Raw genomic sequence first — 545,849 nt, 5'->3', positions numbered from 1 at the left:
GGGGTTGACAGAAGCTTAAATGAGATAATGGAGGTAAGCCGCTAGCATGGGACACGGCACTTCCATGGCTCTCAGTACTTGCTACTTCCTTTCTCCTTTCTTCTATCTTCCTTTGCTTCAGGGAGGACTAACTCTGGAAAGTAATATTAAGCTACCTCAAAGAACAGCCTGTATTGGCCAGTGTCTCTCTTGATCCCTGGAACCAGGTAGTCCTTGGCCCAGGACCCAATCCAGCCCCTGGCTCAGCGACCCCAGTGGGCTCTCAGGGAACTCGTCCATCTGAGGGAGCCCTACCCTAGGGCCCAGCTAGGTTTGTGCTTGCTACTCACCCCTGAAACCACAGCAGGTGGGAGTCAGGGGCCTGGCCCAGCCTGAGCCCTGCATTTTGCAGAGGGGGAAACAGACCAGAGAGGGCAGCACAACTGCCCTGGGTTGCTCAGCTTGTCAGCAAGGGTACCCAGGACAGAAGCCACGTAGCTCCACCTTTTCACCACACTGCATCTCCTGCCCAACATCCTTTCCTTTTGGTTATTTCCTTTGAGAAGCTCACTGAGCTCCTAAGACAAGCCAAGTAAACTTCAGAATCTTAGTTAGAAAAGAAAATGCCACACTGGGAAGAAAAGACTGAGGAGGGAGCCTGTTGGTGAGAAAGCCAAGGGGTCCCACGAAGGTGCTGGCAGGGCTTGTCGAGGTGGCCACCAAGCTGGCTGCGTGTGGTGCAGGGCATGGGTGAAACATGCCTTCACCCCACCCACCCATGGGTGCAGGTTCTCTTCCCCACCAAGAAACAGCCAGAGATGTGATTGTTTGGTCATGGTTTTCTACAAAGCTTGAGAGATGGGGAAATGTTCTCTTGCCTCAAAGAGTCCTCAAGGAGATGGATAGAATTTATGCAGGAACCACATCCCGACGTGAGGGTGCTCGGGGCAGGCTGGGCTGCCGTGGTCATGTCTGTGGGCTGCAGGGACAGGTGTCTCCCGTCCTCACACTGGCCACTGGCTGCCACTGCTTTACTACCTCAGCCTTGGGCATCTGGTGTACTTCCCAGGACTCTGGAACGCTTCCCTCCGGTGACCTCCATAGCCAGTGAGGCCGCCACCATTTGGAAGACAACAGCCACCTCCAGGGAGGCTGGAGACAGAGAGAATCACGTGAATTTAGACTCGTGCCAGAGGCCCCCTGACCCGGGGCTGCCCAGTGCGGCATCCCTGGAGCCTGGCGCCCTGCCTGGTACACAGTGGGGCTGTCTCTCTTTGCGTAGCTGGCTGAGCGTGTCGCAGCTGGAAGGCATGTAGGCTTGCTCAGATTTTATGAGGCTAGGAAAGGATTAGTAAATTGCCCAAGGTCACACAGCTAGTTAGGGACGACTGCTCACAGCGGTGCAGGAGAGACCCAGCATTCAGTCAACACCTCTTTACTGAGCATATATTATGTGCCAGGCACTGTGTTGGAGCAAAAGGTACAGTCAAGCATAAAATAGCCATTCCCTTTCCCTTCTAGAGCACAACAATCTATTACTGTTGCAACAAAGATTAAACAAATAAATAGGAATTGAACTATATACATGGGTGAGAGAACAGGTGCCTGGTTCAGGGGAGGGTTCTCCCAGGAGGCGGTGAGGAGTGCTGGCCACTGGGACAGGGAGCAGAGCGGGCCTGGGGAGGGAACAGCTTGCACAAAGGCCCTGAGGGGGGCCACATGATGAAGTGTCACCAGGGTGTCTCTATTGGCTGGGAAGGAGTTTGCATTTTACATGTTGTGTGTCGGGCACCACTGAAGGGTCTGGTGATTGGGGAACATGGTCTGACCTGCATTTTGTGAAGCGCACCCGGGGTTACTGGGCTGGAGGGAGAGAGGGGAAGCTGGCAGTCTCACAGCAGTGGCTTGCGGAGGCCGGCAGGGTGGTGCCTACGGCCCAGCAGCCAAGCAGCGGGCTCCTCCAGCCTCTCAGCCCTCCATGTGACAGTCCCCTCCCAGCACTGCTGTGCGGGAGATACGGTGACAAGGGGCCTGAGGGAGCGCCCGGTTCTTTCCCACGAGACCCGCCTTCTCATTTTTCACAGGAATTACTAACGACCCAGGAAACTCAGACTTTCGACATTGCCTTTCCTCTTTGTATTAAGATAGAAAGCAACCCAGGAAACTTAGACTTTCGACATTTCCTTTCCTCTGGATTAAGATAGAAAGAACTCCTCCGCTTTAATGTGCTCAAGTGTACCCATCTTTTGTCCTTTGGCTTATACTTCTTAAGAAATCCATCCTTCCTCATTATGAGGTCTTAAAGATATTTCTGTTACAGTTGGAAAGTTTCATTTCTTACATTTAGGTCTTTAATTCATGTGGAATGTGCACCTGACTCCGTGTGAAGCCCAGCTCCCTACTGCTTGCCTGTGTGATTCAGAGCAAATTGGGTCCCCAGTGTCCCCCACCTGGCCACTGAGAAGGTTACATTAGGTCATCTCTGAGGCTTCAACCTGTGACCAGCGATACTCCTGTCAGTGTGGTGATGAAATCATTCCACGGAGTTCCATGTGCCCTGCAAAAATGCAGCCATGTCGACGAGTTGTTGACTGCCCTGCCTACTCTGCTTTTCTCTCCTCCAGAAGTAAAACAAAGCACCTCAAGGCAGATTTCCCGACCCACTTTCTGGCCAGAACTTCACTTTAAATCATTCCTCTTTGACGTTTTAATTATATCACACGTACCAGGGCAAGGATTGAAGGAGAAGCCTCCATAACTAGAGTTGTTATCAAAACCGTACATCTAACTACACTGGCATCTCTGGAAACTCCAACCCGCAGGATGGTTAAGTCTGTGAAAATCTTTCAAACCTGCATTGAAGGAGTCTCCGAGAGGTGCCACCACATGGCAGGTCAATTGGCATCAGGTGGAAACGTGTCTCCAGGAGTGAATGGCTGGTTATAAAAACAAACACACACAAAAAATCACCCAGTCTGAAGTTTTCAGATTGTTATAACAATACAGAGGGTGGGAGAGTCTGTGTCAGGCCAGTTTGTTGGGACTGACTCTTTGTTGGGACTGACCCTGTCAGGCCAGTTTGTTGGGACATGGTAACAACATTTAGGAGGAGTACCTGAAGACCCTACAGGGGATGGAGGCTCTGAGAGAGAAGAGGTGATGTTCACAGGGGGTGGTGCATGTAGGATGTGCCCAAGCTCATTTAAGGCAAAAGGTGTGCAGATGGTCATCATACAGGGGTAGGCAGATGTGGTGTCTTACAGGATACAAGAGTGGAAGAAACTGAGAGGATGTCAGAGAAAAAAACCTTCTATCCATTGGGCCCCAAGTCTTGCAAGGCATAACCCAGCTGTCTGTCCCATTGGCAAACTCCTCAGAAGAGAGAATCTGATCGGCTTGAGGTCTGCAATGGTTAGTCTTTTGTCAATTGGACTGGGCCATGGACTGCCCAGATATTTGGTCAAACATTATTCTGTGTAAGGTGTTTCTGTAGGGGCATTTTTGGGTGAGTTTAACATTAACAAGGTGATAGACTGAGTAAGATGCATTGTTCTTCCTAAGGTGGGTGGGCCTCATCCAATCAATTGAAGGCATGGATAGAACAAAAAGGCTGACCTTTTCTTGAATAAGAGGGAATTCTTTTTACTTGATTGCCTTTGAGCTGGGACGTTGGTCTTTTCCTGCCTTCAGACTCTAGCTGAAACATCAACCCTTCTTGGGTCTCGAGGATGCTGGCTTTCACACTGGAACTCATACCATCAACTCTCTTGGTCCTCAGGCTTTCTGACTCGAGATTGGAACAACACCTTTGGCTCTCCTGGGTCTCCAGCTTGCCACCTGCAGTTCTTGGGACTTCCCAGCCTTCATAATTATATGAGCCACTTCATGTGTATGTGGGGTGTGTGTGTATGTGTATCCTATTGGCTCTGTTTTCCTGGAGAACCTGACAAATGCAAGATCCCAGGGAACACATGTGGCTATGGAGGCTTCTCTATGAGAGAAGAGGCAATTCCCAGGCAAGGGGACCCTGTGAAGCCAGTGGACACTCAAATAGGTCTACAATGGCCACTTCACACCACGAGTAGCAGATTTCCCCTGTGTTCCAGGAGCATGCTGCCCACACATCCATGTAACCATGTGTGTGTGTGTGTGTGTGTGTGTGTGTGTGTACAATCTCTACACTCCATAAGACTAGTGGTACATCCCTTGGACAGCCCTTAAGCCTTTGTATGTTGAGGCCTGGCCCAAGGCTTGCCTGTGGACAATGCTCAAGCATGGCTTTTGAATTAGTTGAACTCAAGTGGCAGCCAGCACATGGAGAAAGAAGATCTCAAGCCATTCTGACTAGTAACGCCGGAAAGGGCCTGCACTGCAGATATCCCCCACCTCAGTACACCTGCAGAAGCCACACCATTCCCTCCTGCTTTGAGTTAAAGCATTTCAGTGTCCCCAGGTTCCCGGGCAGCTTGTGTGGCACTGGGAGGGGGCTACCCAACTGGGCGGCACAAGACCCCAAGGCAGGCTTCCTCTGAGCATATGGGCATATGGTTGCCACTTCCAAATGGTTTTAAAACTTGTAGGAACCAAGGGGCCACGGCAGGACTGTGATGTTCCCTTTCATGCAAGATTGACCTGTGGATGAGGAACACCAGCTGAACCCCAGGGCAGCATCCGTCAGCAGTGGGCGTACCCCAGCGAGCCACTGCTCGTCCTGCACGGTCCCTGCCTGGACTGCGGCATTCCCTCTGTTCCCTGATTTCTAGAACTCCTTGTTGAGAGCCCAGCACCATCCTAACTGCAGTAGGATGTGGTATCAGCAGGAAACAAGTTTGTTCCTCAGAAGGCAGTGACAGCTATATGTTGGCAAATTGAACTCCAATAAAAAAAAAAGAAGAAGAAGAAGGCAGTGACAGGTGTCCTCAGCCCAGTGTCCTTCTGCTGTGGGACTTTCCCTCATTCTGCTTCTTCTTATGGAACCCTGCCTCTTTCTCTCATCAGCGTGTCTCCACCTTCAGTGAATTACTGAATGGTGAACAGCTAGGTGTGGACCCTGGGGGTAGCCAGATCATGCATTTGCTGTCTCTGATCTTACAGTTCTGGATAGTTTCGGGCTCCATCCGCTTTAATTGCATTGCCATAGAGTTTTAAAGCCCGGAAGTCATCTGGTGATGTCTGAGCTCCTCCCTTGACAAAGGTAGAAAGTTCTAGAGGAACATGCACAGAGCCAGCAGTGAAGGGCCAGAGACACTTGAAGCATCCCCAGCATCTCGCCTCGGGGTTTCTCCCCCACCGAGCTGTGTCTCATGACCAGGACCCAGTCATCCTCATGTCCCTTCCCAGCACTGCCATGAGTAACACGCTCATGCACAGCCCACATTGTCAGTACAGGGGTGAATAGTGTCCTCCCAAATCCACGTCCCGCAGAACCTCAGAATGCAATCTTTCTTGGAAATAAGGTCTTTCCAGAAGAACTGTGGAACAGATCAACAGAACCAGGAGTTGGTTCTTTGAAAGAATTAATAAGATAGATAAACCATTAGCCAGCCTTATTAAAAAGAAGAGAGAGAAGACTCAAATTAATAAAATCATGAATGAGAAAGGAGAGATCACTACCAACACCAAGGAAATACAAACGATTTTAAAAACATATTATGAACAGCTATACGCCAATAAATTAGGCAAGCTAGAAGAAATGGACGCATTCCTGGAAATAAGGTCTTTGCAGATATAATTAGTCAAGATGAGACCATATTGGAGTAGTGTGAAGCCTAATTCAACGACTGGATTCTCTAGGAGAAAACAGACCTGGAAATACACACACACACACACACACACACACACACACACACACACACAGAGTCACTGAGGACAGAAGCAGAGACTGTGGCAGTGTGGTCATAAGGCAAGGACTGCTGGAGACCACCAAAAACTGGAAGAGGCAAAGGAGGATCCTTCAGAGACAAACCACAGCCACACCAACACCCCGTTTCACACTTCAGGCCTCCAGAATAGTGAGAGAATAAATTTCTGTTGTTCTAGTCACTCGGCTTTTGATTATTTGTGTGATGGCCCTGGTGTGCTCACACACACAGCTTACGCCTTAGCACCGCTTCTGCCTCTCACAGGCCTCCCTTCAGTCTGTACCACCCTGGCCAGGGGACTCTCAGAGCTGCCTCTAGAAACCAGCCTAACATCTGCTTCTGGTCACTCAAGACTAGTGTCAGGACCCATTTCCAGTGTTGCATATGAAATTCTTCTCATATTCATGTCCCAGCTGTGGTGTTTCCCAGAGCATGGTGGGTACAGTACACTGGCAAGATGGCAGCAGGTGGTGTGTGTGTGATTATAATAGTCATACATCATTTTATTTTATTTTTTTTAAAGATTGTATTTATTCATTCATGAGAGACAGAGAGAGAGAGACAGAGAGTGAGAGAGGCAGAGACACAGGCAGAGGGAGAAGCAGGCTCCATGCAGGGAGCCTGATGTGGGACTCAATCCCGGGTCTCCAGGATGATGCCCTGGGCCGAAGGCAGGCACTAAACTGCTGAGCCACCCAGGGATCCCCCAGTCATACATCATGTTAATGAGATTTGGAAAAAGTATAACTTTAACAACAAATTCATTATTTCATGAATATTATTGCTTAGGATAAGGCTAAGGAAAGATGGAGTTAAAGTTGACATATAGAGAATGGTAAGTAAACACGGTACCTGTTGGTATGTGAATTGCTGAAATTTGGGCAATATTGCAGTGGAAGAAACAGCACCGTTTGGGGGACCTGACAATTCTGGGTTCCAATCCTGTTTTTCCTACTGGTGTGGAGATCCCATGGCAATTGTTGAATCTTTGACCTCAGCACATGAGGATACTCAGCGAAGGAGCTATTCCCTCCATGGGTCCTGCCTTAATCCTGTGAGGGCCCTCCTGCAGTGCCCAGCAGGGCTCCCACTCATGGTCCACACCACTCCCATCTTTATCTGCCCAGAACCCTGTCTGGATAGAGGGAAGCAGCAGGCTTGTCCTGGTGGGAATGCAGAGGTCCTGTCGTGTGGCCTGGGAACAAGAGGAAGGCATTTGGGTACCTCGTGATGAAGGACAGCTCTGCTTAGCCCTGGTCACCTTTATTCCTGGAGGCATCACATTAAAACCATCCTTTCACTGTTGAAGCATTGGGATAAATGCATCTTGGGTCACCGCGGCAGAGAGCAGGGCAGAGGGACACCTGTTGCTTTTTTTTTTTTTTTTTTTTTTTTTTTTTTTTTTACACCTGTTGCTTTTATAAGATTGTGCTGGATCATGCTGTCTGGGAAATTCTGGGAAGAAGGCAGGTAGGCCTCTTGTCTAGATAGTGCTAGAAAGGTCCTCCTCCAGACATCTCCCCATGATGAATGTCTTGTCCAGAGGCCCGAGTGCAGCGTCCACAGTGCAGCCTGCTTGCCGTTGGTGCTGCTCCATTCCAGAGCCACGGGGCACTATTGCATCTCACCTGGACACATCTCAGATTCTCAGGCCCACTCCCAAGATCTCTTCCAAATGGAAATGCTAGACTCAGGTACACACTATAGGGACCCCTGCAGGATCCCCCTTGTCCCCATGGTACCTCCTATGCTATCAATTACTAAAGTTTTTTCAACAGATTTTTAAAAATAATTTATTTATTTATTCATGAGAGACACACAGAGAAAAGCAGAGACACAGGCAGAGGGAGAAGTAGGCTCCATGCAGGGAGCCTGATGTGGGACTCAATCCATGGTGCCCGGGATTACACCCTGAGATGAAGGCAGATGCTCAACCGCCGAGCCACCCAGGCATCCCTCTTTAACTGATTTTAAATTAATTCACTTTTTTCCCCAAAACTTTTGCTATCCAAGTAATACCATCATTAAAACAATAGGTTTTGTGGGGCATCCAGGTGGCTTAGTTAAAAGTCTGACTCTTGATCTCAGGGTCACGAGTTTGAGCCCCTCATTGAGCTCCGTGCTGGGGATGGACACTGCTTTAAAAAAAAAAAAAACAACTAAGGGCTTTGTTTGATGTAATATTTGGGTGACAAGTGTCTCATATTAATTTACGTGCTACATATTTTGATACAATATCCAAAAGATATGATTAACCACACTGACCATTTTTAAGTGCACGTTTTATGGTCCACAATTTCTAGTTAATTTTCTTTCATTTTTTAATGTTTATTTATTTACTTTTTTGGTAACCTCTACACCAAACGTGGGGCTCAAACTTGCGACCCCACAATCAAGAGTTGCATGCTCCTCCAGCAGAGCCAGCCAGGTCCCCGGCTAGTTAATTTTAAAATGCTATGGGATGCCTGGGTAGCTCAGCTGTTGAGCATCTGCCTTCGGCTCAGGGCATGACCCCGGAGTCCTGGAATCGAGTCCCACAGTGGGCTCCCTGCATGGAGCCTGCTTCTCCCTCTGCCTGTGTCCTCTGCCTCTCTCTTTCTGCATGTCTCTCATGAATAAATAAATAAAATCTTTTTAAAGATAAAATAAAAGAAAATGCTGATATTGAGTAAGGCTTGGATAGATTGGGAAAATTTACCTCTGCTTACAGGGATTTTAAGGGGATCGACAGAGACTTGAACCCAGGCTGCCTGATTCCAAAGTGGTATTTGTCATAAGGGCAGTAATAACCAGAGGAAGAAGAGCAACGATGATAGTTAATATTTATAGAGCCTTTACTATGTGCCCAGCATTGTTCTACTTGAAACATTATCTGTATTTAACATCTCATGGCCAAATACACACTCGAATAGATAGGATTCATTGACAGTGATACATGTAATGTCATATATGTGGATGTGTATGTATGTCTATGTACACACAGAAAACCTCATTTAATCTTTAGGCCAATCGTGTAAGGCAGCACTGTTTTCATCCCCATTTCGCAGGTGAGGAAACAGGCCCAGAGAGCTAAGCTGCCCAAAGCCAGGCGCCAATTTGAGGAGCTGGGCTTGTAGCTCAGACTCTTTGGCTCAGGGCTGTACTGTGGCCACTCTTCCCACCCTCTGCTGTGGGTTAAGGAGGGTGGACAGCTGGAGGCCTCTCCTGAGGCCCTGCTATGGCACTCACCCCAAACAGAGAGGCAAAAAGAATGGTCTCAGCGTGTCATGCGAATGACTGTAGTCCCTGTCACCTCACGGGAAACTTGGGGCAAATGTATCTCTGCCTGGGCCTGGGCCAGTGGGCCAGGCAGACAGGGGGATGCACATGCCTCTAGAGGTCCTGGCTGCCCCCTGAGCGACAGACAGTGTGAGTCTGCAACACCTGGTATGTATAGAAGGACAACCAGTGACCATGACCTGGAGGAGAAAATGGCCCCTTGAGGACTGACCCTGTGACCCAAGCCCATTGTCACCGAAGTGCTTCCCAAAGATGGGCCCTCATGTAAATTAAGAACAAGTCAAACACTTGGAAGGAGCAGATCTGTGGGTGGCCTGGGAGGGGTGAGAGATGGCCGGATCCCAGGTACTTCCTTTCTCTGAAAGGAGGAAGAAGGCAGTGGGCAGGACCAGGCTGGCCTGCAGCGAGCACTGCACACATGGCCCTCTGTGAGCTAGTGGCCGCTTGTGACTGTGCTTCTGGAGGTGGGGCTGGGAGTAGGGTGCATTTCTGGATGGTTCTGGAGAGCCTCCTTCTCGGTAAGGCCCATATCTGTTACCTTTCAGCCACATCAGCACATGAGGTTTCTGATTTTATGTATTTATTCTCTGGTTCTGGCTCGTGGCCTGCATCTCTCTGCACACAAAAAAAGCTAGGGTGCTGCGTTGCTAGAGCCATGTGCTTGGCAGCATTAAGGAGAATAAAATTAGAGCCTCGTAGCAGGGTACGTGTGCTTGCAGCTTGCTCCTGTGGCATGGAGGGACAGTCTGACATGGTTGGGCAGTCCCACGGCATTGCCTTTCCCCCTGAATACAATGTTGCAACCATTTGGGGGCAATTTGTGCTGCTTTTACAAAAACCTTCTATTTTAGTTGGCCTTTGAAAAAAAAAAAGATCGTATTTATTTACTTGAGAGAGAGCTCGTGAAGGGAGAAGCAGAGAGGGAGGGAGAGGAACAAGCAGACTCTGAGCTGAGCACAGGGCTCGATGCAGGGCTCCATGTGGGGCTCGATCCCAACACCCTGAAATCCCGACCTGAGCTGAAACCAAGAGTCAGATGCTTAGTCGACTGAGCCACCTGGGTGTCCCTGAGTTGGACCTTCTAAGAGAACTGGACATAGTCGACTGTTTTCTTTGTTCTCTGTAATGCCTGGCAAGACACACAAGAGGTAGTGATTGATTCTGCCTTTATTTCTCTGTCGTGTCCATGCTGTCCCCTCACTCCCGACCACCCTGGAGATGCCTTTCATCATTATGTGGCCAACAGGGAAGGAGACGGGCATGAAGATGAAGCAGAAGGCACCCTCTCTGCTCCCCCCGGCGCCAGGCCCCACTCGAAGAGCAGAGCACAAGGGCCCGAAGACTCTTACCCTATCTGCTATAAAGGGGATGCACACATGGAGCCATAGAGAAATGGAAAGGAGGGCACCTGGGTGGCTCAGTGGTTGAGCAATGCCTTTGGCTCAGGTCGTGATCCCAGGGTCCTGGGATGGAGGCCCACATCAAGCTCCCAGCAGGGAGCCTGCTTCTCCCTCTGCCTGTGTCTCTGCCTCTCTCTGTGTGTGTCTCATGAATAAATAAATAAAATCTTTAAAAAGAAAAAAAAGAAAAGAGAAGAGAAGAAACGGGGGATCCTGGGTGGCTCAGTGGTTGAGCAGCTGCCTTTGGCCCAGGGCGTGGTCCTGGAGTCCCGGGATCGAGTCCCACGTTGGGCTCCCTGCATGGAGCCTGCTTCTCCTTCTGCCTGTGTCTCAGCCTTGCTCTCTCTCTCTCTCTGTGTCTCTCATGAATAAATAAAATCTTCGAAAAAGAAAAAAAGAGAGAGAAGAAACGGAGAGGACTCCACATTTCCTAGGTTACAGATGATGAGAAACCATTGGCCCTGCCAACACCAGACATTAGTCCCGTAAGGCTGTGTGCCCAGGGGGCCCCAGCAGGCTAGCATGGGTAGGCATGGAGCAAGTGCAGACCCTGAGGGTCCAAGTCCAGTTCGGACCTGAACTGGGTTGCACACTGTGGGGAATTCAGCCTCATGCTTAGGGGTCCCCATCGCCATGCCTATAAAATGGGCTAATGGTGCCAGCCTCTGCAGGATGGTTGGGGGATTCAGATTCATAATGCACAGTGATGAGGCTCAGCCTGGGGCCACAGCCACCTGGAAGGGAGCTGAATTTCGGCTCCTAAACATGGTCTTTATTCTACCAATTTAACAGCCCCTGAGAGCCCAGAAACAGCCCAACATCCTACAATCTTAGTGGAGAGACACTGGCTGGGCTCCAGCTAGGGACATGGTGTGTGGGGACCCCAGCCCACAACAAGCTCAAGTCTCCTGGAACTGAGCCAGAACTGAACCACCTCTCACCCCAGCCACACACCTACATGTAAACATACACAGAGCCATCCACACACGTATGCACATCCACACACCTATTCACATAGTACACAGAGACACACATGTACACGCACTCATGCACATATACAGAAACTCATAGTTGTGTACAGACACACATATAAAGGCACACACATTCTTTTTTTTTTTTAAGATTTTGTTTATTACTTGAGAGAGAAAGATTAGGAGTGGGGAGGGGCAGAGGAAGAGGGAGAAGCAGACTCCCCGCTGAGCAGGAAGCAGGACTCCGGGCTTGATCCCCCGACCCTGAGATCAATGATCTGAGCTGAAGGCAGATGCTTAACCAACTGAGCCACCCAGGTGCCCTGGCACACACATTCTTATACACATTCACTCATGTACACACAGGAACATACACATGTACACACGGGCACACATTTATACAAACATACATTCATACACATATATGTACACACAAACACTCAGAGATGGACACACATATATAGGCATAAACAGACACTCAGGGGGCACCTGGGTGGCTCAGTTGGCTAAGCATCCAACTCTTGGTTTCAGCTCAGGTCATGATCTCAGGGTCATGAGATGAGGCCCACATCAGGCTCTGCTCAATGAGGAGTCTACTTGAGATTCTCTACCCCTTTCTCTCTCCCTCTTCCCCTCCTTTTGCTCATGCTTGCTCGCTCTCTCTCAAATAAATAAATCTTAAAAAAAAAAAAAGACACTTACACTCACTGCGTGCACACACATACATACATATACTCACACACCAACAGTACTTGGCCAATACCAAGGGTTGGCCTTGCTAAGAGAAACAGATCATTGTCCATCATCCCTTCTTGTTCCCATTTGACACCAAGGGCCATGGCTCAGCACAGCCTTAGAACAACAGAGTCCTAGGCAGGTGATTTTCCCGGGCAGATGCTCAGCCATTGAGGACTGCCTGCTTATACCTGCTGGCATAGGGTCCTTCATTGTGTAGACTCGGCACACTGCAGTGAATGCTCTGGCAAGGCACATCCTTCTGTCCATCTGTGTGGAAGCCACTTGTCCTCCCTGATTTCCCTGACCTGACAACTCTGGCCATAGGAGGACTCTGACTCAGACTGGCATTCTCAGAGCCTCACTCTCCGGGCTCCAGGACCTGGCATGAATTAGGCTGAGGCCCAGAGAAAAGACCTGTGATGAATCTGTGGCCCACAGGAAAGAACAATGAAATACTGAGCACAGGTCACCCACTGGAACTTGTCGTGGGCCATCTTCTCCGGAGCCTCCAGCCACGGGGCTCCAGCTGTGGGAGCCAGTGGACTGTCCCTTTGGAGCCCACAGCAGGTGAGGAGACCAGTGCCCACCCCTGCTGTCCCACAGGCCACTGTGCAAGGCAGATTTCTAGTGAGGAAAGGTCACTAGCCCTTCCCAGGCCCCAGGTTCTCTGTCTTGTCCCCTCCCCAACCCCCAAACACACACCTATGCCAGGTCCTGCCCCAGGAGAAAGAGGCTCTGGGATAGTCCAGCCTCAGGCAGGTCCTCCTGTGTGGCCAGAGGTACTGGGTCAGTTACTGGAAAAGGCGCAAGAAAAACCAGTAACTTCCCCACTCTCCCTGGTTGTCCTCCCTCTGGTGCCAGCCTGCCCCTGTGCTGAGGACCACCTCCCTCGCTCCCTCCCCAGCTCCTAGCCCCCACGCTCAATTCTGACCCATGGAAGGCAGAGCTCCAGGCCTTCCTGTCCATCTCCCCAAATGCACTAAGGTGTTCTGCTGAACAAAGGGAGCCTCCCACCTTAGCTATTATTAAAAAGGGAAAAAGAGACAGATACATGCTTTTTCTTGTTTTGCTTTGTTGTTTTTTTTCTTTAATATTTTTCAGATCAAAGTCTTAAGCAAGACTTCTTCTATCCTTGGCCAGAGAGAATCCCAAGGGTAATTTTTAAGTCTTTAAATGAGGTTAAAACTAGAGGTTACTGGTATTCACTGGAGTTGAGAATGAAAGATACCTGGCAGGGGCGACAGAATGAAGGTCTCAGGTGTGACCACTGGTCAGGTGAGCTCAAATTAAGTGGGTCTGTCTTAAGAATTCTAGAATCGGGGAGCCTGGGTGGCTCAGTCAGTTAGGCATCTGCCTTTGGCTCAGGCCATGATCCTGGGATCCTGGGATTAAGCCCTGCATCAGGCTATCTGCCCAGCGGAGAGCCTGCTTCTCCCTCTGCCTCTGCTGTTCCCCCTGCTTGTGCTCTCTCTCTCTCTCTCTGTCAAATATATAAATATAATATTTTTTTAAAAAAGGAATTATAGAATCAGGAACACCTGGGTGGCTCAGCTGGTTAAGTATCCGATTCCTGACTTCAGCTCGGGTCATGATATCAGGGCAGTGAGATCGAGCAGTGAGTTGGCCTCTGTGCTCAGCGTACAGCCTGCTTAAGATTCTCTCGTCCTTCCCCTCACTCTCAATCTCTTGCTTGCTTGCTCTCAAAAAAAATTAAAAAAAAAAAAAAAAAAAGAACTATCGAATCAAATGACAATTCCTGGTTTTCCTGCTGCTGCTTCTCGAGGAATTGCTTCTGGTTTGGTCTTTGGCAATCCTGCAGCTGAATTGTCAGGGGGAAAATGTCTACATCTGTTGGAAACATTTCTGTTCCTGATGAAAGGGGCCTCTATTGGCCTCTATAATGAACAGGGGCCAGGGGCACTGCCCGGTTCAGACCCCAATCTCTCTACGTTGAGGCCTTCTTCTGGTTCTGTCTGGGAATGAGGCCCTGGCCCCAGCTTCCCAGTTCAGGCTCATCTGGGGGATTAGGAAGATTTCAAAGAGGCAGGGGCATGTATCTGAGACCAGGGCCTTGACAGTTGTTGGCCAGGCCTGACAACGGCACCCACACACCAAGCTACAGCACTCAAACTTGGGAGCCCTTCAAATGCCATGTTATCCATCATAGGTGGGCTACTGCTTCTAAAGGTTCCTATAAAGTTAGGCCCTGGTTAGGAGCTGAACCAAAGAAGAAATAAGGCAAAACAAGGACATTGGGGATGACGAAAGGCAGGCTCATCCAGTGTAGAAGCTTCCTTCCCTACCCTCCCACTAAAGCTGTGCTGAGCCTGCCTCTCTCTTCTTTCCATGGCTCCAACCCAGTCCCCTGTCATCAGTTGGCTTGATGGGGTGGCCTTTACCAAATGGCTGTTTCACTTTTAATCCGATAAAGCCTGTCCATGAAAGTCATTACCTGCTGAAGGACAAAGAGCAACAGGGCAAAATACACATACACTCATGTGCATACACACATGCAAGCACACACAGGAGCAGCAGTGTGTGGTGGGAGGGCATTCATACCAGTGAAGGACATGAGATCCACTAGCTGGAGAGCAAGCCAGTCACTGGCATACCATTCCCATCACAGAAAAAACAGAGACCTGTTCTGAAGTTGAATCACAGGGTGCATTTTATGTTATACAGAAATCATCACGGAGGGCCATTGGTGCCAACTCTGTAGATTCTTTCTAGATGCTATAGAACATGAGAGAATAAAACAACTTTTCTTTAGTTCAGGACCACAACGTGGAAAATAGCCTACCAAGCTGGAAAGGGGAAGAGGGCATTGTCAGGAGCCAAGGAAATCTCTTTAAGAACAACAACAAAAAATAGTAAGCCTCTTTACTTTTCCCCCAAAGTGACAAATTTGACTTGTCAGATGCAAGTTCAACTTGTGGACAATCCACTCACGACTGATAATCTCCATAGCAACTGCTGTGTCACGTGATGACACAGAAGCGGTAGAGACAGAGGCAGAGCTGCTTTCCAGACTGCTTTTCTTCTGGTAGATTCCATGAGGTCAGACTAATTAACAGGACCAGAATTGAGACCTTGGTTTAAGTCATTGGCAGATGTTCTTAAGGAAGAATGAAGATACTTTAGCACCTTCTCTTCCCATTCCTGTGCCAGGATGGGGAGGGGGCTCCAGTGTAGTGTCTCCCTTTCCCCCCTCTCCTAATTTGCTGAGCTACAAACAGCGCTTCTAAATGCTCTCTTTGTAGAGTTATGTCTGGAGGAAAAACTAATTCTTCTGAACCTTTTAAAATATCAGACACTGGTGAGAGAGGGAGCCAGGAATACAAGCCAAGTTCTCTTTTTAATTAGTATTATAAATTTCTACTTCTTTAATTTCCAACTGCCTCTCCCTGCAAAATGCAGGTACAATGTAATTAAAGCCCTCCATCCATGACATTTGTTCTTAGATTAGAAAATTCTGTCCCCTTCCCAAAGTGTATCTCTTTTAGTTGGGCCTAATGTAGGTCTGGTGACTTGTTGAGGGTGGAAAGTTCATTCATTTTCATAGATTCAAAGAATGAGATGCTTGTTGCCTTCCTGACAGATTCTGGTGGTGAAGAGGTGACAGGGCTGCCTGTGTGTGGGTCCCACCCATCTCGTTCAGTGGCCACTGTGGCTCTCTCCACTGACAGCATTGCTGTGGGGACCTGTGCCCAGTCCACTCAAGCAGCTCTGCTTGGCAAAGTCTAGAGCATTTTGCTTTGTCTGCCACAAGACAATTGCTCCATTGTCTCCAGGTTAATGAAGTTTTTGGTCAAAACACAATGATTTCAAACATCCCTTGGACCTCTTTACCCTACATCTGGAGAGACAAGTCCACCAATCCCTTCAGAATTGCTTCCTCCTCCGAGTCTGTTCTGCAGAGGAGTTGGTGTGTATATGGAGATGTATTTTAAGCCACCATGTTGACCATTGGGCCTGACTAGGGGCAACCCCAACTTCCAACCAAACTGTGTGTGTGAATGTGTGTGAGCTCTGGAAAGGAGCAAATCACCCAGTGAGAATGAGCAGAGGCTATTTATTTGGAGCTTGTTCTAGCAAGGGAATCAACCACCATCAGCAGAAATGGGTAGGGTGGGGCATGGGAGAGTGTTGATGGAAAAGAAGGAAGGCTCCAGGTGTGCCCCAGTTGGAGGCTGTTGGCGGGAGAAGCTGTAGTAGGCTAGTGTGTATGAATGGTGACCTATGTCATTGATTAGGGGTGCACATTTGGCTTTCTCTTGTGGATCCTAAGTTGGAAGTAGGGACAAGAATTAGGGAAACTATCAGCTATTAATTTATTAATCAAGTCCTAACGATTTGGAGTCAAGTTGCTATAGGAGCTGTTGTTTGGCTTCCTGTGCTGGTTGCTGCAAATTGTGGGTCTTATATATGGTCTGGCCATTATCCATTTGTATATTCAGTTGCTTAGAGTGTATATGAGACTCTTTTCCCAGAATTGACCTGAAATCAATAAGTTGAACAGGTGGGAGTCGGGGAGGAAAAGTCATTGTTGTACAAAAAGCCACAGATGGAAATTCAGCATGCTTTTAAGAGACCTGAATTTGAGGGGTTCTGCATCAACTGCTCCTTTGAGCCAGCTGAAGTCTCTATCAAGGCTTGCTGATCTTTCTCAGGCATTACAGGGAATTGGGGATCCTGTTTTGGAGGCCAACTTTGGGTACCAGGTAGGCCAGAATGGCATCCATGAAGTAGGCCACATTAGCTTCCGGATGTACCCAACCTCAACTTCCCTATCCTCCCCGCTCCATCCAGGGAGCCATCTTGCCACCGTACCCACTCACTGAACTTATTAAAGGACTTGTCTTCAGGCTTATTGTTTTTTACCAAGCAAAGAATTATTGAGAAGGCAGTCAAGATTAATCTATTTTTAACCAGGAGATAATGCCCAAAGAAGAGCTAAGTCCCTAGGTATGGAATGTCAGATACCTTGCAGCAGGTGGTGGTTCCAAGAGGCCATGGTCCAGATGGCAACTGATTCCACCCACATGTCAGGCGAGTGAGAGCATTTCCAGACGTACTTCGTGTTTCTGCCCCCAGTAACATGCCCCAAGCAATAAAATGATTCTAGATCTTTCCAGAGGTTACAAGCCTGGAGGCTTGTGGGCCACATTCAGTCTGGAGATGTGTTTTGCTTGGCACACATGCATTTTCAGTTTTTTCATTATTTGCCAAGATTTTAAAATCAGGAGCTCGCCTTTCACATAAAAAATCTGTATGTTCCAAGTTCTCTTGAAAATGGGATGATCTGGCAACACTGGGTCATCTTCCCACCTGAGGCGGCTGAGCAGAATAGCAGCTACCCCCACTGAAAGGGGGGGACATGGTCTCTTCTTTGCCATAGTCTCCATTTGGCTAGCCATTTTCTTCTGGATGTCACTATTATGGACTAAATGTTTACTTCCCCAACCCCTAAATTCATATGTCGAAACACTAATCCCAGTGGGATGGTGTCAGGAAGTGGGCCCTCTGGGAGATGATTATGTCAGGCAGGTAGAACCCTCATGAATGGGATTACTGCCCTTAGAAGAGCTCTCTTGCCCTCCCTCTGCCATGAGGACATGATAAGATGGCAGTCTGCAACCCGGAAGAAGGTCCTCCCAGAACCTGACCACACTGACATGCTGATCTTGGACTTACAGCCTCCAGAACTGTGAGAAATAAATTTCTGTTGTTTATAAGCCGCTCAGCCTGTGGAGTGGTGGGTGTTTGAGATGCCAGTTTCAGGGTCAGCTATGTGACTTCCTCTCTCAAGGCATCCGCTTCCTGGTCTGTCAGATGGAATAGGACTCCTAGCCGCCAGGTTTATGAGGCTTCGCGGGACATATGTAAAATGTGGCTGTTAGAAAGTAGGGCTGGCTGTCAACTGTATCCATCAGGATAGACTGGTAATCAATAAACCCAAAACTCAGTGTCTAGCATCAGCCCAGGTTTATCTGTTTGTGGCACGTGCCACTTGCCTGTCTTGGATCAGCGAGGCTTTGCTCAATGTCACCATCATTGGGGAGCAGGATGATGGAAGATCCCCCCAGGAGTGCCAGGGTGTCACAGTGTCTCTGTGACAGGAAGGAGGGAACATGGTGAGTCAAGTTCTGGACTTACAGGCCTCTTCTCAGGAGAGACACTCATGGGACGCTGGGTGGTTCAGTTGGTTAAGCATCTGCCTTCAACTCAGGTCGTGGTCCCAGTGTCCTGGGATTGAGCCCCACAGGGGGCTTCATGCTCAGTGGGAAGCCTGCTTCTCTCTCTCCTTCTGCTGCTCCCCTTGCTTGCACTCTCTTACATGCTCTCTCTCTTTCTCTCAAATAAATAAATACAATCTTAAAAATAATAATAATAATAATAATAATAATAATAATAATAGACACCCATTACCTCAGCTCCCATTTCTTTGGCAACATTAAGTCACATCTCATTTCAAAGAATGGCCCCAAGCCTAATGCCTCCCAGGGCCACACTGTTCCCTCAGAGCACAGCTGGCTCCCCACCTATGGCACCCCATGCCATTGCTCACTCCCAAGAAGATCTTCTGGGGAGGGGGTTGCCCGAAGAGATGGTATATACTTCCTTCCTCAAATTTTAGACCTAACCACAAAATCATAATGACACATTGCAATAAAAACCTCTTAAAGACAAGACACACCTCTTTTGCTTCTGCATATAAATCCATCTTCTTCACACCTGACCAGAACTTCTCATGGGCTTTTCAGTCTGTGAGCATCTGGCTGTATTCACTTTGCTGACACTGTGCCCCCTATTAATAGTTTGGCTCTGACCCAAACAGCAGCCCCATGCTAAGGGCTGAGGCAGGGCCCCATTCAACTCCAGATTCCCCTCAGATTAAAGATAATTCTCACATTGACTTAAGACTATTAAATATACAGAGAATGTTATTGAATACTTCTTCCAGGTCTCACAAGAATGAGTAGTGTAAAGACCTCTTCATTGTAGTGTTGAAGACCTCCCTGCAGGATAATACACAGGGGTTCTTGGGGTGTTACAGAGAACTCTGGAAAAGTGCAACCGCCACCCACAGCCCTCTGTCTGCTCCCCAACGGACAGCAGCTAGTGCTGTCTTTCCCCTGCCCAGAGTCCCTGGGAAGTGTCAGCAGACACGGAAGGCCTCTCAGACATCCATCCCTCGGATCCAACAAAGCTTGGTCCCTTTGTCCCGAGGCCATTCTAGAGGAAGCCAGAGAGCCGGCTAGGAAGGCTGCACTGTGAAAATGGAACAAAAAAGATGCATGCCCCCATTGTGCCTGGTGGCTACTGCAACATTTTTTTTATTTAAAAAAAGAAGAAGAAGAAAGAAAGAAAAGGAAACATAATTTTGAAAATGATTTTGGAAATGCTCCCCCAGCTGGCACGGAGCCCCCGGATGGCTGAGACTCACCCTGTCCTGGGTGCTGGCTCTGTGCTTTATGCGCAGTACTTCATTTCATTTCCACAATAGCCCTCTTAGGTAATTGCTAATATTATTTTATTTCTGTTTTACAGATAGGAATTATTCTTAGCTCAGAGTGGTCTGAATCTTACAAAACACCCCTGAGAATTCCATTGGCTCCCAAAAAGCCCCACTTTGGGCTATATATGCAATGAAACAAAAGCACCCTCTCTCCCCACCTCCAGTCTTCCAGAGGGAAGTGACCACTTCCCCCTCTCCTCCTGGGGGAGCTGGTGTCCTCACCGTCCCCCGCCCACCCCCCCATAGGGATTCAGCAAAGATGCGCACCTCTGCCCCTCCTCCTCTCCTCAAATAAAATCATTTAAAGAGGTCAAACTGCACAGAGCTAGTCACGGCAAAACTGAGATTCAAACTGAGCAGCCCAAGCTTTGCGCCACTAAACTATGCTGCCTTCTATGATTATATTATAACCCAAATTCAAAAGACCACCCACTGCTTTCTTTATTGGATCCTTCCAATAAACTGGTCATGCTGGTAGCACAATTCCCTAAGGAAACAGAAAATGACTATTCTAAAATAAATCTGGTGGACACACCCAGCCACAAAGTGGGAGGTGCTTTATACAAATACAACCACGGCCTTCTCTCCAGCGAGCCTTCCCTCAAGGTTAAGAGTCCAGAACTCAGCCACCAGGGGCGGGGAGCTAGAGGCCGGGAGAGAGAGAGATGCCAGCCAGCTGCAAGAAGCTGTACAGAAAGAAGAGGGATTCGAAAAGCAGATGGGAGAATTCTGACAGTGGGGTGGGAGGCCAGGTCTGCCTTTGGGAAGGGCATTGGGGACGGTGGGCAGGGCTCATTTGCATTACACTTCAGGTAGAGGTGGAGGTAGAGGTACATCAGCTGCCCGGCTTCAAATTGGACCTAAGTCCCCCCAAATCCCTTCCATCATGGGGCACGGTTTCTAAAAGCAGGAAACATGTAGCTTTAGAAATATAGTCACTAAAAATGCTAGAAGAATAACATGCTTCATATACTTTAGGGTACCCCCTGATGATTGAGCTACCCAGAAGTTGGGCCTCCAGGAAACACTTGTTGACTTACTTGCAAGGAAAAATGAGGCATGATCGCTGCATGTGCAGAGACAGGGAAGAGAGGAAGATTAACATTTTATTCACAGTCCTTAGGATTCATTTGGAAAGCACCTTGGGGAATATTTCCAACCTGAGTCTTCTGCCTTTGTGTGGCCAACACAGCCTGGGAGGGAGGTATGGTAACCCCACCCTGCAGGTGAGGTGGTGGAAAGAGCTGTCCTTCCCAGCCTAGGAGAGGGGACTCCCCACCAGCGCCTGTGTCCCCCAGGGCCTCTGCAGCCCCTCCATTCTGGATGCAGTTGCTCTGATTAACATCACTTTTGGGGGGGGGGTGTTGGCAAGGGAGGGAGACAACACACTGCATGTGGCAGGAAAGGGGAAAAATAGAAATGCAAGAGGAGAATCTGAGGGGAAGCTGGGAGGGAAGATGGAGAGAAGTCCCTGCCAAGGCACTGAAGTCAGGGGAGAGCTGAGCCCGCACAGAAGAGGGAAGACCTGGTGTGGCTGGGTCAGAACTGCAACCCTTGCTAACACGGACTTAGCAAAAGAAACCTGCACAGTCCCAGAGGACTTCCAGAAGCTTCCTTCCCCACATCGGGCACAGAGCCCGGCCTCCCCTCCACCCTGCCCCCGTCTCTTTATTTGGCAAGTCTCTCCTGTCATCAGCTCCTCGGTACCTCGGGTCCGTCTTGGCACTAGAAACCGTAAGTGAACCCAGCAGTCACACAGGATTCTAAGAATTACTTCTTTCCAGTTTCCTGAGCTGGCTTTCAAAGTCACCGCACAAGCGTGTTTAAAAACCAGGCTCTCCACAACCAGGGGCTCTGCTCAACACAAACTCAACAAACGGTTTCAGGCCGGAGCCACTTTGGCAAGTTTTGACAGTTTGGAGAGACTACCTGTCAGGCAGGTTTTCTGAGGTGCTTAAGCATCCACAGGAGAAGGCCTTCTCTGCAGGCTTGTGCCCGCGGGCAAGGGGCGCGCACATCCGCGCTCAGGCTTCCAGCTGCTCTTCTAACCCCGGGCTGTGGAACCTCTGCGCCCAAATGCTAATGCCGAGGGGGCCTTTCCCCAGACTTAGTTTTAGAAAACCATAAACCACAAGAGACGTTTCTACCGGCATCTAAATGTGGGGTTTAACCTTCTATCATTTATAAAAGTTTTAAGAACGTACGAAAGTTTGGCAAGTGTCATATCTCAAACCTTTATTATTTTTTTTTAATTTTATTTATTTATGATAGTCACAGAGAGAGAGAGAGAGAGAGAGAGGAGGAGACACAGGCAGAGGGAGAAGCAGGCCCCATGCACAGGGAGCCCGACGTGGGATTCGATCCCCGGTCTCCAGGATCACGCCCTGGGCCAAAGGCAGGCGCTAAACCGCTGCACCACCCAGGGATCCCTCAAACCTTTATTATTTTTTTAAGATTTTATTTATTTATTCATGAGAGACACAGAGAGGCAGAGACACAGGCAGAGGGAGAAGCAGACTCCCTATGGGGAGCCCAGTGCGGGACTCGATCCCAGGACCCCGGGATCACACCCTGAGCTGAAGGGAGATGCTCAACTACTGAGCCACCCATGTGCCCCTCAAATCTTTATTTTAAAAAACAAAAGTAGTATACTTGGTCAATATTATACCAAATGAGGAAGAACATTAAGACTAGGAGGCCAGGAGGGAGTCAGCCCTGAGGCGCTATGTTAATGAGGCAGCAGCAGAGTCCCTGAGGTGAGGACTGTGGCCTGGATCTCAAATAAGAAGTCACACCACGATCCCATGAATCTTTTCATTGGCAGAAGTTTTCACGTTACCTTGTCTAATGTTCTAAGCTCAGGGGTGTAGATGAGATCCTCTCCATTTGCAGACGAGAAAACTGAAGCCCAGAAGAATAAGGGGCAGAGCAAGGGTTCTCACCTTTAGGTCTTCTGACCCTACCTCCTGTTGTTCATTTTGTCACACTGTGCCTTCCAGGAACAATGTTGTCCTCCTGGCGTGTTTACATGGGGAAGAAATGTAACGCCACAACGTAATTTCAGTGGAGCTGGTTTGCACATTCAAGGGTGAAATGACAAGCTCTGCTTTAACCCTAAAGGAAGAGGCATTTATTTCTTCCACTACGTCAGGATCTGTAGGGCATCTCGACATTCCCACATCACACGCTCAGCATGAAGTCCGCTTGGAATCTCTCCCTCCCTGTGGCCCTCCCCCAGCTCCCATGCTCTCGCTCTCTCAAATAAATCTTTAAAAATTAATTAATTAATTAAAATCTTTTTTAAAATTAAAAATCCTCAGAAGAAGGGTTGACCAGAAAAGGTACCAAGAGATTTGGGGGGGAGGAGGAGAGACACCCTGTTGACCTGTCAGAGGTGGGAGTGTATACCCCTAAAAGAGAGAGGTAGATGCATATCCATGTCCCCCTGCAGAATAGCTAAGTAGTCCACATACATGAAACTTCAAAAGTAGTGGCCCAGGAGTACAATGGCCTGTGAATGCCAAGTGGGATTTGAAATCAGAATCTCAAAGGTGGCTGGGTAGAGGAAAAGTGGTAAATTCTCAGATTCTAAGAGCCATGTTCTTAAAGTCACAGCTGTGTTCAGGTTTGCTCTCTGCTATGTATTTCCACTGCAGAAAGGGAGGCAACTTTTTCTGCTGGTGGATGGTTTCCTTTGGGGACCCTGGCCAAGAAAGGTCATGTCTCAAGTGGTCACTCTCAGAAATGCTGGAAAAGCAGGGCATACAAATGCCCTAGTTTTCCAATGAGCAGACTGGGTAAACCATAGGAGGGTACCTCTCTGGCAGATTCTCAAAGGAGTTGGCAAATAATGACTGGGGAGAAGGCAAAACTTTGTTTAAGGATCAACCTCTGGACTGACTCAGGTTACCTGCCACTCCCCACCCAGGCAGGGTAGGGGAGACCCCAAAATAAGCAGCAAACAGTAACCTTTTCCAGGAATTAGAAGAGAAGAAGTTCTGGACTCCCTGCAGCAAAAACAACCTCAAAATTCCCCTGAAGGGAGACCCTTGAGATCTGGGGATGAGGTGGCCTTTCCCATCGTGGAGGAAGGGATGGTCAACAAATGTGCTGGGGCATTTGGCTGCCCACTGAAGAAAGACTGAAGAATCAAAACATAGGACAATGTGTTTATGACCCAGGAGTCAGAGTGTGCAAGGCTTCAACTCAAGCAAGACACAAAACCACAAGGGCACACCGAGGGAGAATGATGTCAGCTTCATCAAAATGTGGAACTTCTGATTCAAAATCAGAAATCACTAGAAGCTGAGATACAACAAAACTGAGAACAAGGCTGAGATGCAGCGCAATGGGAGAAGATATTTGTAACATAATATAAATTGTGTGTGTGTGTGTGTGTGTGTGCATGGACACATACATCTGCATATATACAGAAATATATTCACATATACATAAATTCTGGATTATTATCCTGGCTCTATCAAGTACCCTATCAATCTGTAAAGAAAACAGATGAAGACCAAAGACCTTACGGAAAAGCAGATAAGGAGATGACCCACCAATTCAGAACAAAACCCAAATAGAAAGGGAGATCCAGAGATCTTGCTTTATCTCTATAGTGCAAATTGTTTCCAATGAGAGTTTATTCTTAGATGCATTTCATAAAGAAAAACAAAGACAAAATTACCTGAAGATGAACCCCACGCAATGTGATTTTTTTAAAAAGACTTTATTAATTTATTTGAGAGAGAGAGAGCATGAGCATGGGGCGGGGCAGGGGGACAACAGACTCCCCGCTGAGCAGGAAGCCAGACAGGAGCCAGGACCCTGGGACCATGACCTCAGCCAAAGGCAGATGCTTAATGACTGAGCCACCCAGGTGCCCCAAGCAATGTGATTTATTAGTCTGCCAACACATAGGAAAGGAGCTCTTGGTCTATAAAATATGAGCCTTTTTGTGTGAACCTAAGCAACCACAGGGCAGCAAAGCCAGAGTAACACACAGACGAGGCAGGGAAGCTGTAGACAACAGGGTTCAAGAGGGAGACCAGCTCCTGGTGGGTCTGTGCTTGGGAGCCTGCCCAGGGCTTACCTGTGCCCAGGGTGCTGGGAAAGAGGACTCCAAATGTAAGACCCTCTGATCACCATTCTACCATACATGCCTCAGTAGATGGGAGCAAGCCTTAAAAAAACTGAAAGCATTTTATTCCTCCCTTCCAATGTACAATTTTAAACCCACATTTGAATTATCAGTGTTGAAGTTCCACTTAGAAAGAGGCTAGAATGAGCTGAGTGACCTCAGCTTTCAAACTCAAAAAGCTTCAGCCATAATCCTAGTCTCGCCCCCCTTTTTGCTCTTTGATTTTTTCCATTCATCCATCTTTTCCATCCTTCTCCCCCGCCATTCACCCATTTAACAGTTCTTTTAATAAAGAGTTGTGTGCATCTTCCAAGACTTGTGCTGTGCTGGCTTCCAGGAGACAGTGGCCACCTTGTCCCTGATTTCAGGACTCAACAGAGGGTAGGCTCTGAGCTAGGGATGTAAGGGACACTGGGAGGATGACACCAGCAGATACTGGGGTCTTCTAGGAAAGGGTGCTGAGCTGCCCTAGAAGCCCCAGAGCAACTGCAGAGTCCATATCATGCAGGCTCTGGGATCCTTGCAAAAGCAAACTCTGATCCTTGACCAATTGAGGTAACTTGGAAGGCTCTGGGGCTTCTCTGGAAGGAAACAAACACTCTGAGCCCTGCTCTGAGCTGAGAACTGTCTTACTGTAAATACCACCCCCTCCCCTGCCCCCTCCCCTGCCTCCCATATCAATCCAGTCCCCTCCCCCTCTGTGACATACTCCATCTCCAGGGCTCTATTAAGAGATGCATTTTCTCTTTTACAATAAAGCACATACTATGGGAGGTCTGCAAAGGAGCCCACATGAAAAAACAGTCCTGTCATTCCCCAAAGCTTAGACATGGGACTTGCCAGCAGTGACACAGCATGTGCTATCAAGCAGCAGTGTTCTTTCCAGTGGAGAGGCCACCTTTGGCATGGGTTTCAAGAGTTACTAGGAGTAAGCTCATCTACCATTCCAGAAAAACAAGAATCATATTTAAAATTCAATTTGGGGGATACCAGGGGGGCACAGTCAGTTCAACTCTTGGTTTAGAGCCCTGAACCAAGTGTTCAACTCTTGGTTTCTGCTCAAGTCATGATCATAGGGTCCTGAGATCAAGGCCCACATCAGGCTCTGTGCTTAGGGGGGAGTCTGCTTGGGATTTTCTCTCCCTCTGCCCCTCCCACTCGTGCTCTCATTCTCTCAAATGAATAAATAAATCTTTTTTAAAAATCTGGTTTGGGGGATCCCTGGGTGGCGCAGCGGTTTAGCGCCTGCCTTTGGCCCAGGGCGCGATCCTGGAGATCGGGGATCGAATCCCACGTCGGGCTCCTGGTGCATGGAGCCTGCTTCTCCCTCTGCCTGTGTCTCTGCCTCTCTCTCTCTCTCACTGTGTGCCTATCATAAATAAAATAAAATAAAAAATTAAAAAAAAATCTGGTTTGGGCCTTCTTCCCATATCTGTAAAATGTAGAAATGTGTGGCCCTTAGATCTTAGCTTCTCCTTTTTTTTTTTTTTTTTTTAAATTTTCACTTACTGGAAGTTGGGGTCCTGGGCACCATCCTATCAATAAGGCTCAGTACCTATGCACAGCTGCCTCACCTGTTCTCAGGAGTCCGAGGATCTGGGATGGATCAAGAACAGAGCAGTGTTTTGACTGATCCTCTTGTCTCCATTTCTGCTCCTCCACTTCCTGCCTTAGAGGGTGTCATGTTAGTCTCCCTGTCTTCTCCTGAGATCCCTTTAGCCTCTGAATTCAAAGTGAATATCAGATTCCCCTGCACTCTCTGAGCTGCCCTCACTCTGGGGTCTCTCTCTCTCTCTCTCTCTCCATTTCTCTCTCCATTTCTCTCTCTCTCTCTCTCCTTAATTCTCCAATGCCACCTCTTTGGTTCTCAATAGTCCAAGACTTTCCAATCTGGTAGTAACACCCACACCACGATAAACTCAAACTCGTGGGCCTATTGGCCCACCCACCCGCAGTTCCCAGATCCTGCTCCCCGCCTCCAGCCCATTATCTTCCCAGCAGGGCACCCTTACAAATACAAGTACTCTCTGCTACTTAAATCATTTGGTGCCAAGGGCTCTGCTTGGTGTGTGTGCTGGGGTCAGGAGGAGGGGGGAGGCTTCCGGGGAGAGAAGTCCCAGGAGACTGCAAGCCCACAGAGGCCCTCTCAGAGGAGCAGGGTTGTGTTGGAGCCTGACAGAAGCTAGAGGGCTGAGAGGGTATGTTCTGAGTGGGGCAGACAGAGCGCCAGCTCCCTGGAGCATGGGGACACGAGGCTTGGAGCAGCTAGAAGGCGCAGGCCCCAGCCCGGGCGGTAGTCAGAAAAAGCGTGGAAAAGCACTGGAGGAGCTGCAGGCTGTGGGGCTTCTGGAAAGCTTGCCTGAGGGGCTTGGCTTGGACCTTCCCTAGTGGCCATGTGCGTCTCCGAGGAGGACTTAGAACAGGAATCCTTTTCACTGTAATTTATGATTATTTTTTCTCCCATCTTTGGGAATAAAAATTGCACAGTCAACGACTCCTCTATAAAAAGCTCCATATTCTTTAAGCATACTACCACCCTCCTTTTCCTGGCCTTAATTATGCTCCGGCCTTTCTGTGAAAGCTGCTTCTCACCGCCCCCCCATCCCCCCAGTGTTCTCTGGTGGCCTCTCCTGGCATCCAAGCCACCGGGTCCTGTTCCAGCCCAAACCAGGAGGTGGGATTGGGGCATGCCCACAGGCTTCAGCTGAGGCTCTGGGCGTGCATGCTAACCTAGGGGGGCTCAGGACTTGAATGCAGGATCAGGACCTCCCGGTTCAGGGGTGGGGGGTGGGGGGTGTCGGTGCCTGCGCCCCGGGGTGGGGATGGGGACCTCGCTCTCCCCCACGGCTCTCGATGAGCCACTACAGTATCCAGTATTTGCTTTACACCTCAGAACAAACGAGAATAACTCGTTAAATGTTTATGTCAAACACAGCTCGAATTGTGCCCCATTTTCGGGTTATCCCCGGGACGGTCCCCTGATGCTAAACCTGGAGGGCCAGAGTGAGAGCGCCCCGCCTCTGAGCACCGGCACTTCTATTTTGCAACCCCTGTCTCCGCTCCTGAACGTCTGGTTTGCTGTTTGGGAGTCTCCGGGGTGATGGTGCCACCAGATAAAGGCTGTAATGAGGAGGGGGGGGGGGAGCGGGGGTCCGGGGAGAAGGCGGGGCGCGCAGTAGGTCGGCAGAGGCTCTCCACTCCCCAGCCCCGGCTTTTGTTTGCGGTCGCGGGAGCGCTGGGGGCGGGGGGCGGGGACCCGCCCGACCGGTCCGGGGACCAGGGAGCGCTGAGCGCCTCCCCGCCCGGGCCCCGGGCCGCCTCAGGTGGATGAAGTCATCAATATTTTCGGCGGCCTAATCTGTGATTAACTTTTATCTCTGCTGCAGAAGAACAGCCTCCTTTTCAGCTAACAATTAGGAGCCGGCTCCCCAGGGGGCTGCTGCAGGCGGGGCTCCGACCACGGGGGCGGGGGGGGGGGGGAGCCCGGAATGGGGGCGTGGGGAGGGGTCCCCCCAGCCCAGGCCCTCGGTACTCCAGGATACCCAACCCTCTGACCTCCACCCAGCTTCGCCCAAGCAGACAGGCAACCGCCTCCTGCTTAAGGACCCCCCCCACCCCCCACCCCCAGTTGATGGAGAAACCCTGGTAACACCATCCAGTGATTCCTGAGGGGCCCATCAGCCCGGTGCTGGACCCCTCCGGGAGCCCAGCGACCCCTCAGAAGGCCTGCCATCCGCCCTCACCTTTGCACGAGCCTTCTGATTTCTCAGCCCACATCAGGTGGCCGACCTGGCAAGCCAGGGTTTCCCTGAAAGGCCTATTTGTTCCAATTGCTCTTCAGACTATAGGCCCTGCCCAGTCCGGCTGAGGACTTAGGGTCCCAACATCAAGATGCTGGGGGATGTAAGAGGGAGATCAAGACAGGGGAAGCCCCAGGCTCTTTTGATCTATATTTTGTTTCCTTGATTTTTTATTTATTTTCTTTCTTTCTTTCTTTCTTTCTTTCTTTCTTTCTTTCTTTCTTTCTTTCTTTTCTTTCTTCTTTCTTTCTTTCTTTCTTTCTTTCTTTCTTTCTGGTATTTCAATTACTCTGGTGTCTCTCTTGATTTGCGTGTATTTGCTTTATTTATTCATATTTTAATGCCAGTGCAGTTAGCATACCCGTCATATTAATTTCAGGTGTACAATCCGGTGATTCAACACTTCCATATGTAACTCAGCATTCATCAAGAGAAGTGTAGTTTTTGTTTGCTCAATTTTGACGGCGACAAACATACCAGAAAGTTTACTTTCCCCTTCACTCTAGTGGTAGAACAACACAGCAAGCACAGTGTGACCATTTCCTCATAGCCTCCTTGTTGGGGAGACTGTAGGGACTGGTGAGGACCAGAGCTAGGACTAAGGGCAAGGCCAGCAAGGTGCCCCACCCCAGCATATTTTAAGGAGGAACTCACTCTCAGAGTCCTGTAAGTACAGGGTCGGCTAGTTAAAGTGAATGCCTCCTTAACTTTTACTTCTCCAGCTTCATCTGCCTCACCCTCCTCTGAACCTGTTGGGGACAGTGGTGAATTGGAGCATGGATCCACCCAAAGGGATGGCTGCCAATCAGCTTCAGGCAGTGGTTGTCAAAAGGCAACACAGTGGTCCCACTGCTGCTGGCCGGCACAGCCTAGGTGCTCAGTAATGTCAAGTGACAAAATAGACTTTAGAAATAAAATTATGGATATGGAGCCAGGATGAGTTTTGAATTGACATCATTCTTTATTCAAGGAGTAAGTATTAACAGCAGGCAGCTCAGCTGCTCTCAGCCCAGGGAGAGGTAGGCTGTCCTGGTGTGCCAGGTGTATGATTACAAAACCCCCCAGACATACTCTTCTTCATGGAGCTTCACTCCACTACTCATTAGTCAGCAGAATAATAGAAAGGCAGGAAAGACGAAATAAAAAATGTTTTAAAAAGTACACAAAACACATAATAGTAAAATAATAATACTTTGAAATATATCAGTACAACTGCTATAAATAGACCTAAACTTACCCTACTCCAAGAGAGAAATAATTAAATTGGATTTCTAAACTATCCAGCTATATCCTATTTCTGAGAGAACATGTAGGACAAAACGACACAGAAAGGCTAAAAATAGAGGGATGGAAAAATATACACCATGTAAATGCTAGCAATAATACACAAATTCTAATACAAGGAGAGAACCACATAATAATCAAGACTCCAATTCTCTCAGAAGCCAGCATATTTCTAAATGTGTATGTGTCTAACATGCACAGGAAGCAAACTAACAGAATTCTAAGCCAAAGATTTTGACTCATCTAATTTTATCAGACATTGATAAACCAAGCACCTGAAATAAAATATTAGGATATGAAAGATTTGGGAAAATAAAAATTAACAGGCATTATCAATTGGTTGTGTATGTGTGTGTATGTAAAAGCATTCAACTAAAGATAGTCATCATTTTCTTTGGAGATACATAGATCATTTAAAAATTTGACCGGAGGGCAGCCTGGATGGCTCAGCAGTTTAGCGCTGCCTTCAGTCCAGGGTGTGATCCTGGGGACCTGGGATTGAGGCCAACGTCAGGTTCTCTGCATGGAGCCTGCTTCTCCCTCCGCCTGTGTCTCTGCCTCTCTCTCTCTCTCTGTCTCTCATGAATAAATAAATAAAATCTTAAAAAAAAAAAAAAGAAAATTTGACCAGGAACACTGAGATGGCTCAGTCAGTTAAGTGTCCAACTTTTGTTTTCTCAGTGTCCTGAGTAGGGACCAGAGCCCCTGTGTGAGGCTCTGAGTTCAGTGGGGAGTCTGCTTATCCCTCTCCCTCTGCTCCTGCTCCTGCTCTCTCCCTCTCTCTCTCAAATTATTATTATTATTATTTTTAATATTTTATTTCTTTAGACAGAGAGAGAGCAAGAGGCAGAGACACAGGCAGAGGGAGAAGCAGGCTCCATGCAGGGAGCCCGATGTGGGACTTGATCCTGGGACTCCAGGGTCAGGCCCTGGGCCAAAGGCAGGCGCTAAACCACTGAGCCACCCAGGGATCCCCTCTCTCTCAAATTAACATGAATTACAATCTTTAAAAATATGACCACATAGTAGGTCACAAAGAAAGACTCAACAAATGTCTAGAATTCACCAAAATCATACAGATCAAATTTTCTTTTTCTTTTTTTTTTAATTTTATTTATTTATTTGACAGAGAGAGTGAGCAAGCAAGTAGGGGCAGAGATAGGCAGAGGGAGAGAGAAGCAGGCTCCTCCCAGAGCAGGGAGCCTGATGCAGGGCTCAATCCCAGGACCCAGGGATCATGACCTGAGCCAAAGGCTGACGCTCAAGCAACTGAGCCACCCAGGCACCCCCAGATCATATTTTCTAAGTACAAACTAATTAAATTAGAAATCAATAATTCAATAATCAATAACCACATTCATATGTTTGGGAACTCAAATTATTCATACTTCTTTTTTTTTTAAAGATTTTATTTATTCATCATAGACATAGAGAGAGGCAGAGGCACAGGCAGAGGGAGAAGCAGGCTCCATGCCGGGAGCCAGACGTGGGACTCGATCCCAGGTCTCCAGGACTGTGCCCTGAGCCAAAGGCAGGCGCTAAACCGCTGACCCACCCAGGGATCCCAAATTATTCATACTTTAAAGAGGAAATTACAATTGAAATTTCTTATTTCTTTGAGATAGACGGATAATAAAATTGTTATATATCAAAGTTGTGGATAGCAACTAAAAGGATTTTTAAGGTTAATTTAAAAAATAGATGAATGTGGGCAGCCCAGTTGGCTCAGCGGTTTAGTGCCACCTTCAGCCCAGCATGTGATCCTGGAGACCTGGGATTGAGCCCCATGTCAGGCTTCCTGCGTGGAGCCTGCTTTTCCCCTCTGCCTGTGTCTCTGCCTCTCTTTTTCTCTGTGTGTCTCATGAATAAATAAATAAAATCTTTAAAAACAAAATGAACTTACTTTTAAAATGTAGGCAAATTAAAGTAAATAAGCTTAGTATTCAAAATAAAAAAAATTATAAGGAACATCCTTAATGTGATCAGAAATATCTACCAAAAATGTAAATATTCTAATTAATGTTAAGACTTTGGAAGCATACAGATCAACATCAGGAACAAGACAAGGGTGTGTATTATTGATGTACCAATATCCTGGGAGCTATACTGAAGGTAACAAAACAAAAAGAAATAAGAACTGACCAAAAAAAAAAGCAAAAAAGTCCTTCTTTCCAGAAGTGTGATCACTGCATAGAAAATTCAAGAGAATTTTCAAATAAACTATTCAAATGGAAAGAGATGTGCTGGATGTAATACTTATGCATACAAATTAGTACCATTTACGTTGTTAACTAAACCAGCTAGAAAATATAATAGGAAAAAAGATCTCATGTAGAGTAACAACTAAAGCTATAAGATCCCTCTGCGTACATTTCACAGAAGATGTACAAGTTGTTTTGGTTTTGATTTTGTTTGGGGGGGGGCTTTTTTTGGAGAAAATTTTGAGGTGCTGTTAAGGGCATAAAAGAAAATATGAATAAGTGGAGTGATTTATCATGTTTTTGAATAGCAATCACCCCCTAATTACTCTTTAGCCTCAATACAATTTTATCCAAAATTTCGAAGATTATTTTTTAAAATTCAACAAGCTGATAACCATCAAGACTAATTGTAAAGTCATAATAAATAAGAGAGTAAGATATCAGTACAGAGATAGCAAACAGATCACCAGAAAATAGAGAACTCAGAAAGTGAACTATGTATGTGGGAATTTGCCATACGACAGGAGGGTTACTATAGGTTAGTAAAAAGAAGAGGGAGGGTGGGTCATCCAATATTCACTTGGGAATAATAGGTTACCCAATGAGAGTCATTAAATACTTATATCACAACACATGCAAAAATAAATCTTATGTTTACTAAATGCCTAAGAGGAAAAAGCAACTACTTTAAACAATTTAGAAGAAAATATAGAAGACTATCTTTATGAACTCAAGGTAAGAAATTATTTTCTCAAACCGGATACAAAAGGACAAACCTTAAATTAAAATTTAATAAATTACTTAGTACAATAAATAGGATCACATTACATTTTTAAAAACATTGTTCATAAAAAAGATTAAGCATCAAGCCAGATTCTGATATCTGCAATGCAGTCATATAACTAACAAGGAGTCAGAATTCAGAATATGTGAACACCTACAAATCAATGGAAAACACCCAATAGCCCAATGAAAAAAATGGGCAAAAGACTTGAACAAGCCATGGATGAGGTAATCCAAATGTTAAATGAACATTGGAGTAGGTGGTCAAGCTCATTAGTAATCACAGAAATGCAAACTCAAGCAACAAGGAAATACCATCTCTGTACTAATAACAGTTCTCCTGAATAAAACCAATAGAATGTGTATATATGTGGGAAAAGACAAGGAATTGGCTTATGCAATTATGGAAGTTGGCAATTCCAAAATCTGTAGGGTAGACCAGCAATCTGGAAACCCAAGGAGGCACTACCACTATAGTTCATGTCTGAGGAGCTAATGTTGCAGATGACATCTGATGAGCAGATTACTGGAGAATTCTTTATTGCTTGAGGAAGCCAGCCTATTGTTCCATTTGGGCCTTCAACTGATTGGATGAGGCCCACCCACATTATGGAGTAAACCTCATCTAGAAACACCCTCTCAGAAACATCCAGAATGGGCCCAGCCAAGCTGACACATAAAATTAGCTGTCTAAATCTCTAATGCATCAGATTAGTCAAAATGTTTGTCTGTCAATGCCAAGTATTGGCACTTAGTGAGCACTGGGAACTCACACAGTACCAGTGATATAGAATGGGGCCATCCCTTTGGAGTGTGGGAGTCCACATTGGAGAAACTCACACACGTGTGCCTAAAAATTCACCATGGCCTTGTCTATGAGAAGTTAAAAAGGAGCTAGAGGGGCACCTGGGTGGCTCAGCTGGTTAACCATCTGCCTTCAGCTTGCGTCATGATCCCAGGGTCCTGAGATTGAGCCCTGAGTGGGGCTCCCTGCTCTGTGAGTAGTCTGCTTCTCCCTCTTCCTCTACCCCTCCTCCACCCCATGCTTGCTCTCTTACTCCCTCTTTCAATTAGATAAAATCTTTTTTTTGTAATTCTTTTTTTTTTTTTTTAAGATTTCATTTATTTATTAATGAAAGAGAAAAAGAGACAGAGACACAGGCAGAAAGAGAAGCAGGCTCCCCGCAGGGAGCCCAACGTGGGACTCAATCCCAAGACTCCAGGATCACTCCCTGAGCCAAACACAGATGCCCAACCTCCTGAGCCACCCAGGCGTCCCAATTAGATAAAATTAAAAAAAAAAAAGGAACTAGTAAACCATTAATAGGAAATAAGTAAATTGTGATACTTTGATACAACAGCATCTTATACAATGGTTAAAATAAATTAGTTAGAACAACATGTATCTGTATGGATAAATCTAAAAACAATGGTGGGGGACAAAAACCTAGCTTCAGAAGGATATATAGAATAGGGTAGATTTCTATAAAATTTTAAAACATACAAAACAGTACTGTATTATTTATGGATGAGAACTGTAGGAGAAGAGCAAAAAGCATGCTTGAGATTAAAACACTAAATTCAAGGCTGTGGTGTCTCTGAGAAGTAGGGATGGGGAATGAGAGATCAAGGAAGCCATCAGCAGTGTCTACACTACTTTATGTACTATTTTTTAGAAGGCCTGAAACAAATGTGACAAAATATTCAGACTTTAATGAAACCATGGGAGTGGGTGGATGTTTGGTACATTCTTCTGTACACTTGTTTAAAATATTTACCCCCAAAGGAGTGTTCGGAGAGTGCTATGCATCAGGTGAGGCGTTCCAGGAAAGACATGTGTAGGAACAGAAGATCCTGGTAGAGTAAGTGCCCCCAGTGCCAGGCTGCGACCCTGTGCTGCTACATGCTAAGGACAATGCTCACAGAGCAGTAGCACTGCGGGAGCTCCAGGACGGCAAGGACAAGCAAAACACAGGTGTGACAGATGCCATCAACTCCCTGTGGTACGTTGAGTCTGGTGCTGTGGGAGCCCAGGGCCCAGTGACCTCACATAGATAAGAATGCAAAGGAGGGGCCCCGTGTAGCTGGACACAGTCCGTGAGGGGCACCATTTATGAGGCTTTGGGGCCGTGGGAATTTACTACTATGCACCGTGGCAGTATTTTCTCCAGAGAGGGGTTGGCCCATCGGTTCAAGTGAGTTCATGTTCCCCCTCCCAAGAGTCCTATTGGCAGAAAAGATTTGAGTGACACTTGCAGGTTGACCCATATGACCCCGGCCTGGTAAAACTCTAAAGGGTATGATGGTGTGATTCTGCCAAGAACTGGTCAGCATCTCATTTTCCCAGGTTCCGGTTATTCCCAGCAACCCGGTCTTAGGCCTCATCTGGCATTCTGTGTGGCTCTGGAACCCAGAGATTGTGACAGCAAAGGGGTAGAGAGAAAGGAGGTGTGAGGGGAAATAGGGGTTATCAAAGCAGGTTGGGAGTTGTGCCCTCTCTTGCTCTGAGTTTACTATTGTGCTTTGTTTTGGGGGGGAAAAAGTGCTTTTTAAGAAAAGTATTTATTTGACAGTATGAAATATTTCCAACATGGGTTTGATATTTTAATGGGTTTTAGAAATGAGAAGAGGCCCACGGTGGTAGCAGGAAATAAGCCAGGTTTTCCTGTGGGGCTACAGGTCCCTCAGGATAGCACTGTGGGGGCAGCCCCGGTGGCTCAACAGTTTAGCACCGTCTTCGGCCCAGGGTGTGGTCCTGGAGACCCAGGATCGAGTCCCTCGTCAGGCTCCCTGCATGGAGCCTGCCTCTCCTTCTGCCTGTGTCTGTGCCTCTCTCTCTCTCTCTGTCTCTCATGAATAAATAAATAAAATCTTAAAAAAAAAAAAAAGGATAGCACTGTGGGGTTTTCTTTGTGCAGGTGACTCAGTAGGGACAAAATCAGGGCTGTTTATGTTCATCTCCAACCCTTGCAGATAGCGGAGGCGACAGACACTTCAGAGTATTCAGATGTGTTTTCTTAAAGTGTGTTGTTTTGTCTCAGTTGTGCTATGAAGCCAGCTGTCTCTCTGCCTCCCTCTGGTCCCCTGGGATCCTCATCCTGAGCTGGGGTGACCTATCCTCCATCAGGGCTGGGACGGGCTGGGGAAACAGTTGCTGACCCAAGGTGAGTTTAAAGGTAACAAGCAGCAACTTGTTAACATCTTTATTATAAGGCACACAAGAACAGTGAATTCTGTTTTGTGAGCAATGAGTCTCCTGGATAAAGCCAGTGTCCTACTGCATTCAGATTGACCGTGGGAATGAGAGAAGGAGGGACAACACAAGGACCAGGGACCTTCAGATAAGCTCAGACTCCTGGCCCTAGTTACCCCCCTTTGTCCTTGTCATTATTGATTAAAAGGTGGCATCAGAGGCGACTCGGTGGCTCAGTCGATTAAGCATCTGCCTTTGGCTCAGGTCACGATCCCTGAGTCTGGGGATGGAGTCCTGCATCCAGCCCCCTGCTCCTTGGGGTGTCTGCTTCCCTCCTCCCTCTGTCTCTCCCCCTGACCACTCATTCTCTCTCTCTCTCTCAAATAAATAAATAAATAAATAAATAAATAAATAAATAAAACCTTTAAAAAAAAAAAAAGTGGGCATCAAACAAACCCAAGAGGGACACCCAGCCCATGTCCACACTGTGAGGCCCCACGTTCGGGCCTTGCTGCCGTCAATGCCAGTGCTGGGGAACTTCTCCAAAACCATGAACCCAGAGGTGCAACTCCGCAGAAGTCACAGGAGTATCTGGAGGGTAAACCAGGTGATGTTAATCAATTGCTTTGAGTCTGGAAACCAAGAAACTGGCCAGTAAGGAGTGAATGGAGCCTCTCTAGGTGCTTTCCAATGAATGGGGAGATCTCAAGAAGCAAGGGAAAGCCAGCTAGTGAGACTTTTGCAGGGTGTTACAGGGCCAGAGAGGATGCTGGACCTAAGTGGAAGTGTGCAAAGCACCAAAGACACACACAGAGCTCAGGTCCTGTTTAGGGAAGTCATCTGATGGCCTTCTGGGGTCCATGGGCAGAAACCTAGAGCCTGGGGCTCTGGGACCTTCGCTGAAGTGGGAGCGGGCCGAGGCAGCTCCTCTCCACCCGCTGACATGACCCCTTCTGCTTAGTCCCTACCTCAGAGGCTACCCGTCCCTAGGGAAGCAGACACTTTCAGTATCAATACATCATCACCTTCGTGTGTCGTGTAGTTCCATCTGTAGGTTGGAATTTCTTTTACAGACAAGATTTCAAGCACTTTGTAATCAAAAGACCATGGTAGCAACCACAGGTGCTCTGTACATGGACGGGATACTGAGATGGAGCCCCTGCAAACGTTATCTCCCGGGAGGGCCCCTTACCTGGGTTTTTACAGATAAGGAAACGCCTGAGAGAGGTAACGGTGTCTCATTCAAATCACACAGCACAGTAAATGCAGACAGTAAATGCAAACAAAGCCAAAATTTTAGTCCTAAGCCGTTCTTTTCATGGCTCTTCACAATAGTGGGAGTGAACACCCGCTTTAAGATGAGAACATCAAGGTTAAATATTAAGAATTCTCCTACAAATTCTGTTGTAGAAATGCCCGTTTATATGTCTGGAAAGTGCCTAGTTGGAAAATGATCAAACACAGAAACCAGCAGGGAGGCTGTGAGGTGCTGTCTTGGCTCTGATGGGTGTTTTATAGGAACGAGGACCAGACAACCGCCTCTTTCTCTCCAGCAGTCACACCCCCTCCTCACCCACCAGTGTTTGGGAAGCCCGTGTCTCCCCGTGTGGTTCTCTGACACCAAATGCATTGCTCCAGCACTGCCCTGCAGCTCTCCAACACCAACTGAGGGGCCTGCAATTCGATTCAATTCTGACACGAACCACCCAGAGCCAAACCAGACCGCCAGTGAAGGGCTCAGTCCCCCAAGGCCACCTCCGCTTCAGATGCCAGCTGCAAATGAGGTGTCCAGGCTATCTACACTTCTGCCTGGCTGATGCAAAGTCAGAGGCCGCCACACCCCGTCCTCAGGTTCAGTGATTTGCTAGAAGCACTCACAGAACCAAGGAAACTGCTCTGCTGACATTACCAGTTTATTATAAAGGACACAAACTCAGGAACAAAGAAATGGAAGAGACGTGTAGGGCAAGGTATTGGAGAGGTAGGGGGGACTCAGGGCTTCCATGTTCTCTCTGGGAGCGACAACCTCCCAGCACCTCCATGTGTTCACCAACCAAGAAATTCCCAAACCCCACTGCTGAGGGACTTTTAGAGAGGTTCCATTACACAGAGATGATGGATTCACCCATTGGCCATTGCTGACTGAATTCAGTCTCCAACCACGTCCCCTCCCTGGAAGTCACCAGAGGGTGGAAAATTCTAACCTTCTAATCCGATATTTGGGTTTTCTGGGTGACAAGCCCCACCCTGAAGCAATCTAGGGCCTCCGTGTGGCTCATCTCAGGAACATACAATAGACAGTAAACCCTATTTAGGAACTCTGTGCCAGGAATGAAGGACAAAGAGCTTTCTTTCTTTCTTTCTTTCTTTCTTTCTTTCTTTCTTTCTTTCTTTCTTTCTTCTTTCTTTCTTTCTTTCTTTCTTTCTTTCTTTCTTTCTTCTTTCTTTCTTTCTTTCTTTCTTTCTTTCTTCTTTCTTCTTTCTTTCTTTCTTTCTTTCTTCTTTCTTTCTTTCTTTCTTTCTTTCTTTCTTTCTTTCTTTCTTCTTTCTTTCTTTCTTTCTTTCTTTCTTTCTTTCTTTCTTTCTTTCTTTCTTTTTTTTATCTTTCTCTGTAAATGCAGTTCTTGTTCATCAAGGCATGGGCTTCCCAAACTCATCGGTGCCTAGATTCATAGGGTCACTTTTAACTTAACTATCATAGGTAGACCTGACAGCTTTGCAAGTATTTTTTCATGTCACCAGGAACTATGTCATACTTTGGTTTTGCTTATTGACTTGACCGTCTTTTCTGTAGTGGACCCAAGCTTCATTCCATGGTGGTCAGAGAATCCACAATCTGCTTGCTCTTTGGAGAAATTATTTATGATTTTCTTGGTATTCCAGTATGGCTATGTGTTCTCTGATTTTTAAGAAAAAAGTACATACAGGGACACTTTGTGTCCTGGGTGACACAGGGTGGCTCTGTTGGTTGAGCATCTGACTCTTGATTTTGGCTCAGGTCATGATCTCAGGGTCAGGAGGTCGAATCCCAAATAGAGCTCCTAGCTCAGTGCAAGGAAACTGCTTGAGCATACTCTCTCTCTTTAAATAAATAAATAAAATATTTTTTAAAAATAAAATAAAATAAAGTACATATACATATTTATTTATTCCTTCATTCTCTCATTCACTCATTGATCCATTCATTTATAGTGTTCTTCAAAACCTCTGAATTTTCACAAAACCTGGGCACACTAATTTTCTCGTTGGAGGGTTATTCAATCCATTGCTCTTCAACATACTTTTTAAAATTTATTTTTAAGTAATCTCTACACTCAACGTGGGGCTGAAACTCATAACCCTGAAATCAAGCATCACATGCACTTCCGACTGAGCCAGCCGAGCACCCCTGCTCTTCAACATCTTGAAATGTGAAAAGCTGCTCGCCTCCAACCTTAGCCTCCGGCCCTCATGTTCTCTGTCACTGGATTGTGGCTGTGAAGGCAAGGACACTGCCCAATCCCTTGCCTGATGCTCACCAGGGCGATGAGAGAGGCTGCAGTGTCTCCTGCCATTTCTGTTTTTGGTTTACAGGACTGAAAGACTGCAGAAAGGTGTGGGGAGGGGCACCTGGGTGGCTCAGTGGTGGAGCATCTGCCTTTGGCTCAGGTCGTGATCCCAGGATCCCGGGATCAAGTCCTGCATCAGGTTTCCCGGCAGGGAGCCTGACTCTCTCCTCTGCCTATGTCTCTGCCTCTCTCTCTGTCTCTCCTGAATAAATAAATAAAATCTTTAAAAAAAAAAAGGTGTGGGGAAAACATGCTCAAAATGACAACTGTAAGGTTACTTTAAAATAATAATGAGGAGGAAACCTCTTCATCTTAGAATGAGCCAGAAAGAACTGATTTGAATCATGGTTTCACCCCTTTGTACTTACAGACTTTGAGGTTGTTACTTAGCCTCTTACAGCCTCTGCTTCCTTGTCTGTAAAATGGCAGCAATAATGTCTGTGTCACAGGGGGTTCCTGGGACCCTGCGCCAACACAGGTGGCACATGCACGCATTGCCTGGGCAGGGCGCAGACACCACCGTGGGCGGCCCTGGCCACCCGCTAAAGGCAGGGCTCCATCAATGTCAGCCATCCCTGCTGCTCCCATTCCAACTTCCTGTATGTCCCATCGAGCTCTCCTGTTGTCAGAAAACTGGCAGAGACTAACCAAACTACAGCACCACGAAGCTGCTGTGGACAGACACACAACCACCTGCATCAGAGGTAGGATTTCTTGTCACATAAAATAGAAAACAACTTAGAGCTTATGAGCACTAACAGTTAATATATCGAGTGCTCACTGCTTGCCAGGCATGACTAAGTGCTTTTAAGGATTAACACCTTAAGCATCCCAATGACTCCAGGAGGTAGGTGCTCCCATCATCTCCTTATAGACAAGGAAACAGAGGTGTTGAAAGCCACCAACTCATCGTCAATCACTCAGCAAGCAGATCCACCTACTGTGAAATTGCATTTATATGAAGCTTAAAAACAGGCAAAACTGATCGATGGTGGTAGACATCAGAATAGTGATTTCCTGGACAAGGAGTAGTAGCACTGGGCATATGAATACACATGCACTTGTGTGCACACACAACACACACACACACACACACACACGCACACACACCTTTCGGTGAGCTGTATGCATTTTTTAAAAGAAAGAAATAAGAAAATTAAAATAGCATTTAGATAGGAAAAAACAAAACGAAACTCGCACTGTCTGGTGCAGTCAGAAGACCATGCGACATTGATCTCGGGGTTGTGAGTTCAAGCTGCACGTGTGGTGTAGAGATTACTTAAATAAATAAAACTTAAACAAAACAAAACAAAACACTAATGCCCAGACATCACTGCTTGGAGTTCTGATCTAATCGGGTGGGGCGGTAGTCTGATTTAGAAGTTTCCTCAGTGATGTCACATTGCCACAGGGTGGAAAATATTGCTAACGGAAGCCCCACTACAAAGCTAAGGGGGAAGCAGAGTGGCTCCATGTTGGGATTATCCCGAGTGCTTGGTTCAAACATGTGCCTCCACATGGCCTTCCTTCTCTCTATGCTAACTCTGAGTTGCTCTGGAAATCCTCTTCTGAATCCCTCAGGTGTTAGATGCTTGTCCAAGACATCTGCCCCATTCTCATTTTTATCAGAATCACCCTTTCTGAATTCCTCATCCCCTTCTACTTCTTGCCAGGCTAAGAAGCTGTATTAGTTATCTCGCACCCTGTGACAAATTACCCTAAACCTTGGCAGCTTAAAACAATGAACATTTTGGGCAGCCCGGGTTGCTCAGCAGTTTAGCGCCGCCTTCAGCCCAGGGCGTGATCTTGGAAAGCCGGGATCAAGTCCCACGTCAGGCTCCCTGCATGGAGCCTGCTTCTCCCTCTGCCTGTGTCTCTGCCTCTCTCTCTCTCTCTCTCTCTCTGTGTCTCTCATGAATAAATAAATAAAATCTTTAATAAAAAAAATAAAACAACAAACATTTATTTTGTCACACTTTCTGTGGGTCAACAATGTGGACACAGTTTAGCTGGGTATCTGAAACTCAAGAGCTCTCATGAGGTTGCATTCAGGCTATCAGCTGGGGGCTGTGGGCTCATCTGAAGATTTGATATGAGGGCCTCTTTCAAGCTCACACATGTAACTGTTCCTAGGCCTCCATCCCTCATCACCTGGTCATCTCTAGACTGCCTGGTGACATTGGGATTGGCTTCCCCCAGGCTGTGTGATCCCAGGGAGAGCACCCAAGGTGGAAGGCTTTATTTATTTATTTATTTATTTATTTATTTATTTATTTATTGCCACAGTCTTTTTATGACCTAGTATCTCTGGAAGTGGGGGGTGGGGAGAAAGAAAAAGACACAACATTGTATGTTTCTGTTTCCCTCGGAGTCCTGGCAGCAGGGCTAGTGTTTATTTTCACAGTCTCACTTCACTGTGTGGTTTTCAAATGGTCATATGAAGAGAGGAATTACTTTCAAGGATGCTTTGGTACCTCATTTGGTTGATACCTCATTTGGTTAGACCTCTCCGGAGCTGTTTTGGGGTGGATGGCTCTCCCAAGGGGCCTCTGTTGGAACCCATGGGCTTAAAAACAGAGAGAGGAAGGGTCTCATGAAAAACAGTTTGAGTGCCTGCTGTATACCAGGCTCCAAGCTTGCCTGGCTTTGGGAGTGCTAGATATCCAAGGAAATTGGGTCTGGGCTCCATGGAAAACACAGTGTGATGGTTGAGAGAAGACCAGAGGGGTCAACGTATCAGGGTCTTCTCCCCAGTGCTATCAGCGATTTGGTGGGGAGTTACTTGGCCTTTAGAAAGTCTAACTTAGTCTTTCAGTTAACTGAGAGATTATGTCTGTGATTCCCTTAAAGTCACACTGGAGTCTGAATATTCTAGGTAGGTGTACAATGCACTAGATGGGAGTACTAGAAGGTAGATTACCCTCTAAGACCATGTCTCATCACTGGGCTCAGTGGATCCTGGTGGAGGTTTGAGCACACATTTATCCTAGCCTCTACAGGAGGCTCTCAGAGGTCCTAGTGGCCAGGAACTATGGTCTAAAGAAGAGTTTTTGTTTGTTTGTTTGTTTGTTTGTTTTAGGATTTTATTTATTCATGAAAAACACAGAGAGAGAGGCAGAGACAAAGGCAGGGGAGAAAAAGGCTCCCTGCAGGGACCCCGGGATCACACCCTGAGCCAAACGCAGACACTCAACCACTAAGCCACCCAGGCATCCCTAGAGAGGTGTTGTAATGGGGAGTGATTGTCCCAGGGTTCATGTTCAGGTACAAGTGGGTGCTGGGCCACAGTGGGCCACATCAGGGCTCAGGGCCTGGTCACTCTGTTGGGCAGCTCTCCCAAAGTCTAAAAGGGGAGAGTAGTCCAAACAAGAATGGCCAGGTTCAATCCCAGTCATCTCCATATATTTTCTTGCTTTACTCCCACCTCCTGTAACCCTTCTCAGGGGTGAGTTACCTGGCCACTTCTTCCTAGCTGGAGAAACCCTTAAAGGAGTGGCTAATTCTGGGTAGATCCATGGAATCTAGCCTTTGCCATAGAGTTTCATCAGTTTTCCATCCTTTACCCTCCCCCAAATCTTGCCCCTCACATCACATTTGGGTCCTGTTTCCCAAGTGATGGAATACTAGTGCATCAAGCTCAGTCCCACCCAAGGGGCAGTGGCTTGCTGGGCTAGAGCCGGAGGCTGGTAGGGCCTGAGATGTGGGGCTTCCCCAGGAGGCAGGAGGCACAAGGCCAATGCCAAGTGAGCATCAAGGCGTGTCATTGTAAAGGTTAATGCCATGGTGGGGGCGGGGGGAGATGTGTGGGGTTCTGCACCCCCTTCCTCCTCCTAGCCCATACTATCCTGGATAATTCCTTTAGTCTCTTTTAGATATTCTTCCCAACTATAAATCAGAAAAATATTGAGAATCTGACAAAATGATACATGTAGAAGGACTTGGAAAACAGTGTAATTCACCAACAATAAACATGGAGCATCTGCTAAGTGTCAGGCTGTGTCCTGAGCACAAAGCCAAGACAGAGCTCAGGTTCTAGCAGGAAGGCAGGACAAACAAATGCATGAGTCGCAATCTGCAGGATAACCAAGCAGACAGAGGAGATGGAATGGAGAGGGCAGAGTTTGTGTTCAGTAAGAGGGTCGGGAAGGAAGGCGGCTCAGACCTGGAGGAGATGAGCAGTGAGCCATGCATTTACCTGGGGAAAGAATGTTCCAGCTCAAGGAACAGCCAGGTTCCTGAGGGGGAGGGTATGTGTGGCGATGAGGTCAATGTGGGCATGCTGTCCTGGGGGAGCGGTGTGATCCATGGGACAGCGCAGGGTGTTCGTGGCACTACGGAGACACTTGCCCCTGGCAGCTTTTAAAGGAGTCTTGGCTGATTTATTGAAAATAAAGTATAAAAATCACTCAGCAAGAAGGGGATGCGGATCAACAGGACAAAAGTCAAAGTCCAAGCTCTCTTCATGGCCCAGCCAAGCTCCAGCCCCATGCCCCACTGTCCCCCTTCACCTGTCTCCCAGCGTCCGCAACCCCAGCCTGCATGGTCCAGTAGCAAGCTTCCCTCTGCTCTCCAACTCCCCTCCGGCCCCCCGTTTCTCCATCTAAAGTCTCCCCAGCCCCACCATGGCACTTGTTTTCTAAGAACCTCTTCAACCATCACCACCTCCATAAAGACTCCCACCCTCCTGGGGATTCATCCGGGCAGCTGGTCACTCCACCCAGGCTTTCTCCTGCCCTTGAACAAGCCTTCACCCCAATCCTTCTTGCCCGGGTCCCTGGGAGGTTCTCCAGACCCACTTCCGGTCTGTAGTGTGCCAAAGTGTTTGTGGGAAGTGGGGCAAAGAGGCAGGGGATAGATTCCCCAGATGAGGCAGAGGCAGGTTGCCCTGTGATGTGGAACCACCAGAGGGTTGTCACTGTCAGCTCAGAATTACTACAAAATACTCCTAGCAAAATTTCCATTTTGATTTTATCTTCATGATTAGTGATGATTTTAGTCATTGCAGAAAAAAAGAGGGATGGTCTGGCTCACAGTTCATGGAACTGGCTTCATGTACCTTTGGACAGTCCCACTCTGTTTCTGAGAGTTACAAAACACAGGCACTCAGCACCAACCACCTCTCCTGCTGGTACGTGGTAGGAGACACATCGCCTCTTGGCAGGATTCCATGATTGCATGCGAGTGGGTGAAGACAAGGCATGTTTTACCCCACTGGCCCCCCATTTAGCACAGAGCCTGGCAACAGGGGGGTTCAGTGATTATTGAGATGAGACACCTGCCCAGCACCCCAGTCTTCTTCCTTCTCCCTTAAAGCCTGTATCCCAGCTTCCTCATGAGTGATGAAGAAGGAAGCCAACCCTGACCTGTAGAAATAGTTGATTTCCTCAATTCCGAGGCACACAATTGTTCAGATTTTAATTATTCTGGAATCAGGATATGTCTTACAATTGGTTGGTGTACTACATGTGGTGTTTCTTTTTTCCTTCTCCCTCCCACACACACACAAAATAGCAGTTCTTAAAACAATGGTGTGTCTTACAATTGATGACATCTTAGAATCAAAGAAAATAGTAGTTAAAATCATGGGGTGGCAGCTTATGGTCCACCCATGTCAGACTCCTAGGAGCCATTGTGAAAATCGTGCTTTGTTCTGCTTTAAATATCTGTTGGTGTGAACCCAGAGTGACTGGATTGCTGGAACCCCCCAGGTCCCCTGGCCATGCCAGGAGCTTAGGATGCATGAAGAAGAAAGTCGCCGGGTCCCTGCCCACATGTGGTCAGCCGTGCCAGTCTCGCCACTAGCTTTTGTACTCTCATTCTGGAATTCATAGAGATGGCTGCCAGCGATGAGAGGTAATCTCGGGACACAGGCCTCTGTTAGGCCTTAGAATTGCGGAAGTCAGTGGCCAGAGTTGTATTGAGCCAGACGGGACACATGGGAATACAATTAAAGCGAAGCGAATGTGGCTAGAGGGGGGAGAGGGCAAGTCGCATGAGGAACCATCATTGAGAGCAGGCCCAGGTCTGGGTGCTGGTTGCATGTCCTGCAGAACCACATCTTCCAGAGTATGCTCTTCACCATGTACTCCCTCAAATTTTCCTTAAACAAATGCATTTCAGGTTCTCAAAAAGCACAGAAGTGCTCTATGACCGGTCATTGTCTTGGACAACCATATACATTAAAGGCACTGAGAAGTCCTGCAGTAAAGAAACATGATGAACTTTTGTGTAGTATTTTCCAACCCTATTTGGTCACAGAACCCTGTTGTTTAAGTAACACCTTATAAAATCTTAAGACATGAATTTTCTGCAGATTAGCCACTGCGCAACAGTCCTATCTGATCAGAACCATTGGGAACTGAGAGCCACTTTTATCACTCTCCAGTTGATCATGGAAAGGAGAAAAGAGAGTGAGGCAGTGAAAGGCAACACTAGAAAAGAGATTCTTTCTGGGGCCCCAGTCCATGGCCCTGGGCATAGAAATGCATTGGGGGCCCCATTTGCCCTCTTTTGACCTCCTTCAGGAAGTTGGCTTTGGCTCTCACAAGTGTCCCCAGGGCTGTGGGCTGCCAGCACTGGCCTGACAGGTGTGCAAGCCAGGTGGTTGCACCCTGCATGGTCTTGGCACATGGGCCCAGTGGTTTCTAGAAAGGTTTTGCTTGAACAGGAACTTGCACACACAAAAACAACAGCAAAACACAAGGTCATGCTCACCCACAAGGGTAGTTCTAAGGTTTTTCCTGCACACCCAGGACAGATCTTTAGGGCATGGGGTATGGAGCTGGTGTTCCCTGAATTAGGGAAATCCAGGTGCTGCTTTGGGTTCCCTGGAGATTTGAAAGGAAAAATAGTGGGAAACACTAATTGATAAGTTAGTCTTGAGTGTTAGCTTCTCGAAGAGCCCTTGGTAACCGTCTACTGTGAGCAGGACAAAAAGTACTACTGAGTCCTTTTGGTTGCAAACGTGTCTTCAATGCCCAGCAACCTCCAGTGGGGAAAAGGCTGCAGACTTGGCAAGGTAGGAACTGCAGGTGCAAGAGATCCCTGGTTTCATTCACAGCCTCCTGGAGACGGAGGCAGCAGGGATTCAGGGAAAGAGCAGCTAGGTCTCTCCAGGAGACGTAGTGGAAGAACTGAGACTCATGCTAAGTTTTGAAGGGTTGATAGGCAAGCACAGAAGGGAACTGCCAGCGGTGAGCACAGCAAAAGCCAAAGCATGGAAGCAGGACAGTAGCCTTTGTTCTTAGAGTGGCAGTGGCCTGGTGATTGGGAGTCCTGGGATTCCAGTGGGGCGTTGGGCTGCAGACAGCAGGTGAGGGAGTGTGGGTTTGCTCATAGAGGACTCTCTTTGGTACCAGATGCTATGCTAGGCAGGTGTCTTGAGTTCAGGAAGCCTGTAGTCAGGAGGGAGCCACTGAGTGCTGGGTTGGGGTTAAGGATATCTCGGCAGAAGAGGGGGGATGTGGGCAAAGAGTTTAGTGGGGCAGCCGTTTTTTTAATGGGGGGGAGGGCATGGCTGTGAAAGGAAAGCCCGTGAGCAGAGAGAGCTGGGGTAGGGAGAAGTCTAGGAATCAGCCCATAGGTCTCAGATCAGCAGCAGAAGCCAAGGAGAAGCGGCGGCAGGAGGAGGGGAAGCATACCCCCTCCCTGGTGGTGGGGCTACAGGATGCAGGTCTGCATGGAGCAGGGGGCCCACTGTGGCCTCCACACAGTATTCCAGCACAGATGTGCTTTCCTGGCCTGCACCATGATTATTTAAGACCAGAAAAACTGTACAGATACCTAGATTTCTGGTTTATCTTGAACAACCAAAAGTCTTGGACCTCACAGGCCTGGACCTGGCTGTGCATGCCAGAGCCTGTCACAGTGGCTCCTATGACTCCGAGACTGAGCCCTGCAGTCTCCTCACTCCCTACTCTTCTGACTGCCTCACCCCCAGGCGGCTCTTCTCATGCATTTATACCCTTGCCTTGGCCCACAGACTCTGGGTTGTTGTCTGGATGCAGATCATGTGCACACAGGAGGGACCTGGAGGGGGAAAGTCCAGCTTGCTCCCATGTCCATGCTGCCTGGTGTGTCAGTCCTAGAGGACATCCTTTTTTCTGTTCACACACAGATGCCTGGATGAGAGGTGGCCCTGCTTGTCAGTTCTCCCTGGCATTGTGTTTGAGTTCTCCACTGGCCACAGGGGACTAGGTAGCCCATAAGGAGAACAACTTGGAAAGCTGGGAATGAGGTGGGAACTACATTTTCAGGCACAATTTTCTGGGGACTTTAAAAAATCTGCAGAGAACAGGGGGCACCTGGCTGGCTCAGTTGGTAGAGCATGTAACTCTTGATCTCGCAGTTGTAGGTTCGAGCCCCAGGTTGGGTGAAGAGATTACTTAAAAATAAACTTTTTTTAATCTTTTTTTTATATTTAATGTATTTGTCCATGAGAGACACACAGAAAGAGGCAGGGACATAGACAGAAGGAGAAGCAGGCTCCGTGCAGGGAGCCCAACGCAGGACTCCATCCCCAGACCAGGATCACACCCTGAGCCGAAGGCTGACGCTCAACTGCTAAGCCACCCAGGCGTCCCAGTTTTTTAAAAATCTTAATAAAAAAAATTTGCAGAGAACAGGATACCAATGCACAATAATGCTCAGCTTTGGGAAATGATCAGCAAGCGTCTACCTGGGCCATTTAAAGCACGGAGAAGATTTGAATCAGCGGCCACTGGGGGTCCAACCATCTACAACAGCATACAAAGATTTTCCTTCTGAGGCTCACATCAATCCTGTGGAGTAGCTATTTTTATTTCCCTATTTTGCAAATGAGGAAATGGAAGCTCACAGAGGTTAAGTGATTGGCCCCAGGCCACTGCCTTAATACTGATATTAACAACTATTGTCTCATTCTGGGCTGGGCTGAGTATTTCACACACATTTGCTCTTTGAATCCTCACCCTGTGGGAGAGCTGTGGCTCCTCTGTCCTGTCTCAGAGAGGGACACATAGGTGGGCTGGGCTCAGGTCTGGGGCTTGGCAATCCCTGACAATTCAGAGGGAGTCTCTGCTGACCACAGGCAGGGAGCAAGGCTGGCAATGGGCCCATGGGCAGAGTTAGGCTCCAGGGATAGGATTGAGGGGCAGCTCCTTCAACTCATCTACAGCACAGCTACACACCCCAAAAGAGAGGGCAGGGAACTCCTGGCTGCTTCTGCAGAGAAGCATTGCCCTTTATAAGGGTCCAGCCACCAGGGGAAAAGCCTACACTCTCCCACCCACCCAAGCCACTTAAAAGCTTGACTGTGACCCCTCAGCTCCCAGTCTCAGGATGGTCCCAGGCAGCAGGTAGCTCTTGACCCTGCCTCCCCATGGCCTCCCAGTATGCCATACTTTGAGCCATTCTGCTCTCCCAGAAGCTTCTGTGTCCCAGGCCAAGTTGGTCACATTGTTATTTTTTCTCTGTCCCTAGGATCACTGCTAGGCTTATTACAAAATCCCAGGAGCGGGCAGCCCAGGTGGCTCAACAATTTAGCACTGCCTTCAGCCCAGGGCGTGATCCTGGGGACCTGGATCGAATCCCACATTGGGCTCCCTGCATGGAGCCTGCTTCTCCCTCTGCCTATGTCTCTGCTGCTCTCTTTTTCTCTTTCTCTCTGTCTCTCATTAATAAATAAATAAAATCTTTAAAAAAAAATCCCAGGCGCCCTTTCGATCAGGACTTGGGGAGAATAGGAGTCCTGTGCCCACATCCCAGCTTCCACTTACACACACTGCCCTGCAGGTGTGGGGGCTTAGCCATCCTCCAGAAGCAGCCCCACATTGGAGGGGACCATTAATCCCTAGCTGCTGAACCTTGCTCCAGTGACCTTGAAGATACCGAAAACCTGAATCTTGCGCCAGCATCTTTTTTGAAGATATTGGAAATCTATTTAAAAGAAAAAGAACACCACTTCATGCTGAAACAGACCTGACAAGTGCCAGGTCGGTGAGGCTGGGGTAGGGGGTGGGGGGCGGGAGCAGCCAGGAGATCCCTCTCCAGCCTCCAGCATCCAGGAGGCCTTTGTCATCCTAGATTGTTTGTCCAAGTACACCCTGTGAATATGCAAAGCTCTCTGGCCCCTGCCCATGGCCCAGATCCCATCCTTCACACATTCAAACACTTGAAAGCAGTTACAGTAGTTGGGGCTTCTGGCTGAGCTGTTTCTTCCTAACCAGACATGGTCCGGGCACCCATCTCTGCCACCCCCCCCCCAACACACACAGCAAGGAGGAAAGGCCACTGTGAGGAGCCAGCACTCTTGAGGGAGGAGCCTGAGGCGAGGGACTAGGAGTGGAAAAGCTCTGTCGTTGTAGCAGGGTAGAACAAGAGCATTCCCTCCCTGGGGAGCTGGGGAGAGAAGGCAGCTTGAGGGCCTTGGGGAAGGATGGAAAAAAGGAACAAGAAGAATGAGACAGATGCGTGGGGGGAGTGAATGGGGGGGGGGCGTGGGGGACACACGTCCAGGTCCAGGTGGGCAAAAGCCCCTTAAAGGAAGAGTGTGCAGGATGTGAGAGGAAAGGAAAGATGTGAGGTCTCTAAAGGTCCTCTCAAATTTTCAGGTGCAAATGATCTCTTATTAAAATAGCTGCAACCGGGGCACCTGGGTGGCTCAGTGGTTGAGCATCTGCCTTTGGCTCAGGGCATGATCCTGGGGTCCTGACATCGGGCTCCCTGCATAGAGCCTCCTTCTCCCTCTGCTTGTGTCTCTGCCTCTCTCTCTCTCCCTCTTTGTGTCTTTCATGAATAAATAAATAAAATATTTTTAAAAAAATTTTTAAGGCTTCAACATTAAAAAAAAAGCCACACACACACAAAAAAGCCACAACCTGAGAGGCTGCCACTATCTTACCCATCTGTCGAATGGGCCTGGGAGGTCTCAGGAGGGAAGATGATGTTTCCATGGAGGCTGAGAACAGGCTCAGGGAGCTATTGCTTTCAGAGCCTGAGGCACTTCTCATGAATGAGACAGCTGAGGGGATCCCTGGGTGGCGCAGCGGTTTGGCGCCTGCCTTTGGCCCAGGGCGTGATCCTGGAGACCCGGGATCGAATCCCATATCAGGCTCCCGATGCATGGAGCCTGCTTCTCCCTCTGCCTGTGTCTCTGCCTCTCTCTCTCTCTCTCTGTGACTATCATAAGTAAATAAATAAAAATTAAAAAAAAAAAAAAAGAGACAGCTGAGGCCTGGGGACATCACAGTGACATTAAAAGGATTTGCCCCAAATAATCCAGCCTGAATTCAAACCCTTAGTTCAAACCACTATGTTATAATAAGACAGTTCAAAAATATGATAAAGGTATATTGCATCATTATGTTGTAAACCTGAAACACATATAATCTCAATTATACCTCAAAAAAATATATATGATAAAGATAGAAGGTGGTCTGGCAGCCAGTGGTCTCTCCATGATGAGTCTGCCCACACCATCCTCCTACACTTGCTGGAACCCACCTAGAATGATGGCATTTGGTGGTCTCTGGTCTCTAACATGTTCATTTTACAATCCTGTGTGCACTAAATGGTATACTAATACAGCAGAATTCACACACCCAAACAACAATCTCAAGTACCTTAGAAAGCCGCGCACAAAAAAAAAAAAAAAAAAAAAAAAAGCTGCGCACCTATATCTAGTGATCGAATTCATATTTAGTAATTGCTTTCAGAGTAATCCATCCATCATTCATTGATCTCTAAGTGCCCATGTGAGCCAGACTCTGGTATTGACACTTACAAAATAAATAACACAGAGCTCCCACTGAGTAACTGCTAACCATAATGACAGTTAAAATCAAGGTATTGGGCAGCCCCGGTGGCTCAGTGGTTTAGCACCGACTTCAGCCCAGGGTGTGATCCTGGAGACCCGGGATCGGGTCCCACATCGGGCTTCCTGCATGGAGCCTGCTTCTCCCTCTGCCTCTGTCTGTTCCTCCCTCTCTCTGTGTGTGTGTGTTTCTCTCATGAATAAATAAATAAAATCTTTAAAAATAAATAAATAAAGATAAAATCAAGGTATTGAAAGAGAGTCAGGGATAGTTGAGAAGGCAAGCTTGCAACCATCTGGTGAGCTGGGAGGATTTGAGGCATTTGTTTTACCATATCTGGAGCAGACATCACTAATCAATTACAGCATTCCTTCCCAAGGAAGCTGGAGCAAGCTCAGCATCCTTCTCAGCTTACCTGAGAAGCTCCTATACATCGGCTCTGATTTGCCATCCTGGGATTCCAGCTGAATCTGCTCTCTTTCCAGGGGAAAGTGAGGGCCAGAGTTCAGCGGCAGGGCATAATCTAGAATCCAGATCAGCTACATGGGAGCCTGAGCAGCTCACAGAGACTCTCCCAGGAAGCAGTCAAAAACTGCCTGCCACAGCCTCCCTTTTACTCCCCTATCCACATCCACCACCTGGCCTTGGACCCAGACACAAAACTCACATTCACAAGAACCATGGTTGAATTTGGTTATATAATATATAACCAATATATTGGTTATATATTATATATAGAATATATAGAAATATAGAAAAAAATTTGGTTTTTCTTCTCCTACAATTTTATGTTATGTAATAAATATTCTTTTCAGAAAAATTAGAAAATACAACTACATAAAAAGAAAAATTACAGTCACCTATAATCTAACCATTGTTATTTACATTTACACTGTTGTAAATTGTTGTATCTTTTTTTTTTTAATTTTTATTTATTTATGATAGTCACAGAGAGAGAAAGAGAGAGAGGCAGAGACATAGGCAGAGGGAGAAGCAGGCTCCATGCACATTGGATCCCGGGTCTCCAGGATTGCGCCCTGGGCCAAAGGCAGGCGCCAAACCGCTGCGCCACCCAGGGATCCCATGTTGTATCTTTCTAGAGTCTTCCCAGGCATTTTTTCCCCTCTGCTTATGTATCTGAGTGGTGTGTAATTACAGAGTGATGCATTCATCCCATAGATACAGATGTATATGTACACACATTTATAAAATTCATACACATATATATTCATATAGACACATGCATATAAATACACAAGATCCTATTGTACATTTATTTGTAAGCTTTCTTTTCCACTTACCAATACATTATGAATTCTCAAAGTTTCTCTCTGAATGCCTGCTGTGTCACTGCCAATGCAACCTCTCCCAATATAACCTGCTCCCCTGCCGTTCCCCATACTGAGATTATTTTGGGTATTAAATCCCTGCACTTGGGGCAGGCTTCCTCGGCCATGGGGGCTGGGCCTGGCAAATGCAACCCACATAGAGTGCCATAGGGCTGGAGATGGGATGAGCCAAAGGAATGGAGAGTTCCAGATAATAGAATGCAAAGCAATGCCATGGCCTGTGTCCAGCAACCAGTAGAAACAGAACTGGGAAGCAGGAAATAGGCCAAGGCTGCATCTGCTAACCAGGACCAAGGGTGCCCAGGGAGCCTGCTGTCTGGCCTCTGCTGTCCCGCGCCTCCAGCCAGGACACAGCCCAGCAGAGCAAGCCTACTAAACAGTGAGTCAAAGGGGGGGCAGGAGAAGGCAGGATCTTACGGAAGAGCTGATTCTTAGACTGTCTCCACCCTCTGTAGCAGTCAGCAGGATGGAAATCCCTGGTGAGACCATCCCCTGGGATTTGACTGAGCAACTAGACTTGGTAGAGAAGCCCAATTCAAAAACAAAGAAATCTAGGGCAAGAAAGCATCCTAGTTGAATGTTTGTATCTGTAAAACTGGAAAAAAGGAAGACACATAACTAGATCTTTGAAGTCTCACTATCTAGAAATCCACATGGGTCCTGCCCATTAACCTGATGAAGGAGGAGTGTGTCTTGGCTGGAACAGATGACCCGGGTTTGGAAGACTAGACAGGCACATCTGGCGCACTCTCTCGCCCTCTTCCTTCCCCTGTCCCTCTAAAGTGTGTTAACCCCAACGCTCCTTGCGAACAAAGACTTCATTTCCCTGCCACCCCCACTAGCACCCTGCACACAGCAGGTCCATCATAAATGTTGAGAGGGCAGCTCTTATAGGAAAACAGAAGGAAGAATGGTGATGTAGGAAAAGCCCCTTCTGTGTGACTTACTCAGAGACATCTGAGATTTCAGATGAGCTCCTAGTGAAGAGCACAGAGACTGAGCCATAATCCCTGGCATTGATGGGGTACTGGCCTCAGTGGAAAGTCGGGTGTGAGAGCACCCTTTTCAAAAGAAAGGAGCAGAAACCATCCAAGATGCTGCAAACCCAAGATGGAAAAAGTCTTACCTCTAAGACAGTCTCAAGGATCACACATTGAAAGGCTTTCCAGAAAGACTTTGGGACAGAAAAAGCTAAGGACGTTTGGGTCTGGGGAACCTTTAGAAAGAAATCGCATTCCTGGTTTCCTGCTGCTGGGGGGGAGGGGACAGTAATTATGATTCACATTTTTGGTCTTCCCTGGCTCCTTCCACACTTCTGAGCACAGAAGTGCTCTCACTATTCAGGAAAGCCTGGGCAGGTCCTGGCACTGCAAGAATGGAGGGGCTCGGAAGGAGGAAAAACGGAAGAGGGTCCAGAACATAGGCTTAGCCTGTCTGGAACATTCTGCTCATTATTCTCATTTGCACATGGTTGAACGTGCTAGCACGTGTATATGGGCACACCGCAAGGGAGGCTGCAGCCTGACCTCACCATGCAGGAAATGTCAAATGCAAGGAGTGGGGAATGGGCTGGGGGATTTACCTTTGCACGCAACTGAAAGGATAGGAAGCAACAAGGAGAGAAATCCCTTCTACAAAAATCAAAAAAAAAAAAAAAAAACCAACAATGGGTCAAATTGATCAACTTGTGAAATTAGGAGGAATGGCTGAGAAAAATTCCCCCAGAAATCACCAAGTTCAGGGGAAGATGGTGAGAAAATTTTACATGTTGGAATAATTTAGACTAGAAAGCCAGGCTGAGGCTCCCACCAGACCTGGCGCCCTCCCATCACATTACTCACTGCGGCTACTCCTCTGATTGCCCCATGGACTCCTGGCTGGTTTTATTCCTAGATGGATCCTAGCCCCTGGCACAGTGCCATCCTTTCATACGCCCTGCATTCTCCACCTCAAGGGCTAGCCACTCCAACCCCAGCTAAAAGCCATCTCTTGTCCCCCTGACACTCCGTTTGGTGTCTTCCCCTCTCTTGGGGCACCAGCCTTTTCAGCATGAGCTACGACCCTGTGTGCAGGTCTTACTGCCTCTAATGCAGTGGAAGTGATTCAAGGACAGGACCTGTGTCTAATTAATAGGCTGTCTCCAATAAAACCTAGCAGAGTCTGCCACAGCTTCGGTATTACACGAATGTTTGCTACGTGACCAGAAAAGGCAGTATTACTCAATTAAAGGCAAAGATGTGAACATATGGTGATTTCTGAAGCTTCAGTCAGTTTTCATTCTGGACAGCTATATCTTTCTGTGGACTCTCAAGCCACCAGCACATTACTAATTGAGCATCTGTTATGTGTGCTGCAGATACAATGAATAGTAAGAAGGCAGGGACCTTGCCCTTCAGGGAGCCAGCACTTGAGGTCATAGGGTCAAGTTGACCACAGATACACACAGGGTTGGAGTGTGAGCTCTGTGGGCAGTGGGCTCTGAGGAGATTGTATGAATCTTCTAGGGCTGTCGTAACACAGTAGCACAAACAGGATGGCTTAAACCACAGAAGTATATTGTCTGATGGTTCTGGTGGCAGGAGTCTGAACTCAAGGTGTTGGCAGGGTCGGGTCCTTCTGGGAACTGTGAGGGGAGGCTCTGCTGTAGACTGCTCTCTTTGGCTTGCAGGTGGCCCTCTTTGTGCTCAACAATGTTCTCCTTGTATGTGTGTCTATGTCGAATGTCCTGTTTTTACTAAGGACACCAGTCATGTTGGATTAGGGCCAACCCTAATGACCTCATTTTAACTTGATTAGCTCACTAAGACCTATCTCCAAATGGTGTTACATGTGGAGGGGTTCTGGGGTTCTAGGAGTTAGAACTTCAACATAGGGTTTTTGAGAGGGACAATATTCAACGCACAACAGGGGTTAGCAGGCACATGTTTACCACGGGTCATCGTCAAGATTAATGCCTGTGGAAAGAGGGGGAGGAATCAGAATAGGTGGTGAGAGAATAGAACAAGACTATTTGAGGCCAAGAGCCTCAGCTGACCCCAAAGGGAACTCTCGTGCTAGAATGACCCTTCAGAGTTGTCCCAAACTGGGCCCAAATGTGCTTGCATTTATACTCCTATAGGAAAGGGTCTAACCTTGGCTCTCTATGTCGGAGGCAGTCCCAAGAAGCTATAGCAGGAAGCCGCCAACAACATGAGCCCTTCCTTATGGGGTGGGACATCACAACCTCAAGCACAGAGGCAGACTCAGCAGAGGTGCTGTGAAAATTGAGGGTCTGGCTTCCCTCCCGTGGGGAGATCAGGGAAGACTTCATGCAGCAGGTGTCACTTGCCCCTGAATGCAGGGTGGGAAGGATTGGCTCATGAGAAGCTGGCAGAGGACTCCGGGGATCCTGGGGGCTTCCCGGGTGGAGAAACAGAGGGAAGAAATGTGACATAACTGAAGGGGGGCCCTAGAGGCAACTCCAAACATTTGCTGTGGGCTGCAGCAGAGAGTTCCTCTCCAGGAAATCAGGTGGGGGCCTGAGCTGCCCAACACAGAGGCAGGATCTCGGGTTGGCAAGGGATGGGAGCCACCGCAGTTTCTAAACCAGACAATGACACCGTCAGAACCGCACTTGAAGAGAGCTCCAGAGTGGCGCTATAGGAAATGAGTTTCTGGTGGGAGAAGTGGTGCATTCCCACAGTGCCAGGGGAGGAGGGAAGGCTGCTCTGGAGTGGGAGGGGGGCCCACTGGGGACAGGAGAGAGAGACTGCAGAGGGAGAAACCAGGCATGCCAGGGGGCAGCCAGGGAGAGGAAGGGGAAGACCTGACCCCGGCATGCGAGATTTCAGGACAAGAACAAATTTGAAAGAGAATACAATTTCTCGGGATGCCTGGGTGGCTCAGTGGTTGAGCGTCTGCCTTCGACTCAGGGCATGATCCTGGAGTCGCGGGATCAGGTCCCACATCAGTCTCCTTGCATGGAGCCTGCTTCTCCCTTTGCCTGTGTCTCTACCTCTCTTTCTCTCTGTCATGAATAAATAAATAAATCTTCAAAAAAAAAAAAAAAAGAATACAATTTCTCTGGGGATATTCAATAGGCAGTTGAAAATGTGGGATGAGAATCTGAGAATCAATCAGGGCTGAGATAAGGGGCTCAGAGCCCAGCTACAACTGGAGTCCCAGAGAGAGCCCAGACATGACCAATCTCAGGGGACCTCCATTTGGGAAGGCAAAACCAAAGTAAATGGCCATTTGCCCCTATATCCAATCCTACCTGCAGAAGAGCTGACCTTAGGTATGTGGCTGCAGCTGGGCAGCATGGGTGGGGGTGTGGTGGGGGAGGAGGACACTGGAGTTGCATCTTGAAGAGGGATAGAAACTGGGAACAGCAGATCTTGGGCAGCCCGGGTGGCTCAGCGGTTTAGCGCCGCCTTCAGCCCAGGGTGTGATCCTGGAGACCTGGGATCGAGTCCCATGTCGGTCTCCCTGCATGGAGCCTGCTTCTCCCTCTGCCTGTGTCTCTGCCTCTTTCTCTGTGTGTGTGTGTGTGTGTCTCATGAATAAATAATAAAATCTTTAAAAAAAAAAGGAACAGCAGATCCTGTGGAATAGCTGGGCAGAGGCCCCAAAGACCTAACTGATCCCTGGGGAAAAGAAACAGTTGGAAGTGAGAAGCGGTTTCAAGGTCAGGCCACTAGTTCCTGGTACAGATGGAATATGGGGAATATGGGGGGCAGATGAGCTGGAGAGGGGGCCACAGACTCAACCACAGGCCCTGGCCCTGATCTTCCAAGTAGTCCCCCACTTAAAACCCCTCCCCCAACATCACAGAGGTCTGGAACTCACTTTTCATGCCCATACTTCTCTTCCCCACCACATGCCAGGCACTCTGCTGGTTGCAGGGCAGCTCCTAACCCCAGTATTGTCTGCTGGAGAGCAGGGGCTGCGCTCTGACCAAACAGATTTTGGGCTGTCTTATGGGGGGTGATTCCATTGATGCTGAACCATCTACAGGTGGCCACAATGACTCTCCCTCCACAAAACTCTTCCCTCTTCTATCCACACCAAAACTCGCTCTCAGTGAAGGATCTCGAACTACTTTGGACTAAGAAATAACAACTGATCCCGTTCACTAGGACCTTGTGTGGGAGAGGAACTCAAGGTGGGGGTGGGGGTGGGGGCGATAGGCTGCAATCCCTAGAAAGCATTGCCATCATTTGAGGTCCTTTCTCAGTGGCTCACCAGAAATTCTTACTGACCGGAGAAGTCTGCGACCCTTCTGCCAGCACCAGCTTCCCAGGCCTCTCAGGGATCCTCCTGAACTCCCCGTTCTCCCCCACAACCGCAAGCTTCCGTGCCTCCCACTCGCACCATTCAGAGTAGGTCAGCTCAGTTCCAGCCTCCGCCCTGGAACTGTCTGCCCAGGCCCTCAGCCATGAGTGGGGCCTCTCTCCTATGGTCCGCCCCGAAAAGGTGGGGACCAGGAACGTGGCCTTGGTCAGAGGCACAGGCAGATGAAAAGGGACACTGAGGCTCCCACCATGCCTCTGTTCGGAGGGGAAGAGTAGTTTTCCCTCTATCCTAGGCTGTTAACTAAGACCTCGGTCATAAAAAATTAACCGAAGAAGAACAGAAGTTTAGTAACCTGTATACCTCCGGTACACCTGGGGGACATACAGGAAAACGGAGTCCACTCCCCAGAACGGCCCAAGCAAATCACCGCAGCTACCATTTCCAGCTAAAGACAAAAGAAGACGTGGAGCGGCGGGAGAGCCAGGTCTGGGAGGTTTGCAGGCAAAGCACGGTCCCCACGGGGTTGATTGTCATGCAGATGAAGTACATCCTTCTCCTTTGAGAAGAGTCTTTAGAAATTTAGTCAGCCCCACTTCCTGGTACCGAGAAGCCCTCTTGCAAATGGAGATTTCCCTTATAGATGTAAATGACATTACAGAAAGGATAACTTCGATTTGGTTTTCAGAGCTTCTCCAGAGCCTGCTGGAGGTTTGTTTTTGCGTTTTGCTTTTTGTTTTTTCCTTTGTAAAAGAACCAGCTAAAAAATAATCCTTATGCCAAAGAGGCATATTGGGGGGTGGGGGGAAGATCTTTGCCCCAGACTCAGGGTCCCGGCTACCAGGCACCAGGCGGAACCTACTGGCCGCACCTAAAACAGACCCTGGGCCCCCCTTGCTCAGACATCAGGAAGGCCTAACCTTCAAGGCTCGGGGTTCCTGGGATTCCAGGCTAGGGGCGCCTCCAGCCCGCGGGCCTTCCTTAGGGTTCCCACTGAGCTTTCTCCTGTCGCATTGTCGGAAGGAAATAGCCAGCCGTTCCCTCCTTGTAATAAATGCCTCTGCATATTTGAAGACAGTAGTTAAGTCATTCTCGAGCTTTCTCTTCTCCAAACCAAACAATCTCAGCCTCTGTAACCTTTCTTGGCAAATTCTAAGGCCCATATGTTGCGGAAAAGCAAAACAAAGCCATCTGACGGGGAAGGCCTCCTATCTCCAGCCCAGACTCCGGGCTTTGAATCTCGGCCCGCCCTCGGGTCTTTATCACCGGGAAACGCCGCGGCTTGCAGGGCCCGAGCCCGGGGGCCAGGTGCCCCCTGGAGCCCCGCGTTTGCATTTCTCCCGCGCCCTCGGGCCCGCTGCAGGGGGGGGGCACCCCGGAGCCCGGGCCCGCCACTTGCAGCCCGGCTCCCCTGGGGCCTAGAGCCTCCCCAGAGCCAGGCAGCCTGCCGGGACGACTGCCCTTTGACCCTGCAGAAGCCGGTAAGACCGGTTCCCCAGGTACTGGCCCGGAGGCTGGAAACCTTACCCTTAAGCCGGCGGGGGGCAGGGGGGCACTTCCTGCTGCTTCGGAGGCACAGGAGGCCTGCGGAGTGCCCTCAGCGGGGCCCCCTGGTCACACTCACTTTCCTCTGTCGTGGTTTCCCCTGGGTACCTTTCCCGCGTGTCCACGGGGTGGTCTCCTGAGACCCAAGGACGGTGTCCTCTCTGTCCCTGTCCTCTATTACCTGCCCCGGTCAGCCACCCCCCACCTCCGCCCAGCCTCTGCCACCTCCTCAGCCATTGTCCTTCTTTTGGTCTCCAGGGCGCTTTTCTTCCCTCAAAGGCCCGTCTTTGCAGTTTCTGGCCTGGCTCTTAGGATAGGGAGTCACATTACAGGTTCCTACTGTCACTTAAGCAAATTCGACACACTTTTGCTCTGCTCGCCAGCAGCAGGCGCGTCTTTCAGGAGACCTGGTATTGGCCACTGTAGTTCCCAAGTACCAAATCTGCACCTGCGAGCAAAGAAGAAGCACCTTTCCTACCTGACACTGGAGAAAAGACGGGTGGTGTGGACTTTCCAGCAGCAAGAAAGTTTGTCTCAAATGTGGTTGCCTCCGTTAAGGTTTTCAGAAGTTTGGCTACATGAAAAATGGGCCTTGGATGACTTTAGAACTTAAGGCTTCAGGCAGAGGTGCCTCCATGTGTGGCTCTTAGCTAAATCTCTACCACTGGATGGTAAGCTCCAGGCAGCTCCACCCTGGCTTCCTTCTTCTTGTATCCCCAGCACCCAGGACCGTGCCTGGCACTTCAGTCACCTTCGTAAGTGTTTTTTTTTTTTTTTACTTTGTTGCAATATTTTAATTAAATCATTAGCCCCACTTGGATATTTTTGGAGTGTCTAGTGTGAATACTAGAGGGTGGTATGGGGCAAGGATTCAACAGGACACCAGAAATCACACTTGCCTTCCCTAAAGTGTTTATAAAGCCATGAGAAACACAAGACATAGAAACGTGGAATGTAAATAAAATAGAAAATGATGTACCCCGACCGTGCCAAAGATATTTTCACCAAAGCGAAGATCCTCTTGCCAAACTCCTGTGTATTCTAAAGCAGCTTTTCCTAAAGCATATTCCTCAGGATGCTAGTTACTCTGGGTGTTAATGTGAAAAAAAAATGGTGGTCAGATGAATTCAAGACCAGAATAGGCATATTTCTTCAAAGAAAGAAACTCGATCCTTACGTCACATCATATAAAAGTTCACTCAAAAGTAGATCATAGACATAAATGTAAGAGCTAATGCCATAAAACTCCTAGAAGGAAAGACAAGAGAAAAACTTAGTGACTTTGTTTTTGGTACAAATGTGTTACATTCAACAAATAAAGCACAAATCACAAAAATAATTTATTAACTGGATCTCATCAAAATAAAAAAACTTGTGCTTTTCAAAAGACATTTGTGAAAATGAAAAGGAAAGCCATGGACTGTGAGAAAATATTTTCAAAACATATATATGACAAAGGATTTATATCTAGAATATTAAAAAGAAGTTATTTATAAGAAGGCAAACAAGAAGACATACTTTTTTAAAAGGGCGAAAGAGTTGAACAGATACTTTACCAAAGAATGTATAGGACTGGCAAATAAGCATTTGAAGTCACTATCATTAGTCAGTAGGGAAATGCAAATTACAACCACAATGAGATACCACTGAACACCCACTAGAGTGGATAAAATGAAAAAGACTGACCATACCAAGCGTTTGCAAGGGTGTGAAGCGACTGGAACACTCATTCACTGCTAGTGGGAATGGAAAATAGTATGACCACTTTGAAGAGCGTTTTTGTCAGTTTTTTTAAACAGTTAAAAATATATCTACCATATGACTCAGCCATTCCACCCCAGTTATTTACACTCCACACACACAAAAAAAATGAAAGCATATACTCACAGAAATACTTCATAATAGTTTTATTTGAAATTGTCGGAAACAAGAAACAACCCAAATGAACTCCAGTAGATGAATGGATTGGCAAATTGTGACATATAAATACAAATGAATGATACTCAACAATAAAAAGGAAGAAACTATAGTTGCACATAGAAGCATGATGGAATCTCAAAATAATTATGCTGAATAAAAGAAGACAGGCAAAAAAAGTACACACATACTATGATTCTAGTGGCATAAAATTCTAAAAAATACAAATAATTTATAGTAACAGAAAGCAGATTGGTGATTGCTTGTCCGGGGCAGAGGGTTGTAGAGCTGGAGAGAGGAACTACAAAGTGGCAGAAGGAAACTTTTAGGGGTGATGTATATGTTCATTATCTTAATTGTGATGATAGTCTCAGAGATGTATAAATATGTCAAAACTTCTAAATATACAATTTAATTATGTAAAGTTTATTATATGGCAATTACACTTTGATAAAGCTGTCACAAAAGAAAGAACGCTTATCTTCTGGAGATACACACTGAATGTTTTACAAACAAAATTATCTAAAGACTGAAATTTGCGGGCAGCCTGGATGGCTCAGCGGTTTAGCGCCGCCTTCAGTCCAGGGTGAGATCCTGGAGACCTGGGATCGAGTCCCACGTCGGGCTCCCTGCGTGGAGCCTGCTTCTCCCTCTGCCTGTGTCTCTGCCTCTCTCTCTCTCTGTCTCTATGAATAAATAAATAAACTCTTAAAAAAAAAAAGACTGAAATTTGCTTCAAGATAATACAGGAGTAGGTTGTGAAGTGGGTGGTGACATCAATACAAGGGTGATACAAAAGATGGGCCACCGGTTGACAAATGTTGAGCCTAGGTTCATTTTCATGTAGGTTTGAAATACTACACTGAAGAATACACCTGCTAGAAACTATGACTTGAACCCTAAGAATGTGGTACAGCTTACTGCCACATTTCTTTCTTCAGAGCTAGCGAGGACCTGGTTATCTTTTTTTTTTTTTTTAAGTAAGCCCTTAACATGGGGTTTGAACTCAGGACCCCAAGATACAAGAGTCACATGCTCTACTGACTAAACCAGCCACCTGCCCCAAGACCTGGTTATACTGAATAGAAACCTCAGTAGGTTTTATTTTGTTCCATAAAACTATGTATAGGTGGGATGCCTGGGGTGGGTCAGTGGTTGAACCTCTGCCTTCGGCTCAGGGTGTGATCCCAGGGTCCTGGGATCGAGCTCCACCCCTGGCTCCCCGCAGGGAATCTGCTTCTGTCTCTCTCTCTGTGTCTCTCATGAATAAAAAAATAAAATCTAAAAAAAAAAAAAATACATGTATAGGTGATACAGTTCACATGAATTGATTAAAATTGATATGAAACAGAATTAATTAATAAGCCTTTTGGCAGGCTGAATTTTCTCAAAGAAGGAATGCTTGGCAGGGGTTGAGAAGGCATCCTTAACAAGGAGAGCTTGAGGTTGCCTCAAGGCTGCCCTTGCACAATGCTATATGGATTGATATAGTACATGTGCATCAAAGTAGTGAAATAATTGAGAGATGTGGACTAGGAATTAGAAGGCGAACCCTAAAGGCCTCCTCAGTACCCAGCTCCCTAAGAATGAGCATCATTATCCCACACCACCATAATCCTGCAGCATTAACATTGCAGCCCACAGTGTATGGAAATTTCCAAGCCTGCTAACAATTAGGACAGTTCCCCTCTAAATGAAAAGGGCTCTTTGTGAAATTTTCTTGAATGTCTAGTGTGTGAATGTGTAGTGAACTCTTCTACATTAAATTCTCAGAGGATTTTATTATATGTGAGATTTGATAACTTACAGTTGAGTGGAGGCATCACTCCAGCTTGGTGCTACTCGATGAGCATTCAGACAGGTGAGAGGGGACATAAGCATACTACTGCGGAGGTACTAGAGGTCAAGAGAGTAGCCAAAGATGTTGGTCAGAAAAGGTATATGGGTCACTTGACACTGAAACTCACAGAGTTTGTTCATATGGACCAGGCATCCTGTTTAAGGCCTTTTTAATTTTAAATTTCATTTATAGTGTTTGAAGAGATAATGCAATCTGGTGGCATCAGCAAAAATCCTGCAGTAAGGACCTTTGAAAATTCTATTCTCTTATAAAGCAATAATAAAACTGATTTAAAAAAAAAAAAGTTAGAATCAGCTTTTTCAGAACTCTGGAAATTAACCAAAGGCTTGCAGTCATCCAGAGAATGTTTATTCAAGCAAAGCAGTTGTATTTCACTAAGAACAGTGAGCTTTGTGGCATTTTAACTCTCCCCATGCCCATCACCCTCTCTCTAACTACATAGTAGCATTGAAAACCAACTGCTTCCAATCATGGAAAAAACCAATCTGGTGGTTCTCTGGAAGACCCCACTTGAAAATCTGTCATTTAATCTGACTTGAAGTTTGCTCAGTGTGAAAAGCCATTTCCTCTAGTGCATTTGTTAAAAACATTTAGAGGCAATTGTTTAACTTCACAGATACTTGAGGCCAGGGATAACAGTTGAGGCAAACAATAAACTAATCCAAAAATTTAAAGTAAAAACTGGGAAATGGGATGTGCCTAGGGGGTTCTGAAAAGCTCTGACATATTCTGGGGGAATCTCAAAGGCCATGAGGATGAGTAATACTTTGCATATAAACAGAGCTGTGTGTATACTCAGAAAAAAATCAAGAGGGCACTAACCTCTCACCTCTGGCTATCTTGGTACTCAGCACAAGCAGAGGCCAGAGTAGAATTGTCAACTGTTTGGCTGACTTGCTTACAGAACCCTCAGCAAAGACTGGGAGACTTACTGGTTCTAGACCTTTAAGGAAATCTCTGTCCAATCCTTAGCGGACCATTAAGCTAACGAAGCCAGAAACCTATACAATACTAAGACTACAGACTTTACAGAGTTACATCAGAAAAGTCACTGGAGGGCAGCTGGGGCGCTCAGCGGTTTGCGCTGTCTTCAGCCCAGGGCATGATCCTGGAGACCCGGGATCCAGTCCCATGTCAGGCTCCCTGCATGGAGCCTGCTTCTCTCTCTGCCTGTGTCTCTGCCTCTCTCTCTTTCTCTGTGTCTCTCATGAATAAATAAATAAAATCTTAAAAAAAAAAAAAAAAAGTAAAGTCACTGGACAAAGAGTAACAAATCCTGGGGAGTGGAAGGGAGAAAATGATTTCCAGAATTGTCATCTTGTATTATTTAAAATGTCTCTTGTTTGATTAAAAAAATTGTAGGACATGCAAAGAAATTTAAAAGTATGATCCATACAAAGGAAAACAAAAGTAATCAATGGAAATCAATAGAAACTGTCCCTGAGGAAACTCAGGCGCAGGACTTACTAGACAAAATCTTAAACGTACTTCAAAGAGCTAAAAGGAGCCATGTCTAAAGAACTAAATGAAAACATGAGAATTATGTCTCACTTAACAGAGAATATCAATAAAGAGATGGAAATATAAAAAAGAATAAAAAGATTCTGGTGTTGAAAAGTACAGTTAAGTGAAATGAAAAATTTACTAAAAGGGCTCAGCAGCAGATATGACTTGGTGCAAAAAAGAATCAGAATCAGCAAATTTGAGGGAGGTCAATTGAGATTATCCATGCTAAAAAAACAGAAAGGAAAAACTGAAAAAAAATAAGCAGAGCTTGAGAGACATGTGGGACACCGTTAAGCATATTAAAATACACATAATGGGGAGTCCCAGAAAGATCAGAAAAAGAGAAAGGGGGGAAAAAAGAGTTGAAGAAATAACATTGTAAACTTCTTTTAAAATATTTATTTATTTATTTATTTATTTATTTATTTATTTATTTATGAGAGAGAGGGAAGGAGTGAATGTGTGAATGGGTGTGGGGCAGAAGGAAAGGGAGAGAGAAACTTTAGCAGACTCCATGCTGAGCACAGAGCCCCACATGGGGCTCAGTCCCACAACCATGAGATCATGACCTGAGCTGAAACCAAGAATTGGATACTCAACTGACTGAACCACCCAGGTGCCCCAATGTTGTAAACTTAAGTTTTGTAAAAAACATTACACAACACACCCAAGAAATTCACCCATGAATTCTAAGGATACACTAAAGAAGATAATAATGGAGGCATAAAGGAACAAGATAGACATAAGACATATACAGAACAAATAGCAAAATAGTAGTAGTAAACCCTATAACTTGAGCAAGCATTTCAACTGATAGAGAATGGCAGACCAGATTTAAAAAATAACATGATCCAACTGTATGCTATCTACAAGAGACACAACCTAAGTTGAAAGACACAAAGAAAAAAAAAAAAAAAAGAAAGACACAAAGAGGTTGAAAGTAAAGAATGGAAAAAAGATATCATGCAAACAGTAATCAAAAGAGAGCTGAATGGCTATTTGAATATCAGATAAAATAGGCTCTAGGATAAGAATTATTAATAGAGACAAAAAGGACAGTTTATAATGATAAAAAAGGTCAATCTTTCAAGAAGATATAAATATAATATGCACCTAACAATATAAACATATATGCACCTAACAATATAGCCCCAAAATACTGAGGCAAAAACTGGCAGAAATGGAAAAATAGACAATTCATCAATTACAGTTGGAGTCTTCAATAACTCACTTTTAATAATAGAACAACTAGGCAGTTGACCAGCAAGGAAACAGAATGCTTGAACAACACAATAAACCAACTAGATCTAGCAGACATCTATAGAAAACTCCACCCAACAACAACAACTGAGCATACAGTCTTCTCTAGTACACAGGAAACATTCTCCAGGATGGATCATATGTGAGATCATAAAACATCTCAGTAAATTTACAAGGATTGAAATCACTAAGGTATCTTCACTGCTCATAATAGAATGAAACATGAAATCAATAACAGAAGGAAATCTGGAAACTTCACAAAATAGGAAAATTAAACAAGACACTTGAAAATAACCAATGTGTCAAAAAAAGAAATAATGAGGAGAAATGCAAACTACTTTGAGATAAATGAGAGTCAAAGCATACCAAAACTTACGGGATGCAGCAAAAGCAGTGCCTAGAGGTAAATTAGTACCTGTGACACTTATATTAAAAAACAAAAAACAAAAACAAAAAAAAAAAAACAAAGAAACTTCCAAATCAGTAATCTTCTGTAAGAAGCTTAAAAAAAGAAAATCAAACCCAAAGCAAGCAGAAGGAAGGAAACAATAAAGATTAAAGAAAAAAAAAGAAAAGAGAGAAAAGAAAGAAAGGTTAGGAAATCAATAAAGAAAATCATAGAAACAAAAGTTAGTTCTTTGAAAAGATCATGAAAACTGACAAACCTTATCTGTATCGACCAAGAAAAAAAGAGAGAAAAAAGAAAAAAAAAAAAGAGTACTCAAATTACTACATCAGGAATAAAAGAAGGGACATTACTACCAATCCTAAAGAAACAAAATCAAAAAAAAAAAAAAAAAAAAGAAACAAAATCAAGTGTAAGGAAATACTGTGAACAAATCTACATCATCAAATTAGATAACATAGATGCAATGGGCTAATTCCTAGAAAGACATAAACTACCAAAACTGGTTTTAGAATATCAACTTATATTGTCTATCTCAAGTAGAGAGATTGAATTAGAAATCAAAAAATTTCCCACAAGAAAAAACTCAAGACCAGATGGCTTTACTGGTGAGTTCCACCATATGTTTAAAGAAGAAATGAGGCAAGTCCTTGACAAACTACTCCAAAAGATGAAAGATGTAAGAACACTGCCCAAATCATTCTTACACCAATATTACTTTGATACCAAAATCAGGCAAGACATCTGTAAAAACCTATAGACCAATACCTCTATGAATACCAATGCAAAAGACCTCAATAAAATACTAGCAAACTGAATCCAACAACAAATAAAAAGGATTTATCCAAAGAGGACCAAGTCAGATTTATCCCAGAAATGCAAGATTGGTTAAGTATACATAAGCTTATCACTATAAGACACTATATTAATACAATAAATAAAGGACAAAAACCACACGATCTTCTCAAACACACAGAAAACATTGGTTAATATCCAACTTCCTTTCATGACAAAAACATTCAACAAACTAGGAATAGATGGACATTCTCTAAACTGATAAAAGACACCTACAGATTAAATACAATCCCTACTGAAGTTCAGCTGACTTTTTGGAGAAATGGACAAGCTGACCCTAAAATTCAAATGAAAACATAAGGAACTCAGAATAGCCAAGATAATCTTTAAAAGAACAAGGGTAAAGGATTTGTACTTGCTGATTTGAAAACTTACTACAAAACTACCATAATCAAGACTATGTAGTACCAGCATAAGGTTAGATGTATCAATCAATGAAATTGAATTGATAGTTTAGAAATAAACCCATATATTCATGGTCAGTTGATATTCAAGAAGAAATCAAAAACAATTGGGGAAAAAAAACACAATTGGGAAAAAGAATAGCTTTTTTAACAAATGTTACTGAGACAACTGGATATCCATATGGAGAAAAATGAATTTACACCTCATCCTTGGACCATACACAAAAATTACCTCCAAACGTATCAAAGACCTAATGTAAAGACTAAAACTATAAAATATTTATTTATTTATTTATTTATTATTTATTTATTTATTTATTTATGAGAGACACAGAGAGGCAGAGGGAAGAGAAACAGACTCCATGAAAAGAGCCCGATAGGAAACTTAATCCCAGGAATCTGGGATCATGCCCTGAGCCAAAGGCAGACGCTCAACTGCTGAACCACCCAGGCATCCCACTATAAAACTTTTAGAAGCAAATATAAGTATAAGTCTTTTTGACCTTGAATTAGGCAATGATTTCTTAGATATGACACCAAAAGCACAAGCAACCAAAGAAAAAAATAGATAAATTTAACTTCATAAAAACTAAAGACTTTAGTGCTTCAAAGAACACTATCAAGAGAGTAAAAAGCAAACTCACAGAAAGGGAAAAATATCTGCAAAAATCATTTACAAATTATTTCAATATGTAATGTGTCTAGCATCCAGAATATATAAAGAATTATTGTAACTTAACAATAAAAAGGTAATTATTCCAATTTAAAAAGTGGTGGAGGGATCTGAATAGACATATCTCCCAAGAAGATATACAAAAAACAAATGAAAAGATTCTTAATATCATTATTATTAGATAAATGCAAGTCAAAACCACAATGAAATGTCATGTCATATCCACTAGGACAATTAATAGAGACATAAACACAAGTGTTGTTGAGGTACAGGGAGAGGATTCCTCAGTAAATCAGTGGAAAATGTAAAATGAGCGCAGCCACTTTACAAAAGAGTTTGACAGTTCTTCAAAACTATAGAGTGACAATGTGACCTAGTGTTTTCATTCCTATATATATATCTAAAATAAGTGAAAACATATTTACACCAAAACTTGTACATGAATGTTGATAGCAACAGTATTTATAATAGCCAAAAGGTCAAAACAACCCTAATGTCCATCAACTAACTGATAAAATATATGTGATATATCCATATAATGGATATGTGATATATCCATATAATGGAGTATTACTCAGTCGTAAAGAGGGGTGAAGTTCTAATGTCTATTACTAAAACAAGTTTGAAATTGGGGACGCCTGGGTGGCTCAGTGGTTGAGCATCTATCTTCAGCTCAGGGCATGATCCTGGAGTCCCCGCTTCAAATCCCACACCAGGCTCCCTGCCTGTCTCTCTGTGTCTCTCATGAATAGATAAATCTTAAAAAAAAAAAAAAAAAAAAACAGGGATGAAATTGGAAAAATTTATGCTAAGTGAAAGAAGCCCGTCTCAAGAGGTCACATTTATATGAAATACCTAGAGACAGAAAGTAGATTCCTAGTCGTCAGGGGCTGGAAGAGAGGGAATGGGGAGTGGTTGCTAATAGGTACTGATATTTTTGTGGATTATGTACATGTTCTAGAATTAGGTAGTGGTGATGATTGCGCAACCTTAGGAATTTAAAAGCTATTGAATTGTATATTTTATTTTGTTTTTTTTTTTTAAGATTTTATTTATTTAATTCATGAGAGACACAGAGAGAGGAAGAGGCAGAGACACAGGCAAAGGGAGAAGCAGGCTCAATGCAGGGAGCCCAACGTGGGACTTGATGTTGGGTCTCCAGGATCAAGCCCTGTGCTGAAGGCAGCGCTAAACCGCTGAGCCACCGGGTTGCCCTGAATTGTATATTTTAAAGGGGTGAATGCTATAGTATGTGTATCTTCATCTTCTAAAAAAGATAATGCAGTCTAATGGTTCACAATTCAAAAGACGCAAAAGTCAGCAATGAAAAGTCTTCCTTCTTCCTCTGAGAGAAGCTGCCCATCACCCCTGCAGCCCTTTGGACATGTGTGCTCATCAAGGAGAAAGTTTTTTGTTGTTTGAGATGTAGTTCTATGCACTTATTTTCCCTTTTTTATCCTCTGCACACTGCTTTGAATTTTGCTTTTTTCTTAGGCATGTGTTCTTGACTACAATCTATGAGCCCCTTTTATATTATACATTCTGGAACAATTTACTGCAGATTAACACACCCTACAGATTAACATGAGGTAGCTGTCTATAATAAGTATTAACGTGATGATATTTAATTGTATTATATCATCATCAGTAAGCAGTCTTTATCAAGTCCAATCCAGATCAAGGCACTGGAATTAAATTGAGTCTCATCTGTGCTCGGGGAATCTGGGTCTTGGCCAAAGCGCCCCAGTATCTGCCTGGCATTTTGTTTTTAGAAGAGTTTGTGGTTATATGATTCCTGGTGAAGATATACACATACAGGTGAGCCTTCACTCTTCTGAACATTTTTGTTCCTGAAGACGCTTGAGAGAACTGCTTAAATTGAGTCAGGTAGGTAAAGAGATGGTCTGACCTGCCCTGGGCCACAGTCAACAAAGACCAAATACACAGCCAAGGACCACATTTGGAAACCCCCTCCTGGGGCGCTGCCAAGCCTGGGCTGTGTGTGGTTACCGGTGGCCCTGCACAGAAGCCCACAGACCCCAGAGCTTATGAGTTAAAGCAGCAAGTTCCAGAACAAGCCCCCTGCTGCTCTCATTAAGATTAGATGGCTCGGGATCCCTGGGTGGCGCAGTGGTTTAGTGCCTGCCTTTGGCCCAGGGCGCGATCCTGGAGACCCGGGATCGAATCCCATATCGGGCTCCTGGTGCATGGAGCCTGCTTCTCCCTCTGCCTATGTCTCTGCGCCTCTCTCTCTCTCTGTGTGTGTGACTATCATAAATAATAAAAATTAAAAAAAAAAAACTTCTTTAAAAAAAAAAAAAAGATTAGATGGCTCATTTTGTGCTGGACTCCTTAAAATCTTTTAGAATCGAGGTCTTAGGGTCAGTTTTTGTTCATTTGTTCATCTGTATGATAGAAATTTCTGTATACAAACCACTGACCAGGGAGCTTCAGCTGGTCCATTTCTCTTCTCTGACTCTTGCTGCCCTTGTTGTTCCTGTTGGTGCTTCTAAATGAAGGGCCCCAGAATGTCTCATTCTCTGGTTATGAAGTTAGTAGGACATGTATCCCAAGTGGTGTTCTCATCAGGCTTTCAAGTCATTTCCTGGTGATGGTCCCTCTGCCCTAACACCATGGGTGCCAGCAGCATGCCGTCTTGCTGGCCCCTCTTCCAGGTAGAGTGACTAAGCCCTGCAGGAGTGGAATGCAGGGCTTCCTCCCATGCGTGGATAAGGGGCCATGGAAGGGGGTGGAGTCAAATGTGCTGTGGGGTTTAAAAGCTGGAGAGACAGAATCAAGGGCAGAGGCTCTGGATATGAATAACCCTAGTCCACACGTTGTAGAGAGGATTAATGAAATAATGCAGTCATGCACCAAATGTGCTTAGAACAGCTGCTACTCAAGAAGTGTTGGCCTTGGCAATGAGAACATGGAGCAAAACAGCTGTCTACAGAAGAGAAGGCCCATCGAGGAAACTATTTTGCAGAAACCACAGAGGCCATCTGGCCTCGGATTAAGAGCTTTGTGAGGGTCTGGGGCAACAATTAGAGGGAATGCAATAAGGAATACACTGGGAGGAAATCAATTGCTTGGCAGCTGCAAGAAGGGCCCACCTGTGGGATCCCTGGGTGGCTCAGTGGTTGAGCATCTGCCTTTGGCTCAGGGCATGATCCTGGGGTCCCAAGATCAAGTCCCGCATCAGGCTCCCTACATGGAGCCTGCTTCTCCCTCTGCCTGTGTCTCTGCCTCTGTGTCTCTGTGTCTCTCATGAGTAAATAAATAAAATCTTAAAAAAAAAAAAGAAGAAGAAGAAGGGCCCACCTGAGGTAGAGAATCATGGTGGAGTGAACACTGCCTCTTGTCAAGAGATTCTCAGAACTCAAGTGTTGTATTACCTTTGTTGTACCGTTGTTGTATTGACTGACTCATAATAAGATCACTGGAAAAATATTTGTAAATGCTGAGTTTTCTATCTGACACAAAATAAGCACTCAATAAATGGTGGTGGTGGAGGTGGAGGTGATGTTTCAGGGAAGACTCTAGAGACTCTAGGGCAGACTCACATTTGTTGAGCAGGTGTTATGAGGAGCTCACTTGGGTGTAAACCAGGGCAGGGCACCTCGGCCTCCAAGGGAGAAAAGCTACTCTATATAAGAGAGTAGGAACTTCATTTTCCTGGGTGAAGATAGGGATTCCAGAAGGAGGAGAGTCAGGGATGAGGTCTTAAAAGAGAAACAATTTTGGGAAAAAAGAAATGTATCCAGTAGGCAATTTGTTTTGGCTTTGAAGTGTGAGGTTAACCTTTTTCTTGGGCTCCTCAACATCATCTGTAAAGTCTATGCTTTCCTCCACAGGTTTTGGAAAAGTTATTACCAGAGTCTCAAAGAGAGTTTGAGTCCTGTGCTGAGTTAGGCATATGATTAAAAATAGACTAAGCCCATGGTGGCAGGATCCAGAAGACAGAGAACTGGTGATATCTGGCATATACTGTCACTGCCATGATCACAGTGAATCCAGAAAAGGGACCAGTGTTGGGGACAGGAGAAGCAGATGACAGCTAAGAGCATGATCTGAGGGGAGTGGAAGAACTCTGACTGTACATTCCTTAAACCAGCCCCTGAAGGAATCATAGCAGGAAGAAGAAAGATGGTTTAAACTTCAAAGGAAGCAAAGGGTCATGAGGTACAAGTTAAGCCAGCGTGGAGTGTCTTGAGCCATACAGCAGCAAACGGCACACTCTGCCCACATGGTGGTTTGGTTGATTGTGCCTGAGAGTCTTGGGTCTGGATTGGATGCCCTTAGATCTGGGTCCGGAGGCACTACACGTGTGCAGTTTGCACTTCTTTCTTGTGGGGGTCTCAGAGAAGGCCAGATTCCTTGAGTTCTACTGGCTGACATATTCCTTTTACCCTAATGACATGGGTGAGTTGGCTCTAGTTGTTCCTCAACTAGTTAGTTCCTCTAGCAGAACATAAACAGTTTGGGATCCCTGGGTGGCACAGCGGTTTAGCGCCTGCCTTTGGCCCAGGGCGCCATCCTGGAGACCCGGGATCGAATCCCACATCGGGCTCCCGGTGCATGGAGCCTGCTTCTCCCTCTCTCTCTCTCTCTCTGTGACTATCATAAATAAATAAAAAAAAAAAAAAAAAAGAGAACATAAACAGTTTGGAAAGAGAGGATGGAGCTGGCAAGGCCCACTTATTCAGTGGTTTGACACTATACCTGAATTTCCAAATTGGAAATACATGACCCCGTTCACCAATCGACAAACATAAATGCATAGTTTTTAGTTCCACACACTGAAAACTATCTGAGATGCCTGGGATATGACTGTTCTCTTTCCCTTTACCTCCTTGCAATTGCCCTCAATACTGAGGCCAATTTTAACTTTACTTGCCCTGAACATTAACTTTAATGATTTGGCTTACTCAAAACCCAACATCACACTAAATATACTTCTGTTAGTCTGAGGCTAGGTATATCAGAATGTGACCTTGTAATATGACTTTGTTATATCTCCCCATTCTGACCCTACTGGCCCATGAAGGGGAGAAGCTGGTGGCTATTATTTCTCAACAGGCACCATGACTTCATAACCTGAACCATATCCCATAAATCCGATCAATACATGTTTTTGTTGTTGTTGTTGTTTTAGATTTTTTATTTATTATGAGAGAGAGAGAGAGAGAGATGCAGGCTCCATGGAGGGAGCCCAATGTGGGACTTGATCCTGGGACTCCAGGATCATGCCTTGGGCCAAAGGCAGGCACTAAACTGCTGAGCCACCCAGAGATCCCCAATACATGGTTTTAAATGATATTGTCTTTAACTTTGTTTTATCAAGGAGGCTGTGAAATCTCTGACCCTAATCTTGTCTTTTTATTTGGGAAGTAGAGGCTGTGCTCTTTGTAAAAGGACTTGGGTTAGGGGATCCCTGGGTGGCGCAGCGGTTTGGCGCTTGCCTTTGGCTCAGGGCGCGATCCTGGAGATCCGGGATCGAATCCCACATCGGGCTCCCGGTGCATGGAGCCTGCTTCTCCCTCTGCCTATGTCTCTGCCTCTCTCGCTCGCTCTCTCTCTGTGTGACTATCATAAATAAATAAAAATTAAAAAAAAAAAAAAAAAGAAAAGGACTTGGGTTATTCCTGGAGTAATCCAGATGGGGTTTTTATGTTTAAGCTTATTTAAATGGTGGCAACTTCTCTTCCTGCACAGAGTATTTTTATATACTTTTTAAGATTTAAATTGAGGACTAAAGCTACAAATGCTTTTACTACGATTAATGTTTTAAAGATTAATGTTGGGGACGCCTGGGTGGCTTAGCGGTTGAGTGTCTGCCTTTGGCTCAGGGCCTGATCCTGGGGTCCTGGGGTCGAGTCCCGCATTGAGCTCTCTGCATGGAGTCTGCTTCTCCCTCTGCCTATGTCTCTACTTATGTCTCTCATGAATAAATAAATAAAATCTGTAAAAAAATAAAGATTAATGTTGTGTTTGTATGTATGAATGTACTGTACTCAGGCAGGTCCACTGATAACTTTTTTATTCTCCAGTCGATGTTTCTTGCTTCCAGGGATACAGAATGGCTATGGTGGTTAGTTTTATGTGTCAGCTTACTGGGGCTAAGGGTGCTCACAGAGCTGGTGAAACAGTCTCTCTGGGTGTGTCTGGGAGGCTGTCTCTGGAAGAGATCAGCATTTGAACTGGCAGATTGAGTAAAGACGATCACTCTTACATGGGTTGGGCTTCATCCATCTGTATTGAACAAGATGGTGGATGCAGGATGAATCCATTCTCTCTGCTTGAGCTGGGACATCCATCTTCTGTCTTGGATATCACTGTTCCTGTTTTTCAGGCTTTCAGACTCAGACCAGACTTACACTATCACCCCACCACCCCCATGCCTCCAGACTCAGACAGAACCACACCACCTGCTCTCCTGGTTCTCCAGCTTGCAGATGGCAGACTGTGGGACTTCCCTGCTTCCATCACCGTGTGAACCCATTTCTGTAATCATAAATACATACATAGATATTCATCCTATTGATTCTCTTTCCCTAGAGAACCCTGTCTAATACTGTGGCTCCCTTAGAAAGGGATACTGTCAAAAGTCAGCTTTCTCAGGGGCCTTTCCAGCTTTCAGGACAGCTTGGGGAATGGGAAAGATGGCTCTCACTGGACAATAGAGAAAAGGTCCAGTGCTTAACAAACACATGATCATGTGGGGAACAGGTGCTATGCAATGTGCCTAAGTTTCAGTCTGATTTTTCTTTCTTTTTTTTTTTTTCCAGGTAAAAGGAATGTTTATTTATTTAGCATTTATGGGCCTAATGCCTCCATAAATAAACCTGTACAGAGTTGGGAAGTAGGCCCACAAGAAATACAGGAGCCCAGAGAGCATGTATTAAGGCTCAGGGATCAGTACATGTCATCAGGCTCAGCATCCTCCCATCTCCAAGGGCACTAACAAAGCTGTGGGCCTCTCCATTGGAATGGATACAACAGGATCCCTGCTGCAGGACATCCCAAAATGTGGGGGATCCATTGCAGGCTCAGCCTATGATCCAGGCCCAAAAGTTCCAGCCTTCTCTGCCACCTCCAGGGCTAACTCCAGGTTCTGGTCAAACAGCTCACACCTGATGGGCATTTCGAGGGAGTAGAATGGATTCTTGAGGGCAAAGTCTGAGTAGATCTCATAAATCTTTTGGAGAAGAGAATCTATTCCCGCTTGCCTAGGATTCGCCAGCACCGCAAACTTGATCCCTGTCAGTGTCTGGAAGCAGTGCAGTTTGCACGAGTCGGTCTCCAGCATCTCAGTGCCTGAGCTGCCCTGTTCTGGAGACAGCTGGGAACCGATTGCAAACAGCGAGTGGAACATAGAGGCCAACATAAGCTTCTCATTGGAGGTGAGGCGAGGTCGGCCAGATCGAATAGACACCGGGTAATTGGCAGGATTGCTCAAGTACCCCAGCACCTCTTTCCCATCAGCCGTGAACTTGCCGTTCACGTCCACGCCATTGATGGCCAGCACTGTGGCCCACCCGGATGCTGTCGTGCTGGCCGAAGGCAGCTAGGACACGCTCGTCGTGCAGCTTGAGCAGCAGATCAAGAGGGTGACTGGAAGTTTTCTCAGCCTCGGCCCTTGGTGCGTAGCTGTCCAGCCGGTGGATCAGGCCGCCAGCTTTGCTCACCACATACACACTAAAAATCGCCATTGCGGCGGCCCAGACTGATTTTTCTAGAATCAAGGAGTGGAGGTGTGAGGCCAACTCCATTCTGGCTAGAGCTCCAAATTCTCTCTGTTTCATGGCCACGGGCCCAAGATCAAAAAGGAGGAGCACGTGAGGTTCAGGACAGTCCCTGTACCCCAGCCACCAGGAGCAGGGGCACCATCTGCACCCTCTTTGTCTGCATTGTTTAGCCAGAAAGGACCTCCCCAAGCCTATGCAGGGCCGACAGCACCCACAGGTAGGAAGGACGATGGCATTCAGGAGGCTCCCAAATCCTGTCACTGAAAAAAAACCCGGGGTTCCAGAGAAGAAACTGCAGCTCAGGTCACCACATTCACACCCCCAAGGTCAGCACAAGGCTCTCGAATCATCTTGCTGTGAAACTCCATAGCCAGCTGGTCCTTGTTTGCCCGGCACAGAAAGGTTTTCCAGGGTGCAAGACTTGGGGTTTTAAAGCCAGGAGAAGCAAGTCTGGATGAGTTGGTTGCCCCAGAGAGGAGCTGCAAGTGATAGGCATGAAGGATGTAATTCATTTGAGGGCTCAAGACCCCTTCTGAATCACTGGGTAGAGCCCATGCTCTCCCCAAGAGCACCCCATTAATAAGAACTGGCTCATTCTACTTCTGCCTGTTTCTCTTCCAGATTCCCCAGTCAATACCTCCTTCCTTGTCACCCACTGACTCTGAGCCCGGCATGGGCCTCTGCTACCCTGGTGAGGGCACCAGCCCGCCTGCACTGCATTTTCATTTGAAGCACTGTGTGTGCAAGACACAGAAGAAGGCCCAGAAATGCAGGACTCCACCTCACCCTCAAAGAGAATATAAATCACAGGTGCATTTTTAAAAAGCTACAATCCTAAAAGGATAAAAGATGAGCAAACTGGAATCAAAAAACAATATTTTACCCAGAAAGCAACACACATTCTTTTCTTCAGTTTTGTTGCTTTGTTAAAGCTGCGCAGGCAGCCTCTAAGAGGCACACGGTGGCCACCAGGGGCAAACGCTGAAGCGTGCTTGTGTAATACCTTCCCATGCTGTGCACTTCCAGCAGGATTGTAGTTACGGTGGAAAAACAGCACCCACAGCTGCCAAACCAACAAAAATTATACGATAGGCACTTTTATAATTTCAGCCCCTAACTATACTGGGCCAGCATACTCGAAAATCCGTGGGCCTGAGTGGGCAGCCTAACTCCCTCACGCAGGACACGTCACCTCTGAAGCCTCCTGTAAGATAGCACCCCCGTCCCCGACCGGCAGTTGGCCTGAGACCTGGTATACAGCAAGTGCTCAGCTGCTGTTACTGTTCATCTCTCTGGTGAGATACCTTCTTGAGTCCCACAAACATGCCCCATATGACCGCCAAGACCGCTTTGTAAATCCGGGTGTCTCGAGGGATGCATCTGGGCTAGGGCCTGCCGACCCAGTGATGAGGGATAGGCAGGTGACGTCCCTTATCCCACTGGGCCTGGCCTTTGTAGGTCTGACTTCAGCCTATTCCTCTTCCCTCAACCACAGGACATTGGGAGGAGCTTCCCTCAGGGGCTCCCGCACCCTCCCAAGCCCACGTTCCAGGGAGAGCAGGGAGCCTCCAGTGAAAAGCAGCCTGAGAATCCAAGTACCACGCAGCCTTCTGCATCAGGGTCTCTGGGGAGACACAAGACCAACATCATGTCTTTGAACCTGGATAGTAGGGGAAAACAGCTGTGTGTTTGGAACAAAGCAACACAATCTCTGCCAGGCAATTCCTTCCCATGCAGGCTGCAGGCAGGGTCTGGAAGGCCATAAGCGATGCTGTAGTTTATAGCCTTGCATGTGGACACAGGCCAGAAGTTTCCTCGAGGATGCCAACATGTTTCCAGAGAGGGTTCTGGGCCCACTCAAACATCCACTGAAGAGGAGGCACCCATCCCGCCACATAGGCAGCTCCCCGAATCACGAGAGCAATGAGATTAGTACCCAGCAAAGCTGAGGTAGCGATGGGTAGATGGGTGGGTGGGAAAAAGACAGGAAGGGGATTGTGAGTGAGACCAAGAATGAGGTCTGTTTGGTTTTTTTCTCCAAACAGATGCATATAACACTCTTAAAGCCCATCATTTAAATCGGTGGTTTCAGTTTGCTGGTTCCATCTGCGGTTAAGTTCTCGGAAAGTGGGGACCACTGTGTATGTACGAACTTCACTGCGTCGTATCCATCTTACACAATCAAATGCTTAATAAGTAAACCAAAGACCTGCCTGATCCCCTGAAAATGTCTTACTATTTTCAGGCAGATGATTAGGGCAAAGAGTGTGCATGGTTTATGCATCTGGGAACTGCAACATGTTAACTTTAAAATAAATGATTTTTATAAACGAATAAATGCCCAGTGAATGAGCAGCAGACAAGTGGGAAAATCAAGGCCCTCTCTTCCTCCATTATACTCCCCAGAGGTACCACTGTTAACACTTCAGACTTCATTTTATTTTATTTTTATTTTTTATTATTTATTTTTTTCAGACTTCATTTAAAAATTTTTTTTTAAGTTTTATTTATTTATGATAGTCACACACACAGAGAGAGAGGCAGAGACACAGGCAGAGGGAGAAGCAGGCTCCATGCACCAGGAGCCTGACGTGGGATTCGATCCCGGGTCTCCAGGATCGCACCCTGGGCCAAAGGCAGGCGCTAAACCGCTGCGCCACCCAGGGATCCCCAGACTTCGTTTCAATACAATAAACTTTGACTTACCTTGGTGAAATTGACAGTTACTCATTTTCTAGAATTTATTTTTTCCTCTCTTAAATTGTCATTTCTTCCATGTCTGTTTTTTATATCCTCTTTATTATGTTTTTGTAGTCTCCCAAATACTTGGTCAAGTTGAATTTAGGGTCTTTTTATTTTTTATTTTTTTTTTATTTTTATTTATTTATGATAGTCACAGAGAGAGAAAGAGAGAGAGGCAGAGACACAGGCAGAGGGAGAAGCAGGCTCCATGCACCGGGAGCCCGATATGGGATTCGATCCTGGGTCTCCAGGATCACGCCCTGGGCCAAAGGCAGGCGCCAAACCGCTGCGCCACCCAGGGATCCCGAATTTAGGGTCTTTTTAATACAGAATTTACAAACTCTGATGTACATGCATCTTAGATGTACCTGAGGTGACTTTTGACAAATATCAAAATAAAGAATGTTTGGGGCAGCCCTGGTGGCTCAGTGGTTTAGCACCGCCTTCAGCCCAGGGCATGATCCTGGAGACCCGGGATCAAGTCCCGCATCAGGCTCTCTGCATGGGGCCGGCTTCTCCCTCTGCCTATGTCCCTGCCTCTCTCTCTCTCTCTCTCTCTCTCTCTCTGTGTCTCTCATGAATAAATAAATAAAATCTTTAAAAAAAATACAAAAATAATGTTGCTGCTGCCTGAAAAAATTCTTCTGTACTTCTTTCCAGTTAATCCTTTCTTTCCAAGGAACAACCATGGTTCTGATTTTCTTCCACTGTAGATTAGCTGTGTCTGTTCTAGAGCTTCCTATAAACATAAGCATACTCATTTTTTTAATATTCCGTTTATTTATTCATGAGAGACACACACAGAGAGAATCAGAGACACAGGCAGAGGGAGAAGCAGACTCCCCGAATCCATGGGGAGCCTAATTCAGGACTTGATCCCGGGACCTCAGGATCACGCCCTGAACCTAAGGCTCAACCGCTGAGCACCCAGGCGTCCCTTGTGTATGCCTTAGTTTGCTCAGCATAATGCTTCTGGGATCCATCCTTCCTATGCTCGCAATGCCCATTTCCTTTTTATTGCTATATAGCATTCCATTTTATGAAGATACCACAATTCACTTGTCTATTCTCCTGTTCCTGAACAGCTGATATGTCCCAGTTTTTCCATTCCAATGAACAGAGCTTCTGTGAAGAGTCTTGTGAAGGTGTTTCTATTTCTTTTGGGAAAATACGAGGGAGTGGAATTGCTAAGCCACAGGGTAGATGGTAATACAGCTTTATAAGAAGTTGCCACATCATCACTAATATTTGGTAATGCCAGTCTTTTTTTTTTTTAATTTTAGGTAAGTCTGTAGTGGTATCTTTCATTTCTCTGCTGAGTAACGGCTGAGTGCCCTTCATGTCCCTATTAGCCATTTGTCTGTCTGCTTTCATGATGTGTTCATTCAACTCCTTTGTCGGTTGTATTTTATTTTTATTTTTTACAAAGATGTTATTCATTTATTTGAGAGAGAGCACAAGCAGAGGGAGCAGCAGAGGGAGAGAGAGAAGCGGGGAGCCCAATTCAGGGCTCCATCCTAGGACTCTGAGATCATGACCCGAGCTGAAGGCAGATATTTAACCAACTCAGTCACCCAGGCACCTCTAAACTCTTTTGTCTGTTTTAATTGCATTGTCTTTTCATTATTTAATTAAAAGAGTTATTGTATACCCAGGATGTCAGTCTTTTTTCAGAGGTTTTGCAAATATTTTCTCCTTAAATGCTTGCCTATTTATTTTCTTAATAGAATCTTTTATCAACAGAAGCTTTTAATTTTGATAGAGATTAAAGTATTGATTTTCCTTTTTTTCTTTTTGCTTTCTGTGACCTGCTTATCAAACATTTGCCTATCTCTAGGTTATGAAGATATTCTCATGTTTTTCTTGAAAAGCTTTAGGGCTTAGGATGCCTGGGTGGCTCAGTGGTTGAACACCTATCTTTGGTTCAGGGCATGATCCTGGGGTCCCAGGATCGAGTCCCACATCTGGCTTTCCACAGGGAGCCTGCTTCTGTCTCTGCCTTTGTCTCTGCCTCTCTTTCTGTGTCTCTTATGAATAAATAAATAAATAATTTAAAAAAGCTTTACGGCTTTACTTTTCAGTCCATGATTTATTTCAAATTATTCTTTGTTTATGGTGTGAGAAAGGAGTTGAGGTTTTGTTTGTTGGTTTCCATATGAACATCCAATTAATATAGTACCATTTTTTGAAAAGACTTTTCTTTCCCTGACAGATTGTCGCCTTTGTCAGACACAAAATGACTCTGTAAGTGTGGCCTATTTCCAGGTTCTCTGTTTAGATCTAATGATCTATTTGTCGATCCTTACGTCACTATCACATTATCTTGTACTGTGGTATAAAACCACAAATAGTGGTCAAATAGCTGGGCACTTCCAATTTGTTCTTCTATTTCAAGATCATTTCAGATATTCTAGACTCTTTGCATGTTTATGCAAAGGTAAAATTAGTATGTAAATTTCTACAAAAGATTCCCACTAGTAGAGTAGCAGGATTACAGTGACCCTGTAGATCAATCTGTAGTGAATGGACATGTTGACAACACTGAGTCTTCAAATTTGTGAACATGAATATATCTCTCCATTTCTTTGGGTCTTTTAAAATCTCTCTCTCAATAATGTTCTGTAGTCTTCAATATAAATGTCTTGCCCATCTTTTGCTAAATTTATTCCTGAGTCTTTTATGCTTTTTAAAAAAGATTTATTTATCTACTTTTTAGAGAGAGAGAGTGCATGTAAGCAAGGGGAGGGGGCAGTGGGAGAGGGAGAAAGAGAATCTCAAGTAGATGCCACACTCAGCACAGAGCCAGACACAGAGTTTGATTCAACCACCCTGAGCCAAAATCAAGAGTCAGACGTTAGACCAAGTGGGCCACCCAGATACCCCTCTTTTATGCTTTCTGAAGATATTAATAGAATTATTTTTCTAATTTCATTTTCCAAACTTTTGCTGCTACTATATGAAAATACAGTTGATATTTTAACATTAATCTTGTATCCAGCAATCTTGTTCAATTGGCTTATTAGTTCTAATAGTTGTTTTAGATTTCATAGGATGTTTGACATAAACAATCATGTCATATGGAGTTAAAATTCTTTTCCAGTATTTTTTTTTCTTTTTCTTTTCCAGTCTTTATGCCTTTGTTTCCTTTATTTGCAAAACTGCAGTGGTTGAGGCTTCCAGTTCATTATTGAATGGAATAGGTGGGAATAGGAGTAGATACCTTGTCTTGTTCCTAATATTGTAGGAAGTCATTCAATATCTCACCATTAAATACAATGTTAGCTGTAGGTTTCCATAAATGCCTTTTATCAGATTGAAGGATTCTCTTCTATTCTTCATTTTCCAAGAGTTTTTATTATTTTTTTTTAAGATTTTATTTATTTTTTCATGAGAGACACACACAGAGAGAGAGGCAGAGACATAGGCGGAGGGAGAAGCAGGCTCCATGCAGGGAGCCCGATGTGGGGGACTCGATCCCAGGTCTCCAGGATCATGCCCTGGGCTGAAGGCAGGTGCCAAACTGCTGAGTTTTGGGATCCCTGAGTTTTTATTATAAATGAGTATTGAATGCTTTTTCTGTCTCTGTTGCAATGATCATACAATTTTTTTCCACCATTCAGTTAATATGGTGGGTTTCACTGATTGATTTTTCTAATATTAACCCAACCTAGCATTTCTGGTATGAATTTTATTTAAGCATGTATTATCCTTTCCGTAGATGGCTAGATTCAACTCACTAATGTTTGTTAAAAGTTTTTACACCCAGGGACACCTGGGTGGCTCAGTTGGTTAAACGTTAGACTTTTGATTTCTGCTCAGGTCATGATCTCAGGATCATGAGATAGAGCTCCGCATCAGGCTCCATGTTCAGTGGGAAGTCTCCTGGAGAAGGTCTTTCTCTCTCTCCCTTTGCCCCTTCCCCCACTTGCACATGCTCTGTCTCTAAAGAGTAAATAAATCTTTATAAAAAAACTTTTGCACCTGTGTTTTTACATTTTTTTTCTAGAACCTTTGTCAGGTTTTATATTAGAATCAATGCTGGCCTCATAAAATAAGTTGGGAATGGTTCCTGCCTCCTTTGTTTTCTGAGTTTGCTAAGGATTTGCATTATTTTTCTCTTAAATGTTTGATAGAATTGATGAAACTCTCTTGGGCATAGTTTCCTTTGTGGAATTTTATTTTTTAAAGATTTTATTTATTTATTCATGAGAGACACAAAGAGAGAGAGAGGCAGAGACACAGGCAGAGCGAGAAGCAGGCTCCATGCAGAGAACCTGACCTGGAACTCAATCCCGGGTCTCCAGGATCACACCCTGGGCTGAAGGTGGTGCTAAACCACTGGGCCACCCGGGCTGCCCCAATTTTTTTTTTTAATAATGAATTCAATTTCCTAAATTGGTTTAGGGTTGTTCAGATTTCTGTTTTATCATATGTGAGTTATGGTAAGTTTCATCTTTCAAGGAATTTGTCCATTTCATCTAAGTTGTCAAATTGTTAACAAAGATTTTTATAATATTATTTTATTACCCTTTTAGTGTGTAGCACACTCAATGTTATTCTGATACTGGTGACTTGTGTTCTCTTTTTCTTGATTAGCTAGAGTTGATCTTTTCAGAGAACCGATTGTTTTTATGTCACCTATTTCTGTTCTTAATATTTTTTATTTCTTTTTTTCCCATTTACTTTAGGTTTACTTTTCTTTCTCTCTTCCTGTCCTCATTTTTTTTATACTCTTAAGGTAGAAACTTAAGTCACTGATTTTATTTTTGTTTTTTTTTTATTTTTTATTTTTATTTTTTTTATTTATGATAGTCGCACAGAGAGAGAGAGAGAGAGAGAGAGAGAGGCAGAGACACAGGCAGAGGGAGAAGCAGGCTCCATGCACCAGGAGCTCGACGTGGGATTCGATCCCGGGTCTCCAGGATCGCGCCCTGGGCCAAAGGCAGGCGCTAAACCGCTGCGCCACCCAGGGATCCCAAGTCACTGATTTTAGATCTTTGTTCTTTTTTTTTTTTTAAGATTTTATTTATTTATACATGAGAGACAGAGAGGCAGAGACACAGACAGAGGGAGAAGCAGGCTCCTTGCAGGAAGCCCGATGTGGGACTCGATCCTGGGACTCCCGGATCACACCCTGAGCCAAAGGCAGATGCTCAACCTCTGAGCCACCCAGGCATCCCAGATCTTTGTTCTTTTCTTTTCTTTTCTTTTTAAATCTTTATCTTTGTTCTTTTCTAATGCAAGAATACAAAACTATAAATTTCCCTCTAAATATTAGTCCTTTAACTACAGTTCATGAATGTAATATGTTGTTTTCATTATAATTCTGCTCAAAAATTTTTAAATTTTCCTTATGATTTCTTCTTTAGGCCTTAGGTTATTTAGAAGTATATTGTTTGATTTCCAAATATCTGAGGTCTTCTGAGATATCTCATTGTTACTGATTTCTAATTTAATTCCATTGCAGTCAGAGAAAATACTCTAGGATTTCAATCATTTTCAACTTACCGTGACTTATTTTATGATAAACCTCATATGGTTTACTTTGACAAAAGCTCCATATGCACCTAAAAGGAATGTCTATTCTGCAGTTGTTGGGTATAGTGTTCTATAATTATCAGTAGGTCAAGGTGGTGATGGTTTTGTATGGATCATCTATGTCTTTATTGATTTTAGACTCAGTTTTTCTGTCAGTGACTGGGAAGGGAAGGTGTTAACATTTCTAACTGTGATTATGGAATTGAGCTCTAGTATCTTTGTTTCATGTATTTTGAAGCTCTGTTACTAGGCTTATACAGGTTGATAATTATAACATCATCCATATGACAAGTCTGTTTATCATTAGGACATGTCCCTCTTAGTATCCGTAGCACTCTATCTCAAAGCTAGCTTCATCTGATATGGATATACCCACTGCAGCCTGCTTAACACTTACTGTCTTCATGGTATTTCTCTCTTTTTTTAAAAAAATATTTTATTTATTTATTCATGAGAGACGCAGAGAGAGGCAGAGACACAGGCAGAGGGAGAAGCAGGCTTCACGCAAGGAGCTCAACGCGGAACTCGATCCGGGTCTCAGAATTGGTATTTCTTTATCCATTCATTCTCTCAACGTGTCTGTAGATGTTTTTTTTCTGTTTAAAGTGCATCTCATCGGGATGCCTGGGTAGCTCAGAGGTTCAATGACGTGAGTCCTAGATCAGCTTTATGATATGGTATTTCTTTGGGTGCTAAATAAAGTTCTCATCATTGCTTTTGAAGGCATGATCTCTTCTGAGTTATTTTAACTCTCAAATCTCAAATGAAAAAATCGGGACACCTGCGTGTCTCAGTGGTTGAGTATCTGCCTTTGGCTTATGTTGTGATCCTGGGGTTCTGGGATCGAGTCCTGCATCATGTTCCCCACACGGAACCTGCTTCTTCTTCAACCTAGGTCTTTGCCTCTCTCTGTGTCTCTCATGAATAAATAAATAAAATCTTAAAAAAAAAAAAAAAGAAAAACTCAATCTGAAGAATAAAAGGAAAAAAAATCTGCCACTTAATACAGATTTTTGAGGAAGTTCATGATTTTAAAGTTCTTAGTAAGATTTGTTTATATTATTTTTTTGAATTAAAGATTCACCCTAAATAGAATCCTGAGTATTTTAACCTTTTTAAAAATATATATATTATTCAGAATAAAATCTAACACCACAGCGTGTGTGTGAGTGGATTATTTTCTTTTTTTTTCTTTTTTTTTTAAATATTTTTTTCTTTATTTATTTATGATAGTCACAGAGAGAGAGAGAGAGAGGCAGAGACACAGGCAGAGGGAGAAGCAGGCTCCATGCACCGGGAGCCCGACGTGGGACTCGATCCCGGGTCTCCAGGATCGCGCCCTGGGCCAAAGGCAGGCGCCAAACCGCTGCGCCACCCAGGGATCCCAGTGGATTATTTTCAAACTCTGACATTTCTTGGGAGTCAAATGGTGACTCATCTGAGGGTGAGAGCCTTGAAAAGAGCAAATACAAATTTTCACTCTCCTTTCTTTAACTGGAGCTGCAGGAGCAGGTCTTGTCATTCTCTGTGGAGGGCCTCATGTACATACTTACATGCATTCACATACAGGAAGAGTACAGCCTTTGCTGACAGTGATGGGCAGCATTCAAAATCCCTGGAGTCAGATCCAGTGCCTGAAAGATTCAGACCTAACATTATTTTTGCTCAGTAAAGATTTTAGTCGGGAATTACAGTGAATAGCTCAGGAACTCTTTCTGTAAGATCTTTGAGGCTTACTAGTAGAGGCAACAATGCCAATTACAGTGATTGCAATGACATCGTCACCAATAGCTGCATCCATCTATTGATCCCATCACCTGTGATCACACATTATCTTCATCCTTCCAACAACCTATTCATAGACCACACCTGTGGCCCTGGGGGAAAGGAGAGAAAATATCAGAGTAAGGGATTGGGCCAAGTTTCGAAGTTTTATGTGAGAGGTCCATGTGGCTAGGGTGTGCTAATGAGGCACATCAGTTCACAAGACTCTTCAGAACCCCTGACATGTTGGAAGTGCCCTCAACCTGCCAGCCCCTCCAGATATGACTGAAACAGGAGATCCAGTAAACATGGTCACTAAAGAACTTGTTCATTTCTTGGAAAAGGGATTTCCAGAGAGTTCTCAGAACACATAAATAGCAGGACCATAAAGACAAACGTAACGGTTCAAAGAATGGAGAAGTATATTCTCAAAAATTACACTCTAAGCCAGAGTTGTGGTTCATAAAGGGGTTTTTATGTTGTTGTTTTGTTGTTTCAGTTTTGGCTTCAGAAAGGATGCGCTGCTCTGTTGTAAACAGTCCTTCAGCAGTGTGCAGGGCATGCCTTCACAGTGGTCAGACATCTAGACTTTGGCATAGATAGAAAGACACAGGACCTACCCAGGCTATTTTTGGGGTGCACCCAAAAGAGCTGTGTTTGAGAGAACAGCATGGCTTTTCAGAAGCAAGCATCTAGATGTTTTCAGAAACCTTCTCTCATGATTTGTACTACAGCTTTCCCTGCCTGATTTCTGCAGCTAGGGTTCCCATGCTTCTCTGATGGACAAGAATCTAGGTCTTAGGTTGAACTCTCTCAATGCTGAACACATAGATGCCCAAATCTTTGCAGGTAGCTCTTGTGTGAGCAAGAGCACCTGGAAGGGAATCCTCAGATCCTTTCAGGCCCATGGCTGCTGCCTTGTTGGATTCTGGCTTAACTTCTGCAACTCACCAATGGCCTAACGTATGACACCTTCCACTCCACACCATACTCCTGGCCATGCCTTGTTAACTGCCTGCTTGTTTCCAGTAATTGCTAATGGGAGTCCATCTCAGAGGAACAAAGGATCCTAAGAGTTTCTGGAATGTGTTACAGTAGAACTTCACTTGTCCAACAGGCTGCTTTCTAGATGACCATTCCTTATCTCTAGGAAGCCATATCTTGGAGAACACTGAGATGTGATTCAAGATGACCTCCTGTTCTTCTTGAGCAGCTGCTGAACCAGAAAATGTGCCTACAGAGAAAACCTCATTTGGAGGAAGTGAAGAGGCTAAAGTTCTTTATTTTGAAAATAGAGAACAACCCTTCACACAATCCTATCCCTCTCTTCCACCATTCCATCTAGAATTTTACCTCCCCACTCCCCCAAAATGAAGAATCAGTGACATTTCAAGGGCAGCCAGGCAATGATGAAGAAAAGCTGGAAGGGAAAATTCATTTTATAAGTCATGGGTCTCTGAACTTTGGAGACAGGTACTACTCCCCCAGGGCAGAGACCTGGATTTCCTCACATTGAACACCCTCTATGTATGAGGCCTTGGAGCTTTTTATGGATAGAAGTAGCCAATGAGGAAAGAGAAAGGGAGACCCAAAATGCAGTTTTGGTCTCCACAAAGAACCACATTATGGTTCTTTGTTGCCAGGCACTCCGGGGTAGCCAATCTGCCTTCCTTCTACCACTCCAACCTCACATGCACACATCTGCACTCTGGTCCCATGGCCCTTGTTTGGTATATGACAGTCCACCTCACATCCAGGTGGTCATGAGCCTGCACTGAGTCATCTGAGTATCTGCCTTCAGCAACCTGCACAGTGCCTGCCACAGGGCCTGCAGGGATATGATCCTAAGACCACTTTAAGCCAGCTGATGGCTGGGCAGTGGTCTACACTGAAGTCTGGTACACCAAGGCCTGGGTTAAGAGGCAAGCTGGGCTCAGTCCACCTAATGTGTAGGATCTTCTTCTTGGGTAGTAGCTTATTCAGGTAGAGTCTAGTGAGCTTCACAGGTGGGTCTAATATAATCTTGACCATCTTCTAGACTAAAGAATATGGCATATGCTGATTTGAAGATCAACTCTGTATATGATTTTCTCGGTCAGAGTTGTTTTGTTTTGTTTTTTAAAAAGGTTTTATTTATTTATTTATTCATGGGAGAGAGAGAGAGAGAGACAGAGATACAGACAGAGGGAGAAGCAGGCTCTATGTAGGGAGCCCGATGCAGGACTTGATCCCAGGACCCCAGGATCATGCCCTGGGCCAAAGGCAGGAGCTAAACCGCTGAGCCACCCAGGGATCCCCCGAGCTTTTTTAAGCAATGTTTTTTTTTTTGTTTTTTTAAGCAATGTTTTGATCAATATTTAGGAATGTGGAGAGGAGTCAGTTATCTGTTTAACTGATGATATAGTGACATATACGTATTTAAAATAATACGAGTTTAGAAATGTTGCTTTTTCCATACTCATACCAGCATCTTTGTCATCACTGGGTCCCTCCTTCTAAAAGTTTATTTATTTAAGTAATCTGTATACTCAACATAGGGCTCAAACTCACAATACCGAGATCAAGAGTCACATGCTCTTCCAACTGAGCCAGCCAGGTGCCTAATCAGATCCCTTTTTGATTATTTTTTAAAAAGATTTCATTTATTTATTCATGAGAGATACACACACAGAGAGAGTCAGAGACACAGGCAGAAGGAGAAGCAGGCTCCATGCAGGGAGCCTGACATGGGACTCGATCCCAGGTCTCCAGGATCACACCCTGGGCTGAAGGCGGGGCTAAACTGCTGAGTCACCAGGGTTGCCCTCCATTTTGATTGTGTCACAGTGTGTTCACAAATAGCTCACTTTAGTAGTATCATTTAAAATGCAGAGACTCACAGTCTGAAGGATGTACCCCAAGAAGACCATGTCACATGGCCATTGATGGAGCACTGGGGTGACTGAGTTTTGCCTTTGACCTTTAGGTTTTCAGTGGTTGTCTGCACTGTAACAGTACCTCACAGCATGGCTTTCAAAAGGATCCTCCAGGGGTGCCTGGCTGGCTCAGTCAGAAGAAAGAGCATCTGACTTGATCCTGGGGTTGTGAGTTCAAACCCCATGTTGGGTATACAGATTACTTAAATAAAACTAACTAGCTCACTAACTAACTAACCAACCAACCAAATAAATAAATAAATGGATCCTCAAAGGCTGAATTACCATATTCAACTGCCAGGCTCTGCGTGTGTGTGTGTGTGTGTGTGTGTGCGCGTGTGTGTGTGTGTGTGTGTGTGTGTCTCCCTTCTGTTAGTGCCCCTATCAGCATCTAAAACTAGTCTTGTTAGATGCTGAAGCCAATAGTTCTTTCCCAGACCAGACCTTGTGCTTCTGAATAAATTGTTCAAAATCATCAGGCAAATCAATGCCCTGTTATATGAAAGGTTTTATGAGGATTTGATTCTAAAGTGACTTCCTCTCTTCTGTAGTAAGAGTTTAGAAACCAAAGCCAACCTTGCCAGAGGTTTGGGTATATCTCCAAAGCACTGGGGGTGACTCAGGGTCTTGACAACTGATATTGGCCAGTGCCTTAGCAAGTGTCTGGGCTCGAGAAGCCAGATCTCTTGAGCCCACAAGGCTAACAAAACTTGGCTGGTCCAGCTGCCATTCATAGGCAGACTCTACAAGCCCAAGGGACAGAGAGGGCTGCTCAGGGCGAGAGAGCAGAGGAACACTAGGCTGACACTCAACCCTGGTCTCTTGTCTCAAAGCTTCTCCCCAGGGCTTGCCATTCCTCCTAACTATATGTGCCCCAAATTGTCACCAGATCTCAGGAAAGCACTGGCTTTGTCCAGCATAAACACTAACCCTACAGCACACCCCATCATTACCAGATTGGTAGTTCTTGTCTAGGTCTTGTGGCTTTCTTTGGGTTTTCTCGGGTGTCTCTCCCAAACCCTTCTCCTTTCCTTTGATTATATTCACATAAACATTCAGCTTTGTAGCCCTAAGGCGTTCTCAAACAGAGCTCAGTTTACCCATCTGGATTTCTCTGAACAGTGCCCAGTTGGGCCCCTGTGCTGTTGCCTGTCCACTGTTTGACATCTATCCCCAGCTGTTCCAGCCTGACCTGCCACTCCCCCTTCTCCTCCTCTCTCTTTCCTCTTCTCCTCTCAGGGAAGACTTATCTGAGAGTGTCCCGAAGGAGGAGACTTGAGGTTCTTCCCTGGGGCAAACAAGACTGGAGGGATGACATAATCCCTTTAAGTCTTAGAAAAACAACCTTGTGGCTCTTGGCTCTTTGGGCCTTCATTTTGGTTGCCTCAGGGCACTGGGCAGAAGGCCAGGGAGCCCAAGTCCAGCCGGAGACTTGCAGAGCTTCAGGGAATGCCAGCAATGGGCTGTCTGCTGCTGCTTGCACCCCCTTGGTGCAAGACTCTGGCCTACAGAAACTTAGAGCTCTGGAAGTAGGCCCTGAGACTCGCCATGGAGCCTCCCACAGCCTCCGACTGCTTGATCACACACTGCTTCGTACTTACTTCCACTTCCTCTCCTTGTGTTTTCTGACTGATAACCTGACTTAACCTTCTGATGTCAGAATGTGGATCAGCTACGGCTCTTGCCTCAGGAAAGGGTAGGTTCCCAGGAGGGCTGAATGCCTATTGTTCTGGACCATTTTAAAGAAAAGTGAGCTACCTTGGAGAAAAATGAAGACAAGATACTGAAGGGTTTTACAAAACAAGAGGAAAAAGCTCAAAGGTCTGTCAGAAGAGGAATGAATAAACAAATAATGGTATATTCACCCAGAGCAATACTACCTACCAACAAAAATAAATGAGCTACAGATGGACAAGAAAACATGGATGAATCCACCAGACATCATGTGTGAAAGAAAAATGACACAAAAGAGCGTATATGACATGATTCCATTTGTATAAAGTTCTAGACCTGACTAAGAAATGCCATGCTGATTACTGAGGAGCAGGAAAGGGTGGTAGATTGACAGAGAACACCACGGAGCTACTGGAAATGTTCTAGATCTCCCTCAGGGTGGTGGCCACAAATATATATGTTTGTATAAAAATCCATCAAGCTCTACCCTTAAGAATTATACATTTTACTGTATGCATATTATACCTCAATAAAAACTTAAAAAAAAAAAAAGACAAAGTGAATAGGAATCAACAGAAAAGAGATGGAGAAAGTACGCACAGATTCGTGTGAAGTCGTAATGATAGTGTGTCATGTACTCTTCTCCACGATTTCCCCCAGTGGGTGACATTTTACCTAACTATAGTATAATATGAAAACCAGGAAACCGATATTGGTAAAGTGTGTGTGTGGTGTGTGTGTGTGTGTGTGTAGTTCTACGCCTTTTTTTTATCATAGATGTAGATTACTGTCACCATTGCTGTAATCAAGATACAGTACTATTCCATGACCACAAAAATACTATGATTCACTCTATATAAATTTGGCAACTTACATGAAATAGACAAATTACTTGAAAGGCATAACTCACCAACATAAAATAGACAATGTGAACATCCTTATGACTATTACCAAAGTTCAATTCATTATTTAAAAATTAAATAGAAAGAAATTTCCAGTCTCAGAGGGCTTTACTGGAAAATTCTATCAAATACTGAAAAAATTAACACCAAAATGGTAGAGAAAGGAAGGTATACTTCTTAATTCATTTTATGAAGCTAATAGTATCCTCATACTAAAACCAGACAAAGTGCAAAAAACTATAGTCTAGGGATGCCCAGGTGGCTCAGTGGTTTAATGTCTGCCTTTGCCTCAGGGTGTGATCCCAGAGTCCTAGGATTGAGTCCCATGTCGGGCTCCCTGCATGGAGCCTGCTTCTCCCTCTGCTTATGTCTCTGCCTCTCTCTCTCTCTGTGTGTCTCTCATGAATAAATAAATAAAATAAAAAATAAAAAAACAACTACAGTCTAATATCCCCCATGAATATAGACATAAAGATTGTGGAGGCCGAGAAAAATCAAGGCCATTCCACCTCAAGTTTAGCATTAGCACAAGTATAGCCATCTTAGGCCCCTATGAATAAGAGCTGAACTTTATGGGGAAAACTGCAGAATGTCCTCAATGTCCTCGGCAGGTAATCCCATATCAGAAAGACAATAGAGCTCAGAATAGCCCTCGGCTGAGAATCCCATATTAGAAAGACAACAGAGCCCATAACCATGGTAGAAAGCCCCATATTAGAATGAGAACAGAGCTCAATATCAGAATGTAAGCCCCATATCAGAATGTAAACAGAACTTGAGGAATTCTTCCACCCCTTCTGAAAATCCCCTAGACCAGCCTATAAAAACCCAGCTGTAACCCACTTTGGGGTCCAAGTCCCTGCTCCACTGTGTCAGGTATACTTGGACCCAAGCACGAGCTTGTAAATAAACTCTCGTGTGTTTGCATCAGTGTCGGCTCCTTGGTGGTTTCTCGGATTCGCAATCTTGGGCACAAAAATATTCTTAAGGATATATTAGCAAATAGAATTCATCACCATAAAAAAGAATAACACTCCATGACCAAGTGGGTTTTATTCCACGGATGCAAGCTGTTTCAGTATTCTAAAGACTTATTTATTTATTCATGAGAGACACAGAGAGAGAAGACAGAGACAAAGGCAGAGGGAAAAGCAGGCTCCATGGTGGGAGCCCAATGCCGGACTCGATCCCAGGACCCCTGGATCACGACCTGAGCCAAAGACCGAAGCTCAACCGCTGTGCCGCCCAGGTTCGCCTGGTTCAGTATTCTAGAATCTACCAATGTAATCCACAATATTAACAAAGCTAGAGGAAAATAATATGATCATTTCAATTAATGCAGGTAAGATAAACAAAACTCTTTGTGACAAGCTCTCAAAAAACAGGAATAAAGGGAAACTTCGACTTGATAAAAAACATCCCCCAAAACTTATAGCTAACATCTACTTAGCAATGAAAAACTTAATGCTTTCCACCTAAGACCATGAACAAGTCGAGGCTGATAACACAGTACTGGAAGTTCTAGACAGTGCAACAAAGCAAGAAAGGGAAATACAAGACATGAGAAAGGAAGAAATAAATCTCTCTCTCTTTGTAGATTCCATAAAAGTGTGTGTAGAAAATCCCAAGGAATTTCCCTAAAAACTCTTAGAATAAGTGAGTTCAGCAAGATCGATTAACATTACAAAAATCGATTAGATGTCTATATACTAGCAATGAGCCCATAGAAAGCAAAAATAAAAATATAATGTTATTTTTTTAAAAGATTTTATTTATGGGGCAACTGAGTGAGTGGTTCAGTGGGTTAAGCTTCAGCCTTTGGCTTAGGTCATGATCTCAGGGTTCTGGGATCAAGCCCAGCATCAGGCTCCCTGCTCTGCAGGGAGTCTGTCCCTCTCCCTCCCCTCTGCCTGCTGCTCCCCTGCTTGTGCACTCTGTCAAGTGAATAAATAAAATCTTTTAAAAAATGATTTTATTTATTTAAGAGAGAGAGAGCTCACACACAAGCAGGGGGAAGGGCAGAGGGGAGAGAAGCAGACTCCCCGCAGAGCAGGGACCCCCCAATGGGGACTCCATCCCAGGACCCTGAGATCATGACCTGAGCTGAAGGAACAAGCTTAACAGACTGAGCCACCCAGGAGCCCCATAAAATACAATGCTATTTTTAATCACACACACACAGAGAAAAGAAAAAAAGAAATACTTAGCTGCAAGTCTAGGAACAAAACCTTTAGTAAGAGAAGGGAGAGAAGACATAAATTACCAATCCCAGGAATGAAACAGGTGATATCAACTGCGGACGTCTGCCGAAGCTTTGTTAGAAATCTGTTGGCTTTATTGAGGTTTTCAAGGACCAGCTTTTGTTTCATAGATTGTCTCTCTCCCTTTTTTTTTTTTTTTGTCTTCCATATTCATTGCTTTCTGTTTACATCTTTTAATTTTCTTATTTCTGCTTAGTTTGGAATTATTTTGCTCTTCTTCTAGTTTCTTGAAGAGGTGAGAGTTGATCTCATTGATTTGGAAATTATTGTCTTCTTTTCTCATGAAAGCATTTTCCTCTCAGTGCTCCTTTAGTGCATCCCATGGATTTTGATGTGCTGTGTTTTCATTTTCATTCGGCTAAGATTCTATTTTCCTTGAGACTTCCACTTTGAAACATGGATTATTCGGAAGTGGGCCGCTTTGTTTCTAAGTATTTGAGTTTTTTCCATAATATCTCTGGTATTTTTTTTTTAAGATTTTATTTATTTATTCATGAGAAACAGAGAGAGAGAGAGAGAGAGGCAGAGACACAGGCAGAGGGAGAAGCAGGCTCCATGCAGGGAGCCCGACGTGGGACTCGATCCTGGGTCTCCAGGATCACACCCTGGGCTGAAGGCCGCGCTAAACTGCTGAGCCACCACCAGGGCTGCCCATATCTCTGGTATTAATTCCTATTCTGATTCCATTATAGTCAGAGAACATACTCTATATGATTTCAATTCCTTTATGTTTCCTGAGGTTTGTTTTACAGCTCCAGGTAGGATCCATCTCGCTACGTGACCCCCGGGCACACAAAAAGCATGTGTATTCTGCTGGTTTGGGGTGGAGTATTCAATAAATGTCACCTAGACCCTTTTGGTCAGCTGCTGAGCTGTGTCTCTGCTGATTTTCTGCTTGGTTTTTCCATCAGTCACAGAGAGAGAGGTACTGAAGCACCCAACCATCACAGTGAATTTGTCTGTTTCTCCTTAGTTCTGTTTTGCCTCACAGAATTTGGATGCTCCTTCTCAGCTGAGGATTGGACGTCCAATCTCCCCAATGTGATTTCCACCTGCCCTGCCAGGGAGGAAGGTCAGCACATCTTGTCATACAGCCCTGCCGGGATGAAATTCCTAACTTCTGGTTCCTCACTTGATCTTCTGTGACACCTCCCCAGGTGTGTGTGTGGGGGGGGGAGGGACTTGGGAGTGCAGAGGTCCTAGGCAGTCTGCTTTCTTTTCTAAACCTCTCCAGGTCTTCCTGTTTGTTTTATTTGATGCCCTGGGTTTTCATGTACTTAGTGGGAAGAATAGAGAAAAGTGTATCTGCTTCATCTTTCCAGAAGTAGAAGTCTTGAAGTGTTACACTTTTTTTTTTTAAGATTTATTTATTTATTTATGATAGACAGAGAGAGAGAGAGGCAGAGACACAGGCAGAGGGAGAAGCAGGCTCCATGCAGGGATCCCGACGCGTGACTGGATCTCGGGACTCCAGGATCGCGCCCTGGGCCAAAGGCAGGTGCCAAACCGCTGAGCCACCCAGGGATCCCCTTAAGTGTTGCACTTTTAAAATCACCAACCGAGCCAGTTTCATCAAGCTGGGTGTGAGTGGTAAACGGGACTGGCGTGTCCTCATCTCTCAGAGGCAGCAGACGGGAGAGGAAGTATGCATACCCCCAGGACTGTAGTACGGTGTGATGTACCTCGATAGCAGGCGGGACGCGGGGCCTGGAGTATGAGAAGTAGCAGGACCAGTGGGGGCAGAGGAGTGGGCCACGTGGGGCAAGGGGTGCAGGTTCAAGGTGCTGGAAATCACTGAACTTCCTGCAGTCCTGGAGCTGGCACCACTTGAGACTGTGGCTCTGAGACTGGACAGGGCAGCTGGCAGGGCCCTGCGGCCTGGTGAGAGCGCGAGAACCCACGTTGGGATCATACCGGGTGAAGGACGTTGGAAATGTCACTCTGTGTGTGAAGCACAGCTCAGCTCAGAGCGGAGGAAGCCCCCGGATGGAATGTTCAATGCTCTCTTAACGCTTTCCCCTTCCAGATGCCGTATTAGCATTTTAATAGGGCTTTCCAGTCCCCCACCCCAGGAGTCACTGCTGCGCCACAGGAGAGGGGATGGGAGGTGCTGCGGTCCAAGGCCCCCAGCCGCGCCCAGTCACCTGCAGAGGGCTGATGCCGCCTGGGGGGTGCGGGGGGGGGGGGGGCAGAGGAGCGGACGCTGGGAAGGAATTGAGGTGTGTGGGAGTGGGGGGCTGTCCCCTAGGAGTGGGAGGAAAGACAGAATGGGCGGCACAAAGCCAGGAATAGATTAATTTTATTCTTCTCTCATGGATGAATGGCCGTGTCTGCCCAGAAACAGAGCAGGTTCCAGAGCTGTGGCTGTGTTAATTGCCATCCGGCGGGGACAGGGAAGAAGGACATCGGGATGGGGAGGGGGGAGGTTAGAGTGTTTCAAAGCCATCTCTGTGGGAGAAGGGTTCGCGCTGGCGGTGGCGGCCGGGGACAGGGTGCAGGTGAGGCGGCTACGAGTGTCGTGTGGAGGTGGGGAAGCGCCTGCACGGCACTAAGTAGCCTTCCTCAGCCTTAACGCAGCAAGTTTAGGGTCTGTGGTCCCCCTCCAGTGTCCCCAGACCTCCAGCCCCACCTTGAGCCCCACCCTGCACCCCCGTGAGAGTCTGTCGGAGCCTCTTGCCCAGTTTTCTCACCCTCTCCCTTCCCCGGCCCGGCTCCCAGCAGCCCTGCTCCTGCTCTGCTCCCACCCTGGTCCTGGCCACACTGGTTTTTCCCTCACCGGGTCCCTGCTGTGTTCTTGACCATCCCCGCTCCCGCCCAGGGCCTCTCCTTTCCAGTGCAGCTCTCCATCTTCCTAAAATCTCATTTCTCTCTTGTCTTCCCAAAGCACCTGCTCAGAGAGACCCCAAGCCCCAGAAGCAATCCTGCTGGCTGCCCCCAGGATGGGGAGCTCTGCTGAAGAAAGTCACCCCGGGCTGGGGCTGAGGTTCCAGGCTCCTGCCCTAGATGGACGGCGCCTCAGTACTTCCTCTGTGGCCCCAGGGACCCCCTCTCCCAGGCCCTCTGTCCTTTGCAAAATGCTCAGCTCTCCACTCTCTGGAAAGAATTCCTCTCACGCCCATCTCTGTGCAGAACCCAACTTTCTTCCCTCCTTTCCTTTCCAGCAGAGTCAAAACCTTTGGATCGTATCCCTCCCCCTGCTCAGAACCAGCTAGTCTCTCAACCTCTCACCCTCTTCAGAAACAGAGATGCTTGATGGGGCGCTCAGTCAGTTAAGCAGGCGACCGACTCTTGGTTTCAGTTCAGGGCATGATCTCACAGTTGTGGGATGGAGCCCTGTGTTGGGCTCTATGCAGAGCGTGGAGCTGGCTTGAGATGCTCTCTCTCCCTCTGCCCCTCCCCCTGCTTATGCATCTCGCTCTCTAAAAAAAGAAAAGAAAAAAGAAGAGAAAAGGAAACAAAAGAAAAAAAGACACAGAGCCATTTGCTGAAAGATAGTTTGCCAAATGCCAGATCTCACAGTGACCCACTCCCCAAAGCGATGTGCTAACAATCAACTTGCCAAGTGACCAATTCCACAGATTGCTAAATCCCCCAAAACTTATTTATATATATATATATTTTTTTTAACAAAATGTGTAATAATATGTGTTGCATTGGAAGTTTTGAAAGCTGTTAATGATGTTTCTCAATATTTTGGCCTTTGGTTTTTATTTAGTTCATTAGTTTTACTTTTGGTTCCTCCACCACTGTTTTATACTGGATTTATAGGCATGAGATTCACGTTTCTGAAGCTGCCTACTTTTCAAAAGTTACTGATAAAGGTTTGGGTGATGCATGAGCCCCCTCCCTCTTTTTTGTAAATTTTAACCTTTGGTTTGCAAAAAAAGTGGTTTTGTCCTTCAAGTGTAATTTTACACCAATTTGCATTTTCTCAATTTTGTTAAAGTGGCTTGGCAGCCAGCCAGATAAAAGTTTCTCCTGCATGTTAATTTTCACATATCCATGACAACTCCCGCAGTGGCAAAAATCCCAAAGCGGGAGTTATAGTTCAATTTAGGCACAAGTCTTTAAAATTAGAGTTGACAGTAAATGCGGTTAAGGGAAAGCCCATCTACTGGCACCAAAAACATATTGTGCACTCAAGAAGTGCCCTGCTTCTGAAATATGGAAACCCACATAAAACTGACATTTACCAGAGATGGATTGAAATATCTACAGGAAAACATCTGGTGAAAATATACCTGACAACTTGTAAACCAAAAGAAAGAAACTGCTAGACATACGGGAAATAGGAAAATCAATCTATGGGGAAATCTTCAGTGTTGTGGAAACCATAGCTAGCACACACTTTGCTATAATTTTTAAGTAATTAACTGAAACAACTTTTGGGTGAATTCCAGGGATCATTTATCAGGGAAATTAGTTCTCCAGCAAATTGATTCTCAACAAATTGGTTATTTGGCAAATTGATCCATTTTCTTCCACCTCTCCACCTTTCCTCGGATGGTAGGCATCAAGTATCAAGGGCTCCCACACCTGCCTGTTACAGTCCATGAATTGTGCTGGGCTCTCCTCCCAGGTAGTGGGAAGAGGGACTCAGCCACCCTGTCACTGATGGAGTGCTCAAGGAAGCACTTTTGACCTAGCACCTTCTAACCTCTTCTGCCCAACCAACAACCCCTCATTCATATCCTAATGCTTCTGACTGTTTTTTTTTTTTTTTTTCCCTTTCTCTCCTCCTCACATTAATCTAAGGTCTCCTGTCCTTAACTGAGACCTCTGAATTCTACTCTCAAAAAGTGAGTGGGCATGGCTGGCTCTTACTGAGATTTGAGGTTACCTGGCCAGGCAGGTAACTTCAAGTAGAATCCTAGTCAATCCTGCCATTCCAAGGCCTGGCTTGGCGGCCCCTGGGCTGTTCTCATCCCCCCTTTCTCTCCCCAGCATGCTGCTTGGGCTGTCCCCTTACCAGCTTCTCCTCCTCGCCGCTCACTCTTCCTCCCTCTGGTCCTTCTTCACCCCTTCCATGTTGAGTTTTTTGTAGAAAAAAAAAAAAAAGATTTTTTTGTAGAACACCCCTCACTCTGCCTGCTCTCTATTTCCACACACAGATAGGAGAAAACTCACTTTTTTTTTTTTTTAAAGATTTTATTATTTATTCATGAGAGACACACAGAGAGAGGCAGAGATGCAGGCAGAGAGAGAAGCCGGCTCCATGCAGGGAGCTTGATGTGGGACTCGATCCCGGGACTCCAGGATCATGCCCTGGGCCGAAGGCAAGTGCTAAACTGCTGAGCCACCCAGGCATCTCAGAAAACTCACTTTTGAGAGCCAACCAGGCTTCTGAAGCTGTTGCACCAAGCAAAAGAAATCATGCCACACTCCTACAAGATGGAAAAGGTGGCTGTATTTCTATATATTGCAATTTAAAGAAATCCTCCATCTCTACATGCCCTGAAGTCCCCCATCTCTACACAACCTCTCTCTTGGCCTCATGTTCCCCTCTCATCTTGACTTCTCCCAGCCAGGCTTCCTAGACTAATACTCACTGTTTCTTTTTTGTCCCAACGGAATTGTCACTTCCTGATCTTTTTCTTACCTGACTTCCTTGCAACATTTGAACTAAGTAGACACCTATTTCCAGAAACTTTTTGTCCAACTGCTCTGACCAGGGCTTCTTGATCTCTTCTGTGTTATCCTCTTCTACTGTTACCCTCTTAAAGGTCAAGAACCCTGGCTTCCACCTTAGGACTCACTTCCTACATGAGCAGGCCCTGAGTGTTTCCATCTACCCAGGTACTTAACCACGTCTTACATGCTGCTATGGGGTCTTGGGTTATTGGTCATTCTCCCAGTCTCTGGGCAACTCAGAACAATGCTTGGTTGTCTCCTTGTTGTCTAGAATTCAGCATATACAAAACTGAATTCATCCTCTTTCCCCCAAATATGTGTCCATTGCCTAAACCAAGAAGATACCTTTTCTATCACCACCAAATACAAGCAGGGTGGCAGCTCTCTTCCTTAATGAAAGCAACTCTTATGTTCCCTCCATGTTCCCTACCACTGCTTCTGCTTGGGCATAGGCATTCATCACTTCTTCCTTGGGGTAAGACCATTACCTTTGGCCTTTCCATCTTCTAATCTACACCCAACACAGCTACCAAATGGAACTTTCCTAAATGCAAAGTTAGCCATACCCTCCCTCCCCTGGCTTGCCTGAAATCTTTTATGAGGCTCAGAGATTTTGAGATAACCTTTCAAACACACAGGGCCTTTTGTAAATTAACATCTGTCTTCTCTCTCCAACTCACGATTTAGCCTAGGCTCCATGTCTTCTTGGAAACTCGCCTTTCCTTCAGCCCACACGAAGTCCACGGTCATGGACTTCGTTGTCTGTGAGCTTCTAGAGGGCAGGCCAAGTTTAACTTGGCTTCATCTCCAGAGTCTAGCACATAGTACAAATTTGATAAAGTTTCATAAAGAGAACAGGAAAATCATGAGACTTCTCAGCTCATGATATCCCAGTACAGACTTTGACAATGTGTGGGAGGAAGAGCTAGGATGCCTTACAGGGAATCCCCAAAGTCCAAAGGAGCCACAGTGTGGCTGAGCAACTACTTAAGGCAAAGGCAATCTAAGGATGTACAGCCTTTCCTTCTAATTGGGGAAGATGTAATTTCTTTTACTCTATCTCCTCTGTACTCTGCTCAAAGAGGTGGCTATCCCAGCAAGTGAAGGTGGTTTTACTGGAAGGGTCTGTCCTGCTGTGAAGGTAGTCAGTGAGTGCTTGCACAGCATAAAGGTACCGCAAACATTTGTTGATGGTACACAAAAAGTGCAGTTATCTCTGCCTCAAGCAGCAGACACATTTTGTATGGCAAGCACTTCCCTTCTGCCCCATCATGCTTGAATTAGAGAGACTCTGGTCCCTTCTTGGCTTCTCTTCTCAGCACTTGAGGGTCAAGCATGGGGCTATGGTGGCAGTTGGAAGGTATGAGTGGTTTAGAGTTTTCTTTGGTGAGGACACCAGCTGTTGAGCAGCCTTGCTTCTGGGTCACCCCTTAAATGCCAATGACCAGACATAGTCCAGGTGGATCAAATGTTTTCCCAGGCTAGTGCCCACATGGTAGTCCAGATATAAATGTCACAAAAAGGACAGCCAAGATGGAGGTGGCATCTGGTGTCCAAGTCCAGCCCAACAGGTCAATCCCTAAAGAAAAGGGAAATGGGTACCTAATTCACCATGACAGGATAGAACCCTTGCCAAGTCCTCTCTGAGAGAGGGGGTAACCACTTCAAAACAAAAATAAAGCTGGATCTATAAGACATGGCATTCCTGGCATCGATGAGTAAAAGGGACAAGTCTGTCAAGGCTCTCTGAAGCACGGCAGGCTTGGCATCAATGGCTAGAGGTGATGAACTTGCAGAAATTCTGTAAAAAATGGTTTCCAAAGGTCTAAAAACTGAAGGGAAAGATAGCAAAGCACTCTACTGGCTTAGAGCCATGGTGACTTAACTAGTCTAAGGAAAGTATTCAACATTCACATTAGTAATCAAATTGAAATATCAACAAAGAACCATGTTTGATCTCATACATTAACAAAATTTAACATTTTAATGATAATTTGTATGTTGGCAAGGATATGGTAAAACTCCTATCTTCGCACATTGCTCTTGACAGTGTATATTTGTACAATCTCCCATGGAGGGCAATTTATCATTATGTGTCAAGAACTGCAAGAGTTCATGACCCTCTCTCCAAGAAAATAACCCAAGATATGGAGGAAATCTTCATCAGAGTGTTAACTGTCATTTTGATAGACGTATCAAGCACTCAAGTTCTAGTTCATGACAAATGTTTTAATTCTGTGTTGTATATTGAAATGAGGACTGTGAGAACAATGTAGGAGGGGTGGCTGTGGCCATCAGAAGATATGACGCCATGTGTAGACAAGGATGACAAGTGAGTGAAACAGCCTTCCCAGGAAAGGGAAACCCAAGTAAATCCACCAAAATGATAACTGTGGTTGTGTCTGCGTGTGGGATTATTCTTTCTTTTTCAAATGTAGTATGTGATAATCAAACTTCTATGTTAGAGAGATGCCTGGGAGGCTCAGTGGTTGAGCATTTGCCTTTGGCTCAGGGAGTGATCCCAGGGTCCTGGGATGGAGTCCCACAACAAGCTCCCCTCGAGGAGCCTGCTTCTCCTTTTGCTTGTGTCTCTGCCTCTCTCTGTGTGTCTCTCATAAACAAATAAATAACATCTTAAAAAAAAATTCTACATTAGAGACTTGAGGGTTGCCAAGTGGAGATAAAAAGGGCACCTGAGAACCCTCCCCAGGGAGACAGGAAGGACCATTTCAGGAAAGGCAGGGTGGTTTGACCTTTGAGGGACTGCATTTTGCTTTGGTGTGGACTGGACAGTGTGCAGGCTGGGTACAGAAGAAAGGACAAGGCCCTTGCATTTTCTTGGGGTGTAATGACATGGTCTCAATTGGATCCACCATTGTCCCATCAGAATCCACCTATGTCACTCGCATGTGTCACTGCAACTAGCTCTTAGAAACATCAAATCGTTTTGTTAGATACAGATCTTCCTCAACTTCAGATAGGGTTATGTTCCGATAAACCCGTTGTAAATAGAAAATATCATGTCAAAAATGCATTTAATACACCTAACTTACCAAGCAGAACATTCTGAGCTCAGAATGTGCTCAGAACACTTACATTAGCTTATAGTTGGGCAAAATCATCTAACATGGGGCCTATTTTATAATCAAGTGTTGATTATTTCATATCACTTACTTGCATACTGCACCAAAAGTGAAAAGCCAAATGATTGTTTCCACTGGTTACCCTTATGGCGGGACTAACTGGGAGCAACAGCTCCCTGACACTGTCCCACATCATGAAAGAGCATGTACAGGTACATCGCTAGCCCAGGAAAAGATCAAAATTCCAAATTTCAAGTGTGGTTTCTACTCAGTGCTTATTGCTTTGGTGGCCATCCTAAAGTTGGAAATCGTAAGTCAAATGATCTAAATCAGGAACTGTCCGTAATCCCTACTGAGAAAATATACTGATCATCCAGAAATCACGAATGGAGGGATCCTTGGGTGGCGCAGCGGTCTGGCGCCTGCCTTTGGCCCAGGGCGTGATCCTGGAGATCTGGGATCGAGTCCCACGTCGGGCTCCCGGTGCATGGAGCCTGCTTCTCCCTCTGCCTATGTCTCTGCCTCTCTCTCTCTCTCTCTCTGTGACTATCATAAATAAATAAAAATTAAAAAAAAAAAAAGAAATCATGAATGGAGATAACGTGAGCTCCTTACACTTTGTACACTACAAAAGAAGTCCAACAAAAAGAATTCTGTTATCCCAGGGAGGTCCCATCTACTCCCTACCCCCAACAAAGGTGCTTATTCTTGGGGTCTCATCTGATGTTCTTTTAGGGCGAATGTTACAAAATCAGGGCAACGTAGCTGAAATGGCCAGAACCCATAATCTGTGGGGCAACAGAGAAGGGATACTCCACAAAGTGAGAAACCAACCTGAATGTAAATCAGGCGAAGGCAAGTATCTTTTAGTCAAGTGCAGACAAGAAAATATGCAAAATGAAGGGGAAACCACTTCATCTTCATGATGTGTGTTTTACACTCCCTTTTGCACTGGGAGGGACATTAACTCACCAGTTTATTTGCATATGGACAAAAAGAAACCTAAAACACTTTCATTATCTTAAAAGAGCAATTAGCCAGCTAAAAAGAATGTTCCTCCTGACAGCAATTAATCTTGGCCAGCCTTCTCTATGCTCCCCAGGCCATTGCTTTGCTGAGTCATCCCGCTAACCAAGGCCCCTCAGACCAGGAGCCCAGCAGCCATCTGCTCACCAGAGGCTCGGAGGGCTGGCTGCCCGCAACCACCAAGCTTTAGGGTCTTGCCATTGGTGTTGTTTTCACTGCTGTCAGGGGTTTGTTGTTGCAGTTGACCTTAGAAAAAAAAGCATAATATATATGTAGAATTACACATTTAGGTAAAAATCCATATTTAAGATCACGTCAGGTCTTAGACTATGGATAAAATTGGCATAATTCTTGGAATCCAAAGAGAAAGAAACTTCTGTTTCATCTGCTTTTATCTTTTTTTTTTTTTAAGATTTTATTTATTTATTCATGAGAAACAGAGAGAGAGAGAGAGAGGCAGAGACACAGGCAGAGGGAGAAGCAGGCTCCATGCAGGGAACCTGATGTGGGACTCCATTCAGGGTCTCCAGGATCATGCCCTGGGCTGAAAGGCGGAGCTAAACCACTGAGCCACCGGGGCTGTCCTGATTTTATCTTTTGTTTCTAAAGATTATTTATTTATTTGAGAGAGAGAGAGAGAGATATCACAGAGGGAGAGGAGAGGAAGAAGGAGAAGCAGACTCGTTGCTGAGCAGGGAGCTTGATGTGGAGCTCCATGTGGGGACTCCGGGATTATGACTGGAGCTGAAGGCAGACACTTAACTGACTGAGTCATCTAGGTGCCCCTACCTTCTGTTTCTAAACAGTTTTGTTCTGTTTGATAAGGATTTCGACATAGAATGCCTAAGTGAAAAAGAGGAAGCAGCAGAATAATCCGCATACTATAATGCCGGTTTTGTCAACACACACACACACATACTGAATGGCTCATAGAAGATAGTAATTTTCTGAACCTTGCTTTCCACTAATGTGTGATTACTTTACATTGAATTTATATTACTTTTGCAATTAAAACTAATAAAGATAAATGTTAAAGATGATCAGACACTAAGACACTCTTTGCAGGGGAGGTTTTCCTAGTGATGAAATAAATATCTTCTAGTTAAGTTACACACACTGTCTCTTATCACAATTTACTTTGATTTCCTTTGGTTTTTGTTTTTCCTGGAAATGAAATGGTCATCATCTTCTCTAGATGAGAGGGACTATACATTTATTTTTACTTCGTATTGTGAAAATCTCAAACAAAGTAAGCGAAAGGGTCTACTCAACCCCCATGTCCCCATCAGTTCCCATAATTACTCACTTTCTACCATTCTGATTTCATCTTTACTTTCTTCATCTATCTTCCACTGACACCTCAACCAAATTAATCTATATACAGTTCTTTTTTAGTTTTGAGGTACATTTTATATACCATAAGATGCACAAATCTTAACATTAAAATTTTGATAAAATAGATAGGACTTGTGCAACCTATTCCCTTATCAAAATACGAAACATCCCCATCAGCCAAAAAGTCCCCTCATAACCTTTCACAGTCAGTCTCCACCTTATTTGAATATTTTCCCAAAGAAGTTTTATGAATGGCATAACACGCTCAGTACCATGAGCTATTAGAGAAATGCAAATTAATTAATTAATTAATTAATTAAAAAAGATTTTATTTATTTATTCATGAGAGACAGAGAGAGGCAGACACATGGGCAGAGGGAGAAACAGGCTCCCTGTGGAAAGCCTGATATGGGACTCCTGATATGGGATCACGCCCTGAGCCAAAGGCAGACGCTCAACCACTGAGCCACCCAGGTGCTCCCCAAAATACAAATTTAAATCACAATATGATACCACTACACATGTTTTAAGATGGCTAAAATTAAAAAGACTGACCGTGCCAAGTGTTGGCAAGGATATGGAAGAACTTAGACATTGCTGGTGAGAATGGAAAATGATACAACCACTTTGAAAAAACAGTTTAAAGCTTCTCAAAAGTTCAGCATGCACCTACCATATGTCTCAAACATTTAATTCCAAGAGAAAAGGAAGTAGATGTCCATACAAAGACTTGTACACAAATGTTCATAGCATCTTTATTTGTAATAACCTCAAACAGGACACAACCCAAATGTCCACCCACAGAGGAATGGCGAACAAATTGTGGTGCATCCATATAATGGACTACTACTTGACAAAGAAAAAAAAAGAAAAAGAAAAAAGAAAAATGATTTATTGATAAACACAACATAAATAAATCTCAAAAACAGGGATGCCTGGGTGGCTCAGTCAGTTGAGCATCCAACTTTTGATTTCCACTCAGGTCATGATCTCAGCTTTGTGAATTTGAGCCCTGTGTTGGGCTCTGCACTCAGCAGAAAGTCTGCTTGAAATTCTCCCTCTCCCTCTCCCTCTGTCCCCCATCCCTTGCTGCTCGTGCTTTCTCTGTCTCAAAAATATAAATAAATCTTTTTTTAAAAAACCTCAAAAACAATTATGTAGAGTGAAAGAGGCCAGACCATCCCCCAAAAAGGCTACATATTGCATATTCCATTTATGTAAAATTATAAAAAATGAAAACCTATAGTGAAATGAAACAAAGAAATAGGGATGGAGGGGGAAAGGAAGGGAGGCCTGGGAGAGATTACAAAGGTGCACAAGGAAACTTTTGGGGTGATGGCGAAGTTCACTGTATTAACTGTTGTGATGGTTTCATGGATATACACGTATGTCAAAACTTACATTGTAGGCTTTAAGAATGTGCAGCTTTTTGTATGTCAGTTACACATAAATAAAGCTGCTTCAAGAAAATAAGGCAATGGAGTATCAAGACTTTGCTGTCATAGGACTGCTCTCTCTTTGGCCTGCAAACAGGTGCACACAAAATCTACACAGTGAACTGGAGCTGGCTTGACAACACTTCTGCAGCATTATGCAAATCACTGAGAAAGAGACAATAGTCATGTTCGAAACCACCAGAACATGGTTGTTTCCACACACCTTTTTTTTTTTTTTTTTTTTTTTCGTTTTCAGATCTGGGTTGTCTGTAGCACGTGGCTGCCAGTTAACCCAACGTGGGGCTTTTCTCTTTGGTTTAGAGAATCTGAAATTGAGCTCTGCTGGAGTTAAATCCCTGTGGCGGTTCGTGGGTGTGGAAAGTACCTATGGCTGACCACAAGCTAGTTCCCTAGGACTATATCAGTGTCAAAACGAACTGCTGCATCCTAGCTTGTTTGCTGAGAAAGAAAAAAATCCCATGGTCTTTACTTCAAACATTTCTAAATACTCTATAAGAGATACTTCTTTTCTGTTCTCTTAATTTCCTAACTTTTAAGATTTTGCTTTTTTCACTTTGGGAGATCTTGTCTCACTAGAGAATGATTCTGACATTACACTCAGTCTCTCCTTCCCTCTTCTGCTTCCCTGAACAGCCCTCCTTTATCCAACCACCGTGAAGGGGCCCACATTGAAGAGCTGTTCTTAGCACCCAAATGTGCCAGGTCTTGTCACTAAGGTGGCCCAGTCTGGGCATAGCCATTTGAAGCAGCAGTCTACTTCTTGCTGGAAAATCTGGTGCCTTTGCAAGAGCTTCCTTAGAATTAACCACACTGAGGGGAGGTGGGGGCAGTGAGGCAGAAAGCCAGCTGGCCTGGGTTTATAGAATCCCTCATTAGCGTTGCACCTCATCTCTGCTATAGCATCCTGAGGGAACCACTGGACTTTGTGTGTCTAGGGGAAGGGGAGGAGGGCCCCGACTGCATTTCCTGTCTCTTTCCTGAAAAAGGATGTCATGCCAGAGCACCGTTCCAGTAGACGTCTAAGGTCAGTATCACCCCCATGTTATGGACGAGTCTCAAAGAGTTCAGCAGCTCACATGCCCCAGCTCTCAGAGAGATGGGGCAGACAAAGGATTGAACCCCATGCCAGAAAAAACAAAAACAAAAACAGAAAACAAAAAAACAACAACAACAACAACAACAAAAAAAAACAGGATCCCTGAGTAGCTTAGTGGGTTTAGCACCTGCCTTCGGCCTGGGGCATGATCCTAGAGTTCCAGGATTAAGTCCCACATCAGGCTCGCTGCATGCAGCCTGTTTCTCCCTCTGCCCATGTCTCTGCCTCTCTTGCTCTCTCTCTGTCTCTCATGAATAAATAAATAAAATCAGAAAGAAAGAAAGAGAGAAAGAAAGAAAGAAAGACAAAGAAGAAAGAGAAAGAAAGAAAGAGAAAGAAAGAAAGAAAGAAAGAAAGAAAGAAAGAAAGAAAGAAAGAAAGAAGAAAGAAAGAAAGAAAGAAAGAAAGGAAGGAAGGAAGGAAGGAAGGAAGGAAGGAAGGAAGGAAGGAAGGAAGGAAGAAAGAAAGAAACCCATGCGAGTCTGGCCAGAGGACCCACATGCTTTCTTCAACTCAACATGCCACCTCACCATGACTGCCTGGTCACTACCAATCACCACAACCACTGTGCTATCACCACTTACCAGCACTGCCAGGTGACCATCACTCACCATGTCACCTGGTCATCACCCCCCACTACTGCCAGGTCACTATTCCCCACTACTACCTACTAATCACTGCTGCTTTATAATCATGTTGATAACCACTTGTAGATTTGGATCAACAGTATTTTCTAGGTAACTGATACATTACATGTTCAGTTGCAAGACATGCAGCTTCCACTGGATACTTTCTGGAGGAACTGACAGACCCAGATTCAACTGGATGTCTCTAGAACCTGCCAAGATATGACATAACTAGAGAAGGCTGAGCCTCCTGGATGTCGGGAATGCTGTGTCCTCATTCTCTGGGTTTTCCTACAGATAAATCCATTGGTCTACAAAGTCAAGGAGGCAGGCTGGGGACCTTCACATAGAATCTTTCAGGTTGGGGTAAGGAGTTTGGACTTCAGTCTAAGACAAGGTTTTGCACAGGAGGAGTGATATGATCTGGTCCTCCAAGAAAAGAAGCTTAGCAACAGCAGCCCAGAGTCCATTGCAGTACCTCTGGCAAGAGAAGGTGGGGGCTTGGACTTGGGTGGTCCTGATAAGAAGAAAAGAAGTGGATACACTCAGAAATCATTTTAGAGGTACAGGCAAACTAGACTTAATAAAGAGCTGGATGTGAGGAGTGAGGGTAGAGAGATGAACCAAAGCTGACTCATAGGATTTTATTTGGAAAAACTTGAAAAGTCAAGACAAGAAAATATGAGATAAAATGAGATTTGGGGAAATCTTGTGCTTTGCTTGGGATAAATATGAATTAGAAATGCCCGTTAAAATCAAAGAAGAGAAGAGCATGCATTTGTGAGTATGGAGCTTGAATGGATACAGAAATTCAGGAGTCAGGAGCAGAGAGGTAGCACTTTATTTTTATTTTTTTTTTTTTTTAAATTTATTTATGATAGTCACACAGAGAGAGAGACAGAGGCAGAGACACAAGCAGAGGAAGAAGCAGGCTCCATGCACCGGGAGCCCGACGTGGGATTCGATCCCGGGTCTCCAGGATCGCGCCCTGGGCCAAAGGCAGGCGCCAAACCGCTGCGCCACCCAGGGATCCCAGAGAGGTAGCACTTTAAATGGCGCAAGTGAATGAGATCACCAAGGAGGCAGTGTGCATAGAGAAGAAAAGCAGGGTGGGAAATGAACCCCAGACACTGCAGCACACACTGTCACATAAATGGATATATCTAAGCTATCTAAAAGAATGTTATTTATTTATTTATTTATTTATTTATTTATTTATTTATTTATTTTTGTTCTGAGGATTCTTTATTTTGATACAAAAAATAAACCCTTTAACCTATAGAGTGTCACTTGTTTTCATATCACAGAGCAAACTTACAGAATAGGAATCTGTTACCAGCTCCAAGAATATCACATATACTTTAGAAGTCATTGCTATTTGGAAGAATGTTATTTATTGTCCATACATGTAATAGGTACCTACTTATTACCTACTTAAGTACCTATTGTGCCAGATAGTCTTTCCAGGCACTGGGGTATAGAGATTCCTAAGATATGCTCTCTGCCCTCAAGGAGTTAACAGTGATGAGGAAGAAAGAGGCGATAATCAGTATTTCCATTGCTTTATTATCTCACTGATCCTGCAACAGCTTGGTACATTGGTTATTGCCATTTTGCCATTTTACCAATAAGGAAACTGAGGCAGGGGGAGGTCAAGATATGCCTCGGATTTTCAGTGACAAAGCCAAGGCTTGACTGTAACATCAAACTCCTACACAGAAATTCCCAAACATGACTGGGAAATGGCCAAGGACCAGGCATCTAAACACAAGGAGGACCACTAATCTGAAATATAGATGCACTTAGGACAAGCTTGATGCTTTCTTTCTTTTTTTTTTTTTTTTAAGCCTGATGCTTTCTTATCCAGACAGCGCAGAATCAGACCAAGTGCCCACTGCCACCCACCCAAAGACTCTTAGATAAAAATGGTTATACCTACACTGACAAAGATACCAAAATAATTCAATGGGGGACAGGAAATTCTTTTCAATAGATGTTTCTAAAGCAACTAGATATCATATGGGGGAAAAGTAATTCTGATGCCTACCTCACACCACACACTAAAATTAACTCAAGATGGTAGATAAACCTAAGTGTAAAAACTAAAACTATATGCTTTTGAAGAAAACAGGGGAGAATGTCTTCGTGATGCTGGGGTGGGCAAAGACTTCTCAGGACACACAAAAAAGCAATAACCATGCAATTTTAAAAAGAGGTGAATGTGGGACGCCTCTGTGGCTCAGCAGTTGAGCATCTGCCTTTGGCTCAGGGCATGATCCTGGAGTCCTGGGATAGTGTCTCGCATCGGGGTCCCTGCATGGGGCCTGCTTCTCCCTCTATCTGTGTCTCTGCCTCTCTCTGTCTCTCATGAATAAATAAATAAAATCTTTTTTTTAATAAATAAAATCTTTAAAAAAAAGAGGTAAATCTGATTCTATCAAAATTAAAACTTCAGTTTATTAAAAAGCATCATTACAAGAGAGAAAAGGCCTGCTTTTAGCTGGGAGAATCTCTTCACTACACATATAGCTGGCTGACGACTCAAATCCAGAATGTATAAAGAATTTCTTCACATTAACCACCGATGTTCCCTTAGCCGTGTTGATCTCAAGAAGACGGGGAGCTTAGGAATAAAGAATTTTGAAAAATTAAAACCAGTTCATAGGTTCATTTTTCTTTGCAAGTGGCAGCCAGGAGAAGAACCAGCAGGCTCTGTGGTTCTGGACTCCAGACTTGCCCTGATATTTTTTGCCAGGATTCTCCAGAGACACAGGACTAATAATGTGTATGTGTGTGTGTGTGTGTGTGTATGGTGTGAAAAAGACTTTTTTTTAAAAAAGATTTTATTTATTCATGAGAGACACAGAGAGAGAGAGAGGCAGAGACACAGGCAGAGGGAGAAGCAGGCTCCATGCAGGGAGCTTAATGGGGGACTTGATCCCAGGACCCTAGGATCATGCCCCGAGCCAAAGGCAGACGTTCAACCAATGAGCAACCCAGGCATCCCATGAAGAGACTTATTTTTGAGGAACTGACTCACATGATTATGGAGGCTGGTAGGAGGGGTTGGCATCTCTTGGCTGGAGATCCAGGAAGAAGCAGGGCTGTAGTTCAACTCGGAAGGCAGTCAATCTGCTGGCAAAATTCCATCTTGCTCCAGGCAGGCCAGTCTTTTGTTCTATTCAGACCTTTAACTGATCAAATAGGTGCCAACTACATTATGAAGGGCAATCTGCTCTAGGTCCACCCATTAAAATGTAAATATTATCTTAAAAAGCACCTTTATAGAAACATCCAGAATAAAGTTTGGCCAGGTATCTAGGTGCTGGGGCCCAACCAAGTTGACACAAAACTAACCACTGCACCAAGCCTACACCTGAACTGTACCCACCTAGGGGAGACATGATCAAAGACTGAAGAATTCTCAGAGTCTGGATGGAGCTATGACAAACCGACAACATTTTTGTCAGGCAGCAGATGTCGGGAGTTGAGGCCGGTAAGTAGGAAAGATGCTTTTCAGCTTTGTGAGATGTGCTCCTGTCAGTGGAAGGCTGTGTGCCTCTGGTGGCTTGAGGGAAAGTTCGACTGATTCAGGTACATAAAATCAAGACAACGGGACAGCCTTGTGAGGTTTTCAGAAGAAGGAATATAAAAGCACAAGGGAGACAAAATTAGGTTTGCCTGATGGCCATTGTGTCTGAGTAGAAACTGGTGTATGAATGAAGACAGCATGTAACAAAGGCAGCCTACACAGGAGGAATCCAAGAATGTGTTAAGTGCTGGTCAGCCATAGATTGACCCAAACCAGGTGCTACTGGAGAAAAGCAAAAATTAGCATCATATAAGATTAAAAATGTCAAGGAAACTGCACAATGGTCTGTCTTTCCTCTCAGGATTATAAAGAGTTTTAGCAGAACACCAGCCAGAAATGGCAAAAGTGAGACAAACTGCAAAGAAAACTCAGGAAGCTCCCTGAAGAGGAAACTTCAGCATCTGATGCATGCTTGGTGAAGTGCCTGTTCCTGGACCTTCTGGTGGGCCCCTCATTTCCCCCCATCTGCACGTATGTACATAATGTAGATTAAATAAGTGAGAGCAGGAGTTGTTTGCCCAAATTCCATTATCTTACGTTGCATCTCAGAATTCTTGTTGGTTTTGTTGGAAATATAACTACTGTCATGATCTAAAAAGGGCACAAATCGTATTCTGTATCTGAAAATTGTTCTAATTAACTTTTGATCTTTTGCCCAGTTATAGACTTAATTTTTTTTTTAGACTTAATTTTTAATGTCAGGTCTTGTTTAAACCGTATCTTACTTCCTCTCATCATAATACAAGAAATTTGTCTTTAGTTTTGATACCTAATTGCTTTGAGGATTTTTTTTTTGAGGATTTTTTTAACACCGAATATTTTTTTAAGGGGGGGGGGAGTGGGAGTGGGAGGAAGAGAATCTTTTTTTTTTTATTTTAAAGATTTTATTTATTTATTCATGAGAGACACAGAGAGGTAGAGACATAGGCAGAGGGAGAAGCAGGATCCCTGTGGGGAGCCTGATGTGAGACTCAATCTCAGGACCTCGGGATCAGGACTTGAGCCAAAGGCAGACTCTCAACCACTGAGCCACCCAGGTGCCCCAAGAAAGAGAATCTTAAGCAGACTCCATCCCCAGCACAGAGCCAGATGTGGGACTTGATGCAGGGCTTGATTTCACAACCCTGAGATCATGACCCTGAGATCATGAACTGAGCCTAAACTAAGAGACACTTAACCAACTCAGCCACACAGGTGCTCTGTAGTTTTGTTTTTTACCTTTTGTACCAATTATTTGAAAAATTATAGTTTCAATGCTGATAATCTGGAAGGGACAAAAGTATAAGTGCTAGCAATTTTCTTTCTCTCTCTTTTTTTTTTAAGATTTTATTTATTTATTCATGAGAGAGAGAGAGGCAGAGACACAGGCAGAGGGAGAAGCAGGCTCCATGCGGGAAGCCCGACGCGAGACTCGATCCCGGGTCTCCAGGATCAGGCCCTGGGCTGAAGGCAGGCGCCAAACCGCTCAGTCAGAGTTTCCCCCATGATCCCCGCTACCCAGTTTCATATTGCTGCCAGTAGAATAGTAATAAACCATGCCAGTTTATTTTGGCAAAAACTTTTTTTTTTTTTAATGTACAGGTACCTTACAAATGAGGATATCTAAATAGCAAATAAGCCCATGAAAATGTTCTCAATCCATTATTCATCAGGGAAATGTAAAACCACAAATGAAGTAACACTCACTCAAATGGCTAAAGTTAAGATGACACAATACCAAGTGTTGACAAAGATGTAGAACAAGAGGAATTCACATTGCTGGTTGTAATGCAAAATGGAACAGTAACATTGGAAATGTTTTTGCCATTTTCTAGTGAAATTAAGTATTCATCTTCTGAATCATGCAGCAACCCCACTCCTAGGTGTTTATTAAAGAGAAATGATTGCAAATGTCCACCAAAATGTTTATCGTTTTTTTTTTTTGTGATAGCTAAAAACAATACACAACCTACATATCTATCCAAAGTCTACTGAGACACAATCCAGTTGGCTGCCACTGCAGAAAACTACTCAGTGTTGAAAAACAACAAACTACTAATCGTATGAACTTGGATGAATCTCAAAAATATGATATTGAGTAAAAAAAGCTGGACACAAAAAGTCTGAATACTGCATGATTCCATTTTTATGAAGTTCGAGAACTAGGACGATAGAAATCAGATAGTGGTCACCTTTGATGGTGGGGTGATGGAAATACTCCAGATCTTGATCTTGATCCTGGTAGTTGTGGAAGGGGGGAATACATAAATAAATTTGTGCATTTTACTGCATGTAATTTATATCTCAAGTTTAGTAAATGTAGAATGAAATTAGTGGGGGACAGGGAGATATGCTTTTTCTACTTTTGACTGTGTGTCAGAAGGCTCTCTGCTGGGGGGGTGGATTGAGGCTCTAGCAGCTTGGTGGTCCAGAGCTGGCCTAGAGCCAAAGTCAGGCAGGTCTTCTCTTCAGCCAAGGGAACAGGGCCTCTCTCCACTTGACAGAGCAGCCCAACCCCAGCAAGTGATGACAGGTTCTCTGTACAAGCGCTGTAAGGCTGCCCCTCCCTGTGGTGTGGCCACCTACTTGGCCAGCCTCTGCAGGTCTTAGAAATCATTGATAGCATTAACCAAAGCCCACAGGACTCTCCACGCTTGGCCACAGTGAGATGACAGCAGCGTGACCTCTCAGGGGAGAGGTAGGCTTGCTTTGAGATTCTGTGAATGGAACCAGAACCACCTGCCCCTGCAGGTCTCCCTGGGCAGAACCAGAACCAGGGGTTAGCAGCAATGGAGACAGTTCTTACTTATTGGGCCACACTGGGCTAGCTAGGCTTTAAACCTAGAGCTTTCTTTCTCACATGCTGGTGCTTTCCACCCTCAGGGTAAGTCAGGATTCTTATTCCAGGTAGCAGATAGCTGAGCAAGACAGGCAATGATTGACTCCCAGCTCTGCTGGAACCCCTGAGCTCTGGGTTTCTGGACAGTGCGTGTGTGACACTCAGTCCAGACATGAAGGTAAAAAAGCTATAGCGGAAATCCCAAAGAAGGCAATTAAAATGTGTTAACCAAAACAGGAAACACTGGTGAGGTAAATGAGAGTGTATTTATCTTCAGCTGTGTGATTTTATCAATACTTTTATTGTTTGAAAACTCATATTTTATTTTACTTTATCATTTTTTATTTATTTTTTTATCATTTTTTAAGATAATGTAAGCACTATTTGTTTAAATTGTAAGAATCAACCTCTGAGCGATACTCAGAAGCCTCTTCTTTTACTGAGGTATAGCTGACATATAACACTATGTTAGTTTTAGGTGTATAACATAATGATTTGATATTTGTACACATTATGACATAAATGATCACAAGAATAAAATTTTGTAACTACAGTGTCACAAATTTCTTCCTTCCATCTTTCCTTTCTTTCTTTCTTTCGAGAGAGGGGAAGGGCAAAGTGAAAGGGGAAAGAGAATCTTAAGCAGGTTCCATGTCCAGCAGTGGAGCCTGATGCCAGGCTCAATCTCAGGACTCTAAGATCATGACCTCAGCAGAAATTAAGAGCTGGACACTGAACCAACTGAGCCACCCAGATGCATCAATTTTTTTTTTAAGATTTTATTTATTTATTTATTTATTTATTTATTTATTTATTTATTCTACACAGAAAGAGAGAGAGCAGGGAGGGGTAGAGGTGGATGGAGAGGCAGAGAGAAAGGGAAGTAGAATCTGAAGCAGACTTCCACTGAATGGGGAGCCCAACGCGGGGCTCGATCCCAAGACCACCATGAGATCATGACCTGAGCCAAAACCAAAATTCAGATGCTTAACCAACTGAACCATGCAGGCGCCCACAAATTTTATTTTTCAAAGTTATTTTCAAAATAATGCCCAAACTTCACTTCTCACTTTTTCTAAATTCTTGTGTTCTTTCCTTAGGGGCATTTGGGGCAGGATGGAAACAAAGCACACATATTTTGTAACAACGTTGGAGCATCAGGTTGTTTGCTAGAGGCACTAAAGGATTTTTATGTATAAAAGAGATGTTGTTTCCTGAAGGAAAGAGATCATCAGGCCCTGGCACGGGTTTACTTGAAACGAAGTATGAAGGAATGAATATCCTTTGTCTTTGGTGACAAATCGATCTGCCACATTAGCAAACTCACAGCAGCAGGACCCAGTGTGACAGGTTGTCAAAGCTGGCCCCTTCTCCAGATCTAAGAGGATTTTTGTGCACATACTCGGTGCTTCCATGATGAACTGATGGAACATGAGGATTAGGAACTTGCAAAGAACAAGTATAGTAGCCAGTAATCACCATCATCGTGACCATCTTTTTTTTTTTTTTTCAGTGCCAAGAAATGTGGGTACAAAATTAAAGGCTTTTGATTTAATTCCACCTGTCTCTTGTGGATAAAGTTTGTGTGTGTCTGTTTTCCATTCTGAGTGTCTTATTTCCTTCTTCTCGTTTATTTTCCAGGTTTTGTATTAGAGATGTATGAATTTTTTTTTTAAGATTTTGTTTACTTGAGAGAAAGCATGTACACACGAGGGAGGGGGCAAAGTGAGAGGGAGAAGCAGACTCCCCACTGAGCAGGGAGCCCTATGTGGGGCTTGATTCCAAGACCCTGAGATCATGACCTGAACCAAAGGCAGCGCATAATCGTCTAAGCCACCCAGGCATCCCTAGAGATGTGTGAATTCTTACAAGGTTTTTTTGTTTTTTAAAAAGCTAGCAAGAGACACTGAAAGACCTGAGAACCCCAGGAGAATATGCTACCATGATTTGAAGACCTAGCCTCTCAGGCACGCAGCCCACAGGGAGACCCACTTGCTCCCCTGACTACCCCAAGTACAGACATAAGAGTGACACCCCTCCTACTGGCTCTAATGATCAACCTCAGTTACTGAGAATATTTGCGATATCTTCCCATCCATATTTTCTCATTTCACTTTCTGGAAAGAAAGCATGACTGAGTATTCAGAACCAGACATCAGCACGGGAAGTCTACTTACGCTAGGAGAATCAGGAAACTCCAGCTTACACCCAGGCAGGAAAGACCTTGAACAGGCTAATCCTTGTGGCCCTGCAGAAGGACATCTTTCCCATCACTACACAGCTTTCATTGGCAGGGGTTGTGACTTTCCACTGTTTTGGGGGTGGTACACATGGTGGCCTTCCAGCAAGTGAGCATTGGACACAGCAGGCCTGACATGGCACTCCTCGTTACACAGCCCTTGGGCAGTGGCCAGCTCACCTATCCTCATCCCCTCAGCTCTGCTGGCCTTCCATTTACACAGGAAGGGCGGCCAGTGCCAGAAAGAGAAGGGACTGGAGGTCCAGGGAGCTGGGTGGGGTGCAGGGGGCAGAAGGGATGGCAGGCAAGCAAGCCTTCACTGTATCACCTGTGCACAGGGCTATCAGAGAAGCCTCTGCTGTGCTAGGCTGCACCAATTAAAGGTGTGTATGGAAACTGCCCAAATGTCCAGCCCCTACTGTGAAGTGAGTCACACAATTGCCAGAGTACAGACAAACAGGAAAAAGCTCACTAGAAGACGACTTCCTCAGGGGTGGAGATTTGGGTTTGTTTTGTTCACTGCTGTCTCGCCAATGCCTAGAACACTGCCTGGCACAGAATGGGCGTCCAATACATAAATTCATCATTGGGTGCATGAATGAATGAAACTTGCTAGTAATCAAATAAATGTACATCACAGTAGTAAAGTGGCGTTATTTTCTGTATTAAGCTGCTAGAAAATAATGTGTGAAAAATACACAATACTGGTGAAATCTTATGAGGCCTGCCAAGCGTCTAGTATTAATAGCAAAATGTAGTCTTATAACTCTTGTGGAAAACAATCTGGTAATAGAGTCATTTATTATTTTATTTTATTTTTTAAATATTTTATTTATTTATTCATGAGAGACACACACACACAGAGAGAGAGAGAGAGGGAGGCAGAGACATAGGCAGAGGGAGAAGCAGGCTCCCTGCAGGAACCTGATGTGGGACTAGATCTCAGGACCCAGGATCAATGACCTAAGCCAAAAGCAGATGCTCAACCACTGAGCAACCCAGGTGCTCCTTAATAGAGTCATTTAAAAGTTCCTATTCAAAAATAAAATAAAATAAAATAAAAAATAAAAGTTCCTATTCAGTAATTCTAGTTCTATAATTTATGTGAAACAAATAAACCAAAGGAAAACAGTGCATTTGTAAAAGATTCCTTAAAATGTAGTTTATAATAGCAAAGAGATGGAGGCAATTGAGTAGCTAACAATAGGGATGGTCAAATAATCTGTGGTTATTGAGGCTTGGATTGCAGTGTAGCAAAGTGGTAATTAAAAAAAGCAGGATGTGAAAGTGTCCATATACAATGAGTGCAACCATAAAATATATTTTGGGGAAAAGCCTGGAAGGATGGAAAGTTTATGGATTTTTTTCCCTCTCAATTTTGTCATTTTAACCAAAAAGAGCTTAACCAAATAAGACCTGTTTCCATTACACCATGCGCCAGTAAGCTCATATATATATGGCAACTGGCCCAAGGTACTCACCCACTTTCACTGTTCCCGAGAGTGGTCCATCACTACCACACCCTCTCAGCTCAGGTGTCTCTAGGTGTCATGCCACTGGACAGCAGAGCTGCACAGGTTTTAAGGCACAGTTTGCCATGGGGTCATTCATTGTTAAGTATTAAACAAGTGCTGCTGTGGGAACATTATTTAGTACTGTCTGATCACAGATTGGAGAAGGTTTGCCAGAAATAACCACTTTGGATCTTGGAAAAGCAGGCATCGAGTTACACTTTCTCATAGTGGTTAAATAAGCATTACAGTTGCTTTTTTATGGTAAAACCATGCGTGCATCAAGGCACATTTCCTTTCCTACTGCAGGAGGGCAGTATCCAGTTCATCTACGAGGGGTATCAGGTTATTAAAATCTAAGAAGGGGGTACATCCCGTGGAGAACCCCTGATAATTGCTGATCCAGCATGAGATGGTAGTTCTTAATCTCACTGCACACAGGAATCACTTGGAGAGCTTTAAACATCACTGATCCCTGGCTCCCTCTTCCAGGGATTCTGATTAAATTGGTTTGGTGAACAATACAGGGCATTGTAAATTTTAAAAGCTCACAACTCTAGACACAGGCAGGATTGAGATCCACTGCTTTATGGTATTAGTGGCTGGGATCTATACTGAACACATTTAGATTGAGTTCACAGATGGGTATATGCTCCACGCAAAGATGAGCAAGAATCTGTGTTATGCTTTGCAAAGTTTTGCTGTCCTGCTCTTAGCTTCACAGGAAGCAGAGCAAAGGGTCAGGAGGCCCAAGGGATTACGGCTCACTGAGACCAACAAGCTGGGTGCGAAGTGTCATTCTATCACCTGCTAGCTCTACAAACTTGGGCAAGTTGCTCGCCCCAATAGGCCTCCATTTCCCCATCTGAGAATGGGACGCTGTCACCATGCCAGCCTCACATGGTTAGCTATTCAGGCATGCGACGAGTCAGTGTGAGCAGATGTAGACACCTCAGGAAACAGGAATGCAGCTGTTCTCCGAGATCGTCTGGGCATGTGGAAGGGTACTGTCACCATTTGCATTCCAACAGAGCTGGGCCTACACTCCGACCACCTTTCCCGGATTAGATAGAGAGTCACATACCTGTGGCTTATCCATTAAGTGACTTAGAAACCTAGTGAATTAGTGGGTCTGTAATTTGCAGAATATAGAACATTGAGAAAATGAACATAGGGCAAATGTTGATACGAAACTCTTCGGAGATCTCCACTGTCAGAGTTAATGCAAGTATGCTTCGCAAGACTCACAGCCCATGCTCAGAAGAGAATCTGACCCGTTTAAGAGCAAACAGATAGCTTTCGAGGTGCAGAGGGGCAGAGTTGGTAAGACATCTGCCACCCGTCGGAGGAGAGAGCTCCAGACCCCTCCACACAATGTAGGGATATTGTCAGGGCGCCGGGAAGCTTGGCCTCAAGTATATTCCTGAATCTGCCTGTCTTACTGACGACTTCGATGTTCTTAAATCCTTCTGACATTGAAAAAAAAAAAAAAAAAATCACGAACTGACACCGGGAAGCATGGAGCCAGGGCTGCAGTGAGCTTCTTGCTGTCCCTTGGGGCCCTGACATTCACCTCTCCAGGGAGTCATTCCAGGGCAAAGGAATCACTTGTCCTTTGGTCATTTAAACTGAAGAGTAAAGAGGTAAACATGTTGCATTTTAGGAAATGCAGGATGGTCGCTGGCCACATGGATGCTAACTTCTTCCTCTGTCCAAAACTGGGGGCGGGAGTGGGGAACCACACACCTTTTCATAGCTGATCAAATTAACCGGAGAAGCACATCCTTCTCTCTGGTTCGATCTGGCTTCGGCCATTAGAAGCGTGGCTGAAAGCACTAGAGAGGCTTCTGGCTTCCTGGGTCAGCCGTGGAAGTGGCTGTAGGTCAAGGCCATACCGAGGGGACTGTGGTGGCAGCCACACCTTACCTCGGCTTCCAGCCTCCCTGTCTTCACTGTGGCCAGGACACTGCCGGCAATCACTAGGTTGTGTTGGGCTCTGTCTTGTGTTTTAAAATGAAACAGCACAAAACAAAAAAATCTGTTTTTTTGAAAGTTTTATTTTAAAGTGTGTGCGTAGTAACCATAGAAACCTTCTTTTGCATTCACTAGTGTTTTGGAAAAAATCCCTCCCGTGTGTCTATCTGGCTTCTGTTGTCTCCATAGAATTGTGGGCTCCCAGAGGTAGAGATCCATGTCTTAGAAGGGAGTCTGAGAGAGGCCCCAGACTTGCCTATGCAGGTGAGGCCAAGGCTCTAGATTCATGATTCTGGGGAACTCACAGGAGGTAGCCAAAATGAAGACACCCCATCCCCCCAGCCTGCTTTGGAGGATGTCTCGTAAACTGAGGTTCTGGTGTAGTAACTCATTTCATCTTTGTCATAACACTCTGGTCTCTCTACCATCCTTAGCTCCATTCTACAGATATAGGAACTGAAGCACAAGGTGGCTGATAATTTGCCAAGGTGCCACAGCTACTAAAAGTGTGGGAACCAGGATGTTAACCCAGCTGTGGGGCCCATGGGGACAACCACTCTGCTAGGCTGTGCAGGGGGATCCCCAGGGCTTCCCAAGCCTGGCTGGCCCAGGGATCCCCAGGAGATCTGACACATAGATGTCCATCCCCTCCCCTCCACCTACACACACATCTGATGAATCAGGTTCTTAGGGGAATTTGAATTCCAGAAATCTGCATTTTAATTCTCTAAGTGATTCAATGTGATAGGACCACACGGAAAAACCAGATGATGCACCTGCCTGCTCTCACTTCTGGACACAGACAAGCTCCTGACATGCCCTGGGTATAAAGCAATTGTGGGCCGAGACACAGAGTCTAAAGGTTAGTATCTTCACTCCGTCTGTGGAGCTGGTTCTGAAAAGGAGCCCTCCAGCAGCTGGGTGTAAAGCCAGAGCTCCCCAACTTGACATCCTGGTCTCGAGGGACTTCACTCTTCCTTTCAACACACTTGTATTGAGCCTTTCCCACGGGGGCAAGCCAGCCAGCCTGGTCCCTGCTCAACATGTGGAGGAGGCAGCTCTCTGGCTATGTGAGGAGCTCCTTGGCCCTGAGCCCAGCACGTGGGACCAGGCTGAATAGCCACACTCACCGATGCGAGAGCACTTGGGACAAGTCCGTGACCCAGCCGAGCCTGGCTTCACCATGCACAGAGTGCAGATGATGGCAATAATGAGACCTGCCTAATTCACAAGGTGGGAGGGAGATCCCCTCATTTTTTCATCAACATTAGACACTCGCCATGTGCTGAGTGTTTTGTCAACATTCTTTCATTTCAGCCACTCAGTGGTCCTGAAGGCTAGAGATGATCATGCCCATTTTATGGAGAAGGAGGCTAAGGAGTAAATGCAGACCCGGTATCACACCTGAGTCTGCAGCCCGCAGAGCATCATCACCGTGCTGTTCCAGATGGAAGAGTAAAGATGAGGAACACACCAGTTACAGTCCTGGGACCCAAGGCAGGGACACAGGCCTTGAGGACTCTGGGTTCAACACCCTGAGGCCTGGTGGGAGGGGGAAGTCAGTGCAGGGTGTGTATATTCCTCACTTTTAGTGGTCTTTGCCTTCAATGAATGAGGAAGAGAGAATAAAATGTTAAAAAGACTCTCCCCGCTTGCCACATGCATATGCACTGTTAGTATGTGATCTGCGTGTGATTTGATAATGGGGTCAAGAGGCTCACTTGGCCACAGCCTCTGCCTGCCCATTCTCTCCTCTGTTCCCCTTTCTCCCAAGGCTGGGGATACCCGCTAGGGCATGAGGCTGCTGACTTAGAGCCCCAGAGCTGCCTTGAACCCTTCTCCTCCTCTGCTCATAAGCTAAGGCCTTATCTCATCTGCCCAAACAGCAAAGCCCATTTGGGAGGGTTCTGGATGCTCTGGCAGGCCTGCTTTCTCCCTTTCCTAGTCTCCTCCTGTCTTGATCTCTCTTTTTTTTCCTTCCTTCCTTTTGCCCCGTCTCTCCTTGTGTCTATTTTTTTTTTTTTTTTTTTTAGGATTTTATTTATTTATTCATGAGAGACACAGAGAGAGGCAGAAACACAGGCAGAAGGAGAAGCAGGCTCCCTGTGGGGAACCTGATGCAGGACTCAATCCCAGGACCCCGGGATCATGACCCGAGACAAAGGCAGACACTCACACTGAGCCACCCAGGTGTCCCTTGTGTCTATTTTGGAAGGAATTCTCAGAATACATACCCACATCCTCATTGTCTTGATTTCTCATCCCCACTGTCCTTTTCCCTGCATGCTTTTCATTAGGTTCTTAGCTGCCTATGTCTTCGTCCCCTATGTCTGACATGGAGAGGAGAGGGGAGGACAGGTATATTAGAAAGACTAGGCCATGGGTGACCACTTGTTAAATGGAAGTGACAATGATGACCAACATGGGAGAAAAGAGGACTCAGTCTGAGGTGTCTGGGCCTCAGCTTCCTGCAAAGCTTGTCTGGCTGTGTGGGGCGGGCGGGGGGCGGGGAATCTAAGCTTGACTGCTACCCTGGTTATATGGTCAGTGGGGAGGGAGCACCCCTGGCTGCAGGGGGAGGTCAAGACAATGTCCCTCTCTAGCTGCTTCTGCTCAAGAGATTGGAGTTGAGGGGTTAGGCACATGTTTGTGTATTGGGGAGGGGGGGCGGACTTGCTAAATTATTTTCTGGATTTATCTGAAGACTTGTACAAAAAATACCAGCCTGGTTAATCCCTTATCAGCCCCAGGGCTGGAGGCCATGTAGAAGTCCCTCTCAGTGATTAGCATGAGGGCTTTATGGCCAAAGGGCCTGGACTGCTTGGTCTAGGCCTCTGCACCAATCCATACCCCTGACACACAACACACACACACACACATGCTGGGTGGTGTCCAGCTGCACAGGCCCCCAGTGCTGGTCTCACCTGATATCCCAATGAGGAACGACAACCCTTTTAGGGACAAGGGCATCTCTAAGAGGGACCAATCTCCACCAGGCCAAGAGCAGAACCTTCACAGTAGGCTCTTCCCTTTACAAACTCCACAGGGGACAAATCAGGATGAGCAAAGAGGTTCTCCTCAGCATGACAGAGTCCCAGTATTCCTTTGCTACAACCCGAGATGGCTCATTCTCCCCACCCTCTCTCGGCAGGACACCCAGGAAGGACACCCAGGAAGGCTCAGTGGTCCTCAGTGAAGGAGACAGCTTTTGCCAGGCCTTTGCCTTGAACCTAATCCAGGCCTCAGTGGCCACGGAATCATGGGAAGCCCGGCCTGGGGCTTGCAGAAACTTCCTGTGGCCAGGTGGTTGAATTAGCATGCTCCCCTTCAAGTGCAGGGCCAGGGAGAGCCACAGGTGTGGAGGAGGTGTGAGGGGGCCTGTGAGGGCAGGACACATCACTGATGAGAGGTGACTGGAGGGAGGGGTGAGTGTCCACAACGAGCCAGGATTTCACACAGTGTCATCGATGATCACATTCCACAGCAGTGTAAACCGAAGCTAGGGGAGGCTACTCACCCAATCACACAATTGAGAAAGGATGGTATTGAACTTGTGTCTGACCCACTCATACTCATCCTTTGCACCATACAGGCCTGGCATGTGGCAGGCGCTTAATGCACACTGTTGGCAAATATGAAAGAATAAGCGTGAATAAATGAATGAAAGAACTGCCCAACTGCCGGTTCTTGAAGTGTGCCTTGAGGGATGACTGAGCTCTGCAGGGGCAGAGGGGACAAGCAAGCCCTTCCAGGCTGGGCAGGGGAGATGAGCACGTGGAACTGTGCCAGGGTGGAGGAAGAGAGCTGGCCAGAGCCTCGAGTGGGAGATGCCTCATTGGGTCCTGGGATGCATCTTTCCCAGCCAACCTGGGTGTCTCCCAGGCTGTGGCTTCACTGTGTTCCCTGGGGAGGAAATGGGCCTGCACAAGGAGGATGCTTATGTTCATCTAGTTCCTTTCCCCTGCAAGTAAACCCCTGGCTACATGGCCAAGGGAGCTATGGAAGAAGCTAGAACAGGGTAAGGACTCCTTAGCCAAGTGTTTGGGGGCATCGATTGTCAGTATTGTCCTCACCATTGGCACCACCTTCATCCCTGCCATCACCTCTGGCATTGTGGTCATCACACCACTACAGAGCTTGGTAGTGAAGACTTTGGCCGGGGAAGTTTGCTGGGTCACTATCCCAGTGCTGTTACGCACTAACCATATAAACTTGAGCACATTTTAAAATTTGCCTACGCTAGGGCGCCTGGGTGGCTAAGTCAGTTAAGCATCTGCCTATGGCTCAGGTCATGATCCCAGGGTCCTGGGATTGAGCCCTGAGTCGGGCTTCCCGGCTCAGCAGGGAACCTGCTTCCTCTGTCCCACTCTCCCTGCTTGTGTTCTGTCAAATAAATAAAATCGTAAAAAAAAAAAAATTTGCCTATGCCTCATGTTCGTCATATATAAAATAAGATGATTTTAAAAGGTCATACATACGAAGTTCTCAGCATCCTGTCTGGAACATGGTGTCAGCATAAGTTAGCTACTGTTGTCACGTTATTATTTTTATCATAATGAGCCTTCCAAGCGGAGATGCTGTGGATCATTACCACAGCACCTGGTTTAAAGGGTGGGCATGTGACTGACTCCTCCCTACTTTTCAGATGAGAAAAAGGTAAGATCTAAGAAGCAAACACCCAGCTCTAGAGCCTGGGTAGTGAGTGGGTGGGAAGCCACGTTCCACCCCTTCCCATGTACCTCCCCATGTGCCTCTTTCATTCTTCTCCTCGGGCAGAGCCCCCAAGCATTCCCCCCGGGTGCAGACTCAACTGAAATATACTCCAAACTGTCCATTAAAACTCGCTGCCATTTTATGGTTTGCCCGTTTGCTCCCAAAGATCTAAAATCCAAGCTTATCAAATGAAAGTCACACTTAGCCATGCCATCCTGAGTGGTAAATTCCATCATTATCTGTGCCTTCCGGCCCCCACAAAGAACACTGAGTTCCTCAAGGAGCTGGTAACGTGCTCCAAAGATTGACCTCTGGCACCACTCACCCCTTCAGCCAAGGGCCCGGTCAGGCGAGAGCGGGTAGCCAGACAGGTAGGGAAGACCCCAGAGATCCCATCTGCCAGCTGGGCACCTTGGTTAAGTTTTTAATCTTTTCTGGGTGTTAATATCCTCATCTGCACAATGAACTTGATGATAGGAACCTCCTCACTGCCTTGTGACAGGAAGTAATCAAATGATAGGTTAGAGCACTTAACCCAGGGCCTGGCTTCTGAGAAGAGTTCAACAGACAGCAGCCAATAGAGAGAAGTTGTTGTCTTGTCGTCTGGAGGTTCAAACCGTACCTCTGCTGGACATGGCCTGGGTTCTAGGGAGACCAGGCAAGAGTCTCGGGATGGGTGGGAGTGGAGGTGGGGTGTGAGCACTAGTTGGGAAAGAAATGGCAGTCTGTGACAAACAGCACAGCTCACACAGAGGTCAGCTCCCCAGAATTTCTGGCCTCTCCACCAGAGGCCAGAGAGTGAGAGTGACAGAGAGAGCAGAGCTTCTTTCGGCCCAATTGCCTCAGGCAGCAGAAACCTTCTTAGGGGAAAGGGAGATTCTTTGCTGGGTCTAGAAGTGGCCCTTGCTCCTCCTGCAGCTTTGGCCCAGGCTTAGGCTGGGCATTTGGGGAAGAGAATCTAAGGCAGGATACGGCCTCTGACCTTTGAACTTTATTTAGGATGGTGGCCATGAGGGTTGTTCACTATGTTTCCATTACTTCTGCTTCTGAGCACATTACAGGATCACTTTCTTCCCTCCACCTCTCCCTGCCTCCTGGGTCAGGTGTGGCCACGTGTGGGCTTTGGCCTATCAGATGGGAGAAGTGACAGGCAGCACTTCCACACGGATGCTCTGAAGCGCTGACACCGCACCCCCTTCCTCCCACCATAATGACCATAGGTGGTAGAAGCTCCATTAGCCTGTGTCTTTGAATGGAGATGATGGGGAGCACGGCCTCCCATGAACCATGGGGGGCTTGCTCGTAGGAAATTTCATCCCCTTTGCAGGTTCATGCCCACCACGCAGTGTGAGGTCGCTGAGTGGTGGGGTTTATTTGTTACTGCAGTATGAGCAAGCTCATCCTGAGAAGCTAGTGAGACAAAGCCAGTGCATGGGAGCAAAGCTGAATCCTGAGATGACAGATGGTAGGGCCAGGCTAGAGTAACTAAAGGTGCTCAGAAAGGGCTGGATAGGGGCCTCTGGAGGGGGCTTGGGGCTGGATCTTGAAGGCTTAGCAGGATCTGAAGGATCCTAAGGAATGGACCAGACATGCTGGAAGGAGCCCTGGAAGTGGCTGCAGGTGGAAGTGGGGAGCAGACTAATGGAACAGTGGGATTGCCAGGCAGTCTACAGGGCAGACGTGCAGATGGAGACCAAGAATTGAAAGCAAGGCAGCCAGCCCTGCTGTGTGACTGTCTCTAAAAGCTGTCAACAACTCTGTTGCAGACATGGAGTAGATGGGCGGGAGGGCTCATCCAGGGCTGGGGTTTTGCCAAGGGGCTATGACAAAAGAAAGAAAGGCAGAGTTGCTGAGGGAATTCACATTGTGGCATTTAGGACAAACCAAGCAGCAGAGGCTGGACAGGGAGGAAAGGAAAAGGCTGGAGGAGGCCCGGGGTAGGGTGTCGGGGCTCCGGGCATTCAAAGTTCTACTGAAACCAAGGAATGGGCAGCAGGGAGCTTGAGTTGCCGGGCTGGGAGGATGGGGAGAGGTGCTGGGAATCCAGATTTGAGGGCGAGAGGGATGAGGGGGCCCAGGTATGACTGTGGTAAGGGGTTCCCTGGCCCCCAGAGGAGGGAGGGGTATGGTGCTACATAGTCCAGTGGACTGGATGCAGATGTCACCAAGATGATGACAGAAGCGGGGGAAGTGAAGGCTTTGCCAGGAATGGGTGCGGCCCTGCATTAGCTCAGAGCCAGGCAGGGCACCTGCACTTCCCACCACTGCCCAGATTCTGCCCCTTTCTAGATGAGTGATCTGAAGACTTATTCCCCCTCTCAGTGCTTTGGTATCACTTGCAAAAATGGGGATAATAATTCATCTGTGCCTCTTGCAGCTGCTACAAAGATTGAAGATCATTCAGACAAAGCACCTAAAACTGCCTGGCACATACCGATTGCCAGTAAGTGTCAAATATGACCCCTTATAGTAGGCTGAATTATAGCCCCCTCCTGCCCCCACGATAGGTTTACACTCTACACCCCACTGCCCCCCAAAACCTGTAAATGTGACCTTATTTGGGAAGAGGAGCTTTGCAGATGTAGTTAAGTCAAGGATCTGGAGATGACAGGATTCCGGATGAATCATGAAGGCCCTGGTCAGAGACAAAAAGAAGAGGAGAGACACACACTGGAGGAGGCGGCCACCTGAAGACAGAGGCAGGGATGCGGCCACAAGCCAACGGGCGCCTGGAGCACCTGAAGCTGGAAGAGACAAGGAAGCCTTCTCCCCTGGAGCCTTAAGAGGGAGCCTTGAGTTTGGATATCTGGCCTCTAAAATTGAATGAGTACATTTCTGTTGCTTTGTGCCACCAAGTTTGTAGTTAAGTTGTCATGGCGGCCCTTGAAAATGAATATATATTCCTAATGTATCTGGGCCTCTATAAGCCTTACCTTTATTTTATTTTATTTTTTTTTAAGATTTTATTTATTTGTTCATGAGAGACACACACACAGAGAGAGAGAGAGAGAGAGAGAGAGAGGCAGAGACATAGGCAGAGGGAGCAGAAGCAGCTCCATGCAGGGAGCCTGATGTGGGACTCGACCCGGGGACTCTCGGATCATGCCCTGACCCAAAGGCAGACGCTCAACCACTGAGCCACACAGGCGCCCCAAGCCTTACCTTTAGAGACTGACACAGGCATAAAGAAGAAAGAGCATGAGAATTTCAGATACAGTGAAGGTGACCAATAAATACCGGCAGTCCCCCACAATCTCCACCACCCTGGTATATGTACACCCGTGTGCACGTGTGCCCGTGGGTGCACACACACACATGCACACTCTGAGCGCATACACACACACAGGGACAAATGTCCGGAGCAGCCCCCCAGCCTCACACGTGGTGATGGCGGGATGGAGAGGGCGGGGTGTCATCAGACGCCTACAGTCCGCCGTGAGGACAATGGGACTGAGGAGCTTTCCTGTCCTCTGCTGAACACAGGCTGGCCCGGGGGCCACGCGGGTCTCAAGGAGCCCGGCGTCTCGGTGGGGACAGAGGCCAGCCTGCTGTGGAGCTTCCTGTCATTCGAGAGCTTTAATCAGAATGAAACTCCGGGACAAGGTGGGGAAGAGGCAGCCCCCAAGGGGAAGAGGAGGCGGCTCCAGGCTGTCTGATTAATCAACACAGGTCAGTGTGCCCTCAGTTTCAGACGCTGACCCCCTGGGAACCTGAGTCTGTGCCCGGCAGATTTGGGGTCACATTCCCCTCCCTCTCTGAGTCATGGGCAACGGGACTCCTCCTTTAACTAAACTCATACATACTGGGCAAGGCTGGCTTCCATTTTGGGTATTTTCAACTGAAAATTGTGCAGGCTTATGGAAAATAACTTTCAGTTACAGAAAACATGAAAAAGAAGGTTCTTGGCATTTGGGAACTCTGGTAAAGAATTCTGTCTCTCTGAAACTGGAGTTTTATTTGATGTTTCTTGGAAAGAAACCATTCGACTTACTTTATAGTCTTTCAGTTCTTCAAAGGGTTCAGAATCAGACACCCACAAAAGCATAAATAATCCAAAAAAATGTTGTACTCGATCTTGTGAATGCTATTTCCTTCCTCCTCATAAGGTATATTTATGAACTCCAAAAAGTAATTTCAGGGGAAAAAAATGCAATCTTAGTCCAGTTTTATAACAATGAAAGTGTTTTGTTCCTGCTTTGTGGATTATTTTTAAGGCAGTGTGGTATTATTTATACAAGTGACATACACGATTCCCTGAGGCCAAAGTCCTTCATCTGCCTTCTTGGGTGTTTATGCTTTTAGAAAAGGAGATTTGCAGTCCGGGAATGTGTTCAGTTAGTCCAAACAGGGCTCCTTCCCACTGTTTCAGACTCCAGGTGTTAGATTTTACCTGTGGGCCCTCCTTCCCTCCCCCTCCCTCCCCGCCTCCCCCTCCCTCCTCCCTCAGTCCATGTGTAATCAATTGGTCACACTGGCCACACACTGGATTCTAGCTATGGGGAGAAGCAGGGGGGCAAGTGTGTCTTTTCCATCTCAGCCTGTCTGTCTGTCTGCCTGTCTGTCTTTCTGTCTAAACTTTCATGGCCTCACTAGGCAGGTCAGTCCCATGGGTTGGACCCCAGTAGACGCAACAGTGCTGTGACCCATGAGGGCGGCCAACAGCCCAGTCCCTTTGATGCTCTGAGAATAGCTCCCAGAGGCCTCTCCGCAGACGGCCATCAGATAAAAGGCGCAGTGCCCCAGGGCTGCCCCAGCCATCTGGTGGGCAAGTATTTTAAGCCTGATTTCTTCTAGGAGGAAGTTCTGAGAAACTTCTGCCCTGCTGCCCCACATCTGTGCATAGTAGAAGCCCACACGTGACTGGGTCCCACAGAGGGAAGCTCTCAGGGGCCTGGAGGGAGATGGGGGGAACCTCTCCCATTCCCACTCAATTTAGTACTCTCCCACTTTGTCCAAGGTGCTAGCTAGGGTAGCCACGCGTTTTCCCTGAAAAAAGAACTATATCCTTCCATAGATGTTCCTTGAGCACCCACTGTGTGCTGATGCAAGAATAGGGCCCAGACAGTTCCCAGGGAGCACAGAGGCCAGGGCTTGCCAATCATTGAACCACCAGAGATGAGGGCCTGAGTCCCAACCCACTGTCCTAAAGTACCTCCAAGTTGTTTTTTTTTTTTTTTTTTAATATTTTATTTATTTGAGAGAGAGAAAGAGAGCGTGAGAGAGAGAGACAGCACAAGTGAGGAGCAGGCCCCTTTGCTGAGCAGGAAGCCTGAGGTGGGGCTCAATCCCAGGACCCTGGGATCAGGATCATGACCTGAGCCCAAGGCAGATGCTTAACTGACTGAGCCACCCAGGTGCCCCAACCCCTCAAGTTCTAACACACCAGAGTGGGAGCCCCCAAAGCGTGTGCAAAGCTCACCGTCCAGAGAACAGGACTGAGGGATGTGGCCTTGGGGAGGGCCACACTGGGAAGGGGCCATGTAAGCAGAGACCTGAAGCTGCAGAAGAAGCCAGCCCTGTGGGTATCAGGGAAGAGCACTGCGGAAAGAGGGGACAGCAAGACTGTGATGTAGGAGCGAGCATTCCTGGGGAGATTCTGGGAAACAGCCCATATTGTTGGGATTGATTTCTTCAAATGTCATTTTCTTATGATTACTAAGACTTCTTATGCTACCCACCGAGTTTAGACAGCGACCTAACTGCCCACGCTGCCAGCGTTTCGAGAGGCTGACTTCATCAAGGCATTACCAGGCCTTTGTCCCCCAGGGGACTTCATTTATCAGCACCCTGCCAGTGCCATGGCTCTGGGCAGCAGCTTTGAAGGGAAAGGGTTTGGAGGAAGCTTTGTGGCCCTGGGCCCGAGCAGGCGCAGTGTGGAAGGAGGAAGGGACCCCCATGAAATATAAGAGCACCCCCCGCCCCCAACCAAAGAACCATTTTGCCAAAGTTTGGACCTGCCTCTTAGGAAAGAAGTTTGTAATTTGAACTGGCCACTGTTCCCACAATTGTTTTTTAAAAGGCAAAAAGCGCAAATCATGGTCAAGTAGCCAAGAACAGACTTGGGCTTTCATGAAAGATAATGTACCACAGAATCCTAATCAGATGTTTCATTATCACCCATGCATCCCTGGGTCATGTGGCGAGTGCTTACTGGGCACCAGGCACTATGTTAGATCCTGCTGGATCAGAAGGATGCTGCCTTGACCCTTACAACCCAGAAAGCAGAGGGACCACTTTCAAATGGGATTATTAACACTCCTGGGCGGGGACCAGAGCATCACCCTGCAAGCCAACGGAAGTCCAGCCCCAGAGCTTGGTGACTGGGAGCCTGAGTCGGGCTGAGTCACTTGGGAGCTCTGCTGGCCCAAATCCTCACCAGGCCAGGTGGGTGGCAGGAGTCCTGCCCTGGGAAGGTCTTGGGGGAGTAAAGGCTGGGCCCAGAGGGGCTTACACAGAGGCAGTTTGTGGGTGGGCTGACCCAGCATCCTTGCACAGCATGGAGCAAGGGTAAGGTAAGCTTCCCCTGAAGAGCTTCTTTTCCAACAGGGGCAATGGGGGTTGGGAATCTCTTCCCCAGTATAAGTGACTGTGTGCCCCCTCTAAGTATCCATGCCTGAACGCGTGCTCTCAGGGCCTGTTGTGTGTCTTCCTTGCTTTTCAGGGGGCTGTGACACTGTCTCCCTGATTCTGGGATTCCCTCACATGCTGCACCCACTTGTGCTGTGAGGGCCAGGATCAAGCACTCTATAATACTCACTGCCATTCATTAGCTGTTCTACACGCTGATTCCACTCCACCTCTTCTTCTTCTTCTTTTTTAAAAATATTTTATTTATTCATGAGACGCACAGAGGCAGAGACACAGGCAGAGGGAGAAGCAGGCTCCCCTCCTCCTCCCCAGGACCCGGGCATCATCATGACCTGAGCCAAAGGCAGATGCTCAACCACTGAGGCACCCAAGCGCCCCTCCGCTCCACTTCTTACCCCATCCTCACCATACACATGCACTCGCACCCACACAGCCCAGCCGGCGACCCCTTCTCCTGCCTGACCTTGCCAAGCACTTTGGATTTGTCTTACCTGATAACTGGCCTCTCCCCAGGCACGGTGCCCCACCCACACCTTGCGTTGGCCTTGGCCCTGGGAACCTCCAGCCCACTGTGTCTGTCCTCCCGCTCACCCTGGATTTGGCAGGAGGCATGAATGCCAGTGCCAGGGCAAACTGACAGAGGGAAATAGAAATGAGGATTGAACATTTTGCAAATACGACAAAAATGGAAACAAACAGAAGGTACCTCATTGAGTGCTGTCCTTCAGAACATTCTTCCCGCTGGTGAGGCACTTGATCCGTGATGCTGTCACAGGCCACACGGTTTCTGGAGTTATCCATGCAAGTCCTGAGGAAGCTGAGTCAGCAGCTCCCCAGTCCCCCACAGGCTAGAGTAAAGAATCCAACACTCGAATCCCACTGGAGTCGGGGAGAGGCGGACCCTGGCTGCACGTTACTTTGTCTCCAGGGTTGAGCCTCCGCACCCCCCACTTCCGGGGCAGTGTCTGGCCCATGCTCAACAGATGCTCCCCCAGAGGTCTTGAGGATGGTACGGGTCAGCCTGCGTTTCTCAAGATGAAGGACCCCATTTCCTCAGATTGTGTTTTTAAAAGTGTTTCATTAAAGTAAATGCCTAAATATTGACGCTGTGACCTTTCTTCAGTCGGCCAGTGGCTTGCAGTCCAAGTGGCTGGGATTCCTTTCCAAAAAACCCCCAAATTTTTCCCTTTAAAACGGATTGATCACACTTTGTTTCTGGATCAGCCCTGGCTTGAGTTGGCTGCTCAACAAAACAGAACTCTCCATGAGTCCTCCCCTCCCCCAGCTTCCCCCCACCTCTGTTTCCCCCACTCTTGCTCCTCTTCTCAGGAAGTGCTTCCCCCCCCTGCCTCCCAACTCTCTGTCCCTAGTCTCCCTTAGGACCTTCCAGTCCCCTTCTTTTCTGTTCCTCCACACTGGGAGATCCCGTCTCCCTTCCCTCCAGAGTGTCTCTCCCTCTTCCAGGTCCCCGCCCTCCTGGGAGGCCTCCTGTCCCTTGCATCTAACACTTCTCAGTACCACCACCTAGGCACCACAGAGGGATCTTGAATTTTTAACTTCATTTTGATATAAACTCGGGCTTATAAAGAGGTTGCAAAATGGTGTAAATAGTTCCCTTACAGCCCTCACCCAGATTCCCCAAATGTTAACATTTGGCCACATTTGCTTTATCCTTCCTCTTTGACCCCAAGATATAATACCCATATATGCACATTATGCTTTTCTGCATGTTCGAGTGTAGGTTGCAGACATGCGGTGCCCCTCCCCTCAATTACTTCATTGTGTCTCCTAAGAACAAGGACATCCTCTTAAACCACCCTACCTACTAGTTCAAAGATCAAAATCCAGGAAATTGACCTAGATTGTGTGTGCAGGGAGAGGGGCAGAGGGAGAGGATCTCCAGCAGACTCCCTGCTAAACAAGGACCCCAGACGCAGGGCTCCGTCCCAGGACCCTGAGATCATGACCTGAGCCAAAATCAAGAGTCAGATGCTCAGTCAGTTGAGCGCCCCCCCAATCATGTCCTTTATAAATGGAAATCCCAAATGACACATGACAGTCCATCACCATGTCTCTTCAGCCTCCCTTAGGCTAGAGTTCAGAAGAATCTTCCCCAAATTATTTATGCTAGCTTATGTTGCTTCTGCAATGAAAGCCCTCCACTGTCCTATAGAATTGGACGCAGCCCCACCTCTTGGGCCTGGCTCACTGTCACTCACTCACTCACTCACTCACTCACTCACTCACTTACTCACTCATTTCTGGAAGCAGCATCACTGGCCTCCTTACCATGCTGGCCTTCATGTCTCTGGTCTCTCAGTCTGGAACTACTCTGAGCTTTTGGACAGCTGCTCCTTGCTCTAGCCACACCACCTGACCTGCTCTACCACACTCGGCCCTGTTTGTCTCCTCTACCTTTTATTGTCTGTCCATTTGTTCCTCTGTTTTTCTTCCGTCCCCCACCCCCACTGAGGATGATGAGCCCATGAGGGCCAGGGGCTCAGTAGTCTGGTTCTGGCTGAGTCCTGAGCACTTGGTAAAAGGTTGGGCCTGGTATGTAACAGATGTTCAATAAACATTTGGTGAATGAGGGAATGAGTGAATGAAGGAGTGCAAGCGTTTTCAGACTACTTGGATTAAAGACAATAAAATCCATTCATCTATACTCAAATGGGTTAGAGATTTTATAGAAGCTGAATGAAGAAGACAAAAATGTTTTTTCCTTAGATGGCTTTTCAAAATGTCAGCCAATGACCTAGGAAGCTTTGGCGCCACTGCTCTCCTCTTCTAATAGTCCAGACGTCAAGATGATAGAATGGATTTACTTTTTGAGAGAATGTGCCAGATTGTCTACATCCAGGGCTTTCCGTGACAGGCTTCTCAGCAGAAATAAGTGACACATACCGACGTGAAGGTCATGGCTGAGTAACGTGGGGAAGAGTTTCTGACCAAGCCACAGGCTGCCTGGAACCCACTCAAATTGCAATGGGGTCTCCCTTTCCTGTTAGAAGAGCCTTGAGAGGCCCCGAACGCACTTGGAAGACCCCAGCCAGGTCCCCAGCCTCTCCTCATGCCTCTGCAGAGACAGTTCCCAGCCTGGGGCCCACAGAGCAGGTGGACAGGTCAGGTGTGAGCCTGGGCCTTGGGCAGCCAGGACCAAACTGCTCCTGCTCACAACTGGACACGTTCTGCACCCTCCTTGGGGAGCAGACTCCTCAGTTCCAGACACGTCAGTCTTTTTTTTTTTTTTAATTTTTATTTATTTATGATAGTCACACACAGAGAGAGAGAGAGAGAGAGAGAGAGAGAGGCAGAAGGAGAGGGAGAAGCAGGCTCCATGCACCAGGAGCCCGACGTGGGATTCGATCCCGGGTCTCCAGGATTGCGCCCTGGGCCAAAGGCAGGAGCCAAACAGCTGCGCCACTCAGGGATCCCCAGACACATCAGTCTAAAGCGAGTTGTACACTTCACTGTATGTACCTGTACCCCTGTAATTTTTTTTTTTTTTTTTTAAGAGAAAGGAGACAATTGGGGCAGCTTTGGCTCTCTGAAAGAGCAGCAGCTTTTGGAGACAGCCTGCCTGAGCCCCCAGGGAACCCAGCCCTGACAGCTGCCATGCAGCTTTCACTGGAGCATGGGGTAGATGGGGAACCCGGATGACCTGAACCCCAAATTCCACCCTGGCCTGGCACCCAGGGGTAAGCACCAGAGGCAAGCAAAAGGAACATTTGTTACCCGCTGGGGCTCTGGGCTCAGACACAGTGCAGAGTCCCAGTGCTGTGTGGTGGATGAGGCAGGATGTTGAAGGCTGGGGAGGCTCTGGGCTCAGAGCAGCCACTTACATCAGGTCTGGGAAGAAAGGTTCAAGGGCCGGGTGTGAATGGGAGTGAGCAGATTCTGTTCGTAATGGATGCGCAACCGGCCCTCCCTGACTGACCTCACTCTACGCTCCTAGGAGGGAGACCACCTTTGTAGGGCCCATCACCCCAGCACCGGGAGGCCACTACCAAAATGGCCTTGCCTGGGAACAAACTCCTGGAAGCTGCAGTGCTGGCCTGAGCCGGGGCAGCAGGTTGTGGGAGGGGCCCACAGCTTCCTCAGACAGAGGTCACACCTTGCAGAGCCACGGGCAGCAGTCTGGAAGCTCAGACCACACCCAGGGCTCTTGAGACAACCCACATGTCAACAAAAGGCCATCAGGCAAGGTCACCAAGAGTTGCAGGAGGTCTGCCACAAGAAGCATAGGACTGGAGCCTCTAAGGGGTGCCACTGATTAAGCTGAAATGCCCTGGTGCCAGAGATGCAAGTGAGCAATGGGGCTCCCAGTGCCTGCCCCCTCCTGCCCCTTCAAGGTGCTCTGGACCAGGCCATAGTGGCACAAGCCTCCAAAATGCCTGGAACTGTTCTGAGGCAAGGCAGGCCTCCAGGGCATCCCATCTAAGGCAGACCTTGCCTGGCCTCAAGCCTCCTGCTCCTGCTTTGCCGGGACCTGAAAGGAAGAAGGGAGAACTCCTATGTGGTCTGGGAGAGCCACACTGTCTGGCTTCTCATCTTGGCCCTGCCACCGATGAGCTCGGTAGCCCTGGGCAAGTAGCTTAAATGCTTTGTGACTCAGTTTCCCTATCTGGACACATGGGTATAAGAAGGGCAGTTTCTTCAAAGGGCTGTTTGAGATGATGAGCTACTTTGACCAGGACCTCACACATATGTGCCCAGTTGTTATGGGTGTCATTACAGGGGGCTCAGGGTGGGAGGCGGGGAAGACATGGGTGGAGCTGTACATTCCTCCCCACACTTCTCCCAGCTCCTGAAACAGCTGGCTCCCTGGGATTCCACCACAGAATTTCATAGGGGTCTTTCTGCTTACTGTGAGACCAGGAGCAACAGAACTCCCTAGCATGTCCTAGTCTGAAGCATTTTTATATTTTCATTTGTACCTGGGATACAGTAGGGTCTTACTACATACTTGAATTGAATGAGAATGTTTTAGGAAAACTACTACCTAACTTACTAAAAGAAAAATGGGGTTGCATAAAGTCTCTGATGTCCTTCTCGGCCAGAAAGTCAACAATGGAACATGCCATCTTTAGGGTGTTATTTTAAGTGTCCAGGTTCCATCTTATTTATTTAGCAGATAAGGGATTATGGTAGAGCCAGCTCTCCCCAAATCTGCTTTAAGGAGACAAAGGAGAGTGGTTGTGACGATTTTTCCTTGCCGAGTCCCTTTTGCTAACATAGGTATTATATGGCAGCACATTCTAGAACTAGGCCTGCAGCATTCTAATATATCTTCTTGGTCACGAATTCTTTTAAGGACTCAGCGCTTGTCTCAGGAAGCAGAGTGTTCAGGGAAGTAGATGTCATGGTAGAAATGAGGCAAGCTGGAGAATTTTTGCCTTGTCGTCTTCCATCTTCTCACAGACCCTATCTGGTCTTGCCTAGTGGAGAATTTGAACAATCAGCTTGTCACCTCTCACCTTCTGACTTTGTTTTCTTTAGAGAGAACTCCTTACCACCTTTTTATTCAGTGCTTTCTGACAGATAGGAATGAGTTAGTAACGGAGAGCCACTCTGGTTAACTCAGCTCCTGGAAAACTTACTGGAGGGGTGGGCACTGGGCTCACAGAACACACAGGGAGCTGGGGGATCAGGGACTGGTATGCTGGTTGCTGGGTGGCAGAGCATTGCCGCCAGGGAACGCCAACATGCCCTCCCAACAGCCTCGTTCTGCCTTGCTTGTTCCCGATTCAGAGTGTTGGATTGGCCAAGCTTAGGACATGGGTCTGCCCCCAGCTCTACCAGGGGTAGGAGAGAAAAGGAAATTGTGGTGCAGATGAGAGGATGGGGGTGGTGGTGGATGCTGGACAACCCTCTCCCTCCCACAAAGGAAAGCTAACAAGAAATGTGCAGGATAGGGATGCTTGGGTGGCTCAGCAGTTGAGCATCTGCCTTTGGCTCAGGGTGTGATCCCGGAGTCCCAGGATCGAGTCCCACATCAGGCTCCCTGCATGGAGCCTGCTTCTCTCTCTGCCTCTCTCTCCATCTCTCATGAATAAATAAATAAAATATTAAAAAAAAGAAGTGTGCAGGATATATGGAAGAAAAATCAAGTGTATTAAAAGCATCAAATAGCAAGTCTCATAGATGGATATAAACACTACCCACTTTGAAAAACATCTTGGAAAAATGACTGTGCTCCCCTAAATTAATGTCACCATCATCCCAAACAAGGTCCCCACAGAACTTTTCGAGAAGCTTAAAGTGGTTCTGAAAAGCATTTAAGACAAAACGTAGAATGGCCACAACCTTGAAAACTAAGGATAAGAAATTTAAAACATAAAAACTATAGTAATCAAAGGCGGTGGGGGGGTGGAGGGATCCACAAAATGGGTGTAGGGGATTAAGAGGCATAAGCTTCCAGTTCTCAAATAGATAAAGTCACATGGATGAACAGTATAGCATAGGGAATACACTCATGGTGCGGTGACTTTGTTTTTATTTTATTTTATTTTTATTTTTTATTTTTATTTTTTTTATTTATCTATTTATGATAGTCACACACACACACACACAGAGAGAGAGAGAGAGAGAGAGAGAGAGAGAGAGAGAGGCAGAGACACAGGCAGAGGGAGAAGCAGGCTCCATGCACCGGGAGCCCGACATGATCGCACCCCGGGCCAAAGGCAGGCACCAAACCGCTGCGCCACCCGGGGATCCCGGTGTGGTGACTTTGTATGGTGACAGATGGTGGCCATACTTACTGCAGTGAGCATTTTGTAATGTTTATAATTTCGAACCACTCTTGTTGTACACCTTAAACTAGTATAATGTTGTGTCAACTATGCTTCAATTAAGAGAAACTATAGTAATCAGGATAATGTAGACTAAACAAAATCATCAATGGAAAAGAAAAGAATTGAGAAACAATCACTTACATGAGAATTGGTGGATGTCAAAAGCTATTTCAGGCTGGTGCAGAAAAGAGTCTTAGCTGTCTGGGGGTGGAAAATAAAGTGAAGGTCTTTTAAGATTTTAACTACAGAAGCTTAAGTAAGATGAAATCTGACTTCTAAAGTGGTAATAGATATATCAAGTGCATCACGGGCAGTAAAAAGACACATGATCGAATAAAACACTCACAAAAAGACATAAAGGATATTCACAGCAGCTTTATTCCTCCTAGCCCCAACCTGTAAGAGCTCAGTGTTCGTGAACAAGGCAATGGACCAAGTGTAGTCTGTTCATACAGAAGAATTAATACTTGGCTTAATAAAAAGGAAGTGACTGATTATAACTTGGGTCTCAAAAACATTAAACTGAGCGAAAAAGAAACCAGACACAAAAAACACCTGCATGACTGCAAACTATCCACAAAAACTAATTATGGTGGAAAAAATCTGTCCCAACCTCCAATAATACATTAAACTAACTCCTGGGGGCGGGATAGGAGGGACTGCCTGGGAAGGAGCATGAGAGAACTTTCTAGAATGATGGCAATGTTCCTCATCTTCATAGGGGTTTTGGGGACAGCTTTATCCTTGGCCAAAATGTAGCAGATGCACACTTAAGATGTGTTTTATTGTGTGTGAATTTTGTCACAAAAGCGAAAATTTATTAAAAAAAAAAAAAACTCTATGTAATATGTGTGCCGAATTTAGGGATGAGTACCGAGGACTATGGTTTACTCTGGAAGGCACCAAAAAGTAAGGTGGATTCATGGATGGATAGGTGACATTAAAAATAGCATAGCAAATTGCGAAAGGTAGAACCTAGGGGATGGGGTATTGGGGTTCTCTGTAGAATTCTTTCACCTTTTCCGTATATTTAAAGATCCTGATAATACAACGTGGGGGAAAAGTAGCAACAGACTAAAAGGAGAGACATTTCTGACATAAACGAGATTTTTTACTCCTGCTCTATAGAGCTAATCAACAGAAAAAACGAAAACCCCAATTGACCATAAGCAAAGGCCTTGATCAATAAGGCAAATGCCAGCAATAGCTGAAAAGATCATCCTATTTGTCAACAGAAAAATCTGAATTCAACTAACACTACTCCTCTTCCCCCTCCAGGCTGATAGAACATGCGAACACTTGGCAGCAGTTTGAGGGGAAGCAGGCGTTCTCACGTGCTGCTCGTGGTTGTGAGTGGAGCCAGGTTGGCAGCCTCTCCGAGTCCACTGAAGCTGATGCCCCGCCTCCCGTACCAACAGCACGCAACCCTCCTGCTTCTGGCAAGGAGCAGCTGGGCAGCACCTGGCAGCACCGGGCAGCCCTGAAGATCCAGAAGCGCCAGAAGCAGGACACCAGGCGATGAGCAGCGCACAGCTGTGCGCTTTGTTCATGCAGGTTAGAACGAAGTGGAGTCATGAGAGGGAGATCTAAGGCCTACTGCTAAGTCAGAATCCCGTACAAATTACGGCATTTATAGAAAAGGCAAAACCAATGTGGTGCAACGAAAAGGATCTGGAAAAATTCAAACTTGTGTGTTGGTGAGGAAGTAGGATTGGAGATGGGAGTCAAAACAAGCTGGATTTGAAGTAAATACGATCTGGAATAAATGGATACACACACATACCTATAGTTACAAGACCATGTTCATGTATTGCTCGCCTAATTAAAATGAAAAGCATTAACAGATCATCAGTTTAAAACAAAGCTCAGCTAATCTTAAATTTTCCCAGGATTTATTTCAGAGCAAAGGTGGTGAATTATATAATCACGGATTTCGGACTTTATAGCCTATACCCTCCAAACAGAGCTTTTTAAATTTCTCTGTCATCCCTTAAATCAGTTCACGAACCCATCATGTGGCACAGCACCCCCAACACTCAGGGAACACTTAACAAGGCGGCTGTGACCAAGTTCACACAACAGGGCTCCAGACACTTGTGGACCATCGCCTGGCTCTGCAGATAAGTCCTCTCCACCAAACAGACTTCCCATCTTTTGGTTTTTTCTTCCAACTGGGAGACAGGATGGGATGGCAGGGAATCAGCCCTAATCACTAATCAGTGCAGAGCTGGCTCCAGTACCCCACCCTCCACCTCCCCTACCCCCCCCAGGTGCTGAGTCATATCTGACTATGTGGGCAGAAAAGTGTGCAGAAGGTCTTGCCAGCCACTTCAAAACTTTTAAGAGTGGTTTGCTTTTAAGTATGCTACACAGAATTGTCTTCAAGCGAGAACTCACAAAGTCTACACACAGGTAATGCATTCTGTGACTGATAAAGGGCAGAGGTGTGGGTGTGTAGATATTCATGAACAGCCAGCTGTGTCTCCACTGCTCTGTGAAACAAACCAAACAGCTCACCAAAATTAGTTGAAAGTTTTATTTATATAAACTTCATTAAGAACATAAAAGATTAAGTTTCTTAAAAAAAATCTGCAGTTATTTACAGCAGTATTGCACAAGTAAAGTGGCAATTACCCTGTCAAAATTCATCAGTGCAAAACACAAGTAAGCCAGGGAAATCGCAATACAAATGCTACATACGCTGGGTCCTAGGAAACAAGTTAGTGACGGGTCAGTATACAGACAGATCAGTGCTATTTATAAATGTGTACCTGATGAGTTCTGATACAGTAACTAGTGGTCACAGAACCTAGACATACAACTTAGGGGAGCTTCTAAAGTCTGATTCCCAAATAAAAGTAGTCAAGTTACCTAGCTGGGAGCTTGAGGATGCTTCTTGAATACAATGCCATTTGGAGAACAGGAGTCACCTCAGCTGGTTTAGCGTCACGTGTGGTCACATCCCTGCACACATGTGAGTGGGGAGTGGACACACACAGGCACCAGGCTAAATCAGCAGGGATGATAGAACCATCTACGGACATGGGACCCACTAGGAAGTCTCTCTACAGCTTCCACATTTTCACATCCAGTATCGTGGGACCCCCAATCTCTCTCCAAGCCAAGAAAGAAGCAGAAGGAAGACCACCTGAAGCAGGCTGATCAAATGTAGGAACCACACGGTTCAGGGCTGGGGGGAAAGGTGTGGGGGGTGGGGGGGGCGGGGTCTGTACAATTACCATTAAGTCCACACCTCAAAGCACAGGACGGTGGTGGGTGGGGGATAATTCAACTACTCACCAGTTGCCATAAAAGGGATTAGTGACATGAAGTGGACCTGGCATCACTCTCGAGGCAGGAGCAACCTGTCTCACCTGTCCCTTCCTCTTGCCCTGAACTCCTGGCAGCACCTCCAGAAGGGGCCTGTTTTTAGTTTTCTGAACACTGAATGGCCAGGGATAAATTTTCAATAGAAAAAAATTTGTCCCAACCTCCAATAATACATTAAACTAATAATAGTAAAAGAGATATGGCCTGGCATTCATACAATTTGCTTCCATGAGAAGCTAGCTAGCGCTTTTGGAATAGAAAGTAACTGGCTATTTCTTGAAGAATTTTGTAGCTGGCCGTATTTACGGTCTCTCATTGGTGGCTAAACACAAACTTCATCATAAGGATAGCAAACCCCAAGAATCTAAATCCGCGTGACCAGAAAGACCAGGAGACAAGGCTGGAGGGCCAGCCTGGGAAGACCGTGTGGTTCAGTCACCACCTCAGGGTTAAAGCAACTAATGGTACAGCAGGGGGGTGGGGTGAGGAGCAGGGAGGTCAACACTTTTCAGAACGTAAGACGTTAAATAAGCAAGAAATAAATATACAACATTTCTACAAGTTACAGCATCATGAAACAGTAGGACACATTACACAGAAAAAAGAATCTACAATATTTACAGTCCTCAATTCTGAAAAAGTTTAGTAAAAACAGTGATCTTTACTCATTTATGCTGTACAAAATTTTACAAGAAAGGTAAAAGAAGCACAATTGCACACAGACATTTGGCTCAGTTGGTAAGTAAAATCCTAATCTAATAAATAGTCAAAATATATACAGTATCAAGAAGGGCAAACAGGAGAAAGCTGTTCTCTACGGTGTATGCTTTTTTTTAATCCAAGGGATGTCTGACCTGGTTCCTCTGAAACCCCAAAGAGAATTCTTCGTGAACTCATTTTGGGGCAGGAGTACAGGTAACTGGAAGAATTACTCATGGGATTCTTTATTATGTGTTTATTGCATTTCTGTGATAGGTCACAGGACACTTTCTACAAACCTCACGGGAGAAGAGGTGGTCAAGGCACAAAACCCGCATTCAGTTTCCAAAAAGGGATCTAGTCTTTTTTTTTTTTCCTATAAAAAGTAAAAGAAATAAAAAATAAAAAGTCAAAGGTCTACCATAGTAGGCACACCTTCTGCAGGGAGGCATCTTGATAAACAGATACGTACAGTACAGAGACGTCCAGTCATCTCTCTTAAGTCCTGGTGCAACATCCTGCTCCTTAATACTACAATTCATAGAATCTCTTATTTCCTCACAAGCTGCTTCCATGGCCAGCTTGGAGGCCACGAGGCCACCGAGCCGGAGGTAAACCTGCCTATGTGGCCAGCACACAGCCCTCGGGCACCGCTCCCAGGGAGCCGCAGTATCGAAGAAACAGAGTAAAGTGCTCCAGTCAGAGAGACTGGCACTGAGTACGGAGATCCTGGGGAGGGGTGGGAGTGGGGCACCCAGAACCAAATACGTCTTTGGTGTGTGTGTCCAGCAGGTCCACCACCGCCTTACAACCGTGTGGACTTTATGACCCTATAAAGGGGTTCAAGACACATCAAGAACACAAGCTGACACTCAACACAGCTTTAAAAATATTCAAGACCCCAAGAAGACTTGGGGGTGGTAAAAGAAAATTCTAAAAAAGGAAGAATATTTGGAATCAAATATCTCTACCTAAAGGAAAATGTGTATATGCTGTAGATATATATAGATATATATTTATATAGAATTATGAAGATACAAATGAAAGGACCCCCTTAATTTAATCACGTGGAAATACTGGTCCTCTATGAGCCAAAAGCAAAACAATAGTTGTTGGCACTGATTCGTTTGGAAAAAAAAAAAAATCATGTTTTTCTTTTTAAAAGCTGTTTAATGATCTGAGGTTTCAAAATCTGTAAAGAGTTATAGGGTTCACGAAATGATCTCTACCTCTCCTCTTTCACCGCTTCCTGATCTTTTTCTTGGGTCTCTCCAAATTGTTTAATGCCTTTGAAATGACGGGCCAACTCATGGTGACTCCATTCGTTGCATCCCTCCTAGGCAGGTGTGGAGAAAACGAGCACCCCAACAGAGGTGGATACACAAAGGATGGTCCAACAAAACTCAACTGTCCCGAGTTACGGAATAAGCCAGAGAGACATGTCAGAAGGCTGAGAGGTCACTTCAGATTCGAGCTCCGATGCCCAATTTTTATGGATCTGCTAAAAGCAGAATTAAAGCCTTTATTTCAAAGTGGATTTAAGGGGAAGCAAATGTCAGGCATCAAAAGCCAGATGAACCTGGAGTTGGACAAAAAGCCTGGATGCCCAGGGAACCGCTGCCTAAAGCCCCGCCCACAGCGTACACCAATTCCCACGAGGGCCGGAGCTCCAACACTTGCAACCCAAGGAACTCAGCTGCAAGGGGGCACATTCACCATCTGTGGCCTAGTGCTGACAATGCATCTGTGACTATGGGAAAGTTTGCAACCAGAAAAGCCCACAGTGCCGAGGGGTACAGTACCTGTCTGTGCTAGTACTGCTACTCCTTCTCCCAGGACACTGGTGAATGAGGAGCCCATCAAAGGCGAAAACCAACACCAAGCACGTCCCAGTGAGTATACTACCAAAAGACAGACCAACTGGGCTGTGGTTGACACGGGCAGATCCTAATTCACGTTCTGACCCAGTTACCTTTTATCATGAGAATACACTGGACCAAATCTGTGCATCGGCGTCCGGACAGACTAGAGGAGCATCATAGGAGGAAGCAAAGAGGAATGCATAAAACAGAGCTTTAAAATTTTGCCACAGATGCAATCGAATTTAAGGAGGTAAATATTTACAATCCGGAGTGGCATATCAATACAGGCTGACCACAGACCCCCCCCCCCCGCCCCTTTAATCAGTTTCGTTTCATAAGAACTTTTTTGGTATTAATGATAAAAAAAAAAAAAGCATGTCAAAGAGCCAATGGCAGGGAAGGGAGGGCGCCATCTCATATCTCTCCCGTTTAAAAATTCTGTACAGTAATCTCTAAAAATAAACTAAGGCAGCTTTATCAATTAGCTGGCTCAGTTTCCACTGCAGAGTTTACATAATCCTCTGAGAGTAGGCAATAGGTTCTTAAAATCTTAGTACAAAAATCATTCACAAGTTGGTTAAAAAGTTTCCATTTCCTTTTTGAAAAACCTGTTCTTACTAAAGAAGGTGGAAAAAAACCCACACCGTGTGTAAACACCATTCTTGCATAAAATCCTGCTCCAAAGAACCATGATTTTTACATTAAAAAAAAAAAAAAAAAAAGAATCCTCCCTCATTTACATTCACAACAAACTTCCATTAGCAATTCTGCCGTGTGGTGAACAGAAAGGGCAAGTCCACATGCAGCGCGGTGTCCTCGGAACGCGTGGGCCGGCCTCCCTGCGCCCTCTGGGGCAAGAACCGCAGGCCGCGCGGCAATCAATGGCACCCCGACACCGGGCGCTGGGGCTCGTTGCTCTGAACAAGCGAAATGTCTGCACGCATCTGGCTCTGCAGGGAGCCCGTCGTCACTGCAATCTCCACACCAGGCGGACGATGTAACGTAACAGTCGTAAGATAATCATTTGGGGGTGGGCTTCGGCTGCTTGGTAATTATTCAAAAAGACCTGAAACAACAATAGGAAAGCTCCTTAGTTTCTCAGTCCTCGCTGTTCTTGGGCGGGAGATGCCTATAATTAAGTGAACAGCCCATCCCACTGTAACAGGTATGGAGGAGGGTACCCCTTTAAGAGGGCTGTGCCCTCCGAGCACTGGTCCTCCCCTGGGCCTGCGAGGTGGGAGTCCCCCCCCACCTCCCCCCACGGAGGGAGTACACTACACCATGTGATGTGCTTCTTTAAAAAGCAACCAAAGAATGCTTGGAACCACCAAGAGAATCCCCAAATCTCTGTATGCCCCTTTAAAAACATGTATTCTTTTCTACAGGCGATGTCATCATTGGCCAGAACTACCTCGATTGGGAAACGCCATCAACCTGTGTGCAGGTGCTGAGAAAAGTCACTGGAGTTGGTGCCCTGGGGAGCGGGAGGGGTGGTGGTGGGGGCAGAAGGAGGTGAAGGAACTGTCTTCACTACCCAGGTTAATAATGTTCAAATATGTGGACTCCCGTAAGGGTGAATTTCTGGTAACTGCAGTCTACTTGAGAAACCAGTGATTTGGGGTAATTTGTCCTAAGAAGCTAAATCAAGAGGTGCACTGATGCGCCGCTGTGCCTCTGGCTGCTGGTGGGTGGCTCTGCTATATAAACACTGGTGGCACAGCTCTGTGTCCACGGTCACAGACACAGGGAGGTCAACCCCCAGCCTCCCAACCCTTGCAGGTAGCAAAGAGCAATTAAAAATCTAAAAAAAGGCCTCTTGGCCAGTGACCACCAGATGTTTATGACAAACTGAGAAACCGTTCAAGAAGGAAATTGCTAGATTAAAGGTCTCAGGGGTCCTCAGGTCTTCTGGACGGCCTGCCTTGGAGTTCTAATCTATTCTGCAGGTAAAGTGCAAGGTATACATTCAGAGCAGCGAAAGGCAGCAAGGGACACATCTGCCTCTGTGCCAGGAGCTACAACCGGTTTCACGATTCATGTCTATCCTGGTCGTTTCCTTCACGAGTCATCTACTCCTGAGACCAGCTCTCTGCTGTTTGGGGCTCTCCACGAGCCCTGGGCAGGTGAAACTTCCCACACACCACCGTGGAACTGCTGGCCACCAGCAGGGCTGGGAATCTGTGTCCCCTGTCACAGGCCAACATTGCCCACAGACACCAGCTGCCAGCAAAGCCCCCGTTTGCGACTGTTTACACGAGCTCTCAAGCACTTGTCTGACAGAATGGGATTGTGATAAGGCCCGGGCATTTCCCGTTCTCCTTCCATAACCAGACTGGAGGAAATCAGCTTTCTGTAAGCGATTCCTGTACAGGCGCTCTGTAACCACAGTCTGTGATTTTTATCTGTTTTACACACAAGATTGCTTTGTTTTGATTTAACTTTCAAAATTACTTTGCTTTTTTCTGTGTGAGAATAATTTAGGGGAAGGTTAATTTTAGTTGAGCCTAATATTAATAGGTTGAAAGAGGCTTATTCAAAATAAAACCACGGCTTACTAAAATGAAGAAAGTGCATGCAGAGCTAAGCAATTACTTCAAGGTGGGAAATCGCCTGTCAGCCAGGTGTCACTGCCAGCCTCCGTGAGACCAGAGAATGGGGTCAAAAGGACACCAGCGAGGGGACAGGGTCACATCAGGGACAGATCCCCAACCGCTTACATTTAGCTAATTTTATATTCCAGAACTGGCAGCGCCTGAGAGAAATCCTCCAGCCACCCTCTGAGGATATTGGGTGAATGAGGGTGGCTGTGACAGTAGTAGGTCAGAGTCCCATCGTGATTTTAGAGTTCTGTTTTTGTATCTTCAAAGTGAAGGACATGGGGTGGTGGTGGTGGTGGTGGTGGTGTTTAAAGGAAGCCGGGCAAGGGGCAGGGGCAGGGTCCAGGCTGGAGATTTTGGCAAAAGAAACACCTGATCCTTGACAAGCAAGAAGATGCTACATATAACTCAGGAAGGACAGGCAGACACCTGCCCTCTTGGGAAGCATGCATAACAACATGACACACGCTTTTAAGCCAGCGAAAAACTGCTTTTGGACAACATTCAATGGAGGAAGCCATTACGACTAAATTCAAAGGCCACGCCAGTCCCAAAAACCCTTGACGGCTGGCACAGCTGGCTGAGGCTGGCGCAGCTCAGCGTGTACGGCCCATTGCGCAGCAGCTGGAGGATGGGCAGCTCCTGTTTCCTGCAGACTCGCTGCCCTCTAGCACCTGCAGCCCTACGAATGAGCTTGTTCAGGGGAGCACACAGTATCTGTCCAGTGAAACCAGCGTGGGGCAGGTGGCATGAGGGTGCCAGCAAGTGAGGTGGCCCAGCCAAGCCCCAGCGATCAGCTCTAAGCACACTGCCATCAGCACAACCAGCCCAAGATCTCAGACCTCTGGCCCCCAGGACTATGAATAAACACAGTTCTGTTGTTTAACACACTCCCCAGCCACCACCCTCCCACCCCGCCCCCACGGTACTTTGTTACAGCAGCCCTAGCGAACGAATACACCCTCTCAAGCTTAACGAACATTCTTGGTCCTTCCCCCTTTAGAAAAACAACACTTCTTAGATCAGAGTGGTGTAATGCTATTTTAATCTAACTCAGTAAAGTACTTTAGGAAGATACATTAATAGGATGCATTTGGGTAAAGGAGATTATTAAAAAAACTAAATATAAACAATTTTATACATTACAGTGAACTCTTTTGTGTGTGCACACATACACAGGCACACCACACAATCACAAATGCTTGAAAAGTGTAGGACCCCATCCTGTTGGGTCTTTTTATCACCGTGCTCTAGACCAGGAACTGTATTCTTTGGGGTAATTAACTTTTATGGCCATCCCATGTGTCTAGAAGAGGATTCCTTCAACCTTCAGCTTTGACCCTCCAGAAGCCAATTTTGACAGTCTATGATCCTATCTGGGCCAGGGGCTCCTGGAGCCCCCAACTCTGAAAGCCATGTCTGCATCCATTAGATCTGATAGGCAATACCTGTGTCATGAGCAATGAGAGCAGAACAGCAATGCACAGCCCAGCCTGAGGGTTACCCATGGGTGCTACCAACGGTGACAGCAGTCAGTAAGAAAGCCATTGTCACTGCCCTGCCTCTGGAATCAGGATTCAGGTCATTACTTTACAGGCAAAGGACACCTACACATTCCAGTAAAATGGGAGACCTGTGCCAGAGCAGCGTCAAGATGCTGAGGGTCCTTCCTGTAGCAAGAAAAATGCAACAGCATCTCTTTTTATGAAGCTTACACTCTGATGAGGAGGAGCTGTACAAATAAATAGGTAACAGGACAATAGCAATATACAGTAAATAAAATGGCAGAGAAAGCAGAGGGGTAAGTGGGACCCTGGGAGAGCCTGGGCGGGAAGGTGCAGAGCTGAGACAAGTTTCCCTGGTTGAGACTCAGGTACTCTTCTTGGAAGATCTGAAAAGTGTCCTTGGAGACAGTGTCAGGAACATTCAGCAAGGAATCCCCAAACAGTTCCTTTACATCCCCTTATATTCAGAGAACATGGGTTCAACCTGGGTGGCAGCTGGAGGTGGGGCTGTGCCAAGGGAATGCCCTTGAGCAGGGTCCAGGCAGACTTATTGGGGCCGACGGCATACAGGGCATACAATAGGGTGGGAGTTGGGGCACTCTGAGCCTCTGTGGCCCTGAAACACAGGACTCAGGCTGGGGGTGGGGCTGGGACTACTCTGTCTGTAGCAGCTGAAGAGAGAGGATGACTGGATATACAGTACCAGTTGCCCTGGTGGTGTCTGCACAAGGACCATCTTCAACTTACGCTCAAGACAACCAACGCAGTATCAGAATTTAATTACATTTTAAAGCAAAAATGATTAGGGCAAAACATCCTCTCTTGCCAGTCCAGGGAAGCAGGTATGCAAATACAAAAAAGAACCCAAACTCAGGATGCCTAGAGGACCAGTCAGAGTAACCACCACACACCTGTAGAGTGCAGCTCTGGACTCGTCTTCGCTCCCCCCGCAGGCCGATGTGAGCCCAGCTTCTAAAAAGCCCCCCCAAGATACATCAGGCCTTCAGACTTTGTGCGCCCTAGCCTGGGGTCCAGAGGAATCACTCACCGCCACCACTCAACAAAATGACATGCAGTCTTTGCAATAATGCTGTGGGCCAGTATAGCTCTCCTCCACATTTCACAGATGAGGTGATGGAACACACAAGCTCACCAATCCACGCTCCAAAGGCTGGGCCAAACGACTCAGCGAGTACAACACATATACATTCAACATTACTCAAGGGAGCTGACCCATAAACACACGTGCACGGTGTAAAAAAAACACAAAAGTTAAGAGAGATCAGAAATAACTTCAAGAAAGAGAGACTTAGAGGCTTATCCTGGGAAGCAGGGCTAAGATCTACTGTCAAAGAGCCACAGCTTGGCCAAGAATTTCCTGGCAGTCAAAGTAACAAGAGAAATGTGGAATGATGATCACCATTCTAGCAGAGAGCTCAATAGCAAATTCTAAGAGAGATGAACGAAAAAGCAAGGCATACCTATAGAACTCTTGAGACAGAGCAATTTTTAAACATGTTCAAAAACCCCTTCCTTATAAAATTTCAACACAGAATACCTAAAAGGTCCTAAACTTTTTTTCTCTCTTTTTAAAAGGCTGTACCTTTGAGTGATAACATATTAAAAGAGACTGAATTCTTGACTGTGAGACTCTGACAAACGGGGGAATGTCTGCTCCAGATCAGCAAGGAAGGATGTGTCACGTGAATGTCTGGATGGTGTCTGCTCCCCTAGGGGCTGATAAGGCATCTTTGGGACAGTGCTGCCATAATCAAAAGGTGACAGGGTGGGTGGGGGGCGGAGTATGGCCCCACTGATCATGATGGATGGAAGACCACCTCTGCCCATTCAGAACCTCCATCAATCTAAATAGTATTTTAATTTTTTAAAAGATTTTATTTATTTATTCAAGAGAAACAGAGAGACAGAGAGGTAGAGACACAGGCAGAGGGAGAAGCAGGCTCCACACAGGGAGCCCGACGTGGGACTCGATTCCAGGTCTCCAGGATCATGCCCTGGGCCAAAGGCGGCAATAAACCACTGAGCTACCCAGGTTGCCCTCTAAATAGTTATTTTAAATGACAAGTGATGGAGTCAGAGATCAGAGAAGAAAGGGGACTGCCACGTGGACGACCTTTATGAAGATATGGGGTGGGGGTCTTTCCACTTTGCCCCAGATCTTAGAGAGCAGGTTTGATAGCCTACTGATTTCAGGTGTCAGGCTGCTGCAGTTGCAGGGCTGCCTGGAACACCAAATTCACTTTCTATTCATCACCACGGCAACGGGGGTATTTGCATAGCTTGTGCCTAGCGCTCTATGATGTCAACACAGCTGTGGAAAGGGTGCCGGGAGCCCCTCCCCCGGATGTGGTGCTCCCACTCAACCAGCAGGAGAGTGCGCTCCCACAGTACTCCCGGCTGCCACTGACCTGCTCTGGCAGTGCGGTCACAGAAAACTCCCATTTGCATGAATCCGACTCTCCATTTTTGATGCATCATTTCAAAGAAAGTGTTCTAGCTCAGGCTTTTTGTAGAATAAACAATCGCTTCGCAGGTTAACTTCCATTCAGGCCTGGGGTACATGGGTTTCTTCTAGCAGGGCAGCACATCCCTCAACCAGGTAGATCTCTAATTTATCGGCTCTCAGACCTCAGACCCCAGGCTGGCTGCTGTGAAGGACCCTCTACCCTGTGCCCCAACCATCACCCTGGAGTTGCCCTGTGGCCAACCACTGAGAAGCCAGGGATGGTTCCTACAGCTCATGTGAAGCTCTATCTAATTTCAGGAATTAGATAAAATGCAAGCGTCAGAGCAAGAATACACCACCCTGAAATGGCCCAGCCTCAGTAAAATGCTGATGAGATGTAATGCACTGTAACCACAACCCAAACCTCTCTGCTCTGGTTCAGCTGGGATAAGTCTAGCGAAGGATGGTGAGAGACATCAGGTCAAGCCTTGCCTCGCCTCATGTGCATCTTCATTTCCTCCTCAAGAGTTTAAAAAACCCCAGTCAGACCTCTGAAGTCCCCCTCTGGGCACCTGCACCTCTGAATGGTTATGTGTGAATGGCCTGGGTCCCCCTCCCTGCAAGGCAGCCATGCAGGTGTGCGCACCTGCCACAGACGGATGGAGCACTTGCCGCAGGCAGGGCGAACGAACACCGTCATGCCCAGCGCCATGCCCACCCAGCCATGTGAACACACCCCAGCGACCCAGTCTCGTCTCCTGTTTGTGTACACCCAGACAGACACAGCATGCATCAGTAAGGTCCAATACAACTTGTGCCCCAGACAGAGAGTACTGAAAGGCGAACACAGTTAGTAGCATCTCTCTGAACTCTGAAGACCAACTGACACATTTCAGTTGTAGTTCAGAGAGACACCAGAACTGCTGGACAAGAGAGGACAGCAATTTTTAGCTCCATCCCTTAATATTTGTGTGACCTTCACCACATCCTTAGGAGATGGAGAGAAAATGGGGGCCCTAGAGGATATGAAGAATGGAGTCAGGATTCAAGGCCTCACTCCAAAGTTCTCACACTTTTCATGAGCCCTGCTTTCCTGTAAGGTCACGCTTTATCCCTAAGTCCTGTCAAACCTTTGCTCAGAAAACCTGCCATCAAAAAAGAAAGAAAGGAAAAAAAAAAAAAAAAACCCTGCCATCCACAGTCACCATCACGATAATCTGAATCGCGTGCTGTCTCAAAGGTCCCAGGGAAAAACATGAAGGGCTGAAGCCATAGGAAGGGGGACTCTTCGATCATCTTTGATCGAAGGCTCCTGAAACCATAACACTGCACTACATCCTCCAACGGCAAGGAAAACGCTCACTGAACCTGCAAACTGTATCACAGATGAATGACGGGCACTAATTCATTTAAGCTACTCACAACTGTTACTCAGACAGTAACAGAAAGTGGATTATTTTATTAACTTCTATGTTCAATTAATGAGGGCCTCAAAATGTAGTCAGAGAACACACATCCCTGGGTTTATGTTCAGTTTATGCTTTTCCTTGTACCTTATCTACAGAATAATATCATAAATCTGAGAATAAGCACAGAGGATTCATGTCGTAAGAAGGACAGCAGAGGAAGATTTCAAAGTCGCATGTAGTATATGAGAATACTAATGGGTGACACTTCCATTAAACTCTGGTTTCCATCTAGACCAGTCTGCAAGCCACCTCTCTCGCTCTACTTGGTCTGCTTTAGTGCTATACTTCAATAGGCCTGCAGCTCGGTCTATTCATGCCCACACATGCCTGGGACATGGAAGTAGGCAGTGTCAACAAAAGACATACTGTTTTCTTAGGATCCAACAATTCTTAGGTTTTCATTCACTTCTTGGCCAATCTAGAGAGTCTGACGTAGCTTCACATGCTGCTCACTGCAGTCCACAGGCAGGACATCCCCAAGTCATTGTCAACCAAGAGCAGTCTTCCTGTGCACAGAGCAACCTAGGCTGGACCACCTGGCTGCAAGGCACAGGGGAGACAGACATGGGGTAGATGATGGGTCTAATTACCCCAAGAGCACAGGTTCTGATGTTCAGAAGGGTCTGGCCTGTGCTTGGACTTCACCCTTGGCCCATGGCTAAGAATCCAATCCAAGTGGGCACCATTGCCTTGAGAACGGATGGTAAGCACACTGTGCTCCATGCTGCACCACTCGGCTACATGTGAGCCACTCGCCCTCTTCATAAAGCTAGAGATCCAACTTCTCGGAGAAATCTTCTTCCCTATAAGCCCACGGACATCCATGTTCCCAGCATTCACTGTGAGCTGGGGCATGCGGAGCTGGAACAGTAAAGGGCACTATGCAGGTATAGGCATTTCAGCAACATATGCCTTCTAGGAGTTATACTACCTCCAAGGGCTCTTGGGTTTTGCCCTGTAATATGTTCTATGTGTGCCTGCACTACTTTAATGCTTAATGACAGGTAAAAATGCACCAGGGTGCTGACATTGGCCAGATCTCGGCCAATCTGAGGATCAAAATAAGCACTGAGAGTAATGGACAGTAACCTGTAGAATGAAACAGAGACCCGTGAATTTAGGTTGATGAAGGAGATGAACGTATAATGGGGAAAGGAAGTTCTTCTTTACAAACATTTTCCTTCCATGAGAGATAGAAATGTACTGACATTAGCATGGAAGATGTCACCTTTGACCAGAGTCAACATCGCCAGGAATGAGACAGGAGGACTACCCATGCCTCCCAAAGCTAAGGGTGAAAGATACAATGTTGCCCCTGCCGTATTCCTGCCCTAAAGCCAAAACTTGAATGTCACCATGAGGAGACATTGGACAAATCAAATTCAGGGAGAATCTAAAAGAACTGTCCTGACCCTTCAAAAATGTCAGGGTCACCAAGCCAGGGGAATGGCTCCAAATTAATGGCATTGAAGCAATAAGACAACTAAATTCAACATGTGATTCTAAACTGGACCCTGGGCCAGAAAACAACTTTTTTTTCCTCCTACTATCAAGGACATTTTTGGCACAACTGGTAAAGTTTGGATGGAGTCCACAGATTACGTAACAGTACTGTAACATTGCTAATTTCCTGATTTTGAGAATTACACTGTGGTTATGTAAGGGAAATATTCTTATTCTTAGGAAATACACATCGATGTACTTAAGAGGAAAAGAACACCACACCTGTCATTTATTCTTAAAGGGTTCAGAAAATAATACGTATGCAGGTATAAAGGGGGAGAACAGTAAAGCAAATGTGGCAATGTGGTCATAACAGTGGCAGAGATAAGAGGGTTCTTTGTACCATTCTGGCAACTTTTATAGGTAAGTCTGAAATGATTTCAAAACAGAAAGTTACAAAAATACACCAGACCTGGAGCAGTTGAACTTACCAGACCAGAGGGGGACATGGGTCACTCTGCCCTGGCAGGGTCGTTTGGGGGCAATTACATGGAGTCACAAAAGAAAAAGGGGGAACATGCACTGGAACTTTGCGCTCACCTGTGCCTCTCTCACCTCCTCCTTCAAGGATTCAGACTCCAACAGCTCCGTGTCATACGCTTCCCCACTGCCCTTAAGTGGACTGAACACATGACAACTACACGACACCTTCCTCTATTGCTCTAACTGAAAAAACGGGAAAATATCCTGTCAGGCTTCGAAAGGCTCATGGCAGTAAAAGACCAACACTTTAGAAAAGGTACTATAATAGTTTTAAGCAAATAAAGACACTAAATATTTAAAGTGCTAAAAATCCATTATAAAGCAACCATTATAAAGCAAGGTGGGGATGCACGCCACTCACCAAGAAGGAACTCCCCCCATGGAGACAGCAAGTGACATGAATGCATGACTTTCCACTATGGCCTCCCATTTCCTCCCCAGATTTCTATCCCCGGTATTCAACAACAGACCAACCAGTGACACTGCAGACTATGAATTATTTTTAACCAACAATAGTAAGACAGGTTGTCGGTAGTTTTGGGGGTCACTGTGTCACAATTTAGAGTCTGGTGTTCTGAATGGGCAATTAATAAAATCTGGAGAATGTATTTGCCTCCATTAGAGAAAAATCAGGTTATAAGCTAGAGTCTGCCCTTCCACCTCTCCCAACATCCCCAGCCTACTAGGAAAGCTAGAGTCCCTGAAATTATTAGTGACTGCATTTTCCCATTGGCTCATTATTTTTAAAGAGATGCAAAATAAGGTTTATATAACCAGAAAATAGTGTGATACTGCAATGAAATTAACTTACGTTTATTTTACCAGAAGCAGTGAGAACAAAGAGGTCGCATCTCATTTGAATAAATTAGATACGGTCATCACAAATATCCTCTTAAACATTACATTGAAGTAACACTGGGAGAAGACTAGGGGAAGAAGGATGTAATCCACTAGATGCTGTTTTCTCACCTCCCATGGACAGACAAGGTAATGAAAATAATCCCATAGTATGTGTCCCATTTGCATGTGACTAGAACCATCCACCTCCATGGCCTATGCTTTGCACCAACCACCATGCCACACTTGGCCCATGTCTTAATGCTGATCACACAGGCCACCAAGAAGGTGCATCAACCAGGTCCATCTGGACAGGCCCAAGGGGAAACCTTATAAAGTCACTGATACCTCATGTAAGTTTAAAGAGAAACATACACAATATCCTCACAAGACATCTAGCTCTGTGGCCGAGGCCCTGGTCTAATCCCTGAGAATGGAGCTATGTGGGCTCATGTTGGCATCCAGAGTTTCCGGGCTCTGAAGGCATGAGGGTCCACAGCTTCCTCTTTCTTGGGCAGCCCCATCCAGTTCTGGGCTAAGGACATCTATAAACACCTTCAAGATGGAGAAAGAGGCAGGCTCAGCATGCCTGTCAGTTTGCTGCTTAGGCTCACCCTGAGAGGCCACTCTGCCATCTTTTCCTGCTGAATGATGGACATGCCCCCCAGCCTCCCACCCCAGCATGAAGTCATCACGAATGCACTGGGGTCTTGCTTCCGACCAGTCTCTCCTGGTCCACTAAGACGGTCAAGTCCAGTCACACACAGGAACACTGAAATCTCTTCAGGGAAACCAAGGGAAAGGAGCTGAGGGTGGAGGGAGAGTAACTGTGGTGGCAAATTATGAAACAGTCAACTTTGCAAAAACAATTACCATTTCAGAGCCAGGCTGAGAAGGGATTTATACACCAGGAATGTCAGAGGTAGGATGTTAGATATTCTTGCCAGCTCAAGATGGCCACATGAGAAATTCCTAAACCTATTCATAGATGTTACAGTTCTCGTTTAATAACAGAATCACACTATAGCATATTTCCCATCAAATATACATGCATGCACATGTGTGCATACACACATGTGCGCGCACACACACACACATCCCCCATAGGAAGGTCTGAAGAGGATCCAATGTGAATTTTCAGAACATCCCTGGCTCCCTCACAGAGACCCTATACTAAAGGAATAAATGAAAGACCCTCTGCCAATGGGAAGATGTCTCCATGTGTTTCTAAAAAAAAGCCGAGAGGCATCGTATGGACAGTAAAACAAAAAGACTAAAGGCAATTAGCAGGTCTCATTCATTAACAGCGACAGCTAGCTAAAAGACAGACTAATGTTTAAAGCAGGACACTGCTGAGTGGAATAAGTCAATCGGAGAAGGACAAACATTATATGGTCTCATTCATTTGGGGAATATAAATAATAGTGAAAGGGAATAGAGAGGAAGGGAGAAGAAATGGGTAGGAAATATCAGAAAGGAAGACAGAACATGGAAGACTCCTAACTCTGGGAAATGAACTAGGGGTGGTGGAAGGGGAGGTGGGTGGGGGGTGGGGGTGACTGGGTGGCAGGCACTGAGGGGGGCACTTGACGGGATGAGCACTGGGTGTTATTCTCTATGTTGGCAAATTGAACACCAATAAAAAAATAAATTTATTATTAAAAAAAATAAAGCAGGACACTAATACTGGGGTATTCTAAGCATGACTTCTCCTTCCAGAAAAAAAAAAAAGTGAAAAAAAATCTTAAAGAGATGCTTATATGAAGCTGTTAACATTCAGAAAAAAAAGGAGCCAGCAGACCAGTGACACAGTAAGAAAGAATGATAGTTACAATTATAGCTTTTTCTACAAAAGAAGATGTGTCTTCTTTTTGGATGAGTCAATAGAAAGATCCTCATACTTGATTGTTTGAAAAAGTGTAAAACAAGCCAAAATTACGTTCTATCACACATCTGCTGGTGCATCCTTTACAAGAAATACTCACATACGCTCGTAACAGCCCTGACTTCCAGAGTTCAACCCTATATATTTTGAGATGTTTTCCATGGGCAAAAGGTGTCCAAACGGTAATGTCTACTGCCCCAACAGGCAAAACCAACAAAATATACTGTGTCTACAGAAGACAAAGGGCAGTTTTTTCTTTTTAACCAATAGCACACCTCAAAATTTAAGTGGCAGTCAATTTGGCATATACAATTTTTATACCCCGGATCCCAGACTACCGGTTAATGGCCTCCTGAGAGAACTCAAGGACAGAGCATGGACTAATGGGCAATGGCTCTCCTGCTCTGACTCATCACCTGCCAAGCTCCAGGCTCACCATTACAGGACTATGCGGGCGTTGCCCCCTCTGGCTGAGCGAAAATGGAAGTTTTAATAGGTTTTTAACTTTGACCCCAACTGCCCAACAGGAACGCAGAAACCCTCTATACAGATTGAAAACTATGCTACTATTTATGTGGGAATATGTCAAGGCATGTCATTAACCCCTTTCTTAGCATGAATGCTTTACGGTCTTTGCTCACTGAAATCCCTCTGCAACCTTGTACTATATTCTACTTAATTACCATCATGTAAATTCATCCATAAAACGTTTTCAAATGGAAAATGGACAAGGAGAAACACTGGTAGGTCACATATAGGTAATACCTTGCATTTCCAGAATAAGTATGGAATTTTTACTAGTAACCTTAAAGAAAAAAAATTGTGGGGAGGGGGAGGGTGTGAGGAGAAGTAGTAAATAAAACATCATTACCCTCCTTGGGTAATATGCATTAAATTCGTCTCCAATACGCCGCAACTCTTGTGCAATCCATATCTCCGGGCGCATATCTGCAGGTACAGCCTGAGACTGCCTCATGGAAGCTGCAGCAGAACAAACAGAACAAAAATCATGTTGTTTTTCATAGATCATTTAGCATGTTCAAAAGTAAGTTTCTAGAAGCAAGCTCTTCTCACACATTCTTGTTCTGTTTTTGGAATCTCCCTAACTTCCAGGACTGTGCACTATATTATGGTGGCAGGGTCTGCTACCCCAATTTGCTTAGAAAGTAACAGATAAGAACAACTTACTTTTTCAAAACTGGAGACTCAGAATTGCAAAACTTAAAAATGTCCCAGCCGCTTAATTACATGCTTCCATTTCAAGAAGATAAATCAACACCAAAATGGTACAATAAAAATCACCAAAAAAAAAAAAAAAAAAATTAAATAAATAAATAAATAAAAATTCATACTTGAAACACACAGGAGAATATAAAAATTTAGGTTGTCAGTAAAATAACTGCTGATTTTAATACAAGGTAGAATTCCTAGGGAAATTTCAAACATCATATAGAAATAGGAGATGAGGTGGTTGTCCTATTTAAAGCTATAAAATGGGGACATCTGGGTGGCTCAGCAGTTGAGCATCTGCCTTCAGCTCAGGGTGTGATCCAGGGTCCTGGGATCGAGTCTCACATTGGGCTCCCTGCCGGGAAGCCTGCTTCTCTCTCTGCCTATGTCTCTGCCTCTCTCTCTGTGTCTCTCATGAATAAATACAAATCTTGAAAAAAAATAAAGCTGTAAAATGAGGGAAAATCTGAGAAACAGCATGCTACCTGAAAGATCGTTTCTTTCTTTCTTTTTTTTTTTTTTAAAGATTTTATTTATTTATCTCGGAACTCCAGGATCATGCCCTGAGCCAAAGGCAGATGCTCAATGGCTGAGCCACACAGGTGTCCCTGAAAGCTTGTTTCTATGGGGATAGGTACAGTGACAGTCTTCAGAAGTGCTACCACGTAGCCAAACGAAGGCATACTTTGTACGATTCATCTCAGTTATTCACGCAGCCAATAAGGGTGGATTCAAGTCTGCAAACCTCACATGGAAAGAAGAAATGCTTTGGGTGAAGGAGTAAAGGCATTTTTGAAAATAGAAAAAAGAGGGATGTTTGGTTTTTCATTGTCACTAGCATTCACGTCCAGTCCACTCATCCGTTTGTTGATGAAACCATTTAAAAGCCATGTGAATGGCCAAAAATGAAGCAAAAAAATGGGAGCTGTCAGAAGATCTCACTAGAGCCAGGAAGACAGCATCCTCCCCATTCAGGACAGAACGGTTCAGCATTGTGGGCTCATGAAAAGAAATGAGGTTCCTGGGCTTGTGATGTGTTAACTTTACTGTTCGAGTGGGCCACACTGCCCAATTAAACACACGTGTTATGTTCTGACCACGGCAAAATGTTTAAAAACCTACAATGATCAGATTTCACAATACCATACATATGGCTGTTTTGTATTTTTGTAGAAATACTTTGTAGGTGGGGTTTCTAAATTTTTATCATTATATGTAAAACTGATGTTGATTCATAGCTCTATGAAAGCACTTAAAAGTGCACTCTAAAAAAAGCCTAATAAACTGAGTTTTTACCAAGTCTTCTCAAAACTCTTTACTCCATCTTCTTTGCCCAACCCCCACCCAAATGAATCCAACAATAATCCCCCCCACAAAGAGTGAGTGCCCGAGAGAGGGTGGGCACTGAGAGTGTGGGTGTACGTGGATGCATGTATGTGTGTGTGCGCAAAGAACGCACATGGATCCTCTTCAGAATTATCTGTGCTCGGTGAGTAAGCCAAGAGAAGATTCCTAAAGGAAGACCTGAGGGGATAACATGAAGGCTGACCACAGAGAAACTTCTAGGATAAGCCAGGTATGTACCCTGAATATACCCATCAAATAAAAAAATTACTTTGGCTGTATCTTTGCCACACAAATATTTTTATCATTACTCTATAAAAGCCTATAAAAATTAAGTTTTAAATGGCTAAAACTGGCAGAACACAAATTTTCAGGGTAGATGTGATGCCAGGTGATGATGTAATAGTTCATTTCCTTCTCAGGAGTTTATAGCACTTTCAAGATTTAGTCTGTCAATACCAGCAATCATTACTATTCTTTTTATACTATCAGCAATCAGGTGGGTTTTTTCCCCCAACTTCAGAAGCATTAAAAAAGTCAACTCACCCTGAGAGAAAAGAAAGCTCTTTTCTTAGAATGCCTACTACACATCAGAGCCTGCAAGGTTTCGTGAGTTATTTCATGCCATCCTCCTAACTTGCCCTGCAGGGAGATGCCAGGTGACCAGCAGGACACCGTGTGGCCACTTCAGAGCTACCACCACATACCTCTTCTGGGCTTCAGAGCTCTACCTGTTTCTCATTATACAAGGCTCTCTTGAGAGTAAACTGCTTTCAGGGAAAGCCTCATTGGCTCAGTCGGTGGAGCATGTAACTTGATCTCGGGAATTGTGAGTTCACACCCCATGCTGTGTGTGTAGAATTTACTTAAAAAATAAAATAAATTAAAAAAAATGCATAATCTATTGGCTTTCAATTCTAGAGTCAGAAATGAAAATCATACCAATTGTCCAAAAAATGTGTGAAATACAGATTATGTGTCTTATAAAAATGGTAGACAAGTTAAAAACTGCAGGCAAGGTATCCAGTATTTAATCAATCAACATATTCACTAATATACCCAATGAATTTGAATGTCCATATGCTAGACACTCTTCTAGGAGATGATCTGGATATGGCAACCAAATAGGCCAAGCCTTGCTCCCGTGGAGTTTACATTCTTGTGGATTAAATTTCAACATTTAAATGGTAAATTTTTCTGGACATGACACTTTGATTTTATTTATTTATTCATGAGAGACACACAGAGAGAGGCAGAGACATAGGCAGAGGGAGAAGCAGGCTCCTGCAGGGAGCCCGATGTGGGACTCGATCCTGGGACTCCGGATCACGACCTGAGTGGAAGGCAGACGCTCAACCCCTGAGCCACCCAGGTGTCCCTGGACACGACATTTCTAAGTGAACTTTATACCTGTTGTAACATGAAACAAGAATAACTCCCCCAGTTAATTTCCCCCAAACCATAGATGAGGTCTACTGCATTCTATTTAACACCCTCACTTTACTTACTGTGTGTGTGGTTTAGAAGGTTCTTCCTGGCTTATGCTTGGGCTGGCAACCATCAAAGGAGCCAGTCTGTGTCAGAAGTCGGCTGATCATCAAACTAGCACCTAGTGAACATGTCAGCCTAGCCAGCAGCTAAGAAGAAAATATGGACTCTTGGTGGCCAAATCCAACTTGTTCATCTTAGAGATAAAGGCTCTGCTATATTTTGGAAAAGGAGGCAAAGGAAGTAAGTAGATGTTTCTTCTCTGGGAAAGAACAGTTCAGTCGCTTAAACAAACATATAGATCCAAATATATCCAAAAGGTGTGTGTGGCAGTGAGACAAAAAGGGTGGGAGAGCCTGTGGGAGGCCCAGGAGGCCGCCCACTCACAGGTTCCCTAGGCAACTCTGGAGATGCTGCACAGACCAGACCCCGAGAACACTGAGCAACAGGCAAGAAAGAGACCTTGGGGACGTCCTGGAATTTTAAGTAACCAAAGATAACAGATTAGACCAGGCTAAGCATACACAAACTGATGAGAACAACAGATTAGAGATATCTAACTGTACGTAGGTATATATTTTTGTTTGCTGACTTAGAAAAATAACAATACAATATAACCAATAATAAAAATATAAATTAACTTTTGCCTAGGAGATGGATCTGCCTGGACTACTCTAACATAGCATATGTCACCATTTGGCTTTTGAAAAACTGGGGTTTTTTTTTGTTCTTGTTCCTTTAATCTATAAAGCTACAATACATGACCATCATTTATCCTGCAGTAAAACCTACCTAACATGTACACAAAATAGACAGTTATAAAGTAAGATCTAAAACAAAAATTCTATTTGGAATATTTTAAAAGATATCCTATTCCTATATTTTTAAACATATTTTTAATTTATTTATTAACAAGAGACACACAGAGAGAGGCAGAGACATAGGCAGAGGGAGAAGTAGGCTTCCCATGGGGAACCCGATGCAGGACTCAATTGCAGGACTCCAGGATTACAACCTGAGCCAAAGGCAGACAGACGCTCAACCACTGAGCCACTTGTGTACCCCCTATTCCTGTATTTTAAAAAGATAGTCTTAATCCCAGTCCACTGCATGTTTCAACATAAATTTCAAAGATGATTTCTGAAGTGATAAAAATATCTTCTTTTTTGGGGGTAGGAGACACTTTTCTTGACTTCACCACTAGTTTCATCTTAGTGACTCATATCTGGTCTCATGTCACAGGAGAAGCCACCAGAACAGAAAAATGGGTCTGGTTGACCCTAGAGAAACAGTCTGTCAGCCCCACGGTAGTGCTGGTCAAAGCTCAAATTAATTTGCTTAATTCTGTGCCACTGTCACCCAGAGAATGAACCACCAGAATGGTGAATCCACAGTATGGTCTTCCAAAGGTGTACCTGAAGCAGGTGGGGCTCAGAGTCAGGGAATATTCAACATACTGGTCTCCCCTTATCATTCTACCCAGATACTGATCCAACTACTCCCTTTATAACAATTTAGTCCACCTATCAAAAAGATAACTTACATTTACATTTATATTTCTGGCCTATCAATATCAAGCACACATATTTTACTTTCTAACCCATAATATATTCCACAACAATAAACATGGATATTGATCAATAAAATGTGCCTTTATTTGAAACAAAAACTCTTTATGTCTAGTCAGGAAGATAAAGATTTTAACTTATAAGGCAATGAACTTAAAGAATTCTTCAGAGGGAAAATGTTGGTGAGGCATTATTTTTTGTCCACAGAAAATGTAGTTTCTCCATTTAAGAATTCATTTCTCACTCGATAAGCTTGACACTAAGACTCTGGGGTGGGGTGGGGGGAGAATAAAACAGACAGTGATCTAAATGTAAAACCACTCCACGGCAGCAACCTAAAGCCCACGGAAGGCCAGCTCCAGTTCTGCAAGCACCAGACTCAGCTGGGGGAATCTGCTAGGTCCAGATTTTCTAACCAAAGCCATCAATTCTGTCAAAACTGTGAGATGATAAATGAAGTTTCATCGGAACTCTCAGAAACAATGTTTTTGAGATTCAGAATTTACTGATAACAGTATTTCCTATAGAAAAAAAAATACTGAGCTCTAATTAATTCACGTTTCCATACCACTGTGGGGGGAGGGGGGAACGGATGGAAAGGAGGACAATTTTAATGTCAAAGAACTTTGAGTTGTGAAAAGACCGTTCTGGTTCAGCTACAGAACATTTTCCAACCCATATGGTAATTTCAAATCTTAAGCTCAGCAATTGAAAAAATTAATGTCGTGGTTAAGTGGCTGATAGTGAAATCAGGCTGGGGCTTTCAGAAAGGGCTTTCTGTAGCACTGCCAACTAGGGTGGGAAAATGAAAAAAAAAAAAAAAGAGAGAGAGAGAGAAAGGTCGTCAATTCATAATGAACTCAATGTCAGCCAAACCAAACCTCATTTTTCTTGAACACCCAACTGCTTCCACCTCACTGTCACCAACAGCAGGTGTCAAAGAAACAGAGGTTCCATTACAATGCCACTGCCATTGTCTTTACACCCAGCTGTCCTGCTCTGTGAGGGTGCTGAGAAACACCACTGGGTGGGGCATGCATGTGTGCTGGGGGTACCATGTCCTACACATGAGCTCATGTGACTGTGCTCATTCTGAGCGACAGGATTGGTGCAGCTCTCACTTCCGAGGGGCGGCCACTGTTTTCGTTCCCTTGAATGTCCCTAGTGGAGTTTCAAGTGCAGAACCAGAAACCAAATTAAAATTCATGGAAATACGTCATACACTTCTGTTTTCAGATGTGCAGTAATCCACAAATACTTAGGCAGAATGAAGATTAGATTTTAAAACAGTCAGCATGAATTAAGCTTTGAATATGTATGCAACTCAGAGCTGAGAAAGGATTTCTCAGTCCTTGAACAGATATGGAATGTATGACTTTGAAGACACAATCATAATCATTTTTATTTTAAACACACAACAGAGAAAAAAAAACCACAACAGATCTTACTTGGACAAGTGTGCATTTTGCCCAGCACTTATCAGGAACTGTGGGGTCCCTTCCTCTCAACATCTTAGGGTCATCCATGTCTATTCCCCAAGGAGTCTAATTTAGCCAAAAACCATAAGGACCCTCTAAAAGACCATTTCTCTTCAGCTCTGAAACTAGTGCCAAATCAAAAAGAGATATTTCAGAAATGTTCAGAGGAAGCACTGCCTCTGCAGGTGGCCACTCATGAGCTCAATATTCATTTGGGGAAATAAAAATTCTAGGATGTCAATTCAAGCCAATAGTCTCCTTATTTAAGTGAGTATCTTCAGAAATATCTTCGAGTCAGTTATCCACAAGCTAACAAGAGGACAAAGGACATAGCCAGCTGGCCTGCTAAAGGTTCCTTAGGAAACCCACCTGAGTGATCAGGCTCCAGGGTTTCCAGAGCATCTGCTGCTCTCCTAAGTTCTACTGCAGAAAATGCTATCAGAATCACCTTCAGCAACTCCAGCGGTTCTTCGGAAATGAAGTAAGCCAGAACTCAATTTCACTGCTAGCACACACTCCCCCCTCCCCCAACCCCGGGTCTGTTTCTCCTATGCATTGTTTTATTTGTTGATAAATCTTTTATCAATTCCACTGAGCCCCTGGAGGATCATGAGAGTAATTAGAAATAAAACACAAGTGACCGTAGTATCGGTGCTCAGAAAGTTCCTCCATCTGTTTTCCCCTCATACTTGTCGGTGTTGAGCCTGGGCAGTCGCATGAATTCAAGACAGCACTTTACGCACAGCTGCTAGGAGACAGCACTACAAATAATAAAGTTCAGGAGAGGAAGCCACGGTTTTATACTTACTCCTTTTCAGTTGCGTGTTGCCTGTGCTTTTATGTGGCCTTGAGCAAGAAAGTCAAAACAAGCTGCTTTGATCCATTTCCAGGCTGACCATTTGGAAACTGCCAGTAAACCAAGGCTGTGAAGTTGGGTCGGAAGTCTGGAAAGCAGCGTGCATAATCTATGCCCTTCCACCATCATTCTTCCCACAATGAAATTCCAATCTAAGGCGTTAAGTCCAATGTGCTAAATACCTAATTCACCCATTTACGATTCAAGGTCAGAAGACCTGCTTACCCATTTCACCGGAGCCATCTCCCCCGCCCCACCCACCGATTTACATCTTTATGAGAAGCCAGTGACGTGCCCAGCACACCCACACCTGTGGTTAGGTTTCTGTCCAAGGGCATACTTGCTGGCTCTTAGCCATAGCAGGAAGTCCAGTATCATAGGCAGGTGGGAGACCCGGTACAGGGGCCATCTGAAATATGATGCTGGGTCTCCTGGCCTGTGGGCCCACTGCCTGGCATGGGTGGCATGCTGTTTTCCTAAAGCAGAGCAGTCCTCACCGAAGGGCATTAGAGGCTGCAAAGTTCTTTTTCATAGGGAACTGAAATGTCCCCCTGCCAACCCCCAACTCAATCTTGCTTCCATTCCCTGGGCCTATAAAGACAATCTATAATCCCTCTCGGTCATTACCCTTCTTATTTATTTTTTTCTTTTTCTCTTTTAAGTAGGCTCCATGCCTAGTGTGGAGCCCAACTCAGGCCCAAATTCATGATCCTGAGATCAAGATTTGAGCTGAAATCAAGAACTACATGCTTAACTGACTGAGCCACCCACGCACCCCTCACTTCTTTTTCATTAAGTAAGCTGCCACCACATGCTCCAAACCTGGTCCTGAACCAGTTCCTTCCATGTGCCCTTTACGATGAACAGTGGGAAGACCCACCATCACCATCCTAGTCCCCCACCCAGTGTGCTCCTGAAATGTGCTGCCCTGAATAGTGCTTGGCAGGGGTCTTTATTAGGTCTGACAGGATAGGATGCAGGACACAGGATACTACTTCTGCTTTTTGCTTTCCCTACACTGACCCTAGCTGCACCAAGACTCTGAGACAGCTGCAGCTCTATTTCTATAGTAAATTCCTTTTAGAGGATTAGAGGATTTGACTGGCAATCTTATTTTGAAAAACAATTAAAAATAACCCCAAAACTCTATGTATAGTCAAATGAAGAGCAACTCTGAGCTTGCTTTAAGACACAAACATAGACCCTAGGTACCTTCTACTGACAACACAGGAATTTCCTATCTAGACAGTTTATTTCACAATTTACTTCATCACAACTATAAAGAAAAAAGTGCTTTTTAGGGATTTTTAAAAAGTAAATACATAATTCTGTACATTAATTCACTTAAAACCATTCCTTAGGAATAAAGTGTTAAAAATTTTGAAGTTACTACCTTTCAGTAACTTGTATGCTATACCCAACCAAAAATCTGATCTTGGGGAAGAAATGAAAATTTAAACCACAAAAGTAAAAATTCCTGACTACAGAGTAAGCATGGCTTCTATGAAATTTAACACTGCCAGCAGGAAACAGGTGACAAAAATCTCTTCTAATTCACATCAGGGCTTTAGAATTATTGTATTTTATCTCAGTGATAGTGAAGACCAAGACCTGGAGCAAAAACAGAGTCCCAAGAAGCTACACCTTAAAATAGTTTTAATTTTACTTTTATTTTTATGAAGATTTGTATTTATTTGACACAGAGAAAGAAAGCGAGCATGAGGGGAGGAGGGGGCAGAGGCAGGGGGAGAAGCCGACTTCTTGCTGAGCAGGGAGCAAGACTTAGGACTTGATCCCAGGACACTGAGATCAGGACCTGAGCCAAAGACAGATGCTTAACTGAGTCACCCAGGCACCCTTTAAGCAGTATTTATTTATTTAATTTATTTATTCATGAGAGAGAGAGAGGGGCAGAGACACAAGCAGAGGGAGAAGCAGGCTCCATGCAGGGAGCTCGACATGGGACTCGATCCCAGGTCTCCAGGATCAGGCCCTGGGCTGAAGGCGGCGCTAAACCGCTGAGCCACCTGGGCTGCCCCTCTTAAGCAGTTTTTAAATCAAAACATGCAAAAGTCTATCAATTTTATTTCCACAGCTGGAATTTATAATGGCCATACACAAAGTGAGGCACTAACCTGTTAACATAGACATAGATGTAACATAGACAGTGGGGTAACACACCAGAAGTCTGGCACACATTGAAAGCTTCTCACTTAAAACAAATTCAGGAAAGGTAGCTTCCTCTTTTTACTGCACATCGTATGAAGAGAGAGACAAACTTGACACCTCAATTCCAGACACTCTTTTGTGTAATCACAAAGATGTAATCGCTGTGCTTAGACACTTAATGGTTTATCAATCTGTTCTTAAAACCTAAGTCTGTCACACTCTGAGTGCTGTGTGACTCCTCCCTAGAAAACTCACAAAGCTTGTGCATCCTGATTGAGCACAAGCCCATTTATGCTCAAAGTGTGTGTTCCACCTCTAAGGAACAGAGGTGAACACATGGCCCACAGCTTTTTGTAGGAAACACAATAATAAAAAGAAATGTTCTAAGAATTAAATGTTGCATATAAAATAAGGATACTGGAAGGCTCAAGCCAGTGGAAGACTGGAGTGGTATGGTGCATGGCCAATGAGAAACATGGGTCGAGCCTCAAGTTCCTTTATCCACTGACCAGCCTGTACTAATGTTCAAGATACTACATAACCTTTGCATAAGTCAGCAATAATAGAGGAGAATCCCAGGTCTTGCCTGTAGACTACACAAATGTTAGGTATGTAACCTAGGTGCCACACTCTTCCAGATGGAGGAAGCATGGAAACTAGGGTTACCACTGATGCAAATCCAAGTGTAAGTCGTATGAAATTCTGTGCCGAAAGACCATCAGGTCTGGTGGTTTTGAAGGTCTTTTATCTGTTTTGGTTCACACATTCTTCCTCCTCCACCCCAGTACTCATTACCCTCCAGGGTAGAATGGCTGCTCTGGCCCAACTCTGATGCCTATGTGTTCATAAACTGGGCAAAATGGTTTGGCTACCCCTGGACTTAGGAACTCTGTGCAATACAGATTCAACTGGGGTTGTTCTAATTTAGCACAAGCCCCACCCCTCCCCTCCAGCCCCACCCCTCCCGTCTTACCACTACTGAGTCTTACCATTACTGAATTGTTATCACACCTTTCTACATCAGGAAAGGACATTCGTGCTTAACCAGGTTGAGGTATGAGCCCAAAGAGCTATAATGGGTCAATGGAGGGATCAGGGCTGGACTGGGTCACCCTCCCTAACTCTCCACTCCCATCCTTCATGATATACTTCAGTAAAAAGGACTACCAAGAAAACAAAGCTGATGTATACAATCTGCCAGGCTTTCTTTACAGAGAAAACAGCTCTAAGCTTCAAATGAAGGGAAAATTCAAGTGAAAACAGAGGGATGAAGGAATACCTGGGTGGCTCAGTGACTGAGCCTGGGCCTTTGGCCCAGGGCATGATCCTGGTTTCCTGGGATTGAGTCCTACATCAGGTTCCCCATGGGGAGCCTGCTTTTCCCTCTACCTATCTCTCTGTCTCATGAATAAATTTAAAAAATCTTAAAAAAAAAAAAAAAAGGGAGCTGGATATTCATAAGTTACAATAAATACTGCTTGAGTTGTCATTAAATCTACAAATATTTGGGCTCCTGCCATTACGTACCAAACTATTTTCTTAAGTTGGTATGTGTTTTTGACCAGTTTGGTAGAAGTTATGCCCAGGTGTAAATAAGATTGAGGTCTAAATGCAAATATATGTTAAGTAGCATATATCCAGAATCCTTTCTAGACTACTTTGTGTTAAGAAATTCCTCAGGAGGAGCACATGGGTCTGGGTGGCTCAGTCAGTTGAGTGTCTGACTCTTGGTTTCTGCTAAGGTCATGATTTCAGGGTCATGAGATCAAGGGGCATATAGGGTCCCCACTCATTGGGAGTCTGCTTCAGGTTCTCTCTCTCCCCACGCTCTCTCAAATAAACAAGTCTTTTTCTTTTTTTTTTTAAAAGAATTTTATTTATTTATTCATGAGAGATACAGAGAAAGAGAGAGAGAAGCAGAGACACAGGCAGAGGCAGAAGCAGGCTCCATGAAGGGAGCCCGATGTGGGACTCGATCCCAGGACTCCAGGATCATGCCCTGGGCCAAAGGCAGGCACCAAACCGCTGAGCCACCCAGGGATCCCTAAACAAGTCTTTAAAAAAGAGAAATTCCTCAAGAGATGAAAAAACAAACAGAAAACCCCACAAGAAATCTATTAGTCTGTCTGCTAACACACTTATTTCATAGAAAAGTAACCCCCAATAAACTAAGGTTGACGAGCTCAACTCACCTAATATACTGTTCACAGACACACATTTGAAAGAAAAAAAGTAGGTCCTTTCTGCTGAAGGCAGCTTCTTTTACAAAGTCTCAAATTACTCATTAAATCTATTACTTGGTTATATCAAAATATTTCAGTAAATGGATTAGGAAAAATGCTCTGGTCCAGGAATGTGACATATCTGGGAAGGGGGAAGTGCCCAGAGCAACTCATATAGTAGAGAATCATCATGTTGAACCTGTTTCAATTTGAACACATATCCTTTGCAGACTGAAGTGATTGATTCTATGTTTTTAAAAAATTTTACTTTTTTTAAAAGATTTTATATATTTATTTTAGAGAGAGAGAGAGAGAACATGAGCAGAGGAAGAGGGAGAAGCAGATCCTCACTGAGCAGGGAGCCTGCTTCTCCTTCTGCCTGTATCTCGGTTTCTCTCTCTCTGTCTTTCATGAATAAATATATAAAATCTTAAAAACAAACATTTTCATTCCTAAAGAAGGTCAGCAAAGCCCAAATTAAAGCAACTCATCAGTACCAAAGGCCTGTGTTCGCACCTCCAACACCCCAGAGTTCTACTTCTGAAGAGGACATAAGGTCTCAGCTCTCAGGGCTGCAGACTCAATCTATGCAGTCAACTGGCCTGTGTCCTCTTCGAGTGTAGATGCTGGAGAGAAGGAGAGACACGCTCAGGCTGTAACTGGAGCACAGCTCCCAGCCTCACTCAGGCCTGTGGGCTGCAGAAGACCAGATTCAGGGACTGCTTCTCTCCACCATTGTCTGGCTGAGTGATAACTCTACTCATAAACCCCAGGGATCTGCTCCAGGGCAGACAACAGAGGAAATACAAAGTTGAATTTGGGTTTCCCAGAGGACTCTGGGGATCCCCCCAACTAACATTCTAGTAGTATTCTAGTACTCTAGTAGTATTCTAGTATTCTAGACTAGAAGGGGATATACAGGACTCTGGGGATACCAACTAGTATTCTAGTAGTATTCTAATAAATACTCAAAACCATCAAAGCATGGGCTCATACGAACGGAGTTTACACTCATCCACCACCAGGAAAACGCTGTTCTAACTGTTGGCATTGGTCACCTCATAGCAATGTGAAGAAAAAGTTCCCAAGAAGCATTCATGATTCATTCATTCAGAAATAAAACTTGAAATTTAACAGATGGCTAAATAAGCATAAATTCCGTCAAAGGAAAAAGAAAAAAAACTGTTTTAAAAAAATTTTTCATTGTACTCAATGAATATTTCTAATGTTAAACCAAAAAAGCAAAATATCTCATTTCAAAAAAGGTTGCTTAACATCTGGCTGCAGGAAAAAGTAGTTTAGCCTGTGTCTTATGTCTCAAGACCATTCTTTCTCCAAATACATATATTAAACTATAGTCAAGTTTCTGCCAAGTGCAATGGGCCATCGCCCACAGGTGTCCCCAACACAGGCTCACCTTAGACACAGTATGGTTTCCAGATGTCTCTCTATGGTCCAAAGGTTTGCCAATGAAGCCAAGCTTCTTTTCAGGGTGATGTGTGGGGTCATAGGCAGGTTAGGGGTGATTCAGACTTTCCCTCCCCATCCCCAGCAGGCCAGTTTCTAGAAAAAGATCTTTTTTGCTGGTTTGTTCTGGGACCTGGGAGACTTAGAATTATAGTGGCATTTCCAAATTAATTTACTTCCCTGTGAGTTTCCTATATTCCTGAAACAGCTTCTTTCCAGAGAAAGTAGGAGAACCTTCATTACTGTCACACTTCTGGACATGTCATGGCTACAACAGGGTATGGAGGAAGAAGAAAAATTTATAAATTAGCGATGGGGTTCCCATCAGATGCTTTCTATTGGTTTATGTGGAAGCTCCCACAACCCTCTAAGGTAAGCACTTTGGTCTTCATTTGATGGATGAGAAAACAAACTAAAATTAACAGGTCTGCCCAGGTCACTCAGTGGGTCTGAGGGAGCTGGCATTCCACTTAGATCCTGCCCCAGACCTATGCCCAGCCCTGCAGGACACACAGCAGCAGCAGTCCGCCAATGCCAAAACAACCTGTTAACCTCACTGGACAAAGATGTTTCACAAATCACTCACTCTGTTAAATAAAAAGCGAACCCCAGGTTTTTATTAAGGGGCTAATGTCCATCTACAAATACTTCTGGTGACGGGCCATGAGCTTGGCTTTCCAGATTTTTACTTACCAATGCCACAGGGCATGACACTTACTACTGAATCACACAAATAAGATGTACATGTCACAGTGACAAGCTCCTGGGCATGCCAAAAATATGAAGATTCAAATTAAAAGAAAAACTGACATGTGTTATATACTATATTTATTCTCTTATAAATGCTAGTGATGATTTTGGAAACGCAAAAAGGCACACAAATAAGACCACTTGAAACTTGAAAACAAAAATACTTGCTTTTAATGTTTTGAGCTATTTTCCATTTACACTTACAAACTTCTTGGATACCCATGTTTTTGCCTCCCATTAACTCATATGCTGAACCTAACCCCCAGTGTGATGGTATTAGGAGATGGGACCTTTAGGAGGTGGTCAGATCACCAGCATGGAGCCCTCATGAATGCAATCAGTGCCTTTGTAAGAGGTTTCTATCACGTGAGGATACAAGAGGGCCTTCCCCAGAACTGGGATATGCTTAGCATCCTAATCTCAGACTTCCAGCTTCCAGAAGTATGAGATGAAGGTTTCTTGGTTAAGCCACCCAATCTGTGGTATGTTTGCTATCTCAGCAAAAACAGACTTAGACATAGATGTCATCAATAATTTTGTAACCTTTTGTAACGGAACTTTACGCCAGCAGCATTTTCCATGCCATCATTTTTCTTAAAGTCATTAAGAAGACAGCACCACAGTCTGTCAAAAGGATGTGTAATAATTGAGATTTTCCCTGTACGGTTAGGACAGTCCATAATTTTTTTTGGCTGGGATAAATAATGCCTTGATCAACTGTCCGGTGCACATGTTTCTCCTAGCATTTCCAGCAGAATAAAGGAACGGCAGACAGTTCGTTGTGCCTCAGAGCAGGGTCTGAGGATGGGTGGGTGGCATGGTGCTTAGACCCAGAGCACAGCACAGGACCAAGCCCACAAGGTCTTACAGGACAGGCATTTGGTTTGTGTCAACAAGACCTCCACAGAGAAGGAAAGCCAACTTGGGTCACATGCCTCAGCACAGGTCCCAGCTGCAGACCAAGCAGAACCATCAGAGGACACTGACCAGATGAAAAAGAGGCTGAATGTTGTGTCACATAAGAAATATGCTGAGAGACTGAGGCTGCTCCCACAAAGGAGGAATGAAGACGAGTGAATTCTGGTGTGGGAGGTGGTGGTCCATGGGGAGCAACCCCCCAAACAGAGGCAGGGTGACCACAGACCAGGGGCATGAGGGCATCCGAGCACTGAGCAAATGCTCCAGTTCCCTGGTATAAAAGATCAGGAGGCAAGGTCTCAGACCACCTAGCATTCAGTTCTATGCACATCTTCAAATCTAAACCACAAATCAATGCATGATGGGATCTCTTTTTCTTTCTTAGTCCAATCATGTAGGACCACAGGGCTTACTTTCTCCAATAAGAAGTTCCCCTACAGCCCGTGGAATCTGACTGGAATCACCCCTATGGTTTCCAGGCAGGACATGTGAGCAAAGCAGGGTGGACATCCCACAGGCTCACCACCAGGGTCACATACAAGGCAGTTAGGACAAGAAACACTGCAATTATCACAGTAAAATTGTGAAAACAGTGGCTAAGAGTACTGCTAAATCTCTCCCCCAAAGTTAAAAGTCAATTATTATTCCAGAGTGTAAAATCAGAGAGTGAAAGAGGTGGTGGCTAAAATTCCAAGTAGTACTCTGCCATCAGAGCCAATCAACACTCATTATAAATATTTAGTTACAAGATACAGACTTCCAATCCCACCAAGGTGGGGTCAACCAAATCCCCCCAGGCCCCACCCTGTGTTACTAAAAATCCTAGAGAGAGCACAACAAACAAGATGCTGTTGAAAGGGGAAAGAAGAGGTGGGCTGTTTGGGGTCCCTTGGACTTGAGGAATGATGTGGCCGAGAGGTCCCTGGTTTCCTCATTACTTTCCATACATCCTGGGCAGGGTCCCACAGAATTCTCCAACGGTGGGTCTCCAACGTACGGAGAGAAAGAGCTCCCAGGAGAGCCTATTCTTCCCAGTAAAGCCGTGGGGAAAGGGTGGCCTCACAATGGAAAACCGTTTTGGCCGTACCTATTCTATAGACCCCAGCTATAGTTTCAGTATGGCCAGGCAAGGAGTTGATTTTCACCCATCCCCAGCTCGGGGGGCGGTTTCGGTGTTGTGGTTCTACCAGCAGGCTGTGTAACCAGGCTAAGGGAGAACAGATCTGCCAGTCTTTCTCCTTGGCAGACGCAGGCAGGGCCAATCCTGCTGCCCTGCCAGAACAGTGCTGGACAAATCACGTGGGGAGCTCTCTCTCATCTTCTGCCCAGGGGTAGCAGATGATGCAGACTCCCCTTCAAAGGTAGCTTTGGTGGGGCCCGGCAGCAAACTGACCCTCCAATCCCTAACAAGCAGCAGGGAGGTGGTACAAAGGGAGATTAGCTGCCACTCCCCCCCACCCCCCAAGCACCAACAAGAAGCTGGGCCTCCACCCCCACCGAGCATCAATGAGCAATGAGACAGAACAAGTCAGAGCAAGTCAGCACACCACTTCCCCCACCCCTGGTTGGGGGAAGGCCCAGTGAGGAGCTGAGCCTGTATTCCCACCTGGCAGCAACAAGACCGAACGAGGTGGTAGGAAACAGGGCTAGTGGCCCATAGGTTTTTTCCTATCTAGCTTCGGGTGCCTGTGGGACCCAGTGGGTCACCAAGCCCCCACTCCCACCTGGCATCAAGGATAATGCCTGGGAACAACCATCCAGTATCATGAGAGGAACAGGGTGGTGGGAGGCAGGGCTGGTAGTCTATCCCTCACCCTTAGTCCAGTGTAAACAAGAAGCCAAGAGGAGCTGAGCTTTAGCCTCCACCCTACAGAAGCAAGACTGTGAGTCAGCCCTCCACCACTTCCCCCTTCCAGGTGTCAGCAGGGGCTATGGGGGAACCAAGCATACATCCCCCAAGAGAATTCAACAAAGCCATGTAATTTGGTGCTGCATTTTTGCTGGAAAGTATTAGCAAGGCTGAGGAGGGATCTGAATTTCTACCTCACCTGGAAGAAGAAAGCAAAAATTTTAGAACAGAAAAATGCAACTAAACAAAGAGGGGAAAAGAACCTCACTGGCTGGACTCAGTAATAGATTGGGGATGACAGATGACAGAACCCATGCACATGATGTGAGATCCACAGAATTTATTCAGTTCAAGCAGACAATACAGAATGAAAACTAAACAGTCTCAAGGACCACAACGAAAAGACATTCTTGTCATCAGAGTCCCAAAAGAAAGGAAAAAATACTCAAAGACATAATGGCTGAAAACTTCCTGAATCTGGCACAAAACATAAAACCACAGATTTAAGAAGTGGAATGAATCTCAAGAAGGAGAAACCCAAAGAAATTCAAAACACATCATAATTACCCTTCTGGAAACTAAAAACCAAAGAAAAAACGTTGGAAGGCACCAGGCAGAAATAACACAATACTTACAGAAGAACAACAGTTGAAAGATAGACTTCTCATCTGAAACGGTGAAAGCCAGATGTCTTTTAAGTTCAGGAAAATACAAAACAAACAAGCAAACAAACAGCTAACCAGCTGTGAATTCTAGATCCACTGAAAATATCCTTTTGGAATTAAGGGAAAAAACAAAGATTCTCAAACACAGGAACCAAACCAAGGCTTGTTGCTAGCAGGCCTATCATTTAGAAATGACTGAAGGAAGTCTTCTGAACACAAAGGAAATAGTAACAGAAGACTGAGAACCTCAGAAAGGAAAGACTATTGAAATGTAGAGAAGAGAGGAGGAAATATACTAGATCAGCCTATTTCTCATGAGCTTCTTAAATTACATTTGACGGATGAAGCACAAAATAGGACATCACTTTGTATATAGATGAAATGTTTAAGACAAATTGTATCTGAAATGTGGGGCAGGTGAAGAGACCTGAAGGGATGTAAGGTTGTTTACACTGCAGCCAAACCAAACAAAAAATGTTGATATCATCGATGTCAATAGATCATAACAAGCTACATTTGTATACTGTAATACTTAAGACAACCACTAAGGAAATTAAAAAAAAAATTTTTTTATTTACTTATTCATGAGAGACACACAGAGAGGCAGAGACCAGAGACATAGGGCAAAAGGAGAAGCAGGCTCCTCGGAGGGAGCCCAATGCAGGACCCAATCCCTGAACCCCAGAATCATGACCTGAGCCAAAGGTAGATGCTCAGGGATCCCTGGGTGGCGCAGTGGTTTGGCGCCTGCCTTTGGCCCAGGGCGCGATCCTGGAGACCCGGGATCGAATCCCACGTCGGGCTCCCGGTGCGTGGAGCCTGCTTCTCCCTCTGCCTATGTCTCTGCCTCTCTCTCTCACTGTGTGCCTATCATAAATAAATAAAAATAAAAAAATAAATTTGTTTAAAAGTAAAATAAAATAAAATAAAATTTAAAAAACAAAACAAAACAAAACAAAAAAACAAAGGTAGACGCTCAGCTGCTGATCCACCCAGGCGGTCCAGGAAATTCTTCTTAAACAAAGAAACACAGAAACAGAAACACAGTAAAATGGCAGATTTAAGACAATTACCTTTAATGTAAATGATCTAAATACACCATTTAAAAAATTTGATGAGTGGGTAAAAGCAGTATTATTTGAAGATATGTTCTATACAAAAAAACTTACTTCAAATATATGTAGCTTGAAAGTAAATAAATGGAAAAAAATACACCATATAAAGATGTACCATTATTAGTATTTTTTACGAAAAGCAGAAGTGGCTATATTGGTTGGTATCACATAAAGTAGACTTTTTGGCAATGATAAAAGGATCAATCTAACAGGAAGACATTAAAAATTCAAAATGTGTGAACACCAAACAACTGTGCCTCAGAAATACATGAAGCAAAATCTGATAGATCTGAAAGGAGAAAGACAAACTATCCTTCTGGTTGGAGACTTCAACAGCATCTGTCTAAGCAACTGACAGAACTACCACAGAGAAAATCAGCAAAGATATAGGAGAGCTGGACAACACAATTTTTTAAAAATAAGATTTTCTTTATTTGAGATAGAGCTAGCAAGAGAGACAGAAAGAGGGAGAGAGAGCATGAGTGAGGGGAGAGGCTGAGGGAGAAGGAGAAGCAGGCTCTCCACTGAGCAGGGAGCCTGACGTGGGACTTGATCCTAGGACCCAGCGGACCATGACCTGAGCCAAAGGTAGATGCTTAACCAACTGAGCCACCCAGGTGTCCCTGGACAACACAATTAATCAATAAGATCTAATTGGCAAATATATTATGAACACTCCATCCAACAACAGCAGAATATAGATATTCTTCAAGCTCTTGTGGATCATTTACCAAATTTAATATAATTGAAAAAAAAACACAGTTATTCTCTGACCATGATGAAATCAAACAAGAAAATGGTAACAGAAAGACCAGATAATTGCCATGCATTTAGAAATGAAACAACACACTTCTAAATGTTTTTGGGTCAGAGAAGCAATCTCAAAGGAAATAAAAACACATGAATGTCAATGAAAATGAAAACAGTCTCCCTAGACATATGGGATGCAGTTAAAGCAGTGGTGAGATTATGGCACTAGATGCTTCAATAGAAGAGAGGAAAGGTCTCAAAACATTCCTCCAAGTTCCCACCCCAAGAAACTAGAAAAGACAAAATAAACATAAAGCAAACCAAAGGAAAGAAATACTAAACAAAAAAACTGTAAATAGGAAAATAGAGAAAATGAAACAAAAAAGCTGATTTTAAAAAATAAAGCTGATAAACCTCCTGAAAGGATAAAAAAAAATAGGAAAACATAAACCACCAATATCTAGAATGAAATGGACTATCACAACAGATCCTGCACACACTTAAGATAATAAAGAACAACATAAATACTTTATGCACTCAATATTCAACAACTTAGAACCAATGGATCAATTCCTTGTAGTTGAAAATCATAAACTACTAAAATTCAACCAAGATGAAACAGACAACCTGAATAGTCCTACAAACACTAAAAAACTGAATTTGTAACTTAAACTCCTCCCCCGCTCCCCAAGAAAGAAACCTTCAGGTCTACGTGGTCTCATTAGAGAGTTCCACCAAACATTTTAAATAATTTTTTTTCCAAACATTTAAAGAATACCAACTTTACACAATCTCTTCTGGAAAAGGGAGGAGAAGGGAACATTTCCCAACCTCTGTTAAGGCCCTGATCAAAACCAGAACAGTTTAAAAAGAAAACAACAGATAAATAACTCTCATGAACTTAGGCACAAAGACCCTCAAGAAAATATTAGCAAATTCAATCCAACAATGTATGAAAAGAACTACACCCTGACCAAGTAGGGCTAGTCCCATGCTTGCAAGATAGAATAAATCAGTGTAGCTCACCATTATCAACAGATTCTAAAATAAGCAAACTCCTACATTCACATTAGTTGATGCAGAGTAAACATTTTATAACTATTTCATTCATGATAAATACTATCAGCAATCTAGGAATAGAGAAATTTCATTTTTTTTAAAAGAGCATCTACAAAACACCTACAGCTAATGTCAGACTCAATGATTAAAGACTGAAAGCATTCCCCCTAGAGGAATGAGGCAAGGAAGGCTGTCTGTTCTCACCTCTCATTCACCCAAAACTAGAAGTTCTAATCAGTGTAATAGGGCAAGAAAAAGAAAGAAAATGCACAGATTATTAGAAAGGAAGAAATAAAACTTCCTATTTACAGATAACATGTCTTCATTGGACTCCCAAGAAATTTACAAAAAATTTTCTCACTACTGAGTTCAGCAAGGCTCCAGAATATAAGAACAAACAAACATGAACTGTATTTCTACATATTAAAAATAAATGAGTTGAAAATAAATTTAAAAATAATACCATTACTAATTGTTCCCAAGTGAATGAAGTCCAACAAAACATCTACAAGATCTGTACACTGAAAATTATAAAACACCTACAAAACTAAATATTTGAAGACATACCTGTTTATGGAATGCAAGACAACACAATCAAGATACAAGTTCTTGACCCAAACTGATCTGTAAGTTTAATACAATTCCTATGGAAACCCCAGCAGGGTTGTGGAAGACACAGACAAGCCCACTTTAAAAGAGAGATGAAAAGGCATAGGACCCAGGTTAAAACAATTTTGAAGAAAAAGAATAAAGTCTGAGGAATCACTGTGTCCATCCATTATTATGGTCCAATATGTAACCAGAGTAATGAAGGCAGCGTGGTCCTGGCAGAGGGACAGACATATAGTTCAAGAGAACACCGAAGAGAATCCAGAAATAGATCCACAAAAACATGCTGATTTTGAACAAAGGTGCAAAAGCAATTATAGTTGACCCTTGCACAACAGGTTCACTGAATTTTTTCAATAACCTTTTCTCTCCTCCAGCTTACTGTATGAATTCAGTGTACAATACACATAACATACAAAATGTGTGTCTGTCAACAGTTTGTCTTACTGGGAAGGCTTCTGGTCAACAGCAGGCTATTAGTAGTCTACCAGTAGTTAAGTTTTGAGGCAGTCACAAGTTATGCATGGATTTTCCGTGCATGGTGCCCCTCGCCACATGTTGTTCAAGAGCTAATGTAAGTGGAAAAAGGATGACAATTTCCATAAATGGTGCAAGAGCAACTGGGGATCTACAGTTGAAAGGACAGACTTTGATCTATACGTCATACCTTATAAACAAATTAACTCAACATGATGAATCACAAATCCAAATGTAAAATGTGAAACTATAAAACTCTGGGCAAAAACAAACGAGGCAAAAATCTTGGGGCTTAGGCTTGGCAAAGAGTACTTAACTGACACCAAAAACTTGAAACTGGTATCTGAAATTTACCAAAATTTAAAACTTTGCTCTACAGAAAGTATGAAAAGAGAAGCTACAAAATGGGAGAAAATGTTTGCAAATCACATATCTGACTTGAGTCTAGAATGCAAAAAAGCTCTCAAAAAGAGTGAAAGAGTAAAAAACCAAATCAATTGAAAAAATGAGCAAAACACAGAAGCAGTCACTTCCTGGAGGAGCGTATACATATGCAAAATGAGCACATGAAAATATATTCAACACCATTAGCCATGAGGGGCATGTAGATTAAAGCTACAATAAGGCATGTGTCAAAATGGCTAAAAAAAATAGTGATGACACCAAATGCTGGCTAAGATTTAGAAAAACTGGACCCCTCCTACGTTGCTGATGGGAACATAACCATTGTGGCAAACAACAGTTTCTTAAAAAACTAAACTACCACATGATCCAACAACTGTACTTCTGGGAATGAAAATTCACATAAATGCAAAAACCTGTCCGGGAGTATTTACAGCAGCAGTTTGTTGTCGAGGTGTGGCGTCCTGGCCAGTCACCTGGTGAGGTGGCTTTACCAGGAAGCCTGTGCCCTCATTCAAATGGCAGCTCCCAGAAGACGTACCAGGGGATAACGTACAACCTGCAGCGTGGGCTGGCTAGCCCTCCAGTAAGTGCCTGGGGTGCCAGAACTTGTAAACAACCCGAATGTCTTTCCACGGGTCAATCAACGCTTCACGCTGGGGAATGCTACTCAGCAATAAAAACCAAGCAATTACTGATACGCGCAACATTGTGGGTGGATCTCTGTGGAATTATGCTGAGTGAAAAAGCCCATCTCAAAAGGTCACATATGACAGAAGTGTAGATATGTAGTACAGATCAGTGGGTTGTTGGGGGGTGGAAACAGAAGGGAGGTACAAAAAGGGCTCCTTGTAATGGAACTGTTCTGTATCTTGACTGTTAATGGTGATCACACAAATCTCCACATCTGATTAATTGCATAGGAGTAAATCACACTCACATGCACGCACAAAATGGAGTGCACGGGGAACTGGTGAAACGTGAATAAGGTAGCTAGCTTCTATCAATGTCACTTCCAGGTTGTGAACTGTACTATTATATAATATGTTGCCATTGGGGGAAACTAGGCAAAGGGCATATATGGTATCTGTATTATCAATTATTAAATTTTGTTTGGAATGAGTTAGAAAAAAAAAAAAACTTTCATTTTTCTCACTTTCTATCCCCACTCAGGACCTGTAAAGCAGGTTTGCTTCTCTTAGTTTCCAAATTAGTGACCCTGAGTCTAGAAGCCAGAAGTGGGTCTTCAGCAAAGAAGACTATCATCAGAAGCTCTAGGCAGCCTTGAGATGCCTGAAGAACTAAACCACCCCACCTTCAACTTTTTCAAAAAAGCTGGAGTTTTGAAAAAGTAAACCCAAACTGGTATTTATACTTGCCAGAAGAACACAGCTATCAACAAAGCTTATTTAAGATGCTTACAAGATCAGGCTAAGTACTTTCACTATAAAGTCAACAAAAGCAACCAAAGGAGTAAATTACATGGAAACGATGAGTGGGAAGAGTAAGGTCTGGCTGGCTAAAGTGCCCCTGAACATTTTAGCTCCTCCATCTGCAAAGCAACCTATCCAGATAAACAGAATGCCAGCCATGGATCTAATTTGCTACTTTTCTAGAAGAAACACTTTTAAAAAGTAAAAAGAAACAGGTAAAATGAATATAAAAAATATTTTATTTAATAGACAACAAGCATATAAAAAGATGCTCACTATCACTCATCCAGGAAACTAAAATCAAAACTACAACAAGCACTTCACACAGATTATTAAAAAAAAAAAAAGGAAAATGTTGGTGAGGATATAGAGAAATGAACCCCTGTACACGGCTGGTGGGAATATAAAATTGTGCAGCCACTATGGAAAACAGTATGAAGGTTCCTCAAAAAATTAAAAATACTGGATAGATAGTTCTTTTGGATAGATATCCAAAAGAACTGAAAGTGTGATTCTGAAGAGATGTTTGCATACTTCTGAAAGAACTGAAAGCATCATCTGTGAGATGTCTGCGCACTCATATTTAGGGTGACATTACTCAGAATATAGCCAAGAGATGGAAACAACCCAAATGTCCACTGATGGATGAATGAATTTAAAAAGTGTGTTACATAAATACAATGGATTATTATTCAGCTCTAAAAAGGAAGAGAAGGCTAATGATGATGAATAAGGATGAACCTTGAGGACACAATGCTAAGTGAAATAAACCAGTCACGTAAGATAGATACTTACACAAGCTATCTAGAACAGTCGAAATCATAGACACAGATACAATGTGCTAGTAGCTGGGAGGAGGGGAATTGCAGAGTGGATGTTTAATGGGTATAGTGCTTTAGTTCTATAAGAGGAGAAAGTTTTGGGAGTGGGATGCAAACTATGTGAATATACTTATTAACACTACTGAAATGTACACTTAGAAGTGGTTACGATGGTTAAGTTTTATGAGGTTTATGCAGGTTTTTTTTTAACTACAATAAAAAAGTTTTTATTCAACCCAATATATTCAAAATATCTCCATATATCATTAATACGAAGATGAGTGTGATATTTTACTTTCTTCTTTACATACTAAGTCTTCACACTCTAGCGTGGATTGACACTAACAAGCACATCTCAAATTGCACTAGTTGCTTTGCAAGTGCTCAGTACTCACCTGTAGCTTCCCTACTGGGCCTGGGCTGAGCCAAACCTCATATGTCACCCCCACAAAACAAATCTTACAGTTAGATACAAATAGTTAAAAATATTTTTTTTTTGGGGGGGGGGGTTGCTCAGGGTCTTTTTCTTGCTACCAGACTTTTTCTGAAATCTTATTTGTCCTCAGTTGGCTCTTATGAAAGACTGATGAGCAAGACTCAAAACTCTGAACATCTCCTGAGCATTTCCTTTGTCATGCCCTCATTAGGATTTCCAGGATGTCGTGCCTCTCCTCAGAGGGCTCACAATCTAAAAGGTGGGTCAGACAATTATCAGCTGCAAGAGGAGTATGCACAAGATGCGAAGGAAAATAAAGGACAACACAACTCCTACCTATAAACTCTGATGTTCGAGGGAACCAATGTTTAAGTCATTTGATGCATGAAGTTAATGAACTAGCTCTCACTCTGTTCATAATGTTCACTAGCACATTCTGACCTTTCTCAATTCTTACTTCCAACTGCAACACCTACACCTCCAAAGTATGAATTTGTGCAGAATTTAGCACACAATTTGTATTAAAAACACATTATGGCATAAGCACACACACACACCAGAGAAAGCACTCAGAAACCTAATACCTGTCAATGATTTTAACTAAAGTAATCAGTTAATCACTAAGAAAGAGAGCATTTGTCAAATTAATCAATCCACCCAGGGTATACAGAGACCAAGATTTGGTTGGTACAAGTGGGGGGGTGGGGAAGCTTTCCTTTTCATGGAAAAATATAATATTGTTTGAATGTACCCCAAAAATAGGGGACATGGAGGAAAATATGAAGACACTTCTAGTATTAACATCTACTTGATGTACATCCTAGACAAGAATTCACTTTCTCATTAGAACAAAGATACAAGGTCAGAACTGCAAGATCTACTGCTATCTACCCCAACTTGCTGAGCAGAAACTCTTATGAGTGAAGGAGTTCCTCTTTATAATCTCACATTTGTGGTGTCCCAGCTAAAACCAATCATAAAGACTTCTCCATGAAAAATGTATTTTGCAATAAATTACCAAAAGCTTCACTGAAGATCTTCATGGATATGGTTCAGTAAAAAACACTCTAAACATAATTAGAAACTAGAGAAAAGAACCCAAATGTATCAACTCGGCATATTTCAGGGGTCTTTAGGCATGGAACTGTTAGAAGAATGAGCAGGAAAGAAGTTAGAAACTACAGAGAGGGTCAATTTTATGCTTCAGTTTGATAAAACTCACATCTGACTAAGTCCTCTCCAGTTCCCCATTTGTCCCCCACCCCAACAAACAAATCTCCCCAGAACCTAATTCTGAAAACTTACCTTGGTGCACTAACCCAAACTCCTTATATCTTATCATTTAATCCTCTCCATTCAAGTCTCAGTTATCATGCCAATCTACTAGAATGTAGTTACTACTATAAAATTACACCTTGGGACCCATGACTCGACTTCACAGGTATAAACATAACTTTACTTAATAACTTAGATCGTGATCTCTGAAGAATTACATCTGTCATCTTGAGTAACGGTGCCTACCTTATAATAAGCTCGCTGAAAATAGTATGTCACTGTACATACTTAAAAAAACAAAACAAAACAAAAAACACACTATCTCACCCACTCTTCCTGATTAAGAGAAACTATTTTTGTGCATTAAGCCACCACCTGTAGAGGCAGATTTATAGGTCTGCAGGAAAAATTACAAGGCTTCCAAAGGATCCTTAAAATACACAGGTTTTCAAAAACACATACCATAAAGCCCCGTTCACTCAGAGTGAGCAAGAATGCTGTAGATTCATATACTCGGGAGAACTTTCATGGGCAAACATTTACAAGTACCAACTAGGAAGGTTCAAATGAATTCAGGATGGTCGTAATTATCAAAGCAATAGTAGCAATAAACTTCAAGCTCCTTTCCCTAAGGAGGGATCTTAACAAAGTCTATCTCAACTTTTAGCAGAAGATATCTAGCCAACATGCAGCTACTGGTGTCTTTACCATCTCTCTTTGCTACTTCCCAGGTATCCCCAACCAGATAAGCAACCAATTCTCTGAGGTTCTAACTATAACACAGGGACAGACCTGCAGCTCTCTGAAGGCCGAGACACAGAGCCCAATAGTATCTGCAAATTCAAGATTTGTCATTGTCTTCCAGGACTTGGTTTTAGTTAGACTTTGGCCAAAGTGTGATCTACGTTGTAAGAAAATCTATACTGGATCCTTAAGGAATAATACTGCCAACTTCTATCTCATCGGTGCAGGAAGGAAGGACTTATCTGTCCAAATGGTAAGCAAGATTCTGGTGAATCCTGACCAAGACATTTTCTATTAGTGGGAAAGAGTGATTTGAATCAATATATACTTACTCCCTTACTGAGGCTGCCAGAACTGAACATGCTCAAAGTCACATGCTGGGGGCTCAAGGGTCAAATCTAGCAAACAGATGTTTTTATTTGGCTTGCTCTAAATTGTCAATTGTCAATCTGCACTCCTGGGCTATTTTGCACTATACAATATAGGAAAACCTACCATTCTGAGACCACACGCCCACAGTCGGGGGCAGTTACGATCTCCAATCTGCCACAGTCCTTACCAGTTCAGTTTCCTCACTGATTGTACTGTCAGGTTTTTTTGGTTCAGACCCTAGAGCAGTCTTTAACCCCTGAAATAAAATCCCACAATCTCATCTTCTTAGTACTATATCCAAAACCTCTGAGCAAACAAAAAATCAGCTCAAAGAGAAATCGAGTGGAAAACAAACCATTTTTGTGATGCTATATTGGTACTGCCTTGATGAATTAGATCACTTTTTAAGTGTCATTTTTGAAAATGGGGAACTTGTCTCATCTTTCTTCATGTTTGGTTATGTCGTTAAGCTATTTGCTATATTTGACCGAGTCCCCTTCAAGCATAAGGTCATTAATAGTTAAGTCTTAGTGGTTAGAACAACACACACACACTTTAATGAAGGCAGGCGGCCAGGATCAATAGGTGATACTAGATACGTTTTATCACTGCCACAAAACTTGGTAACATGTATAAAAAAAAAATGTTGGTTTTGAGGTCTTATTTGACATCCCCATCAAAATATGGACTAAATCAATAAAAGGATTCTAAAAGAGAGTTTAATTTAAATGCCACACACAGCCTTTAGACAGATATTCAAGCAACCACACATTAACTACTCTTACCCAGGTATTGCTTACCCATTGCACTGAGATAATGGTTGAAGGCCTGGCAAGGAGGACTTGGGGTTTGTGTTGATTTGTCACAACTCATGGGTGCCGGGCTCCTGTCTGTGTCAAAAGAGAAATACCCACTGGAGGATCGAGACAGCAGGGAGGATCTTCTCACAAAGATGAAAAGCGGGGATCTGGTAGCAAAAGGGCCGGGGCTGGCTGGTGGGGCCAGCGGGCCCTGAGGGCTGCCTTGGGGGCAGCGGTCCCCTTCGCCTTCAGGATTACCTTGCTGTTCTGTCTGTAGAGAGGTAGGGGCCCCAGGCCTGAGCTGAGGAGGCCTCTCAGCAGGCTGCAATTGTCCACCTTCTCTGTCACACTCAGAACTTACATCTGAAGGTTGCTTTGCCATTTGGTCTTTTTTTCTGCAAATAAAACAAAAACTAAGATTATCTTAAGCAAAATAATAATTACAACAAGTAAATTTAGCTAACTTTTGCGGATTCCTCCAAAGCTTTTAGAACAGCAAATACTTTAAGTTGTTGGTTCATACACTTCTCTGAGGATCTTCCAAATAAGAATAAAAACACACCTAAAATAACAAAGGTACCTCTATCTTTGCGGGGGGAGGGGAGGGGGTGGGACTAAACTTCCTGCCACCAAACAAAACACAATTACAAGGTCAATGTGAAACTGGTGCTGTCTCACACTCACACACTCATACACACACACATGTTTCAGAAGCCGCTTGTGTTAAGTGTATTCACATGCACTCTTTGCTCAGGGCCGACTTGAATAAGTCGGAAACTCCCAGCAGGCTCCGATTTCCCGGGATCAGATACCGCGCTGGAGCACAGGAGCGGGCGCAGATGCAGCGATTGCAGGCGGCTGGCCGCGTTCCCCACTCCGGCCCCATTGTTCTGCCGAAAGTGCTGAGGGCAGCAAGTCTGGGGAAGGTTTGGCAAGGGCCGGCAGTCGTAGTAAGTGCGTCACAATAGAGTTTGTAACTCGGAGCGCGGCTCGGCCGGGGCTCGGGCGCTCCCCGCCCGCGGTCCCTCCCGCTCCCCGCCCGCGCGCCCCTCCTCCCGCAGGGGGCAGCGCGCCGCGCGGAGCCCGACGCAACTTCTCCGGACGAACCCGCACAGTGGGGTGCACACCTCCAAGTGGGGGGCAGTGACCCCCGAAGCCGTCCCCGGGCGCCCCCTGCAAAGTGCCCAAGTAACTCCGCACACTAGGCTCCCCGGGCGCGCGGCCCCTGCGTCCCACCGACCCTGCCCTGTGGAGGTATTCGGGCCGAAACTCACGTCCGCCCCTTCCCTTCCGATCGTCGCGTCCGGGCCCGGGCCCCGCGGCGTCCCGCCCGCGTCCTTCGCCGACCCGGAGCCCCCTGACCGTCAGCACGAAGGGAGCGCGGGAGACAAAGCCCGGGACTCGCGTTCAGAGCCCCCGGGGCCGCGCAGAGCCCACCACCGGCCGCCCGCCCGCCGCCGCCGCGCTCCGCCGGGCAGCCCAGGGCTCCCCGCGCCGCGCCTCTGGCCCGCGCTGCCCCGGCCGCCGCCGCCGGGAACATCCTCCGCCTCCTCCCGCTCCTCCCCTCGCGCACTGCGCCCGCCGCCGCCGGCACCGCCGACCTCCCCGCGCCGCTGGCGCCGGGTGCCCGCGCTCCCAATTGGCCCGCGCGCGCTCGCTCCCCGCCGCAGCCAATAGCCGCCGCCCGCGGGGGCGGCGCCTACGGGCCAGGCCGCCAAAGGCGAGGCGATTGTTGACAAACTCGCCTCCGAAGGCTGCCCCGGCCCCGGCCCCGGCGGCCGCGGCGGGAGTCCCGGCGACCCGAGCTGCCCAGGTGCCCCCCAGCCCGCCCCGCCTGTGCCCGTCCGGGGGCCGCGCGAGCCTCCGGGTTCCCGCCGCGCCAGGCCGGTCACCTGGAGACAAAGCAGGAGCCTCGCGCTCTCCGCACCCGCAGAGCCGACCTCGGACCCCAGTCCTTGCCGCTGGCCGCCGACCCCCGCCCGGGCCGGCTGGCCGAAGACCCCGAAGGCCGCCCCTTCCCCTAGCCGGGGCACCCACCGTCCTCCACAAATTCCTCCCTCTTCTTCCCCGAGCGCGGCGCGTACGCTCCAAATCCAAGCCGCCGCCACTGGCCACGGGCACGCATGTCCGCGCGCACCCGTGAGCGCGGCAGACAACGAACACATCCACGCCCCGGTCTCCCGCGGCCGGCGGGTCTTCCGCCACGAGCTCGGACACCGAGTAACAGGCCCCCGAGGGCACCGCACCGCCCGGCGCACTGCGAGGGAGTGGGGGTGCCCCACGCACGGAGCAGGTCCTGCGGCCCGAGGCTCGCCCATCGCGTGGCGCCGGCGATCGGCGGCCCTCGGCCCCTCGCCGTCGGGATCGTGCGGCTGCTGGTGTCTGCGGCGCAGCCGCGGCCCGGGCAGGGCAGGGCGCCCCCAGGCACGTCCAGAAGAGCGCGAACGCTGCAGCCGCCCTGAAACCTCCGCCTCAACCGGTGCAAGGAAAAAGCCGAGGCTCGCCAGTGAAAGAACCGCCGCAGTTCCGCAAATCCTCCGCAACGGGCCCGAGCACGCGAGGACAGCCAAGCCGCCAGACCAGCTCCGACGGCGCGGCCGCTACCTGGGGAATGGGGGGTGGGGGGTGGGGAGGGAGTCTCGGGACAGGGCGGCGACACTTGCCGGCCGGCCGCGCAGCCTAGTACCCAGGAGCGGGGCCGCAGCTCCCGGGACAGCGCCGAGAGCGCGCGCTGCCTTTCCCCGCCGGCCCCGAGAAGCTTCTCCGCTCCCTGGCGCGCGGAACCCCGGCCCGAGGCGCACTTCGGCCGAGCGCCCCGAGCTCTGCGCGCACGCCCCCTCCCCGACCTGGACCTGCGTGGGGGAGGGAGCCCGCCCCGCCGGACCGCTGCCTCCCGCCCGGCGACCAGAGTGCGACGGGGACCTGCAGCTGCCTGCACGTGCTCGGGAAGGGGGCGGGGGTGGCGCCCACCTGGCTCCGGCGCCTGTCTTCCGTCCTTACCCCGCCCGCTCCCGGGGGTTCGGAGGTATTTACCTTGCGTTTCTCAGTCCGAGAGTCAGAGTCAGACATTGGGGGGGACGAGGGCCAAGGAAAGGGCGCCAAAGGGGTGGCGGCGGGAGCGGGGCAAAGCGAGCAGCCCGTGGCGATGCTGGCCGCAGTGGGCTGGGGCGCGTAGGGCGACTGTGAGAATCCGGTGGCGGCGGCGGCGGCGGCGACGCGGGACGGAGCCCTCTTGCAAGACCCAGACCTGGAGGCTGCGCGGAGCGAAGTGAAACCTGCACAGCCCTGCAGCTCCGCTCAGACTGGCGGCCCCGCGCCCTCAGCCAATCGCCGCGAGCTCCGCCCCCGCCAGGTCCCGCCCCGCCGCGCGGGCCCGACGCCCCGCCCCGCCCCGCCGCGCCGCAGCGGCTGGCGCGCTCAGGCTCCAACAGGTAAAGGCGGGGGTGGCCCGGACGGGTTCCCCTGCGCGCGCCGCCGGCCCGGCCCCCCGCCGGGCGTGTTTACTGGAGTGACTAAGGCTGCCTGAAGGCCTGAGCGCTCCGGTACCGCCCCCCGCCCCCCGCCCCCCACCCCCACCCCCACCCCTCCCCCGCCAGTGTACCCTGGCCTCGCCCGGATCCAGCGGGGCCAGTGCGTGCGCGTGGAACGGAGGGGGCGCTCCGGGCACACTGAACCGGGCCGGGCCGCTGCCGCCGGCGGAAAGCCTCAGGAGGCGCCGCTGAGCCCTCGATCGGCCGCGGGAATTTCTGAGCCGCTCTGGGGCAGGCGCGGGCACTGGGTTGATCCTCGAGAACGCGAGGGGCCGAGGTTGGGCAGAGGGTCTCTGGGTTCTCCTCTCTCCCAGAGTCCGGGGTACTGGGTGAGTCGAGGCCCCGACGTGCCGGGCTGCTCATCTTGCTCGCCCCAGCCTCACGCGGTAGTCTTAGGCGCCCTCCTTATGCCCCCTGGCAGGGGCACCTCGCTTTCTCCCGGGCCGGCCCTCCTACGGTTAAGGGGCAGAGCCCTTAGTGGGGAGAGTGGAGACCAGGGCAAAGAGCGGATCCCCAGAGGCGTCTGTTCCGCAGCCCCGGTGCGAGGCAGGAAGGCGCTGCGCGAAGAGCAGGTAAAAACAGGGAAATGAAAAAAACTCGACAAAAATCCTTTCAAGAAAAAAAACAGAAGAAGAAGAAGAAGAAAAAAAGTCCAGAGGGATCTCGGCCTTCAGGTGGGAGAGGGTGGTATCACTGCTGGGTCGGGATCCTAAGGATTGGTCGGGCTCTCAGAGACCCGCCCGGAGGCGCGCTGAGGCCAGTGAAGGCGAGCCTGGGGAGTGATGTGGGGCACGAAGTACCCCCTACCACTTCTCCCTGCGCGCCCCCACCCCCTCTCTCCTGGGTGCCGACGGCCTCACTCCCACTCCGGGACGTACTCCTCTGGGTCCACACCCTCATCTGTTCTCCTAATGGGGGTCCTGAGTCCCCACCCTTACCTCCTCCTGCGCTCCCGGGGCTAGCGGACAGCCGCGGCCGGGGGGGGGGGGGTAGGGGGGCAAGGGCGATGATGGGAGATGGAACATCCTGCCGCGGGGAGACCTGGTTAGTTAGATGGCATAAAGAAACCGAGTTTAAGGATCCCCTAACGTCCCCCCGCCCCGAACCAAGAAGGAAGGGACCTCAGTTCAGAGGAGCAGATCAGCGAGGCGTTGTCCCGCTGCTGGCCACCTCGCTCGGTGTCCTACGCTGCATAAGCAGGTCAGGAACGTCGAGAAGACTGCACAGCCCCTGGTTAAACTCTTCTCAGCGCGTCTCTGAAGAGTCCTGAGCCAAGCGCAGGTGGCCAGGGGTCGTCGGAGGGACTCAAGAACGCACGCCCGGTTCTGCCCCGGAATTTCGTTGCAGGAGGGAAAGGACAAGGGCGTGCACGCGGCGAAGTGGGCGCAGAGCCCAGATGTCCACCCTGACCGTGGTTTGGAGCTGCTGCCCTGGACCTCAGGTGGCGGCCGCCGGCGGACAAACTCTTAAGCCTCAGCCGCCCTGCGTATCGCCCCGGGGCGGGGAGGGGGGAGACAACAGAACTGCACCCGCTGGGAGCCAGAAACCCGCCCGGGTGCTCCGAGCTCTCCGTGGGGTTGGGCGATGCAGACAGGGACAGGAAAAGAACCACGCAGAAGAGAGCCCTTGTGGTTGTCATCTGGTCCTATCAGCTCCGCCGCCCCCGCGTCGTCTGCTTTAGCGACCCTGTGAACACTTTAAAAAACAAAGGCGACAGGGAAAGCAACCCGTTAAACACTCTTATTTTGGGGCGCATGGGAGAGGTCGGCTCGGAGTCTGCTCCTCCCGCAGCCCCGACCGTGCTGGGGAGATTTGGCGGACCTCCCCGCGCCGGGCGACCTCCAGCTCTGCCCGCCCTCTCCTACCCGGTCTGGAGGTCCTCTGGAAACTGGGCCACCGTCCAGAGAAGGGACAGTGGGGGAGGGGCAGGTAGGTGGGCGTTAGGTCTCTGCTCCGGTCCTGGCTGTCCCCTCGCGGACACGAGCAGAGCTGTGCTCACGCCTGCCTCTGCCCCACGAGATGTGGAGAGGGAGTGACGAGGACGGCTGGGGCTGAGGAAGGAGCAAGAATCAAGTGGGGCAGGGGGGATCCGAGAGACGGGACAGGGAATCTGCAGCCCTTGCCCGGACTACAGGCTGCCAGTGTGGTCTCCCCTAGTTCCGAAATCACCTTATTGCGGTGTACTGCCCCAGCCCGTCCCCCCATCCTCGGCAAGCAGCTGCAGCGCCTTTCCATCCGTTAATGCCTTTATTAAACTTTGTATCTATGCTCCTCTAAAGAACAGATTACAATTTCACATGGTAAAAGTATTTTCCGCGCGTCGCCTTACGGTCCGGAAGCCGCCTGCCTGGGAGGATGAGCCGGAGTTTGCGCTCTGCCGAGAGCAAACCTCCGGGCGCTCACTCCGCTTTCCCGGTCCGTGCGTCTCCTCTAAGACCCCAAGAGGGTCTGATTCACTGGAAAAGCATCACTTGCTGAACTGAAACTTTGCCCACGAGTGTTTGACTTTTTTTTTTTTTTTTTTTTACGCTGCATCAATCCGTTTCCCAAAATCACTGTAAATCTGAGTCACCGCTGACAGCAGGAGACCTTTGGTGGCACCCGGGTGTAGGCGCGTTCGCAGAGGAGCCAGCGTCTAGGGACTGACACTGGGAGAGGTGACTGCCGCTCCGGCACGGTTATCTGATAAAGCCGCATGTTCCGGGGCTGCCGCTTGGTTTCCTGTCCCAACAGCCCAACGCGCACCTCTCAAGCCTTTGTGGGAACCCTGCTCTGCGACCCAAATCCCCGAGAGCCCCGAGAGCCGGGACCCAGCGCATGCCAGGCCAGCCTTGGCCCTAGTTCCAGGCGTCATAAAAGCTAGTGTCGTGGCAGCTGCGAGCGAGCACCACCCTTCGCACCACGCCCGCTATAACTTGGCTTCCAGCTTGCGCCGCTGAGAGCGCGCCCCTTCTCTGGGCTCGGGTTGCAGCGGTGCAGGGTAGAAGGCCCAGGCGGCCTTCGCATTGGTGATGCCTGCGATTGGGGCGTGGAGGGAGGTGTCTGGAATGTTAAAGGCAGAGATCACCCTCAGGGCATCATCCTTCACCGAGTCGCACAGATCCAGCAACTGAAAAACACAACGCAAAGTGACAGGTCAGATGTTGGCTCATTTGCACCGTGGCGTGCGTAGGCTTTGCGCCCACTCCCCACCCACCCTACAGGTACAGGGGAAACTTGTTTCCCTTTGGATTTTCTGGGACCCAGGAGGGTAGAGGCCGTTGGTCATGAATAACCTTCACAATACCTTATCATAGAAATTCCTAAACCTGTGCCACCTGTCTGGCGGAAGCCGGCTCCCTTCAAACAGGGTTGGGGGCAGGCTCCAAAAATTATATGGGAATCTCAAGACCAAGGTCTGAGAATTTATCACTGGTCCCCTTGTCTGCCCTGCCCACCCCACCGCTCCAGTCCCCATCATAGCCCTCCTCTCCACCTCTGGAGTGCCTGGGGTGCCACCCTCTGGCGTGCAGAGGCAACTGAACAGGAAGAGCATGAGACAGGTGAACTAGTGGAGACATGCCCCAGTTTTCCCCAGACTAGCACTTTCTCACCCCTGCCTGGCAGCAGGCCATGGTTCCTGAAATGCGCGGGAGGTGGGACTGGGGATACTGACACCAAGCATTGGCATCTCTGCACCTTCCACCTGGCTGATGCAGGAAATCAACCTGCAGTTAAGGAGAACACCAAGGAACCCGGAAGATACCCTCATGTATTCTGGAAGGCATAGATAAGACATCTCAGCAGAAGGGAGGGGAAAACGGAAGCTAGTGATTTGGGGGGAGCTGCATTGGGTGTATTTTAATTTCATTGTCCATGGTTTAAGTGCCAGTGCATTTTTTTTTTTTATTCTGGTGTGTGGGGGGAGGGGTGGTGGTAGTGGAAATAAAGCTATCAAAATAATAGATTTTTTTTTTCTAAAACTCAACAAGGAAGGACAAGGCAGAGGGACTGCTTTCCTTTCCCATAACCAGCTGCATACTTTACCCCTCCATTTTCAAGTTTTCAGCCAGCCATAAATTTCTTTCACTCACCAAATCACAGTTAGTCCCCAGTTTTCATGGTTCATTTTTATGGTTTGAAAAACATCACTTAACAACAGCCCCACCTTTGCTGCCCTCACAGTGGTGGTCATCACTAAGCTATACTAACACTTGTAAAGAGCACAGTTCCCTTAAAGGAGCCCCAAATGCCATTTTAGGTGTTTAGAGACAATGAGGGGAGGGGTCCCCAAAACAGAGGTTGGGGTAGGGTAAGGGAAATAGTCTAACAATACAACTTCCTTTAAATGTGCTCTATTACATCAGTCATTTCTAATGAAAACCTTCATTCTTTACACACTGGTTAAGCATCATAAAATCAGTAGTGAAAAGACTTTGATCATATTTGCAAGATGCACTGTGATGAACTTTCACTGACCAAGATTTCAAAGTTTGTAATTAATACTCTTGACAAATCCCTGACTAATCTGTCAACTCTTAAGGTCTTTAACCACATACTTCAAAACCATGAGATGGTGTATAAGTCCTTAAACCTTCTACATATTGTAATTTCATTATTCAAGATAACTTTCCCTTTAGGTTTGCATCATGAGACTCAACCAGTTTTTGTCATACATTCAACAATGGTGGAGATTCAATTATCTGAATGAGTGTTAAGTGGAAGAGAGTATGAGTTTGGTCTGTTCAAACACAGAACAAGTACTCAGAGACAGAAATTGCAGGAGGCAGATTTCTGTTCAACATTTTTACAACTTTAAAAATAAGAATAAAATAGATTTTTTAAAAAGGATCCAATGGCTGGAGTCCTATTCTATGGTACAGATTTTGCTGGGCTTGGGAGGTTTAGTAATACACACTGTGGCCCCAGGCCTCCTCTATTAAGGAGATATTGAAGAATTTTTTTTTAAAGATTTTATAAATTTATTCATGAGAGAGAGAGAGAGAGAGAGAGGCAGAGTCACAGGCAGAGGGAGAAGCAAGCTCCATGCAGGGAACCTGATGTGGGACTTGATCCCCGGTCTCTAGGATCAGGTCCTGGGCTGAAGGCGGCACTAAACCGCTGAGCCACCTGGGCTGCCCGATATCGAAAAATATTAAAGGCTTTTTATAAATACATCTTAATACAAAGTAAACTTAGGTAGTTACTATAACATTTATTATTATGTATACAATATATATTTTTTTATTATCAGGGAGCCCCATAGGACTAAGCAAAGTACAGGCATACCTCAGAGATACTGCAGGCTCAGTTCCAGACCATGGCTACGAAGCAAATATTGCAGTAAAGCAAGTCAAATGAATTTCTTGGATTCCCAGTGCATACAAAAATTATGTTTACACCATAGTGTAGTATGTTAAGTGTGCAATAGCATTATGTCTCAAAACAACATATATTGATTAAGAAATATTGTTGCTAAAAAATGCTAACCATCATCTGAGCTTCCAGCTAGTCATACTCACTGATCACAGATCACCATAACAAACATTATAATAATAAATAATAAAATAATAAAAAGCTTCAAATATTTCAAGAATTACCCAAATGTGACACAGAGACATAAAGTGAAAAAACGCTGTTGAAACAATGGCGTTGATAGATCTGCTTAGTACTGGGTTGTCACAAATCTTCAATTTGTAAAAACTGCACTATTTATGAAACACAATAAAACAAGGTATGCCTGTAGTATTAAAGTTTAGCTTTATTACCAAACATACACCCCCATAATACAAGCACAAAAATAGCACATGTTGTAACCTCCCCCTTGCTCCCCCACCCATACCCCATTCTGCCAGTATGTGACCCTACTGTGCTAGATGAAGCATCCCAAGCCCACCCATCTCAGTACAAAGAAAACTCACCAGCTTTTGAGGAAACACCAATGAATAGGTGCCCTTAAAAATAAAAGAGCATGAACAAAGTTGTAAATTCTTAAGAAAAATTTTCAAGGATAGACCTAAAGCATTGGCAGTATTGCTCTAAAATAATAAGAACATTGGATCCACTGAACTATCCAGGGAGTGAAATTTGAGAATAATTACTCGGAAGAAAGTGGAAGCATTCAACACTTGAGGGACAGTAGGTGGACAGGGTAACATATGGATTTTCAGGAGGAGATTTATAACATCAATTTGGCTTCCTACCCCCACCTAGTTGCAGTAGGTTCTCTCTTTTTCTTCCCCCTTTGAAAGTCTTAGCAATTTTCTTATTCCAGTTGGGAGACTAGGATGGTTTAGAATGGGCAGTATCTAAGCTTTATGGCACTCTGAACAAAAAAAAACCTGTTTTTTTCTCATGTTGGTATTAATTATAATACAGATGCTCCAGGTGTGAGGTGTCCAGTGAACTTGCCGCCACGCCCCAGCTATTCCTATGACCCTGTGCAGAAGTTTTTCTTGACTCTTCCCACATCTCCCACCTCTGTTCCCAGCACAGGGGACCTTCTGGTATTCTCTGTGTCATATCTCTTACCCCAACTTGAAATGTCCCTCAATTAGCCCTTTTCTTGCTTGGGCATTGTGATGAGTCTTTTTCTCCATCCCTTGAACCTGGGCTGCCTTGTGGCTTGTCTTGACCAATATAATGTAGAGAAAGTGACACTGTGTGAATTCCAGAGATTAGGTCTCAAGAAGCTTCGCAATGCCCACTCTTGCTTCCTAGGACCCTGAGATCACTTGCTGTGCAGGTCTAGCTCACTGGATGTTGCCCAGGGCCATGTGGAGAAGGTAACTAAAACAGGTATCTTCCTTTTAAAATTCAAATACCATTCACTAGCAGTGGGGTGGATCATCTTCAGCTATACTTCTACCCTCTTAATTATCTGAGGCCAAATTCTATAATTACACAATTAAAGCAGTTAACAGTGAGGTGTAACTCACTGATTGGCTTAACTGAAGGAGAATTTCAGTTGTAGAAACAGTTTATAAAGCCAAATGACTGTTTAGTCAGTGAGGTATCTGAGAAAGAATTTTTTTTTTTTTTCTGAGAAAGAATTTGAATAGCAGGCTGGAAGTCCCACTGTAGACCACCACCCACTCTGCTTTCCTAATCTGGTTTAGAAAGCAAATCACCAGGACTTGCCTTGTAACCATCTGCCATGCCTTTATCATCTCTTCAAGGGGCTTTAGATTCCAACAAAAATACTCAGTAACATCAAAGTGTCAAGGATGGGGGGAAAAGGCAGAAAATATTTGCAACTGGGGATTCCAAGTCTTGTAAATGTTTAGGTTCTCCTGCACCATTAGAAGAGGGGAAACAGGGCAGCCTGGGTGGCTCAGTGGTTTAAGCGCCCAGGGCGTGATCCTGGAGTCCTGGGATTGAGTCCCATGTCAGGCTCCCTGCATGGAGCCTGCTTCTCCCTCCTCCTGTGTCTCTGCCTCCCTCCCTCTCTCTCTGTGTCTATCATGAATAAATAAATAACATCTTAAAAAAAAAAAAAAGAAGAGGGGAAACAGATGGGGCCCAGCTAGACCTAACCAGAGTCATTTGGTGTGATGGAACGGACTGGCACATTTCTATCACTTTCTTTCATGGGACTGTAGCATTTCCCTGCTCCCAGAGATTTCTTAAACAAGGATGGCCAACAGGGGTTTGTCTCCAAGGCCTGGAGTCTGTCTACTTATAAAGTGTCGGTTAGAGGTCTGACCTCAGAATTGGTTGGGAGGATGGAATGAGGTAGTTATGTGAAGGCTACCCTGTAAGTTGCAAAAGGCAGCAAAAGAAAGTCGTTGATTCTTTATCGCCCAAATACCATCATTAGGGCCTTTAAAGGCTTCCAAGAAACTCATATTCACTAAGTTTCAATGTGCATCTGTCCCTTTACACAGAGACTTGGAGACTGAGTGTGACAGTATATGGAAATCTAGCCACACACATGGACACATGACTTGCCACATCTATCCAAATGGATTTCTCTTTTTATTCTAGGATGCCTATGGTGTTTCTTGTTCAAAATAGATTTAAACAGATCCTTCTTAGAGAAGGTATACATCAACACATATGCCTTTCATCAGCTAGTAGGTGGGCTCCACTTGTGATGTGATGGCAGCCTGAAAATGACAAACTAGGGAATAGGTACAAAGATGTTTCTTATTGTATGATTTGGTCCCTTTTATAGGTCTGAAACCTTTTATAATGATTGTATAATGATTGTATATGTGTGCACATGTGTGTTCTGTAGCCCCCTGATTCAGACCCTCACCAAGTTCTTTAGAGTCTTACCTCACAAGATTACCTTACTTGAGTATTGTTTTGATCTGATAATTTTCTTCCAAAAAGCCCAGAATCACTTCCACTTACTTCTCAGGTTAAAGTAAAATTATTGATTGTGAACTTGAATCCTTTAACAGTATTTGATTTCTTCTGTTCCGACAACTAGTTTCCTTACCTACAGCCCAAGAACAGTCTGCCCCTTCACCATGGGCCAACCAAATTTATCTTGTTTTCCACCTGACGATCTTTATTATTAACTGAATCACCACATTTGCCATTCTTCTTTACTTGACACACTCTAACTTAATTAGGCCTCTTTCAAGCCTTCTGTTCTTGGATATAGATTACCTACCAAGTATAGCCTTCGTGAAATAGTTCCTGTGTTAGCTGAAAGAACATGGACATGTCATTTAACTTTGCTCCAAATCACATACCTCATAACTGGTACAACCAGGGTTTTAACCCAGAGCCTTCTGCTTTCACAGCCCCATCTACCTATTCTTCCTCCATCTTTCCCCCTTCCTCTAATGTTTCTATCCCTGGAGGGTACAAGGTGTTTCAATGAGGGAATGCTTCTATCCCTGTCCAAATTTTTGACCTCTGATGTTCTTCCTAAGTCAGAATTGATGTTCCATATGTGCTGAGTGTGGTCTGGCCAGCCACACTAGCTCACATTCCCCAAGAGGACTAGGCGCCATGGGCAGCCCTGGGGGCCTCTAGGATCTTGCCACTAGAGGGAGTCGCTGGGGATGTTGGCTTCAGGGCCAGCTGCCATGATGCAAAAGGGCCAGCCTGATGATCTGGATGCTCTTCCTGAGAAAGATAAGACTCCCAGTCTTCAGAAACTAAGCTTAGGCCAGTGAGGCTCAGGTACAAGGGTATTTGAGAAACAACAGATTTTCTGTCTTGCTCTGCAGGTTCTTCTTCAGGAAGTTGGATGAACTCTGCTGGACAAGTCTTCAGGCCTTCCCTCTTCCTCTGTCCATACCTTAAGTCACCAAACACAATTCAAATCCCTTCAGAAGAGCAACTTTTGACTGTCAAATAATGGTCAGTGAAAATTACCACAATCAAGGAATTCAATCTTCAGCTACTATAGACTTTCAAACTCACTGAATTCTCAGAGGCTGTGACCTTACTTCTTTCCCATTTGTTCACCTTTCCTAAAGAGTCACCAACCCCTGAAGACAAAGGGTCAGGATGGTAGGTCTGTATCAGGTAATCTGCCACCTTAGCTCCAAATGCTTGGCTAGTGGTAAAGATAAAGAAAAACATACTTGAAACACTCACATGGGGGCATAAAAGCACACGATGTGTTATGATTTGAGCTGTCTTGATTTACATAACCACTGGAAAGGGGAACTCTACTCTTGTACTGACCACTTGCATCTCAAGGCAGCCAGACCTTATTTGATTTGGCTTTCTGATCCCAAGAACATGTACATTTTCATGGCTTTCTCTACAACCAAGTTCCATTAGCAAGAAATGAAATTCTGTGGTTCTATTAAATAATCAGGACTCTAGCTTCATATTTTCTCTAAATCAATATAAATTATATTTTATTTGATTATTTCTTCAGCTAATAAAAATATTTAGTATAATCTGAAATGTCAGAATAGAAAAACTGCCTTCCTTACCAACCAAAACCAAAACACCTCATTTTGCCTAACCAAAGAGTTCATTTTGAGGAGAGACAAATTAACCTCCAAAATGTCCTTCCTATTGCAATGTTTTTCAACCAGAGTGTGCACGATCCTATTATTTCCTAAATATTAATGACAATGCCTATTTCAGTAAAGGAGTAGGACTTGGAACCCTGGGGTTCTGACTTCCAAACCACGATACCTTTCTTATCATTAAAATGTAAGGATTAAGTGAGTTTGGCACAAAGTGAGTATTTACAAACATTATTATTATCATGTGTTCTTTAGTTAGTAAGAAGAACAATTTCTTTATAACTCTGGCATTTTCCATTATGAAGTCTGCTTAATCATCATTACCTAAAACACGGATGCTGAGACAGAGACATCAACTTTAACCACTTAATAAGAACTTCTGACATTTATTCATACTGGTACTGATTCATAAGAGGAAAAGTTTTAAAAGAAGAAAAGTACATCTAGCTTTCCCTTTAGAATACAGGAAACCATATAAAAGTATTGGCAATGGAATTAAAGTAACCACAATGCCGCTCTTGGTAGCATTTTCTACAAAGACATTTACATGAAACTAGAAAGAATATTAAATTAGGTGGTTATAAATAAAGCTTCACTATTAGGTTCACACCTTTTCATACAAAAGAATGCGGTTTTTTAATCAACTAATAGTTCAACCTTGTAAATCCAAACCTAAAGAAATGTGAGCATATTCAAGAGGGAATAATTTTCAGTCCAAAATTTTTTTCGAGAAGCAGAAGCCCCACAAACTGCCAGAACTAAATGTACAGTAAGAGTCTAAATTATTATGGAGAAATTCTGTGGCAGTCAGTTCTGGAATTTTGAATTTCATGGACCCAAAGAATTTCAAAAGTAATTTGGAAGGACTTCTAGTTAGGATGTAGAAAGATTTAAGAGAACTTTGCTCCCATAGTAACAACCAGAAGTTGAACTCAGTGAAGATTCAAAGATATCCCAGGCTGTAGTCTAATATCCTCCCAGGTCAACTGCTGACAGGACAAAGGCACTATGGGAGTGGGGGTGGAGCTTGGGCTAGGCACACTGACCTTAGTCTAATTAAAGCAGCTTCTGCTCAACTGGACTCTTGGCGGAATCTTAATAAAAGATACAGATTGAAACAAAGAAGTAAACTTTTTTATTCTTATATGTCATGATCGAGTACTTAGAAAATCTCAGGGAATCTACAAATAAAATACTTGAACTATATGGTGGGTTAGTGAGCTTATGTGTGTGTACTAAACATGGAACATACATATATAAAATTAATTGTGTGTGTACTAAACATGGAACATACATATAGAAAATTAATTGTGTATTATTTGCAATAGCTTTAAAAAATTAAAAAACACTTTGTGCTAAATGTAATGAAACGTTCAAGAACTCTATTACTGAAAATTACAAAACACTGCTAGAAGGAATTAAATAAATGAAGATATATACTATGTTCATGGATTATTAAAATATCAATTCTCCCCAAACTGATAGATTTAATGCAATCACAATCAAAATACCAGCGGCCCCTTTTTTCAACCTATGAAACTCACAAGCAAATTCTAAAATATGTATGGAAATACATAGTTTTCAGAATAATAAAAACAATTTTGAAAAGGGATAAAAGATCAGGAGGCCTTAAATTTTCTGGTATAAAATTTAATATAATAATCAAGATAGAATTAGCAAAATAGGAGACAAATACATTAGTGGAATAGGATAGAGAGCCCAGAAATAGACCCACACCTACATGGTCAAATTTCTTAATACAGAAATAAACTATTTCCATGGATAAAAGATGATCTGTTTAACAAATGATAACTATATAAATGAACCTCAACCCCTACCTCTTACTGTACTCAGAAATTTATTTGAGATAGGATATAGGTCGAAATGTAAAAGTAAAAACCACACAGCTTCTAGAAGAAAGCAAGAGAGAATATCTTTGCAACCTTGGGTTAGGCAAAGATTTCTTAGACAAGGCCCAAAGACACTAACAAAAAAATTTAAGTTGATAATTTTTTTCATCAAACTTTTAAAACCTTCAGCTTCTTGAAAGATGCTATTTAGAAAATGAAGGGGCACTTGGGTGGCTTAGTCAGTTAAGCATCTGCCTTTGGCTCAGGTCATGACCTTGGGGTCCTGGGATCAAGCCCCACCAGGCTCCCTTCTCAGTGGGGAGTCTGCTTCTCCCTCTCCTGCCCCACCCCCAACTCATGCTCTTGCTCTCTATTTCAAATAAATAAATAAAATCTTAAAAAAAAGAAAAGGAAAGGAAAGGAAAGAAAAGAAAAGGAAAGGAAAGGAAAGAAAAGAAAAGAAAAAAAAGAAAAGAAAGAAAAGAAAAGAAAAGAAAAGAAAAGAAAGAAAAGAAAAGAAAAGAAAAGAAAGAAAAGAAAAGAAAAGAAAAGAAATGTATAGGCAACAGACTGGGTGGGGAAAATCCAAGTACCTGTATATAGGATGTATAAGTCTTATAACTCAATATTTAAAACACCAATAATAGTACACAATTTAAAAATGGGCAAAAGACTAAGACCTAGGAATAACCAGTAAGAAACTTGAAAGAATGCCCAACACCATTAAATATCAGGGAAATGAAAATTAATACACAATGGGATATTATTATGCACCCTCTAGAATAGATAAAATTTTAAAGGCTGAAAACACCAAATGTTGGTGAAGATAGAACAATGGGATCCTCATATATTGCAAGTGGAGATGTAAAATGATACAATTGGGGCATCTGGGTGGCTCAGTCAGTTAAGCATCTGACTCTTGATTTCAGCTCAGGTCTTGATCTCAGGGTTGGAGGTAAGCCCCATTATCAGGCTCCACACTCAGCATGGAGTCACCTTGAGATTCTTTCTCCCTCTGCCCCTCCCCCCACAAGTACACACAAGCTCTTCTTTCCTAAAATAAATAAATAAATCTTTAAAAAATGATATGACCACTTTAAAAAAAAGATTTTATTTATTTATTTGAGAGAGAGAGCATGAGCGAGAGAGAGAGAGAGAGAGAGAGAGAGAGAGCACAAGCAGGAGGAGGGGCAGAAGGAGAGCAGACTCCCCACTGAGCATAGAGCTCTGTGTGGGACTCTATCCCAGGACCCTGGGATCACAACCCAAGTTGAAGACAGACACTTAACTGACTGAGCCATCTAGGCGCCTAATACAACCACTTTTAGAGAACTGTTTATGGTAGTTTCTTAGGCAGTTAAATAAATGTCTACCATACCACCCTTTAATCCTACTTCTAAGTATTTACCAAAAGAAATGAAAACATATGTCAAAAAAAAACCTTGTATAAAAATGATCCTGACAATTTTATTTATAGTAACCCTGGTCCATGATATCATAAATGTCCATCAACAGGAGAATAAATAATTTTTTAGCACAAACTTCTGTAATGCAAGAAAAAAATTAAAAGTCTTAAAGTCTTCAGTTATTTTTTTCTTCCCACAATGCATATAAATAAGACAATGTACTGCAATACTCATGGAATGATGCAACTGAGGTCTATTGGAAGTAACAAGGTCAATTCCTCAAGATTGATATAGCAGAGACCTAGAGAGATCAACATTTGGGAAGGAGAAGGGGTTGGGAGAGGTGACTACAATGAAATACCACTTAGGAAAAAAAAAAAAAAGGAAAGAATGAACTACTGAACATATCACAGACATCATAATGACCAAAAGTAGAGTCTATCTGTTTCCATTCCTCTGAAGCTCTAGAGTGGTGACAAAGTCAGAACCCCAGGGATGAAGGAGAGGGATCAAAAGAAACAGGGATGAGGGAAATTTCTTCAGTGATGGGGTATACAGTATAAAACCTACCATGGGAATTGCCAAAACTCACTCAACTCACCAAGATTTGTTTTCTTCAATGTATGTAAAGTAGACCTCAATTTTTTAAAAATTAAGAGAAAAGGAAAGGAAAAAGGCAATATGGGGAGAACCAACATGTAATTGAAACATTTTTGGGTGTGTGTCAAGTAAGGATATCAAAAAAATGGGCCATGATCACTTTTATTTAAATGGTAAAAAGCAGGAAGAACATAATAACATTTTTAATGAAAAGTTATTTTTCATTATGAAAAACTCAGTATCTTTTATTTTCCTCATTTTGCCAGATAGTTTAACTCTTTTCCTAGGGAAAATTCCTTGCTTGGGCTTATAGACATCAGGATTGTTTCTCAATCCAGCAAGGACTGGAAAGGATCCTCTAGATAAAATCAAGCATTGTCACTGGATGGAACAGTTGCAAGCAGACTCCTCAACATGAGAACAGAAGGACTGGGGAGGGTTCAAGTGAAAAAGGACTCAACAAATGGAAGATCCAGGGAGACCACCAATCTGAGTTCAAATGAACCCAGGAAGCTCTCCAGAAAGCATTCTATCAGATACCATTTTTTCTTCTCAAAAATTAGTGAAAGCTCACTTCCAGGAGGATGGATACACCTTTCCCTATTCTCCCACTAAACACAATGGAAAACCCTGGACATTAGATATATAACAAACATAAGAAGACTCTGAAAGATGAGGAGAAGAAAACAGACTCTTTAGGGACACTGGCAGTTGGGGAATGACACAGTGGTGAATTCCCTGGGTTTTATTTTTACCTCATATATCCCATAGTCAGAGCTAAAGAATCTGGCAATCCAGGAACATGAACAGATGATCTCTCCAATCAAAATGGGCAGCCAAGCAAGACAGAATTTTAAACAATAACCACCCTCCTCCAGCCAAACACCACAGAAAACCCATGGTTCCACACCACCTGTGTCTCTCAGGGCTGACTAGTGAGTTTAGTCTTCCAGTCCTTTTACCAGGTTGTAAATGAAGTGTCTGCCATCATGTCAGTGGAGACCATATGGGGAACCTGGGCTTCCACCATTACCTGGCAGTAGAGATGCAGTCCTTCCCCTTCTGGATGGAGTGCTGCAGAGGAGGTCTAGTAAGAGGAAAGACCTAACCATCACATGGTGATAGCAAAGACACTACCAGTGTTAATGGACCCCACATGGGGAGCAGCAACGAAATTCTCCTACCCCTCACCATCAGGAAGGTATCAGTGGAGGCCGAATTGGCAACTTCTGTCTTCATTCACCAGGAACGAGTAGCATCTCTTGGATCAGCAAAGGTTGAATGGAGAATTGACTTCTGTCTCTATAGGGTAGTAATGAGGTGGTATGCTCCTTTTCCTTTCACTGGAGCATTGGATCAAAAACATAAGGCTTAAACAAAATCCAAAGTTTCATAATTTAATACCCCAAACGTTTAGGTTTCAATCAGAAATCAAACTGAAGAAAAATACAATCAATAGGTGCCAACACCGAGATGACCAAAATGCTAGAATTATCAAACAAAGATTTTAAAGCAGTCCTCATAAAAATGCTTCAACAAGCAGTTATGACTACACTTGAAACAAATGAAAAAAAAAAAGAAAATCTCAGCAAAGAAATAGGAAACATAAAAAAAAAAAAAGAACTGTGAAGACTGAAAAATACAATAACCAACATAAAAGCTCAGTGGATAGCCTCAACAGCAGATTGTGGGAAACAGAGGAAAGAACTGGTAAATTGGAAAATAGAACAATAGAAATTACTAACTCTGAACAATGGAGAGAAAATAGACTGAAAAGAAAAAGAACAGGTTCAGGGACCTGTGTGATTATAACAAAAGATCTAACGAGTATCATCAGAGTTCTAGAAGGAGAAGGAAAAGAGGGCAGGATTAAAAAGAACTTGATGAAATGACCAAAAAACCCTATTTTGGTCAAAAAACACAAACCAACAAATTCAAAATGCTGAGCAAACTTCACCCAGGATAAACCCAAAGGAATCCACACATGGCACATCATAGATAAACTTTTGAAAACTAAAGACTCACCCCTCCAAAAAATCTTGAAAAGAGAGATAAACAGCACACTTTACTTATCAGAGAAAAAAGCAATTTGGATAAAAATGGATTTTCATTATAAACCATGGAAGCCAAAAATGCTTGCAGGTACTGAAAGAAAAGAACCCTCATCTCAGAATCCTATATATAGTAAAATACTGTCCCAATTTTCAGATGCCATGCTTGTCTATGTAGAAAGGTCCAAGGTGGGCACCTGTTGGTTAAGCATCCAACTCTTGGTTTCAGCTAAGGTCATGATCTTAAGATCATGACATCAAAACCCATGCTCAGCACAGAGTCTGCTTGAGATTCTCTTTCTGTCTCTTTCTGCCCCTCCCATTTGTGCTCTCTCCCTCTCTCAAATAAATAAATAAATCTTAAAATGAAGAAATTTGCAAGAACTCCTAGAATTAATAAGTGAATTAAGCAAGATTATAGGATATAAGATTAATATATAAAAAATCAATTGTGTTTCAGTATAATAGTGATGGACACCCTGTGGACACTTAAAATCAAATAATGCAATACCATTTACAAATACACCAAACTTATTCTAGATAAAGATTTTAAAGCAATTCAGTGGAGGAAAGGTAACCTTTCAATAAACTATTCCTGGAGCAATTGGACATTTTTTACCAAAAAAATGGATCTCAACCTCAGTCTTCTACCTTCTACTACCTTCATAGACTGAAATGTAAAGCGTAGAAGTAAAAAAAAAAAAAGAAAAAAAAAAAAAAAGAAAAAAAAACCACCTTTGGAAAAAGCCTATAGAATAAAGTTTCTAGGATCTAGGGATAGGTGAAAAGTTCTGAGACATGGCACCAAAAATACAAAAGGGAAACTGATAAACTAGATTTCACCAAAACTAAGAACGTCTATTCTGGGAAAAGGCCATGTTAATAAGATGGAAGGACAAGCCAACTGGAAATATTTACAAACTATGTATCTGAAAAAGGACCAGTATCTAGAATATATGAAGAACTCTAAAAACTCAACAGTTAAAAAAAATCTCAAACAACCTAATTAGAACATGGGCAAAAGAAAAGATGCCAGAGCAGACATTTCAACAAGGAGGATATACAAATGGCGCAAAAACACATGAAAAGAAGTCATCATCCATTAGGGAAATGCAATTTAAAACCACAATTAAATATTACTGCATACCTTTCAGAGCAGCTAAAATAGAAAATAGTGAACCACCAAATGCTGGTAAGGACATGAAGAAACTGAACCACTCCTATATCGCTGGTGGGAATGTTAAATGTTACAGGCACTTTGAAAAACATTTTTGCCAATTTCTTTTAAGAAAATCAACATGTACCCACCATTATTTGACCCAGCAAACTCAGTCTTGGGTATTTACTCTAGAGAAATTAAATGTAATTAATTTAAAAAATTAAATTAATTTCTAGAGAAATTAAAACCTGTATTCTCATCAAAACCTACACATGAATGTTTATAACAGCTTTATTCCTAATAGACTGGAAGAAAACCAGATATCTTTTAAAAAGTGAATGGCTTAACAAATTGTGCTGCATTCACTCCATGGAGTACTACTTTGCCAATAAAAAGAAACCACTGGCACATGCAACAACTTGGATAGATTTCTAGGAAATTATGCTGGGTGGAAAAATCCAGTCCCAAAACGTAGCATATTATGTGATCCCATTTACACAACATCTCAGAATGACAAAGTTATAGAAATGGAGAACAGATTAATGTTTGCTAAGGATTACAAGGGAGGCAAGGAAGGAAAGAGGGTGGGCCTATAAAATAGCCACAGGAGGAACCTCTGTAGTGATGAAAAAGCTCTGTGTATTTACTGCATCCATGTCAAAATCCTGGTGTGATATTATAATATGGTTCTGCAGCTGATACCATTGGGGGAAACTAGGTAAAAGGGCATTGGATCTCTTCATATTATTTCCTACGAGTGCATGTGGATCTAGGATTCTCTCAAAATAAAAATTACCCTCCCCCCACCATAGTCAGCATAAATTTCAGATTAAGTTTAATAAAATGTTTTACATAAGCATAAGGGAAGATTCTTTCTTCTTTTTATTCTTTTTGGTTGGAGCATAATGTACATGCAGAGATACAAGGAATGAGCATGTTCTAGCTTGCTAAATTATCACAAAATGAACATACTCATGTAATATTATCCAGATTGAGAAATAGCTCACCTGTATCTCAAAAGACCCTGCAAAAAAGTCATATACTTGAGTTGGGTATTTTTCTTACATTGTCTAAGCAATAGCCAGTTTGGTTACAGAATGAATGCCTGGTAGTTCTGTGATGTGAATGACCAGCTATCCAGGGAAGAGGCATACAAGAGTCTTGGTTTCCTACAGACCTATGGGATCTCACAAGTGAGTCCTGTCCATTGTATGTGCTTTAAAATGGGGCCACCCTGACTTGCTGTCTTTGTACAGTTATTAAGTACCAAGTGCTTTAAGTTCCCCAGAAGTAGAGAAGGCCACAGTAGTATCTAGCCTTTAAAATCAAAGGGAAAAGGTGACAGCCTCAGAAAAAAGAAAAGCAACTACAAACACATTTTATTTTGTAAAAAAAATTCATTTCTAGCTGGAATATTAATTTCTACCAAAATGGATATAGTAAGGACCAATCCTGTTTTAAGTTCAGCAATTCATTTAAATTTTATTATTATGGAATCATATAAAACCCACCTTGTCCTCAACTGCAACAGGGTCTGCCCTAGTCTCCTTAGACAGCTAAATTCCATCTCCTGAAAGGTCTTTTTGATGTAACACAGCTACTCTTAGGAACAACTTCACCAGTGGGAAATCGTTGCTGTGCATCCTGAGGTAAGGTGATGAACCCAGAGACTTTTGTGGAGGATGCTCCAGTTACCAAGCATTACAAAGATCACCCCAAGGAACCTAGGATAATGCAGGGTCCAGAAAAACTCAGAGGCTGGAGCTCAGCAAAACAAATTCTCTTTCCTGTGATTCTAACATGTTATCCTTGAATGAAGGAAATGGAATGATCCCAGTGCATACTCCAAATACACAAAGCTTTACTGTGGGGCAAAGCATGAGGTTGACCAGGTGGTTGCCATACAGAAACCAGGATGGCAGGAGTGGTGACCTCAGGGTCCCTGGCCAAACTGAAGAAATCTAAATCCCACTTATATTTTCTTAACCTTAGTTGAGTGGCTTGCACTCATAGGTTCAACAATATATTTTATGTGGCTGAAAAACAGACTTGGCCGGGGTTAGAGGGAGGGGGAAGGGAAAAGAGATTTCCCACTTTCTTAGTGGCATTCTGTTGGTATTGCTATTTTTCTTCTCTGAGTTCTCTGGGTTTTGAAAAAGAAGGTGGACCAGGATGCATCCATATTCTAGTTGGTTCCTACTGTCTCCAGAAGGTGAACCAGAGGGTCCTACAGAAGTGAAAGGAAGTTAAAAATAGTTCTGGGGATATTTTCAAATCTATTGAAGGCTTTAAAATTTGATTCAGTTGCATTCCCTGTATGACCACTCCATTGTACTATAATTTCATAATACCCCAGCTTTCTTTTTTTTTTTAATTTTATTTATTTATTCACGAGAGAGACAGACAGACAGAGAGGGGGTGCAGAGGCACAGGCAGAGGGAGAAGCAGGCTCCATGCAGGGAGCCCCATGTGGGACTCGATCCTGGGACCCTAGGATCATGCCTTGGGTTGAAGGCAGATGCTAAACTTCTGAGCCACCCAGGGATCCCCAGTACCCCAGCTTCTTGACCAAAGCCACCAAATAGGAGAGGTCCCCCTCCACCCTAATAGAATGGGTTCTTGGGGTTACACTCCACATTATCTTCTCCACTCAGCCTAAAGGACACAGCCAAATGTCACAACCTTGTCACTTGCTTATAGCCAAGTCAGATAGGCCTTACTGCATGGGTAGGACAGCGGCGGGTGAAGGAACCACAGATTCCTTCTCAAATTCTTACGAAGAAAAGCAAGAGTCTTTGTAGTAAATGAGGCCAAGCTTGAACTGAGAAACTCAACCTCCCTTTCCCGGTCCAAGTGTGTTTTTAACATCCTGTGCCTAAAAACCCAGTTCACGTTACATTTGACTCTGGCATCTGAGCATCTCTTAAGCTGCCTTGATCCACGTGGTTTGGCTAAAGGGAAGCAAAAGAATAGGAAATCTGAGTGCCCATTAGAAAGGGACCTTTAACAGAGGCAGCATGGAAAGCAGCCCTGCGGTAGCACTTGTAGGAAGTAAAGGGCATGTATTCTGTTTCTAAGCCTCACAGGTACAGGTCTGATGTACATGTTCTGGAATTTGAGATCTGAAGAGAAGGGACAACATCCCAATCCCATCTTTTCAGCTTGGAATTCCTCCCTAAATTTTCTTCCTGTTTTGTTTCTTCTACCTCAAGCCTTTTGACTTAGTTTATACTCTACATTTAGTTCAAAATACCAAATGAGTGTGATCCATCTTCTAAATTTGAAGGAGCCAAGTAGTGTCTTGGCTTTTGGGATCTGGTGTCTGCCACACTTCTGCACATTCTTACTCCAAGCCACTTTTCCTAAGACTAAATCAATGAGTCACTGAAATCAACATGGTACATCTAAACTACTTGAATGACCCATCAATCCACAGGCTTGAATGTTTTTCCCTCTTGATGATTCAACCATTTGATTGGCTAAACTGAAACTAAAACCCAAACCTTAGTGGTTGTTATAGACTTGAGCAGATACAGCCTAAGGGGTCATTTGCTATCAATAGACTCCCCAAGAGCAGTTCTCCCTCAGGGAGAGGAAGGATGGTTCCTCTCAATGCAGCACACCAAGGCTACTAGAGGCTGTGTCTGTTCCTATGTCCATTTGCTGGCAAAGGTATTGGAGGGGACTTGTCCTGGCGCATCTGGGCTTCACCCTAGCACATCTAGTGGACACTCCAAAATGAAAACAGTCTTAAAGGCATGGAAGAACGATTCAGGGGGGACACAGTGCCAGGCATCTGTTGCTCCAGCAGAAGCTGTGCAGTTAAGCAGAAACTGACAGGTTTCTCAATAGGACAGGACTCAAATAGGACATTAAGGCAATGTTTGGGTATAATATGATCGAATATTGGGGCTGGAGGGGGGGTGTCAAGATTGCTTGGACATGGTCATGATCAGTATTTATTTTCTCTCTTCTTGAATGAATTTTTGATTTTTTAACATTGTTACTCTTATAGGCAATCTCCCATAGCCTCTGGAAGGTGCAAAGAGTGGCCTTCCTTACCTCTGGGCTGGGTTATGTGGTCCTCCCTGACCTCCCTGCAGATCCTTTATAATATGCTTTCTCACGTGGTTCCATTATTTGGGTTTGGGGCAGGAAATAGAACCTGATTAAACATTTTGCTAAGTATTATTTTCACCACACTGAATAGGGTCTTTTTTGATCTGCAACCCACAGCTGGGCTGTGGTTCTCTCAACACACATAAACTTTAAAGCTTCCTCCTGTGTTGATTTCTTGGCGTGAGCTGACCACATGTCTACATACTTGCTTCTTCTTTATATGACACCAAGACTCACTGTTCCAGTGCTGGTGGGCACTGACAAAACAGGACAGTTGTGCCCAGGAGTTCAGGGAACAAATACTCCAAGGAGAAAAATGAGGCTACTCTATCTAATATGGAAATTTACTTTAAGGGCTGGCATAAAAAGTAGAGGACTTAAGGCCATTTGCAATAAAATACATAATTTTAAGAAGCTGATTTTTTTTTTTTTTTTAGCAAAATGAAGTTAGTTTTAATGGCGACACACAATTATTAACCGTTAAGACTATTTTGAAAGGCTTGCCTTCTTAAGATGAGACTTGGCTGATTGTTACTCCCTAATGCTGATAATTACCTGAAGCAAAATAAATACAAACGTCTAGATTAATGAAGAATGAAGCAAGACTAATGGCCTGGGCACTACATTTTCCAAGAACAAAGTACACAATTGCCCAAGTGTTCTATGCATACCCTTGCAAAAGTACCTAATGAAAAGGGAAGGGAAATATTTTACTTAGGGGCCTTGTTACAATGGAGGCCTGGGGGCTCTGCCACAGGATGGTCTCTGAGCTACCTACTTTGAGGGGAGCTTTGCGCAGTGGCAGTATCGTAGCCAATGAGGTTTATCCGAGGCGCGATTATTGCTAATTGAGGGGAAAAAGGTAGAGCTGACTCATCCTACACTTCAGGCCTGGGAACATGAGAACATCAAGGTACTAGAGTCCACAAGCCTCACATCTACCATGCCTTAAATCAGCAGCAAGTCAGCCTGAGACTTCCAATCCTAAAGTGGATTAACAGCTATTCACATTAAAGGGTGCTTGTGAGGATTACACAGGATAATGCATGTGGATGAGCTCTGTCAACAGCTAAATTCCAGTCCCCCCCCCCCCCAAAAAAAGGAGCTAGTTATCATACTATGAAGGGCTGGAGGGGATTGGCTTGAGTTTAAAAAGAAAACAAACCTCAGCCCAACCGCCTCTTCTGTGGGCTGCCTGTTGGACAACGGGGCACTTGTGCAGCCTTTGCAATATGTGGATGGATTTAACTCACTCTGGGACATCAGACAGGCCTCTGTGAAGCTTTTGAACTCAGATTTTTGTAGCACTCCATGCAGACAAGTGGGATGATGCTTAATCCACCTCCATTTGGGATTAGGAGTTCTGGTTTCTAAATTCAGCTAGAATCTTGGGCATGGGTACAGCCTGACCTTTTTCCCCCTCAGGATTGGATTGGGGTTATGGATTTGGGGGAAGAGGGAAGTGCTTTTCTCACCATACTATATCACAAGTACATGTCATCAACACAATTTATTATTAGTGATATTCACTCCACACACTTGGTTAAGGTAGGATCTTTACAGATTGCTCCACTGTAAAGTAACTTTTCCTTTCAATGCTCTGTTCTTTAAAATAAAAGAAAATCATTGAGTCCAACCCACACTCCAGGGAAGGGGGAAGAATCTACATACATTAGTAAGAAAGACTGGTCTCTTTTACCCCATGTATGTTTACATTTGTTTATGTTTATTGCTTAATCGTTTATTTATATCATTATGGACTTTTGTTTAATTCTTTTATAACTTTGGTTTACAAACCAATGCTATGTTATTTATTTTGTTGCTCAAATTATTCCAGCATTGGTCATTAGGAGCTCTTTTGGTTATCTCTTTCCAATTGGGCATAACCCAATTGTGGGGTATTTTGTTTTTGTTTCCATTTGAAGCACTTTCTCACTTTCTAGCACTGAAAGATGCTCCAGGCTCATCTTATGTATTCATTGCCCCTGTGCTAGAATCAACCATTTCTCCAAGGACTCTGCTTCCTTTTATTGGAAAATGGTATTAGAAACCAAGAATTGAACACTGGGTGTACTTGTTATTGATAGCTAATGCTGATTTTTATCCAAATAAAATAAATGAAAATGTTTAGAGTCAGAGAAATACAGGTTTTTACTAGCTGTGTTACTTTGGGCAAGTTACTTTGGGTTTCCATTTTCTCATCTATGTGTAAGGATAATGAAAATGATGTAAAGGGCTATTGTGGGGTCAAGTGGTAAAATATTGAAGGAACTTTCTGTTTCTGATACTAGAGAGCTAGATTCCCCCCTGCCCCAATTGTTCTGCTGAAAACAAGCAAAATTCTTAGAGAAAATATAGGAATCCTTTTCAAAGTACCAATGATCTGACAAAATAATAATGGCAAAAATTATGGGAAAGTAGGAACCAAAGGAAATAAACAAGAAAATTGCATTTACCCTGAAGGCATTTGCCATGTCCAGCAATTTTTATTTTTACTTTGACAGCCTTAGAGTGGCTGGGGTGGCAGTAGGGGTGATGATAGTCAAAACCAGGGCCAGCACTAGGCAAGAATTTTAATAGAGACCCTTGCTACAATAAGCTGGATGCCGAACAGTTATAACCTAAGGGAAGAGTGAAGGAATTACTCTTCTTCTTTGAATTATTTGAGTCTTATAGGAAGTCATAAGTCTTGAGTTTGGTTTAAATTGGGTCATAAAGAGAGACCTTCAGATGCCTTAAAAGGGGAAAAAGGTGACTTCAATTTGGCCTTCATATAAATCTCACAAATCATTTTTCAATAACAATGACCAGCACATATTAAAGATAACAATACACATAGCGAAAATTATAGACAAAGAAATAGCCTGGTAAAGTCTTAAGATATTGGGATTATTAGCTATAGACTATAAAATATGCTTCAATGCATAGAGAAATCAAAGACAAAATTGAATATATCTTTAGGGGATAATAAACTAAAAAGTCATATAGATGATATAAAACAGAAAACAAAAAAAAATATTTTTAAAGATGAAAATCCTAACAAACAGAATTAAAAATTTAGGGGATGAATTAACCAGCACATTAGATGCACCTAAAGAAAGAAAGAATCAGTAACTTTGAAGAGTTCTCATGTGAAAGCATCTAGATCAGTTTCAGTAATATCAATCGTCCCTGTCTCTGATCCACCCTTTCACAAGTCCACTCCTGTTAGGCACTGCAAATTGGCCCAGACATTTTAGAGAAAAGAAGCTACTAGTAACATTTCTGAAACCTCGAAATGCCCACAAAGGGGTGTGTCAGAAGTGGGAAGGGAAGTATCTGTGCTAGCTACACTACACTCTTCCCCCTGGGGATACTGGGAAAGCAGAGAGTAGGGGTGAGGTGCTCATGGCTGGTAGCACTGAGATTGGCAAAAGAAGGCCTTGAGAGGTCTTATAGATCTCAGCAACCCACATCTAGCCCCACAGATAGTTTGTTCCAAAATGTCTGGCGGCTCTCTGCTTATCTCCCAGGCTGCTATAAATAACTAGTAAATGAAAAGTGTGGAAAGTATGTTGTACTAATAGAGTGTAAAGCACTTCAATGTTGTATGTGAAAATTGGTTTCTTTTACTCAACATTCTTTTGATGTATTATTTATCTAATCTATATCACTGAAAAACCTAATCATGTGGAGTTGAAATCTTCATGTAGCTTTTTTTAAATTAAAAGTATTCTTTTATCCTCTCCCAAAAGTGGATATTTTCTTTGTAGAAGATAGTCAATCTTCAAAGATAGCTGCCATCAATTTTTCCTTCCTTCTAGGTGCATGCTCCTCCACACAATGAGAGGTGAAGTCTTTTCTCTAGCCCAAATCTATACTGGCCTTGGGACTCCCCTGCACAAACAGAATGCAGCTGAAGTAACACTATGTTAGCAGTAGGCCAAGCCTTGACATGACTGGCATCTTCCACTTCCTCTCTGGAAGCCAGTCATCAAGTAAAACAGTTAGTTCTTCTGACACTACCGTGCTGTGAGGAAGCTCACATTGGGCCACAGCAAAGGAGACAACTGCCCATCAGCCCCCACATGATCCTGCTACCCCAGACAAGGTGACTACCATGAGAGTGAAGAAACCACCTTCACAGCCTCGGCAGACACCTCATATAGCAGGAGAACCATGCAGCTGAGCCCCATTCAGATGTAGCATCATGAGAAATAGTAACTGGTTGTTATAAGCCACTAGGTTTTGGGGTCATTTGTTACACAGCAACAGATAACTGAAACATCTTTACAGTTGCTTTTCTTCATGATCATTTTTCTTCCAAAAAGGAAAAAGATTCTCCAAGGTTATTCAGTGTCCACTGCAGCCCAGCTCCTGGAGATTTCTCCTGGCTTTCACTTGAGACATCAGCCAAACTGGTCTTCTTGTCATTTCTTTTTTTTTTTTTTTTAGAAAAATTTTTTTAAAGATTTATTTTTATTTATTTATGATAGACACACACACACAGAGAGAGAGAGAGGCAGAGGGAGAAGCAGGCTCCATGCCGGGAGCCCGACGTGGGACTTGATCCCGGGACTCCAGGATCGCGCCCTGGGCCAAAGGCAGGCACGAAACCGCTGAGCCACCCAGGAATCCCCTTCTTGTCATTTCTTAACATGTCTGTCCTGAGTATTCCTATTTCTATGATTTTACTCACTTCACCAATCATGTCTGAAAGCCCAACTGCACACCCCCTCAATCATACCACTGCTTGGTTGTAATTATTCACTCTTGAAATCATACAGGAATGAGATCACTCCTTGGGTACTTGGGTGGCTCAGTGGTTGAGTGTCTGCCTTTGGCTCAGGTCATGATCCGGGAGTCCCGAGTTCGAGTCCCACATTGGGCTCTCCATGGGGAGCCTGCTTCTCACTCTGCCTATGTCTCTGCCTCTCTCTATGTGTGTCTCTCATGAATAAATAAATAAAATCTTTAAAAAAATTGCAAATAACATAAGGGAGCAGAGCCTTTCCAGTGAATAAGTCCAGAGTCCAGAGGACAGAGATCACTTAGGAGTCAATGCCATTTTTTTTCTTAAGATTTTATTTATTTATTCATGAGAGACACACAGAGAGAGGCAGAGAGAGAAGCAGGCTCCTTGAGGTAATCTTGATGCGGGACTCGATCCCAGGACCCTGTGATCATCCCCTGAGCCAAAGGCAGATGTTCAACCACTGAGCCAACCAGGCATCCCTGTTATTTGATTTTAAAGTCAGTTTTGTGTCCTCAAATATAATAAGCTCCTTTGAATGCAGACACTGAGCATAGACTTGTTTATGTTACAGCATCTAACGGAGGGTCTGAAAGAGAGGGTCTTCAGGAAATGTGTTTTATAGATGATTATGCACTTTTTTAAAAAAAGATTTTATTTATTTATTCATGAGAGACATGGAGGGAGAGAAGCAGAGGCAGAGGGAGAAGCAGGGTCCATGCAGGGAGTCTGATGTGGGACTCAATCCTGCCACCCCGGGATCACACCCTGAGCTGGAGGCACTCAACTGCTGAGCCACTCAGGTGCCCTAATTATGCTGTTTTATATATTTTTTTCTTTAAAGAAGCATTTTGGTGGTGATTCACTGGTTCTATCTTCATTTTCAGGTGCTCTGTAGCTATAACATTGAATTTCCATTACTACTCCTTACATAAAAATACCACAGGTCTTTTTTTCAGAATATGAAGAATAAGTTAATAGGTTTTGGTAAGAAGTAGGAAAATTAAAATCATTTAATACTTTTTTTTTTTTTTTGCCAAGACAAGGAAAATGCTTTTGATTCCCTTTTCTGCTTTTCATGTCAGAAAGTTCATGCACAGTGAATCATTTCCTTGTCACTTAAACTCTGAAGTGTAATATGATCATGGTAGGCAATGAAAACATGTACGTGAAGTCCCAGAGGCATAAAAATCCATGAGTGGAAACCGATAGAAGATTGACAGGATTGTTTTTTAAGAAAGCAAAGAGCTGACAGTTGATGCACAAAGGGTTTCTTCTGCACACCAGGGACCCTTACCTGACTCCTAATCCTCGTGCTGGCCATGGGAGTCAAATATTTATGTTCTAGATACCAGGCTCGCTCCTGGAACACCAGCTTGGTTGCATATAACAGACAAAACTAAGGTGTGGGGGAAGAGGGAGAAATGAACAAATAGTAATATATTAGAAAATAAAGAATCTAAGGAAGAGAAAGAGAAATAGCATAGTATTACATTTCATTAAATCCTAAAATTTAATGCTGTCTCAATATAAATGGTCACATATTGGATGTGCAGTATATGTTTTATTTTTTAAAACTGTTCTATAGAACATGTAAAGCATATATAAAAGTAGAAAGAATAGCCTAGTGAACTGCCATATGGCCATTCCCCCCAAACAAATATTAATTCATGACCAATCTTGCTTCATCTATAACCTCACCCAGTTCTCCTTAATCCCAGGTTATTTAGAAGCAAAATTCATATATAGTACATTTTAAAACATGAATGTAGTATTTTTATTTGCTTTCCTTCTCAATTAATGAAAGAATATTCCAATATTCTGAACATTCTGAACATCATCTTGATATTTTCTGATGAGCCTGGTGTCATTAAACTTTCATAAAAATAGCATTCCTTATTCACATTTGTTTCAATACATTTTTCCTATTATATTCCTGAAACCTATACACAGAACTCCTTCACAACATCAATCACATCAAGTAATGATGAGTTTTCCTGTATCAAGAAGCAACTTTTTAATTAACTATTCATTTTGTTTTTAATACTCAATCATTTTTAAATTATACAAAAACAGAGAGAGTAGTATAATGTACTTCTGTCTCCATCACCCAGCTTCCACAGCCATTAACTCATGACCAATCTTGTTTTATCTCTTCCCCTCTTTCTGCATTATTGTGAAGCAAAGCTTGGTCATACCATTTCATCCACAGCTTTTCACTGTGTATCTCTAAAAGATAATGACACTTTAGAAGTAAGATTAATAAAGTCCACTCAAGTGACAATAACAAAACCCTCTTATTCAGCGTCAAATGGTAGTGATCTGCGTGCCAGAAGACAATATGTGTTCTATGGCTCATGAGACTCAGAAATCACACTTTGAAGTCACATAGACTATATAGGCTCTTCCTTCTTTTCCTGAGGTTCTGAGAATTCCTTGAACCAGCATCATTATGGAGAGCCTCAACTATTCAATCTTCCCAGAAAAGGTCACAGTATGGTTTAGTAGCTTGTCTATGAGAGATATTTAAGATTAATTATGGCTCTTTTATGACCCTGCCAATGTTCTGCTTGGCTAGTGTAAGTTCCCTTTGGCCCTTTTATATAACAGCAGTAAAAATGTTAATTGACCCTGCAGACATAGTGAAAGCAACTGAAAAATACTGTTATACATACATTCGTAACATAAATTCTTAAAAAAATAATAACTTGTATAGCTTACATGGCTAACCTGAATCGCAAGTCTCTAGGTGAACTTCATATCCACCACAAAAATACTTATTGAGGATTCCTAGGTATAGAAAGTTAATTCTCATCAGTCCTGGGTCTATAAACATATAAGGTCAGTGAAAAGAAATTCAGAGCCACAGAAATATAACTATTTTTTGAAATAAACTAACTCATCTTCTCATTCAATCCAGAATCCTGTGTCAGCCAAGGTACAGCCAAGAAACGGATGACATATTCACATTGGGATGATTCAAGGAGAGTTTAATGAATTTTTTCCCCCCTAAAGGTGTGGGTAAGTTGTAGGAGAGCCACAAGGGGATAGTGCAGTACCCCAGAGGGAGTATGTCTGGAACTGCTACCAGCTCTAGGTTTCAAGGGAGGAGGGCAGGGAGTGACTACTGGATCCTGGAAGAGAGAGCTGTATAGACAGAGATATCTTAAGAGGAATTATGACCTTCAGCTTAGGAACACAGAAATCCCAAGGTAACCCCAGAGGAAGGCAGGCAGAGGACGGGAATAGCTCGACCTCATTTTCCTCCTCTTTCCAATCTCTAACTAGGGCTTCTTATTTTCAGAAGCTAACTAGATCCAGAGGTCAAGGATTCTACTGAAGCAAGTTATGTAGGAGGTGGAGAAGGGTGGAGTGTAGAGGGGGAGAGACAAATAGAGGGTATCCGACACAAATCCCTTCTCTAACACCCCTGAAAGATGGTGATCCATCCAGCCTCTAGACTAGTCCTATCTGACTCAAGCCCAGGCCCACTTGGTCCCACAGAGTTCCTAACAAAGTCCTGATTGCTAACACCATTGTCAAGCTTTGTTCCAGACTGTTGGCTTTAACTAGTCTCACACTGTGCTTCCTGACTATGTCTGCTCCTCCCTTCTGTTGACTCCTGAGTTGTCCTCCTGTTGTCAGTTCATGGCTCTTGTATATCTGATGCTCAGGGACACTTTATTGGCTTTGAAATTCTGCTTTTCTCCTTGAACACAGTTCAGACTCTCCTTAAGCAACCTTCGTTGCCTGTCTGATAAACATGGGTCTTATTTCTCAGTGGCTACCAGAACACCACATCTAGGTCCAGATACCACCAGACCAGCCTCAGACCCTTAAACAGAACCTGAATGTCTTTCCTTTTGTGTTCCAGAGACAGGAGCTCAGTGCATTAAGAGGCATCTGGCTCTGGAAGGAGTCTCACTGTTGGAAGAGCCATGGCACACTGAGCCACTTCTCTCTGTAGAATATGAATTTATGGATTGTTAACTCTGTAGGAAAGTGATCTGGTCCTGCTCATCTCTGTATGCTCAAGGTCTGGTAAAGGAGCTGACATGCTGCAAGAAACTGGCTGAAACTCCACTGCCTATAACTCATAGTTATTAACTCTGTAATTCTGGCTGCCTAAGGACAAAACAGGAATCGATGAAAGCATCCAGATAATAGCCCTTAACAAACTTAATGATCGGTTTCACATCTCTTCTTAGTCTTTCATTCTTCAAGATGATCAACTTCACAGATCCTTATCTTCCTGTTACCACTCCAGCCTTTGCGCCACCTTGGGCCTGGGGGCCTCTTCTAGATGCTAATTCTCTTAAGGTGTCTCACAGAAAAGTGAACAGAGTACCCAATGTTCTCTCATCACTATAGTGTCAGCAGCACCATCATTGTCCTGGATTGAGATTCTATACTTTTATGTGCAAGTTAAGACGGAGTTTGCTTTTATAACAGCCACATAACATTTTTTGGAAAAAATGAAAGCATATCATACATATTTGGTTCAACCTCAAATATTTGTTCAATTGACACTCCCAACTTAGTCTTTTCACCCATGAACTGTTTCAACCAACATGGGTATACATATATATACATTCTTAAAGAGATGATTTAAAATTAGTTCTTTTTATAAAAAATATTTTATTTATTTATGAGAGAAGACAAGCTCTTGCAGGGGGAGTAGTAGAGAGAGAGGGAGAAGCAGGCTCCCCGCTGAGCAGGGACCTCAACACAAGCTCAATCTCAGGACCCCAGAATCATGACCTGAGCTGAAGGCAGATGCTTAACCAACTGAGCCACTCAGGTGCCCTAAAATTTGTTCCTTTAAAAAAGCAAAATTCTTTGATTCCTTATTCTTTCAAGTATCATCTTGTTGATATGACCTGTCTCAAGTCCCCAAAGTCTCTATGAATCTTGACTCAGTTACCTGACACACTTGTGTCATTTACAAATGTATCAAATCCCATCTATGTCTTTATGCAGTAGAACCCAGGTCTAAGTCTTCTGATTCAAGTTATCTGAGAATCTGTTTAATGCAATGTTCTCTAACTCATATTTCTCTGGCTTGTCCATAAGGATATCCCGAGAGTCTGGCAAAGTGTTCAACAAAATCAAGATCTACCAATTTCTTCAGATTTTCTCTTCTAGTAACCTGATTAAGAAAGGAAATGAGATTTGTTTAGCAATACTTAGCCATAGTAAACACAGAGAGGCTCCTAGTGACTGTCTCTTCTAATTATTCATAAGCTATCCTGAATAGTCTTTTCTAGAATTTTAACTTGGATTTATATCAATCTTAAATTCTATAGTTTCCCAGATCTACTTTTCCCCAATTAAAAAAAAATGTTCACATTTGCTCATTTCTAATTTTCTGACATCTCTCTCTTGTCCTTTTTAGTCTTCAAAACAACTATAAGATCTCTGCAAATTAAATACTTCTTTAAGGGACGCCTGGGTGGCTTAGCGGTTAAGTGTCTGCCTTTGGCACAGGGCGTGATCCCGGAGACCCAGGATCGAGTCCCATGTCAGGCTTCCTGCATGGAGCCTGCTTCTCCCTCTGCCTGTGTCTCTGCTTCTCTCTGTGTGTGCCTCTCATGAATAAATAAATGAAATCTTTAAAAAAACAAAACAAAACTATAAGTCCTTCCCAATTCAGACAGAAGATGAGAACATTATAGGGAATGAAAAGTTTTGCATTCTTTTCACCATCCCTTAGTACCAGAGCTTTCTTCCCCAAAACAGAAGCCTGTTTCTTCAAACTCCAAATATAGCTACAAATGGTCTTTTAAATCTTCATCAGATTATGTCAAGCCTCATGGTTATGCTGGAATTTAGCCATCCTGACATTTATTAAATATTATCCTTTTGTATTTATCCTTGGACAAGAATCTTCCTCCCATTACCTCTCCCCTCATTGCTTATATACGGCCATCTTGGACCTGTGCATCAAGGAGTACACCCTCGGCCTGTTTTTTTTTAAATGTGTCCCAAATCACAACTTTTTTCCTGTACCTACTATATTGTCAGGATAATATTCTGTAGCTGGCCAATAAAAACCCTAGACATCAAAGTTGGGTTACTCTGGTTAGCAAGACTTTGTGCATGGTTACATTGTTACATTGTTGGGAGAGTTAAGTGCTGTCTACAGGAACTCCAGAAAAAGAAAACAACTGGAAGCCTTGCTGGTTTTCTCCTGGACTATACCCTCTGTGCCTTCTCCCTCTGCTGATTTTAATCTGTATCCTTTTGTGATATATATGTCACAAAATAACCTGGGTCCTGTGAATCCTTCTAGCAAATCATCAAACCTGAGGGTGATCTTGAAGACCCCTGTCACAGGCCCCATATGAAGACACAGTGGCTCAAAAAAGTTGAATTACAGAGCCAAGGTTAGAACTAAGGTTTTCAGGATTCAAATATATTTTTTATATCTTCCATAGCACTCCTCTACTTTACAGAATTAAAAAACCAAAACAGACAACTTTTTCAAAAAATAGAGGCTATAGATTCTATTCTTAGTAAGATGAAGTAAAAGACTCATCCCGTCTCTCCCACTGAATGTAGCCATAACTCCTGGACAGAGTGAATGGAAAAGCTATTTGAGAAATCTGAAAAATAAACCGTGGCCTAAAAACTGGGGAAGAGGACTAACATTCAAAGTACCACCAAACCAATGGTGGCTTTTATTTTTTTCCTAGCCCTCAAGCTGCTTGTTCCTGGAGGTTTATGTAGCAGGCTGGGATAATTAAATCCTAGATTTCTTGCTGGAGGATGAAAAAAGGTAGCTCCAGGGAACCAGAAAGTATCAAGAAGGTTATGGAGAAAAAGGACTTGGCAAAGTAACCTCATAAAGTTGCTTATAAACTGGGCTCAAGTCTCTAGTGTGCATATATGAATCTAATGTCAATTATTTTACATAATACTTTGAGAATCGAACTAGTAGTACATAAGTGAGAATGCAGGTGCCAGACTGGCACTGATGGTGTATATGTGGGATAGAACAGAAGAGGACTGCAAAGGCTATGAAGATGATACTGACACTAGAACCACAATGAACCACAGTGAACAACTAAGTGTGCTGGCTGCTAACACAAAAATATTAACATTCTCCATAGAGAATGGCAAATTATATGCAACATCTAGATAAGGAATAACAGCAATTCTACACAGCCTTTCCCAGAAAATAGAAGAGGAGAAAACCCTTCCCAACTCATTTTTATGAGGCCAGAATTACTGTGATACCAACATCAAAGACAGTACAGACAGATAAAGACAAATACTATACAATCTCACATATATATGTGGAATCAAAAAACAAAAAACAAACCAAGCTCATGAACACAGAGAACAGATTGATGGTTACCGGAGGTGGGGGCTACAGGGTGGTCAAAATGAGTGAACTGAGTCAAAAGGTACAAACTTCCAGTTATAAAACAAATCAGTCATGGGTATATAATGTACAGCTTGACAACTACATTAATAATACTGTAAAGTAAATTTGAAAGATGTTAAGGAATAGATCTTAAAATTTCTCATCACAGGAAAAAATTCTATTAACTATGAATTTTGAGAGATTTAAGTAAACTTAAAGTAATCATTCTGCAATATATACAAATATCAAATCATTATATTGTACACCTGAAGCTAATATAATGTTGCATGTCAGTTATGCCTCAATACAAAATTAAAAGTAAAAGGACAAAGAGCCAAAAATGTGATAGAAAAATGAGAAAAAGACATAAACAGAAAATTTTAAAAAGTATTTCTTCAAATATATTAAAATTACTCAGGAAAATTTTGTAATACTTAACAAAACTATATATGTACTTAGCATTCATACACTAAAGATACACCTTCAATAATAAGAATACATATATATAGTTATTCAATGTCATTGTAGCATTATTTCTAATTGAAAAATATTGTAAACAAGTAAATACTTGTATATATGTAGAAAAGTGATTGGATAAAACATGGCACATCCAAACAATGGAGTACTACACAACTGGAAAAAGTAATTTTTAAAAAAGGATTTTATTTATTTATTCATGAGAGACACAGAGAAAGGCAGAGACATAGGCAAAAGGAGAAGCAGGCTCCCTGCAGGGAGCCCGACATGGGATTCGATCACAGGATGTCAGGATCGCAACCTGAGCCGAAGGCAGATGCTCAACCATTGAGCCACCAAGGTGTCCCACAACTGGAAAAGAGTTTAAGGAAGATCTGTGGACCAATATGGTGTGATGTGTAGGACATATTTTTAAATGAAAAAGACAAATTTACAGAAGAAACTATAATATATAAATGAAAAGATAGAAGAAAAAAATGATTCACTATAATTCATATTAATAACCTAAAATTTTTTTAAATCCTCATGATCATGTTGATTGAAGCAGAAAAAGAATTTTGACAAAATTCAATGTCCACTCAAAATAAAAATTTCTTAGGAAACTAGGAACAGAAGTGAACTTTCTTAACTTGATTAAGGATAGCTACACCATACACCACAGAGACACACATGCCAAAAAATCCCAAAACAACAACAAAAACAGCTAATATCTTACTTAATGGCAAAAAAACCCCCACCCCAATTCTTTTTTTTTTACATTTTTATAAATTTAAATTCAGTTTGCCAACATATAGTGTAACACCCAGTGCTCATCCCATCAAGGGCGCTCCTCAGTGTCTGTCACCCAGTTACCCCATTCCTTCACCCACCTCCACTTTGGCAACCCTTTGTTTCTCAATTAGGAGTCTCTTATGGTTTGTCTCCCTCTCTAATTTTTCCCACTCAGTTCCCCTCCTGTCCCTTTATAATCCCTTTCACTATTTCTTATATTCTCCATATGAGTGAAACCATATGATTGTCCTTCTCCAATTAACTTTCTTCACTCAACAGAATACCCTCCAGTTCCATCCACGTTGAAGCAAATGATGGGTATTTGTCTTTTCTGATGGCTGAGTAATATCCCATTGTATATTTATACCACATCTTCTTTATCCATTTATCTGTCAAAGGACATTGTGGCTCCTTCCACAGTTTGGCTGTTGTGGATATTGCTGCTACGAACACTGGGGTGCAGGTGTCTTGGCGTTTCACTACATCTGTATCTTTGGGGTAAATCCCCAGCAGTGCAATTGCTGGGTCATAGGGTAGCTCTATTTTTAACTCTTTGAGGAACCTCCACACTGTTTTCCAGAGTGGCTGTACCAGTTCACATTCCCACCAACAGTGCAAGAGGGCTGCCTTTTCTCCACATCCTCTCCAACATTTGTTGTTTCCTGTCTTGTTAACTTTCCCCATTCTCACTGGTGTGAGGTGGTATCTCATTGTGGTTTTGACTTGTATTTCCCTGATGGCAAGTGATGTGGAGCATTTTCTCATATGTCTGTTGGCCATGTGTATGTCTTCTTTGGAGAAATGTCTGTTCATGTCTTCTGCCCATTTCATGATTGGATTTTTTGTTTCTTAGGTGTTGAGTTTTATAAGTTCTTTATAGGTCTTGGATGCTAGCCCTTTATCTGATAGGTGATTTGCAAATATCTTCTCCCATTCTGTAGGTTGTCTTTTAGTTTTGTTGACTGTTTCTTTTGCTGTGCAGAAGCCTTTTATCTTGATAAAGTCCCAATAGTTCATTTTTGCTTTTGTTTCCCTTGCCTTCAAAGATGTATCTTGCAAGAGGTTGCTGTGGCCAAGTTCAAAAAGGGTGTTGCCTGTGTTCTTCTTTAGGATTTTGATGGATTCTTGTCCCACATTTAGATCTTTCAACCATTTTGAGTTTATCTTTGTGTATGGTGTAAAAGAATGGTCTAGTTTCATTCTTCTGTATGTGGCTGTCCAACTTTCCCAGCACCATTTATTGAATAAATTGTCCTTTTTCCAGTGGGTAGTCTTTCCTGTTTTGTTGAATATTAGTTGACCATAGAGTTGAGTGCTTATTTCTGGGTTCTCTATTCTGTTCTATTGATCTATGTGTCTGTTTTTGTGCCAGTACCATACTGTCTTGATGATCACAGGTTTGTAATACAACTTGAAATCCAGCATTGTGATGCCCCTAGCATTGGTTTTCTTTTTCAATATTCCTCTGGCTATTCAGGGTCTTTTCTGATTCCATACAAATCTTAAGATTATTTGTTCCAACCCTGTGAAGAAAGTCCATGGCATTTTGATAGGGATTGCATTTAATGTGTAAATTGCCCTGGGTAGCATAGACATTTTCACAGTATTTATTCTTCCAATCCATGAGCATGGAATGTTTTTCCATCTCTTTGCATCTTCCTCAATTTCTTTCAGAAGTGTTATGTAGTTTTTAGGGTACAGGTCCTTTACCTCTTTGGTTAGGTTTATTCCAGGTATCTTATGATTATGGGTGCAATTGTAAATGGGATGGATTCCTTAATTTCTCTTTCTTCAGTCTCATTGTTAGTGTATAAAAATGCCATTGATTTCTGTGCATTGATTTTGTATCCTGCAACACTGCTGAATTTCTGTATGAGTTCTAGCAATCTTGGGGTGGGGTCTTTTGGGTTTTCTATATATAGTATCATGTCATCTGTGAAGAGGGAGAGTTTGACTTCTTCTTTGCCAGTTTGAATGACTTTTATTTCTTTTTGTTGTATGATTGCCGAGGCTAGGACTTCTAGTACTATGTTGAATAGCAGTGGTGAGAGTGGGTGTCCTTGTCATGTTTCTGATCTTAGGGGAAAGGTACTCAGTTTCTCCCCATTGAGAATGATATTTGTTGTGGGCTTTTCATAAATGGCTTTTAAGGTATTGAGGACTGTTCCCTCTATTCCTACACTTTGAAGAGTTTTAATTAGGAATGGATGCTGTATTTTGTCAAACGCTTTCTTTGCATCTATTGAGAGGATCATATGGTTCTTGTTTTTTCTCTTGTTGATATGATCAATCACATTGATTGTTTTAGGAGTGTTGAACCATCCTTGCATCCCAATGATAAATCCCACTTGGTCATGGTGAATAATCCTTTTAATGTACTGTTGGATCCGATTGGCTAGTATCTTGGTGATAATTTTTGCATCAATGTTCATCAGGGATATTGGTCTATAATTCTCCTTTTTAGTGGAGTCTTTATCTAGTTGTGGGATCAAGCTGATGCTGGCCTCATAAAACAAGTTTGGAAGTATTCCTTCCCTTTCTATCCTTTGAAACAGCTTTAGTAGAATAGGTCTTATTTCTTTTTTAAATGTTTGATAGAATTCCCATGGGAAGCCATCTGGCCCTGGACTTTTGTGTCTTGAGAGGTTTTTTGATGACTATTTCAATTCCCTCGCTGGTTATTGGTGTGTTCAGGTTTTCTAATTGTTCCTGTTCCAATTTTGGTAATTTGTGGTTTTCCAGAAATGCATCCATTTCTTCTAGATTGCCTGATTTGGTGGCATATAGTTGCTCATAATACATTTTAAAATCATTTTTATTTCCTTGGTATTGGTTGTGATCTCTCCTCTTTCATTTGTGATTTTATTAATTTGAGTCTTTTCTCTTTTCTTTTTAATAATACTGGCTGGCGGTTTATCTATCTTATTAATTCTTTCAAAGAACCAGCTCCTGTTTTTGTTGATCTGTTCTGCAGTTTTTCTGGTCTCTATTTCATTGAGTTCTGCTCAAATCTTTATTAACTCTCTTCTACTACTTGGTATAGGTTTTATTTGCTGTTCTTTCTCCAGTTCCTTTAGGTGTGAGCCTACCTTGTGTATTTGAGTTTTTTCCAATTTTTTGAGGGATGATTGTATTGTGATGTATTTTCCTCTTAAGACTGCCTTTGCTGTATCCCAAAGATTTTAGCAGTTTTATTTTCATTTTCATTAGTTTCCATGAATCTTTTTAATTCTTCTCTAATTTCCTGGTTGACCCATTCATCTTTTAGTAGGATTCTCTTTAACCTCCATGTGTTTGAGTTTCTTCCAAATTTTTTCTTGTGATTGAGTTCTAGTTTCAAAGCATTATGGTCTGAAAAAGTGCAGGGGACAATCCCAATATTTTGGTATAAGGTGAGACCTGATTTGTGACCCAGTATGTGGTCTATTCTGGAGAAAGTTCCATATGCACTTGAGAAGTATGTGTATTCACTTGTGTTCAGATGGAATGTTCTGTATATATCTGTGAAATCTTTTTGGTCCAGTGTATCATTCAAGGCCCTTGTTTCTTTGGTGATGTTCTGCTTAGAATATCTGTCATTTACTGGGAGTGCCATATTGAAGTCTCCTACTATTAGTGTATTATTGCCTAAGTATCTCTTTACTGTGGTTATTAATTGATTGATACACTTGGTGGCTCCAACATTAGGAGCATAAATATTCATGATTGTTAGGTCTTCTTGTTGGATAGACCCTTTAAGTATGATATAGTGTCCCTCTTCATCTCTTACTACAGTCTTTGGTATAAACTCTAATTTATCTGATATGAGGATTACTACCCCAGCTTTCTTTTGAGGGCCATTTGAATGGTAAATGGTTCTCCACCCTGTCATTTTTAGACTGGAGGTGTTCTTAGGTCTAAAATGAGTCTCTTGTAGACAGCATATAGATGGATCTTGCCTTTTTATCCAGTCTGATACCCTGCGTCTTTTGAGGGGATCATTTAGCCCACTCATATTCAGAGTAACTATTGCCAGATATGAATTTAGTGTCATAGTATTACCTATACAATCCCTCTTTTTATGGATTGTTTCTTTGGGCTCCCCCTTTCTTTTACAGGGCCCCCCCTTAATATTTCTTGTAGAGGTGGTTTGGTGGTCACATATTCTTTCAGTTTCTGCCTATCCTGGAAGATCTTTATCTCTCCTTCTATTTTGAATGATAGCTTTGCTGGATAAAATATTCTTGGCTGCATGTTCTTCTCATTTAGGACCTTGTATATATCATGCCAGCCCTTTCTGGCCTGCCAGGTCTCTGTGGAGACATCTGCTGTTAATCCGATATTTCTCTCCATATAAGTTAAGAATCTCTTGTATCAAGCTGCTTTGAGACAAGAGATTTTCTCTCTATCTTTGAAATTTACAAGTTTCACTATTAAATGTCAAGGTGTTGACTTTTTAAAAATTTTTTTGGGGAGGTCCTCCTTATCTCTTGGATCTGAATGCCTGTTTCTTTCCCCAGATTAGGGATGTTTTCAGCTATGATTCATTCAAATATACTTTGTGGTCCTCTCTCTCTCTCAGCCTCTTCTGGAATCCCAATTAAACTTATATTCTTCCTTCTCAAGCTATCATTTATTTCCCTAAGCCTTTCCTTGTGGGCTCTTAATTGTTTTTCTCAGCTTCTTTCCTTTCCATCAACTTGTCTTCTATGTCACTCACTCTCTCTTCCACCTCATTAACCCTAGCAGTTAGAGCATCCAGTTTGGATTGCATCTTAGTTAAGCTATTTTTAATTTTAGTCTGATTAGATCTCAATTCTGTAGTAACAGTCTCTAGAGTCCTTTATGCTTTTTTCCAGAGCCACCAGAAACCTTATAATTGTACTTCTGAATTGAATTTCTGACATCATATTTAAATCCAGATTCTGTAACTCTGTGGCAGAGGGGGTTTTGTTTCTGATTCTTTCTTTTGTGGTAAATTCTTCCTTCTAGTCATTTTGTCCAATGCAGAGTGGCTGTATGAGTGAGCTGAGTCAAAAATAGCAAACATGACCTAAATGAAATACACCCTAGATCATTCTGAAGAGGTCAGAAACCAGAAAATAAAAGAAAAATAAGAACAGAACAAAATAAAATAAAAGGACCACTAAAGTGAGAAACAAATTTTAAAACAAAGTAGTAAAAATAAACCAAAAACCAAAAACAAAGAAGAAGGAAAAAAAAAAGAAAAGAAAAGAAAAGAAAAGAAAAAGAGGGAGGGGGAATGGTCGTGGTAAGGAAGTGGTAGTAGAGAGGGAATATAGTCTCCCTGTGGGGACCTAGAGGGTGATCCTCTTGGCTCTGAGTGTATTTTGTTCTGTATGTTAGAAGATGCTCAATCCCAAATTTATATAAACCAGCAATATTTATATAAAGACCCAACATCAACCATAAAAACATAAACAAGATAAAAGTGGGGGGCAGAATAGGAAGGAAGAGGGGATATAAACTCACAGAATGAACCAACATAGTGTTCCACTTGTTTTTGAGTGTAGTTTGGTTGTGTGTTAGAAGGTACTAACTTCCACCATTATAAAACAAAATGAGACAGAAAAAAAAAACAAAACAAAATCCCATATCTCATATATCTACCAAAATTAAATTGAATACGTTGAAGGGAATCCAGAAATGAAAAATGTATCTAAGACATGTAATTGTAGAAATATGAAAGTCAAAAAGGAAAAAACTTAAAAATGAAGAGTTAGTGAAATATTGTAGTTAAGGTGGGAAAAGAGCAAACTATTGGAGACTTTTAGTCTGATATAAAAAGGAGTCATAATGAAAAAAATAAAAAATAAAAATAAAATAAAGGACCCTCTAGTTCTATATACTATTTTCCCTCAGTGTTGGAGCTTTCCAGTGCTGCTTGTTCAGTAAACTTGCTTTTTCCTTGTTCTTCCAGCAGTTCTTCTGGGTCTGCTGTGCTGATTCTCAGGTGTCTGTGCCTGAGCAGAGATGCTCCACCCCTTGTCAGGTGCTGGGCTCAGAATGAGCTGTTTATCCTGTGAGGTCTTTGTTCCCTAGAGGCCTCACCTCTCCCAGGTGTAAGGTGAAACAAAGAGAAAAAAAATGAAGAGAAAAAAAAATGACCGTGGCCAGATTTCCGTTGAGCTTCCCATGAGAAACTAACTGCAATCTCCCAGTCCACACTGACCTAGATGGTCCTGGGGGCAGGTGCAGGTGCACTGATCTGCACAGCTTGCTGGGCGCCTAGAGGCAGGAGAGTTCTCACTTTGTTGTGCCCTCCCCGCTTCTGCCTGTCTCAGGGGGGAATGGAGGATAGCCAGCTTTGTCCACTTTGGCGCCCTTGGATCCAGGGTGCTTCACTGCTGAACCCATGCTCCTGGGGACCCCCTCTCCCGAAGTGAATGAGACACAGTCACCTGGGTCCCTTGCCGGGCTCTATCTAGGGTAGGGGGAACTCCGGGGCCATCCTGTGTAACTGGCAGGCATCTCCCAAATGCCCCGGAGGACTGCGGTGCTCCAGTCCTTTACCGAGATTGGACCACGGTTTTTGGTGAATTTTCTCGAGGGTGCTCCAGTCTTATAGTGACTCTGGGAATCTTGGTGCTTCACTGCCCCTCCTGCAATTCTGCCCAATTTCCCTACTAAGCACTTATCCATCAGGGAAAACTCAGGAGTGGATTTTTAATGTTTTGCTTGTCCAAGGCTGGGCTTTCATGCCCCAGATGCTTTCACTGCTCTGTTTTAGCCCTGCTAGTTGCGGTTCCCCTCCCCCACTTCATTTTTAAATTTTTTTCATCTTCCTATTTTGTTAGAAGTGAACACCCCTCTCTCTGTAGCATTCCAGCTCTTCTCTCTTTACATCTCAGGTCGAATTTGTAGGTGTTCAGGATGTTTTGAAAGTTATCTAGGTAAGTTTGTGGGACCAGATGAGTTGAGGACCCCTACTTTACTGCCATCTTGCCAGTCTCCAAAAAAACCTAACTTCTTTTTGCCCAAGATCCATAACAAGGCACAGATGTCTGTTTTCATCACTCTTATTCACTGACACACTAGAAGTTTAGTACATGTAATAAGGCAAAACAAAAACAAAAAGCCTCAAAACCAAAAAAAAAAAACAAACAAAAAGGCAAACAAATTAGAAAAGAAAAACTACAAGTTGGAAAGGCAAAAATAAAACTGTCCCTGTTTGCTTGCAATCATAGAAAACCTGTAAGACAGGCGCCTGGGTGGCTCAGTTGGTTAAGCATCTGCTTTTAGCTTAGGTCATCATCTCAGGATCCTGGGATCAAGTCCCCAGTTGGGCTCCCTGCTCAGTAGAGAGTCTGCTTCTCCTTCTATCCCTCCACCTACTCATGTTCTCTCTCTCTCCCTCAAATAAATAAAACTTTAAAAAAAGAAACATTAAGAAATCTACAAAAAAAAAAATCCAAAATCTCTAGAACTAATAGTGACCTTGCAAGATCACAGGATATAAGGTCAATACAAAAAATATCAATTGTACTTCTAGATATTAGCAATGTACTATTAGAAACCAAAATTTAGAATAATATACTCTTTGGCATGCCTGAGTGGCTCAGTTGGTTAAGTGTCTGACTTGATTTTGGCTCAGGTCATGATCTCAGGGTCTCAGGATCTCATGGGCTCCATGATCAGCAGAAAGCCTTCTAGAGTATTCTCTCCCTCTCCTTCTGTCCTCTTTCTCTCTTTCTCTCTCTCTCATTCTCTCACAAAGAAATACATCTTTTAAAAAAACCCAATATATCCCTTACAATAGCATGCACCACAATTAAATACTTAGGCATAAATCTGCAAAAACATACACGTTATCTTTATGCTACAAACTACAAATGCTTATGGAAGAAAATCAAGGAAGAACTAATAAAATAGATTAGAAGAGTCAAATAGTACATTTATCAATTCTCCCCAAATTAATTCATAGATTTAATGTAACTCTAATAAAAACCACAGATTTTTTTTGTAGATATAGACAAACTAATTCTAAAAATGTATATGAAAAGGCAAAGAAAGTAGAATGATTAAAACAACATGAAAAAGAAGAACCACTCTATTTGACTTTAAGCCTTATAAAGTTACAGTATTCAAGATAGCTTGGTATTGTCAAGGGATAGACACATAGATCAATGTAACAAAATAGAGAATCCAGAAATAGACCCATGCAAATATGCTTTCATCTTTGATAAAGATGTAAAGGAATTTAATGGAATAAAAAAAGTCTCTCAACAAATGGTGCAAAGATAATTGGGTTATCAATGGTCAAAAGATAAACAAATCTGAACTAAGCTTCACACCTGTTCACAAATAAGTTAAAAATGAATCATAGATCTAAATGTAAAATATAAAAATATAAAACTTTTATAAAAAAATACAGGAGACACTTTCCATGACCTGGGGTTAAACATTCTTTGTTAGATAAGACAACAAAAGCACAATCCATAAAAGAGTATTTGATAAAGTTGGGTTTCATCAAAACCAAAACCTTTTCCTTTGCAAAAGGCACTGTTAAGAGGATGAAAATGCATGCTACAGACTTGGAGAAAATATTTGCAAATCACATATCTAAAACAGAACTTGTATCCATAATTTATAAAGAACTCTCAAAACTCAACAGTAGGAAAATAAATTGTCCAGTTTATAAATGGGCAAAAGATTTGAACAGACTTTACTAAAGAGGATATACAGTTGGCAAAAAAAAGTATGTGAAAAAAATTTCAATATCATTAGCTATTAGAGAGATGGAAATTAAAACCATGATGATGAGTTCCTCCTGTATCCCTTTTGGAATGGCAAAAAAAAAAAAATACTGATAATATCATGTGCTGGTGAAGATACTGAACAATCAAATCTCTCATACACTAAGGATGTAAAGTTTCTTATAACATTAAACTGACATTTACCACATGACTCAATAAACTCACCCCTAGGTTTTTAACTTAGAGCAGTGGTTCTCAACTGTGGATGATTTGTGTCCTCCAGGCACATTTGGCAATGTGTATAGACATTCTGGTTGTCGTAACTTGGAGAACCCACAATGCACAGGGAAGTCCCCTACCACACAGAAATATTAGGCTCAAAATGTTATAGTAGTGCCAAATTTGAGAAACTGCCCTAGAGAAAGTAAATTTATGTTTACAAAATATAATAATCTGTATGTGAACATTTATGGCAGGCCTATTCACAATCATCAAAACTGGAAACAGCTCAGATAACCCTCACCGGGTAAAGGGATAAACAAACTGTGGTACATCCATACAATGGAAACTACTCAGCAATGAAGAGAAATAACTGTTGATGTGTGCAACAACTTGGTCGAATCTCAAAGATGATGTGCTGAATGAAGGAAGTCAATATCAAAAGATTACATATTGTATGATCCCATTTATATAACATTCTCAAAAGACAAAACTATAGTATGGACAATGTGCATTGGTTGGTAGGGGTTATCAGAAGAAGGAAAGGATGAATATAAAGCCATTCTATTAGGGATTTAGTATGGTCAAATTGTTTTGTATTCCTGATTGTGGCAGTGCTTCCTCAATTCTTCATATGTGTTAAACTGCATAGAGCTACACATCTTTAAACAAGGTCATTTTGCTATATTGAAATATATCATCTTCCTATATATATTTTTTAATAATAAATTTATTTTTTATTGGTGTTCAATTTACCAACATACAGAATAACACCCAGTGCTCATCCCGTCAAGTGCCCCCCTCAGTGTCCGTCACCCATTCACCCCCACCCCCCGCCCTCCTCCCCTTCCACCACCCCTAGTTCGTTTCCCAGAGTTAGGAGTCTTCATGTTCTGTCTCCCTTTCTGATATTTCCTACCCATTTCTTCTCCCTTCCCTTCTATTCCCTTTCACTATTATTTATATTCCCCAAATGAATGAGAACATACAATGTTTGTCCTTCTCCGATGGCGCCTGGGTGGCTCAGCCTATATTGAAATATATCATCTTCCTCTGTCCAGGCTCCTCCTTCTTCACTGTGGCGAACTCCAAGCTGAAACAGCTGTATTTTCTAAGGGTTCCCTGTATTGAAACCTTGTCTGAGTATCCCTCCTTGATTTCCTCTACTGAATGTTACCTCTTCTTCCCTTGGGTTCCCACGGAGGTGTGTTTTGCCCTCTGTTACACATTCTGCTTGTTGGCATAATCATTTGCCTTCGTGACTTTCTCTCTGACCACAAGGTGATCAGGAAGGCAGGAGCTGTGGTTCATGCGTCTTGGAATTTCTGCAGCACCCAGCACAACATCAGGGCTCGGTATGCATTTGTGGAACTGAAGAGTTCATAGTGCCTTGGTTCCCAGGAGCATAAGCCCACTGGGACCAAGAATAGAAAGAAGAAAGGTTGCCTGCAATTTATGACAAGTAGGCAGCCTATATCCATGGCCTGAGCTGCATAATAAGCAAGGAGATGAAGCAAAAGGACTAACTTGGACCTCTAGTGTCAGAGAAGATAAACAAAGCTTATTAATTCATGGTAATACCAGCATGATATCAGAACAGTTTCCCCCAGCAACAACCCAGTTCTCTCACTGTGATGAAGTGCTCTGCCTTCTGCCTCAGACTTTAGCCACTTGGGATCTGCATTATTGCCTTGTAAATTGATGGGCAGTGGCACCATCTCTTGGTGTAAGAAATTTCTGCCAGCATTAGCAAAAAGCATGGGCTTTGCAATTTCTAAGGGCATTCCCTGCAATAGGAAAGTGATTAAAAATTGGACCAGTCTGGAACAATGCCCATCTCTAATCCTTCTGGTGCACCTGCCTAGCCTCCTCCAAGCCATCAGCTCCAGGTGTGAGTTCATCAGCTTCCATAGGAGAGGAAGTCTTATTTATATTTAACTGGAAAAGCAGAGAGAGGCAACTTTAGTGTCTCTTTCTTTGGTCACCCATGGAAGTTGTTCAAGATCAGAGTATCTTTTCCTTCCAAACTGCCTGGAGATGTTAATTTAAATTTTAAAAAAATCCAATCTGCTCAATATTTCTTGTGTCTTGTGTCTTAGATGCTCCCCCCCCTTTTTTTTTATGCTCCCCTTCTTAAAAAGGTGGCAGGCAGTGGCAGCTAAATCATTCTTGTAGTTCAAAGTGCTCTGGGAGAAGAGGGTTGAGGACGAAGGTGATCTTTTCTTTCTGAATTTTTGAATTTTTGGACACAGAGGAGACTGGGATGGCCTGTTCTTCACCACCACGTTCTGTGGCAGGGGAACAAGTTTTTATTCATGGGAGATGAGTATCACAGTAAAGTGATGGTGGGCCATGTGCTGTTGTCATGGTGGATCAAACACAGAGGGTGTGGTAGAAGGGAGGGATGAGCCACAGACAGCCAGACCCAAGGCACGTCCTATTTTATGCCTCATTAGAAAAGTCTAGACATAGCTATATCCTGGCCTCCTCAAACACTGGGAAACGAAGAGTGCAGAAAATCATCCGCAGGAAACAAAAGCTCGACAAGCTGAAAAGGAGACAGGCGAAAAGCTCTGGAGAAGGTAACCCTGAGACATCTCTTCAGCAGCATGCTGAATACCAGCACTTGGACACAGGGGATACCAGAGCTCTGATGCTTCTGAACCCTGAGGGTAGACTGATAAGAAAATGATTTTTCTTTTATTGGGAGCCCTTATAGCTGGCTGCAGACTTCACACTATCTTGTGATTACCAGACTTTGGCAAATCCACTCTCTCTCTTGTGGTGTTGCAGTGCACTGGCCTTACCATATTCAGTGGAAGTGGGAAAATTCAGAAAACAAAGCTGTGCAGGCAGAGATGAGGCCTTTCCCTCTGGGGCTCCTTACACACTCCACTATTTAGACAGGCTCAGAAGTGTACCATACCCCTGCTTATGCAGACAGGTTAAGCAACTTGTAGAAAAGTACTCAGCAATGCTCTTCTCTTCTGACTTGTTTTAACCACAATAGATTTTAACTTCCTGCAACTCCCAATTCCTTATCTGCTCTTGGCTTTGCAACCATCACCACCAATCAGCTTCATAATTTTTTCATCTTGCAGAACTGGAACTCCGTACTGGTAAATAGCTCCTCCTTCTTGCCTCCCCATGGTCCCTGGCAACCACCATTCTACTTTCTCTACTGTCTCTACAATTTTGACTACTCTAGGTACCTCAGATAAGTGGACTCAGGCAATACATGGCCTTTTGTGCCTGGCTTATTTCAGCTAGCAAAGTATCTTCAAGTTTCATCCATGTGGCAGCATATGTCAGAATTTCCTTCCCTTTCTAACACTGAAAATATTCCATTGCGTGCATAGACCCCATTTTGTTTATCCATTCATCATGACAGTTAGGTTGCCTCCACCTTTTGGCTCTTGCAAATAGTGCTGCTATGAACATGAATGTATAGATAAACTGAGTGACTTTTTTCAATATTTTTGGGTGTATGCCCAGAAGTGGAATTGCTGGATCACACAGTAATCCCATTTTTAATTTTTTAAAGATTTTGTTTATTTATTTCAGAGAGAAAGACAAACAGACAGACAGAGAACAAGCACAAGCAGGCAGAGGGAGAGGGAGAAGCAGACTCCCTGCTGAACAGGACTCCATCCCAGAATCCCAGGATCATGACCTGAGCTGAAGGCAGATGTTTAACAACTGAGCCACCCAGGTGCCTCTATTTTTAATTTTTTGAGGAATTGCCACACTGTTTACCATAATGATTGTATCATTTTACATTCCTACCAACAGTGTACTAGTGTTCCAGTTTCTCCATGTCCTTGCTAACACGCTTTATTTCATTTTTTCTTTTCAAATTTATGTGCGTAGAATTTTCTTAGTTATCTCCTTTTAATCATTTTGATATCTGCAGGGTGTCTACTGATACCATCTGTTTTGTTTATGATACTAGCAATTTCTGTTTTCTCCTTGGTAGTCTTGTTAGGAGATTATCAATTTTATTGCTCTTTTTAAAAGTCTAACTTTTTGCTTCATTATTTCTTCTTATTTTTTCTTGTTTTCAATTTAATTGATTCATGTTCTTGTCTTTATTATTTTCTTCCTTCTGGTTTCTTTGGGTTTCTTCGCTCTTCATTTTGTAGGCTATAAATTCTTCTCTTGGCAATGTTTTATCTGTGTTCCACAAATTCGATATATTGTGTTTTCATTTTCATCCAGATCAATGTATTCTTTTAGTTTCCTTTAAACCTTTAGACATTTCTGAGGTTTGCTTTTGCTCCACGTTATGGTCTATCTTGGTACATGTTCCATGGGCACTTGAAAATATAGTAATCTACTGTTGTTGGGTGGAGTGTCTTGTAACTGTCTACAAGATCCTGTTTGTCAAAGGTATTGAGTTTTTCTCTATGTTCCAATTTTCTGTATAATTGTTCTATCAACTGTTGAAAGAGGGGTGTTGAAATTAACTATAATTGTATATATTTTTTTAGTTTCAGTTCTATCAGTTTTTGCTTCACATATTTTGCAGCTGTGATATTTGCTACGTAAACAACAAACATTATATCTTTTTGGTGGATTGATCCTTTTGCCATTATGTCATGTCTCTATCTCTGATAACTCTTTTTGCTCTGATATCTACTTTAACAGATATTAATATAGGCTCTTTCACTTTCTTTGATTAATGTTAGCATGCTATATTTTTTTCTAGGTGCTGCTAAAACAACTAAAACAGGCTATTTAGAGAGACACACCCCAAAATGGCATAGATAAATCAAAATAATATTCTAAAAAATGCTCAAGTAATACACAGTAAGGCAAGGAAAAGAAAACAGAAATGAAAATGGAGAAAACAAAGAGGAAGAAAAAAAATAAAATTGCAGTCTTAAGTCCTGTCATATTAATAATTATATTAAGTGTAAATTTTTTTTAAAAGATTTATTTATTTGTTTGAGAGAGAGAGCATTGAGCAGGGGGAGAGGCAGAGGAAGAGAGAGAAGCAGACTCCTCACTGGGCATGGAACACAATGAGGGCCCAACTTAGGGCTTGTTCTCATTACCCTGAGATCACGACCTGAGCCAAAATCAAGAGTCAGATGCTTAACCAACTGAGCCACCCCAGGGTCCCAAATGTAAATAGTTTAAATGTAACAATTAAAGACAGAGGCCAGCAGAGTGGATTAAAAACAGGAACCAACTATATGCTGTCTATGGAATCATATAGATAGAAAATAAAAGATTGGAAATATATATAGAGAGAGAGAAAGAGAAAGAGAAGGAGGGAGAGAGAGTGAGGGAGGAAGAGATATAAAAAGAGATATCAGTCTCACAGTCTAGTGGTACAACAGTTTGAGTTAAGTGTTTATTTCTGTTTACCCTCCTCTGTTTACAATATAATTGTTTTAGATATTTTTTCTGTATGCATTTACCATCATATGAAACAGTGTTATTATTTTTGCCTCATTTGTTAAGCTTTTGAGAAAACTCAAAAGGAGAAAGTAGTTTGAATTCATAATTTTTGCTTACTGTATGAGTCCCAGTGGCTCAGTGGTTTAGCGCCGCCTACAGCCCGGGGCGTGATCCTGGAGACCCAGGATCAAGTCCCACGTCAGGCTCCCTGCATTGAGCCTACTTCTCCCTCCGCCTGTGTCTCTGCCTCTCTCTCTGTGTGTCTCTCATGAATAAATAAATAAAATATTTTTTTAAAAAAGAATATCTTGATTTCCCCTTAATTTCTGAAGAATATTTTTACTGGATATAGGATTTTTGGGTTGATGGGTTTCCCCCCAAACACTTGAAAATGTGTTACTTCCTTCTGGCACCATGGTTTCTGATGAGAAATCTGCTGTCATTTGAATTGATTTTCCCCTATAGAAAGGTGTTATTTCCTTCTTATTACTTTCAAATTTTTTTGTCTTTAGTTTTCAGAATTTTAATTGTGATGTTTCTTGGTGTGGATTTCTTTGGGGCATGCTGTTTGTCATTTGGCTTCTTGAATGTGTAGGTTTCATGTCTTTTGCCAAATTTGGAAAATTTTTCAGACATTACTCCTTTGAGTACTTCTCTAGCCCTGTCATCTTTCTCCTCTCCTTCTGGGACTTCCATGACACAAATGTTAAATCATTTATAGTCCCAAAGGTGCCTGATGCTCTCTTCCCCCTCCTCTTCTTCCACCCCTTCCTCCTCCTCTTCCTCCTTCCTCTATGTTCACTCTGCTGTTTAAATTCACTTAATTAAAAAAATTTTTTTTAAAGATTTTTTTCCCAGTAATCTCTATACCCTATGTGGGGCTCAAACTTAACGCCCCAAAACCAGGGGTCACATGCTCCACTGACTGAGCCAGCCAGGTGCCCCTAGATTCAATTAATTTCTATTGTTCTATCTTCCAGGTCAGTTAGTTTTTCCTCTGTCTCCTCTATCCTACTGTTGAGACCATCTATTGAGATATTTATTTCAGTTATTGTATTTTCCAGTTCTAATATTTCCTTTTGGTTGCTTATATTTTCTATTTCCTTGCTGAGACTATTTGATCAGACACTATTGTTTTATTTATTTGAAGCATGTTTGTAATTACTTGAAACATTTTTATGATGTATTTTAAAATCTTTTTCAGATCATTTAAACATTACTGTCATTTCAGTGAAATGTCTATTGATTGCCTTTTTTTTCCCATTCAGATTGAAATCCTCCTGGTTCTTGGTATTATAAGTGATTTTTTATTGAAACTTGACCATTTGGGATATTATATTATGAGACTCTGGATCTTATTTAAACATTGTTTTAGCTAACTTTCTGTGATATTGGCCCCTCAGAGGAAGAGAAGCATGCACTGCAGCCACTCTTAATAGCCAAGTAGAGGAGATGTTCCTCAATACTTCTGGGTAGAGGTAGGTAGCTCCCCAGTAGGTCTTCATTGATAACCCCCATGGCTGGGAACATAGGAGTCCTTCATTTCTCTTTTTTTTTTTTTTAAGATTTTATTTATTTATTCATGAGAGACACACAGAGAGAGAGAGGCAGAGATAAAGGCAGAGGGAGAAGCAGGCTCCATGCAGGGAGCCCGACGTGGGACTCTATCCCTGATCTTCAGGATCATGCCCTGGGCTGAAGGCGGTGCTAAACTGCTGAGCTACCGCTGCCCTGAGTCCCTCATTTCTACTTTCCACATGATCTCCATTGCCTCCACTGGTGTCATTACCACTGGGTGGTGGTGAAAGGCCTGAATTTCCATTTGGCTTTCTCTGAAACCACCATAGCACGAAGAGGGAGGGGTGATTTTTTACTACTAGATGAGGAAGGCTAGGCTCCCTATGTTTCCCAAAGACACTGCAGTGGGGTAAGGATGAGGTCTTCTTGCTGCCAAGTGGAGACGGAAACTACTTCCCTACTAGGCCTTGTCTCACATAATCCCATTGGTGAGGTTGCATTTCCTCTTTGTGACTTCATGAGCATGGAAATCTATGCTTCCCATAAGGATTTTCCCAGCATGGATGAAGGTAGTTCCATTGATTTTTCTGTAGTGTTTGGCTGGATTAGAGTAATTATTATCTACAAGTTTTCTGTCTTGCCAGGCTGGCCCTTTTCTGGGTCTTCAACTTTTGGCTAGAATAAGCTTTCTTGGAGGGGGGGTGTCTGTTCTGGTTAGCCCTTTCCAGGTTTCTAGCTTCTTCAGCTCCAAACATAGGATATACGAGGCATAGAGAAAACCCAGAGGGCTCCCACCACATCATTCCTGAGGCCCCTAGCTGTTCTGCTTTCAGTTTTCTTATGCTAGTTTTATAGCTAATGTCCAGTGTTTTTAGCTGAAATTACCAGAAAGAACAGGGATGAGTCTGTCTGCTCTGTCTTCCTGGAAGCAGAAGTCTACACATCTGCACACGTCACACAGTCAAAACTCTCACCCGATTTGAGAGTCTTTCACTTTTTTTTTTGAAGATTTTATTTATTTATTCGAGGGGGGCGGGGAGAGGCAGAGACACAGGCAGAGGGAGAAGCAGGGCCCATGCAGGGAACCTGACGTGGGACTCGATCCCGGGTCTCCATGATCACACCCTGGGCCTAAGGTGGCGCTAAACCACTGAGCCACCCAGGCTGCTCAGAGTCTTTCACTTTTAATAATAGGTTTGTTTACCTCATTTATACAACTGGTCCTAATCCTGACAGTGTCCTGACAGTGTCATGTTTTCTGTCAAAGCAGTTTCATAAATAACATATTCATCAAACCATTATCAATAGGCTATTCCTAGTTGCCCTTCCCATCAGGCAAGGGTTTCAAGAACATATCAAATTGTTTCATCCTGTCCTGTTTACAGTTTACAGTCCTGGAAGAGAAGAAGGTGGAAAGATATTCCTAAAGGTGGACACATTTCCTCTGAGGAACCTGAGAAGAAGCAGTAATTGGTTGGCTGGTGCCTTCATGCTGGCTATTTTCCTGGCATTTATTCCAAGACTAAGTTCCTTTCTCTTTTAGGAGTCGATCTAACCAATCTTTTTCTTTTTTCCTCATCTCCAAGTTGATATCCATGGTGTGTGTGCCCGTGTGTTTGAGTAGACTTAAGAACATCGTAAAATTAATGAAAACCAGAGTGGCTTAAATTTAGAAAGGGCAAGAGAGAGTTGAGAAGGGGCAGGGAACAGAAATCTTCAAGTCTCCTAACATTTCCAGCTTTCAGTCAGGGTGCACACATGGCCAGCTGCAGGCAGGGGAGCTGCCTAAGTGGAAGCGCTGAGCTTTGCCACCTTCCTCAGCCTGGTCCAGCATGACACCCACATAACTTTTTAGTGCTCATGTCCCCTTCACCGTGTGGTGGGAAATCTGTCATCCCCTGCGGCCACTCTGTAATTCCGTTAATGTACGGTAGCCTAGCTGGCATTCTTATCACTGAAACCGCCTGATGGAATTTCTCCATATTCTGGGTAAGTCACTCAAGAAAGGTCTCAGGACGCCTGGGTGGCTCAGTGGTTGAGTGTCTGCCTTTAGCCCAGGGCATGATCCTGGAGTCCTGGGATCGAGTCCCACATCGGGCTCCCTGCATGGAGCTTGTTTCTCCCTCTGCCTGTGTCTCTGCCTCTCTCTCTCTGTGTCTCTCATGAATAAATGGGTAAAATATTAAAAAAAAAAAAAAAAAAAGAAAGAAAGAAAGAAAGGAAAAGTCTCCTAGGCACCTCAGTGTCTTGACCTCTTTATTCAAATGGTAAAATAATAGGTTTGGGTTGGGCCTTGTTCTCTCCTCTCACTTTAGGCCTCGAGGGCCAAATTTTGCTCTCATTTCCCACAGATGGCTTTTACCAAATCCTTCCACTTCTCTTATTTGTCTCAAGTGATTTCATCTTCTGCCCTCTCCTCCATCGTCTAGAACAAAATGAAATCTGTACCCCTCCCAGAGCTGTGCATGGAAGAAATGGAGGGCAGAGTGTTCAGGGAGAAATGCTCTTCTGTATGTCCTGAGCCAGACTTGTGGGGCCAGAAGTTCCCAGATGATTGAGTTCTCCATTCTGGGGGAGAGTCACCGCTTTTCTGAACACTGGGATGTCTGCTTTCCAGCTGCTGCTCCACTTAGATATTTATTTAGATGCTTGACAAAGAACTATCAAGGGGCAGAGCAGGTGTAATGTTCTCACCAACTGCTGCCATCCATTTGATGAATATGTTATTTTTGATCGTATGATCCTCTTAGATGATGATCAGGCACATGTACATGTAACACTCGCACCTGATGACATTAGTCTGGAAAAACATTGGTCCATTTCCCTTAATGGGAGAGCTTTGCATGACTGTGAGTGCTGAGCTTTGCCAAATTCGTCAGACTCTTAGATAGTAGAGCAGGTCCTCTTATTAGCAGGACAGGGAATCCCTCCGCCTTTTTCTTCCTAATTTCCCAACACCCATCTCATGCTCTATCCTTGGCCCCTGGCCTTGGAGACCATGCTCTCAGAACTATTCTAGAGCACCTATTAGCTAGCTGAGGATGGCTCTGCTACATTCCCTCTCAGAGATGCCTCACTTTGACATTAACCTTTAGAAGTGAGGGAAATCTTCCAAGCTGAAGGAAGAAACGTTGAATGGTGTAATTCCAAGATAGCTATGGCACAATGAGAAAACACGCACAGCACAACAAGAATAGATGTTTCTGGACACCCCTCCCCTGGAGAGACAGCTGTCTGGGCCCAGAAAGAACAGAACTTTGGCAGCCAGAGCTCAAGGCATGCACCAGTGCACCTGAAACACTCTAAAAATGGAAAGCTCAGAACACAACTCACATTGACCCCAGTAAGCACAGTGGAACCCACACAGTTGGTTAAATTTAATTTCCTGCAGAACCATAGAAACTTAGCTCAAATGCCACCTCCTCTGAAGTCTTCTTGAAACCCATGTTGAGTTGGGCACATCAGCTGAGTGCTCTGTTAGCAACCTGGATTTCCTCCCTTTCAGTGCACCCCGACATGCTTGCTTTCTGGGGTGCACGAAGTACCCGTCAAACCTTATTAGTCAGGGAGCTACCTGAGGTTGAGTGTCAGGTCTTGTTGATATTAGCATCCCCAATCCCTGGCACAAAATAAGCACTCATAAATGTTTATGAAGAGGGATTGTGAGAGGTATCTGCAGTCACCAAAATCACCCTTCTGTTGACTGATGATGAAATCTGAGATTCTCTCATTAGGTATTTGTTCTTTTAAGTTAAAAAGTTAGTCCTATGCACCAAAGAGCCCTTCCCACAATTAAAGTGTCATGGGGTAGGATAATTGTTACTGAGATTGTAGGGGGTGGGTTTGAGATGAGCACTGCAGAATGTTGGGGCAGACTTGGAACTTGTGATGAGAGTACCAGGATTGAAGGGATGAAGGCATTCCAGGGCATCAATGGTACAGAGGTACAGGCATGAGAGAAAACCAGTTACTGCCCAAAGACTAGGTCTGAAACTTGATTCCTATATCAGTAGTAGTTCTGTTCCCTTATTAAATATAAGAAAAAATAGAAATACATATTTTCAGGAGAGCCAGGTACTAGAGAAACATTACCTGCCATACCATAGGCTCTTGTGGAACAAGGAACCTTAGAAACATTGGTAGCCACTTCTTTCCATGAGGCACTGGCTTGCAAGAAACAGAGATGGTGGCAGGAAAAGACAGGGGATATGGACTGAATGTCAACACTGCAGACCCCTGCCACTCGTCACCATCTGTGCTAAAGAATTCAAACAGGGATTGACTCTATTCACCCTGGACTGGGTTCAGAAATGCAGTCAAGCCCCATATGAGAACGCTTCTCCTTCTGTGTGGGAGGCCTGCTCCCATGACCAGCCCCAGATGACTGAGTGGTGGCTGTGGGCATGTGTGGTGCATACACAGGATATTTGCTCCTGCTCATTGCCCAGGGGCCTAGGCCTCTTTCAAAGGCAAGGGGCTGTGATAGGGTCTGTGGGTATTAAAAGGCCTCCTGCAGAAAGGAGGACATCATAGTCCTCCCTGCACTTGATGGGAGGTGCTTACAATTAACTCTTGGCTGCTAGGTCTGGTGCTTAAACTAGCTACCACCTACACATGTTGAGAAAAGGAAGAAAGAGCAGTTAGAATGCAGGAAAAAGGGAAAAACCCCACCTCGCCCACTTGACAGGCTCAAACTGCCACTGCCAGCCGCCTGTGAGGCAGGGACAGTCCCCTACAAACGCCTTTAGATACTGGGGTTGCTGTGGTGAGCACCCCATTAGAGCTGGAGTTGCTGAGGCCTTGCCTACCGTGCAAAAGCACAAAAAGAGGCCCTGCAAGGATGTGTTGGCCATTCCCAAAATGGAATGGCTCAGTGTCTGCCCCTTGGGCCAAGCAACACGGAGGGGAGTGGCTAGGGTAAGCACGGGACTATGGGAGAAGTGAAGCAGAAAGAATCTTCGTGACAATGACAATTTACGGAACACTAGATAACCAGCCTGCTGGGTGTTTCTAAACCTTCTGAGAGGAGGTGAGTCAGTGGAGCGGTCATGTGGAAAATCCCCTTTCTCTTCAACGCACAGCCATTCCCGCGTTAAGGTAGACCCTCATCCCTACCAGGCTGGGATCCCATCAGGCTAGCAGAAAATGCATGTTTCTGGGAAGAAGCTGCATTTGTGTAAACTGGGAGGATTGACTGGTTGGGTCATGTTGTTCACTTGACAACTTCTGATTTCAAGAAGGACTCAAGTGGGTACAATTTGAGAGAACATCATTAGACAGAGAAAGGGCCTGATCTGGCCAGACCACAGTGGTGAGGGGAACATGTGGAAGAGAGGCTGGGCATGCCTCCTTCCATATCTGCCCATTTCACTTGTGCATTGTGGGGCAGCATTAATACTTGGCAGCTGTTAAGAAATGCTAAGGAAGCTTCTGGCAGCCCTCCAGCCAGCCCAGCATACCTCGGGTCAATGGAGCCTTTCTAGGGAATCATCTCGGCAAGTTTTCTTGACTTTAGCCTGGCAACTGTGCCCACCAACTCTGATGGGCTCCTGCACATGCCAGCTGGGCAGCCCACAGATACTACAGCTGCTCTGCTTGTGTCCTAGACCAACGTATCATCTGCCTTGCTATGGACAGTTCGCCCCCTCCCCCACCAGCACTCCATGGAGGTTGGACTGGGGCATCATTGCTGCTGGCACAACAGCCCTGCCAAAGGTTTGCAATTAGGGGAGTCAAGATTCAAGATGTGCTATTTATTTCATGTGGGCAGCTCAGTTCTTGCTGCTGTTTTCTATAGTAGATGTGGTATGATATCGGGTCCCACCTACAGAAAGGGCTACTTTGAACTTCACGTGGCACCTCTAGCTGGAACCTTAGACAGAGAGGCTAGCCAGGCCTGCAGGGTGAGGAATGTTCCAGGCACTCGCTTAGCATCACTGGAGCGGAGAAGGCTTGTTCTACTGCCTTGCTCCAATTATAACCAATCAGCCAGAGCTTCTTCAAGCAGCTCAGTCTCCTGATCTGGGGGAGCAGCATTTACCGGGAAGCATCACTTTCCCCGGAACATCCTTCCTGCTTTTCCAAGGAAAGTGGGGAGGCATAGCAGGTGATTGCCTCAGGGAGCATTTGTCCCAGTGAGGATCTTCGCTGAGGCTGCTGTCTCCTACCCAAATTGGCAATGACTGCTGCCAGGTGTGTAAGAAACTCCCTGGAGGACAGAATGAGGAAGTGTGATCATTTATGTTTGATTTAGAAAATGAAGGTCCAAATGCAGATTGGCAGCAAGAGGTCTGTCTTCCTGCCAATTTCCATCACTGAAACCAGGGCACAATTTTAAGATGTGACAATTGAGGGGAAGTGAGGCAAGGAGCATCTGGACCAATTGTGAGAGTGAATCCTCATAGGCAAGTTTGATCCCTTCAGTTGAGGGAGGGATTTTGGACTTGATTAATAAATAGGCTAACCTAGTGCCCTGGTTTGCCTGGGACAGTCATGGTTTCTGCCAGCCACCCACGTTTAATTTTTGGTGCCCCCTTCACTTTCAGAAAAGTTCAGGTTCGGTTGATAAGTTTTATGACCACTCTATGCCAAAGGGGAGAGAGACTGTGAGAGAGGGCTGGAGATGAATCCAGAAGAGTGACAAGTAGGATGGGGGATTCTGAGAAAGTTAATTTTGCTGAGCCTCAAGGAAAGAGTAGAGGCAGTAGAGGTTGGCCCATTCTCAAACATGTTCAGAGCCACAGGTTTGCTGGCCATGTCCAGGCACAGATTTGCAGAGTGTGGATGCTGGAAGCATCTCTGGGGGTAACCTAATTCATTTCCTCTTTCACCACAAGATGACATGGGGCTAAAAGAGATAGCAGTGAACCTGCCCAAGGTCACACCTGGATCCCAGCATTGTGGGGACCAGGCTCCCCTGGGGGGTCAGGCCCAGGTGCTCTGTTCTGGAAGAGAGGGAAAGAGTGTCTCTGAAAGGTGCCACAGAGGATTAACAGCTGTACTGCCAACATATAGTATAACATCCAGTGCTCATCCCATCAAGTGCCCTCCTCAGTGCCCATCACCCAGTTACCTATATGTTGGCAAATTGAACTTCAATTAAAAAAAATAAATGGGAAAAAAGGAACCCCCCCCAAAAGTAGCTGTACTGCATTTGATGTGGCTGCCCCAGAGCAGAGGGAGTCACAGGCTGTGCCTTGGACCTGAGGCTGAGGAGGGGATGGCAAAGAGGGTGAGGTTCAGACCTGCTGGGAACAAGTGGGGTGTGGGGTTGGAGCACAGGTCTGCAGCCACAAGAGAGTGGGGGATGGAGCTGAGGGGTAACCGGGTCTCCAGGGCAGTGACCACAAAGGACCAAAGACATTAATTGGCCAGTAGAACCAAGAACAGGTGAAGAAACAGGTAGGTATGGACATGAATGGGCTCAAATGAGTAATTTATAGAATTGAAATCTTTTTGGTTCAAGTTGCAGTGCAATTGTACAGAGAGGCAAACCCTATTGACAGCTGTCTTACCCCTTTGGCACATCTTTTCTCACCCCCTTAAGAGGGTTGCAGTGGTGCGAAAATCATAAGTCAGTAACCGTCTTGACCTCACCTTGGTAGATGAGGAAACTGAGTCATGGAGAAGCCAGATTCCTTCTTTCTCATGGTGCTCTCAGCAAATGGGGTGTGATTAATGACAAGCCACAAGAGCGATTCTATGAGACAAGCCACAAGAGTGACTTTGTGGTTTCACTGCAGTATGACCTCCCAGGCGGCTCTGCTGTGGCGGAGGGGTGAGGCAGTAGACTTTTCTGTGAATACACTCATCTGGTTGGAGGATGCCCAGCGTGATGCTCCCGAGACCTGGCTTTCTGGTCCCAGCTCTCTTGCCTGCTAATTAGCCATGTGATGGTAGAGACACTGCTCCTCTCTCTCCTTTACTTTTCTTCTTTGTCAGATGAAGGCTCTGGCTTCTGCCACTGCCAAAGTCTCAAGCCCTGACTGTGTTTTTCCAGAGATATCTGACCTTGGCTCAATCGGTATCTGACTTTGGCTTAGCTACATGTTCACCTCTTGCATCTTCTTTTTTTTTTTTTTTAATTTTTATTTATTTATGATAGTCATACAGAGAGAGAGAGAGAGAGAGGCAGAGACACAGGCAGAGGGAGAAGCAGGCTCCATGCACCGGGAGCCCGATGTGGGATTCGATCCCGGGTCTCCAGGATCGCGCCCTGGGCCAAAGGCAGGCGCCAAACCGCTGCGCCACCCAGGGATCCCCACCTCTTGCATCTTCTTGTGGTCTTTGTGTAGAGCACACTCACAGGTCTGCATGGAATATTTGTCCCTAGGTCTCAGATATCTCTGTTGTCAGGATACAACAGCATCACATGCAAATATCATAAAAAAAAAAACAACAACCACCCAGTGTATCTGGTTCAGATCTATAGTTTTTGCCTCCAACAACTCTTCCCCCAATGAAGTTGAATTAAATATTGACGTTATTGCGGATCATCTTCAAAGTGAATAGCTCACCCTAGTAAACGTATACTGGATGATATATGGTTGTAATCAAAATGATCTCCTGTGACCCAGAGCAAGTTCTCCCACATAACATCTACAAAAAATCCTGCGCACCATTGTCACACCCACACAGTGCTCTCTGATATGTGACATTAGAAACCTCAATCTCCTGAAAAAAAATCATAAAATAGTTTCAGTTTATATGAACTGAGCACACGTTTTGTTCAGTGAAACTTCTTTGATGATGCCTGTTCAAACACTTATAAATATTGAGAAAACTCCCACAGGCATCATCCTCAGCTGCCACAGGACATTTTGCAGAAACTAACAGGGAAGACATAAGATACTAAATGTCACTGGAGATCATGCACATGCCGGGACACTTTAGGCTGCCTTAACCTTCCTCTGCCACCCGCAACTGCTGGTGTCTGAGCAAATGTTCCAGAGAAGCCAGGCTGGGGAAGTAGAAGAGTCAACAGGAAGGTGAGAAAGTGAGAGGAGACGCAGGATTTTGGTGGCATCTTTTTCCACCCTCTCGCTATGGATGTGAAGAAGCTCAGAGTGACTGGGGCATCCCAAGTCACTAGTACTACCAAGCCGCACACAGGAGCGCGTTCAGCACACAGAGGCACTGCGGAGAGGGAAAATGGGGGGGGGGTGGAGGGACAGTAGAAGAATAAGAGAGAAGAGAGAAGGAGCAGATATCAGGAGAAAACACTGCACAGAGTAGGAAGGAAGAGCCAAAAGGCTCTGGGCCCTTGTCCCCTTGCATAGTGTCAGGGGGTAAAGAAGTGAGTGTCTGGGGCCCAAGAGCTGCTTCAAGGCCACAGAAATACAGCCCATACCTGGGAGGACAAGTCTTTGGAAATAAGTGTCAGGTCAGGGGATTGAGTGCTAACTGGAAAACCTCAAAACACTGAGAAAAGCTCACATGCCTGACTTTGTGCGGTTCAGAGTTGGTATATTACACCCGGGACTCTGGTGGAGCAGGTCTCCCAGACACATCCATTATTCCATATCAGTTCTTCTTTATTATAAAATTAACATCACTGAAAGCTCAGAAAAAAAAATAAGACAGACCAAAAATATCACACCTTAGGCAAATGAGTTGGAAATCCCTTATAGTGATGCCCTATTTTTTCCACCCATCTCTAAAGTCGGAGGACACCTGGTATGGTGTTTAGGTAAGAGATGCAGTTCCTGGACCACACAGTTTCCTGATGGTACAGAATTGAAGTGACGTCATGGAAATGCATATGTCTCAAGGTCACTCTAAGTATAGTTTCTAGGTGAAAACATGAGTCTTAGTCATTGGTGGAAAGGTATTTGTGTGCCTTTGTGACTTGCCGGTATCTACTGCTCTCTGCCTTCAAAGACAAAATTTTAATTCAATTCATGCAGGCTGCAGGCCAAGTTTTCCCACACTTTCGGCTCACCTAGATGTACAACCTAAATGTAGGTTATACCACACCTGTGCTCCTTTGTCATTCAAAAGGAAATAAAACAACTGTTACCCAGAAATGGTGAAGTTTTTCTTCCGCTCAAGGGCAAGGAATCTATGACATAAGATGCCCACTCCAGCGGTTAATCTGAACGGTCTCATTTGTGTAGTGTTCCCCATGGTGACGAAAGCGAGGATGTGGCAGGCACAGAACGTATGGAATCCTTTGTCTTAATTAGAAAGTACAGTGAGAGTCATGGAATTTGGCCAAGCCTCATAAATCTGCTAAAAGAATCAAGACTCTGTCAGATAAGCTTAAATAGAACCAACTGAGCCCTCTGGAGAATTAAATAGATTCCCTGCTAGTAGTTGACACCCACTCTCCTGTCACTTTGCTGCACTCCACGGACGGCGGGTGTGCTCATTAACCAGCAACCCTCCTACCCGCCGATGACAAGTTTATCCCCGCGGAGCACAGAACTCAGGGATGATAAATTTACTCCTGCTTGTAAAAATGAAACTCTCCTCAGGGCAATAAAAGTGCTGCAAGCCTTTAAGGAAATCAGTACTTTGTCTGATAACTTACCTTCATTAACAAAGCCTGGTCCTCTTGGTCAGGACAGCTCCTCACTGCCAGGGAGAACTGCTCTAAAGTCACTGGAAGGGAACAAACCGAAAAGGTGAATGACCTCCCTTCAGCTCCCAAGCTCCTCTGGTATGGAGAGGAACACTGCAGTTATAACGGACACAGGGGGCATGCCACCTGCCTTTCCCTGGTGATAGGATAGAGAGAGCTCCCTCTGTCCCCGGACTGGGTCGGGGCCAGCACACAGGGACTTCTGTACCGTTGTGAGCTGGGGTGACTAACATCAGAGCACAGGGCTATGACCATCAATAGAGCTTTATCCTCCTCCAGGAGGTCCTGGGTTCAGCCACCAATGATCAGCTGGTCCCCCAAGGACCACATCATATCCCTGTTTTGTATGATCTCCATTTAGAAAAGCACCTGCCTTTGTAAATTTGGCTATGGTAAATTTTCTGTCTGCCTTCTGTTGTGATTCCCATGGATTTAAGGCCTCTCATGGTGTGAACATGATAACGGCCCCCGGTGTTGACCCTCAGGCAAATCCCCCAAACTCCTCTCTATAAGGAGGAGCAACATAACAAGTCATGTTTTCCAGCTATTCTTGTCCAACAGAACGGCAGAGAGAAACTCAGGAAAGCTTGAAAAAAAAAAATCCAACAACTTTAAGGACCCATTTAAATTGGCCACAAGAGTTCTAGGAATATTAATTTTGATAATTTACACAAATTACGTTCCCTTCTCTGTCACGGTGGCTGGGCTCCCATCAAGAGCCCACTTGTGTGGCCACCCCCTTTTTATTTTGGTCTAACTAAACACCAAACCACACGCTGCCTTCCCTGCACACTGTTTTGACTATGTTATTTCACTTTTTAAAATGCTCCCATGAGAAATATCAGAAAGGGAGACAGAACGTAAAGACTGCTAACTCTGGGAAACGAACTAGGGGTGGTAGAAGGGGAGGAGGGCGGGGGGTGGGAGTGAATGGGTGACGGGCACTGGGTGTTATTCTGTATGTTAGTAAATTGAACACCAATAAAAAATAAATTAAAAAATAAAATAAAATGCTCCCATGAGTCCCTACCACCCTCAGATTTAAATCTATTTCTTTTGACAGGCATTAAGGCTTTAACTTAGTCAACCATCTAGATGAGCCTATTATTTCTAGACTCAAAGCAGTGTTCACTCTTCTACCTGCCATAACCTTTCACCACCATCTGCTGGGTACCGTCCTACCACTTGCCTTTGAGCAGAGCAAAGCCCATCCCTCCCCTGGAACCTCGCAGGCCGGCCCATCCAACCATTCAAAGCCCCTGACCACCTCTGGGGCCAGCCCAACTTCCACAGAGCTCACAGAAGTACGCAGAGCTATACCCAGCCTCATGACTAGGGGACAGCCTGACTCCACTGTTCTGACTCCAAGGATGTCTGGATGTTATGTTTACAAATGCAGATATTTTGAAGATAATTGTATCATCAAGAGCGAATTTTCATGAAGAAAGCATTGTCTCGGTAATTATTTTGTGTTGTGTTCAATGTTACCTATAAAGCACAAACTTTTAGTTTTTAATCTATGACTAAGTTATTCTGTGCAGTTGTGACTGTTATCAGTTGTATCTTGTGCTGATGACTTTTTCCAAGTCTAAATTTTTGCTCTGATCCAGTCAAAATGTGCTCAGAACCAATAGAGGGAGTCAGTGTTGCCTGCTTTATATGCTCAACCAGTTTAGCCATATTCAACTGGCTAAAATGAATATTAATTACACAGAATCTTAAATTCTTTTTAAACAGTTAAAACATTTTAAGAGTTGAGAGTTGAAATATAATACTTTCCCTGTAAGAGGAGCTTAACAGAAACTCAGCTTGAGATAAGAGCCCAAGCGAGGCTGAGTTCATATGAATGCATTTGCTCACCCATTCAGAACTCACCAGCCCATGGAAGACCCTGGAAGCAACAACCCCACTCCCAGAACATGGTCATCAGCTCTGTTTTGGACTTTTGCTGTGGCATAGTTTGGTGTGACAAAATATTGAACTCTATTGTCTGAAGATGAGTAAAGAATACAAATTCTTAAGCATCTACAAATTTAGATGCTAGGTTTTCTTTAGACATTTCTGAAGGTAGCTATTTCACTTAGTAAAGGTTTATGCTGTGACTTGGAATCTTCCTGAGCACAGGCCATGGGAATCTAAATGCTTGCTACTTGCCTCCTTGGAGGGCTCCTAGATTCTTGCTCCCACCTCTCCTCCTCTGTAGTGACCCCAGAGACATATGTCCAGCTGCCTGTGGCTGGACTCCACTGTGACACTTTTAGTTGTTCACAAGACGTGGCAACCAGCCAAGGCAGCTATTTCTTTGAACTGTGAACATACAATCCAAACCAGTTGACTTCCATGCCTAGTCAACCCTTCCCTAAATTTTCCCATTTTTGTGGAACTGTCTTCCACCAGCCAGTAGGCCCAGATCTCTGATTCTTCCTTCTGCCGCCGAGCCTGCCCTTCTTGCACAATGTCTCCCCAGTGCACCCCTTCTCACAGCGCGGGTGCCACTTTGACTCTGCATAATGCTTCTGCCTCATTCCCCAACATGGATGCCCCATCCCCCTCTCAGGCCCTGGGCCCACTGCTGCCACCACAGGAGAACTAGCACTGCCAGATCTCTGCACACACCTCCTTCTCTCTGCATCTCAGCTCCTCTTCTCTGGTGGAAAGCCCCCTTTGCCAGCTCCTTGCTATCATAAATCCATGGCTGGGTTCTTGGCCACATGATCTGCTCAGTCTTCTTTCCATCTGCTCAAACCCTACCCTTCTTCTGGGCCCAACTGGTCAAGGTGGAGTCAGATAGCTCTCACTTGAGGTCTTCACCTCCACTCCCAGCTGTGTCCTTTGACGAGCCACATGCTCTCCCTGGGCCTTAGATTCCTACAGTCACCTGTGGAGACCAGTGCCTGCCTCGTGGAAGTGGTGTGAGGATGAGTGGAGAGGCCATAGGCTATGTCACTGTGTCTAGCACAGCACTGGCTCCCCACTCTGCACCCTTGAGAAGCTTTCTCTTTCCCCATCACATGGATTTCTTCCCCATTTCATGCCTTGGTGGGACACATTACACTCTGGATTCTTCTCTTTTTTTAAACAAATTTTAAATTTCTTAAAAAAGATTTTATTTATTCATCACACACACACACAGAGAAAGAGAGAGAGAAAGACAGAGAGATAGACATAGGAAGAGGGAGAAGCAGGCTCCCCAAGGGGAGCCAGGGATCATGACCTGAGCCAAAGGCAGATGCTCAACCACAGAGCCACACAGGAGTCCCTGGGTTCTTTCCTTTAAATCATTTTTTGGCTTATAGGTGCACACACTGCCTTGTCTGAGGAATGAGCCTGTGTACTCCAGAGACAGACTTGTGTCTTTTCCCAAACTCTGGTCTATACATGTCATGTCCAACATGCCAAAGTCACCACCCAGTTTTGTGGAACTGGACTGGAGCGCCCTGTGGGAATACGGGGCCCACAGATGGAGTTTCCCCATAACTGGTTGGCTCGAGTTCACGAGGCAAGCGCCTCTCATCCCATCCACACAAGCAACAAAAGCCAACCCCGCCAACTGGGCACCAGCAGAAGCAGAGCACAGGGATTTCTCAGCTGTTTCCTCTTGCCTTAGATGTCAGTGTGACCTATGCTTTCATGCCAACAGTGGGCTCACCGCTCACCTCACCCCACTCTGATTTCTACCAAATTGCAAGAGAAGACAGAGGGTATAAACACTGCCAGCTCCTCTCTACCAGGCCTGGTGGCCTCTGTGCCTGGGCTGCCTAACTCATTGACAAGGACTGCTGAGAAGCACCAGAACAAGGTTCATGTTTCATTCCCCCTTCCACTCCCCTCCCCGATTTTTAAATAAGAAAAAAAAAAAAAAAAAGAGGGACCTCTGGGTGGCTCAGTGGTTGAGCCTCTGCCTTCAGCTCAGGGTGTGATCCCGGTGTCCAGGGATTGAGTCTTGCATTGGGCTCCCTGTAGGAAGCCTGTTTCTCTTTCTGCCTGTGACTCTGCCTCTCTGTCTCTGTCTCTCATGAATTAAAAAAAAAAAAAAAAAGTCTTTTTTTAAAAAAAGAAAAAAAACCTCTAAAAATGAAAACATCTGTGGTATCTACCTTCCTCTACCCCTGCTGCTGATTCAACGGGCTGACTGCCTGATGAAAATAAGGCAGCCAGGAAAACACAAGGCTCGTGGCAGCAGCGCGAGTCTCCTTCAAGGACTCTGGGTGAAATGTTTTTGATTCTACATTGATTGTTTTAATGCCTCTTAAGGGTCCCCGGGGTGGTTCGTGTCAGCAGGGGGTTGCAAAGGCTTCCACCTGCCTGAGGACAGTTCTCTTGGTTCGATCCACCCACTCTGTGTGACAGAAAGATGGCCTGATGGTAGAGGGAGAACAACAGATTTTGAGATAACAAGTCGGCTTTGGGGTGGTGGGGGGAGCCTAGAAAAAAGTGACCGGGTTGAAGTAGGAAGATGGTAGTTTGGGAGAAAACACTTAGAGGCCAGCGTGAAATACAGATGTCTCCTCTTGTGGCTATGGGCCACCATGGGCTCAGATGTGCAGTACAACAGCCTCACCCCTGCTGCCATTTCTGAAAGGTAGACAGGATTTTTCAATGTGGGAGATCCCTAAAACAAGGAAATGGTTGTACCTAGAATATCTTTCATTATGACATGTTAATGCAAATAAGGGGGGAGAGTAAAACAAACCAAATGTACAAGAGCATTGAACTTGTGTTTCCCTTTGAATTACGGCTCTAAGGTTGAGGAACTAAGGCTAACTTAGCAGGCACAAGTGACCTTAATAGATAACACAGGGCGCTGTGTTGCTCAGGAATGCGGTCTCAGAATGTTCTTTCACCTTCTCTCACAAACCCTGTGACAGTGCCCTGGAGAACTGGGATCCTGCCCCAGGTGCCAAGCTTTAACTCTACCATTTGTCTGGCTTCAGCCTTCTCCATGGGGCAATGGGGGAGTACCCACCTGGAGTCTGCCCCTCACTTCTCCAGGTACCCAGGATCCTGGGGTTATAGCTTGAGTCTCTTCCCTGGGAATGGACTCCATCTGGTGTGTGTATCCCTAGACTCATGAGGGTAGCCAAGGGAAGCCATTGGCAGGGTGGGACACTGACCTTGTATGTCTAGACTAGATGATCCACATGGTGTGGGATGGATCTGGGGGTGGGAATAGTCAGGGATCTGCGATGGGGATTCTTCTCCCCATGCTGCTGAGTGCACAAAACTTCTGAGCCTGAGAACTGTAAATTGGAGTCTGGCCTTCTGGATGAATGAAGCTACATTTGTTCAGGCAGGAGGACAGAGTATATTTTCTTCAACACTTTGTCAGCTTGTTTTACACACTTCCCCTGGGCCCCACACATAGCAGCAGGGCAGACTTGTGATACGGAACAAGACCTGATGCTAAAATACAGGCTCACCCAAACCTCTTCAAAGCCAGGCCCTTCCATCTATCTCTGGAAAGAGGACATAGGTCCCAGCTGCGTCTCCCCTCTGGTAGGAGAAGGAGGCTTTCACCTTTCATACTTACAATGAAGATAAGGAAAACAGAAATAGGGAGGCAGACATCTGCCCCAAAACAGAAGTTTCCACCTGGAGGAATGTGACAGCCGAGCACCCTGGAGGCTGGCACTGTGCTCTGGAAGCAGTGCTCCCTTGCTAATGCTTCCCTGGCACCAGGGGCGGCTTGTCCCACATCTCCAGACCCTTGAGGGTCTGAAGGTCAGGTTCACATGGCACCTACACCCGAGGCTTCTGGTCCGGGGTCCTCCACTTACTCTGTGGCACAACATGGAGTATGCTGGTGGCTGTCCCTCAGCCCACTGCTCTCACCTGTGCGTGACAGCCTGCTGTCAGCTCATTTTGTAGAACTAGCACTCCAGGCTTCTAAAGTCCCCCACACACCTATTCATCAGAACATAACAGGGAAATGTTGAAAGGGAGAGAGAGACAGAGACAGAGACAAAAGGCCTTCAGATAAAACTTCAGGCCTTCAGGTTTTTTTGCAGAAAAAAACCTCTACTTTTGTTTTCAGAATCAACACGGAGGGTGAGCAGGGGATTTTAACTTCTTGTCAATTAGCAGTTTGGGCAGTTCTAGCCTCCTGCCCATTGAGATGTGGTAAAGGGTGTAGAGCTGGCCCACAGGGGACTTGCATGCTCGGCAAGGTGCCACGGCTCGCTGTCTGGTCCCCTAGCCTGGTCTTGGCTCAAGTGGCCCATTCCAGAGAGCAAACAGAACACGCCACATGCCACCCGCCCCCGGCTCCGTGCCCATGTCTGGGAGACGACAGGAGCTCACAGGGCCCAAGTTCTCTTCCGGGCAGACAAGTACTAGTTCTCTGTGACTAAGGCTCTGCCTGAGTACTAGGACCACAGCACCATCAGAGGGACAGCTTTTGGACAGAGAGGGGGACTTCTGCTTCTCTAACACAAATCCTCATTTCAGCCCCCTCTGTTACCTCCTCACTGAAGGTCTTCAGCCTCTTGCTTTCTGGCCACACCCCCATATTTTGTTCTTTACTCTCTGCTCCCACCCACTCTGGGTCTTTTTCCCCAGTATATCATGGCCAGGGAAGTGACCCTCAAGTGACCCTGGGTCTGAGGGTCACTCTCTGGCTGTCCCTTCATTTGCCTCCTACTGTCTACCCAGCAAAGGTCAAGTGCTGTAACACAGCATTCAGCACACCCCACGACCCTGTTCAGCCCACTTTTTCAAAACTCAGTTTTGTTTCCTGGCATTCTCCCCTTCTGGTAGAACAGGGGCCTTGCCATTCCCTGAACAAGGCCTTCACTTTGTCACCTTCACCTTTGTCCACACTGTAGCCTCCTCCCAGAATGCACTGCCATACTTCTAACATTAGGATCCTATTAATACTTCAAGACCCAGTACCGAGGGAACCTCTGGAAGCCATCTCAGAGTACTGTGATGTCTGCAAGCTCCCTGTACCTCTCATGGGCTCATCACATTCCACACGTATGAGGGCACATGTACTCATATCTTATTTTTCTCCTACACTGAGAAGGGTCATATATCATCCTAGCCCAAAGTCTTGCAAGCAGGAGGTCCTGAAAACTGTATAAGCAAATAAACTGCCAAGTATTTCCTGCCCACTCCTTTGAAATCTGTAGGAGCTGTGCCCGAAGAGGGGAGAGCATGGAGAGCATGGTGTAGCAGAGACTACATCTTTCTAGCAGGCAGCATGTCAGTTTGGCCAGGCGCTGGTTGGGGATGGCAGTAGGTCCTCCCTGCCATCTTGGAATCCTTAACCATAGTCTAAGCCATGGGAGTGACATGTGGATGACTGCTGCCAAGGGCTAAATGTGGGCACTTCCTGTAGGGAGCAGGGGCAGGCCGTGGGACAGGGCAAATCCTGTCTGCAGTGTCTAGGCCTTGGGAAGCAAGTGGCTCCCCTTTCTCCATGCCAGTGACATCACATGCCCATCTGATCTTCCTTCTCAGGGCTCTTCCCTGTCTGTGAAGCTGGTTATAAAAGAGAGCCAGCTGTGACCTCTGGCTCAGGTCTGGCACACAGTCACAAGAGGAAGCAGGCACACTTGTCACTGACTTCCCAGAGAGAGTCCTTTCAGCCTGGGCCAAACGTGACCATTCACTCAGCAAAAGATAAAAGCATAGCTCTAAGGAACCCCTCTCTCCGGAACTTGCAATCTTTCCATGGGTGGAGAGGCTGCCTACCCTCAGATAGATGGGGTACTCTCTTGCTAATTCAATGTGGCTCTCACCTCACCATGGCCAATGGGTGCTTACTAAGGTGTACACCAGTGGTGGCCACTATTTCCATATCTTCTCCCTGGCAGACAGCCTTCCCCATGGGACTGCCCCATCCACTGCAGATCCCTTATTGTAAAGATAACTCCAACCATGACACTCAGCTGGAGGTCACACTCAACCCCCTCACTGATCCACAAAGAGAATAGAAGTTGACAAGTTTTGGAAAAGCAAGAGCTGTGGACTCCAGATATAGCATTTCAATCAGGAAGATAATAGACATGATGGCTGTGAGCAATTGCCTGGGGTATGGCATCAACTCCAGTGTTCCATTTTGAGGGGTTTGTCTCTCAATTTAACATAATGCCATGCTCAGAACTTGGGTATCTCTATGTCCTCAGGCCTCTCTGCCATTCCCCATTGTAGGGTCTTACTCACAGGCCCCAGATTCCCCCCACACTGTACATGTCCAGGCTGGATTTGGTCCTATCTGCTCTAACTTGGTGCCAGACAGCCTAGCCCTCTCTGTACAATCCTTATGCTTCCTCCTACCTCACCCTTTGCCTCTCATCACTCTCAAGGTTCTGTAGATTATTTCCCTGTAACATCTCCAGAATGACTCCCCGGCCCCTACCAGTCCTGCCACCAATGCTTCTCAGTTTGTATCCTCATAGCTGTGTGCTGGACACCCTGGCCTGGCCTCCCTTGGTCACAATTCACCTCCAAATCACAGCTGCATACTCTTCCTACAGCCCCAATCTGGTCATGCCTTCCCCTGTTCCACATCTTTCCCAGAGCCCCACTGACTGTGGAGGTTGACAGTGAAACCTCCCAGACTAGGCCTATGAAGGCCCTGTGGGATCCCGACTCTTGTTGCCAAAGTGTACCCTGCACTGCAGACACACCAAATCACAAGTGCTCTCCCAAATCATCTATGAATTTCATGCTTCTCATTCTGCTCTTCCTTCTGCTTATAATGTCCTTTCCACCTTTGTAATATAGGTAAATCTTACCCATCCTTCAAAAGGCAAGGTCTCAAATGCTAACTGCCTTGCCAAGCACTTCATAGGGAGCCATGTGAACCCCATACTTAAGTATCTCCCAAGTTCTCCCAGAGCATCTGGTCTATGGAGACTGTCATTCCAGCTCTGACTAATGCTCCTTGAGAGCAGGGGCCATTCCCTACTGGATATTGCATCTCCAGAACTTAACATAGTTCCTGGGCCACGGTAGGCCTTCAACACATTGGATGAGGAGGGGTGAAAAAGGAGTGAAGGAAGAGGGCTCTACATCCATACTGTTTCTGAATGACAATGGAGTAGATGCTGGACTCAGGTAGGGCAGGACTAGATTTTAAATGCTTGTTCTTCATGGGACTGAGTTTGAGAGACAGAGCAAGGTTCCACTTTCATGGGACATCCCGCCATTTTGTCCCACAGTCTGAAGCAATACCTTCATCCTATTCCTTAGGAACACAGTCTTCATGTTCCTTGCAAGAATGACTAAAGCAAACCAAAGTCAAGTCCTCACAGCTTTAGCTGGTCCTGTGAAGCTGGGACTTGAGGCATCTCTGGTGCATAGATCAGAACCCGAGTGTCTCCTTAATCAACTGCTGACAGAAGCTTTTTGTGTCAATTATCAGAAAAATTCAACCATCTGTCCATAGCCCAGAATGGATTTGCATAAAATTTAATTTGTCTTAAACTTCTCAGGAATGAAGAACTATAAAATGTGCACAAGACAAGGAACTTTAATGTTATTGTATCCAGAAAGTGCATTACATAATAAGAAATAGCTATTTCTAACATTATAAAAAGTCATTTTTTCTTCCATGTTATGTTTTTGTGACTAGCTTACTTTCTGGTTCATGCACTTTGACCCTCGAGATCACAGCAAGAAGTGGTTAGACGCCATCTATCTCTACCACATGAACTTGTTATTCCACTCTTGGGCACAGAATACTTTTCACCTATAATTATAGAAATCTGGGGGGATTTCTTTATTTTCCAGGCTTCCAATTAAGAGAGATTTCCAAGTGCTTTTTCAGTGGAAAAAAAAAAAGTTACAATAAAAAGCTTCCTCCATCTCTACTTACCCTGATGTTAAATAAACTTTCCCTGGTGGGTTTTCAATGTCCACTTTGATAAGCAAATTAGGAATCCTACATGTCAGTAAAGGAAGGTGAATATTCTGATGAAAACCTTGCTGTTAGTTATCTTGTAATCACTTCCCTATCTAACACTCTAGGCCACTTTAAGTATATATTACAACTTGTTACTTGATTATATCTCAGGATCGAATGCTGCATTTTTTCCTCTTCAGTTCTCACATTTCTGAGTAAAAGCCATCATTTTCAAGTTAATAGGGCATTATGTTTTCTCTGCAAATAAAATCCCATAACTCTCAAGCAAAGAGAGAGGTAAATTCATTAAGAGGAGACACAGCACTATTTTTCCTCCTGACATTTGGGATCTACAATAGGTTAAAAATGATATTTTTATCTCTGGTGATTTATCAAACTCCAGATTCCATAAAAGATAAACAGATGCACTAAGAAAAGGATATATCATCTTAATGTTTCATTGTGACACTTTTGGTATCTGAAGAGCATGTATATTAAAGATCTCCCCTCCAAAAACTCAATAGTTCCTATGATTTATACAGTTATTTCTTGTTTTTAAAACACATTGAAGTGAGAACATGCCAAGAGACACCTTAAAAAAATGGTCACATTTGAAACATACAGATTATTTATAGACAAGAAAAAAAAAAAAAAAAAAAAACCCTGAGAGCTGAAAGAAAATCTGGTTGTCAACAGACAGTTGCTTTTTCTATGTTTTTTTCTGAGTTCATTTTGGTTTTTGTGTGGGTGGCTCATGTGAACTCAAAGGTTATTTGCTAAATGTTTTGTGAGATTAGAACATGTTGTCCTTTAAAATCTAAATTTAAATTTATGTTTGTTGCAAATATGTTTCACTTTAGAATATGGGATCATATTTTTAAAATAGAAAATCATACCTAGAACTGCTGTGATCAGACAAGGGTTCCTTGTGTGATGCTCCTATTTTTATTCACAGTTTAGAAGGTATTATTCTTAATCATATTCCTAGCAGGAAAACTCACAGTACAGAGTTCGGCAGTAAAAATGGTTTCTTTTTTACTTTTGTGTTGCTTTCACCTGCCAGTTTGGGTACTAATTAATCTTATTTTGAAACTACTTAGGTGCCAGAAGCTGTAAAGTCAGTGTGTACTGCATATCAGATCTTTGTAGTACAAATATAAAGTACATTTTTTAATTATAGGATGGGGAAAAAAGGAGACCCTCACCACCAGCACGTTTAAGGTGGGGAGGGCTTCTTTTTTGTGCCTCTTTAGCAATGCTGAGTAACCAGATTCAGATCCAAGCAGCATGTATGGGTCTCACAAGGTGGGCAGTCAGCTGGGATTTGAATCCTCCTTCTGCTGTGTGACACTGGGCAACTTACTTCATCTCTCTGTGCTTAGTTTCCTCAGATGGAAATTGGATAGACAGTGGGCCCTTCCTCACTGCTTCAGTTGAGGGATTAATTAATATTCCCGCCACAACATTTTGCACAGGGCTGGAAACTGAGCCCTCCCTACATGTTAGCTGTCCTCATGATTATAGGACCCTAGTGCTTCCTCACATGATTTTTCATTTAATCCCCACAGAAAATCTGTGAGATAGAAAATATAAGATGCACTACTTGGAGACAAACTTGGTAAGAGTAGTGAAAAAGCAGTACAGGCCAACTTTAACATAGGAAAGTATGTGTTAAATAAATATACAAAGAAAAATCTCCAAACGTTCAAGAAGGCTGTGACTCCCAGCCTCTGGTGTTTATCTGTGGGAAGGAAAGCCCTTGGAGGGTTGGTGGTGGGAGGGTTTCCCTCAATATCTGATGCCTAGAAAGCTCTGACTGAGCAGTGCTTTAGGGTTAGCCAGCCTGAGGGCGAAGTCCTAGCTCCACAGCTTAGCTGGATGTGATCCTAGGCAATTGGTTTCTCCTCTGAGCCAGTTTCTCAATGGCCTCTGTCAGCATGTCTGGAGATGGAAGAAATGACAATGGCTCTGGTACAGGGGAAGGCTTCAACAGATGGAGGCTGCAGTGATCCTTATAGTCGGCCAAGATGCTGGCGCTCCAGGGATAAGTGACATTTTATTAGCATCTGGGTAAGGTACTGCAGCTAAATTCTGTTCATAATAGTCTTCTCCACAGAACAGATATTAGCCAAGAGTTAGATTTTGCTTTTTCCACGTGTCCCCTTCTTCCCAGTGCAACAGAATCCTCAGGTCATTTGTCATAAAACGATTTCATAAGTTGTCACCTCCTTCAAAGAAGGGTTAGCAGAGTCCTCTCAAGATGGCTTTCTTAGTGACACAGTCCCAAGGGGGTGATTCGGGGCCTCAGGGGCTCAGACTTCTAGCAAGGCCAGTGTGACAGCATTTCTTGGGTGAACAGTACTTGGGGTCTCTGGGTTGGGCTTATCCAAACTGCAGATTTACTTATGGGGCCATGTGGAGAAGGCAAGGATGGGTGGGTTGTAGGCGGGGGGCGGGGTGGAAAAACCCCAGCATTTTAATGACAGGAGCAACCTTTATGATGCTGAAGAACTCTTCTGTGGATTCACAGAAGCCTGGGAGCCACGCTTCATCTCCCCCAGCTTCCCAGACGGGAAAGGCTAGGAATGTGGTATGATGCTGGGCAGTCTGCATCGTAGAACTTTCTCTTCCTGTGTCCATTTGCTCATGAAACCAGTGCTGCATGCTCTGCCAAGGGTTGGCATACAGCAACGCTTCAAATTCAGTCGCATTTCTTCTTCTTTTCTTTTTTGTAAGAGCCACCATCTACATTAGCCCAAAGTAGCCCTATGCTCCTACTTAAAATGGTCTCCATTTCATTGGGTGCCTCCCTCAGCAAGAGCCTCCACTCTCATCTCTGTGCCTTGGAGCAATCTTGTGCCGGCTCAGGGAAGGCGAGGTCTCACTTCCTTTTCTCCAGGTTTGTTGCCACTGCCTGGCATTCCAGACAGCCCCTCTCTGCCATCCCAGACTTTGGGCTTTAGAGACCTGGCACCTCCTGCAGAGGAGGTCATGTGCTCTGAAGTGGGGGGGGGGCCCTCAACTCCACTGAAATTTTTGCTCTCAGGAGCTAATGGGTCTAATGTTCAGCCGTGTGATCTGGACAGAGGGAACAAAGCTGGAGATGGTCCTTCTCTTCCCCAGTGTTGGGGTTGCCAAGATGCTGATGCAAATTGTGCCTGCCCATTCTTGGCTCTCTAGATGCCCTCACCTGCTTCTACCACCTACATATTTAAGGGGTGTTAGATATAGAGGAAGGCCAGCATCGGGGGCAGCAGTACCCAAAGCTCCTCCCTCCCATCTCTGACCACCTGTCAGGGTGCACTAGGACTGCTTCTAAAGATCATCCTACTCAGAGGGTCCCTATGGGGAAAAAAAGGCACACAGGTTGTCCCAGCCAACACAATACCTGTGGTACCTCTCCTCCTTCCCCACCTGCCAGACCTCCATCTCCAGCAACAGTAGCAAAACACACTGGAGAATTCTGTATTTGAATAAGATGTGTTGATTTTCAACTTTGGTTCCACCCCAGGGGGGCAGGTTTGCTCTTCAAGTGCAGAGGATTTAGGGTGTTGGGGCACTTCTGTCGTTGAGTGTAAGGCGAGTGACAAGGACCTAAATTCACACGGATTCCTGGAAGAAGTTATGGCATTTTATTTTTCTGAGCTGGAATAATGAAATGCACATTCAGTGAGGTGGTAAGTATATTCCCACAGTTCCCTGGAAGATGAATGCCAAAGCTAAAATGAAATCAAGGTGAATGTAGTTTGTTTAAAGACTAGCCCCATTAACAATGGTGACAAAAAGTGCTGATCCCACGAAGAATACTGGAACAAGCACTCGCGGATAAAATACCGAAATAATGCTTTAATAACACATATGATCACATTTTTATTAACAAAGGAAGTCTTGTTTGGAAACAAATCATCCCTGAGAGAAGTCTGAAGTTAACCCTCTGATAGACAGCCACACTATTTATATATTCTAATCATAATTACAATGTGCTCTTAATGAGAACATTCTAAATTATTAGTCATGTTAGTAAGAACCAGGAAAAGGACTTCTGTAGCATAATGAGAACACTTTACAGGCTTAGAGAAGGGAAAAACCAAGAGACAGTTCTGCATGGAGCTGGAGAGTGGTAGATGTAATTTATGTAATAAAAGTGCTTAGTTTCTCTTTTTTGTTTAGGAATCGGTACACCCTTAGGGGTTCAGACAGCACTGTGCTTCAGAACTGCTCTTTCTAGGGCAAGATAAAAATGTGTATCACAGAAAAATAACAATTTATCATTGTAATGGTTACATCCCACTTCAGAAACCACTAGAGACTGCTTAACATTTTTATTTCAAACATGGCTTTCCCAAGTCTTGAGGTGACAACGGATACTGATGCCAGGAGGCATTTTTTCCATTTGTTCCTAATAAAAATGGCTAGATTCTGAGTTCATTTTCATCTGGGGTGACGTTAAGGTCTGTGCTTTCGCGGACTGATCCTTCCCTTCTCTCCTTTGTGCTCTTTCTTTGAAAGTCTCCAAAGGCAACATCTGGACCGGGTCACCGAAGACAGATGGGCTCCTTCTACTTCTTCTCCCATCCCCTGGGGACCTCTGGCAGAGGCGCAGCACGCTATTTAAATGTAATGATATGCCGACTGCATTGTCCTTGCGCACTGAGCGCTGGCGCATTCCTACCATGAGAGCCCATCCTGTGTCTGTTCAGGTCTCCTCATTACGATGGCTTTCTCTATCTCCAAACATTCCTGGGATTTCTAGATGCTGTCATTGAACTAATTCTTATTATTTTTAATCTGTCACTTTATACAGGCAAAAAGTCTTCCTCTGACACCGAAGGGGGCCAATTTCCTGAAAATGATCACTTTTGCTACTGTGGTTATTAACCGATAAGAGGCAGGGAGTCAATTTAGATTTATTTTGTGCTGCAGCAATATTAAATTTTTGATGTTTCCTGCCAGTGTTAGACTTCCTAGTCTTACAAGTTAGACTGGAACCTAACTTGCCTAATTGTTCTCTTGTTTTCACTCTTAACAAACAAGGATCTAAATGTTCCACTTCAGTAATGGCAATGAAGGTTTTCATAGAGTAGTAATTAACAGTGGTAAAAAATGTTTATTGAACCCTAACTATGGATCCAGTGCTAAGATAAGGGCTTTTGAGTATATTCTCAATAGCCCCATGAGGTAAATATCACCTTATCTCCATTTTATAAATGAAGATGAGACTAAAGCTCAGAGAGGTTGATTAATTCACTCACAGTCACACAGCAGGGTAGAGGTAAATAAAGCCTCTGCATTCAGTTAACCTGACTCTGGAGCCCAAGTTCCCAACCCTCACGCTAAACTTAATTATGCTCTCAACAGATGGGATGAGTGGTTCAAGGTGTAATGGTCAGTGTTTCCAAGGCAAAGGCGTGAGTTCAGTGATTCTTTGATGGCCCCCTTTCGAATTTAATCCCATCTCTTAATGTTTAGAAGTGTTTCACCTGGGGTTCCACATGGTTCCTGTTCATGTCCTGGGAAGGGTAATATCTGCAGCCAGTCCACAGAGGAACAGAGGGAGGAGCCCATGCATCTCTGAGTGCAAAGCCATAAATGTCTATGCAGAGTAAAGAAGGTGGCCTGGGACGTAACTGCCATCAGTAAAGGTGCCTCGTGTGCTGCTCTATATCCCAAGTATGTTTTAGCCCCATCAACAAATCAGAAAAAATAACCCACCAACAGAGAAGTGGTTTCTATAAATTCCTTAGGGAGTGAAGCTGGTGCTGAGCACACCAGGACAGTCCAGGAAGCAGAAAACCTGTGGTCTCCAGGACCCAGCCTCGGTGGCAGGCAGGCCAGCACAGACACTCAGATGCTCCTCCAAGAGTTGTCCGGACAGCCCAACCTTCTGCAACATTATGACTGTAACTAAATTCCACATGGAGATTTCCCCACAGGACGGAGCCTGTATGGATGATTTAGCAAATTGGGGTTTCATTCGTAATGAATAAACTGGCATTCTGGTTTATAGAGCTGTCACCTTTGAGTTTGATTAAGGGGAGGCAATTCCCCTGAGCTTCATATGCTGTGGATGTGCAGACCAATGAAAATTTCTGGATGCACAGATGAGGGAACGAAATCCCATGCCCCTGTGGGGAGGGAATCTTTCGCTCTTCCTCTGCCCCTCTGAGACCCACTCTGTGATCCTCCTTTCACTCCCCGGGGAGAAGGGGCAAATCAATTCAAGTCTGGGGTGCTAATGAGGCTGTGGTTATAAAAGAATGTGGTCGCTGTGTAGAAAGGCTGCTCCTTGGGTGTGATGCCCTCAGACCCCATGAGGAACCTGTGCTCCTGGCACATTCACTCGCATATTCTTATTCCTGTCCATACTCTTGAGCAATGTGTCATGAGGCTCACCAGGTCCCAAGCACTGGACCGTGCCTTGAGGGAGAAGAGAGGCCAGGCTCAGTCTACTCACCCCAATATGGCTCTTGTCAGCTCTCAGGGAGGGGCCTGGGCAGCCCCACAGTGATAAATAACATGGCTCTCTGCTCTCTTGCTACTGCCTGGTTGGGGAAGGAGGGTGGTGGCCAGGCTGTGAGGTGGGGTGGGATGTAGGCACTTCAGGGTGGCTGGCTTGACTCCTAACAGAACCCCTCCAGGAATTCCACCCCATAAGATGGTGCCCTGAGGACACACCAGGATTGGAAGCTGGGCCCCAGAGCTATGATGGGACCAAATCTGACCCTGCCTTCCCAGGGCCAGCAGTAAACTTGGTGTGATGGAAAACCCCACATGGCAAACAAGCACAGCAAAAGCCTTTTTCTTTTAAGACAACCCCCCCACTCCCCGCCATGCAGTAAGAGTATACGATGAATGAACGAATGATTCTTGATGCTACACAAAATGTTCAAGGATAATTTGTCATGTCTTGATAGATCTTACTTTGTTTTCAAAGTTTCATTTTATTTTATGTGATTTGGGTTTGTTGAGGTCAAAATGGACACTCAGGCTTTTCTCAGTGTTGGCACTCCTGACATCTAGGCAGGATAACTCTGTGCTATGGGTGCTGTCCACAGCCTGTGGGGTGTTCAGCAGCATCCCTGGCCTCTATCTTCCAGCAATCTCTGCTGGGTTGTGCCAACAAACAATGTCTCCAAACATCATTAAATGTTCCCAGGAGGGTGCAATCACCTCTGGTTGAGAGCCACAGCTTTAAAAGGCTGAACCAGTTTCTCACTAATTCGAGGATTTGGTTTAAGCAGTTAGCTGCAGTACTTGATATTCTTCGGTCAGCGATCCTATTAAAACACCCTCCCTTTATCTGTGTGTGCACCCTCTGGTTTGTTTGCTTGGGAATGGCAGTCCCTATTGGGCAGAGGGCCTCTGCTGAGAGGGCCACCACTTGCCAGCTGGCTCTTAACAAGCCAGCGCTCTTGGCAGCTGTCGGGTAGTGTTAGATGCCCTTTTCCTGGAGTTTAGCATTGGGTTTTGTGGGTGTCATTTAGTCAGTGTCCTTGGTAAGTTGGGGGTTAAGTTATTTTGGGCCTCTACATTCAACACAGGGCTCTGACTGGTATGGGGACTGTCCTTCGTCTGCAGTCTTATTCCCAGATAACTTGCAGCCCTCCTAGCTGCCCAAGTACAAACATTCAATGAGAGCCAACTGACCTCTGTGAATGTGTGCCAGAGACAAGGAGGCAACATGATGAAGACACGAGTTCCAGGCACTGAAAAAGTCCTCTTTTTTGGTCATCACCTGTCAAATCGACAGAATAAAAATAACTACTGGTGATCTCCTCAGAGAAGAGAACTCAGAAGCAAGGCAGATGACAAATGTGCACATTTTTAGTACAACCGTAAGCCTGGGTATGTTGCAAGGCTGGCCTCTACGCCCCACAGAAGCTATTTGTTAGATGAAGAAATGCCGTAAATGTACTGAGTCCAGTTCACATGTTTATGGCGATTCCCCGCCCATATCAAACACGGCCACTGCCAGCTGCCAATTCTTGAGATGTAACAGGCATTCAGGAAACAATGTGAAGGGGAGAGTGCAGCGACAGATAAAGTGACACTGTGTTAATTGGGCCACTCACCGCCTGAAGATCTGTGAATACCAGAACTAATTCCATAACTCTAATCTGCAGCAAAACTAACCTGCCCTCACTCCCCTCGCCCTTCCATCGTAGGCAGGTACATCATCTTCAAGCTGTTTCTTAAATGCCTGCGAGGTCTTCAGAACTGGCTTCCGGCAGTGGCCACGTCTGATGTGCGTGAGGGGCTCACACCAGCACGCGCAGTTCGCTCACAGCAACGCCACGTTATCCATCCATCTGACGGGTCCCCTTAGCAGGCCTACTCTGTGTAAGATGGTCTTTCAATCACTCTAATGAAGGGAGTTGTTTTGCTGCATTTTTTTTTTTTTTTTTTTTGTTAGTTGGCCAGAAGTGAGGCACTATATCTGGGAGAAGATAAGAATGAAGAAAATGCACAAAGAGAAAGACGCCAAATCACGAAGCTGGCAGTTAGTCATTTAGGTGGAGCTAAGGGCAGATTTTTATCTGACCAGAGAGAGTGTTAAATTTGTCACTTCTGACTTTTCTGCTTCTTCTTGCCTTTTTTTGTTTTGTTTTGTTTTGTTTCAAAAACCTAACAGTTTGATATTTAAATTTTCAGCACTTTGGCCAAAGAAATAACACTCAGAAAGTTGGATTCTGTGCATCTGCTTCCCATTTGTTTTAAATTCACACACCGGGCTCTATGGTTGGAAAGTAACCTGCCTCCTGCAGCTCCATAGCTCCTGCAGAGCCTGGAGGACTGGCTTTGTCAAAGTCCTCCTACAACAGAGTGCTTTGTGTTGCAGTGGAAAAACAGCACTGCGGAAAGCCTCTACTCATGTATAATTTAGCATGATTACCTGGGGCAGCAGGCACAGTTTGGAGGACCATGTCACACATGTCTTGGAGTCCCCACCTAATTGGGGCATCTCATGACAGTCAAGGGAGAGGATGACATCTGTATTGCTCCCTGAATCAATATCCCTCTGTACTGGTATTGAAATGACAGCTGAAAAGGTGTGGGAGAGAATGCCATTCCCAAGGAACAGGCTATAGAACATCTTTGGCAGAGGTGAGGACAAGACCTGGCCAAACACTCCTGTCTCAAAGCTCTACCCACCACACTGTAGATGGAAACGCTGGGAAATCCATGCTGGAGCCTGGTGGACAGGCTCTCCTAAACATGTGTAGGCTGCCCTCCACAATTGTATGGGAAGGAGAGTGGAAGGGTAAGATATTGTACAGATGTGTCCAAACAGAACTGAGGGGACTCTTAAATTTTTAAAAAACTGAGCATATACAGTGGAGTCTTTTACTGGACAGATCTAGAGAGAACCAGCAACAGACAATTGGCTGGACAAGGTAGACCCTGTATGAGGATGGGACTTCAGATGAGAAAATGCTAGAGGACCCTTTACAAAACTTGCTATAACCCTCAAAAAGTATAAGACAGGGGATCCCTGGGTGGCTCAGTGGTTCAGCACCTGCCTTTGACCCAGGGCGTGATCCTGGAGTCCCGGGATCGAGTCCCACATCGGGCTCCCTGCATGGAGCCTGTTTCTCCCTCTGCCTGTGTCTCTGCCTCTCTCCACCCCCTCCCTCTCTGTGTGTGTGTGTGTGTGTCTATCATGAATAAATAAATAAAATCTTTTTTTTTTCAAAAAGTATAAGACAAAAAAAAAAAAAAAAGGCCATTTCAAGTTTTCAAGTTAAGGAGAAAGGTCCTTGAAGGCCTGCCAACCTGCTCCTAAGTGCTTTTCCTTATATGTCAGCATCACAGTGCTGCAGCAGAACCCACATGGGCAGGTTGTAAGTAACCTTATCCCCGCTGGCAACTGTCCCCTTGCACCCCACTCCAGATAGGAAGGCTGGCATGACTCACCCTCCAGTGAAGGATGGGACCCATGACTTGGAACATGTTGAGAGAAAGGCAGATGCCCAGGAAAGTGACAGACTGACTGAGAATTGGCAAGAAATAATAGACTGAAGTCAATTGGGAGCTGCACAGTGGTCCACACAGCCAGGTGGGGCAGCCCGGAACAGTGTGTGGGCTCACTATAAAGTGATCAAAACAAGCAGATCAGAAGGTCAAACTCTGGTTCAACCTTTAGGTGCAGACTCAATGTGAACTCTGGAGTGTCAATGCCCACAATTGTAACCCAGCTGATAATTGCCTATGCGATGTACAATATTTTTAAATGTTATTATTGCACCAACAATATCCAAAATCAAGTATCTAACTCTCTCTCCTTACAAAACCTTAATAGGAGGTTTTCGGAGATTCTGGATTTCTTTGAAATGGATGGCTGTTCTTTCCTTCAAGAAGTAAACCTGCTACTGAAAAGTTGTGTGACTTAGCCTTATGCAAACTAAAGCCTTCTTAAATGCACCAGACAACAGACACTGTTTTAAGCTCTTAATTGCATTTGCTCATTGAGTCTTCAGAAGCCCTTGAGGTAGGAATTGCTGATATCTTTTGATATCTTCATTTTGCAGGTGGAAAACTGACACAAGTTGAGGAATTTGCCCCAGGTTGCAGAGCTGGATTGGGACCAGGCGCCGAGGCTTCTGAGCCCATGTTTCTAACCACAGGCTACACTGCCTCCCAATGGACTAATGGGGAGTTGGTTCCCTGGCAACACCTGTCCCCCCCAAATGCAGTTTATAAAGATGCATTGTCACACACGGTCATGTGTAACCTGAACCATATTCCGCACTTAAAACCTCTAATGGAAATGAATGCTTATTTCCTAATAAATCATCACACAATTAAAACAGGGCTGAGACCATAAAGAAACCCATTAGCCTCCCTTTTGATGGATGCCCATGTCCATTCTCCCTTCTTTTCTAGAAATACTCCCAATAGCTTTGGGCAGCAATATATCCAATTAAAAATACTTATCTCCCTACAGAGGATCTACCAAAAAACCTCAGCTAACATCACACTTAATAGTAAAGACTGAGTGCTTTCCTCTCTATGATTGGGAGGATGAGGATGTTTGTCATCACTTCTACTTGTTGTTCTGAAGATTCCAGCCAGGACAATAAGGCAAGAAAAATAAATTAAAGGTGTGAGATTGGAAAGGAATAAGTAAAATTGGCTTCATCCAAAAAAACATATGATTTTCTATGTAAAAAATCCTAAGGAATGTATCACAAACCTACTAAACCTAATTAACAAATTAAGCAGCAAACTCACAGGATGCAAGATTTTGAAAAAAAAAATCGATTGAATTTCTATATTCTAGTAATAAACAATTTGGACCTGAAATAAAAATACCATTGTAATAGCATCAAAACTATGAAATACTCACAGATACATTGTACACAGCACACGCAATATCTGTACACAGAAAGGAAAAAACATCACAGAAAGAAATTGAAAAGGAGCACACAAATGAAGAGAGAGCTCTACTGTGCTCATGGGCCAGAAAACTCTACATTGCTAAGATGTCATTTCTCACATTGATCTATAGAGTAACACAATGCCAAGCAAAATCCCAGCAGACTTTTGTGTGTGTAGAACTTGACAAACTGATTGTAAATCTTATATGCAGATGCAGAGGACCTAGGATAATCAAAACCATTTTGAAAAAGAAACAAGTTGGAAGATTCACACTAACTTATTTCAAGACTTGGTATAAAGCTATAGTAAACACAATGGTATGGTATTGGAATAAGAATAGAAATATAGATGAATGGGGAAAAAAGAGAGTCCAGAAAAAGAGCCATGCATGCATGGCCAACTGATTTTCAACAAAGGTACCAATGTAATTGAATGGGGGGAAAAAGTCTTTTCAACAGCACTAGAACATCTGAACATCCACATACAAAAGCAAACAAATAAATAAATGAACCTCAACCCTTACTTCATACCACATTAAAAAGTTAACTTGAAGTGGATCACAAACTTAAATGTAAGAGCTAAATCTAAAATAAAATCCTAGAAGAAACCATGGGAGAACATCTTAATGACAATGAGATAGGCAAAGATTTTGTGAGATAAGACACAAAAAGGTTGAATTTCATCAAAATTAAAATTCTACTCTTTAAAGACATTGTTAAGGAAATGCAAAGACAATGGATTAGGAGAAAATATTTGAAAAATCGTGTATAGTAATAAGTATGTCTAGACAGAATTTACAAAGACAGCTTACAACTCAATAATAGTAAAAAAATAAAATCCACTTTAACAAATAGGCAAAAAGTTTGAACAGACACTTCACTGAAGAAGACAAATGAATGGCAAATAAACACATGAAATAGATTTGAGAAATGCTAATTAACACCACGATGAGAAACCACTACACATCCACTAGCATGGCTGAAATGAGTAAGACTGACAATATGAAATATTGGTGAGGATGTGGGGCGATTAGAACTCATTGTGGGTGGGAATGGTAAAATGGCAAAATGGTTCAGCCACTTTGGAGGGCAGTCTGGTGGTTTCTTATAAATAAACACATCATACCATAGAACCCAGCCATTCCACTCTTAGACATTTACACACGATAAATAAAAATATATGTCTATGCAAAGATTTGTATGAGAATGTTCATAGGAACTTCATTCATAATAGCTCAACGAGAATCAATCCTATATCCACCAATTGGATAAAGCAGTTATAGTACATCCAGGCAAAGGAAAACTCCTATGTAATAAAAAGGAACAAATTAATAAAACAACCCAACAACTTGGATAGATCTCAAATGTAAAAGACGATATACTATGCTATTCCATTTATATTAAGTTATTTAAAAGGGCAATCCTATTTGAGAAGAAAAATCTGTGATTTCCAGGAGTCAGAGCAGGGGGAGGGTTTGACTGCAAAGGAGCATAAAGGAACTTTTTGGGGTGATGGAAATGTTCTATATCTAGACTGTGCTGGTGACTATAGGACTATATGCATTTTTCAAAACTCATTAATTCTACACTTAAAATTGGTCAATTTTAATATATATTGATTATATATACATAAAATAAAATTGATTTTAAAAAATGCTCACCTCTCCAGACTCCCTTACAGGTAGAGTTAGATGTGTAGCCCCCATGGCCAAGGAGCATTGGGAGAAATCTACCGGGTAGTGCTTCTATGAAAGCTATTGGGTTTCCCAATTTAAAAAAAAAAATACAGTCTGAGCTAGCCTTTTCATCTTTGTCGTCCTATTTCTTTGCTTGGAACTTACCTAGCTTGTGAGCATAGGAACAGGTAAAGTCACACTAAGGAGTTACATTAAGGTTGCTGTAATACACGACCACAATCCTGGTGATGTAACACAACAGAAATGTATATTTTCACAGTTATACTTTCACAGTTCTAAAGGCTAGAAGTCAGAATCAAGGTGTCAGCAGGGCGATGCTCCTGCCACAGGCTTCTCTGCCTCTTTAGGGGTGTCCTCACAGAGTTAATGTCCAGGTCAGGAAGGGCCACTCCCCACCTGCTCAGCCTACATCCCTGCCTTCCTGTTGCTCCTCCTACCTGATATTCTGTTTTGTCTTTCAGGAGTGGGCTGGGGGTTTAGAGGGACATTTATATATTTTTCTGCCTTCTTATATTTCTTATGTTGTCCTTTGCTTTCTCTTTTCTTTTTTTTTTTTTTCAGGGGCAGGGAGGGGCAGATGGAGAGAGAGAATCTAAAGCAGACTCCACACCTACCACAGAGCCTGACACGGGGCTCGATCTCACCACCTGAGATTGTGACCTGAGCCAAAACCAAGAGTTGGATGCTCAACCGACTGAGCCATCCAGGTGCTCCTTTATGTCTTTATTTTTATTTTTATATCTTTCTTTTTTTAAAAAAGATTTTATTTATTCATGAGAATACACAGAGAGGAGACAGAGAGATAGAGGCAGAGACAGAGGCAGAGGGAGAAGCAGGCTCCATGCAGGGAGCCCGACGTGGGACTCAATCCTGGGTCTCCAGGATCAGGCCCTGGGCTGAAGGCAGGCGCTAAACCACTGAGCCACCCAGGCTGCCCATATCTTTCTTGTTAAAAATCTTTGTATAGTTCCCCCCTCTCTCTTTCTCTCTCGTTCTTCTTTCTGCCTCTGTTTCAAGCCTTACTCAACCACTTTCACCCTTTAATATTTTAAATTTTTCTGATGTTCCATATTTTCTATTTTTCTAGTGTTTTTATTTTTTTGGGCTTTTCCTGCCCTTTTACAGTTTTCCTTTCTGTTATTTGGTCTCCCTCGCTGCCCCTTCACCGGAAAAAAAGATTGTTCTATCTTTTTTCCTGGGCTAAATGCACTGCTTCCCCTTTCTTACATGTTTGCACACCAAATTCATTCTCCCTTTTCTCTTTAGAACTTTTTCCCAGTTTAACTTGGTTTCCTCTGATTGGCTTTGGGAAGGAGACCCCTCTCCACCCCACCCTAGCCATTCAAGAAGCTGAATTCTGCCTTCTCCAAAAGCGCCCAGCCTCTTCCTGCATCCATGGCCAGGTGTCGGTCAGTTCCCTACTAGTGCCTCACAGAAAGCAGGGTGTTGAGTCCGGCAGCCCACTGGCAGCTTTCTGAACTGGGAGTAGATTCTTTGCACCTGTCTTTTGAACCTGAGTTGCAATTCCAGGACAGCCAGAGAAACCTATCTTACTAACATCCTCCCACATCCTGGGTAGCAAAGACGTCACCCCACGTGGCCCTCATTGTTCACACAGGGGCTTTCCCTACAGACAGCTGCTCTCTTTCCCCAATGGTGCTGGGTTCAGGTTCTCAATAAACATACATTCGAAGACATATGTATATGCACGCATGCACACACACCCCACAGCTCCTCTCTACCTTGAACTACATCCAGTCCCAGGACACACTCCCTCTCTTGCTTCATATATTTTCACATGTACTTCTCTCCATCTGCCCTCTGCCCTATCTGACTGCCTCCTCCTGACTCAGGAAGCCTCCTGATAGCACCTCCTCCTGTATGTGGTCTGGGCCCCCGCCAAGCAGCACATCCATCCATGGAAGCCCCTTCCTTCCCACGCTGTGGTGTAAGCGGGGCTCTGACCAGGGCAGGACTGCGACCAGCCCAGCACCCATCACAGTGGTCAGGGCCAATGACCACATCAGGGAGCCCCTTCACACAGATGGGTAGTCAGGGTAGATGTGGACATGGAGGGAGGGAATGGAAAAGAAACTAGATTCAGAGGGCAGAGAAATTGCAAGAATTCAATAGAGTGGGATCTATGCAAAAACAGGATACAAGGCTCCTGGTCAGCACCCTGCTGCTCTGCAGTTACGGTGTCTGTTGGGTTTTCTGGGGCCTGCCAGGGTCTTTGCAACCCCTTCTCTCACCTGCAATGTCCTCCAAGCTCTGGTCTTGGGCCTGGCAATATGAACAAACCCCAAAGAGACTCCAAAGATGGAGCACATTCTTAGTGAAGACCTGTTTTTGTCACACACACAAGAGTTCCAGGAGCAGGAGGCCACACATGTTTGATCTGACCTGTTGCTAAATCTTTTCACTGCTAAGGCTTAACTAAAATTGTCAGAACATGAAATCAATAGGGTCTTGGCAAAGAGCTCCCATAATTGAATATATTACTTCCTAATTTCTCCTCCTTTTTCCTTTTTGGGTTAAATTAAGAGTCTGCTTCTCATTACTTTACTTTTCAGAATAGAAAATGATTGTTGGATGATACCTTCTCTTTGGTCATTCAGCATGCATTTGAACTCTATGCTCCTGAAATCGATCTTGGTAATTTCCAACAACAGATACATAAATAAACAAACGTTTGATACCTTCTTCCTTTCTTAACCACTTCCTTATTTTAAAAGTTCCTTCTAACAGTTCTGGTGGATGGAGGAATAGAAGGGGGAAATCAGGGGGCCTTAAATAGATTTTACAGGCACCAAAGCATGCATTTGGAGTACGATCAGCTAGAAAGATCTTGTTTCAATAATATAATCTTCACATTTAGCCGAAGACTGTGTTATGGAACCTGACTTCCCTTAGTGACTGCTTAAAGCTGACAGAAGGCAGAACAATGTACATTTAATATGTGAAAGACATGAGGCTTCAAGATCTTTGTTTCCTGAATCTCTGCAGCAGCTCACCTGGTGCTTCACCTGTGAGACAGCTGCAGGAAGCATTCTCGGGGCTCCGAGTAGAAGACAAGGGGTACACAGAGCACACAGAAGGCCCACCTCATGGGGGATTTGGAGAGCACAGAACCCACTGCAGTTTGGAACTCCTTGGAGCTCCATGCTTCCTTCTCCAGTAACAGCATCTTATCCTCCTGGTGCACAAGCTGGAGCCCTGGGATGGGGTTTTCTTCCCCATCAACTATCCCAAGTTTCACTGACCACCCTTCATGCTCACTGTCACCACTCCACTGCTCAGGCTGTGTCTTATGTCTTCTGGGATGATGGGTACTGTGGCCTTCTAAAGGGTCACCCTCACAGCACTGACTCCAGAATGATCTTCCTGACACCAATGTGCTCAGGCACAGTCTCGTCACCTGCAGGGAGGGTAGAGGGTTCTCGGGCCTGCAAGCAGGGTACACAAGGATCATTGTAGTGAGGGCCTACTGGCCACCACAGTCACTCTCTGGCTAGCTTTTCTAGCCCAGGACCCAGGATGTAGATTGGCTTGAGGCTCAGCCTGAACATACCAGTTGCTCACTCACATCCCATACATTGCCTGGAAGGTCCTGACCACCTCTGCCTGGGGATGGTGTGATAGGGCAAGCTCTGTTGTTTACCATGCAAGACTCAGCTTAGGGACATTCCATTCTGTGGGCTACCCTTACCTACAGAATGTGGTAGCCCTCCCTCTGCTCCAGACCCCTCTCGGTGCACTTCCCCTTGACCCATACTCCTGCCACCACTCTTCTTCCCAGGCTGAGTCTGTGGAGGACAGCCATCACGCCTCTCATCTCTACGGCCCCAGACTCACAGAGTGATTGGTGTACCAGGTCACCAGGGAGCAACAACTTTTGAACGAAGGAACGAGGGGCACCTAGATGGCTAGGTAGTTGACCAACTGCCTCTGGCTCAGGTCATGATCCCGAAATCCTGGGATTGAGTCCCACATCAGGTTCCCTGCAGAGAGCCTGCTTATCCCTCTGCCTGTGTCTCTGCCTGTCTCTGTGTGTCTCTCATGAATAAATTAAAAAATCTAAAAAAAAAATAAACAAGTAACTATTCAGTAAAAATAAAAATCTTCACAGGTCATCTCTCTTTTTCTCCAACTGTTTATTTAAATACATATCTGAAGTTCCAAGGAAGTGTTTTTATTTCACTGTCAGTAAGAAGCTTTTATTTTTAGCTAACCTTTTAGGATTCCTGAAACAGCACACTTTTTAGAATGTTGAGACAACATTTGGTGTTTGGGAGGGAGAGGGATTTAAGGTACTTGTGAGAAAGAGGTGAATTAACACTGGAAATTAACAACAACAAAACAGTGTGTTCCAACAGCCTGAGGTGCTGCCCAGCAAGAAAGGAAGGGCAATGGGTCACCAAGAGCTGCCACATGAAATTATAGGTCAATAACTGATGATCAAGCCAAGAAGCTGACACGTGGATGGGCTAGACTTAGCACTGCCTCAGTGGAGAGGCCAGACTGGGAGATGTTTTAGTTCTTTAAAGGACATATCTGACTGCTTCCTTTACATTCTTAGGATACCACATGAAATGGTGTCCTAATGTCACATACCACCTGTGTGCTTGGTCCCTAGTGCCTCAACCTGATGAAGGCCCTTATAGTCTGACAACTTTACCACTTCTTTTTTCTTGCAATTAAGTTGTTGGCTGTATGGCAAAGCACTGGGCCTTAGGCTACCATTCATCACAGTAGGAACTTAACAAATGTCCTTGATCCCAGATAACCATGAGGATCCACCTACTGGCCTTTTGGAAAGGCAGAATGAAATAGAATAATAGGTTCATTCCTATTTACCCCAATTCTATAGTCTCCAGCAGCACTGAGCTTCTGGATAAATCTACTTCTTAATCACAGAGAACCTCAAGAAACTGTTGTTCAAGCCCAAAACTAACATCGTACTCAACAGTGAAATGTTGAAAGTTTTAGGTCAGGAACAAGGCTAGTGCTAACTCTAATCATTTCTATTGAACATAATACTAGTAATCCTAACCAGAACAATTAGGCAAGAAAAAGAAATGAAAAGCATCTAAATTAGAAAACAAGAAGTAAAATTATCTCTATTTGCAGATATTATGATCTCATATATAGAAAATCCTAAAGACTCCACCAAAAAAACCCATTAGAATAATGAATTCAGTAAAATTGAAGGATACAAAATCAAAGTGTTACAGAAATCAGTTGTATTTCTATACACTAACAACATAATATCTGGGAAATAAATCATACAATCCCTTTTACAGTAGCATCAAATAAACAATAAAATACTCGGGAATAAATCTAACCAAAGAGGTGAAGGATCTGTACACCTAAAACTATATGACACTGATGAAAGAAATTGAAGACACAAATAAATGGAAAGAAGGTGATCTCATATATCCATGGATCAGAAGAATTAACATTGTTTACATGTCTATACTACCCAGAGCCATCTAGATTCAATGCAGTGCCTATGAACATTCTAATGGCATTTGCCCCAGAAAATAGAAAAAACAGTCCTAAAATTCATGTGGAACTACAAAGACCCTGAATAATCAGTGATACTGAGAAAGAAACTAAAGATAAGACATTTCCTGATTCCAAACAAAGCCATAGTAATCAAAACAGCATGGTACTGTTATAAAAAAGGACATATAGACCAATGAAACAGAATTAAGAGACTGGATAACACCCCTCCCACCATCATATACAGTCAACTAATATTTGACCAGGAGCCAAGAATATTTGGTGGGAAAGGGATACTTTTTTCGGTAACTGGTGCTGGGAAAACTGGGTAACCACATGCAGAAGAATGATATCGGGCCCTTATCCTAGACTTCTCACAAAATTAATATGAAATGGATTAAAGAATCAAATATAAGACCTGAAAACATAAAACTACTAGAAGAAGACATAGGTAAAAAGCTCCTTGACATTAGTCTTGGTAATGATTTTTTGGATATGACACCAAAAACACAGGCAACAAAACCAAAAATAAACAAATAGAACTACATTAAATTAAAAGCTTCTGCACAGGAAAAAAAAAAACCCACAACAACCAATAAAATGAACAGGCAGTCTATGGAATATTTGCAAACCATCTGTGTGATAAAGGGTTAATATCCAAAACATATAAGGAACACATACAACTTAATAGTAAAAATGTTTGGCTGCAACAAATAAAGCTGCTACCTATGTATATACAAAAAAAATAGTAAAAGAAAAAAGAAAGAAGGAAAGAAGGAAAGAAGGAAAGAAGAAAGAAAGAGAAAGAAAGAAAGAAAGAAAGAAAGAAAGAAAGAAAGAAAGAAAGAAAGAAAGAAAGAAAGGAAGGAGAAAATTCTGTCTATTTAAAAATAAGCAGAGGACCTGAATAGACATTTTCCCAAAGAAGACATATCATACTGATGGGCAACAGACACATGAAAAGATATTCAGTATCACTAATCATCAAGGAAATGCAAATCAAAACTACAATGAGATATCTCCTCACACCTGTCAGAATGGCTATTATCAAAAAGACAAAAGATAACAAGTGTTGGCAAGAAAAGGAAATCATCATGCATTGTTGGTGGGAATGTATATCAGTATAGCTACTATGGAAAACAGTATGGAGGGTTTTTAAAAAACTTAAAATCCAACTACTATATCATTCAGCAATCCCACTTCTGGAATGTATCTTAAAGAAATGAAATTGCTATCTTGAAGAGATCTCTGTACTCCTATGTTCACTGCAGTATTATTCATACTAACCAAGGTATAGAAGCAACCTAAGCATGTATCTATGGAAGAATGGACAAAGATGTGTATATCTAGACAACAGAATATTATTCAGTCATGAAAAAGAAGGAAATCCTGCCATTTGCAACAACATGGGTGAACCTTGTGGGTTAAGTAAAATAAGTCAGACATAGAAAGACAAATACTAGGGATGCCTGGGTGGCTCAGTCAGTTAAATGTCTGCCTTCAGTTCAGGTCATGATTCTGGGATCCTGGGATCAAACCCCACATCAGGCCCTCTGCTCGGTGTGAGTCTGCTTCTCCCTCTTCCTCTCCTGTGATCTCTCTTTCTCTTGATCACTCTCAAATAAATTTAAAAAATCTTTAAGAGAAAAAAAGATAAAAACTGTACAGACTTTATATGTGGACTATAGAAAAGCTGAATTCACAGAAACAGAGTAGATGGTGAATACCGGGGGTTGGGGTGAAGGAAATGGGTGACAATGGTCATAGGGTACCACCACTTTCAGTTATAAGATGAAAAAATTCTGGAGATCTAATATATAGCACAGTGACTATAGTTAACAATACTGTATTACATGCTGAAAAGTTGCTAAAGGACCGGATCTTAAATGTCTCATATCCCCTGCCCCTCACAAAAGTAATCATTTCATGATATATACGTATATCAAATCATCACATTATATATCTTAAACTTACACGATGTCACATAGAGCTAGAAAAAAACCAATATAGACAAAAGTGAAAAACTGCTGTTCAGTATTCAGCCACTTACACCATGTCAAATTCACTATTAATCAACGTGCCATACATTGGAAAAATACCATTTCTATGCTATGCTCTTCAAACATGAGCCTAGAGTTTGGCACATATCTGCATAGATCTGACTTCTCTGAACGCAAGTTCTCTGGGTCACTTGCCCAACTGTCCATGACTGGGCCTTCCACCTTAGCCAGCACCCTGCCTGTGTCTTGTGGCCCAGTCTCCCAGACATCAAGATCTCTGAATAGAAAGTTTAGAACTTTATGATGAATCTGCTTGCCTTCAGAGCCAGCTCTCGACAGCTCACCTTTTGCCAGACCCCTATGATCCTGGCCACTGGCCTAGATCAAAACCCATCATCTGTCACCATCCTCTCCAGATTCCATGCTGGTGGCTAGCCTGGGCACCTACCCCTGTGTTTTGGTATGACACTGAAAGGTGTCTAGCACAAAATGGACACTTGGTAATTGCCGTTGTCAGTAGCCATTTCTTCTTTCCCTCAATTAGTATACCAGGATTCAGCAGCTGAGGCCTCCTGTTAAACTACTAAGTTTCCAGCTTCATATATGAAAAGATGATGAAGTGCCTATAACATAAACAGTCTGTCTAAATGCTGTGAGGCACTATTTAAGTTATATCTTTAAATACTTTAATTGAGGTAGAAAATGCATACAGTCAGATGTACCACATGCATAAATCTTAAGTTTACAGCTTGATGATTTTTAACTTGTGTATACACCCATATAACCACCCGGACAAAGATACAGAAATTTCCCGCATCCCACTTTGTACTCCCTCCCAGTCAATACCATACTCTCCCACTCTGATCCCCATATCACCATCAACTAATTTTGCCCCTTATTAAATGAATATCATATGTATGGAGTCATATATTATGAACTCCTTCATGTCAGGCCTCTTTCACTAAACATAACATCTATAAATTCACTCATGCTGTCGCATGTTAACGATGGTTTATCTCTTTTTTACTGTTGAGTAAGATTCCATTGTATGAATATATCACAACTAGTTTATCCAGTTGTCGTGTTGATGAACATCTGGGTTGTTTCCAGTTTGGGGTTATTACTGATAAAGCTGCTGTAAACATTCTTGCATAAATCTTTTTGTGAGCATTCTTTCATCTCTCTTGGGTAAATACCTAGGGAGGGAATTGCTGGCCATAAGGTAGCAACTTGTGTTTTCTGTCACTGGGCTTTTTACACTACCAACAGCAATGCACTTTCTCTTTGTTCCACACTGTCACCAGGATCGAGTGTCATCAACCGGCTCTAGTTCAACCCATTTCAGTGGGTGCATCGTGGTATTTCACTGTGGTTTTAATTTCTATTTCCCTGATGACTAATATGGTTAAGCAAGGTTTCATGGGCTCATTACCATTCTTTTATCTTCTTTTGTGAAGTGTCTTTTCAAGTCTTCTGTGCAAATTTTTTTTTTTTGGATTGTGTCTTTTTATCATTGAGTTGTAGTTTTTCATATATCTTGGATAAAAGTTTTTTGTCACGTACATGTATTGCGAATAATTTCTCCAATGTTAAGATTTGCCTTTTGTTTTCTTACACATTTTTAATTTAAAATTTTTTTTTATTTATGATAGTCACAGAGAGAGAGAGAGAGAGAGAGAGAGAGAGAGGCAGAGACACAGGCAGAGGGAGAAGCAGGCTCCATGCAGGGAGCCCGACGTGGGATTCGATCCCAGGTCTCCAGGATCCCACCCTGGGCCAAAGGCAGGCGCTAAACCGCTGCGCAACCCAGAGATCCCCATATTTTTAATTTTGAAAAAAAGTTCAATCAATCAATATTTAATTTAATGGTCAGCCCTTCTTACCTCCTTTTCAAGAAATGTGGGTTTACTCCAATTCCACAGAAATATCCTCCTATGTTTTTCCCTTTTGCAAGTTTTAGAGTTTGCACTTCCACCTAGAGTCTATCAATCTCTAATTTTTGTGCCTTATATAGGGGGTAAGTCAAGGCTCATTTTTACCCCCATTTTTACTAGATATTTAGTTTCCTTTTAGATGTATAGTTTCCTGTACGATTTGTTCAAAAGATTACATTTTCGTCATTTAATTTTCTTTGTACCCTTGTCAAAATCAATGTCTGGACTCTCCAGTGTTTCATTGATCTGTTTGTTTATCCTGACACCAATCCCATACTGTCTGGATTACAGGAGCATTAGCAGAAACTTTGAAATCAGGTCATGCAAGGCCTCCACATTCTTCAACTTTCTGATAGTCGTTTTGGTTATTTTAGGCCATTTGTATTTCCCTATGAACTGTCACATCAGCTTGTGAATTTCTAGAAAAGTTCCTGTTGAATTTTTGTTTGACTGAAGTGGTGTTGAATCTATAGACCAATATGAGGAGCATGTACAGCATAGCAATACTGAATTTTTCCATGCAGAAAAATGATATACTTCATTTATTTAGGCTTTCTTTCATTACTTTTTGCAATGTTTCTAGTTTTCAAAATACAGGTCTTGCATTGCTTGAATTTTTATTGTTAAATGTATTCCTAAGAATTCATGTTTTTAAAATATCATATATTTCATTTTTACATTTTGTTTTCCAATTGTTCATTGATGGCATATAAAAATAAAATGTATTTTGCATATTAAGTTTCTATCCGGTAACTTCATATTGATTTATTAGTTCTTGTAGTATTTTGGGTTTTTCTCTCTTTTTTGGTAAATTCTCTCATATTTTCCATATAAACAATGATTTCATCTGCAAATTAAGACAGACTTATTTCTTCATTTACAAGCTTTATGTCATTTATTTCTTTTCCTTGTCTTGTTGCACAGCTAGAATATCCGATGTAATGTCAAATAGGAGTGGTAAAAGTGAACATTCTTGCCTTGTTCTCTATCTTAAGGAGGAAAATGTGCAATATTTCTCCATTAGCTATGATGCCAACTATAGGTTTACTATAAATATGCTCTTTCAAAAGAGGAAATCATTTTCTATTCCTAAGACTTTTTAAGCATGAATTTGTGTTGGATATTGCCACAATTCTTTTTTGCACTTATAATCATGTAATTTTTCACCTTTATTTTGTCAATATTGTAATTTTCATCGACAAACATATTGGAATGTTAAATCAACCTTACATTCCTGGAGTAAACACCACTTGCTTATGCATTTTCCTTTTTTATATATTGCTGGATTCAATCATTAATATTTTATTATACCCTTCTATCTATATTCATGAAGAATATTGATTTATAAAGGTTTTTTGTAATGTACTCATTAGTTCTTGGTATCATGAGTTATATGGTTTTTGAAAGAGTTTTGTGTAAGACTGGTACTTTTTTATCTTTAAATTCTGATAGGATTCAACAGAAGAACCATCTGGACCTGGAGCTCTCTTTGTGGAATGTTTCCATTACAAATTAAATTCATTTAATAGATATTTTTAGATCTTCCATTTTTTGCTTGCTTTTGAAAGTTGTATTTTTCCAGGAATTTGTTCTAAGTTCTTGAATTTATTTGCATAAAACTGTTCATAATATTCCCTTTTTTGTATTTTTAACATCTGTCTTGTATGTTGCAATGTCTTCTCTTTCATTCTTAATATTGTTAGTACTTTCTCTTTTTCTCTTGATCAGTCTTGCTAGGGATTAAGTGATTTTATCAACCATTTTAAAGAAGATACTTTCAGATTTCTTGATTTTGCTATATAGTTTGTTTTTTACTTTATTAATTTTTTCCTAATCTTTATTGTTACCTTTATTCTACTTATTTTGCTCTTCTTTTTCTAGCCTCTTAAGGTAGAAGCTTACCTCATTTACTTAGGATCTTTCTTCCTTCCTTTTTTTTTTTTTTTTAAGATTTTATTTATTTATTTGACAGAGAGAGAGAGAGAGCAGGAGCAGAGGGGAGAGGGAGAAGCAGGCTCCCTGCCCAGCAGGGATCCCAATGTGGGGCTCAATCCCAGGACCCTGGGATAATGACCTGAGCTGAAAGTAGATGCTTAACCAACTGAGCCACCAGGTGCTTCTCTTTTCTACTTTCTAAGATACGCAATTCAAGTTATAAATTTCCCTGTAAGGATATTTCACTACACCCTACAAAATTTGATATGTTGTTTTTTCATTATCATTTGGTTTGAAATACTTTCCAATTCCCATTGTGATTCTTTTTTTTTTTGATTCACAGATCATTTAGAAATGTGTTGCTTAATATTCATGTATTTGCAAGATTTTCCAGATATCTTTTTGTTATTGCTCTCTAATTTAATTCTATTGTTGAAAGAAAAAACATGATCATTTCAATCTTTAAAAAAAATTATTGACTGAGCAGTGCCTAGGTTGCTCAGTAGGTTAAGCGACCAACTTTGGTTTGGCTCAGGTCATGATCTCAGGGTCTTGGCATTGGGCGGCATTGGGCTCCTCACTCAGTAGGGAATCTGCTTCCCTTCTCCCTTTTCCTCTTCCCTTCTCCCACTCACGCACTATCCCCTTCTCAAAAAAAAAATAAATGTTTTTAAAAAATTATTGACTGAAATTACAGAGAATCGTCTATGGATAGCACTGTAGTCTCTGGGTCTAGTTTTCAATAAATGTCTATAAATTCTAAATAGGTCAAGTTGGGTGATAGCATTTTTCACATTTTTTAGCTCTACAGAGTTTCTGTTCTTGTTCCATCAATTACTGGATTTGTCTATTCTCCTTTGAGTTCTGTCAATTTCTGCTTCAAGTATTTTATTTTCAAAAGATTTTATTTACTTATTGATTCATGAGAGATGCACATAGAGAGGCAGAGACATAAGCAGAGGGAGAAGTAGGCTCCCTGTGGAAGCCTGCTGCGGGACTTGATCCGAGAACCCCAGGATCACGACCTGAGCCAAAGGCAGATGCTCAATCACTGAGCCACCAGGCTTCTCTGCTTCAAGTATTTTAAATGCCTGTTATGGTGCATATCTATTTCAGGTTATTCTCTCTCTCTCTCTCTCTTTTTAGAGAAGAAGATAAAAGAGAGAGAGAGTGAGAGAGAATGTAAGCTAGGGGCAGGGTGTGGGGGGAGGAAGAAGGGAGAGATAGAGAATCTTAACCAAGCTCCACACCTAGGACAGAGCCTCACACAGGGCTCAATCTCACAGCCCTGAGATCATGACCTGAGCTGAAATCAAGAGTTGGACACTAGACCAACTGAGCCACCCAGGTGCCCCTGTCCTCTCTACTTGATGAAGTGACCTTTAAATTATCATGAAATGACCTTTATCATTAGTAATACTCTTTGTCTCAAAGTTTGCTTTATCTAATATTAATATAGGCTTTCTTATGTTCTAGTTGCAAACTATATCTTTTTCTTGTCTGTCTTTACCTTTACAGCATATCGATGGAGCTTGTTTAGTTTTAATACTCTGTGACTATTTTTGTCCTTTCTTTCTTTCTTTCTTTTCTAAAGATTTTATTTATTTATTTGAGACAGAGAAAGAGAGAGAGAGCATGCTCAAGTGGAGAGGAGGGGCACAGGGAGAGGGAAAAGCATACTCTGCTGATCAGGATGCTCAATGTGGGGCTCATTTCAGGACCCTGAAATCATGACCTGAGCTAAAGGTGGAAGCTTAACATACTGAGCCACTCAGGTGCCCCTAATGTTTGCTTTTAATTGGAATGTTCAGTCCATTTATGTGTAATATAATTATTATTTTTTTTTGTAATATAATTATTGATAGTGTTGGGTATAAGTCTACTTGTAGACAATCTCCTTAGGTCTTTAATTTTTGTTCTTCCTTCCATGAATTCTTCTGGATTAACTAAAGAGTTTCCTTTTTCTCAGTCTATTTTATCTATTACAATATATATTCTTATAATACTCTGCCTTGAATTAATGACATTTCATGTATAGTATAAGAAGTTTATAATAATATAATTCCATGAACACTACATGCAATCTTTTGTGCTATTGTTGCCATATAAAAATATATGACATATATTATATACTTTATATATATATATATATACGCATATATATATTATGTACTTTATATATATATATATGTACTTTATAAACAATTGTTTTTGCTTTAAACAGCCAGTTGAATTATAAAAAGTTTAAGATAAGAAGGAAAAGTGTCATTAATATTTACCTATACTGGAGCACCTGGGTGGCTCACTGGTCGAGCATCTGCCTTTAGCTCAGGGCATGATCCTGGGGTCCTGGAATTAAGTCCCAAATCAGGCTCCCCGCAGGCAGCCTGCTTCTCCTTCTGCCTGTGTCTCTGCCTCTCTGTGTCTCTCATGAATAAATAAATAAAAAATCTAAAAAAAAATTACCTATACCTAAAAAAAAAGATTTATTTGAGAGAGAAAGAGCACACAAACTGGGGGAGGGACAAAGAGAGAGGGAGAAATAGAATCTCAAGCAGGTTCCATGCTGATCATGGAGCCTGACACAGGGCTCCATCTCACAATCCTGAGATCATGATCTGAGCTAAAAGCAAGAGTCAGATGCTTAGCTGACTGAGACACTCAAGCATCCCCAACCTGTCTACTCTTTAATACATTCATTGTATGTTTTCAAAAACCTTTTCTTCTAATTTCAACATCTGGTTATTTTAGGAGTCTTTTTCTATTGACTGGTTTTTCTCCTGATTATGCATAACATGTTCCTATTTCTTCACAAGTCTGATAACATTTTATTTTATATTGGACTCTGTGAATAATACTCATTCTGGATACTGTTATCTTCTTCTAAAGAGCGTTGAGTTTTTTCCCAGTTAAATCACTAGCAGATAAACTTGAATTTGTGGAGGCTGTTTTATGCTTTGTCAAAAAGAATCTTGTTGGTTTTATCTTTAGTTTGTTTTAATTTTACCTTTGGTTCTTGGGTGAATCCTTTTTCTTGGGTCATAGTCATAGTCTTACACATAAGCTATGGCCCTTCTGGGGCTTCAACGGAAAGCCATTGTCTTTACCCTTCTAACTTGGCAGGCAGGATTCAAACTACAAATTCTGCTTCCTATGTAGTAGGCAACAGCTGAATTTTCTGCTCAGTTATTTAAGCCTTACAGATTAAAAATCCCTGGACCTCTTTGTCCATGCATGCATATTTCAGATAAAAGTTACTGATTTGAGTAATGTTCATACACACATTGTGAAGTTTCCCTCTCTGCTGTTCCCTCCTTTATTTTGGATTTTTCTCAAAGATTTTCAATCTTTCTGACAGTCCCAAACTCCATCTGCTGGACTCCTCATGACATTAAGATTGAGGTTTCCATGTGATAACTTCCTTTTAACCCAAATGCAGGGAAAGGCTTTCTGCCTGTTAAAATTCAGAGTCAATAAAAGCAAATACGATTACATTTATAACTACATAAAAATCAAAATTTTTTTTTTTGCATGGCAAAAATCACCATGAACAAAGTCAAAAGAACAAGTGACAATCTGGGAGAAAAACTTTGCAATGTGACAAAGGGCTTAAGATCCTTAACATAGAAAGTATTCTTAAAAATGGAGGGACAAAGGCAGCCCCGGTGGCGCAGCAGTTTAGCGCCGCCTGCAGCCCGGGGTGTGATCCTGGGGACCCAGGATCGAGTCCCACATCAGGCTTCCTGCATGGAGCCTGCTTCTCCCTCTGCCTGTGTCTCTGCCTCTCTCTTCGCTCTCTCTGAATGAATAAATAAATAAATCTTTAAAAAAATGGAGGGACAAAATATCAAAAGCCCTATGGATAAATGGGGAAAATGATATAAGTAGACAATACATAAAACATATGTTAAAATGGTCTCTGCCCTGATGAAAAACTGCCCAGACTGACTCACAGTTAGACCAACACAGAGATACCATTTCTCATTCATCAAATTGGGAAGAAAACCCAGGACATGCTCTGTTGATAAGCCTGTGAAAAAACAAACATTTTGGTTGGGGGTGGGGTGGAGGTGGGATGCAAACTGGTACAATTCTTCTGAAGCAGAATTTAATAATATCTAACCACGTTACATATGCACTTACTTTGGATCCAGCAGTCAAATTTTGAGAAATCAGCCTTGAAGATACACATGAAGCAATACTAAAACATCTATGTATAAGGTTATTCACTGTAGCATTATTTTTAGTTGTAAAATATTGAGAGGAAGATTAAATGCCCATGTATTAGAGAGGGGTTAGGACATTACTAACCAATGTAGTAGGACAATTATTATGTATTATTCTGCTGCTATTAAAAAAATGAGATCAATCTCTATGAAGTGATACAGAGTAATTCCCAAGACAGACTACTATTAAGTGGGGGGAAAGTACAGAGGCGTATCTATGGCATGCTATCCTTCACGTAACAGAGAAAGCAATATAAGAATATGTACATGTTGAGAACCACCATCTTTCAGTAATTCGCCAAAATGACCAACACAAAGGGAAAGAGGAGAGGTACCCGCTATATGTTCTCTAGGCCTTTTAGAAAACATGGAGTTGGGGATCCCTGGGTGGCTCAGCAGTTTGGTGCCTGCCTTTGGCCCAGGGTGTGATCCTGGACACCCGGGATCAAGTCCCGCTTCGGGCTCCCGGCATGGAGCCTGCTTCCTCTATCTGCCTCTCTCTCTCTCTCTGTGTGTGTGTGTGTGTGTGTGTGTGTGTGTCTTTCATGAATAAATAAATAAAATCTTTAAAAAAAAAAAGAAAAGAAAACATGGAGTTGTTCCTTTGGCCACATACATGCGAATCTATAAGAAAGGTGATATTGTGGACATCAAGGGAATGGGCGTTGTTCAAAAAGGAATGCCCCACAAATGTTACCATGGCAAAAGTGGAAGAGTCTACAATTTTACTCAGCATGCTGTTGGCATTGTTGTAAACAAACAAGTTAAGGGCAAGATTCTTGCCAAGAGAATTAATGTCCACACTAAGCATATTAAACACTCAAAGAGCCAAGATAGCTTCCTGAAGCATGTGAAGGAAAATGATCAGAAAAAGAAGGAAGCCAAAGAGGAAGGTACTTGGGTCCAACTGAAGTGCCAGCCTGCCCCACCCAGAGAAGCACACTTTGTGAGAACTAATGGAAAGGAGCCTGAACTGCTGGAACCCATTCCCTATGGATTCATGCCATGATAAATGTAAAGAAAATAAAAGACCTCAGGATTGTAAACGTGTTTCTCTTAACTGAGTAGGAGTGTGGTTGGTGTCCTTTCACTTATAAAAATATTTAAAGCAAACTTTGTGTTCTAACAAAAGAAGAAGAAGAAGAAGAAGAAGAAGAAGAAGAAGAAGAAGAAGAAGAAGAAGAAGAAGAAGAAGAAGAAGAAGAAGAAGAAGAAGAAGAAGAAGAAGAAGAAGAAGAAGAAGAAATACATATTCCTGCATATTAGGGTGACAGAAATAAAGGAAAGATAAGCCAAAAGTACATTTTTAAAAAATGACACCTATAGGAGGTGTGTAAAGGGGGGGGGGGGGGAAGAAAAAAGAGAAAGAAATAGAAATGGTGATAAGTATACCTTTCTAAAAGCCTTAAGTCCGGGCAGCCCAGGTGGCTCAGTGGTTTAGCGCTGCATTCAGCCTAGGGTGTGATCCTGGAGACCAGGGATCGAGTCCCATGTTGGGCTCCCTGCATGGAGCCTGCTTCTCCCTCTGCCTGTGTCTCTGCCTCTTTCTCTGTGTGTCTCTCATGAATAAATAAATAAAATCTTTTAAAAAAATAAATAAAAGCTCTAAGTCCTAGAAACTTAGGGCTGTTTTGCATAGCCAAACCCATGAATGGACAAAATTCAACCAGTATGTGGGGAGATTCCCAAAGTAGAAACAAACAGAAACAAATGAACTCATGTTACAAATAAATGACCTAATCTCACTAAAGGGTGTGGAAAAGGAAACAAAATAAAAGTAACTTTAAATATGCTATTTTAGATAGTATATAAGCTAAAAGAGGAATACTCTGTTCTAGTTAGTAAATGTGTTTCTCACAGAGGTTTGGTTAGCAATTCTGAAACTACTTACTATGTATACTAAGGCAGATCAAATAAGTAAACATATACTAGACAATGAAAGCCAAGTTTCTCACTTTCTTAGAGAAAGAAGTCACAAATAGGAAAGACAGAAGGTTAGAATGCACCTTATAATTTTGGACTGGAATCAGAGCTACTAGTATAAACTCCTGGTTTCTAATCTACACACATACAGGTCTATGTGATGAGAATGTGTGAGTTAGTAAACATACATTTATTTTCTCACTTAGAACAGCTAGAAGTAGTGATACCCCAGCAATAATTAGCACACCCAGCAACCAGATATTGGTTTTTAAACACCATTTTCCAATAAAAGGAAGTAGGGATTCTTGGGAAAACGATGGTAGGTCTGACAGGGAACACACAAGATACAATACATTTTGTGGTACTAGAAAATAAGGAAGTGCTTACCAAAAATAAATAAATAAATAAAATTTAAAAAAAGAAGAGAGACATATCAAAGGGACATAATGGGTAACCTGAAGGAGTTCTCAATGGCCAAAACTGTAACAATTTGAGCAAGAAAATAAATAATGATAGTATTGGATTGTAGCTCAAACACAGAATAAGTATCTGTGAGTCTACACTGATATAAATAATAATTAATTGAACAGTAGCAAGTGAAGAGACAGCTCTTGGTTCTAATTAACTATTGTAATTGAGATGAGGGAAATAGAAAATCCCCACCAGGCAAACACCATAGTATTCATTGTTTCCAGGAAGATTCATAAATGGATACTAAAAATAGTGTAATAAGAGTTTGAGAAAAATTGGATATTTGCAAAATCAAGTATCAGCCTAATCTTTGCTCTTGGTGACTGTGTTACCTTGAAGAAAGCACTAACCTTCTTTATCCTCAGGTTCCTATCTGTAAATGAGTGGGTTTGACTAGTTCATCCTGAGGGACCCTTCCAGCTCTCATACTCCAAAGGAAACTACTGCACCCCCTATGTAGTAATCAGGAATTCTATTTCCTTTCCCTTTCCTTTTTCTTCATTTCCCCTTCCTTCTTTCCTTTCTATTCCCTCTCTATAATAGGTTTCCGTAGGAAGAGAATTTAGGGTGCTCTCTATGAGGGAAAGGTGGAAAAAGTCAGAAGTGAGAGAAAAGAGAAAATATAACTGGGTTGCTACAGGGTGGAGAAGAAAGTGAGAGACAGGAAAACATTACAGGCCAGAAACACTACCTATGACCAGCAGCAACAAAAAGGAAAGTGCCAAGCTAAGGATTGGGAGCACTGTACACCTGGGAAGCAGGCACTGTCAGCCTCGGATCTTCCTGCCTGTCTACTCTTGGGTCCCTCCAGACCAGCATCTACCTCTTCCTCAGCCACCATGTATAGCTTACTGAGAAGTGCAGTCAGTTACCCTTTCTCCTTCTCTGGAGTCACAGAACTTTAAGCCTTATCTCTCACTGAGAAACGGGAACATGTTCCTTACTAATGGAATTTCAAGTACCAGTCAGCAAAGAGCGAGCCACACTTCTATAAAGGTGCCTTTGCATAGGCAGCATCCATACTCTAAAAGATACAAAGGCCCCTCCATCAGATTGCCCTGGTCTTCCGATCATCCCAACTCAACTTGACCACAGGAGTAAGACGATGCAACAATAGCAATGCAAAGTATGAACTCAGGAAATTTGGTTTCTAATCCTGTTTCCTATCTTTGATGATCTGTCTCTGGAACAAAGCTCTTGGCATTTCTGTGCCAGGAGATCTTTAGTAAAACATCTGCTATTCAGGCCACTGTATTGGTTTTTAAAAATGTAACAAACACTACCCAGCTGCTGTTACTCTGTTCCTTGTCTCCACCCTCAAACTCTCAGAGAAATACAAGCAAAGCAGCACCAGAGTTTTTCTTCTCTCTGGATTCATCAACAATGGTATTTCCAAGACCCTCTCTGGATCTACCCACTACCTGGTGACCAAAGCCCTTGAAGACTCTGACTGATGGAAGATTATGACAGCCCTATCTCCAGCATGTGCCATGTGTGTGTCATCCAATAAGCTCTCATTTTTCATAGGCAAGAACTCAGAGAATATTTTAAACCCCAACCCGGTGACCTGAGCAAAGATGCTATCAGTCTAAAATTGTAACAAACAAAATTGCTGGCATCATTTGTTAGGAATACAGTCCTTACATAAGTATTCTGGCTTTATTATGTTTTAAAGATCTAAATTAAGAGCTTTAAAGACACACACACACACACACACACACACACACACACACACAAATAGTCAGGTGGAACATTGACCACAACAATAAAAATTGTAGACAGCATTCTAGACAGAAAGCTCTAGAAAGTTACATCTCTGATAACCTTATTTCCAGCCTCCACCAGTTCTACTCCATCCAAATCTCAAATTCTGATAAGGAAAAATAACTTAGGGTAGTTGTTTCCAACTTAGTTTACTGCCTCTGGATTTTGAGGATGATTCATAATGTTCATTTGCAAACCACTTCCCTTTTCCTTTCAACTCAGCCTTGCAGTGTGGTGTAGGGCACCATGAATCAGATTTTTAAAATCACTCTTTTCCAGGTGATTCTTATATACCCTGAAGGGTGGGGAATACTAGTGTGGTGGAAGTAGGTTGTGGGTGCTAAGAGATAGAACATGAATCATCCCCCACTTAACTAGGACTATCATCCCATCTGGATTCTCATCCCTTTGCTTGCCCAATTTTTGTTATGCATATTTGGAAAGAAATAGTCATTTGTTAAACATATTGATTACTGAGAGGGTCTGTCTATATTTTCCTCCATAGATTTTTCTCCATACAATGACAGAAGTCCTTAATAGAATATTCTCAAAGTGACAAGCCAGTGTTTATTGGCTTGTGCTTCCTTCCCACAATGGGAAAATAATGTAGCAGTCTTAATGAGCAAGATATGCAGCATGATTTTGGAAAATTAGAGAAGTGGGGCTTCAAGGGAAACTTTAGGGCTGGGTTCCCTCCATAGCCACCAGCACACTGAAGGAATTTTCTAGCCCCATTTTCAGTTTAATTCTGGGTGCATAAAAGAGGGGAAAGCATTACCAGAGATGATAGTACAATTCTACTCTTTTGCGAGGACTTCCCAGCTCTGAACGTGAACTACTAGTTCCTTAAACTTGTGTTCCAGGGTAGGAGGCCAATGGGCTGTAAAATGTGAGGAGAAGGGTTGGTCAAGTAATTCTAAAATAAAATGTGCAGTTGAAGAAAATTAAAGAGCATTACTGAAAAATTAAGAAGACAAACAGATTTTGAAGCCCCTTTAAGATTCTGAACCAAAACACCTGGTTATTTTTACAAGATGTTGGTATTCTAGATGAAATCACCTACCTTTGGACATTGTCCAAAGACTACTGTCCAGGCTCCATGAGTTCGATGTTCAAATTGAACATATCATTTTATTTCAACTCACACCGAATTAATATAGGTAGACATAAGCCAACATACAGCTAGCTGAATAAACAGCCTACTCAAAAATACAAACTAAGATATAGAAGTCAATATTCCTTCCTCTAAACTTGTAGGTTTTGTTATAATTTAGCACTGATTTCATTTTGCCTTGGGCTAAAACTAGTGGACTTACCCCCAAGGCAGAAGCATATCTTAATAATCTTTTTGGTCTTCCCATGACTAAGACCTAGAACACTGTTTTGCTTAATGAATATTTAAATTGACCATTAAAATGGTTATGTTAATGACAGTAACTAAGATAATTAACATGAGTGCAAAGTTTATCAGTTTTCAAAAATTCTTTTGTTTTTTTAAAAATATATTCTATCTTATTCCATCCTTGCAACAAGTTTATATTATGCCACTCTTATTACCTCAAATATATAAATATAGAAGCAGAGGCTCAGAAGCAGTAAAATACATTTGTTTAATTCTAAAACCCTTGTAATTTTTTTTTTTTTTTTTTTTTTTTGCAAGTGCAAAATACTTTATTTACCAATTTGCAGTGTAACAATTTGCACTTAGGAAAATAACAGCTCCCGCCAGGCCCGGAAGGGAGCTTCTTGAACCAAAAGTCTGTGGAAGTCGGTGCAGACAACGGTGGGCAGGCCAAATGGGGGGCTGCCAAGGGCACTGGGAAGGTCTGGGGGCCCAGGACCCCCACTGCGCACCAAGGGATGCAAGGATGCTGCCCCTTCAACCCGGACTCTCTCAAAGTGACAGGAACAGATGTATTGAGCCTGCCCGTAGGCGACACACGGGAAACCTTCAGTGGCCTTTCCTGGATGACCCAGGGACTCGGGGAAATGGGGAGGCCTGCACGAATTCCACGTTTTTACCGTTTCTGTACTCAGATTTAAAACACCAAGCAAACTACGTTCCCCAGCAGAACCTACAGAAATTATTTCCTAATGATTCTTATAAATATTTAAATCTTTTTTGCAGTCTCTTCAGACCTAACAAGAATGTGAATAATTTCACCATACCACATGCCTATTTTTTTTTTTTTTTAATGTTCGGAAAACACACTTGTATGAACAAAGGTTTTCTTTTCTCAAAATTAGAAAATCAATACTTGTGGACAATTTGTTCTTTTGCAGAGAACAATTCTAAGCAAAAAAAAAAAAAAAAAGTTCTGAAAATTTAGTGAGTACCAGAAAGCATCAAATATTATGCCAAAACAGAATAAAAAGTAGGTATTTTACAGTGAGTCTATTTTTCTAATGTCAGTAAAATTAAAAAAAAAAAAAAGAAGGAGATGACAGACTCTCAAATCCTGAAGATAAAAATGTTAGCAAGTTGGAGAAGTAATGTGTTAGAAAAATGAGTGTGGAGAAATGTGGGTCTGCGGAAGTACAATCTGGTTCGACATTTGTAGAGAACAATGTGGCAGTATGTAAAGTCTAAAAACTGCATGCTGTTAAGAATGTTCCTTGTGGTACTGTCTATAATAACTGAAAAACAAGAAGCGTTGGAATATTGCACAATCATACTCTTATCAACACTGAAAGAATGCCATCTTCTATTATTAAATGGAGATACTGATTAAAGAGATTATAATCTTTTTATATTTTGTTCCAAAAAATGTGTCTATCAATGCAAAAACTATTAAACACTTTTTGCTTTCAGATGCTATATTAGTTATCTATTGCTGTGCAACAAATTATCTCCAAAGTTAGCATCTTAAAGCAAATAACTTTTGTTATCTGACATGGTTTCTGAGGGTTTAAGAATCTGATCATGTCTTGATTGGGTGTTTCTGGCTCAGGCTCTCAAGTCAAGCTGTTGACTGCCCTAATCCCTGGCATCTCTGAAGGTTTGAAGAGGGCTGCAGGAGACATTGCTCATTTACATAGCTTTGGGCAAGACAGTTTAGTTCTTTGCCACATGGGATGCTCATGACATGGCTTCTCCCAGAGTGAGGGAGAGACAGAGAGAAACTAAGATGGAAGCCACAGTGTCTTTATAACGCAGTCTCAGAAAAGACTCACACCATTACTTCTGCTGCGTTCTATTGGTTACACAAACCAGCCCTGGTACAATGTATGAGGATGTGACTAGCAGGATGCAGGGATCCTTGAAGGCCATCTTGGATTCTATCACAGCCTCATCCCTTTCCATGGTCCACTGAAATCTCATCCCATTATAGCAGTGATTCAAATTCCAGAATCCCATCATCTCATTCTAGTCTGGGTGCAGATCAGGTTCCCCAGATGTCATTCCTTATGTGCAGTTCCTTTTGGATAGACAAGTTATCTATCCCCTTCATGGCCAATGTATAATCATGGGATAGGATTGGATAACCACTATACATATTCTTGCTCAAAAGGGAAGAAAATGGGAGGAATAAAGGGATCAGTGATCCAAGAAATTCTGAAATCCAACTAAGCAAGTGTCAAATTTTTTTTTATTAAGGTTCAGTCCTACTTATGTCCAGGAGTTTTTATTCTCCATGGCCCTTGGCTTCACCCTCTGGGCTCGTGGTTCTGCCCTCTGAGGCATCTTTCCATTATCATGAAATGTCCACATGTTTGTGACTGAGTAGTTTTCTTAGCCTGCTCCCAGCTTGTAGAAGCTTGATGGTTCAAGGCATTTTGTGCTATCCCTGTACTTTTCAGCAGAAACTAAAAAAATGTGACTGATATAATTCTCTTAGAAACTTTATACATCTTCTGTGGATCTTTTTGGGGGTCATCCCATTAGACAAAAAAAAAAAAAAATCCACATCCACAAATCTCTTTGAGATAGGCCTTTGGAGTATGAAGAAGGCTAAGGTACAATGCCCTTAAGCATCCTAGAGGCCCTATGGTGTGATTGAAAAGATCTGTGAGGCATACTCTTAATCTCTTCAGAGGGCCTTTTGCCCTGCTGAAGACCCATCTTTGATCTTTCTCAGCTCTTAAAGGATTTTACTCATATCTTTAGGCCATGCATTCCTGAGAGTACTCTGGTATCTTTGCTCTGAAGCCATTTTCTATGATTCTTTTGGGGGTAGGATTATGTCTTCCAGAAAGATAGATTGAAACACCAATTCCCAGTATCTGTGAATGCTACCTTATTTGGAAACAGGGTCTTTGCGTGTATAATCAAGTTAAGATGAAGTCATATTGGAGTAGGGTGAGCCTTAGGCCAGAAGGACTGGTTTCCCTCATAGGAAGAAAAGACAACAGACACACAGACAAGACAGACACACAGACTGAAGAATGCCATGTGGTGACAGAAGCAGAGATTGGAGTGATGGGGAGACAAGCCAAGGAACACCAGTTGCCAAGAGCTACCACCGTGTACTTTGTTACAGCAGCCACAAGAAATGAAAATATTTACCACATAGAGAGCTTGGGAATGTTCAAAACCACAGCAAGTCTCCGTTCTTTTGTGTTCAACACTGTTTCCTTCAGCTTCTGTCTTTGACATTTTACTGTAGGCAGCCATAAGCAAGCAGGCACTGTCAACAATTTCAGTTGATGAGGTACATTTTTTACCTTCTCTGTAACTGCAGGCAACAGTGTTGCTGAAGTTCTGCCCCCACCTAGCCAGAATCTCCCTTCCCCTAGCTTCTAATAATACACCCTTTCCTGCAAGTCCTCACGAGTCACAGCATTATCAAAGCCCAAAGGCTCAACGAACAATTTCTTCAAGGTATTTTTTTAAAAGATTTTATTTATTTATTCATGAGAGGCACTCAGAGAGAGGCAGAGATACAGGCAGAGGGAGAAGCAGGCTCCCTGCAGGGAGCCCAATGCGGGACTTGGTCCTAGGACCCCGGGATCACGACCTGAGCCAAAGGTAGATGCTCAACCACTGAGCCACCCAGGCTTTAGGCTTCTACCAAAAGCCTTCTCAAAGCTCACTGCCTGACTCTGAGGCCACTCCCACATTTTGAGTTTTTGTTACATTATCATCTGGCTTGAGGTGCCCACCTCTGTGTTAGGTATCTATTGCTGTGTAACACATTGCCCCTAGATTTGACAGGTTAAAACAAACACTCATTCACACAGTTTCTGACAGTCAGGAATGCAGAAGTTGCTTAGCAGGACAGTTGTGGCTCAGCGTAGCAAGTCAACAAGCTACCAACTGCCCAGGTCTTGCCATCTCTGAAGCTCTGAGCCCAGCTTGAAGGGTACGCACACTTCCAGGCTTATTCCTGTGGTAGTTTGTGGGAGGCTTCAGTTCCTTGCCTCAGGGCCCTCTCTAGAGGGCATGCTCATGACAAGGTTTCCCACAGAGTGGGTAATCCAAGAGAGAGAGAAAGAGTGAGCAAGAGAGTGGCCGACATGGAAGTCATCATGTTTTTAAAATCATCTAATCTCAGAGGGAACATGTTATCGCTTCTGCTGTATTTCACACAGACCAATTCTGGTACAATATGGGAAAGGACTACACAGGGTTTGAATAGCACAAGGTGAAAATTCCTGAGGGCTATGTTGGAAGCTGGCTATCATGGAAATTTGTTATTTGGCACATGAAAGTTCACAGTTACGGTATCATCAGTTTGGCTGTGTATTTTTTCATACTTCTGAATTTTTTTAAAGATCAACATCACTAACTATTATGAGATGAATCGTGTTTTCCCCAAGATTCATACTTGAAATCTCAATCTCCCAAACCTCAGATTGTAATCATATTTGGAGATTAAATCTTTAAAGAGGTGACTGGTATCCTTAGAAGAGGAAGAGACATCAGGCAGGCCATGCACAGAGGGAGAACCATGTGAAAAGTCATCAAGAGGGCAGCCATTTGTAAGCCATGGAGAAGACCTCAGAGGAAACCCCTGCTGACACCTTGGTCTTAGACTTCTCATCCCCAGAACTATGAGAAAATAAATTCCTATTGTTTAGCCAAGCAATCTGTGGTATTTTAGTACGGCAGCCCAAGCAGACTAATACACCAATCTTCTGAAAGATACCTGAAAATATCTTGCTATTGCCCAATCTGTATTTTTTAAAAATCATTTTTGTTCTGATGTAGATAACTACACATTAATATATATAATAAGTTTTTTTCTATATAAAGTGTAAATGATGAGATTTGTTTCTAAACTGAGAATCTATGTTTGCATTAGGAGAACTGAAACTTTCATTTTAAATCTAATGCTCTACATTTTAGAGGGGGAAGCTCGGGGGATTTATGTCTCTCACAATGGAACTGTATCAGAAGATGCTCTCCATGGCCTATTGTGGATTGAATTTTTTTTAATAGATTTATTTTTTATTGGTGTTCAATTTACCAACATACAGAATAACACCCAGTGCTCATCCCGTCAAGTGCCTTGAATTTAGGGATCATATTGTAACAGAAAAGTTGTTTTCAAGGGATTATCAGATTAGTGTAGTTGAAAAGCAAATTTTTAATCTTCTGGGGCCAGGGAGAGGGGACTTGTACTTAGCCAAATTAGCCAAGAGTCCAAGGAGATGTCACAACAAATAGGAAGCAGATTTTGAGAAGCAATCCTGGGGAAATTCTCAAACCAAAGAGCCTTCTCAAAACAGATCTCCAGGTATACCTGGGTGGCTCAGTGGTTGAGCATCTGCCTTTGGCTCAGGTTGTGATCCTGGGGTTCTGGGATCGAGTCCTGCATCACCCTCCCAACAGGGAGCCTGCTTCTCCCTCTGCCTATGTCTCTGCTTCTCTCTGAGTGTCTCTCATAAATAAATATATAAAATCTTTAAAAAACAAAACAAAACAAAACCTCAGCCCTCCACCCTCATATGATGTAGGCATATATAAAGAAGCAGCACTGGAGAATCTTTGAGGCTACTAAGAACATACTCCCTGGTTTGTTCCTTGCTCTATCTCTGATTATACACACTTCTGGTAACTTACTTACCTTTGCTGTGTCTTCCCTAGTGATTTGGGTAACAGGCATCCTGAGTTTGGTGCTCATGTTAACTTTCAATGTAATGAAATGTATTTTAACCTAAGTTTCTTTAAGGATCAAGGTTAGAACAAAACAATGTCTTTTGCCTACTCTGCAATTAAAGTAAGAAATTGAAAATGTTTTTACTCTAGCTTTTATCTTTCCTTAAAATGTATTATAAACCCAATCTATTATAGAAACAATGAATCAAGTTTTTGGTGATTTTTTAAAGATTTTATTTATTTATTTGAGAGAGAAAGAGAGAGAGAGAGCATATAAGCAGGGATAGTGGCAGAGAGGGAGGGATTAGCAGACTTCTTACTGAGCAGGGATTCCCCACTTTGAACTCCATCCCAGGATCCCAGGATCATGACCTCAGCCAAAGGCAGGTGCTTAACCAACTGAGTCACTCAGGTACTCCAGAATCAAGTTTTTTATTTTTTTTTTTTATTTTTTTTTTAAATTTTTATTTGTTTTATGATAGTCACAGAGAGAGAGAGAGAGGCAGAGACACAGGAGGAGGGAGAAGCAGGCTCCATGCACCGGGAGCCCGACGTGGGATTCGATCCCGGGTCTCCAGGATCGCGCCCTGGGCCAAAGGCAGGCACCAAACCGCTGCGCCACCCAGGGATCCCCAGAATCAAGTTTTTTAAAACTCATGTTCCCCACCCCCCAAAAAAAATATTTTTAGATTCTGAACTTTTTAACCATTTAAAATTTTTATTAAAAGATTTATTTATTTGACAAAGAGAGAGAGCATGAGTAGGGGGAAGGGCAGAGGGAGAGGGAGAGAGAATCTCAAGTAGACTTCCTGCTGAGTGTGGAGCTCTATGATGGGCTGGATCTCACAACCGAGATCATGACCTGAGTTGAAATCAAGAGTTGGATGCTTAACTGACTGAGCCACCCAGGTGTCCATTTGAATTTTGAATCCACTGAATTTTGTAACCATTTTTTAAAAATACACACCTACTGGTTGGATTTAGGGGGACCATAAATCCTTTTATATCTTGACTTCCTTATGTTTGAATTATTAATTTTGATTTCTTAATGTCTTATATATTTTTTTTAAGATTTTATTTATTTATTTGAGAGACAGAGTGAGCAAGAAGGAGAAAAATCACACAAGCAGGGGCAGAGAGAGAGAGAGAGAGGGAGAAGCAGAGTCCCTGCTGAGCAGGGAGCCCAATGAGGGGCTTGATTCCAGGACTCTGAGATCATAACCTGAGCCAAAGGCAGACTCTTAACCAACTGTGCCATCCAAACGCTCCAAGTGTCTTATATTTTTGAATTCTGAATAATGTTTAAGAAAGGCCAAATGAGTAAAATTGCTTCTGAGTTTTTGTATCTGTACCCAGAATTAAATTTGGCTTGGAATAGTATGTTTTGATCATGAAGTTCCCTCTGTAGAGAAGGAAGGAGACATCACTCCATTCGGAATTGGTGAATAAAAGCAGGAGCTAATTTTTTCCCCTTTATTGGTAAACTATTATTTTCTGTCTGGGGGCTTATATGATAATCTCTTTATGCTAGATTTGCAGACTATGTCCAAGTATGGATATTTTTTCTATCAATAGTTTGATTTTTTTATGCTAAGGAAAATATTTTTCTATTATGTCTGTGATTATTATTTCTGCTCCTCTTTTTCCAGCATTTCCAGGAATTTGTTAAACACAGGTTGGATTTTTACTTATATTCACTCTTTGTCTCTCATCATCTCTTGCCATTGCATCTTTATCCTTTTCTTCCACAGTTTTGGAAAGCTAGTTCATAGACTACATTTTATCCATTGTTAATTCTGCTCACTAGTGCGTCTCTAGCATTTTTGCCTGTGATTACATCCTTTGCTTATTTCACCTGTTTCCATGTTTGACAAGGGCAGATAATTCAGGGTGACTAAAGCCACTCCGATGTGACCCTGGTGTCTGACAGGGTCACCTCATACTTATACCTGGAGGATGGACTGATTGGTACAACCCTGACCCAGCTTCCAGGTACTCAATCAGCCTGGCTATGTAGCACCAGGGTGGATCTTTGTGTGTGTGTGTGTGTGTGTGTGTGTGTGTGTGTGTATTTTTATTGGAGTTCAATTTGCCAACATATAGCATAACATCCAGTGCTCATCCCGTCAAGTGCCCCCCTCAGTGCCCGTCACCCAGTCACCTCATCACCCTGCCCACCTTCCCTTCCACTACTCCTTGCTCATTTCCCAGTTAGGAGTCTCTCATGTTCTGTTACCCTCTCTGATATTCCCCACTCATTTTCTCTCCTTTCCCCTTTAATCCCTTTCACTATTTTTTAAATTCCCCGAATGAATGAGATCATATAATGTCTGTTCTTCTCCAATTGACTTACTTCACTCAGCATAATACCCTCCAGTTCCATCCACATTGAAGCAAATGGTGGGTATTCGTCATTTCTAATGGCTGAGTAATATTCCATTGTATTCATAGACCACATCTTCTTTATCCATTCATCTTTCTTTTTTTAATTTAATTTAATTTAATTTATTTCTTATTTAAAAAAATTTTTTTTCCATTCATCTTTCGATGGACACCGAGGCTCCTTCTGCAGTTTGGCTCTTGTGGACATTGCTGCTATAAACATTGGGGTGCAGGAGACTTGGTGTTTCACTGCATCTGTATCTTTGGGGTAAATCCCCAGCAGTGCAATTACTGGGTCGTAGGGTAGCTCTATTTTTAACTCTTTGAGGAACCTCCACACAGTTCTCCAGAGTGGCTGTACCAGTTCACATTCCCACCAACAGTGCAAGAGGGTTCTCCTTTCTCCACATCCTCTCCAATATTTGTTGTTTCCTGTCTTGTTAATTTTCACCATTCTCACTGGTGTGAGGTGGTATCTTATCATGGTTTTGATTTGTATTTCACCAGGGTGGATCTTGACCACATTCTGCTCCCAGGGTTCTTCTGCCTCCAGAGAATTTCCTAAGAGAATACCCATCCTCATGTGCTATTCATCTTATTCCCTTCTACTCTCTCTGTGGTTATACTAGGAGGTGTGATCTTAGAATCATTATGAAAGAGAGGAGTTAAAGGAGGGGAGTTGCATGGGGCCCAATTCTGACCTCCTTGGAGCCTAATTCTCATGCAAAAGGGGAGCAGTGGTCTGTTTTCAGATTATAAGAGCCCTGAATCTGTGAGCTTAGGCAGAGAATGGGATAAGTAAAACTTTCTCTCAGAGTCTTTTTGTTTACTGTGCTGGGATTAGAAGATGCAACATATTGCAGAGGTGGGGGGTGTTTGCCCAAACCAATCCCATTGGCACTTGGTGAACTTCCCTCTATATTTCTATCAATGCTAATATAAAGTTTTATATTTTACAGGGTGTAATGGGTGTTTTAATAGAAAAGAAAGTGCAAAAAAAATCTACTAAAAAAGAAAAAAGAAAAGAGAGTGCATCTCAGGCTAATTCGATGGTTATTTTTTATATATGCCTGATGTACCTTTTCCCCCCAGAGAACAATGTATTCATTGTATATAGAGACAATGATTTTCCAATTCCAATAAGTGCTAAAAAGTTCTCTACTTATCAACTCCCATGGCAGCCCAATGATGGCTTGTGGGCAGAACTCTAAAAGACAACACAAAAGGGTTAAACAGTAGCATTAGGGCCTCCAGAGCAGGCAGGGCTGTCATGTCATACAAATGCCCTGTAGGAACTCTAGCCCTTTCCAGAAGCTTTAATTACCCTGACTCATCCTCTACTACATTTAGCAGATAATCCACCAGCAAGAATATACCTTAAACACGTGTCAAAAAGAAAAAAAATGCAATATATCTTTACCTTATGATAAATTCTGGCCACCAAACTCCGCTGAAGAACCCTTTCACGAAAATTCACTGCTTTCAACAGAAAGGCGAGATTATCGACTATGTCCACATTAAATGCCAGGAAGCTGAAGGAAAAACACAGTGACCATTATTATTATTTTGTCCTCACCAAAGAATTCCATGGGAAAAAAACAGACAGGGTCTGTTCTGTCAAAAAAGAATTTTCTTCCAATAGAAAAGCAGTGTAAATACAATTCAGCCCCTCATATCTCTCACTTGTTGTATTCATGCTTCTTGCAGGATTTTTCTGATAAATGCTTGGCTTGAGTTGATCCAATGTGATTGTCCTTGTGGTATAAAGAAAATTTAGTTTCCTGCTTTTTTTCACTTACTATTGTATTATAGGTAGTTATTCAAGATTTTACATACTCTTTCTTCATTAAGAGCTATATAATTTCCATCCATTGGGTTTATAATAATTTTCTCAACCATTGTTAGGCATTTGTTATAATAATGATTACAAATGAGTATTAGCAACCAAATACATCAGTCGCAAAGTATTTGTCAATGAATAATATTTCTTAAATACATAATGTATCAGGATCTGTGCTAATTACTGCTGTGCATTATTCAACAATCTCAGTAATTCTAGGATGCAGATACCATAATAATTTAATGTATAGTTTGGGATACTGGGGCTCAGCAAGTTTCAGCAACCTGCTTAAGGTCACATGGGCAGAACATGCTCAGATAGGGTTTTGTCTTAGGGACCCCTGTATTTAAGGGAAGAGGAGCCCCAGAGCGCAGTGAGAGGGCTGTAGGGCAAGTGCAGGGTAGAGTCTTCTACAGAGATAATGACTTTCTTCAGGGGTAGTAATCTTCATATTCCTGTCTGGCAATGAGGAAATTGAGGCACAGAGGAGTTAAGAGACTTAGACGCAAAGAGACTCAAAACACCCAAGTCTCCCTAAAAACCCCATTGGCTTTTCAATCTGTGGCTCTGTCTTTTGTGCTAATTTTGAATCCCTTCCTCCGCCCCCCATGAAACTTCTGTTTAGACAGACAGCAAAGGGGTTAATTCACACTTAGGGTTTCCCTACTTTTCTGCCATCTTGCCCCTCCCTCCCACTTAGGGTTTCCCATACCTTAACCACCCTTTGCCTTCCCCTCACCCCATATCCTTGGGAAGTAAGTTATCATAAGACTCAAATAACTGTGATTCTCATTAATTAAAATTAAACCCACAAGTAGTAGTTGCTATTGCTCAGTCAGATGCCACAAAGCAATTGATGCAGTGGTTTTGAGAATGCCAAGCACCGAATTAAAAATTGCCCTTCAAGAGGACAGGAAAGATGGGAAGTCATTTATATGTCAAGCACCAGGAAATTTAAATTATATCAGTATTTACTCTGAATCTGGTCTTTAGAAGGTTGAGCTTCTCTCCTAGTCTATTTAACAAAAAGTGTAAAGAACTGTCATATTGTATTGAAAAGTATGTTTCAGTCATTCCGGAGACTGTTACTAGGAAGCCTGGAGATTGTGAATTTTGTTATTAGATATTATCTTTTTTGGAATGTTAACTATAGAATACTGTGCACCTGAGGTTGGCAATTTCATGGGCTACACAAAGTGGATCTGATCCAGCCACTGTATCATGAATCACATGCCAAGCATGACCACATCATGTAGTTTTAGGAACTCACCCAGCATCGAAGACTGGGCAAACTCTCTTAAAAGTAGGAATATTGCTAATGGCAACCTCCTTGTATTTTACAAGATCAAAATGGACTCTAAATTCAAATGCATGTCATTAGTCATCAAGGAAATGTGAATGAAAACCACAGTGAGGTAGCATCATATATCCACTAGAATAACTAAAAGTAAATATACTGACATCATCAAATGTTGACAAGGATACAGAGCAACCAGAATTCTTATACTTGTTGATGACGTGTAGAATGGCAAAACCACTTTGGAAAAAGTTCTCATAGTTTCTCATAAAACTAAACAAATACATACCCTATGACCCAATAATTCCACCCTTACTATTCACCTTAGAGAAATAAAAACATATATTCATAAAAAACTTATATATGAATATTCACAGTAGAACTACTCAGAAGAGTGAAAAATTTAAAACATCTCAGGTATCTCTCCATCAACAAAATGGAAAGGAAATCCTAGTATATCCATAAAATAGAATACTACTCAGTAATAAAAAGGAAGACGCTAATATACATAGTAACATGAATGAATCTCAGAAAGCATTATGGCTTGTTAACAAGCCAACTACAAAAGAGCACATACTGTATGGTTCCACTTATATGAAATTCTAACACAGGAAAAACTAATCTGTGGTAAAATAGTATCAGATTAGTGACTGCATCTGGGTGGTCACAGGAACTGACTGAAAAGGGACATAAGAGAGCTTTCTGGAGTGATACTGATGACCTATAATTTAACAAGAGTTTTGATTATATAGGTGTATACATTTGTCAAAATTCAGTGAATGCACACTTAAGAGTTGTCTATTTCATTGTATGTAAATTCTACAAAAGAAGAAAAAAACTATAGCCAAATTTTGAACTCTAGTTAATGATGTTCATGCTGAAATACTTAGAAGTATGCTCATGTCTGCTGTTTATTTTGAAATGCATCAGAGAATAAATATGAATTGATAGGTGGGTTGAGGATTTGATACATGGATATATATGGGATGTAACAAGCACAGTAGCATGTTGATAGTAGAATCTAGATGGTGGATGAATAAATGTTCACTAAGATTTTTAAAAATTTTGCTTGATATGTGAAAGTGTTCATAATATAATATGGCAAAACATTCCAGTATAATGCAGAATCTTTCCTCAACTTCCACAATCTCCTAAAGATCCATGGGGTGATGAGAGCATCTAGAGCTCCAGTGGCAGCCCTGTGGAGAAGGTGAAGTGCCCTGTACACTGGGACCATGTTGGATGAAAAGGCTTTCCCTAATATACATAAAAATCAGAGCAAGGTTTTGAGACTTAAGTAGATAAACACAGACAGACTGAATCAGTAAAACCTGGATGTGTGGGAGAGAGATGTGTCCTGTTTTGGAGGTTAATAACCGAGACAAAAATAAATGGACTGGAACTTTCCAAATATTTACAATTGGAATGCTGCCTTTGGCACATCTAAAGTCTATCCCGGAAAATTTGCTAGGAATATAGATTTGCATATGGGTGAGGGTCTGTTTTGCTTTCAAAATGATGGAAACAAGCCCTGCTCTGCTATCTGGAAAAGAAATGAAAGGGCAGATGATTTGCTGCCAGTTTGGGAACAAGTTTCCTGAATGGATAGAACTGATACTGATGGGAATTGTACTGTTCTTTCAACTCCTTATATGTTGGAAAAATTTCAAACTAATAAATTGGGGGGAAAGCTAACAGGACTACGTAATGCCTATTTAGGGCTAGAAATATTAAAAGGATGCACTGATTTTGTCCAGTGTGCAAGGACAAATTGAGACACTATAACTAATAGAAACAAGTGAAACAGTCCTAGAGTATGGGAGCTGATGTTTTCATGCTTCAAGATACACTACAGTTTGGGGCACCAGGGTGGCTCAGTCGATGAAGCATCTGACTCTTGATTTCAGCTCAGGTTGTGATCTCAAGGTTGTAAGATTGAGCCCCATGACGGGCTCAGCACTGGGCATGGAGCCTGCTTAAGACTCTTTCTCTCCCTCTCCCTCTGCCCCTCACTGCCTCTTAAAAAAAAAAAAAAAAAAAAAAAAAAAGAGAGACTACAATTTGAATAAACAGGAACCTGGGCAGGAAAAAAGAAAAGAAAAGAAAAGAAAAAAGGACAGACTACAGATTTCCTAATTTACTTCATGCCAACAGATATGAAAAGTCCCACACACTATTATTTATTTAGTGTTTCCTATGTTTTTAATCAAGATTGTAAGATGACATATTCTAATAAATACTGCCCTTGGAAATCAGTTCAACACATTTTGGTTACAATTTAAAAATTACACAAAATTTAAAAAGCCACAATAAACTCCTTAAAAATAGAATAAAGGAAACAACATATTTATGAGCATAAATCAATGAAGTAGAAAACAAAGGTACCATGGAGAGGATCAACAAAGAGGAAAGCTGATTATTTGAAAAAGCAAACAAAAAACCAGACAAACATCTGGTAATATTAAGCAATAATAAAGAAGAGAGAAAGCACGAAAAATAAATTTAGGAATGACAAGTGGGACCTAACTACAGATCTAGCAGAAGTTTAAAAGATAATCAGAGAACAGTATGAAAAACGTTATGCCAATAAATTCAAATCCAAATGGGTAAATTCCTAGAAAATATTATTTATGAAAACCAACACAAGAAGAGAAAACCTAAATGGTCTTAAGACAGTTAACCTACAGTTGACCCCGGAACAGCATGGCCCTGACTCCTGTGCAATCAAAAATCTGTATATAACTTAGGACTTCCCCAAAACTTAACTACAAATAGCCTACTGTTGACTGGAAGCTTTACCAACAACGAAAACAGTCAACACATATTTTGTATGTTTACACACTATATACTGTATTCTTACAGTAGGGTAAGCTAAAGAACATGTTATTTTTTTATTTTTTTAAGAACATGTTATTAAGAAAATCATAAGGGAAAGAAAATACATTTATAGTATTGTACTCTATTTATCAAAGAAAGTACACATGTAAGTGGCCCTGTGCTGTTCAAACCCATGCTGTTCAAGGGTCAACTGTAAATGAATCAGTAGTTTAAATATTTCCCCAGGCCCAGATAGTTTTTAGATAACTCATCAAATTCTCCCACAAAATAAGAAGCTACTCCCAAAATAGCTTTATGAAACCAGTAAAACTTGATATAAATTCAAATCAGGGAACTACAAGAAAGGAAAACAGTAAGCTAATAAGTAAACAAAAACCCTAAAAACAACACTAGCAAGTCAAACTCAGGGAAATATAAAAATGACAATGCAGCATAACAAAATTGAACATTTCTCAAGCGTGCAAGAGTAGCTTAACAGTAAAAGATTTATGAGGTAGAGCACTTGGGTGGCTCAGTGGTTGAGCGTCTGCCTTTGGCTCAAGTTGCGATCCCAGGGTCCTGGGATCCAGTCCCGCATCAGGCTCCCTGTGGGAAGCCTAATGCTCCCTCTCTTATGTCTTGCCTCTCTCTGTGTGTCTCATGAATAAATAAATAAAATCTTAAAAAAATATATTTATGAGGGTTATTTATCACATTAACAAACTAAAGAAAAAATATTTCAGTAGATGCAAAAAATCATTTGCAGAAAAATTCAACACCTCGTAATGACAAAAATATGTTTAAAATAACAGTAAGTGGAGCTTCTTTAGGAAGTAAGGTGATTCAGAAACTTCAGTAAAGGTCACTTTTTTTTTTTTTCAAACATCATTCTTAATAGTGAAATGTTAAGCTAATTCTTTTTAAAACCAGGAATAAGACAAAAGAACACCTTCTACATAAAAAAGAATAAAAGGAATAGCAAGTGGAAAGAAACAAAAAATCATCATTTGCAGATGGTATGATTGTCTATGGAAAAACACTCAAGGAATCTACAGACACAGAAGAAATTATTTTTTATAGGTCAGGTTTATATGCAAAAGTCAACTGCATTTATAATAAATGAGCAATGACAAAAACATAATTTTTAAAAAGTATTTCTTTTACAACAACAAAATCATAAAGTACCTAGTAGTAAATCTATCAAAGGATACACTATGTATGGAGAAAATTATAAATTTCTAGAAAACACTTAGAAGATTAAAATCTTTGAGGCAAGGATCAGTTTTGTAAATATGTCAATTTTTCTGCAAATCTATAGATTTAATACACTTTCAAAGAAAATTACAGATTTTTAAAAATTGTGGTAAAATATACATAACATAAAATCCACCATTTTAAACATTTTAAAAAATTGTGCTTAAATTCAATTTGCCAGCATATACTATAACACCTAGTGCTCATCTCACCACTTGCCCTCCTTAATGCTCCATCATCCAGTTACCCCATCCCCCCACGTAGCTCCCCTTCTGTAACCCTTTGTTTCCCAGAGTTAGGAGTCTCTCATGGTTTGTCTTCCTCTCTAATTTTTCACCACTCAGATTCCCCCTTTCCTTTATGGTCTCTTTCACTATTTCTTATAGTCCACATATGAGTGAGACCATATAATGATTGTCTTTCTCCGACTGACTTATTTCACTCAGCATAATACCCTCCAGTTCCATTTTAACCATTTTTAAGAGTGCAGTTCAATGGCATTAAGTACATTCATACTGTTGTACAACCATCACCACCATCCATCTCCAGAACTTTTTCATTTTCCCAAGCTGAAATGCTGTCCCCACTAAATAATAACACCCTGTTCTCTCCTCCTTCTAGGCCCCCCATTTTCTACTTCCTGTCTCCATGAATCTGACTACCCTAGATACCTCATAAAACCACGGTCATGGAATATTTTCCTTGTGTGCATGCAGGCTTTGTTTGTTCTTCTTCTTCTTCTTCTTCTTCTTCTTTTTTTTTTTTTGTTTTTGGAGAAAACAAACAAACAAACAAAAGAAACTTAACAAACTGATTCCAAAACTTATATGGAAGAATTGCAAAAGACCCAGAATACCCAACACAACTCTGAATTATATTTCAGACATAATAATATAATAATTATAAATCTAGTGTAATTGCAATAGTATATTGTTGGATTAGGATACACAAATAGACTAGGAACAAAGTGACCCTGAAATAGACTCCCACATACATAGAAATATATATGAGTGCCAGAGCTGGCACTGCAGATCACTAGTAAAGGACAGTCATTTCAGTAAATGGTGCTGGGTCAACTGACAACCACTAAAAGAGGAAAAAGTGAAATTAGATCCCTTTCTCACACTATAGACAAAAACTTCTAATGGATTCAAGAATTAAATGTGAAAGATGAAACTCTCAAGCTTTAAAAAATATATATTTCATGGTCTGAAAGTAGACAAGATGCAGCAAGTGTGGAGTATAAAAGATTGATACATTCCACTGAAAGTTAAGAACTTATGTTAAAAGACACCATAAAGACAATATAAGACAAGGCACAGACTTGTAGAAAAGAGGTGTAACATCTACAACAACAAAGGATAAAAAAAAACCACCCTAAAAATCGGTAAGAATAAAAAAAGAAAAAAAAAGAAAAAAGTGGCACAACACATGGACAGGCATTTCACATGAGAGGAAATATAAGTGGCAAATTAACTTGTGAAAGCATGTTCAACTTTAACAGTAATAAGGAAAACGCAATTTAAAGCACAGCAAGAGACCTTTATGTATATATATATATACATACATACACAGTATTGACAAAATTAAGACTGATAAAAACCACGTGTTGGTGAGGACACAGTTCCACAGGACACATGCTGCTGGGGAAGGTATACATTTGTTTTTTTTTAATAATAATAAATTTATTTTTTATTGGTGTTCAATTTGCCAACATACAGAATAACACCCAGTGCTCATCCCGTCAAGTGCCCCCCTCAGTGCCCGTCACCCAGTCACCCCCACCCCCCTCCCTCCTCCCCTTCCACCACCCCTAGTTCGTTTCCAGATTTAGGAGTCTTTATGTTCTGTCTCCCTTTCTGATATTTCCTACCCATTTAAATTTGTACAATGATTTTGAAACATAATTTGTTACTATCTAGTGAAGTTGAACATACTCCATAACACAGCAGTCTCACTCCTAGGTAATATGTACCATTGAGGAGTGTTTTTCAAACAACATACCACAAATCACTAATGAGTCATGAAATCAGTTTAAAGCACTGAGATCAGTATTTTTAAAAAACAAAATTGAAGACTATCAGACACCATTTCAAATAGTAGGCTCAGCATTGTTTTGTGAGAGGTTTGCTTCAGTGGTGTCTGTTGGGTGTGTGTGTGTAGCGGGGGCTCTATGAATGTGTGGGCGTCAGTGGTTGGTGTAAAATTTATTTCTTATTCTGAGTCACAGCAACTAAATTTGAAGGTCCTGTAGAAACTCTTATACATATTCCCCAGAGAAAGCACAAGGTTTTTCAAAAGAGCTTTGTGCGAAGTATCAAAAACACAATTCAAATGTCCACTGATTTTGGAGATTAGAATGGATAAGTAAATTGGAGCATATACACATGATGAAATATTATAAACAAAGAGAACAGTTCTTTATCTACACATATCACAACTTTGATGAATCTTAGAAACAAAATAGAGTGAAAACAGGAAGCTACAGAATACCACATACATTACCCCTTATTTATCAAGCGTAAAGACGATACTAAAAAAAATCAATAAAAACAAGCTAAGACATGGATCTTGATGCCAAACTGCCTGGGATCAAATCCTAGCTCTTGTCACTCATTAGCATATGACCTCAGGTGAAATACTTAACTTCTATGCCTCAGTTTCCTCATTTGTGAAATGGAAATAATAATCTGCCTCATGGGGTCTTTAGGACTAAAATCTCTCAAGTGCTTGGAATAGTGAACACATAATAAAGAAAGAACAGGAGAAGAATGAGAACAGAATTAGCAATGTTCTGGTTCTTTGGTTAGGGAGTGGGTACATGAGCACTGATGCTACATATTCATGTATCTTTTGCATATTTAGAATATTTAAAATTTCAACAAGAGTGAGTTGTGCCACGAGAAGTTTCCATGCACTCAGGCTCAGTAATAAGACACTGCGGGCCAAGGATAGTGACAGCCGAAGCAGTTACATACCTGGTTCTCAGCTTGTCACTCCCAGACTCAGCCCAGTTTTGGAGGCAGCTGAAGAGTGGTTTCTCTTTATGCTGTTTGGTGTATTGAGCCAGCAGTTCCCGCACTACAACCTGTACAGACAGTTCATTTGTCAGTCATTTGTCAATATAAAAAAGTGCTAGAGTATCTTTAAATGCTATAGCCAGATAAGGTCTAGTTGCTTTTAGCAAACTCCTTGGAAGGAATCAAATATAAACCCCATCCTCTGGAGGCCTCTGTTTCCCATGGCAAATGTGTGGTGCTCACCCTACCACTATCAATCCCTCCCCTATTGCCAACTTGACCAACTAGCTACCTACTTACTGCTCTCTCTCTTGCCCAAGACATCAGCCTCTCATGTCAGTCCTGGGACCAAGTATTTCAGATGACACTTCAAATCAAACCTACTTGCCTTCCCTGAGCCAGACAGATGGATGGTCTGTTTTCTTTTTTGCCTCTAATATTCTCTGGTTGATTAGGCCTTTGGGAAACAGTATTAAAATGTATATATAAAACAAGCGCCATCAATCTTCTCCCTCAGCAGCTTTAAAGTTACAATTTGGCCCTAAAATACTGCGTGCTTTTCCAGTTTTGTTTAAAAAAGATGTCCATGTCTAGCCTGCTACAGATAGAGGCCCAGCTGACAGCAGCGACTGTTAGACATTTCTGTGAGACTACCTTGGGCCAGTCTGCCTACAAGCCTCTAGTTGATTGCCATGGTCGAGTGAGCCCAGCTAGGCAAGAAGAAGAATGACACCATGTGAGTCCAACCCAAATTGCTGACCCACACAACCATAATATAACAATTGTGTGTTGTTTTAAGTTACCCCATTTTGGAGTGGTTCATTACATAGTTAAATAGCTGATTCAATAAACACAAAACTAACCCTAGAATGTTTCCTTCTTTGTTTCAGATACATTTATATTTTTATAGAGATTATATAAAATGTTATATACTTTCAATCAACAGTATATCTTCAATGATATTTTTGGTTTACATTGCTGTCTCTGATTCTAGTTATCTGTTTAATGGGTACATAATATTTTTGTTTGGAACCATCATAGCTAATTAAACATTCCCATTCACGTAAACATTTAGTTCATTTTCAGTTTTATACTGTCATTAACTACTTTGATATCAATATTTTCAGGCAAAAGGAAGTTATTGTTCCCCCATTTTTTTTTTTGGTTATTACCTGAAAATAAATCTGATGAACCCAACTGATGCAAAGTTCCTTATAAAGGGCCACCTCACATATAAGAGAGATGCTGGGAACTTGTCAAGGCATATTTACCTAAGGGAGCTTTATTAGCAGTGCAGAGTAGAGCTAGTCATGCAATTCATGGGACAGTCTCAACTAGCAGAGGACTACATGGCACCCAGTGTCCTTCTCAAAGTCATGTAGTCAAACCCATGCAGCCAACCGATAGCCCAGAGCCTAACTCAATTACCAAAGCTTTCAGGTTCTTCCCATCCCGGCCAATGGAAGGACTAAGCTCCCTGCCCCCAAAAGTTAGAGATGGCTGTAGGACTGGCTTTAAACCTGTGACATGCAAGGCTGGTGTGATGTTCCCAGTTGTGACAGGTCCCTAACCTGGGGCTTCAGTCTCTGCTGGAGGCTGCCACAATAATCCTAGGTATAGATGCATGCATTGTCCTCTATATTGTTATGCTTATTATAAATTGCTTTTGTTTCTTTGCAGTAGTGTGTTGAATTCTTGAAATTATATCTCTAGATAAGTTACATTATTCATGACTTTGTTTCAGGATAGTAAAGGGGGTGTTACAAAATATTTTTTATAAAAAAGAGGGCATTATGTCCAGTATGTTTAAGAATCACAGTAGAGGGGTGTCTGGGTGGCTCAGTCAGTTAAGCATCTGACTCTTGATTTCTGCTCACATAGTGATTTCAGGGTTGTGGAACTGAGCCCTGCATTGGGCTCTGTGCTAAGCATGGAGTCTGCTTGTCCCTCTCCCTCTGCTCCTCCCCCTGATCCTCTCTCTCAAATAAATAAAATCTTTTTTAAAAAAGGATCACAGGGGATCCCTGGGTGGTGCAGCGGTTTAGCGCCTGCCTTTGGCCCAGGGCGCAATCCTGGAGACCCGGGATCGAATCCCACATCGGGCTCCTGGTGTATGGAGCCTGCTTCTCCCTCTGCCTGTGTCTCTGCCTCTCTCTCTCTTTCTGTGACTATCATAAAATTAAAAAAAAAAAAAAGGATCACAGTACAGTACTATGGGTCAGAGGATGTGAACACTTTTATGGCTGCTGCTATAGAAAATAAGTATAAAAATCAAAACACTCCCAGCAAATAGTGGAAAATTAACTAACTTTAACTAGAATTAAAATTAAAATTATATAGCAATCGAGTTTCACTGACACATTAGGATTAAGATTTAAACGGTTTGGTTTTGCTAATCTATTACATTTATGATGGCTTTCACTCCATCTTTCTCTTGTTACAAGAGCAACATAATTCCAACCATTAAAAAATCCTTTCTCTGATTTCCACCTTTCCATATCTTTACCTTTGTCTATATTTCTTGATAGCATTTATTGCTGCCTGATGATATGGAGCAAAGCAACTTGTCTCTTGTCTTTCTACTGCCTGGGAGGTAAGTGCCAGGAGGTCACAGTTTGTTCATTCTTAGGCCGTCAGACAACGGACGACACAGAGTTGAGAGCAGAGGAATCTTTCTTGAATGAATGAATGAATGAATGAATGAATGAATACATACATAAATAAATCCCCTTCCTGTTTTCAATATATTATCCAATCTGTTCAATTCCTTAACAATTTCTTTTAGCTACTGTCACTACTCCTACCTTTCCGATTTAAGCAACTTAAATCCGAAAAAAATTCACTCTAGCTAGAATTAAAATTAGAATGATATAATAATCCAGTTCAGATGCAACACTTTAGGGAAAAGATAGACAAATTGGGCTCCAGCAGATTAGTCATTTTAGATCTTTGCTCCCTTTTCTTTCCTTTTTGTTCCTTGCTCTTGGCATCTTTCCTCCTTTTCTAGGTCATAAGACAAAATATGATTTTAAAAATGAGTTTATTTCCTGCTGTTGATACTCCCTTAGTGAAAGATTAAATGATTGAAGCTATCAGCTACCATGGAGTTTGGGCATTACAGTCTCTAAATCCAATACTTTATTTGATAAATGACCTAGAGAGAGGAAAAGAGATCAGTCACCATCTTGACTGGGCATGCAACAAAAATGTGCTTGTTTTCACTCATATATATACATTTTTAATACACACATATACATATATACATTTTTAACTTCCTATTTTAAAACAATTATAGACCCACAAAAAGTTGAAAACCTGATATAGTACAGAGAGGTTTTATCTAGTCATCACTCAGTTTCCCTTCAGAGTGATATCTTACACAGCAATAGTGATTACCAAAATCAGGAAATTCAATACAATTTTCTTATAGTAGAAATTTCATTATTTGAGAGTGAACCCAGTAGTAGATCATTTTGTAAAGTGAAATATTATCTTTTTGCAATATAAGTGATTACATCCGTATCCAAGTCTGGTGTTTTGAATATTCACACCATATTTTCTTATGACAACTTGTGATGTTATTTCTTTCTAGGTGACTGTTTTTGTGGTCATGTTGTTTCTGTGGTTATTTACAGTTCTCTGGTTCTAAATATGAATACTCTATTTTATTCTATATACTTTATTAATCTCCAGTGCACCTGCTCAGGAGCCCCTTTCTTTTTTTTTTTTTATAAATTTTATTTATTTATTCATGAGAGACACAGAGAGAGAGAGGCAGAGACACAGGCAGAGGGAGAAGCAGGCTCCATGCAGGGAGCCCAACATGGGACTCGATCCCAGGTCTCCACGATCATGCCCTGGGCTGAAGGCGGCGCTAAACCGCTGAGCCACTGGGGCTGCCCTCAGGAGCCCCTTTCTTAAGGGAACACTAAGAGACTGGGTAGTCAGAACAGCCATGGGCTTGCCTTTTTAAAAAGATCCCATCTGTAGGAGGAATCAAGCTAATCTACAGCCAACATTTGGAAACTATGAGTCTAAGCAATTGTGCAGAATAATGACATCATAAACATACATTTATAATGAATATCATATGCATCAGGCAACACTGATTATATAACATCAATAAAAGTTATTTTTTTATATCAAATGGCTTTTCAAGGCACCTATGAAGCAACTAGCATTTCTACATACTAAATATTTCACTGATTTATGCCAGGTACAGTGAAACTTGGATGAAAGTCTTAACAAGTGGTATCTCCTGCCAAGAGAGAAATATTGAGAGCCAATTAGAATAGAAAACACGGTGTCTAAGGAAAAGCCACCAGACATCATCCATTATGTAACAAGGAGGAGCCAGGAATTGGGGCTGCACTTAGGCTTGAACCACATAGGGTGATGGAGCCATTCAAAGTGGCAGTACTTATGATGGCACTGGGGTCCCCAATCATGCCCTAGGAAGAACTGGCTATGTAATTCAAAGCCCAGTGCAAAAGGAAAATGCAGGACCCCTTGCTCAAAAATAATGAAGCATTTTAAGATGGTGAGAACAGAGTGTTAAATCCAGCACAAGCCATTCTGAGTGCGAGATCACATATGACTGTCCAGGTTTCACCCCATGAGGCTGGATCCAGCCCTCAGGATCTCAGTAGGGCTGCCGGTCCCATATTTCTATTGCATCACCATCTGGCAACCGTAGGTTCCTGAGGGCAGTTCAGGTGTCACTCAGGGTATGAGACTGAAGAAAAAGCCAAGTGGACATGACTCTCCAAGCCCTTAACTTTTTCCTCTTTTAGGTGCTAGACATCCCATCATGGTGAAATTTCTTTGAGGAGAATCTTTAAAAGTTCTCTGGCTAGAAGAGAAGGAAGAGAGGAAGGGAGGGAGGAGAAGGGGAGGGAAGAGGGGGGAAGGGAGGGAGGAAGGGAGGGACAGGAGAGGTGAGAAGAGGAAGAGCTGTTTTAACACAGAAACCCACAAGTACAATGCTCTGAGTAATTGTTGGGCCTTAAACATGGATTTGAACTTTATACTTTAGGAGAATGGATAGATCCAAAGCAGTGATGTAAGCCCAGCAAAAATTGATGCACTGTTCAGTAAAACTTGAGGAGAGATCAGTTTTTTGGTTTGGGTTTTTTGTTTTGTTTTTGTTTTTGGTTTTGGTTGTTGTTGTTAAATCTGGGTCAAATTTAACTTATTTTCCCAAGGTTTCCTCCCAGTAGGAAATAAAGTACATCCCTGTGGCTTCCTTCCCTCATGCCACCCACATTTATGGAGCATGCACTGTGTGCAAGGCACCTACCATCTATATTGAGTAAAGTGAGGATTACAAAGATGAATAAGAAACATCTATCCCTCAAGTGGCACAGATAAGCTTCATTCATTTGTTCATTCATGTGTTTGATACCTAATAGTAACAGCTGCCTATTTTTTTTAAAGCACTTACGAAGGCTAAGATCTGTTCCAAACTCTTTATGTGAAATGATTAATTTAATCCTCCTGACAAGTTTGAGTAGTTAACAGAATCATCCCATTGCTCAGATAAGACAACTGAGGCCTAGGGAGGTTAGGCAAGTTGCCAGGCTACCACAGCTAGGAAGCAGTGGAGCTAGAGTTTACACCCAGAGTCCATGCTTTTAATACTTCCACACCTACACTGCACTTCCTGTGTGCCAGGCGCTGTGGTGGGCATTGAGGGTACTGAGGGAATGCAAGAGCCCAGTGTGCTGGGGAGACAGTCAATAAGATAGAATAATGTGATGAGGGTGACAGAGGTAAACCTAAAGTTCACCAAGTACAGTGTCAGGTAGTGCACGGAGGGTCACTAGGAACCAAACCCCCCACGGAGGGTCATTAGGAACTAAACCCCTCAGACGTGACGTGATGCGAAAGTTCCACCACTGAGAAGGAACTGGGGAGCAGAGATGAGGGCTTTCACACTGTAGAAGGAGCACCTTTAAAGGGACAAGCTTGGAGAAGCATGGCCAGCCAAGGCATGCAGCCGGCAAGGGCTGGATGCCAAGAGCCTCGGCCGCCGGCCTAAGGAGCCAGTTCCATGCAGAGGGTGGTGCATGGTGAGCCCAGTGACCAGAGCGGTGGACCTGGAGGCTGAAGTGAAGGAGCAGGAGGCTGCCCGATGAGCCATCCTTGCTGTCGGAATTGCTGACCCTCAGAACCTACGGGTGCAATGAAGTGCTTGGGGTTATATGCCCCTGAGGTTGGAAGTTTGGCTAGTTTGTTAAGCAGCAACAAACAACAGGACAGGAAGTTCTTCTGGTCCCCATTCACTTTTTATCCTCTTCTTCCATTCTCTACCTCTCTTTTTCCCCTTCCCTCTTCTGGCTTCCCCTTCCCCTCCCTGACTTCCTCCTCTTCCTCCCCCTCCTTCTCCCCCTCTCTACCCCCCACTCCTTCCCTCCTTCTATACCTGCTTACTGACTTGCCTTTATTTTATTTTATTTTATTTTATTTTTTTACTTATTTATGATAGTCACAGAGAGAGAGAGAGAGAGAGAGGCAGAGACATAGGCAGAGGGAGAAGCAGGCTCCATGCACCGGGAGCCTGATATGGGATTCGATCCTGGGTCTCCAGGACCGCGCCCGGGGCCAAAGGCAGGCGCCAAACCGCTGCGCCACCCAGGGATCCCCTGACTTGCCTTTAAAAGCATCTTTAAACCACCAGGCCTGACGCCGCTCCATGCACCTGGACCACATTAAATCAGGCTCTTCCTGCCATGTACTGTGGCTCTCACCCAGGACTGCCATAGCCCCAGGCCACACAAGGCTCTCCTTCCACAGATTTGACTCAGTCTTCTGCTTTGGTGCTGGACAGAGCCTTCTTGCTTCCTGCCTCCACCTTGATTTAGACTCTGCTTCTGGAAACACTGCCCATAGCTACATGGAAAGCCCCTTGCCTGGTGCAACCCAGGTCAGGCCCTTTGCATCACATGTACCCACTTTTGCATCACATGTAAATAGATGCATTTACTGAGCATCTATTACATGCCCTGTACTATACTGGCAACAAGTTAACATTACTGAGCTTTTCGGTATATGTGCCAAAACCACAGTTAACGCTTTGCCTGTGCTTTCTCATTTAATCCTCATAACAACCCTATTATAGAGCCTCGTTATCACCCCCACTTTTAAAATGTGGAAAGGGGGCCTCAAAGAAACAAGGAACTTGTGTCTCTATTTCATGTTATATACATAAACCTCTATATAAATATGGATTATATTAAATAAACTATAAATAAATTGATGAATACATTGACCATGGAATTTGTAATCAAATGGAGAATAAGCAACAATAGGACACAGCCTTGAGTGAGCCCCTACTGTGTGCTGAGCATGTGATGGGAGTAATTACAATGTCCTACAAGGTGTGGATGATGCCCAGGGTGCAGGTGGGGGCTCAAAGAGGTTAGGTCAAGGGTTTCACAATCTGTCAGTGTGGGGAGGCCTCCCTCCCTGGTCCCCAAGGAGGCTTTCCTCCAGAGCCCCTCCTTTGCAGGTTTTGTAGTGACAGATCCTATGTGAGGACTTTGTGTAGCCAGAGGTCAGTCCCAAACCCTCAAGCCTAGCAGGCAAACTTTCAGTGTGCTGGACTGCAAGAAGGGAACTCTTAAATCTTACCCCCTCCCTCTCCTCACTCCTCCCCAGGGATGGCCATAGCCTCATCCATCAGCTTCTGGGGCCATGTTTGCTAAAGCAGAAGCTTTCAAAGGAGGTAAGCAAGCTAGGATTAAGAGGTCTGCACTTACTGAGTGCCGGGCCCTGTGGCTCAATGGCTTAGTGCACCCCACAGACTTATTTTCTTTGACCTCCCTCTGCCCACCCTTCCACAGTAAAAACAAATGATATGTTTTCTCTTTCCTTGAAAAATTGGAATTTCTGGGAAGCCTGAACTCATGTTTCCTTGAGGCAGCAGTCAGTGGGAAGAAAGCAACAGCATCTCCCCAGAGACGGCAGGGCTCCCCATCTGTCCCAGTCTCCACTGAGCTCTGAGATTTAAGGGGCCTGCTTCAGTTACTTGAGTCTTTGCCCTGATCTGATCTGATCTGATGATCCTGGTGTGGGTTCATCCAAGGATCCCAAGGATCCCCATGCAGCCAGTGTAAGGAACCTGGGAGTGGACCCCTGACCCCCTACCTCTGCCCTTTCCTATTTCCTGTCCTCGTAAATCAGCCATCTGTGGCAAGCCCAGTTCTCTTTGAATGGTGGAGCCCAGCTCAGGAGGATACCTACTTTGTAGTACAGATGCTACCTGTTAGCTGTCTGTGACTAGTTGCCATTGGCCCGCACAAAAGCTTTGCTTTCTGGCCCACACTTTCTGCCACAAAAGAGGTGAAAAATGCTCAGTGCTCATCCCCAGCTCCCATGCAGCCAGGTCCTGGCCAGTGGGATCTCAGAGGAATTTAGCTGAGGGCTTCTGGGCAAGGTTTCCCAAATGCCCCCTAAGATGCAGATGAGACCTCTCAGGAACCACTCCAATGTTGTTGGAGTGGAATGCTGGAAATAGGCTCAGGCCTGAAGGGCAGAGAGGCCACTGAGCCAGCTCTGGGTTTACCAAGGAGGATGATACATGTTCCTAGAGTTTAGGCCATATTGGTGGGAGTTGTGTTACACGCAGCCAACTGTGTCCTGACTGGTAACCCCATTGGTCGTTGGGTCCAAGTTGAACTCTCTGACTCTAGTTTGTCCACTTTCTTTTTTAAAAAACATTTGTTTATTTTATTTATTTATTTTGAGAGAGAACATGAGCTAGAGAGAGAGAGAGAGAGAGTGCCAAGTGTGAGCACAAGCTGCAGGAGAAGCAGAGAGAGGCAGACTCCTGGCTGAGCAGGGAGCCTGAGATGTGGGACTTGATCCCAGGAGCCCTGGATCATGACCTGACCTGAAGACAGACACTTAACCAACTAAACCACCCAGGACCCTAGTTAGTCCACTTTCCTCAGTGCAGGGGCTGCTGCCGCTGTCTCAAGTTTTCTCAGCCCTATCCCCCTTGCCTTCCCTCCTGCTCCATGCACACCTTTCTGCCTCTAGCAGCAAATTTCCCTGTATTGCATACACATGTCTGGCCTCTCCTGAAGCCCACCCCCTAGCAAAAATGTAATGTCTACTGTAGTTGGAGTAGATATTACTGGTATACTTATTTTCCTTTATTCAAATGGAAAAGTAACTGAAGTTTTAAATCTGTGACTACATAAATAAATGGTGATGTCAAAAAAAGAAATCCTATGAAGTTTTCTATGTCTTGAGTAATGCACAAACCCTTTCTGAAGGAAAACAAAAATTCTCCTTAATCCTCAATGTTGACTTAAGTTGTTTCAAATCATAATGTTACTTAAACATGTTAAAACATTTAACTAGATATAAATACCTTATGTTTGTGGCTCTTGTTCAATTATAAACTATGAAATTAAATACAAGCAAAACTATAAAACTAATGAGATTCACATTAACAGCCCTCATAACATGTGGCAGACTGTTCTGCAGCATAACTTGGCCCTCCCGGACTGTGCAGGTTCCCTGGATGGGTTATGCTCACGCCTCTGACGGCTGGGGGGAAAGAGGCCCTACTCGTTCTAGTCTCTGACTACGAAATCCTCCTTCAGCAGCACATCATAGCACCCCTCAGCCTTCATTATTTTAGTCATAGGAAACTTACATCTGTTCTTTCTTTGTTGGTTTCTAGTGACCAAGGTGATATTATCTGTTGCCAAAGGGCTTGTAAATATGAAGATGGAGGCCAGAATCCCACTGGCAGTCCCTGGTTGTAGTTGTCATCCAGACAATCTACATAACTCACTTAGACTATTTCTGTTTAGATTATCATCAAAACAAATAATTAACACATTCTCATACAGAACTCATAGATATCAACTTGAAAAATAGTGCCAAAACCAATCTCACCGTACAGAAAATGAAGTCACTTTGGGGAGTGGAGAAGTAAAGTTAAACAAGTGGGCCATATTCAGAAGGCTCCCTTTCTCCAAAATCTCACACATGGGGCCCTTGGGGAGAGCTTTCAATATCTAGATGCTAAAACATCTGGTTTTGAAAAAAACTGGTGCCAGCTTTGTGTATTGGTCATTGGATTTAGAAATAGAAAAATAGAATGCCTGTTTGAGTTAGTTTGGTTAGCTTTCCTAAGAGTGCATCACCCCAAAGTCTTTCCAAATTCCCCCCAAATGATCACATTTTGTAAATGCTTCATGTCAGTTCTATCCCCTAAGCAGATCTTCAAGCTGTCCTCCTCACTCCATTTCAATGACACCATCCTGGCCTGGACACCACCATCTTCCTCAAGGGTGAAACTCAGTTCCAAGCACACTCTTGGCTGCTCCACCCATGGCCTTCACAGTCTTCACTAGGCCAGCCCCTGCCTGCCTCTCTGGTCTTATTTCACACACCTCTCCTTAGTTTTTGCTGCCATCATTGGAGATGATTCTAGGTGTAACTTCCCATCTGTAGGTCTTAGGGAAGTCCCTTGAATCATCTGCTGCTGATTCTGTGAGGTCAAGCAGGTCTTCAGCTTACCTCATTGTTCTCTCTCTCCAAGAGCCTTCAGATTGGGAAGGCAGCTGATCCTTCAGGTAAATAGACATGTCATCCATAGCCCCATCAACTCTGTACCAGTGGCTCCTCTTGCCATTCAGATCTCAGGCACTTTAGAACTGATGCTCTATGGCCCTGTGATTGGGCTTGACCCAAACTTCACCTCTGATTTTAGGGGTATCTGCACTTTTCTCCTTTTGCCATCTCAACCTCTACCTAATGCTCAGCTACAACCAGAAGGTTGGGACCCCAGAAAGGATGTTCTTTCTGGTTTACTGTGGTTTACTGTTTTCAGTCCAGGTTCAGCAGCCTGAGGTCCTGTCCTCACTTCACATCATATTGGTCCCAAGGCCCCATTCTAGCACCCGAGATCCTGCTTGTCTGGGAGAAGAATGTGGAACTCTCTCCAGTGGTGGGGTTGGGGAGAACACCAAGGCTAGAGGGTGAGGGGTGTGCATGTGTGTGCATGTGTGTGCATGCATGTGCGTGCATGTGCATGTGTGTTTGAGAGAAAGAGAGAGACACTGGCCTTTGTTCTCTCTCTCAGAGAGGACTTCCTTTCTGTGTTATTTCTTCATTCCTTCTCTTTCTTCATTTTCATATTTAAAGGAGAGATTTTAAAGAAAATAGTTTTTAAATATACTTGATTTTTAAAATTCAAGCCATACTAAACAGTCTTAAATAAAAAGTAAAGGTCTCTTGCTCAATCCCTTTCTTCTAGAACCTCACTCCAGAAATAGCTGTTTTTTTTTTCTTAAAGATTTTATTTATTTATTCATGAGAGACAGAGAGAGAGAGAGAGAGAGGCCAAGACACAGGCAGAGGGAGAAACAGGCTCCACGCAGGAAGCCTGACTTGGGACTCCATCCCAGGACTCCAAGATCACACCCTGGACTGAAGGTGGCGCTAAACTTCTGAACCACCTGGGATGCCCCAGAAATAACTGTTTTTAAGTGAGGTTTGTTCTGTTAGAAGAAGAAGCTTCTAAGCGTCAAGTTGAAACAGATTCTCATGTCATGTTTTAGTCTGCTTCATATCTGGAGCATGCTTTTCTTGAGTGGTTTTGTTTTTCCTGAATTCTTAATGGACTTGCTCCCTCCACCGCCGCCTTGTTTCAAGAAGAAACATGTGCCTTTTCCATCACATCACTAAGCTCTTCCTGCTTTTTAATCATTCTATTTGTGGAAACAAAACCATTACCTTCTGAAGACATTCTTTTTGATCCCTCTGACTTCCTGTTCTAATTGGGATTAATTGTGTCCAAGGCTCACCACACCACTATTATCCAGGTATTTATACATACTCCTCCTGGATTAGCTCCAGAAAGTATACATGTCTTTATAATTCTTAATTCCCTTTATGCCTTTATGCAGTTCATCTACAAGTAATGTTTTTCAGAAAGTGTATAGAGGGTAAACTTATTGAGCTATTGAATATCTGCAAGTCTTAATTTGTCTCATATTTGATAGTTTGGCTAGCTATGAAATTTTACATTCAGGATAACTTTCTTCTGAATTCTAAAGGCGTTCTTCCATTTTATTCTAGACCCTTTCCATTCAAAATGAGTTCCGCAGACCAGCAGCCTCAGCATCACTTAGGAGCTTTTTGGAAACACAGAACCCCAGAGCCACCCCAGAATCTGAACGTGAACAGGATCTCCAGGGATGTGTGGGTACATTAGACTGGAGATGTGCTGTTCCAGCCTTCAGCACTGCTACTAAAAGGGCTAAGTCAATATGATCTCTTTTCTTGGCAAATAATATAAAGTGTTTTTTTTTTTTCAGGCTAAGTTTTGGGTGCCCTCTCTTTGTCCTTACCCAGCTATCTGAAATTCTCCAGGCTGTTTTTAGGCTATGACCCTTTCCAGTGGGTCCTGCCAATTTAAAGACTTATGCATTTCTTCAGATCTGGGAAATTCTCTTCTTTTATTTCTCTAATTTTGTCTGCCTCTTTGTATTCTCTATGTACTCTTCCAGGAATGTCTTGATTTCCTAAATTGATCATCCATATATTTTATTTCCTTTTTATTTCCTTTCACTTGTTTTTTTTCAGATCTTCATTCTGAAAAGTTGTTTTCTCACATTTATCCTTTAGTGAAATTGTAAAATTTTATAAACATCTAACTTTACTATGTTTCTTTACACTATGGTTACTATGGTTTAGTGTAATGCTCATTTTTCATAGCAGACTGTTCTTGTTTTATGGATGTAATGTTGTCACAATCTCTAAGGATACTAATTAGTTTTCATTTCTCTATTTTGTTCCTTCCAGTGCCAGCAGTTCTGTTTGTTCATCTTGATCCTTCATTTTCATTTGTTGATTTTCCTTAAATGTCTAATCATCCTTATTAGAAAATATTATGGAATTATTGTTCATTTGCTTAGGTATGATGATAGTAAGACAGTAAGAAATTGTCTTTATTTTAGAAAATGAATGAACTTTTTACAGATGTCTGCAATTTACTTTCACATGGCTAGACATGCACACACAGAGAGAATAAGAAAGAGGATATTTAGGGGCGCCTGGGTGGCTCAGTCAGTTAAGCATCCAACTCTTGATTTCTACGTAGGTGATGATCTCAGGGCCTTGAGATTGAGCCCTGTGTTGGGCTCCACACTGGGCATGAAGCCTGCTTATGATTCTCTCCTTTTCCTTCTGCCTCTCCACCTTTCCCCTCCCCCCTCACATGCACATAGACTCTCTCTCTCTTAAAAAAGAAAGAAGAAAAGAAAGAGGACATTTAAATATAGCAAAGTATTAACACTTGGAAGTGGAGAATTTACCCAAGTGGAGAGTATAATCCAAGTGTTATTGTACTAGTCTTTCCATTTTTCTCTTGAAGTTTCTGCTTGAAAACTTTCCAAGTAAAAGTTGGAAATAAGAAAAACAAAATAAAAATATCTGAATATCCTTGGGGGCCTAAAATCTCTAAGGAATCAGCTTTCTTATAGGAAACCAGACACAAAGTCTTTAATCAAGTTAGACTATAGTCATTTGCATTTTTGCATATTTGCTGTGCTTGCAGAGTAATGAACAAAGTATGCAAAGCCTCTAACTGATAATCTTTAGGATATCTGCCAGAGTAGATTAGGAAGGCACCTGTTCTGCTGTATCTCTAGTGAAGCAAAGAAAATTATAATGGGATTTCATGGGTGTGGGTAGTAATTGGATTTGGTGGAGGATATAATTAAATTTCGCCAAGGGTCTACAACCTCTGCCCCAGGAAAATAATGAAAGGGTCAGAGGACCTTCCATCTTGCTTAAAGGGAAATATGTAAAGCCTATAGAAACTCTATAGTGCATGCCTACTCTATCTCCATCTCCTCAATCATTGAACAGCAGCCCCACCAATTTCAAGACCACTAGAGTCTTACCTTCATGCAGAAGGTTGAAAGCACTATAGATAACACTGGAATACTGTGAAACTCACTGACCAGGTTCTGCTATCCCCTAGTCTCCTGAATTTTCTATATCTACTTCAGGAAGTAGAATCAAAGCAAAATCCAGCCCACAGAAAGGTAGTCTCCTCAATATGGGCAGATTCCAACACTCGAGTAGAAGGCCAGGTTGACTAGTGCCAACAGCCAGAGCCTCCTTCCCCACCATTGTGTGATGCCAGGTAGCCTGAAGTACAAAATAGGACATGTCAACTGGTTGACATGTAGGTTTCCAATAGGGTATGTCAACTGGTGGCAAGCAAGCAGGCTGACCTCCCCAGCATAAAGCTCATGTGCTTAGAGGTCTTGGTCTCTCACCCAAGGAGACCAATCACTCCCTGGGAAGGCTATCAAATGTCCTTTCCAGAGCAGTTTCCAGAGTCGTAGCAGATGCTACTAGTGTAGTCAAGTGTTCTGATGTGGGAGCCCAGCCATCTTGCGGCTAGGCAGGGTTTTACAGAAAGCCCTGGCTCTCTGCCCCAATCCCTCGCCAGGTCTCAATCCCTGTGACTCAGCATCTCTCCAGAGATACACAAAAGTAACAACGCTCACCTTTAGCCCTGTCCACTTGGGTTGACCCATCATTTCTTTTTTTCTTTCTTTTTTTTTTTTTTTGACCCATCATTTCTATCCCATCTGCTTTCCATTCTCCAGAAAACAGGTCAAGTTACTTGGTCCTCTGATGGCCTCTTTCCCGCTGCCAGTGAGCCTGCAGATCTGTTCCCTTCTATTCTTTCTTCCAGTTATTTCAATAGGATTTGAAGAGGGAGGAGTAGTAATGCATGTGTTCATGTCATCAGTAGTTCTATTTACGCTGCAATGTCTAAGCATCTTATTCTTTCTTCCTAATTCTGGATGCCTTGGGATTTCTTCCCCACCCACCACACCTTTAATCTTCCTTCTTCCTAGCAAGGAAATTAGGAAGGGCATTTGCCTTATCTATGGCATCACTGCAGAAAAGAGCACAGCAAGCCAGAGACTGCTATTCTTGGAAAGGCCTGCTTACAAGGATGGCCCTTGGCTGGCATCTGGGAACTTGGATTTGGGGAGAGTTCCCACGATTTCCTGACTGATAGGTGGTTCACTGTGCCTAAACTGTGGTTTATGCTAATCACTGTTTTCCTTCTGAAAGTCTGGAGTTTTGATGTGCACTAAGCAGAGGATACCTACATGACTAGCCCCCAATAAAAACCTTGCATGCTGAGTGTCCAATGAACTTCCCTGGTAAACAATATTTCACATATACTGTCACAATTATTGCTGGAAAAATTAAGTATGTCTTGGGTAACTCTAGTGGGAGAGGAATCTCAGAAACTCATGTCTGGTTTCCTTCAGACTTTGCCCCAAGTGCCTTTTACCTTCACTGATTTTGTGTTTTATCCTTTTGCTACAATAAATCCCAACCATGAGTATGACTATATGCTGAGTCCTGTGAATTCTCCTAGAGAACTGTCAAACCTGAAGGTGATCTGGGGACTCCGACACATACTACTTATAAAATAAGTGTTTCTGCCTAAGAATAAAATTCAATCATGGCTTGAGGTAGTATTTTTCTGGCATCTAAAAGATGTCTGTCTGGAAAATTGGCCAAAGAAGGTCATTATCATCTGGTTTTCAAGTCATTGGTTATCTCCTTTCTAGTACACTGAACATTCCTGGCTTCCTTTCTCAGCCTGAACCTTAAAATCTTTCTATGGGTTCTTACTGCAAGGCTTCTCTGCCTCTTTGTGCTGGCACATGTCCTCCTGGGCATGCAGCTCAGCCTCCCTGATGCCCAGCATCCATGCATTACTGCACACTGTGGTCCATAATCTCCCACTCTCATTGCCTCTTCTCCCATTCACATGACAAATAGCAAGTAGTCCCTATTTCTCCCTATGCTTCCATTTTAATTCATAGTTAGAAACTGTGACCATCCCGTAAGTAAATTAAACAATCTGTCCATGGTGCAAGCTAGAGCCTGCAATTAAAGCACTAAATCATAATTTCAGACTCAGGTAATGCTGAACTACATGCTAAAGTTTAAAACATACTCCTAGAAAAGAAAGTTCCTGAAAAACCTCACACACTTAAATCACCCACTGAGATAGAGAATGTGAATTAGTGCAATGTCTGATTACTGAATATTCTTTTTTTAAAATAAAAGATTTATTTATTTTAGAGAAAGAGAGGGAGCACGAATGGGAGGGGAAGAGGGAAAAGGAGAATCTCAAATGGACTCCATGCTGAAGGCAAAGTCCAACTCGGGGCTCAGTCTTAGGAGCCCAAAATCATGATCTGAGCTGAAACCAAGAGTCAGATGCTTAATGGACTGCGCTACCCAAGATGCCCCTCTGATTATTGAATATTTTTAAGGAGAGATTTTTTAAAAACAATATTTAGGTAGGAAGGAGACAAAAGAGCAGACCTAAATTAAAGGGCAATTCTTAAATAATTCCCCCTAAATTATTTACTTAACTATAGATATCTCTAAAAGCTAAAATAATAAGGGGTCAGGGGAGAGCTGCCACTAAGTACCACTGAACATTTTAGTTTTCAGTGGACTAAACTTACGACTGAATTCCAAAAATGTCTGCCTTTATCTTTAAGTTAGTCAATTTTTCATGATAAAATTTTTTTCATTATAAATTTTTTTAATCATCCAGAGCCTTTACAACATAAAGATTACTATCTCCAATATTTTGATATATTTCTTTTTTAATTTATCCATGCAAAGGTTTCTGTTTTCTTTTTTACTTTTTATTTTTATGTGCTTATAAGAATGCAACTCTAAGAATGATTCAGAGAGACCCCAGGTACCCTCTACCATAACATTTTACAAAACACTGCATTGTTTACAGTTCCATGTCACAACCAGGAAAAATGATGCTGGTACAATCCATAGAGCTCATTCAGTTTTTGCTAGTTTTACGTGTAGTTGTGGTGTGTGTGTGTGTGTGTGTGTGTGTGTGTGTGTATTTAGTTCTATGCAGTTTTATGACGTGACCACCACCATAAGCAAGACAGAACGGTTGCATTCCAAGGATCCCTCATGCTACTTTTGTAAAATCACAGCCACTTCTCTTTCTTTTCCCTTTCTCACTCCTGACAATGCTGACCTGATCTCCATCACCATAATTTTGTCATTTCTAGAATGTTATATAAACATGATCACACGGTATGGGACCTTTTAAGATTGGTTTCTCTCACTCAGCATCCAAGTTGTGGAAAGTATCAACAGTTGTTTGTTTTTTACTGCCTGGTAGTACCCCATGATATGGACACATCAGTCAGGCCAACCAGTCACCTGTGGAAGGACATTTAACTTGTTTCTAGTTCGGGGTTATTACAAATACACTGGCTATGAAGATTCATGTGCAGGTTTTTCATTTCTCTGAGAGTAAATGCCCAAGAGTAAAATTGCTGGGTTTTATGGTTAGCATGTGTTTAGTTTTTTAAGAAACTGCATGCTTTTTTCTAGAGGCACTGTAACATTTTATAAACCTACTAGTAATGTATACGTTATCCAGTGTCTCTGCTTCCTTTGGCATAATAAAAATATTATTTTTTAAATTTTAGCATTTTGATAGGTTTGCAGGTGGCATCTCAATGTGCTTTAAATTTGCAGTTCCCTACTGGCTAAGGATGTTGCATATCTTTTCATGTTCACATTTGTCATTGGCATATCCTCTTCAGTGAAATGTCTGTTCATGTCTTTTGCCTATTTCATAATTGGATTGTTTTTTACTGTTACATTTTTTTAAACCTATTTATTTATTCATTTAGAGAGAGAGAGAGAGAGAGAGAGGCAGAGACACAGGCAGAGGGAGAAGCAGGCTCCATGCAGAGAGTCTGACATGCGACTCGATCCAGGGTCTCCAGGATCACACCCTGGGCTGCAAGCGGCGCTAAACTGCTGCACCACCGGGGCTGCCCTACTGTTGCAGTTTTGAAGCTTCTTTATATCTTCTGGACCCAAGTACTTCATCAGATATGTGGTTTGGAATTATTTTCTCCCAGTCTTTAGTTTGTCTTTTCATCCCCTTCATAGTCTTTCACAAAGAAAAAGGTTTTAATTTTGATAAGGTTAGCTTTTTAATTTTTCCTTTTATGAATTACGCTTTTTTTTTTTTTGAATTACGCTTTTGATGTCAAATCTAAGAATTTTTTTCTGGTCCAAGCTCTCAAATATTTTCTCTTAAAATTTTTTAGGAAATTTTTTAAATAATTTTATGTTTTATATTTAAGTAGTTAATTTTGAGTTAAAACTTTTATAAGGTATGAAACTTAGGTTGAGGTTCATTTTTTAAGATCCTCCATACCATTTTCTATGTTAGCTGTACCAATTTACAATCCCACCAACAGTGCATGAGGGTTCCCTTTTCTCTGAATCCTTGCCAATATTTCTCATCTTTTGGTTTTGTTTTGTTTTTATAAAAGCCATACTAACAGGTATGAGGAGAGATCTCGTTGTGGTTTTCACTTACATTTCCTTGGTGATTAGTGATGTTTTTTTTTTTAATTTATTTTTTATTGGTGTTCAATTTACCAACATACAGAATAACCCCCAGTGCCCGTCACCCATTCACCCCCACCCCCCGCCCTCCTCCCCTTCCACCACCCCTAGTTCGTTTCCCAGAGTTGGGAGTCTTTACGTTCTGTCTCCCTTTCTGATACTTCCCACACATTTCTTCTCCCTTCCCTTATATTCCCTTTCACTATTATTTATATTCCCCAAATGAATGAGAACATACACTGTTTGTCCTTCTCCGATTGACTTACTTCACTCAGCATAATACCCTCCAGTTCCATCCACGTTGAGCAAATGGTGGGTATTTGTCATTTCTAATGGCTGAGTAATATTCCGTTGTATACATAAACCACATCTTCTTTATCCATTCATCTTTCGATGGACACCGAGGCTCCTTCCACAGTTTGGCTATCGTGGCCATTGCTGCTAGAAACATCGGGGTGCAGGTGTCCCTGCGTTTCATTGCATCTGTATCTTTGGGGTAAATCTCCAGCAGTGCAATTGCTGGATCGTAGGGCAGGTCTATTTTTAACTCTTTGAGGAACCTCCACACAGTTTTCCAGAGTGGCTGCACCAGTTCACATTCCCACCAACAGTTTAAGAGGGTTCCCCTTTCTCCGCATCCTCTCCAACATTTGTGGTTTCCTGCCTTGTTAATTTGCCCCATTCTCACTGGTGTGAGGTGGTATCTCATTGTGGTTTTGATTTGTATTTCCCTGATGGCAAGTGATGCGGAGCATTTTCTCATGTGCATGTTGGCCATGTCTATGTCTTCCTCTGTGAGATTTCTCTTCATGTCTTTTGCCCATTTCATGATTGGATTGTTTGTTTCTTTGGTGTTGAGTTTAATAGGTTCTTTATAGATCTTGGAAACTAGCCCTTTATCTGATCCGTCATTTGCAAATATCTTCTCCCATTCTGTAGGTTGTCTTTTAGTTTTGTTGACTGTATCCTTTGCTGTGCAAAAGCTTCTTGATGAAGTCCCAATAGTTCATTTTTGCTTTTGTTTCTTTTGCCTTCGTGGATGTATCTTGCAAGAAGTTACTGTGGCCGAGTTCAAAAAGGGTGTTGCCTGTGTTCTTCTCTAGGATTTTGATGGAATCTTGTCTCACATTTAGATCTTTCATCAATTTTGAGTTTATCTTTGTGTATGGTGAAAGAGAGTGATTAGTGATGTTAAGCACCTTTTCATTTACCTGTTGGCCATTTTTAGACCTTCTTTAGAAAAATATCTATTCAGGTCTTTTGTTCTTTTTTAAATTGGGTTATTTTCTTTTTTGCCACTGAGTTGTATAATTTCCTTGTATATTTTGTACATCAACCTCTTATCAGATATATGGTTTGCAAATATTCCTTCCTATTTCATACACTGCCTTTTCATTTTGTTCATTGTTTCTTTCTGGACAGAAGCTTTTTCGTTTGGTGCAGTCCCACTTCTTTACTTTCAGTTTTGTTGCTTGTGTTTTGGTATCATATCCAAAAAAATTGTTGCCAAGACCAATGTGTAGGGAGGTTTTTCTTTTCTTGGAAGTTTTACAGTTTCAGGTCTTATGTTTAGGTATTAATGCATTTCAAGTTAATTCTGTGAATGGTGTAAGGTAGGGGTCCAATTTCAGTTTTTTTGCATGTCAACATCCCGTTTTCCCAGCACCACATCTCAAAGAGATTATCTTTTCTCCATTGAATATTCTCAGCTCCTTTGTCCAATATTAATTGACTACACATGAATGGATTTATTTCTGGGCTCTTGATTCTGTTCCATTGGTCCAAATGTCCTTCTTTATGCCAGTACCACATTGTTTGGATTATTATAATTTTGTAATATAGCTTGAAATCAGAAAGTGTGATGCCTCCAGGCTTGTCCTTCCTAAGGATTGCTTTGGTTGTTCAGAGTCCGTGGTGGTTCCATACAAATTTTAGGATTGTTTTTTCTATGTGTGAAAAATGCCATTGGAATTGTGGTAGGAATTACACTGAATCTATAGATGGCTTTGGGTAGGATGAACATTTTAACAATATTAATTCTTCCAATCTGTGAACGTGGACTATTTTTTTATTTGTTGTACCTTCTTCAATTTCTTTCATCAAATCTTACAGTTATTAGTGTTCAGATCTTTCACTTCTGTGGTTATATTTATTTCTAGCTATTTTATTGTCTTTAGTGGTGTTATCAATAGGATAGCTTCATTTCTTTTTCAGATTTTGCTGTTAGTGTACAGAAATGCACATGGATTTTGCATCCTGTAAATATACTAAATTCCTTTATTGGTTCTAGCAAATTTTGCTGGATTCTATAGGATTTCTGTATACAAGATCACATTATCTGTAACCTGCAATGATGTTATTTCTTCCTTTCCAATTTAGATGCCTTTTCTTTTTCTTGCCTGATTTCTCTGGCAAGTATTTCCAGCACTATGTGGAGTATGTTATTGGTTTTTAGTCTCATACAATTGCGGTTAGAAAAGATAGATGGTAAGATTTCAATCTTCTGAAATGTGCAAACATTTGTTTTGCTACCTAACATGACCTATCCCAGAGACTGTTCCATGTGCATATGAAGAGAATGCACATTCTGCTGTTATTGGATGGAATGTTCTGTATATGTTGGTTTCATCCATTTAGTCTAAAGTGTAGTTCAAGTCTAAAGTTTCCCTATACCTTTTCTTGTCTAGGTGATCTATCCACTATTTAAAGTGAGATATTAAAGTTGTCCACAGGGACGCATGGGCGGCTTAGTGGTTGAACATCTGCCTTCAGCTCAGGGTGTGATCCCAGGATCCAGGATCGAGTCCCACATTGGGCTCCTTGCAGGGAGCCTGCTTCTCTCTCTGCCTGTGTCTCTGCCTCTCTCTGTGTGTGTCTCTCATGAATAAATAAATAAAACCTTTAAAAAATAATAAAAAATAAAGTTCCCTGCAATTATTGCATTGTCTATTTCTCCCTTCAGGTCTATTAGTATTTACTTAATATACTTAGATACTCCAATGTTGGGTGCATTATATTTACAGTTGCTACAACCTCTTAATGAATAGACTTATTTATCACTATATAATGACCTTCTTTGTCTCTTGTTGGATTTTCTGACTTAAATTCTATTTTGTCTGATATAAGTGTAGCTACCCCTACTCTCTTGGTTTCCATTTGCATGGAATATCTTTTCCATCCCTTCATTTTGTGCGTATATATGTCTTTAAAGTTGAAGCAAGTCTCATATACAGGATATAGTTGGGTATTATTTTTTTTTTATTCCACTCGCCACTTTATGCCTTTTGACTGAAGAATTTAATCCATTTACATTTAAATAATTATTTATTTGTAAAAGACTTATTTACACCCACCATCTTATTGTTCTCTGGCTGTTTTGTAGCTCCCTTGTTCCTATTTCCCTCTCTTGCCATTGTCCTTTGTGATTTGATGATTTTCCACAGAGATACACTTTGATTCTCTTTTCCTTATCTTTTGTGCCTGCTATGGCTTTTTGCTTTGTAATTATCATGAGGCTTACATAAAATATTACATAGATACAGCAGTCTATTTTGAGCTTAAAACAACTTCCATCACATACAAAAATTCTACCTTTTTACTCCTCTCATTTTGTTTTTGATATCATAGTTTGCATTTTTTTATATTGTGTGTCCCTTAATAAATTACTGTGGTTACAGTAGGGTTTTTAAATTTTTATTTATTTAAATTTTTTAAAAGATTTTATTTATTTATTCTTGAGAGACACACAGAGAGAGGCACAGACACAGGCAGAGGGAGAAGCAGGCTCCATTCCATGTAGGGAGCCTGACGTAGGACTCCATCCCAGGTCTCCAGGACCACACCCTAGGCTGAAGGTGGTGCTAAACCGCTGAGCCACCTGGGCTGCCTGTTACAGTAGTTTTTAAAAATTTGCCCTTTATAGTAGGGTTGAATGTTTAACATACCACCATATTACAGTATTAGAATATTCTGAATTGGCTATATGCTTACTTTTACCATTTGTGTTTTATATTTCATATGTTTTCATTTTATTAATTAGTGTCCTTTCATTTCAGCTTGAACTACTCCTTTCGTCATTTCTTGCAAGGTAGGTCTAGTGGTGATGAACTCCCTTAAGCTTTTGTTGCATGAGAAAGTCTATAACTCTCCTTCATTTTTGGAGGAAACTTTGCCAGGTTAAATATTTGTTTAGCAGGGTGGTTTTTTGTTTTTTGTTTTTTTTTTTTTTCTTTCAGCATCTGAATATATCATCTCACTCTCTCCTGGCCTGTAATGTTTCTGCTGACAAATCCACCGACAGCCTTATGGAGGTTCTCTTGTTTTTGAGGAATGTTTTTCTCTCGCTGCTTTTAAAGTTCTTTGTCTTTTATTTTAGACAGTTTTATTATAATATACATTGAATAAGATCTTCTTGAGTTGAAAAGGAGGACTTACAAGCTTCATGAATTTGGATATACAAATCCAGAGTTGGGACATTCTCAACCATTATTTCTTTAATAAACTTTCTATCCCTTTCTCTCTCTCTTCTCCTTCTGAGATTCCAGAGTGCATAGATTGCTTCTCTTAATGGTGTCCCACAGTTCATGTAGGCTTTCTTCCTTCTTTTTCTTTTTTTCCTTTGTTCTCCTCTGAGTAGATAATTCCAAATGACCTTTATTCTCCTTCACAAATTCATTTCCTGCTCAAGCAGGTGTGTTGTTGATGTTTTCTATTGCATCTTTCATTTCATTCATTGTATTCCCCAACTCTGTAATCCTATTTGATTCTTTTTGATGATTTTCATTTCTTTGTGAAATGTGAAATTTCTCATTTTTTTTCATGTCTTGCTTTCCTGATTTTATTGAATTATCTTTTTGTGTTTTCTTGTAGCTCACTGAGCTTCCTTAAAACAACTATTTTGAATTGCTTTTGGGAAAATTGCAGATCTCCACTTCTTTGGGATCAGTTACCTTCTCAGACCTTCTATGGATACACATGTTCCATACTTTTTACTCCCTTTTAGGGAATAGATCTTAAGATTGTATGACTTCTTTTGATCCTGCAAAACCAGGATTAGTGCTTGCAGCTTCTTGTTTACTTTTCCTAGGGCGGCACTGAATGCTCAAGTTGGTATGCTTTCTTCTAATCCCACAGAGTTGGGTTGGCTTTCTATATGTGCTCAATAGCTGTCTGCAAAGGCTGGCTCTTGCTGCCCCTGGGAGTATACATTGACAACTAGCCATGGAGTAGTGACATGTGTGACTGAGGCAAAAAGAGTATTGTGGGTGCCTGTGGACCAACATGGAGGATCTGTCGGTGAGGTGTCCCCAGTGGCTCATAAGTGGGTTTCCTGAAGGAGTCTGCAAAGCAGTTAGGAGGATCCATGTTCAATCACTGTCCTCTGAGAGCCCTAGCTGCTATTCTCCCAGTTGCTCTTTGCACTCCATGTCATGCAACATACCTCAGAAATCTGAGTGAGAGGAGAAAGATATAGGCCTTTTGGGCAGCATCCCTCACAGCTGGGGAATCTGGGTGCTCACTCACATGTTCTCACTTTACCCCATGGGAGAAATCACATGCCGTAAGATTTCTCGTCACTGAGCTGTGCTGTGTTGAGGGAGGGCTGACATGGGCAAAGTGAAGCTCTTCTTTTTACCCTCTTCAATGCATCCAATTTCACTATTTTTTGCTCCAACAGTGTGTTGGAACTTCACTGGACTCTTGGACTTACACAAAAGCACTATCATCATTGGATGATTATCAGAATTGGTGCTCTTTGGGCATAAGATGGTAGAAAACTCCTACTTCACCATTTTGATGATGTCTTAGAATAAGCTTTTCTGTGTCTACAAAAAATTTTGTTGTGATTTTTATGGGAATTTTATTAAATCTATAGATCAATTTGCACAGACTCAACATTTTCCTACACAGTTATCCAACTGATAAATATAGTATGTCTCTCCATTTACCCAGGACTTTAAAAAATTTCTTTCAAGCATTTTGTAATTTTCAGCATATAGATACTATATCTGTCTATTGGATTTACACCTAAGTACGTCATTTTCTCTGGAACAATTTTAAATGTTATTGTGTGTTTAATTTCAGTTTTTACATATGTTATTCGTATATAGAAATGAGACTGATTTTTGTGTATTGATCTTATATCCTTCAGTCTTGTTAAACTCAGTTCTAGGACTTTTGGGGTAGATTCCACAGATTTTTTATGTAGACAATCAGATAATGTGCAAACAGGGAAAGTTTTTATTTCTTCCCTTATAATATCTATGTCTTTTATTTGTTTCTTGCCTTATTGTCTGATTAAAATTCTAGCTTTATGATGAATAATAGTAGTGCAAGTGGACATCCTTGACTTGATCCTGATCTTAGAAGGAAAGCATTCAGCATTTCACCAGTAAGCATGAGGTTAGATATATTTTTTGTAGCACTTTTTATCAAGTTGAATAAACTCCCTACTATTCCCAGTTTAATAAGATTTTACATCATCATTTTGCCAAAAGCTTTAACTGTGTAAACCAATATGATCATATGATTTCTTTCTCCTGTAGTCTGATGATACAATGGACTACATCAACTGATTTTTTCTTGCATATCAGGAATAAATACCATTTGATTATGGTGTATAATTCATATTATACACTGTCAGATTCAATTTGTTAATATTTTGTTGAATATTATTATATCTATATTTATGAGAGTTATTGATATGTAGTTTTCCCTTTTTTGCAGTGTCTACTTTTTGTATCAGAATAATACAAACTATATAAAATGAGCTGGGGATAGCTGGGTGGCTCAGTTGGTTAAGCATCCAACTCTTGATTTCACTCAGGTCATGATCTTAGGGTCATAAGATTGAGCCCCCTATTGGGCTCCATGCTGGGCATGGAGCCTGCTTAAGATTCTCTCTCTTGGTATTATGCTGAGTGAAGTAAGTCAATCAGAGAAGGACACATTATATGGTCTCATTCATTTGGGGAATATAAAAAATAGTGAAAGGGAATAAAGGGGAAAGGAGAGAAAATGAGTGGGAAATATCAGTGAGGATGACAGAACATGAGAGACACCTAACTCTGGGAAACGAACAAGGGGTAGTGGGAGGTGGACAGGGGGATGGGGTGACTGGGTGATGGACACTGAGGGGGGCACTTGGCGGGATGAGCACTGGGTGTTATGCTATATGTTGGCAAATCAAACTCCAATAAAAAAAATACAAAAAAAAAAAGATTCTCTCTTTCTCCCTTTCCCTCTGTCCCTCCCCTCACTCATGCACTGTCTCTCTCTAAAATAAAAATAAAAATTTTAAAAATGAGTTAGGTAGTGTTCCTGTCTCTCCTATTTTCTGGAAGAGATTCCAAAAACTTCTTCCTTAAGTGTTTTATAGAATTCTCCAATGAAACCTCAGCTCAGAAATTTCTTTGGGAGAAGCATTTTATAATTATCAAAAATTCAATTTCTGTGAGATTATAGGACTATTCAGATTGTCTATCCAAGCTGGTTAGGATAGGGTGTTTGCGGTTTTTGAGGAAGTGATTAATTTGACTAAGTCATCAAATTTATTAATGTAAAGTTATTTTCTAGTGTTCCTTCATCGTTCTCTTAGTTTCTACAAGATATCTAAACTGATGATATACCCATTTTCATGCCTATTATTGGTTATTTGAGTCTTCTTGTTTTTTATCATACCTCCTGTATTGGTCTAGTTGATGAACTCCCTTCTAGTTGTGGAGGTAGGGGCTCAACTCTCCATTGGATCCTGCTGACACTGGGTATAGGGTTAAAGGATACTGGTGATTTGTTTCACCTTACATGACCCCAAAGGGTCTTGTTGCTGCTGAGTAGAGGTGGGGAATTAGCTCACCAGTGGGCCCTGCTGACATTACTCTGATGTAAAAATCTAAGCTCCATTTGCTTCCACTAGGCAGAGGATAGAAGATTAATTCCCTGCTCAGCCCCACCAACAACACCAGGTTGAGTAATGGGAGTGTTACCACCTGCTTCTGGCTACTTCCATGGATCAGAAGTCAGGTGAAAGATCAGTTCCTGCTAGGCCCTGCTGAAATTGGTGTGTGTGTTTGTTCAGTTTTTCCATTTTGTTTGACTAATGTAGAAAGAGTATTGCTAGAAAAGGTTTTTGTTGTTGTTGTTATTAGGCCATCATCTTCCCTGTCCTTTGGCTAGGGGGAACAGGCTTTTCTGGAGTTTGTCTGTGCCTCCTGGAAATTCAAGGCATATGTATATGCCCCTATCCAGGTTTATGGGAAGCAATAAGGAAACCCAGACATGTTACTGCCTTTTCCTTCTTCCAGTTCCAAGATCCCTAGGCAGCCTGCCTCTTTCTTTCTCCCTTTAAGGGTCTTCCTATGCTTGTTTGTTGTGTTGCATCCAGAAGGTTCAGTTATTAAGGGGGAGAACCTGGGAGGAGTAGGGTCATTCCATCTTAGCAGAACCATAAGTCCTTGTTTTTCTTTTGTAAAAACATCAAACTGTGACCACATTGTATATATAACTTTATGTCATTTTTACTTACCATATCATAAGTTTTTAATTTCTGTAATAAACTCTGTGTAAGTACAATTTTAAAAGCTATATAATTCCCCACTGAATGGCCAGAATATGATTTACATAATCATTTTCCTATTGTTGAAAATTTAGATTCCAACATTATTGCTATAATAAATAATGTACTAATGAAAATGTTTGTGCCCTAAAGTTTTCTGTATTTAGGATTATTACCTTAGATACTCCCAAAAGTGGAATCACACACAGCCTAACAGCAATATGGAAGAGTGCCTCTTTTGTTCTCACCAACACTGGGGCTTCAATATGCTCTTAAACATGAACCAATTTGATGGAAAAAACAGTAGTGTAGTTTGCCCTCATGTCCAGGTCTCTGATTGCGAGGGAGATTGATCAATTGCCCCCCTTTTATAAGTTGCCTTTTCATGTCTTTTGTCTATTCCTCTTCTGTGTCCTCACGTATTCTTTTGGAATAGCCTTCCCAATAGAAGACTCTAACTAAATACGTACAAGAAGCTTTCTAAAACCAAAAAGGATATAGTTCAATGTCAAAGATCAGCTAGGAGAGAAATAATTTAATCCCTTGTTCAACTACTGCAAAAATCAAGAGCTTAACAGGAAAACACCTGCCAATTAAATAAAGACATCAGATGAAGATAAAACATATGAAATACTTCAGATTTTTGGATAACTCTTGATTTTGAAAAGCAAGCCGTTTAAGAAAGAATAACATTTCCTGAATCTTACCTGCAGCATAACAACATTGTCACCTTCAAAAGTTACAAACACATCTGTGTCACATTTTAGGCCCGAGATTCGGTTTTCCATCATGTAACCCTATTGCAGAAAAAAGAAAAGAAACATTTCCAATTTTCAATTCCATTGTTATAAAAGACTAACATTTTCTTTGAAATTAAACAAAAATACATAAAATGGAAAAGAATAAAATAACTATAGTTCTCCCTCCCAGAATAACCATTCTAAGAATTCTGAACCATCACATTTGCTTTTGATCCATAAATGTTATTTTGGATTTGCCTTCACTATTAGTAAAAACATTTGAAAATAGTCATATTACATTCTTCCAAAATATTTCAACAAACTGTGCTGATTTTTTCTCTCTTCCAAATCTTATGAATTCTAATAAATGTCAAGAAATTAGTGATTATACCCTACAATATGCAGGAGAATGATGCCTCCCCCATCCCAACCCTTTCAAAATTAACAAATATACCTGATTCTTGGGACACAACATACAAATCCTAAATTGCCACTCTGCATGTTAATATCATTAAATACTGTGCATCATAAATTCACACTCCAGGTTCCAACTAGTTTTTTCTCTTTTTTTAACTTCCTGAAATCCTTATTTAAATGGCAGTAGCCTGCTGCTCATTTTCAAAGTGTTGACAGTATTTCTGCACACAAACTAGGAGAAGCAGCTGCTCAAGAGAAAGTGGATCAGCCCCAGGCAAAACGTGAAGCAGCAAAGTTTGCCTTTGTTTGCCTTCCCCTTCTGAAGGCCCCCGTGCTGTATTTCTTCCAGTTCATCGCTCTCCCCATTAAATCCCCAGAATCTTTCCCACTCTCAAAATCTGCTTCCACAAATCAATCCTGCCTAAGTAAGTTATATCAGAGGTAACTGTCATGTTACTTCTCCCAGGAGTATATGCATTTAGCTTTTCAGCTCTGACAAGGGAATGACAAGATATAGCCCCTGCTGAAATGTTCAGGTCATGCAGAGCGTCACAGAGGGGTACTCCCATGGGCAGCCATACACTCCGGTCTCAAGGTACCTTAATGCCTTGGGGAGCCTCCTTTATTTCTGAAAATAGCCACTTGAGTCACAGAAGCCAGAACTCCTGGGGGCCTCTGCCTGCAGAACCCTGAAGTCCCAAAGCATCAGTGCTTCCTGGCCCAAGAGCCTTCTTCCTTGGATGCCCCTACTTTCCCTCCCCACCACCCAGGTCAGCAACATGGCAGTCTGGGCAGGCCAAATTGCACAGTGTTCTCATCTGCAGGAACGCTTAATTACTTTCATAACTGTAAACAGGTTGTATTTATGGAAAAACAAATTAGTAATGTTTTCAACCTCCCCCGACCCTACCCCATAACCACAGGGTTAAACCTGTCCCACAGGCAGACCACGTGAAATTAGGTTCTGACTGAATGTGACCAGGCCTCAGAGTGTTTCCCTGTCACAAGGCCATAGCTGACTCATTTTCATCATTGTTGTGCTATCATTGATCAAGTACCCACCACAAGCCAGATTCTTGACTGGGTGCTATACTCAAACTTCACTTGTTAATCCACATAATCCTCTTCATTCTTAAAACCCTGTGAGGTAGGCATCAACTCATCTTACAGAAGAAAGGGAGGCTTGAGAACTGTGTTGGAATGTTCTTAAATAATCTATCAATTTCTGGTGTGGAAGAAATTAACACAATGGATACCACCTCAGTTATGGGAAGAAGCATTCATACTTAAAAGGCATAGCTGCTTAAGTGATCAAAATAATGATTTTGAAGAAAAAAAATAGTTTTTCTTCCATAATTTTACTCTGGTCTCCCCAGTAGTGGTGGTAGTGTCAGGTTTTCTGCTGTTCTCTGATGTTTTCAAATTTGTTCACACTCTGCCTAGGGAAACCAGGGCTCTAAAATGACCTGAGAGGGGTGCCTATGTGGCTCAGTCGGTTAAACATCTGACTCTTGGTTTCTACTCAGGTCATGATCTCGCGGTCATAGTATTGAGCCCTGCATAGGGCTCCAGGCTCAGCACGGAGTCTGCTTCAGATTCTCTCTCCCCCTCTCTCTGCTCTCTCTCTCTCAAATAAATAAAAAAAATCTTCTTAAAAAAATGACCTGAGAGATAATCTGATCAAAATGTAGCAGAATCAGCAAATGAACATCAACAGTCTCTTAGAGAAGGGGCAATAGACTCCTGTGAGCATACAGATGCTCTATCTTATGTTAGTTCTTCCAATGCAATATAATTTATTTCTCTTCTAGATGGCAAAACTCAACTTTGAAGCCCTCTTCATGTTTGAAAATCGAGTAAAACCACATGACTGCTTTCCCAAAGATTCCAGACTCTCCAGGGCCCAGACTGAGCCGAGGCTCATAGCCCTCACAGAGCTTGCAGACAGCAGAAAATGAAACAGCCAAGAGAAAACCCAAAGCCAACCACGTGCAAGGCATGGCTGTGGCCAGCACATTGCTTCCAATCTTCTGAAACTACCAAGGGCATAGTTATGATCTCATTTCCTTAGAATAGGCCAGAGAGGCCAATCCTCATAAAAATCTGAATCTTTGAAATATCTGAGGTGACCTGTTGAGAAACTAACAAGATTCAAGAAGTCCTACGTATCTGTGTTCTGTGTGAAGGTGTATACAAGTCTAGAGAAAGACACACAACATAGGGCTACTGAATGCAGACCTGCAGCCATCTTCTTGGGGGCCTTAAATTCTAAATTTGGATCCCTGAATTTGTTGGGGGACAAATGATTATAAACACTGTGTGTGATTTTCTAATTAAAAATGAACTTGGGCTTTAAAATTAGTTACTAAAAGCAAAACATAGGCATTATTTAAAAAAACTAGAACAAAAAGAAAAACCAACAGAAGAAAAATAAAGTCATCTGTAATCTCATGATGTGGGAGATAAAAGGGTGCCTGGGCAAAGAAGACCCCAAGAAAAAGATTTGGAATAAGAACTAAGACTTTTAAGACAGAGGTAAGTGTTAGGAAGAGGAAAGTGGGGGAGGGACTAGGAAGCCAAAAGGGCAGATGGAGTGTTCTAGAGAGAGGAGGAACATGACTGAGCATGTTACAGTTAGAGAAGACTGAGGAGTGAGTTGGATGTGAGGAAAGCCAGTACTGGGTGAACAAGACAGGAAAATAAGAGTGCTGGATTTGGGGAAAGAGGAAATAGTCATCCACAGCACCCATGGGTGGCAAGCTGATGGGCAGTCCTGGGCTCTGCAGCCTGAGACACTTTCCATACCAGGTCACAACCAAGCACTTATCTTCACAAGGCTTTATAAGCCAGCACCAGCTGAGGAATGGGACAGACATGATCCTTAAAGAAGACCAATTCTATGTTCTGTGTTACATCCAATATTTCATTTCCACCCTTCACAATGACATCTCAGCACCCCTGTTTGGGGATAAGGAAGTTGAGGGTCAGTGAGGTTTTCCTACTCTGCACCTGACACAATGGCCTTGCCTACTCCTCTGGGGCTTTGCAATGCTATTGCCCCTGTCTGGAACAATCCCCTCAGATTTCCATGGGGCTCTCCTTCCTCTCATTTCTGTCTCTGTTCTGAAGGTCCCACTGCAGGGAGGCCACCCCTGGTCCTTCTGACTAAAACAGCTGCCTCACCCTCTACCCTCTTTCCCTATCTCTTTACTTCAATTTATTTTTTATAGCATTTCCAGGTATATTTCTAAACAGAGGAGAGACACACAAAAAGGGAAGACCATATAAAGACACAGGGAGGAGAAGAAGATCATCTACAAGCCAGAGATGCCTCAGAAGAAACCAGCCCTGCCAACACCCTGATATTCGACTTTTAGCCTCCAGAACTGTGAGAAAATAAATTTCTGTTTTTTAAGGCATTCAGTCTGGCATGCCTGGGTGGCTCAGTGGGTTAAGCATGTGCCTTCAACTAAGGTCATGATCTCAGGGTCCTGGGATTGAGCCCCATGTTGGGCTCCCTGCTCAGTGAGGAATCTGCTTCTCCTTCTCCCTCTGTCGCCTACTCCTGGCTCAATCTCTGTCTCTCTCTTATTAAATAAATAAATAAATAAATAGTTTAAAAATTTTTATAAAAAGGTACTCAGTCTGAGGTACTTTGTTATGGCAGTTTGAGCAGACTAACACAGAGCGTGTATGCGTGCGCACATACAGAGATAAATCAACGTGAACCGCTTCTCCAACACAAATAAATCCTCTGGAGTCTAAGGAAATCCTTCTCTAAGCCATTATCTCAAGGTGTACCTTGGGAGATGAAATAGTAGTACCATAAGTTTTCTTTTTTTCCCACATTGGACTCCTAAGGAGGGGCATTTACTTATATATTTCTGGTTAGGGTAAGGGGACAGATGAGAAAAAAGAAGGAAGTAAGGGAAGAAACAGGTTTCATCCCCCAAAACATGAATAATATTTTCCATTAGCTTATTTCACTCTTAATTAAAAAAAGAAACATAGAATAGACAGAGGGAACGTTAAACTCCACGCTCCCAAAGCCAACAGAATCCTCAGGGGGTGATGCAGCCCAGAATCTGGTCTCCGTGAAGAAAGAGCACACTGGGTAGATGTGTTACTCTATCTCTGCCTTCTGGGTTACATCGAGCCTCTTAACAAGTAATTGTGAATGTCATTAAGGTTGTGTCCCATTTCACTAAGAGCCCCATGAAACATATTTTATGATTCAAGCTTTGTACACTGAAAGTTTAATATTTTCCTGCTGTTTTTAACATCTCTGAATTTTTTTACTGTATGATTACATTTAATAAACGGATCAGAAGAAATTAGAAACAGGCTTTCTTTCCTCCTTTTAAACAAATTGAGGGTAAACTTTGTTAATTTGAAGAAGAAGAAACAGACAAAATCAATCTTATCTTAAATTTGTTAGGGGAGAGTCAATTGGAAATAGACACTGACCCACCAAATAGGAGGGACTGTGTCTTAGGGGGGTGTTAATTTATACCTATGCACCTCCACCACTTCAAATGGGGCAAAGCCTGTACATGTGGGCAGCTGATGTGTGTGAGATTTCCTGCACTCTTTCCTGAGACAGCCACGGTCTGAGCAGAGTCTTCTGACAGCTAAAGTTCAAGGCTCAGCAGATGATGGATGTTCCTATGGAAGTGATGACAAGTTGTCCTGCCCTGCCCTGTTTGCTTTGAAGTGACCCTACATTGTCAGTGCATATGAACTGGGGAGAGTGGGTGGGAAGGAGTTCATTTGTGGGTTGTCACCATATGTATAATGAGAGTCTCATGTCGCGGGCACTACGCAGCTACACACTGCAACCATAGACACGGTCCTGTCCTTAGGAGAGAGATAGGTGTTGGTCAGGTAGACAAATAAAATAGGTAATTAAAAAATCTGTAGTAAGTGCCAGAAAGGAGAAGATCTGGGTTCCATGGGAAAAAACGAACAAGAAAGACCTCTTCTAACCTAGATGCCAAAGAATGTTTTCAGAGAGTTTGTTTAACTTGGAACCTTAAAGAAGAGAAGTCAGCCAAGCCAGAAATGGGAGAAAGCTTGCTCCTGGTGAGAGAACAGCATGTGCAAATACCCTGAGGCCACGAAGGAGCACAGACTGTTCAGGGACTGGGAAGAAGACTGAGCTGGAGGTGCTAAGCTGGGGGAGAGTGGCCCAAAGATAAGTAAATAGGGATCAAGTGACTCCGAGGAGCATTTGGGGATTCACTTTAGGTTGGTTTAGGTACAAAGCCATAAAAGAATTTTAAGCTTTGGAGTAAGATGACCTGTGATTTGAAAATGTGGCTGTAGCTGCTGAGTGAGCACAGCCCATAGCAGACAAGAGAAAATTTGGACAAAGCGGTAGTGGAGACACAGCAGCATGGAGGTAGAGGGAGAAGGGCATGAGTACGTGCATGAGAAGGAGGAAGTCCGGGCCACATGAACAGGTGTATGGTGTGATGTCTACTGAGTTGGGGAATCCTGGAGCAGGAGGATGTTTGAGGGAAAGCTCAAACCTTCATATGTGTCAATATTAGGTGTGAGAGAGAGTCTGTGAGCTATCCAAGAGAACTGGTCAAAATGAAAGTTAGATATGAGACTCTGGACATGTGAAAAGATGTCTGGGATGGAGATGTAAATTAGAGAGTCCTCACCATACTGGTAGTATTGAAAACCTCAGGAAAAGAAAGAATCATCAAGAGTGTGAATACACAGAGAAGAGAGGACTTATGCTCACGTTCTGGAGAATGCCAACAGGTCATGTAGAAGACACTGGCACAAGAGACTAAGAAGACAGAGAATCAGGAAGAAAGCCAGAGAGTATAGTGTCCTGAAGTTGAGAGAGAGTGTGTCCAGAAGGGAGAGGTCTGCTGTGAGGAATACTGCTGAGCCCTTAAGCAGGTGAGGACGGAGAAGGGTTCCTTGGACTGAGCCACAGGGAATCAACAGCAACTGGACTAAAACTGTTTAGGTAGCACAGAGGAGGGGAACCCAGATTTGTTTTTGGTAATAGGGCAGACTAGATATTCTTTTAAAAAACTCTCCAGTAGAAAGGTGCCTGGGTGGCTCAGTCAGTTGTATCCAACTCTTGGTTTCAGCTCAGGTCATGACCTCAGGGTTGTGAGACTGAGCCCCGCATGAGTGTCCATGCTCAGTGCAGAGTTGGCTTGTCCCTTTCCCTCTGTCCATCCCCCATTCTCTCTCAACTAAATAAATAAAATCTTTAAAAAAACCCAAACCTCTCCAGTGGAAATAAAAAAATACGTTCACCAAATATTTTTTAAAAATTATTGTCAAGGCAAAGTTAAGCTAATAAAGAGAAGTACTCACAGGCTGAACACAATGAAAGAGCATGGACTCCAAAAGGGTAACAGGTATTGAGGCCAGATAAGAGGTTATATAAAGATGCCTACAGAAACATGGTCTCTTGGAAAACAACACCTACCATGGAAGAAGGAAAAAAATACCACTCCTCACCCAAGGACATAATGAGGAAGTTGGTTAGGCTCAGCTCTGGCTGTGGGTGGAGGAGGGAAAACATCTCTCTTTAGAGTTTTCAACTATGGCCTGCATTTATGTGGCTCTGAGGTCAGAATCCATACTTCCTATGAGGCCATCAGAGCCTCAAACAGAGGAACCAGATTAAAGTAGGATCTTCAGGCAGCTGGCAGAGGTAAATGTGGATCCCTGCTGGCCTGAAAGAACTTCCAAAATAAAGTTCCAAATACCATGGGCTTGATTTAAATAAAGAACAATCAAAAGAAGAGACAGACAACAATGGAATTGGACCTACAAAGGTAGCACATACCGATATTAGCCTAAAATACCTAGAAGTAGATAAAAACAAGAACATAGACACACAGTATTCAAAATAACAAATATTCCATGCTCATGGATTGGAAGAATTAATGTAGTGAAAATGTCAATGCTACCCAGGGCAATTTACCCGTTTAATGCAATCCCTATCAAAATACCATGGACTTTCTTCAGAGAGTTGGAACAAATTATTTTAAGATTTGTGTGGAATCAGAAAAGACCCTGAATAGCCAGGGGAATTTTAAAAAAGAAAACCATAGCTGGGGGCATCACAATGCCAGATTTCAGGTTGTACTACAAAGCTGTGGTCATCAAGACAGTGTGGTACTGGCACAAAAACAGACACATAGATCAATGGAACAGAATAGAGAATCCAGAAGTGGACCCTCAACTTTATGGTCAACTAATATTCGACAAAGGAGGAAAGACCGTCCACTGGAAAAAAGACAGTCTCTTCAATAAATGGTGCTGGGAAAATTGGACATCCACATGCAGAAGAATGAAACTAGACCACTCTCTTGCACCATACACAAAGATAAACTCAAAATGGATGAAAGATCTTAATGTGAGGGTACTATGCTGAGTGAAATAAGTCAATCGGAGAAGGACAAACATTATATGGTCTCATTCATTTGGGGAATATAAAAAATAGTGAAAGAGAATAAAGGGGAAAGGAGAAAACATGAGTGTGAAATATCAGAAAGGGAGACAGAACATGAAAGACTCCTAACTCTGGGAAACGAACTAGGGGTGGTGGAAGGGGAGGTGGGCAGGTGGTGGGGGTAACTGGGTGATGGGCACTGAGGTGGGCACTTGAGGGGAGGAGCACTGGGTGTTATTCTATATGTTGGAAAATTGAACACCAATAAAAAATAAATTCATAATAAATAAATAATAAATAAATAAATAAATAAATAAATAAATAAATAATAAATAAATAAAACAAAATAACAATGGCCTCAAATTTTCCAAAATGATCAATTGACACAAATCCACATATCTGGCAAACTCAAATAACTGTAAATAGGAAAACCTTAAAAATAAATTAATATTTAAGCACATTATAGTAAAACCATATATCACCAAAAAATAAAATATCTTAAAAGAAGCAGAGACTCCTCCACAATACAGTGTCATAAAAAATTATAATTAGACAGTTGATTCCTCAGGAACAAGGGAATCCAGAATAACAGTAAAAACTTCAAAGTACTGAGAGAAATAGCTGTCAAACATGAGTTCCATACTTAACACCACTTAATCTTTTAAGATTGGACATAAAATAAAGACATATTCAGACAAATAAAACTTAGCTTTACTACCACAGACCCACACTAAATGGTATTCTGACAAAGGCACTCCAGGAATAAGGATAATAGCTAAAGAGATGCCAGGAGGAATTGTAAACAAAGATGTGGGTAGAAAGCAGTAATTCTAAGAAACCCTGGTTCCATATAATAATAAATACAAGGGCTAATTGGTGGAATTAAAAAATGTAGTACTAAAGTAATGGACATGATAGCACAGAGGGTGGGGAGCTGGTAGTTTGGGAAAGCAATCTAAGTCTTTGTTGTTTGAAGAAAGGAAAGATGATAATTAACTTTAGACTTTCTTTGTATGTTGATTTTTTAAAAAAAACTTTATTTATTTATTCATGAGAGACACAGAGAAAGAGGCAGAGACCTAGGCAGAGGGAGAAACAGGCTCCCTGCAGGGAGCCCAATGTGGGACTTGATCTCAGGATCCCAGGATCACACCCTGAGCTGAAGGCAAATGCTCAACCACCAAGCCACCAAGGCGTCCCTAGACTTTGTATGTTAAATGTGTATATTAAAACTGCCAGAGTGGGAGCACCTGAGTGGCTCAGTTGGTTAAGCATCTGACTATTGATTCCAGCTCAGGTCATGATCTCAGGGCCATGAGATGGAGCCCCATTTAGGACTCCACATTGAGAATGGAGTCTGCTTAAGATTTTGTCTCTCCTCCTTCTGCTCCTCTTCACCGCTCCCTCTTTCTCCCTCTCTCTCTCGAAAAACAAAAACAAAAACAAAAAACCTTAGAGTGACCACAAAATGAACAGAAATAAAATGAAAACCAGATGAGGGAAGAATGAAAGGAGGGAATAATAAATCTGAAAGAAAGTAAGAAGTCCAAACAGGCAGAGATAAGACACAACAAATAGAAAGCAAAGAGTAAGGTGGAAGAAATAAATTCAGATATATCAGTGATGACAATAAATATTTAGACTAAAAGGGTAAAAAAAGTTGGTATAGCAAATTAAATTTAAAAACCAGATAAATGTTGTTTATAAGAAACAAAGATGCAACACAATAACACATAAAAGTATAAAGTAAAAGGATATAACAGATAAATACCAACTAAATAGAACTTCTGTCCATATATTAATATTGGACAAAATATATTTTAAGGCATTGCTAGAGTTTAAAGAGTCACTGCAGAAGGACCAAATATTCAATTTACAAGGAAGATAGAGCAATTACAAATTTGTAAACATCAAATAACACAAATTCAAACTAATGAGACCAAAGTTAACAGAATTATAAAGAGATACTGACAAACCTACCAATAACAGAGGGAGATTTTAGCCTGCTCAATAAATGATAGATCAGATATGCCAAAACCTCAGTAAGAATAGGGAATATTTGAATAATGCCAATAATAAGCTTGATCTTTTGGTTGTATTTAAAATCCTGCATCCTGGGCAGCCCGGGTGGCGCAGCGGTTTAGCGCTGACTTCAGCCCAGGGCCTGATCCTGGAGACCCCGGATGGAGTCCCACGTCAGGCTCCCTGCATGGAGTCTGCTTTTCCTTCTGCCTGTGTCTGCGCCTCTCTTTCTCTCTGTGTCTCTCATGAGTAAATAAATAATCTTTTAAAAAATAAAAAGAAAAAAAGAAAAAGAAATGTTACTTTAAATGTTTATAATAAAAAGGAGAAACTGCAGAAATTAACAAGATAATATTCAAGCTGAGGTGCTATAAGAATAGCAGGAAAATAAACTCAAGGAAAGTAGAATAAAATGAATAATAAAGATAAAAATAAATTAAATAGAAAAACTAGATAATATCTGGACAGGATCGACAGAACCAAAAGTTTATTATTTAAAAAAACCACAAAAATAGAGCACAAGATAAGGGGATGGGAAAAATAAACAGTATTAGGAATGGCAAAGGGAGCAAAACTATAGATACAGCAGGGATTGAAAGGGCATTATGAACTTATGCCAATAAATTTTAAAACTAAGAATAAATGGAAAAATTACTGGAAAAATATAAATGATGAAAACAGACTCAAGAGGAATAGAAAACCTAAATAGCTATAACTACTAAAGAAAGAGAATCAATCATTTAAAATGTTCGTAGAGGGGTACCTGGGGGCTTAGTGGTTGAGTGTCTGCCTTTGGCTCAGGTCATGATTCTGGGGTCCTAGGATCAAGTCCCACATAAGGCTCCCTGCAGGGAGCCTGCTTCTTCCTCTGCCTGTGTCTCTGCCTCTCTCTGTGTCTCTCATGGATAAATAAATAAATTATTTAAGAATAAAATAAAATAAAATATTCCTAGAAATAAACCATGAACCCTATATAGCTTTACATGTATTTGCACCATTCAAGGAACAGATAATTTAATTTTATACAAACTCTTTGAGAAAATAGGAAAAGATATGGAACACCCCTGCCCAAGATATTTTATGAAAGTGGTATAAATGGACAGGAGCAGTGCTAGAAAGGAAAAATACAGGTCAACCTCACTTGTTATTGTGGCTGGAAAAGTCCTAAATGAATCTTAGCAGACAGAATCAACAGTATATTGAACACACGCACACACACACACACACACACACACACGATTAAGTTTATATCCTCAAACTCAAGGTTTATTAAACATTAGAAAAGCTATTAATGTAAATCAATTACATTAACAGATTAAAAGAAGGAAAAGGTACAATTATCTCAATAAAATAAATGCACATAATTCCCGAAAAGTCTAATCTATTTATATTGCTAAAAAACAGTCAAAAAAAGTACTTATGCAGACAAAAGTATCTTCTGAAACTAAGGGCAAAACGGACTTTTCTTTGACATGACAAAGAATATCTGTAACTATAAACAACTATATGCCAACAAATTGGACATATAAAAGAAATGGAAAAATTCTTGGAAATCGATAAGTTACTAGACTGATCAGGAAGAAATAGAAATTCCGAATAGATCAATTACTAGTAAGGAGATCAAGTCAGTAATAAAAAACTTCCCATTGAAGAAAAACTCAGGAATAGATGGTTTCTGTTGGGCTGGCGAGACTGGGGACCTCAAAATGGCCAACTGGAGGCCAGCAACCTCCCAATAACGCTGCCCTACCCCCATCTTCCCGCCAATGCCACCTTGCCGCCCTACCCTAACTTAGCTTATGAAACCAGTAACCCCTGCCCTAACCGGAAGAAAAAAAAAAAAAAAAAAAAACCGACCCGGAAAAGACCGAAAACCTGAAAAACACCACCAAATAAGGAAACCTCACCCCATATTTCCCTACCAACTCTCCCGCCAAAAACTCCTTATAAACCCTCCTGCGACCTGCCTGGGGGTGACTTCCCTGGCCCACGACTTCCCTGCTCTCTCTCTCCCTTGCGGGCTGCGGAACCTCGCCCGAGAGTCTGTCCCATTAAAAGCCTGATTTGACCAACTTTTGCCTGGCCTCGCTATCTCATTTCACTACTGATTGGATTAAACTTGACAGTTTCACTGGTGAATTTTGCCAAACATCTGCAGAATTAACACCAATCCTTCTTACATTCTTCCAGACATACCAAAGAGAAAGGAACCCTCTCAAACTCATTTTATGAGGCCAGTATTATCCTGATATTAAAATCAGAAAAGAATACTACTACTAGAAAAGAAACACTACTAGAAAAGAAAACTGCAGGCCAATATCTTGATGAATATGGATCCAAAAATTCTCAATAAAATACTAGCAAAATGAATTCAGCAGCACATTAAAAGGATCATTCACCATGATCAAGTGGAGATTTATCCTTGAGATGCAGGGATGGTTCAACATATGCAAATCAATTAGTGTAATACATCACACATTAATAGAATAAGAGAAAAGAATCATATGATCATCTTAATAGATGCAGAAAAATCATTTAACAAAATTCAACATTCGTCCACAATAAAACTCTTAACAAATTAGGCATAAAAGGAACATATCTTAAAATAATAAAGGCTGTATATGACAAGCCCATAGTTACTTACTTAATGTATGATAAAAGGATGAAAGCCTTTTCTCTAAGGCCAGGAACAAGACAAGGGTCCTTTGTCTCATCATTCCTATACAACATTATACTAGAAGTCTTAGAGAAGTCAGACAAGAAAAAGAAGTAAAAAGTTTCAGAATTGGAACAGAAGTAAAATTTAGTCTCTATTTGCAGAAACAGGATTTTATATATAGAAAATCTAAATATTCAACAAAAAACTGTTAGATCTAATCAATGGATTCATAAAGTTGCAAGATACAAAATTAACATACAAAAATCAATAGCATTTCTGTATACTGACAACCAAATTTCTAAAAAAGAAATAAAAAATCAACCACATTTACAACAGCATCAAAAACAATAAAATTCTTAGGAATAAATTTAACTAAGGGGATAGAAGCTCTCTATACTGAAAACTATAAAATATTCTGAAAGAAATCAAAGAAGACACAAATAAATAAAATGGTATCCATGTTCATGGATTGGAAGAATATTGTTTAAATGTTAATACTACTAAAAGCCATCTATAGATTCAGTGCAATCTCTACCAAGCTTCCAATAGTATTTTTTTTACAAGAGTAGAAAAAAAAACAACACTCCTTCTATATAGAACAACAAAAGACCCCAAATAACCAAAGAAACCCTGAGGCAGAAAAACAAAGCGAGAGGTATCACACTTCCTGATTTCAAGCTATGCCATAAAGTTACAGTCATCAAAACAGTATAGTAATGGCATAAAAACATACAAATAGACCAATGGAACAGAATAGAACACCCAGGAAAGAACTCCAAACATATACAATCAACTAATATCTGACAAGGGAGCAAAGAATACTCAATGGAGAAAAAAATAACCTTTTCTTTTTTTTTTTTTTTTTTTTTTTTTTTAAAATAACCTTTTCAATAAATGATGCTGAGATAGTTGGATATTCACATGTAAAGAACAAAACTGGGCCCACCACTCTTACATCACTCACAAAAATTAACCCAAAATGGATTAAAAACATAAATAGAAGATGAGAGACCATGATAGAAGAAAATATAGGAACAAAACTCCTTGACATGGGTCTTGGTAAAGATTTTTTGGATAGATACCAAAGCACAAGCAACAAAATAAAAAATAAATAAGGGAGATTTTGTCAAATCAAAAGGATTCTGAGCCATAAAAGAAACCATCAACAAAATGAAATGATAATTTATAGGATGGGAAAAAATATTTGCAAATCATATATCTGATAAGAAGCTAATATCTCACATATAAAACATAAAGAATTCATATAACTCAACAGCAAAAACAAAAACAAAAACAAAAACCCAAACAACAAATAAACCAATTAAAAATGGGCAAAGACTTGAATAGGCATTTTACCAAAGAAGATATACAAAAGTCCAACAAGTACATGAAAAGTGCTCAACAGGGGCAGCCCCGGTGGCGCAGCGGTTTAGCGCTGCCTGCAGCCCAGGGTGTGATCCTGGAGACCCGGGATCGTGTCCCACATCAGGCTCCTTGCATGGAGCCTGCTTCTCCCTCTGCCTGTGTCTCTGCCTCTCTCTCTCTCTCTCATAAATAAATAAATAAATCTTAAAAAAAAAAAAAGAAAAGAAAAGAGAAGTGCTCAACATCACTAGTCATTAATGAAATGTGAATTAAAATCACAGTGAGACATCACCTTATGCCAGTTGGAGTGGCCATCACCAAAAAGACAATTATAAAATAAATTAGTACTGGGATGAGATATAAATCATGATGACTATAGCCAAAACTGTTATATGATATACAGGAAGAAGTTAAGAAAGAGTTCTCATCACAAGGAGAAAATCTTTTTCTTTATAATTTTCTTATTTCGTTTCTTTTTCTTGTATCTACATGAGAAGATGGATGTTTGTGGTACTCATTTCACAAATCAAACTACATCATGCTATATGCCTTAAATGTATACAATATGTATGGCAATTATTTCTCAATAAAACTGGGGGAAAAGGAATATCTGCGACATACCCACACCAAATAACATCCTTCATGGTGAAACCATGAGCACATGCTCTTTAAAGTCAAGAATAAAATTCAGGTGCTTGTTATCAATCACCTCTTTCAATCATTGCACTGGAGGTCCTTGCCACTTGAATAATATAACAAATACATAAATGTAAATAATGATAAAAGAAGAAACAAGCCATCATTTGTCACCTGTGATATGATTATCTACACAGGAAATGCAAAAAAAAAAACTACAAACAGATTATTAGAATTATTAAGGCAGTTCAACAAAGTTGCTGGATATAAGATCAACATTAAAGTTGAGATCCATATCTATATACAAGCCTGAAAGGATTAGTTAGAAAATATTTTAAAATATTTTATATTTTAAAATGCTGTGCTGTATAATAGATATGTGCTCAATGTCTCACCACCTATACTAGTGAAGCATCAGTAGGCATGTTCATGATATGCAACCACATTCTTGAACCAAAAATGACAGAGTTGGGAAGTACTACAATTCAAACTGAGCATAGCTGGATTGGAGATGCTATAAACTTTACAGCTAAAGGGTGGCCACAAATGAAGAAGAACAGGAGAATGAGCAGACACCCAGCAAAGGCTGAGACAATGAGACCCAAGAGAGGGAGATGCCTCCACTTCACACCCCTTCCCAGTTCCTGGTCCTTGTGAGATCTGGATTCTAGAACACATCTCTTGGCTCCCTCTTCTCTCTCTCTCTCTCTCTCTCTTATCTCTCTCTCTCTCTCTCTCTCTCTCTCTCTCTCTCACACACACACACACACACACACACACACATCTCTTGGCTCCCTCTTCTCTCTCTCTCTCTCTGTCTCTTCTCCTTCCCTGATTGAGCAAGTCGGTAATGAGTCTCTCTAACTTGCATCCAGAAGGATTTTAACTAAGATGATCACAAAATCAGAAGTCAACCTGTGAAGCTTCATTTTTTCCCCCTCCTTATTTTCTTGATGTGATGGGTGAATCCATCTGGAGAGTTAAGAACAATCTTAAGGGAGGGTAAAACAAGAATACAGTAGATTCAAAATTTGGCATATTGGCCTAGAATTGATGCCAGCTTTATCCATTATCCTCTCATATGTCTGAATGCTATCCATTTCACATAAAATTTACAATTGCCTTCTTTATGCCCTTAAGAAGTTTGGGCTGAGATCTTCAAAGGAATGTTGCCAATAAAATGGATTGTTCTTGGGTCATTTTAGTAATCTCTCTTTTCTTTATCAGTGATGAGGGTCAGTTTTATTGCCTGCTACTCTCCCACTCTAATTTACCTGACAAGATAAGACCTGCTAGCATAAGACACTCACAAATATGACATGTGGATTTTCTCACTGGGAGATTATTCTTTCCAGTGACCACAGCAAAACACAGAGGTTTGTTTTAAAATTGTGGATTATGTTAAATGAAGGGGCTAAGTATGGAACATTGATTAACATGGAACCCAGGATCCAGAAACAAAGTTATCATCCCCCACCCCCAACAAAGTAAGATCATGAATTAAGGACAAAAGCCTTGGATTTGGGAGATTTGAATCAGAACCTGCCTCCACCTTCTACTAGATCTGGAGAAATAGCATCTCCCCTCTGGCCTTGGTTCTTCAATCCATGTGAAAACCATAAGGATAATAATTCTTACTCATAGGACTGTTGGAGGAATACAGGTGGCAACGCCTATATAGGGTCTGGCACTTTACCTAGCAGAGACTCAGAGAATGTCAAGGAGTCAAAAACAGAAACCTTTCTTGAGGGAAAAAAAAAAAAAAAAAAGAGCTGAGTCCTCTAATCTTGGAGTAAGGTTTTTTTTCAAAGTTGAGAAATAATTTATCATTATGCAGTGTTTTTATTGTTATTTTTCTAAATCCCTACAATCAAACTGATTGTTGTCTGCATAATGATCAGAAAGTGACAGCAGAAATGAAGAGAAGCCTAGGATTTAATCCAGAGTCCCAAAATGTTGAGGTTCTTCTTGAAGGCCCTAACTCTGTCCAGAGAAAGGATTCTCTAATCAATGAAATGGAAAGGGAAGAAGTTGATCAGAGATCCACTGGTGTTCTAGAAAAACTGGGGTTGAGCAAAGAGTCTAGATGAAGAAACTGTCATAGTAGCCACAGAGAGGACCTTTCTACAAGGATCAACACTTGGATCCCAGCCAGTCCTTTCTCAGGCCTGCCAGATCCTGGGACTGTTTCTGAGTATGGGCTATACCCGAACCCTTTCCAGGTACTTGGCATTACCCAGTAATGTTTCCCAGTTACTTGGCATTAGGGTGAAGTCCAATTTACCCCTACCCTGCTCACACATGCAATACTAGCCAGCTGGATCCATGACCTCCATACCTAGAAACCTCCACCAGCATTGCTAGCTCCACATGACCCAGGCACCAGCCAGGATTTTTCTTGGCTCTGTTTCTTCTTAAGAAATTGGATGGGGAGCAAAATGGTCTCTGCCATATTAGATCCAAGTCAGGCTGACCTACTTATCTGTTCTGAGAGATACGTATCCAGGGGATTACTATGAAAAGTTGAGCAGTTAAAGAAATACTATCTATCTTATTCCAGGGAATAGTAAACCTATAGCACCCAGGATAGAGGGGTGACCTTCAAATGACTATCCTCCTTGCACCAGCCACCAGCCTGCCTGGCTGTACAGAACCCACTCTGCCGAGAGGATTTCATGTTCCGTAAGAGTTTTGATTCTTTCTTGGGCCTGAAGTAGGGTCCACTGTACTCTTGGATTTTTGAGTCTGTTTTTTTCTAGTTCTTCTGGCTATTTTTTGGTCACCAGCACTCTTAGCTGCTTGTATTCAGAGTCCTTCTATCCTTACTACTCTGCAGCAGCACCTCAGGAAATCAGGAACCATGTGTGAGAGTCAACAAGCATGACCAGGCTCCAGAGGAAGCTGGCCAGGGCTCCTTTAGGAATGACTAAGGGTTTGAGCTTCAGCACGCAGACTTCATGTCATCTCACTGGGATTCCCAGAGTTCTGTTTTGCTTATTTCAGGCCTTTGGCTTTGTTCCAAGAAATGGTCAATGCCAGATAAATGAGGTGGTGTTGAATGTCCCTGTGGAATTAGTCTTGGGATTAAGTCTACTAAATAACGGAGGGGCTCTGCATCACACCACTTTTTTTTTTTTAAATTTACAAACACTTATAATTGTTTTAATGTTCTCTTATGCAATCTTTAAAATATAATGACTCAGTCATGGCCCAGCTGGATGACATCTCCAAACAGCAAACAGCAGCTCTGTGTCCAACATGAAAGAAATGGTCAATGCATGTTTGCTGATAACCTTATCATCATGCTGGGTCATAGATCTCTTCTGAGACTTTTCCTTGCTCAAATTTTGTACAGAAATTTCTTTATTCTGCTTCAGCCAGGTCTGCTTTTCCATGTAGGATTCTGAAACACAATGAGGACAAATGGAGCAGGGGCGGAGATGAGAAGGTTCTCACAGGGAACCTTCTGGATGGAGGGAACCCTAAAATTCTGCTGTGGAGAGTGACCTTCAGGGCTCAGTGAGCCTAGAAGTGGTATCTTCCAGTGTTGATATCAAAGGGGACAACATAGAGAGCACAGCTTCTGGCCACAGGCGTCCAGGTACAGGAAACATGCAAAGGCCAGGGATACTGTAATAAGTCCCTGTGAAGAATGTGGTTGTCAGGGCCACGGTCAAAAGCTAGGGCTCCTGTTAAGTTCACTCCAGTGGAGGGAGCAGCAGGAACCATGCAGCCAGTCTAGGCCCCAAGCCTGTTTTTGCAGACCCTGATGATCTGGAGTCAGATATGCTGAGAATGTGACTTGCTTGTACTCTCCAAGGCTGCCCCTCAAGGAACCCTAACCAGGAAGCTTCCACATGTGTCTAATGGGTCATTGGGAAAGGGAAGGGCAAGAGAGCTGGGATTCTTCAATGTGATCACATCCAGGAAAAAAGAAGAGGAGATTCTAGTATTTACTGACTGCCTATCACATGCTAGGCTTTAAAAGATGAGGAAACCAAGGCTCCCAGCGGTAAGATCCAGGGTCACGTTGCCCTGACCAGGAGATCCCACCCCTTCTGTGATGAGTGCTCCTCCCTACCTCTTACACTGCTCCTCTTGACCATTCAGCCTCATAAGAGGTTTCTATAATCCAGGTCCTGTTTCCCTATTCCTTTCTCAGACAATTGTAGGAAATTCAATCTGAGTTTGCTTGGGTATGGAGAAAAGAGACAATGTACAAGTATAGTTAAATAGCAATGGTCCTAAGAACTTGGTTGACCCCATTAATCCTTAAAGAAAGAAGGTGGAAGCAGAGAGGAGCAGCTGAGGCCTGAGTCATGTGACTACCCAGAACCCGCAGAATTGACACCGGGTATTCCCACATGGGCAGGTGAAGGGTTTTCATCATGTTCAAATGAGGCCAGTTGGATTCTCCACTTACATACTGAGATTAGAAGCCAAAATGCAGAACATGTGTGAGCACAAAGCCCCGGCCTTTGGGAATGGTGCCCGGCTGCATGCCAGGAGCAGGAGCATACCAGCTCCTGTTCCAACCCCTCCCTGACTTACTGAAGAGGTTTGGGGTGAGTAATTTAGCCACATCCCACCTTCCTTCCCTCAGCCGTACAACAGAGGGCAAGAGCCAGGAATCACCTCAGAGAGTCTAAGAAGAATAGAATCTGGCCATGCCAGTCAACCTCCCCCATTACGGGAGGATCCAGTTTAATGCCAACTTCTGGGTAGCTCAGCAACATGAGTCTATAGGCTCAGGAATGACATAGACCTGACCAAGGTCACACAGGTGCAAAGTGGCATGCTAGATTCAAACTTTGCTCATCCCATTAACATGAACTCAGCTATTTTCTGGAGCATAGGGCACACTTCATTTGCATATGACCCAATGGTTTGGTGCATGGCCTCTGGAGATAGATTTTCAGGGCTTAAAGCTTGGCTCTGCCACTTTTTAGTTGCTTAACCTTGGCCAGTTACTTAATCTCTTTCTGGCCTCAGTTTCTGCCTTTGGAAAGTAAGTCTGATAATAGTATTCATCTAATAGGAGAGTTAGCTAAGTTCCTATATGCAGAGCACTTATAAAGTTGCCTACATCTATAGAAAGTGCTTAATGACTGTTAACTAAAACAAGTAAAAAGCAAAGAGACTCCAGCCCCTGGATCCTGGGTCCCTGCATATACTGTGTCTGATATGGGAAGAGGCTGCCTTTCATCAGCATAAAGAATCAGTTGGAAGGGCAGATCTGCAGTACCAGAGACACTAAGCCCCAAGAAGTTCAGACCTCATCTTTGGTTAAGTGTGGGCCTCAAAAGATTAGGAGGCTCATTAAACTGAAGCAGGACCTGTGTGCAAATGCAGTGTGCAATGGGGTCCCATTTACCCAGGGGTATCTGTCCATTCCACACAACAAAGGTGAGCCTTCCTCCTTGGAGAGCCTCCCAGACACCTCAGTATGATTTCCCACTCCTCCCTGGGGCACAGCTTCACAATATCAATATGGGCTCTGGGGTCAGGCGAATCGGGCTTTAAATCCCCTAGCCACCTGTGGGAGCTCAGACAAGTCCAACTGCTCTAAGCCCCCATTTTTTCATCTGCAAAGTGGGAATAACCAAAGTAGGTAAGGCTGTTATTAACCCGATTATTGTTAACCTGCTAAGTTTGTTATTAGGTTTAGGATTATTATATCCTCTCGAAGTGGTCCCTTTGTCATTATGAAATGGACTTATTTATTATCCCTGGCAACATTCTTGGCTCTGAAATCTGCTTTGTCTGATATTAACAGTCACTCTGGCTTTCTTTGGATGAGTTGTGAGCATGGCATATCTTTCTTCATCCTTTTACTTTTAATCTCTTTGTGTCTTCATATTCGAAGTGTGTTTCTTATAGGCATTATAGTTGGGTCTTGGTTTTTTTAATCCAATCTGGCAATCTCTGCCTTTTAATTGGGGTATTTGCATGTAAAGCGTTTATGAACATGGTTCGGTTTACATCTACCATATGGCTATTTGTGTTTTATTTGAACAATCTCTTCATTCTCCCCTGCTTCTTTTCCTGCCTTCTTTTGGATTAACTTAGTATTGCTGAATTCCATTTAACTCCTTTGTTGGCTTAGTAGCTATAACTCTTTTTTTTTTTTATTTCAGTGGTAGCTTTAGGGTTTATAGGTCTTCAACTTCCCACAGTCTACTTTCAGGAGATACAGACATCAGGTGTAGCATAAGAACCTTACAATGGTATACTTCCTTTTCTCCCCTTCTGGCCTTTATGTGATTATTGTCATACATTTTACTTTTACATATGTTATAAAAACTGACTCTACACTGAAATTACTTTTGTTAAGAGAGTCAATTATCTAATTTTTAAAAAGATTTATTTATTTTAGAGAGTGTGTGTGTGTTCAAGCAAGGGGAAGGACGGGAAGAGAGAGAGGAAGACTCTCAAGCAGACTACCCTTTGAGCCCCATCCCATAATGCTGAGATTAGAAGGACCTGAGCCAAAACTAGGAGTCAGATACTTAACTGACAGAGCCACCCAGGTGCCCCTCAATTCCCTTTTAAAGAGATGTAAATACTAAGAAAAAAATCTTATATATTAAGAAAGCAATCTGCTGTCATCCTTAACTTTGTTTTTTTACACACTTCTTTTTTCCTCAGGTTGAGTTTTGAGGTATTCCAGCCTGGCTTGTGGGAAAAGGCACTATTCCCAGCCCCGTGTGAAGACCAGATATTGTTCCCTCCAAATCTTCCAGGTGATTCTTTCCCTCACTCACATGCAATAATCGGTGCTCATCTGAATGTCTGAAGGGGACCACCGCAGATGCCTGAGTTCTCTCTCTAAGTTCTCTTCCGTCTCCTACTCTAGCCAGTGAATTCCAGGTACTTTGGTCTCCCTTGACTCTCAGCTTTGTGTCTTCAAATCAGCAAGTTCACTGGGCTCTGCCTTGGTTGCCCCTCCTAAGGCATGGTGTGGAAACTCTCAAGGTAGTAAACTGGGAAAAATGTAAAGCTCATCTGGTTTTATTTTATTTCCTCATTCTCGCTGCCTGATGTTCAGGGTCCTGCTGTTTTAGTCAGGAGAGTGACTTCATGTAACTTCAACCTGGTCAGACTGGCAGTCCCTGAACACTCATTTGACTGAATTCTAGGGTCACTCAGTTCCACGCACCATGTATACTGTCCACTCTCACGTTACCTGGCCCTCAGGACGGGGAATGTGTACCTCGTACACTGCTCTGCACACAGACAGAATTTAGAAAGAGGGAACAATGACTCTTAATCAGCAGTCATTAAGACCATGACGTGCTTGCGTGAACACCAATTATGAAAAGTTCCAACCAGTATTGTTTACTTGACGATCTAATTTTGGAGAAAGAGTTTGTACGAGATCTCATTTAGCCCAGGCTTTATGCACAAAAAGTGATAGACTATGTTTCTACTTGTACTCTGCATTTATCTACTTCACTGCTAAGAATGTTCTTTTAGCAACTACATGTCACTCTGGCAACATTCAAGCTATCACCCAAAGAAAGCAACAGTTGCTGAGGCTTCTGTAGAAAGAGCCAACCTAAGACTTCCCCACGGCTTCCTGAGGCACAGTGATGATACTATTAAATAGACCACCAAGCAGTGTGGAGGTCGTTGGTGTCACCTGCCAGCCGCCGGCTCCTGCGCCGCTCTCCGCCGCAGCTTCAGCACCTCGGCCCAGAACAAGGCTAAAGGAGCTGTGCTTGGGGCTTCCGGAGGAATGGGGCAGCCCCTTGCGCGGCTTCTCAAGAACAGCCCCTTAGGGAGCCGCCTGACCCTCTACGATGTTGCTCATACACCGGAGTGGCCGCAGATCTGAGCCACATCGACACCAGAGCAACCGTGAAAGGCCACCTCGGACCCGAGCAGCTGCCGGATTGCCTCAAAGGCTGCGATGTGGTGGTTATTCCAGCCGGAGTCCCAAGAAAACCAGGCGTGACACGGGATGACCTGGTCAGCACCAATGCCTCAATCGTGGCCACCCTGACTGCGGCCTGCGCCCAGCATTGCCCCGAGGCCATGATCTGCGTCATTTCAAATCTGGTCAACTCCACCATCCCAATTGCAACGGAGGTTTTCAAGAAACACGGAGCTTATGACCCTGATAAAATCTTCGGGGTGACGACCCTGGACATTGTCAGGGCCAACACTTTCATTGCAGAACTAAAGGGTTTGGATCCCGGGCGAGTCAATGTGCCTGTCATTGGCGGTCATGCCGGGAAGACCATCATCCCCCTGATCTCTCAGCGCACTCCCAAGGTGGACCTTCCCCAGGACCAGCTGGCAGCCGTCGCTGGGCGGATCCAGGAGGCCGTCACGGAGGTGGTGAAGGCCAAAGCTGGAGCAGGCTCCACCACCCTGTCCATGGCATACGCTGGAGCCCGGTTTGTCTTCTCCCTTGTGGATGCAATGAATGGGAAGGAAGGAGTTGTCGAATGTTCCTTTGTTAAATCCCAGGAAGAAGACTGTGCCTATTTCTCCACACCATTACTGCTGGGGAAAAAGGGCATCGAGAAAAATCTAGGCATTGGCAAGATCTCCCCTTTTGAAGAGAAGATGATAGCAGAAGCCATCCCCGAGCTGAAGGCCTCCATCAAAAAGGGAGAGGAGTTTGTGAAGAACATGAAATGAAAGGGCAGCCAGCTAGCAGTCCGTTTCCCTAACTTATGAAGGCATCGTGTCCCTGCAAAGCCATCTCCTGCCCTCATGTTTCCGTTGCGTTAACCACCAGTGTCATGTTAACGTCACCGCCCCTTCCAATCGCAGATCCGTCAATGTGTGCATCAATAAAATCAGGCTTCCATTTTCTTAAAAAAAAAAAAAAATAGACCACCAAGTGCTATGGAAACAATAAACGTGGAGAGAAAGAACCTCTGAATCCAAAGGTTTGCACAGAATAGCTTAAGAGTAACAATGCTGGGATGGTGAGCTCTCACCTAGACCAAATGCTAGAGGCTGCTGCGTCTTGAATATTCCCCTTGGGACTGAGATAAGCCAAGCAGACAGGAAGAACTGATCATTTTTGTCAAGTGTCGATGCTTGCAAGACATCTAACAGCCTTTTTTCCCTTTCCCATTTTCAAATACATAATCATAAATCCCAAAGAGCCAAATTAGTAACATTCCAGTGAAACTAAATTATCAGAGGTAATGAATACACAGAGCAACAATTTAATGAATCCATCTATCCATCATCTTATTTGCCATCAGTCCACCTGTCTACCATCCTGTCTATCAGGTCATCTGGGAGGGTATGAAGGCCCAGGGGCAGGAGACCACTGGGCAAATCAGCCCAAGAAATGCATCAAAGGGAATGAGCCAAAGGAGGAAGACGAAAAGACCACAGGTGGTTTTGAGCACACTCTTGGGTTGAGTCACCTATCAGAAGCCACAGTATCTGCATCTGCTCAGCACTGCTAGCAGAGCCCCAACTCTCCCCTATGTGGGCTGCCTCTGCTGGAGGGGTCACTTTTGGTCTTACCTCCTACCTGCTAACTTAAACTTTCTTGCTCTACCACAGAATCTCTGAGTTCTGTTTCTAACTGCTGCCAGCAAACTCCGATTCCAAGAGATAGCCACTTCCCTGGAGTTATAGGTGGAAACCAGCCATGTGGCAGGAGTCTCCCACCTTGTCAGGTCACTAAGAAAAGTCACATTGAGCCATTGTAACTGGCTGCCTCAGAGGACCTCAGCAACTGGCTCAGCTGTGCTCCAGTGCCAGCTGTTACTTTGTTCTGCATTCTCCTTCCTTCCATGTGGACTCCCACACAACATCCACAGGAGGAAAGCAGGCATGTTCACCACCATCATCCCCACCATCATCATAGATACAGAGTGCACACCTAACTAACTGAACCCTCCCTACATCATTGGCACATCTTTCCTTAGCCACTTTAAGACAAATGATCACACTGGCTTTCAAATGAGAACACAGGAGGTCCTCATTCCCATCCATATTGTTCATGTGGAAGAAACTCTTGGGCTGGGCCTGCCATGAAGGGCCAGCCCTTCCTCACTCCTTGCCCTTCATCCCTCACTCCTCACCCTTCCAAATGCCCCAGCTCTGATACAGAGCAGCAGGACAGCAGAGTTTCTGAAAACTTATCCTTCCCTCTTTATTTTCTACCACTGCCCTTAACTTGCTCTTGACCCCTTCTCACTGAGGGTAAAACTCGTAATCCTCCCCTGCAGGTTCAGAACTGCTGTTTACAGGCCAATATTCAGCCAAGTTCAGGATCAAACTCGGGTCAAAAACCCAACAGGGGGTCCTTCTTGCCCCCTTTCTCCAGAGAATGTCTTTTGGAGGCTCCAGCAGTGCCTGCATCCAGCCTACATGCCAGTGAAGAAGTGCAGTCTCTGGGGGTCACCAATGCAGGGCTGTCATTTGGGGATAAAACTTAGCTGCCACCATAGCTGATCCCTACAGCCCTGCCATGGCACCATGGCACAGGTCCGCAGCCCCATACCCCACCTGCCATCCCTCACAGACCCCATGTGGATTCTGCTTTTCATCAGCTCGAAGCCCCCACAAGGGTGCAGAAACTCCCCATATCCTGTTTCCTACATCTTGAAAGTGCCTCTGCTCTCAGGGTTGTAGGAGAATCGAGCACAGATTCCAGCTGTCCTCAGAGTCCCCCTCAATTCTCCAAAGATTCATACTGAGATTTCTCACACCTCGTGCCCCTCACTGCACAATCCAGCTAGAGCCCCAGGGTTGGGGACCCCCTAAGCAGTCTCCAAATGCTTGGCACATCCCTGTCTACCTTCTTCCTGAGGCTGGACACCTCTGAGGTCATTTCCTGCATTCTTCCCAAGGGATTCAAACTTTGGAGCAGTGCTGTCATCATCTGACCCTCATTGGCCCTTTCCCATACTGCCAACAATGGCCACCACCAAGTTTAATGACATTTATTGTAGGCCTGTGTGGGCCAGACCCTCTGGGCTACATTTTACAAATGTAGTCATCCCCATCAGTCCTTGCAGCATGGTAGGAGGCAGACCGTACGGATGGCAAGGCTAGCTGATGCACCCAGGGTCACAAAGGTAACAGGTTTCTGCCTAAAGGTGGTGGCCTGCTGGTGAGCACACAGCAGTGGCCTCGCGCATGCTGCAGCAGGGAGGCCTGGGGGGCTCTGGGGCCCGCAGGGCTCACCATGCCTCCTGTGCACTCCCGGCAGTCCTGCAGGCAGCGGACGTTCTCCCAGGTACTGTAGGCCTTCAGCCCCGCCACCAGCGCCTGCAACGGCCGACTGTCCGCCAGCTCCTTCCCGTGGAAGATGTCCTCGTCCAGGAGGATCCCGGCATACCTGCGAGAGGAGCGAGAGGAGCAAGGGAAGCACAGACGTGAGAGGGACGCAGCAGCACCCCTACCCCCGCTCCAGGAACCAGGGCACAGGCGCATCTGAGGCAAGCACAGGGTGACCTCTGCACCTTCCTCAGATGCTACCAAAGTCTCCATGTGCCCTGCAGAACTGTCACTCTGTGCTCTGCCTCCATGAGGATCCCCCATGCCATCTTCCCCTTGGAAAACTTCACCCTTGCTTTTTGTCCAGGCGTCAGAGGCCCCATTGCTCACATTGGCATCTGTCTCCACACCCCTTGACCCCATAAAAAGCAGGCACTCAATGTAACTCTCTCCCTGCTGCAGTCTAGTGTATAAGATCATAATCCAAACTATATCCCTCTTCCTTTCACACAGAAATGTTTTACGAGTCTCTCATGTTTTTAATTTTTCTAATTCTACTTCCGTTGAAAGTGTGTTACGCAGAATAATAGCCCCCAAAGTGACCAGGTCCTCGTCCATGAAACCTGAGAATATGTTACCCCATGTGGCAGAAGGGATTTTTCAGATGCAATTAAATCAAAGATCTTAAGGGGCACCTGGGTGGCTCAGTTGGTTAAGCATCTACCTTCGGCTCAGGTCATGATCTCAGGGTCCTGTGATCCATCCCCATGTCAGGCTCTCTGCTCAGTGGAGAGTCTTTTTCTCTCTCTCCCTCTCTCTTAATTCCACTCTTGCTATCACTCTGTCTCTCTCTCTCTCTCTCAAATAAATAAATCTTTTTTAAAAAATTATTTTTCAAGATGTTATTTATTCATGAGAGACACAGAGATACAGAGACACAGGCAGAAGGAGATGCAGGCTCCCCACGGTGAGCCCAATGCAGGACTTGATCCCAAGACTCCAGTATCACACCCTGAGCTGAAGGCAGATGCTCAACCACTGAGCCACTTAGGCATCCCTCAAATAAATAAAGCTTTAAAAAAAAATCAAGGATCTTGAAATTGAGAGATTATCCTGGATTATCCAGGAGCCCAAATGTAATGATGAGGGTCCTTATAAGAGAGCGAGGCAGGAGAAGGAGATGTGACAACAAAGCAGTCAGAGAGATGCAACGTGGGACTCAACTAGCCATTGCTGGCTTTGAAATGGAGGAAGGGGCCACAAAGCCAAGTAATGAGGTAGTTTCCAGAAGCTAGAAAAGGCAAGGAAGTCAATTCTTTCCTAGAGCTTCCAAGAGGAATACAGCTCTGCTGACAGATTTTTATCATTGAGACCCATTTCAGACTTCTGATCTCCAGAACTGTAAGACAACAAGTTTGTGTTGTTGTTTTTTTTTAAAGTTTTTATTTATTTATTCATGAGAGACAGAGACAGAGGCGCAGAGACACAGGCAGAAGGAGAAGCAGGCTCCATGCAGGGAGCCCGACATGGGACTCAATCCGGGTCTCCAGGATCAGGCCCTGGGCTGAAGGCGGTGCTAAACTGCTGAGCCACCTGGGCTGCCCAAGTTTGTGTTATTTTAAGCCACCAAGTTTATGGCAATTAGTTATAGCACCAATAGAAATGTATACAGATATGAATAATATCTTCCTTCAACGTGGTAAAAGTCACTGTTTTCCTTCATCTCTCAGCCACCTGTGGTCATGACTACTGTGCAGACAATATCTATTGGCCTTCCTGCATCTGCACACCTCCCCCCTCAGTTCTGGTTTTTTCTTCACCATGTTTCAGAATACTATAATGGAAAATACAGGTTTCCTTCTCTCTCCCTTCTTCTGAACACCTTCTTATTGACTTTGTTTTTAAAATCTCTTAAAATGAGTTATTGTTTTTAACAACTGCTGGGAATAAAATCTTTAGTGAACTCTTTCTCTCTATGTTCAACCAAACTCCAGGATCAGGCTCTAAACTCAAGGGTGGTAAACACACTGAGCTGGGTACTTTCCTTGAAGCCCCTCAAACTCATGAGAAATACCATGAAGTATAGCCTTTCTGGTCTTCTCAACTGATCCTTCAGACTCTGGAGATCGCGAAGAGTGATGGCAGTTGGAGGTGTTGATTCACTGACTGTTCTCTATCAATTGAGTGTCATCTATTGAGATGATTATATGATGTTTCTCGTTTATAATGTTAATATGGCAAATTGTATAGATTGATTTTCAAATGTTAAACAAGCCTAACATTCCTAGATAAATCCCTCTTGATCATTGTATATTATTTTACAGTAAAATATACTGTATGTGATCTATAACATTTTGTTCACAAGGAATATTGGTCTCATAATATCTTTGTCTGTTTTTGGTGTCAGGGTAATTTTTTTTTTATTTTTTATTGGTGTTCAATTTACTAACATACAGAATAACCCCCAGTGCCCGTCACCCATTCACTCCCACCCCCCGCCCTCCTCCCCTTCTACTACCCCTAGTTCGTTTCCCAGAGTTAGCAATCTTTACGTTCTGTCTCCCTTTCTGATATTTGGTGTCAGGGTAATTAATGCTCTTAAAATGAGTTACAAAGTCTTCCCTTCATTTTCCAAAAGAATTTGTGTAAAGTTAATATGTTTTCTTTTCTTAAGTATTTGGTAGATTTTACCAGCAACGCCAGATGAAGCTATTCAAATTTTCCAATTCTTTTTGAGTCACTTTTGGTAATATGTGTCTTTCATGAAATTTTCTATTTCATATATATTGTCACACATATTGGCAATACATTGACGTTACATCAATAATAATAACAATAATATTTAATTTTATCCTTTCTTTTTAAAAAATATTTTATTTATTTATTCATGAGAGACACAGAGAGAGAGAGGGAGAGACATAGGCAGAGGGAGAAGCAGGCTTTCCACGGGGAGCCTGATGTGGGACTCAATCCCAGGACACTAGGATCATGCCCTGAGTCAAAGGCAGACACTCAACCACTGAACCACCCAGGTGTCCCTCATTTTATCCTTTCAATATCTATAGGATCTGTAGTGATGTCTTCTCATTTATTTCAGATATCGATCATTTGTGTCTCTTCTTTTTTTAATTAATCTAGCTGAAGGTTTATAAATTTTATCTATCTTTTAAAGAAAAAATTATTTTTGCATTAATTATGCTTATTTTTTGGCTATTTCTTATTTCAATGATTTCTGCTTTCATTTATATTATTATTTCTGCTTGCTTCGAATTTGTTCTTTTTTTCTAGCTTCTTAAAATGAGAATTTACACCACTGATTCTCTACCTTTATCCTTTTCTTTTTTTTTCCTTTATCCTTTTCTAATGTATTTTAATTATAAGTATGCCTCTAAGCACTGCTTTAGCTATACATTACAAATTCTGATATGTTCTGTTTCATTTTCATTTTATTCAAAATATTTTCTAATTTCCCTTGTGATTTCTCCTTTGACCTATAAATTATGTGTGTTGTCTAATTTCCTAATACATGGTATTATTCCAGATGTTTTTGTTATTCGTTTCTAATTTAATTCTAATCAGAAGACATACTTTGTATGATTTCAATCCTTTAAATTTACATGGTCTGTCTTGATAAATGTTTTATGTGCACTTGAAAAAAATAGACATTTTTCCAAAGAAGACATACAGATGGCTAACAAACATATGAGAAGGCACTCAATATTACAAATCATTAGGGAAATGCAAATCACAGCCACAGATATCACATTATGGCTAAAACCCAAAACACAAGAAATAGAAGTGTTGGCAAGGATAGGGGGAGAAAGGAACCCCTGTGCAGTGTTGGTGAGAATGCAAATTGGTGCAGCCACTGTGGAAAACAGTATGGCAGTTCCTCAAAAAATAAAAATAGAAATACCATATGGTGCAGTAATTCCACTATTGGGCATTTACCCAAAGAAAATGAAAACATTAATTCCAAAAGATATATGCACCTCTGTGTTTCTGCAGCATTATTTACAATAGCCAAGATACAGAAGCAACAAAGGCATCCATCAATAGATGAATGGATATAGAAGATGTGATATATATACATATAATGGAATATTATTCTGCCATAAAAAGAATGAGATCTTGCCATTTGCAACAACTTGGATGGACCCAGAGGGTATAATGCTTAGTAAAATAAGTCAGTCAGAGAAAGATGTATTCCATATGATTTCACTCATATGTGGAATTTAAGAAATGAAACAAGTGAACAAAGAAGAAAAAGAGACAAGCTAGAGTCTCAACTATAAAGAACAAATTTGTGGTTATCAAAGGGCAGGTGGCTGGGGGATATGAGTGAAATAGGTGAAGGGGATGAAGAGTATGCTTATCTTCATGAGCACTGAGAAATGTATAGAATTGAAGAATCATACATATATTATACACCTAAAACTAATAAACACTGTATGTTAATTATACTTAAATAAAATTTAAAAATAAGTAAAAAATGTACATTCTGTGTTGTTGGATAGAGTATTTATTCTATAAATATCATTTAAGTCAAGTTAATTAGTAATGTTCATATTGCTGTTTATTATATCAATTTTTATATCAATTACTATTTATTATATCAGTTACTCAGAGAGAATGACTAATGTCTGCAATTATAATTTTGGATTTGTTAATTTCTCCTTTCAATACTTTCCATTTTTGCTTCAAGTATTTTAAGGCTATTTTGTGAGTCCATACACATTCAGATTGTTATGCCTTTTTGATGAGTAGACTGCTTTATCATTACAAAGAGTTCCTCTTTATCTCTGGTAATATTCTTTTTTCTGAAGTCTACTTTATCTAATATTAATATATCCACTCTAGTTCTCTTATGGTTAATGTTTGCAGGTGTAAATGTTTTATTCTTTCACTTTTAATCAATTTGTCTTTATATTTTAAGTGCATTTCTTATAGAAAGCATCTAGTTCAGTCTTGATTTTTTTATTATGTCTGACAATCTGTAAATTAAGTAGGAGTGTTTAAACCATTTACATCTAATGTAATTATTAACACGATTGAGTTTGAAACTATTATCTTGCAATCTTTCCTCTATTTATCCCATGTGTTCTTTGTTCTCTTTTCCCTCTGCTTCTGTCTTCTTTTGATTAATTGCATAGGTTTTAGTATCCCACTGTTAGAGTTTTAACTATGTTACTTGTATACTTTTTAGTGATTTTTATAGTATAAAATATGCATCTTTAACCTAACACATTCTTCCCTCATATAATGTTATAACACTTTTCAGATAATTGAAGAACCTTACAATAATACAATATACTACCATTTCATTCACCCATCTATTGTGCTACTGTTTGAGATTATTTAATATCTATCTGTCTACCTATCTATTTATATCTTCTACATATGTTATAAAATTCATTGCTATTTTTGCTTTAAATAAATAATTTCTCTTTTTTCCTTATCAACATTATTGAGGGTAATTTATTTTACAACAGACTGCATTCATTCAAAGCATGCCATTTAACAAATTTTGACAACTGTACATACCCATGAGAATAACACCACAATCAAGCTACAGAACATTTCCAACACCTTCCAAAAAACGCCTCATGCTTTTTTACAGTCTATCCCTTCCTTGATTGATCCTCATTTCCAGTCATCCACTAACCTGCTGTTTGTCACTAGAAAGTAGTTTACATTTTATGTAAATAAAATTATACAGCATGTTATGTCTTCCTTCTTTCAATCAGCATATTGTTTTGAGATTCATCCATACTGTAGCATGTATTAGTAGCTGCTCTTTTTTATTGCTGACTAGAATTCCATCTATGCAATGCATATATCACACTTTATTTTTGCATTCACTGTTGATGAACATTTTGGTTGTTTCCAGTTTAGGGCTATTACAAAGAAAACACTATGGAAATTCATGTAAAATCTTAGGGGAGACATATGTCTTTATTTCTCTTCAGTAAATATGTAGGAGGGAAGTGACTGGGTCATATGGTAGATATATTTTTAACTTTTTAAGAAACTGCCAAACAGTTTTCCAAAGTGGTTGTGCAATTTTACATTCCTACCCACAGTGTAGGAGAGTTCTGGTTGTTCCATGTCTGCCAATAATTGGTCTTTTTGGTCTTTTTAAATTTGTCAATCCAGTGGATACATAATAGTGTATCCTCATGGTTTGAATTTGCATTTCCCTGATAACTAGCATCTTTTCATGTATATATTATATATTGGCTGATCATTATATATATTCTTTTGTCAAGTGTCTATTTGAATCTTTTAAATCTATTGGCTTGCTCATCTAATTTTTAGTTGAATTATATTTTCTGTGTTAGCATATATTCTATATAACATCCCATTTTCAGATATATATATTGCAAACATTTCCTCCCATTCTATGGCTTGCCTTTTCATTTCCTTAATGACAAAATCAATTTTGGCTCAAGGTATTTATTTACCTGTTTCCATCCATAGAATAATCTCACAATGTCTGAATATCCTTGTTTCCTCAGTGAAACCTGAATATGCAAAAAATGTTGCATTGGGGCCTCATTCTACAGCAAATAGGCAAGTCTGCTATCAAACTTCATAACTGAAACCATTGAGCTGGGACAAATGGAAAAACAGGGAAACCATCATTTGTTTAATTGGCACTTAGATGAAGAAAACCTAACTGTATTGAGCAACTACTATAAGCAATGAGCTTCTACATTTATTATCTAACTTCATCTTTACAACAACCCCATGAAATAGGAAATCATATCCCCACTTGATAGATGGGGAAACAGAGGGCCAACTGAGGTCACATACCTAAGTCAAGGTCTCCCAGACAGGACAGAGCTAGGAGTCAAACCTAGGACTTCCTAGTCCTAAAATCATGCTCTTTTCATGATAAATAATGTGCATATCAGTGCCCTGAGAAAGTTTACAGCATTCTCAGTCTATGCTATAGTACTATCACCCAACTCCCGGGCTGTGACTGCCCTACAATGATTCTCAGAGAGTCTCAGAGCTGAGCATTTTTTAAAAATGTACATATGACTCCCTGCTGATCTCCCTAACACACACACACACACACACACACACACACACACACACACACACACAGCCCTAATCATTCTCTAGGGTAGAAATGGGTGAGAAATAAGAAACAAAATAGGCTTTAAGAAAAGAAGGACTTGGGGGATCCCTGGGTAGTTCAGCAGTTTAGCACCTGCCTTCAGCCCCAGGGAGTGATTCTGGAGTCCTGGGATCGAGTCCCACATCGGGCTCCCTGCATGGATCCTGCTTCTCCCTCTGCCTGTGTCTATGCCTCTCTCTCTGTGTCTCTCATGAATAAATAAATAAAATCTTTAAAAAAAAGAAAGAAAGAAAGAAAGAAAGAAAGAAAGAAAGAAAGAAAGAAAGAAAGAAAGAAAGACTCATGAAACTCTCTCCTAGCAAAGAGCTGGTGAAATCTCTTTGCAATACTGGCTTCCCACTTTACTTAAAATTCATAGGACATGGGCCCTGATGAGAGCCTCCATCTGCCAGACGAGAGGTGCATCCAGTGACTCTTATTCTTTATCATATCCCATGTCTGCTTGCAAAGGGGAACTGAGAAGCCTTCTGTGTGCAGAGTATGTTGGAGTCCAGAAGGTACATATCTTATGAAAATTTGATATAAGAAATTCAGAGTGACCCAGAAGATAAATTAAGATGTAGGGATTATGTAGAAAAATTATTCCTCAATATGATAGGAAGTATATAGGAAAACATATTCCTATATTAGGAATAATAGGAAAATATATTCCCATTTCTAAATATGTTTACTTTATAGGCAATGCCTCTAGAAATGCGAAGTATTTGTTTACAAGTTACAGCCGCTTGAATTATTAGAACCTACCCTCAGGGTAAGATTCAGGAGAAATGCAGAGTATCTCTAAAACCGTTAAGTCAGTGAGAGGGCAGGATTCAATTTACAAAAGTGTGCTTTACATAAAAACAGCAAAGTAAGACTTTTGGGCAATAAGATTTCAGGATTGTATTAAAAACACAATTCAATGCACAAATGGTGGCATTCATTTGCTAAGGAATATCTTAAGTCCTTAACTATCCTGAACTCCATTTTTTGACAGGGACAGGTCTTTGGTAAATTTCTGAAACCATGAAATATCATTCTGCCCACTCAGCGATTCCACACGAAAATGAATGAAACCTTACTTTGTGCCAGGCACAGTTCTAGGTGCTATGGAAACATCAGTTAAAAAAAAAAAGAGAGAGACAGAGGGGATCCCTGGGTGGCTTAGTAGTTTAGCGCCTGACTTCGGCCCGGGGTGTGATCATGGAGACCCGGGATCAAGTCCCACATCGGGATCCCTGCATAGAGCCTGCTTCTCCCTCTGCCTGTGTTTCTCCTCTCTCTCTCAATCTCTCTCTCTCTCTGTCTCTCATGAATAAATAAATAAAACCTTTAAAAAAAGAGAGAGAGAAACTTGGTGAGTTGTCTTGTGGTGTTCAAGAAGTTACTGAAGACAGTGTGTGATACATGATAAGCAATTGAATATGTGTTAGTTATCATCATAATTTTATTCTTAGAGATTTTGGATAAAAACAGATTGCCAGAGATAATGACTGAATCCAACTGAAAGCTAACAGCAATGGTGCTGTGGCCCCTCCTGGCCGGAACCCGGCCTGGACTCCCTAAGCTACCCATTTGGCCTGGAAGAAATAAGAGGTGAGGCAGACCCCAAATACTCCCATTGGCTGGTACACTTAAAATGGTGATGTTAAAAGCTAGAAAATGCATTTTTGCAGCAAGTCCCACCAAATGATTCCCAGGAGAGGTATCAGCTACCAACTACCCTGGCCAGCTAGCTCTTGGACTAACTCCTTCACATCATGGAACTTATGCTTTAGGGACCAACAGAAAGTGTGGAAGCAAAGCTCCACATAACCTCATGGCCAAGTGTGATGTGATTACACAAGGCAATTTCATTCAGGTCAGTTGAAGCAACCTGTGCAGAGAGTCAGGCACTCTTTGATGTGGAGATGCCAAATTAAGAATCCACAATATCTATGCATGAAGAATTCACAACCACAAATCAAGAGTAATGGTACAATGATAAGAGGGGTCCAGCCGCTCGAAGGAGCTTATCAGGGGGCTCCTCATTCTAAGAGAGGCTCAGAGAAGGTGTCTTGGAAGACATGATAGCCTGAACTAGATCTCAAAAGATGACAATGAACTGCCCAGTAAAGGAAAATAAAGATGTGAGAGATGAATGTGGAGGCAAGGTGCGGATGATGCTTTGTGAGGAAGGCCAAAGCAGGGCAAGGGCTGAGTACAGAGCCTCAATGTGGAAGAGAAAAGATATGGAGGTGGGGTGGAGGCTGGCAGGGGCCAGGCAGAGGAAGGTACTCCAAGGCTGTAGGAGGGAGCTTAAGTTTATCCAGTAAGGAGGGGGCTGGAAGGCCCTGGGAGGGTTCCAGCAGTCAAGTGAGAGTTCAGATTCTATTTAGGTGTGGTTGCTTGTGGAGAATGGATTTGATGAGGACCAGGCTGTATGTGGGGGGCAGGGCACAGGAAGGGGAGCTGGGGAGGGCCCCGGTGAGGTAATAAGGAGGGAGGGCCTTGAATAATTCCCACGAGGGAGGCAAACTCACTAGAATGTGGTAATTGGTGGGGTGGGGGCAGGACACTTGAGTCTCAGAGGTGATGGCAGGCAACAACAACTGGCACTGTGAGCATTAATGGCCAGCAGTCAGTGGATAAGAACAGAGGGCATCAGCCAGGGTGCGGTTCACATGTCCAGGAAGACCCCACATGCCATGTATCCACCAGTGTACCCCCAGACCAGGAAGCATGCAGGGCAACATTGGCACTCGACAGTGAGAAGCAGGCTTTGGATGCCCTAGGCCCCATGGGAAGAGGTTAATTAAGAAACCTAAGGATGGTTCCCATGCCCAAAGGCAGAAAACAGGAAACCTACCTGGCCATGTGAGCCACCTAGACAGAACTGTTGGCTGCTGAGTCCTCAGGGCCTGGAAAGGTGCCTGACACACAGGTCATGTAATAAAGGGAGGAAGGGACATGTCTGCCATCTCTGGACAGGTGGGAGGAGAAAAGCCCTGGCAGGCTCCTCAGGAGCCCATCATCTCTTCTCAGAGGCCCCCACCACGCCAGCCCTCACTTCATCAAGTCAGTCCCGATATCCAGCAGCTGAGCAGTCAGTGGGAAGAGAAAGTCCCGTCTCTTCTTGGACTGAACAAGCTCCAAAGGACATTGAGTTTCCATCTCCTCCTTGTTAAAGGCAAGAGAATGTGAGTGATGAAGGGTGGGGATGGTTGGGCTCCCTAAGGGCTAGAGGAGTCCTCCCTCTCTCCAGGCCTGTGGAGTCAATGGGAAAGAAAGGGGATAAGGACGAGGGTAAGTAGCTTGCTAACCTTCTACTGTCAAGCTCCAGATAAGGCACTACATGCTCCATGTGACAGGGACTGTGTCTGACTCAAGCACTAGCATGTGTCCAGGGCCTACCAGGTAGGACCACCAGATTTAATAAACAGAAATAGAGGAGACTCGTTTAAATGTGAATTTCAGATAATGCGTAATTTTTAGTTTAAGTATTTTAGTTTAAGTATTAAGATATACTTAGACTAAAAAATTATGCATTGGATAAAAATGCATAAAAAGTATGCATTTGAGGACTGTATTTTACCTGGTAAACCTATTAGCAAGGTATCATGTAATTACTGAATATATAAACACATGTGCACTGGAAAAAGCCATCCCACCTTATTTCTATTACTTGCCTTTTAACCACGAAGTGACCTCTAACTCCTCATGTCTTGTCACATTAGAAAGGAGGAGAGGCAAGGCCAGCTGACCTAGCTGGTGGTTTGTTTTTCCTGCTCTCCTAACTCTAGACTCATACACTTAAGTTAGACTACTCTCATGAGTGTTTCTCTGTACTTGAGGAGGATCCAGCACATTGAATAAACATGTAACTCAACAAACTTGAGGTTACCCAGACCCTAAAACTTGAAGCCAGTTGATTGGCAGCATCATATCCATGGGAATTTGGAAATGGGTCCTAGAAGCAAGGTTTCATAACCTTTTAAAAAATGTGTGTGAAGTGGGCAGAGGTACTTAGCATAAGATTTCGTCAAGTTGCAATCAGCTTCATTGAACTTTTTATGTACAAGTCAGAGAAGGCGCACCAGGGGCTATCAACTAGAGAGAAACAGGAAAGCCAGAGTATGTTGCAGAAAACACCGGCTTCTCCCCGGGCTTGTTTTAAAACACAGACAACTTTCCAATAACCAAATTTTCAGTGAGTCAACCCCCTGCTACAATGGGGGATAGGGAGAAAGAAATAAAGAGGAAGAAGAAATAGAACCACAATGGGGACCCTGAGCAAGGCCAGAAACCACAGTGGGTGCAAGGAGTGAAGGCCAGGAAAATGGAAGGTCCTGGGACCAATTAGATTGACAGTTTGATGAGGCATGGACCTGACCCTGTCCTGTTCAGTACTGTGTTACTTTTGCATGGTACATGATAAGGATTTCGTGACTTTTTTTTTTTAGGATTCCATGATTTTTTATTAATTAATTTCCATTAATAACCTTTCATTTCTCCCCTTGAAACCTTAAGCTAGAATTGTGATCTCTCTATTTCTTTGATGTTGGCATTTGGAAGGTATCTCCCTAAAATCAAGAGAAAATAATGTTTACTAATAGCAGCAATACAGCACTTAGAAAAATCAAGGTAAATTAAGTTTAAATCAAGCTAAAAAAGAAATAGAGCTGAAGAAAAAGGAAACATGCTGTACATATCACACTTCTGTTATACTTAAAGATGCAAGTACATATGTGTGTATATAGAAACTTATAAATGTGGAATATATGGCAACTCTTTGTTATGTGGTCTATTAACTTCCTGTGTCATGGATTATGAATAGTGAACAAAGAGGTAAATATGTAGATACTCTAGCCTCTTTGTAATAGTTAATAGCTTGTAGTTTTTGACTACTGGGCAAAAAATTCAAAGAAGAATTGTATTTTCCATTGCCATGCATGTGAAAAATTACCAGGTTTTATATCAGGCTATTTTGATCCAATTTAAATTTTCGTGAAATTTAATACTGCCGTCTTTTATCTGTTAGTGAAGTTTATTTCCAGGTTACACTAGGAAGCTTCCTAAAAAGCTGCTGCAGTCCTTAACTCTGTCCATTAACTAGAATCACCCAAGTAGTTGAAATACACACACTCCAGATTTTTTGGGAAAAAGAAAAAGAAAAGAAGTACAGGTAAAATCTGAGTGGAGATAAAATGAAATACTAAAAACAACCTCAATAGCTCCCCCCAAAAAGAAAGAATTACAGTCTTACAAGTTTACATTATATATAAAGTGGTATAATACCAATTCAAGGTGGGTACTGGCAAGATAAGGATGCATAATATGATACTTAAAGTGTTCACTAGGAAAAAGAAAGAGAATGAAGAAATGGAGACAGAACAAAGCAAGTAGCAAAATGGTAGACTTACTAGGAATTATAGCAAATAAAAATGACCTTAACATTTTAAGTTAAAGATTATCAAATTGGATAAAAAGCACGACCTCGCCATAGGCTATTTATAAAAATCTCATAATGGCACATGTAGGTTGATTCAATGACAGGTTAAAATATAACGGTGGGAAGAGATATAACATGAAAACACTAGGCATTAGAAAACTGGTATGGTTATAACAATAGCAGAGAAAGTAAACTTCAAGACAAAAAAAAAAATTGCCAGATACAAAGAGAAACAGTTAATATAATAGGCTAAATTCCTCTAGAAGATATTACCCAAAATCTGTATGTTCTAAATAACAAAGCTTAAAAATACACAAAACAAAATGAGCAGAAAATTTTTTTAATAATACATTTTTATTTTATAAAGAAAGGTTTTAGACCAATGAGCTAGGAAAAACTAGAAAAAGAAAGCTGATTAATTCCCAGCTAAATAGAAGTGAGAAAATAATAAAGACAAGAAATTAAATCAATAACAGAAAAGGGACAAAAATGTAAGAAAAGCACTCAAGACAAAAGTATATTATTTGAAAAGATTAACAAAACTGATAAACATCTTGCAAAATTGACCCTTAAACAAAGCCCAAAACTATATTAGAAATAAGAAGGGTCATTACTACAGATCCTATAGACATTAGTATTATAATAAGGAAATATTAATAACAACTTAGATATATTTTACAAATTAGAGGAAAAGGACAAATTCCTTGAAAAACGCAAATTAACAAAAACTGACAGAGAAGAACTTGGTGATCTTAAGAATCCTATTTGTTAAGGAAATTAACAGAGTATCAAAAATCTTCCTATTAAAAACAAAACCATGCCCAGATGGCTTCTTAGTAAATACTATCAAATTTAAGGAAGAAATAATATCAATCTTATAAAAACTCCTTGAGAAAATATAGGGGAAGGGACCACTTTCCTATTCATGCTCTGAGGACAGCATAACCCTTATACCAAAACCTAACAAGGACATCTCAAAGGAAAGAAAATGATATTCTTTACAAGCATACACAAAATTCCTTATACAAACATTACCAATTTATATCCAATAATATAAAGGTATTATAATACATTATGGCCAAGGATTTCAAAGAATGTAAATCAGGCTCAACATTTGAAAAGTAATCAGTGTAACTCATTCCATTAATATAATGAAGAAATCTCATATAATCAGCTAAATAGAGGCAAAAATTAAGTCAAAATCCAACATCCATGTTAAAAACATTCAGCTAACTAAGAGTATAGGGGAACTTCCCTAGTCTAATAAGTCATCCACAAAAATCCTACAGTGAATGTTCACACTTAATGGGAAATACTGAATGCTTTTCCTCTAAAATCAGGAACAAAATAAGAATGTTCACTCTCACAATTGCTATTCAATATTGTAATGGAGATTTTAGCCAGTCTAACAAGACAAGAAAAAGGATTTTTAAAAGGTACAAGTATTGGCAAGGAAGAAGTAAGACTCTCCTCATGTACATGTGATATGATTATATATATAGAAAATATATTAGATCTAATAAGTGAATTTAGTGAGAATATAGAGGTCAATATAAAAAATTCAATTACATCTCCATATAACATTAAGAAACAGTAATTAAATTTTAAAAGCAATTCCATTTGAATAAATTTAGTTAAAAAATGTGAAAGATCTCTATACTGTAAATTATAAAACATGCTAAGAAAAATTAAATTCCTATATAAATAGAGAGATAAACCATCTTCTTGGATTTGAAAGACCCAGTACTGCCTGAATTGCTTAAGAGATTCCATGCAATCACAGATAAATACAATCAGACTTTTTGTTTAAACACACACACACACACACACACACACACACAACCTGAAAAGCAAGTCCAAAATTGTATATGGAAATGCAAAGTGCCCAGACAAGTCAAAACAGCCAAGACAATTTTGAAAAAGAACAGACTTAGATGACTCATACAACTTGATTTTTTTTGGTAACACTTTTGAGATACTAAACATATCTCAGGATAGAGTAACCAGAACTCTCATGCATTGCTCAAATGAGTATAAAATGGTACTACCTCTCTGAAAAATGGCAGTTTCTATAAAGTTGGACATACACATATCTAATTACCCAGCAAATCCTCTCTAGGTATTTACCCTAAGAAAAATGAAAGACTTGTACAAGAGTATTCATTGTGTCTTATTCCTAGCAGCTAAAAAACTAGACATAACCCAAATGTTCAGCCCTGGGAAAATGGACTTAAAAATTGTGGTTTATTCATTTAATGTTACAACTCAGCACTAAAAATTAACAAACTACCAACAACACTGAGGAACATGAGGACATTAATGATGCTGAACAAAATAAACTGGACATACATACTCATACTATATGTTGCCATTTATATGAAGTTCAAGACCTGACAAAACTAAGCTTTGGGGATAAAGTTCAGAAAGGTGGTTGTGAGTGGTGGGGCTGTGGTGGTGAGGTGAGGGGCAACTGCAAAGAGGGAAATGTTTTCTATTTGGTTGGAGCGTTCATTACACAAGGGTATATGTTTGTCATTGAACTATACCCTAAAATCTGTACATTGTTTCATATGCTAATTAAATCTCAAAAAGCATTCAAAAATATTTTAAGTAAGATATTGGATGTGAGGGATTCACATTTTCTTCTGGGTGGCTGGGATTGACTGATGTTAGCGTTACCAGAAGTTCAGTCTGTAGGACTTGCTGTTTGAGAAGCCTGGAATCCCAGTGCAGAAGTGTGGCCAGGCCAGCAGTAGCCAGGCAGCCACACAAGCCAGCAGCACACCAGACTGGCAGGGCTTCTCGATTACCTTACTTTTAGAAATCCCGGCACCAGTCTAGCCGTTTGTGCAGTAAATTTCAAACACACACCGATTCTAAATTACTCAGAAGTGAATACTCTAAGAAGCAGGATTGCATAAGGACGAGAGAACACAGGATAAAGGTCCAAAATCTGGAGTTATATTCCCAGTACGTCTACTCCCAGACCCTGTGATCTTAGGCAAATCCCCCAATTTTCTGACCTTTAGAAGGTGGTGATGACACACAGCTGCCTAGACAACCTCCCGGGGCTTTGAGGAGGAATAGCTGAGAGGCATAGATGGAAGCCTGCTATAAAATGCAAAGCTCCATGTAAATTTATAGTATGATTACTGTGTTGTTCAATAGCCTGACTCTTACCTCCCTACCTGCATATGCATACACCTTGACCTATTTTTGAAAACTTTAAATTAGAACCTTTATCAGAGGTAGAGCACTCTTAACAGCCAAGGGTGTTGTTCTGTTTCTTTCAGAAACTGTGGAGAAATGTTGGTTTGAGGCTTCTCTCACCTGGATATACAGATAATCAAGAGTGAGACATCACTCTTAACCTGAGCATTAGACTTCAAACACAGACTCTTTCCTACTCGCAGCTAGAAGATGAAGCCCCTGCTTGCCTCTCCCCTCTCACTCCTTACTGATGCCAGGCAGGAGCTCACACTCGTCTTCAGGGAGAAAACCCTGAGAGCCATCTCACCTGCTGACGAAGGTCAAGGCCAAGGCTGTGGCCAGGTGAGGCATCAGCCGAAGGGTCTGTGTTTGGTGCTCAATGATCTTGACTTCTTCCTTGGCTTTAGGACCAAACTGCCTCCGGCTAGAGAGAACCAAGCAGACACAATTTTTACCAAAATTCAATAGGCAACTTCATTTCCTGAGCTAAACATGTCAAGCAGCCATTTTGCCTTTCAAATGCTTCAGAATAAGGAATGCCCAAGTCTCCTAAAATGTGATTAAGATAATTAGATATCAAAAGTTTCTTAGGACAATCCAACAAAAAAGCTTTTCAGCTCTTCTGGAAATTTATTTCCCCACCATGGAATATTTTTAAAGCATCCTATCTATTTAATTAATACACAGAATAATTTTTATGCCTTAACATTTACATGGCATTTTATAGTTCCAAGTGCCCTGTGATCATTAATTATTCAGCTTTACGAAGTTTGTGACATAATTAATAGGACAAGCGCAATATCCTAGAACATATTTCAAAAGGACATTCTCAACAAGGAGGCAAAGCTAACCCCGGTGCTCCTGTCAGATTCATGGGCAGGCCATTACTTTCAGCCCACCTAAATCTCCCCTGCAGTTCCACACAGAAGGGTGTTCACATCCTGCCGTAAATCCTGTGCTCTGTGAGCAGCTGTTGCATTTCGCAGTGGCATCAGTGGCATCGGGGCGGATGGTAACCTTCCTCAGTGTGGTTCCTGAAGTGGCCTGGGATTATCCCTATAGGCAACACCCGGGGACTAATCTTACAGAATCCCTCGGCAGCAGATTGCAAAGAGCCTGGCCTTTTGGAAGTCACCTCCTCCCGAGCCCTGTGGTGCTCCCCAGCCCTGGGCCTGGCAGATCCTATTTTTGAACACCTGTGACCTTCATATTGATTTCTGAAAGACCATCTCACACACACACACATGCATGCACACACACGTGCACACAGGTGCATGTGCATATTGGGATGCACACACATGCACACAGGGTACTATATTATCTAACAGGCAGAGCAGCCTCCTGCTTCAGACACCAGTGAAGGGAGGATATCTATCCATCACAAGGAGAGAAGGAAAACAGAAATTTAAAAACTTTTTTATATTTGATAGACCTTCTTAAACATAATTTGATGCTTTAATATGGTCTTTATTTGTTCTTAAAAGAAGGACACCATGATATTCTTCGTGCATACTATGTCTAGAATTCATAACCTGTCCCTGTTGTGAATTGTGGGTGGGAGGTGGTAAGGACACACATGACCAGAGGGACACACAGGGGGTGGCTTTTGAGCTTCCCCAGGCACAGTCTAACCATCCTACCGTTGGTTGTCTGAGGATCACTACCCAAGTCTGCCCTCTGTCTGCCCCAGTGTACACTGACAACAGTGGGGCATGGCATCAAATGAGGCCTGACAGCCTGTAGCGAAACTTCTCAGCTTTTGCTGGAACACTGCGAAACCAGTAAGAAAAAATCACAGATCCAATAGTGGCATCATCATAATGTCAGGTCAATTTAAATTCCATTTGTCCTTGTTCTCTTAACTTCCATTTTTCAGTGCTATGATTATACTGTAGCTTTTTCTATGGTCGCTGTGGCTGAAATTTTGTGTACCAAAGGCATTCACTGACACATGAGATCCACTCCTCTGGGGGACATCTTTGCACCTGCTCTGTGTCAGCACCACTTTAGGTGCTGGGTGTCCACCAGGGTCAAGAAGGCTGAGGCCCAGCTGTTGAGCTCACAGCTCTAGACACAGAGAGAACTAGACCAGGTGATGTGGGTAGGAGAGCCTTGCATGTAACCCCACCCCCATCTCACTCTGTCAATCACCAGTATTTCCTTTTTCTTTTTTTAAGATTTATTTATTTATTTATTTATTTATTTATTCATTCATTCAGAGAGAGTGAGAGAGAGGCAGAGACACAGGCAGAGGGAGAAGCAGGCCCCATGCAGGGAGCCTGACGTGAGACTCGATCCCGTATCTCCAGGATCACACCCCGGGCTGCAGGCGGCGCTAAACCGCTGCGCCACCAGGGCTGCCCACCAGTATTTCCTAATGTGCTGCTAGAGGGAACTTTATCCACACAGCACCAGGAAAAGAAGCCCCTGATCATTACACCTTTTAGCTTTTGTTTTGCTAAAAAATAATTATAATAGCAATGCCATTTTAGAAAGCATCCCATCAAATTATGTTTTTGTGTGTGAAGTGTTTGTCTTGGCCCCACACACAGTATGAATGAATGCATGGATGGATGGATGGATGGATGGATTTTGCCAATGAGGAAATGGAGATGAAGCACAATGCAATAGCTCTCTCAAGACCTCAGAGAAGGTCTTCGGATGGGATGCCAGGTCTGACCCCTGACCTGGTATGGCTTACTTTCCTAATTCAGGTACACCTTATAACCGTCCCATTTCCCCTTTGATTCTCACAATTCAATTAGGAGGCCAGGTGCAGAGCAGAAAGAGACCACCAGGAGCCCATGTGGCAGGGCTCAGACCTTTTTTTGTGTTGTTAGGGAGGAAAGAGTTTCGCTGGTGAGCTGCCGCAGACTTACCAGGCAATTTCACAAAACTCAGGAGATTACACAAGACTCTGACTTCCCAGGTTTTCTCAAAAACTAGGAAGATCTGGTAAATCTGGACTCCATTCCCTTGATCTGATCCACTGGAGCTCAGAGCCTGCTGACTCCTCCGTTTAGGACATGGCTGTTCCCCAGGGTCCCCTGAGCCCTTTCTGCTCGCTGACATTACCGGCAGGCCTGGGAGGCACTGAGTCTTCAAGCCCTGCCACAGGGAATTTCTCTTTTTCACCCACAATACATTTACATCAGCATCCTAACCTGTTAATTAAGTTCTGGGATTATGATATACGGCCAGGCGTAGGCATTCTCTATGAGTCTATGAATTCATTAACAGAACCAGGGGGCAAAACAGAACAGCTCTGGCCAGCTCATACAGCATGAAATCCAAATGTTTCAGCTTGGCATTCAAAAGCCTACTTTGGCCTTACTTGAGTGTCCCAACTGTTTTTTCTGCTAAGCCCCTTCAGACACTTCCCATCCTGGGCCTCTGTCCAGGCAAGGCTCTCAGCCAACCTCACTCGGCTGCCACACATTGTATTTTTGGTGGCTTAGCCAAATACCCTCCCCTCCCACTGACACTTTCTCCCATTCGTGCCATGCCTCTTCAAAACCCAAACCAAGCCAATCAAAGGAGGGAGCTACTTCTCCTCGGAATGCCCTGAGCATTTCACCCGTTATTCCTCCCCCGTGGAAGCACTTCTATCTTTCATGCCAGCACAGGGTGCACCTGTACTGACCACATGTTTTGATGCATTGCCACCTGGAGCCCTCTTTCCTGACCCTTGAGGATTGGCCTTACCAGGGCTAGCCAATGCCTACAGAGAGCAAAGAACTACTCTGTCTGTCAATCTTTCACATGCAAGCTAACCAGTCCAGAGCCCACAACCCCAACCTTTACCAGACTTTTTAAAAGTGGGTACTGTCCCCTAGGGCCAGGTACCAGACAACAGAGTCCCAATGCCCCATAACCCTCTGTAATTATTCAAACCAGACAATCCTAAACCTGTTTAGCCAGCTGGTCCTTCCTCCCCCATTCCTTCTCACAGAGACCACAATAAACCATGTTTCCCCCTTGTTCCCATTGCCTCTTGACCATCCCTGGTACTTCCCATATAGCTTTGAATGCCACGGAATACCCCCTCCTCCTGGGAACTGCAACAAGCTATCTTTTCAATGGCGGTTGTCCCCTGATCTGTTGGTCTCACCATACCTGAACAAAACCTATGAGGCCAGCCTGTTCTGTGTTGATGTACCCCAGGCTGGCTGGGTAGGAGTACTCAGGAAAAAGAAAGCAAGGTGACAGATAGAATGTCCCACCATTTCAGCAGTTCCATACCCAATTCCTCCACCCACCCACCCCTCCATGTCTCCTTGGAATATTTACTTGTTACTAGATGTCCCAAGAAAAGGTCAATGGTCAACACTGAAGTGCTGAGTGGGAGCTAGCAGGCAGTTAGCACAGGGCTGGAAGAAGAATTTCAGATGAGGAATCCACCTTGCCTTTATGCTCAGCAGCCCATCCCACCCCTGGTTTGTCTTGTTTTGTTGTGTTTTTTTGTTTGTTTTTGTTTTTTTGCCAGGGATTAGAAGAAATAAGTGGGCAAAAAGCACACAGCACCCGCCCGCCTTCCCTCCCTCCCTCTGGCCCCAGACAGTGACAGTCCCCAAAGGTTTGAGCTGAGGGTTCCTGCTGGCTTCTCACCCATCAGATGCGTTCTTTGGCTTCCCCAGGACAAAAGTGGTACTAAAGTCTAGTGACCCTTCTGTCCAGACGTGCAGCCAGAGGTCATCCCTATGACTGCCACTATCAGCCTCCAAACTGGCAGCCTGGCTCCAACACAGGCAGCAGAGACAGGGGGCCCCAAGTCTCTGTGTCTGAGAGGGTGTGACCAGTGCAGGCACCCTGCCCTGCCACTGTGTGGTCACCCTCCTATTTACACTCCTGGACTCAGCAACTGCACTGCGGGTCGTGATGGTCCAGGCCCAACTTCTGGTTGCCAGCGTCCTGGCAGGCTGCCCTGAACACAGCTCACAGGGCTGTAATCCCTGCAGCTGGCCAGCAATTACTGGTTGCCAGACCTTTTTACTGCTCCAGTTTATGATCTATATGGGCACAATATTCTTCCTGTCTTTCCTCTGCTGGGTTACTATTTTTCTTTAAAAACACATGTAAAGGCTATATTTTTCTCTGTGATCATGATTTTTATTTCAGTGCCGAAAAAACCTCAAAGTCACCAAGCTCAAATTTTTCATGCTCTTTAAAAACAAGAAGTGATGCATGTGCACACAGCAACATCCATGTGAAAATAAAGCCACGGCTCTGAGAATGCTGTGAATGATGCCATTTAAAATTATAGATTTGAAAAGCTATTTCTGGATTCCAGCAACTCATAAGGAATAGAGGAAACATCTATTTTAAGTTGTTTTATTTCATTCCCACTCAATTTTGAACACGGCTGCTTAAAGCAACGTTCATGGAAAGTGACACGGCTATTAATCACCAATGCAGCTACTGCGCACGCAGCCTCTGGGGGAGGCCGAGCTGCCCGCCTTCCCATCTCCCCCTGGTCTCTTCTCCCAAAGGAGGCCAGTGACCTACTAAAAAGATAATTGCTTTGCATGTTTCCTGCTCTGCAGCATCATTGCATCAGTCTATTCTGAATGACATCCAGTCAAAGTGGAAGAAGGAGAAGAGCTTTGTGGCTGGGCCTCGCCCTTGACCCTGAGACTTCTTGGCGTAAGCTGGTTCACAGGCATCCCTGCTGCCAGAGAGAGGAAGGACAAAACCTTCCTCCTTCACTGTCAAAGTGCTGACCTCTGCAGACAAAAGCTGAGCAAAATCTGGGCCCAGGCCACACTCCCTGTGGCCACCTTCCCTCATTAATCTCGGCCACAGGCAGGCTTCAAAGGAGCTTGTGCATGCCCCACAGGTGGACCACTACACCCCATTTCCACTGGCCCCCAACAGAGACCCTCCAACCACTCAGAGAGCCCACAGACCATCTATCCCTTTCCCAGGAGAACCCTTTCCTGGGATGCTCCTAGACATAGACATAGAAACCCACAGGGAAACTATGTTACAAAGCAGGATATTTTAATGTCACAGGTCAGACCCAGCAGATTTGGTTCAGCTATCCAACCAGGATGTAAAAATCTGGCTTCTTATTATTAAGTAATGTCAGCAGACACCCTGACCCCCAACCCAAGCCAATTTCAACCAACCCCACCCTGGGGTCAAGCTTGGGATCATGGAAGGGTCCCAGCTCCACATAACTCTTGTTATTTATTTATTTATTTATTTATTTATTTATTTATTTATTTATTGGAAAGCTGAGAACTTAGTTTGTCCTTGGATTCCGACAAAGCAATCCTGCATTAAAACATCAGGCTCAAGATGCTACATTACCATGTTTTAGCTAGAATTCTTCAAATGGGCATTTTCAAATCTGTCTATAGGCAAGATAGAAGGTGTGTATGTGTAGCATATATGTAAATGTTTTTTTTAACAGTAGCCTTCCTTGTAATTAAATGTGCAAAATTGGCTCAAGGAAGAATTCTCAAAATACCCTTCTGATCCTGTGGCAATCTCAAATAACTTTTGCACCTTCAAAACACCTTTCTTTCTCTCAACTCTGAACGGTCTCTCAATCCAACCACCACAGAATAGAATAGGTGATCATTAATGGTTTGATGGAGTCCATGACAATGGCAATTTATAAAAATGAGGGTGTTTTTTTTGTCAGTGTCAAAAAGTCTATAGAGAGTGCAGAGACAGCCACCCCAAATCCACAAATAGACACTAGAGCCCACAGTTTCTCAGCCAGAGAGTGCAGAAAGAGCTTTTGCTTTTTTCTTTTTTTCCTTTCTCAAAGGTTACACTAAATCAAAACCCCAGAATTATAAAGGCCCTCCTCAACAGGAAACCTGTAGGTCTAAAGTCATGGCCACTGCCAGGTAGGGACTGACATTCTGCTACCCAGGCTACAAAGACTGTCCACCTTGTAAATTAGCACTGGAATAGTAATGCCAAATGGAGCAGGCTGCAGAACCATAAGGGATTAGGATCAGGCCATTCCCCCCACCAGTGGATGGATGACCCCAGGGGAGACGCCAGAAACCCTTTAGATAAGAGACAACACAAGGCAGACTAAACCTGCAGTGCCATCCCCATTTTTCCATTGAGTGGGCCACTTCTGGCTAACTTTATAATCCAGGATTATAACCATTATACCCTGACCATCCAGTGGAGACCAGGCTTGGGTCACTCTAAATCTGAAGATTGGCCAATTCCAGGATCTTCTGTGACAGTTCAATGACATAAACAAGAGTAGATCTGACCCAACACACAAAGGTTCAATCTCCTTCAGAATAAACATCAGTGAGCCTGGCTGCCTCTCACTGAATTTGTTCTTATCCACTTCTTGTGCTTCATGCTGCCTATAGGAGAGCATCCTGGGACCAAGTCAACATCACATCACCCCAGGCATCACAGAAGGGGAGGCAGGAGATAGTGGTTAAAACAGGGTTTGGATCAGACAAAGCTGGTTTGCATACAGACTCTGACAACTGCTATGTTAACCTGAGCAAGTTACACAAATTCGTTGAGCCCATAAAATAGGCTGACAATGATGGTAAGAACTAAGTGAGATGTTGCCCATATGTATTTAGGTCTTCAAGGCATAGCAGGTGTCATCATCACAATCACTACCATTTTCCCAAGTCCCTAAAATTATCTTCTCTTCTAGTCATCCTTGTTCTAGAAAACACATTTTAATATTTCCCCCCAAAAAAGCACTCTTTGTTAACCCAAACAAAGCGCCAATGTATTTTGCATCACTTAAATTGTTGTAAAAAAAGTTATGGGTGAAGGGGAAAGTCTCTTCCGCTCAACCTTAAATTAAAAATAATGAAATTGCTGACATAAAAGAAAATAAGCTGTTTACTGATGTTTTGGAAAATTATGTGTGTGTGTGCATATTTGTGTGTGTCTGTGCATTGGAAAGCATATGATGCTTCCTAAAAGCACCTGACACTTTTATGTACCCCAAAACACCAGCCAATTTTCTTCTTCCCTAATTCCAGGGAAGGACAATAAGATGGACAAAATAGAGTCAGAGAAGTTGGGGTGGGCAGAGCCTTTCAGCACATTATGTTGCCATAGAAGCAGCAGGTTCTTTCTAGAGTCAATCAGCCTACCCTAGAGAGGAATGTGAATGTTATTCAGATGGTTCTCACACAAGGGAAATTAATTTACTTTTCAGAATAACAGCCTCAGTAATATCTATGAGTGACATGGTGGTTAATGTTAGTCGTCAGAACTGTGATTCCTTGAGATTGTTCTTTTAAAAAAATCATATACTAATGAATGCAAAACAAAATTATAATGGCGGGAGACACGGAGCCATAAATTATAGCTGAGACTGCCTGGGGTGGGCTAATAATTTCACTGTTGAATTATTTTCATATTTTAAAAATTTATACATACAGAGAGCAAAAGATAAATCTTCCATCATCAGCACCACTGCAGAGATATGCAGAACCCCTCAGCACTTCAGCTATTAGAGGTGAGGAAGCAAGAGGGCCAACCACTTTGGGAGCCAGCCTTCCTTTCCATTGTATGGCAGTGGCAGGATATATGTGCATCCTGCCTTCATCAACAGCCATCCAGAGCCTACTGTCATCCTGGAGATAGCAAACCAGACCACCAAGTATGTGCAGTGAGAGAAAGAAGACAAATACTGAGCATTAACACTTTCTAGGTAACCCCTTCACGAGGTTGATCATCAGGAGAGGAAAACTAAGTAATGAAATACTCTTTAGGGGCTGGCATCCATTTTGTAATGCTTTAGTCTGGCTTTAGGCTGTTCTTGGCAATGGGACATACCCAAGTAGCTTAAGGGCTGGCTGCTGCCCCTGCTTTCCCTCTCAATCCATAGCCTTAAAGTTAAAGGGTACCCATAGACTCTTAAAACAACAGCAATCTTTCAATTTACAAACATGGTTTGTCTTTCCATTTATTTAGATCTTAGATTTTTTTCCTCAGCATTTTGCAGTTTTCAGCATATAAGTTCTACATCTGTTTAAGTTTGCATCTAAGTATTTCAGTTTTTAAATATTTTGTTTATTTATTTGGAGAGAGAGAGAGAGCGTGCATGAGCAGGGGGTGGGGCAGAGGGAGAGAGAGAAGCAGACTCCCTGCTGACCAGGGAGCTTGATGCAGGACTCAATCCTAGGACCCTGGGATCATGACCTGAGCCAAAGGCAGACACTTAACCAACTGAGCCACCCAGGCACCTGGTATTTCAATATTTATAAACAATTGTAAATGATATCATATTTCAAATTCTGGTACCCTTGCGTTCATTGCTAGTATATAAAAATACAATTGATTTTTGCATCCTGTAACCTTATTTTGTATCCTGTAACCTTATTGCTCAATTCTTAGTTCTAGGACTTTTTGTAAATACTTTGAGATTTTCTATATAAACAATCATATCATCATATACAAACAACTGTATTAGTTACTTCCCAATCTATATGGTTTTTATTTTCTTTTCCCGCCTTATTGCACTGGCTACAACTTCCATTGCTATATTGAATGAGAGTAGTGAGAGTAAATATTCTTGCCTTATTCCCAACATTAGGGGGAAAGCATTCAGCCTTTCACCATTAAGTATGTAGACTATAAATTATTTTGTAGATGGTCTTTATCAGGTTTAGCACATTTCTTGGTATTTCTATTTGAAAATTTTTGTCAAGAATGTATGTTGAATTTTTCAAACGCTTTTTCTTTACCAATTGATAATGATTATGTGAGTTTTCTAGTTTTACTTAACATTTTGTGTCACATGGATTATTAAATATTAAATCAGCATCCTATTCCTGGAATATGGTTAATGTTAGCCATCAGAACTGTGATTCTTTGAGATCATTCTTTTAAAGAAATCATATACTAATGAATGCAAAACAAAATTACAATGGTAGGAGACGTGAAGCCATAAATTATAGCTGAGACTGCCTGGTGTGGGCAGTCTGATTTTCCCTCTCCTTCTGCCCCTCCTCCCTGCTTATGCTGTCTCTCTCCCTCTCTCAAAATAAATAAATGCAATCTTTAAAAAATTGAAATATTTAGGTGCAAACTTAACAAAACACATGTAGAACTTATATGCTTAGGTGCAAACTGCAAAACACTGATGAAAGAAATAAAAGATCTAAATAAATGAAATATTTGGGGGACTCCTCCTGGGTTGACTTAGTGGTTGAGCATCTGCCTTTGGCTCAAATCATGATCCTGGGGCCCTGTGATCGAGTCCTGCATAAGGCCCCCTGCAGGGAGCTTTCTTCTTGCTCTACCTATATCTCTGCTTCTCTCTCTCTGTGTCTCTCATGAATAAATAAACAAATATCTTTAAAAAAGGAATATTTGGTCATGGTATACAGTTCTCTTTATATATTACTAAATTCTATTTCCTAATATTTTGCTAAGGACTCTTGTGTCTATATTCTGAGGAATATTGTTCTATAGTTTCCTTTTTTATATCCTCTTAATTTGGTTTTGGGATCAGGATATGACTGCTTTTGTAAAATGACTTGGAAAGTGTTTCTTCCTCTTCCATTTTCTAGAAGAGTGGAAAGAAATATTGTTAATTCTTCTTTAAATGTTTGGCAGAATTCAATAAAATCAGCTGGCCCAGAGATTTTTTTTTAGGAGTTTTAAAATTACTAATTCAATTTCCTTAAAAATTATAGGGTTATTCAAAATGTCTTACATATTGGGTAAAATTTCATGTTTTCTGAAGCATTAATCCCTTTCATCAAAGTTTTCACATTTATGTTTACAGAATGGTTCCTAGTATTCCCTTATTACCCTTTTGATGTTTTCACTGTGTATAGTAATATCCCATCTCATTCCTAATATTAGTAATTTGTGCTTTCTCTCTTATTCTTTGCTAGAGTTCGATTTTATTGATCTTTTCAAAGAACCAGCTCTTTGCTTCATTGATATTCTCTATTTTTCTGTCTTCGATTTCATTGATTTCTTCTCTTAACTTTATTATTTCATTCCCTCAGCTTCCTTTCAGTTTATTTTGTTCTTTTTCTAGGCTAAAAGGGGTACTTAGATATTAATTTGAGGTGGAGTCTAGATGTTGATTTGAGACTTTTCCCCTTTTCTAATGTATGCATTTAGTGCTATAACTTTCCCTCTCAGAACTACTTTAAGCTGTGTCATACAAATTTTGATATATTGTATTTTCATTTTTCTCTGGTTCAGTGTATTTTTAAAAATTGGGCTTAAAATTTACTCTTTTTACTATAGAGAAGTGTGTTGTTTAGTTTGCAAGTTTTTAGAGGTCTTTCCTGTTATCTTTTTGTTATAGATTTCTATTTTGAATACACTGTAGTCAGAAAACACACTCTGCATGACTTCAACATTTAAAAATTGGTTGCAGTTTCTTTTATGGCCACATTTTATATAATCTATCTTGGTAATGTTAGGCACTTGAAGAGAATATGAGCTCTGCTTCTGTTTGGCAAAGTGTTTTATAAATGTTGATTAGATCCTATTGGTTGATAGCACTGTTGAGTTTTTCTACATCTTTGCTGATGTTATGTCTAGTTGTCACATGAATTGTTGAAAGGAGAATTTTGAAATCTCCCACTATAATTGTGGATTAGTTTATTTCTCTTTTCAGTTCCATCAGTTTTTACTTCAGGTATTTTTCAGCCTGTTGCGTTTAACAAACACATTTAGGATTGCTATATATATTTGATGAATTGACTCTTTTTATCATTATTAAATATCCTTCCATGTCTTTAACATTATTAAATGTCCTTTCTTGTCTTTGACAACTTTCTTTGCTCTCTGAAGTCTACTTTATATGAAATTAATAGAGCCACTCCTGCTTTTCTTTGGTTAATCTTTGCATCATGTATCTTTTTTCATTCTTTTGCACTCAATGTGCATATCTGATTATATTTGAAGTGAGTTTCTTACAGATGACATAGAGTTTGGTCATGTTTTTGAATCTACTTTGCCAAGTTCTGTTTTTTTAACCGAATTATTTAAATCATTTACATTTATTTTGATTATTAGTATGTTAAGGCTTAAGTTTGACTTTCTTATTGTTGTTCCCTCTTTTTCATTTCTGTTTCATTTTTCTTACTTTTCTTTAGATTACTTAAACATTTCTAAAGATTCATTCTTGAGTTATCTATTTGTACAGGGTTTTTTTTTATTTTTCCAGATTGGGTAATTTACATTGCTTTATCTCCCAGTTCACCAATTCTTTGTCTCTTCCACTTGCTGTTAAGATTATCTACTGAGTTTTTTACTTAAGTTATTATTTTTTCTGTTCTAAAATTTCCACTTGGTTCTTCTTTATATCTCCTGTTTCTTTGCTTAGACTCTCTCTTTGTCAATACTTTCTTTTTTTCGTGTTTCAAATGTGCTTATAATTGCTGTTTGAAACATTTTTATGATGGCTACTTTAAAATGTTTTTCAGATTATTCTAACACTTTTGTCATCTTAGTACTGGCATCTATTTGTTACCTTCTGTCATTTGGTTCGAGATCTTCATGATTCTTGGTATGACAAGCAATTTTCACATTATATTGCAAGACTCTGGGTCTTATTTAAACCCTCTGAATTTCTCTGAAATTACTGTGGCAGGGAAGAGTCATTACTTACAAGTGGAGGTAGTAGTACAGATTCTCCACCTGGCCTCCACTGACACCCAAGTAATGGAGTGAGCTTTTCTTGTTGTGTAGGGGTGGGAGTTATAGCTTCCCAAGTAGTCTCCACTGACATGACAGTGGGTGGGGTGTCATTATTGCTGAGTAGTAGTGAAAGTTCTAACTTTCCACTCAGCCTCCTCTAACATCAGTACAGTGAGAGGTGGAAAGATGGGTAGAGGTAGATGTCCAGGCTCTCCACATGTTCTCTACTGACAACACAGGGATAGGACCTGTTTTCCCCAGGCAAGAATGAAATTCCCAGCTCTCTGTTTAGCTTTCTCATACCTCCATGGTGGCAGAGTTGGTACAACTCTACGCCCCCTATTTAGCCTTTTTGGCATTTGTGGGGTGGGACCACAGTTCTTTCAGTTGTGTTTGACTAAAGTAGAACAATATTGCCTAAAAGTTTTATCTTGTTAAATGTCCTTTCCTAGTCCTTTGACTCAAGAAAGTAGACTTAGCTGGGTCTTTTATTTTTCTTTTGTTTGTTTGTTCTCGTTCGTGTTACTGGGTTGTAGGTTTTATCAGTATGCAGTCTGGGATATACGAAGCAAAAAGAAATGAGGGAACTCCCCGCTGTGTCATTCCTTGGGTTTCAAGGTCCTAATTGGTCTGCTTTCTTGTCTCCACTTTTCAAGTCTTCGTATATTTGTTTTATATGAAATGTCCAGGCTTTTCAGTTGTCCTTAGTAGGAATGTTAAAGAAAACTATATCTACTCTATCTACCAAGAAATGTAAAATCCTATTGCAAGTTTCTAAACATGAAATATTTAGATTTGAGTTCCAGTAAGTTTGTCTGTGAAAAGTGTAATAATTGACTGATAGCATTAGATTTATTTAGCTTCCATATACATAAAAAAAGACAGAGACAGAGAAAAAAAAGATCATGCATAGATGTTAATAAATAATATAAATGTTATATTTCCTCCAATAAAAAAATCTCTTAAAGATATACTAATTTAATAATAATATATCCATAAATAAGGAAATATGACATGGTTAATGTGTGCCAAATTACAGATATATCAATGTCAGAAAAAATAAAATGAAACTATCCCAATCAAGGAATAATTTACATTTTAAATGTGTATTAATATATTTTATTAGTAATATATATGGAGAGTTCTAGATCCTGATTTCTGCTTACCTAGTATTTCACTGTATGCAACTTCTCATGTTATTAAATACCCTTGAAGTTACAATCTTAATGATTATTTCCCTAGGGTAACTAATAGTACTGGATTGAAAAATGTGAACCTTTTTTAAAACTCCTGTCACATATCATCAACTCATTATCCAGAAGAATTGTACCAATTTTTATTCTTTCTCCCAACGTATAAGCTTGCCCATCTTATACATTTCTTTCAGATCTGAGTATTGCCCTTTCAAAGTCTGCTAAATTATCAAAATAAAAAATTATCTCATTTTAACTTGACTTTCTTTGATTACTAACAATTTAATTAGTTTGTTTACATATTTCCGGCCTATAGTTAGGTGTTCTTCAAATAGTTATAGATCAGGTACCCATTTATATATTTTGATATTAGTGTTTTTCTTATTTATTTACAGAGGCTTTTTATATATTAAGGAAATTAAACCACTGCCAGTCATATTTGTTTATCCATTTTTCTACTGTGCCATGTTTTTAACTTTGTTTTTGAAATACTCACATCTTTAAATTTTTATATAAGCAACTTAATTTGGCAATTTGCTTTGGGTCTTTTTTCTATTTGGAACTTTCTTTTTAACTACACAAATAAATGAATCACCTTTTCCCTTCATTTATGTTATTTTGTAGTTTATTTCAACATTAGAAATAAGCAGAGGTGAGAGATGCAGGTCTACCCCAGTGGGATACAGGAATAAATCTACCAACATAGTTAACTGTAGCAAGTGCCACTAGGCTGACCCAAGAAGGATCTATGAAGGTGAACTGTTCTTGTTCTTATATGCTTAAAATAGCCATTCCCTGATCCCAGACAATTCCCTTGATCTTCCTCCTTCCAACTGACTTGGCAGACAAGTCCTTGCTTTAACCTCTCTCCCACTTTATTTTCTAATCTTCCAGGAAATTAATGCAAGGCCTTAGCTTCTCTAAACACAGTCCTTTCCAGGCACCCTTTTTCATCTTTGATTTTAAAATTGAAATAATAGTAAAAACAAACCTTGCTCTTCTGTTGGCAACAAGATATGTGCCTTCAAGGAATATTTATTTAAGGGCAAAAAAATCTCTTTGAGTAGGACTATGTTGTAATAACCACTCTCTCCCCCAGCATAACCTAAATTATTCATCCTCCACCTAATAGTTTCTACCTCCCCAGTTATTGGGCCTCATTTATGTCCAGAAGCTGGATTTCAGGTGTAGGATGAACAAATCTGTCATCAATGCCTAGAACATAGCAATGTCCCCTCAGATGGGGTTTTCCAAAGAACCATTGGTTTGTTGCCTGTAACCACAGACAGACCTGCATGGTGCCAATTATATATGCAGGTTCCCCAAGACCTCACTTCAGGACACTCTTCCTTCATCACCCAGGTGTCTCTTCTACACTTTGCCCAGAAATGTCTGCCTAATGTGTTACCTGGCTCTAATCCTCTCCTGGGCATTCCCAAAGGACAGTGCCATCATCCAGGTTCTGACAAGCTTATCTCATTTCTTTGTACTGATGTATCCTTGCACATAATTGAAATTAAAAAGAAAATAACGTGACAGTTGTTTTCTTTATAAAGAAAGATTTCCAAAATTAACAATTTATTATACCTGTGAAAAAAATAATTCATCTGCTTTGCAGGGAAACTGCCTAGAAATAAACTTCCACAAAGTCATTTGAATTTTTATGTATGATCTTAAGATACTGGAAATTATCCAAATCATGTGATGCCAAAGAATGCAATACAAGGAGATGGTTGGGGTGAATATGTTTCAAAGAGCTTCAGGGAGGCTAGTGGAGGCTGGACAACAGAGATCCTGCCAGAAGTCAAGAGGTCAGGGTTCTTGTACCACTTCTGTCAGGACTGAACCTGAGATAACAGCACACTTATAAACTTTGCTCAAAAAAGGAAACTCAATTTTCATCCCTAGCTTTCACTCCACTACTTTTGCTGACCTGCCTACAATGGTACTGATATCCAAATGCTTTTCATTTAGTCAATAAAAATTAATAAAACAACATTTCAATAGTCTCTGGAAATTATCCTAATGGTATTAAGCAAATGGAGAAACATCTATTCAAGAAAATCTAAACTTAAATCTCATTTGAGCCACAACCCACCCACATCTACCTCATCTCTCACCCCCCAATAGTGATGGAAGCTGTACTCTGGGCAGGTGCAGCCAAGAAGATGGGGAATCCTCTCTCCTTAGCTTTCAGTTTAGGGCTATGACTTCATACAGGCAGTGGCATCTCTTATTCACTTCACCTTTTTACTTCCAGCTTCATATTTGGAAGCTCTATTCCAGAAGGTACAGCTAAGAGGACTGAGGTTCCCTCCCCCCACCTTGGCCCCCATTCACGGGACAGAAGCTCTACTCCAGAAACAGCACGTCAAAATACTGGATTTTGAACATCTCTGTCCCAGCTTACTTCTTAAGGGAAGATCTCATGCCAAGAAGGATAAACTGAGAAGATGAGGGGCTACCATCTTTGTACAGAGTGCTGCTTGCAGGGGTGTCACTTTGGGAAAAGCAAGTCATTGTCCCACCTCCAGCTCTGATGCAATGGTACAGAGCTTCTGACCAGAAAGAGAAGCAGGTCATAAGAACAGAGAGCTCTTCAGATTTGCCTGAGGAGTCTAACTTTATTTGGAACAAAGCATGGAGAAGATCATGCCTGTAAGTGTTATTTTAAACAATGAAGATCTTAGAAGTGAGAAACTAAGAGTTGCTATTAGTTCTTAATTCTGTTAGCAACAAACTAAAAGATGATAAGCTCAGCAAGATGGCAGATCAGCAGAAGGTTAACAGAAAGAATCAGGGAAATGGATAGCTAAGAAGAATGCCCTATGTAGAACAGCCTCAAAACTGGTGACACTCTGTCTCTACAAAGGAGCCCAACTTTAACTAGAACAGACTGTGATATGAAATATGTCCCAGGACATTACTGAAAACAGTATAGCAATCAGCTGGTGATTAGTTGGGGCTAATAATTGTTGATCATTATTAGTAGATCATCCAAAAGCTGATGGGGGAGATGAGGAGAGGATACAGTTAAATAGAGCTCAGCTAAAGCCACAGTCATCCAAGGCATTCAGGGAGACAGTCACATGCTCAAGGCTGCACCCTCTCAGGAGTGACATCAGAGACCACACACTGCAGGAAAATAGATTTCGCTTAAATAGTCCAGCTAAGTCACTAAACAAATGAATAAACAAGCAACAACAAACCTAGAAGGGGGATCAATATTCAGAGTTGCTACAATATTTATCTAAAATGTCCAATTTTCAAAAAAAAGTTACAAAACATGCAAAGAAACAAGTGTGACTCATACACAGGAAAGAAGTAGGCAATAAAAATTGCCTTTGAGGCAACCCAGATATTGAACATAGTAAACAAAGAATTCAAAGCAGTTATTATGTTTTAAAAAAAACCCAAAGGAAATGTTTAAAGAGTTAAAGAGTAGGATGAGAATGTTTAATCAAATAGACAATATCAGTAAAAAAAGAAGCAAATGGAAATTCTGTGGTTGAAAAATAAATAACTAAAATGAAAGTGTTCACCAGAGAAGCTCAACAGTAGATGTGAGCTGGTGGAAAAATAATTAGTTTTTTTGAACATAAATCAATTGAGATTATGCAATCAGAAAAACAGAAAAAATGAAGAAAAGTAAACAGAGCATGGAGTAATGAGAGAGGCCATTAAGCACACCAGCATACACATAATGGGAGTACCAAAAGGAAAGGAAGGAGGAAGGAGTAGAAAAAACATTTGAAGAAATAATGGCAAAAAACTTAACCAAATCTGATAAAAGAAAATAATCTGCACACCCAAGAAGCTTAATGAACTTCATTAAGTAGGATAGATCAAAGAGATCCACACCCAGACACATAGTAAACATGTTGAAGCCAAAGACAAAAAAAATCTTAACAAAGCAGAAGAAAAATGCCTCATCACACACAAGGGAATACCACTGAGATTAACAGCTGACCTCTCATCAGAAACAATGGAGGCCCAGAGGCAGTTTGTAGGCTGGGGGGAAAAAATCAAACAAAACTCTTATATCCTGCAAAACTATCTTTCAGAAATTAAAGTGAAATACATATAAACCCCACTGAAAGGGGTTCAGGAGGTTTTAGTTCTACTGGGAAGAATTAACATTTATGCTAAGAATAGAAAATGAGAAAACATACTTTCTTCTTAAAAATAAAGAGTTTTTGCTTAAAGTGTTTTGATGTTTTGCACATCTGTAAACTTAGTAGCTTTAGCTTCCAAAACTGTTTGGTTTTCTCAGGATTAAGGAAAAGATACCTCTGTTGGGGTCCCATAAAACCTTACTTGCTTATGTTTTTCACATTTGATTATTGTATAAATAAATCTATGTGGTGACCTAATACAAACTGTTGGGTTTTTTAAATCAAATGTATATCAATTACAGATCCAAAAAACCCTGTATTATTTAATTCACTAAATCTACCTCCTAAACTTATTTCATTGCTTTGTAAATCATAAGAAGTGCCTTTCATTCAATAAATTTTTAATTCTCTTACAGATACAAATTATTGTATGAAGTGAACTAAAAAGGTAATAAGAAGTTGAAGTTAAAGAAATATATCCATATATATAATGGAATATTACTCAGCCATCAGAAAGAATGGATACTTACCATTTACATCAACATGGATGGAACTGGAGGGTATTATGCAGAGCAAAATAAATCGATTCAAGAAAAAAATTATCATAAGGTTTCAATCATATGTGGAATATAAGAAACAGTGCATAGGATCATAGGGGAACGGAGGGAAAACTGGATGGGAAATCATCAGAGAGGGAGAGAAAAACAGTGAGAGACTCTTAACCATAGGAATCAAACCTGAGGGTTCCTGGAGGGGAGGTGGGTGAGGTTATGGGGTATTTGGGTGATGGGCATTAAGGAAGACAGATGATGTGATGAGCACTGGGTGTTATATGCAGCTGATGAATTACTGAACTCTACATCTGAAACTAATGATGTACTATTTGTTAGCTAATTGAATTGAAAAGAAAAAAAAACCAAAGACATAAATAAATTTAAAATAAAAAGACAGAAAAAGATATACCTTGCAAACAGCAATCATAAGAGATTAAGTGTATATACTAATATCAGAAAATAGACCCAAAAACAAAAATGTTACTAGCGATAAAGAGGAACATTTTACAATTGTACTTTAGGTACCCAAATAGCAAAGGAAGATGTAACAGTATTTCTGTTTGCAGATGTCATTATTTTGTATCTAGAAAATCCTACGTAATCTACTAAAAACCTGTTAGAACTAATAAGTTCATTAATGTTGTAGGATAAAAGATAAATATATAAAAATTAATTCTATTTCTGTACATTAAGAATGAATAATCCAAAATGAAATTTAAAAAACAATTGCACTTACAGTAGCACCAAAGAGAATAAAAACTTAGGAAAAAATTTAACAAAAGAAGTGTAAGACTCATAAACTGAAAAATATTATGGAAAGAAATTAAAGAACTAAATAAGTGAGGGGGGCACTTGATGGGATGAGCACTGGGCGTTATTCTATATGTTGGCAAATTGAACACCAATAAAAAAATTTTTTAAATGCTTTCATTCAAAAAAAAAAAAGAAAAGAACTAAATAAATGAAAGACATCCCATGTTTGTGGGCTGGAATATTTAATATCATTAAGGTAGAAGTAGTCCCTACTTGATCTAAAGATTCAGTGAAATCCCTATCAGAATCCAAGCTGCCTTCCACCTCCCCGCCGCACGAATTGACATTATGCTCCTAAAATTCATATGGAAATAGAAGGGACTCAGAAGAGCCAAAACAATGCTGAAAAAGAAGAATAATGTTATGGGACTCACATTTCCCATTTGAAAACTACTGCATAGCTACGGTAATCAAGACAGTGGGATCCTGGCATAGGATAGACATATAGATCAATGGAATAGAATTAAGAGTCAATAACAATTTATTTTATGTTAAAAAAGAATAGAAGGCCAAAAAATAAAGCCTTACATTTGTGTCCATTGAATTTTTGACAAGCATGCCAAGACAAATCAACAGCAAAACAGTGGTCTTTCAACAAATAGTATCGGGACAATTGGATACCCACATGCAAAAGAATGCAGTAGAAATCCTACTGGATACCATACAGAAAATTTAATTTAAAATGAGTCATAGTGGGGCACCTGGGTGGCTCGGTTGAGCCTCTGCCTTTGGCTCAGGTCATGATCCGGGTCCTGGGATTGAGTCTCGCATCAGGCTCCCCTCAGGGAGCCTGCTTCTCCCTCTGCATGTGTGTCTGCTTCTCTCTGTGTGTCTCTCATGAATAAATAAAATCTTTTTAAAAAAATGAATCATAGTCCTAAATCTAGGAGCTAAAATAATAACAGTCTTGGAAGAAAGCACAGAAGTGACTCTGTGTGACCTTGGTTAAGACAAAAGTTTCTTAGATATGATACTAAAAGCAAAAGCAACAAAAGAAAATACAGATAAGCTAGACTTCATCAAAAAACTTTCTGCTGCCAGCATCACCTTAATTCCAAAGCCAGACAAAGACCCCACCAAAAAGGAGAATTACAGACCAATATCCCTGATGAACATGGATGCAAAAATTCTCAACAAGATACTGGCCAATAGGATCCAACAGTACATTAAGAAAATTATTCACCATGACCAAGTAGGATTTATCCCTGGGACACAAGGCTGGTTCAACACCCGTAAAACAATCAATGTGATTCATCATATCAGCAAGAGAAAAACCAAGAACCATATGATCCTCTCATTGGATGCAGAGAAAGCATTTGACAAAATATAGCATCCATTCCTGATCAAAACTCTTCAGAGTGTAGGGATAGAGGGAACATTCCTCGACATCTTAAAAGCCATCTATGAAAAGCCCACAGCAAATATCATTCTCAATGGGGAAGCACTAGGAGCCTTTCCCCTAAGATCAGGAACAAGACAGGGATGTCCACTCTCACCACTGCTGTTCAACATAGTACTGGAAGTCCTAGCCTCAGCAATCAGACAACAAAAAGACATTAAAGGCATTCAAATTGGCAAAGAAGAAGTCAAACTCTCCCTCTTCGCCGATGACATGATACTCTACATAGAAAACCCAAAAGTCTCCACCCCAAGATTGCTAGAACTCATGCAGCAATTCGGTAGCGTGGCAGGATACAAAATCAATGCCCAGAAGTCAGTGGCATTTCTATACACTAACAATGAGACTGAAGAAAGAGAAATTAAGGAGTCAATCCCATTTACAATTGCACCCAAAAGCATAAGATACCTAGGAATAAACCTAACCAAAGATGTAAAGGATCTATACCCTCAAAACTATAGAACACTTCTGAAAGAAATTGAGGAAGACACAAAGAGATGGAAAAATATTCCATGCTCATGGATTGGCAGAATTAATATTGTGAAAATGTCAATGTTACCCAGGGCAATATACACGTTTAATGCAATCCCTATCAAAATACCATGGACTTTCTTCAGAGAGTTAGAACAAATTATTTTAAGATTTGTGTGGAATCAGAAAAGACCCCGAATAGCCAGGGGAATTTTAAAAAAGAAAACCATATCTGGGGGACATCACAATGCCAGATTTCAGGTTGTACTACAAAGCTGTGGTCATCAAGACAGTGTGGTACTGGCACAAAAACAGACACATAGATCAGTGGAACAGAATAGAGAATCCAGAAGTGGACCCTGAACTTTATGGGCAACTAATATTCGATAAAGGAGGAAAGACTATCCATTGGAAGAAAGACAGTCTCTTCAATAAATGGTGCTGGGAAAACTGGACATCCACATGCAGAAGAATGAAACTAGACCACTCTCTTTCACCATACACAAAGATAAACTCAAAATGGATGAAAGATCTAAATGTGAGACAAGATTCCATCAAAATCCTAGAGAAGAACACAGGCAACACCCTTTTTGAACTCGGCCATAGTAACTTCTTGCAAGATACATCCACGAAGGCAAAAGAAACAAAAGCAAAAATGAACTATTGGGACTTCATCAAGATAAGAAGCTTTTGCACAGCAAAGGATACAGTCAACAAAACTCAAAGACAACCTACAGAATGGGAGAAGATATTTGCAAATGACATATCAGATAAAGGGCTAGTTTCCAAGATCTATAAAGAACTTATTAAACTCAACACCAAAGAAACAAACAATCCAATCATGAAATGGGCAAAAGACATGAACAGAAATCTCACAGAGGAAGACATAGACATGGCCAACATGCATATGAGAAAATGCTCTGCATCACTTGCCATCAGGGAAATACAAATCAAAACTACAATGAGATACCACCTCACACCAGTGAGAATGGGGAAAATTAACAAGGCAGGAAACAACAAATGTTGGAGAGGATGCGGAGAAAAGGGAACCCTCTTACACTGTTGGTGGGAATGTGAACTGGTGCAGACACTCTGGAAAACTGTGTGGAGGTTCCTCAAAGAGTTAAAAATATACCTGCCCTACGACCCAGCAATTGCACTGTTGGGGATTTACCCCAAAGATACAAATGCAATGAAACGCCGGGACACCTGCACCCCGATGTTTATAGCAGCAATGGCCACGATAGCCAAACTGTGGAAGGAGCCTCGGTGTCCAACGAAAGATGAATGGATAAAGAAGATGTGGTTTATGTATACAATGGAATATTACTCAGCTATTAGAAATGACAAATACCCACCATTTGCTTCAACGTGGATGGAACTGGAGGGTATTATGCTGAGTGAAGTAAGTCAGTCGGAGAAGGACAAACATTATATGTTCTCATTCATTTGGGGAATATAAATAATAGTGAAAGGGAATATAAGGGAAGGGAGAAGAAATGTGTGGGAAATATCAGAAAGGGAGACAGAACGTAAAGACTGCTAACTCTGGGAAACGAACTAGGGGTGGTAGAAGGGGAGGAGGGCGGGGGGTGGGAGTGAATGGGTGACGGGCACTGGGGGTTATTCTGTATGTTAGTAAATTGAACACCAATAAAAAAATAAATTAAAAAAAATAAAAACAAAAACAAAGAAAAAAACTTTCTGCTTTAAAGGATATCATCAAGAAAGTGAAAAGACAATCCACAGAATGGGAGAAAATATTTTCAAATCATGTATCTGATGTAGGAATTCATCTAGCATCCATAAATAACTCTTGAAATTCACTAGCAAAAATATCAGTAATCCAATTTTTAAAATGGGTAAAGGATCCGAATAGACATTTCCCCAATAAGATACCTAAATGGCCAATAACCACATAGAAAGGTGCTCAATATTATTAATCATTAGAGAAGCAAATCAAAACCCAGATCAGATACCACTTTGCATCCACTAAATGGCTATAATAGGGGCACCTTAGTGGCTCAGTGGTTGAGCATCTGCCTTTGGCTCAGGTTGTGATCCCAGGGTCCTGGGATAGAGTTCCACATCAGGCTCCTTGCAGGGAGCCTGTTTCTCCCTCTGCCTATGTGTCTGCCTCTCTCGGTCTCTCTCATGAATAAATAAATAAAATCTTTTTAAAAAAATAGACAAGTGGCTATAATAAAAAAGACAGACAATAACACGTATTGATGAAGATGTGGAGAACCTGGAACCCTTATATACTGCTAGTAGGAATGTATAATTGTCTGGTCACTTTGGGAAACAGTCTGACAGTCCCTCAAAATGTTAAACATATAGTTACCATATGATCCAGTAATTCCACTCCTAGGTAGATAAATGAAAACATACATCCATGCAAAAATTTGTGTGTGACTCTTGACAGAAGCATTATTCATAACAGTCAAGAAGTAGAAGCAGCTCAATGTCCATAAATTGCTGAACAGATAAATAAAATATTGTATATCCACACAAGGGAATATTTTTGGATATAAAAAGGAATGAAGTTCTGATATGTACCGTGACACACATAAATCTGAAAAACATTATGCTAGGGGAGTGACATCACTCACAAAAGACCATGTATTGTATTATTTGTTTAGTATTAAATGGCCAAAACAGGCAAATATGTAAGAGACAGAACGTAGACTAGTTTTTGTCTAAGGTTAAGAGTAAGGGTAACTAGAAATGACTGATGATGGGCACAGGGTTTCTTTAGACAAAAATTTTGTAAAATTAGATTGCAGTGAGGAATGCACAACTCTGTGAATTGAATTGTATACTACAAATGGGCAACTTCATTTAAAAATAATTGAATTGTATACTTTAAGTGGGAAAATTTTATAATATGTGAATTATATCTCAATAAAGCTATTTTTTAAAAAAGATTTTATTTATTTATTCATGAAAGACACACAGAAAGAGAAAGAGAGAGAGAGAGAGAGAGAGAGAGGCAGAGAAACAGGCAGAGGGAGAAGCAGGCTCCATGCAGGGAGCCTGAGGTGGGACTCGATCTCAGGACTCCAGGACCACACCCTGGGCCGTAGGCAGGCGCTAAACTGCTGAGCCACCCAGGGATTCCCCAGTAAAACTGTTTAATGGGGTGCCTGGCTGATTCAGTTGGAAGACCTGAGACTCTGGATCTTTAGATCCTACACCAAATTGGGAGTAGAGATTACTAAAAAAATAAAAATAAAAATAATTAAAATAAAATAAAATAAAATAAAAATAAAATAAAATAAAATAAAATAAAATAAAATAAAATAAAATAAAATAAAATAATGAAGCTGTTTAAAAAATAACAGAGGTTCCTGGGGGGTCCAGTTGGTTAAGTGTCTGACTCTTGGTTTTGGCGTAGGTCATGATTTCAGAATTGTGAGACTGAGCCCCACAATGAGCTCCATGCTCAGCGCAGAGTCTGTTAAGACTCTCTCCCTTTCCTGGGAGAGAGTCTTGCTCTTTCTCTCTTGCTTGCTCTTTCTCTCTTTAGAATAAATAACTAAATCTTTAAAAATAAACAGTTGGAGCAGTTCATTTTACTTCATCATGAGCTCTTAATTTCTAATCCTACACAATCAGAAACTTGCTGCTACTGACGAGGCACTATCTGCATCTCATTGTACACAGGTAGACACCCATGAGGCAGTTTGCACAGCCATGTGGTAATGCCCAAGTTACTTAGAGATCCTATAGAATTGAGTGCAAAGGAGCATTTAAAATGTTCCCAGGTGTTCATTGTGATGATAAAACGGAAGGCTTCTGAAATGTAAGACAAACCACCCCCTCCCAGGAACACTCCATTGCAGAACTATTCTAAATTTAGCTGTCATATTAAGCTAATTTGTTGAACAAAAGCTACTGGGCTGGCGTCTTTGGCTTTTACTTCAATTCTCTTTAGACAGACAGGTTTGGTCTCCTAACTATGAATTTCCTTGTGCTCGTACATTATTCATAAGTTTTAAATGGCACCTTCTGTCACAGTTTTCCCCCAGACACTGAAAGCTTCCTTCAAGTTCTATTATAATTTGAATCTGCAATTTCCTCCTCCTAAGCAAGCCACTAAAATAACTTAAGTTGCAATGAGATTGTTCCTCTTCCTCCCTGTCCTGCAGGTGCAGACATGTCTTTAGACAATCAGCAGCCCAGGTAATGGGAAAGTAGAAGGATTTAAGGCTGGCACAAATCAGAGTCTTCAAGAATAACTTTTAACACTGTGGTCATGAGTGAGGATCCTGACCCCATTAGTCTGTGATCCACTGAATTTCTCTTGGGGGCTAGGAAGGGAGGCAGTGGAGAGGGTTCTGGCTGTTACTGGGTCATTATGTGTAAGCCTACTGGGGATAAAGAAATGAGAATTTACAGAGCAAGTACTCTTACTGCCACATGTGCATTCGCATGGGTTAGAGCAGTTAATCCAGGCAGGTAACGGTAAACTCAAATTTCTAGAAGAACCAAATCCCAGCAAAGCTAAGTCATTTGCCTGAGGCCCCAGGGCACACACGGGTCATGTTGGAACTTGATCTTCCCATCCTTCTAGCCCTGTGCTGGCATGGTTTTGTGGAAGCACTGGACCTGATGGCTGCTGACCAGGATGTTGGGTTTGGGTCAGCCATGAGGCCACCATGTCTGAGGGGAAATAAATGTCTGAGACTTCATTGACTAAAAACTCTGGCTGGAAATGAGACAAAACAGATGCAGCACATCTGATTACTGTAAGTACACTACATACTTATCAGTAGGTAAAGGATTTTGGGAATAATTTAAAATATTTCTTCATTCAAATTATTCAAATAATTATCTGTCTCTTCAAATCAATGTTGGGAATTTTGTGTGCCTATAAGCAGAGTATTGTAGATAGATGCCCTCCATCGTCATCAAGCAGGTAAACAGAACTTCCCATTATGAAAAAGAGAAAAAGAGGAAAACCTGGATATCATCCAAAAGGAGAATGGTGAACTTTTTGCCCAAACTAGAATGCAACACATAATTTTAAAGTAATGGCAAATTAACTTCCCATGTTGAAATACCAAAAACGACCCCTGGTAATTGGCCAACATGGACCAACCGTGTGTCACAGCGCCCACTTGTAGGATCTGCTGGAGGTGCATACAAGGCTGGGGCCCGGAGCTCGGTTTTTTGCTCTCCATTCTCATCGAAAGGGGGGAACATGATCAAAGGATGCAGAGCAACTGAGTCAGTGCCCTGTCCTTTCTATCAGTTGTCTGGTCCTGTACAAAAGCATTTTGATGTATTTTTGTAAAAGAGGCCAAATTTCCACTCCTCACAACAAGATCTGAAAATTCAGAACATGCTAACATATTCAACAATTTCACTTTCAGATCAAGGTCACTCATTTCAGATCATTTTTAATACAGGGATGCAGGCCATCTTCCTGGAGAAGCATAAATGGCAGGACCTGTTCACACCATGCCAGAATTTCCTGAATTGCATTCTGCAGACCTCTCGCAAAACAACAATATTCTCAGGATCATGGTCAGGAAACATGGAAGAAAGTTTTTGGGGTAATGCAATGGCAAGCCTGAATGAATATATCCTGGAAAAAGCCAGCACAGTGACTGGAAGATTTCCTGAGCAGGTGAAAGAAATGTTAACCAAAAACCAGTTTTCAGGAAACAGGCCTGGCCTACAGTAGGGGCTCAATAAAAACCAGCTGAAAGGCAAAGAGCAGATCTGGGAGATGAGTCTGGGCCTAGAAAAATGATTTCTGGGACAGAAATCTGAAATAACAATGCATTCTGTTCTTCTGCAAGGGTAAATCCAGTTGAATGGTAAAACATGGTGTGCAGAAGGGTCTTGGGGGAAAGTTCAGGCTGGTGGAGAAGAATACTAAGATACACAGGTCATGGCCAACAGGCCACACCTGCTCAATACTGACAATCAATTGTTAACAATGCTAAACTCTAGTTTAATATTAAAGTAATATATGCACTTGGTTTTCAAACTAGTATAAAAAATGCCCCTTCCTTCTCCATCCTTGCTCATACCCTACAACTACTAGTGACAATCTCTGATATATCTGATCAGATTGTGTGTGTGTGTGTGTGTGTGTGTGTGTCCATGCATCCTTTTCACAAATAGGATCACATAGTACCTCCTATTCTGTACCTTGCTTTCTTCACTTAATATTGTATCTTTGAGCTCTTTTCATATCAGTGCCTATTACCATGCCACCTCATCTTTCATTCTTTGTAACATAGTGTCTCATTACATGGATTAACACTTTTTATTTATCAATTTCCCCTGATAGGTATTTAACTGTTTACAATATATGATAAGCAACGTTATCCATTAATATACAATTTTGCTCTTCTATAAAGGATATGGAATCTTCAAGTACATTTCTAGAGGAGAAATTTCTGCTACAGAAATTAACATCCAACTTCCCAAGAGAGTCCTGGTATATATTTAATAGCACATTATGCTGAGAATGGCTCTGAGAAGTACTACAGTAAGGAAACCTGCTTACCCCAGAGTTTTCTTAAGTTACTTGAGCATCTACACCAATTTTGCAGAGCACATTTTTAGCATTGTGGGGCATACCTTTCAGAAATGCCAGATCGGATGATGCCTAAGGTCACTTTTATTCCAATCCTACATGTACAGCCTGTGGGACTCCAAGGAGCTGTCTTGAACCAGGCCTTACATTTATGGCAGATGCAAACATAGATTGTTAACCTGCTTAAAAGTGGTTCCAGACTGTGAGTGATCTACATCATTCCCTCAGAAGAACCAATATTGGGCAATTCTCCTACCTTTTCTTGAATGCAAGGGAAGAGGCTTTAATGGACTGAGGTAGTCTCTGAGAATTTGGACACTAAATGAATATTACTGAAGTTGGAGGTTTTAACAGCAAGGGGTTCATGGGAATCTTGACCTGTCCAACACCATACCAGGATGCTGTTAAGGATAAGGCAGGCCAGAGTTAATGTGCAACCTCACTCCTCTATCTGATAGAACACCACCACCAAGCTCCAGCTACACAGAGTGGGGATGGGAGAAGGGTCCTGAAGAGGTGGGAAGTGCTGCTCCCAAAGAAATAAACATGCAGACATCCATTAGCAGAGAAACTTTTTGACTGAATTGAGACCCAAAACTTTTATGTACATCTTTCCATCTTCTGTCTCCCTGAAGAAAAGAAGTAGATTTACCATTTCATCATTTATTCCACCAATAAGTTTTTATTGAGAAGCTTCCATCTGCCAGGTACTTCCTGGAGCTGAGGATATAGCAGTAAGCAATCAGTCTCTGCCCTCAAGAAGCTTATAGTCTGTGGGAGGGAGAAAGAATATGCATGGAACAAATAAATAAAAAAATAAGTACTTGGGGGTATTCTTCTGCTTGAACTGTTGCTAAGAAGGCTCTTCCAATCCATTTGGAATATCCATCACCTCTCCAGCAACCTGTTCTTCAGATCAATACAGTAGGATTGGATGCAGATTTTTTTTTATTCATTCTCTTTGGGTTTGGTTGGGCTTCTGACTCAGAATTTGTGTCTTTCACCAATTCTGGCACATTCTTTCTTTTTGTTTTTTAAGATTTTATTTATTTATTCATGACAGATGCAGAGAGAGAGGCAGAGACACAGGCAGAGGGAGAAGCAGGATCCATGCAGGAAGCCTGATGTAGGACTTGATCCTGCAACTCCAGGATCGTACCCTGAGCCAAAGACAGATGCTCAACCGCTGAGCCACCCAGGAGTCCCAATTCTGGCACATTCTTAATCAATATTGCTTTTAATATCTCCTCCCCTCACTCTCTACTGTTTCTGGAATATCAATGAAATATATGTGAAAATTCCTCATGCTTTCCTAACCTCTCTTGTATATATACCATTTCTTTGTCTCCTTATAAAGTATGATGCAGTAATTTCTTCAGGTAAAACTTCTCATTACTAATTTTCTCTTTGGTTGCATCTAATTTATTTAACCAATCTTTTGGGTTTCCATTTTCAATTATTACGTATTTCATTTCTAAAAGTTCTATTTGTTTATTTTTAATGTTCTTAGTCATTTCTGATAGCTTCTTAGTCCTTGGTCATTGTTTTTGATATCTTTTTTTGTTTATTGTAAATAAACACAATGAAATTAAACACATTGAAATTAACACATTTAATTTATTGAAATTAAACACATTTCATTTTCTACATCAGTAAAATCTGCAGTCTTTGCAGGTCTGATACTATTATTTATTATTTCTGCTGACCCTGTTCATTTTAGCTCATTTCCTTGTGTGCTATGTGACTTTAGACTGTGAGCCCATGTGTCTTTGAATGTTATCTCCGGAAATTTAGGTTTAATGTGCTTTTTCCACAGAAGATTTTATATTTGTTTCCAGGGCCTGGGGGTATTCTCAAACCAGGGTGACCTTAAACTAAATAAGGAGTACTCTCCCCAGGTTCCATTTGGGTTTTTGGCTCCTCCATCAGATTTAAGGTCAAGACAGGAAATTTCTCTATCATTTCCATCTTTTATTCTGGTTCTACTTTTCGTTGACAACATCAGTCTGCCAGATCTCAGCTTTATGCACAATTCTCAGCCTGCCTCCTAATCTTGTGTTGGCCCTTGGTTTTGTATCCCATTCCCCAGGCACATGACCTGGTAAAGCTGGGATTAGTAAATATTCACAGGGCACTATCAGCTTCAGTTTACAGCTCCTTACCTGGAGTGATATTTCTATACTACTTCACCTCACTTTATCTGGCACCTTAGTAAAGCATTAAAAAATGCTTTTTACATTTATCCAGCATTTTTAGCATTTTCTAGAAGGGCTGTTTGAAGTTATCTTGTCTGCCATTCACCCAAATGAAATCTGTTTTCAAAGGATAATGCACAACCCATAGAGAGAGTATTTAACTCTTGGGATACATAGAGTCTGATATTCTCATTTGGCCATCAACTAGGGTAGAACTGGCAAGGCCGGTTATCTGTTTATATAAATATTACTTTGTTGAAGTCAGTCATGCTCACTTATTGATGTATTTATTATCTGTGACTAATCTTGAGCTATAACAGCAGGTTTGAGCAGTTGTGACAGAGACCACATAGCCTTCAAAACCTAAAATATTTACCACCCAGCCCTTTCCAGAAAAAGTCTACCAACCCCTGAACTAGAAAGTTCTTGGAAAGAAAACATTTCCTCTGTTGTATATTTATTTTCCCAACCTGTGAACCTGGTATGTCAATCCTTTCTGCTGCTCTTCGCTCTCTTAGCCATGAAAGATAATCATGAAGAAGGCATTAGTGTAAGTTTTTTTCTAAATACAAGCTGAAACTATGTAAAAACTAGGTTTTTAAACCTTTGGTTAAAGCAAAAACTCAGAAAAAAAACTCATGATTTTCATAAGAGGAAAATTGTTTTAAATTTTGACATAAGAGATTAATGATATACTTGAAAAGTGCTTTTGCTTAACACTTTGCCTGAGAAATAATCCAAATAAGCCAAAAAGTTATCCTGCCTGGCTAGCTTCCTGGTTTTCCTATACCAAACCTTTTAGTACCTAGGAGAGATCTTGGAATATGTGCCCCTCAGATCAAGAACCTGGAACACATGCTTTAAAAGAAGGATCACTTCACATCTGTGGAATGCAGGTTTCTCTCCAGAAGAGCATCACAGTGCACAAGAGCAAAGTGATCATCACCAGTGTGGAAGACACCAGCTGGCACCCCTCCCATTCTGTCTTCATCTCAATGGCCAATCTTGTACCAGGGGGACTTTCTGGCCTCCAGTCTCTTATCAAAAGAATGTGTAGCATCAATGTCAGTAGAGGGCCTGACCTTTGAAAAGACAAGATAACCTGGTAACATTTACTCTCTGTGGTGACCCAAGTGGTGTGGGAGTGTGTAGGAAAAGGAAATCCTGTGTACTTGTGAGCTGTATCTACTTAGTGGTTATGTTCAAAGGGTTAAGTTCTGTTTTCAGCTAGATATACAGTGTTTAAAAAGACAACAAACAAAAACCCATTTGTGCAGATCCTATAGAAGTGTGATTTCTTATTAGACAAAGATAAAAATGGGTAGAAGTTATAGATCCTTCTACAAATATCTAGAAAGCCAGCATGTGGACCCCAGTAGAAGCCTGAGCTGATACTAGTGATTCCAGAGTTGCTGAAAAGTCAAGGGCAGCTTGCATCCAGATGATCCATTAATTGCACTACTGGGTATTTACCCAAAGAATACAAGAACACTAATTCAGCTGTGGAATGCAGGTTTCTCTCCAGAATTGGAGGACCCCAATGTTTATAGCAACATTATTTATAATAGCCAAATTACAGAAGCAGCCCAAGTATCCATCTATAGAGACATGGATAAAGAACATGTGATATATATATGATGGAATATTATTCAGCCATAAAAAAGAATGAATTCTTGCCATTTGCAATGACATGGGTGGATCTAGAGAGTATCATGCTAAGCACAATAAGTCAGTCAGAGAAAGACAAATACCATATGATCTTACTCATATGTGGAATTTAAAATATACAACAAATGAGCAAAGGAAAAAAATAAGACGAGAGTGAGAGAGAGAGAAACCAAGAAACAGACTCTTAATATAGAAAACAAACTGGTGGTTACCAGAAGGGAGGGGGGTGGGGGATGGGTGAACTAGGTGATGGGGATTAGGGAGTGCACTTGTGATGACCACTGAGTGATGTATGGAAGTGTTGAATCACTGTATTGTACACCTGAAATTAATATAACATGTATGTTAACTAACTGGAATTAAAATAAAATCTTAAAAAATCTTTTAAGTAAAAAAAAAAAAATGTGGAGATGCCCTGCTCCCTGTAAAACAGAGGGCAGGCAAAAGCCAGCTCTGGACTGACCATGAGGTGGAGACCTAGAAGTTCCTATGCAGCCAGCTTCATCCTTTGTGTGCTTGACCACTAGATCTCCTTGGAGAGCCAGGACCAGTGAGACAGACACATCTGTGGGTGCTGGCCACTTAGGGCAGGAGGGTCCCTCTGCAGCAAACAACTAAACTTCACTTGATCATTCTTTCTTTCCTTCACTTAACTGTCATCTCTAGAGCACCTTTCAAGGTTCTGTGATGTGGGAGACCACAGAGTCACTGAAAGGCACAGCCTGAGGTGGTCATTGCCATCAGGGGGAGTGCAAGTGAGATGCCGTAGGAGCACCAGGAAGGGAGCACTGCAGAGAACCAGGTGGAGAGCTTCCAAATTACTCCTGCCTCCCATTGGCAGTTGAAATATCACTATATACAATTCATATTTTACTGATTTCTGCTTTTGTTTTCTCTACTGGAATCACAGCTCCAAAGGCAGGCATATTCATCTGTGTTTGTTCACCACTGAATCCCCAGTGTCTAGAATAAGTCCTGGCATACAGTGGGCCCTCAACGAAAATTTCTGAAAGAATAAGTGAATGGACTGGAAAATACTTTTAGAGTCTTGTCCTTCACTCTGACTTCTTGTACCACTATGTTAAATGTGTCAGCATGCCGCCACACTGTGAGGCTAGACATCCAACCACCAGGACTGAGGGCCCCATCATGCTCAGCCTGAACACCTAGGTGCAGACGCTCCCACGGTCTGCTGGAAAGCCCCCAGCAGCCCACAAACAACAGAGTGTGGGGGATCCACACCATGCAACCTCCCCTGAATCTGACACAGGCAGGCTCCTGGCCCGAGCCTGACCACCACAGCCCAGCTGACTCTTGCCCTCCCAGAGGATCCTCTGCCTTGACAGGAAGCAGTCCTTGTCCTTTCTGCCCCAAGCTGGAGGCCCGGTACCTCAGCTTCACAAATTCACAAATGCTCCTCTCAGAGGTGGCCTCTCTCTACCCCCATAGGATGTGTCCAGCGCTTAGGACTTTGCAAGGGACGTTTTTTAAAGCACCTCAAACCCAAAGAAAGAAGCATGGATACGATGAAGATGCCAGTATCCTTGAAAGCAGTCTTGATGCACCTACTTTTTCCTAAGGATGTGAGCTAACTCTTTTTTTTTTTTTAATTTATTTATGATAGTCACACAGAGAGAGAGAGAGAGGCAGAGACATAGGCAGAGGGAGAAGCAGGCTCCATGCACCGGGAGCCCGACGTGGGATTCGATCCCGGGTCTCCAGGATCGCACCCTGGGCCAAAGGCAGGTGCCAAACGGCTGCGCCACCCAGGGATCCCTGTGAGCTAACTCTTTACAAAATACAGAGGAATGGGTTTATGTGGGCTCTGAGGCCAGAAGGCCCAGAAACAGTTCTACTATTTCTTCCAGGTGTGTCCTCAAGCCAGCAACTTACCTGCTCTGTGCCCTAATCTCCTCATCTTTTGTACAGAATAAGAATACCGTTTGCAGGCCTTATTTAGGTATGAAATAGGTGGAGTTTACTATTCACATTTCACAAACAGAGGAACCTGAGGCTCAGAGAGCCCTAAATCACACAGTACCAGGATCACGGGGAACACTGCCCACCCCAAGGCCAGGCTGAAAGTGGCCATGAGGGTTCATGGGGGTGGGTACACTGCAGGCTCCAATTCTGCCTTGGAAGGAAAAGGGTGAGATGGGAATGAAGGGGGTCCCAGGGAGAGAAGCTACAAGATGCAGCCAGAAAGCACGCTGACACAACAATGCACGGGGACCATACACACACACACACACACACACACACATCCCACATCCACACCACCTGCCAGGTCAGTGACTCCAGGCCCCAGCCCCGCCCTTCTCCTGCATCTGTGTCTTGCGTGTCAGAGGTGTAAAGAGGAGGATTGTCATAATCTTGTGGCTTGTGGTGACCCGGTTTTCAAAGTTACATTCTTCTCTCCCCAAAACTATATTTAATAAAAAAAAGAGTTGAAGTGTGTCTTGGCTCGCAGAAACCTGAAATCATGCTCACTATGGGCCTTCCCATGTAGGGAGTCAAGGAAAATACTCTAAAGGGTGACATTGTCAACTCATTCACTTCTGCATGGTGAGCCATCCTCTGTCCCTACAAAGTCCAAGCTTACATCCCAGCCCTAAGTGCCCATGTGGGAAGCAGAACTGCTTTCTAACTCCCCTGCCTTGTCAGGTGGGGTGCAGACACGACCCAACTTGGGCCATTCGGGCAGGCTGGTAGCTGAACTTGAGCTTAGAGCCATGATTACATCGTGTATGAAATAATGAGGGGTGTGCTTTTCCCTGGAAAGGGCAGGACAAGAGAGGGAAGCCCACGAGAGAACACAGAAGAGACTGCAGCCATCTCCCAGCTCAGGGCTCTGGGACTGGAAGCACCTGTTTCATAAAAGGCAGATTCCTAGCTCCCACCCCCAACGAGGTTGATTCCCAGGAGGGGAGGGGCCCACTAATGCAAATTACAAAACCAATAATTCGGGGGGGGGGGAGGGGAGTGCCTGAGCGGTCCAGTCCATTAAGCATCTGCCTTCAGCTCAGGTCATGATCCCGTGGTCCTGGGATGCAGGATCCTGGGTCCTGCATCGGGTTCCCTGCTCAGTGGCGAGTCTGCTTCTCCTTCTCCCTTTGCCTCTCCCCCTCACTTGGGTTCTCACTTGCTCTGCTCTCTTTCTCTTTCTCTCTCTCTCTCTCTCTCTCTCTCCAATAAGTAATGAATAATCTCTAAAAAAAAAAAATAAATAACTGCACTTGGGGCCTTCACCATGCGCTGAGCCCTGCTTACAACATCCCTGTGATGTGGGAATTGTAATTTATTAGCACATGCCTTCTCATTATTTTAATGACCTCTCCCCACCCCATGTGGCCCAAGGTGATCCACAGAGGCTCTTTCAGAAATGCCCACCAAGTCTGCCCCTTCACTTTGTAATGAGGACAATGACAGATCTTCCAAAGGTCATAGTCTCTGAGTGGCAGAGATGGGCTCTTGAGGCCTTCCCACTCCAATTTCTTTGCTCACTCTGCCTCCCAGAGACATCATCATCTCTGTCTTCCTGCCTGGTTGCGCCCTCCAGCGTTTGAGCCCAGCGCTGCCTGCAGGGAAACCAGGGACTGGGGCTGGGCTGCGGGTGGCTGGGGTGGGAGAGATGCATTTTGCAGCCAGTATGAAACCAACCACAGAACAAAACGATCTCTTGTCTTGTCGATGCCCACCAATGTGCAGCATGCAAATGTCATGCCCATGTCCCCTGCCCCCTCGCCCCCTCGCCCCCTCAGAGCTTTCCGCCACTTCCACCGCCTCCTGCTGGCCTTCAGTCCTGCAGGTGGTCTTGGGGGAATTCTCCTCCTTGCAACCCTCTTTCCCAAGGTAAGCAGCACCCACCTGCTCACATGGGCATCCCCTAACCCTCCTGCTCTGGAGTGGGTTTTTTTTTTTCCCCTCCCAGGCTTAGAGCCTCTCTCCCACCCAGAAACGCAGTACTCCGGATATAAGGCTGCTTACTCAGCACAGTGAGGGCACAGATAGGGCCCTGGTGATGACTGGAGCCCGTATGGTAGATGCCAAGACCATAGAGCTGCTACCCTGTGTCCTGCCCTCAGCCTCAAACGGGGGTGAGGGAAAGGCTGCATGACCTTTCCAGGGACATTCCAGAAACTGGGGGGAGGGTCTGTCTCATGTATATCGATTTGACCTCTTGGCCAGATGCAGACAATACTGTGAGGCCAGAGTTCCTCCCCTCCTGCCCACCCCCTCTAACAGAGGCCCCCTCACTCCTTCCCACTGCAGGAGCTAGGGCCATTTGTAGGCTGAGCAGGGGAACTCAGAGCCTGCTCTGGCCTGCTGGCCTGCTCTGGAGAGAGGCAGTGGGATCTGGTTGAGGCGGCACCTGGGTTAAATCCTGTCCTCCCCTTCACCCATAATGTGCCTTAAAAAGAGATGGGGATGATTCCAGGATTTCTGTCATAGGTTGTTGAGAGGTGTAAATAAGATAATACTTGGAGAAGCTTGTAAAAACAGGTTCCATAAATGCCCTGCTACCTGGGACTCATGGCATCCTATAGGACCCCAATCTATGACACTGTTCCCCAGAGCCATGTTTGAGCCCATACTCAGGCCTCCAGCTGTGGCCAGACTTGGCACCAGCTGCCACTGAGCCTGCCCCAGGCTTGCCACTGGACTCCCTGGCAACAAACTGGGTGCCCACAACCCCTCACCATCTGAGGGATGTCCTACAAGCCACAGACAGGGCCCTGAGAGAATGCCACCTCCAGTGGGCTTGATGTGGACAAAACAGTTTCATAACAAGGACTTCCCAAGCTTTGTAACTCTTCACAGTGACATGAGGCCCCAGTGAGGTGGGTGGGGCAGTGACTGAGAAACAGCACTTCCACCTAGAGTACCCATGTGACTCAATGGCAAGCAATTTAAAACATTGGTTTTATATTTGAACAAATGCAGACAGAAAGAGCAAAACAAAAATGCTACATAAGTTCTTACCACGAAAGCAAAATATATTTTGACCATGATTTGGGCAACTGAGTGCTATCCCCCCGAGCTCTGTGAGCATCCCTCCATCCTTTCCTTGGAGACATGTCCTGAAATGGAGCAAGGAACAAATTCTCACTGTCCAGAAGCTTAGAGGTTCCCCAACAAGCTGTCCCCTCATCCCATTCCCCTCTACAACATCCACATGCCAAGGGTTTCTAAAAGTCAGGGTAAAAGAAATGTCATGACACCACTCATTGTTCCAAAGAACTCAAACTTGGGCTTCTGACTAGGTCTTAAGGCGGACAGAACTAGGGCAGCCTCCAGCCTCCTAGAATCCAGGGCAGGTGGCCAATGACACACAGCTCTCCTAGAAGCCTGCCAATCTGTGGAGGCCACTCTCCCTTCATCTGCCCATGAGACCAGGAGCTAGGTACCTCTCCCCGTCCACTCTAATCTGGGGCAGGCCCGAACTGCACCTAGATGGCAAATTAAAGATACACACATTCTTGGCTCTCCACCCATCAAGAGATGGCCTCTATTTTCCCTCCTCTTGATCTGAGCAGGCCGCAGGCTTGCTTTGACCCAAAGAACACAGAGTATGTGATGCAGTACCCATTCCAGGTTAAGTGGTTGTTATCTGAAAACCCATAGAAGTGAGATTCCTTCAGGGAGTCACTGGGTGGATCCAGTAGAGCATTCATAACAAAGGAAACCAATCCCTTATTTTTATTGCCGATGGTTGGCTTCTTTCCCCCAGAGAGAGAAGGGGCATCAGCCAATCTTGAACCATGATTCAGAGGCCCAGCTCCAGAGAAAAAGCTCCAGTCCCACAGAAGGCAGACCCCGGAAGAATTAGGGAAAATGACAAAGCCAGATAAAGCAACTGCAAAAATTCAAGCTTTAGAACAAGTTCAATTCAGAAACTATCTTTATGGTGCTACTGTCACTTCAGGCTTAAAACAATCCTGCAGCTTAACTATCTTCTCTCCACTGCCTACATGGAATTCTTCACAAACATATTAGGGAGCAGAAGATATGTACAAGTGTAGATAAATCACTTCCGTGGCATTTATATGGGGAATAGAACTTTTTAGTTACTTTTTTATGTTGGCTTTTTGCTACATATAAAAAAGTACTTATTATTTCTCCTCCAGTTTCTAAATCACAAAGATTCTTTTGACCCTGGAATCCAGAAGAAATCCTTATGAGGTCCCTCAACCCCTACCCAAAACTGCTCACCTTCCCATTTCCTGTCTACTTCTCATGGTAAGGCAGGTCCTCCCTCCCTCTCTCCTTTCTCTCTTAGTTCCAAATTCTTTCAGTCCTCCTCCAGCTGTGGCCCTGTTGTCTGGCCTCATGCCTCTTTTACCTGACACAGTTTAGAGCCTCATTTCCTTCCAGGCCACTGATGGATGGGTATCCATTTAGCGCAAGATGCCATTCCACAGCCTATAGATCCCTATGGATCAGGGGGCCACATCTTATTAGTCACTGAATTCCCAGAATCTGGAGTAGAGCAAGTCCTCTGGAAATGCTAAGGATGGACAGATGGACATACAGAGAGATGAACAGAGAAGCACACTCCAATCAGTCTCCCAGCATCCACTGCTCCTGCTCTGGCACATCTACTACCATGCCCAGCACCTCTTCCTTCAGGGGTTAATCAGGTGCTAGCACCCCGTACCCCCCCAACCTTCCCCTACCTCAGTCACTGACATCTGCTGAAGGGAGAATCTCAGCTCTGTGTTCTTAAGGTCCTCTCTACTTTGCCTCCTGCCCACCTCCCTTGTCTCCCTTGTCTGCCCATCTGGGCCTTATTATTCTTCAACCACACTAGCTTCTCATCATCCCAGGACACTACTGCCATGTCGTACAGCAGTACTGTCCCTTCCTTTCTCCACTCAGCAAAGCCCTGTTCATCCTTCAAGGCCAGACAAATGACGAGTAGCCATCCTCACGGACACTGTAGACAGCCATTCATGTAACACCCATGTGTTCATCTTCACACATCTTTCTCCCCGTCCAGTTGGGAGGCTGTGAAGGATAGAATTCTAATCTGTGGTAGCACAGGCTCCCCAGTGCCTTGCCTGTGCTTTTGATAGTTTATGTTGAGTGAGTGAGGGAATAAAAAGACCGGCAAACAGACAATGGCCACCTCAAGTTTCTCCCTCCTCAACTCAAAGACTTTCACCTGTTTGAGGTGAAACAGAAGTAGCAAGCCCCAACTCACTCTGCCTGCCAGGGCTAACCTAGTCCTCCTTGCTGCCCCTCCGTGCTTGGCTCGGCCCTCCACCACTGTGTTGACGCTGCTGCCATGAGGCCCCATGTCTTACTGACCACAACTCCTGGATCCCGGGGCATGGACACCTCAGCCCTGGACCTTCTCGGACAGGAGACAAGCCTGGCTGCTTCTCCTTACCTGCAGAATCAATCTTTCTTTAGTTTTTCCTTTGTTTAAAAAAAAAAAAAAAAAGGGTATCTACCACTCTGGGGAAGACAAAAGAAAGTTGATTTTATTTTGTCATTGAAACAGAGCTTCACTTAGATACAGTTGAGAAATACAATCGTTTTCTATCTATCAAGAGGGGACAGATTAAATAAATCTACCATAGAATATTTGTTACCAGTTAAAAATAAGGCAGATCTTTTTTTAATGATATGGAATGCTGTCTAACATACATTGTTCTGTGGAAAAAACAAGTTGCAGAATAATGTATTGATGACGCTATCACTTATATGTAAAAATAACACACACATAAATAAAACTATATATTTCTTTCCACACACAAACAAATAAATGCATACAAATCACCTAGAAAGATATACATTAAATTGTCAATATGGTGACCTCAGGGAAGGGGTCCAGAATGCGAGGGCGGGGGGCGGGGGCACGCACAAGGAAGACTCTGAATTTTATAGTAGGAATGTGTTCCAAGAATAATATTAAAATCAAAATTTCAAAATAGATACCATCATTGTGAAATATAACAAATGCTCATTCTGTTAATGCCTCTTAGATTGGATTCTTCTCAATGGGCTCAAAATAAAAGGTGAGTCATCACTCCTCTGAAACAGCCTTTTCTTCACAGAACTGAGACACATGCTTAGTTTCAGAATGTGAAATCAGGCCATAATTCAACAATCTAGAAATGCAAAGTTATGGTAAAGTAAAAATGAAAAGGTTTGGAGGTAGATCTGAAAAGGCAGCCCCACCCTGCACATGATGCTGCCCTGCTCTGACCCCATGCCAGTCACAGCGCAGGGACCCGAGGCAAAGGTACCCCTTCCTTCCTTCACCGTATACAACTGGAAATTACATTTTTCAACAAAGAAATTTAATTTTGGGCTATTAATTCCCATAGTTCTACTTTGTACTCATTTCCCCAGGAACCAGAAATTCTCCTGAAGGCCCCAATATTAGGAGACCTTTCAGAAGCACAGAAAAATAGAAATCACCCGCCATGCAGAAGTATGTAAGAAACAGAACCATCAGTCAGCAGAGTAGGGAGGCAGCTGCCTGCCTCCACACCTCACATGCCCGACTGCTCCTAAGTCTGCATCTGCACATCCATCCATTTGCTAGAAAAACCGACCATCAGGTGCCTGATCAGAGCAAGATTTGTTGATCACGAGGCCACAGTGAGACACTAGCCTCAACAATCTGGATCAAAGCTGCTTAGGATGAAACTGGCAATTTCTACCCAACCCTGGAGCTCCAATCAGATGAGTCGGCTTGTTCTCCAGGTGCAGAGCTAAGAATGACACTGTATTATAGTCAGTGAAAACTTGATTAACTCTACAGAGATGCATTGCAAAGGAAAGATATTCAGCCTGGAAAACAAGCAGGTGCTGAATCATTGAGGCAAGCAGCAGCACTCTCTCCTTGGGAGAGATAGTCACTGCTAAGGCAAGCAAGCATTTGATCTCCTTGAAAAGACTATTCCCATGTGTGTAGGAAAACTTCTCATGCTTTCTCCTCAGTGGAGAGGCACTTCTGAATATCCAGTAACCCAATCAGCCTGAAAGAGAATTTGACCTTCCAAGGACATATCTGCAGGGATGGAATGTTCTGGTGGGTCTGCCTGAGGCTTTCTGGATCACCAGAATAATGAATTTTTTGCTGACAAGAATGAAAAGCTTTGGGTCCCTGTGACCTCAACTTTGTGAGGTAGAGATCCTCTAGTGTTCAGATCTGGGGACTCTTCCTTGAAACCATGAAAACCTTTATTGAGTGTCCCATCAGACGATCTCCCCCACACCTTAGAAAAAGTCCTTCAACAGAAAATATTCTCCTTCCCATTTTATTTTGTGGGAGATGTTCTGAGAAAGGACAAATTTGCCCAGGCTCACCAAAGCAGTTAGTGACAAGAATCAGGAAGGGGACTCAGGTCTTTGGATCTCAAGGTGCTTGCTGAAACTGCTACCATTTTGGTGCAAAGTCAATGGATATACTCGAGTGCTTTTCACAGCATCACTTCCCTGCCTCAAAGAAGGGGTCTGAATTGCTTTGACTTGTCCTCCCTAATGGAGAGAAAGCAAAGAGGGAGAAATAACAGAAATTGGAGAAGATCTAGCCTCAGTGCAGCCCCAAGGAAATTCACCCACAGGTCACATAGTTGTGAAGCTTGTCCAGCGTGGAGTTACACCTAAATGAGGTCTAATATCTAGTGTAGGGGCACAGCTGTCTGGTTCTTAAAGATTGTTCAGTACAGTGTAATTGAAGGCAAACGAAAAGACCTACAATTATACATGGTTCCCATACAGACCAGCACATCCAAATAAAGTGCTTGGGTCCTGGGTGAGATCTCTGGGGTTCTAAATGTCAGGTGCACAGCTATAGGTAGCCTGATCCTTGGGAATGGGGCAAGTCTCTATCCATGTCAGAATCGGAAAATGGGTTAGGGTCCTGACTTTACCCTGCACCCCCACCCCCAACTGGAGCCTCAGAGAAAATCCCCTAATCTTTTAGGGTTTTTTTTTTTCTGTAATTGTTTATGGGTTATTTCCCCCTGAATATAAAAACTATGCACATTCCTGTAAAAAATGTGGGAAGCCTGGAATAAAATAAAGAGGAAATAATTTTGATAATTTCATTGCTAAGAAGCAACCACTGTTAATATTTTGACAAATTTCCTCTTGGTCTTAGTATATGCACATGGAAAACTGCTCTCACATATTGGGAGATAAGCAGAGTGTGTACTACAAAAACAATTTGATGTTGGCTTTCTTTTTAACCCAACATCACATCATGAGCATCCTCTCGTGTTATTAAGAACTCTGAGTTAAATATCACTTTCACAGTCCTATAATATTCCATTATAGGAATGCATCATAATTTGGTTAACCACTCCCATTGTTATGTTGCTTCCCATTTTGTATATCATGAAAAATGGAGAGGGACATCTTTGTAGCATGAAATGTTTTCTGCATTTGGAGTATTTTATCAGGATGGATTCTAAAGGTTCTTGTTATATATTTACATTTCAGTTTCTCTGAAAAGATTATAACAAATGAGAGGTTGGCAAACTCAAATGCTTCCTGGGGTTAGTTGGGGAAATGATGTTGACTGGATGTAAGAAGAAGAAACAAAAAACTAGTGAGTGTGAGCCATTGGAGGTGGCAGCTGCCACAGGGCTCCAGTTGGTGGCTGCCATGTGGGATGGGGCCAGGGTGCTGCTGGACTGTCCAGAATTTCTGCTAATGTGTAAATATTGGCGACAGATGTCTACTTGCACCTTCAGGCTGGCCAGAAGCTGGCCACAACCTTTTCACAGTGGGTTACTCTTTTCTGAGAGCCTATGGGATTTCCCTGGGCCGTGAGTGGTATCTCATCCCCATCGGGGTCCTGGTGTGAGGCTCCAACGCAGCCTGGGGGGTGATCCACTTGGACCACACATAGGGTTTTACAGCTTGCATCAGTTTTAAAACTCTATTGTTCCTTCTTTTGTGCCCCTCTGGGCTTCTCCCTACACATGGAAACCTCCTTAGCGCTAACCTCCAAGTCTCAGCCAGAGCCTGGAAAAGAGCTAGTTACAGATGCCTGTTTCACAAGCAGAATCACAGAGGCCTCCTTTTCACTCTCCTTCTTGTTAACTCTGGCCCTCTAATCTTCAGAAATCAGGTGAAATTCCTGTCAAATGAAAGCCCCATGTTCCAGGGTGCAAAGCTTTCTGGGAAGAACCTGCTTTTCCAATCGGGCAAGTGGCCGAGACCTTTAGATTTGCTGAGGCTTTCTTGCGAGAGACACGTGTGTTTGGGAGCAGGTGTGCGTGTGGACACGCGAGGGTTCTCAGTCTCCAAGGCCTCGTGATTCTAAATGGGCCACATCGCAGCTCTGACAGCAATCACCGTGGTGCCTCCAGAACTGAGAGAGAAAAAAAGATTCTGAGAACCCAAATCCCCTTTCACAAAGCCCATAGAGGTGCCTTTTATGCCTCTGCCATCTGTCATCACAAAATTCACAACAGCTCCCGAGTCTCACGACACGGACATTTCTGCAGGGGTCACCCGGAGCAGTTCAGACGCCCTGACAGCAAAACAATGTGCAGCAAGGTGAAGACCGGTGAGAAAATCCTGCTAAACAAACAAGAGGGGTCAACGGCTCAGAGAGCAAGATCCACTTAAACCCACTAATTGGAAATAATTCCAAGTTTTTCAGACATTACGTAGTGACAATAAGGTGCAAACACCGGATTAGTGACCTCCGAAAGACAGAGGGCTTTTGTTCCGTCTTTGTAAGAGCAGAATTTCACCCTGGGTTTTGAAATTCCCATCAACTGCCCTGTGCGAATTTAAAAGTTTACAATTTAATAACATAGCCAGGGTTACATTTTGAGTTTCCCGTTCCAGGTCAAGAAGCAGAACATATGCGAGGAAGGATGTGGGGGGAAGGGGATCAACGAAGCACCAGAAACAGCCAGGGAGCCCTTTTCATTCTGGTCCTTCTCAGAGGTCAGCTAACCAAACGGACACCTCGAACTGCCATCCCAATGGGAAAAGCCGTGTGTATTTTTGGTGGTTTGGGCTTTGGTTGTTCTTATTTTTCAAGTAGTCTTGTCCAGATATTTGTCAAGGACCTTCCTGAGTCCTAGACCAACTTTTTTTGTTGTTTTGTTATTGTTTTAATATGCTGTAAAACTTCATTGAGCTTTATACGCAACCTAAAGAAAAGGTTTCTGAAAATGCCTTATGAGTCCGGAGCCTAGTTTCGCTTGAGAATCATGAACATTTTGCAAAATTTAAACACAGCCATTAAAAAAGAAACATCTTGTTACTTGTAGAATTTACTATGGGCTCTGCTTCAATAGAGTTACACTCACTTCTAGCATCACCCCCACCTCGGAGAAGATGGGAGCCACTGGGTAAAGGGAGGATATTTTAATCAACCAGCTCCATGTGTAGCCCCCAAGATGGTGATGGGGCCAGCTGCTACTTCCTGGGTGGTCTTTGCCACAGTCTCTGCAAAATGCTTGACTTGCACAGAATTACCCACCCACAGAGTGGAGGGGCCAGACTTGTACCCAAGTTTGTCTGTCTGTGTCTCTCTAAAGCTCCTGGTCTCTGCAGTGCAGACCTGTGTGGAATTCTGGCCCAAGAGGAAGGCTCTCAGGCACCCTCAGCATTCCATCTTTGCACCAAGATCCATGGTCTTGAGTTAATGAGACAGTGATGTTCTCCAAACACCTCTGAGCAAGCCAGGGATAGCAAGTCATCTCAGCTCAGGCCAGGCTCAGGGTGGCCACCCTGATAAGGCCTGAGCAACTAAGGTGATACAGAGACATGCCAGCTGCTAAGAGGATGCAGCTGAGGTGGCGAGGCACCTTCCCCTAGGAAAGCCTTTAGACAAAAATACAAAATGGCTGTTCTGGTGACCACAAAAAGGAAACCTGGCTACACTGGACAAAAGAGCAAAGTGTAAAACCAATGCTGCAAAATCACAAATAGGAAGTAGGAAGAGGAAGATGGAGTTGGAGGCCAGGAGGGTTGTATGAACTGGGCTGAGGTCACTGGAACGTCCCATGGCCAAAGAAAGGCTTCCCATGGATTTCAGAAGCTGCCTCCTCTCTTCCTTCCTTGGGGAGGCCGAGGGGTGCCTGGGGAGACCTAGCATGGTCTGACAGGTCAGGGACCTCGGAAACCACCCTCAGATGCAAGGTGAGCTTCACACATGCCTTTGCCTCGGTTGCCACTGAGTGCCAAGTGCCCGGCAAGCATATACCCGTTGATGAATAAGATCAGTCCAGCCCTCTGTTTGCAGAGCACCCTAAAATTAGATTCCACAAGTTGGAAATGGAATCAGGTTTCACCTTTGGCCAAGCCCCCAGCCACATGCAGCATCAGAGGTCAACAGCAGCTGTGTTTCCTCCTCCCTGCTCCCTGGGCGCCCAGTTGGTTTTCCTCCTTCTCCTTCCTCCAGGTGCGTTCCTGCCACAGCCTGCCCAGAAAGTCTTCCTTTCACAGCCTTCTGATGAATAGATTGTCTGTGTTTTCTTTTGCATTCTTTTAATGGCCTGGACTATGCTCCAGCGACCCAGCTGTGCATGTCAAATAAAATGTATTGGGGTCGGAGAGATTCTCACATAGTGCCGAAATGCACAGTGCATGAAACAAAGGGCACCCAACCACAACATGCACATTCTAGAAAGCTCTGCTAAGAACTGTAACTGCTACAAAAGCCACCAGGGCTACATAAGTACCAAGTCAAATGGCATCATTTCATGTCATGACTCCATTCTCTTTCTCTTTTTTTAAAGATTTTTTGCAAATATAGTCATGCAAAAGACTTCTGTTTTTAATCACTGTACAAATACTAACATTTTACAAAGCCCAGGCAGATAAAATCAGCTCAGGTTGAGTATACACTGCACACAAAGCTATAACTGATTCAGCTTTGCAATCTGACCTTTAGTTGTTGGGTAGAAATGGAGAAGCGTATTTACAGAAATGGTGAATTTATTTTTGTTATATACAAAGATACCGCCCCTCGTGAAGCATGTGAACTCTCGTCAAAGGAGCAAATGTTTAAAAACTGAAGGAAAATAAGAAGGCAGGCTTCCTGTTTCATACACACAGAGGAAGAGGGGTCTTTTAAGCCTGTCATAAAACAGGTGGGCTCAAGAAATTCAGAAAAGGGTGCATGGAAATATACTCTTATTGCCACTGTGATATTTTAAAGAAATAACATTTGTCTTTTGTTCCATAACTAAATGAAATAAGCTAAAGCCATAGGGAAAGTACATGTGTTTACACCTCAGCCCAGAGACAGCTTGTTGCATCTGACTTTCTGTTCTGGTTAAAAACATCTCTTTCTTCAGCCTGCTGTTGAATATACCCCTCACAGCTGAGGACAGATGTGGCTAGCAATGCCTTGTGAAACAAATGCCAAGCAGCAGACCGCTACCACAGGCTCACACACCTGCAGGTGACATCACCAGACTCTATCTTACCCCAGAAATCTATTAACATGCAGAAACAGGTGTCATCAAACCAAAACCCACTCTTAGAAAGCATTCACCTCATCCGCCTGAGAGTGGAAATGACAAACGAGATGCCGAACTTCCACTCACCTTCCATGTGTGACTAAGAGGGCGGGGAGCACCTCCCTATGCCCCCACCCAAACCTCACAGGACACCTGTTCCCTGACATCCCAAGGATGCCAGATGCAGCCGAAACAAAAGCACTGGAGAAAATTCTGCTCCCTGGATGTTGCATTTTCCTTTGTTTCAGGGAGTTTAACATCTTTTTTCTTTAGCAAAAAAGTAGTTAATACCAGCTCAGGTCTTTACTGATGTGTTATCCTTGATATGGCATTTCTTTTTGGATTTGTAACAGGCATATAGAAGGTACTCAATATATGTATGGAGACATAAAAAAAAATGAAATATCTGGGATTTATTTTAAAATACTTCAACAGGGATCCCTGGGTGGCGCAGTGGTTTGGCGCCTGCCTTTGGCCCGGGGCGTGATCCTGGAGATCCAGGATCAAATCCCACGTCGGGCTCCCGGTGCATGGAGCCTGCTTCTCTCTCTGCCTATGTCTCTGCCTCTCTCTCTCTCTCTCTCTCTCTCTGTGTGTGTGACTATCATAAATAAATAAAAAATAAAATAAAATAAAATACTTCAACAGGAGATGAAGGGCAGTATAAAAATAAACTAAAATTGTCAAAATGTTGATAACTGTAGAAACCAGGAGATGAATAATTGGGAATCCACTATGTTATTTCTCCTTGTGTTTGAAATTTTCCATAATCAATATAATTTTTAAATATGTAGTAGCATTTCCAGTTGTTGGACCAACTCCTCCTCCCCTCTCCTTAGTAATAGAATCTCAATTTTGTTCATGTATTTCACCCTTCTCTCTGGAGCCACTGTGCTTCACTGAGCCAGTCACAGTCATCCCATTCCTCCTTGCTAGTGCTAACCCTAGGGATGGACAGATGTTTTATGTGGCCAATGAAAGAAGAGGGGAATTCTCTTGAAGAGTTTCTGGGGGAAAAGTTCCCATGCTGCTACAAAGTGGCACATAGGAAGAGATAGGTCTTCCTCTTTTGCTAAAATTTGTTGCATCTGCATGTGACAGCAAGAACCTCAGCAGCCATTTTGTGACCAGGAGGGAGTCAGCCAAAGACAAAACCAATTTGCTGAGGGTTGCAGAGAAGAAAGATCAAAGCAACCCTGGTCTTTGAGGATGTCACTAAGTTACTGAAATAACCACCCTGAAACTGCCTCACTTCAGGAATCATTAAGTGAGAAAACAACCCACTTACTGTTTAAAACAGTTGAGCCAGGGTTTCCTGTTACTCATAGCTAAAGGCATCCTACTTGATACAAAATAACTGTTCAATGAATGAAGGAAAGAATGGATGAAGACAGAGGTATGGGGAGAATTACTAGTCTTAGTTGAGTCATTTGAGTCTTAGTAAAATCACTGTTGTTGTAATCCCAAATAGGAGTTGAGATTAACATTCCATTTCCCCTTAGTTCATAGGATCTTCTCTCTTATTTCACAGCACACATTGTATATTTTATTTCTTTGCCAACCAATCAGATACTTCCAGGTATCTTCTCCTGTAAAGTTGCTCTTCCATTTGTTTGGAGCATTTCCTCAAATGGCACCTCATATTCATAGCTATGCCCAGGTCAGCAAGGGCTTCCCTGTATACTGGAAAGAGCATGGACTTCATTAAGTGGCTCTGTGGTCTTGGAAAAATCCCTCGACCTCCTGAGAATTAATGTATTTATCTGTAAGACAGAATTAATAATGCCCATTTTAAGAGCTGAGAGATTTAAATGGGGAAGAATGGAGTGAAGCATCTAAAGCATGGCACAGTGCCATTTCATCCACATCAAGACTGGTTTTAAGGTCAGGGGTAACCGCTGGCAACTGACAGAATCACTGTTTTATTCTTCTACCCTTGCTTTCATGAATACCAAAAAAAAGTAACAAATTTCTCTCTATTAGTTTCACTTCCAACACCTCACATATCTTTTTTTTTTTTTTTTTACCTATCTGCTTTCATCACAAAGTATATGTGATTAAAAAGAAGATTGAGGAGTGCATAGGTGGTTCAGTCAATTGAGCCTCTAACTCTTGATTTCGGTTCAGGTCATGATCTCAGGGCCCTGGGATCGAGCCCCCGGTGGGGCTCCACACTCAGCAGGGAGTCTGCTTGAGATTCTCTCTCTCCCTTTGCCCCTCCCCCCCAAAAAACGAATAAATAAAGCTTTAAAAATAAATAAATAAATAAATAAATAATCAATTCACTATGATGTATACCTGAAATTAATAAGATTATTGTATGTCAATTATACTTCAATGAAAAAAATTGTTCTGGAAATAGATAGTGGTGACGGTGGCACAACACTGTGAATATACTAAATGACACTGAATTGTACACTTTAAAATAGTTAAAATAGTAAATTTTATGTGCTTTAATCACAATAAAAAATAATTAAAAATTTTATTACAGAAAATATCCCAAATGGTTTCCTTTCAAATAATATAGGCCCTTCAGTCAACTATTTCAAATGGGAAAGAATTTCTTGGAATACAGGTGGGTAGCTGCCTTCCCCACCCTACCAGTGCCTGCCCAACAGGTGTGAAGGACTGGGGGTGGGGGCAGGCTGAGCAGAGAGCAGTGGTATCTGAATCCTTTACCCTACACTAGTGGGACAGAGACCACTGCCTCCCTCCCCTTTCTCAAGTAGGAATATGAAAATGGAGAAAATTCTAGTCCCTCCTGGATGACCTCTCCCCTGGGGTTGAGTGGGCACTTTCCAGACTACCACTACATGGATGGCCCTTGTTTCGTCACATCATCACAGCACCTGAAGTCTTCTTTATGCTCTTCTATCCATGTACTCAGCTTTTACTTAAGTAAATGTATTTTATTTTTTTATTTTAACGGTTTTATTTATTTACTCATGAGAGACACAGAGAAAGGCAGAGACATAGGCAGAGGGAGAAGCAGGCTCCCTGCGGGGAGCCTGATGTGGAATTCAATCCCAAGACCCCAGAATCATGCCCTGAGCCAAAGGCGGACGCTCAACCTATTAGCCACCCAGGCGTCCCAGTTGGTTTTCCTCCTTCTCCTTCCTCCAGGTGCGTTCTGCCACAGCCTGCCCAGAAAGTCTTTTTCCATCAGCATTAACTGTCCCTTCCAGCCCAAACATCATCTAATTGCTCTCCCACCAGACCAAAACCCCTTGTGAGTGACCAGAAAACAAGGAGTCCTCTCTGGGGTTGAGTCTGAAATAGAGCTAGAGGTCACATGAAATCATCCTTGGGACTTTTAGTGGTGTTGGTGACACACTTTGGGAAACATGTCTTCTGCTGGGAGAGGCATGAGTTCGAATCCCCACAACTACTTAGTATAAAACCATCATATCCTACCTCCTTTGTGAGGAAATAGTCTTTGCATGGACAATCACAAACAGCTACAGATAGGAGGGGGTCTAGAATTTGGCAATGCTAATCATATCCTCCAGCTGCCATCTGCCTGCCAATCTCCCCTTCCTCCTTCAGAAGTTGCCTCCAGCCCATTCTATAGAACCTGGCACAGCTGACTACACACACCCCCAAATACACACGCATACATACATTCATGCCTTATTACATCAAACGCTTCCTTTAGCACCCTTACCATACAGTGTTCCCACCAGAGTCACCAGAGGCAGACATGGTATGCTTTCACCTTTAGCTACACACGGTAGATACTCAGTAAATATTAGATGAATGAACAAACAAATGAATTTACATTCAATTGGAATTTTTTTAGTGTCCTGGATTTTTTTTTCATTTTAGATTTTATAAAGGGGAAGAAGTGAGAAGACTGGAAATAGGACAGTCAAGGTAAAATAATCAATTGCCTCCTGATTACCTGTCACACCTTGTGGATTATCAACAGGGCAGAGCCCTCCCATGTGTCTCCAATGACAGCCAAACTAAGGTGGAAGGGGGCTGGCTCCAGAGAGTGACAAATGAGTCTGATTGTTGATTTGTACTTCTATACCGTTGCAGAGACAACCATAAATGCATTCTGGGTGATAGCCATGTAAGAGAGGCTACCATTCTCTCCTGCCCATTAGCATGATTAATTGAAAGCTGATTTGATTTCCATGTTTAAACAAACAGGCAAACAAAAGAGGACAAAGAGGTTTTCAGGAGAGCATTTTGTCAACACAAAAGCCAACATAGCATGTGAGCCTCTTAATAATGGATTTGAATCAATCTCTGCTGACTGAACACATGCCAGACCCTGAAGATCGAAAGAGGAATAAACACTGCGTTGACCTTGAGAAGCTCTCGGTTAGAGCAGAGTTTCTCCACCTTGGGATTATTCACATTTTAGGAAAGATCATTCTCTGTGGTGAGGAGTTATCCTGTGTGTATTATAGGATGCTTAGCAGCATCTCTGGGCCTCTCCCCACTGAATGGTAGTAGTACCCGTCCCCAAGTTGGGACAACCAAACATATCACCAAATGTCCCTGGGGCACAAAATCCCCTGATTTAGAACTACCGTCTAGAAGGAGTATAAATAAATAACCACAAGATGTACCACCATGTAAGAGGCCAACACAGTTGGGAATGTGGACAAAGGAGCAATTAGTTCTCTGGAGGAGGAATGCTGTGGACATCTGTGGATGCCTACACATGAGGATATAAATGTGGCTCTGTCTGTACCGCTAACACCCCATCACCATCTCCACCCACCACAAACTCAAAGGAGGTAGAATCTGTCTTGTATAACAGAAAAAGCCACTGTGATAAGCAGTCACATCTACAAGACTCAGGAGTGTAAATTTACATATTTCCTTCTCTGTATGGCACTTGAGGCTCTACCAACCTCAGCAGGAAGCAAAATCTAAGTGATAAGATACATCAGAAAAAAGAGCTACCTCACATGATTCCTTCCCCCTTGGGCCCACAGCGGATGGCATACATGCCACCCCCTTCCGGAGACTCCTCAGGTCTTCCACAGGCCCAGTCCTCTGTGTATAGAATGTTCCAGATGCATAGATAGTTTGAGTCACATAAGAGGCCAAAGCATCTTTCATACAGGAAAAACTACCTATAAATGAGTCACCCTGGTGACTAAAGGGAAGTAAATCTAGAATTTCCTATGGCTAGCTTAACAGAGCCTCAGGATTATGTCTTGCCAACTTAATTGTACATTAAAACTTGAGAAACAGTCTTCAGGAAGAGGGGGGTGTAGAACCTTAAGCCAAGCTTGCCATAGAAAATCAGCCTGTGAAAGAGGCTCCCCAACACATCAGGCTGATCAGAAAACCCCTCTGTCCTCTCCCACTTAACAGAAACATGACCAGGGCCTTAGTAAACTCTCCTCCCATAAAATGGGTGATGACCAATTGCTTGTTCACTATAGATGGTCCGCTGGACCAGGGCATTATGTTCCCAGTCAAGGGAATATAGAGAAGGACCCTGCACTTCCCCCCACCCGGCTTGGCTGTCATAAACACTAGCCTAGACAGTGTACTGTGAGCTGTCTCCCCGGCCCTCGGTGAGTGGAAGCTCCTCTCAGCACAAAGAGGAGTGTGCTGGTGATCTTCACCCAGGCTGGTTTCCCTGTCTGCCCTTAGCCCCGGTGCATTGCACAGCCCGTTCACTGGGTGCCTGGGGCCCTGCCCCCTGCCCAGTGCTCAGCGGAAATCAACCAAGTGGGACTTGGGGTGACACCTGCCACATTGGCCTCAGCAGCCAGAGGGGGGCGGGGCGCAGAGCTGTTTTCTCACTATTCTTTCATTGGTGAGATCTGGAAACAGCTGCACCCCATTCCCTGAGTCTCCAGGGAGAGACCAGCCAGCCGATGAGTTTTCCAGATGGATGAGATGAGCAGTGCCTCCTGGAACGTGACCTCAGGCACCTGCGCTGGGGACCGCCATTCCACAGAGGGGCGCAGGCTAAGCCCAACATGTCATCCCAGCGCCCCCTGTGGGCTCAGTGAACCACAGCATGGAGGGCGGGCTCTGGCAGCCCCCTACCACCCCTCCTGGGCACCCCCTTCCTGGCAGCAACCAAGTGAGTGAAGAATAAGGTCAAACCCAACCACCTCAGGCTGAACTGCCCCCACTACGAGGGCCTCGGTCGAGCAGCTTTCTCTCTGAAAAGTCCACGGTTGACAAAATTCTAACTGCACCTGTGAACTGGTTTACATGGAAAACCTTAGAAAGACCAGCAAGTTAGACTGCATACAGTTACACCCTAACAGCTCATGTTCATTGAAAACCATCAAGTGAGAAAAACGATGAAATTGACTCCTCACCCTGGACATACCAAACACAATTCCATACTCAGAAGCATTTGGACACAGGACTATTAACGTGGCCTCAGAAAAAGTGGTCTTGCACAAGAATGGCTCAAGCTTCCCTCTATCTTAGCTCTCTTTAATTCAAGTTCACTGAGGTTTAATTCACTTACAGTAAAATTCAATTCTTTCAGGTGTTGTTATAGTTCTATGCATTTAGAAAAAACATACAGTCATGTAACCCTCATAATCAAGATTTAGAATATGTCTATCACTCCCCACACAAATTCCTCATGCTACTTTCTAGTTAACCCTCCCCTTCCCCACTTTCTTCCCAGAGTTTGCCCTTTTCTAGAATGTCATGCAAATGGAATCATACAGCATGTGCTATATGATTGGAGCATACAGGAGTCTGGCTTCTTTGGAGTCTGGCTTCTTCCACTCAACATGATGCCTTTTTATTGCCAAGTATTATTTCACTGTGTAGATGGGCCACAGTTGGTTTATCCACTTCCCAGGTGGAGGGTATTTGAGATCGTTTTCACTTTCAGGCAACTGTGAACAGAGCCACTATAGATATTTGCATAAAGTCTTTGTATGGGCTAATGTTTTCATTTCTCTTGTGTAAGTACTACCTGGAAGTGGAGTCATTGGGTCATATGGTAAGGTGACGTTTAACATTACAAAAAACTACCAAAGTATCTCCCAAAGCGGCCACACCATTTTGCTTTCCCACCAACCAGTGTAGGAGAGCTACCATTACTCCATATTTTCATCAGCACCTTCATACTATATTGTCAGGATTTTGTGGTTTTGTGTTTTTGTTGTTTTGAGGGGATTTGTGTGTGTGTGTGTTTGTGTTTAAGCCATTCTGATATATGTGTAATGGTATCTCATTGTGGTCTTAATTTGCATTTCCTTAATGATTAACGATGTTGAGTGTCTCTTCATGTGTTTATTTGCCATCTCTTTTGCCATCTCACTTGTGTCTCTTCTTTGGTAAAGTATCAGCTCAAGAGTTTATGCCCATGTATTAAATTGCTTTCTTGTTTAAAGACCTGTAAGTTCTACACATATTCTGGATACAAGTCCTTTATCAGATATGTTTTGAAAATATTTTCTCCTGGTTTGTGGCTTGTAGTTTCTAGGCAGTGGTTTTCACAGAGCAGATGTTTTTAATTTTGATAAAATCCATTTTACCAACTTTTCTTTCATAGTTTATGCTCTTTGTGTCCAAAGCAATCTTTGCCTTGCCCAAGGTCACAAAGATCTGCGGCTATGTTTTCTTCTATAAGGTTTTCAGTTTTAGGTTTTATTTTGTGTGCATGACCTATTTTTGTTCGTTATTATACATTTTGTAAGGTAAGGGTTGAGGGCCTTGGGTTTTTTTTTCTTTAAAGGATGTTCAGTTGTTTGGTACCATTTATATTCTTTCTCCATTGAGTTATCTTAGGGCTTCCCTTGAAAATCAATTGATCATTTATGTGTGTGTCTTCTTCTAGGATCTTCATTCTGTTTGACTGGTCTATCTATCCTTTTATCAGCACCACACTGTCTTGATTCCTATAGCTTTATAGTAAATCTTGAAGTTGGGTAGTGTAAGTCTTTCAATTCTTTCAAAGTTGTTTTTGCCTTTACATATAAATTTTTTAATTAGATTGTCATTCTTTGAATTAGCTTATCATTATGCAAAATATTTACATTTATGTTTCTATGTTTGAATTGGAGTTTTGTCAAATCTCTGGGTCAATTTAAGTTAGGTGCCTTATCCTTTTGAAAATAAGGGAGTGGTCATTCTTAAAAGAAAGACTGACCAATTCCTTCCAAACTCATCCATACAAAATGGCTTTGCCAAATGGCTCTGGCTCTAAGTGCAGGGTTGTTGAGTCCATGTGTTCTGATGTGTGAGGGAGACAAGAATGCAGTCTGCCTCTTCACCCTGCTCCCTGATATAGAAAGGAAAAGACACAAAGTTGAGGTCAGCCCTGAGCCCTAACAATAGAAAGGAGCATGGTTCTTTGACAAATTTTTAAAAATGAGGTGACATATTTTCCATCCAAGGGGCCACTAGAGGAGGAGTTCATGAATGCATAAGAGAAAAGAGAAGTTAATTCTTCAAAGGAAACAGCAAGAGCCAGAGGTGGAACAGGCAGGACGCTCAGGGCTCCAAAATTTGAGGAGACAGGTTGGAGATGAAGTCTGGGGTCAGAATTCTGCTTGGTGGCCTATGGAAGCTTTTGACTGGAGGGGCATAATTAGATATGTACTTGAGAAAGATCCTCTTACTGGCAGGCAAAATATCCTCCCAGAGATCATCCTATGGGTGTGGCAACAGACATATGATAAGCAGGTTTGACTGGGGAAATGGCTGAGAGCCTGGACCAAAATGCCTTTGGAGAACAAGGCCACCAAATTAAAACCAGACAAAAGATTAAAGGAGATGGGAGAGGCACAGGAAGGCACATCTGCCTATCCCTTATTCCCCTGGACCTTAAAGATATCTACCACTCTCCAGGCACATCCACATGCCCAGGCCAAGCTCAGCCATAAAATGCCAACAACATATCTGCAGTGTTGGGGGATCTCACTGAGTAAGATCATATAATTCAGACACCCTGCGAGTATGCATATTCTGCTCTTCAGGGGCCATATTTTGTGTTAAGGTTATCTTAAAAATGCCACCTTCCAAAAGACGGCTTTGCTTTTAAGATTATGCCATTCGGGTTGAATAAATTTCTTGGCAACCCTGTGTATAAATCTGGCTGGGGCCTCACTGTGAAGTCTAAAAAAGAGACAGATGGAACAGTCAGCCAGAAAGCCACAGTGACAGAAACAACTATTCCCTGGAAGGGAGAAAAAGGGCAGAAAGGCATCTTTGTTTATTTTTACAAAATTTGGAGAACAACAGTGTCCCCCAGCTGTCTCCACAAGATCAAACCAGCTCCAAATGGGAGTTGCTAAGTATTTGCCAACACTTGAAATCAAAGTCCAATAGGCCTGATGGCCCTGTTTCTTGTCTCTCCCTCCCTTTGTATTTCAAGATGACAATTTCATTTGTTCATTGAGGCAGCCTGTCCATTCAATAAGCATTCTGATTCATCTATGAACTTCAAACTCCACTTCTAATCTAAATCAGAACACAAAAGTACATGACCCCTTCACTTCTTGCTAGGCCCTCTGGCTCATTCAAAGCAAACACCCTAAGGCAGTCTCAGAATGACATTTAATCATGGGGTCTGCATTTTCGTTGTAAGGCCATGCCCTCCAAAGTCCAGCTCAGGGATCGTCAAACTGTCAACTTGCCCACTTCTCTGGGACTGATGATCACACACAAGCTCCCCAATCCTTCCTCCTTCTCATCAGCCCTCTGAGAACACCAAAGCCTGTTAGGGGGGTTGGCACCTGTAACTCCAAAATTAGGGTTAGGTCAAAGGCCTGTGACAGGGTACCAAATTTGACCCTGTTAGGACCTATAAGAGACTGACAGAAAAAGTCAGTTGTGGGAAAGAAACATCTTTAGGCTTGATCTAAAAGACAAACCTCTGTGAACTTCCATTCAATTTTAACAGAGCCAAGTGGAAAATTTGCTTCCTTCCTTGTTTATTAAAGAAACAACCAACAGAAACAAATAACAAACTAATTCTGTCAAGGGCTAGTTCACTGCTTTCCTACCCTGCTTCCGTGGGCTATTCTTAGAAACATGGACACAAGTGCCATGTGCAAAAATGCCATGCTGTGGGTTTACAGAGCCTCTCCATTGTATCAGAGAAGTGAGAGTCAAAGTAAGATGATCAGTTCTTTTTTTTATGATTTTATTTATTTATTCATGAGAGACAGAGAGAGAGAGAGAGAGAGACAGGCAGAGGGAGAAGCAGGCTCCATGCAGGGAGCCCGATGTGGGACTTGATGCCAGGACTCCAGGATCACACCCTAGGCTGAAGACAGGTGCTAAACCCTAAGCCACATAGGGATCCCCAGGATGATCACTTCTGAGCCACTTCATCTTTGCCCAGGAGCTCCCACCAGGAGGGAGCAGGTTTCTCCTGGCTAGTGCACAGTGACAGACAGGAAGAACTTCTAAACTCTCTTTCAAACTTATAGAAAAAGAAAAAAACAAAACACCCACACAGTGGGAACAATTTCCCCACCGTGTGGGTGGTGGGGCCCCGAGAGCTGTTATCTGCAAAGGGCACTTCTGGGGGTTACCCAGCTGTCACCACTGTGTGGATTCCACTCAAAAACCTCAAGCCAAGCAGTGGGGAATGAACATCAAGAGACAATTTTTCCACTCTGTGAAAATGACTTGACTTCACAAAAATAAATTAAAACACCATGACAATAAATGAAATGTGTCCAGGACCTGTTGTCAAATGCATAGTCGATGACAGTCAATGCTCTTCCTTGCTCGGTTCATCTATACCATCAGAATATGACTATGTCATTCTCCACCTCCTGACCCCTTAGCACCTGACCCTACATGATGTCTCTCTCTCTCTCTCTCTCTCTCTCTCACACACACACACACACACACACACACACGCACTCCTACATCACACAACCAGGTCTAGTGTTACTGGTCTAGAAGGAGTTAAAGGCTGAACCAGCATGTCTGAGGGCAGGGGTAGGAGTGGTTGAGGTGTGCAAGTGTTAGTATGGGAATCGGAGGAAAGGATATTCTAACTATGTTCATCATAACAAGGGAGATTTGATGGTTATAGCAAAAATGCAGATGTATAAAAACAAAACCAGATATCCTTTGGGCCTTAAGCCCCTCTTTTGCTACACAAGGGCCCCCTGTTCCTGGCTGCTCTGCCCCAGTTGTCCATGGGAGCCTGAGAGGCACTGCCTGCCCACCAAGTTTATAGGATTTAGTAATTCCTCCCCTCCTCTGCACACTCATGTCCTTTAAGTCCCTCCCTTCAACCCACTCCTAAGTGAACCCATCTCCAATGATGTCTTTGGGAGCCACGTTCACCTACTACCTTCCTTTCATCGCACCCTCATCTACTACAGGAGGGTCACACCATGGCTCTTTGCCCTAGCACTCCTATTAGAATTTGGGAAACAGACCTGGTGATTAGAACCTCAAGCCCCAAACCTTGCTTCCAAAAGTATCCTTACCCACTTTCCTATGAGGACATAGGAAGCCCTCAATTTCAGCATCGGGATTCTGGGTAGACATGACAATAAAAATGAAAACCATTTCTCAATAGCAAGTGTGAGCTTTTGAAGTGAACAAAACAACATACACGTAGGATACAACTCCACTTTAAAAACTAATCAACAGAAGAACAGTGTGGCGATTCCTCAAAAACCTAAAAATATAATTACCATATGATCCTGCAATTCCACTTCCGGGTATATACTTAAAAGAATGGAAAGCAAAGTTTCAAAGAGATTTATGCATATTCATGTTATTAGCAACATCATTAACAATAGCCAAAAGGCAGAAACAACCCAAATGTCTATTGACAGATGAATGGATAAGCAAAAAGTGGAATATTATTCAGCCTTAAAAGATATATAGACATATAGACACACACACACACACACACACACACACAATATATATACAATGGAATATTATTCACCCTTATAAAGGAAGGAAATTTGACACATGCTACAACATGAATTAACCCTAAGGATATTCCGCTAAGTGAAAGAAGCCAGACACAAAAATACAAATATTTTATGAGGTTCCTACAGTAGTCAAATTCAGAAACAGAAGGTAGAATGAGGTTACCAAGGGCTGAAGGTAGTAGGGGATGGGGAAAACACTAATGTTTATTGAGTCTCACTTTTGGAAGATGAAAAAGTTCTAGAGATGGATGTGGTGACAGTTGTACAAGAATGTGAATGTACTTGATACCACTGAACTGTATACTTTTTAACCTATTTTAAGGGTTATAATAATAAATTTTATGTTAGGTATATTTTACCAGAAAAAAAAAGTGATCAACAAAAATATTGAAGCTTCAATTAATCTAATAAGCTCAGAATCCTGAGGAGCAGGATCCTCCCTGCAGGAGCAGGATTTTTTTAAAGAAGAGACACAATCAAAAACCCACACACTTCACATTCTTCCTTCTCTCTGAGGACAGAAGTGGGTGACAGGGCCAGGCAGCAAGAGGGCCAGAAGAGCCACCACCAGGTGACCTGATGATCTACAGGCTTCTGAGAGGGAAGGCCAATTCCTCCTGTGGCCGCTGATTCCAGAGACAAGACAAAGAACATGGGGTGAGGGCCAGATGGTATAGCCTGACCTGCCAATGGCTCTTCATGATACCTAATTAAGAGTCATTGGTTCCTGCAAACTGGGGGTTTCCAGAAGATGGTTTCCTCACCATCACAGATCTACAGATACTGTTGTGCTTCCTGGAACTTTAACATAAGAATTCCTTATATTTCAGAAATCATTTCTGGAAAATACAACCTCTGCTAATGCCTTCTGCATTTCCACTGTGTCTAAGATGTTGGTACATGGACAGGTCAGATGCTCCTCAATAACCTCCTCCATGTTTAGGTGAATAGGATGTGTGAAAAGGATATTTACACTTTGCCAGAGGCTCACCCAAGCCAAAAAAGTCTCCACATTGTCCGAGTTACTGCAATCACTTCCAGTTATTTTTTTCTGCTCCTAAAGTCTTTAGACTTCTGCTCAGGGGACACTCACCTGCTGTGGGGAGCCTTTTGTGAATACTGGCTTTGCTGGGCTGCCACTGTCTCCAGGGTCCTCAGGCCCCAGGGTAAATGATGAAGGAACTTGGGGCCTGCAAGAGAGTCTCAGCAGATGTCTTCTTTTCTCCTCCTCAACTCATTACTTTCCATTGTAACTCGTAGATTTTTGTTTGTCTGCTGCATTTATATAAATTTCCATGTCTCCCTGCTCTGAACTGAACACCTCAGAATCAAGATGGGGGATAGGAGAGCTGAAGGCAAACCTCCCTGGAAACACAGTAAGGGGACATCTCCTGAGAGCATAGTAGGTGGCCTGCCAGAAGACAATAGAAGCACATTGTCCTGCCGTCAGGTGGATCCCTGGACCCCAAAGAGGTATGCCCAGGTGCTACAGGCAGTGGCCAAATCTGCCCCGTACATTCCATCCACTTTAGTGCAGGGCTTTTGTTTTGAGGGGTAGCTCCTAAGTTTGGGTTTGGGGCTGAACTACTGGAGACAAGCTAAGGCGGCCAGGATCTATTCCATCTCTCCACACCTCTCCTCACACACTCTGTTTCCCCTCCAAATAAGTGTCAGTCATTTAAAGAGTATGTGTGCCTCCAGGACCAGTATTACCAGCCTGCAGGAGCACCTGCCTGAGCCCACTGAGCCTGCCTTCCATGAGGATGGTTTAGGATTCGCTTCCTCTAAGAAGCCTCCTTTGGTTGATTTGCCTTCTCTCATAAGATTTGTGTCTATCCTTAAGTCTTCTTCACACATACTCATTGTGCATCCCCAGCTCATAAGCACCATGTAGCCAGCACAGTGTCTTAACTTTCCCTTCATGGGTGACGGGCACTAAGGAGGGCACATGATGAGGTGAGCATTGGGTTTTATACTATATGTTGGCAAATTGAATTTAAATAAAATGTTTTAAAAACTTCCTTTCACAAGGGCTTTAAATAAGTACTCCATCAGTCAGCTGGGCTCTGTGGCAGATAGTATTTTCCCAAAATGACCACATGATTTCCCCCCCACCCCCCATCTCATGTTCTTGTTACAATGTGACCAACACTCCTTCCACTGAGAAGTGGGGTCTCTGCTTCCTCCCTCTGAATGCCAATGGGCCATTGTGACTGCTCCAAAAGAATAAGGTGGAAGTGATGCTATGTGACTTCCTGGGCTGGATCACAGAAAGGAAACAGCTTCCACCAGGCTCTCCCTTTCCAGGACACTCACTCAGAGAAAGCCAGCCACCATGCTGTGGGGAAACCCAAATTAACTCATGTAGAGACGACATGGAGAGCTGTGTGGAGAGGAACAGAGACTTCCGGCCATCAGCCAGCATCACCCACCAGATACACAAGTGAATGAGCCTTTGGAAGTCTCTGTCCCTAGCCCTGAGCCTTTCAACATAGGCCCTAGACCCTGCAAAGCAGAGACAAGCCATCTTCACTGCCTTTCCAAACCCCTATCCCACAGAACATGCAAGCATGATTAATGGTAGCTCAGTGATATCAGGCAGCCATAGGAACTGGGTTTCCATAAATGTGGTCACAGGATGAATAATTCCAAAGTTCTTTCCTTTCTTTTTTTTTTTTTTTTTTTTTTTTAGTTCTTTCCTTTCTAAAACAGACTTTTGTTAACTGCCCCAACATCATTCTTTCTCTTCTTGGCAATGGAGCTCCTATCCTTAGCTCCTGAAGGGCCATGGCTCAGAGTGTCCATCTTTCTACTCATAACCACTATCTACTAACTGCACTTCTTCAGCAAGACTGGGCCACTTTGGGGAAGGTAGAACCAAAGGAAGATGCCGTTCATAATCCTAGCAAAGGGCTTCCTTCCAGAGACCACCCACTGCCGCAATCCCACAGTAAGGCAGGTATAACTAAATCACTACCCAATCAGGGAAAGAATACATTTCCCTTCCCAAATGAAGAACATGTTCAGCCCAGAGAATAGTCCCCACCAATGAAGTGAGGTGTTGATAACCATACAGAACAATGCCAGGCACCTGCTGTGGCCGAGAGCAAGGTGAGCAGGAATCTTTTCCACAACACAGACCCCATATAAGCACGGGGGCAAAAGCACCATTCTGCCCGGACCTGCTATCTTATTGTCAGGTCTACCCTGCTCTGCTACCTTACCTGATTCGAAAAGGTCAATGTTTGGCAAAAGTCCCCTCAGCCTCACCAAGTATTAAAAACAAAGCTTTTTTTCTCAAGCTCCATATATACTCTAAGTTTCTGCCCGAGTTAGAACTTTCCACAGAGCCACAGAGTAACCCTCACCATTGCAGATACGAGCACACGTTTGTTCTCCGAACTAGAGCAAGACCTTAGGTTTCTTAGGGAAGAGACACCTTTAGCTCTCAAGCAGAAACAGGCAGCTACCGTTCATGATAAGAGGGACGCAGATATGAGGAAAGTTCTGCCAAAGGAAAAGAATGGAAAGGGTAATATCTGCCCCCGCCACACACACACACCCACCCAGTACCCAGTCCACAGCAGTTCAGGATCCACTGTCCACACCATGCTTCCTCAGTGCAGAGCAGTAGTACATCTTGTCACTGGGAGCAGCCTGGCTGTGCTAGCCAGAGAACAGGTGCTTCTGCAGGATGCTCTGCCTGGCCATGTGCAAGCACCAGGCACACCTATGATCCCAAAGCATAAAAGAAATCTTGAGCTTCCCTGGAGCAGCTTTCTCCCAAGAGTATCCAGAAATGTCCAGCACGAACACGTTTCTTCCCACACACTCATTCCCGGTTCTGAGTGGTTCTTTCCCAGTCCTGCCTTCTTCCCGCTTTACCCCACACAGGGCACCAGCAACTTTTCGAGGCTTCTATGATTGCCCACTTTATGGCTTGAGTCACAGTTAAATGTAAACAAGTACATACAACCTGTTACAGGCAATCTCATTTGAAGTAACTATGGTTTGTTTGTGGAGAGCTGGCCAGATGACACTGATCAGCGGGTGGCACTTTTCACTCAGGCATGAGCAGTTTGTTGTAAGGGCAGGAGGGACATTGTTTGTTGCCCCTCCATTGAGACGGAATATTAAGCAAGTTCAACATCTTAATACATTTTTATGAATATTAGTACAAGAAATCAGCGTTTTTCATAAACATGATTGATGCACTTGAGAAAAAGGCAGAAATCATAAAGACAAAAAATGGAGCTATTAGCCATTCTAAGGTGTACCTAAGACAAGACGGGGGCCCCCATTGGAGCTCAGAGGCTTCACTAACAAGGCTTCACCCAGCTTTCTGTTTGCCTGGCCTCCATCTCTCATGCAGGACATCTCCGATCTCTGTTCTTACTCCTACACGGAATACGTTACCCAAAAATCACTGGTGTCCCTCCCCTACAGCAGTACATTTTTTGTTTTATTTTTATTTTTTTAAGATTTTATTTATCTATTCGTGATAGACAGAGAGAGAGAGAGGCAGAGACACAGGCAGAGGGAGAAGCAGGCTCCACACCAGGAGCCCGACGTGGGACTTGATCCTGGGACTCCAGGATCATGCACTGGGCCAAAGGCAGGCGCCGAACCACTGAGCCACCCAGGGATCTCCACATTTTTGTTTTAAAAGAAATATACTACCTACCACCACTTTTACGTAAAAACCCTATTCCTCCAAATTACCAGTAACCCTCACCAATCAAGCAACTAGAACAATTCTAATTGCTGTGAACTGATACCATGGGTAGAGTAGCCATCAAAATGAAGCTCAAAAACCCACAGACTTGAGCAAATCAAAAGCTATAAACCAGTAAGTTTATCCCTTAAGAGAGAAAGAAAAAATTTAACTTTACCTGTGACTATAGCGAATGGCTATCGTCAACCCAAGCTGTAATTAAAAAGAGAGGGAAAATACATATTAAACAATATTAAAAGTATGATGAATTCACAGGAAAATTAACTTATTATGGTCCGTTATTTTTAAAACATTTCCTAAAATTTCCTACTGTTTATGCTTCATAAATAACACCTTTTAATGATAGATCTTTCATTTCAACATAGATCTTAAAAGATAGTCATATTTTGAAATGGTCTTAGAGACACCTAAAATATTTCATGTGTCTCTCATCTGGAAAGACTTCCCTGTTATAAGAGATTTTTTTTTTTTGCCTTTTTCCCTTTTTCTTTACATTTTTTAAATTTAATTTTAAAAAATTTTTATTGAAATATAATTGGCAAATAAATTGTATATATTCAATGTATACAATATAGTGATTTGATATACATATACAGTGTGAAATTATTACTGTATGTTATCACATTAATTAACACATCCATCACTTCACATAGTTACTTTTTCTCTTCCTTTTTTTTTTTTTGGTAAGACCACTTAAGATCTACTCTCTTAGCAAATTTCAAGTATACAATACAGTATTGTTAACTATAGTCACAATGCTATGCCTTAAATCTCCAGAACTTATTCATCTTACAACTAAAAGTTTATACACTCTGACCAACATCTCCCTGCTTCCCCCACCCCCAGCCCCCAGCAACCACCATTCTACTCCCTGTTTGTATGAGCAAAACAGGGCTCTTTCAGCTCTGAGACAAAGCCGTGAAAGGATGGGATTCAGTGTGTGGCTGATTCTGAAGTTTGCCATACCCGGGTCCCAGGAGTAGCTCTTTCCCTACCCTGTTGCCCTAGGAGTGCTGAGTAGAGACCAGGCCATGAGGGGGACTGATTACCCAGGCCAGAGTCTTGCCAGGCGATCTGTACAACTTTCACACGGATTCCATAAGCTCAAGGCCAGCAAACTGCACCTCTGAGGACAGCAAAGAGATTGAGCCCACACTACATATATGGCATCTAAAGAAAGTGCACAGGATCGCTGGACATAGCAACAAGCAGAGACCAAGGTGACACTGTGATTTGCTTTTTACTCTGTGAGAGTGTCATGGGAACCTCTCCAGCATAAGTGGGGATCCAATCATATGGCATGGACCTCAGCTAGTTCAGGCAAGATCAGTAGCAGATTCCAGAAGAGTCAGGCCACAGGAGTTCAACTGCTGACTGCATGGGCATCAAGTTATTTAAACTCTCAGAGCCACAGTGTCTGCAACTATATAATGGGCAAATAATTATTTTCTCATGTAAGGATTAAGCAGTTTTTCTATTTTTGTGTGCATGCACATGCACGTGCACACTGCTTATAGATATAGATAGGAAAAACTCTGTAAATAGTAACTACCACTACTACCATTATATATAGGCAATACCCCATTTACGAAAATGTTTTCATTTTCCAAATTTTTTTAAAAGATTTTATTTATTTACTTACTTTAAGAGACAGAGAGAAAGAGAGTGCAGAGCAGAGGAACAGAAGACAGAGGAAGAGATTCCCAGCCGCCTCCCTGCTGAGCACAGAGTCCAACTCAGGGCTTGATCCCACGACCCTGAGATCATGACCTGAGCCAAAATCAAGAGTTGGATGCTCAATTGACTGAGCCACTCTTCATTTTCCAAAATTTAATTTCTAAATTAATTTTTGGAACTTAGAAAGTATCATGTAAAAATGATCAGCCTCAATCATGCCTATATATGTCTCATCAACTCACTGTGGCTGAACTATGGCACTACTAGTTTAAGGAACTGAGAGCAGTTAAAAATCCAAGCATCATCTCGGCAAAAGTCTACCTAAGGTGAACTCTTACATCCCCAACACATCACTGGCAGTTTCCTGATGTCAGCCCCACTGGCAGTGGGGTGGGGAGATTATTTCCATGGGGTTTTCCTGGACCCTGGATGACACAAGGGTCATTGGGATGAATATAATATTATATGTCAACTATACTTCAATTAAATTAAAAAAAAAAGAAAGGAAGCCCAACACCTCTGTCTAGCTAGACACACTGCAGAATCCCTCAACTATTGTCGGAATAGCTCAGCTCCCAAATGATTCAGCTGTATGTTATCACTATGCATACCCCAAATGCAGAACCGACGTCAGTGAACCATCAGGACTCAGAGAGGATAGGCTTAATTTTACAAAAAGATTATCTAGAAGTGAAGGCGTGAAATATAGGACATCAAGTTGATTTCACATCACATTCACCTGAATATATACAATTGTCTATCAACTAAATCAGGAGTATAGCTTTTTGAGATTTAAGCAAACGAAAAAGGAAGATGCCTCAGGGATAATCAAGAATTTAAAGAACAAGGAGGAAATTATTTAGGAAGGAAATAAAAACAGAAACCTGCAGCCAAAAGGTCAGGATGAGTAATTTACGATTTCACATGCCACGTAATTTTACATTTCCTGGAGTTAAAAAGTTCTGGCTTACAGTTAGGCTAATTATAAGATAATTTTACTAACTGAATATTTTGATAAGCTTTAGAGTACTCCTTAATTTGTGGCTTTTCCACAGTTGAAAGATATGACTTTGCTGGAGCAGGGAGAGAAAATGGGCATGGGAGAGACAAAAATAAAAAAGCAGAGGAAGTTTTTGGTGATGGCCGTGTTGGTTAAAAGGAGCTGGGTGATAAATCCTTCAGAGAGATAAATTTCAATTAAGCACTTTTACTCATATTTTCCTGGCTTCAGAATCAAATATGTTCTGTTGTCATTTTTAAAAGGACATCTTTGTGAAGAAAGAAAGTACAAATCATGGAGTCACCAGACCAGCCACGGCGTCCCGCACGGCTCTGTGTGAACAGGCCAGGTAAAGACATGCTAGGGAACAAGATGATCCGAACCCCAAGCAAAGGGATTGGATCCAATTAGGCAGTCCTGACAAGATGCTGGAACAGTGTAGAGAAGTCCTAATAGGCCTTGCCATGACATCTCAGGTTGGAACATGAGTCAGGAGACTCTTTATGTCTGCTCTTTTTCACTCCTACATATTATCTGGCCCTAGAGAAAGCAGGGGAGGTAGACAATTCTCTGAGGTTTCTATACCATAGCAAATACAAGATAAAGGCAACTGTGTAATCTGCTCAGAGTTGGGCCAGAGATAATCGTCTTCCCTGGCATTAGGAACCTAGCTAGATAGGCCTCTCTGAGCCCCCGCCCTGCTAAGAAGCATCAGCAACTCGTAAATGCTTTAAACAAGTCTCACTACTGCCTGTGTCTGCACAGACATGCATGCAACCTGCGCATGTGCACACTTTATGACTGATTTACACACGCATAGGCATGCAGATATACACACGTGTGCACACTTAGACCCAATACACACATGTGTGCTCGCACACTTTTGCATGCATATGCATTTCCACTTGCACATATGCATGCACACGTACAGCACTCATGTGTGCACATATCCCAACAAGCATGTGTTATGTGCACACATCCATGCACACATGCTTACACAGTACTCAGATGCAAACATATGTATGCACTGGCACATATGCACATACACACATTCATGCAGAGGTGCACACATGCACTTACCCACGTGCACAGAGATGCTTTGGCATTCAGAGAGGCCCAGAGAGCCCCCTGAGACAAAGGGAGGCCTCAAACAATTGACCCTTTTGTTGCTGGTCTCAGCAGGAACCCAGAAGAGAGAGAGGAGAGAGGCCTAGGGGTTGGCCCCCTGACCCCAGGCCAGCCAGGGCTGAGGCCCAGGGACATGGAGGTCAGCTGGAATTTTGTGCTGGTGCCCTCCCTGGAGAACAACCCCTTCAGAACATACTGTAAGTATTGCCAGAATGCATTTAACAAACTCCCACTCAGAGTACTTCTTTTCAGATTTACACAATTTGTTAATAACAAAATTAAATCACATTTTAATGGCAAGGAAAGAGTAATTTAACATTTTTCAAAATGTCCACCAGTTACAAAAACCTTTTTCCTGCTGCTTTGACCTAAAAATGCTCCTTTTTTGGAACAGCTGACTAAGGCAGCTGTTTTGTATCAAGTCTGAGGGTTTTCTATATGACCCAGGGAGCTCAGACAACAGGCAGACCTTGCTGCATTAAAGAGTAATCCGAGAATAATTTGCCATAAAACCCCCCGAAGTGCGCCAGCTGTAGCTGGATACACCCTATAAAGCACCATGTAGACTGCATGGATCTTGTAAAATAATCATAATAATTTTAGAAAACAGATTTTTAAAACACCTTTAAAAAATTTTTTTAAGGAAATAAATGGGTGGCACTGTCTTAGCAGGGCACTTCCCTTATGTGGGTTCTGTTCCCTGTCCACAGGTTGTCACTAAGCATCTCTTCCTAATGCCCACTTGACCAAGAGTGCCTTGTTGTTGCGAATCCCCCTTACAGGTCCACTATGCTTCGTGTTTATTTTTTTTTTTAATTTTTTTTTTATTTATTTATGATAGTCACACACAGAGAGAGAGAGAGGCAGAGACATAGGCAGAGGGAGAAGCAGGCTCCATGCACCGGGAGCCCGACGTGGGACTCGATCCTGGGTCTCCAGGATCGCGCCCTGGGCCAAAGGCAGGCGCCAAACCTCTGCGCCACCCAGGGATCCCTGCTTCGTGTTTATGATGTGCTGTCACACACACAAGGCAGCTGGGGGCAGGTAAGGAGGAAGAGTCCATCAAATGCCGACCCCAAAGTGACCCAGCTGGTGAGTGGTGATGCTCCAAGTCTGGGTCGAGAACTTTCTAGACTGGGTTGATATGCTGGCCAGGGCTGGGACCAAGAACCATATCCTTTCACAGGATCAGCTACCAACCTGCCACAACCCTGATACTAGCACTCCCTATTCCTCATGAAAAGGTGTAAACCAAAGGCTTTCGTATGAAAACTCCCACATTGTAAACTGATTTGAATATTTTTCAAAATATGTGAGCCAAACAAAACATATCAGTAGAATCTGGCCAGGGGGCCACCAGTCTGCAACCTCACTTTTCATATTGCCAAGCCTCTCCTTGGGTTCTCAAATCTTCCAATCTGAATTAATTAGTTTGTGACAAATCTAGAAAAAGCTTTCATGTTATTCATGAGTCTTCTTTCCTTTCCTATAATTATGTGAAACTTTTTCTTTAGTTTATTTCTTTTTAAATTTCATGTGTCCAAAGGGTCTATCACAAAATCAAAAAGAAAAACTTGTTGTTTGCTTTCTTCCTGCACTTTTCAACTATCCCTTCCCCTTTTATGGGAAATACGGAAGAGGAGCCTAAAGGGGTGAAGAAGGGGCATGGTGTGGACAGAATCCCACACAGAGCCATGGTGTGCTGACGCCAGGAAGCCAGCAAAGGGAGAAAGTAATCCACCAAATGGGTCCTTAACTCCTTCCCTGGCTGTCTTTCCAGCACTGTTCTCTCCTGATAATAGCAGGACCCCATACTCCTCATAAAAGCACCCTCCAAGGCTGCTCTTTTCACAGGCATCACCCCAGATCTTCCTGGCCTCCCATGCCTGATTCTCAAACCTATGCCATACATGCCACAACTCACTAGTCCTTAGCCTTGGGGTCTGTCTAGGGCTTTCTTAGACACTTACTACATCCTCCAAAAAATTAACTGCGCTGAACAGATGCTAACAGTCAGTCACCATGAGCTCTGTGGTCAAGTTCCCTGGTTTTTCTTGCCTTTTCCTCAATGTAAAATGGGGTTGTGTTAGACAGATTAATTTAGACTTAAGAGATGAGGACTAGCAAGGATCCTTGTCTCATAGGAACCTGTGAGAAATGCGAATTCTTCAGCCCTAATCCTACTGAATCAGAAACTCTGGGGGTGTTTTAGCCATTCCTCCAGGGGTAGGTTTAGAAGCACTGAATGAGATGATACATGGAAAGAATGTAGCAATATGCTTGGCATGATGACTATTACTAACTGCCATGATGATGATGATGATAATGATGATGATAACACATGGTAAAGCTATTTTCATTTTACATGCTTTTGATGTCCTTTCAGTGTCTACACTCAACTTCAGGGACTGTCATCTCTGGGAGTTCAGGCAGGCTCATGGGCAGGCCTGAGGTTATGTTTTGGGAAATGAGGCCTCCTGGAGCTCCCAGGTGAGCACCCACTCAGCAAGGAGAGGTGTGTGCACTTTGCTGAGACCCACTGTTTGCTGTGGGCCAGTATCCTGGAGGTCAAGGGTGAGCCTTACAGGCTGCAGCCCTTCCCTTCCATATGCCATTCCCCTTGAAAGAGGGAACAGCAAGAAAGGCAGGAGGAAGAAAAACAGCAACATATTTTTCATTACTGAGCTTATTTTGTGATGTTATCCTTCCGTGGTCCCTTAAAATTAAAAAAAAAAAAATCACAAAAAGAGACACTAAAGTTTAGGAAAAGAAAGAGACATGCATAATGTGTAGGATCTTTTCAGATTTGCCAGAAACCTAACAATTCAGATCTGAAACTCTCAAAACCTGATGTAAGAGATAAGTTGCTATATCAATGGAAATTAACATACAACGAACATTGACATGTAGGCAGTGGTTGTTTAACCAACCTAAGAAAACAGGTTGTTTTTAAGACTCTAAGCCCCAAATGACTGAAAAGGTAAAAGCAATGATGGTGCTGTTCCTCATCGCTGTCCGCAAGAACCTTAGCCAGACGCTATCTTTTTGGACTAAACATTACAACACTGCTTAAAAAACAAGTAGATGGGTTTTCACGAGGACTTACATTGGTCCTCATTTCATCCAAAATGAAAACATGTATTAGTCTCGAGTTGCTGCCCCACAGTTATAGCACTGTGGACCCATTCTGCTAGGCATTTTCCAGGGACCGAGCCCCGTAAGCTATGGGGCTCTGGCAGGTGGAGGAACCCCCTGCCCTCTATCTCAGTGCCCTCCTCTGCAGAGGTGACAGGAACTGTAGTCCCCAGGGGCCACAGGGGAGGAAGCTCTCAGGGTCTGGCAATGGTAAGGGCTTCAGGAGGCTGGCTGTTGTCTTTGTCGTTGTCATTAAGTGGCCACGGTCTATGTCACAGCACAGTGAATGTGCCACAGGGCCTGGTTCCTCTCTGTGTGCCTGGGACCCAGAGCTGGACAAACAGGGCTGCCAAACAGTCAGCTTCGTGAACAACTGAATTCACTCTAGGCAGTTCCTCTGATGCTTACAGTGTGTTCATGAATGTATTTTTTAGGTTATAGGTTTCAAACAAAATCATTGTGGATTTTGGTTTCTTTGCTTCTCTTGATATGAATGGTTGAGTATTCGATAATATCATAAACCACACCCTCTTTTCCTAGAAAGCCTAACTTCAATTTAAATCAGCATGACAGTGGACTTGGATTTTTGTGTGCAGTCTACATCACAGAATACCTAACCCAGGAAAGCTCTGGAACTTTCTATGGCAAATACTACTTAAGTGAAAACTTGATTATTAAGTCAAAGAGTTAGAGAGGCGAGGAGGAGGAGGCTGAAGAAAAGAAAAGGAAATGTACAAGAGGGAAAAAAATAGGTGATGCCCTCAAACTCAGACAATAACAAAAATATTTGAGGGCATTTCTAGGGTGGATTTGGTGCTGTCAAATACAAGAAAATGAAAGACTGTTCATAGCCTGTCACAGGAGCTTAGAGACCCCCACCATAGCTTGCTGACCCCCAGAGTCCCATCAGATCAAGAGTAAAACTCCCAGGAAAGGATATTTCTTTTTAACATAAAATACAAAAACAGTTTTAAGGATTAGTTTGTTTCAAAGAAAGAAAACACTTCTCGTTTTTACCTACTTTCCCTAATTTTTACCAAAAAAAAAACAAAACAAAACACAAAACAAATAAATAGACAAACAAAAATCCCTCCACCCAGGCTTATAGGATATAGGCTAAAATAAGGCATTCTATACAAAATGTCAGCAGCTATTAAAAATAGTATGATAGATCCATTATTGAAGAAACAATATATTTTTAAATTAAACTTTTTAGTAAAAGATAATTGTAGACTATATTTAGGTATTAGAAGTTGCATAAAGAAATAATATAGAGTTCCCAATTATCCTTTACCCAGTTTTCTCCAATAGTAACATCTCATATAACTGCACTACAATATCACAATGAGAATATTGACATCAATACAGTCAAGTTACAGAACATTTCTGTCACCTTATGGTGTCACCTTATGTATCTCTTGTATTATTCTTATAAATGCACCTACTTCCCTCCCACACTCACTCACTGTTTACCCCCTGGCAATCATCAATCTGTTCTCCATTCCTGCCATTTGTAATTTCAAGAATGGAATCATACAATGTGCAACCCTTTGGGATTAGATCTTTTCTTTCAGCATAATGCTGTGAAGATTCATCCAGGTGGTTACATGCACCAATATCTCATTCCTTTTGATTGCTGAGTAGTATTCCATGGTATGGATATATCACAGTCTGTAGATCTGCTGAAGGACATATGGGTTATTTTCAGTCTGGAGCTTTAGAATAAAGCTGCTATGGACACTCGTGTGCAGGAATTTGCATGAATGTAAGTTTTCATTTCTGTAAGATAAATGGCATATAATTCCTATATATATTTCATTAGATTTACTCCTGAGCATTTCTTTTTTCTAAAAGCAATTGTAAATGGTATTGTTTTTTCAAGTGTTCACATATTTATTGTTAATATATAGAAATGCAATTGATTTTTGTATGTTTATCTTGTATTCTGCAACATTGTTAGATTCACTTATTAGTTCCAGGAGTTTTTTTTTTTTATAGCCTTCATGGACTTTCTATGTAGACAATCATGTCATTTGCAAGTAGAGTCAGTTTTACTTCTTCTATTCTTATCTATACACCCTTTTCTCTTTGTAGTGAGAGCAGACATCCTTGCCTTGTTCCCAAGTTTAGTGAGGAAACATTTAGCCTTTGTCATCAGGTATAATGGTATCTACAGTTTCTTTTGTAGATGGTTTTTCAAGTTGAAGTTCCCTTCTATTCTTATTTTTCTGAGAGTTCTTATCATGAATGGAGGTTGAATTTTGCCAAATACTCACTTAAAAACACCTATATTCCTTCTAAGTACCCCATACCATCTCCTTTAATTTTTACCAAAAAATATTACACAAAACAAATGTAAAAAAAACAGGTCCTCTGTCCACATATATAGAGAGAGCATAGGCTATATAGAGATGAAGCTTTTCATAAAACATGATCACAACTGTTAAAAAGAGTGTAGTAGACTCACTGTAAAAAGAAACACAACATATTTTAAGTGAAAAACAAAAAAAACCAAATCAACTTTAGATACAATGTAAATATATATAATATGTGTTGAGACGATAGTTGATATTAGATGATTGTTTATATAATTATAAGGAAAGAAGTCTGGAAGATTAACTACCAAATTATTGGGTGGGAAGGGATGGTATAGAAAAGGAGCTTCACTTTTTTATCCTATTGTTCAGTGTATAAGTTGAATGTTTCAACATAAGCTGGTAGTGAATGGTGAGTTTCAAAAAATATCTAATAAAGAAAAACTATGGGGAAAAATAACACTGCAATATGCTATAAACCATGTACATTTTTGTATGCCTGGATGTGATTTCTATCTTAAGATGCCATCTTTGTCAGCCTAAAACATGAATGCCTTGGCAGAGAGGTATTATTAAACTATGTTCCAACTTTACTCATATTCACACTGGATAAAAAGGACAAAAATTCAAAACAAAGACTCAAGAAAGTAGGTAAAAGAGGCTGGTGGCTCAGTCTGTTAAGCATCCAACTCTATTTCAGCTCAGGTCAAGATCTCAGGGTCATGAGATTGAGCCCTGCATTGGGATCCATGCTAGACATGGAATCTGCTTGAGATTCTCTCTCTGTCCTTCCCTATTCTCACCTCCTCTCTGAAAAGGAAGGAAGGAAGGTAAGTAAAAGACCATGGCTATAATCTCTTGCAAATAAGCTTGTCATCCCACCCCAAATTCTCACAAAGGTTCCATGTTATGATTTGAATTTTTAGATCAGTATAATCTAAAGGGGGTAACCTCAGACTTTGATGTCAGAGAAGTAAATTTGTCTAAAATGATGGATGTGAGAGAAGCAGTGAATAATATGTCTGCACACACACACACACCCAGCAGAGAAGGATAAAGACATCTTTCTTCTTTTCCCCTGCCTCAGACCAGGTTAATGGAAGGACACAACTAGACAAAGAGAGTCCTTCTGAAGTGTGATCATGTGGTTACAGAGAAGAAATGGAGCAGAAGACACAAGAGTAAAAACACCTTCACTGGTTTATAGACCCATCATTGCTTCATTGGGAGACAGAAGAAACATTCTGAGTTTTCTCAGTATTTCTAGGAACAATACTCCAGAGTGTCTTTTCTTTCTCTGAAGAGAAAGAACAAACTTCCCAAAGAATAACCAATTCAAATGACACAGCTAAGGGGAGACCAGCACATACAATGGCTATCAGTGAGGTGCGAGACCAATGCGAAGTGCCACCTTGACCCAACAAAGACCCAAACACAAACCCAGCACTTGAAGTGGGTGCTACTTAGACTGTAATGCACTGGCACTCCAAATTGGGATGGAAGTAGAGTGTGAAAAGCTTAGTAAATAAAAAACTCTGAAAGATATAAAAGGGAAAGTTACAAAATAATATTAGAAATACCGAACTTACAGAAAAATATTAAACCTCATCAGAAACCTCTCAAATGGAAATTTAAACAGTGAGACAGTACAAGTTGGGATTACCCATGGTAAGGTCTCCCCAAAGACTCCACCTGAATTCCAATCACAGCTTCAGCATTTCTGAACCATATGACCTTAGGCAAATGACTCAATCTTTCTGTGCCTCAGTTTCCCTGCTCTAACCTGAGAATATCAATTGTTACTGTCTCAGGTGATGCACTCAAAGCACTCTACAAAGTTAGCACAAAATGAGCATTCAGTATCTGTTAGTCATTGTTGATAGTAATAGGAATTATCTAGAAAAAAAACAGTCTGGTAATAACAAATGCCAGTAGTGGAAGGAGCACATTCACACCTATTGGCATAGCCCATTTGGAAGACAATTTGACAAAATGGATCAAGGAGTCATGACACTATTAATACCTTCAGATTGTCCCTAAGGAAATAATATAAAAGAGAAAAACCCAAAGATGAACACTAAAGTCCTATGTACAAAGATAAAAAATTTTTTGAAATAATGTAAATACTAAAATTACAAAAATAATTAAGTCAATACAACACTTTAACTCAATATTTTGTTGCCACTAAAACTTAAAATTAAAAAAAAACACGTAGCAACAAAGGATACAAGCTCAGGATGTAGTATTAAAAAGGCAGAACATAAGCAATAAGCATTTCAACACTGAGGTTACAACCACATAAAAAAGTAAAGCATCCTCATCCTCAGTTCACCCACCTAACCACTCTTTAGCCCCAGTCAATATCTTCAGATTTAAAAAAAAAAAACAAAACTCCAAATGAGTTGCTCTAAGCCCTGCTCCTGCCCATTAGCCCCTTGCCACCTCCTTGAGAATATCACTTTTCCTCACAGAAAGTACAGCAAGAGCTTTTCAAGGGGTTGCCTTACTTCAGATGAAAAATTAGAAATGATCACACCAGGGAATCTTGTGGAAGTCCCATGTGGGACTCCCAATGGGCATGTGATAAAACCAAGATTCTAAGGTTACCTCACCTGCCTCTTTGCCCCTTTTTTCAACCATTCTATCTCTTTCATTCCTATCCAGGATATAAAATCACCATAGACTCCCAAACAGTGTACTGTTTCACTTCCTTTCATATTCCATCCCATCTCCCTCAATTCTCTTCTCTCCTCATTCACTTTTGAAAACTCCCACTCATCCTATACACTCCTTGAGATATCACAATGCCTAGGTGGCTTCTATATCCCACTCTGGCTTTTATCAGTTCATCATCTGGCTACTTCTGCATGGTATATGCAAGGCCTACTGCCTTTACACCGATCTCTCCCCACCATCCTGCAAGCTCTTGGAGGATGGGATATTTATCTTCCATCTCATGCCTAGTCTAGTATCAGATGCACAGGAGGTCAGTGAGCATTTGCTTAAAGTATGGGTTTTATATTTGTATTTCATTTTTTCTTTAATGTGTTTATGCAGCTGTCTATGTTTCTAACTCACATCAAATCTGTATTTCCCCCCCAGACTTGGACAGCCAACAGAACAGCCAACCCAGTGGCCTCTATGTTCTGGTACAGCCACATACCAGCCAAGAACATTCTGTATCCTCACCGTGGTGAGGGAGACATGTCTGTATAAGCACCCAACTGGGTTATTTTTCCAAGAACCTAAGAAAAGATTACAGGATGAAATGTACACCAAAGATCCTAATTGCTATTTTAAAAAAGTCAAGAGAGAAAAGAGCAAAACAATATCCTCAAAACTCAGAAGACTGTTTGGATGTCTTCAAACTTTAATCTGACATGTTTGTTTCACCAGCATGACCATTGTATTGCTTTGGTTCAATGGCCACTGATGACAAAGTTGTATTATGTTTTTCTACGTTGAAAACAGTCCATTTAATGCATGTGAAATGCAGGTTTTCAAATCCATGATCAATGTTTATAAAAAGCCCATTGTGTACAAGACACTGAGGAGGGCATAAAGAGGTACATGGCATTGTCCCTGAGCTCAGAAAGCACAGCATAAACCAAGAAAATAGTTTCACTACCCACTGTGTGAAGTGCCAGGTTCTAGGAGTTCATGGGAGGGTGATCTTGCTGTGAGAGAGACTGATCAAGAAACCTTCACAAAGGAGCTGGGGCTTGATATGGGTCTCAAGGAAGTGGCAGGATTCACATAGCTATGGAGAATAGGGGAGGGCATCATGTGAGGACCTCAGCATCAGCAATAGCTTAGCAGTAAGGAATTTGAGTGAGTCAGGAAGTTTGGGCAATACTACTACACCCCTGGGCAGCATCCACTGAGAACTTTCCATAAGTCAAATATGGTGCCAAGAGCTGCAGAAACATCACTTCATCTAAGCCTATCAACAACTCTGAGAAGAAAGCATGACTGCTCCCATTTTTGGTTGGGGAGAGGAATATTCAGAAAGTATGCTACTTTGCTTAAGGTCACTTGGCTATCAGGTGATTGCCTGGGTATATCTGGGACTGGAGTATGGTTGGTCTTGAGTACAATGTTAGACATTGCGAACGTGATCCTGGTGACAATCAAGAGATACTAAATGAGGTAGGGACAAACTCTGTGATGTTTCTGAAAAATTCATCTTGGCCTTTGCATAAGAAGAATTGGAAGAGAAAGAAGCAAAGAGAGAAAGCTTTGTTTTAATGTGCTATATTTTTGTCCAAAGATTCCTTTTATCCTTTGTTGATGAATAACCAATTCAGAAATAGTAAATTAAATAAAACACCCATTTTTGGGGGAGTGGGTTAAGGTTGTCACTGTCCTTTTCCATCAGGCCTAACTCCTCTCAGCTGAGTGCTGTGGAGCAACCTCTAAGACTTCTGGAATACTTGGCATTCATTATCTCTCCTTTCCTCCACATCTTCCTGTCACTGGAAATGCCCAGAAACATGACCCAGGATTCAGTCAACCATAGGAGGAAACAGAAATCATGCTGCTACCAAGGAAATTAATGTTCTTCAAGATTCCAAGAAAATCCTTAAGAAGGGCCCAAGACATTTCTCCACTAGGACCTCAGAGCAATGTATAAGGGTACAAGGACATTTGATGCAGCATTATCTCTAAAAGTGAAACTTTGAAAATAACATAAATATCTATGAGGAGGGGTCTGGTTATAGTGGACTACTAGGCACTATTAAAAAGTTTGATGAAGTTGTCTATATGTTCACTTGGAAAGATCTCCAAGAAGTAATGTTGGGTGAAACAAAGAGGCAGAAATTCACTTCTGGTATGGTAATGTAAGCTCTCTCCAAATCCACCCTCCCACAGATCACAGCTATAAACTTTAGGCAAAATACACAAAACAACTACTGAGAATTTTGGAGAGTAAAAACAAACAGATTATAGAGTAGCAACTGGCACAGGGTGAATTTCCCAAATTTTTTTCCTGGTTTTTTTTTTTTCCCTGAAAGCCAGCCAAGGGTGAGGAGTAGTGCAGTATAGGTGGCTAAAATTGAGAGAAAACCTGTTGTCTTTCTGCCTGAAGAACCTAGAGAAATAAATAAAGGCAACTGTTGTCACAAGAGTATGAGGAGGAATCTTTTTGAGAAGCAAGAGTAGAAGAGGATACCCTAAGTCTGTGCATGAACTCTGGATGAATCTCAGGCTGACCACTAAACCAGCATGCACTGGAGGAACAAAGCAGTGCAGGAAAGGCTTAAAGTATGAAACTGAGACAAACCCATGGAAGATAAGACAAAGCTCAAGGTTAGGCCTTGAGTCTAACCAGTTTAATTCAAACCACCAACTTTCTCCAGAAGAATATATAGAGTCCCCAAAATATAATACCCACAATGTCCAGGATATAATCCAAAGTTACTCATTTTATGAAGAACCAGGAAAATGTGACTATAATAAATGTCTACCCTAAAATGATCCAGATATTGAAATTATAAGATAATATTTCAAGAAAATATTACAGCTGATCCTTAACAATGCAGGTGTTAAGGACATCAATCCCCTGCACAGTTGAAAATCCACATAAAACTTTTGATTCCCCAAGACTTAATTACTAATAGGTTACTGTTGACTGAAAGCTTTACCAATAACATAAACAGTCAATTAATATATATTTTGTATATGTACTATATATTGTATTTTTACAATAAAGCAAGCTAGAGAAAAGAAAATGTTAAAAAAATCATAAGGAAGAGAAAATACATTTACAGTACTGTACTGTACTTTTTTATACCTATATATAATTAGATCTATACCATTCAAATCCATGTTGTTCAAGGGTCAACTCTATAACCATACCCCATGAGGTCAAGAAACATATGCTCTGATTAATGAAAATATAGGAAATTTCAGCAGAGAAATAGAAGATAGAAACAGAAACAAATGAATAAAAATTTTAGTATGGAATCACACAATATCTGAAAATAAAACAGGCTTATGAATGGGTTTAACAGCACAAAGGAAATGCCCAAAGAGTCAGTGAGCTTGAAGATAGATTAATATAAATTATCCAAAAGAAAAAGAAAAAAAGATTTTAAAAAACAAACATCAAAGAAGATATAAAATAGAGATGCTCTATGTTCTTTTTTTTTTTTTTGATGCTCTATGTTCTTGTATCAGAAGACTCACTATTGTTAATACGTTAGTTCTTAAGATCCCCATACAAGCACAATTAAGTTCCCAAGAAGTTATTTTATACATGTTGACAACTTGATTCTAAAAAATATATCAAAAGGCACAGGACCTAGAAGAGCCAAAAAACAATGAAGAACAACAAACCTGAAGAACTCCTACTATTCAATTTCAAGATTACAATAATTAAGATAGAATAATATTGGAGAAGTAGACACATAGGTCAATGAAACTGAATAGAGAGCTCATAAATAGTTCCCCATAAATATAGTCAACTGAATTTTGATAAAGCTGCAAAAGCAATTCAGCTAAGAAAAGGATCATCTTTTTGATAAATGGGGCTGGAACAGTTAGGCATCTATATGCAAAAACAAAACAAAAAAGTAAGATACTGACGTTACATGCTAAACAAAATTAACTTAAAATGGGTCACAAACCTAATGTAAAATGCAAAACCATGGGAGCACCTGGATGGCTCAGTCGGTAAATCATCTGGTTTCAGCCCAGGTCATGATCCCGGCGTCCTGGGATTGAGTCCCGTATCAGGCTCCCTGCTCAGTGGGGAGCCTGCTTCTCCCTCTCCCACTCCCCCTGCTTGTGCTCTCTGTCAAGTAAATAATAAAATCTTTTTAAAAATAAAATAAAATCCAAAGCCATGAAACTATTGGAAGAAAACATAGGACTAAATCTACATAACCTTGGTTTGTGATGAGTTTTAGACACACCAACAAAAACATAATCCATAAAAGAAAAATAAATCAATTGAACTTTATTAAAATTTAAAACTTCTGTTCTGTCAAAGACACTTTGTTAAGAGAATAAAAACCATAAATTAGGAGAAAATTTTTGCAAAACTTCTCTGATAATGGACTGATATCCAAAGAACTCTAAAACTCAATAATAAAACAATTCAACTTAAAAATGGGCAAAACAGAAATCAGTGGCATTTCTATATACTAACAATGAGACTGAAGAAAAAGAAACAAGGAGTCAATGCCATTTACAATTGCACCCAAAAGCATAATATATAAAAAAAAATAGGAATAAACCTAACCAAAGAGGTAAAGGATCTATACCCTAAAAACTACAGAACACTTCTGAAAGAAATTGAGGAAGACACAAAGAGATGGAAAAATATTCCATGCTCATGGATTGGCAGAATTAATATTGTGAAAATGTCAATGTTACCCAGGACAATTTACACATTCAATGCAATCCCTATCAAAATACCATGGACTTTCTTCAGAGAGTTGGAACAAATCATCTTAAGATTTGTGTTGAATCAGAAAAGACCCCGAATAGCCAGGGGAATTTTAAAAAAGAAAACCATAGCTGGGGGCATCACAATGCCAGATTTCAGGTTGTACTACAAAGCTGTGGTCATCAAGACAGTGTGGTACTGGCACAAAACAGACACATAGATCAATGGAACAGAATAGAGAATCCAGAAGTGGACCCTCAACTCTATGGTCAGCTAATATTCGACAAAGCAAGAAAGACTGTCCACTGGACAGTCTCTTCAATAAATGGTGCTGGGAAAATTGGACATCCACATGCAGAAGAATGAAACTAGACACTCTCTTGCACCATACACAAAGATAAACTCAAAATGGATGAAAGATCTAAATGGGAGACAAGATTCCATCAAAATCCTAGAGAAGAACACAGGCAACACCCTTTTTGAACTCGGCCATAGTAACTTCTTGCAAGATACATCCACGAAGGCAAGAGAAACAAAAGCAAAAATGAACTATTGGGACTTCATCAAGATAAGAAGCTTCTGCACAGCAAAAGAAACAGTCAACAAAACTAAAAGACAACCTACAGAATGGGAGAAGATATTTGCAAATGACCTATCAGATAAAGGGCTAGTATCCAAGATCTATAAAGAACTTATTAAACTCAACAGCAAAGAAACAGGGGATCCCTGGGTGACACAGCGGTCACCTGCCTTTGGCGCCTGCCTTTGGCGCCTGCCTTTGGCCCAGGGCGCGATCCTGGAGACCCGGGATTGAATCCCACGTCGGGCTCCCGGTACATGGAGCCTGCTTCTCCCTCTACCTATGTCTCTGCCTCTCTCTCTCTCTCTCTGTGACTATCATAAATAAATAAAAATTTAAAAAAAACAGCAAAGAAACAAACAATCCAATCATGAAATGGGCAAAAGACATGAACAGAAATCTCACAGAGGAAGACATAGACATGGCCAACAAGCACATGAGAAAATGCTCCGCATCACTGGCCATCAGGGAAATACAAATCAAAACCACAATGAGATCCCACCTCACACCAGTGAGAATGGGGAAAATTAACAAGACAGGAAACAACAAATGTTGGAGAGGATATGGAGAAAAGGGAACCCTCTTGCACTGTTGGTGGGAATGTGAACTGTGCAGCCACTCTGGAAAACTGTGTGGAGGTTCCTCAAAGAGTTAAAAATAGACCTGCCCTACGTCCCAGCAATTGCACTGCTGGGGATTTAGCTCCAAAGATACAGATGCAGTGAAACACCAGGACACCTGCACCCCCATGTTTATAGCAGCAATGTCCACAATAGCCAAACTGTGGAAGGAGCCTCGGTGTCCATCGAAAGATGAATGGATAAAGAAGATGTGGTCTATGTATACAACGGAATATTACTCAGCCATTAGAAACGACAAATACCCACCATTTGCTTCAATGTGGAGGGACCTGGAGGGTATTATGCTGAGTGAAATAAGTCAATCAGAAAAGGACAAACATTATATGTTCTCATTCATTTGGGGAATATAAAAATTAGTGAAAGGGAATAAAGGGAAAGGAGAGAAAATGAGTGAAAATATCAGCGAGGGTGACAAAACATGAGAGACACCTAACTCTGGGAAATGAACAAGGGGTAGTGGAAGGGGATGTGGGCAGAGGTTTGGGGTAACTGGGTGATGGACACTGAAGTTTGGGGTAACTGGGGCACTTGGCAGGATGAGCACTGGGTGTTATGCTATATGTTGGCAAATTGAACTCCAATAAAAAAATTTTTAAAAAAATAAAATAAAAATGGGCAAAAGATCTAAAGAGACACTTCACCAAATATATATATGTGTGTATATATATTCAGAGAGCAAATAAGCATATAAAAAGATACTCAACTTCATATGTCATCAGGGAAATGCAAATTAAAACAATTAGATACAACTACACACCTATTAGAATGGCTAAAATCTAAAACACTGACAATAACTGTCAAAAATCCAGAGCAACAAGAACTTTCTCATGCATTGCCAGTGGGAATACAAACTGATAGAACCACTTTGGAAGACAGCTTGGCAGTCTCTTACAAAGTTAAACATAGTTCTGCCATATAATTCGGCAATAGCACTCCTAGGTATTTGCCCAAATGATTCGAAGATTTGCATCCACACAAAAATCTGCGTGTAGCTGTTTACAGCAGCTTTCTTTATAATTACCAAAAACTAGGGATCCCTGGGTGGCGCAGTGGTTTAGCGCCTGCCTTTGGCCCAGGGCGCGATCCTGGAGACCCAGGATCGAATCCCACGTCGGGCTCCCGGTGCATGGAGCCTGCTTCTCCCTCTGCCTGTGTCTCTGCCTCTCTCTTTCTCTCTGTGTGACTATCATAAATAAATAAAAATTAAAAAAAAATAATTACCAAAAACTAGAGACAACCAAGATGCCCTTCATTTGGTGAATGGACAAACTGGTACATTTTTACAGTAGAGTAGTATTCAGCAATAAAAGCAATGCAAAAACACAGATAAATCTTAAATGCATATTGTTAAGTGAGAGAAGCCAGTCCGAAAAAAGCTATACCCTATGTGATTACATTTACATGATATTCTGGAAAAGGTAAAACTATAATTGGTAGTCAGATTAGTGATTGCCAGATTTGGGGAGGGAAGAGAACTAATAGGTGAAGCATAGGGTATTATTTGGGGGTAGTGAAACTATTCTTATATATTCTGTAATGGTACATGAAACTATACATTTGTCAAAGCCCATAGAACTTACAACACAAAGAATAAAACTTAATGTATGTAATTTTTTCAACCATGTAAAAGTTAAGGGGATTACAGAATGGAATTCAGACTGTGATCATAAAACCTATCAAAAACGTATAAAATGATAAAATGACCTCACTGAAGGAGGTGGGAGGTAAAGGTATTGAAGTAAGTACTTTGGAATTAAGTGTAGACTGTAAAACCAAATGCAAAATAAATTGAACATAAGCACTGTACTCTGGATGATAAAATTGTTTCCCATAGGGGCATGAGTTAGCAGTTCTCAAACCACTATACACGTATACTGGAATTGAACAATTAAGTAAAGGGATGTCAAATGACTGAAGCTAGGTTTCTCACTATTGGAGCAGGAGGTTACAGATAAGGTAGGGGAAAAGTTTAGAATGATCTATGTGGTAATGGATTAGAGTCGAGACATCAGTATGAACTCTATTTTAGCTTAATATAGATCTGTATACACACACCTTAGTATAAAAACATACATTTCCTTGCTCTGCCAACTGAGAAGACAAAGAAGTAACAACACTCTAGTAGCAACAAAAGTACTTAGCACTCAAATCTTGGTTTCTAAAACCATTCTCTAACAAAAAGAACCAGGAATCCTTGAAAAATGACTGATCCTAAAACTAGGGTACGTGACCATGGGAGCAGGGGTTTTGAGAGCCCAGCTTTAATGGATTGTACTTGAGGCAACAATCTGAGTAAAATCAAGCTTAGAAGGGATAAAATTCTTGACATAAAATTTTGCATACAGATGCCTTATATTTTTTGGAACACAAGATCTGAAAGTGACTCATATATATTATTCATCAGAGGTTCCTAATCATACTCTGGGTATTCAACAACAATAGAAGAAAGAAAATTTTCCCTCAGACCCCAGTGTCCCTTTGTCCCATTCCCTTTCACTCTCATCTCCTGGACTCCCTTAATTCACACCTTCCCAGCAGCCATCATCTCACTCTGACATGAGTCATGACATGACAGCCGTCATGACACTCTGTCCTTCTACAACCCAATTTCCAAATCTGGGCCAGCCCAATCATCCATTCCTCTACCAATGCCCCAAGTACTAACTCCATCATCACACTGCCTGGTCATAAATGTGCATTACACCACAGCAAGCCACTCAAGATGAGGTTTTCAACAATCTTTACAAGCCCTCCTCTTCCTTACCTCTCTTTTTCCCACACTATCACCTTCTATGGCTGTAAACATTGAACATCCTCTTCCAAAGTTTCCACCCCACCCCTGCTTCCTTTCCTCATACCTTGACCTAACTCTGCATTTCTGAGAGAATAGAAATCATCTGTTAGGATGTTCCCAGTTTTCTTACCCCTACTTGAAAATTCTTTGTTTCCTCCTCTCTTCAGATTTTTCATTCTTCCTATCTCTGAAGAAGAAACATCTACTTTGGTTTCAGGGTCATTACTTTGTGTTTTAATGCCTTGTCATCTGTCTCCCCATGACCCTCCCACCAGGCAATTCCCCTCTTTCTGGCAGCATTAATATCTCTCTTCATACTTCCTCTTTCCCTTCTGAGATCAGACAACCTCAAGTTATTCCTACGTCTAAAACATCATTCCTCCACCCCACAGGCATTTAAAGTCTGGTCCCACATCACTTCCCTTGGTTAAAGGCATGGCACAGGATATGGTCCCATACAGACCTGAGTTCAAATTCAGATCCACCACTCACCAGCTAGGTAGCCCTGGGGAATAACCAAGACCAGGCTAAAATCTATGGAAGGACTCCTGCATATTGGGCACATGTGAAGGGCTTCACTTACAAAAAGACAATAGCTCATAGAATCCCATCAACATCCTTAGGAAACTGGGTCACTGCACTTCATTTAGAAAAGAAAAACTAAGTAATCTGTATGAATATGTACACCTAATTAAAGCAGAGGTGGAACTCAAACTCAGTTTGTTTCATACTAAAGTTCACATTTTGTCTTCCAAGACTGGTCCTCAGTCCCTTACCTACAGAATATCAACATTAGTGTTTCCTTTATGGAACTCCTATAAGAATTAAAGGAAATGATGTATGGAGAGCATGTAGCAAAATAACTGGCACTCAGTGAATGAGCTCAACAAATGGTGATGATTACTGTAGAATCACTAACTACACATTCCTTCTTGAAATTCTCTCCTCCTGGCTTCAGTGAAGCTTTAATCTTCTGGTTTTCCTCCTACTTCCCTGACCAATCTCTTGCATTCTCCTATCACGTCCTTTAGCTACTTTAAATGTAGGCTTTTCCCAGAATTCCTCATGCACGATGTGACCTACTCCCCCCAGCTTTACCCAATGCATCCCAGAGCCTCCACACTTCTGCCTGAAGCTTCTGTAAACTCATGCTTTCCTTCCTAAACTTGTTTCACCTCTGTGTTCTCCATTCCAAACCAAGGTGTTCCCTGAACCACAAGCTATTTCTCACTGCTTCCTTCCTTACGAATCATCAATAGAGCTTCATTGCCAAGAGAATAAAATGAAAAATATTTAACAAAGCAAGAAAACCCCTCCATCATCCAAGCCAAACCAGTGTCCCAGCTGCCTCCAATATCCCCAGTTTATTATATGATTGCTGTCATGCCTCTCCATCCCAAGATTATCTCTTTCTCAGCTAAGCATCCCCAGATGTTCCAGTAGTTCCTAGAATGGTATTTTGTTAAATCCCTCTACTATTCTGGGTATCATCTCCAGACTGGCTCCATTTATGTGGGTCTCTATTTACAAATAAAACCCAGAACTCAACAATAATCCAGTCACTGAGTGGAACTATCCCCTCTAGTGTTCTGAAAAATATGCTTCTTATAACAGTGTGTTCTCTTCATTCCTTCTCAGTATGCCAAGTCAGGCGGGCTTCTAACTACAGCATTGAAGCCAAGTGATCCTGTGCTTGTTACAGCTTCATCATGCTCCCAGGACACCAATGTTAATGTAGGATCCTTTCAAGTCTACATTCTGTTTTTTCAAACAGGACTGAAACCCTTTACATGCAGGGACTTATATCTATATTCTATCCTCTGAAATTTAAAATACTGTCATGCCTTTAGTCTATGTAGTGGACTAAAGTGAATAAACCAGAGGATTTGGAAGGTCATATATAAATGTGGGGTTATGTCAGAGGAAAGGCCATATTTAACCTACCCCCCCACACACACTTTTTAAATTCCACTTACTCTAAAAATGGACTATAGGCATAGAGTATACTTTTGATTAAGCATCTCCTGTGAGCTGATGCTTAGAGTCATGCTGCAACAATGACAAAAGTGTCCTCTAAATTTAGGAAATATCTCATGGCAGTAGAAGGTATTATTTGGCTGACAAGATTAGTTTTTTTAAAAGAAATGTTTGGAATGTGCATTGAAACAAAGCTTAGATGAGATGCCAAACACTAGAAAGGGAAAGTGCTGCAGTGAACCAGCCCCTTAGAGCCTTATACCATGACAGTTATTTATTCAAGCATGAAAACTGGGACATTGTTCTTACAATGCTAATTAGACAGAGAAATGAGATATGCAAATATTTTTTAAAAGTCTACTCACTACAACATTCTCATCAGATGAAAATTAATAAAGAAAACACAGCCCAAAAGGGTCACTTTGGTGCTAAGGCTCATCACCCTAACTACCTGATCTATGATGTCCAGTGAACAAAACTCAATTTGAGTCTAAGGTTGCCCTAAACACACAGAGACAGACAGAATCTAATCCTTAGAATATCACATTCTAGGATGGGTTCAAAGGTTCAAACAGTTTACCCAAGCAAGAGGCATGAAAGTTCCCAGAAATCTAAGATACTACACTTTAGGGGCCCATGTCCAATACTCCTTCTCCAGTGCAGCCTCAAAATAGTCTTTCAAGTAGTGACTGAATGGATAGAAAAACAAGACCCATCTATATGCTGCCAACTTCAGGCCTAAAGAAACATACAGACTGAAGTTAAAGGGGTAGAAAAAGATATTCTATGCAAATACAAGCAAAAAAAAAAAAAAAAAAAAAGAAAGGAAAGCTAGGGTAGCAACACATATTAGACAAAACAGACTTTAAAACAAAGACTATAGAAAGAGGCAGAGAAGAGTATTACTAATGATAAAGGGATCAGCCCTAAAAAAGGATATAACAATTGTAAATATCTATGCACCCAAATAGAAGCACCTAAATATACAAAGCAAATATTAACAGATATCAAGGGAGAAATTGACAGTAATACAATAATAGTGAGGACTTTAACATCCTACTTAAATCAATGGGTAGATAATCCAGACAGAAAATCAATAAAGAAACAGTGGCTTTGAGTAACACATTAGATTAGATGGATTTAGCAGATATACAGAGAATATTCCATCCAAAAACAGCAGAATACACATTCTTTTCAAATGCACATGTAACATTCTCCAGGATGGATCACATGTCAGGCCACAAAACAAGTCCCAATGAATTTAAGAAGATTTAAATCATATCAAGTATCTTTTCTGACCAAAACAGTATAGAACTAGAAAGCAACTACAAGAAATAAACTAGAAAAGAAAAAACACATGCAGATGAAATACTATGCTACTAAACAAGTAAGAGGTCAATGAAGAAATCAAAGAGGAAGCTTTTTTTTAAACTTTGAAACAAATGAAAATGAAAACACAGTGGTTCAAAATCTCTGGGATGCAACAAAAGTAGCTCTAAGAGAAAAGTTTATAGCAATACAGGCCTACCTTAAGAAAAAAAAATCAAATAAATAATCTAACCTTATACCTAGAAGAACTAGAAAAAGAAGAACAAAGCTCACAGTTAGTAAAAGGAAGGAAATAACAAAGATTAGAGTGAAAAATGAATTAAATAGAGGCTGAAAAAGCCTCTAGAAAAGATCAGTAAAAATTAAAGGTAGTTCTTTGAAAAGATAAACAAATTGGTCAGATTCATCAGTATAAAAAGAGAGACAATGCAAATAAATAAAAGAAGAGGAAAAAAATAAATAAAAGAAGAGGTTACAACTGACACTACAGAAATACAAAGGATTATAAGAGACAACTATTAAAAAATTTTGTACCAACACACTGGGCAACCTAGAAGAAATCGGTAAATTTCTAAAAACATAAACCTTCTATGGTGGAATAAAGAAGAAATAGAAAATCTGAATAGACCAATTACTAGTAATGAAATTGAACCAGTAATTTTAAAACTCCCAACAAACAAAAGTCCAGGACTAGATGGCTTCACAAGTAAATTCTACCAAATATTTAAAGAAGATTTAATAAATTGAAGAGGAAGGAGGGGTGTCTCAGTCAATTAAGCACCCAACTCTTGGTTTTGGCTTAGGTCATGATCTCAAGGTCACAAGATCAAGTCTCGCATTGGGCCTCATCCTGGGTATGAAGTCTGCCTAAGATTCTCTCTCTTCCTCTCTCTCTGCCCCTCCCCCCTGCACTCATGCTCTTTCTCTCTCTCTCTAAAAAAGAGAGAGAAAGAGAGAGAGAGAGTAAGGAATGCTTCCAAATTCATTCTACAAAATTAGCATTACCTGATACCAAAATCACACAGAGGCACTACAAAAAAAAAAGAAAGAAAAATTATAGCCTAATATCCCTGATGAGCATAGCCTAATATTATAGCCTAATATCTATGATGAGCACAGATGCAAAAAATCATCAACAAAACATTAGCAAACTTAATTCAACAATACATTCAAAGAAGCATTTACCACAATCAAGTGAGAATTATTCAGAGGAGGGAAGGATGATTCAATATCCACAAATCAATCAATGTGATATACCATATTAACAAAATGAAGAATAAAACTCGCATCATCTCAATGTACACAGAAAAGAAAACTTGACAAGATTGAACATCCATTCATGATAAAAACTCCCAATAAAGTGGGCAGAGGGGCACCTGGCTGGCTCAATTGGTAGAGCATGAAACTCTTGATCTCAGGGTCATGGGTTCAAGCCCCACATTGGGTGTAGAAGTTACTTTAAAAAATTAAAAATCTGGGGCAGCCCGGGTGGCTCAGCGGTTTAGCTCCGCCTTCAGCCCAGGGTGTGATCCTGGAGACCCGGGATCGAGTCCCACATGGGGCTCCCTGTGTGGAGCCTGCTTCTCCTTCTGCCTGTGTCTCTGCCTCTCCCTGTGTCTCTCATGAATAAATAAACAAAATATTTGAAAAAATTAAAAAAAAAAAACAAATAAAAAACAGAAATCTTTTTTTTTTTTTTTTTTTTTTAATGGGCATAGGGCAGCCCAGGTGGCTCAGCGGTTTAGTGCCACCATCAGCCCAGGGCCTGATCCTGGAGTCCTGGGATCGAGTCCCACATCGGGCTCCCTGCATGGAGCCTGCTTCTCCCTCTGCCTGTGTCTCTGCCTGTGTGTGTGTGTGTGTGTGTGTGTGTGTGTGTCTGTGTGTATTTATTAAATAAATAAAATCTTTTTTAAAAAATGGGCAAAGAAGAAACATACTTCAATATACTAAAGGCCATATATGACAAAACCACAGCTAATATCATGCTTAATGGTAAAAAGCTAAAAGCTTTTTCCTCTAAGACCAGGAACAAGACAAGGTTTTCCACTCTCATTATTTTTATTCAATGTAGTACTGGAAGTCCTAGACATAGCAGTAAGACAAGAAAAAGAAATTAAAAGGTATCCATATCGGTAAGGAAGAAGTAAAATTGTCACTATTTGCAGATGACATGATACCACATATGGAAAACCCTAAAGACGCCACCAAAAAATTTATGTATTAGTACTAATACATGAATTCAGTAAAGTTAAAAGATACACAATTAATATACAGATATTTCTACACTACTAACTAGCAGAAAGAGAAATTAAGAAAATAATCCCATTCTCAATTGCATCAAAAAGAATAAAATATCTAGGAATAAATTGAATTTAAAAAATAAATTTAAGGAAATGAAAGACCTATACTCTGAAAACAATAAGACATTGATAAAAGAAATTGAAGGTGACACAAATAAATGGAATATACCATACTCATAGATTGAAAGAATTGATACTGTTAAATTGTCCAAAGTATCCAAAGTAATCTACAGATTCAGTGTAATCCCTATCAAAATAGTATTTTTTATGGAACTAGAACCAATAATCCTAAAATTCATATGGAATCATGAAAGACCCCAAATAGCCAAAGCAATCTTGAAAAAGAACAAAGCTGTAGATATCACAATCCCAGATTTCAAACAATACTGCAAAGCTATAGTAATCAAAATAATATGGTACTGGCATAAAAATAAAATAGATACATTGAAACAGAATACAGAGCCCAGAAATAAATCCACGATTTAATGGTGAATTAATCTACAACAAAGGAGGCAAGAATATACAGTGAGAAAGAGACAGTCTCTTCAATAAATGGTGTTAGGAAAACTGGACAGCTACATGAAAAAGAATGAGATTTTATTACATAAAAATAAACTCAAAGTGGACTGGAGACCTAAATGTGAGACCTAAACTATAAATTTCCCCAAAGGAAATATAGTTAGTAAGCTTCTGGACATTGGTCTTAGCAATATATTTTTTGGATCTATCTTCTCAGAAAAGGGCAACAAAAACAAAAATAAACAATTGTGACTACATTAAACTAAAAAGCTTTTGCACAGCATCAACAAAAAAAGACAACCTACTGAAAGGGAGAGGACAAATACTAACGATATTTATGACAAGGGGTTAATATCCAAAATATATAGAGAACTCATCCAACTCAACACCAAAGAAAACGAACAATCTGACTTTAAAATGGTCAGAAGACCTGAGTAGATATTTCTCCAATGAAGACAGTATACCAATGGCCAAAAAACATATGAACAGATGCTCAAAATCACTCAACATCAGGGAAATGCAAATCAAAATCACCATGAGATATCATTTCACAACAGTCAGAATGGCTAATATCAAAAAAACAAAAAATAACAACTATTGAAGAGGATTGGAGAAAAGGGAATCCTTGTGCACTGTTGGTGGGAATACAAATTGATACAGCCACTATGGACAAGAGTACAGAGGTTGCTCAAAAAAATTAAAAATAAAAATACTTAAAACCTAGTAATTTCACTTCTGAGTATTTGCCAAAAAAAACCAAAAATACTAATTCAAAAAGATATATGCTAAAAAATGATATATTCCATTATTACAGCATTATTTACAATAGATATGGAAGCATCCTGAGATATGGAAGCAACCTAAGTATCCATTGATAGATGAATGGATAAAGAAGATGTGAGATATATATATATATATATATATATATATATATACCATAATGAACTATTACTCAGCCACAAAAAGAATGTAATCTTGCTATTCATGATGTGGGTCTAGATGGCAATATGCTAAGTGAAATAAGTCAGACAGACAAAGACAAACACCATATTATTTCACTTACATGTGAAATCTAAAAAAACAAAACAAATGAACAAACAAAAAGACTCATAAATACAGAGAACAAATTGATAGTTGCCAGAGGGGAGGAGTGCAGGAGATGAGTGAGTGAGTGAGACAGGTGAAGGGGATTAAGAGATAGAAAATTCCAGTTATAATTAAGTCTCAGGGATGAAAATACAGCACAGGGAATATAGTCAATGATAGTAGCCACACTTACCGTGGTGGCACTGAGTAATGTATATAAATGTCAAATCACTATGTTGTACATCTGAAACTAATATAATAATGTATCAACTATATTTCAGTTAAAAAGAAAAAGATTAAAAAGAGGCATTTGACAAGAGTTATTCTGGGGGGACTCTCAAGTCATTCTGGCAAGTTGGGCACAACACTGCATTGCCCCACATGAGCTGTTTGCCCTTGCCAGGCTACCTTACCTCACAGAGCCTCTGTCTTCTCTCTGTAAAATGAGAATCACAGTAAAGCTGTTGTGAGCCCTTGGTGAGCAAATGCACATAGAGCATCACATGTCTGGCCCATCAGTGAACAGTCAGTACATGGCAGCTCCCTTTCCCTTCTCCTGGATTTCCTGAGAACAAACATGCTGGTAATGGGCTGGGGAGTCCCCAGGGCTGAATCAGTTCACAATATTTATTGAGGGCATCCTCTGTACCTGGTGCTGTGTGACACCCCTGTTCTCTCCTAGATGCCAGTCTAACAGTCTGATGGAGAAGCAGGCAACTATTCACACCTGGGGCCAGACAAGCAAGGTGCCATGAGAGTGCCATGCAGGAAGAGTGGGGAAGCTTCCCAAGGAAAGAACAGCTACTCTTAGACAGAATGGTGAACAGGAAAGAAAAGCAGGAGGTCATGGGCAGAGCCCAGAAGTGACAAGATGTGACCTGTTTGAGGATCTGCAATCCGATCTATATTGCTGAGTATGAGATCATTTCTGTTGCCAGAAAGAATCTCCCTTAACCCAGCTCCTCCACAGCCGGGGACCAGAGCTGCTCTCCGAAGCTTTAATCCTGTTACACCGCCATCTCCAGAGAAGGAGAGACCATCCCCAGACCTGTGCGTCATCTGCCCAGAATAGCACTCCAGTCACACTGACAATGTCGTCAGACCCATGAGGCTCACCCGTGAGCAATCTGCAAGGGGTGAGCCAGCGAGCAAGTCAGTTCTGCAGGAGATAAAAAACAAAATAGTCTCTGCCTGTATAGACCCCTGCATGGATGGAAAATACCCGGATGTAGGCAACTCCCAAGTTATAAAATGAAGGTCTAGACATACACAGAAGAAATGGAGAATGCTTGCTTTTAATTTTTTAAAGATTCAGATCAGGGTTCAGTGTCCTTAATTCATTTAAAATGCCACCAAATGACATACATCTGATCTCCATGGAGCTGTGATTTGGACTGATTTACTTATTCTCTTCCTTTTATCGCTATAGGCATTCATGTATTCATCTACCCATTCATTAACTCACTACATGCTCACTAAGTGTCAGGCCCTGTTCTAAGTCCAGAGGGGACAACAGAGACCAAGAAGACACAAATCTTGCTCTCTTGAAGCTGACATTCCCAATGATTGACCTCACAGGTCAGGTACCCCAGGCAAGACCTGCTTGCTTCTGAGTCTGAGCAGCAACTAAAGATGATTCGACAGAAGCCCTCAGGCAGGCACTCCACCCAGGGCCAACCTTGTAGGCAGGGAGTGCCCATCCCTCAGTTTACCTCTCCTGCTCCAGCTACAACCTCTCCAAACTCTGGTCAAGTCTGATCCAGAGGGTAGTGATTGCCTACAACATAGACAACATCCCCCTTCAACCCCAAACTGTGTCATAATGTAGTCGGGCCACATATCCTCAAGAAAGTGGGGCACTGTGCTTCTCATCAGGCATATACGTTTTAAATATGAACATGTAGGCATATAAACTCCCTACATTGGGGTTTATAAGGCACCCCCACCTGGCTTTTATACAAATTGAGGAATAAACCAAGGAACAGAAGACACAGGCCAAAATATCATCTTTCATATTGATTCAAACTAGGCTAGAGGAAGTGGCTGAAGGAAGGACTTGCTAATACCACAGTCCAGCCTTAGACACACTTGCCATGCAGTCCTGGTAGTGCTGCACAGCGTGGCCTCCCCATGAGAAGGCACCTTCCCTAGGGCTAGCTCTCAACACCTGCTCCTTAAAGTAGGGGGAAAGTGGAGAGCAGGTTTCCAAAAGCCCCAAGGTCTTGATCTGTAGCTTCCCAGTGAGGTAAGTCACCTCACAGCCCCTGCAGTAGTGTAAGTTAAAGGTAGAGTCAAGCCAGTTGTATATTTAAGGGAAAATTTCTATTGGTGAAAGCATAGGAAGGGACCCCTTCTTAACTACCTAAATGAGTTGAAGGTCACACAGTCACCAAAGCCAAACCTGCTGTCATCCTTGGTCTCTCACATCCAATCAGGCCCAATATCCTCTCCTCTTTTCCCCACCCCTTCCACACATTGTGTCTCATGTGGACCATTATCATAGTCCCAATTGCCAACACTTCACCCCGCATCTTCCACCCATCTGCCATGACACTCTATCTAAAATGCAATTCTGGTCATGTCCTTATCCTGCATGTAATTCTTCCTTCACAGGTTCTCCATAGCTCCTGAGTCCTTTTCCATTATGGGTCTCACTCACCTGCCAGCTTGGTCAGTGTGGTGTATAACCACCACAACTTCACAAGCAAACCATGGAAGCTCTGGCCATGATAAGCCTTCTGTTTATCCATAATGGGCTTCATTGGTTTTCACCCCTCCCCCCATGCCTTCATGCATGGTCTCCCCCTGCATGGAATGTTCTTCCCTCACTCTATTTCCCAACCAATTTCTACTTACTCTTCAAAAATCAGTGTGAAGTCTTTGGAGGAACTCTCCTCTGAATAGCTTAAGTTATTCCTGGTGTCCCTTGGCCTGGTCCTGCTAAAAACACCCTTATAGCACAGACCCCACATTGATTGTAATGATGGTTTCCAGTCTCTCTCCCCCTCAACCCTCTCTCTCTCTAATTGACCCCAACCGAGCCTATAGGGGGGAAAAAAAAGATAATTTAGAGAATAGAACTCTGAAAAAAAATCTCCAGTTGATCTAGATTACAGAAGCAACTGCATCTAAAAAACAATGTAGAAAAGAAATAGGTAAGAGAGCTCTTGAAAATTAAAAGTAATTGTACAAATAAAAAATGTGTAATAGGTAAAGTTCTAGAACATAGAGCAAATCCTATTGAGAACTCTAAGGGGAAAAGAGAGAGGCAATCAAGACAAAAACTCCAAACAGGGCAGCCCTGGTGGCTCAGCAGTTTAGCGCGGCCTTCAGCCCAGGGCATGATCCTGGAGACCCGGGATCAAGTCCCACGTCAGGCTCCCTGCGTGGAGCCTGCTTCTCCCTCTGCCTGTGTCTCTGCCTCTCTCTCTCTCTCTCATGAATGAATAAATAAAATCTTAAAAAAAAAAAAAACCTCCAAACAATTCAAGTTCTGAGAAAACAGAGAAAAATGGAAAAATGGGTAAAAAAGAACTACCAGAGAACTAGTAGAAGAAAGTTCCCCAGAATGAAAAGTTTTCAAATTGAAAGAGGATACCAAGTGACACACAGGATAAAATGAAAGACCAGATCTAGACACATTATTGAGAAATTTCCATATACCTAAGCCAAACCACTTCCAGAGCTCAAGTAGAGGTCTCAAACAAGGGAATATCTGACTTTTCACTAGCAAATCTTATGTGAGTACGCAGAGGTATTCAAAAATCATCCCACTGGACTGAGCTCAAAGTTGTACACACTCAACATATGTTCATTATAAACAGACTTTTTCCCCATAAAAATACATTCTATATAAAGGCTGGACCAGCCTGTCTTCCCTCACCCTACATGTTCCCCACACATAGATGCTCAGGACCACGATGACACATGGCAGTCATATAAAGTCTGTGGTGCCACTAAGAAACAAATCAAGTCCTAAGCCACAGTGGAGAAGGAAGCTGGGATTCTGGCCCAGCCGCTAAGCAACTGGCATCTGCCAAATCCCAGTTTGAGTGGAATCGCCACATTTTTAAATGTAGACAATTTTTTTTTAAATTTTTGGTTTCACTTGGTTAACCAAAGCAAACACAATTGTGCATCAAAGTGGTCCAGGAACGCCAGTGAGTAGGGTCTGTGATGGACTCACAGAACTCCTTGCTTGAGGATTACAAAAGCCATCCCATTGTGGGTAAGGCAGGGTCCCAGCACCAGGCTGCCACATTGTAAGGCTTGGGAAATTTGGGGCAAGCTGTTACATTTTTCTATGTCTCAGTTTTCTCATATAGAAAACGGGGATCATGACAGCATCCATCTCACAGGGCCACTGTGATGACTAAAGGAGTGATTATCCCTAAAATGCTCCAGGAAGCACTCAGAACAAGGAGTTCTTATTTGGTGATAGCCTGAACTACGGTCGCCTTTCTCAGAGAAACTCCCAACAGATGGATTCATGGCAGCGGAAGAATGGAGTTCATGAAATGTGGAGTATGGAAAAGGGACAGTGACCTGTACAAGCACTTGTGCTACATGGAGTATCAAGTTTCAGGTGGAAAAACTCCTAAGGACAGCAAGTCGGCCATTAATTTTCCATACTTGACCTTTTGAGTGGTGCAAATGATGCTCCCTAGAGGCAGGCAAGAGGGCAGATGAAGCTCCTCACAGCTGCAGGCTGGGCACCATTTCTAGAAGTCCTAGGTGAGCAGACTGCTACAGGCAAGCCCCCTTCTTAAGCAGGACTCAGGCTCAGAGCAACTTGGAAGCAGTCTCCACTGGCAACAGCTTCACCACCACTCTCACAGCTGCCATGGCCACAATGCAGGGCTTGAAGAGAATGGGGTTTCCTACAGGGCTTGCCCAGCCTCTGATGACTTAGTTCAAGGGAGCCCTGTTCCTTGAAATGTTATCATCACCACAAACATCTCATATCCCTAGGCCACACCAAAGGGGGAGGGATGCCTCTCCTATAGTACAGAAAACTCCAAACACCACCACATGCTCTTGGCTTGTCCATCTGAAGATGTGACTAGAGACTGCCCAGGGTGGAAGGACTGGAGGTCAACTTCTAGATCTTTGTGCCTGAGAGACCCAGGGCCTCATTTAGAAATGTCTCCATAAAAGATGTGCAATGGACTCTTATCTCTGAGGTCGCTTCCAACCACAGAAATCTCAAGACCCTCTCTTTATAAAGTGTTATTCTCAATACTACCATCACCACCTTCCCCTTCCTGCCAGTATAACCCCTGGAGGACGCCTCACAGTGGAGTCCCTCGCAGCGCTGTAGTGTCTCAGTTACCTGGATGCTCCATGAGCTCCTGGAAGGTGCACACCTGTTCCAGGTTATCTTTGCTCACTGCCCACGGCGACTCATCCAACATGTGTTCACAGAATTGAAGTAAATTCAAAATGGCAATTCTTTAAAATAAGCATTTCAAAAATTCATGTCATGTGCTACTTATCTAGAGTTGTACTGGATCTTTAGCTATTTGCTCTTTGGGGAAAAAGGCAGCAGATGTACCTTTTAAAAAATAAATGTTTAAATTTCAGTTGTTAAAAATGTAAACTGCCATGGAAACATACACAAAAAAAATTTAACTATTTTCACACCCACCCAAAATGCTGCAAACTTATTTTTTAAGACATTTGTGAGTCAAATTATATCCTGAAGAGTCATCCAGATAACTCTATATCCTATGTACAGTCTTGGTCTTCAGCCAGACAATTAATTACTCAGCTGATACACCCCCACTGTCCTTATATTGACCACTTTGTAACAATCAACACTCAGAGCTGACAAGATGCTAAACTGATGAGAACAACAAAATTCCAGCCTTTTCTTATATACAACAGCAAATAAATATAAAGGAAAAAATAATCTGCAAGTCATTATTGGTATTTGCTACCCTCTGGTGGTCAATATTGGGAATTTTCTACACGGGAAAACAAAACCGCACATATTTCACAGATGGCCCCTCTGAGGATCATCCAGACCAAATCCTTTATCCCTTCGGACTTCCCCAGCAACTGAGCAAGTCCTGCTGCTCTGCTCCTTACACTTGTGTATGCGTGTGTGAAGATACTAAAGTAAGAATAATGTCAACCTGAGTAGAACAAGACGAGCAATGTGAACCTGCTTCCTCAAAGCATACACAATGCATCTAAAAAGAAGCAGACAACTGACACAAGATGAGCCCCATTTTCAACTCTACAACTCCCTGTGATAACAGAAGACTGGCCACATACAAAAGTGTCAATAGAATAAACATCAACCAATTTGGCCTCATCAATTTCAATGATACACACACACTTGTGAGTACCATACATTTTCAAGACATTGCTCTAGGGACCCCACACCCTACCTCACTCTGCCCTCCCTTATACCACACTATTTGATGAAGCAGAGGTCTCCCTGTGCTCATTGTCAGAGTGCTTCCATTTCCATCCAATCCCATTCAGTTCAGTTCCCACACCAAGCCCTCATGCATACAAGGCCCTATAGAGATGCTTCTTATTCAATCCTTAATGCTGGGCAAGGACCAGGCTCTGGAGGACCAGACTCTGGAGGACCAGGATCTGACCTCTCCTTATGCACTCCTGCTTAGGGAGTTTTCTAAAATATGTGTCCATTGAAAAGGTGACTGCTTTTCTTTAGAACATTACATAGCTCCCCGTTAACTACTAAATCATATATGAATGGATCCCCCTTGTGTTCAGAGTCTTTGTAATGGGATGGGTGGGAAGGTGGGTGGGTGGATGGATAGATGGGTAAGTGAGTGGATCAGTGGATGAATGGATGGATGAATGGATGGAAGGGGATGGGTGGATAGATGGACAGACAGAAGGATGAATAGACAGGTTGGTATATGAGTGTATAGATTGATAGGAAGATGGATGGATGGATAGAAGGAAGGAAGAAACGGAAGAAGGAAGGAAGGAAGGAAGGAAGGAAGGAAGGAAGGAAGGAAGGAAGGAAGGAAGGAAGGGAAGAGTATACTTTGTGACATTTAGTGCTCTATTAGGCCCTACACTGAGACTAAATAAAATCACATGATCTGTGCCCACTAAACATTCTATTAATAATGATAAAAATGAGATCAAAATAAGTCACAAGAAGGAGAGATAAACATAAAATGCTTCCAGAAGAAAACTAAAGTACGTGACTTTATAGCAAGAATTAAACAAAAACTTGATAGTTTTATAATGATAGCTACAGGAATTAAGGTTATTAATTTAAAGGGACTGAGTGAGCTTCAACTCAGAGAAAGGTGTCACAGCATCTGGTTCATGGTTTTCAGGGTAGGCAGGCTGTCATACTCCAACACCAGCTGCTCAGCCCCAGCCCCAATTCCACCCAGTGACAGGCCTGGCCCTGTAGAGTCAGAGGCAGGAGTCAAACACCAGGCTGAGAACACACATCTGGGACATCTCTGGGGATGTGCCAAAGTCTGGGTGAAGCAGAAGACTCAAGGTAAGACCTTGAGAACAGCAGGAACACACAGCTAGCTCTGCTCTATGTTCACCCGACACAGCGTGGCACAAAATATTTTGCACCATCATGGCCCCTATGGTTTGAAGAGCCATCTTTGATTCCTCTTCGCTGTTGTTCTACTGCTCCATGAAACTTTACAGTCAGAAGGTCCTGAAAAGGTCATTCAAGGCCACGATATCCCGAAACCCCTATCAATAGGGAGACTCTCTTGAAAAAGTGGACTCTACCACCTTCCTCAGGCCTTTTCTTCATGTCCAACAATGCTCACTGTCAGAAAAGGTCATGTTCCCATCACAAGTTCTGAGTGTCCCACGTGAAACCAATTTCTGCCTTTTGCTCTCCCTTCAGCCCCAGGAAATAGGAAAAGCTATCTACCATCATACATACCACAACCTTTTATGACTCAAAGATGGTCATTCACTCCCTCCACTCTTCTCTCAAGACCATGTGTCCTTCACTGAACCCCAGGAAGACAGCCAGATGGCACAGACCTCACTGTTCCCCATCCCATATCCACAGCCAACCGTGACCACAGACATTTTTCAGCCACATCCAGGCTCAGCTTCATGAGTCTCCACTGTCAGCTTAAGCACCACTACCACAGATGGCTGAGTACATGTTATAAACCCAGTTTGGTATCCTCACAGCTTCACAGATGTTGTTTTCATGATCAATAATCCTAAACTTAATTATATAAGCTCCCCTATCCCTTATAATCATAAGGGATCCAGTCTCCATGTATTGATGATTTAGTGCATGCAGGCACTGTAGAAGCCTCTTCCTGAGGCTTCTGAGTGGGTACTGACCCACTCAGGCCTTACAACAGCTCTATGAGGGAGTGCTGTCATTATTTTTAGAGGTGTGGAGAGGCTCAGTAACTTGCTGAGGTCATACAGAGGCAGGCTGCAAATCCAAGAGGCCAGTTTCAGAGTCCATGCTATTAATGGTCTTGCTGTGGTCTAGAGTAAGCACAACATTCCAGCTGTTTCCATGTCAATCCCACACATCTCAACCAAACAACTTTATGTGGGGCATCATCCCTTGCCTGCTTCAGCAATGGCACTAGGATAAAGTGATGCTCGCACCAGATGCAGTCCTGATTAGGGGCAGTGGTGAGGGTCTGCCTAACCTAATGATTCACAGGCCAGCTCGTGGCCTTCTGAGACTCAAGTTGTAACTCAGCTAATTCAGCAACTCATGAACATGCCCAAGCATCTCCAGCTTCTTAGTATTCATGTACTTCATTGCCCTGTCCCTATTCCCATTGAATACAACCATATTTTTCAATACCATCTACATGTCAGTCTTATCTACACAACATGCTATGACCATCCTTCCATATATGGAGCCATCTCCCTTAACAAGGACCAGAAGAATCAACCTATGTATATTCACTTGGGCACCTTGGGCAATTTCTTTAACATCCTCCTGCTTCAGTTTCCCCACATACCAATGGAACCCTCTCAGAGCTGTTATGAGGAGAAATGGGTTAACACTTGTAAAGTACATATTACATGTAGAGTCAGAAGGAGGAGGTAGCAACATCTTTCTTTCCCATCACCCTGGAATAGGCTGAGGGTTTGGGGTGTGGGGCACAAGACAGACATGTATTAAACACTTACCTCTACCAAGAACTATGTCAGGTGTTCAATTTGTGAATTTTGATTCATTCTTTTTTAAAAAGACTTTATTTATTTGAGAGAGAGAGAAGAACAAAAGGAGAAGCAGACTCCCCACTGAGCAGGGAGCCCAACTCGGCTCAAACCCAGGATCCTGAGATCATGACCCGAGCTGAGGGCAGATGCTTAACTGGCTGAGCCATCCAGGCAACCCTGATTCATTCTTCATTCATTCCATCAGCTCCTATTTTCTCTGTTCCTACTCCATGTGGGAAGCTGAATACCCAGCAGTAAATGCGGCCAGCAGGACTCTGGTTACATGGATCTTTTAGGGTAGCAAGGACACAGAAATGGCTCAATCACACCATTAGCTAGTCAAAACCGGCTAATGAAGTGAAGAAACACTTCAAGGGGAAGTGCAGTGCCTTGAAAACATGACAGAGGGATGCCATGTAGGCTGTGACCTTTCTGAAGAAGGGACACTTGCCTGAGCTCTGACGGGGACATGAACACTATATGAAAAGCGAGAGTGGGCTGGCTAGGCAGCACGATGGCATGTGAACAGAAGGCTGGGTGAGAGGTCATGCAAGGTGCTGGAGATGGGAAAAGAACTTGGGCCATGACCATGGAGGAACTAGGAGGCCAGAACAGTGACAAGGTGGCTGGGATGGGGCCAGAAATCTGTGACTGTATCCATCTGCTCTGTGCAGTGGTTCTCCAAATGTGATCCCCAACCAGTAATGTCAGCATCACCGGGGAACTTGCTGGAAATGCAGACTCACTGGCGCCAGCATCACCCAGAGCTGCTCAGAACTCTGGGAGAGGGACCCAGCTACTTTGTAGCACCTACTTTAAAAGACTACAGAGACTCTTTTGAAAATGGGGAACCAGCTTGTCTTAGGCTGAAATATTTACTTACATGCAACATCAACCCAACACGATGGCCTAGACCTCCTTCACATTTCACACTCCTTCTACTTCTGCCTCCGAAATCACCAGTGACTTCCCCAACTTCCTTCCTCTTTTTTTTTTAATTTAAATTCAATTAGCCAACATATAGTACATCATTAGTTTCAGATGTCATTTTCAATAATTCATCAGTTGTGTATAATACCCAGTGCTCATCACATCGCGTGCCCTCCTTTATGCCCATCACCCAATTACCCCATCCCCCACCCACCTCCCATCCAGCAACCCTGTTTGTTTCCCAGGGTTAGGAGCTTCTCATGGTTTGTCTGCCTCTCTGATTTTTTTCTCATTCAGTTTTCTCTCCCTTCCCTTCCTTCCCCCTTCTAAAAAGGCTTCCCAGCCTCCCCACTTCGGCTACAGAGCTCTACTAAGCCCCCACCTCCCACCCCGGCCAAAAGTCTTGGTTTCCGTTTCCTTTTCCTTTTGTTCCTGCTAATCATTTAACCTGGCAGGACACTTGGAACACAAATTGGAGGAAGGCTTATTAAGGCAAGCCTTTAAGAAAAAAATCAGAAAGTACTGAGGAACTATGAAAATGAGAGATAACCATGAAAAATAAGGCATCTGGGCAAAATTTAAAAGGACGGGGCATGCTCAGCCTTGAGCAAATGTCACCATGGGGAGCCACGGTGACAGTTTTCTAATACATAAGGAATGCACGTAGGAGAAAAGGATCCATTTTTCCACTCATCAGCGAGAACAGAACAAGTGGGACCATCTTAGGTTTCAGCTGAGAAAACATCTGTCATGTGTTTGAGCCATAGGAGAGGAGGAGCTGCCAAGAGGACTGGTGAGATCATCCTCGCCCGAGAAGCTTGCGATGAGATCACGGTGGCCAGGGTCGCTGTCCATCACGGCTGGACCACATCGGCAGTGCCCAAACTATGCAGCCTTCGGGGCTCACAGGCTCTGAGAGGGGATCTCCCTGTTACAGGGCAAATCTACTTCCTGGCAGGGCAGGTGCTGACTCATGGCCACTCTGTTTTGCTTCAGATACATAAGAATCAGAAGGGAACTATGCAAAACCTTTCAGACTACCTTGGTACCTGGAGTCCACGATGACATCTGTTTCAACAAAAGCACATTTATTCCTTTTTTTAGAGCTAACTCCTATCTTCCCAGTAACAGCAGCATGGCAATGGGCACCACATCAGTGACAGCTCTGAGCTACTAAACATTTGCTCTGTGCCAGCACTGCACACACCTCTACTCACTCATGCCTTACCTCACAATGTCCACTTTACAGATGAAGAAACTGAGGCTTAAGGAGGCCTCCTGATTCACTGAGACCCCACTGCCAGTCATGTCCAGGATGAGATTTGAAGCCTCAGGTCTCTGTTCTATGATCAAGATAAGGCCTCTATGTTGCCAATGTTCAGTAGAATGGAGAACGAGTGCCTTTTAGAAATCAGCCCCCCTGTCTCCTCTCTCCCACCCTTCCAGCTCCAGATCTGGAGATACTTAAAAACAAGTCTCTTCCAAAAGGCCCTGCCACTTCCCTGCCTCTGCTATCCTGTGCCTGCTCCCTCAGGACTCTGCTACTAGCCTGGATGAGCTAATGGGACTGATGGAAATGTGGGCATCCTTCACACACCAGCACCCACTCAGAAACATAAAGCACAGGCTTTCTGCATTGTCTTAGAGCCAGGAGCAGGTGCTTTCATGTTCACTGAGAGCTCTCCTCAGAGAGACCCCAAGGCCACTACCAGCAGAGGAGCTAATGTGCAGATACTGCCATCGAGGCACCAGATAATCCCAGATCTGATTTTTGTCCCAGCTTCTCTACAATGTCATTCTCAGCTCAATGACTTCTCCCCCTTTGCCTCTTTCTGAAGTCCTGAAATGGCTGAAATAGTTTCTCTACAGACTTGAAGAAGTCTTCATTAGCACTCTGATGCTGTGCGAGAGCCTTGGCCTCATCTCTCTGCCTTCATCACAAGGCTTCCCTGGGGATCTTTTTCCTTTGCCAGACAATTCAGCTAAGGGGACCAACCAGCTGAGCCGTTCCTGATGTAAGACTTCAGAACTCAAAACCCCTTAAGAACCACCAGAAAACAAGTACAGGAAGCAGTGCCTTGGGCATGAGGACATTGGCTTAATACTACCCAGGGTGGGTGTCTATAGTATCACAATTGTACCAATTGGTAGGAAAGCAAAACACAGGGAAATTCCTATCAGGCAGGCTTCCTAGACAGCAGGATCAACTTGGTGGAAAAGAGTAAAAAAGAATTTTCCTTCTAGTCAGAAAACTGTGTGCTGAGGCCAGGCCTGGAATCAAGGTGAATGAAATTTATTCCTTCTTGATGGAAAATTTGGATTCAAGTTACAATGTATATTCATGGGTTTCTTAATTTTTCTTCCAACTTCACCAAGCTCAGTGAAGCTTAAAGCAGGCTTTTCCTTCATGCAAAGGGATGGAAAAGGCCCAGAGAACAGACAATGCTGAGCCTTGAGGAGGAGGAGGAGGAGGAGATGGGGAAAGAGAAGGAAGAGGAAGAAGAGAAGGGCTTTCCAGAACTTTCCTCTCCTGGCCTCTCTTTCCAAATCAGTATTTGGGAAGGTGTGGGAAGAGGGGAGGTTAGAGATGTCTTCTGGGGGTCTGGTTTCATTGACTCTAAGCTGTGAGGCTGAATGCCACACTCCAAACAGCCACATGACCATCAAATCTCCCCAGTGAACTCAGCTGAGACATGCTGGCCTTCCCTCATGTGTCAGCTCTTAGCTGCTTTTCCAGCAGATGCATTTGTTCTGAATGACCCAGTCCCTCCAGGGTCATCTTTTGTGGCTCTTTCACCATAATGCCTATGTTCTATCCCCCATAATCAGCAGCACATCTGAGATACAGATGGATAGGATCCCATGATAAGAAGGGTGCAGAAATGTTCTCTGTGTGTGGCCAACTGGTACCTCTTCATATCTAACCATTAGCCCTAGCTACATTATACCAACTGTGGCTCAAGAAGCTCAGCTTCTGAAATTGCTACCCATCCCTGGAACATGCAGAGAACAAACTGCGATGTAAATTAAAATCAGAGTCAACTACCTTCATGGCACCCATAGCTTGGAAAGTCACAGCTAATCTCGAAGGAGTCAGCGCTGCCAGCATCGCATTGAATCTTGCACTCTTGTTCTTAATAGGTGAATGGTATTGCCCATCTGGAGCCACAGAACCAAACCTATGGTAGGGAAGAGGTAGGTGGAAAAGGGGGGTAGAGTTAACACAGAAGAAGAACATGGCCCCACTAGAAATAGTGCCGTATGCATACACAGGGTTTCCAGATGCAGGAACCGCCCTGAGACATCAGAGTTGGGGTAGGGCAAGAGCCTCCCCAGAATATTCTGACCAAGGCTTGACTCAGGGAAAGTAGAAGCAGGTTTCATGCCACCACCATCCCGTGACTAAGCAGTGGCCCTTGGCACAAAAAAAGCATGAGGACCACCATCATTAAACCAACACTAGGGGATCCCTGGGTGGCGCAGCGGTTTAGCACCTGCCTTTGACCCAGGGCGTGATCCTGGAGACCCGGGATCGAATCCCACGTCAGGCTCCCGGTGCATGGAGCCTGCTTCTCTCTCTGCCTGTGTCTCTGCCTCTCTCTCTCTGTGTCTATCATGAATAAATAAATAAAATCTTTAAAAAAAAAAAAAAAAAAAAAAAAAAAACCAACACTAGAATGTGAAGACCACACATCAATCCACTCTTTTGTTGTTGATATATAATTCACATTCCATAAAATTCCCCCCTTTAAAGTGTGCAATTCAGTGGTTTTTAGTACATTCATAAACTCATACAATATTACCACTGTCCAATTCCAAAACATTTCATCATCTCAAAAAGAAAACTCATACTATTAGCAGTCACTCCCCATACTCATCATACTCCAGGCCCTGGCAACCATTACTCCACTTTCTATCTCTACGGATTGTCTATTCTGGATGTTTCACATCAGTGGAATTGTACAATATGTGGCTTTCATATCTGTCTTCTTTTACTCAGCTCATTGTTTTCAAGGTTCATGCATGTTGTAACTGTGTGTCAGTACTTTATTTCTTTTTATGGCCCAGTGATATTCCATTGTATTGAAACACCATATTTTGTTTCTCCATTCATCAGTTGACAGATATCTGGGTCATTTCCCCCTTTATGGCTATTATGAGTAATTATGCTGTGAACAATTGTGTACATGTTTTTGTGTGGACATGTTTTCAATCCTCTTCTGAACAATGTTTTCACAAATACCTAGGAGCAGAATTGCTACTGGCTCATATGAAAAATTTAAACTTTTGAAGAAGTGCCAAACTCTTTTCCAAATTAGCAACACCATTTATATCCCCAACACCATTTACATCCCCACCAACAATGTAAGAGGGTTTCAATTTCTACACATCCTCACCAACCCTTATCATGGCCTCTTTTATTATAGTCATCTGACCAGGTGCAAAATGGTATCTCATTGTGGTTTTGATTGGCATTTCCCTAATGACAATGATGTTGAGCATCTTTCCATGTGCTCATTAGCCATTTGCTTATCTTCTTCGGAGAAATATCTATTCAGATTTTTGGCCATTTTTCAACTGGGTCATTTGTCTTTTAATTGTTGAGCTATAATAGTTCCTTTTATATTCTGGATAATATGTGTGTGTGTGTGTGTGTGTGTGTGTATATATATATTGCAAATTATATAGATAATATATGTATCATATACATTACAATATATACAATTTCCAAATATTTTCTTCTATTCTGTGCATTCTCTTTTCACTTCCTTCATAGTGTCCTTTGAGGTGCAAAGGTTTTAAAATTTTGATGAAGTCCAATTTTTCTCTTTTTTTCTTTGGTTCTTGTACTTTTGGTGCTTAAATCAAGGTCACAGAGATTTACACATATGCTTTCTTCTAAGAGCTTTACAGTTCTGGCCCTTACATTTATATCTGTGATCTATTTTGAGAAAATTTTTGTATACGGGATGAAAAGAGTCCAACTTCATGCTTTTGCATGTGGATGTCCAGTTGTCCTAGCACCATTTGTTCAAAAGACTATTCTTTCCCTCAATAAATTGTCTTACTATCCTTGTTGAGTATTAATTTACCATAAATGTAAGACTTTATTCCTAGACTCTCCATTCTCTTTCATTGTCCACCTATTATCCTTATGCCAATACTACAGTGGTTTTTTCCTTTGTTCTTTCTTTTTTGTTTCCCACCTGCTTTCAGGGGGATCCACTATAATATGACACCATCTCAATTACTGTAGATTTGTAGTAAATTTTCAGATCAGAAGAGTGAGTCTCCTATTTTGTTCTTCTTTAGCAAAACTGTTTTGGTTATTCTGAACCTCTTGTGCTGCCATATGAATTTTAGGATCAGTTTCTCAATTTCTGCCAAAAAAAAAAAAAAAGGCAACTGGGATTTTGACAAGGATTGCAATGAATCTGAACATCTATTTACTGGTCCATTTTTTATCAACATTCCAAAAATGGGGCGCCTCCTTCAAAATACCTGTGTTGCCACTACTGCTCTCTGACATATTGGGCAGCTTAATATGCCAATAGAATGGCTTAAAATCAAATCCTGCCTATCAAAAAAAATCTATATATTCTCATGTCTTCTATGGACCATGTAGCTCACTATCATTTTTCTTTCTGGCTGGATCTGACTTTCTAATCTATAGTATATTGGATGAATGCTAAGCCAATGAATCTAGCTTCTGGCAGACTGGTCAGGCCCCTGAGATCTCATGAGGGTGGGTCACATATGAGGAGCTCTACATCTGTGGTTTTCCTTCCATCTTCTCCATCTCCCAGAGTGGAGAGCTGTTGCTAAGTGATCAGAAAATGTGCAGATGCCTCTGAGGAAGGCTGGTGGTGCTCAGACCTGCTCTTGTGGGTGCTGGTGACTCCTGAGGGGCCCTAAGGGCTTCCCCACACACCAGGATAACTGCAAAGATGCTTTCTTCATTTCCATTTTATTTCCTACCAATTCCCAGGGCCAGGAGGGGGGCAGAATTTACCAGAATGGTCCTTTTAAAGTTTGTTTCCCACACGTTTTTCCTAAACTTTTGGCATTTATGACATCTGTATGCTGGCAAGAGCTTTCAGGCAATAAAAAAGAGTGAAATGTTAAAGGAATATCTATAGTAAAGCTGACTATGCAGAGCTTGCTTGTTTGCTTGCTTTTTCACAGATTTCAGTTTGACTATAGGTCAGGATTTTTATTGGATAAATGAAATGCTGTTGAGAAAAGTAAGGCAATTGGAGTTTCTTGGCCTCCACAAAGTGTAATGTGAACCCCTAGAGCTTCACTCCTAAAATGCACCTGAAGAAGTAGCCTTCACCTCACAGTTTAACCCACCCTGACATCAGTGGAATACTGGGAAATGACACTGAGCACCTCTGACATTATCCATCCAAGCAGCACTGGTTACAAGAGCCTCCTAAGCTAAAAGGTGGTACCTTACCTCCTTACCCACAAAGGAGGCAATAACACTACCTGGTCTGTAATAGCAAAAAAAAAAAAAAAAAAAAAAGTTTTCAGGAAACAGCCTAAATGTCCAACAAGGAGGATGGATTGCATAAATTATAGATCATTTATTTAACAGCCTATTATGGCAATATTGAAAATGATAATGTATATATGTATTTCCTGTTGCATAAAAACATTTGACATGGGCAGCCCTGATGGTCCAGCGGTTTGACACCACCTTTGGCCCAGGGTATGATCCTGGAGACCCGGGATTGAGTCCTGTGTCGGGCTTCCTGCATGGAGCCTGCTTCTTCCTCTGCCTGTGTCTCTGCCTCTTTCTCTGTGTGTGTGTGTGTGTGTGTGTGTGTGTCATGAATAAATAAATAAAATCTTAAAAAAACCACATTTGACATAATGTTAAACAGAAATTACAAGTTATAAGAAATAGAATTTATAAGTGGATCTCATTCAGTAAAAAGCAAACACACCTCTCTGTTGATACACCAGCTTGGAAGAAAGTCTAGGTAGTTACACATTAAAGTATGCATAACAATCATTATGTCTGGGTAATAGCATTTTGGGTAACCTTAATTTTTTTCTGTTTTCTTATGTACATTTTCCAACGGATGATCAATAAATTTGTAGTAGTGGCTGGAAGACAGCCTGGATATGCAGCCCATGAGACCCAGGTGCCAGGCCTAGCTTGGGAAAGTAATGAGATCATAGGTGCAGCCAATCCAAGTTAAAGTGAAAACTACTCACTTATCCAGCAAGTTCTCCCTTGGTATCCGAACCTTGTGAAATATTAAAATCCCATTATCCACACCATGAAGACCTAGAGAGAGCAGAAAACAGCTGCAGGAGGCAAATCCATGCTAGTATCAGAACTATGATTCCTGTTACTTCCCAGGCCTGTCTCGACTAAAACCCAAAACACTTTCTTTTACTCCCAGGATGGCTGATGCTTCTCTAATTGGGATAAGGATGGGAACGCTCTGTATTTGTTTTCTTAAAGAACTGTGCCTTCTGTGCTCCTGGGCTCAGGTGGAAGATCTGGGTGCTGCGACTTGGAAAGGAAGAGCTCTAAGCAATAGAAGGAATGTCAGGCTGAATGCAGTGAAGGCAGCAAAGCTACTTACTCCCCCAGTAATACAGAAGTCAAATTTCTCCTCCCTCCCAACACTTCCTTTCCAGAACAAGGGGTAAATTTGTGAAGTCAAATGCCTAGAAAGACTCAAGAGAAAATGGCCACAAGGACAGCAGTGAGTGACTAGGGTGACCCAACTCCTCAGAAGGTTTTTGAAAGCCACTTGATTTACTTCCTAATGACACCTGTCAGAGTCTGGGGTCTACTTTTTGTTCATCTCACACTTAGGAAGATTTAATCTAAGGGGGAAACAATCTTTAGTAAATGTCCTTATTTAGAACAATACCCCTTGACAAGGACACAGTTGCACTTAGGAGCTTACAAGGAAACCAAAGCAGACTTTCTGAAGTTGCTGGTGTTTTAAATGTCTGGCACCACTTCACAAGAGCTGGGCCCTTTGCTCTCAGCAGCACTTGACTCAAGAGGCCTTCCTGGCCTCAGTCAATCCTGAGAGATACAGTTAGAGCACTCACAACCCCACTTGTAGCCCATTCCTGCAACTGTGACAGTGGTCAATAAACACTGAGGGGCTGAACAAGATGAGACTGTCCCCTCCACCACCAAAGAATCATCTTATGCCCCCTCTTCTCTTTCTTCTTTCTTTTTTCCTTCTCCCACCTGTTTCTTTGGCTTGGTTTGGCCTTGGCTGGGGACAACCAGCAGAGCCCACAGGTACAGTCTGCTCTCACAATGTTATTGGTTGAACTGTGTCTCCCACTCCAAATTCACATGTTCAAGTTCTAACCCCTAGTACTTATGAATATGACCTTATTTGCAGACAGGGTCTTTACAGAGATAATCAAGTTAGAGAGAGGTCATTAGGGTTGCCCTAATCCAAGGGACTGGCATCCTTACAAAAAGGAAATTTGCACACAGACATGCATACAAGGAGGAAGAAGACCATGTAAGCATGAAGACAGCCATCTACAGAGAGAGGCCTGGCACAGATTCTCCCTCACAACCCTCAGAAAGAACCAACCCTGTCAGCACCTTGACCTTGGATGTGTAGCCTCCAGAACTGTGAGCCAATACATTTCTGTTGTTTAAGCCACTCAGTCTGGGGTACAAGAGCTGCAGCAAACTCATCCACAAAGTCAGTCCTAGGGATTCATCAGGGCCTCCTAGGCACCAAAACCAGACCGTGGCTCAGGAACAAGAAAGAGAGAACCTCAATCTGTGTTCTGAGAGCCCACTGGTCCAAGAAGAGGAGAGGATGCAAAATTACTCAGGGCAAAGCTGCCTTATGACTAGATAACACTAGAGGCTGGGAGAAAATAAGACCAATGTATATTCATAAATGGCAATCTTCAACATTCCCCAACAGTTCTGACATAAAAGACTCATCAGTCTTCAAAATCAGAGAGTCTTTGCTGCCTTCACTGTTTTGGTGAGTTAGGTTAGACTCTCCTTGGGTGGGGCTGAGAGCAGGCAGGAAGTGCAAATGAGGATAGAAGGAGTGTCATCTGGGGACTCACCTTCCTTGTACATCATATCAATAGCGGTCACTCCCGGGTACAAGCTTCCTTTTTCATCACGGATAGGAACGATAAAACAGTGGGGGCCTGAGGAAGGCAAAGAGACAGTTGCCAAACTCTCTTTTCTAAAGATACAATTAAAGCTTTATTCATTTCCTGGAGTAGTATACAGTTTTGTTGATTCTGCAATTCAGTCAGTTCTAGGACTGTGCACTGTGCATAATAGTGTATACAGTGATACCCCCTTGTCCACAAGGGATATGTTCCAAGACCCTGGTAGATGCCTGAAACCATAGATAGTCCTGAACCCTAGGTATGCCAAGTGTTTTCCTTTATCTGCATACCTACAATCATGTTTAATCTATAAATCAAGCACAGTAAGAAATGGACAACAATAGTTCATAATAAAATAGAACAATTAGGGACACCTGAGTGGCTCAGTGGTTGAGCATCTGCCTTCAGCTCAGGTCATGGTCCCGGGGTCCCAGGATCAAGTTCTGCATAAGGCTCCCAGAGGGAGCCTACTTCTCCCTCTCCTTCTCTGCCTCTCTGTGTGTCTCTCATGAATAAATAAATAAAATCTTTTAAAAATAGAATAATTACATCTATATGCTATAAGCGTTATGTGACTGTGGTCTCTGTCTCTCAAAATACCTTATTGCATTGCACTCACCCTTCTTGTTGACACTGTGGGATGATAAAATGCCTATGTGATGAGATGACATGCAGGGAATGAGGTAGGCAATGTGACAGTGTTACACTACTATTGACCCTTTGACCATACATCAGAAGGAGGATCATCTGCTTCCAGACTACAGCTGATAGCAGGCAACTGAAATTGTGGAGAGCAAAACCGTCAATAAGGGGGCAAGGAGGAGGACTACTGTAATGCCAAAATGTAATAATAAATTCAGGCATTGTGTAGATTTAAGAAATAAAGTTGATACTGAGTTTATACAAAATAAAACCAGTGCAGTGCACTTTCAAGGTAAAGTACTTACTGGAAAATCATAAAAGTAAAGAAAATTATTCTAGCTTTCTGTGCCAGCACAAACCTTGTGATCTTCCATTTATGATGAGCTGAGCAAAGACTGCTGCATAATTCCCATACATCGCATTTCCGATGTACATCTTCTCAGCATTTTCACATGGTGTGTCAATCACAAACTCCTACGCAAAAAAAGAATGACAGAGTTTTCCTTTCCGGTGGCTCATCTCAATTCCTTGGCTCACTGCAATGAATACTGTGAAACAGATCCACATCGTGTAGCAGGACACACTCAGAAGATTTCAAAGCAGAAGAGCAGACTAAACCCCCAAGCCCCTAGTGATATATACTCAGCCTCTCCCATATAAGCCACCAGCAAGGTTCACAAGAAAGGATGGCTCATCTAATGATCTGGGGCCCCTAGTTGGATGAGTCCATGTCTGTGTGTTTTATCTTATCTGCTGGGCACTGCCTCTTCTGGACAAATCACTTGGTTCCTCATGCCCTTCACTCTTGTATAGGCCTTGAAAATCTCTACCTCATTGATATGGCTCTGTTGTTTAAGTAGCAAGTAAACGAAGGCCAAAACTGCATGCCAGGATGCAAGCAAGATTAGTAAGCAACCATGACCTATTCCCACCATTCCTTAGAATCTCAGCCCACACAATTCTGACTTTTATAAAGGGAAAAACCCTCATTTGAGCCTTTGGATCATTGTTTCAGATCCTGCCTCTCCATTTTCTTGATCAATGAATAGAATAACTAAAAGTTCCCCTAAAATGTATAAGACCTTAAACTGAAGCATTCGTAAATAATTCTCTACCTTATAAGGGAAAGAATCTTAGAATATGCCACCCAGTTTGTCTCCATAATATGACCAAGGATTCCAGCTCCAAACAGTCTGAAATTAACATTGGTTAAGAAGATGCAGGGTTTAAAAAAAAAAAAAAAAAAAAAAAGAAGATGCAGGGTTTTTGTTTTCAGGCTCTGCTCAACCTCGGTCTTCTTTCTTTTCCTCTCGGGAAACCAGTATAGAATCACAATGTAAATGTTCCCCCTTTTACTTCTAATTCTTTTTTTTTTTTTAACATTTTATTCATTTATTCATGACAGACAGAGAGGCAGAGACATAGGCAGAGGGAGAAGCAGGCTCCCTGCGGGGAACCCAATGCAGGACTTGACTCCAGGACCCCAGGATCATGCCCTGACCCAAAGGCAGACACTCAACCACTGAGCCACCCAGGCATCTCCTTTACTTCTAATTTTGCTCATTACCCAGGTTACCCTGAAACCTCATGTCAAGGAGAACTGACAATAACTGCCAGCTCTGAATACAGAGTACCTGGGACAGGTTGGGGAACCTAGGGGAAATGGCAAAAGAGCAGAAGTGCACGTTTAACTGGAGCTGACTATATCGAAGATGTGGCTGAACTAAACCAACGAGCGATTGATCATGTAAAAATTATCTCAGAGTTCAGATTTTAAAGTATATAGACTACATTTTTCCTGCTGGCCAAGAAATACATTCTTGAAGCCTAAGAAAACATTCTCTGACATATGTTTGCACAAGGAAACTTTTAACATGTGCAAGCGCTTTTCAGAAACATAAATGGACAAACTGAATCTTTTTAAGAGAAGTCTCTGGAGACTGCCCTTGTCTTATCAGGCCAGTCAGGATTTCTTAAAGAAAGGAATTATTTGACGCTGGGTGCAGTAACAACAACAACAAAAATACTACAAAACAAAAACAAAAACAAACATGTGGTAAAGGCACCCTTACCCTCGAGGGTAGGAAGGGGAGTAGTAACCTTGACCTGGCAGAAAAGATCTGGTGGGGTGGGGAGAGAGACAAGAGGCCATCCATCCCTTTTAACATGTGATACACTCTGGGAAAGGAGGTTTGTCACTTCTGGCAAAAATACTGCTTTGGGAAAGTCTGCATAAGCCAAAATGCTGGCATTGAAGCAAGATCTAAATAATGCACACCATGTGTGTTGGTTCTTACCATAATTAGTGGTTGAAGGCCAACAAAATGGTCAGCAGTGTAAAGCACTTTAAAAAAAAAAAAAAGAAAAAAGAAAAGCTGTGACCAGAGAGCTCATAGTTCCATTTATTTTTGCTATTTAACATAAAATGTAAAAATAAAACTCTCTCTTACCTCTTAATTATCCTTACCACTATCAGCACCACTGTCCAAAAATAAAAAATAAAACAGCCAACCCACAGCAGTGAATAACCAAAAAATGTAAGAGATTGAAACAGTTCTCAAGGGAGAGAAGCTCATTTGATATGCTCTCACATTTTAAAAGGGAAATGAAGGGGAAAACACAGAATGCAATGAAGGAGAATTCATTGCTATGAATGCTATGTCAATTCTCAGTGGCTCAAGTTTATGATGGGCTTATTCTCTCTCTCACTCCCACCAGAGGCAGAGTGTTCACCAGAGTCTCCTCATCATTATGATTTCAACTTTGCAACTCCCCTGCAGAAGGCAACAGCTGCCGAAATACACCAAGTAGCTAAATCATTTATGTTGTTTGGGGAAAATGGGACCCACCCAGGGAAATGATTTTTGTGGGGGGAAAAAAACTGTAATAAGAAAGAAATAAGAATTCTGGGGTGGAGTTTCTTTTATCCCCCATTAACGACAGCAAGGCAACCTCAGTATCATGGTTTAGGGAAAGAAAAAACTGACCAAGCAAAAACTCAAAAGATGGCCGGTCAGCATACCACCACTAGCAGGAAAGCCAAGCTCTTAGGGGCAGTCCCACTTGAAGCAACCTGGCTCATGAGCTGCATATTCGTAGCCCATTTCCTAACTTCTGTGAGCCAGTTTATCCACCTGTAAAATAGGGACAACAGTATCTTCCTAGAAAACTATAGGATATTTAAAACAATGTTATATATAGAGTGCTTACCCTGATGTCTAGCACACACGTGCTAAATTACCAGACGTGGCTTACCGTCACCTTATGGGATAGTTATTGCAAGGGAATACGGTAAACTATACAGAAGGTACTTGACACAGAGCCTGGCCCATAGTGAGCATTCAATACATGTCAGTCATTATTCTTGCTATGACCTTGGACATCAATGACTATTGTAGAGAACTAGCATATGGGCAGGAGGAAAGGATGAACATATTCCAATACAACCCTTACTTGAATCTGTTATTCTAGACCCCAATCACCTCTAAGTAGCATTTGTGGGTCAGGAAAACCTCCTAGGAAAAATTCAGATTCTAAAAAACAAACTCAGAAAATGGAAAGAATAGACTGAGTAGCCACACTTACACTCATGCCCCATGCTTGCACACGTATATTGACCCAAACTCATGCCAAGAAATAACTTCAAAATGTATTTATTCCTTTGTAGTTCTTAGAAAAACCCAATATCAAATGAGAAACTGCAAAGGAGAGTGAAATAAGTAAATAGTTTCTTTATTCAGGGGGAGTAGAAGCTAAAGATATGGGGACTTTGGCCCCAGGAAGGAGGAGAGTCTGGTTCTGAACAGATTTCCCACAGCCCGGAACTGCGGAATGATGGGCAGCATCCTCACCTGCGCAGAGAGGTCAAAGGTGGCTTCAGTCTGGATCCCTCTCACATTGCTCCCATGGCCCCTCTCAGTCATGGCAAACATCCCGGTGTATTTCTGCTCCTGGAGTTCACCAGATATTAGAAGGGAATTAGCTAGTCAGATGGTTGCTCTAGCTGCAGACCTCTGATAGTCAAGAATGTGAGTGAGAAAGAGGGGAGGGGAGCTGGAGATATAAACTAGGAGTTCAGCCTAGTGACAGCTAATATGATAAAAAACACAAGTTTTTATAAGGCAGTCTTGAAATTCTCATTCTGAACAAGATTCTTGCTGACACTAATTCTCTTATTTTTTTTCTGCAAACATGCACACGTGTGCGCGCGCACGCACACACACACACACACATCTTGTTTCTTTGAATTTTAAAGGCTCTCCATAGAAGAAGACATCTACTGAGGTACACGCCATACCTGGAGTGGCTGAAGCCACTTAGTTACATGTCCTGGGCTTCCAAGATTCCTGACTGCACCGCCAAATAGCCAATAAATTATTCCACACTGAAAACAAGGACAATATAGACCAATGTTAGCAACAGTCAAGAGGTTAATGACAACTAAACCCCTGGCCAAACTCCATTTGAGGAGCATTTGTTCAGCTCATCAAGTTTTACAAAAGTCCCACAAATGGTAAGGCATCCATGCCCTTCCCCTCCATTGCCTGAGATGCTCCAGTTCCTCTCCGCAGACATAACTCATGGTTGTCTCTCTTGGAGGGGCCACCCTAACACTGAAAAATGTCAGTTCTCCATCCTCAGGGCTGCCCAGTTCAGCTCACCAAATGACTCTTTTTTTTCCATCTTATTTTATTTCATCATAAGTGCACCCCTTAAGCCTCATCCCCTATTTTCTTCATCTCCCCACCCACCTCCCCTCTGGTAACCAGCAGTTTATTCTCTATAATTAAGAATCTGGTTCTTGGTTTGTCTCTCTCCCTTTTAATTCCTTTGCTCATTTTTTTTGTTTGTTTCTTAAATTCCACCTATGAGTGAGATCATATGGTATTTGTCTTTCTCTGACTGACCTGTTTTGCTTAGGATTGTACTCTCTAGCTCTAGCCATGTTGTTGCAAGATTTCATTCTTTTTATAGCTGAGTACTATTCCATTATATCCATTTTACATATACGTGTGTGTGTGTGTGTGTGTGTGTGTGTGTATCCCCCACATCTTCTTTATCCATTCATCATCTGTCAATGGACACTTGAGCCGTTTCCATAGTTTGGCTATTATAGGTAACGCTGCTATAAATATAGAGGTGTAAGTATCCCTTCCAATTAGTGTTTTTGTACTTTGGGGGTAAATACTCAGTAGTGCAATTACTGGATTGTAGGGCGTTACATTTTTAACTTTTTGAGAAATCTCCATACCATTTTTCACAGTGACTGCACCAATTTGCATTCACACTAACAGTGCAAGAAGGTTCCTTTTTCTCCACATCCTTGCCAACACCTGTTTCTTGTGTTTTTGATTTTAGCCATTCTGACAGGTGTGAGGTGATATCTCACTGTAGTTTTGATTTGCATTTCCCTGATTATGAGTGAGGTTGAGCATCTTTTCACGTGTCTGTTGGCCATTTGTATGTCATCTTTGGAAATGTCTATTTATGTCTTTTGTTCATTTTTTAACTGGATTATTTGTTTTGGGGGTACTGAGTTGTATTAGTTCTTCATATATTTTGGATTTTAATCCCTTATTGAATATGTCACTTACAAATATATTTTCCCATTCAGTAGGCTGACTATAGTTTTGTTGTTTCCTTCACTGTGGAGAAACATTTTGTTTTGATGTAGTCCTAATAATTTATTTTTGCTTATATGTGCCTTGCTTCAAGAGGTATGTCTAGAAAAATGTTGCCACAGCTGAGGTCAGGAAGATTACTGCCTGTGCCCTTTTCTAGGATTTTTATGGTTTCATGTCTCAAGTTTATGTGTTTAATCCATTTGGAGTTTATTTTTGTGTAAGATGAAAGAAAGTGGTCCAGTTTCCTTCTTCTGCATGTGGCTGTCTAGTTTTCTCAACAGCATTTGTTGAAGAGACTTTTTCCCATTGGATATTCATTCTTCCTTTTTCAGAGATTAATTGACCATATAATTGTGGGTTTATTTCTGGGTTTTCTGTTCTATTCCATTGATCCATGTCTCTATTTTTATGCCAGCACCATACAGTTTGAATCACTGGAGCTTTGCAACATAACTTGAAATCTGGAATTCTGATACCTCCAGTTTTGTTTTGCTTTCAAATGACACTTTTGAATGTTCAGTCTGCCTTGTCTGCTCAGGGGTTAGCTCAGTGCCTGGTATATAGAAGATGTGTCACAAAGTATTTGTGCACTGCTTCCAGGCACTGGCCCAGTCTGCAAAGTGAGCTCGACCATGAGAAACAGTCAACAAACAGGAAAGCTGATGGAAAATGCAATGCTGCACAATGCGCAGGCCCTCAGCCTGGGATGAGACTGGCCTCAGCTCAAAGCCCAGCTCAGTTACACACTGGCTGTAGGACCTGGGACAAATAGCAATCCTCAGTCTCCACATGTGACAAATGCAGTGAGGGATGAGTGCTCCCACTTACTGAGCACTCACCATTCTAAGCATTGAGCTTCATATACACAAGCCCACTGATGCTCACAACCACCCTGGGAAAAACACATCATCACCCTTTCTTGACAGATAAGGACACTGAGGTTCAGAGGGGAGAGTGACATGCCCAAGGCTGCACCCTAGGATGGTAAGCAGGGCTAGGATCCAAACCCAAGCTGTCTAATGCCTAATAGCACTTCATAAGGTTGTTGTGAGAATTCAGTGACAGTCAAGTGCCAAGTACTTTGGTCTTTTATAAACCCTGGAAGAGTGTTGCTGGCAAGGAGGAAGTAGAGGAGGAGAAAGATGAGGAGAAAGACAAGAAGGAAGGGTAGCTGGAACGGGGCCATTTGAAGGGAGTAGGGGACTAATGACAAAGACAGAAGAGCTCAAGTGTATAGACACTGACTGTGTCTGCAGGTTAGAATGCCTTCCTCTCCCCCAGACACACAACCCTGGCTTTCCTCTGGGGAGCCTTCCTCTTCCACAGTCAGTGGTTTATGGCTGATGTTGACCCCCATCCCCAGCTCTATGAGCCTGGGACCCAGAAGTGGTTGATCTACATGATACATATAATATCACGGCCGCAGGGGATGGCTTCTGCATAGACACACGACCTGGGTAAGTCCAACCAGAGCATCCTCTGGGACACATGGGTAAGCTGGTAGGCAAAAGGAGCTCTCTTTTCATTGCAATGGAATCTGGAAGCATGGAGGCCTAGTGCTGCTGGCTGCTCTTGCGATCACGAGAGCTGGTACATGAAAACAACACATGGGGTCAATGTGGTAAGAAGGAGACAAAGCAGAAACATGAGAGAGACCAGGTCCCACAGGTCCACGCCGGAAGCCTGCTGCACTCTCACCTCTTCAGTTACAACCAATAGGTATCTTTTTTTCCTGGGGTCACTACAATTGAATGAGCTTTAGTGGACACAGCAACCCCAAGGAAGACCCTGCAGGAAGGGTAATGGCGGGAATGGAAGCTTCAGATGCTCCCATCCGAGAGCTGTCACCAGCCTCTAGCAAGAACTAATCTCTGCACTCCACATGTGTGACCAGTCTGGTGCTGTCTGAAAGGGTGCTTCACCAACTCTAACAGCTCTGATATGACAGATGAATTTCACTAGTCACATCTGACATATGAAGTGCTTTCATTCGAAGAACCATAAAGCATCCTTGGAATCATCCTGACACACTGCAAATCACATTGCTAATTCCAGCCCAGAAAGATGCAATCAATCCAAATAGTAATTTTTGCCCATACACCATCTTGGAAATCAAGTTAAAGAAAAGTGTTTTTCTAAAACAGGTTGAATTTTCCACCCCTAAATCTCTCTGGCTGGTGGCTAATGCATTCTTTACAAATATATTCCTTTTCCAGATTTTAAATCCTTTCCTCCTCTTTAGAAAGGGGGAATGGAGAGAATATTTCATCTACACTTTAAAAACCTCCATTCATTAAATGTCATTAGTAGGAGCACTGGGCTGGTGAATGAAATCTCTAGGTTTGCAGAAACCACAGCAGTTAACATAGGTGGTGTATGCATGATCCCAATCCACATGGTCACTTAAAATGTGGTGCTCATAAGTGTATTGCCAAATCCACATTCTCTGAAAGGCAGATAATCTGACCCACTGGGGCTGAAGCAGGGGGAGCACCTGAGGGTTCCAAGAAGATGACACCCTGGCCTGACACAAGCTTTCCCCAGGTGCACCCTGGGAGGAGCATGGACCTCAGCCCAGTCAGCAGAGAGGAATGCCCACCGAGTGGCCAGTGAGGTAAGCCGGTGAGCAGTGGTCAGACCATGGTGGTGAAGGGGGAGAGAAGCAGGGGCATTCAAAGTAGATTCTGGAGACAGAGCTGATGGATTGGAATTGTGAAAAGAAGCCAAGAGAGGACTCCAGGTGACACTTGAGTTTTTGGCCTGAGCCTCTAAATGGACAGAGGCCCATTAACTGCTTGGTGGGGACTGGGTGAGGGGTTGCTTGCAGGAGAAGCCAGGGAGGAGGGGATGAATTCACTAAGACATAGATGCAGATACTGAATGAAGAATGGCACTAATCCATCACAAGGGAGCAGGGTAAAGTGTCCTCCCCAGGAGCACCGTGTCTACTGCTGTCATCATTGCCCAGTGGGCACCCTGACCTCCAGGCCTCCTCAGCAGACAAGACCCAGATAAGCCCATTTGTTCTGAGAAAGACCAAAGAAAGCAGAGGCAAGGAAATAAGACAAAGGAGAGGACACCTAACAAAATCTCCAAATGTATGTGTACCTGTGTTGCTTGTTTGGGAAAGCTCCCTCTCTCCTTCTCACTTATCTGGAAGATGTGAAAGGACAGCTACATCAGGTACATGAGGTCATGAGCACCACATGCCCAGTGATGGCTGGCAGTAGGCTCTGTAGGCCACAGTCAGAGCTACCTGGGGGCTGGGAACTGTGGTCAGGACAGGCTGAAGGGGTTCAAGGCCCCAAGGATGGGGCCTCGTAACTTCCAAATGATAACTAGCAAGAAAGATGTACCACCATGGCAGGGAAAGTTAGTGGGCTGGAGCTGGAATGCTGATTGATTTCACCTCAATCCAGTAACTGAGCCACTACCTAGAAGACTGCCAGGAATGGCTCCAGGCCACATCTTGGGGGATACCATCCCGGCCACTTATCAAGCTCCTACTACATGCCAGCCATGGCAGGCAGCTCCTCATAGGCATCATTAATCTAAATCTGAACACAGCCCATGAATGATCATTAGCTGCACCACCTAAACAAAAGAGAAAATAAAGATCACCCATCATGAGCTTAGATGTAGAGGGAACATGAGTGAACTTTGCGAAGTCCTAGAGACAGGACATAAACCCACATCATTCTGTCTCTCAGGCCCTTCCAGGCCCCCCCCCACTTTTTTTTTTTTTTAGATTTTATTTATTTATTCATGAGAGACAGAAAAAGAGAGAGAGAGAGAGAAGCAGAGACGCAGGCAGAGGGAGAAGCAGGCTCCATGCAGGGAGCCCGATGCAGGACTCAATCCCAGGTCTCTAGGATCACTCCCTGGGCTGAAGGCGAACTAAACCACTTAGCCACCCAGGGATCCCCCCTTCCAGTCCCTTTCTACACAATAGTCCAACAGTGGGTCCCCTAAAGAACCTTCGAGTGCATTCAGATTCTTTTCATTCCAAGAGCAAATGGAACACACTGAGGCATTGCAGGTGGTTTTTGAGACAATGGTGACCCCAGAAAGGATAGTGTTAAGGACTACATTGGATTCCCTCCAAAATGTATATGCTAAAGTCTTAACCCACAGTGTGATGGTGTTAGTATATGGGATCTTGGGGAGCTAATTAAGTTTAAATGAGGTCACGAGAGTAGAGCCTTCATGATGGGATTAGTGCCCTTATAAGGGAAGTGCTCTCTCTTTCTATCTCTCTATGCCCAATCCCAATGTGAGAACACAGTGAGAAGGTAGCCATCTATAGGAAGAGTCCTCATCAGGAATTGAATCAGCTGGAGCCTGATCTTACCAGCCTCCAGAACTCTGAGAAAATAAATTTCTGTTGTTTAAGCCACATGAGCTATAATATTTTATCATGGCAGCCCAAGCAATTTGGACAGATAGTAGGGTGGTTCAAATAAAGAAAAAGGGGAACAGTCATGGGGAAGAAGAAAAGGAAGCATGTCCATCTCTTTGGACCCTAGAGTCCTTTCAAACTGCATCAGCGTGCCTGGTAGAAGACCTGGGCTGGCTCCCAAACTAAAGCAGGGATACAAAGCCCTCAGTAAAGGAAACCTTTTCCTGGCACCTCTCACTTTTCCACCCCCCTCAACCTCACTGTGAGTCACTTTCAGAGCCAGCCCCTGGCCCTGCCACCACTTGGCTGTGTTAGTCCAACTATGTTTGTCTGAAGCTCTCAGGGACACCCAGAGCCTTTGGATAACACAGATGTGGAGGAAGAGAGAAAAGGGGCCCAGGCCTGTGGAGCACAGATGACTTAGATGAACTGCTGCTGACACTCCCTCATTGAGTCAATAGCCAGCTTATGCGCAGGTGTAAAGGAAAGCAGGCAGAGCCACCAGCTGCTCTTGGGCTAGAAGTGAGATCTGGGGCTGCCATGACCACCCCAGGGTTCCCAGGGACTGTTCTGAGCACACCACATCTCCCTCCCCTGCTCACAGGAAAGACAGGCTAGACTCAGGAGCAAAATCTACCCCTTCCTCCAAATTTCTAGGATATCCATGCACAAGAAAAATTAGTCCTCTGCAACAAATGATATATGTGAAAGCAAACAGGATTAACGTAACTTTTGTTCAATTTTAAAAGGTTTTTTTAAACCTTTTAGCACAATGCATTTAACATAAAGTTTGCATTTTAGCCATTTTTAAGTATACTCAGTGGTATTATTTAGATTCACACTATTGCATAACCATCACCACTACCTATCTCCAAAACTTTTTCATCACCCCACACAGAAACTCTGTGCCCTGCCACTACTCCCCATTCTCCTGTTCCTCTGGCCTCTGGTAACCCACAATCTACTTTCTATCTCTATAAGTTTGCCTATTCCAGAAATTTCATGTAAGTGGAATCATACAATATTTGCTGTGTTGTGTGTGGCTTATTTCACTTAGCATCGTGTTTTCAAAGTTCATCCATGTTGTAACATGTACCAGAACTTCGTTCTTTTTTATGGCTGAGCAATACTCCATCATATGTGTGTACCACATTTTGTTTATCCATTCTTCTGTGACAGACACTTGGTTTGTTTCCACCCTTTAGCTATTGTGAATAATGCTGCAATGAACACTGGCATACAAGTATCTATCTGAGTAAATATCTATCTCTTATCAATTCTTGGGGTATATACAGAGGAATGGATTTCCTGAGTCATACCCTAATTCTACTCTTAACCTTTCCAGTAAGGCCTATGTATTCTATATGTATTAATTCTCATGTAGTGATACCACAGAACAAAAATGTAGGGCATGATTGTCTTCAAGAAGTTTGCCCTCTAGTAGTGCTAAGAGACATACATCAATCAAACACATGAATTCGGAAGATCAAAATAGCACATACTGTGACAAACAACTGTAAGGTACAAAGGTTCAAAGACAGATGACGAGTAGATAGGATTTAAATTGCAGACTTGAGGGAGGCTTCCCTGAGGGGAGGACAGTTGGGCTGGGACTTGAAGAATGAGCAGGTATCAGACAGGTGAAGGAGAGGGAAAAATCCATTCTAGGGTGATGGCAAGAGTGGTCCAAAGGTGGATGCGAGAAACGAAAGAAGGCCAAGATGTCAGGCCCCCTAAGGAGGAGACAAAGTGAGACAATAGGTATCTGGAGAAGTGAGTAGGGCCAAACCACACAAGGACCCATGGACCATATCAAAAATAGGAGGGCTTCTATAAGCATAAGGGAAAGAAGTTTTAAGCAAAGGAGGGACATGATCACAGTAGCATTTTTAAAGACCTATTTCTTTCTTTATTTTTTTAAAGATTTATTTATTTATTTGGGCAGGAGGGGAAAATGGGGAGGGAGAGAGAGAGAGAGAATCTCAAGCAGACTTCCTGCTGAGCACAGAGCCTGATGCAGGGCTCGATCCCACAACCCTGAGATCATGACCTGAGCCAAAATCAAGAGTCAGACAGTTAACCCACTGAGCCACCCAGGTGTCCCAAGACCTATGTCTTAAGATCTATTCATATTTTCTTCTAGGATACTACAGAGCAAAACTTTTTTACAAGTTTTTTTATTTTGGAACATTTCAACCAAAATACAAGAGTATAATGAATGCAACAATGACCAGCTTATGGTCCATTTTGCTTCATCTTTCCCCCAATCCACTTTCCCCTTCTATACCCCACATAATCTTGAAGTTTATCCTAGACATCCTGCCATTTCATCCCTAACTATGTCCCATACATCTGTAAAAGATAAAGACTCTTTCTAAAAATATAACCCTAAAATCATTACCCCACATAAAAATATAATAATCCTTTAATATCACCAAATATCCAATGTTTATATTTCCCCAACTAGTACATAGTTTTTCTTTACAGTTTGTTTGAACCAGAATTTAAATACTATCCACACATTGCAAGTGGTTGAAATGTTTAAGTCTGCTTTAAACCACAGGCTGACCCTCCCTTATTCATTCAAACATTCCCGGTGCAGTTCTATGCACTAGGGTCAGTGTAAGACCCAAAGATGCCAAGGAGACAGCTCCCCATCTAGAATGCTGGAACACCCAATGGTGATTTCTGCATGGACATCCTACCACAAGCTTGCTGAAAAGGAAGTAGAGAGCAATATGGAAACAACACAAACTGAGGATCATGAGTTTAGACCAGGAACCTCTAGTATTTCTAAGGGAATCTATTTGTTGCATCTAAGCTGAATTTCTTCTGTCTGGAAGCCACAGCCAACCCAAGTAGGAGGGAAGAGACCCTGCCTGGCTGAAATCACATGGAAGCCAGTCTCCCCCAAAGGACCTACTGGTGGGTGCCTTCACCACAGATGAACTAACAATTTTCTTTGTTTTTAATTCCTACCCATTTTTAAACATCTACACTGCAAAACAAATAATAACTGCCATTTTGGACTCACCAACAGTTGACCTGGCTTCCTGTCTGTTCATTCTCTCTTCGTATTCTACTTATTTCTCCCCTTTGGGGACATCAGGACTGAATGTTTGGATGCAGGGACCTATTTTGAGGCACAGTTGCCAAGGAAGGAAAAGAGAGCATATGCAGGGCAATGCAAATGACCCTCCATTGGAGACTTAGGGTACCATGATGAGCCATGGCCATCACACCAGCTGAACTATTCTGTTCACCATTCTTGGTGAGGTGGGACACGCAAAGCAAGCCCACAGTGCAATACCACATTATACCCATATGAACAACAAAAATGGAGAAGTCTAAGAATTCCATGTGTTGTAGCAAATTCACATAAAGGAATATGAAAAACAAATGAATTTCCATCCATATATCATTCTTAAAATGGTGAAACTATAGAGACAGAATAGGTTAGTGGTAGCCAAAGGACAGGAACGGGGTGGGGACTGGGTGCCAATGGGTAGCACTAAAACTTCCTTTGTGCTGATGAAACAACTCTAGATCTTGATTGTGGTGGTGGTCATATGAATCCATATATGGGACCAAACTGCATAGAATTACACACACACACACACACACACACACACACACTGAAGTGCATGTAAAAGCTAGTGAAATCTGAAGAAGGTCTGTAGTATAGTTCTGTAGTCTAGCACCATACTAGAACAGTACTGTAGCAGGGGTGGTTTCCTGGTTTACCTTGCATTACAGCTATATAAGACGTCACCACAGAGGAAAACTCGGTGAAGAGTTCATAAAACCCTATGTACTATTTTGGTAGCTTTCTGTGAGCATTATTATTTCAAAATAAAAAGATCAAAAAAATATATGAATGCAGTGGCATGCCACAGTACAGATCTACCTTAGTGATAACATTTCAGTGAAGAAACTAAATCATGAATGACTATGAAACCGCTTTTATAAAATGAGAACAAGTGAAAATAATTGTCTGACACAGTGCAATAAAACTAAACAAAAAGAAAAGCAAAGAACAAATGAGCAAGAGGTTGAATATAATGGCTAAAGAGGAAGTCGGGGTGGGGGGGGTTGTACACTGTACCATTTTACAGACATCTATTCCAGTAAACACCTGATACTTACAGGGTTCTACTTTGTACTCCTGGTTATTTAAAACTAAGTATCAGCTCATGAAGGGCGCGGTGCCCACAGCCTCTCACCTTCACTCCTGTGGCCATGTCCGCTGTGGAGAGGACTTCTCCTATGACCAGGCTTCGATTGACAAAATTCTTTGTTTTCTCTGCCTGAAAACATGACAGACCCAATGTCAAGGTTTCCTTATGGTTTTAAAATTAATGAAGCGTTTTAATGTAACAACATCTTTTATAATAAACTTATGTTACTTTTATAATAAAAATTCAACACAATAAAAACAATTTTTAATTAGAAATACTCTGATGACCTTATTGAAATAAATGTTTTCATCCAGTTTTGTTGGTTTTTTTTTTTTTTTTTTTAACGTGGCCTTGCGGTCTCTGACCACATGCATACAAGGAGAGCCGGCTGCATCCCCACGGAAGGCAGGGTCCTGACAGGCTCCCTTAGTGCCTTGTGCTGCCTCAACCAAGTTTGTCCGTGAGCTCCCCGGAGTCTGACACCCTCCCCCACGCTTCTGCCTAGCAACACGGGTCCTGCCTAGCAACAGAGGCTTGCTGGCGCATAACAAATGCTCCCACCAACAGGGGAGGCCTGTACACAACAGCCAAAACCAATCCCAAGGCTACGAGAGCATACTCTTCACCAGCTAGGAATGAGACAGGGCAAAAAACCCGAGGCTGTCTTATGTTTAAAATTCAGAGGCAGGCGGCATTTCCTTAGAAGATGGTAGGCCCCTGAGTGCGCAAATTGCAATTATCCACTGTTGGAATTAATGCTAGGCGGCCTTGTTCTCCAGTCTTCTGAGACCCAGCCAACAAAGTTGGTACCTGTTGCCCTTGTGTACGTGTGTGTATACGTGTGTGGTGCATGCACACCTGTGTGCGTGCCTGTGTGGACATGTGCCTGAAAACTGCCCCACCAGCAACAGGATGGTCACCCAGTCTTCCTAGAGTGACTCAGTTTCCACAATGGCTTAAGCTCTTTCCCCCAGAACGCACTAGGTTTTCCCCTCCTGCAGGTTTTTACAATGTTTCTTTCAAACAGTATTAATTTTATCAAATAGAAGACTGTCAAGATTTATGACTCTTACAGTGGCTCCAACCCAATGCATCTTGTATTGATTATTTCTTAAAATAACTCCAGCTTGAGCATGAACCATTGCCTGGCTCCAGTTTCAGCTCACACTGGAGAGTTAGTTACCAGCAAATAAAAAAACCAAAAACAAAAAACCAACTGTAGCAGATACGTGCAGACTTTTTCAGATGGCCCATGTATCCTCTGTCCTGTGGATCCTCACAACTCTCTTTGAGACGCTAAGCAAGAAAGGAAGTACAGATCCCATGTAACAGAAAAGTCTAGACTCGGGAGGTCAACAGACTCATCCAACCAGGATCACCTAGTAAATAGAAAAGCAAGGACCTGGAACAAGATCTTTGGGCTCCTCATATGGACATCTTGCCCCCACGCCTCACAATTAAGCTTACAGAAGCCCCAGGTGACTCTCGGTGGTCCAGACTTTACTGCCACCGCACCCCTTTTTTGTACCATCAGCCTCATCCCCATAGGGCACCTGACATCAACACATTCCAATGAGCAAGTGATCTTCCTGAGAGTCATTCCATACTACATCATTACAACAAACCCTTCCTTATCCTAAACCACCTGCTCTGTTGTGGCCAAACGTAAACCATCAGGAGTAAGTAAATCCCTCAGAATCCCCAACTGTTCACAGTTTTCTTCATATTGTATTCCTTCCATTTATACTGTTGATGCAAGAACATGCCTTTGTCATTAATGTTGTCCAACTGTGGTCATTTTTACTCACCAGTTTGAAATAAATTCAATCACATTTGCTAAAGAATCAACCCCAAACTTAGCCATCTTGTCCATTATGAATTATTTATGATGATTATTTTCCTTCCCCAGTCTCTGCACGAGACAGCAATCTTTGCTATTAGATCTGATGGGCAATGCCAATATGAGTTTGCCATGAGTTCTCTGATGGTGATTTAAGCATTCATTTGGACTGGTCTATTTTAAGAAGTCCAGCAAAAGTTCCAGAACTAAAACTAGGCTTAATTGGATTTGACTGCCTTACTGGCATATATTTTTAACATCTTCCCCACACTTAAATTCTCTTTTATTCAATTATTTCATTTCTGATTCATTAATTGTTCTTAATTAAAGAATGTCTATTATTGACAAGTTTCCCCTGTCATTCAGTTGATAACCTAATAAATTGTCTGTACTGATAATGATCAATAAATAATCAATATGTATTTTTATATACTTTTTTGCAGTATTTCTACGTATCAATAGCTGCCTTTATTTAGACTTGATATATTCAAACCAAATCCAATTCCCATGTCAGAATGACAGTTTGTATTAACTTTAAATGATAATTCCATAAATTATGGAGAATATGCTCAAGCTTGTATTTTATCCTAAATTATACCCATGCTATTTATATTTCTGCATAATAGATTGTCCCAGACAGACAGAAGGTAGTTTTCCCTAAAATATCCCCTATTTCTTTGGAGAGCACTTGATGTATCAGGCTTTTTGTGATGCAATATTCTGTTATAAATCAAGTTCTAGGAGCACCTGGGTGGCTCAGCGGTTGAGCATCTGCCTTTGGCTCAGGTAGTGATTCAGGGTCCTGGGATCCAGTCCCGCATTAGGCTCCCTGCGAGGAACCTGCTTCTTCCTCTGCCTGCCTTTGCCTCTCTCTACAAAAATATACAATTTTGGTTTTATAAGCCCAGAGAGTCTCCAAAAGTCATATATTCTTCTTCAACTAAAATCATCTTGACTCAGCACTGCTTGAGCCATCTATTTCTCTGATATAAAAGACCCTCACCACCCTCTTTGTAATCCGTTTGCAGCCCCAGCCAAGGGTACTGGACAGAGTTTCCTGATCTTTAGTTTTCTATTATCAGTCCCCAAACTGACTTATTTGCTTCTTCTACCTTCTGGTTTCAATTTTCTATTTTAGTTATGTTTTCTCAGTCTTATCAAATACATATCCTTTGTTATAATTAGCCTTAAATTATTTTAGAAAGAGAAGGGGTCAGAGTAAAATACATAAATAAAATAAATGGGCTTCAGGTATTCAGTCATCTAGGGCCTTAGCTCTAAAGGCCCTAGATGGACTAACTAGACTAACCAGTCCTTGACCCTCCCTTGTAAAGAGATCCCAAATCTAGCCACTTCATACATCCACCACTATCTTGTGCCTGGACTATCATAACAGCCTCCCAGATGGCCTCCCTGTTTCTATTCTGCCCCAAACATCAGACATCATGATCTTTTTTTATAACTATTAAGGTAAAATTTACATATAGTGAAATGCACAGAGCCTAAGCACATGAATTCTGATCAATTATCTACCCGTAACCTTTACACCAATTAAGATTATAAAATGTTCCCATCTCCCCTAGAAAGTGCCCTCATGCACCTTTTCAGAGTCCCCACTCCCCACAGGCAACCACTGTTCTCATTTTATCATCATCCATTGCCTTTGCCTGTTCTTTAATTTACATAAATTGAATCACACAAAATGTACCTTTTTGTGGCTGCCTCCTTTCATGCAAATAAAGTGTCTATGGTGTTATGTATGTCAGTAGTTCTTTCTCATGACTCAGTAGTCTTCCATCTATGAATATTCCACAGTTTGCCCAATCTCATACTGATGAACATTTATGTTCTTTCCAGTCTAGGGTTATTATGAGAAAAGCTGATACACACACTCATGTAAAAATCTTTTTGTGGACATATGTTCCCATTTCTTTTTTGTAAATTCCCAGGAATGCAATTTCTGGCTTAAAGGGTAGGTCTGTATTTAATATTGTAAGGAACTGGCAAACAGTTTTTCAAAATGGTTATACAATTTCACACTGCTACCAACAATATCGAAGCCTTCTGGTTTCTCTGCATTTTCATCAGTAGTGTGCATCTTTTCATTTTTAGCTATTCTGGAGGGAGTGTAATGTCATCACATTATGGGCTTAAATATGCATCTCTTAGATGACTAAAGATCCTGAACACATCTGTATATGCTTATCGGCCATTTATATACTTCTATAAATTGTCTGTTCGGGTCCTTTGCCCATTTTTTAGATTGGGTTGCTTGTCTTTTATCATTGAGCTCTAGGAATTCTTTATATATTCTGGGTACAAATCCTTTGTATCTGGACATAACTTTTTTCAGATAAATGCATTGCAGATATTTCTTCCTAGTTTTTGGATTGCCCTTTTATTCTCTTAATGATGTCTTTTGATGAAAAACAGTTTCTGAAAAGACCAATTTATCAGTTTTTTCTTTGACATGTTTAGCATTTTGGGGGTCCTCTCTAAGAAACCTCTGCCCATCCTAGAGTCAGGACATTCTCCTTTGTTCTTCTACTAACTTTGTAATTTTAGAATTTACGTTTAGGTATATAATACATCTCAAATTATTTTTGTGTGTAGTATGAGATAGGGATCAAAATTAGCTTTTTTATGTATATTTAACTACTTGTTTCAGAACTATTCATTGAAAAGATTTTTCTTTTCCCATTGAGTTGCCTTGGCAACATTGTTAAAAAAATTAATTGATTGTATATGTATGGGTTTATTTCAGGACTCTCCATAATGTCCCATTAATCGATCTGTCTCTCCTTATGCTAATACCACATAATCTTGAGTAGCTTTATAATAAGTCTTGAAATCAAGTTGTGAAGTCCTCCAAATGTGTCCTTTTTCAGAACTGCTTTAACAATTTCAGGTCTTTTGCATTTCCATATATGTTTTCTGAACCAATTTATAAACTGTGATCAAGGCACTATAATATTTTAAAAATAAGCATCATGCTAGGCTCCCTGCTTCCCCACAAGCCACCAGTGTGAAAACTCTCCAATGACTCCAGTTACTTTTGCAAGAAAATCCAAACATCTAACGATGGCCTCCACATCAGTCTTTTTTTACTCTCTGCTTTTCCTCTGCTGGGGCCACATAGTAGGGCACTGGGAGAAGTCTATAACAAAGGCTAGATGGAGCCATTATACTTCTGCTCTCCCCAGGGTCCTTGACCACTCCAGGAAAGCCCAATACCAGGAACAATGAAAGGTGACATTCCCATGGCTCTGCCTAAGGATATTTTTTCTCCCTTTACAACATCAGTGAAGTAGCCTGACAGTTTAGGATTTTCCAAATTCTTGCCTTAAATTTAATACCTCTTCTCTGGCAGCTGATGCTTCCTACTAAATTCCTGCCTGCTTTGGAAATTTTTTTTATTATTAGTGTAATCATATAATTTATCAATATTGACAGCATGTAATGATGAATGTATCATATTGATGATCACCTTAATGCATGAGCTTACTTATAGGTTAATGGCAAGTGCATTGTTTTACATTAATTTTAACATAAAAAGGTTTTCTACATCTAAGACCATGTTGTCTGTGAAGAGAGATAATATCACTTCTTTTCCAGTTTATCATGTTTGATTTTTTTAAGTGTTTCCAATAATTTTATTATTCACCATGTTTGATTTTTTTCTGCAGCATTGACAACCATCTGATGTCCCACAAATTTACTTATTATTTTATTGTCTGCTTTCTCCCAGACTAAAATATAAGCTCCATAAATACAGATATTTTTTTGTCTGCTTGGATCACTGCCTCTTGAACAATGCCTGACTCATAGTAGGTGTTCAATAAATGGTTGTAAAATGAGTGAATGGCCTCACCTGGCACATAGAAGGGACTTAGGAAATTATAGTCAGTAATAATTACTGTTATTTTACACATTTCACTGCAAGAATAATGATTAACCCTGAAGGGCAGCCCCAGTGGCGCAGCGGTTTAGCACCGCCTGCAGACCAGGGCGTGATCCTGGAGACCCTGGATCGAGTCCCACGTCAGGCTCTCTGTATGATGCCTGCTTCTTCCTCTGCCTGTGTCTCTGCCTCTCCCTCTCTCTGTCTCTATGAATAAATAAATAAAATCTTTAAAAATTTTTAAAAAAATAATTAACCCTGAAAATAAGAAGTTTTCATTAAGCCAAATTGTTTACAGTACAGTAAATAAAGAACACCAGGATTCTGGCTACCCTAGAGTCTCTGAGTGGATCCCAACTCACTCCCTGTCATGCTCTTTCAAGTAATTCCTGTGGCCATGATAGATGACAACTCAGTTCAGCTGCCAATCTACACAGAGGAACTTCTGTAAACAGGCCACTCTGTCCTGTCATCTCTGCTCACATCCTCCACGGCATCCCTTGTGGCCAGGGCTGGCCTGGCTAGAGTGCTGGCCAAATGGCCAGAGTCCAAGTCTGCAGAGCTGGAGCTGGGACAGGGACTCCTGCCAAAGGCAGCATACAAGACCAAGAGCCAGGGGCAGCCTGTCGCAGCCCACTAGGAAAAGCCTGGGTTCCAGTACAAACAGAAGCGAGAGGGCCAAGGGCAGAGCCAAGGCTAGGGTGTTAGAGCCAAGAGCTCAAAATAGGTCAGGAACCAGTACTGGGATGGGGTGGGGGAAGTGTACTTGGTCATGGTCTGCAGGACCAATCAGGACTGGCACTAGTTCTTGTGGGCAGCAAAGCAGGCCTTGGTGGGATGGGCTGGTATAAAGGGCTAGTGGCAAAGAAGACATACGCACCTGCTTGGCATATTCTCTACTAAGCTCCTTTTCCACAACACACCCATGGCTTCAGTGTAACTTCCTGGGAAAGGCTGCTCCTTTTTTTTAGGGGTTAATTAGGAATGCAACCATTCTGCCCATTTCCAAATGCCTTCTAAGGTGAGCTGACTTCAGAGTCTTATTCCATTTTAGATATGATCACTCACCTGGTAGTTCTTTAAATAGAAAAACAAAAACTATCCCAAACTGAGACTAAAATTCTGGTTGAAATAATAATTATACCATAATAAACATTATATAAATATAAGGCCATGTAAAGTTATAGTATGATAAATATAAATCTCCTGCCAGTTCCCCTTTAAGCTAATTTGAGAAAACAGTGGATGATTTAGATCAGTGGTTCTCAAATTTTATGGTCTCTGGACCCCTTTACATTCTTAAAAATTATTGAGGATTCCAAAGAGCTTTTGTTTATGTGGGCTATGTCTATCAATTTGCCATACTTGTAATTAAAACTAAGAATTCTAAAAATTTTTATTCACTTAAAAATAACACTATACCCATGACATAATTTTCATAATTCTTATGAAAAATAACCATAATTTCCAAACCAAAAAATCAATAAGAAGAATGGCATTGTTTTACTTTTTTTTATTGTTTTACTGTTTTACAAATTATTTTAGCATCTGGCTTAATGAAAGACAGCTAGACTCTCTGTTTCTACACTCAGTCTGTTGCCATATGTTGTTTTGGTTGAAGTTTATGATGAAAAATCTGGTGTTGTTCATATATAGTTGTAAATACACTTTTCAGATAGTACCTGAAAGGGTCTTAGGTACCCCAGGGGTCCTTAGACCATACTTTGAGAACCACTGGTTTAGATAATAATGATATGCCATGCCCAACACTCCTGTGGATCATGGGGATGAGGACAAGCAGAACTCAGAGTGAGAGAGAGGATGATGGGGAGGGGGTAAGTGGGTGTCAGTCATGGAATGGGTACTTCATTATTCAAATATCTTCCTCCCACTCCTCACTCCTGTTGGCCAGGAATAGCCTGATCCCAACTGTCTTCCTCCTGGAAAGGAAGTGCTGGGATGGTCAGCCCTGAACCATGATTGGCAGAGACCAAATGCTGAATGGGAAAAATTCGAGGTAGATGGTAGAGTACCAGGAAAGAAGGAGAGTGGAGAGTAGTACTCAAGCCAGGACACACACGGAATCACCTGAGAAATTTAAATGCTGATTTGATCGGCCTGAGGGAAAGCCCGGACAGCAGAGGTTGGAAAGTTCCCCAGGCAATGCTAGTGTGCAGCCAGAGGGCAAGAACCACCAGCTTGAAGCAGGCTCAGAAAGCAGGACCAGCTGGGCTTAAATCTGTGTTCCACTAGTTATATATACAATTTACTAGTTGTATAACCTCAGACCAATTACTGGTTTTCAACTTATTCACCTGTAAAATGGGAATACCATTCTGGATGTTGTGGATATTAAATGAGATCATCCACTTAAAGTTCTTAGCACTGTGACTGGCATAAGAGATGTACTCAGGAAGTCTGAGCTGTTATATTGGTTATGGTGATTTTGGTGCAGGCGGGCAGCCTCTGTAAGCTCCAATAGATCTCCTACCTGGCTCCTCTGTCTCCCCATCTCTGGAAATACAGGGAGGCAGTGACTTCCCCACCCACCCACCCAGGATTTTCGTAGAGGAAGAAGACAGTTGGCTGAAGGGCACAAATGTGATATCACTGGAAACAGGTGTGGGAAAAACCAGCGAGATGCAATGATGTTTATACTATGTGTGTGCACACACATGTGTATATACTCTGTAGTCACACTCAGATATTGTTTTTCCTTTTGAAATTATTAGAACATCTCAAATCTATTGCAGATGGCAGAGGGGAAAACGCAGAGTGGAAATATTTTAATGGCTTATTCTTGGCCCATGGACTGTCCATAGAGATCTGGGACGAATGAGACTCACTCCTCATTTGTCCTTGAGAACATCATCATTACACATTACACACAGCATTCTGCCTTGGAGTTCATCAGATCATCCACAAAAAGCTAACAGCAACACGAAATGGGGGCCAGGGAAGGGTAGAAAGAACCTGGAACGCTCTCTGAACAGGCAGTACAGCCATGACTCAATATTTTTATTAAGAGGCAGAATGAATCATGTAACACTTCTTCTAGAATTACTGGATGTGGACGGCTCCTCCAGCTGTTTACAGGGTGGAATTTGAGAGCCTTCAAACACAGATGTGCTGCTGAGTTTCATGACATCCACCCAAAGAGATGAGCCTGCCACACTGATGACCGACTAGTTTAATTTCCTTCAGGTTCATTGGCTTTTGCGAATTCACACGGAGAGGAGCGCCAGATAGGCTGAAGTAATTCACAGAAATAGACTGGGGGGATTGTCTAGGGCCAATCCTGTGGCTCCTGCAGGAACTACACCTAATCATCCAGGACAGAGTTGTCTGGGCTGCCTCAGACCACGAAGGGAACCACAAAAATAGGAAGATAATTGGATCCAGGGATCAACAGCTTCATAAGGAGCAAGACTACACAGGCTAATCCTTCAGACTCAGTGGGATAAGCAGCAATTAGTAAACTTCATTAAAGGATCAACCTTCATCTTGAATATTGACACTAAGTTAAGCCATGGACATATTGAACTGATTAAAAGTCCAGGAGACTGACCACATGTCAAGATTTTACCTTCCAATCAGCCTCATGCCAGATGTCCTGGAGGCCAGACTCTCATAAAGTGGCTGAACAAAAAGGGTTGAGGTCTTTTGTGGTTTTTATTATTATTATTATTATTGGTTGTATTCACAGCTCTAAATGTATGTTCTATCAAGAGACAATTTACTAGCTTGAAAACCACTTTGCCAAACTGCTTGGTATGAAATGATTTTTCAGGCTTTGCAGGCACATTATGTGGGTGTTTTCCTCTCTTCCTCTCCATTTAAGTATGCCCTAGGCACCTTGGAGGGGTCTACACTACTTCAACAGGGGGTGCCAGAGCTCTGCCTTTTGACAAGAAAATGCTGAGTTCTGTCCTTGCCTCATTCAGGACAGCCAACCAAAGCGGGGACACAGGGTAGTGATCTACTCTCAAACATGGACCTCACCCCCACCACACTCTCACTGGCTCTGATCTATATTCCACAGAGAACTAAGCCTTCAGTGGCCTCCTGAATAGGGAAGACTCCCACTACCTCAGTCCTCAGACTCTCTCCTCACAGACTGTGCTGGGAAGGAAGAGAGCCGGGCTCCCTGCTGGATAGTTGCCACTCCTCAGCTATCTACAAGCTGAAGCTTATCCTTGGATCAAGATCCTCTCCTAGGGGTCTAACCAGGAATTTTGTTTTGTTTCATTGTAGGTTTTTTCAATTTTTTTTTTTTAAGATTTTATTTATTTGAGAGAGAGAGAGAACAAGCAAAGGGGAGGGGCAGAGGAAGAGGAAGAAGCAGACACCCCACTGAGCAGAGAGCACTATGTGGCTGGATCCCAGACCCTAGGATCATGACATGAGCTGAAGGCAGACACTTAACCGACTGAGCCACACAGGAGCCCCTGTTTCGTTGTGTTTAAAGTGTTAGGATTAAGGAAGCCATGAAGCTGAATGAAATGGAAATCAATTTAAACTTGGTTAAAAACATAGCTCCTAATGTTTGCATCATGGAAGAGTTCTCTAATCACGTATTCTTTCTTCTTTCTTTTTAAAGAGGCTAAGTTGACTAAAATAATTTAACTGAGTTTAGAATGGCAATGTGTAGACAAACAAGCTCATACATTTTGACAAGTCTAAATGCTTTAAAAGCCTATAAAATTAGTTCATTACATTTCTCAGATATTTAAATTTTGTGCCCCCAATAATATTTGTTTTGTGAACATATATTTCATTACTTCTGCTAATTCCCCTACCCCCTAGCCTGTGATCTGGGGAGACGTGAATATGCAGGGCAAGGGAAGAAGATCAATTAAGTTATTGGGGAATGGGGCAGAAAAAAGGGGGCTGAAGAAGGCATTCCCCCATACTGATGACAGTTTTCCCTGGGACTAAATAAACATGTTTCCACAAGTCACAAAAGCAAACAAAACAACAATAAAATCTTTTTCTCTCTCTCTCTTACTCAATACACATCACAGCAAAGTAATAATGAAGCTTACCTGTTCCTGAATTGCACGTTTTAACAGAGGGAGACCCATGATAAACTTCACTCTCTGAAATGTCAAAGCTCTCATTTCATCCAGACTTAAATCATACCTGTGAAGAACAGATACACAGTTGGTGTTAAGACATCGACGTGGTAACTCCGAGTAGAGCCTTTGGACCAAGGTATATGATAGAACAGACAACTTTGTTACATCTCCTGTGCAATACTGCAATATTGCATGTCAAAGAAGACCTGCTGTGTGGGACACACAGGCCACGTGTTCAATACAGTGGGGTCAACGTGGAAGGAAGGAAGGAAGGAAGGAAGGAAGGAAGGAAGGAAGGAAGGAAGAAGGAAGGGAGTTCCTGACAGGGTTACCTTAAAACAAAACTTCAACATCCCTTCTGCAGGGGCAAAAGATTTTCATGTTTCTGAGATGACTCAAGAGCAGCATTTGGGGAGATGGGAGAGGAGGGAGTGATCTGTGTGGCACAAGGGGTGGACTGTAGCAGCCATAAGAAATGTCACCTAGAGTATCCTTCAAGAGCACCCACAGTAGGGAGCAGAGTTTTCCAACAACCTCCAGCTGCCAAAGCTCGGAATTAATTGTGGCATTCACACCAGGCGATTTTCCTCTCAGGCTGTTCCCAGCTGGTGGTGACTGAGTAGGGCAAGCTTCTAGATTAGGGCAATTACTGCCCAATAGGCAACTTATACCAGGAGACACCCCCACCCCCACACTGACCCACTGAGACTTTATCACAGCATTGTGCCCTCTCTGCTTTCTCATTTCATGGTGTCAGGCCTGCCTACACACATTCTGAAGCTTTTCCCCCTGACCTTCCTCTAGCTCCCTCCCATCATCCTTCACAGATTTGAGTGTTCCCCCACTCCCCACCCCATAAATCATTTGCTCATCTAGTCCCATCTTGGTGTCTGCTTCTCAATGAACTTAAACTGACACAGGAGGGGGAAGTTCCACTCTGTCACTTAAAATGTTTAAACGCAAAGTATAGCCTGAGCCTGGAAGAAATCTCACTCAGGTTTGATTCCTGGCTCTGTCACCAATGTGCAACCAACATCAAGAGACCTGCCCTCCCAGTACCTCTGTTCTCTCACCTTTAAGATGAGAATAATAATTATATATAACTCAAAGAATTATCACCTCAAATGCTTTTTCCAGTGCTTGCATATATATAGCAGGTGCTCAATAATATAAAACTCTATTCATACCCATACCCCTCCTTCTCCTCCTCAAGGGCAGGAACTGTGTTAGATCTGTATTTACAGTATCAGCACAAATCCACGGCCTAGAGACAGTATACCCCATTAAATGGTGTTTGAACTTAAATTTCTTTGATTCCTATAGTTTCATGACTAGATCCTGGAGACAGTGTTCTCATGTATGTCCCAAAAAAGCATGCCACACATATTATCCCTATATAAAGTTCATTTCCAACAGGAAATACAAACTGTATGGGTGTAGGGTCCCAAGTCTTGAACTGTGTAGCCCCTCAGGACCAGTGCAGTGTCTCACATTTAAACATTTTTCCTAAATACCTGTTGGCCAATTGCCCCAGACCAAGAAAGAACCAATTCAACCATCCTAGTTTTCTCTCAACCATTCAGTTGGCAGATAACAAAAAAATCCAAGGGAACTTACCATTCATCCTGGAATGTGAAAAAATACCCACCCACTCTCCCAAAAATAAGAAAGGACACAGAAATCACCCAACCGAACAATCTTTTTTTTTTTTTTTTTTTGAGTCAGCTAATAGACCTGATCTCAGAACAACTAGTTGGGATTTCAGTATAAGCCTTACTGTGTAAAATCAGCATTTTCCCTAAGGGGAACAGAAAATAAACATTCCATTGTCAATGAAACTAGGAGTCAGGAAAACTCTCCAGATACTAACGTAGAAGCAAAACCTGTGTGAGTTGATGCAGGATTGGGGCAAGATGAAGTGGCAAGAGGAACCACAGAAAGAGATCTCACAGCACAAGGGCCAAATGGTGGCAACTCTCAAAAATGCATGTAAAAATTCACTTTCTAAACGTAAGATGTAAACACATTGAGATGTAAAACTTGTAGCTCTGATCTGGAACAGCAAGACAGGAATGGTAAACCAAACTGGCAAGTAAGAAGGCTCGCTGGTCCCTGAGCTAGGTTTAGGGTCAGTGCAACATGCAGAATCACATGGACAGCCCATGTTTGAAAGAAGCAGCCTATCTCTGTGGCAGCAGGGAAGGGAAAAGGCTCTACGTTGTGTAAAGGAACTATCCCAGACCACTATCTCAGCTTCTCTGGCTCCCCAACCCTGAAACCTCTTAAAAAAGCCAAGCCAGAAATCATCCAATTATATTCAAATCATCCAATTATAAGTAATAAAGAGATACTAGCATAGACGATTCTATAAGAAAAATAGAGAAAAAGAGCAAGCCACTGGCAACTGGCAATGTAGGTGTCCAGTAGGGTTCTGGGCATCAGTGAGGACAGGAGGCCTTCAGAGCACACAGGGTGTCAGGGAGCTTGTAAAATATGGGCTCAGCTAAAGTCTAGCCTTAGCCTGATTCAGTGGGACATTCTGGAGTATAAATGGCACCATGGCATTGACCCATCCTGTCCTTCAGTCATGGGCAGAAAGTATAACCTCAGCCATTTCCTGGGAAGGTAACTCTCATAAGTCAAGGACAATTCCATGGAAGTTCATCTATGAGTTGATACCAGTCAACATTGACAGCAGCTAGTAGATGAGTGTACAGGTTTGGTAGAGTGTCAGGGTAGGGTATTACCTGCTAAGCTAATGACTAAGTAAGTCAGAAAAATAATTAAAAGAAAGGAAAAAATAAATTATTAAAAGAAAAGTAGAAAATTAGTTAGGAAACAGAAAAATTATAAATAAATCCAAAATCTTGCTCTGCAAAAAAAAAGCACAAGAGGTGGTTGTTAAACATTGCTCTGATAGTATTAGCCAATACAATTTGACAAGGGAAAGAGATTAGAGAAAATGAAATTGGAATGAAACAGAACTATGTACAGATGATCCATATGTTTCATTGATTGTGTTAATGGCCCCTATGCTAGACCTCCTCTGATCCCTGCCCTTTGACACTGTAGTTCCCATAAAGAGGCAGAGTATACTTGCCTACCCCTTCAGTCTGGGCTTGGCCACATGATTTGTTTTCATCATTAAAATACTGGTAGTGGAGATCCCTAGGTGGCTCAGCAGTTTAGCACCTGCCTTCAGCCCAGGGCGTGATCCTGGAGTCCTGGAAAAGAGTCCCACATCGGGCTCCCTGCATGGAGCCTGCTCCTCCCTCTGCCTGTGTCTCTGCCTGCCTCTCTCTCTCTCTCATGAATAAATAAAAATCTTTAAAAAAATAAAATAAAATACTGGTAGATTTGAGAAAAGCAAAAGCTTGGAAAATAATCTAGGAAAATGCCTAGGCTAGTTTGCCATGTGGACAAGAGATATAAAGAGACATGTGAGGAGAGCCCAGTTATCTCAACCAAGGCCATTCTAGATCAGCGTACCTCCAGGCAAGGCCCAAATTGGAGGAGCCTGGTCAAGATCAAAAGAGCTGCCTATCCACAGCTGACTTCATCAATGAGCCCAGCCAAGATCAGAAGAACCTCTCAGCCACCTACAAACTCATTATCAATAATAAATGCTTATTGTTTTGAAGCACCACATTTTGCATCATAGCTAACTGATACAATATGACTGTATACCTAGAACCCTCAAGACAACTAACTAAAATTACTGAAAACAAGAAGAGTTTGACAGGAAACATAATTAATGAAAGTCAGTAGCTTTTACATGGATATGTAAACAATCAGTTTGAAAATACATGGAAGAAAAGATTCCACTTGCAAAAGTTATAAAATAAAATAAAAATATACTTAAGAATAAACCTTTTAGATGCACTTATATGAATAAAACTGTAAAACACTCCTAAAGAACACAAGAAAAGACTTGAACAAACAGAAATATGTACCATGTGGGTTTTTTAAAAGATTTTATTTATTTATTTGAGAGAGAGAGAGATAGCATGAGTTGGGGGAAGGAGCAGAGGGAAAGGGAGAAGCAGACTCCTCGCTGAGCAGAGAGCCTGACTCTGACTTGGGGCTCCATCCCAGAATCCTGGGATCATGATCTGAGCCAAAATCAGTTGCTTAACTAACTGAGCCACCCAGGCCCACTCCACTGTATGTTTTAATAGGAAGACAATACCGTAAAGAAATAACTTCTTCCTAAGTTAATTTATACAATCCAATATGATCTAAATTTTAAAAATGCTAATAAAGGATTTGAAGTTTGTACTTAAAAGAAAGTAAAAATACCCAGAAAAAAACTCTAAAAATGCAGAGCTATGATCTCTATCAGATAAGATGAGTAATTAAACTAATGCAAAATAGGCAGACAGGCCAATGAACAAACTAGAAAATTAAGAGGAGTGCCTGAGTGGTTCAGCTGGTTGAGCAGTCGACTCTTCATTTTGGCTCAGGTTATGATCTCAGGGTCCTGAGTTCAAGCCCCACATCAGGCTCTGCGCTCAGTAGGGAGTTTGCTTCAGGATTCTCTCTCTGTCCCTGCTCTCTCTCTCTCTCTCTCTCTCTCTCTGATAGATAGATAGATAAATAAATTAATAAATAAACAAACAAACAAACCTTTTTTAAAAAAATAGAATGTCAAGAAACAGAAGTAAATGCTTATTATGGAAATTTAATATATGTAAAGACAAAGGAAGGACATCAAATTATTAGAAAAAACAAGACATTGAGATGTTCCAGTGGGGTAGCCAACAGGGAGAAAAAAAATAGTTAGATTCCTATTTCACACCACATCTAGAATAAATTCCAAGTAGATCAATGATTTGCATATGTGGGAGAAATAAAACCACAAAGTATTAAAATTAAACATGAACTGCTTTATAATCATATTGCAAAAAACTGTTTATAATATTTAGAAGCCATAAAGAAAATCATGATAAATGTAACTTCATAATAGCAAAAACTTTTGCATGACAAAACAATAAGACTAGCCAAAAGACAAATGACAAAATGGAACAAAATATTTATTACTGATGTCGTTGCAAAGAAGCCAATTTCCCTAATTAGAGAGCTCCTATAATTTATTAAAAACAGACCAACAAGTAGGCAAGTGATTTGAACAGATGGTCCACATAATAAGAGATACAAATATCACAAATACATTTTTATTTATTTATTTTCACAAATATATTTTAAATTTCTGCTGTCATATGCGATAAAAGAAGCACAAAGTAAAGATACACTGAAATATCAATTTTTACCTATTACATGAACAAATCCAGATAGTATGATGACACACCATGTTGGCAAAGTTTTGAAGAGTAGATACTTTTATGCACTAGCCTGGTGGGGGGAGATGGGAATGGAGTATATAAATTGTACCAATTTATACATACAGCAATTAGACAGTATCTACCAAAATTACAAATGAACCAACCTTTTGACTTAGCAATTCCACTTCTAGAAACTTATTCTTTGGATGTCCTCACACATGTAAGGAGCATATATAGGTTATAGAGTAATACAAACTATATATCCTCTTTTTTAATAAGCTAGTATTTATTAATTACCGAATTCTGTAGTCAAAAAAGAAAAATGTGGATCAAGAGACATTTCACACTATGAAGAGTAGGTAGTAGAGCCTATGGGAATGCCATGAAGTGTGTTATACAGACAAGATTCTAAAACATAAGTTATTAGCTATTTTCTTCATGTTTCCATTCCAGCAACTTTTCGATAAAATGGTTGTTATTAATCTACTTTAAAATTTTAATTCACATCTATCTCACATTAAATTAAGCTTCGTGCTCATACTGATACAAAGCATCACATAGGACTCAAGTCTGAATAATTATTTTACATTAATTTATGCAGAAAAATAAGACCTACTTACTGCAAGATGAGGTGAGGACAGTGAATGCACAATGATACACACACTGGCCAAAGGAACTGAGAAAGTATTAGAAAACTATAAAATAGAACTCAAGAAAAACTGGGTTACTGATAAATACCCAAGTTAAAGAAATTCTGTATTCAAAGTGAGGGAGGGATGGGGAAGAAGACTATATATTTGCTTGCGTATATGTTGTTGCTATTTTTTTATTCTCTTCTGGGACACACCATAAACTACTAACAGTGTTTACTTTTTGCATATGAGGGGCAGACGTGGGGGAAATGTGGCAAATGGAAAATAGTACTTTACCTTTTTATGTGTTCCAACTTCTGAAACATATTAAAATACCTTTTAAAAAGACTTTTTAAAAATATTATCTTTTTTAGATATTTTAAATTGTACATTTAAAGTGACCACTAGATGGCAATTGTTCTTCATTGATCTGCCACCATAAAGTATTCATGCAACAAAAAAATTAAAGCTAGGTGAAGAAGTCTTAGAAACTTCCTGAAAGCTTGAGCACCTGATTAGCTTAATAAGGATAAGTAAATTCTTAACACTTTTCAATAAAAAAGGTAACAATCTCTACAATGGGGAAAAAAATCAGGATTTTAGGAACACTCCCCACTTCCCCGAGTTCTCTAAACCCTTACACAACATGAATATCTGCGTGTTTTCTATCTTTAAATATCAACCTCCACATTTAACAATTTTAATAGGCCATCTCAGATGCTATTTGTATAACAATGGGGTAGAAATCATAAACAATGTTTTTTTGGTATTTTAACATATATAATTTTTCTCTCTTCTCAAATCTATCTCCAATCTATAAGATTCGAGATATGAGGTGTAGACATCCAGCATGAGTAAAACACCTCTCTCTGAGAAGTCTCACATGTGTAATCAAGACCAAACTACAAGGTACTAACTACAAAATAAAAATAAATAAAAAATAAAAATCTAATCATAACACCTACTAGAATAGCTAAAGGAAATAATACTGACAATATCAAGTGTTTAGGAGGATGCTGAGCAATTGGACTGCTCCTTTGTTGGTGGTGGGAATAAAAAATGGTATGGACACTCTGGAGGAGTTTGACAGCATCTTTTGAAATTAAAGATAGATTTATATAACTCAGCAATCCCCCTCCCAGGTATTTACCCAAGAGAAATTAAATTCTCTGCTTACATGAACACTTATACATGAATGTTTATAGCAACCTTATTTGCAGTTGCCAAAAACTAGAAAGAATCCAAATGTCCCTCAACTAGGGACAAAGTGTGGTATAGCCATACAATGTGCTACTGAGTAATAAAAAGGAGTGAACTACTGGTACACACAACCACTTGAAGAGATCTCAAAGATTTTGTGTTGAGTAGGAAAAAAGTGAATTTCAAAAAATCACATATGGTGCCAACTTTATGACATTCTCAAAATGACAAATTATAGCAATGAAGAATACATCGGTGGTCACCAGTGGGTAGAGTGATGGGGAGAATCTGACTCTAATGGAGAAACCTAGGAAGTTTCCGTGGTGATGGAAGAGTTCCATGTCCTGATTGTGTTGGTGGCTACACAAAACTATATGCGTGAATGACACACACACATATGCACACACACACACACACACACACACAAATAGATGTCCTCTCAAAAGATGTGAACAAACATTTCACAAAAGAAGATATACAAATGGCCAATAAGCACACAAAAAAAGTGCTCAGTGACACTAGTCACCATGGAGATGGAAATGAAAACCACAATGAGATACCACCATATACCCACCTGAATGGCTAAAAAAAAAATTTTAATAGCAAAATAATATGTTAACAAGAATGTAGAGCAACCAAAACTCCCATAATTTGTTGCGAACATATATAATGATCAATCATTTTGGGGAAAGGTCTGTCAGTCAATTTCTCATAAATTAAACATATACCTAACTTTATGATTTAACAATTATACTCCTAGATATTTACCGAAGAGAAACCAAATGCTCACAAAATTCTTATAGTAGAAGGTTCATATCACCTTTATTCATTATAGTCCCAAACTGGAAACAGCCCAAGTATCCATCACTAAGAGAACAGAGAAAGAAACCTGTTTAGTCATGGAAAAGAATACTGCTTAGCAATAATAATGAATGTACTAGTGATACACATACATGACATCTATTAAACCTAGAAAACATTATGCTGAGCTCTCTTGAATCACTTGCTCTTCAGGAAACCAGCAGCCATGATATGAGGACACCCAAGTAACTTTATCAAGAGGTCCACACAGGGAGAAACTGAGGCCTCCTGCCAACAGCCATGTGGGTGGACCATGTTGAGAGTGAATCTTTCAGCCACAGTTAAGCCTTTATATGACTTCAGACCTGACCAACAACATCCTACCTGCAACCTCATGACAGACCCAGAGCCACCTATCTAAGATGCTCTGAAATTCCTGACCCACAGAAACCAGGTGAGATAATACACATTACCGTTTATGATGCTAAATTTTGAGGTAATCTGTTACTTATCAATAGATAATACACATTGTATTATCAATAGATTATTGATTATCTATTATCAATAGATATCAAAATCAATAGATATAGATTATCAATAGATAATACAATATTGTATGACAATACCTTGTGTAGTCATGCCTACACACACACAACTGATGGGCATGAACTAGTATCTTACTTTTACACACTTTAATAAAAATGTAATATACCAAGAACAAGGCACGATTCATAAAATTATAGCCTAATGAATTCTCACAAGGAAAACACACCTGTACAATTCCTACCCAAGTCAAGGAGAATCACATTACATCTCCAGCACACAGAGTCACCCTTCTCCAGAATCTCAGCACACAGAGTCTCCCTATCAATCATTACTCCCTCTCTCCTGCCCACTGCTAGCTGCTCTCATGACTTGGAACTCTGTAAATTATTTTTGACTGCTTTTGAATATTTAAGAACTGGGATTAGACCTTATGTATTCTTTTGTGTCCCACTTCTTTTGCTCAACACGGCTAATAAGATTCATCTTTGGTGTCTACCGTAGCTGTAAATCATTCATTTTCACTGCTATAGAAGATTAAATTGAATTAGCATACCACCAAAAATATGCTGAGTGAACATACTGTGTGATTTCACATACATTAAATTCTAAAAGTGACAAAATTAAAACATAGTAGGAAAAAAACCAGAACAGTGGTTCCTCTGGGAGAGTTCCCATATACCCCTAAGCAAGTTTCCCCATATTGTTAACTTCTTACATAACCCTGGCGCGTTTGTCAAAACTAAGAAAGCAGCATTGGTTCATTACTATTCCCTAAAATCTAGACTTCATTCGAATTTTTGTACTTCTTCCACCAGTGTCCTGTTTCCATTCCAGAATCCCATCCAAGATGCCACACTGCGTTTTTTTGACATGATTTTTTTTAAAGATTTATTTATTTATTTATCATAGACAGAGAGAGAGAGAGACAGAGATACAGGAGGAGGGAGAAGCAAGCTCTATGCCGGGAGCCTGACATGGGACTCGATCCCAGGACTCCAGGATCGTGCCCTGGGCCAAAGGCAGGTGCTAAACCACTGAGCCACCCAGGGATCCCCCTGTTGATATGATTTTTTAGCATCCTCTGATTTGTGACAGTTCCTCAATCTTCCCATGTTTTTCATCACCTCAACACTTTTGAAAAGCATTGGTCATGTATTCTGTTGAATATCCCTCAGTTTGGCTTATCTGGTATTTCTCTCATGTCCAGACAGAGGTTATGGGTTTTTGGGAACTCTCTGTGTTATCTTCACAGTTTTTTTTTGTAAATTGAAAATTATTCCAAAATTAAAAGTCCATTTTGAAAAGAGATAAGAAAGAAGGCAACAGTATCAACAACAAAAAAGTTCTTTTGCATTTTTTGAAAAACCTTTTAAAAACCCAACCAATAAAAAACCACTTTAAAGAAGTGGTTTGTGTATTTTTTTTTCTCAAAATCAGTTTGGGTGTAATAGAAAGTGCATCTTCATACACCAAATTTGAATGCCTTCCTGATAAGAAATATCCATGGTGCCCAGTCTTGGACCATCATGTGATTCTAGGCAGCAACCATGTTGCTTGAATGAATTCGGACAAGAACTTGAAAATCAACTCTGGTTTCCCAGCATGGCTCTGCTTCAGTAACCTGTATCATCATCCTGGTCCCTTTTATAATTTTGCTTTAGGAGACATCTCCAGCTAGGCCCAGGATAAACTCCCCCTATCATATCAATCTCTTCTTGTTGAAAATGGCAAAAATCAAAATGCTCATCTTCATTAGAAAGTGAGGTACAACCTGGCTGCCAAGCACTCACACAAATGAAAGGAGGTGGTGAAGAACAGATCCCCTGAGGCAGTGAGCAGAGAAACCCTCGTCTTCTAGCAAATACCACAGCTACCTCACAACCTGACCTCCCACCTCCAGAGCCTCCGCCCACCCCTGTGAGCCCCTGCACAGCCTGGATGACCTAACCCTGAGTGGAAACAGAAACCATTGAATCATCCTGTGGTAACTGTCAAAGACTATGGGCTCTGAACCTACAAGGGTGACACAAAATACTAAGGGAGGGTTTTCTAAGCACTGCGGTTTTAATTGTAGCTGCGAAGTTCACTCAACCACAGAGATGTACACTTACTTCTGATTGGCAAAGTCTAGGCAAGTAGCTTGAGGAAGGCATGAAGATCGAGAGAAAGGAAGGAAGAGGAAGAAAAGATCCTCTCAGTCAGAGACAAAAGCCATCAGGAATCCCTGACAGGAGGAACTTCTAATCCACACACCACATCCTTGGCTTGCCAGGCAGTGACTGAACCTCTCAGTCCTCTCTTTCTGCCTTCCTTCCCCAGCTTGCATCAATCATCCCCGCCACCCTAAACACAAGGAACTCAAAACAAGTCAGGCCTGTTCCTACCCCACAGGAGCTCAGACTCTAGCCTAGAAGACACAAGGGTAGATGGAGGGTCCCCAAACAATGTGATACAATAAAATGCCACACATTATCATTAGCCCTCAGGAGGCCAGAGCCTGTTGTTGCCTCCCCAGGGATGGCATAGTTGTTTTCTGGAATAGAAAGCTTCCAGTTTCTATTTTACTATTCTGGTTTACTATTTTACTATTCAAGTAAGGGTGTTTACCCTTACTTGGTGCTGCAGGGGTTATGAGAAGGCAGAGGAGCAAGCACTTGGTCTCTCTGCACAATCCACTGAGAAGTGGGGTGTCTGTGGCAGGGAGAAGTCCTCAGGAGGGATGGAGCAGGGAGGGGATGTAAGGAGAAAGGGTGGAAGAGACTAGGAAGCAGAGGGAGAAATGTGGCCAGATGAGCAGAGGACAGAAACAGATAAAATCTCCCAAGACAAAAATACAAACTTTCAACAAATTCAGACAGGCTTCCTCACTAGGTAAAGGTATGTGTGGCAGACACTGCTGCTGACTCTTCCTCCCCACCCACCACCCTGACCCAACCCCAGGATTCTGAGGGTTCTAACATCCACTCAGCCAAAGGGGTGATTCCTGAAAGACCCAGGCTATCGTGGTGATCCCAACCTCCAGGACAGCATCTGGCGTAGAAATGAGACTTGATACTTCAAACATAGAGGGTTATATTTTTAGCATGCATGAAGCTGAAATAGCACAAGAGAGGTTAGCTGAGAAACAGAAATTAGTGTGCGGTGCCACTTAACTCAGTTTAACTGGAGGAGCCTAGAACTGTGGTCTACAGATATAACCAGGCCTTGGCTCTCTCCTAAGGCCATGCATTGCCCATGGAATGGTGGATTCTGCAATCAAGCCAGGCCTCGTGTTTCCTGTTGGTCAACCAAAGGGTGTTTTTGATAGAACACCAGTACACACAGGTTGCAGGGATCTAGAGTGGAAATCTCTCATCTTCAACAAGCACCCATTCAACTATGTAGGATGCACCCTCAGTGGGTCAAGCAATATGCACAGGAGCCAGGGGCCCCTGCTAGACCCTGAAAGCCTCCTGGCCACTCCTGTCCATTTACAAGTAAATGGGAACTGGGAAGGTAGACACCGAGATTCCCTCAGGGGCTAATTACAACTGAGACATCAAGGCCTGAGATTCATGAAGGGTTAAGAAGAGGTTAAGTCAGTACTCACCCATGGCAGCCAGGGAGCAGTGGGGGGAGCACGTGGGAAGGCGGGGACGCTGGGAGTCCACAGCCCTCTCAGTAAGCCCACAGATAGTGTCTAAATAACCAGAGGTTTCCACATGGTCCATAAAGTCATCGTTAAGAACAGAGAGACAAGGGCAGCCCGGGTGGCTCAGCGGTTTAGCGCCGCCTTCAGCCCAGGGTGTGATCCTGGGTGACCCAGGATCGAGTCCCATGTCCGGCTCCCTGCATGGAGCCTGCTTCTCCCTCTGCCTCATGTCTCTGCCTCTCTCTGTGTCTCTTATGAATAAATAAATAAAATCTTTTTTAAAAAAATGAACAGAAAGACAAGTAATCAGAGGCCGTTGCTTGGCTCAAATGTCATCACTTGTCCACAGTCATAATCATGTAAGACCTTTTCTCATCTCCTGGATTCAATTCACTGGCAAAGTGTTATTTATGGAGAGAGGACAGAGAATAAATGCTGTCAACTTTGACATTTTAAGTTAGTGATGGAGAGAAGTGAACTTAAAAAGACCAGAGATACTATCATAACTCGGCACAACACAAGGTGAATAAAAAATAAAAAATAAATATGCACCCTATTAGGAGGTTGCAGGAGAATCTCAACAGCTTTGCAGAGAGAGAAGGGGACAGAGGCTGGACAGACCAAAGTGGTGGGCAGCCATAGTCCATTATCCTCTTAGGCTCGGGGTCATTGCTGGGATTGAACTGCTCCCCGGACTATGGGAAGGTGCTCTGAGAGCAGCTCGCAGTTCAGAGATCTCACAACACAGTAAGAATGGGTTCAGTTAGAAACTGGGCTCAGGAATCCTCAGAAATTTCGACAGTTCCTCCTGAAGCAGTGAGGAATAAATGCCCATATGCCCTAATATCTTTACACAAACATTGGTCCCATGCACGTATAACATTTGCTTTTGCAATCAGTCAGCAAGTTCCTACCCAGAAAAGCCAAGATACTGCTCATCTTCAGATCAAAATCATGCCAACAAGGAGAGGGAAGCTCAACTTCTCATTTAAGGCAGAGTCGTGGCTTCCCAGGGCCTCTTCCATGACATTCTTCAATCCCTACAACCATCCAGAGACTAAGGGAAAAGCCAACAATGGGTGCCTAGCACCTTAGTCTGGCTGGCATGCATTTCCCCTTCTCTGAGCCCTATCACCCCACTTTTTCTTTAGCAGTCTCCCATTTGCTCCACCAACCACATGGTTCTCATTGATGGTCCCATGCCCCGGTGCCTACTTCAAGGAAAGCCAATGGCAGCAACCAGCTGGCTGGTGAGGGTGGCCTGGGCCAGGCTGGATGCCAAGTGAGACCCTCTCTTCCCACTTGGCTGCTGAGCCCAAAGCTCTGATGGCCACAAGGGGGACAGGACCTGTCTGGATGTGAAGAGAGCAGAGCCTGGGATTCCTGGCAGCATCTCCCATGAGCCTGAATTCCAGCCTCCATGCCTAGAGCCAATGCAAGCTGCATATTCCTCTCTACAACTAAAACAAGAGTGACTATCCATATGGGCCAGTCAAGAACTGGAGAGAAACTAACAGCAGACAAGCAATAGTAGTAACATATTGGCAGGTAGAAAGTGAACATGCAAGTGCACAGGTAGCTGACTTAGCAGAACAGATAATGGTAGGTTTATAAGGCTGAGAAGCCAACCAGCTAGTGCAACAGAACTCCACTAAGACTTGGGAATTGGAGGCTCTAGGCACCTCTGATGGCTCCAAGTCCCTGCCCAAGCCCATCAAAGCCTGGGGGTTCACTGTCAGGAGAATGAGGGCAACAGAGAGGCCCCACACCAAAAACAGAGAGGCCAGAGGGAGACCCCTCAGCCTCAGGCCCCACTTACCAATACACAGGGCTTAACCAAACCTCACAGATGGCCTGCATATCATGGGCAGCTTTGACAACTTCCCAGCAGATGACCATAAAGTGACTTGTTGTAACAAAATCAGAGTTAGCAAGTATTTTCCAGCAAATGGAAGTCAAACGTCTTGGGAGAGGAGTGTTTTCTAATCAGCCTAAAGTCACATAGGGAGGAGCACTGCTCACGATCACTTCTGGCAGCCAGGATTAGGACCTGCCTGTCCTTCATTCACCACCCACCATTCCTCGGGAAACCCAAAGAGTCATCTCTGGAGAAATTAACTCAGTCTAAAAACAGTTAAACTGATCTGCCACTGAAAAGACTATCCTTAGGATGAGGGAAGCTTGTGGCTGACACCCCTGCCTGTTTATAATCAGCATTTTACTTATTTACTTTGCTCCTATTATGAGCAAATGCCCAAGGTGAATTAGACATTTAAGGAAAGCCTCTAACACAAAAGAGAGAAGTCAAAAGTACAAATCCAAAAAAAAAAAAAAAGGGGGGAGGGGAGAGGCAAAGGAAACAAAGCAGAGAACAGAAAAGAACATCTCAAAAAATAAGAGATTTTACAACAGAAAACAACAGGCGCTATTAAAAAAAGGAACAGGGGCACCTGGGTGGCTCAGTGGTTGAGTGTCTGCCTTCGGTTTAGAGTGTGATCCCAGGGCCCTGGGATCGAGTCCCGCATGGAGCTCCCCACAGACAGGGAGCCTGCTTCTCCCTCTGCCTGTGTCTCTGCCTTTCCCTCTGTGTCTCTCACGAGTAAATAAAATCTTTTTTTTTTAATCCCAAAAATATAATTCTCTCGTATTCTTTCTCAGGAAGCTATTAAATCTAAGACTATTCTGGTTATCCATAGTTGTGTAACAATGTACCCCAAAACCTAGCGGCTTAAAATAGCAATGCATTAATATTCTCATTATGCTTTATATCAGGAATTTGGACACACAGGAACAAGTAGGGATGGCTTGTCTCTCCCTCACAATGTCTGGGATCCCAGCTCAGATGACTTCACAGCTGGGAGCTAGAGCAGTTGGGAATGGGTTGGCAATTCTTTATCTCTCTCTCTGCAGCCTCTCTCCATGGACTAGTTTGGGTATCCTCACAACCTGGCAGCTACAGGCTAGTAGACCTTTTTACGTGGTAGCTCCAGATGTCAGGAGACAGGAAATGAAAGGTACCAGTCTCTTCAGAGCTGAGTCCTGAAACTGGCACACTGTAACTACAGCCATATCCTGTTGGCCAAAGCAGTCACAAAGCCACCCAGATTCAAGGAGAGAGAACACAATCACACCTCTCAGCAAGAGTAGCATTAAGGAATTTGTGGCCACCTCCATTCCCCCAGAAAGGGTAACCGAGAAAGAAAGCCTGGGAAAAGTGACTTGACTACAGAGGAGATGCAGAGAAAATTCTCAACACTGAAGAGAGGTGTAGAAAGCCAGTCCAGGGACGCCTGGGTGACTCAGCGGTTGAGCGTCTGCCTTCAGCTCAGGTCATGATCCCGGGGTCCTGGGATTGAGTCCTGCATTGGGCTCCCCATAGGGAGCCCACTTCTCCCTCTCTCTGTGGGTCTCTCATGAATAAATAAATAAAATCAAAGAAAGAAAGAAAGAAAGAAAGAAAGAAAGAAAGAGAAAGAAAGAAAGCTAGTCCACATGGAAGCCCCAATAGGAGGTCTCCAGGATAATTGTGCTCTTTGTGGGGTTTGGGGGGTGGGAGGGGGCATGGAAGGGGAACTGCCAATTACCTGACTGGTTTGACCAGGTTGAGAGGAGTGTAATAGTTCTATCCCAAAGTGTGGGGTCAGTGAGTGATAAGTTTATAGAAAACAGCAATTGAGTAAAGGGGGAAACTGCTATCTCCAAGGAAAATAAAAAGTTGTAAAAGAAAGGTAATGAAATGGGATATGTCAAGGGGCATGGCTGGTAATAATATTTATAGAGTCATAACAATGTGAACACTGGATACTGATTTAAATAAAAATGGTGACATGCTAATATTCAGAGACTAGGGAAAGAAAGTGGTGCAATAGTGAGAATCTTCCCTTTCTATTATAGTGAGTCAAGAAGTGGCCGTTTGAGCATGTTTATTTAGGAATATGGAGGTCGATAACATAAGAATCTGGTGAAACAATCTGGTTCTCTGCTTTATTGTGATTACTGGGACACACACCTCACCCATGAGTCTCCATCCATGAGAAAGACACACTGCAGTGGTGGGAAACGTGAAGAGAATGTGTAAGATTACTACCAGAAATAGATGGAAGAGTAGGCTCAGAGCCTGATCGACAAAACAACCACTGCATTTTGAGAAGGAAAGATACCTCCTACTCCATTCTCTGTGCCTTCTCCTGCAGGGGCAATGATTCCATCTCCCCCTAGTCTCCAGGTCCTCCTTGCCATGTATGATGCCAGCACCTCCTATGGGGGTCCCTGCCATGATGCCAAAGATGGGCCCTCCTCCTCCTGGAATGATGCCAGTGATGGGACCTGCTCCTGAAATGAGGCTGCCAATGGGAGGCCACATGCCAATGATGCCAGGGCCCCCTGTAATGAGATTTCCCACCTGCCTGCCTGCCCTGTGATGGTGCCCACTCAGTCAATAATGACTCGACCAGACAGATTAGGAGAGATGGGAATCATTTATGCCCATTTTATATTACTTGTTCTATTTCACCAGATCGCAGTGCTATGACTCTGGGTGTTTTCTAACTACATGAAAAAGGAAGACTTGCTCCCTCTTCCTATTCAAAGAGGGAATAATTTTGGCAGGGGAGTAGTGGGACTTAAAAAAAAAAGCAATTTTCATTTGTATTATGAAATGTGAAAGTAAAATTGTGAACTGTTTAAGTTTTTTAAAAAAGAATGTTCATACATCACACCAACGAAAATAAGAATCAAATTGTAAAAGAATAAGCAGTAGAATAAAATAAACAGCACGATCCTCTTTATAGAAAGACATAACGTTCACGTCTATATGAACTCATAGAAAAATAGAAAAAGAAGCAGGAAAAAACCCTACAACACACTGAAGTATGAAAAGTGGTTGGGGGATCAAATGTCCATCTATGGATGAATGGAAAAACAAAATGTGGTATACCCTCACAATGCAGCATTATTCAGCCTTAAAAAGAAATGAGATTCTGACATGTACTATGACATGGATGGACCTTGAGAACATTACCCTAAGTGAAATGAGCCAAATGCCAATGCCAATACCCTAAGTGAAATGAGTCAAATGCCAACAACAAATATTGTATGATTCCACTTATATGAGTTTCCCTGAACAGTCAAGAGAGAGAAAATAGAAATAGGTGGTTGCCAGGGGCTGGCAGGGAGGGAGGATTGGGGCACTGTTGTTTAATGGGTACAGAATTTCTATCTGGGAAAATGAAGAAGTTCTGGAGATGATAGTGGTGGTTGCACAGGAAATGAGTGTACTTCATGCCACAGAGCTGTATACTTAACAATTATTAAAGTGGTAAATTTGATCATATGTACATTTTACTACAGTGAACAAAGTAGTTGGGGAGGGGATGATGTAGGAAAGCTTAAGGTTTTCTATATTATTTGGCTTTTTACAATAAGAACGTCTTCATGAATACTTGCATATGTGAATAAGATTTAGGGGAAAAACCATCAACCATCAGGAGGAGAAAATGTGCATTGTTCTAATAAAGGAAAGCCAAAGAAGTAGAGAGAAAGCAGGGGTGATGGGAGCCAGCACAGCAAAACCAGGGAGGGGAGCCTCATAGCAGGGCAGGGAGAAGGTCTTAGGATACCAACCATATCAAATGGGCTTTGTAGATTGTTTTCTTGAGGATGTGTGCCATGCCTTTACATGTGCACACCAATCCACCAGCCTGGCCCTTAGGAAAGGGCTCTAGTTTGCCAAGAAAAAAAACTCAAAAATATTTTAAAAGCTTGTCTCATTTCAGATGTTGCTTTTAAGCATTCCCTGCAAACCCCAGTGGGGAACCCTGAGTCTCCCCAAATCCTCCTGCTGTCACATCAAACAGGGTGCTGTCACATGGCCCTCAATAACCAGGGCAAAATCCCCAGGACCTGGGGGACTCTTTAACAGAATGGAAGTGTGGAATCACTCTGGTAAGCCAGACTTTAGGAGAGAAGGCAAGCCATTCCTTAGGAGGGGAACCTGGACTGTGCTCACACCATACCTGGGAGCAGAGTGTCCACAGTAAACCCGAGCTGAGGAGGTAGCCATTATGTGTGCGGAAATTACACAATCTTTGTTCTTTTGGCAGAAAACTATTTCGTGGCCTCTCATGTCGTGGGAGTGCCTGACCCTGTGCAAACTTCCCACTGTACACACACAGCACTCACAGAACCTTGTGGCCACAAACCCCACCCCACCCCACAACACCCACTTTAACTTCAAAGGCCTGGGGAGGAAGACTAGTCACAGGAGATGCAACATTGCCTCAGTGAACCAGTGAATGGAGAAATTTTATTTCTGGTCTCCTATGGAGCGTTCTATTCCAGCAGAATGTTAAAACACCAAGAAATCAGGATCAGTGTCTTCTAACACATGATAAGATCAAATCTGAGAGTACAGTGTGACCTATCAAATAGGTATCAGAATCTTGAATCACTTGGGGAAAACGATATGAAATTTAGTCTAGCCTCTTGTTACAACTCCAAATTTATGAAATCAATAAACAAGCACTGGAAAGAATGGAAAAGTGTTAAGATAATGGAGGTTTTTTTTTTTTTCTTTTTTGGTGCTTTTTTGGTGAGTTTTTTTGTGGGGGGTGGGCAGGGCAGGGGGATTGGTGTCACAGCACAGCCAGCATCACTGAACACCTATTCATCAGTTTCTCATCTCAGCTGTTTAACCTAGCAGCACAGATACTATCCCCATCCTGTGGGTGAGCAAACGTCAGCTCAGTAAGGTAGAATGACTTGATGGTGAGCATAGGGGAAATAAGCTACCCGCTGGCTTTCCGACGTGCTGGTGTGCCTCTCCCTCGATGCCTATGCAAGTTGTGCAATTCACAAGGAAGTACCTTTTGCTTGGCCCAGGTCATCAGTTAGAATATTAGAATTCTGTTCCCTATTTTAAACTGCAGTTCCCTAAATTGCAAAGGGCAAAGAGATGACAGCCCAGGAACTACACTCAGAAGACGGAGAAATACAGGAACAGATTTGTGTTAAGATGTGATACAGGGCTATGGCAGAAAGAAGTATAACTCAAAGGACCTCTTTGCACTCTTAAGAACTACTAAGGCCTCCACACAAAAACCGGCACACAGATGTTTCTAGTAGCTTTATTCATAACTGCCAAAACTCGGAAGCAGCCAAGATGCCCTTCAGTAGGTGAACGTAGAAATAAACTGTGGCTCATCCAGACGATGAAATATTATTCGGCACTAAAAAGAAAGGAGCTATCAGGCCGCAAAAAGGCATAGAGGAAGCTTCAACGCATATTACTAAGTGAAAGAAGCTAATCTGAAAAGACTATATACTGTATGACTCCAGCCATGTGATATTCTGGAAAAGGCAAAACCGTAGAGGAAAAAGTTCAATGGTTGCCAGGGGTGAATTGTGGGAAAAGATGAATAAGCAAAGCACAGATCTTTAGGGCAGTGAAAATGCTCTGTATAATACACCATAATGATGTATGCATGTCACTGTATATTTGTCCAAAACCATAGAATGGACAGTGCCAAGAGTGAGCCCTAATGTAACTAGGGACTTGGGGTGATCATGATGTTCAATCTTGGTAAAAGAAAAATGTATCATTCTGGTGGGTGATGTTGATAATGAGGGAGACTATGCATGTGTGGGGGTAGGCAGTATATGGAAAATCTCTATACTTTTAATTTTGCTGTAAACCTAAATTGGCTCTAGAAAAAAAATAAACCCAAAAAAATTATTGAGGCCCCCAAATATTTATTGATATACCATATTAGAAATTATGACAAAATATTTGAATATATATTATCATTTGAAAATAACTAATAAACTCATTATTTTCAATGAGAAAACTATATTTTCCAACCCTTCCCCCAAAAAAATTAGTGATAAGAGTGGGCATTATTCTGCATTTTTACAAATCCCTTTAATTGGAGGAATTAATAGAAGAAGGCTGACTTTTCATGTCTGATTCTGCATTTAATCTATTGGGATATCATATAGGGGAATGGGAATGAAAAGGCCAATAACATGTTAGTATCATTATAAAATTGGTTTTAACTTTGAATCTCCTGAAACGGTCTTGGGTGCCCCTGGACCATACTTTGAGAACCACGACATAAATGAATTATGTATGAAGCAGAGGGAAAGAGAAGCAGGGAAGACATTCCAGGACACAGCTTGGTCTTACACATTTCACTTTTCACCTCCCCTAAATCCACCCCCTTCCAGGGCACGAACCCTGACTTCTGCAAGGGCAAGGCATCTCTCAGCCTCAGCCCAGCTCATTCTTGAGCGATAAGCTAAACGTGGGCTGACTGGGCACGGGCTAACAAGTTAATCCTCCTTTGCAACACACTGGCGTTTAATTAATTAAGTCTTAAGCCAAAAATAAGGGTGGGCTCTCCAGACTGCCCGCGAAGGGGTCAGCTGCCCAGCAGAGCACAGGAGAAAGAGCCCCAGGGGGACACACATGCTGAGTTCTGGTCCTGACGGCTGGTCACTGAGTACTCCTCTCCATGTGTAAACTTGAGAAGCACCAGCCCCTCTGCCCACTTCTCAGGGCTGTCGTGGCCTCAAATGACCTAGACTTGAGCCCCCCTTACAACCAAAGTCCCCCCACTGCATTGCAGCTGTGCACTCGGCACCCCGCGCCCCCGCCCCCGTGCTCTTCGGTGGCCTCTGCGAGCCTGCCCCACCCCGGACATCCAGATATGTCCTGTGCAGGGCCAGTCCATCCCCGTGCCGGGAGAATGTGCGCTCTTCCGGGCAGGCACCACGGGGCCGACGCTGTCCTGCGGGCTCCCGCGCACCTGCTCGGGCGCACCTGCTCGTGGTCCGCCGTCCACGCCCACCGCATCCCAGTCTGTCTGCCCCTTCTCCCACCACCCGGTGTGGGACGCGAGAGGCGGGCGCTCCAGCAACTGAGGTCCAGGAGCAGAGCCCCACCCTCCAGCCGCGAGTCCCGGGGGAGCACCTCGCCTGCCGCTGCGGGGCCCAGCCCTGCGCCCCGACTCTGGGCGGAGGGAGCTGGGCGGGCGGAGGCCACCCTCCCTGCGGGCGCGTTAAGTGGGCGGCCGTGGGCGGGCCCGCACCTCTGGGGAGGAGAGTCCTCATCTGCACGGGGGAGGGGGCGCTGCCTCGCCCTGGCCGGGAGCGCCCGGAGCGCGCGGTGACCGAGGGGACACGGCCAGCCGGCCCGGCGGCGACACGGTACCTGTGGCGGAAGAGCGGGCTGCAGCCCAGGAGCGTGCTGAGCTCGTTCTTGAGGCTCCAGAACTCGCCGTCCAGGTAGCGGTGCAGGGACGAGTCCCCGAGCCCCGGGACGGGGGTCGGCTCCATCGCGCAGCAGTGCCTGTGGCTTTGCTTGGGGGCCCCGGAGCCACTTCCCTCCGCGCCTCCGCCCCGCTGCCCGCACGTGGGCCCCGGGCGAGCGCGCTCTCTTATCCGCGAGCGCTGCGGAGCCTGTCTCCTCCCTCCTCATCTTCTTGTCCCCTCCCCCGCCCCCGACACTGCTTCCTGGGCACAAGGGACAAGCTGTCCAGGAAGTCGGGGCTCCTATCGTGGTCTCCTCTCGCCCTCCCCAGGAAGCTCAGTCTACTGCCTTGCCCTGGAACTTTAGTTTCTACCACTCATGTCCTATACTCCATGGTGCCTCCAGTCTGTGGGCGCACAAGAAGCAAGTGTTAGAACCCTAGAGAGAGAGTTGGTCAGGTGGATGTGGGCACGGGAAGTCCTGGCTGCTCAGAGCCAAGACATTTTACTCAGCAGATCTTGCATGCCAGCCTCTTAGCCGATTCCCGGGATGCAAGACGGTTTGGTCCCACTCAGGCTCCGGCTCAGCTGCAGCTCAGCTCGATTCCCTGCTGCCCCCAAACTGGGCATTACAGTGAACTTTAATACGATTTGTAATCTGGGGGTAGCCCAGGCCTGCAGCCACTGCAGGGCAGAGTAGTTGGGAGATGCAGACAGGACACTGAACATGAACACTAAACTCATCTCCCAGGCCCCCTCCTTTTGTTGTGGGGAGTAGGAAACTTAGTGGTGATTCCTTATCCCTTTCCTCTGCAGAACTCTCACATATTGTATTGATTCTCCTTTTAAATACAAAGGAAATGTTAGCTCTTCCCTTACAAGGAGGTGACCTGTTGGGGGGGTGGGGGTGAAGCAGTCGGTATTGATTCTGTCCGCTGTCATTAGGTGAGTGGAGAACTTGTCTATCAGTCTTCTGTGGCTGTGTGACAAATGACCACAAACTGAGTGGCTGAAGACAACACAGATGTATTCTCTTATAGTTCTGGAGGTCAGAAGTCAAACATGGATCTTGCAGGACTGAAAGCAAGGTGTTAGTGGACCTAGACTCCTTGGAGGCTCCAAGTGGGAGGAGAGAGTGTTGGGGGAGAGGGAGTCTCTTTCCTTATCTTTTCCAGCTTCTAGAAGCTACTTGAATTGGTTGGGTCTTGGCTCCTTCCTTCTTCCATTTTCAGTGTTTTCTATTGCTCATTCCCTCCTTCTGACTTGATCTTATAAGGACTCTTGTGATTACATTTGGCCGCCCAGATAATCTAGGGTAATCTCTATCTTAAAATCAGTAGTTTAATCACACCGGCAACATCCCTTTTCCCACGTCAGACAGCATACAGCTTCTGGGGATTAGGACATGAACATCTTTGGTGGGCCTTTATTCTGTCTACCATGCCATCTGTACAGCCACAAGTAACAATACCCAACCAAATGTGATGGATAAAAGTGTTTTCTCCTATAACAGGGGAAGCCTGGAGGTAGGAGAGTGCCAAAGTCTAGTTCAGTAGCTCTACCCAGGGACCATGTTTTCTTTCTATCCTTCTGTTCTATCCTTTCTTGGTGTGCTATCTTTATTTATTTATTTTTAACTTGTCTCCTCAGTCATAAGATGGATACTCAAGCTCTAAGCAACACATGATGCCAGGCAGAAGGAGAGTCAAGATAGCATAGTAGCAAGAAACAACCCCCAAACTATTCCAGGTGTGCTGTGGCCACAACCACCCCCAAACCTTAGAGTTTTTAAAGATAAGAATTTATTTCTCATTCATGGCACATGAGTGTTCTCTTCCATGTTCCTTCACTCCAGATCCCAGCAGACAGGACAGCCACCATCGTGTGGCCACAAAGGCTCTTAGAGCAGCCAGCTGGAAATGACACGTGTAATCTCCACTCACAATCCTTTGGCCAGTGCAGTTCACTCTTGACTCTATGGGAGAAGGGAAGTACCATTCTGGACATGCCCAGATACCCAACACCCAAAATAATCTGTGAGCAGCAGTAGTGATGACTAAATTTGCCCTTTGTGCCCACGAGTGACTACTAAATCTAGCCAAATATTTGTCTCACTCTCCCTTCTATGGACAAATACACTATCCACTCCTCAATGGAGGCAACCAAATTCCCATAGTGTCACAAAATCAAATCTCAGGCCAGTGGGGGATGCACAGTGGTCTCTCCATCAAGTCAGGGTGTGGTTCCTTTTGACTCAGAGATCTATAAGCTAACAACATGTTACTAAATGCATGCAGCTTGAGTGAGGGAAAAAAATCTTTATTGTTATAAGCCACTAAGATTTTTTTTGGAGCATTGTTTGTTACCCACCTGCAACCTAGTCTATCCTAGAAGCTACTGGAAAAATGTTGCTTTGAAATTAAAAAAAAAAAAATGTGCTTAGGGATTAGGAGGGGCAGTGAGGATGCTATTAACCCAAACCAGACAGAAGAAGGTTCATGTTAGGAAGTGTCAAACATTTGGTAAAACTGTACCCAACAGACACATAGCTAATGAATTCCCTGCTCCAGGAGAGGATGTGGGGAAGACAGTGTCATCATTGTCTGTTCTGGCTGCTGGCTGCTATTGGCTGTGTTTGACAAACTACTATAAGAAAGAGATGAACTTAGAAATAGCTGAGAAGTTTGCAATCAGGGGTGAAAGGGAATAGAGAGAGTCCATTAATCCAGGGAATTTCAGAGTCAGAAGAGGCAACTGCTCCCCAAATCCTTTCAGTAAAAGATGAAACAGAAGTGTTTTGACCAACAAAGGCCAATTAAAACTTAGAAAACTCTAACCTCTACCCTTTGCCCCTTATGACAAGAGTCTGCTCTACACCCCTGTTAAGACCTCTGGATGGATTTTTGGGGTTCTCAGCAAGTTCTCAGTCTGGGGCCTGACAGACCCGGCAACATCCATCTGAAGCATCACTGGCCCAGCATCAGAGTATGAAATTAGGTCAAATTGACCACCGGCTTGAAAAGGTACCCCAGAAGTGACAAGCACCACCCTGTTCACATGGCACACCTACTCCAAGTGACAGAAAAGTGTAGCCCTCCCAGGTGCCCAGAGGAGGGAAAATCAACAGTACTTGCCAACCTGCTCTAAGGTGATTCTAGAACCTGTGAATCGTTGAAGGAATTTCTCAGGGAAAGTTGTCAAATTAATGCCCACTGTATTGTTTTCCAGAGCTGCCTTAACAAATTTCCACAAACTGTGTAGCTTAAAACAGCAGATACTTATTCTTTCATGGTCCTTGAAAGCCAGAAGTGGTCAGAAATCAAGGTGTCAGCAATGTGGGCCCTGTTCCTTCTGAAGATTCAGCGAAAGAATTCTTCCTTGTCTCTTGCTAGATTCTGGTGGCTCCTGGCAATCCGTGATATGCCTTGGCTTATAGTTGCACCACTTGAATTTCTGCCTCCATGGTCACATGACCTACCCTGTGTATCTCTCTGTGTTTTCCAATCTCCTTTTCCTTATGAAGACACGAGTTACTGAAGTTAGGCCCACCCTAATCCAGTATGACCCCCATCTTAACTTGATTACATCTGCAAAGACCCTATTTCCAAATAAAGTCACATTCTGAGGTTCCAGGTAGACATGAACTTTTGAGGAACACTATTCAACCCAGCATACCTATCCAAAACCAATCGCCAAAAACATGAGAAAGGAATGGAAGAAAATGACCACTAACAGCTTAAATAACTGGTTTTCACATTGGCTGCACATTTAGAGTAACCTTGGGTTTTTTAAAAAGGCTTGGTAGTGGACACACACGCTAAATAAATGAAACCAATTTCTAGAGATAGACACTAGGCATCTGTATTTTTTAACCCCTGCCCCTAAGGTGATTCTAACGTACAGCCGGTGGCTTAGACTGGTGGTTCACAGCCTTGCTGCACAGTAGATGGTGACATGATTAGGACAATTGATAAAATTTAAACGAGGTGAATTAAATTATATTCTATCATTATTAGTTTCCTGATTTGGCTAATTGTACTGTGTAAATATATACATGAATGTTCCTGTTTTTAAGTATGCAAATTGAAGTATTAAGGGGTAGAAGGGTAACTTTCTCCAAATAAGTCAGGAAAAAGCTGTGTGTGTGTATGTATATAAACACATTATTTGGGGGCACCTGAGTGGCTCAGTGTTTGAGCATCCCCCTTTGCCTCAGGCCATGATACCGGTGTCCTGGGATCCAGTCCCTCATCAGGCTCCCTGCAAGGAAACTATTTCTCCCTCTGCCTGTGTCTCTGCCTCTCTCTGTGTCTCTCATGGATAAATAAATAAAATCTTAAAAAAAAAAAACCCACACATTTGTGTAAATCTAGGTAATGCATGTATGTGTGTACACACATGTACATATATATATATATGTTATACACACACACAAAGAGAGAGAGAGATGATGGAAGGCAGGGAGGGAGAAGACATAAAATGTGGCTCCTCTAGATTATAATGCTAAGTGAAAAAAAAGAAAGATAAATACCATATGATTTCACTCACGTGTGGAATTTAATGAACAAAACAGAGGAACAAAGGAAAAAAGAGAGAGCGGCAAACCAAAAAACAGACTGTTAACTCTAGAGAACAAACTAGTGGTTACCAAAGGGGAAGTGGGTGGGGGGATAGGAGGTACAGGTGATGGAGATCAAAGAGTATATCATGATGAGAAAAAAAAAACAAAAAAAAAAACGCCCCCTCCCCTTGGACTGTCTGGGTGAGCCAGGACTTTCTCAGTTGTAAGAAATAAAAAACAATTTGAACTCTTCAGCAAAAGGGAAGTGTACTGGTTCCCAAAATATAAGTCAGGCTTGGGCATCACAACTGGGGAAGGGCAGAGGTAGGGCTGGTATCAGAGACAACTGGGACCAGCTGCTCCAAGTCCACCAGTGCTCTCTCCTCCCCCTCTCCCTCCTTCTCTACCTTTCCCTCTCCACAGCAGCCTACTCTTCAGGGTAGCTTTAAGTCCTTTACCAAGGAGAAAAAAGCTGAGGCAAGAGCTAGGGTCCCCGCAGCTGGGCCTCAGAGGGAAATGAAGGAACCCAGTGGTCACAGGCCTCTGACAAAGATGCACTGATCCACCACGGACTGGGGATGGCATTTAGATTTGTGCCCGGGGGGCTACCCTATAGCCCTAGATCCTCCATACAAGAGGGAGGCCATAAACCATGACCTGCTTTACTTTGTGCTGCTCTCAGACCCTTGGCCCTTTTTTGAGAGGTTGGCCCTCAGCTAGAACATTTGAAGAGCATTTCCCACATGGGATGGTTCTTTGGATCTTGACACAGCCAGGTTTCTTTAGCTCCTTCTACAGATGAGTGACTGTAATGTTAACTGACTTGCCCAAGGGCACACTGCTCTCCAGGGCAGAGGATCCAGGGCTTTTATGACTCTAAGTCACCCCCTACATCCCACTCTACCCAGACAGGACTGACTGACCCATTGGCCTCGGTGAATTTTATGGATGCTTTTTTTTTATGGAGGCTTGGGGACAAGAACATTACAATCCAAGGCTCAGGGTTCTGAGTAAGACACAGACTGTTCTCAGGGGACTTCAGCTTGTTTTGTCAAAATCATGGAACCATATAATGTCTGTGCTGGGAGGGAGCACCCTGGAACTTGTCCAGACAGTCCTTTCTTTTTGGATGAGGACACTGCAGGGCATGACCTCTAATGGAGTAGTCTGGCCACCATGCTAAAGTTTGAGGATGGAAATGGGCAGTTTGGGAAGCTGATTTATAGCGTCCCAGATGCTGCCCAGTTCTTCCCAATCTGAGTACTTCAGAAGACCCAGTACCGGTACTAGCTCAGAACTACCTGACCCTTACATCACCTGCTGATGCAGAACCTTGACCCCCTGATAAGCCCCTCCTTCCTATCTTGCCAAGGGTTCTGGGGGCCCTGTGGAGTCTCTCCCATGTGACCAGGAGCAGGTCTGCTGCCTCCCACATTGGACAGTCTGACCCTGGATGGTATGTGGAGAAGGGAGCCAGGAGACACGATTTCCCTTTATGTTGTTACCTTGTAAACAGGGCTCTCCAAAAAAAAAAAACAAACAAACAAACCAGGGCCCTCCAGCATAGCTTGCAATGGGGAAAGCAGATTTTCCTTACTGCCTCTCTTACCTCAGGAGCTAGACATGTGTCTAGGGGAAGGGAAGGGATCCCAGAAAGATCCCAGAAACAACCACCACACTGTCCTCAGGAGTGTCCTTCCCTCCAAAGACCCATGGCTTCATTACAGGGTCACCTCTGATGAATCTGCCTCCTTTTCCCCCAGGACAAAGTCTGCAAAGAGACTTGGTGGGCTCCCTGGAGCCTTTGCCACTGCACAGGGAGCAGTGGCACATGCTGGGAAGGCCCATAGCAGACAATCTAACATCAGGGGCTCCTGGCTTGATTCCCATGGATCCCCATTTTTGTTTTGTTGTTGTTGTTGTTGTTTTGTTTTTTTTTAATAAATTAATTTTTTATTGGTGTTCAATTTACCAACATACAGAATAACACCCAGTGCTCATCCCGTCAAGTGTCCCCCTCAGTGCCCGTCACCCACTCACCCCCAACCCCCGCCCTCCTCCCCTTCCACCACCCCTAGTTCGTTTCCCAGAGTTAAGAGTCTTTATGTTCTGTCTCCCTTTCTGATATTTCCCACACATTTCTTCTCCCTTCCCTTATATTCCCTTTCACTATTATTTATATTCCCCAAATGAATGAGAACATACACTGTTTGTCCTTCTCCGATTGACTTACTTCACTCAGCATAATACACTCCAGTTCCATCCACGTTGAGCAAATGGTGGGTATTTGTCGTTTCTAATGGCTGAGTAATATTCCATTGTATACATAGACCACATCTTCTTTATCCATTCATCTTTCGATGGACACCGAGGCTCCTTACACAGTTTGGCTATTGTGGACATTGCTGCTAGAAACATCGGGGTGCAGGTGTCCCGGCGTTTCATTGCATCTGCATCTTTGGGGTAAATCCCCAACAGTGCAATTGCTGGGTCTATTTTTAGCTCTTTGAGGAACCTCCACACAGTTTTCCAGAGTGGCTGTACCAGTTCACATTCCCACCAACAGTGTAGGAGGGTTCCCTTTTCTCCGCATCCTCTCCAACATTTGTGGTTTCCTGCCTTGTTAATTTTCCCCATTCTCACTGGTGTGAGGTGGTATCTCATTGTGGTTTTGATTTGTATTTCCCTGATGGCAAGTGATGCGGAGCATTTTCTCATGTGCATGTTGGCCATGTCTATGTCTTCCTCTGTGAGATTTCTCTTCATGTCTTTTGCCCATTTCATGATTGGATTGTTTGTTTCTTTGGTGTTGAGTTTAAGAAGTTCTTTATAGATCTTGGAAACTAGCCCTTTATCTGATACGTCATTTGCAAATATCTTCTCCCATTCTGTAGGTTGTCTTTTAGTTTTGTTGACTGTATCCTTTGCTGTGCAAAAGCTTCTTATCTTGATGAAGTCCCAATAGTTCATTTTTGCTTTTGTTTCTTTTGCC

At 42.8% G+C, this 545,849-nt stretch overlaps 3 protein-coding genes, 2 long non-coding RNA genes and 2 pseudogenes across 17 annotated transcripts; 4 read left to right on the top strand and 3 right to left on the bottom strand.

Annotated features, from left to right (window-relative positions):
* Positions 1 to 75,556: 75,556 nt before the first annotated feature.
* Positions 75,557 to 76,247, bottom strand: LOC112664416 (trafficking protein particle complex subunit 4-like; annotated as a pseudogene).
* A 64,837-nt stretch (positions 76,248 to 141,084) lies between these two features.
* BCL2L11 (BCL2 like 11) lies at positions 141,085 to 188,662 on the bottom strand. 10 transcript variants are annotated; one of them, XR_003139700.3, is made up of 6 exons: positions 186,771 to 187,038; positions 185,755 to 185,891; positions 185,497 to 185,586; positions 161,282 to 161,476; positions 158,071 to 158,180; positions 154,637 to 154,660 (listed from the first exon to the last, which is right to left on the bottom strand). XR_003139700.3 is itself a non-coding variant. In XM_025453969.3 (5 exons), exons 1-5 carry the CDS (start codon positions 187,034 to 187,036, stop codon positions 145,421 to 145,423), a joined length of 702 nt encoding a protein of 233 aa, XP_025309754.1. In that variant the 5' UTR covers positions 187,037 to 187,038; the 3' UTR covers positions 141,085 to 145,420. The 10 variants fall into 10 exon arrangements, 7 of the variants coding, with proteins under 7 accessions (XP_025309754.1, XP_025309756.1, XP_025309758.1 ...); XR_007402947.1 differs by lacking the exon at positions 161,282 to 161,476 and adding an exon at positions 141,085 to 145,519 and having other exon boundaries at positions 154,535 to 154,660; positions 185,497 to 185,891; positions 186,771 to 186,946; XM_025453969.3 differs by lacking the exons at positions 154,637 to 154,660; positions 161,282 to 161,476 and adding an exon at positions 141,085 to 145,519.
* A 2,592-nt stretch (positions 188,663 to 191,254) lies between these two features.
* Positions 191,255 to 538,524, bottom strand: ACOXL (acyl-CoA oxidase like). 4 transcript variants are annotated; one of them, XM_025453977.3, is made up of 19 exons: positions 538,259 to 538,523; positions 516,926 to 517,022; positions 506,185 to 506,268; positions 496,236 to 496,322; positions 495,790 to 495,888; positions 492,298 to 492,412; positions 491,243 to 491,329; positions 489,383 to 489,455; positions 485,202 to 485,334; positions 444,326 to 444,360; positions 381,833 to 381,949; positions 365,726 to 365,879; positions 339,993 to 340,082; positions 312,201 to 312,310; positions 303,435 to 303,546; positions 267,405 to 267,492; positions 249,857 to 249,927; positions 216,167 to 216,268; positions 191,255 to 192,135 (listed from the first exon to the last, which is right to left on the bottom strand). In XM_025453977.3, the coding sequence occupies exons 1-19, from the start codon at positions 538,381 to 538,383 to the stop codon at positions 191,935 to 191,937; spliced, it is 1,980 nt and encodes a 659-aa protein (XP_025309762.1). In that variant the 5' UTR covers positions 538,384 to 538,523; the 3' UTR covers positions 191,255 to 191,934. The 4 variants fall into 4 exon arrangements, with proteins under 4 accessions (XP_025309762.1, XP_048951637.1, XP_048951638.1 ...); XM_049095682.1 differs by lacking the exon at positions 191,255 to 192,135 and adding an exon at positions 215,213 to 215,458; XM_049095680.1 differs by lacking the exon at positions 216,167 to 216,268 and having other exon boundaries at positions 538,259 to 538,524.
* Positions 192,025 to 198,799, top strand: LOC112664420 (uncharacterized). Its single transcript, XR_003139702.3, has 2 exons — positions 192,025 to 192,161; positions 198,194 to 198,799. It is a non-coding gene; the product is annotated as an uncharacterized LOC112664420 (long non-coding RNA).
* LOC112665155 (U4 spliceosomal RNA) lies at positions 210,925 to 211,002 on the top strand (annotated as a pseudogene).
* LOC112664941 (malate dehydrogenase, mitochondrial-like) lies at positions 359,056 to 363,350 on the top strand. The gene is given in 3 exon segments (XM_025454816.3): positions 359,056 to 359,121; positions 362,166 to 362,373; positions 362,376 to 363,350. Coding segments are annotated over 3 exon segments (1,104 nt in total). The 3' UTR covers positions 363,206 to 363,350.
* On the top strand, positions 424,451 to 425,272 carry LOC125752768 (uncharacterized). The gene is made up of 2 exons (XR_007402982.1): positions 424,451 to 424,649; positions 424,937 to 425,272. It is a non-coding gene; the product is annotated as an uncharacterized LOC125752768 (long non-coding RNA).
* Positions 538,525 to 545,849: the final 7,325 nt, after the last annotated feature.

This window comes from Canis lupus, chromosome 17 (genome assembly GCF_003254725.2).
Source record: "Canis lupus dingo isolate Sandy chromosome 17, ASM325472v2, whole genome shotgun sequence".
NCBI lineage: Eukaryota > Metazoa > Chordata > Mammalia > Carnivora > Canidae > Canis > Canis lupus.
Note: the sequence above shows the minus strand (reverse complement) of the source record. Positions and strands in the feature narration are given on the sequence as shown.

What these genes read in the sequence shown, in the direction of transcription:
- BCL2L11 (XM_025453968.3), bottom strand. Translation starts at nt 186,382, where the DNA reads ATGGGGCCGGAGTGGGGAACGCGGCCAGCCGCCTGCAATCGCTGCATC. An exon ending in CCATTATCTCAGTGCAATGG is followed by an intron (nt 158,181 to 185,496) that starts GTAAGCAATACC and finishes GTTCTGCTGCAG; the next exon opens with CTTCCATGAGGCAGTCTCAG. An exon ending in ATGCATATTACCCAAGGAGG is followed by an intron (nt 145,520 to 158,070) that starts GTAATGATGTTT and finishes TTGTTGTTTCAG; the next exon opens with GTCTTTTTGAATAATTACCA.
- ACOXL (XM_025453977.3), bottom strand. Translation starts at nt 538,383, where the DNA reads ATGGAGCCGACCCCCGTCCCGGGGCTCGGGGACTCGTCCCTGCACCGC. An exon ending in AGCCCGCTCTTCCGCCACAG is followed by an intron (nt 517,023 to 538,258) that starts GTACCGTGTCGC and finishes TGTTCTTCACAG; the next exon opens with GTATGATTTAAGTCTGGATG. An exon ending in GCCATTCGCTATAGTCACAG is followed by an intron (nt 381,950 to 444,325) that starts GTAAAGTTAAAT and finishes GGTTCTCTCTAG; the next exon opens with CCGGAGGCAGTTTGGTCCTA.